Genomic DNA, 576,716 nt, shown 5'->3' on the forward strand with positions numbered 1-576,716 from the left:
TAAAAGCTTTGTGAGGCCAAACATAAGTGAAAACAAAGACAGACAAACTAATGTAGACAACTTAAATGACAATCATGCCAGATACTGTTTTAAAGATAGCCTACAACTCAGTCCAGTCTTCACAAAAAGTCGGGGGGCCTCCGGACAGAGAGCCAGTCTTAGACAATAGGATCGTTTACACAGGTGCTGTGTCTTTTATTGAGAGAACTACAGCACACAAGCAACACAGTTAAACCTTGAATTTAGGAAAAATGATTACTATCTTGTCTGTAGGAGGTCCTTCTTTCCTCTTCCTCTCCTAAAAGCATATAGGAGCACCAGATCTTCCCAGAGAGAACCTCAAGCCCCCGCCTGCGTCATCCCTCAAAAAGAGGTTTAAAGTAATTAGGAAAATATTCTGGTTGTCTCTTGCTTCTGTGCCATTAAACGGTATTGGCTTGGAAGAATGTGATCTTTCGCCCTCTGTTCAATGTTGCTTTGGCTAATTTGGGAAGGAGAATAGAAAGAGCATTATGGTTTGAAACAAAAAAAACATAATTCTGATTCCTGGCAGTGATTCTGGGAGTGTGGGTATTGTACCCCCATTTATGGTGTAATGCTGGGGTTAGCCTTTTAATTTTCCATCAAAGAAAACCCCCAAATGTCCAGAGCCATTGCATGAAACAGGAATTGGTTTGCATGTAATTACCCACAGGAAAGTTTACAGTCTCTCTTCTTTTGCATCGTTGCCATGTTCCCAGACATTTGAGTACAGCATTAATCATATACTGCTCAGGTCAAACAGGACATGGAAGCACTTAGCAATACAATTTATGACTGCACTTTCACTTTCTCTTAAGCTTGTATGTCAAAATGTATATTGTTTTGGCTTCTGTTTTTGCTTTGCACTTACCTACTACTATAAACTTATTTTTACTGGCTGTGTTGTATTAGGAATGTATGATAGACCATTTCTGCCAGGGTGATGAAAAAAATGATCCTGTAAGTCATCATAATAAGAAACTTTTGTGATGTCAAAATAATGAGAACCTTTCTCACTCTGACTTTGCCACATATCGACGTCTGGTCATGGACCTTCCACATCCAGATACGATGTGAAAGGTACCCTGAGTGTGTTGGTTGTTGACGTTCTGGGATGGCGTGTCAAGTTATGGCTGTTACATGCATTGTCTTCTTTCAAAATACACTTCCGTTTCCACAGGAAATTTACTGTTTACATACAGTCTTTTCAAAATAAACACTACATCAGTACAACAACGCCAATTGGCTTTTTTTCCTTAAACAAATAACGCACATGGTTGGGTTTAGGAAAAAAGTACAGGGTTTGGCTTTAGAATCTCACAAGATGCGAACCCCACTCTCTCGTGTGAAAGTCAAGTTTGTTGGACCCATCAACCACATCTCCCCAATCCCAAATCCCCCCCCACCCCCCCCACTGATCGCGTTTGCCTCATGCTTTGTTTGATGAACGACAGGGGACTTCTGCTAGCTAGCTAACCAGCTAACATCACGAGGCAGGATAGTTATACTAGCTGGCGCGTTATCGTAATGTGAAAAGTCAGACAATTTTGCAGAATAGGACAAATGACAGACGCCAGATAGTGCAAGCTAGCTAACAAGCAACCTGACGACAGTAACATTAGCTATGTATGAACTTTTTTCCCTGTCTCTTGCTCGGTGGTAGCCATGGCAACGTCTACATCTCACTGGCAGGTCAACATCTGAAATTCCTCAGATGTTCTCCCGCAGAAGGGCTCGTTTCATACCCACTACCCCTCATTATGCCCCCTACACGCAAAAAGGAATTGGGACACCACTACCTCTTGCAAGGGGTAGGGCTAAGGAGGGGTATTGGGTCGGGCTCTAAGTCATTATTTTGAGAAAGTCTCTTATCTTTTTAAAACATTAAGTCATTATTTTGAGAAGGTTACGCATTATTTTGAGATACTAACTCATTATTTTGAGAAAGTTTCTATTCTTTTTTTAAGATATGAAGTCATTATTTTGAGATTTCTTTTTTTTTTTGAGAATTTTTTATCATTCTTTTGAGGTACTAACTCACTGTTTTGAGAAAGACTCTCATAGTAATGACTAACAGGATTTTTTTCTTTTCTTCAAACCAGCAGAAATGGGCTTCCATAGTAATCACCCCTACTTTATTCTGACCAAAAAACATCAACTTGACCATTTACGCAGCAAAAAGCCCTGTATCCTTTGACGTAAGTGTCCCTGACAGAAATCATGTAATTCAAACTAAGCTTTAAAATGCCAAAAACAAGTAAGTAAACCAAGCCTGGAAAAAATAAAAAAGCCCTCTGCGATGTGTGTGATTTCCACATGAGAGTGATGATTAAAGACACCAAAAAAGCAGGATGAATGAAAACCCTTCTCCCCACGGTTCATTTGGTGCCATGCTTTACCGAAACAAAACCCCAAAATGATACAAAGCACTCCAGCCCAGTTTGACATCATGATGTAAGATGAATGCCAAAGAAACATTCACTCTTCTGCTATTTCTGGTTTCCCAAAAAAAGAGGTTTTACTGGAATGATTGTGGAAAATGACACAAGAGGAACGTCTCAACCATTTCCAATGATTCATGATTTTTTTCTGAAGCTTGATGTGATAGGTTGTAATTACAAAGTGTCTATGAATGACCAGTTAGGAGATGTTTTAAGAGGGTGGAAAGAGGGGATAAATGCTATAAAAATGTGAAACACACAGCTGTGCTTTATAGTGATACATGCAAGTTTGTGCCAAGAAAAAAAAAATCACTGTTTTCTTTACAGAAAACAGTTAAAGTGCCTTTAACTTTATGATAATCTAGGGTAGTTTCAAAAGCTTATCGAGCACTTCCCAGTGTTTTGATATGAATATGTTTTTACATTTAGGCTGATATCTGAGATGCAAAAGTGAATACAGCATCATTATATCAACCGACAGATTTTCTGGCCCTTTTTCCCTCTACCTAAATAAAGAGCAAAAAGAAAGAACTCCCTGCTCCCAAACGCTGGAACTTAAACTTTCATAGCAGATGGAAAATGTGAGTGGATGAAGAGCAAACAGTGGAAAAATTTCCGGCTATGGTTTGAACATTTCTAATTGAAGCAGACAGTGCCCGACTGCACAGACAAGGATCCCATTTTCTGTACATACTTCACAGCAGGAATGGGAGACTTTCGGGCTGTGGATAAATAAATCAATAACAACTTAAAGGTGTAAAACCATCGCAGAGAGCCAAGGCAGACTTTTCATGGCCACCTCGTTTAACAGAAAGCAGTCTTTATATCTGACAAAGAATCCTATTAAAAGAAGTCCTTAAAATCTGTGGTTATTTGGCTAAGTGACAAACAAAATGGATTGTGGGTAGTGAGAGTGCATTCAAAGATGACTCTTGTTATGTCCCTCACAAGTCCTCCCTTCATTACAGAATAGCCAGGTTTGTTTTTCCCAGCTTGGGCTTTCCTCACGCTCAGGTAAACTGTTTTTTGTAAATCTTTCCATCATTAGAGTGTAAACTTTGCACTGTCATCTCAGAAGTGTTCCAGTGCCGATGAATTTAAGGACTGTGTTTGCTGCTGTATTTTCACCATTAAACATAATTAAGCATCAATTGGATTAACATTTAAAAATGCATGATTCAGCCATTTAAATCTGCCAGTGGAAATTATATGATTTGATTTAAGTGACTCAACATTTCAGAGCTCCTGCTTTTATTATTGACGCACGGATGTTTGAAACCTGCTTTTGCTTTGCACTGGAGAGATTTTCAACTCGCTTTATACTCTACGAAAACACTCACTTTTCCAATAAAAACTTTTGATCAACAAAGCAGCCCAACACTGTGTGTGTCCGACACTCACAACGCATTAATTTTTTCTGTGGATGACTGATTACAGATGCAGTATTCGAGCCATACAGCACTGCAGACATTTTGACTTGTCACATTAGAAAAAGCGCAGGTGTTACTCATAACACGAACAATGTCTCTCTTCTATTCAAGTGTCCCAGTAAGCCATGATAGTGTGACAGTGAGCTGGCTTGAACGATCCCAGGACACTGAAACTGAGGCGGCTAAATGGAATTAAGCCATCATTAATTTTATTACCTTCACCTGTGCTTTTCCTCCTGTGACGTGTCAAAATGTTTCCTGGTAAAAAGACCTGCTGTCATCTCACTCCCTGCTCACACCAGCCCCGCCTCCAAAGCCCAGCCCTCTAAAGAGACACACATTTAAAGGTAAAGTCATACTCTCTGTTTTCTGTGTGTATCCTACAGTACAGGCCAGATTCAAACCCTGGCTGCTGCTGTAAGGACTCAGCCTTAGTGATATGTGCTTTATTGGGGCGTCTCTGCATGTGTATTTCCTGGTCTGAGTCCTGGTGTGTTTGCACAATGAAAACAAAATTGGGAACCTCTCATAAAAAAAAAGCTCCATAGCAATTATATAGTGGTCAAAAATTCTACTTTAATTGAACTAAAGAGGAAGAAGATATACTTTATTAATTCCAAAGGGTGAAATTCACATGTATTAAATGGAGAGATGTGAGAGCGAGGGGGCTGCTCATGGACGGGGCACACCGAGCAGTTGGAGGTGCGGTGCCTTGCTCAGGGGCACCTTAGCAGTGCCTAGGAGCTGAACTGGCACCTCTTACAAGTTCACACTCCATGTTTGGTGCAGATAGGGACTTGATCCGGCGACCCTCCAGTTCCCAACCCAAGTCCCGATGGACTGAGGGCCACCCAAAATTGATTACATTTTATTTTGAACACTATTAAATGGGCTCTATGTGAAGTTCAGATCACGTGAGTTGTCTTGACACTGTTCTCAACATTGAGGTGGCTGAGCCAGTGTTTAGCAGTTATGGTGTTATGTTCTATAAACAACAATAAACAACAGCAACAGTGCTGACAAGTGAACTAGGGGGCAACCAGAGGATGGGCGCTTCTTCTCTGTGTTGACGTGGTCCCGGTAAAAGTGGTAACTGCTGTATGAGCAGAGTGGAAAGCAGTGGCAATGACCTAGCCAGTAGGATAAACACATGCCCTAGCATGCACGCACAGCCAGACTGGCTTACCAAAACAAACTGCGGAGAAGCTCGGATTGCAACACACAAAGACAGTGTGACTTCATTCTCTGTTCTGGATGCCATTCCTCCACCATATCTTTATGAAGGAAATAGTGGGTTGCAGCTTTATTAACCCATTTAATACCATTTCTTTTCCCAGACATTAAACTATCCAAATCTTCTGTCACTAGTACACTTTTAAAGAATCAATCATTATTTTTCAAAATTTCATGGAAAAGTAGATGAAAAAGTGTGTTTTATGGTTGTTCACAACTGTGACCAGAGGCATAATGTATTGTGTCTACCATTTCTTGACCAACAAAGCACGACTTCAACAAAGTACATGGTTGGGTTTAGAATATAACATCTTGGTTTGGCATTCAGGAAGCGAACACCAGGCTACCGGGTGAAAGTCCAAGGTTTGTTGGACCCATACCCACCCATCTGGTCATGTGACAATTTATACTACAATGTGACACTGAATAAATTTAATTGAGACTTTATTATTTCAGTATTCACTGGATACATCATTTGCCAACATTTTTAGAGCTTTATAACTGAAAACCGTTTTTGTAGCCACAGTTGTGATGGGATTAAATGGTTAATGCTCTGAAAGTTGTTTACAGCACCTTCACGGTTTGTTCATGGTTAGAGGTTCACAAATTTCATAAAATTATGCAAAGTAAAATTCAATCAGTACATGTTTCCACCAGCTACATGTCTGAGAATATATTGAAGAGTATGTGACGCAGTTTCATAATTAATCAAGCAGTAACTCTGACACATCATGGCACATCTTTGGTCCTTGCCTCTTAAGATGGGGCTTGTGTTTTTTTCCAATTTGTGGCATTTCCACACAGGTTATTTTATGAGCAATTTGAACATACAATAAAACACAAGTGGATGAGAGGGTACCTATGGACATACTGACACCAACCCAATCGAAGATCTGTTACTTTCCCATCAGTGTTGTACTGATACAAATTGGTCCAGAAGTGTCTCAGTAGATGCTTTTGCAGTCTGGAACTGACACTAATAACATTTTGACATTTTGTATTACTTTGCACTTTAAAGTTATGATAAAACTATGATGTGTTTTTCTCTTAATTCCATCGCCCTGTATAGACAGTTTGATAAAAATGAGAAGTGATGCTTTACTGATCCTGTGAGGTTTGGGGGCAGCAGTGATGGTCAGCGCAGCTGGCAGTTTGGATGAGAGACAAGACCTTATGTGTGACTAATCTCTTTCTGTCTCTCCGTTTCTTTCCCTATCTAACACACACACACACACACACACACACACACACACACATCCTGGCTGACTGGACTTCCCCAGTCGCTTGGAGGCAGCACTGTTCCTCTAACAAGCAGCGTCTGAGTGGCTGTCATCATAAACTTGGACTCAGTGGCCCAAACAGTGTGGCTCGCAGCCAGGGGATCTCACGCTCTGGTGGAAGTCCGCCTGCTGACTCACTGCAGAGGGACAGTGAGCAAACTCTCAGCCTTGACTCACAGAGGGGTCTCTCCACATCCACATTAGCATCCAAAGAAAGCAGCTGCACGAATTAATAATAATAAACTACTCCTTACAGAGGTTAAGGATGTCTGGATGGTGCGGTGCATCCAAGGACCTGACTTTGGGGCATTTCCAATCCGCAGTACTCCCTGTGTAAATGCTCACACTCCTAAAAGATCAGTGAGTCATTTACAAAGGACTTATTGTTCTTTTGCTGTTTAACATCAATCTGTGCTGCTTAAATCATTCTTAAGAGAAAATTGTGCATAATGTGCTGTCAAATTACAGCCGTGTAACTGCCATAAATCCTCACGTTATCGTGATATCCAAACATTTGTTACCAATTACCTTTCTATCAAAGACTAATATTAGCATCTATGTCATTATCAGGAATTATTTGGAGTACTGTAAAAGATGTTTTTCAAACTTCAGAGATAGATTTGTGTTGATGTGTGTTTATATGGTTGGGGGGCTCCGTTCAGGCCTCAGTAGATGTTGTTCAGGCACTTTGGCATCTTTTTAAACAAGAAACTAAACCATTAAAAGTTCAAGGCAGTCCCACTGAAACAGAGAGGGCATTTGGTTCAGAATGGACGGAGACACGGTTTGATGATAAAATGTCTTTAGGAATAGTACATCACATCCTAGACCTGGGACATCTCTGTTGAAAATAGACTTTGGGCAGGTTCTGCTGATGGTGTGCTAGAACAAGACACGATTCAAACAAGAGGACCAGGATCCTCTGTCAACATGACCGTATCAAAGGCAGACAAGCATTCTGTCTGTATTTGGTATGATGTCTTTTTAGGAGGATAATGTAAGTGCTATGGAAACTAGGAACATTTTTATCACGATATCTTTTAATCTTCAGACAGGAAAATGAAGTCACGTTGCCCCGAAGCTGGGACTATGTGCAGGTGTTCTTGTAAAATAATACAGGACACAGGTTACCTTAGAGGAATCCCCAGGATTAGCCTGAAACTAGCTTCAAATCACGCAACGGCCTATTGACGGCTTCCCTTGTCGGTCTCGGAGAAAAGTGATAACCATCTATCTGCACAATGTGAAGCCAAAGGAGGGGAGGGATGCAGTGTACACTTCCACTGCACTCTTTCCCATCTAATTCAAGCTGTTGTACAAGGTAAACCCTCGTGGGGTGGAGGAAACTAAGGAACAAAACCAGACACATCTGCTAAAACCTGGCTGGGCCTTCAGTCACATCATTGAAATACTACAGCGAGCAGTGGGTAATGGAGAACACATGGGCAGCGGTGTGTTTTCATAGATAGGTGAAGTATATATGACAGTGGATCCAGTACATGAATGATGAATGAGAGGGAAGATGCCAAGTATTTAGCACTCCACTGCCTGTGTACAATGTGACCAGGACCAGGGCTCCAGCTGAAGGATATTCTGGCTGTCACCAAATAAACCGAAGCCCAAGGCTGAGTCATCTTCTCCAAAGCAGAGAAATTCCAACGCACACCCCTGTTTAGTGTAATGGCCATTTTTACACTGGTAGCATCAGTAACACTTAAAGCCAATCACCACAACTTAGGGCTGAGATGGTACATGAAATTCAAGGTTTGCTGTATACCACAGCTCTGGGGTCACAGTTCGGTGCTTTTTTGATACTGAGGTGACTGAAAAGATGCTGATTTATTTATTTGTTCATTTATTTTAAAAAAGTTTAACAGTGTTAATACACTCATCATAAGACTCTGACCTGTTGTTCCTTAACTGTGGTTTGCCTGGGCACAACAGACAGTTACAAATGCACACGTAAAGGCACATTGTAGAAGAGCTCAAGCACTTTGACTATATGCTTTAATTTGGTATGAGTTTTGTTGTACATACGCAGCGATAAACACATAAGTTATTACTTCGGCACAGTCCGATTTTGCAGTGGGAGGCTGCCTGGATGCTGTGGGTCTTGACACATTACGATGATGCCATTATAAATGACATGTTTGATTAAATTAGGTGTTTTCATTGAAATGCTCGACTTTAGTTGAACAATGGCATACACGGCATACATTTAGACAGAAATCGGCCATTAACTTTGACGAAGGGCTATTGGCATGCTACAGCTGACTATTTTGACTGTTTGGGTCACAGGGTGTACCAAGTGTATATTTGCAAACTCAACTATTTGGGACAAATACATGTACTGTTACACCTCTACCAAGCCTGTACATTAAAAACATTGTTACATGTAGGGCTGTAAAGTTGTGGTGACGTACATATGTACAAAACATTTTGTTTGAGGGAATAGTTTGGCTATTTGGGAATAGCTATCCGCTATGTATGAAGCTACACTCAGGACCATAGAAATAGAATGAGAGTAGAACAGACATTCTTATTCAAATCAGCAAAGCAGTGTGGTAAGAGCGGTGGTCATTTTTTTAGTGTACCGCTGCCCTAGCAACCATCGAAGTGGGTTTACTTTTGTATAAACATCTGCATAAACCACCTGACAAACTCACTGAGGTGGGATTTTGCAGTAACCCAACAAGCAGTGGAGTAGTACGTTCCAAATAAGCAAGCCATTACTTTTGAAATATTACTGTATTTCCCTGTTTCTTTTGTTGCCATTGATTGCATGTTTGTTGAAACATGATGTACTGAAGCTGTTGCCAAAGAAAGAGCGACAGCCACCACTCAGCCAGCAGCAGAGAGGCAGAGAGAGACAGCAGTAATAAACAGTGTGTAGATCGGCATATTCTAAACTCTAACTTGGTGAATTAAGGGTTTTATTCAATCAAACCAGAGCTGGTGATTGTTGGAAAAGTGGAAAGACTCATGTTAACCAAAACAAATTTGGTGAGTTTTAGTTTCTGTTGAGCTTGCATGATGTTTGTTTTTTACAGTGACCTAACAAGTCAGTTCAAATGTTAAGTCGTCCATTTTTTAATACATTTTTTTAATCTGTCATCCGAAAAAAATTGTTACACAAAGAAACCTTGCACACTGATTCCATTGCGTCTCATTGTTCTAATCGTTGTGAATATTTGCAATACTTGACATAAATAAAAAGACACATTTCATCCGTCGCCTCTCTCCATTCTCTACCTACAGTATCTGGCTGTAATCACTCCCTCCCTGTTTTGCATTTGGCACCGCAGCTGCAGGATGGGGGTTGAGCTGTCCTCCCTCTCTGTCTTCCACATTCTGAGTGCGGTCCGCATCCTCCTTCTCTTCATCATCATCCACCTGAATGTTACTGTCTGCCCTGTTGAAAGTGAGCTGTCTGAGTTATGAAATGATTCTGTGCATCCCATTCCTCCATCTTATCACGGCTGTGTCCCACCGCCACATTTTCTTCACTGATTCCTGGTCAAACGTCTCAAAAGGCTTCTGACAGATGCCAAAAACACAGAAAATTTTGAGGATGAACAAAAGATTCAGACTCAGTGTGCAAACATAATCGACACAATGTGAGGTCTTTTCAGAAATGCGACAATTTTAGATTAAAAAACAGACTCAGTGCACAAAGGCCTTTAGTCTTATTATTTAGTTTGGTGAAAGACTGAAGCTTGGATTGGTCTACGGTTGTATTTTTCCATTTATTATCAAAAATAGGTGTAAGAATTGGCCATGACCGTACTGTAATCACCATACCAAATAACGAGAATTGTCTTTTTTTTTTTTTATTAGTCAAGTCGTAAAATGTCCTTTCTATTCACTCTCTTTCTACGCCCAGGACACAGTTAGCTTAGCTTGCTCTAAAACTAAGTAACTAGTAATTGACACATGTACTACGAATTGTTCTGCTAAATTAAATATGACAATTAGTGAGCTTTAGAGGTGGATTTTGACACCTTTGGAGAGAGCCAGGCTAGTTGTTTTACCCTGCTTCCAATCTTTATGCTAAGCTAAGCTAACCATCTCCTGACTATACCTATATATTTAGCGTGCACACATGAGAATGGTATCAAACTCCTCATGTAACTCCTGGGGAAAAAAAGCAAATAAGCATGTTAATGTAAAACTGTCCTTTAAAGTACTTTTTGGAATACATGTGAATTTGGCTCACAGTAGATAAAGCTAATAGAAAAATTGGACTTGACAGCAATGTCAGCATGCGGGTTGAAGTTTTCCGATTACTTTTTCATGTCTTTGTCTTCTTTGGCTCATGAAAACAAGACAGTAGAAGGTGGTGGCTGCAGATTGTATCATACCTCCTAAAAGTAGCAGCTAAACAGACCTACAAAACCACAAAATAAACTCTGTGGAGGAGGAAGGTCAGACCCGAGGAACTGCTCAGTCCAAGTTACCTAACCACGGAGTGCAGCCTCTTGGTGTTACATAGACTCAAAAACATCTCTACAAAAATAATCAGTGGTTACGGGGTTTTTTTTTTTTCCCACAATTTTCCGATTATTACACAGGTCATAGTAGAGAGTGAAACAAGAGGGACACGTGATACTACAGGCTCAGAGCCAAATTTTATATGGTGAACACCTTAAACCACGGAGTCACCAGGACAAGTTAAATGAGTCAGGATCAGTTTCAGTGGGCAAGTTGTGCAACAGACCTCTCAGATGGAATCGCAGTGAAAACAGCCTGCAGGGAAGCGTTAAACCTTTTAGCTAAACAGAGGAAAATGGGAGGTTTGCAGACGAGAAAATCACCTCCACTGATGGGAGTCTCTCGTGTCTCTGCCTGTAACAAAATTCTGCCTGTGCAGAGGAAAGTTTGGACCTTTAGGTTCTGAAAATATGACCACAGAGTCAGAATCTATACAGAAAGCAATGGATAAGCTCCATGAACCCAAACAAACCTCCAACTACAGTAGAGTTTGGCTCAAAACTCAAGTCATGATATATATACAAAGTGAAAATAGATGAATTGTGACGGATGGGAGCGCCTGAGGGGTTTAGAGATGGAAGGCCATCAGGTTATCATCTTACTTGTCTCTTGGTGCCTGTGAGAGCAATCTGCTGGATCACAGCCACCCACGCACTAGGGGTGTACATTAAATGTGGATTTGTCCCGATAAATAAAAAGACAGATTATTTAACACTGCGGCGTTGCGAAGAAGGATTCACAGCCACCGGCTGTGCTCCTGTCTCTAACTTGTGTCTCCCTGTGTTTGTAGTTATCTGATTCCCCATAGCTAATGCAAATACGTCTACTCTTCCTGCTATTCCTGTCCTCATGTGTCTTCTTCCATGTCCCCGTTTGCCTCTCTGTGTGCGAGTGTGTATGTGCTCTCCAACTCTCCTGGTTCCTGGATCCCTGCTCAACCTACAAGGCTGCCATGAATCTGCTCGTTACATCCCTCTTCAGTCTCCCTGGTCTTCCTACACACCTTGGCTGCATTGGACTGTTCAAGCAAAATCTCCTTTTCTAACCACTTTTCCTTGACCTTGATGGAAAATATCTTTAGATCAAGGAAAGATGTGAAGGAGAATCCATAAGGACACTCATAATTATGGATGATACAGGCTGCGGATGTGTAATGTCACAAAATACTTCATTCTTCAAAGTGCAGCCAAATGGTGAATCGCTTTGGACGTTGCTGCTGCAAGAACAGCATTATGTATTTTCCATATGTATAGAACTTGTCCAGTGTGTCCTGTGCTAAAGGAGATAATAAAGGAAGCACTGAAGTTCCTTTCCTTAGTATTTAGAGAATTCGTGCAGCTGTTGCTTAGATACTTCTGGTCATTTTATCCAGTTAGGAGCCTAAACGATTCGTTTGCTGCCATTTTCTGGATCAGCTTTGTCTGTCCTTTCCTGTTCTTGGCGTTTTCCCCTGCCTTTCCCTCCTTGCCTGTCCTCCCACCTAATCACCTCATTCCCCACACCTAAGCTTCTCCACTTATCTCTCCAGACAGACTTTAGAGATTAACACATTCTCACCCTGACTTCGTCACCTATTGACGTTTGGTTGTGGACTTTCCACGTCCACATACAATGCTCTCTAAGTGCCCCTCTAATTTTCAGTGCTTTCGGATTTACCTACCCTGTCTGTGGCACTGTGACCCAACCCCATTCATCCCTACCAATGATGTAAGATTATATTGTATAAGAATATATTGTTTAACTTAAAAAAGTCTCAGTCATTTCTGCTCATCCTTGTTTTTAGCAAACGTCTAATTGAAACACTGAAAACACATTTGATGTAGCCCCATGTCACCAAGAGCAACAGTATATCTATTGTAACTATTGTTTGTGTGTGCGTGTTTAATAGTTTTTGGACAACAACCGAGGCAGAGAAATAAGCGTTATCAGGCTTGGGCAACACAGACAATAGATGGTTTTTGGTCTTGTCATGGTTTTTGTTGACTGTAAATACGTCAGTGCTCATGTTAAAATGGATCCACTCTCTATGGAGATGTTCTAATCTGGAAGAAACTCCTAGTCATTCGCTTTACAGTGTAATAATTTGTTGAGTGCTGCCATTTGAATACATTTGAGGGCAAAACCAGAACCGCCAGACATCTGAAAACAGCCTTTTAATCACCAGTCAGCTGACATCTAGGGCTGAGGATGAGGCCCAAATTACAAACTTCATCAGACTTCAAAACCTTCCATTTATGATTCATTCTAAAAGCATCATGAGATCACACAATGATTCGACTATTTTATTCAGCAGGAGTGCAAAAAGTTTAAAAAGAAAATGTGATTAACTCTGGCAAACTGGTCAAGCTGCCAGTAAAAATGACATAGGGCTCTCAGCCTTAATCAGTTTAAACCAGTGATTGAGTTTCCGTTGGATTACTAGGCGGCACTTTTCCCAGAATCATGCAGAAATGTCAGCATGTGATTTGCTGAAAAATAAAGCACCGTGCTTTATGAGACAAAGTGAGGAGAAACACCAGGCTACACTTCAAGCAACTGGCTTTGTTCTCATAAGTAATAAAAAGACAAAATGTTTGTCGTTTTGATATTAAACTACGGCAGGATCACATTAAACAAACTAATTTGATTAATCTTTAGTTTGTTAATTCCATAACTAAACATAATTTTAATAAATTTATTGTTCTCCATCTGGTGTGTGCTTTGCCAGAGCTTGACTTTCCAACTAGTAAAACTATGAGAAGAAAAGGCCTTTGTTGTTGAGATAAAGATCTATTAGACCATTAAAGAATAATGATTAATTTTGTTTGAAAAAGACTTGGCCCTAATTGCAGTAGTTAAACTAAATTACAGGGGTATTATGCCGTGTTCTGGTATTGCCGTTCACCTCATATTGAAACAAGAAAAGCGGGGAACATCATGAATCAGGCTAGTTTTGACTGGGGCCAAACACAACACTATCAGATTACTGTTGAATAAGCATCATATTAATTGTAATAGTAATTGTCCAATCAGAGCTCAGCAACTGTAACTAGGCACAGTGGGTCTGTCATGCTTTGAATTTCTCAACAATATGACACATGGAGCGGGTTGTGCCTTTCCTAATCCTTTCCAAAATCAAAATACAAGAAGAAAGTGTAAGAAATGGATGGCATGGTGTGATTATCTGCCCTAACATAAGCTACAATTGCTAGCAATGTGCAGTTTACTATCAACAGTAACCAAGTGTTACTTCTGAGGCCAAGCTAATTACATTAGTTTGTGGGGTTCAGTTCAATTCAGTTCAAAGCACTTTATTTATCCCTGGGGGGCAATTAAAAGGCACACAGAGTAGCACATTATGTTACCACATACAACAAAAAGAATAAATAGTTGCACTGTTTCAAAAATTACTCAGAATTTTTAAACAGTTTATCTGCTCCAATTATGAGCAACCCCTTTTACACTGCCAGATTTTCCGGGAATGTTGGGCCGTTTTGCCGGCAAGCTGCGAGTGTTTAGACACACAGAGCCAGATTGGCGAGTTGATCCGAGGTGCCCAATTTTCCGCCTCGTAGGGTAGACATATTGGCAGAACCTTTTTGGTTTAAACAGAACAAGGCGGCCTTCCGCAATGGGAGGGGCTGTTGATGACTTGTGGGAGGAGCTGCTGATGACGCCGCACGTGCGACCCACTGGAAAAAGCTGATAGCAGGAATTAACGAGCAGCTAGTAGCAAGAGGGAAACGCAAACCTGACAGACACTGTAAGCAACGGGGGAGACAAGGAATAACGGACCCTCTTTGTCCTCGCAAATGAAGAGGCCATTAACCGTCAGATGACGGGGACAATGAAGAACGGGTCGACTTATGAGAGAATCACTGAAGGACTGACTAGCCGCAGCTTCCCTCCCACGTCACTGTTTATGTCACACGCTAAGCTACACGTTTTGTTACTTGCTCACGCCCCCCATTGCCAAGAAAAAGGCACATTCTGTATGAATAAAAGTAGGCAGGCGGCATTTTGCTGCACTCCCCGATTTTGTTTTTATACTGCCAATGCTGAAAAAACACTGATTGGGCTTTCCTGCACAACAATTTGCACAATTCCTATTTAAAAAGTGCTAATGATGGCAGCAAAGACATCTCACTTCTGGAGCGATCAAGAAACAGAGTTTTGCCTTTATAAGTAGTAAAAGAAGCTGCCTATTATAGCTTTCCTTTCCTACGCAGTGGTAGTGAGAGTAAGGCTGGCCCCAGTGTACAGGACAGTGTTATAAGAGAGCCTGTAGACAGTGTGTGGCTGAGAAAGAGAGAGTGGTTTGCGTTCAGAGCAGACAACTGTTAATATGATCATAACCAGAAGCTTCATAAACAAGTTATTCATGTCCATGTAAATGCACTCATTGTAAACTGCATGTGCTGAGGCAGACATAGCAACAGTAACTAAGGGGTTTAGCTAATAAACAATTACACAAAAATATATTTCACACTTTCCATGTGTGTTTTTTTTACTGTATATGCAACAGCTGTAAGTGTGAATATCCTGATTGTGTTACATGTCTGCAGAATATGCACAGCATCTTTATTTTCCATTAAATGTAATGTGCTGAAACATTGTCAATGTATTAAATTCAAACCAGGACCAACTGCTGCCATTACACACTATGTGGTGAGGACATATGCTTCTTTGGGGAACAAAGGGGGATGGAAAAGGGGAGACTCCTCCGGTTGTCATCCGGTTTCTCTCTAACAGCACAGCAGTGAACAGCAGACAGTGGTCGTCTGTGAAATCCATCACTGATAGGAACAGGATTATAAAACCTCCACTATCATCTACAAGGAATGTCACTCCCACACGGATAAAGACCATCGGACTTCATAGCACCTCCAAAATGTTGCCTTCCCCCCTTTACTTACAGTCTGAGGAAGGAATTACTCATGTCACCCTGAGGGATAGTTCAAAGACGACACAAACAAGAAGCATAATGTTTCATGTTGTAACTTCAGGTGTTTTATCTATGGTAATAACACACAGATAAACTTCTTCCAAGTATTTTGTCATCATTAAAATACAACCTGCTGTTGCCACAGTTCATCATGGTGACAATTTTAAAGGCTGTGATGAAAACACCAAGTCATGATGTACTACATGTTCTCTAACCTTAAACTAACATGTTCCACCGAGACGTTTGACAATGACTTCAGTGTGAAGCTGTAAAATGCCTCCAAATGACCAGCCAGGGACATGGAACGGCTGCAGCGCCCGTATAGTTTTACTCCGCTGGCTTTTCACTACTTGTTAACTGCAGCAGTATGGAGGGAATTAGGCCTGTTTTCTCAGTCCTGTAGACACAACGTGAAGCCTTAAGTCAAATATTCTGGTGTCATTTTTGAGGATAGGAGCTGCCGCCTTCTCAGCTTGAATCACAATAAACCAGTTCTCCAGTCTGTCATGGTGTCAAGACTCCCTTTCCTGAGCCGGCTGAAATGAGTGACAGTTAAATTTGACTCAGCTTCTGTAGAATCTATGGACTTAAACACCAAATGAATCTCAAATTTCAGACACAACCTTGGAAAATTTGCCCTTAACCTCTATCCCTTTTGACAAACTAGTGACTCAGCCTAAGGATGACATTGTTGGCTAGTAAATGGGTCTATCCAAAGTCAGATGACCCATGAAATCGGGTGTGAATAATTCATGGTCCCCAGAAGATATTCAAATGATCTGGAGACTAATGTCTCTTCTTGCACCATAGTCCAGTTTCCCCCTTAACTGATTTGGTTCATTACAAAATTCAATGGCTTGAAAATCACAGTAGGTTTTGTAGGTCTCCCAAAGGAGAAATCCTCGTTTTAGTGACCTCCTGACCTTTCCTCTAGCACCAACAATCCATCCATTTTATGACACTTATCCGAGGTCTGAGTCACGTAGGCTGCAGGCTAAGCATGGTAGCTTGTTCATCCTTCTCCGTAGCCCCATCCTCCAGCTCTGAAAGTCTTCTCCAGGTCACTTCCACAGGGGATAAACTCTTGAGTGTTTAATGACCCTGTGGCCTTTCTTCTGGCTAACTTTAAGATTGTTGGCTCATTGCCAGGTTTATAAACAGCAAAAACTCTCAGGTCAACTTGTAAAACAGTTGTAGACAGTCACCAGATCTGACACTATGTTATCACTTAAATAAGTTGGAGCCAACCCTGGTAAATAAGTTAAATCACACCTAATAAGTTAAGTTGATCCAACCCAAGTACATTAACCAATTGAGGTCAACAGATGCTCCCATGCGTATACATGCAGTAATGGGATGTTTCTATTTATAGGCGGATTATGAGACAATGGGCACAGTTTTGCAAAGGACCCCACCACCTCTCCTACTTAGGGGCAAGACCCACAGACTTTGTGGTGGTTTTGCATCTCTTTGTGGTCAATTTGTGTCTTTTTGTAGTTGTTTGTGTCTCTTGAAGGTAATTTGGTGTCTTGTTGAGGTAATTTTAGCCAAGCAGCACGGTACAGTTCAGTTGAGAACGTTTTTTTTCCCATTTCCACTGTGAAAGTTGTGGATGGTACCGATGGAACCATTCCGTACTGTCCCCATTTTTGGTCCCCCCTCTGTTGGGGTACCTAGCACACAGATCTGGTACTAAAAGGTGGAGCTGTGAACACTGCTGCTGCTGTCTGCTGTCTGTTTGAAAATGTTGACATGCAACCCCGTAAACAAGTCGTAGACTTCCATCTATGTCACTGGTAATGTGAAAATACAGTCAGGGTTGGACAGAGCAGTGAGTGACAACAACCCCACCCACATTTAAGGGTACTGTTTGCAGTGGAAACACTAGGGTCTAGGTACCATGTCTGAAGGATTACTTTTGGTTCCAAAGGTACCATACTGAAAATGTTTGGTGGAAATTGAGCATTTTTATGTATTTTCGGTCATTTTGTGTCACTGTGTAGTCATTTTGTGTCTCACTTTGGCTGTTTGTTTGTTGTTGTAGATATTTTGTGTCTCTTTGCAGTTCCTTTGCATCTCTTTGTGGTCATTTCGAGTCTCTCTGCTCAATATGTGGCAATTTGGATGACACAGTGGAAGTAAAGGCCTGGAGGCCTCCTGAAACGTAGGACCCCTGGGCCTAGGACCCTTCAGTAATTCATCCATGTTTCTATGAACATCTTTGCAATAACACAGTGCAGAAATATGGTTCAGATGTTGACGGACTCTGTAGACACTTCTCGCGAGATGGTAACTGACGCAGCGAGCCAAGAGAGTTGACACACTTCATCTTCCCCTCACGGTGTGTAACTGTTAGATTCAGTCATCATATTGTGTGAAACTAACCAATGGACACTCGGGGAATCACTAAAGACCTACCCATCATCACAGTTTTCATCCACTTGAAATCGGAGAGGCTGCAAAATGGCCAAGAAGACAATCACAGTCACTGAAGTGTTTGCAGCGATTTGGCAGAGCAGTGATGAGGATGAAGCTTCAGAGCCTGATGGATTTGATTCCACTGAGGAGGAGGAATACTGGAATAATAGTGATCCCTTTGATAAATGGGTAAGTGTATTTATTTTACAAACATTTTTGCAATATCGCAGTAATAGTGCACTTTCTGCATAAATGTGACCATCTAGGCTAAATTCAGTTTCTGTGCACAATGTGTCAAACTGATTTGTGTTTCAACAGACATGAACTTTGTTTGACAAAAACTTGACGTACAAAGTTATTTCTTTGCATTAAAGTGAGGTTCACTTACAAATAGTATCGATAAATGGAAATGTTTTATCTATTTTATCATATCGTTGTGTGCAGATGAGATTTTCATAGAATAATTATTCATGTGTGTTGATTTTACACTGAATATAGAATTACTGTAAATCTCTGTTCAAGTGTAGAGTTCTGAAATGGGAGAGACAGATCTGTCCAAACGCAGCATCTCTCCAGCAGCCACCACCTCCTTCTCAGCAAGCAATAGTCGTGATTTAAATGTATTGGCTATATTTAGCTCCGATTTAGTCTAGCTACATGTAACCCAAACCTAGCCGATTTAATTTTGAAATTGATTAAATGTAATTTTCGCCATTGCAGATGGTGTGCGGTATGATATTCAATCACTTACGGAGAGTTAGCAGTAATTGAAATATGTTTATCTCCATTTTTGGACATGGTCTCTACATAGCCGTATAATTGATGACATCTACACTTTGGCTATGGTTAGACATCTACCAAATTTTCACTGACAGCCCAAATTCAGCTGTGATTTAGCCTAGACGTCAGGTCTTCATGTAGACGGCTATTAGACGTTTTTTAAACCAAAAAATGCTTGCTGGGTTCTTTGCCCACCACCAGGTCAAACATTGTAAAAAGTCTGGGGGTTTTTTTCCTGTCTTTTTATACCCTTTTTTTTCTTTCTTGTTGTTTTAAAAAAAGAACCTGGGATGGACACATTCCATGAAGCTTGATAGCATTTTTTAGTCCCATTTTATCTCAGTCCCTCTTTGGTGAAAATAGAGTGACAGACAACATTTTAACTCCAGAAAACTATATTACAATATTTCCTTGTACATTTATCTACCGTTTTATTCATTAATGTATTGTACATTCATTCATACATTCAATATACTACTTTTTAAAGCTGAGACTCTGGTAAAACCACTTCAAGTAAAAAGTAAAGTGCAGGGTTTAAGGCAGGAAAAATGGAAAGGAAATTTTAATAAGAGCAGCAGAGAATGGATACCTCTCTGAGGACAGACTGTGAGTTCATATGAACTCAAAAAGCATTTTACAAAAACAGTGAACAGTAAATGTGTTGATAAACCATTAGTAACAGTAAATATTAAAATACAAAAAAATAAAATTATTAATGCATTATTCATTGGCATTTTTTAAGATCTTGTCTAAAGATCTCTCTTTCTCCGGAACGATCTTCATCCAGAGTTTCAGGAAGTCCTTCTGGTGGGCCAGGTCCAGGAGGACTATCGTCCGTGGTGCCTGTGGAGGAATACATTTATTTAGCCTAAGGTTCAGGGAAAAAAAATAAAGACTGTGACAAACACTCAACAAAAAAAAACCAGCCACAAGACTGGGCAAAATGTTTCATTAAATCTATAGAAGCTGATAACTCGCCTCAGTTCTGGTGCAGCATCTACACACATCTTAGAGACAGCAAGAAGGAAACGTTCGGTGAACATCCTTCCTGCTGCGAGGACGTGTGCTGCTCTGAGGCAGTCAGCCAGCTGGTGTAGGTGTTGTGCCATGCTGGCTCTTACTGCAGCACAACGGTGGCTGAGGAGGGACAAAGACATATGAGACAAATAAATTAAGTGATTATGTTTCATTATCGTAGTTCATATCTTTTATGTTTGTGGTGATAAAATGAATTAAGCATTCTTTCTCCTCTTACCTCAGCCTTGTGTTGAGCAGAGCACTCAGGATGTGACTATGGCTGCAGTTTGCCACCATCGCATCCAGTGCAAGGTTGGCCTGCTGCTGAATAAAGTTGTTTGATGCCAGTTTCAGCAGCAAGGCCTGGCCTGTTCCCTCCACCTCCAGGTCCATGGCCCTCTGGAGGTGACCGTAAAGCTCGGCCACGGTGTTCATGGCTGAACAGGCCACTGCAGAGCCCAGGTTTTTCACCTGTAGCATAAGAATAAACACCATCAGTCAAGACTGCAGCGTGCACACTCATAGACAGATGGTGGTAAAATGCATGAAACAAAATCAGGGAAATACAGATACCAAGAGGAAAGTGTGTACGATACCTGCTCAATCAGGACCAAACACACTTTGTGGAGTTTGGTCCTCAGGATCTCTGCGTGGCGCTGTGCCAGAGCTTGAATGGTTTTAAGGCCTTTGATTTCCTTCATCCTGTTTGTTTAAATGTAAAGAATGTAAATATATAGCCCACAAGCTAACCAGGCTGCAACAATTTCTGTCAATTCCTTTCCTTCTCCACTCTGCCATTGCTAAAATGTGAGAACGTGTCAAAGAGGCACTCCTTTCCACATTACAACTGTACTTTTTCCTTCTTTCCCACAGTCCAAGAGAAATGAGGCAAAATGCAAATTTAAACAGTTTAATCCAATGAGGAGAAAAACTCTTGGACTTGGACTTTGCAAGATCCCAAGTCTTTGCAAAATCTTATTCTGTGACTAAAAACTCTCTGACACACGACACATCTTTAGATGTGAGAGGATGTCAGACTTTAGTCTTTTAAAATGATTTCCAAAGTATTTTCAAAGTATCCTAGTGTGTACTAGGCATTAATCACTTATGAAGCAGCAGAGATACTTTTAAATCTCTGCTGCTTTTAAATGCATGAAAATTCATCAAACTCTACTCAGCACCGACAGTGAAACATTGTGGTGAAGTATGCATTATTATAGATGCATCAGTACACTTCATTTATAGGTGAGTACAGGTATTCATAATGCATTATATGGCCCGTCAGTCAGCCTCTACTTTATTACTAGTGTTTATATTCTGTTATCCTATGGGCTTTGTTTTGGAGTTTTCTGTTTGTGTTCCTTGTTTCATGTTATTCATTCATGTTTAATCTGTTTCCTGTTTTATTTTGTAGATTTTCTCCTCATGTGTCGTGTCTGGTTTTACTTCCTGTCTTTGTGTGTTTTCCCGCCTGTTTTTTCTCACACCTGTCTCATTAGTCCTTCCCTGTTCCCGGAGTCTTCCGTTCACACCTGTTCCGTATTAGTCTACCCGTCTATTACCCTAGTAATAGACAGGTAAACAGTAATAATAACAGCCTTGTTATAAGCCAAACTCCATTTCCCTCCTTTTGCTTGTGTCGTCCTTCTTGTGATTAGTTTTCTTTGTATATCTTTGCGTTTCTTTTTGGGTTTTTAGTCAGTTCATCTTGCATTCATCCCCTTGTTTTTGGTGTCATTCTCTTCTGCGTTTCTTGCCTGGTGTTCTGTTTGGATTTTGGAGTTCATCATATTTTCCTGGTTGGTTTTCAGTTTAGTTTTTGCTCTGCTTTCAATTGGTCTTTCAGTTACCTGCTTTATCTGGACGTTTTTTATCGGCTGCATTAAAGCTCACCTTTTGTTAAAACTTCAACCTGCCTTTTACTCTGCATTTGAAGAGTATACCTTTTACATTTATACAGTAGCTTATTTAAACTTGTATACTATATTTACACATACCACAGTAATAAAACAAAAAGTTATTGTGACCTTAAATAAAATTGGAAAGTTCATTGTTGACCCCCAAAATATGTCATCTTATGAAATGAAACACTTACTAGCTTTTATTCTTAGCTTTGAACTACATTTGAAGGAAGGTCTGCTTCAGCTGATTTTTTTTTCAATCAAATCTACTAATTTATCCTAACCTCAATCTATGCTAGGCTATACCACAATGTCAACAACTGACCCAAATCGTAACCGAATTGGTATAACAACAAATTTATATTTAACTATATGACATACTTAATTATATGACAGAAAATAGTGCTGAAGTTTCTAGTGGGTCATGATACAAAAAATACAGTTTTCCATCCCTTTTTAGGTCAGTGAAAGAATTCATGATTGTAAACCCAGAGTATTTGCGGTCATATTGAAACGTGGGAATCCTGCCATAATTAAATTGAGTTTTTGTAATTACTCTGTGACTCTGAAATACCACTTGGATGGAACATTTAGTTTTCTTCTTTTTCGAGCAGCTTTTGTTATCTATAAATCTCAACAATGATGTATTCTTCGGACCAATTTCCTGTCAGCAAAAGAAAGGAGTGGATGAAAACATAACCGGTGCTGACACATATTTTCTGTTTTTTATTTTTTTGGTCTTTCCCGGAACAGCAGGCTCTATTTCTTCTCTCCCTGACATACACAGACACCTCTGGGAGCTGAGTCACGGACAGTCTTCCTCCGCTGGGGGTTCACAGGTCATTATGACGACTGCTCTGCCAGCTGCTGTAGCCTAAAGGGGGAACTGGAGAGAATATTCTCAGAGTAGCTGTTCAAGGAAACAGTGACACAGCATTACAATGACCCCAGTAAGTGTTTTTCCTCACTGCCCTGTGGGAGCTTCACCACTGGCTGTCCAGGCCCACACATTCAGTCCCCCACACCATCACCCACAGTAACATCTGAACGAACTCAGAGAGTAATGTCTAATTACAGAGTCCAAGTCTCTTCTAGCTATTCTGATATTTAGCTCATTGTATGCCTATTATTTAGTCTGATTTTGATCAGTGGTTTCCAGCCTCAGTGATGGGACCTCCCAAGTGATCGCAAGATAGATAAGAGACATAAGAGAAAAAATCAGCTACAGAGAGTTGTACCAGATTTTATAGTCGCGACCAGCAGCTTTAGCTCGCTCTGTCGACCCACAAAAATTTCTTCACCCCTTGGCGCCTTGAATTTTGGCATCGCTGTCAAATGTGTGTTCAAGGTGTGTGTTTAAATGCCAATTTGCCAGAAGGGTTTGGGCAGTGGGAGTGGCCTGTAACAAAAACGTGCATGAAGTCTTAATGGATTCAAATCGCATGACCAGAACACACACACACACACACACACACACACACACACACACACACACACACACACACACAGACATACACACACACCAATTTGCCACGTCCCCTTTCATAATTCATTAGCCCACTGTTGTAGGGAGGTATCATTTCACTAGTTACAAGTGTTTGTGAGGTTGTGTGTGTGTGTGTGTGTGTGTGTGTGTGTGTGTGTGTATGCATGAACATGTGGACGAATGCACATATGGCGTATGTTGCAAATTATTGAGCTTGTTTATTACTTTTCTCAGATGTTATCTCTTTTTTTGTCAGACATAGGATAAATTAAACTAGAGCTCAGGGATATGGAAAAAAATCAAACATCGCAACATTTTTAACCAAATACCTCGATAAAAAAGCCATCCTTTCATATTGGCATGGCCAGTCGCCATTATATCGGTGAAGACCTGATGAAGCCTCTTGGATGAGAGGTGAAATGTCTTCAAGGAACTCAAGCAAGTCCAGTTGCCTACGATGTAGCATTTTTGGTTGCCATTATAGTGTAATGGCGCCAGGCATTGGCGGGGAAACACAGTGGCACAAGAATGAAAGTTAAGGCGGTAAAGGCTGATTAGGGTGGGTGAGAGGTGTGGTGGATGGATCCGACAACCACTAACTTTCAGCTGGGAGGCCGGTGTTCGTTTCCCGTAGGATGGTAAAGCCAAACCCTGTTCTTTTTTCCTAAACCCAACCACATGCTTTTGTTGCCTAAACCCATCCTTCCATGTGTATGTTGGGAAAACACATCCATGTGTATTTGTTGTTGAGGGAAAAAAGACATCAATTCACAGTGTTATAACATGGAAAGGTCCATGACCAAACGTCCATATGTGACTAGGTCGGAATGAGAATGTGCTGTTAGGGTTGACTCTTGGTGCTTCCACAAGATGTTTACACGTTGACATTTTTTAAACATAATCATCAGTAATGAGGATTTAATGACTAAGTGTAAAGGCAAATCATGGAACAGCTGGAACAGTCTGGTGAGTTCAGGAAATGACATCACTTTACTGTAACGCAGCCTTTGAAACCAGGACAAGAAAACACTTACAATACATGTAAAATCTTAAACGGCATTTAGCTTAATATCACAATATCGATATAATGGCGATATATTGCTCAGCACTAATACAAACCTTTGAGGCCCCTAAAAGTTCTTGACATAAAAGTGGGTAAATACTGAGTATTAAGGCCTCTAAAAATGCTTAAATGAATAGTTCACCATTTTGGGAAATACACCTGAAGCTCAGCGTAAGTTCAGTCAGGAAGACTTTCTTTGTGCTCCCACTGCTTCCTCTAATCAGCTGACTATAGCTGTTCACTCTTCTAGTCATCCAATCAAACTTTGCCACAGTATCTATCAGCCAATCAGGATGTCATATGCATAATTTTAAATCTGCTTTCTCTTCTGCTGCTGTCATCATTTTAGGTAGAATTAGCACGCCCTCCTCCACCTCATCCACCTCCAGCCATTGTATCCAGAGTCCAGGATGAGCTCAACAAAGGCTCATGCCTCTACTCATCCAGATCATCAGCACTTCTTCCCATCTTACACCTCTACCACCACCAGTGTCCAGACCCCAGGGGTGTACCCTGTTCGACTATGGATTCATCACCCTCTTTAAATCATACCATTTCAACGGGGTCTAATTGCCAAAGACTTTTCACATTTTTCATTCTTATGTACATGTTATAAATATTCTTTGTAAAAACGAGTCTCTCCTGATTGAACTAGAGTCAGCTGAGAGGAACAATTCCACTGTCATATCTGTCCATTAAACATGGAGTTATACCCAGGAAACAGAAAAAAAAGTCTGCCTACCAACACATTTAGGCTCATGCTTGACTGGTCATGGGCAACCCACAGTGGGAACAAGACTCCAGGAAGTCACTGCTTCAGGCCAATTTAAGTGCTATTAAACCCCCTGTAAAACCACAAGCTGTTTTTTTGTTCATTTTTTAAAAGGTAAAATAAATGAGATATTTGTTCATTACTGAGCTTCACGGCCTGGTCACACCAAGATTTGAAAGTTTAGGATTTATGTTTTCATCCCAGTTTCGGCTCACCTCTGAGGAGAGATGAGGGACATGTACTCACAGATATCTGTTCATCATTTAACGGTTGTTTATTGGAGCATCCTGTCCAAGACCAAACCCCACCCTTCAAGGCATACTGCATCTCATCTTATTCTACTGTCAACAACTGCATGCATGAATACATGTGTCCTGTTCCAGACCACTTGGGAGAACACACATTTAGCATACAACAGACTCTAGGAACAACCAGTCCCTTCTTCAGTCCTTCCATGAAATCAGTCTTCCTGAATTTATAAGTGTTTGCAACTTAATCAGTCGGAGATGACACAGATGACAACCTCCATGTCTGTCACACTTCATTTTTGACTCATGCTAGATCACTCTGACAAGCAGCTGTGTTGGGTTGTCGGATATGCTAACTAGAGGCATTTGTGTGCTGCAACAAGACTCTTGATTTCTGCATCATTTGGCTTGTAATACTGTAAAACCTCCCTGGGCAGAATGCACTGGAAAATAAGGCTGAACTAAGTGAGCTCTAATAGAAGCAGATGGACCATGTCAAAAGTTGGGATGACTTATTCCAATAAAATATTTCACAGCTGCCTCGGCGCATTTAAACAGCCCTAAAAAAGGGAATGAATAAACATGCAAACTGGTTAGCATTTGGTGGAAAAGTGTGTAGGAGAATGTTGAATCAATCAAAATATAGACACCTACGCTCTTGGATGAATTGCAGACATAAAAGGATGCTGGATTTCATATCACAATGTGCCTGCATACAACAATCGCCCGCTAGCTTGTGTTCACAAAGATCCCCTGGATGAGCTTCACCTCATTAGCCTTCCAGTCACAACAACAAAGCATCTGAGACCACCCTCATATCTCAATAAATACACCATCAAAGCTCACTCTGTAAAAAAGGTCAGACATTTCATAAACAGCGGTGCAACCTTATGTGGGATAGGCAGTGGAATCAAAACACTTGTTGGACTTTCAACTTGTGATCTCCACAGCTGTGCTCGCCATGAGCTGCTTCCTGCAACACAGGGCAGAGATCTGAACTGGGTGGGGGACTTTCAGACTCTCCTTGTTAGTGGCGGGGTCCGCCATTCTTGCACTGTTTTTAATTTTGTGTCATTGATATCAGCCTCATTGTTTACCCTTCACGTTCCCACAGACCTATCAAAGCTCTATTAAGTTACTGCTAATGATAACATAACAGTTCCTGCTGCTGTTGCTGCACATTAAAACCAACTGGGAAAACACAGAGAGGCTTTTCTTGTCAAGCAGCCACGGATAACACAATGTATGTATCCTAGAGGTTAATGCTAACTGTGATTGTTCATGAAAACAAGCCAATTTTTTTGATCGGCGGATTATTTCTAAGCTGTGCGTGGCAGTAGCGTAGCATGAAGGAGCAGCCGCAACGAGCTCTTGAGTGAAGAGTTGCAGGCTCCTCAGCAAGGTAACCTTACGTTGCCCTGCTGTTGTGTGGAAAGCTACTCACGTCTTGTGCAGCATAAAATCTGATAATGGTTGGAATTACTCTGGACTGACCTTTTTTTTTTATTAAAACAACATGAGTTTGTTTGGCTGCGCTGCAACCAAATACACCAGTGTCTCTTCTGATGTATTTCTGACAGAAGAGCTGCTCAAGAAGTCTTTCCAGTCGTATTAAACTGCACATGCTGCTATCACAGTAACCACCGGTGCTGCCAAATCAACTTAGACTGAAAACTTAAGCATTATAATTTTAGAACTCCACATGTGTGTAACTAAAAGGCTAAAAAAACATAGCAAACATTATATAACTCAGCTGGTTAATCCTTGAGAGTTTTATATCATATGTTGGTGATTTAATATATGTGATACCATGGCAGCAGTAACAGAGACAGAGAGTGATATTTATCTAGAAAACAAACTGCATAGCTCCTTGTTTTGTCTGCCATCTGGATTACATTTTGGTGGCAGGTAACACGGCAAATGAGGACACAGGGTTTTTAAAAGGATCCCAATCAAAGCTCCATTTTTACAAGGTCAGCTGGAGAACTGCTGGCTCTCCTCTTCCCATATTCAAAAGGGAGTGCTGCTCCGCTGTTGCTTTTGGCATCTCAGTCAGTGGAAACCTACTGTCTGAATGCTGACTGAATATTTGCCCTCTGAGGCGTCAAACCCCCCCCCCTTCAAGTTCAAAAGGACTACTTCATTCCTTCCTCAGGTTTTGGTTGGCAAGAATCAAAGCCACTGCGTTCTAATGGGTGGCTGCTTCAGGCAAAGCAATTCATATACATTAGTGTCTGGTTCTCTTTGTGCGGCGAGTTCCTCTCTAGACCACATTAAAGCCGAGCTGAGATTAGACACAGTATGATGGGACAGTACTGTTTACAGGAATGTCGTAAGTCACTCACATATTGGTCTTGTTGAGTTTTTTAAGGGATTCCACAAAAGCATCCATACTAATAAATTATTATTTCACTGGAAAGTTGGAGTGTCACATAATTTAATGCTCCTTCAGAGGCTTGTCCACTCTGCCAAACGTAAAATAAGACAATGAAAACAATACATAAAGTCAGAACAGAACTTTGGCTTGTAGTGAAGGACGTCCAATAAAAAAGCTTTATTATTAGTGGTCCTCAAAAACCCATATTGGTCAACCTCTCTCATTATCCCATCGTAGGTTTGAAACCTCAGCTAAACTCTTGAATGAAGACACTGTTTGTAATGTGTTGTGTTACAGTAGGTGTGTGATGGAGCCCATGCTTCAGCCAGGTGAAGCTAATGTGCCAACATTTGTCCACCCTGATTAAAAGTCCTTAAAGATACAGTGTGCAGGTGTTTCCTAAAAAAACAACAGACTCACACCGAGGAAATCCTTCTCAATCATCACTTATAGCCACTAAAATTGTGTGGTGGTAGATTTTTCTGCACACACTCTGCCGTCTGCCTGTATTTTCCTAATTTCTTTTTATTTTCTGTGCTCGGGGCCTTTATGGGCGTGTACCCCCAATTTGCCCAAGTGAGGTCAGGGCTGTAGAAAAAGGTAGTGTCCAGGTGCCGGACCGTAAGCAGCAGGCATCCAAGAGACACAGGAGAGAGGAAAACTTAAATATAGCAAGGTGAAACGCCAAACAGGCATGAATCTGGGGTTGGCTTATACTTGGGGCAGCTGTGGCTCAGGAGGTAGAGCAGGTCGTTCATTTATTGGAAGATCAGCAGTTCGATCCCAGGCTCCTCCAGTCTGCATGTCGAAGTATCCTTGATACAAATATCGTTTCACTTCCACTGTGTAGTGAACCTTTAAACAAAACTTCCTGCACCCTTTATATTTTTGGAAATGCTTTTTTTGCCAAGAGGAAGATAGACTACCACCCTTGTGTCTGTACACTGAATTATTATACATACTATGTTGTATTATTTCAATTTTTCTGGAGCACCACATGTTTTACTGTGTATGATTTTAAAACGTGTTTTTAAATATGAAGCTACAGGCAGCAGCCAGTTAGCTTAGCTTAGCATAAAGACTTGAAACAGATGGAAAGAGCTAGCCTGGCTCCGTCCGAACAAAATCAGCCAGCACCTCTATAACAAAAACCAAAGTATACACTTTTACACTTCGGTTTTTGTTCAGATCAAACAAAATATAATGTGTCAATCCGTGAGCTCTACAGCTGTCCGCACTGTAAATGATGCATGGGAGGATGTTGGCACATCAGAGCAACGTGTATATTTATATTTGCCGTCTCTTGCCAGCAGTCCGTTTCATGACTTGTGTTCTCTATCTCTATAGAGGGTCTGCACTGTAGTGATTGATGTACTGTACTGCAGGCTACATTATGAGCAGAGCTACACCATGTTTTCATGAACTAGGAAAACTTTCCACATGTGTCTGTGCTCCACGGCATGTGATCTCCATCATTTAGCTGTCATCCCACCAATTCTCTTGCTAGTGCTTTCATAGCACCCCTAAAAGTCCAAATAAAATTCTACTTTTCATTCACTTATGGCTTTTCAATACGAGTCTAATTCATCTCATCTGCTGCCCGGTGCCCGCGCATGGCTCCAGATTCTGTTATGGCACTGAATCATCATTAAACGCTGTGCAAGGATTCACGGTAAATTTAGGCTGCTTGATTAATGTCGTGAAATGAATCGTAAATTGTTTAACAAAGATACAAGGAAAATGTCTCTCGGTGTTCTTTAAACTTTTACTCAGTTACGCAGGTCCATAGTAAATCAGAATGGGTGAATTGCTGTGGTTTTGCTTTCTTTGAACCTTTTCTTTCTTTCTTTCTTTCTTTCTTTCTTTTTTTATTCTTTTTGACGAGCCAGTGTTGATATCACATCACACAGCTTGATATGAACTTGGATATGATGTGATATCATACTGAAAAGTATGAAAAGTCTTTGAAAGTTTAGACAGTTTCAGAATGTCTGACCTTCTATAACTGTCTTTTTAAGACGTGACGCAAAACATGGGCTTATATAAGGCCATATTAAAGTTTCCCATTTAACATGTATGGACAATAAGGTAAGTAAGTTCCCAGATTTTACTTTTTGACTGGTGAACAGGGGCGGCTGGCCAATAGAGGGCGATAGGGCGCCACCCCTCCTTGAGCCACAAAAGAAAAGAAAGATGATGATAATAAATGTATGATTATCATCATCAATATTATCATATATACACACAATATAATAATTATTCTGATCATTTTCACTTGAAACAGCTCGTCCTGCCTCTGAATTTCCAATCAGAGGCAGTGTGAAGTCACGTTCCGGCACTTTGGAGCGATATCAGCCTGGCGGGAAAACGCCCCGACTCACTCTTACAGACCTCCAAGTAAAATGCTTTTTTTTTCTAAATGCAGGCACTCCAATGCAATCTCTATGGGTTCCAGGAGGGCTTGCCCCAACGTGTTTTCGTCATACATAAACCACCAAGTGTCATTCTTGTGCTCCTCGGATGGTCCGATTTCCCATGTCGGGAAGTCATTCTTACTTCATTGTGTGTTCATGAGCGTTTAAGTCCTAATGTGGAGACATCATGGACGAAGAAGATGTGCTGTATTTTATCACTCAAAAAAAACACGTCGTCAACCGTTTCCACTGAAATATTGCTTTACGGTCGGAAACTCATTTTTCCGATTATTACGACATCACATGAGGCAGCGCCACTGCGCAGCGGTCACACCCAAGATCAACATGGCTAACGTTTCCAGCTGATCCAAGAGGCTATAAAGTAACGACGCATAGTGCGTCCAAATTCACACCCGTTCTTCTCTATGGATATTCTCCACGACCATTAGCGAGAAGCCACACATCACGTGAAACAGCGGAACCGGAGCGCAGGACCGGAGCTTTCCAGTGATCACACACATCATTGTGCTGTCATCCCATCATGCTATAATACAGATCAAGTGTCTACAAGATAAAAACCTGACTAATTTCTTTACAACCCATGATATAGATCTTGTTATCAGTCACTTCATATAGTGAGGAATATCGTATCTTACCACGTCTTAGGCTTGTATGTGTTTCTCCCTGTCTATCCACATTTATAGTCCGGCTTTCAAGATGCAAATATCTCCATATTGTCCAGTTGACACTCCACCAAACTTTGTATGACAAGACTAGCACACTTCACCTTTGCGCACCCAGACAACTGCAGCCTAATTATGTATGCATGACAGGGCCATAGTCACCATATACATTGAGGGGGACACGTTCCCCAATGCCCAAAATGCCTCCCAATATATAACTGAAACTGAAAAACAACAACAAAAAAATGTTCAGGTCTGGTCAAAGAGCAGTAATACTATCTGATGTGCATTGTATTAAGTTGTAGGGTATGCCTGCATTTAATCAGAACACAAAATGAATTTCCACTTAGCTATAATAAAATGTTTTCTGATTTAAGACTGACAGTGACTCAGTGAATACCTTACTCAGTTTTATTTGATTAATGGTAAAACAGGTCTCTGTTTACATTCAAAGGTATTTATGTGGGCAAACTGATGAAAAGTAGTCTGTTGATGACCACAGTGGATTGTTCAGTCATTGTAAAGCCAAATTAATTCAAATTTACCCATTGAACGGGTCACCTCAGCCATCATCACAACAATTGCCCCTCCTGAGAAATTTGGCAGGAGCCGCCACTGCTGGTGAAGAGCCAGAGTTTGTCAGAGTTTAGTGACTGTTTAATCAAATACAATTAGTGAGTGTGATGATGAAGGAATATCAAAATAACATTTAAAGTTGCACTAATCAATATTTTCAGGCCTACATGAACAATACATCAAATAACCAAGTGTAATGGGAAAGCTTGTAGTGAAGTGAGTATTTTAGCATCTTTCAGCTTCTTGTTTTGGTGTTCAGTTCACCCCAAAGTAAAAAATATATATGTTTCCTCTTTCCTGTAATGCTACTTAACGGTCTAGATTGTTTTGGTGTGAGTTGCTGAGTGTTAGAAATATCGGCTGTGATGTCTGCCCTCTCTTGAATATAATAGAACTAGATGGCACTCGGCTTGTGGTGCTCAAAGCACCAAAAAATACATTTTGAAAATTCAACAGCAATGTCTCTCTCCAGAAATCATGACCTAGTTGCTTGATATAGTCCACAGACCTTGTTGTGAGTGGTTGTAGGAACTATTTTTCTTTCTACCAAACTACTCCCACTATCCTGACACTGCTGACAACAAGGTCTGTGGATTATCTTGAGTAACCAGATAATGATTTGCAAAGAGACATTGCTGTTGAGTTTTTTTAAATGTGTGTTTTGGCACTTTGAGCACCACAAGCCGAGTGCCATCTAGCTCCATTATATTTGAGAGAAGGCAGACATCTCTACAGCTGATATCTCCAACACTCATCAACTCACACCAAAACAATGTAGACTGATAAATAGCACTGCAGATAAGAGGGAAATATGTAGCCGACTTGGCCGATTTGGGGGTGAGCTGTCCCTTAAAGGCTTGCAACTGAACTATGGTGTTTATTTGAGTCGTATTGCTTCTGCCGGCGTAGTTTGCATTAGAAAATCTCTGATAAACCTATTGTATGCTACCTGCCTAGCACTAAACAGCAGCTAGCTGGTGAACACAGTGGATGATCTAGCAGTTAAAAAGCCAAATATTTCTCCCAGGAGTTGATGGAGACCAAAACAGAGCTAAAATTAAATGCTGCTGTTGCTCCTTGTCTGCTGGATGTGTAATGCTGGATGTTAGTCATATCATCTTTGTACAGTCATACGTCGGTGTTGTGTCAGTGACCAAAATCACCACTGAATGGTGGTTAAAACCCTAATTTGGAAATTAAATGCCACTTAAGGCCACCAATAGTCTTACCCACTGCTGTGGAAGAGACACGTTGTCTGCTGTTATGAAGGGGACAACCAGAGATAAAACAGGTTAGTTAAAAATCTGTAACAACCGCAGACGGTTGGAACAGCCCACTTGAAACTCTCACCACAAAGTGAACACAGATGCACGCCGGATTGTCAACAAACTCAAAGAAATCAGCAGACAGAAACCAGACAGGGTTACAGTGAGGATGGTATCAGGCATCACTGAAGACAGTTTTTATGGGAGTTTAGAGGGAAACACGGTATAATTGGTCATGGTGGAAAAAAAGGGGGGACTTAAAAGGCTGCAGCGCCGTCTTGGACAATTTCATAGAGTGACGTCAATAAACAAAATCAGGGCTTGATGTTGAGAAATACTATGAAAAGCGTATCACTTATAACAGGTGTGAACATATTTTAACAAGGCCAGTGCGTCTCAGAGTGTTTCTGTGAGGTATTGTCGTTCATATCATGAAGTGTGAGCTGTGACCATACCTGTGGTTTTTTTATGTTCTCCCATATATGACAATGTGCTGCTAAAGGGAGATTTAAATGGCAGGCTGCTCTCTGCATTTGTGAAATGCTTTAGCAGACTCTCCTTTACGACTAACATGCACCAGCTGTTCAGACAAACGTACTACACTTTACCTGCAAGAATTCCAAACGCTCATGAAATATAAACGTCTATAAAATCTATTTGATGTGCTTCATAAATTACTTTGGAATATAAGAGTAATGAATTAAAGCGTTTCCACTCAGGAAGTCTCCCATGTCCTCTCACGGTGGTGATCTCGACCTCGTTACTTCACCTCCCCAGTCCTTATCTTTGGCATTTGTGCAGCCCTCCTCCTCTGACATGCTTTCCCTCCATCGCAGTAAACAGAAATGGCGTGAGTTGTTCCTTACCTCATCCATCTCTTATTTCACCATTAGATATGCTTAATGGGTGGAAACCTGTGAGTTTTTCCAGCTGCTATCTGCCCAATCTCATTTGCATTGCTTCCTCATGGAAGTCTCTGCGTGATCATTACAACCTGATAGGACGATAGCCAGCTGGGTGCATGTAACAGACTGCGAAGCGGCTCACATGTTGGAAATGTTTGTTTTCACATGCTCTCCTTTCTCTTCTTGTTGCCCTGACATGAGCTGACATTCTGGATGGCGCAAAATATCTTTAGCTGTCCAAACAAATAAAGGTTCAACCTTCAAAGTATATTTTTTACAGCCAAATGTTGGGAAGAAACAGTTTCAAGATCAAATGAACTCTGTTTCGTCTGGAGGTGTTTGGTATAAAAAGGGAGACGGTTGCGTGTTGAGGTGTCAGGCAATGTGCCGATACTGTGAGAAGATTTATAAGCAAAGGACAACAATGACTGGAGAGCTGAAACAAATGCTACATTTTCAGTAGTTTTATTGAAAAATGCCTCTTTTGTTTCAGAAATAAATAAGAAAATAAGGCTGTGTGGAATTCACAAAAATGTGCAGTTAAAACATGAGAAAAGCAATTCTATGTCCATAGTCTTGCAACCAAATCCAAACTGCATAGATAGAAAACAACAACTATATTCTGACTTAGAAATCCTCAGTAAATATACAACACAAACATGCAATTCCACCTTTGGTAACGAAACAAAATAAAAATTTAACAAAAAAAAAAATGCTGGTTTGTTACAATAAGTCAGATTATCATTTGGTTTAAAGGCCTAACAAAAACATCACAATGAACAAATGTTTGGGGATCAAATTAACTGTCCTGTTTTTACCGTTGGAGTATCTGAAACAGCTTTACAAAACAACATGGATAGTCTGAAAGTGTTTAAAAAAACATACATACTGTACTTCCTTTGACATACTTTCTGCTGGTTTTCACATGATTAGTGCATTACACATTGGAGTCTGATAAACACTTGCAGTTATATTACAAGCAGACACTTAAAGGGAACACTTAGCAAGCACACAGGTTTGTAATGAACGAACATGAAGGTCTGTATTCATTTTGCTAAACTTTCTCATGTCAAAAAAATATATATGTTCAATATAGCCAGGGGTATCAAACCCATATAAGTACTAGTTTTGCTCGGAAAAAATCACTTCATCCTCACATGACGTGATCATGGCAGTTATTTTAATATAACACTTTCTGAGAACTCCTTATTGCAGCTATGACGCTAGTGTGTCTGTTTTGTCTCGTGGTAGTGATCTCTTTCCCCGTTGGTTTCGTGAGTAACCGGGCGATTGTATCGCCTCAAACTCTCCAGCTGGCTCCACAGGTAAAGACTCTACCACAGGTTCAGGCTGGAAGTTGTTGGCTAGAAAAATATTTGGGACGGCCAATCAAAAAAAAGGATTCCTTCTTACAACTTTTCACATGCACAATTTAAATTATATTGCACTTTGGAATTCCAAAAAACAAAAAAAATGCCTTGTGTCAAACTATTGCTTCCTAAAGTACCATAAAAGCTAAATAAAAAACTGTTCCAAATGCTGCAACGACATTTACAATTTAAATCCTGCAAGCTATTGGATAATAAGACGTAGTAAAATAACCAGCTCATACTACTAAGAACACATGGAAATGGCAGGAGAGCAACATTTAGCACCGATTTGGCAAACGTTCACAAAAAAAACACGATGATTAAAAGTACAAATGGAACATGCGTCAGTATGGACCAGAGCTGTCTAAGTCACGTAAGGCATCGTAAACAGAGGTTATGCTGGTGGTAAGTAAGCAGAGGGTTATGAGGCACAAGCTCAATACAGATGTTAACTTGATGTTTAGTGAAATGTCCTGGTTCATACAATCATTTACAAGGCACAACAATTAGTTTTATTTACACGTATCACCTCTACATTAACATTGCTTTCAGTTATGAATTCCCTTTTTGTTAGTAGTTGTTTTGGGTTGTATTTGTACATGCTCCTTCCTTCGTAGAAATGCTCAGTCTCTGTTTTTATTTTATTTTTCCCAGCGGGTTGTGCTTCAAGATGCAAACAGGCCAGCAGGTTGCCATCACTGTAGCTTGTAGCTGTGAGATGATGTTAGTGCCAGTCCGCTCCGTTCTGTGATTTTTTTTGGCTTTCGTAATGTTTGTGTTTAGTGTTCAATAGTTATGTCCATTGGTGATTATCCTTACATGCCCCATAGCAAATGGGCAAACATCTCAGAAACAGGACTTCAAAGTGTAAGCGGCACAGGTAACTTAGAGCGTTTACTATGCCATACCTGCAAACAGTTCAAAGAGGGTGTGAGTATTCTCTGTGGGACAAATTCATAAGCATCTCATTTGATTTAATGTCAGTCATCATACACCATACGCTACAATGCTTTACATGCCAGTTTTAAAATTGTACATCAAATGTATGGAGGTATTGAAATATATTTGCTCCTAACCAATCGTTCACAAAACCCCTCCCCTAAACAGCAATTGTCCAATCCTGAAGAGTTTGGAATGGTGGTGTCTTATTTTAGCCTTACCAAACCACAAATACAACAGTAAAACTGTCAGGGATAGATTCAACAGTATGTGTATGCTCTTTAATGTAAGCTAATGGAAATGTTAGCATGCTTAGCAAACTAGCTTACTAACTACAGTGGCAGTAGAGTAACCATCTGTGAATGCTAATGGCTAATCCCCACTGAAAGCGTTTTCAAGGTCTGTCACTCGTGCGTGTCACAGAGCAGATATGCTTTGTTTTGAACATTTGCTTGTGCTTGTACGCTTCAAGTCTATTTTTGTCACATTTATTGGAACATCATCTGCATAGAAAGCTGTTTAAAACACATATATCCCGCTGTACATGTTTGCTGATCTTATTAACCGTATCTCCATGATTGATCAAAGCTCCCACCCTGTCTGTGAGCTCACCTGTTTCATCAGCAGTTTCCCCTCACTCTCTACGGTGGGCGAGGAAATTAAATCTATAAGTCAATATGTAAAAATCACTGTTGATTTCTTCCCACAGGGCCAACATGAAAACTATTTTGGTTCAGTAAAGTGCTGCTGTCAGCCTGGTGAAGGCAGCAGATTAGCCAGCTGCTGTCCTCTCAGCTCCCCAGGAGCTGCTGCTGACAGATGGCAGTGATGTTCAAACAGTGTTTACAGGAGACAGAGTGAGTATGGACTGGATAATAGAGCGCTTACGTGTCACTCTCGTCTTGCTTCCAGTGGGAATTCCAAGTCTAAACATTCCATACAGGCGTTTTCTTATGGGGTAACAGATATTGCCCAGTTCATGATCGCACATGCTAGTCCGCAGTGTCACTAAATCAGTGTAGGCTAACATTAACATCTCTGAATGTAGCCAATTTAAGTTTATGGGACCTTTGTACAGGGTGCTCATTTTAAATCAACAAGAAAAAGTCAACCAGCGAAAGCATCTCAACCTAACATTAGCTTAATTAGCTAGCTAGCTACAGTGGTTAAAAGCTGTTGTCTACCTCTGTCTGAAATCAAAGACCTATTGTTTTAAGGATTATCAATAATTTTGATGGTTAGGTGACCAGTACCAGTTTAGACTGCAATATGTTTCATGTGACAACACAAAGCTTGGTAAGTGTTGCAGCATTAATCAGGTGGGGCTCCTTGAACGGTCAGTTGTACTTCGTCTTAAAATAAGTTAGAACAGTCTTGTTCAAAACCGCATACTCTGGAACACTTACATTCATACCTCCATACATTATCAAAGAAAGTAGTAGTGCACAGAGTTGCAAATGTAATTAGTCTGCATACACTTAGTCTTTGATCTAATGTAGTTCCATGCAGGACCTAGGCAGTGTTGAGTGTACCTGTATATCCTTGTCCATTGTAAGGAATGCCAACACACTGAGAGGAGTCGCAATATCCAGGGGGTCCTGGTGGTCCCCTCACGCCTGGAGTACCTTGACGACCTGGAGGGCCACGAGGCCCAGCGGAGCCAGAAGCACCTGGGGGTCCTGTTCTCGACTCTCCTGGTGGCCCTGCGAAGGGGAAAGAGAAGGTGAGTAAGTTTGAAAAGTCTCCGGAGCTCAGCACAAAAAACCCACTGACATCATGCATAAATCTTCAGTGGGAATGGAAGGGGTAACACTGGGCTGCTGCACTGTAATTTGAATTTTTCAACGGCTCAATTAAAAAGCTTGACCAAGAAAGAAAAAAGTCTGAGGCTGTGTGGAGTAACCTCCCTCCCTCCTCCCCCCTGCCCCGTCTGTCTAGACGGTAAAACTCAGGATGGAATTTTCCCCCTCTCTCTTTTTCTCTTCCTTAAGTGAGCCCATGTGTTGTCAATGAAGCCACCAAAGAAAGCTCATTGTACAACAATCAGATTCACACACACACACACACACACACACACACACACACACACACACACACACAAACAAAGTGAATCATCAGTGTGGACTTCCTCTCACTGGTCGTCAGTTGTTTCTCACTTCATTCACAGAAACAGACATGTCAGTGTTTGGTGTTGTGGGGTTGACATCAATAGAAGGTTCCTGCTGTTTTGCAATAGCTTCCCCAGGGAAAGCAAACTGTCTGGCTCTTAGAGAAAACATTCTGGATATCAGTCGCAACTGATGGCCTTTATCAATTTGACAAATCAGCCTAATAACATTATTATTTGTTTATAAAGCTGCATCATGACCCTGACTGAAGACTGTCTGGAGATTGTTTAAACTCTAGACACAGAAATTCTCTCCTTAATGATGAACATAAATGCCGTTCGCAACTGTATAATATTTTATAATGTGCACAGTGTTTAGATAAGCTCAGTATACACGAGACATAAATCAGTTAGAAAGGAAAGAATTGGGAATATGTTGGGTTCCCTCCAAAGAATTTATGCACTACAGCTGCCCAAACGAAGGTGCATGAGACATACTGTATATACTGTTAGTAAATTTTGGCCTCTGGTTGGAAAGTGTCATTTTAATTGGACTAACGGGAGTACTGTGTCTGAGGAAAGTCCACAAAAAGGTGAAAAGCTGCCACTGAAACAGTGTTTTAGTGTAAAGATAAAGTTTGGCGACCAACCTTCCGTCTGCTGGAGAACAATGCTCCACACATCATGTGGTTGCTTTTGTTTCTCGCCTCATTGTGATGGGACATTCAAACAACACAAGTTATTTCAACCAAGAAATTGAGAACCATCTGTGTTACCTGGGGGCCCATTTGGACCTCTTTGTCCTCTGATGCCATTTCCCGGAGATCCTCTCTCTCCCTTCTCTCCTGGCAAACCTACATAAACCAGAGAAAAGAGGAAAAACACTTTCACACCAATAAAACATGTTTTCGGAAAACTAACCAATATCTGGAAATGAGTAGAAATCTAAAGGGCATGTGTGGAACATGAGGAGTTTCAGGACTGAGGAGTATTTTTTAATGCTAACTTGAATAATGTGTAGACAACACAAGGTAATACAGTTACGGTGTACTTCCACCCATGTTGGACCAACTGTCTACAGCGTATACCTCCATGACCTTAAAGGTCACCCCAAAATCAAAAATACATATGAGTATTGGAGATGTAATCTGTAGAGAAGTCTGCCATATCTCGAATATAATGGAACTAGATGGCATTCAACTTGTGGTGCTTAAGGCACCAAAAAAACGCAACTAAACAAACTCAACAGCAATGTCTCTTTCCAGAAATCATGACCCAGCTACTCAAGATAATCCACAGACCTTTTTGTGAGCAGTTTTATGCAAGAACCATTTTCTCTCTACTGAACTACACCTGACAACCACATAATCTAACACAGGGAAGCATGCATCTACTGGTAACTCACCTAGCACCACTGAGCTAGCTAACATTACAGCTCAGCCAAGGGACACGCCATTAACGTTTACATCTAACAATGTCATGGCCATGAGCCTCTCGTCTATGAGTAGATGCACGCTTGCTTCTGCGCATTGATACACTTGGTGGGTGTAGCTTGGCAGGAAGAAAGTAGTTCCTACATGAAACTGCTCACAACAAGGTCTGTGGATTATCTTGAGTGACGGGATCACAATTTCTAGTTCCATTATATTGGAACAATGGCAGACATCTGTATGGCTGATATCTCAAACACTCTGCAAATCATACTAAAACAGTCTAGAGTGATAAATAGCACTACAGGCAAGTGGAAAAATATTGATTTTGGGGTGAACTGTCCTTATAAGTAATCAATAGCCCACCCTTTGTATTATTTCCCCCCTTGCTGCTTCATAACACTATCAAACATCCAGAAAAAAAGAAGAGAGATAAAGTACCTCTTTCTCCTTGATTTCCAGGTAAACCTGGGTTTCCAGGGAAACCAGTTCGACCAGGTTGCCCAGGTTCTCCGCGGGATCCCTGGTTGCCAGGAGGGCCAGGAGGACCAGCAGGCCCTGGAGAATTGCTACGATATCCAGAGGGAATCTGGTTGAGCATCATGTCAATCCTGCTCATCTGACCTGCAAGAGAAGAACAAAATCACACTTAGATCTGGATTGGATTGATGCTTTCATGACTTTAAAACTCAGTTTAAGATTAAGAAAAGTTATGCTCACTGTTCACAAGCTGTTCACAAACTTGTCTGGCAATGGAGCGCATCATGCTCTGCGATGCAAAATCTCCCTGGAACACAAAGACATTTTCATGAAGAGATGGCATCGCTTCTCAAATTTGGTGATGTACAATTGGTTTATGATCGTTCAACATAATACATACCCTCTCTCCCTTCTCTCCTTTAAGGCCATTAGGTCCCTGTTAACAAGAGCAACAGTGTTAGAACGACCTCTCCTAAACAATGTCATGTGACCATTATTTGTGTCCTGCTATTCAGTACATACTGGGTTTCCTGTGTCTCCTGGTTTTCCTGGTTTCCCAGTAATTCCTGGTACACCTGGATTTCCGGGGCTTCCCTGAAAACACAGAAAGAGTAGTGTTTATTTAAAATTACTGCACAGTAAACATAATTGCAACGTTTAACTCCTGCTCCCTGTAAACGCTTGCATAAAGAGCTTTAAGTTGAGATCTACTCTTTGACATCTGCAGCTGGGGGCGTGTGGCACGAGCTGCCAAAACACTAAAGAGGAGATGGAAACACTCGTGCCCCAACAGCCAACTAGGATAGGAAGCACACACACATACACACCAGCCACGAGGCACTGCTAATGGGCCTTGGAGCACTCAGGATGGTATAGTGCGTGTGAATTCTATACTGGCATGTTGCCTGTTGGCGTGATGACTGAATTAAGTAGATTCAGACCTTCCCCAAACCACAGATGAAGATAACAAGATGCATCCACCATCCTTGTCACAGTGGAGGGGCCTACAGACTACAGTCTGCTTTTTTTATTTGCTGTTCCAGCAAAGTGAAAGTGTGGAGCCAGAGGAGTAATTGTTGCAGATATATCAGGAAGGAAAGCACGCTCCAACCAATATTTACTTGGCTCTTTTCTGCACAACACAACGACACAAGCACGCACTCACCATGGGCCCTGGTGGGCCTCTGGGTCCAGATGGTCCCTCCTTTCCTGGTGGCCCCTATGTAGAAACAACATACAATCACACACGGGTTACAACACACTGGGGACCCCATTCATGCAATACATCAGTGTCATGACTTTATATTGGGTTCAGCTTTGAGTCTTTCTTTTTAAATCATATTTACAAGTTAGTGGCTCAATTATGTTGGGTGACGCAAGTGAGAACATGCAGCGCGACTGCAGAAACTACCCAACGGTCCTTCTGTACACGCAGAGCTGAGTGGGTGATCACAGTGAAAACATGCGCTTAACTAAGTGTTGGATCCATTTGTAGGCTTTGAAACACAGTGTGCACACAAAGCAGGCCTGGAGGTAGAACTTACCCGCGCTCCGCTTGGTCCAACGGGGCCCAGAGGACCACGTGGCCCGGGAGAACCCTGGGAAAAAAAGCAGACACACTTAATCAAATGCTAATGATCAGGAACAACACATTTATACAGCTCCCTAATGCCTTCGTCGAACTAGAATTTACAGCAAAAAAAATCCTGCGGTTTCACAGTTCTTCAGCCAAAGATAATATATCATCTTGTTACTAAAAAACTGGAACAATTTCTCTCTTGTCTGTTGACACATGATGTCTACCAGAAATGTGAATAGACAGTCCTGTTATAATAAGCTTTACTGTGTGAAGACAATGCTGCCAACAAGCTCTGAAGATCATAGAACGGGACTTTCTCCCAGGTCTGAAGTGGCTTATTCACAGGCCAGAATAACCAGTGGTGATGTTCTCTCCAGCTGAATGGTGGGAGTTGGCTGACTGACCTCAGCTGGATGAATGAAGCTTGCTCGGCCAAGAAATGGCTACTTAATGCCAGCCAACTCAAAAATGCCCTTTCACCAAAAAGAGTTCCCCTGCAATGTGAAATTGGTTTAGCTCGAATTCATATCTGCCTTTGACTTGATAAAGCAGCGATATCATAACGTCAAAGAACTTTGAACTCTGAATGTCGTGGCAATGGTAAGCCTGGTCTTATTTAACTTGCATTCTCATCCAAGACGTCCACACAATGACATCTACTGTAAGTCAAAGATGCTCAAACTTCAGATAGACTTAAGTCTTCACCGAGTCACGATCGTCTTCAATTACAAGCCTGGGGAAGAACATGTTCCATTCCCTATTTCCCCTTTGGTAACACGAGTCTGCACTCCATAATAATTTAACTGCATCACTGGCCTTCTACTGTTTGTCAATCAACGGGGCTGATTCGAGCGCGTGGGTCTCCCCTGAGGATGGCATGGTAAACCTCCCACTCTGAGTGTGGTTTCAATCTCAGCATGTGGACCGAATCCAGGCTCCAGTAGCAACACTGCTCTCTACGGATAGTCTCCTGTTTCCTGTTCATAAACCACAAAATGAGAGGGGGAGTACTTACTTGCAGGCCAGACAGGCCCGGGTCTCCAGGATCTCCCTTTGGTCCCGGGCGACCCTGAACATGGAGGAGGAAGAAAAGAGAGGTTTGCACAAAGCTTTTGTCTTTGCTTTATCCTTTTTTAGTCTGTAATTTTGATTGACTTTATGTTTTGACAAGAACATCTGCAGGTATGAAAATAAAGTAGCAGTCTAGTTGGATAGAAGCAGAGGGGAGTGTGATGTGTTTTGCTGTAAATCTCACTCAGCGGGGTATGAGATGACGAGCAATCTGCACTTTCATATCATCACAAGCACTAATCATTAGTGATAGTGTGTGTCATACACAATACACTCCATCTACGTCATTATGTCTTCCCTGGCTGGACTTGTGTAGTGTAGGTTAACTTACAGGTTCTCCGGGTAGAGACAGTCCGTTAGGGCCCTGTGGACCTGGTGGTCCCATTGTGCCTGGGAGTCCCATGTCACCACGTGGACCCATTGGACCCTACAATATTACAAAGGCAAAAGGCAAAGATGTTTCAAAGCCACACTCTTACAAAAGAACGACGATAATCTGATTTCTTATTGCATATACATAGAACATTATCAGCGACAGTGGAAACTGGCCTTTAAATCAAGTTTGAGGTAAAATATACGATCGATAACTGAATTCAGATGTGAGCAACTTGCTTCATGTCATGGTGCAATCTAACGTAAGACTGTAGCAGAGCAATAATAGCTTCTAAAAATACAGTGGCAGTGAGAAGTGTGTGGATTTATAATCATTGATAATGTCTGCAAGCTTCAGCAGCTATGAACTGGCCCCATTTATTAAGTTAGAGTAAGAAGAGTTACACATCAAAAGCCTGTAAAAAACTATTTATCATTTGCTCAGCGTGTTGTAAGGCGTTACTCACAGGTTTGCCAGATTCTCCTCGATCTCCTCGTGGACCCTTAGAACCTGGGCTGCCCTGGAAAAGCGAGGAGCCACAAACGCAGAGTGAGTGTAACAACAGGAGCACATTCCAAAATCCCTAAAACCCCAAGCCCTACCAAATCCTCACAGGAGCTTAGTGAGGTTACCAAGCACACATATTCCAGACGTCTCCTCGAGACTTTTTTACTGTTGTTTTTCCGACAGGCATTTATCTTTTGACACTTCTTCCTGAGCCCGCATTTCACTGCATGCCACTAGTCTCATCCTCAACTGCTCTTTTCCAAAGGAAAACAAAATACCGTTCCTGATTTGAAGGACATCCTCAGTCTACTGAAGTTTAAACAGTATGTCAAGTAGCTTATTATAGCTGTACAGTCATTATAATATTAGCAGAGAATCGTATGGCTTTATCATCATCATCACAACATAACAGGCAGAGGTAAGGGATGATCGTGGGCGAGTCTTTACCGAAGGTCCAGGAGGCCCCTGAGGGCCAATACTGTCCTGTGTGCATGTGCAGGAGTGGGGAAGGGATGGGCACTTGGCCTCGTCTCTCTGAAAAGGAAGACAGAAGGTGAAGAAATTAGAAAAGAGACTTAAACATCCATGTACACTTCAGAAAAGTTTTCTTATAGTTCATTTCACACCAACCCATTAATAATTGAGACCATGTCTTGGCAATCGACATAATACAAGGGTAACAGAGAAAATCCTTGATGTAATGTTGTGACGACATCCTGGCAAAATGCGGTTTTGACTTTGCTTGGAGTTTAAGAAGAAGAGACAGTTTAGAAACCCAGCAAAGGTCACGATGGAACAGTGGCTCATGCACAGTCAGCATGAGGCTTTAGGACCAGATGCTCGCTGACAGCTGCAAACTTTATCCACATTTTAGGAAATGAGTCTTTGACATAATGAGTTATATAACACTGCAGTCATTGAAGTGATGTATTAATATCTGATGGAAATTATAGATGAATGACTCGTAATTGGATAAATGTGCATGCATCCGGTATTTACCATACTGAATCAAAATAAATGTCATTGACTGTCTACTCCGTGATCTAAAGGGGCACTTGTTTTTATGTAATTGGGAGATCAAACTGGCAACAGTCCGATTAGCACAATTACACAGGATACAAGGTTCTATTCAGCTCAGCTGAGGCGCTTTCTTTTTACACTGCAGTCTAGTTATTAGCCTTACATTTAGCCTAATGGCCACATATCAGCATACGTAAACCTCTGAGAAGGTTTGCATGCACACAGTTTATACAATAATACAATGGTTCTTCTATTATTGATTCTAAGAACCAACAAAGTTCAGGATTTATGGTCTTTTCAACTACAATTAGTCGGACATGTGCATCAAAACATGAAACAAATCTGCCAAAATATCTTTCTAATGCATCTGCAGATGGGACTTTTTATTTGACTTTGTTGCTTAATTGTTCAAAAATCACACTTGTCCTTACTGTGGCGGGCAGGTCGCAGCATTTGTCTCGGCTGACCCAGCTCAAGCTGCAGATAATATCGAACATCTGGAGCTGGAACTACACAACAGGAGAGGGGAAAAACATTTAAGGGTGTTAGAAATGGCTGCCATTCTTGATAAAAATACACACTGTTGAAAACAGAATAACAATGAGTCCTTCAGAGAAATCAAAAGATGCAGCTTTCATCCCTCCAGCCGTCACTGGGAGCAGTTAAAATTTAATTGTGCATCTATGCACAAGAGGATTTGGATAATCATTCTTTGGAAAGTTGTGAGATGCTTTTCCAAACGTGCTTTAACAAGTTTGCATTTCTCACACGTTTTTTTTTTCTTTCACTTACTGTCGCAGACTCCCTCCTTCCGCCTCCAGACTTGGACAACTTGCCGAGCACTTCATTGCCTTCCAGTGTGATGTTGTTGGCCTCCTTGATGGGCTTCTCTGCCACCTCCTTGCAGTCCAGGTTGAGCTTGACTTTCTCTGGAGAGATGCTGATGTGGAGCTGCAGCAGGGAGAGGATGGAGAGAGGGCACCATTAACAAAACATTCTTGTCTTCTCAGTACTTCACAGCTGCCAGCTTTGTTGCAACACAATTACTTGGCAATGAGTACTAAGAACACTGGAGCTTTTTGAAAAGCTGGGTTTGGCATTATTTGTATTTGGAAGGGGCATGATTGCCCTTTTAAAGAGAAGGGAAATTCTTTAAGAAAAGTGCAACCATAAGGCCAGGAACAACTTCACTGAACCTCTTTAAACCATGTTGTCTGAAGCTTATAAAGACGCTGATACTGTATTCCACATAATTGCTAGATTGAGTGAATTGTTTAGTCTTTGCAGAGCCATGGTAAGTATAGTTTCTGATATCACCCCACAGTGGTTACTGATTTGGCATTGGACTGCTGTTTGATGCCTCTACAGATGAATGGACCATTAAAAAAAGGAAATATGCAACAGTTGCTGTGTCTATGCGGCTTTAAAGCTGCACTCGGTGATTGTATAACAACAAAGAATGACAAAGTGCCAGGTTTTTAAGTTTTCTGTCCAGAGAACCCTGCTCCACATCTTGAAGCAATATCATTTGCGGTGTGCCATCAAACGTCCTACACTTTCCATACTTTTCCCTCACTGTTGCAAATTTTCCCCTGCTCAACAGTCAGACAAGCTTTCTTTATGTCAGGAAAAGCAAGCTACCATTTCTTTCTACAAAACCATAGTGACCACAGACTAAGGCCATAGCTCTTGGCAACCAATCACAAAATTACAGATGACTTCCTTGGCAACACAACAAACTATCTGGTGGACCACAAAGAGAGAGGGGTGTCGTTTATCCCAGGGTCCTCACATGAATATATATTATACCATGATGCTGCTGAGGGCTTACCAAAACAGCTTTGGATTATATACTGGGATGGCAGATAATGAGCACGTATATATTACCTCACTGACCAATAAGTAAACACACAAAAACCCTGGAAAATCAGGCTTCAGAAGAACTAGCTTTCTAGTGACCACTGCTTCCCTCAGCTGATGGTACTTGCTGCTGAGTGATCTGCAGCGAAGTGTTGACAGATGAACAACTTTCATTCATCAATTGTTAACACAGGAGGTTTCACTGTTCTCCGCTGTGTCAACACATAGTCCATATGGTAAGATTTCAGGCTGACACCGTCCCTGCTCCACTGCACTTGACATATTTCCATGATTGCTATCAGATTCGATTTTATTGTTCTTGGCTCTCTCCTGACCTTTTCCTCGTTTTCATAATCTTGAGCTGTAATTTCATGCATGCACTAATAATTAGGTGTGAGTCTTCTCTATAAAACTGCATCCAAGATTAAAATTGCTGTTATTGAGAGGAAGGGGAAATACATGATCAGTGTGAATCTTCTTTAGATTCTGTGTTTCAATGCAAACAGTTCTGTGACTGATCATGAACTCCCCAGTTGGGCTGATTGTTTTCATTGTGTCATTCTAGACACAAGGCTCCCATGTCTGATCTGGCACCTGCGAACAGACAAGGCACTGTGGATTTCTTAGGTAAGAGAAGTTAATACATAATTTCCTGTATTTTTTCCTTTGTAACGTCAGTAAGTCTACTTCCCCAGCTCACAGAAAGAAGACGTCTTCGTGTCTGAAAGAAAGTCCTCACAATGTAGCACAATGAGTGCAGTCAGAGGACAATTTGGCAAAAAATCTCCCTCTCTGTCTTAATGAGTGTATGCGTACCTTGGCACAGCCTTCCCAACAAAGTCCCTGAAAGGAAAGTATGAAGGACTGGGTTCAAGACTTCTCAAAGAACAATAAGGTTTGTGTGTTTTTCAGCATGGAGGCAAACTACAGTGCACTGTTGAGTGACTACAGCTACCAGCGTAACCCTGAAGACACGACGAGTCACTACGGCTTATGGAAAATGTCTTCCTCACTTCCGTTTACAGGAAAGCTCCTTCTATGGGCTCCCACCCTCCGAGTGTGGGAGGGGATTCCCCAGTGGGCTAGTGAGTGGCTAGCATCTGCTATAGTCATCTCTGAGAGCTTTCCCACATGTTCTATTAGCGGTAGACCACGACCTCTCCGGCCTGGGTAACTCTTTATTAACTAACATGAGAAGAAAAGCCAGATCTGTAAGTACTCTGTGACCCAGCACTGTGGCATGAAAGAATCAAGGTTTGTGTCAAAATTCCTCCAGAATCAGCTCAGAGCCCAGAAAAGCCATGATTTAAGATACCAAACATGCAATAATAAAACCCTAGTATTGCTCATACTATGTGAAAATGTCCTCAAATGGTTGGCAATAGCGCTAAAAATTATAGTACTAGATTAATAGATTATTAGATACTGGATTATTAGATTATGTGATTGGCGGGAAAATGATATCCGCAGCAATTTTGATAGTAGATTTAAGTAATTTCTTAAGCAAAATGTCAAAATTTCACTGGTTCCAGCTTCTCAAATGTAAATATTTTCCTGTTTTTTAGTCTTCTATGGTGATGTATGATAATGATAATGTATGGGGGTAGGTGGAAAGAGCAATATAAACTAAATTAGACTAAATAAAACAAACAGAAAAACAAAAAATAACCAGGTATAGTAGTATTTTTGCTGTTTTAGATGTCTGTAGATAACCTTTACATGAATAAAAATATATATATATATATAATGATAATGTACCAAATGTCTTTTTATTTTGGACTGTTGGTTGGACAAAACAAGACATCTGAAGATGGGCTTTGTATTGGGCCTCTTTGATATTTAATACACTAAATAATAAATCAATTAATTTAGGAAATAATCTGTAGATCAATCAGAAATTAACATAATCCTTATTTGAAGCTCTACATCGTTAGCCTGAAACTTAAAGGTCAACATGTGAGTTTATTGGGTTTAGTTTTGTTTATCTTCACACTTGGACAATAAGCCCAACTGCCATTTGTGACAACCCTCATCTTTGGTCACTCTGGTTTCAGCACACACACACACACATACATTTTATTACAGAGGTCACTCAGTCTGTAATAGCCACGGACAAAGTGTTGGGAAACCACTGACAACATGTAAACACACACTGCCACAGCTGTAGGCAATGGCACTTACTCAGCAGACCAGCAAATAAGCGGCTAGGTAAACCACTGCAGACTCGCCAGCTCATGGAACAACAACTATTGCACCACAAACTAGCCACCCAGTGTACATTCAGACTACAGTCTCCACCACGGTCACAGACTAAGAGAACACACACACACATACACACACACACAAATCAGGCTGCTGTCCAACTAGACCAGCAGTGATGTCATTTACATCCATGTCCTGACCCAACATTTTCCAGGGTCCTATTCATTCATGAGGTTACCCAGCAATTAGTTGTGTAGATGCTAAATGGTCAAACAGAAAAGCCATTTACAGTAAACTCTGATCTGAGGGCCAATTTATCGCTGTCATCAGTTCCTCGGTTCAAATGACTGTACTTTGTAATATCAGGAAGTGGGCGAACTTTGATGTTGGATAAGAGCCTGGTCCACTGAAAAGGGTCATTCATTTTGATTACCTTAGAATTGGGGGAGGGAGTTCCTGTGTGCTAAGTAAGGGCCATGCTGTCCTTCGGAACAAAGTGAATTCCAATTGGACGTGACTTTTAGTACATTGTTTTCCTTTAGTGATGAAACTAGTAACCCAAGCCATTCAAGGTTGATATGAAAATATACTGTCCTTCATTGTTACACTCTACACCCTACTGCGCTGGAACACAACAGATGATGTTTTATATTCGCTGCTGCTTTGAGTTGGACGATTTGATGTCTCTCTTTTACCTCTTGCTGTGGCCACAGGAGAGTGCATACAGTGCTGCATAAATGTTGTTTATCACAGTTGTAAGCTTGGCATGGGGGCCTAATGTAGTGGTTTAACCACTGAGGAGAAACAGAGTTTGCAAAACAATAACACTATTGTGGGTGCTTATTTCAAGCTGGATGAGAGGTTTTGACAGATTGTTTGAAGATTAGTTGATGTTAATGAATCTTTTAATAAGCGCTCCCTGAAGGGAGTTCAATCATATTTGTTTCATGAAAGACAGGGCAGCTGATGGCATGGATTAGTCTCAGACTCAAGAAAATGTATCACTTGGACAGCTGCAAACATCTGGATTCAAGTTTTTAATCTATTGCTTACAATGCGTGCTATTCTTGCCTCCACAACTGCTAAGTGTCCTCAATCCATCTCTGCAGTCTACAGTCGTCTATTATTAGAGCTTCAGCAAAAAGTTTAAAGGGGAATTCCACCAATTTTATTCACAAAGTTCAGTTTACTCATCATGGTCGGTGCTTTGCAGCCTTTGAGAGTACTTGTATAATGTCGTCCGTGGCTCTGGGGGAGCTTTGTCAAATCTAAAAACATGACGTGATGATGTCACTGGGGTTATCTCAGACTGGGCTTGACACCCAACACAAGCTGGACCTAAATTTAAATCGATCCATCCCTTGACTGGTGCTACGGTTAGGAGCAGATTCATTGGGAATGCACTTAACAGCTACCAGGATAGTCTCCAGTCTTGATGCGGTCAGACCTCCATGGTTAACTATAACAGTTTACACATTATTCTGGATCGCCAAGGTATCACCATGTCCCTCCAACCTCTCTTTTAATTTACTCGTAGCCTCCACTACCCATTCATCAAATTAACTGCAAATGCTCTTAAAAAAACAAAGCTTAGTGTCAAATCATAAAAAAGGGCCCTGAGACCTTTCTGACAGCAGACCAACACTCTGTGAGGGATAGCCGGGAACTTTTGACAGCTAACATGATACATCGACATGGCGTTGGCTGCTTGTCAGATTTTTCATTAAAAATCCGCCAGCTTAAATGAAGCAGAAAACTCACACAGAGACCTACTGTATGAAAATATTAAAAACCAATACATGTGAAATGAGGTGAAAAGAAAGAATATTCTGTATTTAAAAGGAGCTGAGCAGGATAATCAGCCCACAGGTGACCACAAAAGCTCCTCAGTCTGTCCTACTAAAGACAAATAAATAATAAATATCACCATGGGGTGAGCGCAGTACGCCTCTCTTTAAGAAGCATGCATTGTGTTTACCTTGTGGAAGCTTCCATGGAAAACCCGCTTCACTTGCTCCTCATTAAACGTGGCTTTCTGGATCTCTCCTCGGGTGTCCTTGTTGTAGAACGCGATTGTTTTGCTGGAAGCTGAAAAGAGAAGAGCCTTTGATGAATCCCTGACAGTGTGTTACAATGCGGTGGCACGCAAAGCACAGACAGGACTATAGAGAACACATGGCTGTTGAGAGCGCAGAGGGATGAAGGAGAAGGCTAGGAGGGATTAGGTCCATGCCCGTAATTATTTGCATGCATTTACCACGTGTGTCAGCACACATTTGTAAAAGATACTTATTTAAAAATGAAGGCTTTCTATTAGAGAATTAAAGAGTCGAGCAAAATCTAAAATCATAATGTAATCCAGAGCAGTGGTCGTATTTACTTTAACATACTTCCACTGCCTTATTTACTGTCTATTGTGTCTGACAAAGATTAATTCGCTTTGACTCTCTGTAAATTAGATAAGAGAGAAAGAAAGCTGCTTGAGTTGTTAATGAAGAGTGTGCAGCTGTGTATATGTTGGGTCAGGCTCAGCAGATTTCCCCTCCAGCTGAGGGACACGGCAGGATGGGAGGCTTACGATTGACGGTGACCCCGACCTCGGGGTTGTTGTTTTTGTCTGCAATCTGCCAGATATCAAAAGGTTCGGAGCCTGTGTCGGGCAGCAGGCGGAAGAGCAGGATGATGGTGTAGGATGGGGGAAGACCCTCCGGATGGATCTCCCTGTTAGTGTTGAAAACATACATCATGATGAGTCAGAGCTGTGTCCTCCCCACACTAGCACACCAAGACCATTTAATCCTACCACAGTGATACAGCATCCAGTCCGTCACATCGTCTGCAGAACCTGTACATGATTGCCAGTTTTCCTCCCGTCCTTGCATAAATCGCCCACACATTGAAAGTATTTTCTGTCCCCTCTCTTTTGCTACAGTTGGAAGTGTTTCCACTTGCAATGGCAATGGCTGAGCCCACGCACACAAAGTACGCATCATTATAAACATATTAACAAAGAATGCTGAGGAGGTTTGGATACTCCCGCAGCTCTGCCTAACACCACTTAAATACGGCCTAATAAAGGGACAAAGCTGTTGACCCAGGGGTGATTTGTTTGCTCCAAGGTGGGAGGAGGGCCTTGACCAAGAATTTTTTAATTCTACGATCAATTTTTTGTTGCCCCTGCTAGCACTTCACCGCATTGTCAAAGGGCACTGGGGAAAGCCCTATGACTACAGAGGCATCATTATTAGTAATGACTGTGGGCTGGGCAGGATTACAGTGCACAGGAGATAAGGCCAATAGGCTGGGAAAATGAACATAGTGAGACTCACACTGCCTCTGTTTGACACATGCAAACACTATTTAGCCTCAGCTCTTACTTGGTGGGCTGGGTTAGGAAGGCATCCTTGTGCAGCCTGTAGGCAGTGTAGCTGTTGAAGGAGCCCGGCTCCATGGAGACACCGTTCATGCCAGCAAATGTCCGGTCTGTGATGTTGAAAGCCTCCAGCATCCTGAAGCCTGGGAGGGATAAAAATAGGAGAAATGGTGAGAGCATGGAAATAGAAGTCACAACACTTCCTGATTGTGTAGCATAATAGTTAATGCCAACAATCTCCGGAGGGATTGGTTAATGTGCAAGGTGTATGGTGATGCTGTATGCTTACCAGGTGTTGTGAAGCCACTAATGTAGATCAGAGGGCAAGCTGAAACAGGACAAAAAGTTATTGAGGGTTGGAAAAACAGATTAAGGAGAGTGATTCATGTCTGTTTGTACATTTCCTGGCAGCAGATCAGTTGAAATGTGCAGGAATGGGTGAGCTTCCTGTTACCTCTGCAGGTGCACTAATCAAGGTCAAGAGATTTTCCCACTGTAATGCAGACATACTCAACTACAATGGTATTTCGTGACGTATTAATGTCTGTCTTACTGGAAGTGGCCGTTTCACAGATGAAGGTGATCAGGTTGTCCTGGATCTTGGCGAAAGCGTCATAGTCGTCCACCACAAACACATGTCTCTCACTGGGCTTGCTGCCGATAAGTCTCAACTCTGTCATGTCCACATCGGCCACTCCAACCACAAATACACTGTAGCCTGTGGGGGCAAAACACACACACACAAAACACAAAGAGCATTGTTAAGCTTCCAATAACCACAAACAGTTTTATCACAGCGGGGATTATAACAAGAGTTTATTAAATCAACCATAAAACTGCCGCTCTTATGCAGAAAATCGAAGTTTGGGAGCAAACGGGAATACGGATAATTCGTAACAGCTCTACAGCTACATACAGTGTGGACTGTGCATACACCGCAAACCAAAACACACATGATAATGATTAACAATTCCACATATACCAGAATGCTGCAGTTTTTCTGCACTCTTCTTGACGTCGTCCTGGGATCGTCCATCCGTGACCACCACCAGCACCTTCGGGACGTTCCTCCTCATGCCGCTGTCTGAGGTGAAGACTTTCTCATGGACGTGCTTCAGAGCAACGCCTGGATGAGGGAGGATGAGAAGCAAGGAGAGAGAGAATATTAAATCTGAAGAACTAATCTTCTCCAAAACAGTTTGTTTGCTAAGATGCCTCTGATGCCACAATTGTACCTGTCTTGGTGTTGCCTCCTCTGTAGCGCACATTCTGCAAAGCTGATATCACTATGCCCTTGTCGTGGTAGGTGTTCAGCTTGAACTCAGTCTTGGCGTCATCACTGTACTGCACAAATGAAACCTGTTCAAAGAGAACAAAAATGATGAGAGCGTAATAATGACTGATAATGAAACATATACATAGCAAAGACATTGGGGTTGGGTACAAAGCTCGGTACTTTTGAGGGTACTGACCAAATTACGTCTACTGAGTACCGATTCACATTTCACATTACACGTACACACAACATCTATTGCACGTCTGTCCGTCCTGGAAGAGGGATCCCTCCTCAGTTGCTTCTCATCAGGTTTCTACCATTTTTCGTTATCCACTGTGAGGGTCCAAGGACCGAGGGATGTCGTATGCCGTAAAGCCCTCTAAGGCAAATTGTGATTTGTGATAGAGGGCTTTACACATAAAATGGAATTAGTGCCAAATTTTGGCACCTGAGTGCGCATCTGGGTGAGAATGCCAGGTTTAGATGAGGCACAATTGGCGCAAAGTGCCCTGAAGCCGAAGTGGCTTCCCAGCGAGCCAAAACTATCGCTGCAGCATCTATCCACTGCGATGGCTTTGGCGTCTGTTATATTTTCTTTCCTTTAATACTTCAATTAGACAAGAAGACACAGGTATACACATGCACACACATACACAAGCAGACAGACAGAGACAGACGATTAGCCCTATGTGTGAGTAGAAAAGAGCAGAGGAGCTGAACTGCTTTTTCAGCCTACTCCTGCAGCTTGTTAAAAAATTACATTTTTGTTATGACAGAGACAGTAAAGTACAGTAAAACAGGTTCTGTTGGATACAGGTACCAAATTAAAGGTACAGGAACTGGTACCTGTATCAGCTGAAATGTGAATGGCACCCAACCCTCAAAGACATTTTTTCAAAACATTGCATGTGGTCAGTTTATCTTCAGAAAACATACAGAGAAACAAACATGAAAGACAGCACCAAGGTTTATGCTGACCTGCATGCCTTTAGGGCTGATGACATCAAAGGCTCCAGTCATGCTTTTGACAAACTGGATGACTTTGATGAAGCTTTCATCTCCAATACTCCAGGAGCCATCAATGAGGAAGACCAAGTCTGCCTTGGCACCCTTGCACACTGTGACGCAAGTACAACAAAGTTAATGTAGAGCATAATTTCAGCTGAACAATAACAATTATTATTGAAGCATGCTTGATGCAAACATTAGCTCTCCTCACCATCTAGTGCAGGGGGGACTGTTGCAGGAGGAGGGGGAGTGGGAGGCTCGGTTGGCACCTCTGTTGGTTTGACCACTGCAGAACAAAACAGAAACACAAGCACAACATTTAGAGTGACGTACATGCAACCTAAAATACATTTAAGGTTCCAGCAGCTCCAGCAAATCTAGTGTGTCCGTGCACTGTCCTCTCATACATTAACAAACGGGTTAAAAGGATGTCATCTTACATGTCGTCTCCTTTACACTGACTCCAGGTCCCTCCATGTTGGGGGTCTGGGCGAACACTACGGTGTTGTACAGAGTGTCAGGGGTCAAGCCATCAAAGCAGTGACTGCTCTCCGAACCTCTGACAGTGATCTCCTGAGCTCCTCTCTTGGAGGCTAGAGGAAAGGAAGGAAAGACAGAAAGGAGAGAATCCAGATGAGACAGAATTCAATGTCTTCTTCAACACTTTTTCAAGCACAGTTGAATAAAGCACTCACGATCAATAGGGTTAACTTTGAGTCTGTAGGATGTGGCTGCTCTGTGAGGGGTCCATCTGACGCAGTAGGAGTCATAGCCAACGTTGTAGGTGGTCAGGTCGGTCACGTTCAGGTACACTAAAGGGAAGGCAATATTCTTAGCACATGTTCTTTCACAACACTGATTTTGCAAGACAATGGACCTACAGTCACAGCTAGAATAATCCATTTAATTTTCAGAAGATAAATCTGTCTAATAAATCAAAGCATCATTAGCTTACATGTGGTGCCTTGTCCAATGAGAGGTTCGCTGAGGCCTGTGTCATACTGTGCCAGCACCTGCAGGTCATAGGTGGTTCCAGGTTTCAGGTTAAGCAGTTGGTGGGAGGTCACGTCTCCAGCAAACACCTCCAAGGTCTCATCAGAGCCTGAAAGGAGACACAAATGTTACTTGATGAATAATAAAACACACATTTCCTCAGTAACTGACACCTTTTATCTCCATAACAACATGTCCATACCCTCAGGCTTGTAGATAATCTTGTATCCGTTGACCCTGGAGGGGGCGGGGTCCCAGGACACCCTGAAGCGGGTGTACCACTCATCAGACACACGAAGGTTCCTGGGGCCGAGCATACCCACTGTGGGAAACAAGCCGGGACAGCACAGTCAACACGGGCTTCTTTTCATGGCAATGAGATAAAATTCCAGTGTATTCAGCGTTTTCAGTGAGGCAATTACTGTATTATAGCTTATTGCTTATTATGGCTTTTGAATTATGGGTGATATATCTCAATGTGTGATTGAGGGGATGATAAATTCAACCACATCAGAGAAATTACATCAAAAAAAATAATAAGCCGCCTGAAGGAGCGGAGTGGCATTACATTATGTAATAGGGCTTCTTTTGTTTGAAAGACAAAATGAGTCAAGACACCGGCCAGCACTGGAAGCATGAGATCTCCCTCACTGGAGAACAGCCAGTTTATAATTATCTGGCAAAGGCTCTGGGTGCGTTTGGCCTTCATGAAAAGTCAAGAATTTCACTTATTCCACTTTCGCTTCAACGATTCAGGATCCTAATCAATGGATCAGTCTGTTCAGATTTTCTGCTATGGATTCCTCACTCTGGTGTGTGTGTGTGCAGCACTGTGTGATATCCTTAACACCTGTCAGTCAGTATGCTAAGTTTAATGTCCTTGAACAGTCTCTGCATCAGTTGGAACACGCAGTGTGCAGTGATTAAATAGTGTGTACCTGTGCGTCCATCTCCTTCCAGCTGTCCTCCTGGTCCGTCAGCATATATGGCAGTCACTTTGATGTTATAAGGAGTGTCTGGATCCAGGTTCTGCAGGATCACATTGTTTCTGTTTCCTGGTACTACGGTCTATGAGACATCACATAAAGAAAAGATTAATTAATACAAGAACAAATGAAGAGCATATTAGAGATACATTTGTATTAATATCTCAGATCAGTGAGAGCTGCTCTACAATTTAGGATCGAGGGCAAACACTGAATAGTTGCCAGAAGAGAATTTATTGAACCATAAACAACAGTGCAATTATGCAGACTTATGAACATGCTTACAAATTCCTCGATGGGGTCTCCTGTGGTCTGAGCATAGGTGATGCGGTATTGCATGACAGGACCTTCAGCATGTTCCCAGCTCACAGAGAGAGTAGTGGTGGTGGGGTCATAGACGCGCATGTTCCTTGGGCCACTGCGAGGCACTGAGCGAGGAAACATGAAAAAAGTGTTTGTGTTGTACATTCTGAACGTCTCTGTATCTTTTGTCTTTTTGTGCACTAAAAAACGAGGCTAATTGTTAATCACTGGAATACCTATACTAGATCTGCACTTGCACTCTAAGAAGCATGATACATAGGGGTCTTTATATTGTTTTTCCTACTCTCTTTAAACACACTGGCCCAGGTTCTTACTTGTCTTTCCTTCATCACTGATAGTGGGTCCTTCGCCATCGCTATACAGGGCAACCACTCCAACATTGTAATCGGTGTCTGGGAGCAGCTGCTGCAGCAGGGCCTCATTGGTGTTCCCTGGTACCAAAATCTGTATAAAAACACCGAGCATGTCAGGGATAGAAAGTTCTTAAGAGTTTCGGTGCAACATGTGTGGACTTAAATCCCAAATCAATCAGTAAAATCAGATTAAGATAATAGCATATGTTTATATTTTCTAAACAAAAAAATAGCAATTGTGCATGGGTGCACAGGCAGAATGCAAATCCCCATGCCAGACACATACACTTTCTCCTCTCTCTTGACAGCTGCTTGTGTCGTACACACCCTCTAACACCTCCCTTCACTCGTCAGCCTTTTGCTGTCAGCACTAAGTGAAAAGAAGAGCCACATAATCTTTTGATGTTTGACAGCTGACACTGTCGTTTAACCCAGTCTGACAGCGCGACAGCTGATTACATATGGGCCACCTCCTCCTCACATTCTCTCTCTGTGGGTTAGTTAGTTGGACAGAGTGAGGTCAGACTGTGTAAGCGTCAGACCAACAAATGGGTTTGGTAAATCTGCTTATTATCGTTTCGTGGCGATGCAAATGCAACAACAACATCCTGTTGTCTACACTCTCCATCTGTCCTGGTCATAAATTTACTAGGACGCTTAAGATTCTGAGTGTAAAAATAACACACGAGCCAAAGGATATCAGTAAAGCTGGTTATTCATGCTACAAATCTTAAGCTGGTGTTAAATTTGATGGTGGAAAAGGCCACATAGCCAGACATTATTGGCTCCAGGGATGGAAAAAGGCCTGAGCCTGTCATAAATGAGCACCTTTCTATCAATAAACTGGAATATGTATGCCTACCTCTTCAAAGACCATGTTATTAGACTCCCACTGAAGAAGCTGTTCTTAATGGGGCAATCTTTCTTGCAGATGCTGGAGAGTGCTAATGGTAGCCATGTCGAAGTAACACTTCAAAAGTTGCTTGTGGATTCTTGAAGTAACCAGAAACCCTGAAGATGTGGGCACACTGGTGCCAGATGCCACATATCGTGTCAAGAACGAGAGTTTTAATGCAATTTAATGATCACAGTCTTGGTTAAAATCTTTAGCTGTGTATAAAAAACAAGAACTCAGCTAGCGGTAACTGCACACATGCGTGCACACACGGCCCATTTGGTGAACAGACTAATGTTCTCCTTTAAAAGTTAAGACTGAGGCTGTTTCATTCCTGTTCACATATGGTATACTGTAAATGGTGGTCAACATTTTAATTGGTTGTTATTCGGGCAAAATATGCTCACACCTCCACATGGGTGTGCTCTAAACGTCCTCTTTTCAAGAAACAGTCAGTGTGATAAACGCATGATTTAAGGGCATTAGCAATAAGATGGATACTGATTGGCTGTGATAAGACAATAAAAAAGGACTTGTAGTTATGGGTGCTGTTGTGCACCAATGTCTTTTTATACATATGTGCTATACCACACTTCTCACCACACCGTGGATGGAAACTCACCGACTCAGAGGGTCTGGCGCCAGTCAGAGGAGCATAGACCACCCGGTACTGCTGGACTGGGCCTGTGGCATGCTCCCAGCGAACGTTCAGAGTGTTGGTAGTGGGGTTGAAAACCCTGATGTTCCTGACAGGGCTACGCACCACTGCAGAGCCAGGAATGTTGGGTGGTACGGCCAAGGTTAGGGATGAGGAAGTGAGAGGTTAGAGAGAAGAACAGAGTTAAGGTAAAGCAAAAACGGGGTACAAAGCGGGAAGAAGATTGATGACAGGAAGGTTAGACAAAGAGGAAAGAATAGTGACAGGGTGAGGTTAAAGGGCAGCAAGTCAAGTAGTTTGTGATTGGGGAGATAGATTGAGAGAGGGGATTAGATAAGGCAGAGGAGACAAAAATAGATTGTTTAGGTCAGGTATAGAGGTCAGTAAAACCATCAACTACATGAGAACATCACCCGTAATATTGCTAAACAAATGCATGTCATGTGTTCCTATTTGTATGTGTGTTTTAGTACTATTAAGTTTTATCTTATGAGGTTCCATGGGGGTTATTTACAAGTGTTTAAATGACACCTTTAAGAGTTTAACTAGTGGTACTACCATCCTCCCTTTGTCTCACTCACTATGGTCTAGACTAGTTTTGTGGACAGCCAGAACAGTGTGATGACTACATGAGAACATTTCAATGAAATGGGAACAATACTGGCTGGCAACCAACAGAGACAAGTTTAAGACATTATTTAACAATACTGCTATCAAGAGGACACTTCCTGTCAGTGCCCTGAAGGTTAATGAAAAGGATATACAAGGCGAATGTGCAGCCCTGTGTGAAGCTTGCCTCTTAACAAACCAAAGCAGATGTTTAGAGGCTTTGTGCTGCTCCCCATTATAACCCCATAAATGCAGAGGAAAAAACGCAGTGGGCACAACACAGTGAGTGAGCTTCCGTACTTTAAAGTTACACAAACCAATCCCTTGTGCCTAAAAAGCTGTTTTGAATTTTAAGGCACAATTAACAGCCAGTGGCTTGCAAAGTTAGCTCAAACAGTGAGAGCAGATCCTTCCGTAAATTGCATGAAGAGGGGACGGTACAATGAGGCACTTCAGTTTAAATGGAGATGACAGTGTATTCTACAGAGGGCCAAGAGTTACAAGGTTAGCGGTTGAAAAGTTCTGTGGCAGTATGATCTCATATACTGTATGTACTGTATAAGAGTTTGGTTAACATGTCGAGGAAAAAAAGCCACAAAACATGAAGGACCATTGCTCCAGAAAGGAAAATGGGGGTAACAGTAGCGGACATGGAGCATGACCTTAGCCAAGTGAGTTGAGAGCCATAAAACATATAATGCACTCCATTCATTTCTAACCCCCCCCCCTTCTGTTTCTTTTTCCCAAAGGAGGGCCAATTATTCAGCATATACCCTCCCCCATTCCCCGAGCCCCACCATTATCCTGACCACTACCCTTCATTCCAGCCTATAAATGGACAATCTTACGGTAAAAAGAGAGGAGACACCATTATAATGCTGCCAAGTCAGAGGAATTCCTTCCTACGCAATCAGCCCGCAAAATGCTGACTCATTCCCAGCAGAGATTGGTGGTTTGAAATTGTGGGAGAAACTGGAAAAATCTGAGTTCTTCAAAGAAGTTCAAACTAAGCTGACTGAGCTTAATACTGTCATTTTATGTTATGTCTTATGTTAAATTTTATATGTGAGGTGTGAACTAACTGCATATTAAAGCACCTCTTTAGAAACCAATGGCATTTGATCGGTTTGGCTTGGCTTACAGCTTTTGAAAGGATTTGGATGATCTGAAACAAATCAGTTATAAATGGCTGCCTCATTGAAGGTTCTCTGACATTCAGTAACAGCCAGCCAGGAACCGAGGCCAGTAAGTTCACTCTGGACAGACATGAATGGATTCCTGAAATCCCACTGCCGTCATGTAGTAAGTCATTCTCAGAGATCCTCTTTTCAATCTGCCTGGACTTTTCTGAACCCTAAGAGCTGCCTACCAAAGATATCACTGCTGCTCCTCAACATCCCTGCATTGATCACCATTTGTGACCTACACTAATGATTGAATGCATGCAGCACTTACAGGTTTTGCCATTCTCAGACAAGCGTTGTCCCTCTCCAGCAGAGTAGACAGGAACCACTGTTACAGTGTAGACAGTATCAGACTGCAGGTTCTTCAGCACAGTGTTGTAGGTGCTGCCTGATACCTGGGCCTGGATAGAAGCATAACAAGACATACATCAGGCTGTGCTCTCGCCACTACAGATATGGTATAAAGAGAGAGGCACATCTCACTCAGCATGTTCTAATGCTCTAGACCTGTTTTCCAGCTTACCATCTCCTCCTCTCCTCCAGCCGCAGGGACATAGAAGATCCTGTACTGGCGCACGTTGCCCTCAGCAGCCTCCCACTGGACATTCAGGGTGCTGGTAGTGGGGTCAGTGACCTGCAGGTTCCTAACACTGCCCAAAGGCTCTGAGGTAAGATAAAAGGATGATAGAGTTGAAGTGTCGTCTGTATTTACCTGAATGCACTACTACAACTGTATACAGTCATGATGAGGTGTCACTGTTATCACTTGACATTTGAGCACATGCAAAGAGGAGCATAACTCACTGGTCTTTCCAATGCCGTTCAGCTCCCCACCAACTCCTTTGGCGTAGACACCCACCACAGTGATGGAGTATTCGGTGTCAGGGGTCAGCTTGGGAAGCAGGACAGTGGTTTTCTTTCCTCCAATCTGGGTCTAGTTAGGGAGGAATACATGTCAAATTCCTTGGCTTATGTCTTGCTAAAAAACTGTTATTATGACTCGTAATTGGACAATTCACTGCAAAATCAGAAATCCACATTTTTTTCCTCATATCTGTAGTGCTATTTATAAATTTAGTTTGTTTTTATGTGAATTGCCGAGTGTTGGAGATATTAGTCATAGAGATTCCTTCAAAAATTATGTAACTAGATGGCACTCAGCTTGTGGTACCAAAAAAGTACATTTGAAAAACTCAACAGTAATGACCAAAAATCACGACCCAGTTACTCAAGATAATTCATAGTCCTTGTTGTGAGATTCAGGTAGGAACTATTTGCTTTCTACCAAACATCAGCCAACCATATCACTGCGCAGAACGAAGCATGCATTTACTGCTAGGACACCCAGAATAATGTTTACATCTCACGCTGTTACAAGGACAAGCCTCTCGTCCATGAGTAGATGCACGTTTCCTTCTCCTTGGTGAAACGGTTGACAGGTGTAGTTCAGTAGAAGGAAAATAATTCCTCCACGAAACTACTGTGGATTAACTTGAATAACCAGATCATGATTTCTGGAAAGAGACATTGCTGTTGAGTTTTTCCAAATGTAATTTTTGGCGCTTTGAGCACCACATGCCGAGTGCCATCTAGTTGCATTATATTCGAAAGATGGCAGACATCTCTACGGCCGATATCTCCAATACTCGGCAAAGCACACCGAAACGATCTAGATTAATAAATAGCATTACAGGCAAGAGGAAAAATATGTGTTTTTGATTTTGGGGTGAACTTTCCCTTTAAATGTTTGTAAACCCTGGGTGATCATATTGAATTTAGTTACTTAGACAATCATGAACTTGTTTAGTCGTCTATAGTAAAAGCCAAAGAATTTGGCTGTAGCCTTTAATAACCTTCAGCAACTCCAGTACTCCAGTACACACAGTGGGAAAAGATATTTGATCTGTTTATCGGATAAACAACTCTCCATGCATGCCTTAAATTGTTGTCAATAACCTGATGGAAAGAATTGTACCTGAAAACTACTGCACTGTCAACATTTCAGAGAAGGAATGTTTTTTAATATGTTTTTGGACATGATTAATATACAGCACACTGGCCAAGGTAAATCTGTGCGCTGATGGCTGAAACAGTCGGATGTCTTGTCACAGTCATGACTGGTGATGAATTTACAGCATTATTTCTGTCTGTGTGTTTGCATGTGACTTTGTGTATAATAGTGCTTTTTCTTTAATCACTGCACAGCTCTGTGTCTCAACCGAATGGCTGAATCTTTTATCAACAAGGAAAAAGAAAATCGAAGGAAGGAAGTAATATAAATTGGCACTGTGGTAGTTTTCTTGGACACAAGTGCAAAATGTTGTGTCAGACATTTCCGAAAACAGACTTGTTGTCCCAGACGAAACAATGCAAAACTCCCTTTTAGCTGCACTTGTTGAAATCCTGACAGTGAACCAAGACAACTTGGCTGACGCTAGTTTGTTGGCTTCCAGTTTTCCATCAACCCTTCAGTGTGATATCACCCAAGCAATCAGTGCAACTAAATTTCATCAAGTACTAAAGAGGAAAACATTTCACTTTGTGTTAAAAGGGAAACTAATGGTAAACCAACGACCTACGTAACACCAGCTGAGCCCAAGCTGAATTTTGCACAAAACTTCAATTTACAGGGTAAATTATAAGGAAATAAAAACAGCTTAAACCTTCAGCTGCCCTCTCCAGTATGACACATGTTGGATGCAGTGTGGACCTTATTAAAATGGGCGAAAGAACAGTGAACCAAGATTTATGGAAGCAGCGACTTTGTGCAGCACTTAAAGCACATTATATGACACCCATGGCACCGTATTCTCTCATTACACAAGTGTACAGTGACCTGACTGGTCAAATGTGTTCCATTTTCCATGTACACAAACATACACACACAGCTTGCAGATGGCCAAACAGCACACACACTGCATGTGAACCATCAAAGTTTAATCTGTGATGTATCTGCACACTGTCTCCCCATAGAGCTGTTAAATTTTCAGACCTCAAAATATGTCATGTGAACTTCTTATGACATTGAATTTTTATCTCTCTTAAGCAACTTCTCACAACCCATAAATGCCAAGTAGCGAGGATGAAATATTTTTCTACAAAATTGTTTGGAATATCTAACATTGATTTAAGGGAGGGTGTTTTGCAGCTTGTCGGGGTGCTTATCAGTCTGTTGTCTTGTGTGAAGGCATGTGCATTGGCACCATTTAGCACACTTGCCTTTAAAGGGAAACACCAACTAAATTAAGCATTTTAACATGTTGTTTCCACAGTCTAGGAAAGTTCAGTCAATATTTGTGAACATGAGCTGCTTTCTCAAAGTCAGAAACCAGAAAGGTAAGTCTCAAACTTGTGATGTCAAGTAGTAAGTCTGGGGCTGCTCCATTGACAATGAATTGGAGACTTATTTTTTCGACCCGCGGAAAGTTTGTTTTCTTTTTTATACCCAAATGAGCTCTATTCCACTGTAGTGTTTTCAGTTGTGAAACAGTAAAATGTACCCATGTATAAACAGATCATTCCTTTGTGTGCTCTCAGTGTCATCTAGAACATCTTTACCAATTTATTGTCTATGGAGCAGCTCCAGACTTTGACATGACATCACAAATTTGAGTTTTAGCACTCTAATTCTTGCATTTGGGAGAGAGTTGTTCATGTTTACTAATATTTCTAGACTGCCTAAGACCATAGCAATTACATGTATGAATGTTGAAAGTGAGCATAGTTCCTCTTTAAGTCTTTCTTGTGGAAGCAATGAGAAATGTCTGGCAGCAAATTGAAACCAAACCTTCAACTGTCAGCCAAAAAGACTTTTGCATATTTCTAAAGGCAGCCAAAAATGAATATGACCAGTAGGAGACAGGAAATATGGAGAAAAACTAGGAAGGGGTTTTTGTCCACATTAATGCTGCCATATCCAAACAACAGATTAAGAGATTTGACTTAGGATAAACTAAAATAATGCAATAGTGATGGTGGCTTTTAGCTGTGCACATATATTTCTTGGAGGCAAATAAAGCTAAGATGATTAAGGAGTGAGTAGCTAATATTTTAATACCTCGTACTGCTGCTACTGCTGTGTTTCCTTTTGTACATTACTCCGTTTAAATTATAACTTGTGTTTCTTCTTTTCCATTAAAGTACCAAAGCATATCTCCGTTACAGAAATGCTTATTTTACTAAAACCTCAATCTGCTCTTTGGTGTTTCGAGAGTCTTTGCATGAGAAATAAAAACACCTCTTAAATGAATGGTATGCCTTATGTTTAATTTTCTGAAACGTGATTGCTACACAGAGCCACCACCACTATAAACACTGTGTACTAGATGTATGGCGTGTTGGTCCATTGACTTACAGTCTGGCTCCTGCCTCCAGCTGTGGGCACGTAAGTGATCCTGTAGTTCTGGACACGGCCTGGTGCTGGATTCCACCTGGCGTTCAGAGTGGTGGTGGTTTCGTTGAACACAACCAAGTTGGTTGGAGGTCCCATAGGTACTGGAAAACGCAGGCACACACACATACCACAATTACAACTATGTCAATATGTGTCTACCCGTTATATGTTGCAAGAGCACTTACTCCATGGATTTCCTCCACATTATCTTTTAAAGACACAGTCCTTGATACTTTGGTTAAGCTCATGTCAAAATGTCTACTCTGTTTTGAACATCTTAAAAACCTAATTTGTCGTCAAATATCAGTTACTTTTAGATAATTCACGTGTTTTACTTTTTGTTAAGCCCAGTTGCCACTGATTTGTATCAAGGATTGCAGCTTTAAAGATGAAAAGACAATCCTCTTCTGGGACTTTGTCTTTTCTGAAGCAGGGATGGATTCCCGCAAACAGCAATGGATTGATGGATAGATGATAATGGATGGATTCATAATGCATGGATAAATGCAATGGATGGATGGATGGATGGATGGATGATGAATGATGGATGATGGAATGGGCTGCAAAAACAAGGATTCAAATCCTTGTTTTGCGCGGCATGCATAGTCAAAATCCATCTTCAGCCATTTGTCATTTGACTGAGTCAGAACAGATTCAGGAACAGCCATGGGATGAATGGTATGAACAATGAGACAGACAAGGACAGACAAACACATAATAAAATCGGCTGTGTCAGGTGCATCACAGCACCACCGGAGCGGTGGCTGGGTTAAGGGCCTTGCTTGATGATGTAATGATGGTTGTTCAATGGACAAAAGTGCTGATGACTGGTTGAAAAAACTTAAAAACATGCTTTCGTCACTTGAAAGAAAAAAGCATCCTCTTGCTTTACCGCGAACATACTTACGTTTGTTATCACCCTGCTTGGACCCTATAGGCACTAGAGGCAGAAATAGAAAGGTATAATGGGCATACCCTTTCGCTCAACATTTCATTAGCATATTTCCAGAAGGTAAAGTCGAAAGGTAAATCATTGGTCTAGCCTTAAATCAAGATCCAACAGAGATTCTGTCAAAGCAACTGAAGCAAAACAGAGTTAACTGAAGTGATTGTACAGTCGCCATCAAAGATCGGCTGGGGTGCGCATCTTACATGTCTTCTCAGTGCCCAGCAGATCCTCGCTCTCCGATTCATCTGGATAGATTGCGGTAACAGACACGTCATAGGGCGTGTCTGGCTCCAAGTTCTCCAGGAGGTGGGTTGTCTCATCGTTGTTCAGGATGGCCTGATAAGGAAAACACAATCACAGCATGAGGGGAGGTACTTCCCTGAAATGTGCGCCAATACAAACCAAAGACAAGCAACATGACTATCATATTTGAGTGATTATTATTGGATTGGTGCAAAAAGTCTGTTTTTTAGATGTTCTGCCTGCAGAACAAAAAGCATCGCCAATAAACTTTCTGTGGGACTCATCAGGAAATATCTGTGCAATTTATTAGAAATGTAAACATTATGGACAGCTGGTTTCCTCTTACATATTGGAAGTTGGTATCTCCCCTCTTGGTCCAGCCAATGCGGTACAGAGCCACGTCAGGGGCTCCGTGCTCCCAGGTAGCTCTGAAGCTGGTCTGGGTCACGTCTGAGAATCGCAGATTCTTTGGGGCAGGAACCACATCTACAGAACATAGGGAGAGAGCTTAAGTGTGGTCTCTATTTTAGTGAAAAGCAGGCAAATGAAGGGACATTGCCATTATCTGTAATGTAACAATAATGATGATTTTCACCAGTGATTGCATTTCCCAACATCGGCTGACCAGGTCCCTCATCGTAGATGGGAGTAACTGCCAAGCCATACTCAGTCTGTGAGATCAGGTTGTCTAATTGCTTGGTGGTCACACTTCCTCCCACTTCCAGCTGCAGAACAATCAAAGTGTTAAACATTACCATACAAAATCAATAATGCAAATATATATATATACACATATAATTATGTATGAGAGAGCACAAAGAACTTCAGATGTTTTTCTCTTTAGCCACATTTTGCCAAGTCTTGCAAAACTTTAATTCTGTTCACAGCATGAGTTTCCAGGAACACTGGCAACAGTAGGAATGTGCTTCTTATAAGACCAGTAGGAAATCTGACCAGAAGGTATAAAACTATGTTTCCAGAGGAAAGTGGGAACAAAATGACACACAACAAACAAGCAACAAAGAACAAAAAACAAACAAAAGAACACCTGGAAGACTTATAGGAAACACCACACTGGTTTTACTGCTCTTGATCTCATTAAATTTTATTAGTTGATTTCCAAAAAATTGAACTCTAAATTGAATTGATTCATTCTAAAGACCAATTAACTTGAACAGTTGCTGCATGTTTGTCTGATCTTTTGCATCTTAATCTGAGTTATAGGTCTCACCTTATTTGTTTCCTTGGACTATTAAACCATGCAAAAGGCCTCATCTAGAGTGAATGTGTGCTGTATGCGCTGTGAGTGGCATACTCTCCCTTTTTGGGCTCTATCACATAACCCATGAGGTCAAACACGACATTCTGTTACTTTCTGGGCAGTAAGCTCTTCCTGCCCACGCACTGCATTTTTGCATCCTCCGCCCATTAGTCATTTTCGCATGTGTGTTTCCATCAGAGGAGCTTTGAGGATCACCTCCACCTGATTTATGGCTAAGGAAGTAGCAAAACGCAGACCACAGAGTTTGCTGCTGTAGCCCAAGAACTCCTAAAAGGGGATATGCAACTATAAAGTAGCTGTCCAAATCATCCCTTTTACCTCCGCAAAACCAGATTCTGATAGTTTCATAATCTTTTCATTGGACTCAGAAACATTCCCTAATGTCCATCCAACCAGCTGCAGTCTCCATTATGTGGTCTCAGCCAATATATGGAGGGATCAGTGAAAAATATCTATATAAATTCATCACCATGAAACCTAATGGCTGAAACAGACATTAGAAATCGTAAAGAAAGCACGAGAGTAAAGGACTGGTAAAAACATAGACTGCTAACATCTTGTTTACATGTATTCCCTGGTTTTAGTCGGAAAAGAACAGGATTGGAACTAAACTCACTTCTTTAGCCTCCCCATCCTCAGGCCTGTATGTGATGAGGTATTTGCGAACAAGCCCAGGAGCAGCATCCCAGATAAGCCTCATGGTGCTGTGGGTGATGTCACGAACCGTCAGTATGCCCGCAGGTGGCAGTGGCACTAAAGGTTAGGAGGTTAGCGTTAGTTTCAGGGTTAAGCATTCATGAGGACAACGTTGAGTCCACAGTGGCCCCCATAGACCTACTGTCAGATATCACAATAAACAAGAGTCAGAGACTACATACGGGTGACTCCCTGCTTGGTCAGTGGTTCACTAGCTGACTCTCCATGCAGGGCGAAGAGGGAGAGTGAGTAGGCCGTGTTGGGGAGTAACTTCACCAGCTGGACATCAGTTGTATCCCCTCCAACTCTTATCTGCAAGGGGACCAGACCAAACAAACAACATAAGGTCAGAGAGGAAGTGGACAGCGGGGGCTCATCAGTGACATAAGCAGAGACATTTAAACAATGGGAGAAATATTTTGGTTGCGGCACATCTGCTGATTCCGGTTTTCTGCCCACTGGGATTTGACACCTCATGTACAAATGATGATGTTCCCTTGGCAGGGTGAGCTCATGGTTCACCCACCCCTTTGTGACTAACAGTGTCCCTCTGTATATTCCCCTTCTGCCTTGTCTCCTCAATGATGAGGCAAACACTGGTGGCTTTGTAAAATGTTATTTCAGTGCGTGACGTCTGTGTTTTGTCAAGAAGTGCTGACAGTAGGCCGCAACGTTCGGTCACTTCTAGTATTTAGCGATGTGTTTGGTGCATATGAGTGAATGCAAATGTGTGCGATTGTGTCTAACATAAACACATGTGTATGTGTTCATTTTTTCCCTGTCAAAATCTGTCATGTCCACAGCTGATTGTCTGTTTGCCTTTTCATTCAGTCACACTGTGCTCCAAAGGTGTATCTTACCTCCTGCTCAAGGGTGGGCTGAGTGGCATTGATGGCGCTGTAGAGCAGCATGTAGCCAGTAGCACCCAGTGCCTCCTCCCATCTCACACGCATAGTTGTGGTCTGTTCATCATAAATGTCCATCCTCCTCACGGCACTCAGGGGCACTAGATAATCAAGCAATGATGTGAAACACATGAAACTGAGATTATTACAATCATATATGGGAAAACACACACACACATATGTATATATGTTCACAGGGACACACAGACATACACGTTTTGAATGTTTCTTTGATTGCAGAGTTTCTCTGGCCTTTTTATACGCCATTCAAACTGCGCAAACTCAACAATCAGCGCTGTTTAATATGTTCTTTTATAGATACTATATAAAGCTATTAAATCTCTGCCACCCTAAAGAAAGCACCCGTAAAACTGAATTTAACAACATTTTAAAAGAAACAAAGAAATAAGTCAAAATTGCGCTTGAACCCCAGTATAATCACATAAATTGCCTTTGAATTGGCATCTAATTAAGTTTTACGATTGCTATCTTTTTGCAGCCACATATGGTTTTATAAACAAGGCCAAGATATATTTATTACCTATGAATGTTTATTAAAGGAGACCACGCTGGAATCACTGTCACTGAGTGCATACAGCTTGTGTCAACTAAGCCAGAGAGATTCAGTGATGGAGAGTGACCCAGAAGGGAAAGTGAAGTCAATACTGAGGTTTACAAGTGCTTAAGAGCCGGGAGAAATTTAAACTGTTGTTCTTTGATAACCCCATTTATCTGGGTTTCCCTCAGTGGGAAATGGTTGCATCTATGATTAATGATCCAGGACCAGTCAGACAATTCTTGTTGGATTAGTTTAGGCTGTTTACACTCCCAACTTTTACCATATATGGATTTTTATAAGTGGATCTCTTTAAACCAAATGAGATGGAAGTCAAAACGCAAGACAGAAGACATACGTGTGGTCTCGGTTCCTCTGAGAGGCTCGCTGCTCTCCTCTCCTTCCACTGAGTAGACGCTGACCTCATACTCAGTCAGGGGGTTGAGGCCCTGGAGAACCACTGTGGTCTCAGTGCCATCCACAAACACCTAAAACAGACGGGAAAGTTACTGTAGAAGATTGCAGCAAAAGGAGTAATCTGCAAGAATTTCTTTCAAAAGGATGAGGTTTGTGAGTCTGTGGAGACTTTCTGAAAACATTGTGGATTATTACTTTATGTATACATCCATGAATATATATTTTTGCAGTGTCCGTTTAGAAGCATAACAATCAAAAGCTCTGTCTGTTTACTTAGCATTTTCTAAAGCTCTCCAATAAAAACCAGAAATCCATCTGTTCATCTGTTCATCAAGTTTTTACTGGACTAAAACTCAGCATGTGCTTCATTTCCAGATCCATAAACAACAATAAAACCTCATCCACTATGTTCACTATTAAACAAAACAACGGGAGCTGGACAAAAAGCAAACATCTCCTACATGTAATTAGATTCAGACACCACAAATGCATCTTATTCCACACATTGCGGAGCCAAGACCCTGCTGGCCAATGGAGCTATCACTCATGAAGTCATTATTTGCTCTCTAATCCTCTAAACTGAGAGCTGTGTGTTTTTGTTTCCTCGCCCTGTGTCAGAACGTAACGTAATTAGACACCCAAACAGCAAGAGGCCAACACAAACAGGAGGCTGGAAATAGACATTTGAGTGGAGTTTCCCATTAGTCTCAGAATTAGTGGGTCAGGACACATTTTAGCCAAAATCCCCTCAACACCCACAGAGGAAGAGGCGTGACACTCACTACAATATTTTGTATGATTGAATAAGTGGAAGTAAAGATGGTTTTTAGTGTTATTGTGCATTATTGTGCTGTGTGAAGCTGGTATACCTGTTGTGGGCGCCCAGATGCAGTCACATACTCCACACGGTACTTCTCCACCGGGCTATCAGGGGCGGTCCAAGTGGCTCGGAAGGATTGGTGTGTCACCTCTGATGTCACCAGGTTAGTGGGAGCATCGGGTGCACCTCCTGTTCAGGTGAAAAGACAGAAACTGCAATGAGGGCCATCACATCGTGTAACAGCGTGCCTAATTGCTTTTCTTTCTTTTGCATTTTTATAAACTTTACATTTCAGGACCGTTTCATGGTTATTTGACATTCATAGAGTTATACACTTAGGGGATATAGGAGGGGAGTAGGGGATATAACGAGATGTGGCAACAGATAAAAACATGCTTATTTAGTAACAAGTCCTAACACAACCTTCTACATGCCACGGCACTTGCTGAGACTTTAAAGCCACATCCTCTCCAAGGAGTTCCCCTGCAGTATCCAATAGCAGCTCTTTAATTTGATTAAGGAGCAGACAATTTCCTACTCCAGGGAGGCAGGAAGAATATTAGGGGAGGAAGAAAATAATAGATATGCAATCATTTCCAAGAGCTTGGCTAGTTCTTTGCTTCTAGTGTTGCTTTCCATGGTGGGCCAGACATGCAACTGTCTCCTATACACTATATTTATACTGCTCATCAAATGTCTGGGAATAGAGCACTTGGCTGAGGCTAATTGTGGCTGTTATTATTTTTGGGTAGAGGGCATCTGTCCTTGCAATGCAGTGTACTATTCCACAGTGATTCCATTGATTTGATCAGTCACGTTTGTGTATAGTCAGTAGTCAGAAGCCACATTTCCACCAAACACTTTCGGTATAGTACCCTCTTTTGGAACTGGTACGTAACCCGTACAGACATGTACCTTAATCCTAAATCTGTTTTGTCTTTTCATTGAATCTGTATTTCCTTTTCATCAACGATGCAGAGGAATGTCCACATCTTGTTGAACATCCACAGGGTTGCATGCCAAAATTTTCAGAACAAAAAAGAACAGGCTTGAGTGTTCAGAGTCTCTGTTGCAATTGACGTGATTTGAAAAATAGCAGGTTTGTGCATTGCTTCCTTGTCGAGCAAGGGTGATGGTTTTCTCTTAACCAATCAACAGACTGCAGTGTTTCCAGATCCACTTTTCAGTATCGGATCGGTGTGTTAGTTACCTTAACAGAGGGGTTACGAAACGGGACAGAAGGGAACAGTTCTATTGGTGACATCCACAACTTTTGACAATGGAAACCCAAAAATAACCGTTCTAATGTGTAGTGAACTGAACTAAACAGAATCAGACTGCTTGGTGGGGAAGAGGCTTTACATACCTGGTCCCTTGACACTGTTACAGAGGTTATCAGTAAGGTTGTCAACAATGTCCAACAGGAAGGAGAAGTCAGCCACATTGTACATGTGAATATTATCCGGATCAGAGGCAATGGACCTCAACTCGTTCTCATCAGCATTCTTCACACCTAGAGAGCAACAGGTAAGATAGGAGTCATGAGCACTTTGCTACATATGACAGCTGTACTTCATTCAAGGAGTTAAGCAGAACTTACCAATGGCATAGAGCTCAATTCCACTATCACGCAAGTTCTGAGAGTTGGCAATGACATCATCCTGGGATTTGCCATCAGTGATCAACACGCCAATCTTTCTAGAGGTGGGTCGCATCCCGACATTCTCTTTGAAATTGTTCTGGAGGATGTAGTTCAAAGCCAGACCTGCAATGAAGACATCAGTGTTGATTTTTCATCCTGCTTGTCACATAATGTAAGATTTCAACTGTGCTAACATAAGTCAAAGTGACAGTGCTCCCACTTTAAATAAATATATCAAAGTACCAGTCAGGGTGTTTCCTCCTTTGTAAGGCAGGCTAGCCACAGCATCCAGGAGAGACTCCCGGGTTTGATGGGCATCCAAGTGCCATTCAGTCTTTGGATCTCCACTGTACTGAGCAAGACCTGAAGACACCAAAATACATTTGTTATACAAAGAGACCCCTTCCTGTTTTATTAGTAATAACCAGCTGACTGTAAATGCACTTATCCTGGGTAGACCCACCAATTTGGACTCTTTCAGGGCCAATGTCAAAGACTCCCACCATACGGGCGATGAAGGCACGAATGGTCTTGAAGTTGAGACGCCCAATACTCCAGGAGCCATCAACCAGCAACACAATGTCAGCCTGTGCAGTGGTCTTACACCTCACCTCTGAGAGGGCAAAATTTCAGAGTCTTAATCGGACAAAGTTGAAAGTTTCAAATGAGATAAACAAAAGAGAAGTCCATGTTCAAGTACATACAGTGGTGTGCATGGTGAATTGTCAAGAGAGGTGCTCAAAGAGGTGTGAGAGGTAAAGGAAAAGAGGAGGGAAGAGTTCTGTAACATAAAGTTTTCATTTTTGGCATCAAACCAAACAAAATAACATAATAAAACATTCCCAAAGGTGCCAAACAAACAATATATTCACAGGCAAGTAGTAAAACACCCAATCTTTCTGAGGTTTTTATCTGACAACTTTTATTTTCCTGGTGTCGTAAATTATTATCTTCTTGTCTTGTAGCATGTCGAGGCAATATTTCTTTCAGTTGTTCTTTTTGGATCCATGTGTCCCAGAGGCAAGTCAAGAGAGTACACCCTTAATGGCTGTGACATATCAAAGGCCTCCAATGGAGAGATTACTGTGCCCTCCAAGGTAATATTCACATCCTGTTTTGATGACAAGGAAGGCATCCAATCCTCGGAACCTAAAAGAGGGCTGCAGATGTGCATTGGAGATAGGCAGATGTTGCACTAACTGCCACTGTCTGCAACTGAAAACAGGTTATATGTTTGATTTACAGATTGGTATGCTCACACAGAAAACCCATACCCTGGCCCCATGTCAGACAACCAGGTGTCGAGCTTAGACTGCTAGCAAGGGGGAGAATAGATAAAGCCTGTAGAGACGCAAAAACATGTCTTTTAACATACACTGTTAGAGGTATATTAAAAATAGAGGGAATATCTGAGACTGCTGACTTTCCACTAGCTAAGATGAAAGTGCAAAAAGGGAAAAAATTATGTAAAGGTACACTGTAGTAATAATTTATGTCCTAGTGTAATTTAAAACAGGTCTTCGTGAATTAGGACAAGGAATAATCGAGAAGGACTTTCCATACCCACAACTTTCTTTGCCCTCAAGCTACAGAGACTTGTTGAAAACAGGTTTGTTGTCAACAGATGGTACAGTAGAGAGTGGGATTCTCTCACCTCTTCTAATCTATCTTCTGGAGCTGTCTCTGAATCTGTGTCTGCCTCCTTATTAGGACCAGACCTGCCGCGGAGTGGTCAAACTGACCTTTCCAGTTCATTCTAGCAAACAAAACATCTTTTCCTCTTCTCATACTTAATGTCTGCCGCACTCCGACTCACAATGTAGTAAAAAGATTTATAACTGCAAACAGATTATAAGCGTATGGCTCAAATCTAAACTGGCCTGTACTTGGACTGGAAACAAAAAGCGGAAGCCCAAAGTGTCAGAAAAGTAGAAAGCGAGAAAAGGGCAGACAGATGGAATAGCCATTCATCTGTTATTTCGTGAGACAATTAGCTTTGAGGAAAAGCATTTAGGGAAACTCGTCAGCTTTTATTGGGTATGGGTTTAGAGATTTTCCTAAGCAAAAATTTACTATGTGATACGGTCTCCAATGTTTGACTGTTGCTGCCCAGAGACATAACATACTGGAGACGCTGCCTTGAAGGTGATGACAGGCATAGTAACAGAATGACAAAAACCATTTCAGTTGTTCCTGTTTTTACTAGTTCTAGCATAAAACATGTGTTCTCTGTTATTCCTCTAATGATATAGCACATATTTATTATATATGGGTTGTACAGTAGGATATTAGATAACTACCTGATACCACATAAGGAGGAGGGTCAGGTGCATCAGAGAGAGTGGTTTTCTCTTCTCCAGCCAATGGCATACTCTCTCCTCCATCAAACATACCGAATACATTCACTGTGTATTTGGTACCAGCTCTGTTGACAGAAGAAAAAAAACATCCAGATTTTTTTATATGATTTACTTTAGAATATCATTCAAAGTTCATATGAGAATAAGATTGAAAATGAGAAATCAGCCCCCACCTCAGCTCCTCTAGGACCACAGTGTTGTCATAGGGACCAACCAGGAGTTGTCCCAGGTCAATTTCTTCACCTACAGGATGGAAGGTGACTTTGTAGCCCCGAACATCGCCAGGAGCATGGTCCCATGTTACACGGAAACTGGTCCTGGCAGGCTCTGAAGTCTGGAGGTTCCTAGGACCTTTGTAAGGCGACACTAGGGAGAGATGAGATTGATTGAGTAGATTGACAATACAGAACTGAATGATGAAAAATTAAAAACTAAATCTTTTACGTGAATGAGGATAAAGAACAAATAAGTACTGCAATACTGCTTTAGTCAATTAGTATGCTATTGTCATGGGTTATGAGGATGTGACTAAGTTTGTATTAAATAATCAAACAACTTTAAAGTAATGATAAACCAACGTACGTGTTGTTCCTTCCCCTTGCCTTGCTTTGCCTTCTCCGGAACGGTAAACTGGCAGAACAACGATTTCATAGGTGGTGAGGGGGGTAAGGCGCCTCAGCACAGTGAAGTTGGTGCCACCGGGCACCTTGGCTGCTAGTTGGCGCCCTCCTGCCTTGGGTTTGTAGGTAACGCGGTAGTTTAGTACATTGCCAGGTGCTGGTTGCCATGTCACCTTCATGCTCTTCTCTGTCTCCTCAGAGACAACAATCGCTCTGCCAGCGGCCGAAACTGCAAGCAAGAAAGAAGAAACAAAGGTTAAAGAGGAGAAATGATGAATGGATGGTCTGAGGGAAAAAGTAGTCTTTGGGCCTTGTTCAGGTTGGAATCCATGCTAAATGTGTGCTTAACCACGAATTTTTCCAGTATACCTTTGGAAATATAAGCAGCATGGCTTTCCTGCTGGTAAGTAAACTAAACAGTAACACGCTTGGCTACCTCACAGACTTTCATCTGGGTATCTGCTCAGTTTCCATATGCGTGTGGACACAACCTACCCAAATAGTTCTGATTTTTAGAGGTATACATTAAACAGACCCAAATTTACATGATTGATCATGTTTGGTTGGCGGGCTGGGGAGCCAGACTTAGATGTCTTGTGAATTTGAGCAAAGCCATAGTTTTCATTTTTCCATTGTGCTCCACAGAGTGTTTCTTATTTTCGGAGCAGGAAGGGCAAGTGTGAATTGTCAGAGGCCTCGAAAACGAGCTGAGGAAAATATTCAGAATGCTCTACTTCAGAGGGAGGACTTTTATTAACGGAAAAAAGCAGAGCATCCAAGTTTGCCGTGTGTGGCTCAGCCCGCAGAGATCTGTGATTTGTGTAGAGTGTGAGAAAAGAGAGCAACAGATAGTGGGTGCAGGGCAAAGGAAGGAATAATTAAAGAGAAAATTTTAGTTTACAAAGCTACCTCATGGTTGTGTTCGCTGTGTATGCCACATTTCTGCTTGCCAGAATCAATAAACAGTAATGATGGTTGGAAATATTTTTTTCCTCGAGCACATTCCATTTCACTAACTGGTGGACAAATTCCCTCCCAACTGGTGCGATTTTCCACTCAATGTGCTTTTCTCATCCAAGCATGAGTGCAGTCTAACAAGGGAGAGGCTGGTGTCTATCTGTCCTTCATCTCCCATGAAAAACAAGTGCAGGTGTGGCGGACATTGCGTCACCTCCGTACATACATATAACACGCACGCACAGTCTTAAAGATGTGCATGCAAACACTCTATGTTCTTGATGGCTCAGGCGGATGCCAACAGCTATGACGTTATCTCTCAGCTCAGCACAGTTAAGTGTTGCTGACAGATCTCTATTTCTACATAACACCCAAAAATGGCTCTCACAGCCAAAGTGTTTTTCATGGATCCCATTTAAACCTGCATCACCGCCCAGTATTTCTAAGTGATGATCCCCTAAATTATATCTTTATATCTAAAGCTTAAGATGTGGTTATGACAAGGATGTCTAAAACTGCATTCTTGGCTTTAAAAATGATCTTCTTAACAGTTACACATGGAGAAAAAAAATGTGCAACTGTCCCTTTGTGGTCATAGAGCTTTTATGGCTTTTACGCTTTTATGGTCATAGAGTTAAATCACACTACCTTAGCTTCACACATTTTTACGTAACCCCAAGACGAGACATTCAGGAACTCAGAAAAGGAAAATAAGAGAGGAGGGAAGCACTGGGAAAAATACCAAGAAAAAGAAACAAAAAAAGAAGGGAGCAGATGTAGGTAAAGGGAGAGAAGTGAAGGACGAGGGAGTAGATGTATGGTGGAGGAGTTAAAGCAGCTTAAGTAACTTACCATCCGTGGTTTCCTCTCCAACCAATGGCTGACCCTCTCCGCGGCCATAGACAGCAAACACAGAGACCTGGTAACGTGTCTCTGGGGTGAGACCCTCCAGGACTGTGGCTGTGGTGTCTCCAGGTATCGTCTTTTCCCCGGTCTCTTCAGAATACAGAGATTTCCACCTGATGCGGTACTGACGAACGTTACCGGGGGCCGCGACCCAAGACACAGCGAAACTGGTGTCAGTGACGTCTTTGGTCACCAAGTCTCTAGGTGAGCCAAGCTCTGTGGATAAACAAGGAGGAAGGAGTCAGCCTGTGTGCAATGGATATGGAAACGGAAAATAAGTAGCAGAACAACTTTAATTTTGTTTACCTAAAGAATTTCCTCAGGTTTTTCTTTGTTTATATTCATTTCGATGCATAATAATTGAACAAAGATGGCAGTGTTAGTGCTAAGGCACAAAAACGCTTTGGCTTTGTCCATTTGGTGTTGATTTCTAATGCAGATTTATGAAGGTATGAGGAAGTGAGTGAGGCACATAAATGGACAAAACTGAGAACCCCAGCGATAAAACCATGAACAATCATTCATCTGTGTCTGCTCTACCCTCCCAGGCTCTGTTTGAACGACCCGATTTTCTCCCTTCATAATCAGACACTGCTGGAAAAATCTCTGCAAAACTAATCGTAAATCACATATCCTCAGCGCCTCTCCCGCCTGCACTCTAATTTTCCATCGAAACGGAGGAAACCCGACCCACAAAAGTGTGTTTGCTACAATTGCAGATGTTGCGCTCTCCCTTTCTCCCCTTCACTCACTCTGAGATATCATCATGAAAGGAGAAAAGCACAGACATTCAATGGAGGGGAACTTTGTGGTGGTGTTTCATGATGGGCAGCCAGCAAATGCTTGGCTGAGAGGAATGTCCATGCTGAGACGGACTCCTAATACTCAGGTCTGGCTGCCATATAGAGGATATGCAATAACCGCAGGAGGATACAGTGCCACACATAGCCTCCCACACAACTTCTGCGATCCTGATTTTGAATCAAGCCCCCTAAGCCCCTACATGCCAGCACCTAATGACGATATAATCACAATCAGAGCGGCTCAGCTGGGTGGTCTCTCTCAGACCTCATTCATCAAACGTCACCAAGTGATGCCTTACAAAAAAGCCAATTGAGAAAAATGAGATGCATCAAAAATCTACCACAAGTGCAATGCATGATCATTTGAAACTGTCAAGCGACCATACAACAAAAAAAGGCAGCCACCGTGTCTGTCTGTCACTCAACGAGTCCTTCTCAGCATCAATCTATTACAGAAGACCTGGACACTGATCTGAGCAGAAATAACAGCAGCTGCTCCGCTTGCCAAGAAGAACGATGTGCACCTTGACAGCGAAACGCCAGATATGAAGAGTAATGGCCACGACTACAAACTAATGAAGAGTTCCAGATTTTGGAGAACCAGTGTGGGTCACTTATAAAATACCTACATCATTCCATCAAAAGGGTGATCCTCACCAAAGGCAGAGGATGAACGTGACTGACTTTTCCGGCTGTGTGTATGTGAACCAAAGGCAGGGAGGATCTCAAGATAATGACTTCTGCAGACAGTGGCTCGCTTTTCATCAGTACTTGCGGACAAGCTAAAGAGAAGGGGCCACTCCTGGAAGCAAACCCACATACATGAAACACATGGTCCGCAGACCTAGCAAAAGCTTTGGCTTGCATGTAATATATGCGTTTACACAATATCAGCACATTAATTGTCTGTTTTTTATTTTATGTTTGGTTCCAGCCAGTATTTTCAAATTTATCTGCCTGGTTCTCACACGGAAGAATTAGTGTCTTCTATATATATGTATATATAAATAGAGATATGTGGACAAGGACACACACGTATCATTTCATGCTAACAAAAACATTCTGGATCTCCTTATCTTAGTGTCTTTTTCCAACCCCCCAACTGCATCCCATCCTTCAAGGAAAAGGGTACTCTCAAATTAAAACCTTAGACAAGACCAGATCACAAATTCACACTGAAGCCTCGCCCACTTCTCTAGAAAACCACATATGTCACAACCAAGGATCATCTGAGGGATTTCCTGCAGGGCATGTGCTGACATAACCTTCACATCTGCAGCCAAAGATGTCTAAAACTTTGAAATATAAACAACTGCACTTACTGAAAATAAAAAACAACCCATCAAAATGCAAGCAGGCAAGCAAAATGCACAGCTCTGAAAATTATCCTAATTATTTTACATTGGTTTTGGATCTCTCATTCCACTAGGCTATTGTATGTCTTGATTCACAACCTTGGTATTGGGTAGTCAGACACAGACCCAAATAAGCTCTGACTTAGTATTCTCAGTAACCTCCTCCAAAATCGCTGCAGGAAACACATCGTACCGTCAAAGTGCCATCTCAGCACTGGCACCCCACTTCAAACTTCCCTTACTTTATTGCTCTTGGTTCACTAACACATACATCTGAGCCACAAAGATGAAGCCTTTAGTGTCCGTGTGCCAAGGTTGCCTGTCTCTGGCCTATTACCTCAAAGGACCTTTAGAGTGGTGGAGAAAAACAGTCTGGCGGTACCAATGAAAGAGCCTGGCGCTGCCTAAAAGTTCCCAAAGGCATCAGTTTAAGAGGAAATCAAACTAACATGCTACAATTTCACCTGCTGTTGTGCTGCTTTTAAAGACAGTAAAAAGAATCCCCTCTGGCACATGTGAAAACATTTGCTGTGTCATGCAAGTAATTATCTGAGGTATTTGTACAATGGCGGCTTTAGGGGTTGAACATATGACCTCTCAGTTAGGGGCTGAGCTTTTCATCCACTCTGAAGCATTCCGGTTCACACTTTGAAGAACACTTTTTTCCTACTCATCTTCGCCCTCTCTCTCTCTCTCTCTCTCTCTGCCTGTTTGTTGCCCCACCCTGGAGGAAGAAGAACAGACAGTTCTCCCTTTGACCAGACAGACAGCTTACACAGCTTTCAGTGTCCTCTTAGGTAACATCTTCCACATGCTGGATAAAACTCCCTCTTCTTAAGTAAATAATTTTGCCATGTTTGTGTATAATATACCAGTTGGGATATTCATCTAAGCATTCACTCTGACACCTTTCTTGTCCTCCTTCTGAGTCATTTCAGGATGTTATAATTTTGTCCAGCTCAAGGCTTCTGTATTGGCTACCATCCACTGTTAGCCACAAGGGATGACTTTGTGCAAGCCACTCACTCCCAGTTCTCGCCTACATGGACTTCACAGAGAGGGTCACTCAAAGTGAGTGGCACTCAAAACAATGAGATCAGTGTTGAGGCCTCCTGACGTCATGACAGCTTAATAGAGCTGGCTAAACAAAGTGCTTTGTCATGGAGCTTTTTCCTGTGGGGGTGTATGGTTGATGACAGCACAGATTTGACATGTGGAAACTAACTCTATAATCAAAACCAAGCCATTTGGTCAGTGTGGGAACAGAGGAAAACACTGCAAAACAAACATTTCTGTTCGAATTCTTGCACTCATCAAAATGTAAACAGACGTGTATTATTCCACTTGTGAGCACATGGCTGAAACACTTCTATAGGACACAGAATGAGTCTCTTATTCAACCTGGTTTACAGGTCCATGTGGTCTGTAATAAATGTCCTCGTTAAACGGGGACATGCAAGGCACTGAGGACCTCACTACTGCCAGGAGTATAAGAAGGCGACATCAAGGAACAAGAACTCTTTCCATCATGACCAATACAATAGCTTTGATGTGTCCGTGGGCTTAAACTGCTTTCAAAGGGGATTCCATGTTAGGTTGAGCTAAGCATGGACACAATTAAATAAAACTGTGCTGTTTTCATCCTAGCATACAAAAAGTTCAATAAAACAAGGCAACAGTTTTTAGCTGCGACCAGCAACTCTAAAGGTCGGCCGGTCAGTTCTCACAAATTTCTCCACCCTTTGGTGGCCACAGTTTTTGCCCTAGGAGGCTTTCCTTGGAATTTCCTTGGAGGCCAATTTTGTGTGAGTGAAGGTGTTTTTGTGTTTATGCTAATTGGGTAAATAGATTCACAGACTTGCACAAGATTTTGTGGAAAGATTGGACATGAGCCAAAGAACGGCTGGTCAACTGTTCATGCCAATTGGGTAGGGGGGGAAACAGATTCAAACATGACCGAACTTTGTAAAAGGACACACACACACACACACACACACACACACACACACACACACACACACACCATTCTGCCACGATCCTGTCCCAGTGGTCATAGGGAGGCATCATTGGAGTAGTGACAGGCATTGCTGCTCACTCTTATCCTCACATAATCCTGATTCTAATTCACAGCCCAGGCTACTAAAGACCATTCTATACAGCACAGCATTGTGGGGCTAACTTCCCACTATAATCTAAACCATGGCCAGGTAAGCTCTTGTGATTTCATTTACTGTTTGTTTACTAGTTTAGTGGTTTGGCAGCCATCAGTGGAACTAGACTGAAACCCACAGATATTCTCCTCTGTGGGATACAGTACCTTGATTGTTGTTTTCCCCCCACAGAGCTCGGACCTCCCCCCTTCTCTCTCAAAAGAGATCTTTTTGACTTCCTTTCCTGTGGTGTGACATTACAACAATCTCCCTTCCCACTCTGTGTGAAATCAGCGGGAGACCTGCCCCCTGCCTACAAACATCTGTAGACAGGAAAAAGATGCTCACACACAGATTTGTATCATTGCCCTCAGTTAACCCATAGGTAAAGTGTAATGACCATTGTCAGATGTACTGAACTTGTCATCAGAGGTGTGACTGTGTCGTTGCTTTGCAAGTCACGAGGAAGTCTCAAGTCATTGCACTCAAGTCCCAAGTCAAGTCTCAAGTCAAGACTGAAAAGTGCCAAGTTAAGTCCAAAGTCCAGAACTCTGAGTTTTGAGTCCTAAACAAGTCATTTTGTGCTATTTAGTATTTACATGTTATGCCATTTAAACAACTTTCTCTAACCAAATTCTTAAGACATTTTCTGTAAGACTATTTTTCCTTTGAAGTGATATTGTGTGTTGTTGCATGTTTAATATCTAAAGGTAATAAAAAATTAATGAAATCCAAGTGAAGTCACAGGTCATTGGTGTTTAAGTCCAAGTCAAGATGCAAGTCTTTTTGATTTTGTCAATTTGAGTCTAACATCATCAAATTTGTAATTTCAGTCTGACTTGTTCAAGTCATGCCACTTGAGTTCACATGTCCTGTGCCAATCACTAACTCTACATTAAAAAGAACGGAATAATATCTGACATTAATGATCAAATATTCCCCATATGTCTTATAAACCACCATAAAACAATAAATTCTATGTCTCAGACAGGCCAAGATGTAAAGGTATTACCCGTCAGGCATATGGCTGTCAAAGTCTGCTCCAAGCATTTCATAAGTTCTCTAGGTTTACAAGCATCCCCCACCCATTTCCATCTCACTGCCTTCATGGGCGGCAAAGCCATCCGAACCTACACTCTGCGCCAAGAGAATTACATCAATTGCCACATTCCTGTCTTTTCCCCTCTAGCCACAGCCAATATATTCAATCAACCCTGCAAAGTAAAGGCTCAACTTCCGTTAATTCTGACGTGAGCAATGATGTGAGAAATACCAGAGGGTGCATTCTTGGAGGAACTTGGAAGGAGACAACTGATGTCATTTAAGTAGTTTTACATCATGCAGGATCTCATGAACTTAATGAAATATAAACAGTAATCAATGCCTAATTCTCAAAGTTCCCTTGCACCCTGAAAAGAAGCTTAACACAATAATTCATTTGTCCACTTAGCAGTACCACTTGCTGAGCCCACATCCACAAAGCATGCTTCACATTTTTGTCACACATTGGAGATAGAAATAATCATACCATGCCTTAAAGGTTTGAAATTAGACATTATCAATGGGACATCTCCCTTACCTTCTAATGTGGTTCCTGTGCCCAGAAGAGGATCACCCAAACCAGAAGAGTAACGAGCACTAACAAACAGTTCATACTCAGTGGCTGGTTGGAGGTTCTTCAGCGTAGCCTGAGTAGTATCTCCCTTGACAGATATCTCCTTCCTGTCACCACCCTCAGCAGGTTTGAAGGCAATGCGGTACTGAAGGACATTTCCTGGAGCAGCCTGCCATGCCAGTTTCATTGTAGAAACGGTCTCGTCAAAGACGCGAAGGTCACGAGGAGAACCACGGACTGAAAGCAAACAAAAATTGATTAAGTACTATTCATATCCATTGTACAGAACCCAAGTTTCATGCAGCACATTGGTAGTTTTAGCAGTAGTAGTTTCCCTGACTCACCTTCCTTGGTGGTTCCATCAGTTTTCATCTCGTTCCCTACACCTGTAGCATACTCAGCAGACACAGACACACGGTAGGTGGTAAGGGGGAAAAGCTCTTGGAGAACTATGGTAGTTTCTGGTCCAGTGGTTTCGGCCTCCAGTACTTCCCCAGCACCACTCAGTGGGACATAAGACAGGCGATACCTGATCACCGAACCTGGAGCAGCTTGCCACGACACCCTGAAACTATTGGTTGTCTCCTCTGTAACTCGTAGGTTTCGTACAGTCCCTTGCTCTGAAATGGAGAGAATATTTTAGATTATAAATATTCTCATTTTGATGACTATTAAAGCATTGGGTAAGGTCCAAGTCAATCGTTCTTACCTTCTAAAGTGGTCTCTTCACCAATCAAAGGGAAACTGTCTCCTTTGTCATACTGAGCAAAGACATTGACCTCATAGGTGGTGAGGGGGAATAGATGGGGCAGAACAACTGTGTTGGTATCACCAGGCACTGCCATGGAAATGTAGTCTCCAGTGACGTCTTCAGCTTTGCGAAAACGCACCAGGTAAGACATGACATAGGCAGCAGGAACTGTCCAGGTGGTACGGAAGCTCCTGGAGGTAACCTCGGAAAACACCAAGTCAGTGGGTGAAAGCAGACCTGAAAATAAAAGGTAACTTGTTATGAATGTCTGTCATTAAAAGGCAGTGCACAGGCCAAAATCATGTAAAACTTTCAAATTATTTACACATAAATATATATATATATATATATATATATATATATATATATATATATATATTTATATATATATATATTACAATGATCATAATATACTGTAAATCTGAGATATATGGGTTACTGTAGCTACTGTAGCAATGAAAACAAAGCATTGTTGTAACCTTGTTCAGCTAACAAGGTTCATAAAGAACAGAGTTGCCAAGTATGGAATGCTAGATTCACTGAGTTGTGTGTGTTACGGACTAGAGCTCTCAGTGTCAGTGAGCATAGTGTGTGGTGTGGTGTGGTGTGGTGTAGTGTCAGTCTACCACTTGGTGGTACAGCCACAGCTCCTCTCATCTCAGAGCTTGGGTGGCTCTTTGAATCCAAACTATGGTCAAGTCAAGTAGCACTGTTGTTCTAGTCACTATAGTGTTTTCAAACAGTGAGTGATAACAAATGGTGTGAAAGAGCTCATCCAAGAAGCATTCATTTGGATTTGTGGTAGGTTTATAGGCAGGCTATGGTCGAGTGAGTTGATTAAATTTTGCCTGTACCTTGCGTAACAGCAATTTCGGCTGATATCATACTGCTGTGTTTCACTTTTTCTTAATTACACTGGCTCTTTGCCGTTACACAAGCTACTAAAGGCTGTGCCAACTGACAGTCAGATGGCACAGTGTCTAATACAGACACTGACAGTACTATCATACTTAGCGAATGGTAGTCATCCAAAACTCATGCCAAGATGTTATGGGCATATCATATGGCTACATTCATGGTCATAGTTATTGGGTTGGATATTCTATCCTCTGACTTACTTCTCTTTTTAATGTTGAGCAGTTCCTGTTCAATTCTCAAACAGATGGACTGAGTCAGTTCCTTGGAGATCCTCTGGAAGGCATCAAAGTCCTCCACCTCATAGACATGAGTGTCTGATGGTTCATTAGCAATGGCCTCCAGCTCTGACCTCACTGCATCCTTCACACCAACAGCAAAGATCTCCACATCAATATTCCTCAATTTGGTTGACGCATCCTTAAACGAGTCTGATGACTTTCCATCTGTGATCAGGACCATGACACGGGGGACATTCTGTCTCGCTCCACGGCCAGGAACAAAGATCTTCTCCCTGACGTAGGTCATAGCCCTGCCAGTGTTAGTGGAGCCTCCACGGTAGGGGAAAGTGCGCACAGCTTTGACAACAGCATTAATGTCATGGTGGGTGTTGAGGGCAAACTCAGTGTGTGGATCACGACTGTACTGGACCAAGCTAAGCTGAACCTTGTTGGGTCCAATGTCGAAGGAATTGACCAGAACCTCCAAGAAGGCACGGACTTTGGCAAAGTTTTGTAATCCAATACTGTACGAACCATCAACCAGTAGGACCACATCAGCCTGCACATCCACTCCCAGAGAACATTCTGACAAAAGACAAGAAATAATGGGTCATGTAGAGGCCTTTCCATGACAAAATAAGGTAAGAGTGAGGGACTCTGAGTATATCTAAGAATAGGAAGGAAAGCTGTCATGCACAACAAATCATCTTACCTGTTGACACCTTGACAGGCTGGGTCTTCTCCATTGCCATGAGGGGTTCACTGGGAGACAGCCCTTTGAGGGCATACAGGCTGATCTCATACTCAGTCTCAGGGGAAAGATCGCGGACATTGATGGATGTCTGGGTGGGCCCAGTGTAAAGCTCTTGGCGTTTCATTCCAGGTAGCATGGGGTTGAAGGTGAGCTTGTAGCCTGTGATATCACCCAGGGAAGGATCCCATGTCACCCTCATTGACTTAGATGCAATTTCTGTGACCTGCAGGTTAGAGGCAGGCTCCACCACTGGGGAAAAATAGAGTGTATTATTAGATGAGTGTTCCGAGATGTATTCAGTATCAAAATGTTTGCTGTGCTGTGAGTTAACAATGGCAGTACTTCCTATTGAGACCATTTCATGTCAAAGCCATAGAACCCAATATAATGTAAAGCATTTGATTAAGATCTCTTGACTTACTTTCTTCTCCGCTGACCAGAGAGCTGAGCTGTTCATCAACACCGGAACACACCTCTGTGATGATCTTTTTCGTTACCTCTTGGATCATGTCAAAGTTGGGAACATTGTACACATGTTTGTTGTAAGGTGTGGAGGCAATTTCCCTTAGCTCATCCTCATCTGCTCCTTTGATACCTGAGGGGGAAAATGTGAACAACATCAACTCATATGTTCTTCACTCAGGGGCTGCATTACAGATGTGGCAGACTGTTGACGGTTTTAGGGTATTGCGTATGCTAGAAACATCAACAGTACTTGACTTTTACCAAGTCAAATATGGATATGAACGATCAATGGAAAATTAAATGGTTTCCAAGAACAGGCTGACTTTCACAGGGGAGAGCACCATTGAACAAAACACTGAATAATAAACCATACCTAGGACAAATATTTCCACTCCAATGTTCCTAAGCCTTTTAGCATATTCCTCCACTGGGTCCTGGGATTTTCCATCAGTGATGATCATGGCTACCTTAGGAAAAGCTTTCCTGGAGCCAGCTGCCTCCGTAAAGATGTTTTGCAGCAGGTAGTCTATGGCATCACCTTAACAAAGAAATGTATGTGCATTTTGAGTTATACGGTAATATTCAGATTTGCAGGGCAACTGAAATCACTGACAACCATGCAAAATCATATTGGCTCAATTACAGCAGAGTACAAATCTAATGTACCTCCTTCTGTGATAAAAACCTTACCTGTCATAGTATTTCCCCCTTTGTATGGCAAGGAGTTGATGGCTTGAAGCAGGTCTCCTCTTCTGTTGTACTGGGTAAGGGGGAACTCTGTGCGGGTGTCAGTACTGTACTGAACTACAGCCACCCGGGTCTTGTCCTCACCAATATCAAAGGCCCCTGCCAGGGCTGCGATGAAACTACGGATGTGTTTAAAGTTTTCTCTACCCACACTCCATGAACCGTCCACCAGAAAAACCAAGTCTGCTATTGCACTGACCGAACACTCTGGGGAAGGAAAGCAAAGAAAAAAGAGACAGTTAGGAACAGGCCCATTAAAGAAACATATCAGGTTTTGATTGAGGTTTGGTTAAAGTTTTACTACTGGTTAATCATTGGCATAAAGCTTAAAATAGAGAAAAAGCACATCCTGTATGTCTGAAAGTAAACCAATTTCTAAGCCAGAAAGCTGCCAGTAAAGGTATGGCAGCAACAGCTTGGCCCTGGAACAATATTTTTACATTGGCCCATTTCTTCTCCCGTCAGCCTAAATAAAATCAAATCCTTGACAGTTAGTTGGATGGCTCAGAAATATGCATTCTAACATCAAAGGAAATATCAGCCGGTGCCAAACAGTGGGCTGGTATAGTTCTTTCAGCAGACAGAGGCAAAATGTGGCTTTATAGACTAAACATTTAGCAGAGGTTCCACCAGCAATGTTCACTTTTATACTTTCAAATCCTGTGGGGCTTTAAATCATCGATGAAATTCTCTGGAACATTTGAGATGACTCTATTGGTATAATTGGCAGGGCTTATGTGGATGGCCTTTAATCCTCATTTCCCCTAGGTCTCATTGACTCTGAAGTCTGCTCCTCACGTCACATAAGCCTCGTTCTTAAAAGGGCATAAATTTTCCTCAGAATTCCCTGACCTAATGTTGAAAACGATGGCATCGAAGCAGGGGTTTAGTCAAACAGTTTGGGTGGTTGTGAAAGAATTTCTGAGTGCTTCACCATGAATAAGGGTTTAGGAAAATCTGGAAATGTGGGCGTAGTTTCCAGAAGAATCAACAGGTAGGAGGGGAGCGAGCATGCAAACAGATTGGTCACACCACATGAGCAGAAGACTGTTTGACAAGGGAACATCATATTAACAACTGCCACATCTTTTAACAGTTTAATGGACAGCACTTGCCTCCAGGTGGCACAATGAACACGTCATAGCTTGACAACCCCCTCCCGCTCCCCTCCTCTCAATGACGCATAACAGAACACATGTCTTCAGCTTCAAGCCTTCCTTTCCTTTTTTCTTGATGTGCCGACTGGTTTCAATTATAGGAACCAATGAGTGCCCTCCCAGTCCCTGTCTGCTTACCCGGTGACAACCCCACCAGAAGGTAAAATGTATGCCTGACCAAATTATTCCATGGGAAAAAAAATATTTTGATGACAGTCATGAAGGGAAAAAAACATATTCAAAAAAACTGGAAAGCCGCAGAGAGGACAGGCCCTGTTCAGATTTTGGTTGACACTACAATAAACATACTCACTGATTGCATCTGACTGTGGCTTCCTGACTCGTCCACTGGTGTTACTGGACTGAACTGAAACACAGGAAACACTTGGTGAGTTAGCACTGCACACTGCCTGCCCAACTGTGTGCTTTTTAACAGCAGAAAAGGGCAAGAGAGTCAACACATCATAAAAGCTGGACGGCGGGATCAAAACCACATTCACACAAACACATGTATTTATGCTGCATTAGCTATAAAGAGTGAGCAATTCAAGAGTCAGTAAACATGTGGGATTTCTCCCTACTGTGCTTTATCTCATATAAGTATAACATCACAGTAATGGTTTAAACTATAAAAGTTCAGAAACTGCTGGAACTGCACTGAACTGGAACTACAAAGAAATCTGATCTTGTACTTGTGTGTTGTGCAAAAATAGCAGTCCACTTCCATTTATCAGTTGAAATTTTTAAGGCCCAACTTCTTCCAAACAGTCTAAGTGAACCCTCTGTGAAAATATGTACTTACTTGTCAATTGTCCAAAGATGGGAATACTTTCCTCTGACCCATAATAGGAGTTTATGGACACTGAGTAGTCCAAATCAGGGGTCAGATCAGTGATTGAGGTCGTGGTGGCATATGCATCGAGGGTAAAGTCTCTGGCTGGTTCATCTAGAAGAGGGAATTTAACAGTTAATCAACTGTTGTGTGTACAGATGTGTGTTTAGATCAATTCAGATCACCAACATATTGTACGTGCTGACTCTCATACTGACCTGACTCTGACGTTACTTGTAATCTGAAGCCATCTATCCTTGACGAGGGTCTTGCCCATGTCATTTCCACTGTGTTCTCATTTATAATTTTAAATTTTAAGTCTGAGGGGGGTTCCACTGTAAACAAGAAGTGAAACAGTGTTAAATCACAACAAACACAAGAATATGTATGACTATGGTTATATTTATGATCAGATCAAAGTAAGGCATGTTCTATCAAGCATTCACATTGATCCCAACGACAAACACTTCATGACTGAAGCGGACATGTTCGTTGTTGGGGACAAACACATAGCACTGACGTCCATTTGTGAGGGTAACAAGTAAGGAACACATGACAACATTTAAAGTGTGAGAAGCCATTTTGTTGGAGTAAAATGGCATTTGTTTGAGTTGCTCAACCAGGACGGCCAGCAACTCAAGCACTGGCATACACGACATGTGCACGACTCCACGCAAACTCTACCAAGTGCAAACACTGAGTGAACCATCCAACACATGCTGAGTGCAGTCATCACAACGCATGCCCAACCACATACTAAACTGCTTTTCGATGGATTTGATCTCAGCATTACAAAAAATACAACAGTTACTGATTATACAATGGAATCAAGGTTGCCATATAGTTGTTGAGGTAACTCTTGACAGAATTAAACACCATATGTTATATATACATTGTATATAAACATATTTCAAAGACGAAATGTGGCTTGTTGTTTATTTGGTTAGAACTCTTTACACGAGTGAGTGGCACACATCCATTGCAAACCTTTTAAAAAGAATACACAATTCGTCACCGGAGACCCTTGTGTACTTTTTCATTGGCAGCAAAATGCATGAGAAGGCATGAGGGAACAAAATTACTCTAGACACTCAAAAGACTGTTCAGATGTACCATAGTAGAGTGTGTACATCAAAATAAATATAGAAAAACATACAGTGTGACAAGGCCACCGGCCTTTACATCGAGCTGACTTGATCACAGCGTCATGCATCATGTACATGAGAAAGTTGTTTGGCTCAACAACTTTGATTGATTGGACGGTAGTTTCCATGTACAGTTGGGACCACACAGACAGAGATGACAAACATATTTTAAAATGATATTCTATTTTTACAGCTTCTAGGCTACCAGCTGAGGAAAAGAGCTAATATTAATTAGCATAAGTGTGCTAACATTTAGTATAGGTCATTCACATGCATAAAAGTTAGAGTTGAATCTAAAAGTGCAAAATTCAGGTTAGTTTTAGTTTTAAATTTGTCTTTATATATTAACAGTAAACTAAACTCTTGTTTCATGCAACTCAAAAAGCAATATTATAATATCGCAAATCATTGGTAATGACAGAAAATCTTTACAGTGACACAATGGCTGAAAGTAGAGAAGACACGGTGAATTAATTTTGTCAGAAAAGTCGAGATGTTAATGAGGTTAGCACGACGTAATCGCACTGACTTGTTGTGCTAGTCCAGGCCCTAATTTATCCACAGTGATATCATTGGTACTGTAGCAAACCATGATGGGGGTGATGCAAGGTGAGTTAGCATGCGTTAGACTGTAAGGCATCAGCAAAGAACTTCGCCATGTGGGTTCATGCTAGCTGTAAAGTAGGGTAAGAATGCCATAGGAGGCAAGAATATCATTGTAAAATATACTTTGAGGAGGAAGCCATAGCTTGGGACAAACTGAATGCACAGGCAGATGACAAACAGGAGCCCGCCAAATGATTAAAAACTGGGATTGGAGAATCACCAACCTGGCTTATCAACTCAAGGAGCCCCGATGGGCCGCGTTCCACCTGATTTCTCCGCGAGTACTCATCTCCAACACCAAATGGTAAGGGGGATGGACATGTGTGTGGGTGTGTGTGTGTAGGAGTGGGGGTTGGGTAGCAAGTAGCGATGGATGGTGGATTGAAAAATTGAGGTAAAATTGTTTTCAAGGGAGTTCACTTGCATGAGCGAACCTGTCACTCCCACATTCGTTTGTGGCACAATGGTATAAGCATGTCGTTTCAGTTTGTTACAGTTTCTTCAACCATATGTCCTCCTGGTTTTAAAATATACTTGAGGAACAAAGGTGGTTTTGTCAAACTAACAGTCTCTGGTGAGTTACTTGGACCTTGTGGTTGCTCTTGTTATATGAATGTCTGTCCCATCAGTTCCTAATAAAGGACACCCCTGGCTCCCAAGGGCCAGATTCTGGCTACTGTTCTGTTAGGAACCTCAGTCTCCAGCCAGCCAGCCAGCCAGCCAGCTATCCTGGCCTGAGCTACTGCCAGGGGGAGAGACCAAGAAGAGGAGGAAAGAACACCGACTCTCCCAAAGAGGCAGGACAGATGCCAAAGTAATTCCACAACATGTGCTGACATTAAACATTACTGCATATTAACTTTCCATATGTATTGCAAGTCAGCGTTTTTGCGAATGCCCACAAAGAAGCCCTAGAAAGGCTCTTTGTCTTTGTGCTGTCTGAGGATTAATTTGCTATTCTCGTATTTCATCTTTCCATTCCGTTGGTGGAGATATGTGAGAGTAGACGTTAGACTCCTCTCACGCCGCCAGAGAGCTTTCAAAGGGAAAAAAATCAGAGGGTTTCCATACCATATTTCCATATTTGCCATTATGTTGGATTGAAATGTTTGCATATGAAATTACTACGAGTCATTTTCTGTCAAGACTACTGACAGATTGTTAACAGTCTATGACATATTGGCTCAAGTGACATGAACAGCAAAACGTATTTAATAGCTATTAAAACTAATATATAGGCACAAAATCAGACATGGAAAGTAACAAAGTTATTTAAGTACGGCACTTAAGTACACTTTTGAAGCACTTGCTATTTCCTTGGATAGATCAGTTTATTAGACTTTTACCAACTTAATCGCATTACGCTATTTTTATGCTTCTTGCAGTTAAAACGTTTTGAACTATTTTATATTGCTGTGCTCTGCTTCCTCTATTGCATTATTATGATGTTGCACACGTAATTTAAAACACATTTACTTACTGCTACAACCACTGCACAGAGCTTTACATAGGTTTACAAGATCCTACCACAACCTCAACACAATTATAATCACTTAAAAATATGTGATGTAGCATTTTAATGCCTAATTACCAGGGACTTGGCAATCTCCCAAATTTTGCTTTGGAAAAAGTGCAGAGGCTTGCTGTCATAAAAGCCAAACAGCAAGAGCCCTGCTGAAACATTTATGGGGAAATATTTAGCCATGAAGTGACATTTGTTCTGTTCTGTGCCCTGCTGTTTAATGCATTCAATTAGAAATTGGAAATTAAATAAACTTTCCTGTGTGCTTAGTTTTGATATTTGCCAAATGTTAATGAGAAAATTGCTACTGAGGTAATTGGCTTAAACAAGCTAAATTACAGGCTAAATGCAAGTAAATGAGATCTGGATTTGGATCTTATACCGAAGCCTGTAATGAGTCCTGACATGTAAATCTGACAAAATACACTACAAATGAGAGATAAAAGCATGGCAGTCATCACGGAATCAGAAAGTCCAAAAGTTACACAGTCAAATAGCATACACAAACAAGAATAACTTTATTCAGTTTATCAATACAAAGAGTTCAGTGTCCATGTGATGACACTCTGACATTAAATCATAATACTAATTGCTATAATATAGAAAACCAATAGAGATATACAGGTTAAAGCGGAAAAGGAGGAGATAAAGAGACAGAGAGGGATAGTTTATGTGAGTGGACTGAGGCCAAGTGCTTTCATTTACCTTGAGCATCTATGGAGGCAAGCAGGGCTGCAAAAAAGGCAGCCGTGGCCAGCGACAGCCGAATCTTCATGTTTGGCCCTTAAAGGTCAGCAGAGCATCAATCAGTCTGAGGAGAGAGACAGAAGATATGTTTAAGATGCAGGTCTATGACATATTGTGGCGTTACTAGGCACCACATGCACATGGGGGATACATTTAAGTCTGATTTACTGCTGCATCAAGATAGCCAGATTTTGCTAGAGCTGAAGAACGCCCAGTTTGCCTTTAACTAAAAATATATGTCTTTATACAACTTGTGCAGTGGACCATACTGCTCAATTGGAATCAATATCTCCTATTATATAACCATTATTTTCCATTATGACAGTCTGCAAGATCCATCTAGACTCGCTTACACAACAAGTGCCACACCTTGCTGCCTCCCAGTTGATTCCCACACCCTGAGGTGGGTACTTACTGTAGGTATTTGGTAATTAGGGACTGAAAAAACATTTTAACACACGCTCATTTGTTTGGTTTTAACAAGCCTAATCTGAAAATGCATTGCCCTCAAGGTGTCATTTTAGCGGGTTGCTATGCAACTCACTACACATGGTATAGTCTTACCTGTGGTTCTCATTTACTTTAGACCTACATGGATGGGATCTGGATGACCTTAGACGGTCATAAAAAACTTTAATTTTTCATGCATTTGAAGGTATAAAATATTACTGGGCACCTTGATTACTGCCCTCTTGTACAGATCACATTATATTTGTATCTCAAATCTTATAATTGCCTTCCTCACTACTCTTGTTCACTTAGACTAGGTCTATTTCTTTATGATTGAGTTAGAGTCAATCACAAATATCAAAGAGGGACTTTCACATGGACTCATCTCAACCCATAAGTGCACTTAAGAATAATAAAATGGAATAGTCATGCAATGGGTTACTCTATCTATGATAGAATCTGTAGACCACCATATCCACACAGTATAGTCTTAACGCCGTCTCTATAATCTTTACTACAGGCTGTGCGCCCCGCCTGGTGCACAAGCGCGAAAACTGCAGCTGCAGGAGCAGAAATTAGTGTCCTGGCCCCTCGGACATAATTGGGGCTCATCTAATGAAAATCACCGAATTACACGGGAAGCCCAATAACTGCCTCTGCCCTGCTGCTACTAAAACAGTGTGGTTATGGCGTTTCTTATATTTTTTTTCATTTCCAATTTTTATTCAATACCGCAACTGTGCACCTATTCTTAAAAAACGCATTTTTTTTTTTTTTACAATAAACTATTGATAAAGTAATTTAAAGTTATCAAGCTTGTCTTAGTTGTCTTCATCTTTCAAAAAAAAAAACGCATGTAACTTGAAGTGATCAACTTATTGAAAAAGTACAAAACTCCTCTTAAATTTAGTAAAATGTAAATTTATTTATAATTCCAAAAACGCAAAAGTCGCATTTAAAGAATAAATAAAAGTTAGTTTACTCACCTATTCAACCCCCCAAATACAGGACCGACCAAATTGCAGAGCAGCCTGCTTGAAGCCTCCCCCTCTGGAAAGTAAAGTCAGAATTTCAGGAGCTGCAGCTGGACCCCTCTCTCCTCTCTCTGGCTACTGGAAGCTCCGCCAGCAGATGTCCAAGAAGGAAAAGCCTCTTTCCAAGTGGGAAGAATCTTTCCACCATCGGCTACTTAATAGGGGGGCAGTTCCCAACTCTCAGTTTACCATCATATGGGCATCTTACGAAACCTCCGCCTGTCACTTGATAGATGTCCCCCGCTAAGACTGATCCACTGTTTGGAAATTACATTTTTTCCTGCATTCTTTTGGTCTGGTGATTTTATGAGTTTCCAGTGCCAGTGTGACTTAACAGCAGGGTAACAGTTGGCCAGACAACAGTGAGGGCGGGAGTGTTTTATATGCGCAACAGGCAATCTTATCCGATTTATTTACTCAGATGTCAACTCAAATAAAAGTTGATTTTTTTCGCTTTGTAAATAGAAACTTCTTGGCTCTTGGTGTCATAATGTGGATATCTCTCATAATGCGTTCAGGATGCTTAAAGAAACAAAATCAAGCGTGATAATGTGAGCCCATATATTTCTGAAGTTTATTTATAACGTGGGAATCGATGGAAAGTGGACTATTTTGGGGAGAAGTATTTCAGACGCAGCTCACCCTGCTGCCACAATGAGGCGTCTAACTGATTGGGTTATGGCGCCCTCTAGTGGTCAAACTAAAGACCTGCACTACATACAAGTTCGGATTGATGAGGAAAATCGAATACTGTGACTAAAAATACACAAATTACAAATGGACTGTTTAACTGAAATGGGTCTTGATCTGTTTACTAAAACATTTAACATCAATATAAAGGTTGTAGCAAAATCTACCAAACATCTTCAGACACAATCAAGTCTCATAAAATGACACAATTTCACAAGATATACATTTTTATTATTATTTGCAGCTCATCATTTGTACAATCAATAAATATTTCAAAAATAGAACATACTATTGATAGGACAAATAATTTCCCAGATTACAAATCTGAGCAACACGGAGTTGATAAGTTACATACAGCATCTGCATGATTGTTCCATCAAATAAATACACCCCATCACTGTGTCACTGTGGCTTCTTGGGCATTGCAGCAGTTAGAAGCTCGTAAACGACATATCCACTCCCTGCGGAGAGACCAGACAAGTATTACAGATGTGACCAAGATACAACACAAGCTAAGTACCCTGACATCAAACGATCCCTCGTGACGCATCATGCAATTACAGTAATTTGACTTTCAAAGTCAGTCGCAGTAATAACATTGGGGTTGGTTCAGGTGAAGTGTGTTTTTATATAAAAGACAGAGCGAGGCATGTGGAGTGAGCCTGAGTCATCAAATCTCAGACAAATGCTGACGTACCAAACACAGTGAGAGTCATTGTGGCTCTGTAGAGCACAGCGTCCTTCGACCCGCCTTTCAGATGGATAGGCATACCGTTATCCTCCTGTTTAAAGAGCGAAGATAAAAGGCATTTAGTTAACTTGAAAAGACAGCTTTACCTCAAGGATATGTGAAGGCTTCATGTGCTTCTGTTTCTATGTTATTCAAAGTTTCGTTGAGCTCATCTCTGGTTAACCATAGCAATTAAGTGGTGGCGTACAGTACACTATGCCATAAAGCAGTGCTTGCTTTGGGATTTAGAAGCAGGGATAGCCCATTTGTCAACTATGGCTACAATAATTTCTAGCACTATGCAAGGATCAGCAAAGCCTGCCACACTGGAATGTTGATTTTGCAATGGATTTTTAATTAGCTTGCAATAATTAGTATAACTCCAGCCCCAGCTACAGGCGAAGGTCATTTTAACATTGTAGGGGAAATACCCATACTTATCTGTCAGGCTACATAGAGGATAAAAATAGATTCTGTCTCCAGAACCTGGGAATAAAGTGGAAACTTTAACATTATCATTAGCAGTATAAATCTTTTTTCTTTGTCTTCAAAAACTGATAAATGAAGAGTTCATATTACAAGTCAAACAGGCACATAAACTTATGACAAAAGGTTTCACCTCATATTGCTGAAAACTGTCTCAAAATGCTTAACAAATCAGTCATACTGTTTAGGATACATTAAGACATATACAAATTTCACTTCACATCTGTGACATAACCTTTACTCAGATGTGTCACTCTAAGTGTCAGAGAAAAAAGTTCTTCATAAGACTAGACTAATAAGGCTAACGAAGGTCAAATAGCTTCTGAAACACTGTTACAAAAAAAGAAGGGATATTTATGGGATGATGTGTTTATAGATGTCATCCTTGTGAGGATAAACCTTACTTGGAACATTTTTTGCTTTTCCTTGACAGAGTTAGCGATCTGTCTGCGTGTACTGCTGGTGATGGTCCGCCTGGAAAGCTGCCGAAGTCCCTGGTGGTACAAACACTTAAGTGAGGATTTTTTGGTTTAAACAGTTAAAAGTTAAGCATGACAAACAGTGGATAATGATGTAAGCACAAACACCTAAACAGTATACAAAAGTGAAAAGACACAAAATACAGAGTATCGTTATGTGACAGAAAGTTAGCAAAGTTTACTGCAAGCTAACTTCAACAATCGATGAGGGAAAGTGCCATTTCTGTAGCACTGGAGCACTTTGAAGCAAGTGTGCTAAAAATAATTACTTGTTTCAAAGCATTTATTAATGAAATGGTGACATCTGCTGGCCAACCACCTGTATTGCATTTGGGTGGAAGGGTTTTAATCAACAGTGAGTCAAAACAAAGGTCAAACTCACTGCTGTCACTGTTATTTAGTTTAAAAAATGGCGGCACTGCACATACAATCACTGCATATACGTTCAAATTATTTGATGATAGTTTTTGGTTTGGTTTGGTTTTAAATTGTTTGGATGGTAATCTCAATGCAAACTGTTTACCTACCTACCTCAATTCAACCCTACCATTTAAAGCACATCTTACCTTAACCCTCAAACTTTAACCTACCTTGTTTTCTGGCGTCTGTCTGTCTGTCTCCTTAACATTTATTACGTAGCTTTACGTTTACCACGCATGAGAAGGATTCTGGGAGTTTTTACGCCGTGACAGATAACGTCGCCTTCTTCATGGTGGTCAAGTCAGCCTCGTTGAGTTGAAGCGAGGTGAAGGTCGATACCCTGTCGAGTTTAAAGCTAGCTTCGCCCTTAACATCACTAACTTCACTTCAACCTGACTTGCTTTAATGCTACACTTGTTGCTCAACCTGCCAGACAGCTGGCGTCCTGTCAAAAGGGCAACTGATTTACAGTCATAAACACACAATAACGACATATAAATTATAATATACTATGTATTCCTTGAATTAATTAACTTCACTTCAGTTAATAACTTGCTCTCAACTGCTAGCTCGGTAGCTAACATTAGCGGCAAGTATTAAAAGTTAAGCTAGGGACCGTTAAGTTAATCGTTATTGTGAGCTATGTTTAATAGTAGTGGCCAAATAATTACACCATAACACCCCCCATTAACACGTTAATGACAAAACTGGAATATTTTATGGTTAATACAATCGACTGAAAGTCACTCTTACCATAAGCTGTCTGTACATGTTGGCAAACTTCTGTTATGTCTAGCTATAAGGTAAAGGCACTGCACAAGGACGGACACTGACAGTCTGACTACCCACAATCCCTTGGCGGTAGTGCCACATCCGGTCACGTACGCCTATATTTAGGTTTTTAATAAGTAAATAAAAAATAAATGAATAAAGATACTAGTACTACTACGAATAATAATAACATTAATAATAATAATAATAATAATAATATTTAATTGAAAGAAATATCTGCAATAAGACCACAAATTACACCAGTACATTCAGCAAGTTGTTTAATTGGACCCTACAAACCTTATAAAAACCCATAAATTTCAAATTTAAACAATTTACTCAAATTAACTTAATAAATCAAGAATGCATTATTGTAACAGAGGATGGAGTGAAAAAAGGGAGGAAACTAACACATGTGACACTGTTAAAGTGCATCTCATCTGGTCAATACAAAGAACACAGGATAATCTAACACTCAGGCAAAATTGTAAAATAATTTTTGTGCTCTAATCAGCCCAAGACGCTTCCCAGTCTATTTGAGTAATGTATATAGTGGTATTGGATAATGTCTCTATCATTACTAAGCATTAGATTAAAATTTCAAGATGCCTTGACTGTCTCAGTCTCTTTATACAACCAGTCACAGCGTAAGGTAGACAACCACACTTTTGTCACTATTTGTCATAAGTATTCTACGACTCTCCAAGGATAAAATACTTCATGTTAAAATTCAGTGCTTACCATAATTAAAAGCACACGAGTTATGATTTTCCCATCCCATATTCAAGGTAATTTCAAAAACCACAGAGGTATGTCAGTGAAATATAACGGTACATTCATCAGCAGGACATATTACAGTACATAATAGGGACAAAAACTTGCATTAAAAACACACACATACATCCTTCAACAATTAAGCCATTCGCAAAGCACTGCTAAAATACAACAGGTACTTTGATAATGTATAGATAAATAAATTTTTTCGAAGACAGGAAATGACATTCTCAGCAGCCGACTTGAAGCTATATGCACAGAGACACAGACTCTCGCATCCTTCTTTTGCTTTAGTTGCCCTACACAAAAACACAGCTTTTGATGAGACACTCAGGACAATGCTGTCTTTACACAGACACACAACACTTACAGAGAACAGTGTATTCTCGCTGAAGTCAACAGGCAGTCCAGAACGGACCCCTCAGGGTCACTCATGCATGCATAGACAGCAAAACGTGATACAGCAACAGTTTAGTTCGGAATATCTGCACTGTTGTTGCGGGTGTCGTATTTATGGTGGATGATGAGCAGAACAACGCCCAGGAAGAAGCAGATGGAGCCCACAGTGATGTAGGCAATGCCAAGGAAGGGGTTCTTCCCTCCCATCCAGGAGATGGTGCTCAGGATCATGCGCTTGCGACCATTAAAGGTGTGCACAGGGTAATCTGATGGTCATATGGTTAAAGAACAATGACTGGAGCTTCTTGCTTCACAGTTATTACATCACATCTTGCAAAGAATCACTCATTAGGACAAAAAATGTGAAAACCCTGAAGCATATTCTATCACCATATAAATCCACTGAGAGTCAATGAGCAATAAATTTAATCACCCATTTACTGGTAAGGTATTCTCTTTGCTTTTAATGGTCAATAATGCCACATGACTAAATGTGTCCCACATATTCAGTTTAGCTCTGTAGTGTTACACTGGTTTTAGTATAACTATGTTTACTTGTTGGTTTTAGGAACTTGCAGGATTTGTCTGCACGACTTGCAAGCTTTTAGCTTCGAGGGAGACGACTGGCAACTGATTTTAAATGCAGAGGTATGTGAAATCTACAAAGTTGATTATTTCATTGTCACCTGTAAATGCAAAATTTAAAGATATTCGGTTAAACATTATGGTCCGACCTATGTCACATTTCTGCTGTGCTGATTCTATGTACTCTGTTGCTTTGCTTGCCGGCCTTTCTTTTTTAGGTGGCTAAAAACAAAACATTATAGGCAGTGTTTGCTCAGCTCTACTTCATTTTATGTATGTGACTGAGAGGTTTTCTACCCGGAGGCTATATTAAAAAAATATTGGGATTCAGTCTATAAAATGACCTATTTGGGGTTTTTATACTCAGCATTGTTAAGACCTAAGTATAGACATTAAAAATGCATAACTGGAATTAGCACAATACTCACTTTTGGTTGCCAAGCTACTACTGTATTTGATACTGTTAAGGTGTTTTGTCGTTTCACTAAGTTTCAATTTATCACTCTGTAGACAGAATTTGTGAATTCACTACAACTCTGTGTTATTTAAGGTGATCTAATATTAGTGTGTTTCTACATAATAATGTGAGCATTTGAAGCCTTATGTAAGAAAATAAAAATTACCTACTCAGCCCTGCAGACTAAGGCTAACTCTAGACTGATTGTGCAGTGGAGGTTTTGGCTTTGATTCAAAGGATACTGTAAGTGATGTTCAAGATGTATTTGCCTCTGGGTAGAGTGGGGGTCGTGCTAGACTTCTTCTGGATGATGCGATAGAGCTTGCGAAAGGTGGGCAACGCAGCCGTGCGCATCCACACAATGAAGTCTTCATTGATAAAGCCGTTGTTCTCAGCATCTGATGGGTCCAACTCGAACACTGGCTTCCTCCAGTTTACCGGCTTAGATGTGCCTGAGAAAGAAAAAGACCTTACTTATGTGTTCATAAGCCTCAAAAGATCCTGCCCACAGTTCTAATTCAGTCTTAAATTACCTTGGAAAGCCACAGTAAGGTTGTTGTTGTTTCCTCCAGGGTTCCTGAATTTCACATGCTTGTCTGTCCACCACGCGATTCCCTTCTTTACCAGAGTAATTGCATTTCTGGTGTCATTGGAATCGATGTGATACAACTCCAGAGTGTCTGAAATAAGTTCACAAGTTCAACAAAGACATAGTCAGCAGTAATACATACACAGCTGAGGAAAAAAAAGTTCTTCACCGTGTCTCACTTACCATTGAAAAGGCTGTTAGCTATGGCCCCACATGGAGCGATGGGCTGCCCTTCACTTGTACGGTACGGTTCACATTCCTTGCTTGGGTTCTGCAAAAAGAAGCCACTGTAGAACTGATACAAAAGGCATTTACTGAAATCTCTGCATGTTATAATGGCAGACCTTTTCCAAGATTATACCTTTAAAGATGCCTTGTCACCATTCAGTTGGCTGTCATCTCTGGACTTAACATAGCGTCTGTGGTTCTGATAGAAGTTGGATAATCCGTAGTACATGAAGACATTGCTCTGCAGGGGAGGAGAGATCATATTATAGACAGACTGTGTCAGTAAATGCTGAGAAGTACTTCACTAAGGTGGCACTTGAGTGATTCTTTGTATCATCAGCTCTATCTGTAGATGTGTTTATGATAGACAGAACTTAATTTTTTAACTATTTTAAATGAAAGGTTCACGTGTGTAAATCACAGGTTTCTAAATGTTCTCAACTAAGCTAAAGCAGAGTCTGCACACGGGACTATGCTCCCATAAACATGTATTTAATTTCATTACCAGCTAGTGAGAATATGTTCACAGGGGCACAGACCAGGGACTAGTGTGCAGACTCTAAAAATGGCTATTATGCTACATTATAACCCATATCTAAGCTGCACTTAGTGACACTACTTTGTCTTGTGCGGAAACTGGTGATATAAAAATGCAAACGGCTGACAGCTTTCTATAAGCAATCAATAAAATCCCACTGGAGTTTGCTGAATATATTTAGACTAGAATAATCGATGACAATGACGGCTCCAAACAAACCTTGAGTGTGCCTTTCTTTGGACTCAAAATGGATCTTAATGGACATTTAGTGTCAGGAGGGCAGTTTCTATCTTTTAATGCACTTTAAAGCAACGATATCAGTTCTGAAGCTGCAGGCATGCATAATTCATTGGGTCTGCATGCTGCACGCTGGCGCTCACCTCAAATGGCTGCTCCAGTGTGAAGGACACAGAGCAGAAGCACGGTGTTGTGCTGTTCCAGGTGAAGTTGTTGGCACAGTTGTAGCATGGACTGTCAACGTCTACACCTGTGTAGTCAATCTAAGAAGTGGGAGATAATTAGTCATAAACTAAAAAAGCAGAATTGAACATAGTAAGCACTTCTAACTACATGGATGCGTACTGTTTCATACTGTTCCATAGCCACATACACTAAGTAGCAATTCGATTCAGTAGAAGCAGATAAACCTATGTCAGTCTAACACAACTGCCTTGCAATACATTTCACTGTTATGAAGGATATATAATTATCAGTTTATGTTATGTTTAAAAGAGTTTTAAGAGGTGTTGATTCAGCTTCTAGGAGCTTATAGAGGACTGTCATGTATATACATATACATGGGGTGTTACACTACAAAGGGTTTCTAAACTGTTGTCTAGCCTCATTAACATAACTTGGGTACCACACAAAAAGTGTTTCTAACATTTTGATATGAATATGTGGGCAAAACACTAGAAACACTTATTATTATAATGCCATTTAACTCAGCAGCATCACCAGCTGCAGCTTCCAAATAACTATTAAGTTCCCTTTAACACCTTTTTAAAACAACAACATTATAACCTTCCATTACAGTGCTGCGGTATCACACTGCATTAGTTTTTGCTAGTTAGTTGTTAGCTTTATAAACTGACAGCCGAGTATATCCGGTAACTTAACTATGACAGATGCTAACAGTACTGAGAAACAGGAAGCATCTAGGGTATCACTTGTTATGGGTGTTCTTGCTTGCCCCAACACAAGAGGTTTAACGTTACAGTCAATAACATGGCTTCCTGTCGTGGCTGAAGTGGAAAGTGGAGATAAAGTTAGCTGTTAAAAACACAGGCAGACGTTTCGGTTACTGTACCTCGAACTCTTTGATGTTGTTTGAAGTGACGTACAGGCCGATGCCGATGGGGATGAAGATGAGACCGATAACGAAGAAAGCAGGCAGCACGGTGCCAGCCGTGAGGATAGGCTGCCAGGCTGGTAGTCTCTGCTGTTTGAACGCGGTGTTGTCCGGCTTTTTACTTTTCACAACCCCTGCGCCTCCGTGGTTCGAGGCACCCGAGTGGTGTCCGTCCTCTTCCTTAGCGTTGTAGCTTGACGCCATCATGGCTGCAATCCGCTTCGGGCAAAAATAATCTACTTTAGTTGACAGTCGGCGGCTCCGAGTTAATCCCACACGGTGAAAACGAGAGAACACGTTAAAGGAAAGGGCTAAACTGTCAAATGAGGGGAGTTTACCCTCATTCTAATCCAAATATCTACTCATTGCAGTATCGATTCTAGCCGTCTTGTTAATCTTCACCAAGGGAAAAAAGCCGGAAGCAGTAGAGCCAGTAGGATGTTGAAACGTAGCAGTTACGTCACTACAGAGAAGGCAGACGCCCATTTACTCACATTGTATGTTGTGTAACATCTGATAATAAATGTTAAGTGTTGGTGACACTTTTAACTCCTGACATGGACTCAGTACGCGATACAAGCTGCAACAAAGAAGTTTTTCATTATTTTATTTTTATTTTATCTTTTAAAATAATGAAAAAACATTTATTTATTTTTTTTAATCTTATTTATTATTTTATTATTTTATTTCATTATCACCAGTTTTGAAATTGAATCACCACTGAATACTTATTTGAATCTAGAGCATTCAGTTTAAAACCTGACTTAAAATGATAAGTAGGCTATTTTTTATTTTAGTGTTCAAAATTCAGACAGAAGTTCCAAGTTTCTATTATTCAAAAACTTTATAAAAATTAAAAAAAAAAAAATAAAAAAAAATAAAAAAAAAATTGGCTACCAAGGATAAGCAATGACTTATCCTTGACTGAGAAAAAATCTAGAGATATCAAAGAGGTGAACATATATCACATAAATACAGAAAGATGGATATATTTCAAAGAAAAAATATATATCTAATAACATCAACTCTATAAAGTTAGTGGTATTTAAATACAACTTCTTGTGTTTTGTTTTAATAATTTAATTATCATTCTCTTTGAAGCACTTCCATCAGCACCTGTTGTTTTTATTGTACTCTACAAATACTTGACTTAATTTTAAGATTATTGTTGCCTTTTTTTGCTTCCACATACAAGGAAAATAGTTTCACTTTATCACAATTTACATGGAAATTTGCTACAGATTATGAATATAAATTAGTACACTGATCTTTTGTTTCAGTACATTTGACTAACAAAGTGAAAAAATAGAGCAATTCCTTGGTTGATGACTGCATTGTCCAGTGTAGCAAGAGTGCTGACTATTTAATGATGTAAGAGTGTGATCTACTTTACTTACAGAGACGAAACAGTTGCATGCTGTATATCTGGCCTGTATGCAAATTCTCCCTCTGTCTTTGCTGCATATTTGTGTTAATTATTTTCCTACATAAAATGAGCATGTCAAACTACCCTTTGAAATCACATTTATTTAAAATACATTTCAGTACAAATCCTTTACAGAAAAAAATAAACATAATTTACATGAAAACAATAAGTTTGACTTACAATGTGTCCTTATAAAATATTATCAACAAATTCCTTATATGTGAGACAACCACTCAAAGCAAGACACAGTTAGTAGCAGCAAGTGTGATATAATATTTAACCCAAATGTCCATCACAATACACGCTGTAGATACAGAGAAAATGTTTCCATCTAAATATCAGAAATGGATATGAGACAGGCAAGTACAAAAGACTTTACAAAAATTAGAAATGGCTTATTTAATTACAAAACAATGCCTCTGTGCCATATAATCTCTGGTTGTATTGAGACTTCAGAGCCTTTTCTGTGGGTTTTGTTATAATCCCACTGAAGCACCATATTTAATTATGTATGAGTATTTTGTGGGTGCTATTATGTCAGGCTTTTCCCCCATTGTGTAAAGTATTGCTATTCACAGTGGATTTTTTAACTTCTATCCTCATAGACTGACTCTCAGCTCGTGACTCCAGCTTCACTCCACCCGCGATCCCCAGGGATCCCAGCACAGCCTTTCCCGTCTTCAGGCTCTTGGACATTGGGATGCGGGTCAGCCCTGTGCGAGGCGGCTGGGCATCTTGCCCAGTCTGTTGACAATAGGGAGACAGAGTACAGTTTCTCAGGCAGGAGAATAAAGACAGTGGAGCACTTGAGGGGAACATAAAGAGTAAATAATGGAAAAGGGGCCAAACCCATTACAGGGAAAAAAGGAATTCTGAATTTCTAAACAGTGTAACTGATCATATGTGCTATAGGAACTGTGTGAATGAAAAATGTAAACATTTATCCATTCTTTCACCTCAATCCCAGTGTGTGAGGGCAAGGTTTCAGTGTGTTGTTACTGGTGCAAGGCTGTTTTGTGTCAGCCAGAGGGCACTGAGCCCTGCATGTCTGTTTGTGAATGTAAACACTGTGTTACAACTATAAATTACAGCATGACTGTAGCAGAGTGGCAAAATGCCACATCATTAGCTTTGCTGCTCTGAGGCCTGCATAGGACCATTTCTGTCACGCTATCCATCTGATCCACAAAGAGCATATTATAAGGTCCACTGAAACACTAACAGTGCTGCTTCATCTCCCATTTCTAGCGGAGTGGGATGAAACTGATAGTGGACATATTTACCTTGTAAAATATCACTTGTTTAATACTGAATATAAAACCATCAGTAACTGATAACTCTAAATTGTCCGTAGGTGTGAATGTGAGCGTGAATGGTTGTCTGTCTCTATGTGTCAGCCCTGCGATAGTCTGGCGACCTGTCCAGGGTGTACCCTGCCTCTCGCCCGATGTAGCTGGGATAGGCTCCAGCCCCACCGCGACCCTCAAGAGGATGAAGCGGTTAGAAGATGAATGAATGAATGAATGAATGAATGAATAAAACCATCAGCTTCAAAACAATGAAGAGAAGACTTCAAGCATTTTCTTTACATTTTGGGGAAATAAGTGTTTTTCACTTTCGGTCTGAGAGTTACATGAGAAAACGAGTTCCTCTCTCACGTTTGTACAATAAATATAAGCGTGCAGCCAGCAACCGGTTAGCTTAGCTTAGCACAAAGTCTAAACACAGGTTGTTACAGCTAGCCTGGCCCTGCCCAAAAGCAACAAAGTCTTGCTATCACCTGTAAAGCTAGATATAACACACATTTAAGTCTTCTCTGCTTATTATAGAAAAAATAAAGTGCAAAAATGACAATTTGACATTTTACAGGGGGGTTCACTGTAGCCAGCTATCTACTGTAGAATAGCAACTTATCATTTGTAGACTTTGGTTTTTGTATGGATTAAAAAATACAAGCTATAATGTGATCAGAGGTGCTTAACAGTTACTACAATGGAAGTAAACTGAAATTTCTGTACTTATTATCATTCTAAAATGATCCACTTTTTACTGATTTCTTTGGTAGCAAGTACCTCCAGTTAACTGTTGATAGTAATATACTGTGGGTGGATTGCTGTTGGGCAGGTATCTAAAAGAATGGACAAACTATTTAAAGGTATCTATAGGAAAACATCTTATTCCATAATTTGGATGAACAGAACCTTTAAGTGTAACTTACCATGCTTTGTGTATGTCTTGGAGTGGTGGATGCAACAGGGGAAATAGTGATAGTGCTCATCACTTTGTTCTGCGTGCTCCTGGTGGCAGTGGTGGTGATTTGACGAGGGGAGCGTAAAACCGTCCCAGTCGATAAGGTCATTTCCTTGCTCTCCGTTGCAGCAGTCACTGGCCTGACTACCATCTTAGGGGTCATGCTGTTGCCGAGATGAATGTGGATCTTGTTATCGTCTGTGGTGGTGATGATGCTGGTGTTGTTGTGGCCCTTCCTAATAGGCATTGGGACCATCTGCTTCTCAGGGGTGACCTTGAAAACAGCTCGGCCCATGGTCATCTCCTGAGGTTCTGGGGAAGCAGATGCTTCAGGCACTATGGCAGTGCTCACTGTCATAATAGAAACAGGGGACAAGGGCCTTCCCGAGGCAGAGGAGGAGACTCGGGTGCTTTCTGGAGACTTTGCTCTGGATATCGTTGTGATAGTGACTGGAGACTTGGCTCTTTCAGGCCCCTGAGGTGCAGTGGTGGACCTTCTCTTGTTAGTTGGAGCAGAGTAGGTGGGAATGATTGTGATCCTGGATTTAGGTTGAGCAGGGTTGGGACTGAGGGGGGCTGAGCTAGTGAAAGCATCCTCAGCAGTGGGGCTGCTGATCTCAAGAGTGGCCATGTTGTTTTGGTGGTCAGGTGTTACACGGATATGCAAAGGCTGCCCTTGCTTTTGGGACATGGTCAGTTGAGAAGGCAAATGATCTCCATTGATTTGCAGATGCTTTCCCAAGTTAGACTCTTGAGGGGTGTTATCCTTTTTCCTCATCCAGGGAATCCAGGATTTCTTCACACCAAGGTCGCTACCAGATGATGGGCAACGCTCAACACCACTCTTCTCTGTTGGTTTCTTCAGGCACTTCTGTCTGAGGTTGTTCATGATGTGATTCTCTTCTTGAACAGACTTCCTGATAAACACGGCTGGGGTATCCTCCTCTGCTGGCCCAGAGGATGCTGCCTCTGTCTGCACCCCAGTGGAAGTCACAGCAACATCCACCATTCTCCTCCCATTCAAACTGGGCCTTAGTGCTCGACTGTGACGCTTTGCTACCTCCAGTTCTTTGGTGAGATGGAAAACTTCAGTGCCCATGTTCTTGGCTCTCTCCTCTTCCTCCAAGAACCTCTGCTGCAAGAGAGAGTAATCCACTTGGAGCTGAGAAAGTTGGTCTTCCTTGTGCATCAGTTCATGGATCTTCTCCTTGAGGGCTACAACATCTGCCTGTAGTTCCCTGGTTTTGGCCTCCTCTCTTTTGCATCGCTGTCGTAGTTCTGCTTCCTGGCTTTCCTCCTCTCCTTTCTCAATTGCTTTGTTCCGTGCTATCTGACCCCTCATTTCCTCCACCTGTTGGGAAAGAATGTTGGCTTTGTCTTGTTCGGTCATGAACTTTTTCTCTAACATGTCGTACTGATCCTCAGTTTTGATCAAATCTCCCTCGACTACTTCAAGTTGTTTGAGGCGCTTTTTCAGGTGCTCAATTTCAAATGTCAGCTCCTTAACTTTGTTGTCTTCTCTTTTGACGGGGTCAGACAGTCTTCCTGGTTCGCATTTCACTGAATTCTTCACTGATAGCTTTTCTGCTTGCTCAAACCCATCTAACCTCTTTTTCATTTGACTGACCTTAGAATTAAGATCTTCAGTTTTATCAATTTCATAGGCTAGCTTTGTGCTCAGCTCCCCCTTTTCTATGGTTAGAGTCTCTACTTTGGTTTCCATCTCTGATTTCAACTTTAAGAGCTTTTTGCTTTCCTCTATCAGTTTCTCAGTCACCTCCATAACTTTACCCTGCTCAACTTTGACCATCTTGCTCAAATCCTCCTTCTTCTTCTCGTCTGACTTCATTCTTTCCATCAGGGTCTTTCGTTCTTCCATCAGAGCAACAGTCAGTGATTTGAGCTTACTCAAGTCATCCTTAAGGCTCAGCTCAGACTTTTCCAACTTGAGTTCAGAAGACTCCACCTCTTTCATACGGATCCTGAGAGCTACAACTTCATCTGAGAGCTCTTTGGTGAGGCCCTTTTCTGTGTCTAGAGCAGTGTGTAACTGTGCACACTCAGCCTTGCTTACGCTGAATGCACCCTCAAGTTTCTCTAACTCCATCATTCTTTTTTGGAGCTTCTCCACTTCCAGCCTTAGGTCTTTGCTCTTACTATCCTCCTCTTGTAGCCTCTTTCTGAGCTCCTTACACTGATTTTCAGTCTTGGTAATCTCCTCATCCTTTCCCTCCATCTCCAGCACCCGTTTCCGCAAGTTCTCCAACTCAGTAATCAAGTTGGAGTTTCCACACTCGCCTTTGCCGATCTTCTCCCTCAGCTCCTGCAGCTCCTCCTCAGATTTCTTCAAGGCCATGTTGCTCTCCTCCAGCTCCTCCACTTTATGCGTAAGCCCTACAAGTTTGGCATTAAGTTGACGGTTGTGGATCTCCTGACTGGCAAGCTTGGCACTCATCTCTTCATGTTGTTGGGTGAGCTTGGCGGATTTCTCTTTAAGCTCAGCCTCCAGGCTCAGGACCCTGTGGCCATCCTCCTTAGCACGCTCCTTGGCTTCACTCACTGCCTGCTCCCACTGCTGGAGCTGCTGGCTGAGTTCCTGGGCCCGCTGGCTCTGTTGGTCCATTTGCTCCAGGTGCTGCTGGCGCTCATTGACTAACATCAGGGCAAATGACTTCAGCTTGACCAGCTCCTCCCGCACCTTGGCCAGACGTTTAGAGTGCTCCTTCTCCTTCTTTACCTGGTAGGCCTTCTCGTTCTCAAGCAACCGCTTCAGTCTGAAATGTGAAGGGAAGAAACAAAGGCGAGGCATTAGTGTGGTGTTTTATTCAAAGCGAGTGCCTGTGTATTTGTGTTTGTCATCGTGTTGTGGAAATTTGAATAACTTGTTTTTCAGGATTTAATGTTTTATCCCAGCTAATGTTTCAAAGATAGTGAATGACCATCACAATTTTATGCATACATTTTATAAGAATGGTTCGCATGTCAACATGACATATCACTCACAGAAATCCAGTAACTCAACATTTTACCACACATAATATATTTGGCTGCTGAAAACGAGTCCAACACTTGAAGCCATGGCAATTTATCTGAGACAGCACAGACTTTGATAGAACTGATTACTGATTATCACTGATTATTACATTTTGCAATAAAATGAAGTTCATACATGCTATGCTACTATGCAGGACAAGTAATATGATCAAGAGGGAAAACAGGCAAAGATTAAAACTACAACTCCAAAATACTCCTGCTATTTCCATCCTTGTTGTTGGAATAGAAACTAAGAGCACAAACTGCTACTGAAAGTTTAACACCCCTCACCAAGTGGTCTTCTTTTCACTCAGCTTCTTTCTATGCTGCTCATGCCCATTCTCATCTCCGGCTCCAACAAAATGCATGCAAAGAAGACTGAATGCAAAGCTGCATCTCTGCCTTGTACACTCCCAGGGACATACAATATTCAGCCTGAACATTTTTGCATTGCAAAAAAAGGAAAAAAAAAACAAATGAGCAGAGGCACCAGCACAACACAGAACAATGTGCATCTACAGCTTAGACATTCTATAAATGCTCAATATGCACAGTGGACACAGTCATAACACCTCAAAAACTTTACAACAAACCCCATATAAAACTTACCCAATATGGATGCTCTACAATCAGCACACACAAAAAAAATTGGGGGCTTTAAAAAAATCCAATGAGAACACATAAGAAGTAGCAGAGGCTTTCTTTTTCACAGATCCTCCGCCGTCACATTCCAGGCATGTTATCAGGACAATGAAAGGTGAATAAATACAGTGGAGCACCACCGGACTTCTAGTGAGTGATGTCATCTCATCCATATAAGGCAGTGATGTGTGTATGAGAGTGTGTGTGTGCTGCTCTGCTTGGGACACTGTGAAGGGGGTGGGACCCTTACCACAGGAGGAGTGTTTCACAAAACTCCCCCTAATTTTCATGCTTTCATAAAACATGGCATGTTGGAGGAAAAACAACTAAAGACTTTTTCCCTGCCAGAAAGTTTGCAAAGGTATGACAAAGAATGAAGAAGTATTACTTTTTTTTGCAGACAAAATACAGTTTAGTCCAAGTTTGGTGCAATGTAAATTATATTTCCATTGTCCAAAGTGTAAAGGATATTGCCTTTGCAGACCGGAAGCCATCTCATTGGTACAGGAGGCAGGCAAGATCGTCTCCTGTAGTTCCACTCAAGGGGAAACTGGACTTGAACAGGGCTCCTTGAAAAGTCAACATGTGATGAGGAAAGCAGATATGACCGAGGTGGATGTCTCCCTTGAGGTGAAGAAGATCTGGGAGGATATGTAACCATGATTATAGGTTTATGAAGCACCATGCTCTGACTTTCGCACGGAGCCATATAGATACAGTTAATCTTTTGACACACCACGGTTAACGAAACCCACATCTCTGCAAATGAATTCAATTTGAAACTCTGATGTTGACTGACAGTTTGTAAGTGACAGTAAACATCTACATTGATTCATATTACCAGCAGCCGTAGTTGCCAAGTGGGATCAGTGGATCTGTACAACATAGCCATCCAGATCACAGAGTGCAGCTCTTAAAATTCATACCTGAACAGTCAGATGTCAGTGATACCCTAGATATTGGCGCTCTAAAGTTACTTTCATGCAAAGGTCAAAGACATGATGTCAGTGGTACTTGGCTCCAGTGGTCACCAGCTCTGTTTCTAAGAAAGAAATAACTATGGACAAATTGGCTGTGTTCAGTATAGTCCCTCAAGTGTACTGTAGGTTTAGGAAAATTGTTTGAAGGGTTGAGGGTTTCAAGTTCTCAGGCGACTTAAATGTGCGTGCGAGAAATAAAAACACATTTCTTAAGTAAATACACAGGTGCAATCCATAAGCCAACATCCACTGAAGAAGGTTGTTTTATTTTCATCATGGAACAACATCTCATCCCATGTTTCCTGGGGAATTTGCTCAGAGGCATTGCAGCCCCTCTGTGTCAGCGGGCCGAGGATTGAGGCAGACATGAACTGCCAAAAAGCTGTCAAAACACTGTGTTGTACAGTAATGACCTCTCTTGACAGAGAAAAAGCATTAAGTGTTAAGCAAGAGAGTCGGTGATAGTGTACAGTACACAAGATTGATGTGGTGTTAAAAGAGAGGAATCAGAGGCAAAGTGGACATCGGATTATTTAAAGACAAACACAGTCGGTCTACACACACTGTGTGCTGACAGATAGAGGAATAATGTGAAGTTTTTGTCATGAGGCTTTAAAATGACAACAAAGCAACTGTCAGGTCTGCATTTTCATTTTGTGTGCGCGACTTTACATGTGAGCCGTTTCTTCCGTTAATCATTGCACATACCGCCGTGCCACTTAAATATGTTAACTCCTTGACACATAAATTGCTGTGTTGCCTGAGAGGGTGTGAATGGCTAATGGCTACCAGTCAGAAACTGCTTCCTGTGCCCATCCTCTGCATTCCTGCAGGTGTTTGGCACAAGACCTTTGACTTTTCTCTCCTCACTCTCACCCAGATGGCGGGAGGAGATCACACCGATAAAGACGAGGTGATGACGTGCTTCCATCTCACCTGAGAAAGTGAATGTCAAAACAGATACCAGACACGGCAGATATGTGCATGTTTCTGTGTAGGCGTTAGCGCTAATATGTCCTTGCAATGAATAATGTGTTCGTGCATGTTTGAATCAGTTTTCACACAACTTGTCTGTGTTTTGTATATTTGCATGAGCTCATCAACAATCCTAAGTCAGTTTTGTGTCCTTCTATGGCATCAGAAGAATCTAGGCTCTGCATGTGTTGACAGATCCAGACCTAGCAGAGTTCATCCCTTTAACTCTCTCTGTGAGGTGACAGAGGCCGATCTGTGCGCGTGCCAAGGCACCTGCTGGAAACTACCTGGCATGAGAAGGAGGTCATTGAATGCAAACCAAGGATCAAGTGAAAGTTAAGTGGTAGTCCATTTGTGATTTGTGCCATATACTTTAAATTGAAGCCTATAAACATTTTGGTCATGATGCATTCATTCATTCATTCATTTTCCGTAATTGTTTATCCTGTTGATACATAGCCTACAGTGCTTTTTTAAATTAGCTTAGCCAGCTAGCAGCTTAGCTCTAGAGATGGCAATATCAACCAGTGACTTTGATAAAGATTGATAGTGGATGGACTGTCTTGACATTGCCAGGCTGTTGTCATGCATTGTTCGAATGTATACCTACGAACCTTGAAGTATTTTAAGATGACCCATCATCATGTTTCTTTTACTAAACCTAACTTATGTAGCCATGTAACTTTACATTAAGTACGTAACGTCCTTTGTGGGGCTCTCATTCGTCATACGAACCGTTGTATGAGGATACATTGGAAGTCTCCAACAGACAGTCATGGTCCCCAGAAGATGGAGCCTGCTTTCGTGATCCCCTGACATTTTCTCTGGTGCCACCATGAGGTTTACATTATGGGGATTCCATTGAAATGTCTCCACACCGATTGGATGGATTGCAATTGGGCACAGGCATTCATGTCCTTCTCAGGTTGATTTGAAATGACTTTGATGATCCTCTGTAATTTCCTCCAGCACCACCATCAGGTCAAATTTTAATATGTCCAATACTTTGGTTTGTGACCAAATACATGCAAAACTAATGACATTGCACCAAAGTTAGCATGCTAATGCCATCAACTAAAATGGTGAATGGTAAACATTATACCTGCTAATATCATCACTGTGAGTATGGTAGCATTCTGATGTTAGCATTTAGCTCAAACCACTGTCATGCCTATGTATAGCTTCATAGAGGTGCTAGCATGGCTGTAGACTATCCTATTCACTATCTTTTAAGGCCCATCTGTACTGTCAGAACTACTTTTGTTAAGATGGTAAAATGCACAAAACTGCCTGTAGATCAAAGTCTTGACTTTCACCTCCTGATTTTATCTCTGCTCTACCTCTGTGATCATTCATGCGTATATTTAGCTTCAGGTTAGATATGTTTTGAAGTCAAGTTCAGCAGATTGTCAGTCAACAGACCAAAGTATTTATTCAACCTTATGTAACCAATATTGTGTATGTTGCAGACATGATATACATTTCTTTAACCAATTTGGCTGAAATCATAAAACACCCAGCTCCACTGTGTATAACTTAATTTAGGCATGTGTGCACACAGATTTACAATCGAGAACAAATTTTTCATTGAAATGCTTTGAATCATGGCTACCCTCTTTCTCTGTCTCGTGAAACCAGCCTAAGGAGTAGCTGTGAGCTAAAGTCTGCTGCTCCTTTCCCAGCCCTCTCTTCAGGCATGTGATGGCAGCTCAGCTGTCATGACTGTGATTTAGGCTCCATGCTCTGTTTCCTGTGTCCTGCAGTAAAAGCTCAGGGAAGAGAGGTAGTCAGTGCCTCCGCCGTTTGAAGTTTTGACAGTTCATGATATGCAGCATATAAGTGGTCTCTGGTCTGCTCTACAGATGACTGACTGTATACAGTACATTACAGATGCTCTCACTCTTACTCAGTGGCACCCCCCAAGGGGGTTCAGGGAGGCCATGGCTACCCTGGAACAAAAGATAATTCTAGACATTACTGTTTATAAGAGGCTCATTTTTATGCTAGTGTAGATGTAGTGGCATCTTGTGAAACTAGATTACCTAGGCATCCATTGGTACCAACCATTCCGACATAGCTTGTCAGGAAGGAAGCTAAATAATGCTCCAAGGTTAGTCTAAATTTTACGAGGTAACAACTGGCATGGCCATTTTTACAGGGGTCACATTAACCCTCGAGTGAAAAAGGGTGCTGTGGGTACCCACAAGTCTCCACTAAACTTAAAAAGGCTTGTTTAAAGTAAATTTTTTTGTTCCTTACAATCAATGTACTCCTTCAATTCAAGCTTCAAAGACTTCAGTGTTACCCACAGAATTAGACTTGATTTGTGGCAGCTGGAGGGGTCGTGGGTCAGTGTCAGCAACAGCTGATCGCCGGTGATCAGTTGTTAATGCCCTTCAACGCAGTGCTGAAGAATCGTCCCCGTGAGAGTCTCTCTTCCTGCTCTCTCTGTCTGGATAGCACGAGCTAACACAGCACAACGTGATCTCATCACTACTTGTCATATTTTGCCCCTTGAGCAGAAGCCTTGCAGCAGCAAACATCCAACACCAAGCCGTTTATCTTCCAGTGACAGCGAACAAACAGCTCCACTGTTAAAGCTGTAAATAACCATTGGGTAAAGTTAGCTTTTTGATGCTAACAGTTAGCTCTGCCACTGTGTGTGGGTCCCGCAGCAAAGTTGTGGTGATTGGACAAAAGGGCAAAGTCGTACAGAATTCACAAGGATTGGCTTAATTTGTGTTAACTGTTGTGATTGTAACATCACAAAATCCTGGAGAGACTGCAAAATGCTGTTACAGTTACAGTATTAGCCTGTGCACATTAGATAATTTGTAAAATGAACACAAAGAAATAAAAAGTATATCAGTATGCAATCCCTTAACTCTTATATCAACTCTAATATATATACTACAACAGCATAACCTTGGCAACCTTATGAAAACTTTCTGAGGGCACCACTGCTCTCACTGTGTCTCCCTTGCACATGCTATCATGCCTGAGAGCTGATCTCTCACGCTTACTGTGTGAGAATGGACAGAAATGTCTTATGGGAATTGCAACACCAACAAGCAACAGCCAATCAAATTCTTTCATCTGTGAGTACTTTAATTAATAGGGCCTCCTCTTTCATACACATTCAGTGCACATCTACACATTCACAGCCACGCTTGTTTGATCACCATGAGGCCCTCCACACACGAGATACAATCATCCCCTCTCCGGTGTCAAAGAGTGTGTACGTCCCTCTTTCTCTCCCCGCCCAACCTCTCATCCCATGTCTCCTCTTGACCAACAAGCCAGGTCGCAACCTCGTTGATGACTTCATTTCACAGATGATGTCATGGGAGATTCACCCCTGTCAAAGCCCTTTATTCCTTCATTTGTTTCTCCTCCCGTTCCTCCACCCAGTGGCCTCGTCTCCTTCCCTCTCTACCCCTGACCTCCCTCTTTACCACACCGAAGAGCCTGACCCCGTCTCCACTCCACCTCCACCTCCACCTCCCCCTCTCCTCCACACTCTCCGTACCTCTCCCTGTCAAACGAAGGTATGTGAGGTTATCACTTCAGTAACCAGCTCCCTCCCTCTCCTCTCCTCTTCCCTCCCTCGTTACTCACTTGGCTGATGAGGCCATCTTTCACACATTCTCAGATGTCGATGCATTCCTTCGCCGCTCTTTCTCGCTGGATTCTCTCACCTCATACACTTCACATGTTCCACACTGGTTTAACAAACCATGTTGGCTCGATGATTCTCTTTGGCCACTCTTCTCCTCCCCCACTGCTTTCACCTGTCACCCTTTCACCACTGCGCCATCCACTTCTTTCACTTATCTATTTGCCAGTGAATTCGCCATATGCAAACACAGTGCTTGTTTTAGTGAGACAAATAGTTATACTGACATCAAACATCGCAGTGGTACCACTGTATATAAAACCAATAGTATGTTGTTTTTATTCAGACACTAATCTGTATGATCACAGAAATGTATCAGATGAGTAAGTTTGAAAGCGTATAGCAATTGAATTTGATGTGTCGATGCTCCCTCATTCCTCTCCTCCTCACCTTTCCCTTTCCTGCTCCAGAAGGTTGGTGAAGTCATCGCTTTTGTTCATGTAGTCCACGTGTTTGCGCTTCTCTGTGTCCAGCTCATGGACAGTGCGTCGATGGCACTTTTCGGCCAGCAGCAACTGACCCAGCATCCTCCTGTACGTCTCCTTGTGCTTCTCCTGCAGACGGTCCAGCTGAGGAAGAACAAAGACATTCTAAATATTTGCACAGCTGATTTTCAACATGTAACTGCACTGACTGACAGTTGCGAACTGACCTCAACCATAGGCTTTTGGTAGACACTGGGGTCCTGCGGCTCCCTGCCAGTGATGAAGTCGTCCCTCTGCAGGGCCTGGAGGGCCGAGCCAGGAGCTGCAGAGCCATAACGCGATTCAAGATCCTCTGAAAGAGTCTGTTTGGACTTTAACATGCAGATAACATCTTCTCTTGCCTGAAAAGATATAGAAATAAAATCATATACAAATGATACAGCATATTATGATGGGGGGGGAGGAAGACTGTAAGTACACTGTCTGGACACCTGTTTGAAGGGACACATTTCTTTGTCTCAGACATGAAAATGTGAGAAATAATGCATCAAATATGTTCCATTTTGCTCAGATGTCACTGGGTATAGTACATCTTACATTTTAGGGTGTATACACCACTGTGGCATTTGTTTCATGTAGTCACATTTGCCTATTTTCTTTGTTTTACTACCATTTCAACCACTAGATGGAGCTATTGTGCATGAAACTGCAGTCAAACTCGATCATTGAAAGCATGTGCACTTTCCATGCAAACTGACCTTGTGTTCATCCACAATGCTTTTTACACATATACCCTACTTATAACAACAGGTCAAAGGTCAAAGTGAACACCTTACCCACCTGAACCTCCCCTTCCATGATCCCCAGCAGTTTCAGCAGATCCTCCTTGGACAGATCCATGATGTCTCCTCTTTTATCACCAGCCTCGTGGGAATCAAGCAGCAGCTTCTCTTTGTCAGAGATCACCTCCACCTCCACATTATCCTCGCCCTCCTTCTGCTGAACTTTGGCCTTCAGGCTCTTCACGGGCAGACCCACCTCCTGTTCTTGGCTGATGTCGTGGTCACCCTGTGGAACCCCAAGCACCCCATTGGCCGGGCTCTCCACCCCGCTGCTTTTGGACCTCATCTTCTACCTGCACCAAGAACAAAAGTAACACTATTTCAGATTACGAGCAAATAGCTCCAGCCTTCTGTTGTTGTTTTTTGGCGCAATTTATCTTATGTTTCACTTTTTTGTGATTCAATTTTTAGGAAGCCTATTTCACTTCCAACTGAAGGTTGTCCTCTGAATGTTTATCTACTGTAACACAAATCGTGTTAGCATATGGTTACAATCTAAAGTGTGTTTTATGACTTTGGCACAGACCACTAACTCCCTTTTATCAAATGGCATGTTCACTCACATGACCATAAACATACCATACATATACACAGGGTTACAATTGGTGGGCACTGCCCTATTTGACATTCCTAATCTGGAATAAATATCCACAATGACCCAGCACTGTGTGTGTGTTTGTGTGTTGTATGGCAGTGTGTGCATTCCTGACACGTCCCGGCCCCTCACAAGGCTTGTGTATCTCATGCTGAGTGTTGATGGTCTGGAAGCACATTTGTGGCACTCCTGGGTGCTTTAACCTTCTCTGCTGACATTAAACGTCTGAGTCAAACATTTTATCCAGATCCTGAAAATAAATCTGTTGGTGACACACTAAATTTAATTTCATGACATTAATCATTTATAACGACACGAGTCATGGTGGGGTGGCCTGCAGCATGCATGATTACTTAAACATACAGTAAGCCAAGAGAATAACATTAAAGAGTCAGTAGGCTACACACAGTGCACTATTTCAGTGGTTCTCAATCTTTTTTCTGTGTTTTTACTGGTTGATCAGATATAAGGTGAGCACACATAAAGTCTCTGCCTGTGATGTGCCAAACAGCATAGAAAAAACATTGATTTGTAACGTGAAACTGTTTTGTTTGGTGTTTTTACTGGCTTTATTCACCTTGTCAATTTGTTTTGGAGAGGAAGAGGCCTCTGCAGATAATTCGGCTCCTGGTAACAACCTTCTGAACTGAAAGATCTCCAACTGGTCGAAGTTTCACCTGGTTGAAATTCGCAGTCGTCACCACCAGATGCCACTAAATCTCTCTAAATCTTACACATTGTTCCTTTAAGTATTTTGACCGTTGAACCATTACTTCAAGCTCACCATCTCAACTGTTTATAAACTACCTTTAGCTACATATTTCAACTATAATGTTAATTCATTACTGTTAACAAACTCATAGCTAGCTTATCATAGCTGGCAGCTGGTGGTTATTGTGACAATACCGTAACTTCAATTAAAAGCCTGGTCCCAATTATACACCCAGTCCCTTTTACTAGCCCAGTGTGGCTCCACATTTGGACAAATAAACGCCTGTCTCAATTAGACGTCTGGGGTCTCATTTAAAAACATGAACAGACAAAAGCCAAAAATGGTGTGCGCTAAAAAATTTCTACAATCAGGCTTTCACCTCACCATCTGTGTCGCCAGTTTCCCGTCTCCAAATGTAAGTGTGGGTTAAAGTTTCTCCCATCAAATCTGCTTCCATAGATCACAACTTTCGCATTGGAAATGGCCACTTTCAGGCCTTGTTTTGTGCATACGCAATGTTTATAAATGAGATGCCTGGTCTGGTTGCCAAGCAGTTAATTTTTTTTATAGAAGTTCTCGGATGTATAAAACAGGGTTCTTGGCTACCTCAAATTATGTGTCCATTCCTCGATTACCCTGTAAGTTAATCATATTCCTTTAGTCCGTAAGGGTCCTCAGGTAAAAAGAATCAAAACAGGATAAAGTGGTGTTGTGTCGGTGTGCTGGGTGTCAACTCTCACCCTCTTTCTGATGCGCTGTCTGTCGGAGGTAGATCGAATGAATGACTCATAACTGATATGTTATCTGAAGCCTACATTTTAAGTTATATTCATACTGGTTTAAATAAACAGTTTGATTTCATTTCCCAATCTTTGCTGAGCAACGGTTTTGTGTGAAAGGAATTAAAGGCCTGTCCCAAATATAGGCCTGTTGATTCCAGTGATTTAAACAAATAATAGCCTAGGCTATTAATTGAAGTTTTACAGTAATTTACTAAAGGAAGACTATCAAACCTGTTTGTAACCACTTTCACTTGTTTATTTTCCTTTTTCACACAAATATATGGATACATCTTTTTTTTTAATTTTTCCAAAATAGCTGAACAAATACCCCTGACTGAGAATCACCACCATAGCCTAAACGATTAAAGATGTACAAGGGCGTAGGTTTTGTCTCAACAATGGGAGGGACACATATGAGTGATGAACACTTGGCCACCGTTTTATATTAGAAGGCACTAAGGTGAAATGTAATGCACCAGTGCCTTTTCTGCATATATTCATGGTGGATATGTTTTTATTTTCATCAAAATAAATCTTCTCTGCACTTTCCTGCTTTTATTGGGAGGACAAATGCACATGCGCCATATATCGATGTGGATGTGACTCATGTGCCCCCCCCCCCCCCCCTCCTGAAATGGACGCCTATGAAAATGCGCTGTAGGTCATTAGGATAGAGGTGTGTGTGCCTCTCTTTATGAATGTGTTTAAGAGCATGTCCCATATGTGTGTGAATTTATGAGTGTGTTTAAGCTTTGTAACAACAGCCTTGAGACATTGAGCAAGTGCACTCATTTTGATTGATTTCAGATATGACATCAACAGTGCTTTTTAATTACAAACAGAAAATGCCCCCGGCCCCCAAATTCCCCATCGTAGAACCCTGGTGATGTCATAGCACCCTGACCTCTGAATCATGCGTTGAGACATCCTGAGCAAGCTCGCCAAAATGTTGTGAATTCTCTGTTGTGCACACTGGAGGCACACAATAGCACACACAAAACACACCAGCTATGCATGTACACTGTATATATATGGTACAATGCATGTAGACACACACAACTGTCCAGATAAAATATCAATAAGCATTTGAATCAGTCTGACTAGATTAAAACAAGGTGACAAAAGAAAATGTGCTGCTATAGAGGAGGAATTAGCCTTTCTATATGCAATGTCAAAAGGTTTGAAGTGAGTCTATCAAAGGTTTCGCTTCACATCAAGAGAAATGTTTATCTTCTTCTGTAATGGTGGTCAGCAAAGTTAAGACTGCAGTAAATTCTAATGACGCTTGAAACCATTCCTTCTGTTTCCAGGAAAAAGACCCGAGCACATGAGAGGGAAGCATGTAAGATAACAGTGAATGCATCTCTCAGTTCAAACCAACACATTAAGAACATTCCTTATCTTAGTGCTGGGAGTTCAGTGAGTGCACACTGGCTCCAATGAGAACTGAGATTAATTGCAGTGCCTTCTTTCCTGTCCATAACTATTAGTTTCAGCTGGGGCTTGCTATCATTGAGTCAAATGTCGTAGCACAGCAGCGTACACGAGCGCTCGCAGTGCTCATCCCACCATTCAAGCAGTGCCAGAGAGTTATGACCAGAGAAAGGCCCAGTGGTGGAGAGCATTAAAACTGGCACCACTGGGGCTCGACAAGAGTGATGAAACATAGAAACATGTGCAGTACTGTAAATGACTCGGGCAGAGTTCCTAATACCGGCGACAAAATGGTTGACACAGAGTTGGGCACTTGAAGGTTTATTTTTAATTTCTGGGCTGGAGCCATGAAAATCCAGAGGAGCTACTGTAACAGCCCACCTCAGTTTGCGGCGTCACTCCAGTTCAACAGGGCAAGCTGGCGAGTGTGGGTGTGTGCGGAGTTATAGCTGAGAGCTGAATGACTGTAAACAGTTATTATCAATTAGTAATTCAATAAATCTCTAAACGTATTAAAGGGACAGTTCACCCAAAAATGTAAATAGATATTTTTCCTCTTACCTCTGGTGTCATTTATCAGTCTAGATTGTTTTGGTGTGAGTTGTCGAGCGTTCGTGATATTGACTGAAGAGGTGTCTGCCTACTCTCGAACATAATGGAACTAGATGGCACTTGGGTTGTGGTGGTAAAATTTCCACAAAGATGCATTTTAAAAACTCAACAGCAATGTCAAGTTAATCCACAGACCTTGTTGAGAGCAGTTTCAAGTAGGAACTATTTTCTTTCTACCAAACTACACCCACTAACCTTATCAACATGGAGAAGGAAGCGTCCTCCTCACTTGAGCTGTAACATTAGCTAGCTCAGTGGTTCTAGGTGAGCCTTTTGCGCGGTGATATGGTGGGTTGGTGTAGTTTCGGTAGAAAGAAAATATTTCTCAAATTAAACTGCTCATGACAAAGTCTGCAGATTATCTTAAGATACTGCTGTTAAGTTTTTCAAAAGTATATTTTGGTGCGTTCTGCACCAGAGACCTAGCTTTATTATATTCCAGAGAAGGCAGACATCCCTTTGGCCAATGTCTCCAACACTCAGCAACTGACATTCAACCAGTCAATAGTGATAATTTGCTTTTCAGGTAAGAGGAAAATTATGTATTTTTTATTTTAGTGTGAACTGTCCCTTTAAATGGACTAATACGAGTGTATTAAAGGTCAGTAAAACCCTGTTTTCACCAAGCAGCACAGTACGGTTCAGCTCAATTTGTTACACATTTTTTCCGTTTCCACTGTGAAAAGTTGTGGATGGTACCAATGGAACTGTTCCATACCGTCCCCATTTTTGGGCCCCCCTCTGTTGGGGTACCTAGTACTAAAAGGTGGAGCTGTGAACACTGCAGGCTGTTGATGTCAGTGATGGACGGTCACTCTGCTCAGGGCTGAGTTGTGGCTGGTTTTGTAATCACTGTTCATACCGTGGACAGTTTTACATTCGTAACTATAATTCTCAAAATATAGGATGTTTTGCTGTAGACTGCAGCTGTAGACTGAGAAAAAAAAACTGAATTCCCTCAACTGACTGCCGGCAAATTTTAAGGTGGAACTTTTACCTGTAATGTTACTCAATGCGTGAGCTGACGACATGAATTCATCAGAACACCTTAAATTTCAATGTGACAACTTTGACCATTACTTTAGTTGTTATTGTCTCTTGAGGATGACATACACTTTTATTAATGAGCGTCTCTTCAAGTATTTAAAAATTCATATTAATTACGACCAGATTCTGTGAACTGCGTATATTCTAATCCTCACTTGGAGAAAAAAAAGCAGAAAAAACGCCCACATTTAAGAGTACTGTTTGGAAACTGTAAGCAGGTCTAGGGTCTAGGTACCATATCTTAAGGGTTACCTTTGGTTCCAAAGGTACCATATCAAAAGTGTTTGGTGGAAATGAGGCTTAAGGCAAAGAGGATTCCCACAAGAATCTTGCAAACAAGGTAAACTGTCTCCTTCAAACTACCTACATCAACACACAAATATGATTTCTGATGTATTGCAAAGGATCTGAACTTCTCTCTTTCTGTCTCTCTGAACAAACACATTTCTCTCAGTGTTGAGCTTCCTGTGGCGATTGGACTATATCTGAACCTCCATGTGTCATGTAGGAGTTTACTTAAATCTGCCATAATGGATTTTTTGGCAGCACAACAAGCAGTACATACAATACAGATATATGTCGAACTGATAAAGTTGATATGACGAATGTGTTACTACACAGTTGACCTTCCATCTGCATTACTGAGAAGACATGGAGCAACATCAGCATTTAGTTGGAGTCCTGATCAGCTGATGATTCCACGTCCAATATTCACCCACCTCCTACCTCTGGTTTGGTCATAACCAAATCCTGCAAGAAATATCTGCCTCTTTACCTGCCAAATATTCCACTAGATGCATCAGCTGCTAACTTTGCCTGTCTAATGTTGCTGGTACTAGGTAATTTGCTTTGCTCAGAGTTGCATCTGACAACAGCACTGATCATAGCTGTGTAAGTGAATTTAGCTAGTAAAGGTGCAGGCTCTAAAACTAAAACAATTAGCTGACAGACGCTAAAATGCTCCTCAAAACCAAAGGAAGCTACAGAACTGAGCGATAATTCTCTTTAGGTCTGTCACTATCAGCGACACTTTTCACATTTGACCTAGTGATTTTATCCATACATAATATAAATATATTAATTATAGCAGCTTTGAGTTTCATTAAAAGGAATCAATTATAGAAACCTATAGCTTTCTGCAGCTACACATGTGCTTCGTACAAAACATTTCCTCAACAACTGTAGGAGATGGGAATAATGACAACAATTCCACAGGCTCTATTGATGTCAGGTCTTTGTCATCCATACGGTGTCTTCACTGTCTGATCCACCTTGACCGGTCACAGCAGTCTTGATTGTAGTGAACTCTCCAGAGCAACAAATGGGGATTCTAAAGGCACGTGGGTCGCATTCCAGTCTGATATGCAACATTCCCAGTTGTCTTTATGGAAAATATAGGAGAGCTGGCAGACAATAAGCCTTTACTCTGAGGTCTGTGCCAACCCGCCACAATGCCTACACACATTTATGGCATCTAAACCATCGGCACAATGTTACTGATTGCCGGCATCCAATTCCATAGTGCCCTCTAATATGAAAGGGCGGTGTAATACCCAGCGAGGCCCAAGTCAAGGCCTGAGCCTAAATTTAAAACGGACCCCAAGTCTATCCCATGGTTTGGGAAAGTCCAGCTGTCACATATATGAGTATTTATAGACCCAAACAGAACATGTGCCTCCATTCCAATGTGAAAAAGGGGGGTATAACATTTTGTCAATGGTCAGCAAGTTTGTGACAGTGATTGTCACTACATGACTGATCTTTGTTCTGAAATTCCATTTACCAAGTATTTTATATACGAGAAAACAGTGCTCTTTAACAGCTGCCTTGTTGAGAGGTAGGCTGCAGCACATGACAGTTTATTAACTTGATATTATAAGCTCTGCTCAAAAATTGAAACCATTAATTGATTAGTCATTCAATGGAGTTCTAAAAATAAATCCAACATTTCAGTTGTTTAATTAAGCAAAAATAGCAACTCCTCACTGGTTTCAGTCTCTAATGTGAAGATTTGTTGCTTTTCGTTTTTTAATATTCTAAGTTGAATATCTTTGAGTTTTGGACTGTTGGTCAGATGAATATAGACAAATTGAAGATGCAACCTTGTTTACTGTTTTTTTTTTATAGCAATTCAAGTGATTAATTGAATAATTTAAAAAAAAGATTGACTGGTAACTGACTTACAAGCTGCACCATGTGTTCCATATGATATACACTTCCTGTGTCCTAAGGACATTTACAGCACTTCCACTGCAGAAGTGTGGATGGATGAAATCAGATTCAAAAAAATACAACACTGTACACAGTACAAATTTAGTGTTTGCTCCTTATTTTGCCACTCGTTTTATCTACTAGCTTAATGTCTGATATCAACTAAAAGTGAGACCACGTCAGTTGTTGCCAGATCTTGCAAGAGTGTGTCACAAACAAAGTTAATTTTCTCTTGATTTGTCCATGTGAAAAAATACCATTTCCTTGTCAGAATGTATAGAAGGGTTGGGGCTTGTGAAAAAATGGGTCCAGTATTTGCTTGGGTGACTAAAGAGCGAGGGGAACAGTCATAGCCTGCACTCACATTCACTTTTCCCATTGGAATGAATAGAATCAGAGCCACCACTAGTCTCCTAAAGGCAGTGACGAATGCCTTTGCTACCCAAGGAAATGTAAATTCACGTAAGGGAAGTGGTATTCAGTTAGTTGCAATCTGCAACCTCACTGCTAGATGCCGCTAAATCCTATACAGCGTACTTGTAAACCCTGCATGTGTTCATGTGCAGATATTCCAGTAACAGAGATGTAAAATACTAGCAAGCAGTCCACGTCAGCATTAGCAAGATTAGCAGAAATGGAAACTGTTAGCATGATGTGGAGTCCTACAGGGGTCTGATTTTCAGGACCCACTCTCAAACTGGCATCACAGTGTGCAATACCACACCCGTCCTGCCAACCACACATATCACCAATTAGTTCCGCAACCAGACTCGAACCAACCAGACCTGACCCTTGAACACAGGATCTGCAGCTGTTATGATAACTACATGCTCTTTATATAATTTGGTTTGGCAGCGCATTTACTGTAAAGTGATCATTTTGGAAAATGTCATACATGAGAAACTGAGATAATATCATTTAAAATGAAGGTTGATCAGGCAATACAATTGAAATCAATATTTTTTTAGATATATTTTCATAATATTGAGCAGCACATCTTTACAGTTGCCATGGTGCAGAAGTCAGAGCCAACAAATGAAGTCAGCAATCAGAGAGTTAAAACGTTAAAACATAAACATCATCATATTTTTTTTATTTTATTTCAATATATTTATTATCTAACACTTGTGATCTGACGCGTGTGTTCTAAACCAGAACTGAACCCAGAAATAAAATGAAGCCCAAATAATACCTTCAAATCACCTTTTTTGTGGGTCACACATTAGGTACCCATGAGTATCCAACACGATGCAGGACTCTGGCTTGATGGGGTCTTGTTGCCCTTATCCAAGCCCTATAATAGTGACACCCATATAATCTTACACACTTTACCTCCTGGCCATAAGACTAATGAACGTTGTGCTCGTCTGTCATGTTCACACACAGACTAAAAGTGAGGAAGGGGAGAGGTCTGGTGATAAAAGTCTGACTTGTGGCCAAATTCATTTGCCAGAGACTAGGGAGGAGGACAGCAGCTGCAAATAATGCAACAAGAACATCAGCTGGACTTAATGTATTCAGTGAGTTTGATACATTTACGCCACACATGCAATGTGACTAAATAAGGAGAGGGAAATGTTCTTTGCATGCGAGCGTTTGGCAACTTGTTCTGTCAGAGGACACTGATAAAAAGGCAGTACGCTCAAGAAGCTCTTCTGTCCTGACAAGAAAAACACTCCAGCCTGCCAAGATATAGGAATTTCAATCAAAACTGTGGCCGTGGATGAGATTCAAAGCTACAAGTCGATCCATCTGATATTGAAAGTTCTGCGAGCACCTACAAGTATTTCCCATGCAAGGGAACAAAGCTACAGTAACGTAACAGCTATGTTCTAGGGGAATAGAGACGCTTTAGGCAGAGAAGGTAGCAACAGATAGCAACACTGAGATTCTACCTCTCAGGAGTATTTTTCCAGTAACGCTAAATTGAACTGTCAAAGAACCTCCATGGACAAAACTCAAGCATTTACAGCTTGTCTTAGTGTGATGGCTTCTATTAATACCTCACAGCGACAATAACTCAAACTTTGGCACGGCACACTGGAGCAAAATGTCAGCATAGGTGGTGGGTTTCATCTTGTAGTATTTTCCTGATGTCACATTAACCTGATCCGCTCAGTGGAGCCTACGATAGCTTCAGCAGTTAAGGTTTCACTAATAAGTGAACTGAGAGGAATGTAACAGCACAGAACAGGTAGTTCCTGAATCAGTAACTTTGAAAATATGACATATTTATGATACCTGTGCTGGTGTCAGTTTGTTAATTATTCACTTTGATTTACTTTTACAAACTCATATGACAGCAAATCTTTTCAGGTTGAAACATGCTCTAATTTGGGTCATGCATTATGAACTCTGACTTGTGTGGGAGCATATTGTATACAGTCACACAACATACCAGCACCACTGTTCTCGATAACATACTGTCACCAAGCATATGGACGGGTGCAGCTGCTGGAATACATGACTCACCACCCACTTACTGTAATATACATGATGAGAAAATGAACACATCCCTTATTTCCAAGAGTTCATTTCAAAAGCAGCAGCAGCATTTATTTGGTCTGTTGAAAGTGTCTGTAAATGGAAACCAACTTATCAAGCAACAAATTCTTCTGGACCAATGGTATGACTGAATATCAGCTTGATGGCATGGAGATCAAGGAAGAGATCAGGTTGTGGCTGTTCTATGAATAGACACAACAAAACAACATATGGATGAAGCAGTCTCATACAATATCACGGTGTCAGCCATGTTTCTGAGGTCTCATGTAGATCAGAACTCTACGGACTGACTTTTCCGTCATGGCTAGTGGTCCAAGAATTAGTCTGACTACCAGTTTTTAGGGTCTTGGTAAAGAAGAAAGAAATATAGCTATTCAAATGATGCGGTTTTCATCAGTATTGTTTTGTTTGGCAGCCTCTTTGTTTTATATTAATGGTGGGCCAACTCCTAGTATACTGGCAATGCTATAGTGTTATAGTTGTTATCGAGCAGGTTAAAGAAATATTGCTGCAAGTTATGGTGATGACACACCTATATTAGAGGCAGTCCATAAATTAGAAGAACCTTTGTCACAGCAGCTCCATTGGCACTTTTCCAACACTATAACACAGTTAATTTGAAAGTTTAATTGACACATGCTCATGTAACTTCCCGTCACTGACATGATGCCCATAGATTGTATATTAAGATCTCTATACATAGATTATGGGTGCTGCTCAATCATGTCTTCTCAGTGACTGTGACAGAAACAGACCATAATAAAAAAAAAATCACACACTCAGGCCAAGTATGGCTTTGTTTGACAAACTTTCACTCCCAGGTTTCAATTTATTACTTCCTGTGTATTAAAGGAATTTTCTGGCAGTGACCATGCAAGACATAAAAATGAATTTGGATGAAATACAACAAGTCTGTGATATGTAAGTAAGTGAGTATGTTGCATTCATCAGTTTTTTATACTAACATTGAAATGAATGGTTGCATGTTTTGTAAAAGGTTACTTTTAGTAATGAGCCAACTAGGGCTGTCCCCTGAAAGTTGGAGATTTGAATCATCAGTCAGAGACCATTCAGTCAACTGATAGTACTTGAAGTCAAGCAGTCCTTTTTTGTTTTGTTTTGTCTTGGGTTTTTTTGCTCATCAGTGTGCTTTGCAATGTAGTTCTGGGGATGTTTTGGTCCCCAGATTTTTGCCTCAGTGTGAGCACTCTTCACTTCCATGCTGCTCTTCAGTACAGACAGCTGCAGACACAATACAGCAACCCAGACGTGGAGAGACTGTGCACTGCAAGGCTCTGAGACAACATTAGCTTCTGCCTGTTTGGGAATGGTGAATTTACAGCTCACAGCAACTTAGTATGATACAGTGGATTTTTTTTCACAAACATTCATTGTTGAAGGTGAAGACGATGAAGGTAGATGCTAGAATCTGAATGTGTTCACCGAAAGGCCAGTCACACCCTACTCTGCTAACCCTAACCATGACAGCACAGTAGGGCAGGACTAGGCAAAACACTTGGTAGGCACATTCTCGCATTTACCAAGGGTGAAGCCCTTAGCGTTGTCATGGTGAGCATGTTGACACTCTTGCTTCAGCATTTAGCTGAAAACACTATTGTGCCCACATTGTGTACCACTACGTACAGCCTCAGAGATCTGCTGGATCGGCTGTAGACTCTCAGTCATGTTATTAGACAAACTGATAGGCCAACTGCAAACCAAAACCAGCACCCAATATTAGACAAAATTAGCAGCTAAGTGGTGAAGAGAGAAAAACACCTAGTGAGCTAAAGACCAGAGATTTTTTTTCTTCGGGAGGTGGTAGAGACCAAAACAAAGGTAAAAGAAGAGCCATGGTTGCATGTTAACTTGCCAGGTGGTGGCAAACATAACTCTACTGCAATGGTAATGTCTCCCACTGTGCTAACGTTTAAATAGGTTTGCTAACATATCACCCTTACGAACACTATATAGTGTTGAAATGTGAGCCCAGCGGGTACTGAACGTCAATTAGACTCTCATGTCAGAAAGACTTTTAATATTGATTGTAATGAAAATTGGGTTGACAATATTTTAAATGTCTAACAGCATTCAAATTTCATGCTGTGAGGACATGAACGTTATGAAGTTTTGCAGACATAGAGCTTTGTTCTCCATACCTTACATCTAAAGTCTCAGACATACTATTCACGTTTGGGCTGCACACAGATGTCCGCACAGGGGTCCGTGTGGACCCATGGTGGATAACAAATCTACGTCACACTGACCAAAGTGGACCCTCACAAACAAGTGGATGCAGAAACCGTGAACTGGCATTAAAAGTCAATTTTTTATGTCAGGATGTTGGAAGATGTTGGATTTTGGTCACTTCACAACACATCTCAATCCAACAAAATATCAACGTCATGCATCGTCAGTATTCTATTCTAAATTGATGTTGGCATCAGGACTTGTCCTGACATTGAATTTTGGTCACTCAACGCCACAATCTCAAGTCAACCCCATATCTCCATCTACCAACACTGGTGGCCAGCTGGGTGTGTTTGTTTCCTTGTGCTGGACTTCTTCGGCACCACAGAGCCCATGGAGATTCAGCCTTAAGTAAACTGTGGGTTAGTGAGTAAACATATCAGATGCTGGAGTGCCTGAAATGACAATATAAAACTTGCCTAACCGCACCATACCAAATCTTCACCACCACTACCTATTTAAGTTACGTAGATGAGCATTTGCTCTTTTGTCTGTTGTTTACCTTTATAATAGAAAAGAAAACCAGTAATCATAAAAACAATGAGTGCATTGTTGCTGGTGAGAAAAACTAAAGAAGAGAATAAAATGGCATTGAGTTGAAGAACTCTGTCTCACTAACATACGGGTGAAATTACAGTGTGATATTTGGTCTTCAGCTCTCAGGGACAACCAACCAGAGAGAACAGTCATCTTTATCTCAGCGCTTTCAGGAAATATACACATTTTTCTCTCTGCATCAGTGACGTCACTGGAGGAGATCTTTGGGCGGCTGCAATCATCACACACCAGTTCACTTTAAGAGTCATGATGATGTCACTTCCCCTCAAAAAACATGTATGAGCGATGGAAAGCATGTCATGGGTAGAGATGGTGGGAATGAGATCAACAGATCCTTTACGTCTGTGGGATTTCTAAATGTCTCTTATATCAAAAAATAGCTAGCTTATTAAGCACTAATGAACTGGAGACATATCCAAAACTATATTCTTACTGTACATGAACTCCATGAGTGACCTCACTTGTTCTAATATTACCACATGTCAAGAACCAATTAACAACCAATCTACCGTTAATAGCAAGAACACATTGCTGTCTTGCTGTCTACATATCAAATTATCTTGAGAAGATCTTGGGTTGCCATGGCGTTTAAGGACTTATTTTTGAACCGAGGGAGCATGAGATATAAGTACCACTGTTCTGCGAAATATCCAAATGTGTCTAAACTGCATTTTTGGAATTCAAGACCAGAGGCCCTTATACGACTGGAGCTGTGCATGTGTCAGTGACAGCTGTTGTTGAGGCCCACCAGACGTAATGGGGAAGACATCAACTAGTGGCAGCAACAAGCTCCACCCCCCACTATATTGTGTTTATGTACACGCACAGACGTGTTCCTCAAACGATTTGGCTTATATGCACACACAGACAAGCACACACAACACACACGCACAATAAGAAAGGAATGAGGTCACTGAGTTGATAATGTGCGAGAAACCATAACAGTGTCAAATGAAAGCAATGCATTTGAAACATTTAACTGCACAAGTCTCTCTTCTTCTTTGTCTCGTTGTTGCAACTCTTACTTAGTTATAATACTTATTTACAACTCAGTTCATGTAATTCAGATTATTTCATTGGCTATTTATCTTTGTACTCCCTCAGCATGAGGCAGTTTCCATGAGTAAAAGGGCAAACAGTTCTTCATTCCCTGTCATCTTGTGCAGGGTTAAAACACAATATTGCATGTCCTGACTGTCCATGCAGTGTGCCACCATCAGTGGAAATGCTAAATGTCGCCACAAAGTAAAAGGCCTTCCTCCTCACAATCTCGTGCACATGCTAACACTACACCTCACAGTTAAACTATGCCCTTAACAACCTGTCACTCAAGTTACTCAAGTGACATCGAGCTATAGTAATGTCATGAGGTAAGCCAGTGACACATTTAGTGCATCTCAAATCAATGCTGCTCTGGCAAACACCCAGGCTTGGCCAGCTTAGTTTCAGTTCAAACAGGGACCACATCATTGATTTACAGTAAGACCGATTCATTTACAAGCTGGGACTGATAACTGCCCAGTCGACATTCACAAATCTGTCTTTCGCGAGGGGCCATTTGGCTGATTGAGCTCGGTGGACTCTGCAGGGCATGTGCCGAGCCAGAGAGGATGAGCTTAGATAAAGCTGGAACAGGCGCAAAAATGTTAATGAGTAATATCTGGCCTCTGGTTCTCTTTGTCTGGTGTCAGCGGTGATATCACTGAGAGGCCACATCAGCTGGAGAGGGTGGGAGGGAGGAAGGGTGAGGTTGCACAGAGCCCCTGGACACTGACAGAAAGGATCTTTGACAGCAGCATGAGCCACACCTGCATTAGATTCCTTGCTGAGAGCGAGATACATTTCTCTTTTTTTATTTAACTGAGGCAAGGTGCCTTGAGAAACGGACAAGCGGCTAGCAGGATCCATGTGTCTCCTCCGAAAGGCCGATGACTTCATGCTGATGAAATGGAATTCATTTTGGCGTCATTACAATCCATAAATATTCGGGATGAAAGATGTCATCCTGTTGCGGCTCGTGACGGCCTCTGAAGCTTTGCAATGTTGAGCAGCTGTGGGGGTGTTTGTATTTCATCTGTTGTATATGGTGTGTACAGTAAGTACAACAGTGAGGCACTGGGGTTGGCGGCTATGGGAGAAATTGAGGAAAAAGGTGTGTACTTCTATAGACAGACACGGACAGACAAATAAGACATCTCTTTCTCCTACATTCTCAATATCTCAATATCATCCCCTGTTCTTCCCACATGCACAGCACAAACGGCTTCCCACTAAATGGTCTTATTCATACAGCATATAAGATGTAATTCATAGAGAAATGTTTGATTCATGACTTTCTTTTTTCTGTATGCACTGTCACAATGCCAAATGTGCATTGCCGTTAACAGCACCAAGAGTAGTGCCTTGTCTTCTCATGGGCGAGTAATAAATGCAACATGTCCAACTCCATATTATTTGGAAGTATAAAGAATGAGCTGAATTAAGTACGTGCTTTGAGGAAGAGTTGTTTCATTCATACAGCGCAGAACAGCTCTAACCGCAGCTCAAGCAGAGCCAAGCAGATTTCTATCAGTCAATGCTCTCTTTATTAGCTTCTTAAATTGATGACAGCTAAGCAGCAGCACCTGTACTTGAGACATTTCCTGTGTTTCAGTCTGAAAGCAGAACAGCTGATAAGCTCAGCTTTGCCAGAACCACATGGTTGGCTTTAGCTGTTTCCCACACAAGGGTGGGGGAGAAACAAGAATGCCTTCATTAGGAGAAACTCAGAAGCTGACCTACCTGCTGTTGTGTTGTCCCCAGGTTTGAGCAATTAGTAGCCACAGCAAGGGTAATCCTAGAGAAAAGGCACTAAGGCAGTAAAGTATCCACTGATATCCTTTGGCTCGTGTGGTCCACTTGTGGTGTCCGCTTGTGCTGGCTACTGACTTGTGCCAAAAGCCATCTCAAGCTCTGCTCTCACTCTCCCTATCTCTCTCTGCTTTCAGTTCTTCAGGTCAGAGAGGGAATGGTAGAGAGCAATAACACAGCACTGTAACTTCCCTCTCCCTCTCTCTCTCACCCTCCCTCCCTCTTTCACTCCCACAGCCTATCCAGATCTGCTCTGCATAGTGGTCTGAAACACACCTCTCATTTTCTTTCCCTCCTATCCTTTTGAGAAGTCAGTTGAGGAGTGTGTGAGAATGAAAGGCAGTGGGGGTGGAGGGGTTGAGAGAGGTAGGCAGGCACTATTCTGCTCCCTCTCAGTGGTTGAAAGGGGTCATTGCCCAGTGAAGAGAAAGGCAGAGGTGCGGTGATGTCCTTTGTCACAGGGCCAGAGCTTTTCACTCATCTTCCATTGTCTCCCTTTACTGTTTTTGACTGGAGTCACCGAGGCTAAAAGTATAGTTCTATATTTAACTCGACCACTCTTGCCAACACGGGTGCTGTTAGCAGCTGAGGCTAGCTGAATGCTAGATGTTTTTGGCCGGCCAGCTAGAGTTAACTCTCCCTGCTGACCCTTGGTGACAGCTGAACTATGCCATTTTCTCATGCTGGGAAAGTCCGGTGACAGCAGCCACCCAAGCCTTAACAGTGGTCCAACGAACCACCAATTGCTGACCTAGGAGGGCTGAGTGAGGCCAAACTCTCCAGGACTTTGGCAGCTAGACTCTCTTTTTGGCCCTGCTTGCAGAAAACAAGGCCAGTGAGCTAAATCTGAGGTACAGTAATTGTGCTCTGCATCAGTGGGAATAGTTAACTTCGCTGCCAGGGTACTGTTTGGTTAGACATGTGCTCGGAAGCACTAGGAAGTAAACAGACCTAAATTTGGTTCACCTCATTTTTTCATTTTCTGGGAGAGCGTTTACCCACCTCTCAAGGTCAACAGTTGAAGTCTCTATTTTTACAAATGACTTACGATAGAGATATAAGGTATGTCATAAATGTCACAAATGATATGCTCAGGTAAAATGGTTCTCCACGTCTCTGTCATCAAATTCAGAAGACCCAACGCAACAGTTTGCCAAAGACGAGCTTCACTGGGCAAATTTTTGCAGCAATGTGATTGGTTGTTGGTGTTTTCTGGTGATCTTAAAGGTCAGATTTCTCTGTCTTTTTTCATTTTAAAGCAGGTATAGTTTAGGGATAGGCACATGTACTTGAGTACTCGTTTGAAAGTAAGTATTTAAGGTTTAGAGCAGTGGTTCCAATTTAGTGGGTCGGAGTCCAAAAGTGTGTCACAGGCTTATTCTGAATGGACCGCAAGTAAATTGCGAATGTGTCAAGTTTGTAAAAAGCACAGCACAGAGCTTTTAGTGCAATTTTCTGCCATACAGTGTGCGACTAAAGGACAGCTACTTGACAGAGACAGCAAACTAGCCCAGCGACATGGCCAGACACAAGTATGACGCTGAATGTATTAAACTGTGTGGACCTTGAACTAATGACTGAGGAGAAATCTGGACCCTGAGGCTGGACCTACCACTGGTTTAGGGTACTCCCCGTCTGCATCTGAACATTGCTTTTTTTTTTTTCATTATTAAGCCGCATGCGGTGTATTGCTTCATTCAGCACCTCCTTGCACCGCTGTTGCTCTCTCTCTGTTTATCAGAAGACTAGTGCTAAAGATTTGTGAGCTCCGCATCGAAAAAACAGCTGGTGAGAGTTCGCCCATGCACACAATGACAGGGCTAACTCTTAGCATCACACAGCTAACGTTAGCTAACGGTTATTAACAGGACAGAGTGAAGCCATTTTGGTGTCAGTGTGAGTTTACTGGGACTGTTAAACAGCTCTGTCTTGGATGTTAGCCGCCGCTGTTGTGTTATAGCTCATGCTAACCGGACAGACATTGAACTCTGAAGACACTGAAGGATAGTGGCTCAGAGACCGTCCTTCCGTGCTGTGTCTAACCTGTGTAACATTAATGGCAATGACCGAAAGTTTGTTAATTTTTCTCAAGTCCGCTTTAAAGTTACAGTTTAATTAAAGCCTGTCTTTTAAATAAGTAAATTTAATATCGCACCTTTTTTCCATTGTTGGTCAATTTATATTAGATTAATTTATTTATTTATTTTTTTTTTTTTACAAGTACTCAAGTAGGTCACTCTACAATAATTCAATGTGAGTTCATATTTATGGAAGTTACTTAAAATGCCCATCCCTAGTATAGGTGCTATATAAATACTGTGAAAGTATCAAAACACTGAATCCACCAAGAAATGCACACAGCTAGTATTTAGAAACTGTGCCTTTAAATAAGTCACCAGGACTTCCTTGAAGTTGTGATGTCACAGCTATATTACATAAAGGTAGATGGCTACAGCGCCATTAGTCATTCCTGTATTGACGGTGCATAGATGCCAAGAGCGCAAAAACACTGATCAGTCAAAGCAGACTGGGCTTTTTGGGAGGGAGGCTGAAAGAGACGGGCCCTAAAATGAAGTGTTTCAGATAGTGAGTGAGTGATTACAGGTGTATAAAGGCAGATTGTACAAGAAAAATAACAGTTTTTTTGAATATTAAAGCATGAAAACATGTTCTAGTAGAAATGCCAAATGTAAGTATGGACCTGAAAATTTGTATAATAATGGAACCTTTAATATTTTGCCACATTGACAAGGCAACTACTAAAGCAAAATGTAATTTTCGGGATTTCTTTGTCTCCAGGCTGACCTTGTTATCTGTTACTGGTTAATGTTTATCTTGTTTATAGCTCATAATACTCACTGGCTTTTTATTGTTACCTCTACATCATTGGATAGTTGCATAATTTTTAAGGTACTGAATTTAATCCCAACCACGTATTAAGCATAAGGGGTCATGGGAGTTCCTGATAGCCTGCACTTCTCTTTTCCTTAGAGTCAAAGTCTTGTCTGGTCAGCAGAGGGAAATGGGAACGCAATGACACTCTTATCTCTAGGTGGAAACCAAAGCAAACAAAAGACAGCTAACCAACAGATAAACTCACAAAGGAATTATGTCAGATGGACACATTCACTCCCTCTTTGTCATTCCTTCTGTGTTGCAATGCAGATATGACCCAAGAGCAGTTTTGTTCACATGTAGCCATCGCTGGATTATATGGGTGTGGGGCTGACGTAATGTTTTTGTTTTTTTTTTCAATTAAATGAAAACACACTGCAGCAGACACAAATGCATAGACAAATGAATAGACAGAAACACGCTTTTAACTCCTTACATTCCTTTCCTCTCCCAAGCGTCACTAGATACCTGGAGATAAAGGGTCAACTGAGAGTTCACCAGCTCTGGAGCAGCATCAAAGACATTTTTTTTTACCTTTTTGTTATAATGTATGCAACACTCAAAGTGAATCAGAGCAAAGAAAAAAAAAACAAAAACAAAGCCCATTTGTTTGACAGACGCCTTCCTCCCCACATATGAAGTCATCCCCCTCCATGTGGTATCGAAGAGGAAGATCTATCCAAACTGAGGTCATGAGAAGTGTATTTTGATTGAATGCCATACTTCCCACACCCAAAAATGAAGTCATGTGGTGGGATTCAGTGAGGAAGAGGTTTGTTATGATTTCAATCTGTACATATAATGCCCACAGGACGGTGGTCCTCTCTGGGCCCATTGGGGCTGCGGTTGTTATGAATCATAGTAGAAATGCGAGCTGGTTGAAGTAGTTGCCATTCCCACACTTAAATGATGTGATCAGACTAAATACCACTCGGGTTTAATTAATGCAAGATGGGTAATAAAATGTTGCTGTGAGAATTGAGCTCTGTCATCCAGCTGCGAGGAAGCTTCATTGTAAATCTTTGTTGATGGTTTTATCAAAGGGAACAAAGGAAACAAAGACAATATCATGTCGAACAAATTAATGTAATGTCATAAGACACGTTGAGTTGAGGATGTAACCTACAGTATATCACTTTTGCCCTTAGTTTTTCTGCAAGAACACACACACCTTAATATTTCAGACAGGTCCCTCAACGCTACCTTGTCGTCACATGCTCCCCTGCAGCAAAGTAATGACTAGGGTCCCAACAGTCGTGTCTGTCGTCAAAACACTCCTGCAACATTAACAACTCTCTGATCGCTTCCAGTTATTCTGCTCAGACATCACCTCAGCTCTCCCGGGCCATTTTCAGTTTTGGGCGCGCTGACAGATGCTAATGAGCTGTCCATGCAGAGTGAGATTAGAAGAGGCCGAGACAACAGGGAACATGGTGTTCCTGGCCTGAAGCCATGCAGGGACTAGAGGTTTTAAGCAAAAGGAATGATGGCCAACAAGAAGATGAAGAAAAAGTCAGGGATGTGTAAACTGGAGTGATAGAGATAGATCTTTTAAGAACTATTTATGCTTGTGGCCATCTGTATATAGTGTATTGTTTTAAAGGAACACTTTGGGATTTGGGAAATGTGCATATTTGCTGTCTTATGGTGTGTTCAAACCAAACATGATGCAAATTTTCACTTCATGTTACTTGCATGAGTTTCAGTGCTAGAATATTAAGTGTTGACTCACTTCATATTGTAACAGCCGAATATATAAAATGTGCCTTTAACATGATAGGCTCTAGTTTTGCAGACTGGCAGCGCACCTGTGCTTCGCCAACTGGGTGTGGTCAGGCGGATTTTGTAAGTTTGGCACACCGTGAGCCCTGGCGCAGCTACCCCTCTATCCCACCTCCGTCCCTCCTAATGGCACAAGTTGGAAAGAGGGAGGAGAGAAGGCGTGGAGTGGGTTTTACACAGCCCATTCACATCACACCAATCAAATGAGCCCCTCTCCTCGCCTTTAAATGCGCCGCGCGAAGGCGTAATGAGAGTTTACTCAATTCGCCATGGCAGAAGAGAGCAGCAGCGTGAGACGGCCAAACTTCTCCCAGGAGGAAACTGATGTTTTGGTCCAGGAGGTCCATTGTGCACAGTGTCCGCTGGTCAGCCAAACTTCAGCTTACACCGGCTGTGCTCCGCCTGCACTGACAGTAGACGTGGTTTCAGTTGGCAAGCTTTTAGCGCACCTTTGGCAAAGCCTTTTGGCACGAAACTGTCACTGCGCCAAGCTGGATCTGTCGACACCTCCCCCTGCTGCGCCGCCACACCCATCTCAGCGCACCTCGGTCTGCCAAACCACCAAACTGAGTGCGCCTCGGGTTGCGCTGCTCGAAACTAGCTCTGCGCGGGGTTCGCCACCCTGCGCCACCCTGCGCTGCGCTGGGAAACTAGAGCCCAATGTATACTGTGCCGCTTAACAGCAACGTCATCAAGCAGTGCTTGTTATGATCTGAGTCTGTTAAGAGCACTCCCAATGCTGGTCGGACGTACACCTATGTGCTCCCGATTTTTCTTTATGTCTCTCAACACAACAGTAATGATTGTAAGTACGTGTGGCGACTGTTATGTTCATGTATGAAATTGTAGTAGCCGTACAACCGGGCTTGGTAAGGTTGGTAAGGGTCCCACACGTGTGCGGAAGTGAGTTTCTGCCTGTCCTCTAACTCCAAAGAGCTACACGAACCCAAAACCATTACAATATGCACAAATAACTCGAACCATACTCAGGTGAAATCGCTGAATCAGTGAATGAATTTCCACCAGTACATCCTTGGGGTCATATGTCCCTGGAGGACCTCAATGCTGATTGGCTTTCGCAGTGCGAATTGGTCACTGAAGTTTAGATTTTTCATTCACACCACTTAATTTGGGTCATTCGCGTCACATCCATTGCCTCCAATGCACCGCCCAGTGGGAATTTGCGTCTAATCACGTCTTTACATTGACTTAACAAGTAATTCACTCATGCAAATTGTTTTATTCACTCCCAGTGTGAACACAACATTACAGTGAGTGAGATAAGATAATCCTTTATTCGCCCAGCAGCGGGGAAATCTGCTTTTTTTTTTTTTTTGAGAAAAGATAAAAAGATGACAAGATTGATAGCACTGTCATGTCTGTACAGTAAACATTAAGCTACAGCCAGCAGCCACTTAGCTTAGCATAAATACTGGAGACAGGGAGAAACAGCTAGCTTGGCAATTGCGTGACTTCCAGGAAGTTACTGCTCCAGGCCAATAAATGGTCTGGACCTGGATATAACACTGGAGGTGGGGCCCTGTTAATTTCTTATGAAAGTTGCTCAGTGACGCATGAAGCTAAAATGTTCTAACTGCCACCGGTTCCTTCCAGTTTGGAGCTCCGTTAACTTGAATGAGGATAAAATGATTTTTCATGCAGCTCTTCTAGACTTTCCAAATGCTATCGGACCGAATGGATCAAATCCTGATAGTAAAACAAGTCATTTCAGGGGGTTGTGATGCTTGGTAAAATGTATCCATTCATTTACAGACATCTCTTTCACCATGTAAGTCAATGGGAAAAAGTCTTTTGGGCCGCAGGGCATCACGTTACACTGTAATTACACTGTCTGACCACAACAAAAGCCTAGCACACTTCCTTGGGGCCTGCCTGGCACAAAACCCTAATGTTAAAACCACAGGCTGTGTAAAAATAATGGACATAGCTGCCATGATTCACCCCACGTACAGTTGTCATGAAAGAGTTAATTAGCTAGAGACCAAGCCTGTTTTTTGTACCAGGCTGTAAACATGTTTATTTCTACTGTAAAGTGGGACATTTATACTTAGAGGTCTATGGGGATTGACTCGCTCTTGGAGCCAGCCTCCAATGGCCATTGAAGGAACTGCAGTTTTTGCCACTTCCATGTTAGTGACATTTTTTCAGCCCTAGAGTTGCTACTTGGTTAAAATGACACATTGCCATTTTTACACATTAGTATTTGTGTGGAATAACCAAACAAAATACAACTTGTTAATTACTAAGCGTAATTTGTAGGTGGATGTGCTGGTAGGTGGATTTTGTTACCACCAGACAGAGCTAGGCTAAATGTTTTCCCATGTCCAGTCTTTATGCTAAGCTAAGCTAACTGGCTGCTGCCTCCAGCTACCTATTTGCTGTATCAGTCTTTTTATCTAACTCTTAGAAAGAAAGTAAGTAAGTAAGTAAATGTTCTACTATTCATTTTATATTACTGTCAAAGGGTAGAGCAGACCACAACTCAATTATTTGCCACCAATACCACTAGACTTCCTGATTATATATTGGCCATGACTGACAGGATCTTAGCATTTGGTTTTGTTGGTCACAAAATGCACAGCACACAGGAAACATTGGTCATATATGCTATTTTTTGGCTCCACACTTTAATAACAAACTAGAGTGTCAGACTTGGACTCAGATGAAGCCTGAGTGCCAGAGAACACCAAACGTCTTATGGTAAATTCTCCCAAAAAGGCCAACAAATCTCAGAGTACGACAAAAATACCACAACACATGTATCACAGGAACATAGTGATTACCGCAGGAATTCCAGCACTGAGGTACCACAACTTCTTTTATGTGGTGTTGCACCATAAGACTTTTTGCTAAGGTTGAAAGACAAGTATGTCTGATCAGGGTTTGGATTTTCCACATCTGTACACAGCAATAGTGTCCTGTCTGAACTGATAAATTTACATGATTTCGTATCTTTAGAAAGAATCAAAATGAAATCCTACTGTACAGTAGTTACACAACTCACTTCCTAGGTAGCACTTCCTAAATTCATCCAAAGACTCTTTGAGCCAAGAGATTACCATAACTTGGTGTTCATACTGTCATCTCCCTCCAGACTACTCTTTCATTTTATGAGGACCCAAAAAAAGTGTTTATTTTTCCAGTTTTTCAATTATTTTGTGTTCAGTGTTACAATATTGTCATAGTAAATTCCTACACCAAGTAATCCAAATGGCTGTTTATAATGGCATACATCTGGTTTCACTTTTTGGGGAGTTAACCCTGTTGAACTTGTTGCAGCATCAATAACACTCATCCAGTAAAATACCATAACATAATACTCAACTGTGAATTATCGTCACAACAGAGGTTATTGTTGAACATACTGTAGGACATCTCATCTTTTGTGGTTTCTGTGTTTATTGATGTCAGCCTGTTCCTCTAAATTGGCTTGGAAATTATATAGTCTAAAGTATTTCTGTCTTTGTTTTTCTTCTGATGTTTCGGTCAAAGAGATGACTTACAAGCTCAGAAATGTTAATTACTTATGTTTCATTTCCTGCCTTTGCTGATCACACACTATGGAGCTGTATGGAGGAAGAGATTCTCTAACGCCCTCCTGTGTTGAGATTGCAGTTTTGTTTCCCATGAATCTAAGACAAGCCTTCTCACACTCAGGCTTCTCAGACCACAGAGACTTGGGACTTTGTTAGTATGACAGTTCCTTTGACAATATCAGAGTAAACATTGCTTTTAAATTGTTGCTGCCTGTATACACCAAAAGGGCCATTGTGTAAGATTTACAGGGATTTAGTGACATCAAGCTGTGTGGATTGTAGATCGCAACCAGTTGAAACTTTTCTCAGTTAGATTTCCTCAAGTGTCCATTGTTCAGGAGGTTTATTTTACCAGGAACCGAATTATCCGCAGAGGTCTCTTCCTCTCCAAAAATAAAGGACCTAGTGATTAAATCCAGTAAAACACTGAATAAAGTACTTTTACTTGACAACTCAGTGTCCCTGACCTATGGTCATGAGTTCTGGGTAATGACCGCAAGAATGAGGTTGCTGATACAGACGGCTGAAATGAGTTTTCTCAGAAGGATGGCTGGGCTCATCTGGAGGGAGGTTGGAGTAGAGCTGCTGCTCCTTCGCATCGAAAGGGGTCAGTTGAGGTGGTTTGGGTATCTGATCAGGATGCCTCCTGGGTGCCTCTTGTTAGAAGTGTTCTGGGCATGTCCCACTGGTAGCAGGCCCCAGGGTAGACCCAGGACATGCTGGAGGAATTACATATGTCGTCTGGCCTGGGAACACCTCAGGGTCCCCCAGGAGGAGCTGGAAAGCATTTTTGGGGAGAGGGACCTCTGGAATGCTTTGCTCGGCCTGCTGCCCCCACAACCTGGCTTGGACCCGCTCCCTATGAAGATGTAAATGGCTCATTCTAAGGTAATGAAAACACCGAAGTTATACACCTTGCTTTCTTGTCTATTTCAGAGGATGTGGTGTAGGCTCCTGTAGCTCTGTGAGTCATAGCTTTTACCCCAGATAACAGCAGGCTCTAATGCTCCTTGCATGATTTCATTTACTGTAATTGCTAATGGAAAAAGAGCGGCAGCAGGATAGCAATGGCTAATGGCTGGTTTGCAGTCATCAGGTAAAAGCTATAACTAGATATATTTAATGAATTGTGAGATGGTTATTGCTGGGATAATACCTCAAGATGCATTATGTGCCCTGTAACCTTTTGGATGTTTTGTAGGACACAGGCACTGTACATGCGCAGTAAAAGGACCATCCAGACCCCCAGGTGATGAATCTTGTCGCTCTGATAATGTATTCATGATTTCTCTAGACAGCATCAATAGCGCAGTCTCATTGCCGTGTTTCATACAAATTGAATAAACTGTCAAGAAGGTGACTTTGCAGTAACCTCCCCAAAGCAGCAGACACTCTCGAGGGCCTCAAGTGCTCTCCCAAGGTCAGCCACAGCAGGAGACAGAGCTGCCACTCATCTGCCAAACCCTGGAGGGGAAGGATATTTTCATCTCAAGCTCCGACACCCGTGACCCAGCGTGGGTCGAGAGTAGAGACGGAAGACCCCAGGGCCACGGGGGTTCATTCCAAACAACAGCTGTGCATCATTCAGCTTGACAAGACACTTAGACAATGGATTTGTGCCCTGCAGTCGACAATGGGCATGCAGGCTGCTTATCAGTTTAGGCTGTGAGGTCTCAATTAGTTCAACATTATCAGAGGTGGGTAGTAACTAGTTACATTTACTCAGTTACATTTACTTGAGTAACTTTTTGGATAAATTGTACTTTTCAGAGTAGTTTTAATGCAAAATACTTTTTACGTTTACTTGAGTTATATTGTTTTAAAGCAACAATACTCTTACTTGAGTACAATATTTGACTACTCTACCCACCTCTGAGTACATAATTACACACACACACACACACACACACATATATATATATATATATATATATATATATATATATATACACATGTACAGTATATATAAGAATATATTTGTGTTTCTTGTGCCTTGATTTATGTTATGTTTGTAAAGATTTAATTTATTTTTGTTTTAGTTAAAGGGGTATCATTTAAAATACATGAATTTGCAGATTATTATTTTTGATTGATTGATTACGTTCAAGTTCTTATTTTACAAATAAATCAGACGTTACTCAACAGTTACTCAGTACTTGAGTAGTTTTTTCACCAAATACTCTTTTACTCTTACTCAAGTAATTATTTGGATGACTATTTTTTACTTTTACTTGAGTAATATTGTCCTAAAGTATCAGTACTCTTACTTGAGTACAATATTTGGCTACTCTACCCACCTCTGAACATTATGGAGATGCCAGAATCTGAATTTATTGCTTAATAATGACAGCAGAACCAGAAAATGACCAGAGAATTTACATTGTCAGCTTTCTCTCAGCCTTGTTAAATCCCTGTTTTTCATATGAATGCATAAAGGTTGCATTTGTAGTGGGAACATCATGAGAGTAAATAAAGACACTATGATTTAGGATTCAAGAACTACAACAACCAATACTGCTTTCTGTAGTTTTACTGTCCATAAATACTGTATATCATCACTGAATTGTCGCCCTCCTTTGGCTGTGACGCATCACTACATCAACAATAAACTGCTTTTCAAGGGCAACTCAAAGCCCCGCCTACTTCAACTTGATTGGTTCAGATTTGTATTCCCGCAGCCTCATTGGGTAATTCCGCATCAATCAATGACGAATAAGGAAGTGTAAGAGAGGAAAACGGCACCGGTGAGAAACGTGGGTTAACTGTTGTGTATTTTAAGATGTCTGTCCTTGTTACATTCCGTTTTTAGATTCTTGTCTCTCTTATCTCGGTTTTTAGCAACAATATGAATTGTTCCATGTGAATTCACAGCCTTCCCGCGGGCTCTGTTAACAGCATTTGGACCCAGAAGCTACAATTAGCTGCAATGCTAACGACAGTGTCAGTGTCAAAGCTCTGTCAGCTGTCAGCATCAGTTTAAAGTTAATTATTCCTATTTAAGGTCGTTTAACTGCCTTCTGACGGACAAATTTAGCTTACTGCATCACTCAGCTAATGTTATTCATGTGTAACAGTGTACAAATTAAGCTATAATGTTCTTTGCTGTAAACTAGACTAGCCTCACTAACGTTAGGGTACATGTAACTGGTCGCAGCTCCAGTGGTTATGATTAGGGGCAAGGTTTGGTTCAAATTTAAGGAGGGAAAACTCACATTGATAGGCAAACAGTCTCCGACACAGCACCTGTTATGTGTCTCTATGGTGGCCACTTACTAGTCTGTTATAAGGCCACTAGGTGGTGCTCCAGATCTTATTATAAGACACCCTAACATCCAACAGTCAACCTGATAGCACTGATGCCTCAGCTTAGGGCTAAAGATTGGCAATCAATCCCATGACCTTCTAAAGAAGTGATTGCAATTGATATCAATTTGCAAGAATTGTCAGGCATCTATAGATTTAGACCATGCTGTTAAACATACTATGTCCTTTGCAACATATTTATAGAGAACATTAATATTTTTGAATTTGAATGAAGCAGATTTGTCATACTTGGCATACCCTTAAAGCACTGCCTTTCTGTGTCTGCAATTTAAAGGGCACTCTTGACCTAACATACCTTCATAAGATCTTAAAACACCATCACTGACATGTTATTATTACCATTCATGTTGCCCTTTTCATTGTTTTCAGAAATGTATGCCTCTCAGCTTCTGAATCGCTTTGCTGCCGAGGAAACCGATCAATCATTGTTTCTCCCACCTTTTCACATGTGTTTGTTTTTCACAGTGTTCTCCCGAACGATGGCTGCCTCAGGCAAACTTGCATCTTTCCGTCTGCCTCCCCTGCCTACTATAGGAGAGCTCATAAAGCTGTACAACCTGCGAGCAGAGAAACAGCTGTCCCAGAACTTTCTGTTGGACTTGAGGCTCACAGGTTAGTCTGCCTCATTCTTTCTTTTGCGCTATCTGCAGTGCACCAGTACCTGCTCGCTCCTGTTCTTTGTTACTGTGTCTACACACCGAGGGCACAGTGGTGTGTTTCGCCAGTGCACATGATTGCACAACTCCATGTACCACTTGTTTCCAGGCATTGAAACTGACAAGCTTTTCTGTATGGGCGAGGTTGGGTAGATCTCCTTCTAATGTGAACGGACCGAGTCAATTGTTTACAGCCTTCGCAGAGCTGGAGCCTTAATATAATTATCAGTGATGCAGTGCAGCTCTGATCTGCTCTCTTGTCCTTGAACAAGGTGACTGTTAGATTAATGCACCTCATCTTCATCACACAGAGTCAGACAGGTATTGTAACATCACACACTATTAATCTCAATTTAGATACCCAAGACTCTGATGAAGACATCTGATTGCAGAGTATGGGGTAATTTATAAGATGCATGAGTTGAACTAAGTTAGTATGTAATTCACAGACTGTATGCAAAAATATTGACGACACGCACCACTGAGCTGGTCATCCATCTTCATCTTTTTCAGACAAAATAGTGCGTCAGGCTGGCAGTTTGAGGGATGCCCATGTGTGTGAGGTGGGTCCTGGACCTGGTGGTCTCACCCGCTCCATCCTCAATGCCGGGGCGGCGGAAGTGCTTGTTGTGGAGAAGGATACACGTTTCATCCCAGGGCTGAAGGTAAATTGAACAGCCCCAATGATACGGGCTTACGCGCAGTGTTATGAAGGTCATAAGGTCACTCAGTGGAAAAAGCTCCTACACCTTTAACTGTCAGTTGCACGAGAGCAGTCAATCTGTTTTCAACTGCAGCGTCATTAGCCACCCGCAGAGTGACTGATGATTATTTACTTTTTCTGAACGCCTTTTCATTTTTTATTTAATGTAATATCGCCTCCATTTTCACAGCTGTTGTCAGAGGCAGCACCAGGCAGGTTGAGGATTGTCCACGGTGACATACTCACTTACAGAATGGACCGAGGGTTCACACAAAATATCTCCAAGCCATGGGAGGAAGGTGAGAATATGAAATTTTGAAAGCTGTTGCAGTGATCATGTTAAATGGAACTTAACTGTGTATGTGTGGCTCCACAGATCCGCCAAACCTTCACATCATAGGGAATCTCCCATTCAACGTCTCCACCCCGCTCATCATTAAGTGGCTGGAGAACGTAGCCAACAGAACAGGGCCCTTCGTCTACGGACGCACCCGACTCACACTCACTTTCCAGAAAGAGGTGGCAGAGGTAGGTGAACACTACCGCGTGTTTCAGTTTTAAAGGATGCTGCTGTCTTGTCCAGCATCTGAAAATCAGTCATTGTATTAAAAAAAAAAACCTGCCTGATACTTTAAAAAAGTGTCAACCCAAATTAAAAAATACACATTATTCCACTTAGCTGTAGTGCTATTTATCAGTCTAGATTGTTTTGATGATTGGTCATGATATCTCCAACACTCACTCACACCAAAAAATCTAGACTGACAAACAGCACTACAGGTAAGGAGAAAAACTTTGATTTTGGGGTGAATTGTCCTTTTAAAACTAAAATTGAACAAAGCTTAAATACTCATTTAGTCTGAAGTCTACACATGGCCTTATATTGCTCTTTTGCTATGCAGTCACCATTGTGTAATGAATTTCTTGTTTTATTGCGAGGATTAAATATTGATTTCTTGATCCATAATTTGCAACTAAAATGATAAATGTGGAGCATTCTTACTGTTAACGCCAACCAGACCATTCAGAGCATGATCTCTGCTTATTCTTTTCTATTAAGGCATAAACACTTAATTAGAATGCCAGTTTGTTCCAGTTTTTGGTCTTTATGTAACATGTTTGCCAGACATGTTTGGTAACTACTAAAAGCAACCTAATGTGAACTCAGCAATTATCCTGGTCTTACTATATTTGGATGATTAATCTGCGGTCGTGGTCCTCTCCATCCAGAGGTTGACAGCCAGCACGAGCAGCAAACAGAGGAGCCGTCTGTCCATTATGGCTCAGTATCTCTGCACGGTCCACAACTGCTTCACCATCCCTGGACGGGCTTTCGTCCCTAAACCACAGGTAGGATTTAACTTTGATAGTGAACACTACCATGTCAAATTTCAAGCGATGAAGTCAACCTTTAGTAGCAGTGTTGATATTGTGGCTATCAGAACATCAGCAGATGGACACATTACTATTTCATAGTTCTTACCATATTGTGGGATAACAGTGGGACCTCCTCACATCTCCTAAGCCCTGCTCTGGTCTGGTCCCATGTTCCCGTCGGAGTCCCTCATCATGTCACCATCGCTCATCCCTCCCTCACTCCTCTCGCTTTAAGGCTTCATTAAGACTGTGTTGAATCAGTGTTGTCTCTGTTCTGTCTTCTTTGGACCCTTTCTAGGTTGTAATGATGCCTGGTGGGTATTTGAGTTGCAGCATGATCACGCTGCGCCTTGTAATGAGGGCCTAGTTCTTTTTTAGGACCGATTTCTCTCTCTGCGTCTTTCAGCCAGTGTGCGTGTATCAGTGGTGGAAGATAGACGTTCACTCTTACGTAACACGAGAACGCAAAGGGCTTTTTTTTCCCTTTCCGGGGTAAGGATTTATGCTAGGACTGAGGGGCGCATTAAGAAAATATAAGCACTGCTGCAAATTTTGAAATATCAGTGATGGCTAATGGACCGCCCCACTGAGATAGATTTTGAGATTACAGACACACAACTCTTTTGAAGGACTCAGGAGCTCTCTTACATCTTTGTACAAATGAAACCATGTTTTTCTTTTTCTGAATTAAAGGATAGGTGTTAGGTTGATGTCAGAGACGGACTGTTGGTCCCTTGAAGATGTCATGGCTCTTTAGGAGACCCACTGTTGGTAAATATTTAATCTCCTGTGTGGAGTAAAACGCAGCAGAGTGAATGGGACCAGCGCTGATTGTTCATTCTCTTAGAAGAGATGACTCCCAATGATTATTTCATCACTCTCAGCTGCCTTTCTGTGCATTTTTTTTTTAAACTCTTGAACATCTTATTTGTGTGTGTGTGTGTGTTAGACTGGATCTTAATGGATTTCAGCATGCTCCGGTCTGTGTTGGAAATGTGTGTTTTAGTATGCATGTGGTATTGATAAACATGAATAGAGTAGGCTCACACTACATGGCCATGCATGCACTGCTGATGAATCAGCGCCTCCCACATTCGCACACAGGCCAGCTCTCCCCTCTAAATGTTTTAATGGGCACTTGGTCAAATTGATATCATTAGGAGAGATGATGGCTGTTTGATGAGCAGGCCTCCTGCAGCTGGTGTCCTATAAAAGATCAGAGAGCACGCAGTGTATATTAATGCTCTCATGCTCTCTGCATTGTGCAGGCCCTTTTTTACTAGTATGTCATGTAGTATAATTCATAAAAAGCTCAGTGGCTCCACATTGTTTATTGGTGCACACCAGAGTAATTACGCAAAATTGCATAAACAATAAAAATGTCTGCCTGATTTACGACAGGTCATCAAAGGCTGGTAGGAGGGGGGGGATTGAGGTTGTGACACACAGTAATATAGATTTCTAAAGCAGTGGTTTGTCTGCAGAGCTGATCTGTGCACTGTCAGGATGCATAAATGCACAAGTTCCAATGGATGCCGTCTGAGTTGTTGGTACTGTAAACTGCTTATATTGCTCCAGTGAAAAAGCAAAAGCAAATTATAAAAATGAAAAAAGGCTGGGAACCCCCCCCCTGTGGGCAGAAGTTAATTATAATGGAGGAGTAACACAGCCAAATATCAAAGGTCTCTTCCTCCACATCTCTCTCTTTCAACTGTCTCTCTCATAGGGCTGCAACTAATGGTTATTTTCATTATCGACTAATCTGCAGATCATTTTCACAACTAATCAATTAATCGATTAAGAGGGTGAAAAATGCTCATCACGATTTCCCAGAGCTGCTTCTTTTGTGCAACCAACAGTTCAAAACCCAAACCCTTCATTTATTGTGATAAATGACAAAGAAAAGATTGTCACATTTAAGAAGCAGGAACCATCACATTTTTGACATTTTTGCTTGAAAAATGACTGAAAATAGTTGGTGATTAATTTTCTTTTGGTCGACTAAAGATCGATAAGTCACTGCAGCTCTATTGTCTCTGTTACGCAATATGTGTGTGCTCTTTCAGGGAGTATGTGTGACTGTGCCTCATACCTATAGCCAATAAATCGGCTCAGCAAACTAATTGTTGGTATAATTTTGTTCCCACTGAAGCTTCAGGATCACTGATTATGTTAATAAAGGGGAATTTGTTCGGATTGCAGCACACCTGGGCATTGCTTTTGTCTGCTTTGGGCATGTGTTTGTCACGTCTGAACCTGGGGCTCTCTGTTCCGCTGTGATTGAGCAAGACCGTGGAGCAGGTGCGCTCAGTCACGTATTGATAAGATATTTCTGTATATATGAACATTCCTGTGAAAACTAAACAGCACTGGTTGGTCAGCGGTTTTAGCTGCTCTCCCCCCCAACATCACCAACGGCAACTCTCTTACACAACAATAAATAGCATATGCAGCAGCAGGTGCTATATTACACATATGGCAGTTGGTGGAGTGTGAAAAACATTTGAAGTGGTTTAATACTGTGTAATCAAACAAATAACGAGTCACAAAGAGACACAGAAAAAAAAGCAATGAAATTACTGAACCATTCCAAATAACCATGGTGAGAAAATGGCTTCAGTTAAAGGTGAGTGGGGGGGAGCGGACGTGATTGGTTGGTTGATTCAGACCTATAGGAGCTGGCCAGTGCAGGCTAATAAGATAATGAGAAGGGAAATGTTGAATCCATTTTAAATCAGCAGCTGCTGGGGCTCAAATTGACGTGAGTTAGGCAGATAGGCTCTTATCCTCGCAGTTTAATCTGTCTGTCTTGTTCTTCTTGCCCCCGGACTGCACCTGTCTTGTGTCACATTGAGTGACTGAGATTGTCCTTGAAGGTTTCTGAGAGCAGCGATTGGCTGCTTTGATGGTGTTCCCCGAGGCTCGCCGTGCCCTAGGTCTGTCCTGCTGCAGATCACACCTGCCTTCCTTGCCTTATTAGTCACTCTCTGCCTGTTAATTCTCACATAGACAGGCAGATTGAGCTGCTGTCATTCACAGCTACACCTATATCTTTAAAGTCTTGTTAAGAAGGTAAACTGAGAACAGAAACTGCGCCTCTGCTGTTGCTTTGCTCATTATACATATTTCTAATTTGTATTCCGGTCAGGGGTCAAGGAGTTTTAGAGCACACACTGCCATCAAGCATCTGCATCTTCAATAGGGACATTCAGTCATCCAATTTCATCCTAACTGCCTCTTTACATGGAAAATAGCTGATTTTCAAAGAGTGAAGAGTGCGTGTTGACGAACTCATCTCTCTTCCCCCTGTCTCTCTGCTTTCTTGGCAGAATGTGATTAAAATCAACTTGTGTCCGTCACAGGCAGGTCTATAAGTCGGCCAGTGGATGCTCCATCACGAGCAACCTGCTGTCTCTTCTGTAGAGCTCCTGCAGAGCCAACAACTGTGTCATTCATTAGCAAAAGTGAGGAAGAAGAGGAGGCATTGGGGGGGGGGGGATGGAAATATTAAAAGATAGAGGTGGGGAAAAACAGTTAAAGAAAATGAGTTGGAGAAAGAAAATGGAAAACAGGAAAATATAACTAGGTGGGGGGATGAGGATAGAAATAAAATATGAATAGCGAGGATACTGACTAAAACCACAGTGAGATAAAGAAATAAAAAGCAACAACAGATGGGATGAGTGTGTGTATGGTCTGGTTGGGATGTATGGAATGAAACAAAAGCTTTTTTATAAGAGGATGTAAAAACTGAAAAGCTCCCTCTGCACGAGTATGGAGCGCTAGAAGACAGATTCCTGACAGAGATCGATCTGAAAGGCGAGCGAGGCGTACCTCCAGCAGATGGTTGTCTGGGCCAGTCGTCAGCCCGCTCTGAGTAATGGCTGCATCAGCCATCAGCCACCAACTAACTGAGCCTCACAGGAGGAGAGCCCTACAGATGTTCGCCTTGTACACAATCGGCGACCAAGAGCACAGGCCAGATGAGCATAGCCTAAATTGAATTTGTTAATGCTGCATTGAACATCCATTACAGCTGGCAGTTGCCAGGGAGACTTTGGACTCCAGCACAAACGTGTTACACCTTTTGCATTCAAAAAGTAATATTTGTAAAGTCTTCTTGTTTTTGTTTTTCATGGCAATGGAAGTCTGTTTAGACTCCCTGCTACATCAGAAACTTTCTGTTGCTGCCATCGCCAGAGCCGCTCTGCTTGGCAAATGGTCAAGGTAGTCTCTGCCTGATTAGCATGAGGTAACACAGCAGCAGCAGCTAACGTCCAACACAGAGCTGTTAAAAGGTCACACCGACACCGAAACAACTCAGCTCTGGTGTTAAACCTGTTAATAAAAGTGGGTTAATGCAAACCCTGTGATGCTAACACTTAGCCCTGCCCTCTCACAAACTGTTCCTGGTGCAGAGCTCACACTCCTGCAGCAGCAACTACAACACATATGCTCTGTCGTGTGGTGAAGTCAAGTGTGGTGTATTTGATGCAGTTGGCAGTTCGGTGTGCGAAGATGCAACCAAAGAGTTCGAAAGTATGGCTATACCACATGCCAATCCATTCACATTATGGGTATTAAATTAAATGTGCTGTTGTTTTTGGTATTACTTTAAGAGCACTGGTACTTTTTAAAAGTTACCCAGTCCTAAAGGTAAAGGTGTGAGCAGGTATCAAGTACTAGAATAATTATATCCTTTGGATTCAGGGGTTTTTCAGTGTTGAATGTGACCCACCTCAGTCTGGTGTAATGCAGTGGCAGGCTCAGTGATGGATACCTTCTCTGTGACCTGAAGTGGCCCAGTAAGAGCGAGCATCTACTCCGAGGGCCTGCACTGCTTTCTCACCTCCCGCCACACATTCTACAAGCACACAATTCATCTCGGCCTCACTCCTATCTCGCAAACGGGGTCAAACGTGGTATCAAGAGTATGGGGGAAAGTTATTTCAATGACTCGTGTCGGCGCGGTAAACGCCCGAAGGCCTGGTCTCAATACATCACAGACCCAAGGTAAAGAAAAGCTAAAAATACCCCCCTCTTCCTCCGCCTCTCTCCTTAAACAAAATGCAGAGGTTGGCAGAGCTGGCTTATGAACATCTCCGGAGATCAGTTCCTCTGCCTAACAAGAAACTGTGCCGGCTCAGAGTCAGCGTTCAGGGTTTAGCAAATTCAGCTCTGTTTAGTTAGCAAGCATGCCGGGAGAATATGCAGGTATTTTGAGGAATAATGCTTTAAAACCTTGGCGACATCCCAAGAAAATAAGGTCAGGTCCAAATAAGTAAATTGCCAGCGGTGCTATGATGCAATGATAACAAATGAAGTTGGTGATAAAAAGCCTCCCCACAATTGGAGGCATCAATCTATAAGCTATTAACTTGAAGGGTTATTTGAACACTCTAATTTAAACTTCATGCACTGTGATTTCATGGCTTAATTTGAGGCTTTTTAGAGGGGCTGAAGGTGTAGGTTGGATTTAGTGGGTGTGTTGATGAGGATTTGTACATGTCAGCGTAAAAAAAAAAAAAAGTCCGAGTTATTGTATTGTTTCAGCTAAATTATAGTTTAACTGACAATGGCATCAACCTCAGTCCATGTGTGCTGGAGCTTCTTATTATGTTTCTGTGATACAAAAATCTCTAGGGTGATTTTTATCAAGAGACATACAGATGGCAAAAAAAAAAAAACCTGATGTGCCACTTAGCCCCCCTCACCTTCAGCTTACCGAATCCTCCAAGCCACGCGTCCAGCCCCGTGCTCAAAGCTGAAATATTAAAAAGGCCTCCTTTGAACTGTCAGAGTGTATTGTTTTCCTACAAGCGCTCCTTTTGTCATCTCCATAGCTTTTACTGCCTTTCTCAGCAGTTAACTGCGCAGCCAAGGTCATTGCTGTTATTCCCCCAGCCTCACATGAGCACTGGGGACCAGAGCGGAGCAACAAAGGAAGGTCATTCTCCCTCAGCGTTGATGACCACATTATATCTCCGATATGAACCTTCATGAGCATAACGGCTGTCCAAAACAAAAAGCCAAACATTAAGTATGGTGACACATTAGAGCAATTTGGGTGCTCGCTGTATTTTGAGCAATGAGGTAATCGCTAATGGAGCATTGCTGAGCGATGGCACTACAGTTCCTTAACATGCTCCGATATCCATCTCGGTCAGAGAGCAATAAGTTCTCATGCGCTGTCGTCTCATAGTCTTCCACATTTCTTTTTTCTGCCGCTGATCTTTGGAAAGGTTATTCGCTGGTCAAGTAGGTCAATAAAAGTAATCTGCGAATTTTGACGTGGCAGTGAAGTTCAAAGAGAAGCCTGACGCATGATTAACCCCTGCCTGAAATTGACAAGCGCTCACCTCCCCTCACATTCCGGATCTGTCATAGCGGCAACTTGGGGTGAAAGCCTTTGATGGAAAATGTAGGTTAAATACACAGAGGAGCAGATCTTATTAGCGTTCCCCCACGAGAGGAGCAGTTATTTGATCTGCACTCTTGCTGCATAACCAAGAGGAGTGGGAGAATAAGAGGGAGCCTTGAATAATCCATGTTTGTTTCAGGAAAGCACATTCTCACTCAGTCGGTGTCGACGAGGCTCCAATCAGCTGTAATGAGAGCCCAGATTCATTCGGAAACTAACTATTAAACAAGCACCCCATCTGAGGCAAGAAGGCTACAGTATAAGACAAAGATGGTAATGTTTGAGAGCATACAGTACAGTATTCTGATTTAAAACTAACTCTGCTCAGGGCTGGAGACTTCTTCATATAGGAAGTTGTGCAAACTTGTTTTGGCACAGCCAGAGCCAATTTAATGACACGCATTTCCAGGACGGGATGTTTGTTTCAAACTAAGATTGCCTTTGTCACAGATCGGTTATCTTGTTAATGCGTGTGTTCAGTTTCATAGTTCCATGTACTGAAGCCTAACAGATGCAGGACTGTAAAATCTGTATATTTTAAAATACTGAGCAGTTTAAATCTCTGAATAACTTTTTTTTTTTTTTTTTCCCTGACATGTACTGAACGGGACATTTTACAGTTAAAAAATAAACTTGTCAGCTGAGCTGGAACTTTTTATTTTTTCCATTTTCGATTAATCTGCAGATTATTCCCTTGATTTATCATCTGGAAAATCTCAGTCACAGTTTCCTGAAGCTCAAGGTGATGTCATCAAAGTAGAACTACAACAATTTACCGATTAGTTGTCACCCATGAAATTAATCACCAACTAATTTGAACATCAATGAATTGGTTTGAGTAGTTTAAATAAAGACAAAAAGTCAAAACTGTCAAACATTTTTTGAGGGATTATTTTTTGCCTTTAATGATGAGACAGTTTTGAGGCGTGGGAGAGAGGAGGGGTTGGCATGCAGCAGGGGGCCGCCGGCTGGAGTTGGGCCCACGGCCACTGTGGCACGGCCCCTACCTTTGTACATGGGGTGCCCGCCCTACCTAATGAGCTACTGGGCACCTTCCACATGATTCTTAATTGTGAATATTTTTCTGGTTACTTTACTCCTCTGTGACAATATCTTTTGGTTGTGGATAGGGTTGGGTACCGTTCATAACTGAACCGATATGGTACCGGTACCGGTATCTGGAATTCGGTACCGGTACCAAACAGTACCTTATTTCGGTACTTTGGTACTTTTCGGTTTGAGAACATTTAGGAACAGTGCTGCACATTAACTTTTGTCTGCACATTTTTTTTGTCGCCATTGTTGCTGAATCTGAGGTGCGAGTCATGCACTCTCGCTCTGCCTCCACCTCAGGTACCAAAATTTGGCACCGATTCATTTTAAGTGAATCGGTACCAAGTACAAAAAGTACAGAGTTTCGGTACCCAACCCTAGTTGTGGACTAAACAAGACATTTGAGGACATCATCTGTGGCTTTGGGGGACATTTTTCACAATTTTCTGACAATTCCTAGACCAAACAACAAATTAATTAATTAATTAATTGAGAAAGTTATTTACAGATTAATCAGCAGTGAAAACAATCATTAGGCGCAGCCGTACATCAAAGCACCTGTTGTTTTTCTGCTCAAAACTCAAAACAAGACAAAGACAAAACACTGAAGTAGCTGGAACCATTAAATGATTGGACTTTTTGCCTCAAAGAGCGACTCAAACATTTTATTGTTTATCAAAACCCTTGCAGATTATATCTCTGTTGATCAAGCATTCTCAAGCATCTTCATATTAGTGCTCTCTAGTGAACAAACTATTCACTGTTTCTAAATTACCAAACACATCATTTAGAATTTCAGTACAGAAATGTGTTGTTACTTAGCCAGCATTTAATAATCCGTCATCAGTTTGGCCCCTTACGTGCATGTCTATCATACACGACCTCTCACTGCATGTTATTCTTCTCTTTTGGTCATCTTTAATCAGCAGTTGCTTCAGGTGTTGTCAGTAAACTCATGACCCTGTGTCAGATACACCTGACAACTGAGATCAGATATTGCCCGTTCCCTTAACCTCCCTTAAGTAATTTTATTCATCTATTACCCTTTGCTATCATCTCAGCGAGGAGAGATTGGCAGAGACTGGATGTGGTATTAAAAGAAGAATTCCTTTTTCAAAACCCATCTCCACACAGTAATGTTTTATGGATGCATGTTTTAGTTGGACTGATGCTGCTGTATTCCTGGGTGCTGTGTATGAGCAGCCTGCCTGCCGCACTCAGCACAGCCTGTACTATCCAACAATCTGTAGATCTGGCAGGAGAATGAATGCTATCTCCATCCTTATCATCCCCACACATAAAAGCACACAAGACTCGCACGCAGGCTACATACAGCAGACATGTTGCTTTCACAAAATAGTTTTATTGGTAAAAAATAGAACTACTTGCACAAGCACATTGAGACAACTGTATCAGAACTTGTGAACTGTTAATCATCACAAATATGCTCTGGCAAAGTAAGAAGTGCTAAAGCATCCACAAAAATAAGCTGCAGTTATCAAAATGATAAATCAACGTCTTGGTACAGTATATGCAGGAGAGTTGTAACTCTTCAGAACTTTTAGGACCTAGTCACTTTGCACTCTGGCCATTTATAAGCTAATGAAATTGCGTGCTGATGATTAAGCTGCACAGCCACAAAAAAGAGAAACCTCTAGCTCTTGTTTTCCTGCTGAATCCCATCAGACAGAAATTGTTCCCTTTTTCTCCAGAGTGCCAGTGGTGTTATGTGTTTGTACTGGTCCAGGGAGCTTGGAATGCTCAGCCGTTTGAAACAAACTGCTGTCAAATAAAGTAAAGGTGCACTGAGTCGTCTTCTTATAAAGAAGATATGGTATGAACATGATATTGTATTTTATATTGAAAACAATCTGAGGGAATCCTGATCCCTCAGTGAAAAACAAACACCTTGAAAGCCTAGATACTTGTGTACAGTTGTCACAGACTTACAATGAACCAGAATTCCTGAAACAACTCTTTTTTTATTCTTTAGAAAATACCACACTCGTGTCTTTCCGACGAAAACTCTCATCCCGGTGAAGTCTTGCTGTGCTTTGGGAAATGAGGAATAAAGAGGATTTAAAATAACCCTCGAAAGCTGCACTGGACTGTACACAAGCATCTAGTTGACTTGAGACTTAGTCTGGCAGAACAAATCACAAATCCATAAAACATTTGCTGATGTATAATTCACGTACAAACAACGCAATAAAAAAATAAACAGAACGAACTCCAGATAGTATTAAAACGTGTCATCATGAGACGATTTTGGCACATTCTCCAAACACATAACGTGTCAGTATTAGTTGATGACATGGCACATTCTTCTTTGTTTATTGCATTGGTTATGGTGCCTGGGCAGTGAGTTATTGTCAGGAGGCCAGTTCTGTCAGCTGTAGTCTGTGCTGGGCAAGATGGCTAAGTCAGGGTGGGTGGAAACCTGGCCCTAGAGGGCTGCCAGGGCCGGCAGTGATGCCCACAGAGATGCCCGTGGCGTGCCGGCAGCAGCCTGCAGGTGGCGAGCTGGGCTTAGCCATCTGCTCTCCCCCAGGAAGCTGCATGTTTATGAGAAAAACGGAGAGAATGTGCAGTTCTATACATCAATGCCAAGGCCTGTCTGAAGCATGAAAACCCCAGATATCCCCCCACCCCTCAGTAAAGAGTAGACACACTCTGGAACATTACTGCCTGGAAGCGTAACAGTGCTACTGACATGTTAGTAGGTGGGAGTTTTGTTTATGCGCGTGTGTGTTGGGGTGGCCACGCTTTCAGCATGCATCAGCTTTCTCTTGTCAGCAATCACATCTATGTGACATGTGACACATACAGGACAGAGGAAGCAAAGAGAGAAAATAAGAGAGTGACCAGTACGGAAAGGAGGAATGGTGGCATAGTCAAGTGGCTGCAATTAAGACACTGAGACCTTCTGCAGGTGCAGACTGGTAGCATATGCGCACTGCTGACGCACTTTGAAAACAAGTCACATATGGAGAATGACTCAAACCTTTTTTAGCTGCCTGCCACACAGCTACCCAGTCGACCATGACTCAAGAAGCCTCTCCTTTTGTGCCTCGTCTTAGCCTCCCCGCCACTGCACCATTAAACAGCCGTTCATCCCTGTGAGTCTACTCGCATGGTATAGACACCATAGCAGGGGGGCAGCGAAGGAGAGCATTTTCCAAAACCTCTGACCATGTAACAGGGATGCTGCCTCATGTCACTGGGTAATAAAGGGGATTAGTGAAAGGAGTGTGAGCAAAGGCTCTGATTAAAGCTTCTGGAGCCATGCCTGGAGAAAAAGATGCCCCCCTAAACAACTTCAGATCACTGAGTGACATGCACATACCCCCAGACAATACACATATTTGAATGCCGAATTCTGTTTCCATGGCAGTGCGGAGGAGGATGACAGGAGTGAAAAGCACATGCAAAGAGCCGGCGTGTCTGAGTGTTTACGGTGTACACAAACACACACAAGAGCATGAGGAAGTGTGTGGGTGTGCATGTCTGAGGGCGTGCAGAAATGGGTAGATGGATTAGGATGGGTAGCTGCAACTTACAGGCAGTATGTTTTTGTCTGGGTGGGAAAACAGAAACCGCACATCAGATAGTCCACTCTGCTTAAGCATTGAATTTCTTTCTATCAATTTCTCTCCATCTCTCTCATGTTTCCACCTGCAGAGAGAGAAGCAGGCAACTGTTTGTCTGCATTATCTGTCTCAAATCCAGCCCAGCAGTCCACGTCTACTCCTCCTGACAGTCCTCTTTGAACAGTTACAGCAGGGTAATGTCTCTACAGCTTTTCAGGCACAGGCATTTTGTGGCTATGTCTCAGTCTTCTACCAGGCATGCCGCTGTATTAATACACAGACAGGCTCCACACAGCATGCTTTAGAGGCAAAATATCAACATCATTCTAGCTAACAAAAATATGACTATTTATTTCAATCAATTCTTTGTAGCATTCTAGTGGATAGGTATACGAAAAACTACAATGGCTTGCTATGAAAACGTTTCTCAGGCATTATATTGCCTATTTTGTCAATTGAGAGGGTACCAGACGATTGTAAATAGCAGCTAAATGATTGCTTTTTTTTCTTTCAATTCAAACCTTTGGTGAGGAAAACAAAATCTACACAGAAGGCTTCCTTATTTGCTTAATCCATTCCCCGGGGAACTCTTTTTTTGATTTACTGATGAAGGATGTCTGCATTTGGTTAGCGGCTTCCTTCGATGCTGCAGCACCTTATCCTGGCTCCTTACACATTCACACTGTTTGTTCCAAGGCGCTGCTCAGGGAATACCTCCACTGCTTGTGCTTGCAAAACAGAAAAAGGGAGAAGAGCAAGATAGAGGAGAAGGGAAAATGAATTCAAAGTTGTTGCCCTCCTCTCTTATTTTTTCTCCACCTCCATCTGGAGTGGAGCCTAGTGTGTAGCATAAGCCGTGATGGTTCCCCCTCAGGCTCATCTCCCTTTAGCCGTAGCGTACACAGCGCTGCTTTATTACACATAGTCCTGCAGGCTGTAGCCAGTCTTATTGTCTAATGGGGAGAGAGAGCAGTACTGGTGCTGGAGCTCCTGCTGCTGCTGGAGCAGCTGTTGCTGCTGCTGCTGCTGCTGGAGCAGCAATTTGTCAGGGGGAGGAAGCAGGACCAGGTCCTGGGGTCCATGCCTCTTCCCCGAGCAGGACATACAGAAGATGGACCCCCCAACAAAAAGAAATCCTGCTGATACAAAGGCCACATACACAGCACCCCCAGGCTCAAACTTATTGCTCTCGGGCACACTGGAGTCCAGGAAGTTGGTGATGACCTCGTTGGTAAACCAGGAAGCAGGCACCAGGCACAGAAAGCCTGCAGCGACGAAGCAGCCACCACTGGCAATTGCGGCGTGCCGCTTGGAACGCCGTCCACCGCCCCAGCGTGTGCATTTTAGTCCCAGGGATGCAAGGCAGAGGCCCATGGCAGCCATCACGCAGCAGAGCACCATAGTGGTGCGGGCAGTCTGCAAGTACGCAGGTAGTGAAAGCACCGAATACTTAAGTGTGCAACTGAACATGCCTGTGCTGTACCATGTGCAGTCCATCCACAGACCCTGCATCTGGGAAATCGCTGTGATGATATTGGAGCCCACATCTGCGCTGACCTTCCAGTTGGGCAGCAGAGTGGCCACCATAGCACCCATGATGCCCAACAGCGCCAGGACAAATCCAAATATCTGCATGCCCGTGGACGCCATGCTCCTTCTCAAGTTGATGCTGCTGCCGCCTCAACCCTTGTCCTCGCCAGGCAGCATTCACCCAGTGCCAGCTAGGCTCGTCGACCCCACTGCCCAGCCGCCTCTCTCCCCTCCCTTAGTGGTGTACCAGCTGCCAGTCAAATCCCCAGTTCCTCAGCTCCTCAGCTGCGGCTCCACTGGACTGGAGGAGAGAGACGGAAATGAGAAATTGAACTGAGTGGGTCCCCTCTTTCTCCCTCCTCCTTTCTCCCCTCATTCACCTAACACAAGCACAGACTTTTCTGGCTGGAAACAAAGGGGCAGCGTGAAGCACGAGCGATAAGAGCTGGCTCTAGGTAAGCAAAACACTGAGGCTGTTGTGCATGTATGCATTTTCTATGTGCTGCCTTCTCCTTTTCCTTACCGGAGCCCCATAGAGCTGTTATTGGAGAGGGAGAAATGAGTTTGTGGTATTTGCAATGCTCAATAGCTATGTGGACTTAAAGCTGCAGTGCCCTCACTCCACTCATATATACTGTATATTATACCACTTTGATTTCACTGCTGTTTTCCTCATAAACTGAGCCTGCCTTATTATCAGATACACAACATTATCTTTAGGTAAAATACCAGTTCATTATGCAATTGTGTCAGCCGCTAGAATTAAACTTTGTGAATGAAGCAGTTGTTTTTATTACTATTTTCTCGGACTTCCTAGCCGGCGCATTGTGATTTCAGTCATCTAAATAAATACGTCGTTCTAGCTTTAAATAAACAATCACAATAGTCTTAATTGTTTGCTGTGTTTTTGATCCAAGGAGGAGAAAAAGCGATGTTGAAATAATCCCTTACCCCGGCTGGTGCAGAGCTGGCGCTGACGCGTCACGTTGTTCGCAGTGATTCCTGTAAACACACACAGTCACACATTGAAAAGACAGCAGGCTGGTGAGGGGGCGAGGAGCGGGATTCAGCCCGGATCGCGGGTCCATTCAAGCCATCCATTTTCTCTGCAACAGTGTTTGAGAGGACATCCCTGCTCTATCGACCACACAGGCTTGGCCGGAGCCGGGGAGAAATAACCGTAGCGCTCCGGCTCTCCCTGCCTCTCTCTCTCCCCCTCTCTCTTCGCCGGTGCGTGTGTGTGTGTGTGTGTGTGTGTGTGTGTGTGTGCTGGAGAATAGCGGTCTCTGCCTCACAACAACTTTATAAACGGCTGAAAATCACTGAACTGCCTCCGACTGCCACTGTGTCACCCTCTCCTGACAACAACCAATTAAACGAATAATTAGCTCACTAACCTTATTTTTATCGTCCTTAAGGCAGAATGCCATTTACCTTGTAAATAAATAAAAGTAAATAGATTTTTTTTTTACGGTGAATCATCAAAATATCACCTGGGAAAACATCCATGGTGAGAGTTAGCTAACAAAGAAAATGCTAACGTTCGGTTAGTGTCAATTAGCTACCAGTGAGCTAGCTTTCATGTCTAAAAGCTATGACTGCCAGTCTACCCAAAATACAATTATTTTAAAAAAAAACTCTTATAATTTACCTCTAGACGTGTGACATTAGCAGTTATATGTAGAAAGCTTTGGTTTTATTTACTTTTGTACAAATTTAAGCAGACGTGTCTCTTCACAGAAACAGTGACTAAGCTAACGTTACTCTAAATAACACTAGGCTAATCCCAGGGATATTGTCTTATCAGTTTTTATCGGAACTACTTTTCCTCACAGAAATACACTATAGACAATAAGTTAAAGGGACAGTTTATCAGCTTGTGGTGCTCAAAGCGCCAAAAACATACATTTGAAAAATTCAACAGCAATGTCTCGTTCCAGAAATCATGACCTGGTTACTCAAGATAGTCCACAGCACATGTGAGCAGTTTCACGTCGGAACTACTTTTTTTCTACCAAATACACCTGCCAACCATATCACTGCGCAGAAGGACGAGTGCATCTATTACCAGCAGCTCAGCCGAGGAGCATGCCAGTGTTGTTTATATCTTGCACTGTCATGAACACAAGCGTCTTGTCCATGAGTAGATCTACTCATGCGTGCATCTGTGCACACCTACTTTTGTGTCTGTGGAATATCTTGAGTAACCAGGACATGATTTCTGAAAAGAGACATTGCGGTTTAATAATGCAGGTAATATTATTATATTTACAATGTGACGTAACACGTTACCGCCCGAAATAAACTGTTTATTGTTTTAATTTTTCCATTCAACCACACTGATCCACACTGATCCACTTCCACCAGTACGCCACCAGAAAAAAAATTCCCTGAAGGTTGTTGTGTGTTGTGTCATTCATTATACACTACTTTATAGAAGGGTGCCGGTGATCATGTGCATTATCATGTGCAGTGTGTTTCCATTCATAAACCTACACCGTATCCTGTTCTGCTTTTGCATCCTAAGGCTGCCTGAAAGCAGCAGGGAGAAGGAGCTGGCCTCTGGTTTGTTTTTTTCCTCGTCCTGGTAATTGACATATATGGATGATGTTAGTATATTTTGGATGTGTTTCCATTCACGTCTCCTACAACTGCAGAGCTCCGCCGGCACACAGTCCTGTTCATATGCATAACATTTATTGTGTTTCATATCATAGGCCCACAAATATTTATCTATATCTCAACATTAGACTTTGATCCTCTGCCTGACCCTCCCTCTGTCCAAGGCTATTAATTTATTTAAAAAAATAAAGGCTATTTGGCTGTTCTGTATCATTATGCTATTAGTAATCTAAGCAGGGGATTTTAATACAAAGTGGTAACCACTGTATGTGAAGACGGGGTCAGACCTGCTCAGCACTGGATTTGAAATGAACTGTAATAAACTGGAGCTTCTGTGCTTTGATTGCCTGCTGTGACACAACATGACCCTCATCCATTTAAAATCAACATTAATTATTCTGAGCCCCTTTTTATAGAAGTAGTGCAATAAGTACCTTACTACTCTACACAGAAAGTAATATTGTAATGTTAATTATTACTTTCGAATGAAGGTAACTAGTAATATGTTTTATATTACATTTTGAGAGTAACTTACCCAACACAGTGGAGTTTTCAATTTTTTTATTATTTAAAAAAATAAAATACAATTTTTGGCGCTTTTAGCACCACAAGCCATCTTGTTCCATGATATTCAAGAGGAAGCAGACATATCTATGGCCAATATCTCCAACACCCAACAACACACACCAAAACAATCTAGATTGATAAGTAGCACTACAGAAAATAGTAAAAAAAATATGTGATTTTGGGATGAACTGTCCCTTCAACACATTATTCCAGGGTGGGGTAGCTAAAATTTTCTAATTTATTTCATCTCATTTCTATTTTTATTGTCAGCTATCTATGTTACCAAACCACAGCCTATCTCCACACTACTAATTAATCATAAGCTAAACTGAAAAGTTGTGCTAAAATTCTACAGTTTCTACAGTGCATACAAGCTGGTGGATTTTAGTCTATTGTTAATATTCTTTAGTTAGCCTGTCTGGAGAATAGATTTTTGTGAAAAGAACAGTACAGTACTTAAATGCTAAAAAGTTATGTAATTACAAAATGTGATGTACACCTTCCCATCAAGTCAAAAAAACTAAAGAAACCAAGAATGACAAAAATGGCAACATTTTTAATAATGCATGAAGTTTGGCAGAATGATATTGTTGCTCAATAGGAGGTGGCTATGAAGAGCGACATTATTTCCTTCAGACTTCATTCAGGATGGTGAAAACGGTTCTCGCTGTGTAATTTAAACTAACAAATTAAAACGAAATCCATTACTGGGCAGCACTGAGCTGCTCAGTGATCATAATGCAATACTGCTGTTGTTAGAAGATAAGAAATGCCCAAGATGCAAAGTCTAGATAAGATATCCAAACATAGCCCCACTACACAACTGGGAAGTGTAATCTAATTAAGACAGAAGAAAAATCTGCTATCATTACGACCAGATGAGCTGGTCAGAGTTATATTGTACGAAGCTTTGTTTGTTTATGTGTCAGTCCAGAGGAGCATGTGTACCTCACCATGCCAAAACTGACCCTCCCTGGGGCATCATCTTCGTCAGGCGTCAGTTAGCAGGAGCCTAAAACTCACAGCTGCGCCCCTGTCTTCCCTCTCCTCTCTGTAGAGGACATACAACAAGGGAGGGAGTGGCTACGGTGGCCTTGATTCATGAATGACAAAGAGGACAAAATGAGAGAGAGAGGAGAGAAAAATCAGACACAACTAATAGACCTGATACCCTTGGAAACGCAGATGTGTGTTGCTGTTATTTTGCTGCATGGGCAAATCGGCAAAAGCAGCCAGCTGCGGGAAATGATTTTGCCTATCCCTCCACTTACAGTATAATGACCAGGCATTGATGTGTGGCCATTACGTGCAGATAGGTTGGTAGCAATTGATTTGTTTAGCTATTGATCTGTTTGTGAAATATGGCCCAGTGCACTCTCCAGCCATTGTTTTCCCCATAAACTACCCCTAAGAGACCCTTTCTTAAAATGAAATCTGGCCAGCATGCGGGGACAGTGCACACCACATTACCTCCAGTGTGATGTTGGTGTCGACCTTCAACACTGCTCTCTGTGGGCTCTTTGTGGGATACCACTGCAGCGGGGAGAGAAATTCTCCAGTTTTCCACAGACACGCAGTACAGTATGGCGTGTGTGACCTGTCTCCTTGTAACCGATGAGATCCTAAGTGCTGATGCTGGTGTTGTGCTGTGGGGAGTAAGATAAATAAATAAATAGATTATAAAGGGAGAAGATAAAAGGAGTGAAAAAGATGGAAGGAGAGAAGAGCAAAACGCAGTTAACATACGCCCGTGTGTGACTCTGTGATGTGTGAAGATATTGCAGGCTATTATAAGCGTGGTCCCCTTTATTTTATCACCTCACAGCAGAGCTCTATAGCCCCTTTTTTTTTTTTTTGCAGCATAGCTCTGAGGCACAGCCGGACCAGCCACGCTCCCTTTTGCCCACACGAGGGGCTTTTATCGTTCAATTTGCATTTTCCTCTTTTATGTCCTGCCTTGCGTAATTGGTTTTCGTGCTCATCGTCTTGCAAAGGCGGCCTGTTTGCAGCGGAGATGGCAAGGTGTCGTGTGATAGCTGTGATGTCGCTGTCAATGCAATCTTGTTGTAGAGCAGGGCCCGGGTCCAGTATCACCTTAGATAATATGTGTAAACCTGTCCAAGGCAAAACACTCGTGACATGTTGCAGAATTACTGCCATGACTTTAATAAAGAGTCTCCTGAGGTTACTTCATTAGGACTGGCATTTATGAGTTTGTGAATATCCAATCAAAACAATTTTCCCATGTTCCCATTTGCTGTTCTGCTGGTCCAGTAAATTTCACATTTTTGGGCAAAGTTCAAGTTTTTCTATGACGAAAGCAACTCCCCAAGGAGCTGATCTTGTCAAAGACTAGGGCTACAGTCGTGAGTGTCCTGTGTGAATGCCATGGGCGATTTCATGGGAAGTACGCTGGGCTGCACAGGAAGCCAAAACCCTTCCTCCCCAACCCCTCAAGCAACATCATCCTCCTATATTCAGCAGCATTGACTGCTGCCTTCTCCTCTCCGAGAGGCTGTCTCCCTCCACTGATGTAATGGAGGTTGTCTTCTCAAGGTATTGTCATGATTAATGCAGCTCTTCCCCCCTTTGCAGGCTCGCTGTGAGCTTTTCTCTCTTGTATTCCCTGGCTGTATATAGCTTTCTTCCATCTCCCTGCTCTTTCTCAGAACCTGCCATTATGTAAGCGCAAGTGTTGGTGGTTCAGGTAGCACGGTGGCTGGTGCCCCAGGGCCCCTGCCATCTCGTCTTGGTTACGCTTAGAGGGACATGACAAATTACTGCTCACACGCCATTGGGCAAGGACTCACCAAGAAAGAGACGTTGGAGGTGGAAAGGGGAGCTGGAGAACCACAGGGCAAAGCTGGAGTAATAGAGTTCCCTGCTGAGCTTTGGGAAGGTCAAACGCATGTAATATGGTAACTCACAAGTATCTTAATATAGATGCAGGGCTATTGTACTCAAGTGGGTCAGAAAAGGTCTTGGGTTTCAGACAAAAGCAGATGTGTGACTTTTAGATAGAGATCTCTCATATTTTGCCCTTTTCAAACGCTCTACCAGGGGAATCGGCAGTATAAGATGTCCTTTTACAGTGGAAGTGCAAGGTGTTGTTTTATCAGATTGTTTAGAGTACCATATGTAAGGAGAGAAGCAGGTTCAAAGTCTTTTCAAGAGCTTTGATCAGATTAGTCGAATAGAGAGAGACAGAGCAAGAGGAATTTTCATGGGCTTGAGTATAGATCCTTACATAACAATCTAATTTAGAGTCCAAATTAGGGGTAATGATTCCCTCGTTTTTCCCTACTAAATAGGATGGTTTTCCCAAGCCTACAAGACATGATTACCGTCAGAGCATTCCCAGTCTCTGTCTGCTTAGTATGTAAGATCCTTACTGACACCTGGGGAAAGGAAAAGGGGGGAGTGGCGCCCCAAATTTGTCATAGAGGTGGCCAGATGGCGCCACTGAAAATCTTAGGGTGGCACTCCAAAACTAAAAGAACATTACTGTATTTCAGCAATTAGATTATGCTGTTGAAGTAAATGGGCTAATTGAAAACTGTGTCTATAATGAGAGTTAAGGAATTGCATGCTGATATCCAGTACAGGCCAAAAGTTTGGACACACCTTCTCATTCAATGCGTTTTCTTTATTTTCATGACTATTTACATTGTAGATTCTCACTGAAGGCATCAAAACTATGAATGAACACATGTGGAGTTATGTACTTAACAAAAAAAGGTGAAATAACTGAAAACATGTTTTATATTCTAGTTTCTTCAAAATAGCCACCCTTTGCTCTGATTACTGCTTTGCACACTCTTGGCATTCTCTCCATGAGCTTCAAGAGGTAGTCACCTGAAATGGTTTCCACTTCACAGGTGTACCTTATCAGGGTTAATTAGTGGAATTTCTTGCTTTATCAATGGGGTTGGGACCATCAGTTGTGTTGTGCAGAAGTCAGGTTAATACACAGCCGACAGCCCTATTGGACAACTGTTAAAATTCATATTATGGCAAGAACCAATCAGCTAACTAAAGAAAAACGAGTGGCCATCATTACTTTAAGAAATGAAGGTCAGTCAGTCCGGAAAATTGCAAAAACTTTAAATGTGTCCCCAAGTGGAGTCGCAAAACCATCAAGCGCTACAACGAAACTGGCACACATGAGGACCGACCCAGGAAAGGAAGACCAAGAGTCACCTCTGCTTCTGAGGATAAGTTCATCCGAGTCACCAGCCTCAGAAATCGCAAGTTAACAGCAGCTCAGATCAGAGACCAGATGAATGCCACACAGAGTTCTAGCAGCAGACCCATCTCTAGAACAACTGTTAAGAGGAGACTGCGCGAATCAGGCCTTCATGGTCAAATAGCTGCTAGGAAACCACTGCTAAGGCAACAAGCAGAAGAGATTTGTTTGGGCCAAGAAACACAAGGAATGGACATTAGACCAGTGGAAATCTGTGCTTTGGTCTGATGAGTCCAAATTTGAGATCTTTGGTTCCAACCGCCGTGTCTTTGTAGACGCAGAAAAGGTGAACGGATGGATTCCACATGCCTGGTTCCCACTGTGAAGCATGGAGGAGGAGGTGTGATGGTGTGGGGGTGTTTTGCTGGTGACACTGTTGGGGATTTATTCAAAATTCAAGGCACACTGAACCAGCATGGCTACCACAGCATCCTGCAGCGACATGCCATCCCATCCGGTTTGCGTTCAGTTGGACGATCATTTATTTTTCAACAGGACAATGACCCCAAACACACCTCCAGGCTGTGTAAGGGCTATTTGACCAAGAAGGAGAATGATGGAGTGCTGCGGCAGATGACCTGGCCTCCACAGTCACTGGACCTGAACCCAATCAAGATGGTTTGGGGTGAGCTGGACCGCAGAGTGAAGGCAAAGGGGCCAACAAGTGCTAAACACCTCTGGGAACTCCTTCAAGACTGTTGGAAAACCATTTCAGGTGACTACCTCTTGAAGCTCATGGAGAGAATGCCAAGAGTGTGCAAAGCAGTAATCAGAGCAAAGGGTGGCTATTTTGAAGAAACTAGAATATAAAACATGTTTTCAGTTATTTCACCTTTTTTTGTTAAGTACATAACTCCACATGTGTTCATTCATAGTTTTGATGCCTTCAGTGAGAATCTACAATGTAAATAGTCATGAAAATAAAGAAAACACATTGAATGAGAAGGTGTGTCCAAACTTTTGGCCTGTACTGTACTTTGGTTTTTATTTCACAATTAATTTCAGTTTTATCTGATGTGCATAGACTAACACTGGTACAGTTAGTATTTTGAGTTCCACAACATTACTGTTTTAATGCATTATGTATTATAGACTGTAAAAATAATGGCTGTAGCTACCTGTATGTCACCCATTGGTTTGTTGACTCCTGTTTTAAAGCCTCATGTCAGGCATTTCGGCCATCGCCATCTTGATTTTTTTGAAGCCAGGAGGGACAGCATCTAGGCGAGAGGCTGGCACTGTGGGGGAGCAAGGGATGGATCTGACTGAGAAGTCAAGGACACTTCCGGTAGACAGCCCATCACTCAAAACGACCCGCCCTTACTTATGCATAACTTTAAGCCTTAATAAGATATAAAGGGATTAGTTTTGTAAAAATACAACTCCGTGCAGTTGTAATGAAGGGGGGAATTAGTTACAGAGACTAAAACCATGTTGTGCACAGGGCTGTAAGCTAGTGGTGTGCCATGTTCGTGATAATACCTGTGTAATTTTTAATATGATGTGAAAAATTCATATTGTGATACTCGCAATATTTGGACTTGTTGACACATTGACGTCATACTGTTACCCACGGCAACAACAAGCATGGCTGAAAGCAAAATTATTACAGACTCCGCCTTGATTCCAAAAAGAGGAGCAGCTTCAGTAGCCTGGAATAAACTGTGGCGTCCTAAATGTTTGATGAACAGCCCCGGACTTCTCAGTCTCTTTTAGGGAGTTACCACTCAGAGGGAAGTCATTTAGCGGCTGAAGATCCCAGGGTAGAATTTTTGTATTTGGGAACTGTTTAATGTGTAATTTGTGGTAGATTTTACTTTGTTGAACTATTAATATTGTATAAAGAATCTGAATCTCACTCTAAATAACTGTTATTGTTTACAAACTAAAGAAATGAGAGATCATTTTTGTTTAGTTTTTACTGAATATTTGAAGGTGAACTGTTAGGTTGGCATGTCAACCTTTATAACTTATTTTGTTACAACTCTATGTTCTTAAATTAATAAGACATTTAAGACGTTGTGTGTGTCATATCGTCAAGAATATCATTATCGCAAAAATACCCTGAAATAATGTAATATGCACTGTAATATATACTGCCCTCCCTTACTGTAAACATGTGAACTTGCCTCTGGGGCCAGCCTCCAGTGGACATTAGTGGAACTGCAGTTTTTGGCACTTCCATGTTGGCTTCATTTTTCAGCTCCGGAGGTTACTCCGTGGTATCTATACATGTTAAGTGATTCATTGTTCATCAAGTAGAATGGTTGTTTTTTTTCCTTAAAAAAGACAAATATACAGCTTTAATTTGAATGAGTACATTGATTGTAAGTGAAAAAAAATTACTGGGAACAAGTCTTTGGAAATGTTGCAGAGACTAATGGGTGTCCATAGAACCCATTTTAATTCAGATATCTTGAGGTGAATGTTCAAGGGACCCTTTAAAAATGACCATACCGTTGTTCCCTCACCAAAATTTATCCTAAGTTTGGAGTGGTATTTAGCTCCCTTCCTGTCATGCAATGTCCACATGGTTGGTACCGGTGCTTGCCCTAGGTTGTCTAATTTCCAAAGATATCACTACCCTCATGCTGAGCACCCCATAGCCGCTTAAAGACAGTAATGTCGGCCTCCAATTATTTTTCCCAGTGGGGGGCCGGGCCAGTGGGGGGAGTCAGCAGTTGTTTTAGTGTGGCCAAAGCCACCCGTGGCTCCTCCTTGGGGGCGCCACTGGGCAAAGGAGAGATATTATGGTTGTCAGATAGGGTCAATAAGTCAGTCTGCTGCCCCAGTTCAGGATCACCTAGCAGATGCAAAGTATTTTTGGGGGTTTTGGGGGGGAGGGCACGTTCATAGCACCTGAACGGAGGGCCCAGGTGACAGTGTGTGATTTAAGATGGAGTTTCCTTGCATGTTGAGGTTATCAGTGGAAGGATTAATGGCAGGGAGCGGGATATATTCCTGTGGCTCTACCTAGTGAAGCCGTGTAGCAAGGCCATACATAAATCATAGGAGCAAAGTGACTTGGACAAGCTGATGGCTGAAATGCTGCTGCCTGTATAGTCCCAATATCGACTTTTCCCCTTGCTCCTCTCTTAAATCATGAAGTGCAGAATATAAATGGCCTAATTATTCCAGCAGAGAGTGAAATTAAAGACATTCCTTTTTATTGCTTCTTCCCAACAGATGGTGGTCTGATCTTGCATCACCAAAGCACTGATAGAAGCATTTTTTTTCCCAATTCAGATATAAAATCCTGACCAGAATCCTTACATGTTCAAGTGACACGTGGAGGGATTGATTGTCATAATACAAGCCTCATGTACTAAAACAAATGATGCAGCCACGGCTCTCAGTGCCCTTGACAACACCTGTCACATGGCCTTTGTATTTAAAATGCATCATAAAAAGGGTTAGTGGATTAATAATGAAGTCATCATGAAGATGCTGAGGCCATTACTGACACTGCAAATCATCCATTAAGTCACTGTTTAATGTTAAATTGTGTTAAACATGAAAAAAACGGCATTAAAATTCAACATTACATTTACCCAGCAGTACATGCACTTACAGCTTCAACTCATAACAACCTTTCTTTCTTCCTCCATCTCGAACCCTCTAACGTCAGACACAAGAGTTTGAAGTTTCCTCTGCACTGTTATTGCACATAGCCTGCAGGGCAGTTGAGACAAAACGTCTCCGTCAGTGCTGTCCCATTAAACACCACTGCGGCAGGAAGCTCAGACGCAGCCAGACATCTCTGGACTACACAGGGATCTATAGATCTGATAAGAGATAGTGCTGCGGTTTACAAGTGCTCTTGAGCGCTACCTCAGTTGTTCGCAGAAAAAGGGGAATCTAAACAGCTCATTAGAAATCCTTTGCGCGTCCTCGGACCACTTTAGTTTTCCTCCCCTAATTATCGACGCCAGCCCCTAGCTGTGGAAAGCAAGAGGCAGCTGTGAGTGAGTCACACAATCCAGAAATACAATCTTCAAGGATGCACGAGGAGCTCCGCAGGGCATATAGTCTCAACAGGAGGGCCGTTGAGCTGAATAGATGTCCTTTTATTTTGTCTGTGTGTGTGTGTTTGTATGAGTAAGAGGGGGAAACAAGTCTGCGGGTATGTGCCTTTTGCATGCTTGACTTGCCTTTGAATGTTAAGTTAACATGCTGTGTTACATTCCCATTCATGCACCTGCATGCTTCCTTCCTTTACAACTTTTGTCCGCTCCCATTTACATACCTGCACATGTACATTATGCAACATCTGTCCTCTCTGTTGTGTGTCTTCTCAGCTCGTATATCCATCAAAAAACATTCCCATTCCACTTCAGATCTCAAATTCTCTTCCACTCAGATGTAGTCCCGAGCTACTTATATCAATGTTTGTTATTTTTTTCTTGATATATTAAGAGTGATTGAGAATCTTGAAGAGCCATAAAAGCCAAAAAGAACTTAAGGGCAATGAAATGTATTATTATTATTAAGACTATCACTGCTGATGGTTTTCCTCTGAGCCCCATTGTTAGTCTGCTCAGCCAGTCAGAGTACAGTCCGTATCAGTGCTCCCTCGCTAGGGAAGTAAGGCTATTACCAACTATGGAGAGACAGACAGATGACTGCTCTGCTGCTCACTGTCTGGCTTTGCCATTGGTCCACACATAGTAGAGTGTCTCTCTGATTGCGCGATAGCCCCTTAAGCTATAACTTGCAGAACTGAATGCCATCATGTGAGAAACCCTTGATAGATGATGGCCTTGTTTGCACTGCCAACACACACAGATCCAGACATCCAGAACTTGTCTTTTAATGTATTTTGGTTCTTTTGATCCAATTATGGCGTTTAGAAGATAAAGAGAACAGACAATCCTTTAAAGGGTGATGAGAAATAGCATGAAGAGAGACTGCGTGGATGTATATGTGCATGAAAGTTAAAGAGGGAGTGATGTGAGAACAAGTTAGGCTCTGCCGAGTTTGGCACGATTACTTCAGCAGTATGTCATGTTAGCTTAGGGTTGACACAGGAAGGATCAGGAGTCAGCAGCTAGTGAAGAACTGGAGCAAAAGTTACCACTATAGGTCGACCGATATCGGATTTTTAAAGGCTGATATAGCGGATTAATTGGTTGATATTATAAAAAGCTGTCAAAACCTAGTATATGGCTGGACTGTGTATGAAACGCTAGAGGGCTTTTAATTTGAAACAGGAAGTAGCAGCAGCATCTCAGTCGTAAATTCAATCAGACTTACTTTTAAGCACTCTAGTTCTATACCACTGAAACAGCTGTTGCAGTTCAGTGAAACAGTTTATGTTAATAAATGCTAAAATGAAAAATAGGTAAGAAAGTTAAGTAAATAAAATGTATTTATATTGCGCTTTTATAGACAAAGGTCACACATTGCTTTACAAGGGCAATATACAATATAAAAGAACAAAACATAGAAGATAAAGTGACTACCCTGGCCACGTGGTTAAAAGTGCAACGTACATGATGAAAAAAAATCACAGTACACAAGAATACACAAAATAAAGACGATACAGAGCTAGTGCATACAAGTTACCCTAATGCCTGTCGAAACCAGAGACTCAGCAGAGACTCAGCAGGCCATAGGGATGCAGGCAGAGCATTTCAGAATGTAGATGCTATGGCCTCAAAAGCTCGATCACCACGTATCTTGAGGCTAGTGTGAGGGACAAACAACAGATTTTACTCATTTGACCTAAGAGAGTGAGCTGAGTAATATAGGTGAAGTAGTTCAGCCACATAAGCAGGAGCCTGACTTTGTAAAGCTCTGTAAGTAAGAATGAGAATTTTGAACTGGGTCCTGTATGAGACAGGGAGCCAGTGAAGAGATTTTAGTATAGGGTCATATGAGACTGTGTGTTTCATCTAGTCAGTAATCTTGCAGCAATATTCTTAGTGCTTGCAGACAATTAAGAGCAGGAATACTAAGTGAGGAAATACACTTAAGCCCCGTTTCCACCAAGCGGTACGGTACAGTTCAGTTCGGTATGCTTTTTTTCAGTTTCCACTGCGAAAAGCTGTGGATGCTACAAATGGAACCGCTTTGTACCGTCCCCATCTTTGGTCCCCCCTCTGTTGGGGTACCTAGCACACAGATCTGGTACTAAAAGGTGGAGCTGTGAACACTGCAGTCTGTTGATTGGTCAGTAGCGGATGGTCACTCTGCTCAAGGCTGAGTTGTGGCTGGTTTTGAAGCTCATGTAACCACTGTTAATACCGTGGAGAGTTTTATACATTGCTACCTCTTGCAGCAGCTGGAGTCAGAGAAAAATCTCTCTCAACTAAAATTCACTGGGCCGACTGCCAGCCACTTTTAACGTGGAACGTTTACTTGTAATGTTACTCAATGCACGATTTGACGACGTGAATCAGTTAACACACTTTAAATATTCCATTTGAGAACTTTGACCATTACTTTAGTTTTTATATGACATACACTTTTAGCAATGAGTGGATCTTCAAGCGTAGAAAAAAACAGCGTCAAGGAGCTCCTTTTCTGTGGGCACCGTTAAACCCCTGAGCTTGCCTGAGAAGGACCAAATGCACACACACACTCACACAGCAGAAGTGACCTGCTTTCTCTGGAGCACTGATCAAGCTCCTTTTTGCTTGTTGTATATAAGTTGCAACCTCCGGGGCTGAAAACTGAAGCCAACACAGAAGTGCCAAAAAACTGCAGTTCTTCAAATGGCCACTTGAGGCTGGCTGCAGAAGCCAGTCAGTCCCCATCAACCCCTGTGTTAAAATGCCTAACTTTACAGCAGAAATAAACATGCTTACAACCTGGTGCAAAAAACAGTTTTGGTCTCTATAGCTAATTTCCTTCGTCATGACAACTATACAGGGTGTGAGGTTTTTTTATAACTCACTTGCTTATATTTTATTAAGAGCAAGACGCTTTAAGTGATAGGATGTCTGCCGATAGTGTCCTCTGCTTCTCAATCAGATCCACCCCTCGCTCCTCCACAGTGCCAGCCTCTTTCCCAATATGGTCACTTCTGGCTCCAAAAACCAAGATGGCAATGCCCAAAATGCTGAACTTAAGGCTTCAGAATGGGAGTCCACAAACCAATGGGTGACAACACAGTAGCTATGTCCATTATTTTTTCAGTCTACGGATGTAACACATTCCTCCCCTCTTCAGCTTAGTTGGTGATGTAAGTCATTGGCTTGTACAGTACAGCAGGTAGATCAGTAGTTGCTAGGGTTGAGTGGGAAGATTGTAGAGTTGTAGTTTTTCCATGACTTTCTTTGTTTATTTTTTTCTCAGAAGGAGTTGAAAGCAGATATGGGAAAATTAGTCACAGTACCTGTGTTCACTAGGTCTCTTAAAAAGCATGACATGAACTTTGGCTGCCCAGTGTTCCCATCACTGGATCCATATATGTTCGTGCTTCATTGGGTTCATTCTCAGAGGAAAAAGGTAGAGCCAGATAGACAGACAGTGGGATGAAGAGGAGAGTGCTAGAGTGAGTCAGGCTCACAGGTATTGAGAAACTCAGTGGTGATGCAGAGACACGAGGAGAGACAAGAGAGAAAGAGAGGCTCAGTTTCTATGGTCCATCGCACAGGTGTTACTGTGGCAACTGGAACCGGCTCGCCAGCCAGCCATGCTGCGTCATCTTATTTTCTGCCTTTCCTCTTTTCTTTTATTCCAGTGTATTGATCCCACCTCCTCTCCCTCTTCCTTTGTCCAGCTTTGTATCTCTCTTGCCATTTGTCAGGCAACATTTCTCCAAAGCGTTTTTTCACCACACTTTGCATTCTCCTCTCTCCTCCTCACACCTACCTGCTCTTTCTCGCCACTTTTTTTTTTTTTCTTTTTTCATTCCCATGAGTACACTCTTGAGTTTTAAGGTCTCTCTTGCTCTCTCTGTCCGTGTGTGTGTATAGGTGGATGTGGGAGTGTGTCACTTCACCCCTCTGGTTCAGCCCCAGATCCAGCAGCCCTTCAAGCTGGTGGAGAAAGTCGTCAGGAACGTTTTCCAGTTCCGCAGGAAGCACTGCCATAAAGGAGTGGAGTAAGCACAGTTACACAACTTGATGTAGCTTTCAAAGCGTCTCTGTCTCTTTCCCCTCTCTCTTTTTGACTTTTTAATCTTGTCCCATCCTCATCTTTCATTCTCTCTCTACATTTTTCATTCTCTGTTTTTTGACAGCCGCGTCTTCATCTCATCATTAATTAGAACGGTTTTTGATTTTGCTTCTCTCTGTCACACACACACACACTCACACACACACACACACACACACACACCACTCTGACAAACAAAGTCACTGCTTTTGAGGCTTTCTGTAACCAAAGTCTGAACATCGGAGCACTCTTGGAGCTCTGTTCAAAAAACCACTAGGAACAAACCCACACGCCCACATGCATGTGCACGCTGCCCATCGCCCCCATGCCTGTTAGGAAAGTGTATGTAGGCCCAGATAACAAAAGAACACTGGCTGTGCGAAAGAGAGCAGCAATTATGAGTCATTGAGGTGGCATAGGAAGACGAGGCAGCATATTTTATGTAACTACAACGAGTTGGCGGCAGTGGCACCAAATTGGAGAGGAGGCACCAGCACTGAAGCGCCTAAAAAGCATCTGTACTGTGGAGTGTGTGCAATTGGCTATTGCTCACCAACCTGCAGAGAAAAAAAAACACGGCAGAACATCTCAGGCAGGGAAATGTCTTTAAAAATAAATGCCTCTCTCTCTCTGTATTGAATATTCTGGAGAGCTTTTCAGGGCGAGAGCCAGCTAAATAAATGAAATTTGGACATTTAGAATTTAGCTGCCCTCTTAATGTCGAAGAAGTTTGTGTCTGTGTGAGTTTTGTGTCAGTATCTACATCCCTTGACTATGGAGCACGGCAGTGGAGCAAATTAACAATTCATGAGCAGCTCTAGCCCTTTGTGTGATTTCAATTAACTTCACAGATTTGAAATAATCGCTGAGGGATCATTTCTTTCTGTTTGAACTTTATAATGCTATTAAACTTGCATGATCATTAAGATATCAAAGCGACCTGAGTGTAGGAATCAGTTTTTTTTCATCATGTTTTCTCTTTTTTTTCTCCCCCCTCCAGGAAGTTGTTCCCCGAGGCGTGTCGTGTTGAGCTGACAAAGGAGATGATGCAGAAGGCAGATGTGGACCCCACTCTTCGCCCTACAGAACTCACCATACCTCAGTTCAGGGCTTTAGCAGATGCTTATGCTCATTTATGTACCCACGAACCCGGTCTTCTTGGCTTTGAGTACAGAGAGGAGCTCAGACTGAAGAACCTCGCCAGGAAAAGAAACAAATCAGCGGACATGTTTATGGACAAGCCAGCCGGCACACCACCAAATCCTCCACCACCCTGCTAAATAAAATAAAATAAAAAAAAAAAGGCACGGAAGCCAAACGAAGCCCACTAACAGCTTCTGTTAGCACAGGGAGACAACAGACTGCTCTTAGCCTTGACATTTCCACCTGGCATATGCATGCATTTTTAAAATGTTTTTCCCTGCACCCAGGGAGCAATAGGTGGTACACATAAAATCCCGGGACAGAGACAAGAACCACGAGGCTCGTAAAGATCCTGTGTGGGTTGGATCAGCTCCAAGACGTTGTTCCAGGATGGGACAGCTCAAAGCAGTCATGTGTAGTTACCCACAGTACCTCTTTAAGAGTGAGTATCTCTTTATGTCCCAGTTCTTACTTCAGATCCAATTCACAAAACACCTTGTCCTGTGGGACCTGAGAGAACCGTCAGTGTTTTCAGGGTGATTTAGAAAATGGGAACAACATGGCAGCACCATATCCAGGCCATTTTCTCCCTCTTCTATGTACTGTATTGCTTAGTCGCTTGGGAGACAGAGCTTAAAGGGAGGAGGAAAGTGGTGGGAATTTGTCAGCTCCAGAAAGCCTCTTGTTGTATTCAAAGAAGAGGAATTCATACTTATATAGGAAAAAGGAATAAATTAAACATAATCTGCTATTGATACAAATGAATCAAATCTAACCTGTAAAATATACATCATAAATGTGAGCGGAGGCACCATTGTTGTGCACATTTGTTACGTTTCTTCTACAGAACACAGCATTTATGACATGTATGTTAAATACGTCCAACCACTGTGTTGTTGTTTAAGGTTTTATATCAATAAAAGTGTCGTTACAAGTTTTAAATATTCCTCTTTTGAAAGCTTACACAGATTATCACCGACAGAACATTGCTTGGCTGTTTCCTGCCAGTGTGGCAGATGGCACGCTAAGGTTGACTTGCCAGACAGAGAATTCACTCAGTTTTGATGATTGGATGGTGTTAATCTCCAACTACAATCAGGATTTCATCAGATCTACATTGCAGATAGGTATGCAGGCCTGACTGTGTGATCTGCGTGCTATCAAGATAGCTCTGTGACCCTGAAGAAACACAGGGTGGTAGTTTTGTCTTAGGATAAGATTTTTTGGGGGAAAGATGATTGCATGAGTGGGTATTGATTGGACGGTGAGAACTAAGGGTTGGTAGATGGATATCAAAGTGTCGATACTACAGGTACATTTTTGTTTTAAAGATTGATTCCAGCGTCAGTAGGATCGATACTAAAGTTTCTCTCTTCTAGGTTGTGCCTATTTGTACTTAAAGAGTAAAACTGTCTGTGTAAACGGTCTTACGGTCAACACATCTGGTACATGCACTCTTTACTTCATTGCTGTTGTGTGCACCAAAACAACATAAGAGTCGCACACATGCAGCACACCACGGCATACGCCCTGTCTGACTAGTAACTTGAAGCTGCAGCGGGAAAGAAGGCTGGAGAGAAAGGCCTCAGCATCCAGAGCCCCGACACAAAGGGTGCTTTCACACCTGTCCTGTTTGGTTCTGTTCAGTCAAACTCAAGTCCGTTTGCCCCCTGGGTGCGTTTTGTTTTTGCAGATGTGAGAACAGCAATCATGCCTGGATGTGTACCAAAACAACCTGATCGAGACAGTCTTGAAGAGGTGGTCTCGATCTGGTTCAGTGCCGTTCCTTTGTGGTGAGAACGTGTTCGGACCTCGATCCGAACCAGCTGCTTGTTTGGGTTAAACATGAACATGTTACAGTCCTGGAGGATTATTAATGTGCACCTCCTCCTGTACTGCCTTAATATGCACATTCAGCACATCCAATACATCAAAGCATTGTTTTCTAGTTGGAGCTGCGCCTCGTTTTCAAACTGTATGGTTTGACTAAAATGAACAATGACAGCAATATAGTCCACGATGACCAGCGCTAAAATCAACCTGCGTAGTTGTCCCTCCATTGTGACATTAGAAAGTGTCACATTTATCTTGCAAGTATACTCTTCTTCAACATTTTGTTTGCTTCCTGGATTTTTCCTGTATCGAAATTCTGACCAATCAAGAGCAGCTTTCTCGCTCAGGTATTTTATCTGGTCCCCTTGTAAATGTTGCTGTGAGAACACGAACCAACTCTAGGCAATTATGTACCTTTGGGGAAAAAAAAAAAAAAAAAAAAAAAAAAAATAGGCCCTGATTCAGACCAAAGCAAGAGAACTATAGGTCTGAAAGCACCCTAAGACAGCATTTGATGAATCTTTTCAGAGAGGCTCAGACAAGGAATATCCAGGTACCATTATACTGTAGCGAAATGAATGTTTTAGTCAAAATGGACCTTCAGCACTGTTTAATGTTACATATTGACTGATTACTCAACTCATAAATAATGACACACTGCTCTCAACTGAATTAAATTACATAAGCCGCCTTTAATAATAAAAAGTACCGGTATTGATATCAGTGACTGCCTCTGTATAACTTGGTATCTGATGGAAACTTTTATATTTTTTTTGTTGGTATCGTCCACCCCTAGCACTGACGTCACGCGCACAGGGTAAGTGATTAGCCACTAATGAGAAACACCTGCGCAGCTGCTAGTAGAGACATTCCGTTATGCTACACTGAGGTGATGTTTGCTTGTTTGTTTCGACTGTATAATATCTTTAAACGCCACCATCATTTTTTAGCATTTGTATAACACTTCAGCTGCCTACTGTACCTAACTTAAAGCCAGAGGAGTACTACCAGCTACTGTTTTCACCAGCTCCTCAGGACAACCGCGTGGGTGACACCGAGTCCAGTCCTGCAGCTGGGTGAGTCACAAATCTTGTCAAAGTGTCTTAACATTACACCATGTATAGCCTACCTAAAAAATGTACGTTTCTGTAACATAATGTAATGAAATATGGCGTTTTCAAAGTGGGAGTAACACTACTAAAGTATCACTACTACAACGTAAACCATACAGTTTATAGTACAGTACGGTGTTGAAATTTACGTCAGCAAAAAATACCTAGTAGCGTAAAATCCTCAAATTGTAGCAGTCAAAAACTAAACATGCTTATTTAAATTTTACATTTTATATTATATTTTTATCTGTTATGTAATCAATGAAACATGTTTTTTTTTTTATAAAATAGCTGTAAAGCTTCGTTTAAAAATATGCAAAATAACTAACTATCAAATACTAAGTGTTGGTAAGCCAAGCAAAGCTACCAAGAACTTCACACTGGAAGAAGACGAACTACAGTAGAGCCATAGGGAGAAATTTAGTTTGGTTAACCTAAGCTACTTCGAAAAAGTAGTTAAAACTACTCTGTAAAAAAAGACCAGATTGACAAGGTACATGTGATACAAAATTATCAAAATATCATTAAAAAAAAATAGTCACATGCCAGATAATAAACCAATCAATTTGTGTCACTTTAAATCATAACATATGACTGCAGTGAAATGCAGTCGTCAGTTCCATTAATTTGTATATTCAAAAGAGTGTGGTAATAATAAATAAATGTCTATGGGGTTAGTTACTCAGCTAAAAAACAAACAAACACAAAATACCCCACTGCTCAGGTGAAAGTGCAGGAATGTCAGCTTTGATTCTGTATACAATGTCCATCAGTCAGACACCTGTCACATCAGGCAAATAAATAAATAAATAAAAATAAGCCACTCAGTTGAGTTCATTGCAAAAAGTGTCCACTTGTTGCCAGGTAATATACACCAAAATATAGAATACTGGTCTAGTGAAAATGCAGGCATGTCAGCATTTATTTTGTGTACAGTGTCAGTCAGTCAGACACCTGCCTTCAGAAACTGGAGTCCAGGTACAAGTACTCAGTTAGCCAGGTAACTTTTAAAATAGCAGCAACAACTTCTCTGAACATTTGTCAATAAATAGTAATTATCAGTACTTCTTAATAATTGACACCTAATATATTTAAGTTTAGTTTTACAAATTCTGCCTTTACAGTGGTCCGAATGAAAGAAAAGGAGAGCAGGAGGGTATTTTACAGTTTCAGTCTGGCCCTACGACCACCCTTCATAACGAGCCTGGATACCTTTCAGTTTTAAGAAGCACCATTAAACTGCCACAGCTGTCTGTCACTGCACAGTAGCCCGATAAATCACACCAGACCTGAACCACACTCAGTTTTGTCCTTCTCCTCGCCAGCTGACAACTCACAGTGAGGCAGTCTCCCAGCCACCATCATGACAGATTCACTCCAAGTGATTTGTCACAGATTGTGAAATGCAATGGCAAAATAGTATGAGAGTTAGTCCGCCAACGTTACCTGTCCACACATAGTTGGATGGCTGTCTGGTAGTCCTCCACACCTGTTTAACAGATGATGAAATAGTCCTGTGTGGCTCAATGTGAAACTTTGTTAAGAGCAGAAACTAATCACGGTCTACATATGGCTTACCTTGTGTAGCTCAGTGGAGTGCATTAAGGTGAACAGGTGGTGGGTTGGCAGAGGTCATATTAAGCATCTTCATTTCACCAAAATCACAGAAGTGTCCCAAAGTACCAATTAATAGTTTTTACTAAGACATATTGCATTTGACTTTTTCAAATGCCGTTTTTTAATGCTGTAAAGCAAGCCTGTATAACTTACAAAATAAGTTGAATTTACAAGCAATCAAGGTACAAAATTAGCACAATCTGCTAGCCAAATACTGATTACAGCTTTACTCACCAGCCCAAAAAACAGTGGTAATCTGTTGAGTGGCTAGCAAAATTTGCACATTCACTAGCCATTTGGTCAGAGGACAAAAAGCCCAAGTTTTCACCCTGCAAACAATAAAAAAAATAATTCAGGGTTTCCACAATCATGAAAAACCTGGAAAAGTCAAGGAAATTGGTTGTGTATAATGAAATGTTTACAATAATCTTCATGTAACATAACATAATGACTAATTAATTGAAGATAATAAACAACGTGTGGCCAGCTCACTCAGTGTAAAAGTCTATAGTATAGGCAGGCAATCCAAAAATACATCCTAGGCAGTCTGACTGTAGTTAAAAATTCTTCATTGATACATGGATAACCAATGTGTTTTGACTGGAGTCCGCATCAGGGTGAAGAGAAGAGCACCTGCTTTTTTACAACGAACTACACAGAGCCTTATCCAAGTGCAGCACTCCCTTTTTTTTCCCATAATGACAAATTAATTTTCTTCAGCTGTTAATGTAGCTTAAATATGTGTTGATGTGTGACAATGTGTTGTTTACTATCACATATGTCAGTTTCTCACATGTTTAAAATAGAGTTTGAATCTGATGTTTGGAAAAATGCAGAGCAACTGGGGAAAGAAAAAAATCTTTATTATTGGTCCTTTAAAAGTCAGGGAAAGTATGTAAATTTTGCTATGAAACTGAATGGGAACCCTGATAATTTGATCGTGTTTTCCTGCTGGTGCGGTACAGTCAGTACTTTATGGTGGCTAATGCAAACATGCTGAAGGTAGATATTGCTGTTTAATTGATTCTGAGTCATTATTATTATTATTATTATTATTATTGTTGTTGTTGTTGTTGACTGGATGTTATGTCTGTGTTGTAATTTGTGCTGCCACTAGCCATTGAAACATTATCAATTAATTGTCACTTAAGGCCACAATGGCTGTTGTACATCACATATAGGCTCGCTCCATTCACCTCCAATCTGGGTAGTGCCCAATGTAATGAAATGTAATGTAGTACCAAAATGTCAACAGATATCTCAAAATAAAGCTGAAACTCTAGCTATGCAGGTAACTGGGAAAACGACTTGCAAAACATCCTTTAATTATTTTATTCATTTAATTGTTTTCAGTCCTCTAGCTTTATGAAAGAGAAAAATAAATAGAAAAATTTTTTTAATTGTCCTTATGGAGGTGTTAAACGTGCTCAGCCAATTGAAAATGTCTTAATATGACGCTTGATTCATTTCACATATGTCCATGTATAAAATCAGAGCACTGCAGTAAAGCTCTTTCTTCATATAACCGTGCCCCACTTCTGTCAGATGATAATTATGTATTCTATCGAGAATATACCTTTTCTTCCAATACCTGTATTTCTTATGACAGCTAATCAGGGAGTGGTGGCAAGTGAAGCCTGGGGACGAAGCCGGAGATAAGACACTTAGTTCCCAGCACTGCTTTACCTGTCAGTAGAACATAAAGAACCATAAAAACTGAACTGACAGACTTTGAAGGGCAAGTTGAAAGCATTGTTCTCCAGGCGTCACTCACAGATAAAACTTTTATTTATAAAACAATTCCATAAGAACAGGGCATTCACATTCATTGGTATGCTAGCATTAAAGGCATGGTAAAGTTGAGCTGAGAAGGTAAAGAATGTAGTAGTGGTTTGCCTTTTTTAATAGTACCTCAACATGTACTTCTTGCTACGGCAAACAAAAGGTTTTACAAAAATATCTGCTGCATTTATTGCTTATTCCTGCCTCGTGTCTTACCTGTACAGTGTCAAGTATGTATTAGAGGATACATAAATGTTTCAAAGATAGAAAAGATAATATGTACAGGACACAAACATAAAAAGAAACATTGGGTTTGAAACATTATTGCAGTTGAAAACCATTCAATTTAAGCAGCCAGCTCTCAGAAACACTTCCAATGCATACACTGGAAATTACAATCTTCAGGAAAAGACAACCAAAATCCAGTAGGCTACATTTAAAATGAAGTGGGAAAAAATGACAAGCGGTATTGCATTGTATTTATTTACTAATGGACCAATCTTTAGCCAACAGTTCAAGCCTTCACCCAAAAAGTTAGTTTTCTAAGATATACATAATCAAACCTATTAATAAATAAAAACAGCATTAATAACATTAAAACCTGTACAGATAAAAAATATTTCAAATATATAGGCAAACAGTGTACTTTAGTGCACAAAATACAGCAAAAAGGCTTAGTTGCGAAAGTCGGCAACCTTCCTGTTTTAGGCCATTGCGTCTCTTTTCAGGAAGTCTGACTTGACCACTGCATGTCTTTGGGTGGATCCTATTAGTCTGTGGTAGCCTTCACTCAGTGCCTCCTTCCATTTCATTTTAAACTGTTTACACCTGGTATGAACATGCGTTTTAGTGAACTGAACACAAGTGGACAGCTGAGACACATCGCCGTTCGCACGTGTGTATCATGCGTCAATTGACCACTTTAGATTTCGTTATGTGACTTACAGAAGTCAAAAGGCTCACTCAAAGTAATTATGTCCACACTCTCACTAGTCACATTAGCAGTTGTTTCCATACAGCTGGGGATATTGCTGTTTGCAGAACTCAACACGTCTGATTCAATAGGGCAAAATGATGGGCAGTGACACAACACTTTGTCCAACTCGTCATAAAATGGGCAAGTCATAGAGCATCAGCGCACTCTCACTAAAACAACCACGTCCTGCATTGATGAAGTAGTCACTGTCAGGGGCCATTAGCGTTTACACTACAAAAGATATGTGGTCAAATGTGTGCCAGACCACCTCCGCAAGTGGTCTGAGTGATCAGAGCTCAATGCGTCTTGGTGGTCGTTGACACTTGTACTTAGCGCTGTCCACTTGTGATCATCTGAGACACATGTTAACACCAGGGACAAACAGGGCCTACGATGCAGTTTGTAACAGTGTTTGGTTCTGTGACACCAAATACAAATACTTTACCAAGCCTGAGCCCATGACCTTTGTGTGAGTCAGCCTGCAGCCTGGCAAACTGTGCCAAGCACCAGTGTGGCTGCCTCTAGAGATGTATTTCATCTCAGTGTACTGTTACTCTATATGCACTGTGGACCTTGCTCCTCTTTTAACTTTTAACTTTTGAGACTGACAGACCGAGGACATTCTCCCCATTTCTCCATAGAAAAGGTCAAAAACTGAATAAAAACTGCCAATCAGTATGAGCTGCAGGGGAAACTAGGATGGAGTACGTCACTCAAGACAGTTTGTTGGGAGGAAAAAAAGCACAGAGCAGAGGAAATCGTGGGAACGCATCAGTGCTTGGCAGATTCATTGTAGTTAACACTAGGACAGAAATCACCTCTCTTAACCTCTCAAGGGGGAGAAACTGGTCTGTCAGCCAATAGGCTTCCATCTGAACAGATACCGTACACCTAACTTAGCAGGCAGGTGTGTGACCCACTAAACCGACTTCCGGGTTGAGGCACAGCTTCACAGCCACACTGGTACAGCCTGTAGTGAGCCACAGGGGCTTTGGTCAGAGTCTCACCTCTGTCCATCCACTCCCCTATGAAGAGGTGGCATTCCCAGAGTCAGTGGCACAGCTCTCAGCTGGGTCATAGAAACAGTCCTCATTCACTACAGAAGTCAGACTCTGGACGCTGAACTCCCTCTCCAGCAATGTGTTGAGGTCCACGACCCCCGATGTAGATGCTGCATCCGTCTGGCTGTCCAGTGACCTGCTGTGTGCCTTCATGTGTAACAGTGCACCCTGGTTCTTCCTCAAACTGTTGGTTTTCCTCTTAACAGCACTGAAGTGTCCTCGCATCAGTTTTGGTTGGGTCTCTGGGGTGTCCCCGACTCTCTCAGGTTGAACACAGGGAGCCGGTGCACATTGCGACACAGAGTCCTCTGAGAGTTTAAGTTGGAGGAACTGAGCCTCAATGGCGCTAGTTGGGGAACTGCTGTCTCCACTGCCCCGCCTTGTTCCCCCCTCGCTAAAGCCGTCATCATCCTCATCACTCAAAATATCAGACTCTTTCACAGCAGAGGTGGAGCGGGGCTGCGAGTTCGATGCAGGTGTCTGAGACCAGTTCTGCTGGACAGGGAGGATTTGCGAGTCAGAGGAGTTGCAAGTTGGAGGAGCCCCAGAAAAACTGTAGGTTCCACTGCTCAGGCTCCCCTCGTCTGAGTCTGGCCCCAGCTTGAGGTTCCCAGCCTGGGTGGAGAGATCTCCAGGCGGCTGCTTACACAACCAGGAGGCCCTGGTGGAACCTGGGAACAAGTATGGAGATAAAAGTCAGAAATGCCACTCTTATCTGAGCAAAACACTTGCACCCTCAGCCCCTCTAGCATTTAATGACCTAAAAAGTGAGATACGATCATCTCTAAAGTACATACATACTTAACATTACACAGTTGATGGTTTTTAAAGGCTAAATAAATACCAGTCAGCGAGGATCACTCCTATGCTGACATGTTTTTATAGGAAACTTTCCCGGGAGGCAGTGCCTGGTGCTCAAAATAAATGCCAAATGTTGTTCATATATCTTTGTTAGAGAGAAATATCTCCCCCATATGAATGCTTCTGAAGGCTCACCTAGCCTGGCGGAGGAGGGCAGGGTGCTGCGCAGGGGGACCAGGCGCTCCTTACCGCCCCTCTCCAACGTGCCCTCAGTCCTCATGTTCCTCCTCACGTTCTCCCTGAGGATGGAGCGGATCACCTTGATGATGTTGACCTTGTTCTCTGGCACGCTGAGGAGGACACAGCAGAGGTACCATAGTAACATGAGCACAGGGTATGTTAAATTTGATTTGAGAAGCTAAATATAGATTCAGGGGACTGGTGAGAGAGTTCCATTGTGTCCCCAGTGAAATGAGTTATGTAATTCATTAGGAGTGATCCCAATTTCACAGTGTGTAATGAGAATTGCCAATTGGGTCACAGGCATCACTCTTACTACCATCCCCATGTAGACAGTTTTTACAGTTAAATGCTAACAACAACAGCAGACAGGATCCATGGGAAGACATGCCAAGCTGGTAGCTACACCCTCATGTGTCTTGTTGAAGACCATGATGTGACCAACAGAAATGGCTTTCCCAGATTTGATTATTGAAAACTACATGAATAGGGGACAAAATTAAACATCTGTATTTCCTAGTGGATATTCATTTACTGTTTAACAAGTATTATAAATCATCACATTTATAGTTTGACATGGGAAATATCAGCGTTGGATGACAACAATACCAGTCTCACATTTGTTCATTGAATACAAAGCTACAGCCAGCAGCCAATTTGCATAACTAAGCATAAAACTTCTTATGCACAGTAAGTAATACAGATATCTGGTGTGTTTAATTTGTACAAAAAACAAACAAACAAAAGTATAAAAAGACAAGATATAAAATGTTACGTAGTGAGCTTTAAAGGTGCTGGTAGGCATATTTTTGAACTGGTGAATTGCGCAAACTGCTTTCCCCTATTTACTGTCTTTATGGTTAGCTAACTGGCTATCACAACTTGGGTCATTTATAGCCTTTTTTGTAACATCCTTTACATCAGTAACAACAAAACTGTGTCAAAACATTCCTTAAACTCTAACACAGCTCACACAGTTTAATCTAAGTCTCATTTGTCCAGTCGTATAGTACTTCCCAAACAAGTATTTTCATTGAAACATGATTTCAAACATGTCAGTACATACAGTCTCATGCACGCCCGAGTAGTGTGTCTGTGCACACGAGTGCATTTGAACTCTGAGTTCATACGCAAACATGTGTGAGCAGGCATTTTCGAGGTGCACTACTCATAGGTGGAATGTTTTTAGTATTGTTAGGTTTCAGCAAAAAATCATGTGTTTGGGAAGTACTGATCATACAACTGGATAAAAGAGACTTGCATTATACTTCACAAGTTGTGCGAGTGTGTGTAAAGGGATGTTTTCATATAGTTTTGTTGTTATTAAGTGTGGTCCCCTGCAGTTTATTAAGGATGCTAGCCTTTTTTGGATTCTCCATTCACCGTGGAGGCATGCAATACCCAAACTGTCTGCTATAAACATCTATCACAGGTGATAGTTCGCTGACCAACTTCCTGGTTCAACTTTGGCCTAATGTACTTGCCATAGTTGTGTATACAGAGTTTTCCTGTGCAATGAGAAATGATAACGGACACTATGAGCATGCTTGCTTTGATTTTGCCTCCAAATTAAGTGGGCTGGATAATCTGGCTGAACAGTTGGCTTGTTTACAACCTGTCTGACCACCTCACTGTTTCCATTTCTTGCCCTATTGGACTTCATTTTAGTGAGGTCACTGTATTCCCAGATCTCATAACTTGAGTGAGTGCAGTGTCATAATCAATAGAAATGGTGGCTAAAACTACGAAGATAACACCAGTGTTGTAATAAACCTTAATTATCCTCCCTAAATGCTGGTATGTGTAGTGGGCACCACAGAAAAACAACTATGTAATCCATGAATGCATACCAGCATTAATCATCACTGAATCCACCTGAAAGTTTAATCTCTGACCTGCTACACAGCTGGAAGACGGTCTCTGGTCTCCCTTCCACCTCAGACCTGGAGTGAATCAGCTCCCAGATGCAGCTGCTTTCTGTGCCTGTTCCTGGGGGAGTGAGGAAATAAAGGGGAGGCTTTTAATCACACAGTCCAAATATGGTTTATGGTTTCAGGAGGAGATAAGGAGTGAGGGAGCTGAGTGGAAATGCCAGAGGTGTGTGAGTGTGTGTGTGTGTGTGTGTGGGCAAGGAGAATGAGCTTAGCGGTTTGTGTGGGGAAATATGAAGGGAGAGAAGGAACAAAAAGATTTAGTGGATGTACTTTGTGAGTGATTTAGTGGGGATAATGTGGCAGTGTGCCAGGTTCTTACCTGCAGTATTTCCCAATCTGACCTGAAGCGCCGAGAGCGGGATGAGCCAACGGAACTTAAAGGGGTCCGAATCTCCATGAGAAAGCGCTGAACGAGGGTTGGTCTGGTCATCGCGTAGGGAATGCCACATAGGAGGAGAAAAGAAAAAGAAAATGCAACGTTTCACACCAAAGACCCCATTTGTGTCGTGAGAGTAAATGAGTGCAACAGACACAGTGCTTACCATCTTCTTCTTCAGCTTGTTGTTTTCCCTGTAGACCAATATCACCGCTTTCTTGAACACTGGTGAGAGAGAACACATCAACGTCTTAGTTTTGACTGCGAGTGCCTCTTGGGGAAAGCGACTGAAGGAGTGCAACCCACAGAAGCATTTTAGATGGCAGCTTGAAGCCTTAAAGCGAATATCAGTGCTACAGCTCCGGAGATCGAGATTCACTGAAATCTGTTTGAGTGCTGCTGCAGACACAATTCTGTGTGGCTCTGCAGAAAATCCAATACTCTTGGTTTGTACTGATTAAACTTTAACTGCAAACATCCACAGGTAACATACAGATGGTCCTCTATGTGGTCATTTGTAGCCCAAGCCGTTGAGACAAAACAGTATGTGGAGGAATAGCAGTCAAGATGTTGATTGCCAAAATTCTATTGGTAATTGATTCCAGCAGGGTGGAAGTTCAAGGTAGGGAAAAGAGGGCACTAATTTTCCCACAATGCAACAGCAATAAAAGTGGTTGAAGCATGCAGACTCACCAAACACGGTCATTTCAGGGTCTTTTCTCATGCGACCCAACGATGTATGAGGGTTGAGCCAGACCACTGAGGAATGCATGAGAAACTCTCCCATCGAAATCTCTGTGACCTGAGAGAGAGACACACACACACACAAAAAGGAGACTGTTAAAAGAAACAGCAGAGGGAGAGACGGAAGAATAACAAGCTAGACTTCTGGCTTTCTGCTGGAGCATACGGCTGTGTGATACATACTAAGTATCCGTGGAGCTCCACAGACAGTATAAACCACTGTTTGTACACAGGGTGAAAGCAGATTCTCAGGCAAACCTTCGTGTCGTTTTTGTCTGAGCTGTTTAAATATGTTGAAAACATACAGTACCCTAGACAACACTATTTAGCATTCACTTTGAATATTTATAGTGCAGTGGTTACCAACTAAATATTCCATCAACTTGTAAATGTATTCGATCCCTAGAGGCAATGCACAGAAGACGGCGTAAACAACTTAGAAGCTAAACAGCCCCACTCTGATGTACTGATAGTTAACTGGGTTGAAGTAGTTTAAACTGATGTGATTTTATCTTCAACAAGACGCCCTTGTAGCAGGTGTCCTGTGAAACTCTGTTATATCCATGCAACTGTTGCCAAGGCAACTTTGTATATGTTTACTATGCTTGATGATTTTACGTCTGATTCTGAATTGTGTGTTTACCTCTTTATCGTGGCCAGTCTGCTCAGCAACGAGCTGATCAAACACGGAGCCGTAATCCTCGTAAATCTTCTGCATCTCATTGATGTGACTGGCCACCTTCTCCATGGCTTTCAGAGCCTCTGCGGGGACGAGAGCAGAATGCGAGCATGTTAACAGAGATCAATTCTTGACTGTATATATACGGGTGCTTTGCATTACAGTAGCAGGTTTTATTTACTCATTGTGAGTGCATTGTGTGTAGGAAAAATGTCTTCTGTTATGTGCCGAGACCTGTCACTTACTGCTTCCAGGCATGGTAGCATGACAACAAGTTATTGAAATGACAAGTGTGAACTTGAGCCATATTTATAGCACTTCCTCCCCATGTGTGTGGGTGTGCATGTGCGTCTGTGAAATGTATATGTATTTGTCTGCCTACCGGTGAGGTGGTAGTGCTCCTCGCTGTCGGCGTCAGTGAGGGAGACCAGCTCCCTGAGCAGCAGGGGATACTTGAGCACCCTCTGCACGGGTTTAATCAGGTAGGACTCCAGGGTGGATGAGTGCTGCTTAGTGGGGTTCCTCGCATCAAGGAATTCCTTGAAGGCCTGATCTGTCTTAGCTGGGAAACACACACACACTGAATTAATATGAATCTTTCAACAGCTGAGTCTTTGTTTTTGGTGTTTGTGTTTCCTGGTGTACTCTGATGGTCTCATGCATACATAGTGTGGTGATACTGTAATCCAAACTCAGCTCTGAAATCATCTGGTTAGTGCAGAATCATGGTGCAATAAAGTGTCTCCAGCAGGGGGTAGTGTAGGCTTCCCCAGCCTACCATGACCACTGCAGAATGTACGTGTAAACATCTGCTTATGTATCCATTAAGCTCAGCACATTGCCTCTGAGTATCATAATAAATTGAACACAAGCTGTTTTCACAAAGCAAAAGAAAAAAGGGCAGAACAGTGTTGAGTTACTTAAATACTAGCACTGTCTTACTGTATTTACAACATGGTGCAAATGATCAAGTTGGGACTCTTTAGCTTACAGTGAAGCTACACACTTGGTGTGAAATGGCAGGTATAATACAGAATGAGCCTTCTGTAAAGGTGGTGACATTTTCCCTGAGCAGTATGCTTCCACAACGCTTACTGAGGGGGGCCATTAAAGTATTAATTATAGCACTCCCAGCCACAGACAGGCAGCCGCATCGACACCTCCCAGAGTAATTGGCAGGCAATTAACGAGTCGACAAATAAACAGAGAAACTAAGGCAACCCAGGGCCCTTGGCATGATGGGAGAGGGAAGGGAGTGATGAAGATGGCAGAGACGGGTATATAATTACTTTAATGGTTGACAAACTCCCACAGATTCCTTCTCTGTGTCCTTGGATCAGCTGGTTTTGACCGCTCTGGGCCAACTGTACACTCTGTGTGTGCCATGTGCAACTATCACCCTTTTTATATTTTGCTGTTCTTATATGTACTGTGCCATCATTATGTTACACGTTCTAATTTTAGCAAGTGTGAGCTGACTGTAATACTGTACACACCACCATTTAAAGCTTTGGTTGAAGAGCAGGGTGTGTGAACCCTGTAGACAGAGTACTTTTAATCTGGCATCTTTTCTCTTCACTCAAGCACTTGGAGCCATTTTGCACCGAGTTGGCACTGCCCACAGACTGAGGGACTAAGGAATAATCACTATGCCAAGCTTTTAGGTGCTTATTGAAAAGGTAAGTAATTTCTGACCACATCAATCATAAGTAAAGAAAAAAATAAAAAGCTCCTGACAATGAAATTAAAAACTGTAACAATAAGTGACAGCAGGGTTGAATCTTGGACTCGGTGGTGGGATTTCCCTTCTGTCAATCTTTATAAACAGATTCTAGGTAGGCAACAGGTCAAGATTTTGGTATGGGAACATCTTGGCTTCAATTTGTTGTCCAAGAAATACTGACTAATCACGTTTGAGCAGGAGGTCGACATACAATCTCAGAACTCATCAGCTCTTGTGTTACAACAATTAAGCTTTATGTTTTCCCTTCATTTATGTGCAATCATATGCAGATATCTGTCTATAGAGATCAGCCAAAATGACCGGAGCACAAGAGGAAATCTTGCCCAGGTTACTCACTAACTATCTTTGAAAATATTCTCCACTGGCTCTACAGATTTATCAGTCAGACTGATTGCCAGTGGGCTCCAACATTGCCTTTCTGTTTACATTTGGATCATAGATTTAGTTTTTTTAAACAGCACATCTAAAAGCCGGGTTTTCCTTGAAGAATTATAACGAATGGTGGCATAATATATGCTCAAACATAAATTTCATGAACTCTCAAAATATATTCAACACTGCAGAAAACTCTTTCATGCACCACTGTTGCTTTGATAACCATATTTACCACACTTTATTCTCCTCTAGGTAATTCTGACCCTTCAGGGACTTTTTTTGAGTGTTTTTCTTCTTCTAATCCTATTAAACATCCATCCTGCTGCTTACTTCGAGGAATATCCCACGCAATTCTAGTAATGGGGCAGATTTAAGTAGCACAGGGGGGCACTTTGCCCACACCATCCCCCCATGTCGGCAAAGAAGCCAATCTTCTTACATTTCTCTCTGCGCTGGGCAGCGTTCCCAAATAGTGGCAGAGAGGCCGGCATCATAGCAAGCATAAATCAACTTTAAAATTTCGACTCTGTCACATGCTGAGGGCGACGCAAGGAATTATTAGGGCTCTGAGGTTGTAACAGCCCGCTGTTTGTGGACAAGGTTATTCAAAGTCTGTGTATTAACAAATGCATGTTTGTTTAAACTCTATCAGCTTGTAAAACAGGTAATAGCTTTGAATGTTTAGAGACCGTACATTACAAAATGAAAGGTGGATTTTGTTTCTCTCAGCTCTAATATTTTGTGCGCGTGTCTGTGCATGGTGATGGAGGTGGAACACAGCTTGCAGTAAACTGGAGAGGCATCACTCACTTCACTTTCATCCACAGTCTCACTCTAAGGCGTTTACTTTGGTACATAATTGATTTGTTTCTGAAGAGAGGAGGCCAAACCTTCAGCAGTGAGTGCTGTAAGGTGCCTCTGATGCAACATAGGTGCAAGGGAGCTGAATTTAACAAGGGTGTGGGACACTTTGAATTAGTGTCTGCAGATGTATCTATTGTACAATTCTCTATTTCACTTTGTGGAGTTGGAGCATATTTAGGCCGTCATGTATTCTTTGTGTGTTTAGGTGTGTGATGTACCTCTCTCCAGGACCTTCTGGACCTTGATGTGGTTAGCACAGAAGCCACTGTAGAGCTTGAAGTGGTCCGCATAGTAGAGGAACGAACCCCCGAGAGAAAACAGCAGCTTCTGTAAAACCCAAGAGGGCGTGAGAGAAAAACAAAGACAGCAACTGAGTGTTACACACAGATGGACAGAGAGTGATGCCACACAAAGCCAAATGAGTACAGAGAGATGGGATGAAAGACTGCGAACATGTGAAGTCATGACCGAACCACTCTGTCCTCCCTCTCGGGAGCCTATCCAAACGCCCCTCTGTCCTCTCCCTCTCGCCTAACCTCTCAAGCACACTAGCTTTCAGCAACACACAATCCAACCAGTGAACCGCTGCCTCGATCAATAGACCCCACACCTTGTCATGTCAAGCCTATAAATCAGCCGGCGATGCTCCTGTCACACCACCTCAATTATTTATAAACCTCAAGATCTCAGAGATCATACCTTTCTTTGGGATAGTGGCTGAAATCATCTAGTTTGAGAATAATGTTCTGTATACTCATGGAATCCACACCGAAGCTGGAGACATTTAATCAATACAGTGATATGTTAGTATGTGTATCTCACCTTGAACTGTGAGGGGGTCTCCAGGGTGCTGAAGTCAGGCGAGGAGGCGATCCTCTCCTCCAGGGTCTGCAGGAAGACCCTCTGGAAGTCCAGCATCTCTGGCAAGCTGCCAAACAGACTCTCCATCTGAGGAGGAGAACGAGGGTAGAAGATTAGCGGGATAATGGATAGAAGGAGGTTAAGAAAGGAGTGGTGGTATGGAATTGTGGGAAGGTGATCGATAACGATGTACGAGAGGAAAATGGCAGCGAGAAGAGGGAGAGAGTGAAGGAATATGAGGCAAGAAAAAAGAGATAGCTTGTAATTCATAACAGTCAGTCAGACAGGCACCCTGGGGTGTTATAAAACCTCCACTCTGATGGCTCCATCTCTGACAGAGGCACTTAGGGACAAGCTATGGCCCTGCTAGAAATGCAGCGCACACACCCAAACAAACTTCTACTGTCTTAACACACGTACCCAGGGTCAACACTTCCTTCATTAAAAGCCGTTCGGGGGCTAACATGCTCTTGTGCACTTTGTGTCTGGACACGTCCCGCTGTCCTATAATGGCCTTTTAATTTGCCCCAGTGCTCAGTGGCCTATTGACTAGTGTGTCTTAGGAGAGTCATCCTGTGTTTGAGGTCACGCGTGGCACAGAGCTGCACACATGCCTGAAAACTGCAATACTAAGGTCATTAGTATTCTGCAGCTACTACTATATGTCACCATGCAGTTAAAGGTGTTGTTGTTTAATGGAGAAAAAAAACCACAATCTGAATGAAAAATGTGCTCTTAAATCAGCCGACAGCTACACTGTGGTGTGTGAATCTGAGGTGAGTGTTGAAACGGTAGGTTTACTCTTAAACTAGCCTTTATTGTTACGTCCCTATGGGATGATAGAAGGTCAGTGTAGGGGAATGGTAATTTGTCCTCCAGCCAGTCACAGTGGTAATGAGGGAAATATGGCCGAGCAGAGTTCATCTACGTCACCTCAGGATAATAAACACTCGATAAATTTCATGTCCCATATAGCTTCAACACGTTCCAGGACATGCCTCTCGCTGCATGTTGTTATAATGTTCACCATACTTCATACACACACACTCGCCACCTACCTCATCCAGCGTGAGGAAGGTTTCATTCTGCAGGGGTTTCAGGTAGATCTCAAACAAACAGGCCAGGTCCTGTGCACAGAAAAAAGAGGAGAAGGTCAGAGACAAGAAATCAAACAGCAATAGTCAACATTATCCTTTAACCTTCATGTCCTTTAAAATCCATTCCATCATCAAATCACTGTATTTCTCCCATAATAACCTCTAACTGTCTCCTTCCCTCAGTCCCTCACCTCATTCCTCCATCTTCTCCCTCTATCCCCACCCCCACCCCCCACTACATTAATGTGGCTGTAGCTTGTCTTGGTATCAGTGGAGATATTCTCATTAGGTTGATTTATGAGCTTCCTCCTCCTCCTCCTCCTCCTCCTTGTCCCCCTCCCCAAACTACCTCAGTTGCTAGTGGTGCATGGATACGGGCGAGCAGGCCTGCATCAAGGCACTCTGGGAAGACAATCTCCTCACTCAATTACAAATCAACGGCAAGTTGAAGAGGAGGGGTGCACCAGGGAAAGGGACTTAATGAAAAACGAGGACATGAGGGAGGTAGGGGGAAAAAGTGCCAGCCATGACAAGTGTCGCAGAGTCAAGAAGATCATGAGTGTGACTCTCTAATGTGTGTCAGGGAAGAAAAGGTCATATTGTAAAACAGGAGGGCAACAAAATGATTGGGCGGGACGGAGATAAATAAGGCTAGACAGGAGGAGGAGGGATGGAGGAGCACTAACTGTGACACAGAAAACTGCTTTCCTTTTATTTCTCCTCTTTTCCATGTCCCATGTAGCTCCTGAGCATCATTTTAAAGGGAGAAGAGCAGCATTTTTATTTGCTTTCTTGCTGACACTGAGATGAGAAGGTCATACTTGGATATTAAATATGTCGCGGACCCAGCAGCCAGTAAATTTAGCAAAGCGTAAAAACTGGAAAGTGGGGCAAACACCTTGCCTAGCTCTGTCCGAAGTTGACAAATCCATCACTAACTGGCTTATTATCTCTCTCTCTCTCTCTTTTTTTTTTTTTTTTTAATTTGTACAGAACAAATTTGACACACAATTTGTTGTTTTCAAGGGAGTCGTACTAGATTATTTCTTGCCTGGGAGCAGTAACTTCCTGTAATCTTAACTGCTTTCAGCCAATAAATTTAAAATAACCCCCCCCCCCCCCCCCCCAAAAAAAAAGATATATAAGGCGTTAGTTATTGGGCTCTAGAGGAGTTGATATGCAGATATTATAAAAGAAGAAAGTATATGATTTTACAGCTGAGGAGTAAAAACAAGGGACAGATTTCATGAAATATTCACGTAAGCTTCTTATAAGATTTTCTAATACGACAGCAGTCAATGCTTTGCGACCTCACCTTGACATATGACTTCTCTGTGTCCACCAGCTCCTGGATGACCTTACGTAACCTCTCAGTGGCGCTCATGTGCTTGGGGCAAGGTCTAAGCAGGGTGGCCTCTCGCGTGGGACCAGACCCTACCTCCCCTCCCTGCCTCGCTGGAGGTCCTTTGGTGTCATCCATCAAACCCCCGGTGCTTGAGCCCGTTCCTTCCTGGAAGGATTGGTAGAGAGTGCACACTGTGTCCACGCTCTGTAGGGGGCGACAGAGAGAGAGAGAGAGAGAGGGGTGTATTTAGGTTAGGCAGCTCAGGGTTTACAGCAGACAGCTGGATTAAAATAAGGATCACGCTTGTAATAAAGTGCATGCACACACAGGCATGTATCTGCACAGGAACATGCTCTCAAGGATCTATTAAAAAGAAAAATCTAAGCCTTTTACCTTCCTCATTTAACTATTCACCACTAATGATTTCAGCTCCATAGCTGTATAAAAATAATGATGTATATAATTCGACACTGTACATGGCCAGCAGTTCTCCTGGGTATAGTAAGTGTGCTATGGAGATTTAGTTATGCACTCTATGCTAATTGGCTTTGCATCAAAGACTTTACAGTGCATCTGAAAGACTAACTGGATATCCCTGTAGATAGCATTATTATCACATTACATTATTCTTCTAAATCCATAATGGACAGTTGTGCAGATCTGTGGTCACATCAATTCCAGACAATTTGACATGCCAGGAGATCCCAAGTGGTCATGTAATAGTTTGTAATAGTTTGTATTAGAGTAGGTGGGGGAGAGGGGGTGGAGGCATCTCATTTACTTAATTTAGCTGACAGTACCTCTGCTCATTCACAAAAATGTAGTCTCCTCCAGCCCATTTTGTACTTCTCTGATAGGTGGATCCCCATGAACAACTCAGCGTCATACCATTTAACGGAAACGGCTAATCTGCATTGCTTTATATTGGACTGTATTGCCTGGGGTAGGGAAATTAACATCAGCCGTAGGCACCATAGTGAGAAGTCTTGCCTGTGGCAGGTGTGATTTTCTAGTCTGTGAGCAGCGGTGGCAGAAAATGAACCATTATCAGCCTCTCTGTTTTATTCCCTAGGATGTACAAAACAAGCCGTGAAGGAAAAAATCTGTAGCCATCTTTATATTGCACTATGGTGTATAATATATGCATTTCAAGCACTACGGTTAATGTTTCTACACAATCAAAATCCATCCTAAGTTTTCACCTGAAAAGCTATTCAAGCTAGATGTGCTAGACTGTGGTGCACAAGCCATCAATTATGATATGATTGCTATGCTAAAAATAGCCTTCTGATGACCAGCCCTCCTTATTCCAAGTGAATTACATGCTGTAGAATTATAATCTGTGGCCAGTCACTAGGATCAGCAGAGGCCGATAGGTGCCAGTAATAGCAGGCTCCAATCCGCTGCACAGCAACACAGCATGGTGGGGTGGCTGCGATGGCAGGCAAAACAGCTGCTCAGCACTCTTCCTGTGTATGTGCAGGGCTTCACATGAGCAAGCATTCAAGTGCAGCTCACTACTAAAGACTGTACAGCAACACACACTGGATCGATACACCCTTCATCCTGACACTGCAGGCATCGATACGCACACGTATGCACTTTCCAAGCAGTGTTTGAAAGCTTGTCTGAATCATTCAGCTCTGAAACTCGTGTGAGCTACCACCCAGAACCCCTGACCATCCACTCCCAGAGAGCCCTCACACAATCAAGGCTTCCATTAATAAGCCTGCGACTCATCAGCTAGCTCATTATAGCGTGGTCACTCCAGAGACGGCCCTCCAATGCTGCAAAATAGTCTGTGTGAGAGTGACAGACTGAAAGAGAAAGAGAGAGACAGAAGGGGGAAATGCCTCTCCGTGTCCTCTGTGTATGTCTGGGCTAAGCCTCTTTCAAGTGATCTGCCGCCCACAGCAGCGCTCCACTCTGGAGCTCTTTGAATGTGGGATGATAATTATGAGGGGACTTAATGTCTCCCTCTGCACTGGTGGAGGGAGGTTCTGATTGGAGACACACACATATACTGCAAATGGACATACCTGTGCATGTTAACACACACTGACAGGGCTGACAATAAAATACATGCTCGACGAATGGTCACAACAAGTCGACAGAAAATACTGACACCAATAGAGTACTTCAGTCGTTACCCATTATGTGAATGGAGTAGCATGTAGTATTGCCATAAATTTGAATGTTTTGGTGGCAACTCCTCCTCCCTGCTCAACTTCACCAGACTACGTCAAGTTTGGGCTGCAGTGTTTCCTGCTGCGGGATTGTGAGCTCAGCATCATGGACAGTTTTGAGAGTCCGCCAAGCCGCACACACACATAGTGACAGGGCTAACATTTAGCATCACATAACCATTAAAACCATTAGAAGGTTTCAATGTCGATGCGAGATTGTTGGGACCGTCGGTGTTGGATGTTAACCGCTGCTACTGTGTTGGCTCGCGCTAACCGGGCAGACGCCGAACTGACCAAAGAAAGGGGTTCTGGAGTTGACAGCAACAAAAAGTTTGCTGATCCAAGGGGGAAACTGGATGGTCCAGGATCAGATCCCCGGCACGAAAAGGATCAAATGCAGGTATCATTTGACTCAACACATTTTGATACTATTTGTTACTGGTTTGAGATACGAAAGTCCTTTATTCATCCTACAGCGGGTAAACGGGCAATTTGGTTTATTTCAAATAATACCAAAACCAGCCCTTGTGAGAGGCTCTATGCATGCTAACACGCTCACAATGACAATGCTAACATGCAGATGTTTAGCAGGTATCTTTACCTTGTTCACCATTTTAGTTAAGCTAGTTAACATGGTAACATTTGCCCATTAGCACCTAACACAAAGTACAGCTGAAGCTGATTTGGATTTCATGAGTTTGGCAGGTATTAGGTCATAAACAAAAGTATTGGTCAAACTGAAATTTTGTTCCGATTCATCCTGAAGGGATCATAAACATCTGTACAAAAATATTATGGCAATATATAAAATAGCTGTTGAGATACTTCAGGTGGCAGACCGACCAGCACTGCCATCCTGTTAGCATGGCTAAAACGGTCTTGTTGTGCTTATGATTGAGCTAGAGGTCTATACAGTATAAAAGTGCTACTTTCTCTGATTGAGTACAAAATATATTTTTTGCCAACAATCATTTTCTTCAGCACCTGGGCTGATGGGGAAAATTGTTTTGCAAGCATTTATTCCGATTATGTGGAAGCCAACATGCATGTAGCACTTCTCATTTAGAGGGAATTCATATGAACCTAAGAATACCAGCCATGTAACTACAGCTGCAGACACACTATCCCATTAAAGATCATAAAGTAAACTTCAGACGCTGATGATGCTGCCACACACAACGCCAGTCAGCCTCCATTTACTGATACGCTCGCTGGGAAAACTCCATATTGCGCCAGGCAGGAGGACAGGGGGAGATTGCCTAAAGGAAACACTGAGGTTAAGGATATCAGAGAAACATATTCATCAAAACAGCCCACTGGTCGCTCCAGACGGGGGGAGAGCAGCCTTGTGGAGACAGATAACAGTCATATCTGCCGTTTATTTCGGCTACAGGCGCCCAGAGCAAAGGGGAGTCCTGTCTGCTAGCACACACCGCCACTCAAGTGCTGAGTTAATTCTCATCACACCCACACACTGGAAGGGCATGGGCTCATGTTCGTCTCGTGCACACGCGAACGAGATGATGGAGGAGCCACAGAGCTGGGGGAAAAAAAGAGCGTGAATGCTTAATTGGACGCTCGGGAACACCGTGCACATGGAAACACACTTTTACCTCTCACACAGCTTCCTAACTAAGATTTTCATCAGCACTAAATGGCAGATACCTGCACTGGAGCGTGACGAGAGAAGGTGGGCAGAAGGAAGGAGAGAAGAAAAAACAGAAGGGAGGAGAGCTACACACTGTCATGACTCAGGAATTGCATTGCCTCACAACAATCCCACCAACACAGTCTGACAGCTAGCCCAAATAACCAATTAAGAGCCGAGGACGGGAGCCAGTGGAGGCGGGAGAAAAGCCCAGGAGCGAGCCAGGAAAGAAGAGTGGATCCGACAGTGCTGTTGTGAATTCCTATTCAGGTTTTCTCTCTGACAGCTGACAGCTCTGGATCATGTTTCTACCTCTTCTCGCCATGTATGCCCTTAAGTCAATTTAGAAAAGAGGTCTTTGTCAACCTTCTCAGGTAAAAAAAAAAAAAAAAAAAAAAGAAGTGAGAAGCTGTTGAGTCATTTTGTCTCTGTCTACTCGGTTTCCTTCTGATGGCGTCCAGCGGCATTTTTTTTCATTTTCAGTCAACTCCCATACACTCATGTACATGACGTCCACTTACTAGATCCTTTTGATGTCAAAGCAAAGGGTTTCATCACAAAATGCCGCACCCTTCCCATCAAGCAGAATTCCTGATTTCTACAAATCCACTCACAGTTTCACTCCAAAGCTGAATCTATATTGCAGCCACATGTATATCAATATTAATCCAAAAAGCCTTTATTGTACCCACTCACTTTCAGGCGTAGTGACACTTAAAAACAAAGCTAAGTGCTACTGACTTTCTATAGTCGCTTTCAATGAGGCCCCTTCATAAAGTGCATCAAATATTAGAGCATAAACACTGTTAGTCTCGAAATATTCACTTGCTCTCCCCATGCTCTGCTCACCATGAAGAGCAGTCTGTAGAGCAGCCTCCATGCTGCTGTGGCCTGCCGCTGGGTCCTTCGGGCCAGCGAGCAGCCCTTCCTACGCAGCCTGCCTCCCCTGGATGCTGGCATGACGGCTTCAGAGATGATGTGCGAGTTATACAACTTTGCTGAACCAGAGAAAATATCCGCAACAGAAGTGAATAGTTGGCTTGACTATCTGGGAGATCTCTATTTCCATCCACCTCTAATTTCAATATGATGGTCGGTCAGTCTCTTCTTCAACTTTTCTCATCCTCCTCCTTCTTCCCTGCTCTCTCATTAGTGTCCACTGCCATCTCGCCGCTAGGCCCAGGGTCAGAAGCCTCAGTATTGAGCACACCTATGTCTCTGAGGTGGAGCGGGCTTTGATGGGGATCGAGCCATTGATCCTGCGCCCTGCCATTCTGTGAACGTAAGCAGAGGAAAAAGTGCACGCTGCCAGCTTAGTTTGCATATCAATCACCAGCGGACGGTCTGGCCACTTGGCTTGTGCAAATAGAGGGGAATTCTTCCCCTGGCATCTATGTTCTCTCTCACTGTCCGTCTCTTCCCATCAGCGCTGGTCTTCCTGCATCTGTACTTTCACATCCTGCCATCAATCCTACTTCCCTCTGTCCATTTGCCTCCAGATATCCCCCATTCCTCTCTCCTCTTCCCCCGGTTCTTCCCCTCCTTTTTGGCTCCATGTGACCTCGGTGTAACTTCCAGAGAGCTGAATGGAGAGGCCGGGGGCTGTATCAGTGTCCAGTCCCTCAATAGCATCAGTACAATGCAGACTGTTCTGGCTTGTTACCTCCACACACAGAGGAATGGCTGACTCAAAAGTGGGAGGCTCTGAGCCGGTGGGGGGTAACGGGGCAGGAATGTTAACTATGGCCTCGCACAAGAATAAAACGTGACATGTATCATACATTGCACAGGGTCCTCTCACATGGAATAAATAAACAGATGACAACTCTGTCCATTTAAACCTAACTTGCTTTGCAAACTGGCTTTATTATAACCACATTTCAAAACCTTTTTCTCATATCAACTCCAGACAATGTCCAGAGGATCACACTGAAGATTTTTCTAATCCCGCCTACTTTTCCATCCCACACACAGCTGGCCAATCACTGTGTGAAGTGGGGATGATGGAGTTCCAGGCGCTGTTGGACTACCCAACAAGCACTTAGTCTGAAGCATACAGAGGCCTCCGCGATAATGATCCTCACTGTTGGCTGTAACCGCACACACTTACCATGCAGGATTTCAGCCCCCCTTTTTTGGCACACACAAACACTAAATATTATTCAGTCTCATTTGTGTCATTTTCCAATACTTGTCTTGTCCAAGCGCTGGGTGTAAACACTCATAAAAAAAACACAGCTTGGCGCTGTCAAACTGGGAGGGTTGCGAGATAAACACTAAACACTGTCTCCATCTCCCTTTAACGCTCCAGTGAAGTCATTATGTACAGAGCTCAGTCTGCTTTGCAGATGAAACGCCGCTCAAATCAAAGGAGAAGCCTTGCGCTTCTCCAGCAGAGAGGCCCCCATCTTAGCCGAAATAAACAAACAAATGTAGGGTGGGAGAGGATAAAGAAGAGGGGATGAAATACAGGCGTGTCCCTGAGGCTGGCTTCACCCATCCCTCACAGGAAACAGCCTTGTCATGACACTATGAGAGAGAAAGGGGGGAGGCATGGTGGCCGGTAGGCAGGCCAGTGATTCATTTGCCATGTTAGTGGGCTATAGTGCCATGATGCCATCTTCTTTTCAAAGCTCAATAAAAGAAGACGCCTGCTCATAAATCAAACAGAGTAGAGGGGAGGGGAGAGGAGGATGAGAGGGAGGGCTGGTCCCGTCTCGCTCCACTCATGCCCATTTACGCCTTTTATTATTCATCCTAAACAAATATTATTCCGCCAAGTCTCGGAGGACTTTGGGAGAGGAGTGTGTTTTAATAATGAAGCCAGCTTCAGATTAAAGCACCCATTCTACTGGGTCCCCTAGGCTATTCAGATCCACTCCACTGCATGACTGCCAGTACAAAGGCAAAGTAATGCTAGCACTATATGCTATTCTTACTCCACCAAGATGCCTGAAACTGAATGAAAGGTTAAGTGGAAATGCTTGTAGCAAATGGAAAACATGGCTTGATGACAAACAAGTCTGTGGAATAACTAATGGCAATCCCTGTGATGCCCCCATTTACCTTCCTGACCTGGAAAAAAGCTCAATCTAGGTGATTCAGAAGGAACCAGAGCACCCTGAACTACACATGCCATACAACTGCCATGGATGTCATGTTACGAACAGATAATAGACCAACAAGTGTCACAACTGTTTGAGAGTGAGTACACTCTCATAAAGACTCTGACTGCTAGTAGACCAATACAGTTAATTCTAATACAGCCCATACTGCAGCGATAACATCATGGACGGCAATAAAGGCTATAGAGATAGAGCAAAAAAGTGGTGCATGACCTTTTGACTTCCCATCTGCCTACACTATAAATCTTATTAATGAACAGTTAAATTAAAGATCACCAGGATAGGGCTGAGAAGAGAGGGAGTGCTGGGACAAACAGGTAGAAGACGAGGCTAAGAATCTGCAGGGACACTAGCAGCATGGCATTCTCTCTAAATCAAATGGCACCTGAAAGGCAAATTGAGGCCAGTGTGGAATTGCCAAAAGCTGCAGTACCTCTAATGGCCACTTGAGACTGGCTCCAGAGGCCAATCAACCCCATGAACACCCATGTTAAAATGCCCAACGTAACAGCAGAAAAAAAACATGTTTACAGCCTGGTACAAAAAACAGCTAGAGGATGGGACATGAGCCAAACTAAAAAAATGAATGAGTGAGAATATGATAGCACAGAGATTGTTACTGCGCAGAATCTGGTTTAAAATGATGTCACCAGTGCAAGATGGCAGCAGCCATATCCAGGATACTTTGGCTTCATTTTGTACAATTTAAATAGGTGAAGACTTGCTGTCCATCTTATTACAGTGTATGGTATCTGTACCTAGTTTAATGGCAATACATACCACAGCTTTTGATGTGTTTTAGTCTAGACCGATGTGGTGGACCAACGGACCATCGGTGCCAACCCTTGAGCCATGCCACAAGGATGGCTAAAACTGTAGCAAATAATTCATACACTGCACTTGATACTGTAAGTGCATGCTGTAATGTTTTCATGCTGTCTAAATGCAAATAAAATGTAACTAAAGGGCAAGGGCAAATGAATTCTCCAACTGTACAACTACACCAGACTCTCATCCGTGGAGATATTTATACCTAATACACACAGAAGGTTTTGGGAGTGTGAGAGTTTGCAGCGTAAGTGAGAACGCTCATAGTATCAGCTGCCTCAGTAAAAAAAAAAAAAAAAACTCCCACCAGCAAGGAGCTCATCAGCCCATAGTTACCGTTTGTTTCTCCCCTTTGACATCTCTCTGGCAGGAGAGGCAGGCAGCCATGTCCCGAGCCAGGCAGGCCAGCTTGTCTTTGAGGAACCGTCCCAAACTGAGCAGCACGGAGCCCAGGAACAGGTTCTTCTCCTCTGGCTCGCAGCCGGATGGCCAGAACCAGCACATGGCCAGGAGGGAGCACAGGGCCTGGGCGGGCGACTGGTCCCGCATGAAGAGCTCCATTAAGGTGGTGAGGTAGAGGCACGGCTGGGGATCTTCATCTTTCACCGTTGGGGCTACCATCGTTATGGCTACTGCCATGGCTGCGCCAGGCACCACTGGTGGGGTCAGTCCCCCCGGATCCGGGTCATGTTGGATCCGGATCCCTACTGGTCCCTCCGTCGCTCCTTCTTTCTACGTTTTTATCTCCAGCTCTGTCTTTCCAACTTGTTTACAGTGGAGTGGACTGACGAGACGGGCTAGCATTAACTGCACTGACAGCTGTAAGCCCAGATTATTAGCCTCCTCACGGCCAGATGGCAACTGATGGGCTTAGTCATAACACACACACACACCTCCCTAAATTACCCTCCAAACTCCCATCCCACAGACAGACACACACACAACCCAGTCGGGCAAAGCAGATTCTCTTAAGTTTAAGAAGGAGATTGTTGTAGCTCCGAGGAAGACGGGATCTTATTTGAAGAAGATGATACAACCTAATATCCGTAGGCATCTACCGTATCCTTTTGAAGTCGAGAAGTCACGATAAGAGAGGAGAAAAGAAACTGAATAACTCTTAACTTTCTGTTAGTCACACATTTTTAAAAAAGTGTTTAAACACCTCTCAGACTCCTCTCGCCCACTGAGACAGGTAAAAAAGGACGACTGGGACCAGAAGGAAAAAAGAAAGCGGTAATAAAACCAGCCCAAATGTTTCAGTCTAGTAATGCCTTCATCTAATTCAGAGAAGACACATAGTAGCATCACTACCTGAATCAAGTGAATCAAGCCAAATCTTTCTTACTGACAGTCAGCCAGAGGACAGCTCCACTCATAGCTCTCTTCATAAGTCCATTTACTTACTGAAACGTCCAGTCCAGAAAAGAGCAAAGAGGCTTATTATGTCTGTCTGCTGTTTAACCTTTGGCTTAATAGAAGACATGATTGGCTACTACACAATGTTTAAACATACAACTGCTATTTATGGAATAAAAGAATAACGTGGTTTGAAAGTAACATGGCGTCCTCCACATCAGTTGTGTTATGCTTTCAAAATGATGAAGACAGTTCGAGGACAATTAGATACACAGTAGGATGTAGGCTCTACAGGGAGATTTTCACAAAAATGATGACAAAAATACAGATTTTTAGGCATTCTACTGAAATAAATAGCTTGCAAAATAGTGCATATAGATGCTGTAAATCGGTAAAACAATTTTCCAGGAGAATTATGCCCCCAGACCCCCTGAGGATCGGGCTGAGCCTGCAATATTTACGTCTGGCTCCACCCCTAGTTAACATCAAGAACACTGAAAAAAGCTCATCACAATTTCCTCGACAAATATTCAAACTGTCCAAACCCAAAGGGAGGCAGTATAACATTAGAACAGCCCAAGAAAAATAGCAAATATTCCCATTTGAGAGGATGAAACCAGTGAAATTTAGGCATTTTGATTAGTCAACAATCAAATACATTTTTCTATTGATCAGTCACCTAATAGTTTCAGTGATATGGGCCTTCAAGACATCCTGGTATGTTCCTCTATGTGTGCATGGATACATGCGTGTGATCACCCTCCAGAGGACTGGTGCCATGTGGTGAAACCAGACCATGCCAGATTACTTCCCACGTCCTTCCATCTGTCTACTGGGATCACCCAGTATGCTATGGACGTGTGTGTTCTCATGCATGCGTGTTTATGTGTCAACGACCTTCCAGCCAACAAATCCCCATCGAGCCTTTCAGTTGCTGCACTCGCAGAGATTAGGTGACGCATAAACAAAATGGATGCAGCTATTACAGTTTTGACTGTACACCCCTTATGATGGCATTACTTCACTACACCAGCGCAATGCATGTCAAATCAATTCAATTTGAAGGGCCTCGTGGGAGTTTTGTGGGACCAATTCAGTTGACGTCTGCAATCGATTGGTTAAGCTCATAATGGTATCACAACACTGCGTTAAACCAATTACTATGGCGCTCTATAGCCAAATGTATCATTAAGTAACTCACAGGCACTGGAATCACAATCAGTATCTCGATGGTAAACAACACTGATAACTGTGCCTAGTAAGCACTTAAGCTCAAACACAAACACACACACACACACACACACACACACACACACACACACAGATCTCTCTTGTGTAATAAGCGCAAATTGGAATGCAACGGACCAATTAATCAAAGGTAGTCAGTCTGGTGAGGCGGCCGATGACAAGGTGTGACAAGAGGCTTGAAATTAGTCCTTCCCTTCCATCCATCTCTATTGACTTACAGCACGCCCGTGTGCACGCCCGTGTGCACGCATGTGCGCGCTTATATGCTGATACATGGCTGATTTTCTACCCAGTGACTCGATTTCTTTCTCCCCGCCCCAGAGAACAAACTGATGGCCGTGTGGTGATTAAATTCTGCTCTTCATGACAGCAAAAATCTGATTTACCAGCACCAATATCTCACCCCGAGTGTGTTTTTTGTATCGTCTTCACAGTGGCTGACTCTCCCTGATGGAAGCAGAGAGCTTCTTCTCCTTTTGTGCCTGAAATGTGCACGTATGCGGTGACATAAGCGCACACACTCATAAACCCCCGCTCGCACACATACACACACCTATCTTCCATTCATTCCTCAGTAACAGACAAACGGCAGGGAGCTGAGCAGCAGCAGCAGTGGTGCAGTGCAGATCCCAGCGCAGTGGGACTGACTCGTGTCGCCGGGCAAACAAAAAGAGACAAACGGAGCCAGAATAGAGAGGAGGAGAAGAGGGCAAGTTGTCCTCTCTAATCCACCTCTGGGCTGACCTCAGGTCAAACGCTGCACTGCGTCTTCTGAAACAAGCAATTAGAATAAAGCTACGGCAATTAGAGAAGGTTTCTGGATATTTGGCCTGGAATTACTGTCAATGAATCATTGATGAAATAAGCAACAAATGACTGCCTATTCCCTTTTTCATTTCGCCCACATTACATAACAAGCAGCTGGCAAAAGTGTGCCAAACATGCACTCACACTGTTAACAACAACTAGCTTAAAAAAGACACAAAATGCAAGATAAATGCTGCAAAAGAAGGTAAATATGCACCAACACATGCACATCCACTCTCAGGCTTCCAGCCATGTCTACATCATTAATATGCGGCTCTTTGTGATGACCACACACACTCATTACTGCTCTCGATAAACACTGGCATGCACACTCCTGTATTACATTACCACGGTGCTGAGGCATAAATTCCCGACGGAACGGGCTCATGCTTAGTTTAATGACTTCAATAAAGTTGGTTTACATATCAAAACCCTGACCGGATATTCAACAACACACAGGACAGAAATAGTCATGCAATCTGCCGTAAATCATCAGGGACACCGTTTGGCATATTTATAGAGGGGATATTTCTCTAACACTGATATGAGAGGGTTGAAGTGATTGCAGGGTACCTATAGTGTGTTACAGAACCAAAGCCAGGACTCTGAAGGCGGAGACAAGCACCTGCAATATGTCACATGCAAGATGACTTCTGCTTGTCTTAAATTTATTATAATAAACTACTGCAGCCCTTATCATAATGATAGGTACGCTTGAGTGAAGGTGAGGGTGACAGAGGCATATTAGACAACTGTTCTTCTTCTGAGAGATTTGGTTTTGCCCCGAGGCATTCATGTCTTCATGTGCGTGTGTGTGTGTGCAGGAGGCAGTGGCAGTGTGACACAGCCCCTTCTCTCAGTCTGCATCCTGTCTGCATGACAGTAATAAGCTGTGTTTATACCGGTGGCTATGATGGAGTATCCTAATTATGGTAATGCTAAGAATTGGTGCCAGTCTGGTTTGTGACAGCCCCACAGCTGCCACTGTGAGTGGGCACAAACACACACACACACACTACAATGTGCACACCTTTATTCACACAAACAAACCTGGAAGGAGAGAAAGAGAGAGAGAGCTACGGTACGTGGATGTCTATGAAACACTTTCTGGCACACGGACACACACTCCTACCTTGCTGTGCTGTACAGGCCTGTGTGCGCAGTGGGAGTGACCGTTCTCCAGTCCTACACACGGGGACTCAGCACCATCAGCTGCAGTGCACACATCTGGAGAGAGGGAGAGAGAGAGAGAGGACATTTTAACATTAAGTTTAGCGTCACTCTATGTGAGTGTGTGTGACTGTGTTTTATGCTCATACCACCCATAGCTGCATGTGCACCACACTAGTTTTTGCTGAAGCACGTCCTTCTGCTAACCACAATACACAAACAATGCTGGCTACTTATAGTCTAAAACCATCGTGGGCGCCTGCCAGTCGCACAGAACTTTAAATATATCTTCTGTCTAAAAATGGCAGCGGCATTCAGTCATCCCGAAAAAGAAAAACTTGGCAATCCTAATTAAAGACTCTGTTATCTCTTTCCTTGAACTTGTTTTTAAGATATAGTTCCCTAATAAAATGTATATATGCATATAAACCATGCAGACAGGATGACATTATCAGATTGAGAGTTTTGAAAACATTCTCGGGATTTTGGCTACTTCACTTCAAATCCAAGGTCCCGAGGACAAACTCTCTGGCAGTTGGCACATGAAAAAGACTTTATTTCTGATTGTAGCCTGGGAGGTGGGCCAGCATGCCAGCAGGAAACAAAAGAAAACTTCTGGACCTCCCGTGGAGCTAACTTCTCCTTTCTGAAATGTCAATCACCGTCAACCGAATGTGTGACTGATGGGGCAGCGTTACAAAAGATATCTAGTTATCTAAATTTACCTCTCTTGTCTTGTACATTTGCACCAGTCTGAATTAATCCGCATGACAGACAGTTTCCTTCAAGGAATGCCATCATGCAATCATTTGTGTAATTTGTGTCAGACAAGTGTTAATTCCCCACTGTGGGCTTTTTACCTCCCTGCCTCCTTCATCAGCCTGCCTGGGATCATGTGCCCTCTAGAGACGGAGAAGAAAACTGCAGGCACTTTGATCACACCATTCTCTGTAATGAGGCCTTCAAGTCATTAATCCCTTTGTGTTCAATTATGGCTGCAGTGGAGGAAACACTAATGAATTACAATCATTAAGGATGACGCTCGATACTTTCTGTAAAACTGATTCTTTGTTTCGGCTGTTTGTTTGAAAGCCAAACAACGAGGAAAATCAATTAAAAGGCATCAGATGCGCCGCACATTTTGAAGGGGAAGGTCAGTGGCACGGGTTTGATGCATTTTGGTTAATTCGTTAAAAAAAAAACAAGTTGTTAAAAGGTCATCTAGTGGGTCAAATACATTTCATTACCTCTGACATCCTGTGTTTAAGTCTGCGAGTCATACACAAAAATTGCAGCACATAATCAATAAATCTTCAATAAAGCTTCACTTTTGTCTAATTTTTATTGTCTCTGCTCACTGTGACGTTCTCATAAACACTAAAAAAATAACTGTAGAGAAATATAAGTTGTTATAAAACTGAAACTTGTCCCTCACTGCTATTTTCAGAACCTTCACTCTTTCATTAGCTCGTCTATTTATGAGTGATAAAATGGCCGATGTCCTGTTTAAATCTTGCCTGACAACACCAAAAACAAATTTTCACAGCTGCACTTTCAAACTAGGGTCATAATCTTATCTAATCTGAGACCAAATAAACCGAACCAATTTAACAACTGTAGCAAATCTTACACCCAGTGAAACCAAAGATAATCTTTGGTTGAAATGGGTTTCCCTTACCTTTCACACTGAGGCTCGAACAAACAAAATGTATCTGCACTGGCTGGGCATCAGCTGTGTTTGTCCGGCGACATGGACGACCTTACTGTTCAGTCCTGACACCTTGGCATCTGCAGTGAGATTAACCCGAGCCGACAGGATACTATACATCCACAGCGATAACAAGCCCTCTGCGGTCAAGAGCCCCTTTTGGGCTTTCCTCTGCCCTAGGATACACAGAGCTGTGAAACTTCATCTGGAGTTTGTTTCGTACTGCTTTTTTCTCTTTTGACTTTTGACAGTAAAGAGAGGCTCTTTTTGAGGAAGTGGAGATCAGACTAAGATGTTAACTGGAGCGGAAGTGTCGCAGCTGTATTGTGGTTTAGGTGACGAAACTAGTTTGCTTTCCTAGTAAATGCAGCTCGTGTGAGAAACTGACCATCGAGCAACCTTGCGAAGTTCAGGCTGAGAGGACATCACAGAGACAAATCTACCTGGGTTTAACTAATTCAAAAACCACACAACAAAAAGATGCAACACATGCCAACCACATGAAACAACAGAACTGGAAGGGTAAACTGGGCTTTAACTCTGAGCTGTGGCAGATCCAGGCTGTTCACAGGAAGAATGACACAACCTACTTGCAGAGAAAGCAGTTAAACTGGTGCCGTTATTTGTACACAGAACTGAGAAAGCGCTACACTGATGGGTGTGCCAAGCATTGTGCAGAAGCTCCAATTTCTCTCTTTCTCTGCGTCTCTTTCAATCTCTCACCATCTGTCTGACTACACTGTATCAAGCTCAACTTCACTTCCAGTCGTACTGTTAAGTGTTCCATTAGGTAGAAATCTATAGCCCTTTAGTACAAATACAACCCCACTAATGACTACATCTACATGTGTTTAGCTGGTTCCAGCATTTGTGTGTGGCTAAATGCAACATGGATTTACGCACCTGAGGAGGACTTGGCTCTGTGGTGCTTGCTGCGAACCTCCTGGTTGTGTTTGAGAGGAAGGGTCCGGTGGTTGGAGGACAGAGTTAACGGCAGGGGTCCGTCCCGCCTCAGGCTCAGGTGCAGGGTTTGTTCGGCAAACAGCGTCTGGATCAGCGCCAGGTCCAGGCCCGCCACACAGCGACCGTTCAGCACCAGGATCTCATCGCCTGGACGCAGACCTGGGGACAAGTATGGTTTAGAAAAAAGTCATGGTACAGTGTTTCCCCTAGGTGTTTTTCCAGCAGTTTTATTTTGCACCCCTGGAAAATATTTAGCATGTCCACTAAGATGAGAAGGGCTTCAGACACATATTTTTATACAGTTGTAGATGTTGAATTATGTTCAATAAAATGCTTCCTACAGCCCATATGCTGTTACAAACGCTCCTGCACGTGGGAGCAGATACTAGTTACCTACTTAAAAACTATCCAAATAGTTCAAAAAGTTTTTCAGTAATGACATCAAAACCACAAGTTGTTCCAATTGCCCCCGGTCTCCCCTAATCAACCCTGCATTTCAGAGACCAAATGATTTTGGAGAAATGCAGATGAGAAAGAGCTTTTATACATTTAAAAAAATAATGCCATGTTGATCATGAGGGCACAATATAGGACAAAGCTAAGCTAAATGTAAACCCTGTCAGAAAATAGCAGTGTATTGCAGCCTCAGAAGTGTTCATTGCGGTGTGTGTATAGCGAGACAGAAGAAAGAGACAGTGTGTGTGCACTCTGGACAGGCAGGTGAGCTGGATGTCAGGTTAGCAGTAAACCATGTTTTGCATCATTTGATTGGCCTTCAAACTATTTAGAACAAATATCTACCGATAACAAACGGTGGCCGATTGATCAAAGCACCAATATCTGGGGGTGTTCGATTTATAACCCTGCCTGTCCCTGACTCTGGCTGCTTTAAGTAGAGACAGTGACGGGGAGACTTTGGTGATGGGGAGCTGTGGAGTGCTGCTGGTAAAGGCATACAGGGGAAAACACTGTGTTAAAGCCACAGAGATCACACATGTGATACAAATATTGGTGGTTTCAGGATTATTTGTGTCATTCTTGAGCAAGTAGTCACCTTCATTGAATGCCAGGTCATCAGGAAGCACTTCACTGACAAAAATCCTGCTGTTTTTCTGACTGTCGATGTGTCCTGTTACTGCAAAACCTGGAAGGAGGGAGACAAACAAAGATTGACAGGATTACATACAGCACCATGGGGTGGACCTAAAATGAAAGAAACAACTAGACCTTAATCAGTCCACTGAAGTGGCCGACTCACCAAAGTCTCCGGTGCCGCTCGGCCTGCTCATGTGCAGCGTAAACACATTAACTTGGACCACCTCCAACTGATCATTGACCTACGGGGTGATATCAATACACATTAAACAAAGAGTAGATAATGAAGAGCGCTGTGTGTCTATGTGTCATTTTGCATGTTTGCCCTCCTCACCACATCACAAACGAGCTCTCCGGGACCCACGTATCGAACTTCCACGCTTTCCCCCGCTTGCCTGTGCAGTCGCAGGCAGTGCAGGCCCGGGTCCAGCTGTTTCACCTGTTTACACAAGAGGCCATAATGTTCAACGGCCTGTATACACAAAATCATGCAACATATTTCATGCGCCGACGCCTAGTCAGACAGCTGCGGTGTGGTCGAGGCGTGAATTATTCAGCGACTTTACACTTTGTGATGAGAAATGTACGGTACGCAAAAAAGCTTCGCTCAAGGGAATATGGAGTGTGTGGGTCCATCTATGTGCAGTCATTGTTAGGGGACTGTGTGAATTCAGACACTAGATGAATAGGTGTGTTATTGAAAGCCCATGGGAGCATAATATAACTGGATCTGCTGCTGCAGATGCTCTAACAAAGACTGTTAACTAGACCACACCTGAAAATGTCTAACTCAAATTAGCTTTGTATTTACTTGAGAAGAAAAAATACATTCCCATTATTAAGTATGAATGGTAGGATCATGTAAAGGAAATAAAAGACTACTAGACAACTAAATCCAAACGCCATCACTGTTTTTGTATGTTTTTTCTTTTTTGTTTTTTTCCAACAACTGTCAGTAATATTGTTCTTTCAGTGTGGTGACACGTCATTATTTCTCCTCAACCAGCCGCCAATCCAACCTTGCAGGCTGCAGAGAGAAGGTCGGCCGCTGTCTGGTCCCTTCTGACAGGAACTTGGACTGTCAGGCCGTCTGGCATGTAGACACACGTCAACACGTCTGTGGCACCGCTGATGCTGTCCCACACACCGCCCTCAGGGGGCGACATAGAGTAGATACTGGCCAGCATGTCCAGCCTCTGTGGGAGAGGGTAAAAGAAGGCAGGGTGAAGAAAGATAAAAGGAAGAGCAGCATTGGATGGAGGAGGGAGTAAACAGAGAAGGGGAAGGAGGAGGAGGTAAACAGAGGGAGAGGAGGGAGCGGGGTGAGACAGAGAGAGAGCGGCAGACTTTGAGTAACAGCACACAAATCGATACAGTTCCATTAGTCTAAATGCTTGGCTGTGGATCAAACAGCGGAGCAAAGATGTCATACAATTAGCCTTTCAGAAATTCATTTGACAACATAGACGGCAGTTGCTCCACATAATAGTCATCGTAATGGCCGTGTACACAAGCGGATTGGCAAGGGTCGACTGGCAGGTCTAGACGTCCAAATGATATCTGCACATTTATTTGGTTTGAAAAACCACAAGAGTCATTTTGACTTAAGTGATGCATCGGGACGATTTACTTTAAATCAGTCAAACTTTCAGATCAGCCATTTGAAGGTAATTATTTGTTGGTGGCTGTAACAGTGAGGTTTGAGCTGGGTATTAACACAGAGGAGGGGGGAGTTAGCCCCCAACTCGGCCTCACAAGCAGCCATTTAGGGGTTTTGGTTGCGACTCTGTGTCTCTGGAGGGAAAAGTGCCACTGCTGCGTTGAGGGGCTGTGGGAGACGCCACAGTGCAGCCTAACACCGCAATTATCAAGGCCCCAGATCTCGAGGAAAGGCTCAATCACATCAAATGTACTGAAACTCATGGGCTGAAGAAGCCGGCGACTCAGCACTTCTGACAAAGACGATATGAGTTCTCGGTTAAACTGAGACGCAGGACCAAGAGGGATAATTGCATAAGTGAATAGGTCTGGGTGCACAGTGATGTTTTAAAGGCATTATGGGATCATAAAAATGTTGAGTGGTGTGTGAGGCTTTCTGTCTGATGTGCATGTGTGTGAGCTTTTTGTCTGTTTCAGACACTGGCAGCTTGCAGCTAATGCATCACCTCAAGAGGGGAAAAAAGACCTTTTTCCCTGCCAGACAAAAAGCCTAACAGGGACCAGCTAAGGCCTCTGATTCAGAGCATCACTTAGCACCGCACACACTTCTCAGTTTAGCTCAGATAAACACCAGCATACAGACAAACATTTGCCTAATTTGTCATCTAAATGTCCCCTTTACTAGTCTACCTCAGGAACCAGTGCCAAAGTAAAGGCCAGCAGTGTTCTTACCAAAATGTTTCCCCAACCTGTCGGGATGGAGGAACAACAAGGTGCCACTTCAACACCCACCTCTGCCTGCGTCTTAGGGATGTGAGGTCATGCTTACAAACTGAGGATGAAAAAACAAGCCGTCATGGCAACTGGTTGCATAACCGCCCTGTTTGTGTTCCAGTGAAATGGCGTGACAGGAAAACTAAGATTTGGTTGCCTACACTGACCTGACCAGCGGCTGACTAACACTGTACACTCCTTCATGGTCAGAGAGGGTTGTAATGGAGCAACGGTTGCCTGGTCAACGTTCCATGATCGACTGCCAGGAGTACAGTCCAGGCACGCGCTGGACTTCAACAAGTGCTCTGTGTGGTGAGTGTGTGTACTGTATTTATGTTTGCATTCAGCCAAATAATTCAATACTTCAGTCTTTCCCCTCAAGTGTTGAAATTATTTCCAAGTGGGCCGTCCTCCACCCCGCAGCTTCTAAAGATGGAGCGTGGAGTAATGGACGGTTTAGTGGCCGCGGCGCTAAAACACCCTTTCTGTTCCACTTAGCAACTGGGCAACACAAATATTACAGACCTGCCTGCAACAGATAGGGTGACCATGAAGAAGAAACAGAAGAGTAGTTGAGGACAATTTTAGACAATTTCCCTCTATTACATCTATTATAAGGGTATTACTCTTAATTTCCTCAAAGCTCCACCCAAAGTTCCTCTTTCCACGGCTGTGACACATTTTTCCACACACGCACACGGTGACAATAATGACCATCTGTACTGGCTAGCACCAGTGCCTGCTCCTCAAGTTAAAGACGAGGTGTGTAATCGTGGGTAGTGGAGTGTGGTGAAAGGTGGTGACACAGAAAGAGGGATCAGCCTGTCACAGACAAGGGTGGTAGGATCATGTTCATCAGCCAAGAAATTCAAAGAAGGAGAGAAGAAACACTTCTCTCTAACCAAAAAAAAAAGAAACACATGAAAGGAAATGGAGCTGATCCTTAATCGTATCCCTTAACCATATTTCCATATCCCTGCTCAACAGCAGCAGACACTTGTGTGAATTTTTATTATTTGACTTGCTTTAAAGTGAGTGTAAAATGCAGCACGCTAAGCTCACTGTTTAAAGGGACAGTTCACCCAAAAATCAAAAATACATTTTTTTTTTTCTTAGCTGTATTGCTATTTATAAGTCTAGGTTGTTTTGGTGTGAGTTGCAGAGTGTTGGAAATATCAGGCGTAAAGATGTCTGCCTACTCTTGAATATAATGGAACTAGATGGCACTCGGCTTGTGGTGCTCAAAGCGCAACAGATACATCCAAAAAACTCAACAGGAATGTCTCTTTCCAGAAATCATGACCTGATTACTCAAAATAATCCACAGACCTTGTTGAGAGCAGTTTCATGTAGGAACTATTTTCTCTCTATCAAATTACACCAGTCCAGCTGTATCACGGTGCAGAAAGAAACTTGCAATCTACCATTAACACACCTAGCACTGCTGCATAGCTAACGTTACAGCTCAGTACCACACGCAGAGTGCCATCTAGTTCCAGGCGGATGTCTCTACAGCTGAAATCTCCAACACTCAGCAACTCACACCAAAACAATTAAAATTCATAAAAAGCACTGCAGGTAAGAGGAAAAATACGTACTTTTGATCTTAGGATGAACTGTCCCTTATATCACATAACTCATGTTATTTTTTCTAGCAGTCAGAACATATTCACTCACGCCACTGCTGACAGAAGGAGTGGGTGGATGGAGGATTTGAAGAGCAAATACCAGCCACTATGAACTCTGCTTTAACCTCTATGGAGGCCAAGATAACCTCCATGTTATTGAAAGGTTCGATATAGATGTTTATCTCTCTCGGCTTTATGCGGTCGCAACCTACAGCTAGACAGTGTCATCAGCACATCGTCCACATGTTCAAATACAGCTGCTTGGTTCACATTGTGTAGAGAAGACAGCAACCACATGGACAAACTATCACGGATGGTCAGGCATTGTACATGCCATGTGGCTACAACAAAGCTTGGGCACACAAATGCAAACATACCCATCACTTGACTTCACTTCAAAGGATTAGAGGAAGATGATTGTTTATTAGAGTAATTCAGGGGATTTGACACAACAGGAGCAAAGTCATCAAGACAGAGATGAAGTCCTGTATGTGTTGGCAAAAATCAATACAGCCTTGCCATCCTCTCTCGCTCTCTCCTTTTCCCTGCTTCCCACCCTGAAGGGTCTTAATCCCCACAAAATCACACAAACTCTAGTGACAAACGCTTGGCCACATCTAAATCTGGGAAAGACCGAAACACTCAACCAAAGGGAAGGGGTTGCCGCATTTTAAGGAACATTAAAGCATCGGCCCAATGAAGGCCATTATTGTTTCCCCAAACCATTTCCTGTTACAAGTCCATTTCTAGGCCCTTAATGGGGGCAGTTTTAACACTCGCCACATTGACCACAGACTCACACTATGAATCATAGCATCCTGTGGAACAGCGATCTTCACAACGCCTGTCCGGCTCTGTCTAAAAGCGTCCATTATCCTCATCTGTCAGTGCCAGACTTGATCTATTCATCCAGGAAGGCTTTGATGAGATTTTATTTGACTGGACACACAGGAAAAGATATGCATGAAAGATTATTTTTAGGGATAATTGTAAAGAAATTCCTATTTTCTTATTCCCTCTTCCCAAAACACTCCAAAAAGTCACTCAAGGCCTTGTCAACAGGTGGGCTTCAGCCAAAATCATTCAAGAAGTAGTTTAGGGAATACCGTTATCTGCTTTGTTTGCCGAGAGTTACTTGAAAAGGTATCACTCTCATGACTGTTGATGAAGCTACATGTCACAGGTGTAAAGCTTAACTTAGCTTGGCATATATGCTGGAAACAGGGGGAAACAGCTCGCCTTGCTTAATCCAAAAACGTAAAAACAAGAATTTGTGGTTTTTGCAGAAGTGACATCCTTAAATCTTACCCCCATTGTACCAAGGCAAGAAATAATCTGGCATTTCAGTTTTTGAGTTTAACAAAGAGGATGTAGCATGCTAATTAGCGAGCCTTGGAGGTACTGGGAGGCAGATTTTTGGACCTCAAGGCAGAGCAAGGATAGTGGTTTTCCCCATTGTAGGCTTTATGCTAAGCTAATAAGCTAAGCTGGCAGTAGCTTCACATTCAACAGACATGAGAGTGATTGATCATCTCACCAAACTCTCGGCAAGGAAGCGAATCAGAATATCAAACTATTCCTTGAAAGGATGACTGATTTATTGCAACCTAGGTCATACTACTGACATTTTGTCCATCATGCAAACTCCTGACCAAGAGGACAAAGATGTGAAAGCTTGCAGAGGGTTGGAGCCAAAGATGTATGATACTAACTAGGGGTGTAATGATCCATCAATCTGGATCGATATATTGAATCAATGATGAACAACCCAGTGTAATCAATGCAACGTGAAAACATCGATCTATTTCATCATCTTAAAGATAAGCTTTTATTTTCCCCTCTGGGGGAAATGCTTTTTGGGCTGCAGGGGATTTTTTATGGCAATACCGCGAATGGCCACTGGGGCAATTTGGAAGTAGAACTGAGAAGCGTTATTGTTGGCCTGGTTAGAGCTGAAACTAACAGCATTATTTCACACTTGGTCGATCTACTGTAGGCATGTAACCACCCGATAACCTGCGAATGCTGCAGCTCCAGCGTCTGGCTGCTCAGATGGCCAGAATTCACACTATTCGATCATTCAACACTTTTACCATAAAGCCACACACCCACACTTTCAAGCACTTCTGGTCAACACTCCAACTCAACACTCTCCATTAACTCAATTATGCCGTGAATTTGATGCCTGTCCACAGCGGACTTTAACACGGTGTAAAAGTCTCTTGTTAGATATGCTGTCTATTTCTCTTTCAGACACCTGCAGATCAACATGAAAGGAATCTCAGCTTTGATCCTGGACAAGTTAGATACACAGTCACACACACTTTTTCATTCCCTCAAACAAACACACACACACACACACACACACACACACACACACACACACACACATACAAAATGTGTAAAAATATCTTTAAACAGCCCACTATCAAAGCCATGAAAGGCAGCAGAGGTCAAAGTAAAAGCGGACATGTTTCTGCCGCGGTTACTTCACGCTGAAACCGATAATTCAGCTCATAAAACGGTACCACAGGATGGATGTGACAGATGGCAGTGGAATTTTTAAAAGATAAATCAAAGATCTGCAAACCGTATAGGACAAAGTTACCGAACACTCTGACTCACCTCAGTGCTCCTGGGAGGTAGGGCGTACGTTTGACCTCCAGCATCGCTCTCAAAGATCTGAAAACCAAGAGGCAGACAGTTAGAGGTACAGACAGAGGGGCACCACACTGTTTGACTCACAAGCGATTAAGTGCCCAGCCACTTCGGCAACACAATATTAGACACACACGGTGCTATTATGTAGTTAATTAAAAACTACGTGTGGCGAGTGCAGCGCTTTGATACTGGCTTCCAAACGGGGTCTGCAGCCTTTGAAGGTGCAAACGGTGGAAATATGCTGTGTGTGTGAGTGGAGGGGGATGTGTACGGACACTGAGTGGTTTCTGTGTAGCAGAGAGATGAAAGGGGGAAACAGTCCAGTTACAGATGAGGAGGAGGACAAGCGCTTCCCCCCTCCTTCTCCATCTCCACATCCACCCCTCACTGTAGAAATCTCTCCATTCTTGATCCATTCTATCTTCCTCAACCTCTCCTCTTTAGATCCTCTCCTCTGGCTTGTGATCGGAAAGCGTGTTGTGTCAGGCTAAGCCCAATGCTTGAGGTGACTCTGCAGCCTCAGAAGGCTTTAACAGCTCTATAATACAGCCGTGACACCGAGCCATCCATTATATGAGGGTGTAACTCCTGCCCTTGCTCAAACGGGCTGCAGTTATCAGGTTTTGCTGAGATGTTTTGTCACTGGGCAGGAGATGGGTGGCATGGCTGGTGACAGAAATGGGGCAAAACAGCTCTGGCAGAAGCTCAAAGGTGCTCGTATGTTGCTGTGAGCTAACGCTGCGCGCACTTAAGTACTGGTGTGCGGAAGAGATTTGCGGGCACTATCCTTTTCTCTAAGGATCAGGATTACTCTACTCCAAAACAATCCCAAGAAGTTTCCTTTACAATCAGAAAACCTCTCCAGCTCCTGTTATGGTAGTAGGAACCCCCATGTGACCTCTGAGCGGCGGAGTATAGTAACTCTCCCTCCCTAACACAAGTACATTTATAAAGTGGCTGTAAACAGTGCTGCTTCGCCGTAAACTGACTAATTTTAGAAAGCTTTACCAACTCTCCCACAAATCCTCAGACCTTTCTGGCCTATTTCCCACAGCTGACTGCCGGCCAGCGTCCTCACTGTATACATAGCTCTGCTAAGACGGATGAGAGATGAGAAAACGAGAGGGAAGGAGATGGGGGGAGGTATGACATTGTGGGGCAAGGTTGTTGAGTGCGGCGTCGCAGTGGTAAATGGGATTCAGGCTTAGTCAACACAGATGAGTCAGTATGGAAACTGTGGGAGAAGGACCGCCGGCTAACACTCTGATGTTTATGCTCTGAGAAACGGGACGTTTGAGAGAGAGAGGACGAGGCTGAAGGGAAGAAACGGAAAGACAAATGCTCAGAGAAATCGGAGGGGAGAGTGAGATGAAACTCTGGTTTAAGAGATTAAATAAGTAGGATAGAGGTAGAGGCAAGAGAGTTGGAGGAAGGGGGAGTAAAAGGAAGGAAAGCACCGGAAGAAAATATCTCGACAATCTCAGAGAAAGCACAGTCTGACAACCTGAGAGGGTAACAACAGATTAAGTGGATGGAGCAAAGTTTGGCTCCTCAGACTGCCTCACTGTCCAAATCCTTCTCCAGGAAACACGTGTCTCCTCAATACATGAGAGAACAGCCAAGCAGCTGATGATGTCATTTAAAACAGCCACGACTGAATTCCCCAAAAGTCACAGAACAGACACCTAATACTACCAATGATCTTTCCCTCTTGCAGAAAAAGAAAAACAACACAAAAACAGCAGATGCCCAAGAACACACAGGAATGTGAAAACCCCTTGTAGCACTCATCAGCCATTTTCTGCTCCCGATTAGCCTCCATTTAAAGAAAAAAATACCAGAGAAGCACTAAACTGAGCTTGTAAGAGAAGGTGGACCTGAGGAAAAAAAAAATAAAGGGAGGCTGTTTAATATTTAGCGTCTTTACACCAACCATCTGCTGGTGTCTGCGGGGCTGAGGAAAGAGTGGAGAATGCCATCTACCACATATTGCTTTCAATAATTCATGTGTGTGCTGCAGCGCCACCTCGGCCTTCTGCACTGCGAAATGCGACTGGGCCTCATTAGGCCGGGCCGGCTGGAGTTCCCCGGGAAAATAACAACACACACACACACACCTAGCCACTAACAGACGTGCACAAATGCACAAACATAAATATAACAGAGCAGGTGGTGGGACCGGTGAGCTAGATAAGAGCAAGCGAAACAGGACAGGGAACATTTTGTTACCAGTCAGGAGTCAGGGCTCACCTACTGGAGAACATGATTGGCTATCAGCTGCGCTTGCTCCAAAACAATAAAACTCCATGATGACTTCACAGCATAAAGAAAAATGAAGGCGGGAATGCCAAAACCACACTACTCTCTCTTCCCATATTCTCAGCTAATGAACGGAGGTCTATAAAAGACGAGCAAACATGTGTTTCCTGTAGCGATCCTTAAAATAGACCACCAAGAGCGGAGTACTCTCCAGGGCCGTACCTTCAGGGTGCAGAGTGGTGGATTTCTGTATCAATAAATAACCAGCTTGCATGAGTCTAATTACTAACCTGAGAGGATTTAGACTCCCCCCTCTGCACCTGGGAAAGGAATGCCCCTCTGTGTTTATGTTGATGGGAGGTGTGCACGCGGGGAGGACGTGAGCTTATGTGCTTCTAATTAATAAAATCTCCTCAGGGGGGAAATGTGCTGAAAGTGCTGCATGACTGTACCAATCTTAAGCTTTCTTTCATGTCAACGCAGGCGTTGTGCATGCGAGTAAGCAATAAGGCAACATGCTTTCAGGTTGTTTCATTAAAGAATATGCCCAATGTGTATTGACGGTGTGAGTTTTTCTCTGCAGCATGTCCCAAGAGACTGCATGCAGTATACCTCATCACTGTGTGCACGCATGCATGAATTCTGCATGCTTGTGGTATGTGTTTGCATGTGGGTAGCTTCCCCTGCTGAAAACAAGAAGTGGGTGATCCTGCATTACAAATCTGCTAATCCAGACCACCCTAAGAGTTTCATTACTCTGGGATTCAGTGGAGATTATTTAGTCATTTCAAGGTCTAAGTGCTGCTGTCAGGCTTTCTCCACTGACAAGAACACAATATTACTGACATTAAGTTCATTATGTAATCTTTCATCATATTATCATATTTGTTTTCTTTTTTATTCAAGTCACGGGCTTCCTACATCCCTTAAACTGGTAACATTGAGAAAGATAGAAAGATTTTACACATAAGAATTTAAATATAAATTCTTTTATTACTAAAATCGCTTCCAGTTAACATTCTGGGACTGATACTGCATTAAAAGTACCCAAAATGTATATTTAAATGTCCCATCTTAAGCTCATTTTCAGGTTCATACTTGTATTTTGAGTTCTACTACAAAATGTTTACATGCTTTAATGTTAAAAAAAAACATGTTATTATTCTCATGCTGTCTACCTGAATATACTTGTATTCACCCTCTGTCTGAAATGCTCCGTTTTAGCACCTGTCTCTTTAAGTCCCCCCCTCCCGAAAAAGCCCAGTCTGTTCTGATTAGCTAGTGTTTCAAGGTCTTCCACATCTGCGCTCTCGGCATCACTGCACCGTCATTGCAGCTGGGGGATGACTTTAACGACACTGTAGCAACACTTTCTACCTAAAAATAGTAAAGTTGTACTATCATAACTTCACAGAAGTCCTGGTGGCTCATTGAAAGGCACAGTTTCTGAATACGGAGTGTGTGTTTTCCTCTGTGAATTGTGCATTTTGATACTTACACAGCACTTATAACTGTACAGTATGGGACCTTTAAACAATACCCAAGTCAGTCTGTGTGTGTGTGTGTGTGTGTGTGTGTGTGTGTGTGTGTGTGTGTGTTTAGTAGTACCTGGGACGCAGAAGGCCTCTTGTCCCGGCCCCTCTTCGTGAGGTTGTCGAGGCCTTTGAGCGAGGAGAAAAGGCCTCTCTTGCGCTGCCTGTGAGTCAGGGACAACGAGCGCCGCCTGAGTGTGGCCTCATCTCTGGAACAGATCTGAACGGACACACACTATCAGAACTGCAAATCATTTAGCTCGACAAAAAAATCCCATCTAATCAGGCCATCTTAATGAGGTTTATTTTCCTCCAGTAATGCATAAAGGGAGCGTGCGCTGGACGCTTTTTAGTTTCAAATGATTAAAAGATTTTTCAAGGTTACTGTTACACATCAAGGAAATTCAAACTGAAGTATCACGTACTAAAAGGAATGCTGAAAACAGGGCACAGCACTGCTCCTTTGATTCTGTATTGTGTATTTATTATTAGTCATTGATTAGCCTTTTCTGGCGGTCTGTCCTAAGCGTCCTCACCAGTGCATGGAAGGAGGAGACGGAGAAGATCCCCAGGCGTCCCAGGGTGGATTTGGTTGGGCGGCTAGCAATTGCCAGCAGGCTCTTTGGGTTGGGCAGCTCTCCACCCTGTAGACTGGCCAGGTAGCAGCGCATCCTGAACAGATCCATGTTAAACCTCTCCAGGTTCTGCTCCCACTGCTGGATCTGAAAGAAAAGGAAGATTATAACTTCACAAGTTAGGGCGAGCTTCTGAATGTGAATTCTGTGAGTATTTCAGGGTGGTGGCTGAGAAAAGAGTCGAGGGGAGGTAAAGGACAGGGCTACGGGCCCGGAAATGGAGGGGAGGCAGGAAAAGGAGAGTCAAAGAGGGAGATCCAGGGTCAGCTGAGTGCTTTCCATCAAGCTGCAATTGCTTGCAGATGTGGTGGAGGGTGAGGGCACAAATTGGTGGAGGTTTGATAGAGAGGGGGGGACTGCATATCTAGCAGAGGAGTCAGAGTGTGCGCAGTAAATCCTAATGCCCATTTTTTATGTAAGTCTAGAGAGAGAAGTGATGTTGCACAGACCACCCGTTAAACCCCCCGCACACAAACACACACATACATACACACAATTTACAGTTGCTTCCCCCCCCCCATCCCTGTTTGCTCTATGTAAGCTAGGAGAAAGTGCTTATTTTGTTGGCTGGAGACTGGTTTTAATGAGAACACTCAAGTTAAACAACCCACTATAACAACTGACTTTAATAGGTCTCGTCTGCACTGTGAGTTCATTTACAATAACACACCCTATGGCGTTGTCCCATTAGGTCTCATTTACGTTGACGGCATTCTTTAGAATTAAGAACAAACTGCGGAGGAACATGGGGGGAGTGTTTTATGAACCTCTGACTTTTTAAACATCTTAAACAAAGAACTTGCACAGAAAGAACCATGGGGCCAAACTGCGCTATGTGCTCAACCCATGAAAACGCCTGTGTACGTAACTGTGCAGGTGGCCTCGGTTAACAAGCCTCGAGTCGGTGACATTCTGTCATTATTCCCATTCCAGACTTGAACCATGAGGACAACTGCTAGGAATCCACATGCTTTGAGTAAAAAATGACCTTGCATTTTGGCATGTCAGTTATTTAAATAATTGGGAAAATGATCAAACACCAGAGTAAGGCATGAGTCCTTCACACAGCTAGAACAGCAAAGGACCCACATGTCAAACTTTATCGTGATTTATCTCTAGAAAATCAGTGTTGTTTATATTTTATCAGCTACAAAGTCACAAAAGTTTTTGAAAGTTCTGTCTTTGGTGAAATGTTTGCTCATGCGTCCCTAAGCCTACGCTTTTGAAAGAATGGATGATGCATTTTTCTTCTTACAAATGAAAATGAATTCCTAAGCTATGAAAATGCACCCTTGTTCTACTCAGGAGGTTTGCAGCTACGGCCTTAGTTGGTCTAGGACCAGTAGCTTTTAGTGGCTAATGTTAGCTAGCTAATGCTAACTTAATGACTCCTCTCTGTTACACTGTGTTTTAGCACTTAGCTTTATCCCATAACTGTCAATTATGGTCATAGTTGCGGCAGGTCAGCAAAGTTGCACCATCTTGTTCTACTATGTATGCCTACTGTCATTACCAGCTAGTCACTACCTATTGTTATGGACTATAAAGAGATTACAGGCAACAACCCTTATCTAAAAATGATATGTAGCTACATAAAGTATGCCAAAACAGCTTTTTACAACTTTCAATTTTCAACCAGCTTTGTATCATAACAGTGTGGGTGGTATGTGTAAATGAACTGTGGTAAACTTCCCTCCATCTAACCAGCAGCCAGATCTCCAGATTTCACTGGCTCTAGGGTTGTCGCTCAACTACAAATTTAACTTCCACATTTTTGTATGCTTCCCACCACAGACACAAAGATTATAAAAGCGGGTCGAGAGAGGGACGCCTCTTTGTCTCTCTGTTTTTTTTTTTCAAATGCAGACCAAACTCCAATGAAATGGTAAAACTAGGCAGCGTTGATCAAACATAAACCAAGATTCTGCTACGGTATTGCCCATTTCTCACTTAAAATGTTTTCAGAAACATATTTTAGTGCACTGTTTAGCTGTTATACGAGAACTTGTGAACAGGAAGTGGGAACCATTCTGTTTCCTATATTGTAAAAATGGAAGCTGAAAGAAATTTGATCATAAAGGAAAACTAGACAGGGCTCATCAAGTATGAACCAAGTTTTCAGAAACTATTTTATCTGAAAATTTACCTGTAATTCGAGATTGCTTGTTACAAGCCAGCATATTGTTCCCTGTGTCAAAATGGTTAAGTTTGCATTACGTCACCCGCCAGCGGGAGCGTTTATTGGTCCAGTGCGGAGGTTTTTTTTTTGACCTCTTGACCAATATCAAATGTCACAGCCCTTTACCTCTGTTCCTCTGATCATGTAGCACCAATTTCAAATGTATTTGCGTCTTTCTACTGCATAGACAGCTCTGCTCATCTTTCCAGCTGCGAGATTCTTCTTTTAAGGTGGATCTTCTTTTTGGGATAATGGAAGTCACATATTGTATTAGCATGGTTAGCGTGGAGCACAGAACATAATCAAACATGTGCTTCTTTTACTTTTTTACTCGTTCAGGTGTAAGTCTAAGCTTTGCTCAACCTAAACCTGAACCTTTACTGAACCTGAACTCAAAAACCTTGAACATAAATCCTCTGATAGAAGGTAAGTAAGCAAAGCACAGTTTTTTTATCTTGCTATTCTTGGGTCATTATAACACGGTGTTCTGGAGAAACTGCGAATTAATTCCGCTGAGTGGTTTGAAGATGACTTCAGATGGGGAGCAAGGTATTACTGAGTAAATCAGATAAGCTCCTTCCTCAAAAGCAAAGTCGAATTTAGGAGAGTTGCTGCTTTGGAAAAACTCCCATCTATGTATAACTACCACACAACATCCTAGCACGCTTCTGATTTACACGCCATCTGGATCTGTTTGTCAACAGTCTAAGGATCCACGTCTTCATTCAGGGATGTTCTAAAATAGTCCTGTGCATAAAATTCGATTTAATGATTCATGCCGGGATGAATCCCTGATGAACTGAATTCTTTTTTTTTTTTTTTTACAAAGGCCGACATGCAGTCTATTACTGCCTGCAACTAGCAGGCTTGAATGAGTGGAGTGAGACAATCAGCCAACATCAGTGAAAAGCGAGGCATGTTTGGGCCCATCTGGCCTGCGTGCACAACTTATTTACATTCATTTTAGAGCCATTAAGCTCGGCAGACATAAGCCTTTCTTTTAACAGATTCTCATCTTTTCTTATTCCCCCTCTTTAACATCTGCCCCTGGCTCTCAGTAAAAGCCCTAATGCATAATAAGTCTGTCAATGCAACTTGATCGCAGTGTGTGTACGTGAGCATGAGTGTGTGAAAGGGGGTAAAGGCAGTCTTCAAAAGAGGTCTACTGGCACTGATTTAAGCAGACACGAGTGGGGGTGGGGTACATCAAAGTGGTGCCCTGTTGGTGCCAGACAACCCCACTGAAACCTTAAATCTATCATCGGCCTCGGGGTGCCTGTATCAGAGTTCTGTCCCATACCCCTCTGACCCTATCATTGACTCCAACCCCGTCTGTGTCTTTGTCTACTCTGAGGTGGCACACTGGCTAATTGGAAACAGATACAAGCACATGGTCAGTCAGTCTCGCAGGCAGGCAGTGACATCTCCATCGGTGATTACTACGATGAGCTATCCAGCTTCTATCTTGCTTGTTCTTCATAATAACATGCTCATATTTCCACTCTTGGCACTTTAACGACAGACCAAATAACAGCCCTTCTAATAAGTGTCCATTTCGCTTTTCTAGAGTATAACCAGTCAATGTGAATGGACATGAGCAAACGTGAACTCATGGGACTTACAGAGGCAGAAACATAAGTAAGAGGCACTTCAAGTCAATGACCACCTGCGGCACAGGTAAAAAAAAAAAAAAAAAAGCAGCTGGATTTCCCCACATTCAATGACAAACACCAATTTCTAATAAAAGTATTTGGGTTCTTCCTAAGCTATAGATTATGAGCTTTTTATACCCGTCAGTAATCTGCTGTATGTAGGCTACAGCACAGCGCTGGGTGCTTTGGATTCTCCCCCAGGCTGTGAGGAGGAGGACGAGGATAATGCATGTTGAGAGCCCATTACCAGGAAACATCTGGAATCTCAATCTGATGCTCGGGGAGCGAGCTGCTCCCCTGGGCCCCTCGCGATGCGTTTGGGGACTGATGCATTTAGGCCACTTCACCCACCCACAGACAAAAATAAAAGCACAGCCTTGTCACCACAGTCACAAAATCAGTAAAATTAAGTAGGACACATCATGTGGTTGCTACACGTATCACATGGAATAATGACACAGTATGAAGATAAAAATGTAGCATGAAAAGAGCACGCGTCATGCCACCTGATCTGTCTATGCGGTAAAGAACCCCGGCAGATTTTCTGTGAAATTTGTCCCAAGGGCATGAAATGTATAAGGCGGTGTTAAACGTGATAGAGGCCTCCCATATTTTCAGTGACGCTGGTATGAATTCAACAAACGTCCCACTATCAGTATCATTATCACTGGCTCACCTGGTTCTCAATAGCCTTGCGGTTCTTGGGGTCACTGACCACCGTCAGCTGCAGCTCTGCCATCTTCTTCATCTTCCCGTCCATGTCGATCTTCTGCAGCAGGCCGCGAACCTGGCTCCGCAGCAGGCGCACAGTGTCCTCCTTCCCCTGGCGCTTGGCCAGCAGCGAGGCACTGGCAGAATGGATGGCTGTCACCCAGTTCTCCAGATCGGTCTGGTTGCTGGCCTGGAAGGGCAAAGAGGGACAGGGAGTTCGATTTGATGAAGTAGCGAGACCAATATTCCCGCTACAAGCTGGATCCACAGAGGCAAAGCCTGATGAATTGGCCTGTGATGCAAAATGCACTGCTATTGTGTTATTCTACCATCTATCACAATAAGATCATTGGGTGGCAAGCGGGGCTTTGCTGAATCAATAAAAAGAAAAAGTGATTAACAGTGCCTGTATGAGAAAGCACAGGTTACGAACTGTTGCTTAAATCAAATACACATTTTCCCTGTTAATAAGCCATTTCATGATTATCCTTCTGTCTTTATAAGGCGATTCACACGGAGGCAGCACGTCGGTTGACAAATCAGTTTAACCCTCTTTAGATTGAGAATGACTCATGCTCAACAGTCCATGTGAGGAGAAACAAAAGGATGAATCCAGGCTGTCTTCATGCTACAGAGCTGATTTTCTCTCTGCTTGCCTCTGGGGCCGCTCCATGCGCTGAGCTGTTTTATTAGATGTAGGTCTGGATACCACGACATGCCGCAGTCTAGGAAGCATGTAATGGAGGAGGCTACATGGAAAGAGCAGAGGCTAGGCATGAATATGGTAGTGATATGTAGGTCAGTAAGCACAACGGGCAAATGGGATGTGCTCTCAGACCCTTCAGTTTGGGCACTTTGCTTGCAGGTCCCTCACATGCCAAAAATTGGTCATTTCGTATGCTGCACTCCAGGGAGGGGAGCTAAAAGGTGCATGTCTGGTATAATTCAACTACAACCATGTACTGCTGCTGTGCACGGCAAGAACATGCTGCACTCCTACACTTCTTGTCTGTTTAGTGCATTTACTTTCATCTGAATAAGCTGACAACGTTGGTTAGACTTATCCCCAATGATAAGACTCTCCCAATGATCAGCAACATATTTCAGAAAAACCTGTGTGTCAAGCAATGTGCTTCACCTGGAAGAGGTAGACGTCTCCATAGGAGTTGCTGAGGCAAAAGACATTCTCCTTTTTGGGGTGCTCGGGGACGGCCTGGACGACGCTGTCCTCGGCCAGGAGGGCGTAGCGAGGTGAGAGCTCCTGCTCCGGAGAGCCTTTACCGTAAGTCTCATAGAACAGCAATGTGCATCCTGGAAAAGACAGAGTGAAAACACACAACAGACACAAATGTTGACGAGTAAGTGGTGCCGAAAACAAGCAAGCGTACATCATCAAGGCAGGTTTCTCTTGACTGCGAGTGTTTGGGTTTTTTACAGCTGTCTCATAATGTTTTACAGACAAAATGTCCTTGTGAAAACTTCTAACAAATGAAGTTCTGCAAGACTGGAGCACACAGAAGTAGTTTTACGTACTCCCAAAAGGCCACAAATAAAAAGAGCGTCCTTGCTTTTACCTTTTATTTTTTCTTACTTCTAAGAGGTGCTTTTTAGTAAATACTTGAAAGCAGTGTCGTAAAAGCAGCATGTACACATACACACATTTGGTGGCCTGAATTTTATCATTTGGCCAGAAGCACCAGTATAATTCCCTGTAAGCTTTTAGGTTAAGAGGGAAGTATAATCGCTCAATGTCAAGAGTGATGTCACGGTCAAGGACGCGACTGCTAATAAAAGAAAGAACAAAGAGGAACCATCTGCCCCTCAAAAATGAATTATGGAACTAAAATTTGGATAATCTACTTACCTGTGAATTATTTTAAAACCTTAAGTCAGCACATTCTTTGACTCGATTTCAAGGTGCATAATTTTTCCCTTCCTCCCCTCCAGCCTTCAAGATTCAAGCTCACCTTTCAGGGTCACCCAGTACTGTTTCCACTTGCGGCGGGTCACCAACTCCAGCTTCCTGTCCTTGTGCAGGGTGACGAGGGGTTTGAAGGAAAGCCAGCCGGCCCGTCTGACCACCCCTTGCTCCTTTTCGAACAGCAAATCCAGCTGCTCCAGAGAGCCCTCGGCCGACTCGCTGCTGCTCTCCCCCTCTTCGGTGCCTGTTGATGGGTCTCTTCTCTCGCCACCTCCACCTCCTCCTCCTCCCTGTCCAGTGCCGGTCTCTAGTTCCCTCATGAAGTTCTCATAGATATTCTGGCGGAGGGCGTCGCTGGTCGTTTGATGAATGGCTCCTGATGACTGGGCCCTGGAGGCTCCTGGGAACCAGAGGAGACTAGAGACCTGGGAGGGGGAGCTGGTGTCTGCAGTCAGGCCATCAACCCCACTGTCGAAGGCATCGCTCAGGTCTTTGTACCTGGTCTCCTGATAAGGAACAAAGTTAAGAAAAGATGAGAGGTGCATGAGATGATGCAGGATGATGGACAGATCATGTGGGGTAAGGACAAGATTGTCATGACAACTATAAAATGCACCATCGGAGTCGTTGGACTGGTTTTAAGACTTCCAAATCAGAGAACAGATTTACTGTTCTAACCTACATTTAAGCAAAAACACACAACGTCACACACCTCTGTATCTACAGCAGAGCTTACACTGGGACAACAATCAAACTGTGCTCCTTTCAATTAGCCACAAGGTGCTGCAAAGTGGAGGAGAAACTTTTGAAAACATCTAGTCAAACCACTCGAACCTACTTTAAAGTCTGCGTTACAGTCACTAAACCTTTCGCTGGGGCTGAGAAACTGGGACAAATTTCCTGTGCTGGCACCTGGGTAGTTGGAACCCTCCAGGCTCAGACAATTTCACGTCATTTGAGGTCTGCTGTGGCTTCCCAATTCCCCAAATGAACACTTGACGGAATTGCACTCTTTCATGCCTAATGACAGCCTACCTACACTTGACTAGATTGCAGCATTGATTCTGCCCCTGGCAACAGAGTAGAGTGCTCTCAACATGCAGACAGAGAATATGTGCCGTCATGCCGGAGCTCATCCTTCGTCTTTTTGTTTGTTCCTGTGTCTCACTTGTCTTCGTCCACGTCATCTCAATCCCGACTAATGCTTTTCCTCTTGTTGATGCATAGGAAACAATTAAAATTTGCCAAAATCATCAGCAAAGACGAGAACAGCGCATAAAAGCATATACAATTTTTACTTTTATCAAAAATAATAGCAAGGTAATGCTTTCTTGATTCCGGCAGCTATGAACCCTGTGAACCCCCAGTGTTCACTTAAGGACAGCCTTTGCGTCCACCTGCCACCATGACACACAGTATTTGTGTAGCACAGCCGTAGGAAAATGTGCACTGAGCACAGGGCGAGTCTTTTTCTGCTTTTTTTCCTTTAACTGACACAGCTCCGAATGTGTCCACCCATCACTTCCAGCTGCTTTTCATTACAAGCTGGTTCTTGGCCTTTGGCACCAGGGTTGTGGTCTGACCTTTAAACCCACAACAGAGCCCTGGAATCCAGGTGGAGAGGAACCAGAGCTGGAGGTGCTCCTGATTTTGGTTGACCCTGCTGAAAGGAGGCACTGTGAACTGCTCTTAGAGATATATGTGCAATGGAGGTTTGGCAAACAACAAAATGGCCCCAGGAGAACAGAGGAAAGTCGGTCCAGAGACCAGCTTGAAGCTCCTCGGTGACTTTAACAGGAACTTGCAGTCCGTGTCAGGCACTAATGATGCATTCAAATGGAATCAGGCAGATGGTGGACGGCAGACGACAATATATCGCAAATGTGATGCTGTATTGTTTAGAAAGAATGGAATAAGATATATTCATGTCATTTCATGTTTAATATTTTATGTGATTTTTCCAGTAATGTCCAGTAATTGTCCAAATCACCTAGTTTTCTCTTTGTGTGAAGGGGCTACGCAACATTTGGTTATAAATTCCGTCGTGGAGGATGGCAAAAAGTAAAAATATTTTCACTCTGAATGTTAAATCAGTCTTCTGTTACCATAGATATTCTCTGCTGGCCTCACCTAATTTTACCGTCCTGCTCTTGTCCACCAAATTATATCCAGCTTGCCGTCTACAGTCTCCCTGATTCCATGTGAACGCAGCATAATAAAGAGAGCCCCAGGCGGTAATCACTTATTCTTTTTTTTTAATTATTTATTCAGCTGAACTATCCCCAATTAAACTATGTCTGGCTTCAATGGAAATTTAGTCTTCTTATCATTTATCTCTAAAACAGAGCCCAACTTGTTACAGTTTGTCACCAACACATGGTGCTGGCACTGGATTTCATTTTCTCCAAGTAATCACACCTCATTTAAAAGTTTCTCAAGGATTACTGCAGGCAGAAAACAGCCTTCTATCTGTTATATTTCTGGATAAGAAAGAAATAAATCTGGGTGTGCTAGTCTGCCCTCTAAAACACTCAAGCGCCAACACATGGTCATAGATTAGCATGGCGTTATGGCGAGCAGGAGATTTAGAGGCAGACATTACTGGTGCAAAGTGAAAGCTGTGTAACACTAAAAATGAATCCTGTCAGTCTACTGCGTATTAGTCACTACAGGAGGGAGTGACAGCGTCAAGGCAAAGTATCTCATATATTTCACTTAGCATTATCTGCTGTTTAAGTGCAAGGAGAGGCTCACACATAGAAAAACGCAGCGACTGTTCTGTTTTGTCCTTTGGTTTGTTGTCAGCCCCAACTGACTGAACACCAATCCCTATTAGCAGATTTACTCTCTGAGGACAGCAGAGCGGAGCCCCGAACGTCTGCACCACAAAACAGCCAGAACAACCATAAGTCATTCATTAACATTAGGGAAGGGGTGGGGTTCAATCTTCAGCTAGGATTTAGTTTCACTCTAACAGAGCCTCTCAAAGGCTTACAGCTATTCTCTTGGCAGCGCCCAAACAGCGTTCTTAAAACTTTTACAAGGCAAAGCTAAACGAATTAATGCAGAAACAATCGCTTTCAAGCCTCAAAGACAAGAAAGGGACACGAGTAAATGCTCAGATCCAACAAATGTTCAATGTCAAATTAAAGCTATTAAGCATGTAGTGTTTGTAAGGACGAAATCCCATGGTTCTTGCAGACAAGCTGTGGTTATTTCCAGCCTCAACTCTGACCTGTGCCTGTATGGTACAAGTATCGCTTACACTACTGAGAAAAATATATATCAGCTGTCTCATATGTTGCGTCTCATATGATAGTATGGGAGCATGCTGCAACGTTCCCAAATGTCTTAACCATCAGTTAGCTTGAAACCTTCAAAAACTTGTTAAATGAAACACTGAAAAATCAACTACATCAACTACCTCACAGCCTTCGTATACGTCTTACGGCAAACAACACAGCTTAAAACATATGACAAGTACTGTACATCCAAATCACAAACAATCAGTACGCAGTAACAGTTCAGATGTACCCACCCAGATACAGTCATCATGAAACCTGCACATCAGCCCTGAACATCTCTTCCTCTGAGGATCGTCCATGTCTTACAGTGTGTAAGAGGAAGTACCTCTCATCCTTGCTCCATCCTCACAAAAACAAACAAGACCCAGTGCTGGCTGCCTTACAAATTTCATTTTGTGCCGCCCCACTGTGCCCCGTCTCCGGACAGCTGGTGTTGCAGTGCTAAGGACCAGAGGACGGTGGTTGGTTCCTGGCCGTGCCAAGAACACCGCTGTGGCCCGCAATCAAATAAACCTTGCCAGACAGGAAACTGTCTGTGCATGGCTGTTAGTGATGCCCTCTCCTGCCTAATAAGCTGTAGCTCTAGGGCTAGAAGTAAGGCGGTAAAAGAAGACCGCAATAAGAGCGTGAGAAATGTATCTACTGTGTGCTTAAACTATGAGGGCTGGAAGTTATGGGACGACTACAAACACCACATCTATGCAACCTATTGTTTTACATACCGTGTAGGTAAGATCCCTGTATGATCCCTGCGAGTAAAACAGGAGTGTGAATCATTACAAAATGCTGAGCATAAGACTAATCAGTGTGATCCCCTGAGCCCACCCTGGCCACACTTACCTGAGACTTTCTCTTCTTGCGGCTGAGGCTTCCTGTCCAGTCACTTAATCGCCTGATGCGATTTTTGATGGAGTCTTTCTTATGGAAGATGAAATCAGGCCCAGTCTGCTCCTGGTCAGGATACTGGTCCAGATCCTCACTCAGAGTGTGGGCTTTGGGCCTGCGACAGGGCAGCGTGTATGATGAGTACTGGCACGCCTCAGTAGATTCTTCCTCCAATGGAACATCCAGGACTGATGCAAAAGAGGCTCTGTGGGGCCTCTGGCCTGGTGTAGGGTCCTGTAACTGGGACAGGTCCCTGGCTGTGGGAAACGTGGCAGCCATTGTGGGGTCCTTGTAGAGGTCTGTGATGGACACAGGGGGAGACTGTTCAGTGAAGGTGTCAAGCTGGTGGATGGGGGAGTGGACCAGTGTCCTGCTGGCAGAGCAGGGTTGGTCCTGCTCACATAGCTCGGTGCTGGGCCCCCAGGGAGAGTCATACCACGAGCCATCGGAGCTAAGAGAGCTTCCTTTGCTGGTCCTGGCTGTGGAGGAGGTAGAGGCTGGTGGGGGACCGCTGCGGTGGCCGTCCTGCCTGCTACCACTTGAGCCAGGCAGACTGGGAGTTGAGGCAGACTCTAGGTTGGGGGAGAACTTGAGGAGCTGTACGGGGCCAGAAGCCCCATCCAGGAGGAGGGGATTTCCCGAGGTGTTGGTAAACTCCACTCTGAGACTGCCATCTTTCTTGATCACCACCCGTGGGCTGCTCTGCTCCTCTAAAGCCTCGTGCTCATCACTGTGTCCATTCAGGGTGCACCCATTAACATCAGCCCCATATGGATTATCTCCGTACTCGTCTGACATATGCCGCCTTCTAATACCACATCCAGGCGATCGATGCCAGCGATGCTCACCTGGGCTGCCCCGTGTCCCCTTTGAGACGTAGTCACAGTGCCTAGGGGAGTAAGGCAGCCGGCTTTTAGGAGGGGACAGACAGCCACGACCAACACACCTGGACTTGTACCCTGAACCCACTGGGGCACTTTTCCACCATGTATGGGGCGACAGAGCGTCATCTTTGGCTGAACGGAGCTTCAGTGAATATGGCTTTGGTTTCCCAGGGAAGACAAAGCTGGTGCCTTTGGGGCCCTGGATGCTATACTGGCTCTCTGAATTCCCCATCGCTGCCTGGAAAAACAATGGAGACAAAACCATAATGTCACCAGCATTGTGCTACTGGAAAATCCATGGCACTCACACATAAGGCAGTATAATATATATGGCATGGCATGACATAATGCCAGCTCATCTGAGACATAAAATGAACGTATTACTCATAAACAATGACTACACTCTCATAAAACCATACACACACACACATAATCATTTAGTGGCTGTTTCCAGAGTAAAACAGCAGCAAGTCTAATACCTTCCTTATGTCTTTCAAAGAGAATAGCTATAAGTAATTCTTTCACATCTGGTCATCAACCTGTATGGTCTACCCCCCTCTCATTTAACTACATTCCTCCATTCTGCCTATAGAAAAATCACATCAGATGAACAGGCTTAAAGCTGTCAGGGTTGTTATGTGTGACAGAGTTCAGGACAATGTGAAATCACTTCCAGACCATCCACAACACTCTTACATTAGTGACGGAGAACCGTGACCAGGAAGACATTTCATTAAAGGGTTGATGTTGCTGTAGATAAAGTGCTGGGACACTGTTGCCCGTGAGAGACAGCGCTGTATCTGCTGCTGTCTGTGATGTGATTACATAATAGGGACGACTAAATACCTTCAACAGTCTTCAAGTCTTGGAATAAGCGCAAGTGGATTAGGAACTACGACAAACCTTTCTATTACATAAACACCTTTCTTTTAAAGCCTTTTTTAGCTGTAAAAGAAGTTTAAATGATGAACAATTTTAAAGAACATATTTGAATCTTATGGTAAAAAGAGAATTGACAGATTTAATGTGTATAAGGGAGGGACACATTTTAGATTCAGGGTTGATCCGATACCAGAATTGGAAATGCCTCTGTTACTGGCCAGAAGGCTGGATCAGGTATCGGTGAGTACACTTGTCCATGCACCGATTCAATACTACGTAATTCATTAATAAACTCTGACGTATTTTCACACCTGGATAAAACATAATGTAGGACATCGCTCTACCTGGCTTAATCTTGGCAAGGTGCTGGAAACATGAGTCCAAAGATTTCCATCAACTTACATCTATGCGTTGTTTGACTCCATACACCCAAATAAAAAAGCAGTTTTCCATCTTGTTTGCCGCTTTAAAACAGTAGCCTACACAGCAAGTTGTGCTGTGCAGCAACTGACAACTATTGTGATAGAGCGGTGAGAAATAATTGATTTCCAGTAAATATTTTGGCATTAGCTGTTGATAAAAATGTCAGCAATGTTAGTCGTATTTTACACTGGAAAGTCCCACCAGTAAAAAGGCAACATGTACAATATGCAAGGCTTGAGTTTCAGAGTTAGTAAGCGGTATATTAAAGTGGTATTGGGAATGCAAAAATACTATTGGGACATCTCTAGTGATCAAGCATATTAATACTGAGAAACCAAATATGAAGGCCACACACTCACCTGTCTGAAGTTCTCTTCTCAGATTGGAGCTCCTATGTGCAAGCTTCCCTCCGCCTCATTCCTCAAAACAAACTCATTCCTTCGTCCTCTGGCTCATCTGAAACACACAGAGAGAAGCTGACTTAGTGCTCAGTCTCTTTCTGCAGGACTGTAATTCACCACATGTAATAAGCTCCGTGTTTGATAACAGGTGTGCTAGTTAAAGAGTAGACCTAATCCGCAGCATTTGGGAGAGGACAGTGTTTGGCAGGCAGCCGTACTTGTTTCTCGCTGAGATAAGCAAACCCGCTGCACAACTCAAACAATATCTGAGATCTTACTTGTGGCAGTCTGAGAGTTTCTGTATCTGGAAAAAAAAGCATTGATTTTATCAGCAGGTTTGGAAACAGGTTTCAGCCAATATCCTGGAGACAAAAACATTTCCTCTCAGAAACCATGCAGCCCTAAAGTATCAAAGAAGTCTCACGAACTTCACTGCAGCCAACTTCCCAGTAGTATCAACTAAGCTTTGTACTACACAAGACAGCACAGTACAGTAGTGCCACCCTGGCGCTACAGTATGACTAGTTGAAAAATTCACTCCACCCCCCAAATCTCTCCTCAATCAGCCATCCAAACCAAACATTAGTAGCATTTTTCCACCTCCCCGCAAGTAAGTGACGTCAACTTTGATCGGGGTTGGGAAAGTTTTTGAAAGCCGGCTACAGTTTACCCGTCTGTTTATTTTTAAACCTTGGAATCCTAGCTTGCTCCTTTTTTTTTTTCACTCGTCACCGCCAAATTTGTCCGGGGGCAGGATCCAAAACCAGAAACGGCTGAGGAGAGCTCTTTGTGGAGGTACCAGGCATCTTCTGAGTTGCAGTGTGACTCCTTCATGTGTGTGTGTGTGTGTGTGTGTGTGTGTGTGTGTAATATAACCCACTTACATGCATGTGGCGCACACTCCAGGAGGCTTTCAAATAGTGCTAACTCCACTAAGCCTCGCAGCACACGTACAGAATGCGTAAGGTTACAGTGTAAACACCCTCCTGTCAAAAGCCCTAACCTTCGGGATTAAGCGATCTGCAGCATTAAGAGTTTATCTGCTCCTGCTTGGATGCACCTTGACTGTGAGGCGAGATTAAATAGTGTTGGCTGACAAAATGGACTACAGTGAAGGAGTAAAGGAGTGTGTTTAATACATGAAGCTGAGGGGGAATACCGGGGGGACTTGAATATTTTAAATGTAAAGCACATGAGGTACTAGATCCCGAAGTTCAAGGACGGGGCAAAGATCCAGACTTCAGTGCAAAAAAAAAAAAAAAGAAACATAACATGGAGCCTCACAAGGAAATTATTCTCTCCTTCTTTAAACTGTTTAGAATGAGTGTGAAAAAGTAGCACTTGAAAGCTCAGTGGAAACTTGGCTGGAGACATGTGGGCCTGGTAATGAACTTGAACCATCACTCTGAGCTGATCAGAGGATTAACCAACCACTTGCTTCTTTCGTCATGAATTACAGGGTGAAGGCATTACTGGTACTGATGGAAAATGGTCTCAGCCCTATGACCATGAACCCACCTACCCCAGCAGCCTTCAGCCAATAGCACTAATATTTCTAGCTTGGTCATGCCCACTCAACTGGGCCCAGGGATCACTAGGACCCTAGGCAAATCCAAACCTATAGCACTTATGGATGCATGGTCAACTGCAATTTACTCGGCCATCTCTAAGAATCTGAGTCCTCTTCATTAAAAGGTATACTATTCAGGATATTCCTTATACAATGCATACATTCATACAAAAGTAATCCCTTTCAATCATAACTGATGACTCTCTAGAAATGTGTTATGGTGTACTTATCGACAGAGACTCTGCCCTCTGCCTGTATTTCCTTAGTTTCTTCATATTTTGCTATTTTGGGATAGGAATTTGCATTTCCTAGGATGTCAAAGGCATGACCCACCCTACTCTCCCTGTGATTGGCTAGTACTTGTTGCCTTCAGTGTTTAGGTTGCTTACGGTTTAGCCATGAGTAGTGGGATTGCTTAGGGTTAGGGTAGGATTGTCAGTGTGAGCCAATCAGACCCAGAGTAGGGCGAGTCATGCCTTCACTATCCTAGGAAACTCAAGTTCGCATTCATGGGACGTTCCTGGACATGTAGCCCCCGGGCAATAGCAGCACGCAGGTGAGGTTGGGGTTTTATAAAAAGGTAGCGACCAGGAGCCAGACCATAAGCAGCACATAGTCATGGGGAAGCTATGAAAAAATTGTGGACACAGTGCTAAAAAAGTGCAATACTGAATAAAGTGAGGCGAAACACCAAGCGGAGAAAAGCTTGTTCCAAACCGAGAGTAAATCTGGGGTTGGCTTCCTCTTTCACTTTCCCTGGGGAGAACTGAAGGAGAGGATGGGGATGAAGAGTGATGTAGAGCTGGCCTGTTTTCTGTTGGACACGCAGGTGCCAGGGGTTAGCTTAGTTAGCTTGCTAAGTATTGTATTTTCCATAAAAACAAATGTAAGGTTCCTACAATAATCGTGCATCTAGAAAGTGAAGTTAAACTAATTATAAGCCTCTCCACATGAATGGTGAGAAACGAAACAATTCTCCTTAGAGTAAAGGCCAAGAAAGCAGCTGTCGACAACACTGGGAGTCAGCATAAAGCCGGTTGTCGAACTTGTCACAGTGACCGCTTTCTTTTAACGCTTTCCCTGCAAACTTTATTCAGACAGAGCAGAGCTGTGGGTATGAAAGGCTAAAAGGCGTGCCAACACACAAACCTAAAGACACACACGTTCGCCTTCTGCTGCAACTTGAACTGCGGCATTGTGCAACTGTTTTGGGAGAACAAGACAAGTCTTCCTTTTAGCTGCAAACCACTGCGCCCGGTCTGAACTCTCCCTCCCTCTTCCCCTTCAGTCCTCTGTTCTCATCAATAGGTTTCCTACAGGCCATCTGCTCAGGGGCCAAGGGGACCACTGCCACCCTAGCCCTCCTCGACACACCCCATGACCTGGCATTCTTCTCAGGCTGCCCCAGGATGACTCCCACATAAGTTCCATGTTTAGTCTGGCACCATGTGTGTCTTGGGTCTGCAGCTCGGGCTCCTTGCGAGGAATAGAACCACACCTCCACGCAGTATAAACACAGTAGGTACATGAAGGCAGTGTGTTAAGGAAATCTTTTTCCTACATTAAGACCACCAGGCATTTGGTGAACAGAAGCTACAACCTCCATCAAAGTCTGAAGAACTACATTTGCAAGTCTGACCTTCGTGTCCTTGAATCTAAACTTGAGAATCAAAGCTACTGACACAGCAGTGTGAAACACAGGGCAATTCTCAAACGCCTCACAGTGATATCATGATGGTGTGCAGTTTTTTAACCTAGTCTGCCATAGAAGCTCAGAGTTACATCAATCTTGCTGGACTTTTTAAATGTTTTTCCCAAAAGAGATCACTCAGTAGAGCAATAATGCTGCAAATACAGGCTAACCATGTGCTTCTGATGGAATAAATCATAAATAAACAATGCAAATAATAAAGAGGAAAATAATCTCATGCAAAATTAAGTACCAACAGGGTTTCATGCTTTTTGAATTATGATGCTGTGAACTAGGAACTATGAGGTCATTTGTTATTGAAAGTGACTGTTAACACAATCACACTGCCTTCCTCCTGTCAAATCACAGCCCATGGGACTTGTCTCTTATCACTTTACTCTGGCGCCGTGACAACTGAGCTCTTAAAGGAGCAGTGTGCTTAAAGCTCCTTAAGACACTGCTTGAATTCAAACTCATGCAAAACAACCACACAAGTTCTTTCGGCACAAAAACAACAACAGGAAGTGAAGAAGAGAACACAGCGGAGCCAAAGACCAGGCTGTCTCCTGCTGAGTTTTTGTCATATGAACCAGATTTAAAGTATCCTGCGGGCTGTTTGCTTGTGAGGAGAAATGTCAATCTATGAATCACTCGCTGAAAGCCCATATTACCGTGTGGTGGATTCAGCCAAAGCCACCAAACATCCATCAAAGTGCTTGTTAAGTGTCCTTCGGACTTTTCATTATACATTTAGAAGCTCTGCTGCTGGCTCCCAACCAAAAATGACATGGCAGGCTTCTGGAAGATTTATACACGTATGCCACTGCCATTCCAGAGTGATGCCAAGAAAATGAAAGCATTCCCAATCTGTGGGATACCACAGAGAGTATCCAGCAACTTCAGTGTGAGTTACAAAGTTTCGATAAAAGTTTTTGAAACTCTGATGAGTGAACATGAGTCATGCATAAAACGCTGACAAGCCTAAAACACACAAAAGTGATAAAGTCTGAGATTGTGAAGGGTCACTTTGTTGTATCTTCATGTACGAGTCAACATGTGGCAGGCTTACACAGCAGCAGACCACACACTAGAGATAAAAACTTAAGTACAAAGTGCTATCTCACAGATATGGACCGAAACTAAACAGCACTCACACATGCAAACACAGTGTGTATCCACACCTGTGGATCTGGACAATAGGAAACAGAATGCAACCTCTTCACCTCAGCCTCTTCTTAATCCAGTAAATAGGAGAAACAAAGGGAAAGAAAGATAAAACACAGAGCCCATAACATCCCTTACCTCTGTGTCCTGGGCTTTCATCTATAAGCTCTTTGAAGAGCTTGCAAAGGAGAAATCTAGCTGGTGTCCTCTGATCTGGATTCTCCCTGTGAAGGCTCGTTGTGTCTTAAAGCAACACACGCACCGCATCTGACTCACACGCCCAGACACACTGGAGGACACGTGGAAACTCCCTCCCGGCTTAGAGGCAGCAGCGAATCACAGCCCTCCCGGGGTAACCCTGGGTAACGGAGCGCCAAGAGGAAAAGCTAAGAGAGCTGGGGAAGGAAAAAGTGAAAAGTTCTCAACAGAAGAGCTCTCTCAGAGAGAGAAGGATGTTTTATAGCTCTCGTCCGTTTAGAGTCTCCACTGCAAAAAGGCTCCACTACTCCACTGTGTTGTTTTTCCTATATCCTGCTTTTCCGTTGGCGAGGAAGAGGATGCAGGGCTTGTTACAGCCAAGGCGGTTTTCCATAGCTGTTTGAGGCGATTGGGCCAGACAAGCTGGCGTATAATGGCTGCAGTGCTGCCTGGGAGGCACTGGGGAGGGCGCAATGACTGGAGCTCTTGTCTGACCCTAAATACCACAATGACCCAAGGAGGAGGCCAGAGAGGCAGCCAGTTAGTGGGGAGGCAGAAAGAGAGTGTGTGTGTATACACGTGTATGCATGAGTGAGTGTGAGCCAGAGAATAAAAAAAGCCCACTGAGTGAAGACAGAGGTTTGGTGTGGAGAAGAGGAGAGGGAGTCAGCAACATGGCTAAGTTGTTCTAAAGTTTCTCGGGGCTAATCTTAGGGATGGCACATCAAAACCAAAATTATGCCGTAGAGGCACATAGGCAAGTTGACAACTATGTCGATATGGAGAGCTAAGGATTTGCATGCTCTTTTATCTCTTGTTTACCGGTTAATATCATCTAATGTGCATTAACCAATATTAAAGTTCCACAACAATCCTGTTTTATTGAGTTTTGTATAGACACGTCAGGAGATTCATTGTTCTTGAAATAGGCTGGTTGTCCTTTTCCTTAAAAATACAAGTACATTGATTGCATGGAACATTTACTGGGACCAAGCCCTCTCAAGTTTAAGGGAGACTCATGGTTATCTACAGAATCCATTTTTATTCAGATATCTTGAGGTGAGAGTCATGAGGACTCCTTTTTGAAATGGCCATGCCAGCTGTTCCCTCACCAAAATTTAGCTTAAATCTGGAGCACTATTTAGCCCCCTTCCTGACAATCAATGCCCACGTGGTTGGTACCAATGGATGCCTTAGGCTGTCTTATTCCAGAAGATACCACTATCTTTTGACTAGCTTCAAAAATGAATATGGCACAGCCTCTTAAAAACAGTAATGTTGGCCTCCAATGATTTGGGGTCGCGCCCCCCTGATCACCCCCTTGGGGGCACCACTGGCCAGTGGGGCCAAATGTGCATCTCATTTTGAGATGCTAATTAAAATGCAAGTAAATGAGTCAAAACCTTCTCTGAAATTAGAATTTCTGAAATGCACTCAAAGTGTTGTGACTAAGCCTCATCCCAGAGGAGATGCAATTGAGACTGCCGCCGGTCTAAAAAATATGCACACGCCTCCATTTGTCTTCAGTTCACATAGCTGTGGTCTCACAGTTGAACTGGACCCATTCAGAAAGCCACACCAGAACACAACACAGCATCAGAACTGGACCAAGAGAGCCAGACTGACTCTAAAGCTGCTCTGGCGGGCCAGCTGTTTATTCCAGTGTTATTGGTGTTCAGGGACATCTCTCCTACAAATGGAAAACATTACAGCCTATGTAACTAGAATGCTCAGTTGAATTCTCCTCTAAGAATTAATCTCGGCCTGAACAGCTATTCAAAGTCACGACCAGGCCACGCTGTATGAGCAGCTGTGGGATAGTCTTCCATCAGCCTGCTGCTTGACATAGAGACATCAGCTCAGGGACACAATATTAGCAGCGTTCACTGGGGCTAAACAACATTGTTAACAACACAATAGTCCTCGTGGCCTGGTCTGAGCTCCTCTCAAAGCCCTTTGTCCGGCTATAGATGGAGGCAGCTAAAAGGTTGGTCAACAACACGCACGGAGAGGCTGCGAGCCATGAAAAGAGTGAGGCACCGAGAAAGAAAGAGAAGGCGGGGAGGACCGCTGTGGTGCATATTCATACAGAGCAGGTGCCGGGTCTAAATCCTCACGGCCAAATGATCTGACCGCTAATTAAGATCGATTAAGGCTCCAACAATCTCTCCAGAGCCAAATTAAATCCCTCTCTGTCTAAGCTCAGGGCAACCAACTCATGCACACAAAATTTCTTCAACTGCTGCACTACAGCCAAAGTTGGTAGAGGAAGCTGAAGGTCACATAGCACTACATCATGATTATGAGATAATTACTGATGTCATATTCTGCCTGTGTGTACCTTCCTCAGCTCAGCACAGGAAATACAAAGAAAAAGCACAACTAACGGGCTTTAGTATGGAGGAAATCAGGGGCACCACAGTTGTATACGTGGCGACACAGGTTTCAAAGAGCTTATCAGCTGAGCTTTGCTTTGGGATAAAGATTTCAAACACCAGGAATCCCCACTGATACTGAGGTCTAAGATGACTCCTGATGGCCTTTTGGTCACTTGGTGGCAAAACCCGTGCCCTTCAAAGAAATCCACCTCCCACAATTTGTGACCACAGTTACTTCAGTTAAACCAACATTAGGTCATGAAGCAACTTCTATAAGAGCTGACAGTGAAAGGTAAAGGTGAGTCCAGCTGTGAGAGGTTAGACGGCTCAAGCGCTTACAGTAACAGCAGTAACATATCAGACAGATGATCCTATTAAAGTGTTAAACTGAAAGAAGTACAGAGACACATTTACTTTCCCTGTATTTAACTCTTTTTAAAATACATAAATTATGTCACATTTAATCTCCGTAAGATTATCTGCAATAATCCATCTCTGATGAAAAACTTACACCTGCAGAGTAATGCTCATGGGGCTGATGAATAGGCTGGAGAAAGAGAGGCGGGTGGAGAGTCGGCGAGAGAAATATGAGTTTTCAGTCTGCATGTTAATATTTCTTGTCTTCCTCCTAAACAGCATGATGGAGCCACTCTCATAGCTGGAGGCCATTTATGGTTTGATGCCATTGATTATCCTGCTCACTGGGGACTGCAGTCTGCGGCAATTTCTGAACGCAGCGTCCGTTGGGAGGAAATAAATTCATCTTAATTGCTCGTTTTAGCAGAGATTAGTAGACCGCCTCACCCAGAAGCATGAGTTTAAATATCAATGGTCTAGAAATGCAGTAGAAATTATAACGAGACAATGGTCGGAGGATCTGGGGGTGTAGACTAATGGAATTCACTTAAAATGGAGGGCTTAAAGTCAAGGTGAAAGGCCAAGTCTTTTGTTTGGTGTTCCACCTTCAAACTCACTCCATCCGTCTTTAATAATTCAACTACTGGAGTTTATCTTGTGTAGAAATCCAAATATTTTTTTAAAGAGTAACCTTGTATTTTTCAACCTATATTTTTCCATGTTTTTGTGTCTACGTGACTAGTGAGAGCAACATTTTCTAAATTGGTTCAGTGTTGAGAGAGACAGCTACAGCTGGCAGCTGTGATGTAACCGCTTGGGGCAGTTGCACTTTCAATTAACATCCATTAAAAGTGCTTGTTTTTGCCACTGACAGGCTCAGATTGTTATTTTTAAGTCATGACTACATTCAGTACATTTACATGCAGTTAGTCCTTGTCCCAGTAAAGTCCGACTCTGCTACGATAGGTGGCAATATGCCCCCTTTCAACTTGTTAGCACAGGAAACTTCATACATACAAAAATGTATGGCTCTGGATGTAGATTTCACCATGTTGTTACCGGCTTCTTCTTCTGTTACGCATAACTTCAGACGTCGGACTAACACAATAAAACAATATTCTCTAGGGTCATGTAAACATACTGAATGTGGAAAGGTTCCCTACAGAGATAGACCTTTTGGTTTAAGAGTAAGGTCCTTTTTGTTTAATCAGAGACAGCCCCAAAATCACAATCACCAAACCCACCAGACTCCATTTAAATAAACAGTAATTTTATCATCAAAAAACACAATTCATTCAATGTCAACAGAAACAAAGTAAAACTCAGAAAAACAGTCTTGGTTGTTACAACATTCACCGACTCTGCTTTGATTACAATAAAACCTTAATCCACCCCGTTTGATGTGAAAATATGCTGGCTTTATACATGCTAAAATTACTGTTCCTTTAAATGGAGTCTGGTGGAACTAGCAAAGGCAATGTCGAGGCTTTTTCTGGTTAAACAAAAAGGATCTTACTCTTTAACAAAGAGGTCCATCTCTGTAGGGATCTTTTTCATAATATTGTCAGACAAGAACAGAAAACAGTCTGAGTTTGTCAGTGGTAAAAACAAGCACTTTTAGTGGATGTAAATTGACTGTGCATATATTCTCCCAGTGGTTACACTGCAGCGTTTTTTACAGCTGCTGGCTGCAGCCCTCTCTCTCAATACTGGACTGATTTCAAAAATTGTTGTTCCATTTAGTCAGTTAGGCATAAAAACATGAGGAAATAGGTTGGAAAATACAGTAGCTCACCCACATTAGGAAGTTTACTTTTAACAGAAGGTGCTTGAAAAAGAACGCCCACTGAAAGTAAGAAGCTTAAACTAAAAAAGGGGGAAATGCAAATATTTAAAACATGTGTTTCTCATTCTGTGACATTCAAATCATTCAAAGGTTATCCCTCCCACCATCCGGCCTGTATTCTTCCATCTCTGCCTCTTCATCTCACTGTCCCATACGGTGAAATCTCTATTTGCTGCCAGCCTCCCCTGCTGTCGGCTCAGTTTATTTTCTACAGATTGGAGCTCCTGTCAGACAAGACAGCCCAAAACACAGAGAGCCCGACACTCTCGGCTTTAAATTAACCAGGATATGTCGGCGCACACAGGCTCTCTGCTCACAAAAGAGGGGTGATGTGTGCCTGTGTGCGTGTTGAGTTAGTGTGTGTGTGAGACGGGACAACACCAGAGGGTTTGTCCTCTGCTGACAGCGGCAGTGCAGAAATCTGAAATGAGAAATGTGGAGTAAACATCTCCTGATGCTTTGTTTAGGGGAGAAACTGACTTGGAACATCCTCAAGGGGGTGTCACTGCCCCAACGCTACCTAATAGTGCATGTGTGCGTATTTCCACATACTTTTCCGTGTGCGTGTTTTGAGTGGCAGAGGGAGGAATAGGTTAACGGCTGTTGCAAAAAAGATTGAGTGTGTGTGCGTGTGTGAGATGCAGCAAACAGCTGGAAGACTGCAGGTGCAAATCAGCTTTCCATCAGCTTCTCTGCTAATTAAGCAGCTTAATGGACAGAAGAAGGAGGTCGTTTTGAGGGTTAAATCAGTGAAGGAAGAAGGCACGCACATAGATCCACACACACACACACACACACACACACACACACACACACACACACACACACACACACACACACACACAGCATGTGCTTGAACTTGATCCAGGGCTACAGTATCTGGCTTTCAGGCTGACTGATATGCACACAACATAGCTGGATTGATTTCTGGTGCAATCGTTATACTCTCACACACACTTCAACATCTGTGCTGCAGCAGACCATCTCAGCCAAGTGTATTCGGCGTCATGCCACTGTCATATAGTCTAATCAAAGCAGAGCTAAAGCAGTGCACGGTTTGAGAGCCCCTGTGTTCAAATGGTAGTCATAGAGAAAATGCCTGGAGGTGATGGTGAGAGTAAAAGAATGAGTGACAGGCGGTGCATATGAAACATGTGCAACCAGAGTCTTTAGCGGCCACAGGGTCAGATAAGAGACCTGCAGGCTCCTGGGAAAACAAGCACACACCCAGCCCTGCCCAGGAAGACGGGGCAAAGCACGACAGCTTCCTTGCACAAAGGGGAAGGAGAGATAGCTAATTATCTCCCCGCTGATAAGAGATAGGAGGGGAAAAAAGTGCCTCTGAGGTGAAGAAAAGAGAAAAGAACAATGACATTAGTTGTTAACCTTCGGGAAGGTCAGTTTGAATCTCAGGCATCATCAATAAAGACAAAACCTTTTATCCTCCTCCTCACCTTTTTCGCCAGCGTTCACAGTGACTTTGTATATTTTGCTCATAACACACCTGCATTAAACCCATTCGCAAACTGTATTATCTCCACTGGAATTGACTGTGGCTGTCCTTTGTGCACTGCGGGATAATCTGTCACACGCTCCGCGGTGTGAGCCCTAGTGATTAATACGATCAGCCAGCGGCTTGCTCACTCATTACCATAGCAATAGCCGCTGTAGTGTACTGCGGCAGTCATGTGAGACACACTCCAGGCTCCCTAAGGTGATCCATCAGAGATCATTGACCATCGCGGTACAATATCAGTCACATGGAGCCAGCTGCTAGAGGTCGCGCAGAATCGCCAGAGGTTTTGGGGAAACAATGAGGGCGCGGGGGGATTTGGGAGCAGGTAGAAGGGAGCACGTACAGTAATCGATGGGCTCGTACAGAAAGCAGAAGCCACACATTCAAAACCACAAACACGCACATGCTGCATCAATCACCGGACTTAACAGGAAGAAGAAAAATCTATTGAGGGAGTTGAAATCAATTCATCTGCGATTTGAAAAGGAGCTCCAAGTGCCCCAGACGTGAACTGGCACCATAAAAGCTGCAGCCTTCGAATCAAAACGACATGCGGCTGGTGAATACAGCTCTATCTGGGGTAGTAGGACAAACAACCAAGTCTGGCTTTGTCCCAGCAGACACACACACAGACACATAAAAAGCACACACACACCTGCTAAGCTGGCACATACTGCTTCAGGGGGAGGGCCAAACACTCAGCATCCAGATGCTCTGTTGGTATATATTTGTGTGTGTGAGTGTGTCTCCCCTTCCCATCCATCACTGCTACAGACATGCATTAATCCCTCCCTGCATTCTTGAGGAGCTCTGACGCCAGAGGGGGTTTGCCCTTAGTGGCCTTCCCCCCTACCCTGGCTGAAAAGCACCCAGCCTCGGAGTCACTTTGCCGCAAGTCTAAAAAACTTGATTCAGAAATGTGTTGGCACTGTGTAAGCTGATGGATCACCAACATGTGATTTAAGCTTGAAAAGCCAGAGGACAGGTTGACGCTAATGGATACGGTGATTCAAATGTTATCTCCCTTTGCCAAGGCGAGCCATATGTTCATGGTAAACTAGCGCTCCAACTGGCAATGCCTCTCCTTTTATGGCCTATTAAGGGCCAAAGTGTCGATCACAGTGGGGCCAAACAGGACATGAATCACTCGGCTTACTCTGATCGAATTCATGAGCATTATTCTCCTCGCTGTTTGGGTTAGGAGACAATCTGACTGATTACACAAGGGAACAAACCAGTGAAAATGGTAAGTAGGCGAGAAATACGAAATTAGGGAATGACCGGGTCACGGGGGTTGTTGGTACTTGCTCAGCACTTTCTGCACTGTTAATACATCACAGTCATGTCTGCTAAAGCCGTGAACTGTGACAAACTGACAGGTGAAAGCCAAGATGATGCTTTAAGTCTATTTGAAGTGGGTGGACTAGTCTGGGCCTGTCTGGTTAGTTTGTTCACCGTGGTCAAGGTTAAGAAAGATAACAAAGGAGCAGGTAGCCATTAGGGGCCATTACCTGAGGCAATTACAGTTCATATTAAAGCCTTTCTTTTACCTCATCGGCAGGTTTGAAAGAGTGCTTCTGTTAAGTGCTCTGGATGGATTATAACTGGTGAGAACATCATCTAAATGTGGCAGATGTGGCGCAAAAAAATGTCCACGTTTGCGTAAGATAATTCAGCACCAACTCTTTTTTCGTGTAGCAAGCTGTTGAGATCCATTTTTATTCTGCCTTGTTTCAACATGCTGACACTTAAAGAAATGTCTGAAACAAGTGAAACCAAAGTGCAAACAAGCAGGATTATCCCTCTCCACCAGAACGGAGGATTAAACTTGTTTAAAACTAATTCCAGGACTGCATCGCTTGTTAGGAGTGACCTTTTTTTAGCAGCGGCGAATCCCAACCACATCACAAATGCATTAGGCATCGCGGGAAACGCAATTTCTCTCTGTTTAAAAAAGCAAACCAACGTGATGATTCACCAGAGAGGCCTTAGTATTCTCATCACACTGTCGAGCCTGTGTGAGACAAACATACATCCTTGTCTCTAGCGGAGTAGAGTGGAGCCAGGCGACCGGCTGTAGATGGCAGGATAAAGCGGAGGGGGTTGTCAGCATCAGGTCACGGACCTACATCAGAGCCCTGTAAACACAGGACCACAGTCTGGACGACTAAATAAACCATCCATCAGGTGAAATCAAGCCTGTTTCGACACTTCCTGCCGTACCTGGAGCATATATGCATGCCTATTTACATACAGCCAGCTTATAAATTCCCTTAAACACTGGTGCAGCTTCTTAAAAGGAAGCATCTCACTTAAAGTACAGCTTTAGTAAACACAGTTCTGAGCTCACATGCGAGGAAAGCTCATGTAAATCTCCCCGTAAAGTAACCAGCCTCTGACGTAAAGCTGTTCACAGCTACTGACTCTCCGCAGAAGAGGCAGAATAACTAATATTCTCTGCGGAGCTGGCCGTCGATCAAAGGTGGGTAAATTTCCGACGCAATAAACAGGTTATGAAATAAGAGCAGCTTAGTGCAATCTCGCTTTTACAGGAAAGCAGAAACGCTATTGCTCCTGTTATCATTAACCAAAACAATTTGTTTTATTGCAGCTTCAAGCCCAGCTGGCCCTAATATACAGTATCTGTTACTGTCCGAGGCAGACGCACAGCACAGATAAGAGGGGAGAAATCTGAGCTGGACTGTCTGCTCAGCATCCTGAAGGAACTGATGATGAGTGAGACAGCTGGTGAGGAGCCAGACGCAAAAACACACACACACACGTAGACACACACATGGAAATTTTACTTATCGCAAGAGCCACCAGATCTGGATGTGTAAGGCTACTCTGTGCATTCAGCAGGCTCTTAAATATCAGCATGTATAAGCAAGCAACTGTGTGCACATGCAAGCTTCACGAAAACATTTTCATTTCATACAGACATGTCATTTGCAAGGGTGGAAGAAGTACTCAGATCTCCTACTAAAGTAAAAATAGCAATGCCACAGTGTAAAAATCATCTGTTACAAGTTAAAGTCTGGTTTTTAAAAATGTAATTAAAAGGGACAGTTCACCCCAAAATCAATAAACACACATTTTGCCTCTTACCTGCAGTACTATTTATCCATCTAGATTGTTTTGGTGTGTGTTACACAGTGTCAGAGATATCGGCCAGAGAGATGTCTGCCTTCTCATAAATATTATAACACTAGATGATACTCGTTTTGAGGTGCACGAAGCCCCAACAACAACAAAAAAAACATCTGAAGGAAGTGTGCATCTACTCATGGACAAAAGGCTCATGCTTGTAACTGTGCAAGATAAAAACTATGGCGTCCTTCTGGGCTAAGCTGTAACATTAGCTAGCTCAGTGGCGCTAGCTGAACTAGCAGTAGATGCACACTACCCTCTGCACGATGATATAGTTGGCAGAGTATTCACTAGAAAGAAAACAGTTCCTACATGAAACTGCTCACAACAAGGTATGTGGATTATCTTGAGTAACTGAGTCATGATTTCTGAAAAGACATATTGCAGCTTACTTTTTCAAATGAGTTTTTTTTGGCACTTTAAACACCAGTGCCATCTAATTCTATTATATTGGAGAGAAGGCAGACATCACTACAGCCGATATCTCCATCACTCTGTAACTCACACCAAAACAATTAAGACTGATAAATAGCAATACAAGTAAGAGGAAAATTGTGAATGCTTTATTTTGGGGTGAACTGTCCCTTTAAGTACAGTAAATGGGTGAATGTCACATTCTAGGACTGGTCATTTGATTTAAGCTAATCTACTTATTACAAGACCACATTACATTAGACCAAAGATATGAAACAACTTCGACAGATTTTATTTCGTCACAAGAGGAAACAAACAACCACACCTGGGCGTATAAAAACCACCGGCGACTGTTAGCCTCAAGCTGTGGTCAAAGTGTGTCTGATTGTGTGGTTGTGAGAAATAAGGCCACTTTGGACGCATCATCAACACTCACAAACAGGTTTAACACCTGCGGTGAGTGCTTAGACACATTTTTGCATGTCTGCTTTGCCTCGTTCCCAGCACGCTTTAGTCTGTGCACAACCCATGACCTAGTTTCTGCCCCAAAACTGTGTCATAGGTTAACATGCAATTCACTGAGAGAATATACAATTTTGTGGGAAATCTGTTTGGAGAAATTTTGCTTGGTAATGCACACATTTGTGCACGGGTTTGTGTCTTTGTCTTCAACTCCTTTCATTTCAGCAAAAACAGATTTTGACTCTTGCCACTGTGGCAGGAGTTCTACAAAGCTCACTTCAAAGTAGCCCAAATGGCAAAGGTGAGATTAGATTTCACTGTTGAATTATCACAAGAAATTAGCCGGGAGCCCTTATCGACCCATAATCCAGAACAGGTGCTGGACAAAGCGCTAAGGCGGCGCAGTGTTTAAGTGGGAAAGTTAAATAAACGTGACAACAAAGACTGACCTGTGCTGGTTGCAAGAAAAACACCTAAACCAGTTTCTCTAGTCACGCGGACGCAGAAGCACGTGAGCTAATTCGATTGCAGCAGAAAAGTCACAGACAAATCTTTGCAAAACAAACTCCTTTGTCCGGCTCTGCAAAGCCTTTCACTGAGGAATGTGGTACATAAAGACTGATAACACAGAGACGAGCCAGTGCGGGCACCGAATGGCACCTCATCTGAGGGCATGGCAAGACTGGGCTAAGCGCTAGCAGCTGTGCCACATGTGCACCGCTTTTACCGACATGATTAAATTAAGGCCCCTGCCAAACTCATTATTATCCCATCCATATAGGGAGGCTCAGGAATGTCAATGAGGACCACGCTCATTATGCAGTCGTCATGCACAGTACCCAGAGAGAAACAAGGACTTTCACACGATTGCAGACTGTAAATCAACGGCAGATCTGAGCTGACGGGCTCCTTTTGTGTCACTGAAAAATTATAGGCCGGGCCTTAATTTTTACTCTGTAAAATAAATTCCTCGACCAATTGAATTACAGCTCACGGGCAGATGCGACAGCCCGGTGATGTCCCGCAGGACAGGCTGGTGGAATCGACAGGCAGATGCTCCCACCAGCAGAGGTCACGAAAGGTCAAGCTGTTCCATTATGAGAGGACAAGGGTGGTATTTATTCGCAGACTTCTCCTCCTAAGCAGGGGTGGGCTTAGAGGGAATGGAGATGGATACTTAACCCTTGAGGTAAAACGGCTGACTACAATCTATCCACTGTTTCTCTCATTACTGGTGGAGATACGGAGAAGCTGTTGCACCCACAGAGAGAGAAAGTTGCGGGAGAAATTACTGGACTCCCAAATGATCAAGAGAAAGCGCTGCCACCCAGGCGAGATAATAACAAAAGAACAGGGAACGGGGCATTCTCAGAATACACACTGCCAAGACTCATAAGCTGCAACCCACTTTAAACAGCAGTAATGACCACCGAGGCATATAGTGGTTTAAACAATCAAACCTGACCTGACTTGTCTGCAGAGTCTGTGTGGCTGTTTGGTCTACATCAAAGTGGCTCTGATGTACCCCTGCATACAGCGTATAGAAGATGAACTTTTTCAACAATTTTTCAAGCTAAATATGAATGTATCTTGGCCTTGGACGCCTGTGGCTAGCCAAAGCGTATTGGACAGCGTGCCAAAAAGCCCAGACATTAAGCACACTGATATGGATGCTGGTAAAAGATCGGAAAGAATGAGTGCAGTCTTCCAGCTTGTTAAAATACTCGCTGGCTTAGAAAAAGCCTGTGGCATCGTATGATAGCATGATTAGCAAAAGCAGGAGGCACGTCTGGGACCTAACATGAGCACTTAGACAATCCCTCATTGACACACACATATGCACATAACATCATTTCAGAGGAGCTGCCCAATGACTAACAGCCTACTTTCTCTTGGGCCAATTAAGTGTTATGCAGGCCAATGAAAAAACAGAAAGCTGAAATGTGTTAATCAAGGCTTCCATGTCTTAATTTGAAATTTCATCAGCTACAGGACAAATCAACACATGACTCATCGAGTGAAAGGGGGAAAAAATACAGAGAGAAATGATGCATGAGGCTAATAATACAACCTGACTGTATAAGTACAACTTTTCACCCCGCTCCTTGAACTGTAACAACCATCTTAACTGTCAGGAAACCCCAGTTCCTGGCGTTTCTCGACATTGTTATTATTAGTCAAAGCCTGGGCATGCAAGTACGAACTTATGCACTGTATAATATTGTTATTAGTATCTTAAAAAAAAAAGGGGGCAACCGCAAGTTTCCAGTGAGGCCGATGGCTCCACGCGAGCAGACCACAGGGCTTGCCGCTGGAGACAAAACCGCCCGCCCGCTCACACACACACAAAATTACTAGTGAGGAGCAGGACGAGTGCCTAAAGAGACATGGGTGGTTTTCAAAATAGCTTCAAGAAAATATCACAGTTATTAAAGTCATTCTTTTACAGTCAGACTCTGCCAGGCATTTGAACCGAGAGAATTGGCTGATGAAGGCTGTCAACGCCTGAGCACAGATACCTGAGGCAAAATAAGTAAAATTAAGCTTCCAAGTATTTTTTTGTATTGACAGAGAAAATAAAAGGCAATAACCTAGACACCAAAATCAGTAGGTTGAGTGACACTACATCAGCCACCTATTAGTCACCAGTCAGGGCGTGCTCCTCGGATCACTAACCTCGTGAGACTGGGAATAAATGATTTCACCCTCCAAAGGGGAAATGATTTATAATGAATGACTTCACCGCTGTATGCATTCACTTTACGCTAGATCCTGTCACATGTGAGGCGAATATCAATGAGTGTATAAAAGCGGGGTTGCTGGATGTAGAAAAAAACTGCTCTGAAAAAGGTGTTTTTCTTTCTTTGATATGTGAGCAGAGGGGTTCATATCATGAAAGCAGATGAGATAGAGATCAAAACTTAGAGCCAAAAGGCAGTTCACACACAGTTACTCCATCAACATGGATGATGAAGGCTTCGAGAGAGTTATGCCGAGTTACACAGGGTTCTTGTTATTCAGCTAGAAAGAATGCAAGCAGAAGCGTGGCCATACAACATGTGCACCACAGTGGCCCCACATATTTTTGCAGTGATTTTCTAATACACACACACACGCGCGCGCGCAAACACATATGCACATCCCTTTTAGTTGTGAGTCAGTCGTTCCCCCTTTTACCACAAAGAGCCAGTCTAAATTGTAGACACTACACGCTCACACGTCATCCACATCCAGGGAGATCTATGTGGAAAAGCCAACAATGGTCCTGTTGAGTGGATCAAACCACGAGGGAGGTTTGAGGGGTTGAGTGAGATGACCCATACTAGCTACTGTCCAAGCAATGATGGCTAGGATACAGAGAGGGGAGGAGTCAGTGCACAGAAGAACTCACAAAGTCTAACCAAAGGCCACAACTCATCTGAAGGTTCATCTAAGTGTGCAGCATTCGGAATATCTAGGCTTTTTTGTCCTGTTTTATGCAGAAAAAGGATTTTGCTTTCATACCAGGAAGCTGTGGCTATAGTGATGATGATTACTCCTTTAAAGAAAAGTTTAAAGGCAGAAAGAAGATCAATACCAATCATGTCTGTAGGATAAATATTAAGCTTGAGGCAGCCCGAGTAACTGAAATAACCTGCTCCTGCATTGGCCCGAACCTGGCATGCCTGAAGAAATAAGTCTGGCTGTGTCCAGTTGCCCAACTTGGCTGAGACTGGGGATGAATGACGCCCCAGAATCTGGCCAAATGAACTGGCCCAACTCCGGCTGCAGACACTGCCATCACTTGGCAGTTATCAAATATTACCTGGACGACACTGGTTCAAAGTCTGCATGCTGGAAGAATAAGTGGTCACATCTGGTTGCCCAACTTGGCTGAGACTCTGGATTAATGACCCCCTAGAATCAGGCCAAATAAACTGGCCCGATTCCCATTGCCGACACTGCCATCACTTGGCCAGGATACTGTTAGCTTAGCTTAGCATAAAAAAATGGAAGCAGGGGGAATCAGCTAGCCTGACTCGGACAAAAGGTTAAAACAAATCTGCCTTCTGGAACCCCTTAAACTCACTGCAGTGCTGCTTAGACCCTCCAATAACTAACTCTGGATCAAAATAGCAGAGCTTGGACAAAGGTACCAGGACCAGTTCAGCGGGAGTCTCTAAACCAAGCAGTTCACTTTCTTGGCTCCAGCACCTTTAACAACATTAGGATCGAGCTGCGGACACGTTAGGAGTCAGCCTCTCCAATGACCTGAATGAGCTGAAGGTCAAACCACATTAATAGCCTCTGGTATCCTCTGTACACACAGCACGCATGTGTCCGCTGGTAAACTGGTCGCCTCCCATCTCCTCTACAATATCACACCATACGGGTCAGAGATTCAGTGACAGTGCAGTGATGTTCTGTGAGTGGCAAGTTTTAATAATCCTCTGACATGACTGTGAACCCACAAGACTGATAAAACTTTTAAAAAGCAGCATTTATGAGATCCGTTGGCATCTGCTGTAACACCGTTTGAGGAAGAAGACGTATTAATATTGCAGGACTATCCCAGGTTGCAACAAGCTGAGCAGCGACCTGCACTCTGCGTAATCCGCTTGACTTGGCATCAACCCATGGAGGAACCTGCCAGCGATAAGACTGACCTTTTTGACTTTATATAAAAGCTGTGCTCTTGTGTCATTTGCTAGGGAGAAGTTGATGGCACGTTTGATGGCAAAAAATGTGGCAGAATTGGAAGCAACAATGATTAGAGAAACATGCTTTAGCTCCTAAGGGACATAAAATGCTGAAGAGTCAGCTTTTCTGAAAAGGTTTTTCCTTTTAATATTGGTTTATACAAGGCTTGCTGCATAGAAAAGTCTAGACTGTCCTTTGCACCTGGCTTTACACCTGCGCCCATCAACTGTGAAAACCACCCGAGCTGTGCGCTGTGCAGCCAGGGTGGCATGGAGAGCGAGCCAGGCGGTGTGAGCAAGTTGTTCCCCCTGGGCCAGAGAGAGTGAACTCTGGGTTAAACAGCTCTTATGTAACAGCCAAGCGGAGATCGTGTCTTGGCGCTAGCAGAGTAGAGAAAAGTGAAGTTGGAAGTGTCTGGGCGATGAGGAAACCCAAACCAACCATAGTGAGAAATGGAGAACTGCTAGTCGATCTTTGGGCACCCAGAGGGTGCTGTAAAAATAAGCAAGCCCACACACAGGCTATTCCACTGCAGCCTGGCCGATACACCACTTGGCTTCCCTTACATTGTGGATGTCATGCATGTTATACTATTTTGTTGCCATTTCACAGACTGCAAAAACTGATGAAACTGATAAAATGTCCCTAAAACCACTGTTCCTTTGCTCTTATCTTGACTCGCTTTACATCCTTTACCTCCTGACAGCTGAGGCCTGTCAGCCAAATAAGCCCTGACGATGATATCGACCCAGGAAACAGGTTATTTGGATACATTTACCTCTTTGGAGAAAAGGATTTTCAAGAAAGCTTTAATTGAGCGTGTTCACTGAGTGGATGCCAGGATTGCCAGTGACCCAAAGCAATCAGGACCCTGCCTCTGTTTATGCTGGCTGGACGCCAAATGACTGAAGCAACATGACAAGGCCCGGAGACTGAGAAGTGGAGAAAAGAGCTTATCTCGGAGATCAAACCACCGACTGCTTAAGCGGGGAGGTGGATGGACAGGGAGGGGAGTGCTAATGAGCCTGAAAATGTTCCTCAACAAAACACGAATATAACGGCTGCCAAAGACCCTCCCCAAAGCACTACATGTCTGCCACAAAGCCCGGGAAACTAGGCAGATAAGGGCACGTCATGCCCAGCGCAGTTCAGTGAAGCGAGCTACTGAGCAAGCAAAAGAAGGGAACCATCAATATCTTGTAAGACTGCAGACTTATAGCAGTTTTGTGTTGTGATGACTGATGACAGATATATTGGCACTAAAGGTAGACTATGATGAATGGAGTGTTGGACACAGTAAGATCCATGTGTGGCCAGTGATGGATTTGATTTCTTTCCCATCTGTTCTTTATTACTTTGTGGTACTAAGATTTATAATTTATCATTTTTCAGAAGAATCATATTGTGATGGGATAATGATCGCTCGAAATTTGTCATCTAAATTAACTACAAAAAGCAAAGAGATCTGGCACAGTCATCACCACACAGTTCAAAGACATGAACACAGCTTTGATTATTTAGCAAATGATTCTGAATATATTACCAGAACAAGTCGCTAAGCTTCAGGTGCTGCGCAAAACACATCAGAAGGGGGTGGGCTTCCTAGATTTCATCAAAGACAAAAAGACCTACACCCACTCATGAGCAGGTGGGATGTGCTGGAGTAAATGTATACCCAGAACTCGCTCCATCCATCATGAGGGGCAACACAAGACACATGGCGCCTACTGAACATCCAAGCAGCGAGCACTTTGGCCTGTAAGCACCAGCTGTGTTTGCCTTCCCAATAGGGCAAGGATAGTAAGTGAGACCTTATGGCTACTGGGCCGAGGTAGGGCAGATCAATCTCAATTTCTATTGTTATAAGGATTGACCTGTAAGCAGGCTTTGAGCCGAGGGGAGGGGAGGGAGGGGGATACCGAATGGGGTATTTCCATACAAACAGGGCTGTTGATCGCCTGAAGAATGTGCCAACGCGTGCTGTCTTTTGAAGAAGGTATCGGAAACCATTTTCTCATATGAATCAGGTCCAGACAATGTCCGGATCAATGGTGTCAGAAGCTTTTTCACATACTAGAAATACTCTGATTTAGGCAAGGTGTGGCAACTGGGTAAAGTGTGCAGGAGGCAGGACACTGCAGTGACATAGCTGGTTCGTAATTTGGTCATAAACAACCAAGTCTCTTGCCACCCCTTGAGTTTATCTGCCAATTTTGGCCCCTGTCCTTACTGACAGAAGTTAGGGATTTTGTCGTCTCTCCAGTTAGTCGTTTCTGTCGCCATCTTTGTGTAAATGACCCATCTTCTTCACCCTCTGATGTCCCATGACCTGTTCTATTCACACATGGGCTCAACTGGACATTACACTGACTTTGCACGAGGGAACTGACTGGCATAATGTCCAATCCAACTGATTCGGACATTTTCCTCCTCACGTACAACTTCTCCAGGTAATGTCTACATAATTTTGTTTGCAGTGGATGTGTGAAAGGGCTACACCCACCAACAGGACTCTTCATAGCAGCCGGATTGTCAAGATTATCATACGCAGATCAATACACTAACAAATAGCTTCTGTCCCCTATACTACAAGTACTCTCCGCCTCATTGGTAATTCATTTCAATAATCAAACTACTTCTTATATGTCCACAAATTGTAAATCACTTGGTCGGGTTCAAAGTGCTGAGGCAGCGCCTTTTCCAGACTGAAATATTGTATGCAGTCTGGTAAGCTTACGGGAATTACATGCACTGCTACTCAACTGCTGCCATCGGGGGCATTTTTGCTTCATGCACACCATTTGCCATATGATTTATATGACCATCAATAGGGGAATGGTAATGGCATGTCTTGCAGTTATTTCTCTGGGGTTAATGAAAGTCTCACTCACAAGTGAAGTCGTGTGGCACTGTTTAAAGAGCTCCCCCACTCGCTTCTTCACCTACAACCCAATCACCTGCACGGTAACTCTTAATCCATTACCTCGTTTGACACATTGTTAAAGCGCCCGCCGTCATTTAATCTTCATTTTCCTTTCAAACCTTACAACCCATTCTTTAGCAGGTGACCCCCCAGAAGGAGTGCACTTCAATTTAGACCTATGCATCAATCTCCTCAGAGGTCCAGGGGTTGTGGCTGTAAAGAGGAGCATGAATGGGCGCATCGGTTTGAGCTGGATGAGACCACGTCGCTCTGCTGAGCTGGACAGAAGGTTCCTGTTTGTGCAGTAGAGCAGGGGATCTTGTGTTGGAGCAGATACACAAAGTGCAGCTGACTGAACAAATCCCTCAAAGTGGATGGGAGTGTGTGTGTGTCCGCCAACCCAGTAGCCACAGCAAAACAAGTTAAATTCAGAATCACTGAATTATGCAGCACAGAAGGTACAAAGCGTCTCCCTTTCTGCAGTTTTTTAGTCACAGGCTTCAGTTATTATTTTTCTCCCTACTGCCGCTACGACACAGGATGGGTAATGTCAATGTCATGCTGGTGATAGCTCTTCGACCTGTACTTGTGTGCACCAAGAAAGGGGTCAAAGCCAGTCATGTGTCCTTTGGTTGGTGCCTCGGTGAGTGTGGGAGCAAATGAGAAGCCTCGGCCAAGATGCTGTCAACACCAGCTTCTAGTTCACCTGCTTTTTATAGCAACCACTCCAGACGCTGCTGGCCTTACACTACCAGCAAACACTTTGAAAGCCAAATATAATCTCAACCACAGAAGTAAGAAATAGAAACATACAGGCCACCATTATGCCTGCCTGACTGGACTGTCTGCACTGAAACAGAAGCCTTGAAAGGACATTGTAATCGAGGGAGGGAACATGCTGAGAAATGGACAAAAAAAAAGAAGGTTTCTGATTTTAACTTCAGTTTTAGATCCTTTTGTCTGAAAGATGCAGCGGTCATGTGGTTTTCCCCTGCAGTGCCTCTCTACCTAGAGACAGTAAAAGGCCTTCATCCCTGTGTGACAATAAGCACAGATGTTACCCGTGCCTGATAAGTCACATGCACGCCACCTTATTTGGAGAAAAATGTGCGGGGGAGAAGACATGAAACATTGGTGTTTCTCAGCCAGTGCGTTTCAGAACTGACGACAAGGGGCACTCATACACAGCAGAGAAGAGAATAAGTCCAACTTTCTAACTCAGTGAAGGCTGCTGTTCACACAGAGCATCAAAGTATCCATGACAAGAAGAGTCATTTTTCCACAACAGTCAAATTGTTCTTCTTTACATAACTCCAAAGTCACACACTGTGTATCAACTGACTTCAAAAACTGTTTTATGAGGGAAGTTCCTGTGGTGATTATGTCATCCGTTTCATGATGTTACTGAGCCCTTCCACTTAAATTAGACAAGACATGAACTGTAGAAGCCTGTGAAGCAACTCTGTGCCACCCAGAGAGAGAGTACCATTACATCTCTTTTTTGTCACTGGTAAACAACTTTGACAACTGACGGCGCTGCCAGCTGAAAGCCATAACTCCTAACTCGTTCGACAAAAGGAAAAAGTGAACACGCAAAAACTATTATGTTTTCCATTAAAAGGAAATTACGGGCCACACTCGATCAGTATCACTCTGGTTCAAGACCCCGTCCCAACCCTGGGGAGAAACAAGATAGTAAAAACATAATGTTCCGTGTGGCTGAGGATTTCTTTGCCGCAAAAATGTGAAGTGCAAAAGGCAGAAACATGCAATGTGGTGCCACGGCTTCTGACCCGGCGATTTCCTGACTGGCCTCCAAAAATATATAAATAAAATAAATAACAGACTGCACACATGAGAACAACAGCAATTATGTAAGTAAATTTCTGTAGAGTCCATTAAACAGACGAGGGGGCTGAAATGTAAACCAATCACACAGTGTGTTTCCCCTCCAGAAAAATAAACCAAAGACATTCTTTTCCCTTGTGCTCATAATGGGCCGAGCCTAATTCCTGGATAGAAATGAGCCAAGTAAATGATTAGTAACCATTTACAGTGCATCCACTCGTCTAATTCATCATTCAATAATCATTAACCCCATTAATTACCTATAAACATCACGTTTCCTCAACAGACAGATCAATAACCGGGCCAGACGGCCTCTGCGAGTCAAACATTAGCCTGTGTTTTTATTATTACAACCCTCCTCAGCGGCGTGCAAAGGTAGCAGCCTAGCAGGACAGAGTGACACGGTCCCGCGTGGGTTTCCATGACAGAGGGCCCAATATGCCAAAAGGCATGTCCTCCTGTTCCTTAAGTATGTTTTCACAGGGCGGGCCCTTAACTCCAGGGGTCCAGGGGGGCCCTTTTGTTGCCTCTGTATGTTGCTGGAGAGCCCTTCCACCCCAGCACACGGCCAAACAACAATACAAGCAGGGCTAAATCACATCCAAACACAACGGCGGAACACACTCTGGCATTTAGTGGAATGACTCCCAATCTTTCAGTTCATAAATCAGAGGGAAGAATGAGAGGCAATAAGCGGACACTGATACTGCTGTGGGCTACATGCTCAACATCTACACACTGTGTGATCTATTGTGTCAGAGGAATGACACCTAAATACCTTTGGTTTGGAGGTGTAATTCATTTCCCATGCTGAGGATTCTGATAGGATGCATTTAATTTAATTCATCATACCAAACTATGTTGTACACCATAAAATACCTTATAATGGATACTGCATATAGGGAAAGTGAAAACCAGCACACACACTTGCAGTTTTACTATCTGAGGGTCATAAATGTAAAGAGAGTGGTCATTTCTTCTCTCTAGAACAATACACACACATGCATATCTAGGCTGAGCAGTACTTTGCAGTGACCAACAATGTACTCTTACAATAAACCGCCTTTCAACATGAAACAATTGTTTTAACAGGTAAATGATTTCAGTCATAGCTGCTGCAGCGGATTTACTACTCACACCAACCAATGAGAAGTCGCCGGTTAAATGAGCGCCGAATATTACACAAAACATCCCCAAACTTTTACCCTAACTTTGTGCGCCTATCCTGCGTAAAGATGCGTTTAGGCGTTGGAGCGGACAAAGCGCTCCCACAGAGGAATGAGCGGAGTCATTTAAAGCCAACGTCACTGTAAAGTTCGCCTGCAACTCACCGGCTAATGTCTCCTCTGATAAAACATACTTCTCCCGGTGTCCACGTGCTTCCCTCCTCGCGACCGCTGAATGTAACGCTGTTGCATTTAAGAGAAACATAAAAATCGGGTTTTCGTGTAGCGTACTTCCACGAGTCCTCTGTTTCCAGAGCAAATGTTCCTGGGACGGAGCGCCAAGAGACTGCGGACTCCTCCCAGACAATGTGGGGTTAAACTCCTCCTTCCCCGGGCTGTGGGAGGGAGGGTGGCCGTGTGTTCCTCGGTATAACGTGGAGCACCGGGGGATTAATGAAAAGTAATGGGCCTATAAGATAGAACACGGTAACTCAGGGGTTTCCAAACGGTGGTTCGTGGTCCTTTAGAGGTCCCTTGGCAATATGAAATAAAGTTTAACTCCATGACTGTTAAATTAAAGGGGCACTCCACCGGTTTTACACCTAAAGTTCAGTTTATTCATCATCTACTCATCAAGTGAAAACAGCTGTAGGCTTTAATATCATCTGTGACTCTGAGGGAGTTTCTCCAAGGTTGTTAAAGTAACCCTGATGATGTCATTAAGGCTATCTCTGCTTGGGGTTGTGACTTAACAATAGAAAGTATGTTTTTACTAACTGGAGGTGTAGGGCCATTGTGAGCATTCATTCTTGTGCGGTGGTGTCATTCTTGTGTGTTACTGTGTCACACCCAAAACACACATTAAACATGTGACATAGCGACAGTTTCAAACACAAGTACACAAATCTGCTTCACTATAACTTGCAGCATTCACAAACAAAGCACTTGTCTTTATCTGGACACATTTTCCCACCAAATACAACATGCTAATGTTATTAGCACGTGCTTATGGCATTTTACATTGTATAAGTTAGCCTGGTGGCTAGCGGACATTTCCTCAACTCAACTCCTATGAAGCCAGGGACAACAGCAACATTTAACAAAATTCGGCTCCTTACAGCTCACACGGATCACTGACAAAACAACTACTAAACTACTAAACACGTTTTCCAAACAAATACAACATGCTAACGTTACTAGCGCCAGTCTGTGGCATTTTACATTGTCTAAATTAGCCTAGCGACTAGCGGAGATTTCCTCTGCTCATATGAAGCCAGGATAAATCACACAAGACTTAAAATGCTATTTTATGGAGGCTTTATTGTCTTCACCTTTATTGTTTCTTATCTGTGAAATAAAAGTAAGGAGGTCTGCGTCACCGTGTTTCTGGGGATGTGCATGTCAAGCTACGGTGTAGGGTACGGTGTAGGCTTTACATCAACATAGAGCCTCTGTCATAGGTATGGCGTTGATTCGACACAGAAGTATAAATCCCACTTTAGTCCTATAACCCGGAAATGAGTTAGCATTTTTTTGCACTTCCAGTTCCCTCGTCTTGAATTCAGTGAGTTGTTTTGAATGGGTTTTTTTGTTAGATGCCTGAAATGAGGTCTGTGGTCAACACAAGCCTAAGTGATTTTCACATTTCGCTCTACAATATTTAATATGTCAATAAGTACCCCATTCATATTTTTTTAAATTTACTTTATGTGCAGTTGCTAACAAGTGGCCAAATGAGACTACAATGGTTGTCGCAGAACTCGTTTTTACAACCTTGCTGAGGTGGAAATGTTGATGTCATGCAACCACAGTATAGTTCTTTTATAGACTAATGTTAGCTGGCGATTGCATTTCTGTTTCAAAAATCATAAAAGCGTTAATTTGTGAAGATTACCTCACTGAACAAAAAGTGTTCACACATATTTTTCTGTGTGTGTATGGTATCCTCGTAGATATGGGCAGATAACAAATTTGCACACGCAGAATATCTAAGTGTAATTTTTTTTTTTTAAATACAGTTTTACTATTGTACCCACATACACGCATATAATTCAGGGTTTTTTTGGTTTGCTTAGGACAGACTGTAGTATAAGAGTCTACTTGGCAGCCCTTGACCTAAAACGTTTCCTGCCCTAAGGTTCTCAGCCAGCTGTTTTGCTGGGTAAGTTGAACAATGTGAGCATATTTTGCATGACACTGAAGACTGTCTGTCACATGGACGAATGAACTGATAAGCAGTGTGATAGAAAACAGGTTTGGTCTCCTCAGACAATCAAACAGCCTGCCAGTAAAGAGAATGGTCATTGTTATTCTTGGACTTCCCATTAAAGTATTCATCCCTGCCTTTTATTTTCTCTCTATCATAGTCAGTCATGCACATCCAAATGCCTCCACTCCCTGATAACACAGTTGTGATGACCAGGCCTTCTTCCCTGCAATCTCCCTGGAAATGCTGGTAAACTGCAATCTGGCCTTAGTGTTTCGTAATGTGGCTCTTTTGCCAGGCGTGTCAGCCAGGCCAGACCCATCTAATCTGCATATCAGAGTCTTTACAGCTGCTACAGTGGGATTCAAATGGAGATGCCTATCTCTCTGCTGCCCATTGTAGCTGCAGATACTGTAATGCTCTGCTCCTTTCACCACAGATCAATCTAGATCTGTCTACACACGATGCAGCCTCTCATCCTTTTACTTGTATTGAGCCACAGGGTATTCAGCGCCAGTTATTCAAAATCAACATATCTTAATATGCATCTTCAGGAGTGTCAAATGATTATGCAGACAAATGAGGTTGAGAGAGAACATGAATCATTACAAGTAGGGATGTTGGCACTCTCCATTTGCACTGGGAAGTCAGAATATCCGAGTTCCCGGTCGGAAATTTCAACTAGATCGCCTCCTGTAGTGAGATTTCTGACTTGGAAAGTCAGAGAAATGCTGCAAATTGGAAGTCGATAATTCCAAATCAGTATTCCCAACTTCTCGTCTAAATCTGCTTGGTAAAACATGGATGCCCAAAGCAAACTGTTCAAGCATCTACAGAGGACCTACATCAATCAACACAGCGCCATTAGCGAAGAGAAATGGCGTATAAAATAAGTCAGCTGTGTTTGTCTTTGCTCAATGAAACTTACGAAATCTCAAAACTGCGTAAAGGGGTCTCAAGCCTAATAGTACAAACCACCACAGCCAATAGCATAAAATGTTGTGTGCACTGGTTTTATGTGAACGGAGATATGCAGGCTCTCGGAGACTGCTATCAAGCTCACATCAACTAAACAGAAATGGAATGGCAGCTATAACATTGTTACAGCACGTTTCACAACACAAATACTGCGTAAAACCCGACATGAAGTAAAATAAATCATGAAAATATCACTGCTATGTTCACTGTGTGCACCGCCATGTTGTTATGACGTCAGGCACGTTTATGCCAATGAACTCAGACAAATGAATCTTGCCTGGGTTTCTGACTTGGAATTTGCACTTGAATGGCTGTTCCATTGTACTTTTCTGTGTCCAAGGTAATTTTCTATTGAGTTCCGAGTACAATGGATTGCAGCAGAATCTCACTCGCCCCAATCTCACAATCCAAGATGGCTGCTCGGTTCATCAACAGTAGTGAAAGGTGTAGTATTACACTGTTTATGAGCATTTCTGTCTTTTTTGTGCTGCTTGATTATCAACTGGTATTACTAACAGTGGCTAACCTGGCTAGAACTGGTATTTCTGACAATATCTTAGTTTTCCGACTTGTTCTGGAACTCGGGTGTGACATTATTTCCACCTCCAACATTCGACTTCTGAAGTAGACGGAACACAACATGTGCTGAAGCTGAAATGTTGGTTCGTGACCGACTGAAACATTGATGTAACCCAAGATCTTTTTTTTATTCGTCTAGAAGAACCATTATGTTTGATCACTGCAATAATCCACAGGGCAAACTGGGTGTTACCAATGCCGTGCTACAGATCCCCAACCAGTATATTGTGTTGTTCAGTGCAGCATTCTGCATGTATTCTGGCCACATAGAAGCTACTCTGTGTCGTCTGGCAGCTTTCAGGAGCTCTGGTCACTCCGCATCTCATTAAACATAATTGGCTCTGACAGACATCCTGCCACCCATCATCCCTTTCTGCCTGTCTGTCTGTTGTCTCGACCCTGAACTCGCCTTTCCAGTGAGCTCACAGAAGAACTGCTAGAGGAGCAGTGAAGGCTGAAATATTACTATTGCCACTTGATTGCACTAAAACACAACAGGGAGCAGAAAAGCAGTGAGCTCAGCCAGCATTTTCTCTTTTTTTTCTGCTGACGCAAAACAAATATTCTACCAATAGGCAGACAGGTATGAACTCACACACATGCACTCATGCTTATCAACACCTCAGCACCTTCTCCTTCCTTTTAAATGAGGCTCCTCAACACCCCCAGTGCAGCCATCCTGTCACCACTTTGTCCTGCCATTATGGCCACTCTAATAGGGTCATCATAGTATGTGTATGTGAGTGTGTGTTACTGTATGTGAGAGTAGGAGAGGGGGGCGGCAGATCCCCTGCTAAGTGATTTTCTCACTCTCCTCGCTGCTGCCTATTGTACCGATGTGACATTATTACCACTGTATGAGGGCCGGCCTGTTCTGCATTCACACCTTATCACCATGCTCATTTGTCATGTAGGCTTTAATGACTCGCTGTGGCTGGGAGAAAATTGTCTTGTACAGTTGTTTCAAAGGCTGGCAGGCTGGTGTGGAAGGTGCTCTGTGGCTGTCTGGAGAGGAAGATGATTTTTGTGTGAGGCGGCATCCAGGAACATAAGGAAAGCAGTCGTCATAAGGTGTGAGACGGAGGGAGGGCTATAATCAGACACTCTCCCGCCACACCCTCAAACAACTCCTTACTTGTTTCCGTATACAGCAGCCAACATTAAAGCACCCCGCAGACACAAAGAGGTGACCGCAGCAGCTCACACAATAGACAAAGGAAATCTAAGATAGGGGACACAAGTGGAGATAAGGTATGAAAAAGCCGGGACATTTTTGGAAAGGCTTTTAATTGAACATGACAGATCTGATCCAAGTGATAGCTCGCACACTCCTGAGGGCCTAACTAATGAGAAATCAATGACGACAACGAGTGAACTGTGTGTCACAGCAGCCATCCTCTCACGCCAGTGTTATTGGGGTCTTCAAAGGACAGACGGAGCACTTAGAGCCCCTGATTTACCTTCCTGTTCATGTGATTCCATTAGTATTAGATAAAATCCGCAGACTTTCACTGTAACTCTGAAAAAAAAGAGCCTACCACAATGGCCTATTGAACTGTAGACTCGTGAAAATGACTCAGCAGAAACATCAGTCACGGTTTTACTTTCTGCAGAAATAAATCTAGCAGTAGGAGTTATAGATGACGGCTGATGGAGCAGGTAGATGCTTGACAGAGCCGCCTGTGTCTGCTATCAGAGGATACATAAACCTGTATGGATGTATTGGAGAGGAAAACCACATATGTAATGGATTTGTCCTCACACGTTGCATCTCCTGTCTGTCTGACTGCCTGACTGCCACATGGATATGTCATTACTGAGGAGAAGGACGGCAGGGAGGGGGGCTGGGTGTGCCTGAGATGTTGATTATTTGAGCTCTAGGTGAAGAAAGTGTCACAAGGGTGTGACAGAGTGAGGAGTTGAATTAGGTTTTTGTGTGCCTGCGTATGGAGAAGAGATTGAAACAGCCATTTGATGAATGGGAGGATGGGACTGTAAAACGAAGATAGAGCTAGAAAAAAAATAGGGACGTGAGGCTGCACCTGTGGAAAATAAATTCAGGTTTGGGTAAATAAAAGACCACATTTGCACCTGAGGCCACTGTGTCTGCAAGAATTGGTTTGTGCGGGACTGTTTATAGAATCACAAGAAGGTAATGAAAGCAATACACAGATGGAAAGGAAGACCAAAATGGTTTCTAAATGGTGCAGCATCCATTAATACAAAATGCACGTAACAAAAATACTCCATGCAGCAGTGGTTCCTATCCTAGGGGTCAGGAACCCCCTGAAGGCTCACAAGGAAAATCTGAGGGACAAGGCAACAATCAGCCAGATTACAAGGCAGAAACACGTCGACGCTACACAATACTTAGATATTTTTGTTCATATTTTCTATTAATCTTTGTTTTTTTGTTCTGCCTAAAAATGAAATGTGATGATAAAACACTCTTTGGTTGAAGTGGTTGCAACACAAAGACAAGGGGTCATTGTTTAAAAGGGGAGCTATGCCCATTTTCAAAATTCATGGATGTTGTTCCTATAGTCTAAGACAGCCAAAAACATATCAATAATCATGAAATACTCCTTATCAAATCCAAAATCTAGAGTGCTAAAGCTCAAATTTAGACAATGACTTGTGGAAAAATGTCCCAGGTGACACCAGCCCCTTTTACACTGCCTCTTCAAGGCAGGAGCTTCATGGTGATGTGTTGCTTTACTGTTCTGAACAAAATGTACAATTGTGGAACGGGGAGATAGAGTTGTCTCGCCTTAAAGTGCCAAAACAATATCTGTATAAATGAGACGGTCAGCGGGCAAGATAGGTGTGACGTTTTGACCCCACATTATGTATGCAACCCACCTCCTGGAGATTTAAAAAGCAGCTGATAGCAGTTAGCAGCTAACTTACAGAGGACGAAAAGGGGCTGGAAATGTTCGCAAATTAGAAAAATAATGAGGTCCAGGAGCTCCTTAACCTTTGAGCAGAGGACAAGATCAGCCACCATTTAACAGGGACAATAAATAATTGTTATATCTTAGGGCTGCTGTGAAACTGCGTATACTTTGCGCAACCAAAAAGTTGATCTTGGGTGCGTCAGTACAATGGACAACCAAGAAGGGGCGGCAGAGAAGATACAGCCATTAAAAGGTTCACATGCTGAGATCAAAGCAAAAAATGTCAATTTATTTAGGACATCCGTGCAAAAAAGTAAAGTTTAGTATTCTGCCATGTTACAGTTGGATTGTATAAGGGTACAGGCAGTGGTTCTATTCCAATTCATTTAGCTATTTCTGGATAAATGTGGGTTTATACACCTTCACTGCTTGTCTTTTTTCATACTTTATGCAGTACATGAAACAGAATGGGTGTTTATTTTGGAAAAAACTGTGTCATTTGGTGTGTAAACCATCACATCAGTTTTACTGTATGTTCACAGTATATTCAGTTTATGGTATAACCCAATGCTTGCTCACTCAGATAAGCTTTGTGGATACATACGAGCATCTGTTGTGTGTAATAGGGAAATCTGTTCTATAGTTTTACCAGATCCCTCAAGGCTCCAAAGGCTACACAGAGAAAACTCAGCGAACACCCGTCTTTTCCTCATCCCTTAAGCTCCTACATCTTATCTGCACTGAATTTCTACCTTTTACCAATTCCTCTCAGGCGATATTTCCTGGATTTTCTCTCTGGCTATTGCGGTGAGAGACTCTCCAGTGACTGACAAGAAAATTGCTTATCCTAAAAAAACATGTTTGCCTTCCCATCAGGCCGTGTCAAGTCTGGCACATGGTAGCACCGCACCATGTCCAAAGATGGAAAACAAAAATATGACTGATGGACTGAAGTTGGAGAGCTCACCGTGCGGTCAGCATGACATCAGACCTCGATCTAAAAATGCACCCAAGAAAACACAGGAGTACCCATTTTTACATCTTCTTCAACAGAATGTAGGGCAGCATTGACAGTGACAAAGTTGAGTGTATGTAAGTAGCCAAATACGTCCCACAAGAGAGAGGAAAGGATATAAATGATTGAGAGACTGTGGGGAGATTACTTTATGAAAGAAAGATCAGGACTGGACAAGCCTTGTCTTTTATAGACTCACAGAAAGAGAATAAGGAAGCAGTCTGTAGCTGTGGGCTGGCGTGACAATTTAAGCTGCTTCAAATCTCTTCACTCCTGGTCGAATGACTGCAACCGCAGCCTCCCAGCCAGAGGCCAGCGGAGGGGAATCCAGAGCAAACACAGGGACACTTGATTGAGTTATCGTAAGCTCAAATTGAGGCAAATGAGAATAACATATTACAAGGCAACAAATGCACATTGAGAATCAAAAGCTCTATTCAGTAAAAATGGCAAAGGCTGATTCCAATGAGCCAAATGCAATCATTCACTCTGAAGTGTAATGTGATTTGTATTGGGCTGTGTGGAGCTAAATTCTGCTCATTCTAATTTAATAAGAGGAACAGACAAACTACAAACAAGCCATCCAATTCAGACACAAACAACTCGAAGGAGAAGGTAAAGGCCGAGTAAGGCAAACGTATTAACTACATTTTTAAATTGCAACATACAGCCACACAATACCTTTGTCACCTATTTATGATCGCGATATTTCTGGCCTTCATTGCTCTTGAGCGTAATATCGAAGGTGTTAGAAACAAATGAGCTCTTATTTCTCCATTAGGACTGCAAGTGTCCCTCCACCGATCCACTAAAGTAACGTTCCCACATTCATTACTTCCTTGCTCCCCGCTGAGAAACACTTTCACACCCATGTGAAGGGAGCAGAGTACAAGCCTGTTAAAATTACCTTGTTAAAATCTGCTCATTTCACTTTCTTAATTAGAAACACTCACGCTGCTCTGGGTCTTTCCCACAAAATCATCACCTACCAGTGCGACGCAGAGAAACAGAAAGCACCAAACCCAAAGTGGGGCAGTTGTCTGTCTGGTTACTTGGGTTTTAAACAAAGAAGGAAACGAGTGACCTGGAGTAAAATGGAAAGCTGATACTTTCCCCCTCAAACTGTCTGGACTGGTTTGTTTACAGGCTCTGTGGAGGCATGCATGGCAACCAACTGTTTGTGTGCTGGTAAGCTTACATTTCAAAGTTTGTGTCTGTGTTTTAAGCTCATGAGCAGTTTTTAATGTCTTTCTTGGGGATAAACATCAGTTATTATGGCAGGTCTGTCAAGCTTTTGATTTCTCAATGTTGTAAGAACAATACTCAACATAGTTTGGGAGGTGGTGTCCTTTTTTTAGCCCTTTCAAAAAAAAATTACAAGGAAAGGATTATAGTGTGTTTAACTGCTCTAACGTAAGCCACAACTGTTAGCATTGTCCGGCTAACTAGCTTGCATTATTTTGAAGGCCAAGGAGGACATCATTAGCAAACTACATTAGTCTATGGCGTCGTAGGGTCATGACTAGTTCACCTACTTTGTTGTACACTGTATGGAAGGCAGTTCAAGAAAGCAAGCAACATTAACGTTAACATTAGCATCTCTGTCCTGCATTTAATTGGATTTCGGGAAGTTTACACATCAGCAAACCCAGGCAGCATTACCTGAGTTAGCATTACATTTGCCAAACACTAAAAGCCTTGTATTTTTAATGTTAAAATAAAGCACTGCACCAAGTGTTTCTATTTACCCTGCAATACAAGAAAAGTGCTGTTTCTGGAGGAACAAGCCCTCAGGAACAGCGCCGAGCTTTGAAGCCAATTTTGCAAAGTGGACACCGTGGAATTACATCCTCTGGGTCCGTCATGTGCTGCCACGGGGCCTAAAAGACTTTTTTATCTTAGACTTACATTGTCAAAGAGATGTCTGTAAATCAGCAGATACAGTTTTTTAGCATCACACCCCTGTGAAATGATACGTGTCACTAATTGTAATTTGAACCATTTGGTCGGATGACATTTTGGAAGTCTAGAGGAGCTGCAAGACTAAATTATTTTTATCCCCAATTCCGTTCAAGTCATTACACTTGCTCTATGGGCCCCACAACATGGAAGATGTGGGTCATTTCATTCTGTGGATATTGAGCTTTTTTGGCTTCATATGCCACTAGAGAATGAACAGTGCCCTTTCCCCAAAACTGTATCCAGATCTCTTTATACATCTATGATGAGGATGCTAACTTTTTTTTTTTTTTTTTACCAGGGACCCTTCTACAGGGTTCTCATTTCAAAAAATCGTCATCCAGAGGCAGTGGCAGTTTTAGCCAGCAAATATAGCTAAAATTAGCATAATTATTGGCTAGCTACAGCTGATTAAATCCTCCAGCATCAGTTGCCATTTCAGCCTGTAAAATATTATATGGTAATGCCAGTGTTATAACTGTAAACTGTATAGCCTATGTATGTGTGAGAACAGAAATGTTGACAGATGTAGCAACAGTTTCTTGCTTATGTCAACTTCCTGATAGCGACTGCAGACCTCTGAGAAAACTGTGACCACGCTGTGAAAACCATGCATCAAGAAAATATTATAGGCTGGAAACCTTACATGTCACTGGAGCTTTATGTTAGGCTCAGTAGGCATTGAGTGACGGCGAGATTAATATTTAGGTCCATTTCAAAAGGCGTGTTTCTTGTTTTCACGTGGGAGAGCTGTGAACAAAAGAAAAGCACTCAACACGTTTCCATTTTGCAGCAGCAGGTCTCCCATGGTGTTTGTTTTCTACAGCGGCCCTTTGTGTGTGTGTGTGTGTGTGTGTGTGTGTTTACCTATTAGCCTATTTAGCTAATAATAGCTAATGGATGTGCAATGTGAGACTTTTCATTTGGGCTGTGAAATCGGATTAGTTCTCCTGTGTGCTGTGCTGTGATGTGTACGTGTATGTGTATGTGTGTGTGTGTTTGATTTGTGTGTATAAAGGTAACTCTTTCATGGAAAGGGAAGAGCATCCTATTCAGAATACAACTGGGAGGGTGGGGGGGAGCGTGTGTTTGCATGAACAGATAGTATAGGATATGAAGTATGTCATTGCCCTTCAAGAGCTTCTTGTGCTGCTGTGGGCTCCCATATCCTGTGGGTAACAGGATATGGGAGCTTTTTATAAGAGGGAAAGGCTCCAGGTCTAAAGGTCCTAAACAGGTTTAATGTTGTTTAGGTCTGGTGATTTGACAGGTCATAGGAAGCATTCGAGTGCACACTGATGTTCCCAATGTGAGCAACTCCCTGAACCCGAGGGGCCCTGAAAGCACCAGGCTGACTGTCAAATAGTTTGTGCTAAAAATAACTTGTTTTAAGATCTGTTATGTTATTTAATCAGGTTACCTAACAGTACATATTTTGACCCCAGGCAGGTTAATCCAGCCACATTCATAGGAGATGAGCAACATTATTTTTCCTGTTAGGGCTCCAGGTTTGGCTCATATTTGTCCTGAGCTAATGACCCTCTAATTATGCTCTAGCACAAATTTACATTTTTTATCAATTGATTTATTATTGTTGATGAAGTTTGACTTGTGTCATTGGATCTTTTTTGGCATTGTAGCCAGTTCAGCAGTTTAACCGAAGGTTAATGTACCAGTCAAGTTCCGTGTCAATAGGACTCCAGTGCTCCATGTTAACAATTAAAGTGAAAATATACTTTTTTTTGCTTTTACTTCTCACTATGAAGTAAATGTTGATTGCACAATGTACTGGCTATAGAATAATGACACCATCTGCTTTTAGATTAGTTCCCTATAAGCCTCGTTTTCATTGTGCAATTCTGCCTGCTAAAGGGTATGATCTTCAAGGAAATTGAAGATCTTAATTTACAGCACAGAGGAAGTACATCAAGCATTGCGCAACCCAAACAGAAAGAGAATAACACTTCTGTTTCCCCGGTAGCTATCAGTGGCTAACCCCAGATATAACTGTAAACTATTTTGTTGAGTTAACTCTTAGCAAAATGCTGAATTAATTTAAGTTCCCTCTGATGAGCAGTGAGAAGTGTATCTAGGGCTTTAATTGTGAAAAGGAAGAATTGAAAGAGTGAAGCTGTAATGCGCTGCTGTTAACCATGTGGGAAGCACTAAAAAAAAATAGACTGACGCCTTGGTTCACACTTGTGATTTTTTTGTGATCATGTGATTTTTGTTACTTTCGTGAGTACAAGCACAACTCACAACACTTCGCTACAGTATCAGTGTACGTTTTTTATGGTAACTATCCCCAGTAGCAGAAATGGCAGACAATTGAACAACCGAAAAACGGTGGAACTGTGGTAGTTGCTAGGCAATCTGTGCAATAATACTACTTGGAAAGGCTTGGGGGGAAAGTTGAAAAGTCTTCTGTTTCCACTTTACATGGATTACATGGTGTTATGTAATATTCAATTGAATATTACATATTCAATTGAATATTACATAACAGAAGCCATTTTAACAGTAAAAACAAGAATTTTGTAACAGCGTTGACTCTAAATGGAAATATTTTAAAATTCAGTGCAGACAAGTCGAGAGACAAGTCTGGTAGTTTTGCATAGATGCAAAAAATGTACCTTTTGAAAGTTTATCTTTGACCTGTTTGAAGTGAACAGCAGATGAGTGCAGCTCCAAATATAAGCGGTCCCCACATCAGATATATTAGGCTAATATTAAACTTTAAAAACGTACAAATCCACATCCCATATAATACAAACCACAAAGCATTCATTAAAAAGTAATTGTCAGGCCTCTTTTACAGCTGACACACACCACTAATTGGTACATTGGTTACTTTGCCTGTGTAGCTGCCCTTGTAATTATGAGGATGATGAAAGCTATTTGTCTCATATGAAAGGTTTCTGTTATTTTGTCCGTCTCCTGTTTATGTATATGTATACCTGCTCACCGACTGCATGGCAACTAAACTATAATAAGATCCAAGTTGTGATAAGGTGGAATATCCTTTAACTAGTGCATGTTTTCTATCCACTTTACTCCCCATCCCAGCCCAGAGTGGTCTTGTCTGACTGGGATCATCTTCCCAACACAGTAACTCTTACACTGGAGAAGAGTGCCTGATTCATGTTTCTCATTTTCTCCCTGGTGTCCCATGTGACACTCGGGGAGGGGGGATAAGATGGGGGAGAAAGAGAGAAGTTGGCATACTGTCTGCTTACTTATTAGCTACGACTTCCTCCTTCGCCCGTCAAACATTCTGCACCAACCCCCCGACCCTCCTCTGATTTCCCTACCACAGTCATTATTGGCTCCTGTTCTGAACTTAGCTTCTATTTCAAGTTTTGTTTGAATATCACTTCCTGATTCGGTCTAATTTGAATTCTCTGACTCAAACCAAACACAAACAGCTTCAAAAGGAGAGCATGTGTTGCAGGGAAGTTGTACTGAATCATTTTGTACAGGCAGCGCTCTTTTTGTGTCTATTGTTTGACATCAGTGCACGCTGCAGACTCACTCATGTTTTCCTGATCATTACTTCTGGCATTCTCTTTCTCGTTAGCAAACGCTGTGCTGAAAAAGCGACATTACCCAAAGTAAGAAGACTTGACATGTTAGCAGCAAAAAGCTGTTTGTGTTTTATTTTTAATACAGAGTCAATACAGTGCCATTAAAACACAATTATGTATATATATTCAGGCAGCCCGACTCCCTCAAATGCAAACACACATTTAGAAGGAAACTAAAAACAGAGAAAATAGTCCCTAACAGTCATGGGACAATGGGCACCGATATGTAAAGGGCCCCACCACCTCTTCTTAATAGGAGCTAGGAGCTTTTTTGTATTTTGCATCCCTTTGTGATTTTTTTTGGTGTATTTTTGGTCATTTTGTATCTCTTCAAAGTCATTTTGTGTCTTTTCTTTGTGGTTGTGGTTGTGTGGTTTGCCCCTTTTTGTTGTAAATTTGTGTCTCTTTGCCATTCCCTTGCATATATTTGTGGTCATGTTGCATCTCCTGCTGGTCGATACATGTTAATTTGAGTGATATTTTGTAGTTCAGGGCCTCTGACACTTTGGGCATACCTGCAACAACACTTAGATTTTTCTTTACAGCTACTGAAACCTCTTTGTTGTTCCTTTGAGACTTTTACGCACAACATATAAAATGTAAAAGTGTTATGAGTAGTTCAAGAAAAGACACATGACACGACATTTTTGTTCGTTCTGACAGTCACTATGTCAAATAAGGCGATTGTGGAGTCATAAAATTGTGCCGTGAGTTGGCCGACAGACATGACAGACTACACAGTGGTCCATGACCAATCATTCCTGATTGTTTATCACAACGTGTGCGATGTCATCGGGTTATTCTTGACATATTTTTGTTGTAATTACTATTACTTCAGTCACTGTGGCTGTTCATGTGCCAGCCGAAAAGTTATTGTAGTAATATAAAAAGTGCCACCAGTTGACAGGAGCTACGTTTGAAGTACAGCCTGCGAATTATACAAGTCACTGAATCCTCCACAACAAGTTCCTACAAATGTTTCACAATAAAAGCCTGTTTAGAATATGAAGGGATTCTCTCAACTGAAATTATAATGAGCTTTTAATTTTAAACAGATACAGGAAGTGTTAAGAAATATACAGATGGAATAATAAATACCGACCCGTTTATAATGTAGTCTGTTTCACATGAAGCTGGTACCCGCTGCAGTTGTGGCAAGTAAAAGCCCCGCCAGTGGCTTAATGGCAGTACTCACCGGGTTTAGCTTAAGTGTTTCTGCTATTTCATGTTATCATTTTTCCCTTTCTACTGTGTCATGGTAAAATCCATCCAAAATCCCAAATCAAACATGCTAGACTTTCTGTTGGGACGTCATGAGGCTTCCCAGACGTGGCATCAGTTGTCGTCTGCTATGACACACTACATGAGATAAAACGATGGATTATTGCGCACAACACTCATTGTCATTCACAATACAAGCCGACACCGTATGTCACTGCGTCGGGCTATAATTGGGCTGATAACATGTAGTATGAACATGGCATAACTGGTGATTTCCTTCTAAAAGGATGAATTCATTTAAGGTGATTTACCTGTAGTTTGAAGGGTAATTTACTGCTCTCTATAGACATGATGAAAATGAAACCAAAAAATAACCTTCATGCTCTTTTTTAAACTGACTTTTTAGTTGGTTTCATGAACTAGACTCCGATTGATAGGGTTAATTTACCAGGGAATCTGCCCAGACTGCAACACGCTTCACTGACAAGTAAAAAAATGGAGTGGAGAACAAGAGGTGAGAGGCAAATGGTCAGAGGGATAAAAAAGGATAAAGGGAGGAAGCAGAGTGAAGGAGTAATGAGGGGAATGAGGGGGGACAGTCCTACAATGGAGAGATGGAGAGAAGAGAGAATACATGCAGAATGGGAGAGGACAAAGTGAGGAGTGCAGCGTCAGCTCTGCTCATCACTCATTTGTCATTTCATTTGCAGAGGCTGCAGGGCAAAGCATGTCGAGTTTTCATATCACATCAAAAGAGGACAAATGGTCCCAGAGCTTAGAGCGAAGGGAAAAAAGGGATGAACGGAGGACAGACAAAAGGTATACAGACTTTATTTTAGAAATTAATAATATGATGATCATCTGCTGTTGGTCATGTTTGCCCACAGGTTTATTTACAACTACATTTCCACAAGAATTGACAGGAAGGAATGAAAAGAGGGACAGAGAGGAAGAGAGTGTGAGAGCATTTCCTCTACATCTTCGCTAGGTCATGGACTTCTCAACCCTGATTACAGACGCACACACACACACACACACACACACACACACACACACTCTGGTGTGACATCTGCTGTGGATAGGCCCTGTCACACTGCAGTCTCTGCTGGGGCCGGCCGTCACAGATGTTCTCAGCAAGGTCCTTCCCCTCCAGTCCATCCCTCCACCCTTGGGAGAGTTCAGAACGGCGGTCCGGAGAGACACGGAGACAGGAAATCTGTTCTTTTTCTATTTAACAGGCCAGTGGATCCATATTACACACACAGATACACACACACACTTCCTCACTGCCAAATTAAACAACATGAAGACAGATTTATTCAGAAGTGTGTTTCATGAATGTACTGTAGCATTTTTGTAGGTGTGTGGTTTTTCTTTCTGTGTGTGTGTGTGTGTGGCGGTGCGAGTTTGTCGGTGTGTGAGATCAAGGGAGAAAGTGTGTCTGTGTACCTGATATGTGTGGGCGGGATAATAGAAAGAGGTTGTGTGTGTGAAAGTGGAGGAAGATTGTGTAGGTGTATGAGAGAAAGTGTAAATGTATGTGAGTGTGCGGTTGGAAAAAAAAGGGAGAAAAAAGTGCTATTTGCTTTTTTGTGTGTGTGTGTGACAGCCTGGAGATCCCTAATGCCTGCTGGTCATTAATAAACATGATCATGAATGTTTAATCCCCATCAGCATGGCGGCAGGGGAACCCTCGTGGGTGATATTGACAAAGTCGCACACACACACTATCACACGCATACACTGGACAGATTGGAAGAGCGGCAGGAGGGAGGACTGCAGCGCTCAACGCAGGGTTCACTACTCGTAGGCAGGACACTCTTTCTTCTTCTGTCTTAACATGTCGGAAGGTGAGAATTTAACATGTTTTACTCACAAACCTCCAAATGAATCTCAATATAAAGGACTTTTTGTGTGTCTAGAGATGGTGCAGTCCAACTATAAAGAACCGATTCATTACATGTGGGATAAACAGATATTATCTGTCAGGTTTAGCCACTGGGACTCATCTTTCATCGGTAAACCAGAAAAGTTTACCTTATTTCAGGAATATGATAAGAATGAATGAGTATCTTGAAAGAAGACAATAAAGTAGCGTTAAGATAAAGATGTTCTGCTGAGCAATTACTTTCCTCAAAATTGTGGAATTAAAATTAGGCTGATGAAATATTAAATTGCCTCTTATTTCAAGGAGCTGAATCAGTGTCTGATTAAGGTTGTCTGCACATGGTTCTCAACACGGAGGTGGCTGAGCTGGGGCTATCAGTTGCTAGTGGTAATGGCTAACGCTAAAAGTGCAAATAGTGCTAACGACGGCAACAGTGCTGAAAGAGCTACAGTGATAACCTGGGTGGGTGGGGGAGGGGTTAGGTGTAAGCAGCAGTAACCTCTGTATGAGAGCAGTGCAGAGCGGCGCGATTAGCTAAGCTGTGAAACACACAAACAGGGACTTACATGCACTAACATGCACACGCCGCTGCACCATCTACCAAACAATTACAAGAGAAGCTCAGATTTCAACACACAAAGGTACCGGACTTCATTCCAAGCCCCCAGAAAAAAGTGCCAGGCTTTGAAGCCAATGTCACATAGTGGCAAAACAAGGAATTACAACATCTGGGTCCGTCACATGATGCCATGGGGCCCATAAAGATATTTTTCCATAGACTTACAATGTGAAAGAGGCGTCTGTAAATCAGTGGATAAATTTCTTTGAGGGTCACAGCCCCCGTGAAATCACTTGTTCCACTATCAGGATTTGATCCATTTTTGTCTGATAACTTTTCTAACATCAAGAAGAGCCATACGATTGAATCATTTTTGTCCCCATTCAAGTTTGCGGGAGGGCTAAACTGGAAGTTAGCCATTTGGCCGCTATACGTCCCTAGTGTGCTTGCTCAATGTGCCCCACAGTGCAGAAGATCAAGCTTTTATGGCTTCATGCACCACTTAACATCCTCAGGACATCATTACTTAACTATATCTTTACAAAGCAAAAGTTGTTTGGTGCCATTTTAATGTTTTGAGTATCATTTACAGTTCCTTTAAAGATGCTGATATTAGCCACTGATATTATGGATGTTTCTGGATGAGCTGTTTTATCTTGGATAACAGAAACATTTTGATGACACCCTCTGTCTGTAATATGATGAATGGGATGTTGGAATAGAAATCAATAAATCAATAAATTTCAGTTATCCCGATCAAAGCCAGCATGTCTCTTTCAGTGTCTTCAACAGGTTGTTGTTTGACAGCACTGCAGCATGATGTCACTCTGTGTGCTTTGGCTTTATTATTATGCATGGAAGAGGAGCTTTTTTTAAAAACCAAAAAAAGGTCACTATGTAAAGGATCACTTCACACACACTGTGTAATTTCCACTTGAATAGTCTATGAAAACTGTTGACAGTGTGTTCTGTGGATAACCCAAAGTAAATGGGTCACTGTTTCTGGAAATAGATGATGCGGCTGAATTTTTTACAGGAAATCTTTTAATTCTGTGAGTGCCACAAGTACAATATGTCTCAGATCAAAACATGGATCCCAAAATCCCAAACTAGGGCTGGGCAATATATCAATATTAAATCAATATCATGATATGAGACAAGCTATCAACTTTGATTTTGGATATCATATGGTAGATGCTGTCTTTTCCTGGGTTTAAAGGCCTCATTACAGTGAAGTGAGTAAGTTTCCTGAACTTACCAGGCTGATCTACTGTTCTATTGTTTGCCTTTACCCACTTATCCACATTACTGATGATTATTTATCAAAAATCTCATAGTATTAATATTTTGTGAAAGCACGATAGTCAGCCCTATAATATTGTTCCAACATCAACGTATCTGGTCAAAAATATTGTGATATACTCCATATTGCCCAGGCCTAACCCAAACTATCTGCATAGTCAGAACCTGTAGAGGTAACTGAGGAGGTTTTGTGTAATACTGACCCAAAATGGAGGCAGCTTCCCTCCAAAGAGCTCCAGTATCTGCCTTCAAAACCCCCGAATCAGTCATGTCAGACATGTGATATTTGGTGGTGCGTGATAAACACGGTTCTAAAACATCAGTAAAAGACACCACCAGGTTTGATCACAGCCCCTTGATCCTTACAAATCTGTCGACTTTCTCCCTAACCCTCCTCCCCCTCTACTGCATGATTCTGGTGAGTCAGGAATTTCCTATCTTTTTAATTTGACACCGTCTGCTCCGTCTCTTGTGCACACTTCTGAGTGACGCCTCCGACTCTCAGGAGGGAATCTGCTTCTTGCCGTGGTAAACAAACAGGCAGACAACTAGGAGGCCTTCAGGGCTAATTACCAGCTAGCTTCTTCCACCATGCTAACAAACAGCACGGGGGGAGCAAAGCAGACTGGGGGCAAACAAATAGAGTCATATGTGTGGGCAGGTAGACGCACACACTCGCTATAGCGCTTAATGGAAACAATGAGGCTTGTTTTGCCGGTTGATGAGCCAGGTGTCACATCTGCAGGAAGAAGCTGAGTCAGCCTTTAATAACCAGCTTTTATAAGGTCGTCTTTCCAAATGATGACAGACACGTGAATGGAGGCAATGGCGCCAGAACAAAGAGGATGTAAAATGTCTGCTGCATAATAAGGCCGTGTGAACATGTGTGCTGGGGCTTTATCACACACCTTGTGTAGCTGCGGAGGAGTGCAAGAATGAGACTACATAATCAGAAAAATGATGTAAATGCTGTGGGAGGTTGGTTAAACGAGTGTGTATGACTGCAATATGTGCATGGGCCCACTTGTATGAGAGCGGCGCTGATGTAAGACTGACAGCTGGAGGCTGCAGCCCGTAACCCGCCTGTCTTTACTGATACATTTCATGTTTCCCCCCATATCCAGGCACAATGTGCTGCGCTGTCAAACGCTCGCTCAGCTTGCTCAGCATCTCAGCACACCTCCCTCCCTGCATATCTCCGCCTCTTACCCGTCTTCCTCTCCCAAACACACACACACGCATATCCCTTGTTTTTGTGTTGGCAGATTTAATAAGCTCCCCTGTCACCCACATTACACACAACACTCCGCCTGCTGTGAATCATGGCTGGATCCTCTCTGAAAATCAAGGAAAGGTGTTTGTTTCTCATTCTGATCTCCTTGACTACCCTGTCCTGCATTTTTCCCAGACTCCTCCCTGTGTCTTTGCGACCTTTAATCTCCTGCGATGACCCCACACTCGCCCCACGACAAGCGTGGACAGTTTGAGACGAGAAGCAGAAGCACTGACAGAGCTTTTCTGATGAGACAGACATTTTTGGGCAGAAAGTCACATGTAAACAAATGATGTATGTTTACAGATATTTGTGTACTGAAATGGGGCCACTAACAGGAATGATTAGGGACTAACAATGTGAACAGAGACAACAGTAGCAGACATCGATCCTAAACTGTAAATGTACTGTCTCCGCCTGTGTAAACCACGTTCGCACTAATGGGCTTCATTCTGGTTGCAATGCGGCACTGCTGACACACTGCCAATACACGCGCAGTTAGTTATGTGTGTAGGAGAAGGTGACAGGCATGTAGACCACTGATAACACACACACCTCCTCCGTATGCAAATAGACACCGACTTGGCACACACAGTCTCTCTCTCCTCCTGCTCCTGGCATGACGTAAAAAAGAAAATAACTTGCTACCAAATTTTTATTAGCCCCAAGAGAGGATGAAAGTTGAGAGAAAAATGAGACATATTGCTACTTTGAAAAACAAAAGTGGAGCAGCACTCACTCTGTAGAGGAGAACAATTGACAATATTAGGTAGAAATAAGTCTGGATTGGATGAACTTCTGCAAATCAATGGGGAGCCTCAGACACATCGACACATATGCTGACAAGACTGAGAGCCTACAGCCATGTTTTTGATGTTCCTCATTTGCTGTGAAGTAAATGTTATAATTGGCCACAGGGTGGTGTCAAAATAAAGGCCTCTGTTAACCTTCTTCAAAAGGGTTTATCATTTGTGCATGAAAGCGTTATGGGACGTGTGTCGCAGTATTGCATTTTATCTGTGTGAGGATGGTAATGTCAGTGTGTTGGGTTTTGTGGGTAAAGATGTGAAAACTAGCTAGATAGAAGTAAACGATTATTTTTAGCCATGTTAGCAGACTGGCTCTAGATATGGTCAGTTGGTGTCCGTCCAAGTATCAACCTCCAAGGCTGAAAAATTAAACCAACATACAAGTGCCAAAAACTGCAGTTCATTGAATGGCCACTTGAGGCTGGCTCAGAAAGTGAGTCAATCCCGATAGACCCCCTTGCTAAAAAATGCCCAACTTTATAGCAGAAATAAATATGTTAAAAGCTTGGTACAAAAATGGTTTTGGTCTCTATAGCTACGTTCCCTGTTCGTGACGACTGTACAGGTGGTGAATTTTTATATAACTAAGAATCCAAGAAGGTGATGGCCTCAAAACGGGAGTTTTCAAAATAATTGGTGACGTTACAGTAGCTACGTCCATTATTTTACACAGTCTATGGGTTCACCTCTTTAGTATGGACTGAAATATCACAATAACTTAGATGAACTGCTATGAAATGTTGTAGAGGCATTCATGGTCCCCAGAGGATGAATCCTACTGACTTTGGTGAGTCCTACTTTTCATTTAGCACCACCAGCTGGTCAAAGTTTTCACTTATCCAGTAATGTAATTTAATATCGAAGGGATGGATTGGCACAAACTTTTGTACAGTCACAGTCCCCTCACTTTGGTGACCCCTTGACTCGTCCTGTAGCCCCACCATGAACTTCATTTGTGTCTCTGTTGAGATGAATTGTACTCACTTTGTTTATCCTGAGTTGTCATTTAACACCACCATCAAGTAAAATTTTTCAACTTATTCAATATTTTAGTTCATATATAATCACTGCAAAACTACACAGTCAGTGTCAGCTGCACTTTGTATTTAGTGCTAAATAGCAAATGTTAGCAGGCTAACACACTAAAGTAAAATGGTAAACTTTGTAAACATTACTCGTGCTAAACACCAGCATGTCTCCAAGCCGCATCCAAAATAGCACACTACGTACTCAGTAGGGCTGCCATGATTAGTCGACTAATCAATGACAAATCGACTATTAAAATAATCGGTGACTATTTTAGTAGTCGACTTATCGGTTTGAGTTATTTTTCATAGAAAAGTACAATAAAAGTACCCCAAAATACTCTTACTGCAGCTTCTTATGTTCAGATGTTGGCAGCTTCACACACTCTCCCGTGACAGTGAACTAAAACCCTTTGGCGTGAGTACGAAACAAGACATTAGATGACGTAATTTTGGGGTTTGGGTGAGACAGACCGACATTTTTCAACATTTTAACACATTTTTCGATGAAATGATTGGTCGACTAATCGAAGAAATAATCGACAGATTAGTCGACATTGAAAATAATAGTTAGTGGCAGCCCTAGTACTCAGTATGTGTACTACTATACAACATAGTTTTTTGTGTGAAAAAACAGCAGTGGGTTATGCATCTTTTTGGAGACACTAAACTAAACTACACTTCATCAGAGCCTCCTTGCCATTTGGAGATGTGTAACCATGGTAGCCCGTGCCAACCTCAGCTCTAGTGGCAATTAAAAAAGTAATTTAAAGAATATTACACCTGGCAAAGTGAATTCTTATACTTACACTTATATTGAAGTTTTACTGATGTTACAGAGCTGCCTTGGTTGCTGTTCGCCATTGTCTATTTTGTGCGTTGTTGTCTACCACATTGCATTGTGGGGCATTTATGTCAGCATGGTGTCCAGTGTTTGCTTACTGTTATATTTCACTGGAAATAATTTGTATTATTGGTTTCATACTAAGGTGTCAGACATGTAAAAAAAAGTCTCACATACGTGTTTTAGTGTACTAAATAGCATGTTAAGAGTTTTGGACTCTTGTTTGTGAACGTCATTTCTTTACAGATTAAAATCATCAACAAATTAGTACTAAACACCAATTATTGTTGACTGATGAGGATGTGATACATTTAATGTCAGCACCCAATTGCATGGTAATCCACCCAACAATTGTTGACACATTTCCCTGAAATCCAAAAATGTCAACCTCAGAGGTGCAACAGGAGAAGTCAGGGGATCACCAAAGTCATTAGGATCAATCCTCTAAGCACTGTGGATACCAAATGTGATATTGTTGTTGACAGTTGTTGAGACAGATGTCTCAACCAAAGTGGTGGGCAGACAGACTGCTAGTGCGGCTAATCAAAGAAGAATTTCGATGGACATGTTCAGTAAGACTAATACTACAAAGGAGCCACATCACCATTAGGCTACACTTACAGAAGCCGTCTGAAAGCAGAGAAATAATAAATGTGTGTACAGGCTTCTCTACCAAGTAAGAGCTGTCTTGGGTGTATCCATTAAAAGATACAGAACAAAAGCACAGAATATATATTCAATACAGCTGCAAATGACTGAATGTCAATCACCTGATACATATTCATTTGCTGTTTTGTGTGTCTTTGATTTGATGAAGGCCATAATGGCCACAGCATCAGCTTCACATCTTCCTCAGAGTGAGTGTTTTGTTTTATTTGGCTGCATGAATTAAAATTCCAGGAGCTTAAAAGAGCAGCAAGTGAGAACCTGGGGACTTCAGTTTGAGTCCAAATGTTGGCAGGTACACACTCTGCTGAAGTGCCCCTGAGCAAGCCAGTGAATGCTCACCAACAACTAGCTCCAGGGCTGCTGCTGCTCTGACTTCCTGCACTCACACTTCCCCATGGGGTGGGGACTCTGTGACCTTGCTGCCTCTCTCAGCCAATTTTCAGCGGGGTGCAGCCTGCAACGGTGGGGGGACTCATGACTAGGCTGAGTTCCTGGGTTAAAGGAACTTTGGACACCTCTGCCCAGTCTGGAGGAGTCTGCTGGCTCTGATAACGGAGAGCCGGGCCGAGAGTGGCTTCTTGAAGGCAGAGGAAACTTACACACGCTCCCACAGTGGTGAGTAATTACTGTGGCTGCAGAGTGTGAGCTGAGATAGGGGATTCCTCTCCTGCATAACTAGGTGGACTGAAGATAAATGACTGTTTTTTTGCTTTAACTCAATCTCTCATGCTCATTTATTCGTGCGAGCAGCCACGCCAACGCTCTCCACTTGGCACAGACTCCACCATGTGCGAATATGATATCTGGGTATCTGGCCATGGCTGATAGATAAAGGCTGATTTTAGTCTGAAGGCTTTGGGAGACCTAATCAATAGCTTTAATCAATTAAGAATGCAGCAACTGAGAAGCTGGAGAAAACGGGCCAAGTCTCAACACTAAAAGGACCTCATTCCATTTATCACAGCGCTCCTGTATCGATCTGGAAAAGGTATGGAAAGAGGTATCTGACGAATTAATTTCAGCACGGTGGCACCGTGAAGATTCCGCATGGCAGCAATTTTCTCTGCCCTCATCCTTACACTGAGCCTGTTGTCGTTTCAAAGAAGGGAATTTCATGTGTGGATTTACTCCGCCGTGGCACTGGTGGGCTTTTATTTGTCTCAGCGAGAGTGAAGCACAGAAGGTAAGAGAGGTGAGCACTGCAGATTTCGAGCTGTCGCACTCCAAGAACCCAGTCTGCACAGAGCAACACTCCTCTGACTGCCCTAATAGTGAGAGTTGCAGTACCACACTGACCTCAAATGGTCAGATGTGGTACTGACACTACAGATGCACAGGCTGTGGTCTTTTTAATGGCAACAGGAGAACAATATCTGTTGTTGAAATGCACCACTTGTCTTCAATATCACCCAAACTAATTAAAATGCTCCTTATAGAGTAAATTATGACCTGAAGTTGGACAACTTTAAGCACTATCAAACTAGGAGATTTTATGATTTCCCCACGTCATATTAAAACTAATTTACAAGCTAAATTCTAACCCTCATCACCCTGTATAATTGACTTCCTCACAGCAGGGGAACATCTCTGTCTCTGACCTACAGCAATAACCACACATTAGCACTACCAAATGGGCATGAACTAGCACTGTATTATTATTCCATCCCATTATAGTTAGGGTGCTCTCATTAGTTGCCCATGCTGGGGTAATCCTCAACTAAAAGGTCAGGCCCACTTTGCTTTGTTCCCATGGGCTTGAGTTTATATGGAGTATAGCATGGCAATGATGTGCAAATGGCTTGGCACAGGACCACATTTAGACTCAAGGGTGAGTCACAATTGTGCCTGTTGTTAGTTATAGTGGCTTTAATGTGAGGCTTGCAGAGGAAGAAATGCACATATCAGAGCCTCATCCACATTAGCAGACATGCCCTTTGTTCTGCCGCAGATAAATAACTTAAGGATGCTAGCCTTCCATGGATTGAGGATTTATTTTTATTGCTGTCCAAGGGAGAGCTAGCCAACTGCTGTGTACATGTGTGTCTGTATCAGGGCAGATAACACTTGATTCAAAGTCTCAGCCTGTCAAATCTTTCTGTGGGGAGGTCATCAGGAGGCTCGCCCTGGCTGACTGCCTGGGCCTTAGAGAGTCAGGTGAGAGCTAGAAATTTATAGTGAGTCCTCCTCGGAGACACACAAGTGGGTATTTTCAGCCCAGCTTATGGGTCTCTAGATGCTAAATCCAGAGCTGAACTGTGACAGATTTTTTTTTCGGCTAATGTTTGGATTAGCAGGCTAAGCTCAAGTGTAATTAGAGGTAAAGGCATTATGCGGCACATTGTGCTGCTCTTCCATTGTTTTTTTCGCTGTAAAAATAAAAAGTGCTGAAGTGGCATCGCTGTGATGTAGGCGACTGTTTAAATAAATCCTCGAGGTTGTGTTTTCTGACACTGGCTGGGCCATAAATGAGTATAGGGAAGAGCTGGGTGCTAGCATGTGCTGTGTAAGCACTTTCTCCAGCTGTACTAGCCGGGTCTCTGTCAGTGCACGGCGGAGGGGGGTAAAGCAGTGGCCAGCATCTTCTCCTACTTCCTCTACATCTCCCTCATTTGTATATTCCCTCCTTACCCTTTTGTTCTGTTGAGGCAAGTGCCAGATGGCTGCTGCTTTATATGTTCTTCTTATATATAGGAAGTGTCCCTTGTGAGAAATGTGCCCTTTGCTTAGATTCAGCAGATTATGCAAGTGCTTTAGTAGGAGGGCATTTGGTAGTCATCTACACCTTTATTGCTAGGTGTGAAATACAGTATTACAGTGTTTTGACAGTGTGGGATTGACCTTTGTTCGGTGTCTTGGGTGTCATGGGGTTTTTTTGCACGGTGTTTTTCAACAGCTGGCCTCTATTCTTGCCTGAAAGTAAGTGAACTGAAGTATTACCTAAAGGAATGTTTACAGTCTAGATAATTTATATAGTTAGAAACTAAGAAAGTATATGATAATTATCCCAATACACTGGTTTAAACGACTGTTATCTATGTTTGAAGCTGCAGTGTTGATGTGTGTGCAGGAGGTCATCTGATCAGCCTGAGTTAGGATTCATGACAATAAGAGGTGTAAAATCTGATGCACCTTCAACTTTTATTCAACATCACAACTCCTGTAGTAGACATTTGGTCTGAGAGAACAGCAGACTATGGATTTCTAGTAGTATGTCTCAACAGAAAAGCACTACAAGTATGAAATGACAAAAGAGAGACACAAGAAGGTTAAAACATGGCTACAGGCCTGCATGCACAGAACGATGGAGTATATAGACTTGTTCTCCTCTAGGTGAGTGCTGTACAAACTGCCCAGCTACCAGTCAAACGGTAGGCCAGTCAATTTCTGTGCAGGTAGCATTGTGTTCATAGAGCTGTCTGAAACGTCTGAGTTGCGCGCACAGTCTGGTGTACATCACATAGTAGTGTTGGGTAGCATCATCATGACACGACAAATCCATTCAAAAAGGCACAATCCCATCCTCAACAGTCACCCAGCAAAAGCTTAGGGAAACATACAGGCTGAAGTCATCAGAAACTAAAAACTACAAGTCCCACGGTTGCATCCAACAAAGTGCTCTGTGGATGGATGGTATAGCAGCAACTTGAGTTACGAGAACATCAAATCGACTGAAGTGACAGCACACAATGTGTACGAGCCTGTAAAGCAGTCTTAGTTTCCACTGGTCCTGGGTCAGAAAACAGTCCTAAAGCATGTGTTTTTAAACAGACAAAGCATGTTTATTTCAAACTAAAAACAATATGCACCCAACATGTTCTTTTTCTTCCCCCTGGCATGTAATTTTCCGTTTGTGTTCACTGTATAATTGGAAACAAATTACAGACATTTTATTTTGGGGATACATTTTCATGTTTTCATTTTAAAAATGTTCATATTTCCCAATTTTTATCAGCTGTACTGGTCTCACTGTATGCAGGCTATTGGTTCTGCTTGGAAACAGAAAGCATTGTAGGACACCACAAAAGCATTCACTGGAAACTTTGCAGCAGCATTTTAAAAGAAGAGGAGACAGAAATGGGGCCAGCAACTGCCTTGTTCAAGTATCGTGTGTAACGGTATTCAATCCATTGTTGAACAGCCAGGATTTTTTTACTCTCTTCCATAGGAAGGTCAAAGCGTATTTTCCCCATATACAATTGAAACATTTTGGTAGGCAATTCAGTAAAACTCGCCAAGCTTAGATTAATTAAAATGAGTGGGGTGGCATTACAACTTAAAAAAGGAAATAAAAACACAAACAAAATTGTCTATCAATAAATCAGCTAAAGAGCCTTCTATTTAAGTACACTGGCATTTGTGAGAGATAAAATCATTTGTTATTGGTTATAAGACAATAACTGATGTGAGTCAGTATTCGCCATGTCCCGTGTGGTGGTTTGCTGACATGAGTACAGAGAAGAAGAGACAACTTTACAAAATGATCTTTTACCTACTGAGTGATGATTATGTCCCCTCAGTGTCTGTGACAGTGTCTACCACTGGCTGACTCGCAGCTTCCTCCATGGGCTCACTCTGTTCATTGTCTACGTCCTCAGGAGAGGCAAGCTGCTCCTGCTGCTGCTCCGGTTCACTTTCAGGGAGCACAGACTCAGGAGAGGGTTCTTCAGTGGGCTCAGGAGAGAGCTCGGGGGAGGCCTGAGGTGAAGACTCGGCCACAGCGCCATTGTCCATCCCAGTTCCATTGACCCACCTGGGTTGAGGTGAGGAGGCTCTCTCTTGTGACTCCTCCTCCTCCTCCTCCCCCTCCTCCCCCTCCTCCTCCTCCTTCTGCGGACTTTCCTGCTCCTCCAGAGAGTGAGTCGTCTCTTCAGGGGGGCTGACAGATCGCGTGAAGGCCACAGGTGAGTCCTGGGATGAGGCCTCAACCAGTGGTGAGGCTTGGCTTGGGGTCTCAGTGTCTGGAGAAGTGGTGATTTTGGAGGGGGACTGAGCTGGGGACTGGGCCGGGGACTGAGCCATGGGCTGGGATGGTGATTCTGTTTGTGGCGGGGTCTCACGCTGTGGTGACGACTCAGACTGGGTGGGAGCCTCAGTCAATGGGCTCTGACCTTTGTTGTCAGATGACCGGTCAGGTGATTGAGCTGAAGGTGGTGACTGTGACTGAGGTGTCTCAGACGAAGCTGGGGTTTCTGACTCAGGCTCGGCCACAGCTGCTTGGCTCTGTGATGGAGGTGGAGACTTGATCTGAACTTGGGGCAGCGGCTGATTCAGACCTAAGAGAGGGGGTTTGGCCTGAGCTTGAGGCAGGAGTGGGGACTGGAATCGGGTCTGAATCTGGGGGTTTAATTTGAGTGGTGCAAGCAGTTTGCCTTGGTTCAGGGTCAGGTTGGGATTAAGAGGTGGAGTTGGAAGCAGAGGAGTAGGCAAGGGGAGAAGAGGTGTCCAGCCCCCACGTTCACGTTCCCTCTCTCGGTCTCTCTCTTTGTCACGGTCTCTGTCGCGGTCATGCTCCCTGTTGCGGTCTCTGCCTCGCTCCCTGTCTCTCTCCCTCTCACGTTCCCGATCTCGCTCTCGGCTGTGGCGGTTACCATTCATCTCCCTCCTGAAGTCAAAATCTCTTTCATCTCTGTCTCGTTGCCTGTCCCAAGGGCGTCTTCGCTCATCTAGGTCTTGATGTAGTTCACTGTCAAAAGGTGCTGCGGCACCACCACTACGGTTCCAGGCCTGTGGCCCCCCAGCAGCTCCAGCATTGCCCGAAACCCCAGATGCTCCTGCTGTTGTCCCAGGGCGGTTGTCAAAGCGGTTGGGGAAGTTCTGCCCAGGTGTGGGCCGCTCCTCCTGGAAGCCTTTCGGACCACCTGGGGCCTGCAGGCCTCCTCGCATGCCATCTCGCTCATCAAAGTCCCCTCTGGTCTGGTTCCAGCGGTTATCAGGAGTGAAGCCTGCAAGAGCCTGCAGACGTCCCACTAGGCTGGTTCTGGCTGGCTGAGTCCCAGGGGTCTGGAGCAAGGGAGGCCTGCCTCCTCCACCCCCTCCACCACCTCCTGCTCCACCACCACCTCCAAGGGGCTCCCTATGCTCTGGAGGAGGGGTTCTCAACAGGCCTGTACTCTGCTTTTCCATTGGAGGGAAGCGGTAGTCCTGGTCTTTACCCTCATCGGCTCCAGAGGAAGACTCATCTTCTGTTTTGGATACATTTTCATTGGCGAGGGTGGGGGCCCGGTTGAAGGGGTCGAGCTGAGAGAAGGGAGCCCTGGCACGAGCTTGAGCCTGGAGGGTACTTTCAAGGAGGCCAGCAGCCTGCTGAACGGACCCTTGCTGCATGAGGAGTGGGAAACGGGCGGCAGCCCCAGGTTGGAGGAGGTTGGGTCGCACATCCAGAGGCAGCAGGCCAGGCATTCTCTGCCCAGTCAGACCAGACTGATGAAGCTGGTGGGTGAGCGAAGCTGTGGGGTGCATGCCAAGGAGACCCATCCCACTGCGGACTGCATTTTGCATGCCTGGAGACAAAACGCAGTGACAAATATAAATGTTAACATTCAACAAATAACCTTTGTAAAATCTATTAATCTCTTTCATGCAGGAACACGTTCGCAGTGCCTCACCCTGCAGTGTAATCTCTGCAGCAGCATCCATACCCTCTGCAGACTGTGATGTTTTCTCATTGGTGGCTTGCTGAGCTTGGACTCCCACTGGGTTGAACACACCGGCCATGAAGCCGCCAGGGATGGTGCTGGTTGGAGGAATCATAGCACCAAATGGTGACTCCTTGACACCTTCTTGGCTGGTTACCACTGAAGGCTGCACTAGAGCTATAGATGGATACAGGAGAAAGAAAATTTAACCCAAGCTAATAAATTCAAACCAAGTGCTTTGAAAGGATATTTCAATTTTTTAAACCACATGCACAAATTAGTTATAAGGAAAGCATGTGATAAATACTCACAAGTAGCTGCTGAGACCATGGCTGCTGTCTGTGCTGCCTGCATGAAACCTGCACAACAGAAGTTTGTGTGTGTAAGCTTGTTTATTCTCTGTAGGTTTGATTTATATTATTTATATAAATCTTTATATGATCCTTTGTGTCATTTACCTGGCGGAGGCTGTGAGGCATTGAAGCCAGCCCTTATGAAGGGTGGCGGCGGCCCATAGCCTGGCGGGGGTATGCCCATGGTGACAGGGAAGCTAGGCGGCACCAAACCGACTGCACTGGGAACAGCCTGGGCAACTGGGAGCTGAATGGGAGAGGTATGGGAGAGCGCAGTTGATTAGTTACATGGTACACAAGTTCCAAACCATGTTCCAGTAGTCTTTTAAAAAACCCCACTGCTCTCTGGATATATATCACATCACAACAGTCCTACGTGTTGCAAAAGAAAACCACACAAAAAACAGATGCAATGTCATCATCATCCAAAAAACAAAATGTGTGGGGACGTATAATCTGTTTAACAGATTAGCTTTTCAGAGAAAATTGTCAGAAATCAAAACTGTGAACCCTTTGTTCACTGCGTTGTTTACATTCTATCTATATAATGACACAGACCCTCTTAGGTACCTGTACAGGCATCATGGTGACCTGCTGGTTGAAGGTCTCGGTCTGGGTGTTAGATGCTGCTGTAGTCTCAGTGCTTACTGGCTGACTTGTAACTTCCTTCGCTGGCTCGGCATTCTTGGCTGCTTCCCACTCTGCAGAAACACACATCAAGATGAAAAAAAAGTTACTGTCGTCCAATTCTTTGTTTGGATTTGGGAGTTTAGCCCTGTCTTTATTTTTCTGTGAGGGTGGGGGGTTCCCAATGGGATTTCTTAAAGGATTTAGTGCATTACCATTACAAAACAAACAAGTGAGGGAATGGGGTAGAAAACAAATCCACTTAGATGATTAAATGCTAAGAACTGCCTGTGTTTGGATATCTGCGTTATGCTTTCATCATGTGTGTACAAACTTGTCTGTGTATCCTCCTTACATCTAAACAAGCATTGCTACAGAGTCAACAGACCGAGTGCTTGTGCCAAAGAAGTGAATAAATAGATGTATTGCTTTTTTACCGTCATTAACAGTCTCCTGGTCGATGATTCCTCCCTCAGCAAAGCCATCCAGGTCATCCACTTTCACCTTCTCCCAAGGTATGTAGGTGACGCCCAGGTCAACATCCCAAAACTGCTTGTACTCCTGCTTTACCCCCTTGTTTAGAGCCCACGCAATCTGGATCAGACACACATACACACACACACACACACACACACACACACACAGGTAAAAAAAAATGCAATTTTCAAAGTCATTTCTGGGAGCACAAAGGAATCCATGTACCTGGAAAGCTTAACTGTCTCTGAGGTTTCACCACTGGAGGTCAATGGAAAATTACATTAGAAGAAACCACAAGGAGAATGAGAATACAATCAATTAAATTATAAAGGTAATGTGCACCTTGATGATTTTAGAGCCAATCTTAAAGGAGCCAGTGCTGAGCTTCTGGCGGGCACGGTACGCATCCTGTCTGTGGACCATACAGATGTAGGCACAGCCTCTTGGAGGGATCATCTGCAGGGGGGACGGGCACACACACACACACAAATTACATTACATAGGATGTGGGAAGGTTAAACAACAAGACATGACCATACAGTGCAGAATGACAATAGACTTAGATGTGTGATGGATGAGAAATGTTTCAATGAAAGAAGGAGAGAGCCTGAATGTGTAGTACAGATGAATGGAAAAGAAATAAGCAATATAGAGGGATTGAAATAGAAATATTGCAGACAGATAACGACAGCTGGAGGTCACTATATGTTAATGAAGTTCATACAACAGATATCATTTTAAGATTGTGGCGATCAAAGAACTGGATAACGTGCTGTAACTAAATTACAGGGTTAGGAGGGGCAGAGGTCTACTTACATTTATGGACTCAATCTGCCCAAACTCTTCAAATAAGTTGGTGAGGTCTTGCTGTGTGGCCTTTTTGTCCACCTGACCCACCCACAGAGTCGTGCTGCACACTGAGTATGGGTACAGGGGGAAAAAAATTACATTCAAAAGAAAAGCACTGACAGCAAACTAGGAACATACTCTGATATAATGACTTTCACAATGACTGACCACTTAGAGTCTTGGATCGAATGGGAGGCAGTCCTTTCTTCTGCCTCTCCTTTTCTCGCTCTCGGGCACGTCTTTCACTTGAGTAAGACCGTGATGACTTCCTCTTGCGGTCCCTGGAGCGTGACCGTGACCGCTTGCGGTGTTTACGTTTCCGTGAGCCAGAGCGGGACCTGGACCTTCTCCTCTTGGGCGACCTACGGAGAGAAAACACCAAAACCTTTGGAAATGTGTCCAGACCGACTTTATGTCACATTTGCCACAACACCACAGGCCCTTTTCTTTATACATAAATATATTCCAGTAGGAACCAGTTTCTTACAGTTTTCTTCTCACAGTGCTACTGCACCGGACCTTCAGGGCAGTCAGCATTTTTCTAATGAGGTTAAAAGATCATCTTATACAACAGACAATTCAGCAATATTCCAGGCATATTTAGAACACATTACAAAATGAGACTTCAAAAATAAGTGGGACTGACCTAGAGCGCGACCTTGAGCGCGTTCTGGAGCGTGCGCTCACAGTCTTCTTCTCCTCTGCCTCAAAGATCTCCTCCTCCATACCATCTGGGCCCTCATCCAGATCCATGTCCTGAAAAAGACAGAGTCATTTCAACACCCCTCTACACAGAAATACAAGGCAATGTAGACACTGGAGTAATCACTATCAGATCTAGGCATACAGCTAAATAAACATTACCTAGAACAGTCCTTGTGTTGAGGCATTAATTTCATTTACAAAACTAAATTAATAAAACCAAGGTATAAATGAATATAACATACAGTTTTGGTAACGGCCCACTTCCCAGGCATACCTGCTGCTGGTTGTCTATGGAGTCATCCACTTTGTTATCTGGCTCAGGAAGCTGTGGCTGGCTGCTGCTCTGAGCAGTCGCAACTGAGTTCTCTTGCCCAAAGATTGAGTCCTGCCCTTCTATGTTCATTGCCTGGAGAGAAACAAAGGTGGTGTATCTATAATATGTGCTTTATTAACAAGGCATCTAAAAAAGCAAGTCTGAGCATATTCATCAATGACTGTAATAAGAAAGCCATTTAATTTTTGCATTTTTTTGAGGAACGTGCCATCTTTTGGCATTTGAAGCATTGTGTGTTGTCTGGGGATGGGGAGTTAGTACTTATAGGTCAGTTACTGCTGTGCTGTATGTGTGTGGTCCCTCTGGGTGAGTACTAAGTCCACTGGATGTGCAGGTAAAGCGACTTGATCTGACTGCAGATACTTGTGTCATCTATTTGCATCTATTTCGTTTGTTAAGCAATTCAAGTCATTTGGTACGATTAATATAGCACAACTTGGAATGAAAAGCTATTAATCTGTTAAACCACGTCAAACTCAAATACACCATCAATCCTGAAAAACATTCTTTGGAAAGCAGACATCTGTGTTTGTACAGTGTGTGTAGCTACCTTCTGTTGGTGCTGCTGGTGCTCTAAAAGCTGCTTCTGAAACTGTTCCAGGTTCTGCTGTTGTAGCTGCTCAGCCAACTGATGGAAGAGAGAGCTGTTGATGGGCTCCGACACCATAGGCCTGGAAGTGGACAGCAGCTCAGTTAGATCAGTGGTGGTGGTTGACACAGTAAAATGACTCTGGATCCATTTTATGTAGGGCTGTACCTGACTCAGAATTATGTCAGTCAAATCGTATTTTGCTGTTCATTTCGAATATTCCACTATTCCATTCTTTCTTCTCCATATAGAGCTTGACCTGAGCTCTACAAGACAGTCAGGGTGACATCGACGCTCATGTAATATAATGAACGAGCCAAGTTTGCCCTCTGAGCTAATGCTGGCTAACAAGGCTAATGACGGATCGGAAATTTGTAACATCACATCTGACCGACACTTTCACAAGGAGCGCTCACTCTGCAGATACATCTGGGGACCAAAACATCCCTAGAAGTACACTACACACTGACTGACAAAAATGCTGATGATGCGAATCTTAAACCTTCAGGAGACAGCCCTACTGTTAAGTTAGCATTTGAGTGGGAGGCATAATAGCCCGATCATAAAACACACTGAACTCACAGCTGAGTTGATGAAGAGTCCTTTTTAGATTCTTCACCACGTTCTGAATCATTCCCAAAATCAAAAGGACCCAGAAGCTTCTGCAAGTAAAAAAAAAACAACATAATCAGAGAAGGAATCAAATGATGCAAGGATTAAGAAACTTTCTGTTGCTGACTGCAGCATTACCTTATTAAAAGAGGAGACCCTCTGTTCCAGGGGGTTGAGGCTGTTGGCAGTAGCGGCAGCAGTGAGCTGAGCTGTTAGAGCTTGCAACTGCACCACCAGACCGGCATCCAAGGCCTGCAGCAGGGACGGCTGGGGCTTCTGTTGCTGCTGCATCTGTAGACTCTGTACCAGCTGCTGCAGCTGCAACAAGTGGTAAGTATTTGAGTATTTGATACATTTCAACACTAACAGCTACACAAACCACAGAGGCTACTCAAGCAAAAGCATTGTTTTACTGGATATAAATATTCTTAAAGATGATTAGTTACCCATAACAAAACAGTTTCAGTCTCACAGTTTGTTAACTGAGATGCTGGGTGGACATGCTCACTAACCTGTTGTCCCTGGGGACTCTGTAGGATCTGTGCAACAGCAGCCACAGTGTCTGTGTTGGTAATCTGTGAAGCCCAATCAGGCAGACCCTGGACTATGTTAGCTGGGGTAGCCGGGGTAGCTGGGGTGCCTGGACACACACAAACAGAGGTGTTGTAGTATAAAACCATGAAGTAAGCACACAGTTGTGCTCAAAAACTCATCTGACCACAGAAAAGTGTGCAGTTATGTGTGATTCACTCTACTTGTGTGTACTTTGACTGACCAGGTGTAGTGTTATTGACTGGAGCAGCACTGGTGGGCATGACAGGTGTGACGCTGGGAGGGGGGATTCCTGCTGCCATGTCCAACAGAGGCTGGATGATGTCACTCTTGAAGACCGCATTCTTTTGCCACAGGTTCAGGACTCGCACTATCTTACTCTGTAGACACAGATAAAAGATGACAAAAGCAAATGTTACATAATGGTAAAATGTTAAGACACTGTGTTTTGGGACAGGTGCAGCCTAAAACCTCACAAGGCCAAAAACTATTCATTTAAAAACAAAGGTATGATGGTTTGGTCTGCAATCCTTACCATATTCCTGATTTTTGTTTCTTTAAATATGCCATCAACTTGGCCTTCAGAGAGTTGCATCTCTCCTTTGTCATAAAGTTTAAAATGTGTAATTCCCTTTTAACAGTTTATTAACAATTCATGATGTGTCCATAATAATATGGGATAAAAACAAATTGCCCAACACACATGAAGTGACAATTCACTCACTTCATCAGTTGCAACACTGAAATAAAGTGAGCCTGTAGCAATCCCTGACCTATTCCTCAAACACTGGTTCCTGTAAAGCTGAGGCATGTATCAAGGGTTCTAGCATCAACTTTCCTGAAACTATGACAAGCCACAAAAGTCACAGAGAGGAACACAAAACCTATTAAAAACTGTCTGACCTTATCATCCGAAGGGCAGCGGTACAGGTGCTGGAACGTTGCAATGATATTCTTGCTGAAGCGTGGGGCAAAAACATCCTTCTCCGTGCCAAACTGGTGCCGCGACTGTCTGACAATTGAGTCGATGACGTACAGCCCAGGGACCTTGTATTCTGGTTTGCACTGTTGGCACAGAAACAAACAGCTGTGTTAAGATAGTTTAATGACTGTGAAACAATCTGCCAAATTACCTTTAAGCATTACTTAAGTGATGAATGTACCTATTTACAGTGCTACACTTGAAGTACACCACAAGCAACTTGTGAAGTAGTTAACAGAACACATTAACGTTGTTAAAAAACACAATTGCAGATGTATGGACATCGCTTTTACACTAAATATATATACCATTAGAACTGTTTTCCCGCCTCAATTTACATGTCCATTGAGACTGGTTTTAGAAAATCTAACTTTTGACTGAATTCACCTCATCAGCAGACTTAATAAAGTCAGTGTCCTCAAAAATATGTATAAATCTTGCACAATCACTATCTTGTAACTCCCAAAGTTCCTGCATTTGGCTGACATAACTCATATAAACTTTAACCCACCTTTTGAATGAACTTCTCCACACTCTGAACAACATGCTTGTAGAACTGAAAGAGAAGCAAAGGAAAGGGACCATTTTGAGTGACTTGAACAGCAGTAAGTCAGAGAAGAGCTCTACAACAGTGGAGATAAAACTAAAGCAGCAGCAGCTTTGGTTAGTTAAAACCTGAGAAAGGAACAGAAAATATAGACCTGGGCTGTGAAAATGAATGTTTGTTCTTTTATGTTGAAACATTTCTTCATTTGCCCTACCTGTGCCTGTACCTACCCACCTATGACAACTACACTGCTTTGCGATCGCAAAGAATAGTAAAAACTGTATTATCATTTCATCTTCCTAATAAGAAAAAGCAATTACTCCAGGCTGCGCATAATTACTTTCTTAAATGGGTAATAAACAGCACAGTAAATATTCCTCTAAAAATAATGAGGAAGATTAGCTTGGGAACCAGACAAATCTGTGACCCAAAATTTTATTTGCTCCGGCAGATACGTCTGGTCACCCTCCCCTTCAAACTGATTTCCAGCAACCAAAACCTGACCCGCTTTAGGCCAATCACAACCTACCCCAACACTTATTAGATAAGGGGCAGGTTTGATATTATGACTGTCATCTTGCAGGGCCTTCATGCTTTATGCAAAATACATGATAATGTCATTTTTTGCCCATGCTCCCTCGTGCCAGAGACACTACAATGAGCATTAAACTAGCTTAGCAAAAAGGAGCACCACCGAGGCTTTATCACAAACAACCAAGATGGTTCCAGTGGATGTGGAACTTTCGTTCATCCTGTCCTGTTCACTACGCCCTGTGACCAAAACAGTCAAAAAAGTCTATCTATGTCTACTACTCTCATACACATTAAACAGAAATTCTGAAGTGCTTAGCCCAGTTAGCTGGATTAGTCAAGCTCAAAGGAAAGTTAAATGTGTCTGAAAGTATGCAGACATTGTTCAGCTGAAGCCAGGTATATCATTGGAAACAGCTCAGACATTTCATTTACGGCAGCATCATCTGAAGGTGACAATTTGCGGAACGGCACAAAACAGACTGGAAGGCGAGTCCTTCTCCCCACAGCTTCATGTGGATATTATATTTATAAGTGTGTTGTGCCTGCTCTGTATAAATGAGCGCAAGCTGCAGTTAGAAGTCAGAATCTTATGATGAAGCATTAGGCCTACATTTACACTGCTGACACTGGTGTTAAATATTACTTTTCATGACAATATTCCAGTATTTGAGTGTTTTAAAAGTTACAGTAAGATCTAAATTGAACATTTACATGGATAACATTGGTAGTGGTGGCCTTAGCAGAGTGCCTAGTGCACAAGCGGTTAGAAATGCTGAAGAAAAGGAACCAACGAGGACAATAACAATACATCACAGAACAAAAAGTACTCTACTAAGTACGGCTTGTTCCAGCAAGACCCCGTCTATTCACTGCCGTTATTTCCAGTACTACAACAAACATTCAGCATCCACCTGTGTGTATGTAAGCAAGTAAGAGAGACGAGACATCTAAATTTCATGAAACAAATCTGAAAGACCAAGATGTCTGACACAAATGATGACCACAATAAGATGTTCAGTTTACAGCCTTGCTTGATTCAGTCCATGAGCTCTTAAGTCAAATAGGACTATTAAAATATAAAAGGTAGCCAGCCAGCAAGAGGTGAGTCGACAGCTATTAACTGACAGCTGGCAGCGTGGGAGCTGTCCAGATACTGGCTGTGCCTGTTCAAAGCATCAATTGTTTATGACAGTTTGGCTCAGCCTTACATTACAGGCCAAGCAAAATACTAGCTGAAGACAAACTGGTTACCACACATATTGATGACCTACTTAAAAATGTACTATTTTGCAGTTGAAAGGTCGGACGGGAGAAGGAAAAAGCAGGGCAGGCCGCACCAAGTTGAAATTTATAACCACAAAAATAGCCAATTATCATGGAGCTTCATTTTTTTGAGGTCTATATCATGTTTCCCTGCAGCCTGGGGGTTGGGAACCTCTGCTTTAATCTATAAAGCTGTGCAGACTCTGCACAACTTTACAACTATAACACAAGGCTTGATACATTTTTTAGTCTATAAATGGTCTGTCAAAGGCAGGGAATGTATATTTCTATTACGTACCATGGATAGGTTAATATAACAATGATCTCTATTTCTCTACTGCTGTCTACACGATCAGCAGCTGAAATCCCTTTGTGTCAGCCTGAGCCATTGTTTGCCTATAGAGAGAGATGATGCTGAACCTTACAACAGCACCACCCTGGCTGACCATAACTACACTTGTCTGTGCCCCTACTACTAATACTTGACCTTATTTTCATCTGACTGACAAGCTTAAAGTATTTGGGAAAGAAATTATATAAACTAGATAGCTCTACTGAACTCCCACGACTCACTCTGTTCTAAGGCTGTGCAATTAATTGTCTGGTGATCGCGATTACGATTTCGAGGTCAAACGATTTCAAAATTAATGAAATCAAGGGTAAATGATTTTTTGGTCAAGGACGCCTCATGGTTTTTATTTTGTCTTCTACAGAAGCCACACATGCGCAATACCACCCCTCCCCTCCTCCTCTATTCACTCCACGAGCCTGTCAAGTAGGTAAACTACGAACAATGTGAGGAGATGGTGATCACGGAAGATTTCAAAAACCGCGTGCGGAAAATGGCAGAGGGAGAGCGAGAGAGGTTGGTCTGTGTCTGTGTGCATGTGTCTGTGTGTGTGTGTGTGTGTGTGCACATCAGGGCCGAACTTCGCTGTGCCCAGTGCAGAGAGCAGAGGAGAATTGTAAACGTGCGACCATGTACAGACAGAAATGACATGCCGTCGTGTAAACAATTTAAGTCATCACGTGCGGCGCATAATCGTGATTTCAATTTTGACCAAAATAATCGTGATTATGATTTTTTCCATAATCAAGCAGCCCTACTCTGTTCCCAGAGCATCAGCCAACAACGGTAAGACCAATGGTCATGTTAGAGAGCCTAAGACTTTTGGAAGTCAAAAGTGTGTGGCGCAGGTTCACAAAACATGTATGGTGATGCTTTGCTAAACCTTTACAGACACAACTAAAAAAATACACATCTATCCTCTTCATATTACAGTCAAAGCTAACATGGCTGTTTGCCAGGCTATTTTTGCCTCTATATCCGGAAGGATTTTGACGAAGAGGGCTGAAGCACTACATATTTTGATTGAGACAAATAAAGTACACACCAACTGATGTCATCTGGTGTGGCAACATAGTCCAAGTAAAAGTTCAAGTTCTACAATTAGCCAGTAGATGGAGTCAGAGTACAGGAGATCTTGAAGCCAGAGATTAGGGTTCTCTATCAGAGAGGACCATATGGAGGAATATGGTCATTTTAATTATCAAAGTTCAAAAGCCACAAATATAAAGTCTGTCAAGCAACTGCAGGCATGCTCATAACATATTATGTAAGCCTAGGATCAACATACAGGCTGTGAGGTGTTACTGTCGAAATCAAAGTTTACTTTTGTCACAAATGCATCCCAACTGTCAAATCATTTGCATTATTACTGATGGTGCATAAATATTACATAAGATATGTTTAAGCACATGCAATTTGCTTATTTTAAAAGCATTTATCAAAAACTACAACAAAAAACCCTTTGTGGAAATCTGTTGTCAGCATCTTTAACACCTTGCACAGATCTTTGAAGTCAAAGCAATTATAAAGTTTTTAACTATGCACACTCAAAGAAAACGGATTAGCTCACAAAAAAAGCATGACCCATGCTTAGGAATGGCAATGACTGTAATACACCATTGACAAAATTAAAAAGTACCTCTAATATCCCACACAATTTACACTTGCCTACCCTTGACACTATGTTGCAGTAATATTTTTTTATTTCATCTGCTTTAGATGCACTAACAAGCATAATGCAGCCTGGATTCAATAAAAGCATCTCACTTTGTATGCCATTTAACTTAGAGCCAGCTGTGTGTCCCCAGTAAGGCTTGCAGTGACAGAACATTAACAGTATCAAAATGGATTTGTGTCAAAACATATTAGCAACACAATGTTGGAAAAAATGTCAGCTGCATCAGCCAACTTGCTAGTAAGCAGTAAAGCCTGAAATGCTGTCACTGAAAACATCTGGAACTAATAAGTAAAGAGAGGCCTTGAAGCTAGGTACGTGCATGGTTGATCACCTAGACAATAAAGTGTTGCTATCCTCACTTGTCGGTACAACCATTACTAGACTGTTAAACTTTTTATTCAAGATACCCTGAGGAAACGAGAGGAGTTTGGATCTACAGGCTAACCAGACCCCCTGATCATCAACGGCTCTCCCTCTTCCTCTCACACAAACACATATGTGCTTTCAGACTCAATGGATAGAACTGTATGCACAAAAACGGTACAAGTCTGTGCACGTATGTTCAACGTGGAAAGTATGCCTGAGCCTCTCGCATTCACTTGCACCAGCTGGATGTCTTCTTGCTAGGCTGAACGAGAGAGGTGCTTTCGGGTGCACAGGAGACCCCGACAAGCCTGGACCTATGTGTGTGTTTGTGTCAATTTGTGCGCATGCCCACAGATGAGAGAGTTACCGCATGCATGAGTGTTTATGAGAAGCGATGAGGTACATTAAGTACAAAGTGAATCAATTTCATTTGATAACTTTTATTTAGTGCAGTTGTCATGTTTTGTTGTAAGATGTTTAATGTTCATAATGCATGGTGCAAAGTGCCCCACAATTCAGCTGCATTTAATATATGATTTGGTCACAGTAATTGTGATTTATGATTTCAAATGGCTCTTACAATATGCACAATATTTGTTCCCAGCAGTGTTTATTAACCTTATTGATTAAATTCTGCTGATTTTTTTTAAAGTTTTTTGAGTGTTTTCTTCCTTCTAGACTAGTGAACTAGTGCAAGTTTACACTTCTGTTTAAACGTCAAGGAAATTAGTCCTTAGGAATATTACTACATGAAGAGGCTTTAAAGAACGCAACTTGATGACAACATTAGCCTTTAACAAGTACAACGTATACCCATCTAAACACAAAGTATCAGTGGTCCCAGTAAGCCAATTAAAATTTGATATTCAACACTGCCCAATACTTACAGACAAAACATAACAGCTTGACAACAAAAAAGGGTTTGAAATGTTATAACTCAGTGTCAATTAAAATGGGCAAATCACACTATCATAATAATGGGGCTGGAAATGATTTCAAAAGCCAACTCAATCTAATCTGAGAGTGGAGTATAAAGACCTCACATTCTATTTGAACTGTAGACCACAGAGGAAGACAGTCTGTATTTTGACCTCTTTAGTATTATGGCTTTCACAGAACATCTTAAGAATTACAACACTGCTGTGATAGATGCACTGAATCAATGTAGTTAAGGGCACAAGTACAATAAACATCAGAAAAAGCCTAAATTCTCTTGCTGAGTATTTAGACTCACCATGTGAGCATAAATCACAAGGTTTGATGAGATATTTATAATAATGTTGTTGTAAATGTGGTCATACAATCAGAAAATTAATGTAAATCAAAAACTAACATGCACTGAGAATTATGTTTTTAATTCCCAGACCTTAAAAGGGTCTTCGCTGATTTTTAACCAGCTTTGTATCAAAACAATTTGAGTAGTATGCGTAACTGAACAGTGGTTAGCTTCCTTCCACCTGGCCAGTGCCTATAAATCCCTTCTCGTCTCCTGGCAAAACTTGCTTTCGCAGGCACTTGGGCTGTTGCTCGAACTACAGGCTGTACGCCCGCATTTTGATATTGCCTACCACGCAGGCCATCACCACAAACTTAAGGAGTAAAGCAGCAGATACTGTTTCCTGCACAACGAAAACAGGCTAAAAAAAACTAGGCAGTGTTGATCAAGTATAAACCATGACTATGATACAGAGTTGCCTTTTCTTCGCCTCAAATGTTTCCAGAAACATGGTTTAGCATACTGTGTAACTGTGAGAGATCGAGATCATGTCTTGCCAGCCAGCCACCATTGTTTCAAACAGACATGTTCGCATTATGTCACCCATGAGTAGGAGTGTTTATTGGTCTGTTATGGTGCTGTACATTCTGGTAGTTGTAGGTCTCCCTCTTGGTAAAAAAATCGTATCGTATTATTAAAAGGACAAACTTCCCAGTAGTGAAAAACTGCTGGAAAAATACTGCAACCTCACTGGACAAAGGTATGCTTCTCTCACAGAAGGGAAGACACATGCTCATACACTAGTTGCTGCAGTGTGGACCTGTCTCTAGGCAACTGATCTAGCATATTGCACAGCCTGATTAAGTGTACAAGGATAAGAACAACTTTGCAACAGTTGTATATCTGACAAATAATTATGAAAAATAGCACATCAGCAATATGTTTACCATTAGAAAGACATAGACACATTGGCTACCTTTGATGAAGCACATGGGAGGGGAAAAACAAGCACAGGTAACAGCAAGCCAGGGTTTTGCTGTCTGATAATTACCAATTCTTGACCCAAAAAATACGAATAAATCCAACATTAGGATTGTAATCCACTGAGAATTTTGCCAGTCATATCAGATTTGGCTGTTCAATATACATGTATATTCGATGAATCGCTTTTTTTCCCCCCATAAAAAGTGTTCAAGTTTAAATGAGGTTTAGTGGGACATTAACTGTGACGGGGTATTTATGTAAAATAGTAAACAAACTAACTGCAGAAACGATGGATCAGAAATGCGCTGGATATACAAAAGTGGCTCTGAGCTGTGAGTTTACCACTTGTAAGTTGGAGGCAGAAGATAATGTTATCACACAGTCACAGTGCAAAGTCTCTCCATCTCTGGGCCACTGCAAAGTGTACCAAAAAGTTGTCTCAAAGTGAAGAGCACCCACCCTGCAGCCTAATGTGGAGACAAACATGTCCCCAGACGAACACTACACAGCACACTGACTGGTAAAAGCAAACAAACAGTAACAACAAAAGACACTACTTAAAGAGTGAGGCAAACTCAGTCAACTGAGGGGGGCTGGGGGCAGCCCTATCCAACATACTTAAATGCCTCTGATTACATTTTTTGGTGAAAATAATTCCCTTTGAAATGTATTTAAATAGGTTAAATTTAATTTCTCAATATCACTTTGTTTAAAATACTTTTATTTTATTTTTTTTTAATAAATGTCTTGGAGAAAAAGGCCTACAGTAAACAGAAATTACTTGATTTCAAGTCAGCAGCAGTACAACATAATTAAAAATTCATGAGACAGATAGGCTAAGCCAACCCAAAGGATCTGTATCAGGGCCGATCTAGGCATATTTCAATGGCTCATCAGCTAAAGTAATTCAGATCAAAATCTGATCCTTTCATTACTGCACTCTGCTGTAATTTGTACACCTCAGCCTGACTGGGCTCTCCAGTGCACGATCCCACTGCATGAGCTATTAAAAATTAGCAAGTAAAAATGAAATATTAATTCGGCAGAGTGGTGACTGACCCTGAGTTCAGACAATGAAGTTGGAAAGACACACATATTCACAAAGCTCCAACACTAATGATTTTCAGCAATGCAGTGTAGAAAACATTTAGCTGTAGCTTCTCATTTAAGCCGGTGCTGAGTGTTGCTTTTAGTGGTTAAAATGACAACTGTCGCAGGTGGTGAGCCATGTCAGCTGTCAACAATTAATTCAATCAGTAACTTGATGACAGGCAAAGTTAAACTTGGCTGTTGTCTGTTTGCGTGCTCTCGTTGACATTACTTGTCAAAGATAGTTTGTGAGCCAAAACCTCCAATCTGTAACATCAGGTTCACAATAGCCGCTGAAGCGCCCCATTTTCTTAACTGTTGCGCAGCTACCCTTCAGCAGTCGCCTGGCTGTTTACACCAGTCGTTTCTATGTGCTGGTCAGCAAGCGATTGTGTGTCTCTGCTCTATTCTTATCACACGTAGAGAGCTCTGTCTGCTTGTGTGTCTCTGTGTGTGTTTAGTCTCTTTCGCTCTCTGTTCAGACACATTTGACAATGTGGAAGCATGGGATGCATATTTTGTCATTTATCACAAAGAGATCATTTTTATCATATCTAATATAACCTCTGTATCATTTACTATACATTTTGAGAGTGTCTTCCTGACAAATTTGCTCACGACTTGCAGAGAAAAAAAGACCAGATGCTGAAACTATCACTGCAGCTTGCGAGTCAGCCAGGGTGCTTAGTGCAGCGTCCAGTGTAAAATGCCCAATCAGTTGACATTGGCACCAAAAGCAAGTAGGCAGCGCTTCACAGAAAACTGGTGCGCTTCGCTGCGCTTTCTTGTCCAATGTAAAACTTGGCATAACACCACTGTAAAACCACAAATGAACTGAGTGTTTCTTACAAATCCAAAAGAATGACACATCTACTTTCTAGTGGTGTGTGTGTGTGTGTGTGTGTGTATATATATATATATATATATATATATATATATATATATATATATGTTCCCTAAGGTCTGGAATATGATTTGTAGGCCGGGCCATCTCTGTGGCACCACAATGTTTCCTGAAATTTACCTTTATTAAAAAAACTGCAACTCCTGCAATTTGAATATTGCACTTGGCAATTTAGATTGATTGTGTGCCCTAGATCGTGTCATGTCACTGCCAGGGATGGAATTTTCCCAAGTGAGCTCAATGATTTAAGCTTATGGACTTTATATGTTTACACCATTAACTTCAGTATTTTGACCAAGAAACTCAAAAAAATAAAGTGTGTGACATAAACTAGTCTATAGCTATGTCACAGGCCATTTAATCGACATTAAAGTAACCAGACTCAATTTGGTTAATACTGGATATTAAGAGAATCTATTTGCTTATGTGAAGCCCCTACGATGGTAGGCTAGTGTTAACTTTATTTTTAAAACAGTGTTACAGAGTTATCACGCACGTGAGTCCAGTGATGGGACTTGTTTTGTTTGGAATATAATGTATAAGCAAAAGTAGCCTGCATTTCTATAAAAACATTAAAAATCTTAGCAGATAATTTTTGACAAGAATTTCTCACCTTTAAAATGGACACAGACATTTTCCAGGACACGTAGACCAGCACTAAGGTTTTCCAACGGAAACCCAACAGTGGGCCAAACTGCATCTCTAACCTCCCTAACCTGAATATTGGGCTCATTTGTAAAAAACTTTCTGTGTAAAGCCTACCAACAAGGCAACACTTTGAGTTGAAACAAAAGGGGGTTTTAAAACTTACACTAAGTTTAAAGAACACAGCAAATGTCCTTTCACATAGCTAGTTGGTTCGTCGGGTAGAGGTATTGATACACAATAACCAATAAATCCTTAGTAACTACATTAACTTTACATCTACAGGTGCTGGCTCAAAACAAAGACAGATAAACTGAGATGAGCGAAAAGGTTAACACGTCTCAAAGCTACATGGTTGACTGTGATAGCAGTTACAAGTTTTAAGTGCTGTTATAGACAAGACGACATAAATCTTCATGTTCACAAAGGCGTCCTCAGGAAGCGCCCAGAAGGGAGTATTTGAGAGGGCTTTGACTTCGCTTTCAAGTTAAGTTCTGAACTTAAGCTTGTTGTAGCCTTAACAAGGCCTCAACTAAAAGTACTTGATCTCTGAATTCTAATGGAAAACAGAAAGACTGTTTAATGTTTACTGTTGGGAGATGTTTATCTATACTACAGTTGGGTCAGTTCTCAGTAATACCAATTCGGTTTGATACTCCGTCTTGGACCGTTTTTTTTTTTTTTTTTGGAGACCGACCGGATCACATACTCGTGCACGCAAAGCACAACCGCGCGGACTCCGCTCTGCGCACCAGTGTCACACAAAAGACTGCTTGGCATGTATTTTTCACATCGCGGGGATTTTTCGGACATTTTTACAGTAAACTACAACGCGGAAGTGCACTTGACTATGGAAGCCCGAATGACTACGGACATTCCGACATTCCTGAGTCCACTCCGCTTGTAGTACGCCCGAGTCTGTGGGCACCTGTGTCTGCCTCTTCACCAAGCACACAGCGAGCAGGAGAAAGAGAGGGATGGGGGTGGGGCAGGGACTGAGCTTGGGGGTTCGAGTGCGCATGCGCCGAGGCCTCTACTGTAGCCTGGGGAGTCGATAATGGCGGACAATTCAGTCTCGAAGAAATAAAAGCATGCGCCACTATGGCAACACTTTGGCTTTGAGCCAGATGAAGGAGGCAACCCTTGTTTGCACTGATTGAGTAAGCTGCAAAATTTATTTGTAAGGAATAAAAAATGTGTTACTGTCACTCTGTTGTCCTATGGTCGTTTTTTATTTTAAATGAGTCAGTTGCGCCCCAAGTGGTGAAAATCCGGTATTACCGACTTGATGCGGTTTTTCACAAAAACCGGACCGTTTTTTGTTTCCTCATACCGACCAAACCCTAATCTATACAATTCAGTCTTTTTGGTTACAGTACTGTTGCTGTGTATATTTCCACTATTTGTATCTGTAAGATGGCCTATGCTAATATCAGTTATATATATATATCAGTTGCAGCCAATGTACTGATGAGAATGATAAAGCTGTAAGTCGTCCCTCCTACGTTAATCAAGTTCAGTTGGTACATGCCCACAGAGTTCCCAGAACAGGTCTAATCAGACTATTAATTTACAACTATTAAATGAAACTATCAACTATTTTGATAATTGATTAATAGGTTTGAGCAACTGTTTAAAGAAAAAATGTCAGAATTCTCAGATTCCAGCTTCTTAAAAGGTGAGTATTTCCTTGTTTCTTTACTCCTCTCTTACACTAAACTAACTGAAAACCTTTGGGTTGTGGAAAAAACAGGACATATGAGGATGTCATCTTGGATAAGCAATGATAAATGTTTTTCACAATTTTCTGACATTTTATAGACCAAAATTTAATCAATTAATTGATCAAAATATCAATGGATTAATTGACAAAACCCTAAGCCCTATAAGGCCTTGCAACCCTAATAAACAAGAGGCCTTTATGTTTTAGTTCCTATTATGGACTAAGGTAACAATTATGTTAAGGGCGTTTTTTTTTTGTTTTGTTTTGTTTTTTAACAAGAATATGGGAACTCATTGCTATTTATTTTTGAATATTTAAAAATGTTAAATATGTTTTTTGTTTGTTTCATCTTCTCCTTTTAATTTACTTTTAGATTATTCTGGTGCAGAATCAGGTGGTCATTTCTCTCTTCATTTATTCCTTCATCTTCTTTAACTGTTAGCACACTCAGAGTTGTCCTTGCAGCCAGAAGATCTCATTTATTCTATGATGTCTTAAATCTTGTTGTAGTGTCTTGTATAAGTGTGAAGTAAAACTTCCACATGCACAGAAACATCAAACTCTCTGCTTCTAGTCACAAGACTTCCCACGTTCTGCCAATAAATAAAACAGTACAAAGGAACAGATGCCCTTCATCCCTGCTGAAAGCTGATGTCATAATGCTGCTGCCATGACTGTTATTGCATGTTATAAAATCAGGAACTTTTTTTTTTCTGGAGACAAACCAGAACATAAAGTGCCCATTCTAATGGCAAACATATTGTGTCGAGTATTACTGCCTTTTATTGTACATAGAACCTACATTTAGGTTAATTTCATTTAATTACAGAGCAGTCACTACTACAGACTATTTACATATAGGCCTTGGTAATGTGAATAATGAGGATATTTACTGATATTGTCTCATAGTGATCACAGGCCCTGGAACTGAATCGAAATAAAATTTTATCATGCAGGCTTTGTTATATCAGCAAATACTGCATCGCTGTCCATAGACTTAATACTATTGAATCAAGACGAAACTTGCGATTTCCATCCCTAATAATAAAGTGGAACTAAAGGCCTATAATAGTGTCACCATACTAACATTTTTGACTCTGATATAATACCTAGAAAAATATTGATATTCAGTGTTACAGGGAAAATTTGACATGTGGGGCATACAATTCCATTTTTTTTATTTAAAGATACCTATAACAAGGCTATAACATAATAATGACGACTTTTCTTGGTTAGTAGCAGAAAACCACAGAATGACTGATGAAAACATTAACAATAAGACAGAGCGAGAAAGCACAGCTGTTACCAGTATATCAATACTGCATAAAATGAGTACTGAAACTTAAAACTATTCATTATTAATATGTATTAATAAATTGATACTGACCGCTATTTGACTGGCCACTATTTGAGAATGTATGATAATGGCTTATCTTTTAAGTAACTTGGTAATAATGTTTATTGTAAATTAAACAAAGTTTGATGGACGTGTTATGCCACATTTACCAATTATCAGACAAAGGAATCCCTTTAAAATCTATATAAATTAAATACATAAAAATTGACTTAACTGATACTAGATGAGCCTTCATACTCTAACACTAAATGAACGCTGTGTGCCACAGCTGTCTCCCTATCAAAAGTATCACAACAAAGATAAAAGGTGACAAACTGAATGTGTTACAACTTCCACATAGCACAAACTATTCAATGAAGCAACAAGAATAAATCACAAGTATGAATTATTCAATTCACAAAAGATTTCAAGAGGACTGTTATCACCGCCCTCCCTTTCCTGTTTGCAGAAGAGAGGAAAGACACATTCATTACTGACGACGTAGCAGACAGACAGCACAAAAAGAAAAGAGACAGCCATCTTCAGCTGAAAAGCTGTTAAAAGGCACCGCATCTGAGATTACATACTTCAACAGAGACAGTATTAGGTGTAATACAAGCAAAGCTTATCGAACTGTAGCCTCCTAAGTATGTGCACTGATGCCAGTTTAAGAGAGTAAATGAAATGGCTGTTGGGTAATTAAGAGCATCACCACTTAGCACAAACATTTTTCAGCCAAAATGTCAAAATGAAAAATAATTAATTCTCAGTCTCTCAGAGTGGTGAAACTGAGAAGTCTGTGGTGAGGACAATCTGAGTCTTACATCTAATGCAAGTCTTGACAGTCCACTGCCATGTCTTTCCCTTGACCTAGATCTGAACATCCACATTTGTTATAGGGCTGTCGCTTTTTATTCAAAATTTACCATACTGTTCCAGTGAGGGAAAAATAATAATATTCCATCATTAATGAGATGTCCTTGCTCAAAATTTACAGTGTGTTAACGCAGCAGGCTGTGCACTGCAGTTCAGTAGTTGGGTGCCTTTGTTAAATGCACTGTCACCAGGGTTGCACATTACCGTTGTTACCCACCTGCCACTGTGACTGGTGGATTACAAAATCTACCAGACACTCAATAGTTTAACATTGTTTTTTTGGCTGTTGAATGAAGCAAATCTAGCAGCAACTTACATGTTTTACCAGCATTTGGCTGGTGCTTTTTTCTAACCCAAACTATCACTCTCATATACGGCATTCCCTGCTGCCCTATAAGTAAACTAGATTCTTGTATTCTGCACTAATGCAAAACAGAGAAAACTAGTGAGGCGTGCTAAATGAATAATCAACCAAACCTGCATTTTGTTCAGTACTGTACATAAGCAAATGATAATATTTGTGCTCCATGGGCTACATTTTTAAATAATAATTTTCAATAATATTGGCGGGTCAACATGAAAGAATTGAAAAAACTCCTAAGTTTTGCTGATAAAGTAAGACATTATATCCCTAGGTCAGCCACCAGCAGGTAAACGTGAGGGCTGGGAGGTGAGGCTGAGGCTGGCTTGACCGCAGTGTTTCATGGTGCTGCTGCTGCTCTGACATGCCTGTCCGTGTGCTGTCAATGTCCTCTCTTCTGCACTCCAATGTTGCCAATTATAAATTTGTTTTTTAACAACATGAGAAAATGGAAATGTGGCCTTACAGCGTTTGAAAAGTATCAATTGCAGTGGTCTTAAAGTCAGTGCGTGTCAGCTGGCAGCTGAGAGCCGCGCTCTAGTGTGCTCACCTGTGTGTGCGTGTGCGCACATGTCCGTGTGTGTGCGCATCGGGGCGAAACTCCACCGTGTGCGATATAGAGAGCAGAGGAGAATTGTAAACGTGCAACCATGTAGAGACAGAAATGACATGCCGTCATGTAAATAAGATAAATAGCATAAAACTACTTAGTTTGTTTGATAAAAGGACAAGGTATAGACCTGTTCTATCGGCCTGGGTATGAAGCGTCCGTAGCGCCAAATAATGTAACGGTAGTTTCTAAAGAGCTAAGATGGAAAAAGAGAGAAAAAAATCAGCAGCGGCGGTCATATTTCAGCAGCAGCAGTGCGCCGCTGCTAGTTGCATATAGGGGAAACACTGCTCTTTTCGGCATGAGTTCTTCTGGGTCATTGTGTTCTTCTTCAGCAACGTGTACAGTTGCTTCCCTTTAAGAACTCTCTCTGGCAGCCATTCTCGCCTCTAAACTTTTCTCTATGCTCTCACTCTAGCCAGCTCTAGCACGCCTGTGGTGTGCAGCAGTGAAATGGGTCCCCACTTAAACACTTTCCTGCCGCGCACCTTTTAAAAAATGGTTTCAAGTTTCAAGTATAGTAATAAAATGTATGTTGAACCAAAATTTACCTTTCCATTTTCATTCCTTTATGGGTCATTCCGACTGATAATAATATAATTTTGTAACACCTTGATATGTAATATTTTCTGAGACGATTATCATCCTGTGTACATCTCATACCATTGTTTGTTTACCAAAATTTAACTTGCACTACCATGCACATGTACAAGATATTTTCGAGCCCTGATTTTTAGATTCAATGCCATACATTAAAAATTGTGGATAAATGTCAGATTGTTGGGGGGGAAAAAAGAGTAACACTTCAATGACAACAAATCTTAAGTTATCTGTTAGCTTGTCTCTCAGTTATGGCAGTGAAGATGCAGTGAGTCAGGGGGAGCCACGTTAGTTCTACATTAGTTAAGGACTAGGCAAGCTGGGTTGTGTTCAAAATAATTCAAAGGAATTACATTAGTTCCCATTCATTTGTTTTTTGTAAGTGACAGCCCTAATATTTTGGTCAGTTGTTGTTCAGCACTTGAAACTGTGTCTCAAACACCAGGACCACATTAGCAGAGTTGACACTTGCAGTCCTTTCACAACAAAAGTGCTACCATATAAAAAGACAGCCACACTGGGCGTGAAGAGGACATGAATCACTGCTACTCTGTCAAAACAAACATTAAGGGTTTATGCACTGTGAAACCCTCAGGGAATTAAATTACCATGTTAATGAATACTGTCATATTAATGTGCTACTAACAATGGCTTACTCTTAAATAACTACCAGGTTTCAAATATTCTGCACAAGGTGTGTCTTATAAGAACACTCAAAATTAATATCCATCTTAGACCACTCAGCCCTAACCAGCCTATGCCATGTGAAATTAAATGTATTTATGTGATATCTGTTAGAGATTAATGCTGAATTAGAGACTCTGTTTAGTGTTAAAGCAGCACCTTTCCGAATTTGGATCCAACCCAAAGGTGAACAAACAACTGTCACAGATGGCAACTTGTGTATCTGCATCCTCACAACTCCTGTATTCAAACCCCATACCAACTAATGATTGCTCCAGCTCCATCAATATGCAATATGAAGCAGCTCAGGAAATGTTCTGACATGACTACTAGGAAAGAGAGGTGCATCAATAGGACCACAACACAAATACTGCCATCAGACAGTTCAAGAAGACAATTAACAAGATTGCACCTACAACTTCTGACACAATCAAGAGCACAAAGCCAACATCGACCCACGCATGATAACCAGAGGGAGAGTATAGCCCACAGTGGCAACAGCAAAATCCCCACTACTCTGGGTGTGTGGGAGCAAATTAGGTTTTAAATGATTTTAGTCTTCTTCCATCTTCCTTGTGAAACAACCCATACTCCTACCTAAGCTGGTTAGGGATTCTCTTATCTCTTTGTAACTCTCTCCACCCCATCCTCCTGCTTCACTTTCAGTGCTTTGGGGGAGCTGGGAGAGCTGCTGAGGGAAGGGGAAACGGGTGTTATTCACAAGCAACATGAGGCACAGCAACACCAAAAGCAAAGCAGTTCCTAAAGAAAGGCCTATAAATATTGAATTAATTCACATGTAATTTTACTACTACTACTACTACTAATAATAATAATAAGTTGTAAGAAGAATATATTCACTCATGGTCTGCATCCTTTAAGCATCTCAGAAAAAAATGCTGATCAGTTCTGCATTTCAGGTGATCCATAACCACAGATGGTCACAGAGACCAATGATTGATGATCAGCTTTTCTCTGACAGGCTTTTAATAAACCCAGTGGGCAGGAACTAGACGTTAGTGTACTGTAGTCTAAGCACAACAGACAAATTATAGGAAGGTTTTCTTCTGGCTAATTATGGGTTTGCATGATTTCAAGGTACAACTTGACCTTAATATTGTGGCAAACAATAATGCGCATTAAAACGTTTATTTTTGCCTACAAATGATCAGATTATGGCTCATACATTGTGGTGTGTTTGGTTACTGACTCTTACATCGCTGTGTTAACTACAGAGAATTTTAGAGAGGACATAAAAGGTGAAGCAACCAAAATATCACAATCTACCACCAACATGTGATCCATAAACAGCTATTGTTAAAAGATTTTTGATAGGACCATTTGCAAGACTTGAAAGGGGAGACCAATGACTAGGTACCACAGGGTCTTAATTTAAATTTAAACTTGAAGCTGTTTCTATATATGTCACAGAAAGTTTACAAACAATCTAATCAGCAAAATTTGGTCAAGATTTAGTAACTATATTTTTATGTTATTTGAGATGTTATCTAATACTCAAACACAAAATTCAAATCATAGACTGATGACTGCGTTTTTTTTCCTGTTTATTGATATTGTATAAGGTGTAACCACTGCTAATAATGGATGCTGTGAGGTAAGGCTGTCAAAAAAAGACGCGTTCTGGCAGCTGTCTTGACAGGTTGCGTGACCGCCTACACAGCTGGTTTACATGCATAGCCACAACCCAAACGGTCTTTTAGGCCTCAAGTCCATTTTCTTCCAGTTTACGGGTGCAACTACAGTGTTTGCAGATTACGTAGCTACTATCAAAACATGAATAACTACACCAAGGCTCTCAAAATGACGTTCAATTATTGCTTCTACAAAATACACAGGTTCGAACCATTTTTGCGAGGGATTTTGTTCAAATGGGGGAAAACCAATACAACAAGAGATATTACTTCTACTTTTACAGGTATATTTATTGCAACACCTACATACCTACACAGTAAAAAAATAAGCAAATAAAACACTGCCATAAACTGCAAAACTTCATTTAAACATCGTCTATCTCTCCCTCCCACTCCTAAATGAGAAGTAGGGTCTTTTTCGGATAGACATGTATACAATCGGACTTCTTTTTGCAACAAGTGCAATCACCCTCTGCTGGCCAATAGAAAGAATGCAGGTTTAAGGCACTTCAGCAGTCTTTACTTTTAAGACAGGAGATAACCCCTTAGTGTGAAATGTTATCCAATGGCCTAACTTTGCACAGGATAGATTATATTTATACTGATTTAAATGAAAAATTTACATTAAGTGCAGTGGCCCAGGCCCACACAAGGCAGACAGCTGCAGTAGTGCTACTGTTTTTTATTTTAAGACATTTTTTATACAACTCAATTACACAATCAAATTTAGAATATTCCTTGATAGACCAAACAGCAGTACTGTTACTGAGGGTGTCCAGTGTGGCAGAGGACTGAAGTTGCTGCTGTGAACACATGGTGTTAAAACGAGTACAAATTAACTGTGCTTAGTCATACTGTTTCAGCTTAAAATATTTTTACCACCCACAGAAGCCCTTGCATGTAATTCCACTGGGGTTCTTTAGTCTATGTAGACACAACTGAACCTGTGAGAAATCAAACAGTCAGCTCTAACACGGCTTTCAATCAGAGCAGTGGCTCAGAGAAGCAGTCCTCAATTTCCATTCAAAACAATTTGTTCATTTTAACACAAGACAGAAGCGCTGAGATTTGACATCTCACAGTAGGAAGAGCATGGGTGTTGGTCCAATGATAAAATGAATAACAGCTTGAATCTGTTTGGACGCTTGGATTCAGGGCCCTGGTATTGTGCACACTTGTTGCAGAGTTAGTGGGACACTTTAACAATGGCTGTGTTCTATTTATGTTATCTGAAACATCTGTGCTTTATTTACAATGGAAAGTCAAAATGTCTAGTGTGAAAGGGCCTTTGCAATAAATTCAGCTAATAGATTAATACTCATAGTGCAAATATGTTACATTCATTTGATTTTGAATAGACAAACACAAAGTTTTAGTATTAAGTTTAATTTTTATACCATTTAATCCAAGTTCAAGTGTCCTCTTTGGAATCATCCACTTTTGTTTATTGCTAATTTTACAGGTTTTATTTTTCAATAGCATAGCTTAAAAACCAGCTCATCGCCACTGCTTTGCACTGTGCTCATATGGCGGTTACAGCTGACATCTCATTGCAGAAGCATAGCGCCCACCCTCCAGTTCCCCACAAAGGGTGAATTTTGCATAGAGCCCCTTTAATGTAAGGCACACTGCACCATGTTAGTACTAACTACAGCAAAAAGTGACTGCCGCATTCTGGTATAACTGTCTGGTTTTCACATATTAAAAAAAAAAAACCTGCTACATCACCCGCGACTTAATTTTATCCTTAACCAACCACTCCATAGTTTATTATGAGTCCCATAGGATCTCAATCCTGGTGCAGCCCCTACCAAATGCCTACAATACATATTATCTGAGGTAGGCTGAGCAACATTAACTGTTATTCCAGGTGTAAGGAAAATAACTCGCCCAGTGTCCATGTGATGGGCTTTGCTCATGTTCCAGCATTGTAAGGGTGTCCAATATGACAATTTGGAATTAGCAAAAACACTCAGTACTCATGTGCATCACACTAATATGATTTGGCTCGCCTGCTTGTTTAGCCTCTCATCTAAATTCTTCCACTAACCCAACAACGCTTTCTTACTGCCTGCATTACTTGAAAGCCTCGCAACTACATGCTGCTGTGACATGAGTTTGTGTCTCAAGGCTTTACACAAAACATAAAGAGGTACATGAAGAACAACGGATGCCTTTGTACTATTTTTAGGTACTGCCTTTTTTTCTTGGAGGTATTTGTGAGAAGATAAAGTCATCGGAAGTTAAAACGCAAATGCGAGCCATTCATGGTCTCACACAAGACTGCAGAATTTAACTGCTACAATAAAAAGAATAATTATATCCTACATACTATGCACAGATATTCATAAAGGTAGGATGCCAAAAACAATGCACTAGGTCTTGTGGATTAGTTTATATGAGCTGACAAGGCTTGTTAAAGTAGAGTTTACATTTTCATTTCTTTTTCATGTTAGCTTGAGTTTATTTTTTTAGTTATCTTTCATGTTTAATCAAACACAAATATGCCATTATTTGATGAACTAGTATTCATATGCTATTTGAATGATATTTAAACTCTATTTAGTATTATTCAAGTGACACACTTCATGCAGTTCGTGGCTGAAACACGTTCGTAGTAGGGTATGAAAAAAAATCAATATCTGTTTCGCATTTTGCTTACTGTCTTATCACTCTAAAAACAAAAATGGACACATAATTTTGGTGTCTTAAAAATACTTATTTTACCTATGTTTACACATAAACACTAGAAAAATCATGCTCAACCCTGTATGGTGATGCATGAATATTTGTCTTAATGTAAGAATTAGAGAGCATGTCTCTTTCTTGTGCATTTCTTTATTCCCCATTACCTGCATGATCCTTTAACACTACATACTTACTTTTATAGCTTTGATTCCAGACTTGGTGATCTGTGTCATCTTAGCCTTGGAGATTGGCGGCTTGTACTCGTTCAATGAGTACAGCTGAAAAATGAAATGGGACAACAGAAAGAACATTGTGTCATAAAATGTAACCACTAACATCAACAGTTATTCAGGACTATAGGAACAAGCAGGAGTCTAAAGCTGAAACTTTGTTTACCATATGCAAAACACTTAATTTGGATGGTTGTGGTCAGAGAGCCACCCAGGTCTTGGTAAGACGATGTGGTGGGCTTGCCTCTGCAATAACAAAACAGCCCTTCGCAATTCCTTTGCTGTCAAGTGTGGAATTCAGTTCATGTTAGTTAACTGTGCATGGATGAATGGTGGGGCCAGCGTTTATGGCGGTGAGCAGACAGACTTTATTAGCGTTAATGCAGACAAATGGGTGCCGCTATTAGCTAAGAGCCCTCCGATGGCTAACGGTTAACCTGGCTAACGCTAACTGTCTTGTAGCAATTGACGCTAGCTAGGTTACCTAAAGTCGTTAATATTGTGTACAACAATAATGCTGCTCTGAGATGCTAGGTCAGAGTTACTGGTAATAATTGTCTGTCAATAAGAGTATTTTACGTTACCCACGGCCATGGTATTTAGTTAGCTCACCAAGTTATCTCGCAACTGAAGCGGTTTAGCTAACTTTTAGCTAGCGACGGTTAGTTAGCGTTAGCACTAACGTTAGTCTGTGGGAGATGTTTAACGTTACTCATATTCTGGCAGCCAAACACGATGTGTCAAGAAACATATTTTCTTTACAGCTATAGTGAGTACAGTTGACATGATTTAGACACTGAATAACTCCAACGTTATCATTGCATTGTTGTGCACGGTGAGCGGCCTTGTGTGAGGCTACCCTCCTCCTTTTCTGCTACTTGATGCTAACGTTAGCGTGCTAGCTAACGTTACGGCAAATGTGATTAACACAACAGTTTCTACTCGCAGTGTGTTCAGAAATGTGCAGGTGTTTCAGACAAACCTCATTGTTAAAGGCTTTGACGGCCTCCATAGTGTTGCTCGCAGTTGTCTGTAAATATTTACAGATATCTCCTCAATAACCGGTTACAGACATGCATGCTCGACGTTTGCTGAGATGGAGGAGACTGCCAATATGGCGCATAACCTCAATAGGAAATCTGCAGAGACCGACGACTCCTAGCGGCAGGTTGGTGACACTACAGCCGCTATCAAGCGGTCCCCTATGCTGCTTGACTGTATCAGAGCATGACATCACAGCGGTAGCTGTATATAAACAAGCAACCATCTGTGGTGACACTGACCACATGAATAAAGTGGAAAATGTTCAGTTTTGTATTAACACTTTATTTCCCTGTAAACAAACAAGCACACTGACTTTCATACCAGAATCTACAACAAAGAGAATTGACATCACACTTTCATTTACAGCTATTTACACTGAGCTATTATTTAATATGCACATCAGATGAAACATAACTCAGAAAAAAAAATGTCTTTGTGCCCAATCCTTGTTTGGGCCCCTACCAGCAGGTTAATAGTCTGCTGGCCCTTTTCTAAACCTGTGGCTCTGCTCAGTCACATAATGCCCAATGTCTGTATCTGAATGACTTCCTAATCATTTGCATATGTGTAACTAGTAGAGTCTTGTTTATAAAGGGCCTAGGGTGGTCTGCCTCAAAGAACAATATTTATTTTTTTATCCTGAGAATTATCAACCATGCATCCTAGGTTTAAATGCAAACTAATACTGCTACATCCTGTCTTAAGTCCAATAGACTGTAAAGACCATTGGTATTGGTTAGTGATAAAGTCTTTATCACATTTGCACTAAAATATAAATTAAGATGTCTGTTATTGTCACTATTTGTGGTAAAAAAAAAAAAAAAAAACAACAACTCCATAGCATGTTTGCATTAAGGTTGGAATTCTTCATCTTAGAAAAGTTTGTTTTCATGAAGTATATTACATAATTACATTACAGTTTCAACTGAAAAAGAAGTGATTTTTTTTATTTCTTGGCTTTAAATTACTCTGGTAACAATGATTTCACACTGACTCTTAAAAATTTAAATCTGAAATTATCATGACCAACTTTTATTCTATTAGTGCAGGCCGTGGTGTTCAGTTTATAAAGTCTTGACGCTGTTTGACAATTTCTAAGGCAAACAACACGGACCAGTAATTCAAAATAGTTGCTGGAAAACACGTGTGTAACAGGCAGTGATGGTGCATGGCACCAATAATCGACTGAACAACAACAGTTAAAAAGTTTTCACTTCTGACGAAATCAAAGTCGATAAAACATACTGTAAAAACAAGTGTTTCCATGCAGAGAACAATGGATCCATTATTACAACGTACTCCATTGTTCCAAATATTAAAACAGTTTATGCATAGGTTTACAGAATTACAACATAAAAACAATCTGCAAAATTTGCTAATCTTACAAATTAAACAGTAAAAGTAATACTAAGACACATTTCACATTTTATGTGACCTGCTAATCATATAATGCCTGCATCATCTCCATTTAGGAACTAAAAACACTCTTCTTCATTGATCCAGTTACTTGTTGAACAGCACTTAAAGTCTGATGATATGGAACAGTAGTCTGTGTGTGTCCAAGGTATGTGGGTGTGAAATCCTCCGAGTCCAGACACCGTAAAACCAGTCATCAGGAGTCTTTATAAACTGGTTTCCACCACAGGAGCAGCAATGACTGATGCTGCAGCTTTTGTGGCCTCTGATGCCACCTGCTGGTCCTGTTTGGCACAGATCTCCTGCACCAAAGGTGCATTGGCCTCCTTCCACTCTCTGAACTTGTCTGAGGTCAACCCTGGGTCCGACAACACCTGCTCTATTGCCTGTAGGTCTGCCTCCTTTGACTGTACCAGAAAAAAGAGCAAAGAAAGTGGGAAAAATTAAATAATTGCACAAAGTTCTCCACATTCTAAAGAACATATATACACTTGTTATTCACACACCTGCTGTACTGTGATATAAAGTAGAAAAACAGACTATGGAACAGAATATGTACCTTTAATGTGCTGTTGAGAGTCCTGATAAGGTGCAGTCGATCATTGACAGTCTGGTTTTTACAGCGTTTTACGAAGGAGGCCCTGAATTCCCTTTTTGTGGATGGTTTCCGATCCCCTATTGGCGAGAGGCTGGCCTCTTTTAGATGAATATACAGCTTCTCCATCTCATCTGAGCTGTTCCCACATTCCCCTGTAACAAAATACTAAGTTATATTGCGTCAACAGCATTCATATCACAAAGATTACATTGCATAACAGCATGTCCTGCAGGGATGAAACATTCCCCAGGTCACAGACAGCAAAATGCTTTGGTATCAGATAAACAATACATCAATGCTGCCTGACAAAACAGACCACAGACAAAGGAGACAGTGTGCGAAACATATTACAGAATATGAAACAGACTGAAAATGTGCCAACAAACATATTAACGTGCAAACCAATTAAACAACAACCAATAAATGAGTAAACTAAAGTCTCACCTTCATTTCCAGCACCTGAAACCACCCTCTGTGCCTCCCCCTCCGCAGCAGGGCTTTCCTCACTGGACTCTGTTTCCGACGGGTCCTGATGAGACGAGCTCTCCAACACCTGGGAGTCATCCTCTTCTTCCGTCTCCTCGTGCGGAGGTTGATGTGAGTGTACTTGAACTGAGCACACCACTGCTGTCTCCCCAGCAGGAGGGGATGCCTGCGAGACCAGGTCCAGCCAGGACTGCCGCTGCTTGGCGAGTGACGAGGAGGAGCTCTGTGATGTCATCGTACTGACGGGGGACGAGAGTGAACCGTTGGCTTCGCTGGGGACTGCTGAGGAGTAGGGGGGAGGAAGGGTACCCTGAAACACAAATACACAACGGTTAGACACAATAATCCACAATAAATCAACAACTGTTTTGTTTGGTGAATGGCCCCTACTGTACAGTTGTGACTATTTGTAGAGGAGGCATGACTGACCTGATGTGTGCTTCCAGGTGGACCGGATGCGTCCACGGAGTCCCGCAGGGTTTGTTCAGAGTATGGTGGAGGGGGGATCTCTGTGCTTTCAGCTTCTTCATGGTCACTGGCTTCACTATAACACTCTGCATGGGAGACACACACAAAGTCACAATTCATTTCTTGACACAAAGGACCTGAATCCAAGTGTTCAGTGAGTTAAGTTTAGTTTAATGAAACTAGTAAGTACTAATAATTATGATGAAACTGGAGGATGTGGGTGATTTTAGTCGTGTGGGGCTCAGAACTGACCAACTCAACCTCTCAGTTCAATGCCAACAGCTGTACTGTACTGTATTTGTCTTAATGCCCTGGGACCAGATGCACAAAGCACCTTAGGTTAAGATTTTCCTTAAAGTCTGAGTTAAGGTTTCCTTGAGATAAAACTGTTTGCATCAAATATCCTCAAGGTTTCCTTCAAATGTTCACTTAACTTAATTTATGTTTGTCTTATTATCTTGGTCTTGTAATTAAGGAACTGCTTAAAGTCTGTTTATCTGCTGGACCTTTGTAACCAAAGTAAGGACAAAACCAAAGTACCTCTGACTCCATCTTAACTGCAACATGGCTGAGTTTATGGAAATAACTGAGAAAAAATAAGGCTTCCTGAGAAGACTGTTCCGCAACCAGAAGAACCTGATGGATTTTGTGCTATAAATTTGACCGGAAGTCAATTTATAAATGTCATCTGGAGTTGGATCACTCAACTCTCCAAGGCTGTGCTCCTCCAGTCCCTTTACAATTAATGATTGCTCTGCGGTTTTATGCAATGGGATCTTTCCAGTCAGTTTTTGCAAAGGTATTTCATGTAAACATAAAGTGTCATACTTAACCCTATGGGCCCTAGGCGTTTTTGGGGTATTTTTACTGCCTTTACTTCTAAGCTCATATCACAGTCATTATAAAGGCTACATACACATGCTATATCTTGTTTTTTTCAGGACAATCTGGGCTAACCAGATTTGCCATCTTTACATGTCCTCCTATGTGCCTGTATCTTATATTAATTTTTATATCAATGAAAAAAACAAATCCGTGTGACTAAATTCTTACATTTTTACATGTATCTCACCATAGCAAGTTGGAAAATGACATATTCTGCCACATATGAAGAGGGGAGACTCTCTGGAATCTGGCATTATAAGAACCGTGATGGTGGGATATTCTGTCACTTCACAGCTGTCCAAAACATGTGGTTTGTGCCAGGCGTGATTGCCAGTATTTTTTCATTATTGCAAGAAATTCCATTGACTCATTCACAAGTCAAAAATGTGTTTTATCTGAAAGAAACATGCAATATTTACATCTAAGATCATAGAAAAATAGTCAACCAAGTGCAATGATGTCCTCCAAGATAATATTTGCCACTTTGTTTCCAGTAAACAACGTTTGTTGTTGTTTCTCGGTTTCAGTTATATATTGGGGGGGCATTTTGGGCATTGGGGGGGGACACATGTCCCCCTCAATGTATATGGTGACTACGGCCCTGTCAGGCATGCATAATTAGGCTACAGTTGTCTGGGTGCGCAAAGGTGAAGTGGCTAGTCTTGTCATACAAAGTTTAATGGAGTGTCACCTGGACAATATGGAGATATTTGCATCTTGAAAGCCGGACTACAAATGTGGATAGACAGGGAGAAACACACACAAGCCTAAGACGTGGTAAGACACATATTCCTCACTATATGAAGTGACTGATAACAAGATCTATATCATGGATTGTAAAGAAATTCATCAGGTTTTTATTTTATAGACAATTAATCTGGATTTATAGCGTGATGGGATGACAGCACAATGATGTGTGTGGTATCATTGCATTCGCGAGTAATCCATCCAAGAGTAATGTGTGTGCAAAGCTGTATGAAAGTTCTGTTATACATCATTTTAGTGTAACTTTATCATTTTTTTTTCACAGTGAAAACATTGGACTACCGACAAGTGCTTGGCCTTGTCGGAAAGCTACAGTTCTGCTGTTTCACATGATATGCGTGGCTTCTCGCTATGACGCACAGTCGCGGAGAAAATCAATAGAGAAAACAGGTGTGAATTTGGACGCACTATGCGTCGTTCGAGCCCATAGGGTTAAGGAAAAAACTTAAGGTGTTTTGTGCAACCAGCCCCTGATGTCTGGATGTTCAAAGACCTTCCAGTTGTCCTATGTCTTCAGCCATTAACCAATTGAATTTAGAAAAAGAGAGAAACCTAAAGTTGTTTAACACATGTCACAATCATAAATGTGATTAAATAATATCACAAAATTCATGGTGCACAGAAAGAAATGGTAAATGGAGGTAGATGGGATTGAACCATCAACCCACTCTACCTCCTACCACAGCAACTTATCTTTCTTTGTGTATGCTTTTCTGACTTTACAATAAATTTGGCTTGAAACCTCTTTAAAAAGTTACAAGGCTTTCATTCACGAACAGTAACAGGTCACAGAAATACATTTCTGATTTCCATGGATGCTCACCGACTGCAGTGCTTCGTTCTGTTGGCTCATATTGAATGGAGGCTAGCCCGAGTTTATTCAACCATCTGGGGAAGAAAAGAATATTCAACTCAATAACATTTGACAAAACACATTTGAAAGAAACACCCTTAGAGAAATACATACAATATTGTATTTTTATGTGACTTACAAGTTCATCTCCTCGTGGCTCTCAGCAGCAAAATAGAACATCATGACCTGTGGGTGGCAAGCTTTGAACGCACTGCATGAGGAACAGTAAACAAAGAGCAGTTGAGCAAAAGTGAAAATAATCTTCTATTGGAAATCATGTAAACTGTGAGTTAAACTTTATTCTACTTCACTGATCATTTTCATATCTTGACTATATATTTCCTATCACTGTGTGTGGGAGCTATTTCTGTGTCATTCAGGTCCCAGAAAAGTAGATTACATAGTTCCTTTTGAATTCAAACCACTTGTGGGCGGCTTATCATTGCTATCTAACTACGATGAACTGAAAACTGAACTGTGCGCTTACTGTTTCTTCTTGCACTCTATGGCTCTGTCAATCATGAAGTTGGTGAGGTCAATGTAGCCTTCAGCCTTTTCTGCCTGCAACACACAAACAGACAAAAAAAGGTGTATGTTAAAACCAACGGATGATGTAAAACCACTTCCTTCACCATGACACCTAACATTGAATTGCAGCAGGCTACTTCTTCTATTTGTCCTCACCATGTGATGGTGACATATAGTAGATCTGATTGAGGTCATGGTGCCAGTAAATCAAGCACGTCATTTAAGAATGCCTGTATCAGAGTCTGTCGGGTTATTTCAAACAACGTCACGTTCAGGAAACACAGTGAGACTGCCCGGCGGTTCCTGCAGTGACAGACTGGCAGGGAGACAGCTATGGCAGAGAAAAGTATGACTCATCTGCAGCCTCCGATGCTTCACGCTGTGTCTGTGACTCAACAAGTGTTAAAAAAGACTAAAGCTGTGTCAAGAGTCAGGGATTTTTTTGTTTTTTGCTCTGGTTTGCTAAAATAAATATAGCAAAAACTGCCTTCCTGACATTGGATCTGATTTGGGGCTGCAGGTTTTTTTCTTTTTTGCTAAAAGTTACATGAATTAGTCACTGCATTTCTTCATACATATGTTAATAAAATGCACCATAGCAAACTGAGTTCTGTTTTTCATTTTAAACATAATAAAGGATATTGTTAATTGCATTTTTTAAAACCACATTTTCTTTTATTCTTTCAGTACTTTGAATAGAATTTTTTTTTGTCTAATACAGACATCACCCTTCCTAATATTTAATAAAAAATAAAAAAAAAATCACTGTCTATATTTCACTATACTTAATCAGTTTGAATGCATGTCATTGTAAACTGCATCAAAGACTTACTGCCCAGCACTGGTGAGCAAAAGTGTTTCAAGTTATTGACATTTAGACATGGTGTAAACATGGTTTCACTCAAGAGTGCAGACCTCCGCCAAGGGAAACAATACAGTCTTGTATAATATGCAAATCTGCAAGTGCAACCACTATATACTGTATACGATACGCTACGCTACGATACGATACATTACGATGCGATACGATACGATGCTATACGATACAATATACTTTATTGTCCCCGTGGGGATATTTGTCTTGGACTCAAGCTGTACAAGAATTGCTGCCTTCCAAAACACATACTACACATAACAATATTGCACATAACACCAGCACACAACAGAGCACCAAAAGCAAACCACAACACAACCCCTTAGCATCAAGCAACATTATCTAAAATCTTATTTGAGGCTGGCACTATTTAAAACGGTTCAGTTTAAATTTGAACAACCTGCATCTTCTGCCCGAAGGTCAAAGCTCGTACTCAGCTAGGAGAATGTGGCAAGAGTCAGACAGTATTCTCTGTGCTTGTGTGCTCATACAGTGTCTAGAGGGATTGGTGTTCCCTCTTCCCCATGACCTTCACGGCTTTCTGAACCAGACGAGCAAGTTTGGATTTCAACTTAACAGTCAGATATCCAAACCATGCTGACTGTATGTCTGGATGTATTTGAAAAATTATTATGATAATGTCAAAATATGATTGTGCCTAGCTGAGGCCTCACTATCTCAGCTGTGCCTTTATTATGTTCTTCTAAACTGGGTCCAATATTATGGCTTGTTCTCGTAAAGTCTCTCTGGAGGAGTTAACTGCAGATATTTGGATGTGAGTTAGAGTATAATTAGCTGTATGATATGTGTGTATTTATGTTTCCATAGCCACACCTTAGTTTGAGAAAAAAAATGTCTATACTATTGTACAGGTTCTCCCATGAAACCACTGCCCCTGAATGCTCCATAATGACTGCTTTATATATAAAGTCTAAGCAACTACATATACAGGTTGCCTCAGGGTCCAGTTGTTTAGAAATAATCTGATCGGATTTCGGCAATCAGATAGGAGCATGCTTGGTGGCAGGTTGCCTACATTTTGATATGTAGTCCCATTTAGAGTGCTGGCTATCTAGATTGGCAACCCTGAAAAGTCTGTGTCTGAATCAGGGCGATCCGACCCAATGTTCCTTTGAAAATCCAGCACAAAAGCAAGATGGATTAGCTGATCCTGGGCAGCAAATCGTGAGATTTCCAAATCTGGACCATTGTGAACCAGATTAAACTTTTTGAACAAGTGAGCCCATTTGTGTATCCACCCTGTGATTCCGATCTGCTCCAAAATTAAATGGGTTCTACCTTGGCCTACGCTACCCCCTTCCACCTACTTTCATGAATACTGGGCCAGTAAAAACATAACCTCCCTGGTGGAAGTGATGACGCACACTGTTACGTCGTTCATTCATCACAATGAACATGAACCCTGTAATATAGCTTGAGTCAATATCACAAACACTTTCCTGCTGCTGTAATAAGCACCAAATGTATATCCGCTGCTGAAGATAATCCGCTGTAAATGCACTGTTTACTCCTGTTTGAGTAAAGTTTGCTAAAACTATCTAAGTATATTTTCACGATCAGTTTTTTTAACCACAGACAGTCCAAAAGTATTGTTGACATTAACAAATAGATACCCCAAGGCTAATTCTTTAAAAGAGAGAGGGAGACAGAATATATCAGAGCATGTGGTGGAAAACCAGCTGAATAACATGTTCAATATAGTATAACAAGCAAGTCTGTATTTGAGAGAGACAGAGTACTTGAGATCTGCACAAGTGAGCAATGACGGAGAAAGAGAAACCTAACTTTATTGGTATTTATATTGAGTAATCTGCGTAGCTCAGGGTTTGAGGAACTACATGAGCTGTGACAGCAGCTGAACATGCCTACGTCATAAACAGGTCCTTCGATGAAAGTCTGTTTCACTCACCAACTGGTTGGAGTACCAGTAGAGAGCCGTCTTCTTCAGCACAAACCAGTACTTCTTCCATTTGATACCCAGGAAGCCTTTACTCTCCTTCTTCCTGTACAGCCAGCCCTGATGGTCCGGCTGACCCAGCTCTTTGACCGAGATCCTTCTCCTGCTCATTGTACCATTGCCTGTGAACAGAAAACACATGCACGTGAACGCACTGAGACCAACTCACCTTTGTCCACAGAGAAGCAAAGCCACAGTTAAGCGCACATATAGCATTAGACGAAGCAAGCTGCAGAGTCTGAAATCCTAACAGCTAAAACATTTCCATTTGAGCTGAAATAGGTCACTGTGTTTGATCAATGACCAAATCAATTCTAAAAATAACACTGACCAAACCCGCTTAGCATGCAGAACTCAAAAGTGCTATGCCACAATCAGCCTACCTGTTCGAGTTATGAATCAGCTAGAGATAATGATAAGATAAAAGTCACGTCAGCTTCTCAGAGGAATCCAAGACGCTGGCACAGAGAGCTAAAACAGGGAGGAACTGAAGTGAAACTAACTGAGCATTGTCTAAAGCCCTCTGCACACACCAATTGCCCTGCCACTTCGCACACGCCCACTGAAGGTCCAAATTACAGTTGAGGGCACACACAGAGACAAAGTGATGAGAGCTCAAGGGTAGCAGCTTACCTCCTCGAGTCTTCCTCTTGGATTTGTGACGGAGTGAGACCTTTAGGGGGAGAGCAGAGGAAGCAAACGTTAGGTCAGAGAGTCAGAGGCGGGAGACGAGAGCAACACATCAACAGTCTCAGACCCCACAGCTGAGGAGAGGAGGCTGTCTGGAACATCCTGTTTCTCACTGCAAGTGTCACATGCATTTTCTCTCTGCTGTTCTCTCTATCTCTCCACACACACACACACACATTAACACCCCCCCCCTCCTCTCTAACATCCTCATCTTGACATTCTGTCTTGTGCTTTGTCTTTCTTTGCTCTTTGGTCTCCTTTTCTTGTAACCAGTTCTGCTCCCACTAAAATTAAACTTACGGCACTGAGAGAAACCAAACTAAAGACTAGCCAGCCTGTGCTGCTCTAACTATTTCACTCTGTCATCATAAAATAGGAGAAGCAGAAGTAGTTCGACCATTAAATGGAGAGCAGGGTTTCTATTTCATTATTTGTGACAACAAGGCCAGACACACAAAAAAGGAAGAAACACTTACAGGGTTGTAGTCATCGGCAGCCATGGAGGGGGGCACAGATATAGGGAACGCAGCCTGTTGAAAGAAACCAAAAGTTACACTTCACCCACAGGCGCACAGGTTGGCAATAATGCTACGCCGCCGACAAATGGGCAGAAAACGAGCAATACTTTGCTCTAACGTGACAAGAGGAAGTGATGTCATGGGGGAAACAGCACAGAGAGTTTCTCAATTTTTTCTCCTGTTTTTCAGAGTGAAAAAAAAAAAAACGACAGTGTTACAATGCATTGAAAGTGAGAAGCAGCATTAATCCTTCAATGGAAATGGGAAGCAGCGTCAGAAAATGGTTGAAAACTTTAAAAAAGTTAATTCTCATGAGTGGCACTGACTCACAGCCTAGGTGTCACAATGGTCACTGTCAGCAGTTTAGTCTGTGACACATCCTCACCTACACTACTTAAGAGTATTCACCATTAAAAGTCTTCTTTGTAGGATCACACCTCAAAAAATAGCCTTTTATCAATGCCAAGCCCAGAAAGAAGAACTCTGTTGCAATTTATCAACCTAAACAGTGACATGAGAGATATTGAGACATCTTAGTTGCGATTATGGACTAACTTCCTCTGCAAACTCAAGTTCCTTATTTGTGAAGTTACAAAGCTGCCTGAGAGAGACAGAGGGAAATTCACAGGCACACAACACCAAACGTTTAACACCTTGCCACCACTGAAAAGCTTCCCATGATACAACACAGCAAAAATCTGGGTATGATAGCATAGCAATTAAAAATCTCAACCCCCCATTACTCTCTCCAAGAGTCTATTTATCACACAACCTTGACATGATACTATGTCAGATATAGCACTACATGAAAAACCAGCTTTGAGGTCAGGAAATGTAAAAGCACAGGTGACGCTCTGGTTACAGGGTCCCGAGTTCCTGTCCTGCTGCAGTTGGTCGCACTCAATCACTCACCACAAACTCAATCTACAAACGTCCCCAGTGAGAACAATAAAAGAAGCGAGGAAGACTCATACCTGGTGCTTTAACACTTCACAGATTCACATCAAGTCCAAACACAGGATCGTATCAGTATCTCCTATCACTCTTTAAGCTCACACAACAGCAGCAAACCACTGGTAACAGCTCTTATCTAAACTAAACCTCTGTGTATCAGTATATGTGTGTGTGTGTGTGAGAGTGTGTCTCTGTGTTGCACAACACAGATGCATCACATCTCGTTTTCCGGGTGTTTGAGTTAACTGTCTGTGGGAGCTTGATGATGATCACCACATGAACCACAGCACAAGCCTGACTGAGAGGAGTGTGTGTGTTTCTGTTGTGTGTTAAGTTCCTGTTGGATTTTTTTTTGCAGATGTGAAAGGTCAAGTGTAATTTTAGATTTGAGATCCACCCTAAACAAATGTTTCTGCAGATGTACATGCAATCTTTGACTGGACTGCAACAAAACATACACACACACACATAATTTATAGCTTCTTTCAATTTAGTTGGCAGCTATTTGCCAGCCACAGATCTGCACCTATTTTCTTTATCATCAAAGAAACAATGAACATAGAGCTCTTCAGAAGGAGGTAGAATCAAAGCAACGCATTTTGGATTGTGAATTTTGGGCCAAATTGGTTGCTGTACCAACTAAATAAAAATGAACAATGGGTATTAGAATCTACACAAAAAGCAAATAAAGACGTGCAAATTCAAAAATGAATTTCACAAACATAAAATAAGTGTAAAAAGTGTGTTTTAAAATATGAAAGCTGAAGTTAAAACATAATTTTTCAACCTAAAACTTTTTTTCTTTCTTTTCTTAAACGTTAAATAACTTAAATGACTTCGAAGTATTTCTGAAATATTTAAATAACATGTAATTTAAAGATTCAGGGCAATTTAAACGACTGTCGCCTACATTTAAAAGCAATTTGCCGGAGTTAATGAGAGTTTCTTTAATGCTTAAATCCTTAAAAATGACCATGGAGTCTGGTTGGTAGCGTTAGCCCGGTGATGTCTTGTGTTTAGCTTTGTGGGCCTAGCATGCTAAAAACATCGCCTGTGGACAAAGGAATCGGTTTCAGACATGTTTAACAAAATATATAATGTCACTGTACCTGCCACCATAATCTCAACGACTGTAGACTGACCCGAAATCTCCGCTCAAAGTCTGACCAAACTTTGGCGAGCATTTCTCAAAGCACAGCTTGTTTCAGGTGAGTTCACGACCTCAATGGGTGTCTCCCCCTTTCCTCGCCTCAAGCAGGGTGACACCCAAACTGAAACTGACTCGACACACATTTGAGGACATTTTACACGACCACAGAACCTGTTACGCTGTTGTAGCATCGTTATTGTTTTACATTGAAGTGAAGTGATTAGTTTATCTCAGGAAGTCCTTGCAGTTCCCACTCATGGCCACTAAGTGTCGCTAAGTTACCGTTTTGTAGCAGCATTGAGAGGCACCAGAACAATGTCAGAAACTGAACATTCAGGGGACAAAAAGATGTTTGTGTTTAAGCGACATTAAGTGACATAAATACAGTTTATACAGGACTGGGGTCTACAGTGCGAGAAACCTATTTGGGTAATTATTACTTGCAAAAAATAGGCCTGTATCGCCACAATACATGAATGTGCCATTTACAGAGTAACTCCAATGAGTGCACCAACTCAAGTTTAGGTTCACATATCATGTGTATCATTTTGTGATATGGATTACTGTAAATTTCTTATGTTGGTCTGTTCTATACACAGGACATCTATTGCACGTCTGTCCGTCCTGGAAGAGGGATCCACCTCTTGATTTTTTTCCCTGTTAAAGGTTTTTTGGGGGAGTTTTTTCTTATTCACTGTAAGGGTCCAAGGACAGAGGGATGTCTTATGCTGTAAAGCCCCCTGAAACAAATTGTGATTTGTGATACTGGGCTTTGCAAATAAAATTGAATTGAATATCACCAGGGGTGCAGCACCAAATTCTGGGCCCTATGTAAAAGCAGTCTCTGTGGGCCCCCTGCCCTCCCTTTCTTTGTCCATGTTTCTCCATGCACCTCTTGAAATTCTCTTTTAAAAAGCAAGTTTGTTTTTGTTATCCTGACTTCACTTTCTTGGGTAAAGACCTGACAGCAGCATAAGCAGTCACTAGCCCCTTTTACACTGCCAGATTTTTGGCGAATGTTGGGCCGTTTTGCCGGCAAGCTGCGAGCGTTTAGAAACACAGAGCCGGACTGGCAAGTTGATCCAAGGTGCCCAATTTTCCGCCTCATAGGGTAGTCATATTGGCGGAACCCTTTTAATTTAAACAGACCGAGGCGGCCTTCCACAACAGGAGGGGCTGTTGAAGACTTGTGGGAGGAGCTGTTGATGACGCCGCACGTGCAAGCCACTGGTGGTGAATAAACAGGAAACAGCTGATAGCAGGAATTAGCGAGCAGCTCGTAGCAAGAGGGAAACACAAACCTGACAGACACTGTAAAGATGAGCAACTGGGGAGACAAGGAATTGTGCGCCCTCCTTGTCCTCACAAACAGAGAGGCCATTAACCGTCAGATGACGGGGACGGTGAAGAACGGGCCGAAGGACTGACTAGCCGCGGCTCCCCCCCCCCCATGTCACTGTTTACGTTACACGTTGAGCTACATGTTTTGTTACTTGCTCACGCCCCCCAATGCCAAGAAAAAGGCACATTCCATATCACCAAAAGTAGGCAGGCTGCATTTTGCTGCACTCCCCGATTTTGTTTTTATACTGCCAATGCTGAAAAAAGACTGATTGGGCTTTCCTGCAAATTTGCACAATTCCTATCTAAAAAGTGCTACTCACTCCGTTCTAGCCGCGTTTAAAGATTAACCGTGGTGTAGGGTCAGATTAAAGCATTTTACACCTTTAAAGTGATAGAAGGGCCTCAGAGAGCTTCCAGTATTATTTCATACAAGGTTTAGTCTTTCAACTGATTTATTCCACCTATTTTAATTTAGTTATGGTGATTATTAAAACCAAACTTTTCATTCCACGCTTTTCGAGGACCCCACTCCATCATCCTGTTTAAGTGTATAGGCTAGTTAAAAACTATGTCAACCACTGTGTTAGGCGATTCATTGTTCTTCAAATAGGCTGGTTGCCCTTTTCCTTGAAAAGACAAATACAGCTTTAATTTGAGGGTACAAATTGATTATAAGGAACAAAACATTTACTGAAAACAAGCCCTATTACGTTTAGGGAACACTCATGTACCCATAGATCCTATTTTGATTCAGATACCTTGAGGTGGGAGTTCAAGGGACCCCTTTGAAAATGGACATGCCATTTGTACCTTTGCCAAAATGTTGCCTTAATTTGGAGCATTATTTTCCCCCCTTGTCAGCAAACTTTAGTTTCACAAGACTTTGTGCTAGGTCAAAAAAATGAGCACATCACCACTGGATGCCACTGGAGGATGGGACCCAGCTATATGTGTGCTACAGAACATATTTTCCTATTATTGTGTTCAAATTCACAAGACACAATGTTTTCCTCCAGAAATAGGGAGAAAAATAAGTGTTTCATATTACAGAGTCCACTCGTAACCCGGGGAGGCTGCAGCCTGGCTATCAACACCCTTCAGTGGGTTTGTAGCCATAACATCACTGCCCAAGCTGTATCTGTGCAAAGCTTGGATGTTCTGCTTCTCCGCTGGCCTGTGCTGGGATGGCGGTAAACCAGCAGACACATTCTTGAGTCCTGCGTTATTATAGTCTCCATTTCATTTCTGCTTAAATAGACAGGGGCCTCTTCTCTCTCTCCACTCGCTATTGTAATGCAGCGAGTGGAATGAAGTGACTATGAGGAGCCCCCCCTCTCCCTCCCATTTAAATCTCTCACATTCTCACACTGTAGCTTCCTCTTTGCCTCCCCTCCCATTTGTCACCCTATCTTTCACATCCATATCAAGTAACTCCCTTGTGTTACCCCTAAACCCCTCAAAAGCTTCCCCTCTGACATTTCAATTAAATGTGTTGAACTAAATAAAAGATTTCAACACAATTCACACTCTTCCCATTTCTGTGATGAGGGAAAAAGTCTCAGCACGCCACTTTAGGGTGATTTAAAGGGGCATTTCGCTGAAGATGTGTTTGGGTGGAAGTGAGGTAATTTTGCCTGCGACTCGTGTCAAAGGCCTGAAGGATTCACGGGAATGCAAATTGGTCACACCATTGTAGCAGTGAATCTCCCATCATGATCCATGCTGAGAATTGTCACGGCACTTAGCTAATGCCCCCCCCCACCCCACCCCCAGAAATTGTGTGTGTGAGTGTGTGTGTGAGACGGAGAGAAATGAGAGAGGGGGTTAAACAGAGTGGCTATTATTCAGCAGGGGAATCTCACACAGTGTAATGGGGGAAGGGCGCAGGGCTGGAAATGATATCAAATTCAAGCTTGCTCAGTTTGACGGCGCTGCATGTCCCCCGCTTGTAACTGCCCAGTTGCCCTGGCACTGGTCACCACCTTAGAGTTTTCTTGCTCAATGTGCTCACTGAGTCATTCTAGCTCCAAATGCAGTATTGAATGACAGTTAATGGATTTGAAATAAATTACCTATCCTCTATGCATCAGAAGTATCCATTCAGGTGTATTCACAGATAATCCAAACCAACAAAAGCAGTAAAGTTCTCCATTCATCCCTGTATTCCCCCCCTCTATCCTATACATGCTGACAGAGGGGTCAAGGTTTTCTTGTTTGGTGCTACAAGTCACCGTTTCACCATAAATCTGTACAAATGTGATTTGTTCACATGCCACAACTGACTTTGTGCCCAATCCATCAGCCCCCTGTGGAGTCATACGTGCCACTAAGGGATTGACAGTAACTCATGGTACCATGGTATATGGCCTCTGTGTGTGTGCAAAGACAGCACGGGGATCTTTAGTTTGTTCATTTCATTTCCGCATCTGCCACAGCCAGTAGATGTTGGAACAGTTTTCACTTGTAGCACGTGCAGTGAGAAAGAGGACAAGTCAAGGAGTCAGCAGCCATGCTAGCTGCTCTGTGAGGCTCTGCTTTGAGCTAACATACTGATGTTTAGCATGTTTAATGTTTAACATGTTCACCATCTTGGTTACTTGTGTAAGCATGCTAACATTTGCTAATTAGCACTAAACACAAAGCAAAGCTGGGATTATTGTCAGTTTTGTAGCTACGTGGTCAGAAATGAAAATGTTTGGTCTGCAAGATGAAACATTAAAGGGACAGTTCACCCCAAAATCAAAAGTACATATTTCTACTCTTAACCTATAGTGCTATTTATCGCTGTAGATTGTGTTGGTGTGAGTTGCCGAGTGTTGGAGATATCAGCCGTAGAGAAAAACTCAACTGCTACAACATTTCCAAAATCATGTCCCAGTTACTCAAGATAATCCACAGACCTTATTGTGAGCAGTTTCATGTAGGAACTGTTTTCTTTCTACTGAAATACACCTGCCAACTCTATCACAGTGCAGAAGAAAGCGTGCATTTAATCATGGCAAGAGGCTTGTGCTTGTGACAGCGCAAGGTATAAACATTAATGGCGTCTTCCTCGGCTGAGTTGTAGCGTTAGCCAGCTCAGTGGTGCTACGTGAGCTAGTAGATGCACAGTGATTCAGTTGGTGGGCGTAGTTCAGTTGACAGAAAACAGTTCCTACATCAAACTGCTCACGACAAGGTCTGTGGATTATCTTGAGTAACTGAGTCATTATTTCTGGAAAGAGACATTGCTGTTGAGTAAAATGTATTTTTTTGGCACTTTGAGCACCACAAGTTGAGTGCCAACTAGTTCCATTATATTTGAGAGAAGGCAGACATCTCTATGGCTGATATCTCCAACACTTAGCAACTCACACCAAAGCAATCTAGGCTGATAAATAGTACCACTGGAAAAAGGGAAAATAATAGTATTTTTTGATTTGAGGGTGAACTGTCCCTTTAAGGATTCACCAAAGTGTAACAATTTATCGTGAGGGCAAAATTAATGTCCATACAATCCATCCAATAGTTGGTCAGACATTTTGGTCTGGACCAAAGTGGTGGACTGACTGACATTGCCATCCCTTCAGCCACATGACTAAAAAGGAAGTGTCATGGTGTGGATTCAGCCTGACAGAGGCCTCATCCTCAGTCCAGACCTATCACATGATCTGCGCGTTGCGTTGCCGTATACTGCTCTGGTGGTTTGCGTTTGATAGCGAGCGCAAGACAAAGCGTGTTTGTTGTCACATCTGTGTGTGAAATGTAATGAGGCTGTAATTGAGGCTCTCAGTTTCACCTCCTCCTGCCAGGGCCAATGGCATTCCTCACACTGCACGGTGGACTAACTCAATCAGTTGCACAAATGTAGGCACAGCTCACACAAACTGTATGACCACTTCATTCTTTGGTCAGTGGGACTGATAGCGTTTATGACTGACCCATCACAGTATACTTACAGCTTGAGAGAAGGACCAGGATCGTATTTGTGGTTGATTATACCTGTGAGAACAAAGAGACAATGCAAGTCAGCACTTAATTATTTGAAATAGATTGAAAGAGCTTCATTGAGCCATGCTTTAGATCAGACATAAGTGTCTCCTGAAAATTTCTATTCTTATTGCTTCCCAGCTATGATCTTCATCTACGTTCAACCCCAGCTCATTTTGATATGGCCTGTGCACAACAGATCCCATGGAGACTGTTTAAGGGTTGGCATTTAGTTGGTTTGCAAGTGGTTCTGATAATGCGTCTGGCAACCAGCCACAGCAGCATGGGTAGACACGAAACTTGTTCCCAATGCTCAAAATACTGGATTTACCTCTGCTGGGCCTCACCCTGCAATTTCAGGGTATGGAATTGTCTCCGGCTCGTTTTTCCTGCCTTTCGATAGCCAGTATTTTCGGTGCTCTCCTCCTCCTGTCATCCATACATCACCCATACTCACATCTTTGTCACCTCCTTTAAATTACTAGTTTGCTAAAAGAAATACTGATGATTTTTTTTGCAGGTGTTGCAACTTCAAATACTTGTGTTGACATGCTCTGCTTTCCCACCCACACAGCATTTTTTTGTAGATAACTAAATTGATGGTTTTGACAAATGATGCTCACAAATAAAATTGATGCACTGTCACATTTTATGCTTTGTCATGAGGGAAAACAGTTTTTTTTTTTTTTTTTACGGATTAACAAGCCAAAATGAATATGACACTTGATTAAATCCGCCGTCGATCAAATCCCATTGCCTGCATCGTCACACATTTATAAACCTCCACTGATGATGAGTCAACTGCGTATCTGCAAGATTTACAATAGCATCTCTCCATATACCCTAAATGTGAGTAATGTGTTTTGATTGAGCGTGCAGCAAACCGGATGCCACGCGTTTGTGTGCGGCTCTTAGAATAGAACTGCCGGGGAGGGTGGGGGGTATTGTGCAAGGCATTTAGTCATCGATCACGGCGTTAATGTGGGGAGTCACACCTCCTCGGGCCCTACATCCAAGACCAGAGGAGATACAGGGGACCACGGATGAGGAGACGGAGGAACAGCAATCCTTGGGTGTCGTCATACTTTCGCAGTGGGATGTGGTTATTTATAGTTGGGAGCGTAGAAGAATCAGGATTTGTCATGACAGTGACATTTCTAAAGATGCTGCAGTGTGTGAAGGTGTCTTGGGGGTGGATGGCGAGGGACGGACACAGTGGTGTGAGAGATAACAATGTCTTAAAAAAAACACAGGAATATAATTTAATAATAGGCTCTAATTTTATTTAGCATTCAGAGGGAGTGAGAAGGTTGGCACTGCTGCAACAAACACCATGATTTATCTGTAGAGGTTTGATTAAGCTGAGATTACTCTATTTTTAATACTTTAAGCACTGATCACAACCAGTTTTCAGACATATTTGAGAATCTATTAGGAATAATTATTGTTTTTTTATCTTTAATTCTTCGACTAAAGCAGGGCAGTGATACCTTGTGTAGGTGGAGATCACTTCTAACCCTGTTGTTGCAGTTCCTAAAGCCACAGGCACGAATCAGCTAAGATAACTTAATACCTTACCATTAAACAATTGATACACCATCACACTTGGATAGTAACTGTATGGTTTTTTTTTTACCCTACAGCTGTCACCATCTGTTTATCTCCATCTCTCTGTGTACCCTGTATGAGTCTCAGCCTGGTTGTCCATGGTGTATTTTCCCTGATCATAAAAACAGCCCACCCACTGACCCTGAATCCCGTGGCTTGTTTTAAAAAGATTCCACAGCCTGCTCACTGTCACTCCCCGTAGGAAAATCGGATCCACCCTGGTCTTATGTTTCCCATTTGACCTATAGACAACGCTGTGTGTATATGTGTGTGTGTGTGTGTGTGTGTGGGAGAGAGGGAGGAACTCACCGGTTGAGGAAGTCACTGCTAGAGTGCCAGTCGGGTATCTGCGATACATAAAGATTCATGTGTTAACGCATGTTGGAGATGGAGTGCTCTGGTGTAGCTGCTCTGAACGCTTCAGTTGGATTGAGATATGCTAACATAGGTTTATCTAAATGACATGTGGGCTGATTTTAGGATATGATTTTAAATTTTTCCTTGTAGTAAACATCCAACATTTGACTTTATGTGGCAATACTTATGTATTAACTGTAAAACTGCAGCATCTTGTGTTGCGGAGAGCTAAATTATGAACATATTTAGTAGCATGTGGCCTTAAATCTTGCTCACAAACTTTTTTTTGTTGCTAATTCTGTCATGGCAAACTTGAAGTTCTCCCCAGGATAAGAACAAAAAATAGAAATAGAGGACTAAACATTCACTGCATTCATGTCTCTGTGATTTATGATCAATTAACAACAACAAAAAAATATTCCACATGCATAATCTACCAATAATCCAGCCCATCATTCCCATGTGACCATTTGTGATGTGCAGGCAAAACATGTTAGTGGTTAGCAAACTTAGCAGTGGGTTAAACAGAGTGCAGGTAGTATTTAGGCAGACCACAGGTTTTCAGAAAGTGCAAATTAGTGAGTACCGCAGGCGACTATAGCTTGGCAAGCTTGGGCAGAGCGAGACGTGAGGAAGACAAAGTGGAGGAGAGATAAGCAAAGGGCCCCATCAGGTCTCCATCGGCAGATTCATGCTCAGAGAAAAACACAGGCAAAGAGGGGGAACGAGGGTGAAAGAGGTGAGAGCGGCGTGTCGCTCTCAACAGCAGTCAGATCTTCAGTTCCAGGATGAGAGATGCTGATCCTCCCCCGGGCAGACACTTCTTCAAATCAATGAAAATGGCGGAAAGCTGTCAGGCAGAGTAATCCTAACCTGGCTTTTAAATGTTTAAAAGGCAACATATGTGCAGGAATAAGATCCCCTGATGGAAAAAAACCTGCTTTGACCATATGGCCGCCCAGCTGGAATTTAAAGTTCATCAAAGAGGGAAGTTGTTGCATAACCATCACCATCTGAGACGCAGAGAAAAGGTAGCTTGACATTAGCTATCTTGTTTCCCCGCATGCTTACAAAGCAGGAGAGGGGTTCACCGCAAAGGTCAAAGCAGGTTAGAAAGCCAGCGGGCTCAACAGTTTGGTCCTGTATTCAGTGTAAGTTAATAATGACTAAAAATGCCCTTTACTGACAGATTGCTAAGATAACATATATCATTTTAGGTCTGTAAACTGATACCAGAACAGCATAGCTCAGAATAAAATAAAATCCCACATGCTTAACAGTAATTCAACACCAGTAGTAAAATAAAGACAATACAAAAGATCACTGACATAAACTGCAATTTTTAATAAAACGCTATTCAAAACTTACAAAAGGCAGATAAAGCAACAACAGACACTTCTTCCCTGTGTTTTCTTAAATAATACTGTCATTCTGTCTCTTGTGATCTGTAAGCTAATAGAAGGCCATTCGACCAGTGTGTCCTAAAAGATTTGTTCTAAACACCGGCGTAAAAAAAAAAACATGTATTACTGTCAACCAGCTGCATGTATAGGCCCTTTAGGTGGGTAATTACAGAGTAAACTGAAACACAGGATACAAACCTTTACTGAAATAGAGTGCATAGCTGTAAAACCAGCACAAATATTTGCTAGTGACAAGATATAAACATCCTTTTTACCAACCAATGCAGCATTGTCAACTAAAGTGACTGTAAAAATCTCTCCGGAGTTTATGCATAGCTTACAAGAGGCAACCTTTGGTAGAAGGTGATGTAACTAACGGATCACAAAAGTGTCATCTGAGAGAGAAAAGAAGTAACATGTAGAGTAAAAGCACAGTTTCACTGACAAAATATGCTGTGTTTTTATAACTTATTTATGCAATTGAAATCAAAATAAGCAAATAGCTGAAGTGATATCAGGCAAGTTTTTCTGAAGTATTAAATAACGGTACCAGAGAGCATTTCAACTGAAACATGACATAGCTTAATATGTACAGAGGAGTCCAGAGACGGCACACGAAGGCCAAAGTGTCCTAAACCTGAACAAACTGTGTCTTCTTGAGGCAGAGATGGGACTTGTAGTCAGAGACGAGGAGGGTTGTGGGCAGTGTTAAAGGGGTGATGATGTAATGTAGTGAGTACTACAAAAGCAAGTTGGGTTGAGGAGTAGTAGTTGGTAGTAGTAGTAACACCAGGGAAATATGGAGGCTGGGGGGGAGAGAGGAGTGTGAGAAAGCCCAAAGCTGCTAAAAAAACACAGCTGGACGTTAAAAATCAAAGGCACTGAGGAAGGACAAAAGACAGGAACAGGAAGCCCCGGACAGGAAGTGCATCATCAGTGAGTCAATAGCTTAAGCCGCGTGATCCAACTGACCAGTAGTGAGCGTTCTGCCGTTGTGCGCTTGGAGACGGGGCCTACTGGGGCCTTTTTCATGTCCTCCTGGTAGGGGATGGTGGCGCTGTTGTGGAGGTCTGAGTTGGAGTAGTAGCGGCTGCCCCTGATGTGGTCCACTCTGACGAGGTGACGTTCCCCTGCAGGCCTGTAGGGCGGAGACACTGAGGGCACCTCCTCTGCGATGGTGGGGATCCTCTCATTGCTAAGGTATCTGTACAGGAGGTCTTCACCTGAGGCAGAGAGACAAAGAGACGTCAGCTTATCAACAGCATTAAGGTGGATTTATACTTATATGCAGACCCTGTGATGTAGCCTACGCAAGTGGCCTATGCCGTTGTGAGCATTGTTACTTGTGCGGAAGTGTATCTGTGTCACTCTGCATTTACATCTCCAAAACAATAGTCAGCAGCAGGGTTTCTGTGAAGTGCTGTAAACACAAGTACACAAATCAGCTTCATCATAACGCGCATGATTCACAGTCAAACACTTGTCTTTATCTGGACACATTTTCCCCACAAATACAACATGCTAATGTTATTAGCACAAGCCAATGGCATTTTACACTGTATAAATTAGCCTAACAGCTAGCAGACATTTCCTCTACTCATGAAACCAGGGACAACAGCAACATGTAACAAAGGCAATATTACAAATTTCGGTTCCATTACAGCTCACAAGATTCACAAACAAAACAACTGACTTATACTAAACACGCTTTCGAAACAAATACAACATGCTAACGTTATTAGCACAAGCCTATGGAATTTTACATGGTATAAATTAGCCTAGCCACTAGCAAAGATTTCCTCTACTCAGAGAGTAGGCATAGGTTCTACGTCGATGCAGAGCCTACGCCATAGGTATGGCACTGGTTTGACGCAGAAGTATAAATCCCGCTTTAAAAGGGAGGCACTGAGTATCAATATCTTTTTGACATACAAAAAATGACATGATATTAGGAAAAGTTGTAAATTTGTTGATCTCAGAGCTTTTGAGACTTATCCTATCAGTAAAAAACAACAACCAGCAGTCATTAAGGGCTTCTAGCACCTCCTGCCTTCAATTTGAATAATAATTCAGAATAAAGCATGTCTGTCCATTCTAGAGCTGCAACAATTAGTTGATCAATCTGTTGGTGAATCCACAGAAATCAACTGGCAACTATTTTGATACCTGAATAATCACTGAAGTCATTTTTTTTGCTGGTTTCATACTTCTTAAATGTGAGAATTTGATGCTTTTCTTTACTTAAACCTCAATAAGCTATGGATTTTGTTGGTCAGATGTAACATTTGAAGACATCACCTTGGGCTCTGGGAAACTACACAGGGCATATTTCACTATTTTCTGATATTTTATAAATAAAACTGATAGATCAATTAAGAAAATAATGGGCAGATTAATCGACATTGAAAATACTTGTTAGTTGCAGCCCTAGTCCATTCAGTATGGGGCTGGAGAAAGCAGACAGTTAGCTTATCATAAAGACTGAAAAATGGGAAAAAGCTAGCCATAAATAATGTATGCTTTAATAATTAAAGCATATTTTAAAAAATATCTTTCGTGAGATCATATAATTGATGCAAGTGATAGTCAAGGAGGTCCTTAAGACTGCTAAAATATAGATCTTTTTATGTCTTTAAATAGTTGCAAATTTACCTTTATTGGGGGTTACGTAATAATCTTGATTCTACCCTAATATTGTTCCTCTAATATTCACTCTCGACAACATTCATGTGCTCAAATGTCACTTGTGAGACAGCTGATGTGCAGTGCAGTGCAGTGTGCTCAAAATTTGTATGAACCATGAGTATGCCTGTCAAAACATACAGACGTAATCCTTCAGCTGAGTTTCAAACGTGAATCTTGGAATAACAGGGGTTTAACCTGGAAGTGAAAGCATGTGTATACATACCTTTCCTTCCCTGTGTCCAGGGCTTAGCATATGGATCTACAATTCCAACACAGGTGTCCACTGGCATGGAGAGGGGCCGCGGCTTCCCTAGAGGCAAGAGTTTAATATTTATCAGTTGCATTGTTTTAGGATCATACTTTTTCTATAACCGTGGGTGGAATGTTTACAAGATGAATGATAAAGTACTGACCACGCGAGGACTTGTGCTCCCTCATTCTGGGCTGTATCACGTTGGCCTCGATGGGACAGCCCACGCTAAGCTTGTCATAATCTGCGATGGTGCAGCGTCTTCTGCTCTCCTGGTCCAGATAGGAGTTGGGTGACTCAGAGCCCTTTGGTCTTTTACTAATGCTGCAGAAGGAGTCTGTCCTCCCCTCACTGCGTGGAGAAACAGATGCTCATTTATTTATTACAACACAACATCCCACTACAGTTTACAGTACATTAGTACGATTAGTAAGAAAACAATGTTGTGTAACTCTAATTCCAATGAAATAAATAGGACAAAGCTACAAACTTTGTATTAAAATTCAGTCTCTAGCATTTTTTGAGTGAATGTGACCACGTTCTGTCAACTTCCTGGAGGTGGAAGATGAAACAGTCGTTGCATAAGGATTGTGGTGGGACTGGTGGGAGCAGAGTGGGCTGAAGACATGCAGAACAGAATGTGCAGTAGGAGGGGAGGGGAGGGAGGTTAGGCGGTCACGAGTCCGGGACACACTCATTATTATCCTTTTAGAACTTGTTGAATGAAGCTAAACTTCAGGAAATAAAAAGCTTGGCAGATATAAAGGGACAGCTCACCGTGGGGTGTATGGCATTGGAGGAGGAGGGGGGATGTACAAGTCCAGGATAGCCGGCTTCTCCTTTTTGGTTGATCCGTTAGCTGAGCCGCAAGGAGACTGGGCTCTGATCAAGGAGGAATTATTCTGAAAAAATACAGCACAGGAGATCAATATCGGTTTACTGCTGACAACAAATTAAGTCATCGCTTTCTGCTGCTAAAGACTAAATATGACTTGCTGGCAGCTGGGAGGAGTTTACCACAAGTGGTGAGACATTTAAGTGCTTATGTGTGTCTCCCCGAGTATAAACCTTCTTGTTTGAGGTATGGAAAGATTGTAAGTGAAGTCCAAAATAGCCCGCGAGACATGTACTTAAAACTGTACTCATTTACCACAGTTATGTTTCCCAGCACTCAACAACATTGCACCCTTGACTAGATGTACGACTCTTGCTCGCTGCCATTCTCACCAGACCTAAATGATATGTTTGATGATACTGTGTAGTAGACGTGATATATTAATGACAAACTTAACATCCGATTTGGGATCTCATGAATCATTTCCCCTTTTCCTTTTGCAAATAGCTCCCATGTGTACAAATTATACAGTATCACAAAGGCAGTGTCGTTCACCCCTGAATCAGGGTGTATGATTTGTCTTTGTTTTGCCCTCTGGAGCCGTATTATCTCAGATAAACTCAGATGTCTAACACTGATACCCCTGACTACTTGTTAAAACAAGATGCTGCTGATGATGTTGACATTGGCCACCTTTGTGTTGAGAGGCTCTTTTGTTGTTTTGAGAAACCCACTCTTATCTGATATCTTCTCATCTTGCCTTCTCAGGCTATAAAACAGCCTCTGCGTGATGAGACAATACCAGAGCCTGAAATTTGGTAGTCTTAGTTTACAACGAGCATATTGTCTCCCTGTCTATTAAAGGGGACTCAGGTGCAGAGATGTGTTTAAAAGCTAAGTTAAGCCTAATGTGGTCACATGAGGGAGAACAGCAAACTGGATTACAGTCACATAACCTTATTAGCACAATATTTATCGGCGACCCTTGACCTTTCTTTGAACAATGCACATTTAGGCTGTTTGCTCTGTAAAGAAAAAAAGAGGGTGAACCCAAATAACAGGCATTAAGTCCCATTGTCCTCTTTTGATGGCAACATCTGGCCAATTTCATTCTAATAGACCAGATACAATCTAACCAGACTCCAACACTGTTGGCTGGCAGCTTTATCTCTTAAGACCGAATGACATCATGGGACTTTGTTTGCTTCTGATGTCGTGCATGAAGAAAAACTCAATGCTGTATTCAATTCAGCCGGCAGCACTTTCAGGGTGGCTCTGTGACACTTGTCTGAACTTGTCGTTTCAAAACCAGCTCCCTAAAAAGCTGATAATTGGTTGACAATGACTAGACGTGCAGGCTTTTGTTGATCTTCCATAATGAAAGGAGGATGTGTGTGAGCTGTGTGTGTGCATGTACCTGTGGTACTGGGGGCTTCCAGCGCATGTTCTTGAGCGGGGCGGGGGTGAAACCTGTTGTGCCTGTGGGCCTCTTCTTGAGGAGTAGAACAACACCTTTGGGGTCCTCCCTCAGTTTGACAACCAGGTTTTTCAGCTGCCAGCCAACCTGATTCAAAGGATGAGAACAAACAAAAAAAAGACAACCTCCATTAATATTACATTGACATTTATAGTATGTACTCAAATCAACAATATGTATGGTCAAATATGCAGATATCAGCAGTTAAAAAAAGGTTCCTACCACTGTCTGCTGGTTGACCTGGATCACCTCATCACCAGCATGGATCTTCCTGGTCAGGTCTGCAGGTGACTAAAGCAAAAAGGTCAAAGCCTGATCAATGACTTTAAAGGAAAAGTGGGGTTGTATCAACTAGTTATCCACGGTCAGTGTATTACTTATAGTAGATGGTAGTCGGCACACTCCCAGTTTGGAGAAGCAGGCTGGAGTACCTCCAAGGAAACTAAGCAATGTAATGCTTTGGACAGGGGCAGCTGCAAAACATATATTAGCCACCTAAAAATAATCAATATCAGTTGAAGTGTACGCTTTATTCGGAATATTTTCATGTCTTTATCGTCTTGAGGCATCCCTTTCCGACAGGGAACTGAAGCTGTGACATTCATCTATGCTCTCTTCGGAGCCACCAAACTCCATTGAAAACAACTGTAATTTTACCTCGCAGGACCCAAGAGTTGTTTGTCTAAGGCTCTCGATCAGTTGGTTCGTTTGTGTTATTGTGTGACTTTGGTAAATCCAAACTAACCCTTTAAAACACCAAAGTCACACAATGACACACACGAACAAATCCATTGAGGCAGTGCTAGACCAGTAATTTCCCTGTTCTGCAAGATTAAATTACTGTTTTTGTCAATGGAGTCTGGTGGCTTTGAAGAGAGCAAAGATAATGGCTTCAGGTCCCTTTTGAAAATCTCTGTCTGATGGAAAGGTAAAGCTGTGAAAATTCTCAATATAGTAAGCACTTAAACTGATATTGATCTTTTTAGGTGGACAAAATATGTTTTGCTGCTGCCCCCCTTCACGGCAATACACTGCTTAGTTTCCGTGGCAGTACTCCTGCCTGCTTCTCCAAACTGGGGGCATGCTGACCTACTGTATGTATTCACTGATTATGGATAAGTACCTCATACAACCCCACTTCAAGAAAATCATAACTATCCCTTTAATAAAACATTAGCATTTGTGGCTAACACCTATTTTAACTAACTACAAAACCTTTTTGAAAGTAGAGCTACTTTAGTGCCCATCCTGCTTTTGAAAATCTCTATTCAAGAGCAAACATCTGATGAACAAACACTCTGAGTTCAAATCGTGAGAAAACACAAAGACTTTTGGCGTGTATGAATATCAGTTGAATTGTTTTTCCTGTCACACAGATGTCAAACGGGATTCACTAGTCATTATTGCTGATGATTCAGGTCCTGATTCACACTTAAGGACCGGAGGCGTGAGGATCTAACCGTGGCAGTGATGCTGGTGTGTTAGTCACAGACTGGTTGTCTCAGTGTGGTGGTAAGGTAGGACTTCTTTTTGTGGAAGCTGTTTGTTTCTGCACTCCAGTAATCGGTAAATGTCACAAACAATTCCCTTTGCAGATAAGCAGTTCTTAACTCCTTCAGATAAGTTGGTGTGTTCTCAGTGGAGGAGGAGGAGGAGGAGGAGGAGGAGGAGAACAAGCTGTTTTTTCAACCAATATCAGGAGCTCATTCTGAAGTGTGAAGTGCAGTAATATTGGAATTTCCAGGTTTGCCATATGGGACATATGGGTCATTCATATGATGTAACGCAATCTAAATGGCCAACTGTTACAACCAGTCTCTCTCACTACGATCTCAGAACCCACTGGCTATCATCTGACAACAATAAAGCCTCTGGGGGCGAGAGCCAATATTTCAGGCTGATCTAATGTAGCCAGCAGATATCCAAACCAAGATTTCCTTTTCCATGAACCAACCATTTCAGTTAATCTTTATAAACAGACATATATATTTTTAAAAAAAATTATGCAAAGCTAAATTGTCGTTGGAAACTATAGCAGATGGGTTCTGAGTTTGCATTTTGGCCATTGCCTTACATCTCTCGACACAGACTGTTTTCCTGCGTTCAAATGTGATTAGTCAACATAGCTCGGACTTTAAACGGAAACCAGAACACTTAGCAAAATCTTGTTCCATTGCCTACAGATTCTGCATACATATAAAGAATCTGTTTATAGAGAATACTGTATTTTACTGGTTAGCATGAGCGTGGGAAGGGGCAAATGTATGCTTGTGGTCAGCATATTGTCAAACTTACATGTTCTGTGGTTCCCGTGATGACATGTAACCCATCGTAGGTAGACTTGATGTACATCCCCTAAGGCACAAAGAAAACCCACAAGATTTTCAGTACAAATAAAACATTCCCAGAGGGAGAGACATGTATGACCGAGATGTGAGGGTCACAATTTGATACACATTGCATGCATTCCTAGCCTGCAGTCCCAGGGGGCAGATATTGTGTTTAAGAGTAAAAAAAAAAATCTCCCAGCATTCCTTACCAGACCCTCTCCCGGCTTGATATTGGTCAGCTGGACTTCCTCCAAGCAGGCCGACTGGCTCATCAGGGGGTCAGAGGTGGTTCTCACAGTCTGATCACAGATGTTGTTCAAAATCTTTGACTGAAGAGGTAAAGGCAAAAGAAAATTCATTAGTAAATAAAATAGGAAGCCAAAGACTAATACATTTCTCACAGTGATTATAAGCATTGTGCTTAATACTCTAATGGTGTATTTAATAACCACTGTGTGTTGAACAAGTTGGAACAAGTCAGGTTACACTGCTACTCGTGACACTCATGACGCATAGACTTTATCTTTCATCAGTTAGTGGCCTTACTCCCTGTGTACATGCCTTTGTGTGTGTATACTGCTCATGTTCAGTGCAAGGCTTAATGGGCTAAAAGGGACCATTAGTGTGCTATTAACTGAACATACCAGTGCACACACACAACACTGAAATCAGTCCTGTGCATGCCAGCCTTCCTCTTGCTCTGTCCCTTGCTTGTTTAAGGACAAAAACTGTCATTTGTCATCATTAGAGGGGGTCTTTTCTATGAAGTGTCCTCTCAGGCACATGCATTTTGTTTTGAACACATGCTGTACACTTTATGTGGAGCTGAGCATCCAACAAAGAAACGGTCAGAGAGGGACTTGGCTCTAATGTTGACTTCGTTTGGGTTGTCTGAGAGAGAGAGAGAGAGAGAGAGAGAGAGAGAGAGAGAGAGAGAGAGAGAGAGACAGAGAGAGACAGAGAGCTAGAGGAAGCCCAGTATTAGCCCAAGGGGTCTGGAGAGTGTCAGCAACAGGAAACATTGATTGATGGCTGGGGCGTATTAGAGCCGCCTCCTCTGCTGGCAATCCTATAGACGGGTCTGCTCCATTCACCCACAAAGCGGACCTTGCTACCGAGAGCATGTCACACAATCTCTTTGTAAAAAGACAAATACCCAAACGATCTAGCAGACCTCTTCCCCCCGTATGGGAACTTCAGGGTCTCGTTTAGTTTATATTAGGTGAAACAAAGAGGATAGATACAGTATACTTACAACTTCCAGGATCTTCTCTTCCATCTCATAAACACTGCAGTCCTGTTACAAAGAAGACAGTGATAACAGATTAGGCTTGTGAGCAGTAAACAACAGGGAAGAGGAAGACGTTAGTCAATGGCTTGAGAAGCAGAAAAAGTATAGGGGTTGGGTAAATACGATATAATCAGCATTCCAGATATAGAACTGAGAAAAATGGAGAACAGCCTCAAATAAACAGCTTTTAGGCTCAAATTACCTCTCTGCCTAAATTCTGGGGAAGCTATAATTGTATAATGCGCAGTGTGGTTCAGGACTATATTGGAACGTAAATACCATACTAACACTCATACAGCAAAAATGTGCAGATGACATGGTGGGAAACAATTGGCGAAAACATGTAATGATGTTCAGAAAGCCCTCATCCAAAAAGAGCTTTGGTTTTCTGCAAACACTTGAATGCATCACTGCTTTCCACAGTTAAAAAAGTGGGTGGGCCAGTGATGGCAGGGGTTCTTGAACTCAAATAAGACACAGTAGCGGTGATCTTGGTTGTTTGGGGGAAGGAACCGGCGATAAAATCTGCAAAGTCAGCTGAGAGACCAGCGTCCCCTCCAAGTGTCTCAACACAGCCCTCATAGACTGCAGCTGGACTGGCCACAGCTGAGGCAACAGCCTCCCCTGACAACTGTGTTGTTAGTGGTGAAAGGGCCCCTGGTAAGGTTGGGGGGGTGGGGGGGTTCACAGTGCATGCGGGGGGCCCCTGCCTGTTTATGAAATTGTCTCTATGTTGGGAATGCCCCAAGGGAAGCCATCTATCAAAACACAGGTGAGATGCTTCTGTCAAAACTAGAGAGCACAGCAGATCTACCTCAACAAGTCTCCTCTTTCTCCGGAGTCCCAACAAGCCGTTGTCAATGCATCATAAAGGGATACTGGTGCTGTGGCCTTCACAGTATTAGCGACATGCATGGGCATGTGCCATGTACAAAGCCAGCTCTGTTGCTCTTTGTAAATCCATTGTGCAGACAGCGAATGGGGGTCGCGCAAGTTTTTCCATATTTCCATAGCTTGCACATTCCAAAGGGCTAAAGGGGAGCATCTGTTTTCACATGCACATAGCTCGGCATACTGTTAATTTGTTTGCATTGACAGGATTTGCACGACTGTCTGTGGCCGAGAGCGATGGCTTCACGTTAAAGCAGGGTTCCTCCTAGGCTCCCTAAATATGACATGTGTTTGAGTGCCTGCGTAAAGGGCTAAGCTAATTTGGAAAAGTAATATACATGTGACTTTGCCTCATCTCCCTTACTTAAGGGGAAAAAATGAAAAGCCAATATAAACATTAAGTAGGAAAAAACAATTATAATAGGTTTCATTTGAAATATATTGGTCCCAAATGTGTGTTTTCCTACAATGTATTTTCTGAAGTCAGCCAAGAACTTATGGTGGTTTCTAAAAGAATTTGGCTATCCTTGCGTAAACACGCGTCTGCATATTTCTTTTAGAGACTGGCCCGTGTTTGGATGACTACACTGTTGACTGAGCCAAGAGGAATGAGCTAAAAATACATATTTTGATGTTTAGAGGTCGTGAAACAAAACAGTATCATTATGTGCTGGAGACAAGGCCTGGCACATCTCCGATCAAGCTCTGACATTTATGAAACATTTTTGTTGTTTCACAGTAGAGTACCATCGAATCACGTGAATACAATATCGCACATAATCCCTCTAAGATCGCTCTGTGGTATCCAAATGAATCCCATATCTTTGTCAAAACCAAAGTCTTTCTCGTAGACAGGAGCCAGATCGTAACTAAGCGCTGAGAGAGGCTGAGGGACAATTCTCTGGGTGTACTGATCCCTCACGTTATGGACTTGATCCCACAGCCGGTGTGGATCAGATGACTCTCTCTGTGTGCTGCTCTCTGGGCCTTTGATCTGCCACCGGAGCAGATTTGCATGGTCGAGCAATGAAGTGGATGAGAGAGAGGAGTGCTGGCACAGTGCAGGAACCCGGAGCGTAGCTGCCTTTACACAGGAGTGAAATAAAGACCTGACCTTCTGACATCCTATTATTCATAAGGTATTAATATATGATAGATAAATTTGTTTCGTCTTTGGCCTGCATGATGAAATCTGTTTTTCTGCTAAAAACAGAGACCTTTAATTTCATATCTGCGCCAGCAATCCAGGAGTGGGAAGCACAGATAAAAGAGACGGGGGATTGATGAAAAATGTCTTCTTTGAAAGAGAATGACCTCCACGCTGACGGGTCAGCCAAGATGGGTGATGCGTTCACAGTTTTATGGCCATGTCCCATTGTGTGTGTACACACAGGCTCCATTCAGGCAGAACACATAAATTGTGTGATCTGAAAAGCCCTAATTCTTGGCTGAAGTTCATGAACAAGCCGGGCAAACCTCACACTGTCCTCCCCCATCATAAAACTAATCACTGTAGCAGTGTCCTGTGCAACCTTTTTTATTAACCAGTGGCTCATACTCTGGCCTACATGTTATGAATAACAAAGGGAGTCTCAATGGTCCATAAAAATGAGAAAGGAAGCGAGTCTATCTGTCAGCTTAGATACTTAAATGGTTTGATGAGTTGGAAGTGAGACTCTTCATGAGTGTTTCTGTTACATGCATTGCTGTGAGCTGATTAAAAACAGAGGACCAATCTGTACCTCTCATCCTTCAGTTGTTGCAGGAAACTAAACTCTCCAGTCTTACAAGGCTCTTTCAGCACCTATCAGGAGTTTATTCTACACCATAACCTCCCCACTTCACATGGCAGTGTGGGAAATGTATACCCCCCCTTCTCCTGGATGGCCATGACCGAGACACCCACAGTAAATCACCAGAGGCGCTGAAATCCCCGACTCTGGCAAGGAAATAGGCACTCTGGGAAAGGAATTTATTTTGATGCAATAACCCTCTAAAAATGACACCTGCAGTCTCAGCAGCCACTTTCACTGGCAGTGTAAAATGAGTCGCTTACCGGGCCATGCTTAAATCAAACCCTTTAGGGAGAACAAATTGTGCATACAGGCTAATGGCTTTGATAGAAGAACAGGCCACTCACCAGCTCCCTTTGTTTAAGACATATGACCAAATCTTTGCTGGTTGCATGAAACTGTCAGAAGTAGACACCCAATTGTATCATGATGCAATGGCAGAGCAATGCTCTTCAGAAAGTTGTGAAATATAGTGAATGTAGGCTGATGCTCTGTTTTAAGCATTAGCCATCTATCTGGCAGTCAGATGGACCATCTCCTCATCCCCTGCGTTAAACCTACACGCAGGAAGCGCTTTCAGACAGTTTGCTCTCCCACTGCGAGCATCTTGGAGAAGTAAAAACAGGAACCACATGGCTGAAGGAGTATGGCAGCCTGGGGAATGTTGGCAGTCGCCTTTTAAAACAGCGCCAGCGGGTTTTATAAAAGTGGAAACACAAAAGCGACGGTTACCATTAAACGTCCCTGCACTAAAGGGGGTCTCCTCATTAGCCAGCATGGGGAGGAAAAGATCCCAAGAAAAACATCAGCATTTGCAATAATGTGCTCAGACTGCTGGCTTCAGGCTTGTGTCATGGCTGCCAGACCACATTTCCCATAACTCTCCTCTCCTACACTTTATCTTGCATGTCTGTGCCCCCGGGCTATGTGCTCAGTGGAAAAACCTATTGTGTGTGTGTGTGTGTGTGTGTGTGTGTGTGTGTGTGTGTGTGTTTCCCAGGGGCTATAGCTACATGTGTGCTGTTGAGCTAACTAGCGTGCAGACCTGTTGAACTGTGGTGGTGAGCTCCAGGCACAGCTGAATGATCTTGTTCTTGGTGGCTGTGAAGTCACTGATCCCTGTAAGAGGTGTCCTGCAAACAGACAAAGAAGGAAAGGGAGAATATTAGGAACCAGTGATGGACAGCAGAGTCAAGTTGAGCTTAGGTTACTCGTTCAAGCTGCATGACCGCATTAAAATGTTTGATATTAACCGCCAAAATGTCTAGTAAAAATGACCTGAGACAGAAACACAGGATCTGCACTCAGCGGCAGATATATTAGACACACCTTTAAAATCTAATGCAATCCAATGCAACAGCTCAGCCATTAAATCTACCTTCACACACACAATACTGTTCAGATTTGAATGACACTGTCAGAAAGGTATTCATTTAACCCTGTTTTTATTACTGACTGTAGTTTGCATTGGTGTTCAAATTAATTACATTATACTGAGAGGTGTCTCCGAGGGAGGACAAACATTGGAAACACATTTCAATATAATGCAGTCCTGTATAACACCGTCACTAACTATGAGTTCAGTAATAAAGATATAATTGAATTAACACCTCTTGGAAAGTTTCAACAAAACCGGCCATTATAAGCATCATTAACAAAGAATATGTGGCAGAGGTGTTGCACTGGATTGCATTAGACTGTATAGATGTACATAATAAAGTGGCAAGGCAGGATGTGTCTCAAGTGATTTACTGTGGAATCAGCTCGAAGCTGCTAACGCTACACTTCATAATAGACTCAGTGAACCTTGCTCTGATTGCTGTGTTTGGGTGACTGGCCACAGAAAGACTTGGTTGTCAGTCAAGAATGTCACCGCTCTGGCGCCATTTTATCTTCTTTTGTGTCTCTTTCCCCCTGACTCCATCTAAAACATATGCTTATGTACTACAGAATAGCTACCCAAACATCAGCCCCCAACCCTCTATGCATTTATTTTTTAAAAATAAAATGTCAGTGTGGGTCATTATATCCAGTTGTTCAGAAAACGAAACCCATATCATACCCCATGTACCCCATATCTTATATGTATCATCACACACTAAATCAGAGCTTTTGTTTCTTTCGACAGCACAAATATCTCAGTGAAAATGATCTAACTGCTTTAACATTGACAATTACTAAACTAAGATGAAAAATATACACAGTAGTAGCACATAATGACTTTAAAAACTAAATTTCAAAGTCAAAACATGTAATTTTTGCACAGCACTTCTAAACACTGTTACACTGCTCTCTCATCTCAACATCACAATTACCATTTAAATCGTGACGTCATCTTACCCTCTTTAGCCGAGCATGCCACAAAAAGAGAAGCTTAATTTCAGCCAGCTAACACTTAATCCTGGCAACCTGCTTAATATGCTCTGCTTTTATGGTGTGATGTGGAGCAGGTCACCAGGAGAACACAGGGGACTCTGTCAGCTCCGGCCTTAAAGCTCACAAGGGGGTTGCACTTCTGCTCTAAAGCTGTATACAGTGTTGATATGGCCAGACGTTATATTTCCCGTGCTCCATAATACAATATGACCCTGCACTATGACAGAGGAGGTCACAAACTCAATCCATTCATAGCCCATAGGTGTCCATCAAGGGCCAAAAACATTTTAAATAAGTCCCATGTTCCTCCTCAAGGTTTTGTCATATGTAACTATTCTGTTAAGTTCGACACTAAGTAAGGAGAACAACTAAAGTTACTCTGTATTTGTGCAGCTAGTTTAAGCAGAAGTCTTACGACAGCCCTTCTGTTATCTGGTCTGACTCAGAGTGCACAGGTAATTGGTGGTTTAAAAAAAAAAAAAGTTATTACCTGTCGAGCCAAGCCAGGAGGCTCTTGGCAGCGCCAATCAGCTCCACCACAGAGGTGAGGAAGTCGTTGGGTGGCTTGCGCGACATGCTCCCATCATACGCGGGGCTTTTCCTGCGGTCAGACGTGGCCATGTGCAGACTGTTGGTGGCAGCTCTCATCCTCACAACCAGATTCTTCAAGTTGTCCGTCTCTACCCCATAGTTCTGAAACGGAAAATCAATACAGCATTTTAACTAGGTCAGACACAAATGGAGAAAGCACACACTCATGATTGAAGCTGAAATAATATTTATTGCCAGTAAAAACTCAAGATCAAAGCAAACAATCCTTCAACACAGTCTAGACATGGGAGGTTCAACAGTGGAGTCTTATTCCCAGGACAACATGTTGTTTCCTGTACAATGGAGAGCTGTAATCACTTCTTTGACATATATCATTTAAGAAGACTTGTTTGTGAGGACAGCTCAGGCATGAAATTTCCCTTCCAGTCTGCAGGTTTGTTCCAGAGCGTGCAGGGAGAGTGTGCACGTGCCAGCACCTGATTCCTACCAAGCGGGGCAAAGTTTGCATTCTTGAGCCTGGGCTGTTTCCTGCTTTTGCATTCCTCCGATTTATAGGTTATTCACATGCACAAAGCGGCCGAGCTCTGCGTCTTCAAGGGTCACAAGGTACACTACAGATCAGCTATGCACTAAACCACCGTAGGGTGATGAGCTACAAAAGCGTGCCCATTTTTTTCTTGCAGGGTAAAGTGACACTGCGCCTGAGCACTTGTCAAATATTTATAAGAGCCTTGTTTTAAAGTCTTTGCAATGTTTTGACTGAATAAATAGGCTTGGGAATAATGTGTTGGTTAAAGGTAAGCAGGGAAAGGGTGGCCTGGCTCCTGTCCTGGTAAATATCAGCTTACATGGTGTTGCATCGCTGCCAGCAGTGCTGCTGTATGTGTGATGTGCCAGTAGCTAAATATGCTTAGCAAGGAGTAACACAGCACGTGATTGGGGAAACAACCGGGATCTGCAAGTGGTTAGTGTCTCCGTCTATTCTGCTGCCTCGCTCCAGCATGAGCTCAAAAAACATACAAATCATTCCACTTGTGTCATTCGAGGAATCACTGGAATAATTGGACTAGTTAAACAGTAGCTGTAGGCAGCCTTACTCACTGCACACTTGACATGAAATGAATTGTTAAAACATCATAAAAGATAAGAAAACATACTTAGTGAATATATGGGGGGAAAGGGAAATAAATCATTTAATGGTTTGGTTTCTCATTCAGTCATCCACACAGTGAAAGTAGAACTGTAGCACAAAGGCAGTGCGTTTTCTAGATCAAACATCTCCTGGCTTTTTCATTAGCAGGCTAATCACACAGTCACAGCAGTTCTAACTGGCCCACAGATGTCCAGCGAGCTTTTGTCCCACACTGCCAGCTGAGCTAAAAACCATGTCTGAGCGAAAATCTGTGCTTCCAGTAAAATGCAATTTTTCATTCCCATAACAACAGTTTAAGCCAAATTTACATTTCTTCGGTGCCTTTTTATAGACATTCAGTTAATCTAGAATAAAGATGGCAGAGGCTTTTTTGTGTAGACCCTAGTTGGGGCTCTTTGAAGAGACTATATACTGGTATAAGTGTCCTCGGGAGAAATGGAGAACGGCTATCATAACACAGCACTTCCTGCCCTCGCTGCAGGCATTACATGGATCTGACTTGACTATAAAAGATACAAATGTCTGAAGCCTAGAGTGTGCGCATGTTTGTGTCTGTTGCTACAATGTGCCATGGCTGCTGAAGACTGTTAATTTGTGCGTGATTATCATGTGATGCTGGCCTTGATTGGGTCGCTGGGGCCTGAGAACAAATAAAGAAGTGTTGGGTTTCAACATCGCCTCTGCAGAAGCCATCACAGCTCAGAGAAGTCCAGTAAAATTAATTTAAACGTTCTCTCTTTGTCCCTAGACAGCAGTTTGCTCTTGATAGCTTAGAGGGGGAGGAGGAGCATGAGTATTGATATTTCCTAAAGGGCTTTATGTTAGGTCATTGATCATCATGATATAGGTTTGAACCTGCTGACAGGACAGCTCAGGTCCCTGAAATATGAAAATCTCTATTATGTCTGTACATGCTTTTACATTTAAAGTTCAAGAGCAAAGCCTTGCAGCAGAGTGTCTCAAGGATGAATGTGGCTGCAGCAACAGGAAGTGTCTGACCTAACAGTAAACAAAAAGACAGAAAGTCTGGGGAGAGTGTGAGAGCTTGTGGGGGTTTTGGGTGCTGGTGGCCTGCGTTCCTGTTGGTAGCAGTGACCTTGACTCAGTTAAAGCTAATTGAATCGGGGGCCTCACTTCCTCCCACGGGGTCTGTGGAAGGCCGAGGCCTCATTCTTAATAAGGAAACCCCTTACAGACAAAAGACATTTAGCCGGACTGCTACAGTGAAAGGTGAGAGGTTGCTCAGAGTCCAGCATTCCTGGTCTTAAGTTCCAAAGGACAGAGAAGGAGGGAATAAATACAGTGTGCCGAATACTCCATCACGCATGCAAACACACACACACAGGCACTCTCTTACAAACTAGCAGCACATTCTGAGAAGGATGATAAAGATCACATGCAAGGAAAAGGGTCTACTTAAAATAACAAAACCATGCTGAGGAAGCACTTTGTGGGCCAAATTTATGAAGCCGCTCAAGAGGAAAATGGCTTAAGATTTCACTGCCATGATGTCAAGGCTCTAGGGGTGAACAAAAATCTGGGCCTGATTACTATGATGGTATAAGAGGTTATGGACCACAGGATGGACCATATGGTACATATTCTGTGATGAGTAAATCTATCAAAACAAAAAAGGCAACCGTGGACTATATGTGCCGAGTGCTTCCAGGTGTCCACAGGTAAAGGCATACTGTTAACAGGTAAAGAACAGCTTGCCTAGCTTAGCTTTTTCTAAGGGCCCTGACACATCAAGCAGATGATCGGCCGTCGGTCAGTGTTAGGTCAATGGTGAGCGTCTATTGCCCTAGGTTCTGCTGTGCATCCTGGACCATGGAGAGTTATTACCTCTCACGCAGGCACAGAACATATGTGCTAGTTGGCCATTGGCTGTTGTCTTTGCGCTGTGTTCAAGTACAACTTTTGGGCTGAGACAAAGGCAACATGAGGCAACCAAACAGTTGACCTTCATTGCCACTAGTTCTTTGACGTTGGTTTGGTGTGTCTGGGCCTTACCTTGCCCCAGTTAAATCTCTACAACTTGGTCCTCGAAGAATCTCCAGGCATAGATTTCGAGATTGTAACTACAAGCTGCCATGTAAACTACTAGCTCAACATGTGACCCCTAACACAAAGGAGCCATGGAATGATGCATGCCAAATGACGACAGTTGTTTCTAACCGCACACTAAATCGCACATGTGCTTGCTTCACACAGGCGACGCGCACAGCTTCAGTGTGCTGAGGTGGCAGATGACTGATAAAGAAATCACATCTTTTAGAATCATAAAATGCATTAATCTTCAGCAATCTGACCCACAGCTTTCAGATCAGCATTGATGCAAAATGTCGCCTCATTTGGGAGAGAGGAGAATGAACTTTTTTGTTTCTGCAGGGTAAAAATAACTATGCCCCGAACGATTAATGTAAAGCGTTTTAAGAGAGTATAAAGGCAGAAATGCTGACACTGATCAAAACACAGGGACCACAATCTGGGACGTTTATGGCACAGGAAGTGATAAAACTCCAAATCGATCCCATCTGCTGGAAACCTGGTTCTCTTTCAGTTGGAGCATGGATGCTTTTCATCACTCTTTTCGTGCTCACTGGTTGTATGCAGATATATTTTTGCTGGCAGTGCTTCTGGAAGCTATGATGATTGACAAAGGGGCAGCTGGTTCGCTCCCAGAGTGACTAAGAGGAGCCAAACGGGGGGAGCTATAAATGAACCAAGAAAGATGGCTCAGGTGAGTCAATGGTTGCGGCAGTAAGAATGACTTGCCTGACATTTCTGTTTGTTTAAGAGAGAAGTTCCTTGTGTGTCTATGTATTTTGTGAGTGAAGAAGACTAAAGATTTAAAGGAGAATGGGGAGAGAGGTCTTATCTATTGAACAGATCAAACTGTTAATTGTCGCTGTGTGATTACCATTAACTGCCTCTAGTAACCTCCAAGTGTCTAACTGCCAAATCGAGCCCAAGGCCACTTAGATCCATCTCTCCTCCTCTTGAGTGACACTGCTGTTCCCCAATGTCCTCGTGCTTGCTTCGTGTGTTGTTGTGCCTTTGCACCCTGCTGAGCTGTGTGAGAAATGAAGAGCCTTTCTGCATCGCTGGGTCCTTTAGCTGCCGAACCAGAAACTACAGGCTGGGTTTTAGTGAATGTGAACACTGAGAGCGAGGGGGGGAGGGACAATGACCAAAAGAGAGCCCCTGCTTTGTAGCAAATCCTTCCTGAAGATACAGTTCCATCCCACGGTCATGCACTGTATCTAGATACACATCACATTAGCCACACACACACACACACTGGTAACAGAGATCGACTGACCAGAGCACAGAGTAAATCGACAGCCTCCAGCACCAGTTCCTGGTGTCCAATCCTGGCCACACCAAGCTCCTCCAGGTCTTGATGTGTGATCTTCAGTAGCTGCTCCCCACTGATCTTCTCCCGCTCAAAGTTGCTCACATATTGCTGCAGGCTGTCGTCCAGACCTGGACACAGAAGATGAACAAAGCAAACAGAGGGACTCATTAGACAAACATTGAAAATACACAACAGTCTGCTACTTCAGAAAGGTTCAGTTCAACTGTCATTTTCAAGATCTTTATGCCCCAATGGAAAACCAAAAATAGAATTCAGCCGAACTACTGTATCTTTATTAGCATGTGCCCTAAAAACAGGTGGGACTGCTATCTTTGCTAGACAAACACACCATTAACAGAGTAACAGTTGAGACCTTTAAGTCTGTTGGGCTGGTTAAACAATGGAAGGCTATATTTGTGAGTGTATGGGTGTGTGTGTGTTTCAATAAACGGGCCAGTGTCAGGGGCGTCCCCTTGCTACTATTTAGAGCAGCAATAACAAATGAGTGACCGTTACACTACCAACTGCTCTGGTCATACCAGGATGTAACTCACACATGTGTGATGTAGGCTTTTCTGATTCTGTAGAATAAGTAATATTGACGAGAAACAAACTCATAAACACACCCTCCCTATGCACGCAATGTGTGGCTCAGCGGATCTTTAAGTGGTGTTAAGACCAGATAGTTTAAAAACAAGCCTTTGTGTGTTTGTGTAGCTGTGGGTGTAGAAGTAAACGCCGTCTTTCTCCCCATCAAAGAGCGCACAGAGAGGGGGCAGCTGCAGATACATGGCCCTGTGCCCCGTTTTCTAAAAGACCTGTCAGCTGAAAGACACACTCGACTCCCTCTAACCGTGCCTCACACTCTCCCTCACAAGTAATACTCTTCAGTGTGAGGGTCTGGCCGATCCAATTTCAGTTTGATATTCAAGTCATAGAAAGCTTTACTCTTAAAGGAACGTGTAACTCAACAGTTGATAACTGCATCCATATAAAATGTAGGGCGTGTAGATATGAATGAAGACCTACAGGGTGTGTTCCGTGGTCACTGAGCCATTTTTGTGATTGGCACCTCATGTCTTCATGCCTCTGTGACACTCTGTCTGTACATGTGTTGCACAGAGTATGCAAAGCAGGTGATACTGTATATGTGTGAGTGTGTGTGTGGATCGTGGTAGTGAAATGCTAACCAAACAAGATTAGATTGCAAATATCAGAGCATCAGGATACATAAAAAGTACACACTGTACATACTGCTTCAACATGTTACATGTATCAGCGCACGTACATGTTCAACCTGAAAACAAACATGTTTTTTTTGCCAAAGTTAGTACAGTATTGATTATTTTATGTTAGAGATTTTTGTTTCTTTTATGCTCTATGTTCTCTCCTCACTGGTTTGAAGTAGGCAGGACCATCTTCCTAAAAGAGGCACTGTTATGCATGCAGTGCATGCTAAAAACAGGGAGCGAATAGTTGAATCTTGGTATGTACACCTAAATGTTATCCAAACCTTAAAATTCTGATTCGGTTACAGCCCTAGGATGAACAGACGTCAGTACGGTGCTAATCCTTCCTGAATTCATTCATTGGCAACAAATAAAGAACAGCAGCCAAGTTACTTGCATTATGATTCCCTGATTTTCTGGTACTGCAGCCCTTTGAGACACATTTATTGTAGAAATTGACATCACAGTACCACCACACATTGGGATATGCTGCATTGTGGAGCCCCTTGGGCTCACACTACCTACAGAGGATTTCCTTCAAGGCCATTAAAATTCCATTATGGCATCAAAGTTCAGTTATGACAGTGTTTTCAATCCTTGAGAAAATATCTGTGAGAGCTCAACTCACCTCTACTGAATCAAAGGGAAATTCCATCATGCCTTGTTAACCATTAGCCGCCACACAAGTCAAGTCCAGTTAGGCTCATTGGATTTTTCTCATTCCTTGGCATGCTAATTCAGAAGACTTCAGAGAATTTTGAGCTTAACCCTTGACTGGCCAACAGCGAGGAAATCCGCTTCACATTGTAAGACTTTGAGGGACTGAGTACTGGCCTGAACCCACAACAGCACAATCACAAGCCGAACACAAACACTGGGCCGGTCTCTTAATGCCATCAGACAAAAACAAAGACTCAGGCTCAGAGAGGGCAACCTTTCTCCTTCCTGCTGTGTTAAAAAGGCATTTCCTGTGGGCTGGTGCCACCCTCCTCACCAACCAGAAGAAAGGACTGAAGGGGAACTTGTGGTTCAGTTTACAATAAGACTGGCTGAGGCTTACACTGTGTTGTTTTTTTTTTTTTTTAGCTCTCTTGTTCTATAAAACCCACACAGACGGACTAGATATGGGAAAACAGTCTGGAAAGAAAATGTGGGAGGAATGAATCTGCACCTGCTAATCGATAAATGTGAGGCCACTCACTTTCATCCATTCATTGGCAAGTGTTTTCCTTCCCACACATCCTATTCCTGATCCTAGAAGTATAACCTCTGAGAGTCTAGAAATTCCAGGTCACTCCTGGGTCCAAACTGATCTACATTAGCTTTGAATTGGAACAATTGTAAGTGCGTTTACGTTCATTAGAGGAAAAGACCCACCACTTGTGTGTTGCCAGTGATTGAGGATAAGGATGAATGTGTGCTACAAAGAAAATATATTACTCTGCCACTGAATTCAGGGGCCCTAAGAGGAAGGTAGCACTGCAGTCTTTCCCTGTGGACTCAACTATTGACACCTTGTGAATAAAAGAGGGGTGTCCTTACAGTTGGGCTTATAAAACATTTATTGGGCCTGGATCAATGGCAGCTGGGGTGTGCATGTGTGTGCGAGACTATCAATTTTCATTAAAGGTAGAGTAACCAGTAAAGAAGATAGAGTGTCATGTTATTGTGAATTGAGCAAAGGGGGAGGCACAAGGGAGGACTGTGTGAATGCTCTACAAAAGCCTGCGCAGGATGAAACGCTTTGGAGGACTTTTATGGCCTCTGTGAACCACTTGGCAAATGTTCTCAAACCAGAGTAAGTGTGTGTGACACAAAGCACCAACGTCAGATGCATCGCATCGCCCGATAGCTGGACAAACATCCAGTGCCCTCCAAATTTCACTGTGATTACAAGTTGATACAAAGAGTACTGAAATGTCATGACTAGTTATACTAACAATAGCACACATGAAAGCATGGTCCTGCAATGTTCCAATAAACACAAACAGTTTATTTCGCTGTACATCTTTGTATTATGGACTGTTAAGGCCCAGACACGCAAAACCAACATCAAAGAACTAGTGGCGGGGCGAAAGCAATTGTTGCATCGCTGCACACTGCCTGTGTCTCAGCCAAAAGGTTGGACTTGGACACACCACAAAGACTACAGCCAACTGCCAACTAGCATGTATGTTCTGTGCCTGAATGAGAGGAAATAACTTCCCATACCAGCAGGCAGTTGTAGTCTGTTTTGGTCATTCAAAAAGGGAAACCACAAGACCGATAGGACGAATTCAAGATGCTAGTTAGCCAGTTAGCTCAATGACAACACAACCTGATGATGAAAGAACAAAAGATATTAACTGTGGGCTAGCAAAAAAAAATCCCACGTGTTTATGTGCTTTACTTGCTTTTGTTTCTCTTCTTGTGCACTGCAGCTGAACTGCCAATCAGAGTGATTATATTCACCAACAGGTTCTGCCATTTCCAACTCAATTCAACATGCGCAATCAGCTGAAAAAGAGCTGACAAGGGCCGACTAGTGCCATTGGTGCGGGACACACTGCAATAACTGGGGAGAAAAGCACTCACCAATGGCCCGACATTGACCAACAGCCAACCATTGGCTTGGTGTGTCAGGGCCAACATCACCTTAGGATATAGGGAATGATGGAGCATTTGGACTGTTTTGACATTTTATAGTTGGAACAAGAAATCAATTAATGAAAATTGTATTAAGAACCACCTGACAGTTTCACTGTGCATGACAAACTGATAGAAGTTAAGCATTTTAATATAGTTCCAGTTTTCACATATGGCTAAAAAAGACCTTCCCTGCATGAGGAAGAAGAGGGCGTCTGAATGAAATCTGTCAAAGTCTGTGCCCAATAAACACAGAGAAGGAGGTGAGTGGTAAATGCCAGCATGTGTGTCTCAGTACAGCATCTGCTGTTCAGTGTGGGGTCTCTGTTACCACCCACCATCTCCCATTCAGTAAACAATGATTACGTGTAGAACAGGTTGCTAACACAACAGATTCAGTGTATAGACGCATGCTAGTACGCACACACACACACGCAGGCGTATTTTGGACAGCTGGGAAAGCAACAACCCCTGATATTCCAGTCTGGATGCAACAAGTGCAGCCAGGCCCTGTTGGAGGCCTTCGAGCTCTGCAGCCTACTTAAAGGCTGTGTAAGAAGACATTTCTGGCAATGTAAACAACAGAACCCTTCCGCCTGCAAATGGCTGGGCTATTCTTGTCGCAATCTCAACATTTCCCATCTGTACAGACGCATAAAAACGGCAGATTGTGTTTAATGTGGCCAAGCCCGAGACTCGTGTTTCTATGTTGAAAAAGTAATTAGAACAGGTTTGTACATGAAATCTTACACAAGTTCAGCGCTCTGTCTGATCTATGATCAATTCTGATCAACAATGCCTTCAATGCGGCTTTAGGTTGCCAACTTTTCGTTCTCAGGGGTTCTATTACACTAGAAAAGCACGAAGAGTCTTTCACCTCCTACAGAAAGAACAAGCTCCCTCCTCTTCACCTCCCCCATCTTTCAACCCCTCCCTGTGCTCCCAGCGGGAGCTGTAGCCACCCTGTGACGCACACACATAAACAGGGACACACACACACAAACACACACACAAACAAAAACCAATATCCCCACTGGGGTGGCCAGTGGGAAAGCTACTGGGTGTAGAATAGCAAAGCCACTGTAACTCTGCTGTCTTTATTTGTCAGCCCGGCCTCTGAACCTGCGGGGAACGGTCAGGAATTTGACTCATTGTTCTCCGCTGAGCAGCTCCATTGTGGGAATTCACAGCGCCCTGGCACAATGGTCCCTGGCTGGACCAGGCCGTGCTGTAATTAGAAAGAAAGAAAAAGCTCCTCTCGGCGACTGCTAAGCTATCCTCTAATGCATGACTTCACAGGGCAACAAAGCCTGTACACACACACTGGACTGGCTCTTCCAGTGGGAACTGGAGATAAGAGTTACACAATGATGATCTACATCTCTCCATCAAGCATGTTGTGTCCTCATCTGAGAACAGTATAGAACATTACAGCTTTCTATGAGACTCTTCTCTCTATTGGCAGTTATTTCCAAGATATTCCTGCATCAAGTGAAACTGAACAGGAGATAGCTTTGGATACTGAGAATAAATATCTCTGACAGCTCAACTGGTTGCGACCCTGTGCCACCCATGTTTTAATCTTATCATTGCTTCCTCCAGCTAACAAAGAGTGTTTCACATCATGTACCCTAATCTTAAAAACAGACTACAAAATGGCAGTGACGTGTCCCGAGTGGGCTTTCTAAGTGAGGAAAAAAGCAGCTGAGCTGTTAGTCCCTGCACAGGCAGACAAAAGCAGCTCTGTCTCTTACGGGGTGATGGACGATGACTGATGAGAGAAAAGGGGGTCAAGGTTCGCGGGCTGTCGTGGTTGAAGCACATCAGCAACTATGAGTGCCAGCCTCTGGGCTCAGTTAATCCTCATCTCTAGCAGCAAACAACCTCACATTGCTGGTAACCTTTCAGATTTCAAGTTTAGGGGGTATTGGAGGGGGTATAAACAGCTTGGTTGATATTGACTGAAGCAAGGTGAGAGGTGACGTCTGCAGGTGAAGCAGATCAGAGCATGTCACGTGACATGATACATGATGGTTCTAAACAGATCACAGGGTAGAGGAAAAACAAGACAGAGTGAGAGAGACAGATAAAACAGACTGCTGCAGGCACATTACTGTCTTTGCTAACCTGCATCACCAAAAATAGTTGTTGCTTAAGCTCAGGGCGTGGAAAAATAACTGAAAAACTGGTTGTCTGGGTCACTGAGTTTGCGACCAGAAACATAATTTACATTTCCCTGTCAGACTTCTCAGCATCAAACATGTGGGCTGTCCTCTTTTACCACTGTTCATTAAAGTTAAGTTTAACATGCAGTTCTTCCACACAGGGCCATGCCTCCTTGCAGGCTGACATTCCCTTAAAATTTAGGATTCTTCAGTAGGTTAGCAGCACATATATTAATAACACAGAGAGCTTACATCCTGATAGAGGGGAAACCTAGATAATAAATTGCAGTATTATCCAGGATAATGACCCATGTAAACATGTTCACCTGTATCACATTGGTTTCCATTGCAATGGAAACCAATCTGATACAGGTGAAATCTTGTCACGGTAGAAAAAGCATGGGTGCAATTAATAATTTTAAAGTCCTACATTTTGCTAAATAGGCATATTTGCAGTCTGGCAGAGTTAGTTAACAAGACTGATGACACTCTCATATCTGTCCATTAAATAAGACTGTAGCCAGAAGCCGGTTAGCTTACCCTACCACAAAGACTTGAAAAAGGGGGATACAGCTAGCCCGGCTCTGTCAGATTGATTCAGAATTGTATTTCCTGTCTCAGCAACCAGCGAGACTCTAGGAAGTTACTTGCCTAGGTCTAGACCTTGAAATCTGCCCACACCACCAAGTTGTCTGGCACTGTACCTAAAACAGAAGTTTCTCTGTTCAAACATAAAACAATCAGATGAGTGCTGTGTGGGATTAACATTTCGGCAATCAGTGCTACAGGCAGGACTTACGCCGTTGTCAAGCATTGACAAATGTTGCGCCGGAACTAATTAGGAAAAGAACAACAATGGCGAGCACTATAGACAAGAAAGACGTGGCTATCAGTGCTGTTCTAAATCGCCATGTCTTCACAATATTGCCCAACATCGAAAGTTTGCTCCGGTCCACTCTTAAAACTCTGACATAACAAGTATGTTGCCATGACTATGCATGAGTGTGGACTTAAAATGATGTAGCATTCAGATGGCTACATTGGTCTCTAGTTGTTAGTTAGGGAAAATCCAATCCCACTCCTCCACAGAAATTGTGGGATTGGAATGCAAAGTCAGACTTCAGATGGAAAAGGAGTGTAGTTGACTTTTCTGTCTGATGTCAGGAAAAGAAGTAACTGGGTGTTGCCTAGAAATAGTCTGATACGTAACCTAAATTGTCAGTTTTGCACTTTGTATTCTGTAGTTAATAAACAAAATGAGATATGTTAATGAGATGAGTTAACTGGTGAGCTTTAGAGGTGCTGGTAGGGGGATTTTGGTAACGGAGTAAGGCTAGTTGTTTCACCGTTTCCAGTCTTTGTGCTCAGCTATGCTAGCTATTTCTTTAATAATTTCTCTGTTCCATTAAGGTGATTCATTAAGCTATGCCAATGAGCCAGCATGCACAATACCAGGGTCATGGAAGTTAACACCTGACTGTAATGCAGCCCTGATTAAGAATATTCACCACACCTGTGCTTCTGCTGCTATGTCTTGCCAAAATGTCTGCAGTAAAATCTCCCAATGTATTGTCTTTGTGTTGTTGTGGCTTGTATATTTATAACTGGTGGTAAACACAGACAGATATTTAATTTATTCATGGGTACACCAGCACAGGGATATTCAAGGACAGATTTGTAAAGCTGCAATGTAAACACTCTATCTTTCTTGAATAAGACATGAGTCAGTGTCAGTGACACTGTGTGCAAGTAAGTGAACCAATACCTAATTGTAGGACAGGGGCAGGGGTTGGAGCAATAACCTCTCAGGCCAACGTCAACACCCATCACTCTCCAGCCAGTCGGCCGCCCGGCAGGCCACGCTGCAGCTCGTTACCACTAGCATAAACACCCACTAAAGAAAGCAACAAAGACCTCAAAAAATGTCTCAAACACCCCCCTCCTTCTCCTCTCAGTCCTGGTCCTGCTTCTCCACCCACCACAATCTTTCGTCTTTCCTGGCCCCTCCAACGTTCATATTGTTGCGGTTCCGCCTGTTGACAAGTATCCCAAGATAGTCACAGTCTTTGTGTCTTGAAAATGCACAATACAATGGAGACTGTCACTTTCGGAATTTGGGAATGGTCTAGTTTTTTTTCCCGTTTTAATCACAATAGGTGTTAAATCAGAAGCAATAAGGACCCTCTCTCTGTACGGCCTGAGAGTCACAACTGAAATGTTGCATAACAGAAAACACTGACTTTGCTACAACATATACATCATTCCCCTGAAACAAAACTATGATTAAAGACTGTCGTTCTTTACAAAGAGACAGAATTGGAGGGAAAAGCGCAAACAGCGGAGAACAAAGGCAGAGACAGAACAAGAAAAGGAAAGTCAAAAAAAGAAAATGACAACTTTTACGAGGCGACATCCCCCATCGAACTTAAGTTCAAAGTCATAGCCAACAAAACACAAACAGGTCATAGGAAAAAAAGGGGAACTTTGTTTAGCGCTTTCATCCATCACATGTATGGTGTATGATCAGGGTGGCCCTACACCCTGATTACAGAGCAATTTACCAGCACCATAATAGCTGCCTATGGAAACCACAATTAAGATGAACAAGGTTTGGGGGAGGAAATGCGCCCCACTCATTTAGTTTGCCATGGGAATAGTGTGCTAGCACTAACCCTGCATGTGGGCATACTTTCTTGCAGAGCCAAACTTTGCATCCATTGTGCCATTATGTCGTATAATAATGTTTTTTTGGCTCTTATGAAACTTAAAGATTTGACAGACAGAAGCAAGCTGGTAATTAAACTAAAGAAAGCTTCATGTCGCCCCTGGTTCAAATGGTTGAGTGTAGTACTTGCGCCATTCCTAATGTGGATACGCATAAGCATCTTTGGATAAGAGCCTGCTAATTGCCATAAATCTCCCGGAGGGTAAATCCCCCCTCAAATCTTGTTAAAAAGCCTGGCTGAAAAAGTCGAAAGAAAGATCCCACTGCCAAGCCAAGCAGAGGATTTACTCGATCAAAACCGACAGCGGGTCCATCTCTGACCCTGGCACAGTGGAAGTCCGTTCCTCGGCTTGGTCTGTTTACACGCAAATCTGAGCCTGCCTGCTTCCTACCCAGACTAAACCCAGCAAGAGCACTTTGCAGTGGCAGCGCAAAGGGCTGCTGGTGGTCACCCCCTCAGCCACAATGGTTGCCAACAAAGAGCTGGAGCATTGGCTGCAGATGTAAATAAAATTAAGGTTACTATAGTGACAGGGGAAGTGGGAAGAGATTGGGGGAACGGAGGTTTGAGGAAGCTGGAGGAGGCTGAATTGGAGAGAGGGAGAGGACAATGTGACCACAATCCAAGGATTTATAGCTGGCTTGTGTCCAGGTCAGGGAAGGAGGAGACTGGGGTCAGAAAGATTGAGAGCATCATTAGCCCATCTATCCTCTCTGTAGAGGACCAATAAAAACAGCTAACACACACACCTAACAAAATGACACATACACTCTATTCAAAACACAAATCAACAAAAATCAGCTTTCACACGAAAAATTCTCAATGACTCATTTCTCTTAATACGACAGAGAGGAGTAAACATAATGAGCACTTAAATGAATTATGCAACGTAAGACATCACTAGGCAGCCCACAGTCCGTGGGCAGCTGATCCCGTTCTCCCTGCTGCAAGGGGGGCGGTTGGAGGAGGGTGAGTCATCTTAAATGAAAGGTAGTGATGAGCGACGGCGTGTTACACACAGGCCGGGACAGGGCGCCTGTGACGCAGCCATTCAGACACACATTCGCACGCTGCATGTTGTGCCGTGGTTACTCTACTGAGTCTCTGACTTTGGTGTTTAAAGATGTGTCCCTACATTTTATGCTTTTTCATGCATTTTATTTAATGCTCCAAACCAATGATGGATTCTTCCTGAACACACACACACACACACACACACACACACACACACACACACACACACACACACACGCTGATCTCTCTCACCACAAAAACACTCCGCCCATTTCCAGGTGAGGTTTGTTTGTGCTCATGCTGGCACCTGTTGTGGGTCTCCCTCACAACCATGACATGTTAAGAAAGGGACAGTCCTGTTCCCGTAACTGATGAAAGTGCTGTTGACTGGAAAGGTTGCCTCATGCAAACAGACATGAAGGGCAGGTGAGAGGCTTTTCCCAGGTGTCTGCGCCAGTGGAAACAAAAGGAAAGATCAACAGAATCTCCATGCATTGTTTCATCAGATCCAGAATTTTCTCAAAGAGGAGCCACCACTCCCTGCTTAAACAAATTCAAAACCCACATTTTGCTCTAATATCCTTTGTACAACCTACTGAACCGAGATCAAGGGAACAAATTGCTTTGTTTGAAACTTTCTAACGTTCAGCCTTCAGTCGAGATGAGCCCAGATATGACATTAAGTTCCAGCCTCGGGCAAAAACACAGATGATTTTAAGTTCTTTAGGTTGAGAGATTTCACAATCCAGTTTGACAAAGCATGTCAGGGTGGATCCGTCACAGCTGACCTGAATTCTGATAGGTTACCTCGCTCCTTTGCACGTTGGGAGAAAAAACAGGAATAAACAACATATGGTATTTTTCTCAAAGAGTGATATGTGATGGGGAAGTCCAGAGGAAGATGGACAAAGAGTGAAAGAGGTGCTCTGGAGAGGCTATGAATGACTTCATTGCTATTCATTCGAGGAATTTTCTGTGGATTCCCTTGGTGACTTTTACCCATAACAAAATGAAAACAGAAGCTTGACACAGTTGTGCCCTCTTATCAGCTTTATGACCTTTCCATAATAGGGTAATATGTGCCTTTGTGTGCTGTAGAGCTACACGGAAAACCACACATAAAAATAACCACAAAGAAAGTTTGGGGCTTTCCTTTAATCATCCAGGTGTTTTTTAGTCTTGTAGTTAAAAACAACACTTTCATCTATTCAGGGTGCCATGGAGCCATGCTGACAGTGGGCCTCAGGGCTCATTAATGCACCATCAATGCTATAAAAACACAGACTAACCCATTACAGCTGCCTTTTCTATCAGCGCTCTCTAATGTAACAAGTAAACAAGACAGTCGACAGACTCAGAGACACGTCACAGCACGTGAAAACACAAGCATAGAGACCTACAAACAATAACTCTTCTATTCGATCCTAATTGCATACCAACGTGATTATATAATGCAGATAGATATAAACACTGGAATGCATGTAGATTCTCTTAAAGTTTAACCATAAGATTGGATTTCCTACAAGGAAGGCAATTTTAAAGTGTGTGAATAACTAGACAGGAATTCAGTCTCTGCTGAGGACCAGGAAAATATGGACAAGTCTGGACACGTTCTGGACAAGCTCTGATCTGGCATCCACCCAAGTGCCCGGCTAAACCCAAAAGTGGGTAACAGTTCATAAAACTACAGATCACTTCATAATCATAATGACATTACACTCCATTACAGTGTAAGCTGGTGGCTGGATGAAAGAGCTTTGTGTGTATTTGGTCAGCGAGGGGGACCATCAACTTGACAGCATTTTAAATCCGTTAAAAGCAACTGGTGGCCCCAAATGCAACAAAGGACATGTGTGACCTGTTTTGATTGCTCATTCGCAGAGCTGCTGGTTTGGTCTGGTAGGAAAAAAAACAGCAGTTGACTGCATTCCTCTCGTGTTCTGTGGTTATTTGAGCATAACTGCATTAGCAGTGCTTTGATAGCAATACCAACACAGCCATGCACTTCCTTTTCCTTCTCTGCACGAGTTTAAATCACCATACAAGCACAGGTCTGGTATGGGAGCAAATTAAATATATCTTTTCAAGAAATTAAATCACATAACTGTGAAGGTAAGCCTTTAGGCACAATCATGACATGCAACGAACCAGTGAGCGTGGGCAGGCGCACGCACTTGACATCTCTGCACGAGAGCTCAGTCAGCATGTCACACGTATTTGCACTTGCACCCGCTGTGCCACCTCAGGTTGGAGCTTTTATTCCCATGGCTTAAGCATGGCACTTCACCGGCCAATGCTCTTAGGGAAGAGCAGGGCCAAATAGCTTGCAGGTCCTGCTAAGCTGAGATCATCTGGGAGATTTGCAATGCACATTTTAGATTTGAATGAAAAGCAAACTGGTCTAACCCAGCCTGGCAGGCATACAAGGTGACACTCGGTCTCCTCTCCTGGCACTGGGAGAAGGACCGTTGGATTTACATGAAAATGCAAACTGATTTTGGCTTCCTGATAAAAATCAACACACCTATTAAAGTGCTGCACACATGAGGGATCATTACTGGGTGCTGACTTGAAGCACTATAAGAAGAAGACTTTTGCTTTGTCTTTGTGTGCTCATTGCTAGATTAGAACAGTGACATTAACAATTAATGATTTCTCTAAAAGTCCCCATATGTTTGAGCTCCTGAGGCTATATGCCTGGGACAACAGGCCGTGTGAGAAGCAGGCCGCGGAGGAGCCGGCGGTAATGAAACCACAGCAATCCCTTTCAGCCACCTCTCCCCAGGGGGAATCCTCTTACAGCACTTCCCCTGAACTCTAAAGGCCATTCTCTATGGAAAGGTAACATGGTTATCTGCCCATCAATGGAGCACAATGGGTCGATTTTGGAGGCTGAATGGCTGGATGACTGGAAACTGGTAAAAGACAAAGACAGGAGATTTAACTAAGCGATGTCAAAGGAAGATTGACTTTCAATTGAATATTTCAATTTGCTACTCCCCCATAACGTGAGGCCACCAGAAAGGGCATGCAGACTTCCGCTGTTCTTAAAGCCTATGTTTAGATTAATTTAACACCTGTCCTCCTTGATGCATATACACGCAGCCTACAGTAAAAGGGTTGCTAAAACGGATTAATGATGCCTGTGGAGGCTATCCAAACATAGAACTCCACTTGTCCGATAGCGCCAGCACTAAAACAGAGGCAGAGGATGCCTTAATAAGGGTGAGGCGTCTGCACAACGTCTGTTCACACTCCAGTTTAGGAAGTCTGTCTTTTAGCCAGATAAGGATCACGGGCCATTATTGCCCACACCTCTCTATCATCTCTACAGATAAGGCTGATGAGGGTACCCATCAGTGGAATCATTCAGCATGCGCGGACTCAGACACAATGCTGTTATTTTTCCAAACACACACTTGGTTAAAGACAAAAGCGCATTCAGCACATGTTTGCCACCTTTCTGACAAGCTAATTGCCTCCTTGACACTTGGGTGCTATCTGAGAGGCAGCCACACACACCTTCGCTACTACTCTCATGTTTCCATCCACATGACATCAGACAAATGTGTGTATGACGTGGGGAGGAGCACCTGCTCAACCTACATCTGACCATTCATATCCGACTTATGGTTACGGGTCACGTTCACGCACATCTGCGAATGTAGCTTCATACAGATTACTGATAAGCTAATAGAGCCAGGCCGTGTATAGATGTGTGCCAGACGGGGCTGTTAGGTCTGAAAGGGGTGTGAGACAGATGTGGGCCACTAGATCAGCAGCTTTAATGATGACACCTTGCTTAAAATAAACCTATCACTAAAACTGACATGCCTATTCCATGTCTACATACAAGGCTTTGAAATCTGATGAGCCAGTATTTAAGTATAGAGAATGCTGGAAGATATCCAGTGTGTACTGTATTGAACTGTACAGTCTGAACTTGTTTAAGAACGGAAGAAGGGCCACTTAGTGAGCCAGTAGTTGTGCAGGTTTGCATGTTTGGGATGCCTTGTTAAAACTTGGCAGTCTTACTACCAGTTACTACACAGTGGATGAGTGGGGAGGAAAAAACTCTTAAGTGTGTTTAGTAAATGAGAAACTATTCGGCTGAGTTGGGGCTAAACATTCCCGCAACGGTGCCAGGCGTTCTCAGCTGAAGAATGTGGATTCAAGACTATATTTGGAAAATGACTAGCATCATATGACTTCAAATTTTGACCAAGTGTACATGTGTATGTGGGTCACTGTATAATGTGACTGAATGAAATCTAACCATAATTTAATTCTCAGTGTCACGCAAACACAAAATGTGATTAACATACTAGTTTTAAAAACACACTGCTGTGACATCAACACTGTCATTAGAAGAGTGCATATTTCCCCCAGGGTAAGCAGTCCCACACATGACATATGGAATACCTATCACACGACACCACACGTCCAGCTGGAAGATCAGAGCTTGTGGTGAAGGAAATGTGCTGCGGGGCATCTTCAGCCCCCAAACAGAAAACAACAGTGTTTAAAATGAAAGAACCTAACGTCCTTTCACTGGCAATAAACATCCACTAACCACTGCTTGATCTCCTTGAACAATGCAGGTGATTAACAACAGCTTCAACACACAAAACAGTCCCTGTCCCACCGAGGAAAACAACCTGAGGCAGAGCAGAGCAAATGTCTTCATGCAGCAGAGTCTCTGAGTTTAATTTGACTTCTTTCACACAGGCGTGACAAGTCTGGAAACACCCCTGTTTGCGATTGGTGTTAGCAGGTCAACAGGAGGCCATGACCCGGCTCTCATCATAGGTTTTACGAAGGTGTGATGCTGCTTGCCTTAGGTATAAAGGGCTTAAACAAGTTGTGCAGTCAAACAACATTACAATATTGTGGCTGTGTACTGTGCTGCGGTCAGTGAGGACAAGAGAAGCTCTTTTCGTTTCCATGAACACTGCTGGCAACTTCTGGCCCTCTCTTAGCCACATACTTTACTGTGCTTGGACGCTAAGATGTTGAACACAGAGAGGAGAGCTAGATGGTACTTAAACTTTTCAGATGTCTATCAAACTTTAGGACAAATTACCTTTTGTAAATTCTATGTTAAATTTTCTGTTAATCTTAAAAATACTGATTGAGGCTTGTCAGACCAATCAGTAGGGCTGCAACTAATGATTACTGTCATTGGTGATCACTTTCTCAAGTAACTGATCAGTTGTTTGTCCTATAAAATGTCAGAAAATGGTGACAGAATGTTGATCAGTGCCCAAGATGACATCCTCAAATGTCTTGTTTTGTCAGCCACCCAAAGAAAAGAAACCAGAAAAAAAGCTGAAGAACATTTTGACTTTTTTCTTTCAAAATTATCACTCATACAGATTAATCAATTATTACATTAGCTGGCCATTATTTAATAGATGACAACTAATTGATTAATCCATTAATCCAATCGTTGAAGTTCTACCAATCAGTGATCTGTGGAGCGGTTTAAACGATGACAACGAGCAGTGCTGTATTTAAGATTTTAGTTAAGAGCTTTATTTGTTTTGTGGCTCCCACTGCTTAAGGGTAGATCCAATTTCTTGCAGAGTAATTGTAGTCTACACCCACTGACAACGCCTCTAACCAAAGCAAATGGCTATTTAGCCTTGCAAGACCACAATGAGGAAAGTTAAATTTCAGGGATGACTTTGCACGGCTGCATCATCTGCTTGGCTATTTAGCCTTGCAAGACCACAATGAGGAAAGTTAAATTTCAGGGATGACTTTGCACGGCTGCATCATCTGCTTCGTTCTACCTCAAGTGGACAAACAACACTACAGTGACCACTTTTGATAAAGTTTACAGCTTTGTTTAACAATGAGAGACTAATCTAATATTAACCCATCACTTGGTAAAATAAAAATTGGCCCTAGCTGTGATCAACACCCCATGTTCGTGACTGTGAATGGTCTGTTGTCATTTCACTTAGTTCACATCTACCATGTTGCAAATCCACTGGTTAAGACCCACAGACACAACTGCTGAGTCAGATTTGCAGGAGACTGACAGCAATGGAGCCTGACTGACAGCAATGGGGCCTGTGTAGACAACTAATCCTCCATCCATGCGTGCCGGGCCGGGCTCTTTTCACTGGACACACTGACAGTAACCCCTCCACAATCCCCTTTAGCTCCCAACTATAGATGAGCACTGGCAGGCATGTCTCAATCAGCAGATACTGCGCTACAACACCGCCATAGCCCCAAATAATAATAAAAGAGCCTGAGACATTTATTATGAGATTCACAGGGAAATCACCTATAATTTGCTTTGAGTTGTGTCCAAAAAAAGTGAGAGTAAAGCAAAGACAATCAGCTGGACATACAAACACACACACTTCACTATGAATGTGTCTGGAACAATAGCACTCTGACTATTTCCGTCCATACTTCACATACCATTTGGTGTCCCTCACCAGACATACCAATGCCGTGATTGAACCCAGCATCAAAGCATGCTGATGTCATTACCATAGCAAGTATTCCCCTCAGCGCCTGGAACAGGTATGTTATTTTTATGGAGTGTCAGAGGCTAAAAAGCACTAAAACAGAGGTCTGGTAGCGAAGTGACAAGCAGTTTTAATCATGTTGACTTCCTCAGAGGGAGCATGTTTATGACACCAGGGCAGTGATTTGAAACATGACGTCATCATTAAATGCTTACACATCAGTATTACACAATTAATAACAACAGGTACAATTAAGTGAGGGACTGTGTTTGGTGTCACTGCTCATTAAACTGGTTTCAGATGAGAAACCCTGAAGGTCAGGTCTTAAGTTTTACTGACAACAGGATTTCTGTCATATAAGGTTAGAGAAACATTTAGAAACCAGTGTTTTTGAGACTGACTCAAACATTTATTTAACCTTACCTACAATGTTGTCAGCCTGTGACTGTCACTCGGAGCAGTAAGGTGACACAACACAGTCCAGGCATTTCAGCAGCATTTTATCAGCGGAATTAAAAGATTATATCTAACATAATTGAAATAGCTCAACTTGCTGACATGTAAGTGAGAGTAAAACAAAATGCAGTCCCATTGTTGGGAGCTTCGGTGGAGGTATGTTGTCACACAGGAGCAGTTTCTACGAAACTAGCTCCAGATAACCGAGGACTGACTCAGAGTTGAGACACAGCAGCTTTTAAACAGCAGTAATGTTGAAATTATGGTATCATTTCTGTCAAAAATATATGTTTAATTTGACGTCACACACGAAGTACCCCAGACTCACCTTTCATCCAGTCGACAACTTGCTTCGGCGTCCACTTCGTTATCGGCTCCATGGCTCCTTGAACACAATTTACAGTGACAAAAATGTGCCAAAGTTTGGCGACGAGGTTCAACAATGTAAGTTAAAAAAAAAAAAAAAAGTGCTGTCACATTCTCCGCAACAGGTAGGTGCTGTTCGCCTGTTTGTGTTCACCCACTAAACAACTCTGTACACGCGTGAGTGGAGGCTGGACTGAAATCCCCCACTGCTCCTCACTGCCCGGTCTGGGATATGTGCCGCGTTCAGGTGCTGCCGGGAATGCAGGGGAAATTACAACTTCGGCACGATCAGGCAAGCCCTAGAAAATGCTAGACACATATGAACTGGAAATACCTATTGTTTTATTAATATTTTATTCAAGTAATTACGTATATATATTTTTTAAATTGTACATGCTTATTGAAACTAATTCTCTAATAATTTCCATGGTGCATCTCCCCTGTTTTGTCAAAATAACTCTATATGTTATTAAATATATTTATTGTGATGATTACTATAACCTTTATTTAAACAGGGAAGGCCACTGAGAGCAAGGTCTCCTTTACAAGGCTGACCTGATTGCAGTACATATAAAACCATCAAAGCACAAAATGACAGTATGCATTAGCAAATTATAAAACAGTACAAGAATACGAAAGCTACACACAACTCATTTCTTTACAGCCAATTTTAGACTTTTTCCCCCTTAAGAAAACTGCTTCAACACCCAACAATCTATGGTATTTCCCACTTTAGTCCACGGAAGTGGCAGTTTACGGCGAGCACATGAACGTAGCGCATGATGTTGGTAGTTTCTGTGTGTTCACCGCCCTCATTTGAAACTGGAGGCGTGTACAAAACATACAATGTGCTGCCCAGTTTGTATTTTGTTGCTCCTGAAGAAAAAAAATATGCAAGAATACATATTACGCTGTAAGTATACAGGATAAGCTGATTCAAATGGCACTGTCTGCACAGTTAAATGGCAATGCATGATTTTGCACAATCTTATTTGTCTTAATTCATAGCTAATAGCACACTTGCAATTCCTCTCTGACATGACATTAACTCATTAGTGTGATAATAGCTTTTTTCAGTCATATGTAAACTGACCAAGATATTATATGCCAGTAAAACATTAGAAGCAGCAGAGACTTTGTCTTTAAACGAAACTGAATGTGACTCACTGCTGCTCTCTGCTGGTAATGTTTGCAAGTCATGTAGAAGCAGGCTGGGGCAACATCCAGCTGTTAGACCAAAGATTAGAAGGCACATCAGGTAGAGTATTAGGGAATATCAAAATTAAAAAAGGACCACCAAAGTTGAAAGAGTTAGGGGTTCTTTTGATGTATTGCTATTATACACATCATGTGTTGGAGCTCCTTTGGTTATGTAAAGTTTTCAATTAGATTTACCATTATGGTTTGTGACACTGAGTAACCTTTCCTGGCTTATTGTTTCATTAACAATCTAAAACACACCTTGCATGAGAGAGTCCCAGCTTTTCCCATCACCCCATTACTATACAGCTGGAAGCTGTTGCACATTCTGCACTGTAATCAGCTGCAGATTAAAGCTCGGCTGTTATTAAACCTGGGCACGGATCACTTTGCTGACAGGTAGAAAATACTGGAAGCCCCAATACTGTGCTATACAACTATTTGTTCTGCTTCTCTTCTTCTTCTGTTCCAACATGCTGGTTTCTTTGCTGGTGGACTGAGCCAAGATATATTATAAATAAAAGTATTGTCTTTAGATTAAAGTTAATTAAGGACATTTCTTCACTGTAGCTTAACCGAGTAATGTGGTAATGACTGACGGGTGGAATGCCGGAGGTAAGCTTTCAAAGAAAACCTAACAGGAAAGTAGTGAAAATGAGCTTGATTAGCCCACAGAGCAAAATAAGTAAAGGTATCTCTATAAAACACTGCAGGTAACACCAGAGCAAACATTAAAACACACAGTTTTCTCAACTTTTTTGGAGAGTGTGTGGAAAATACAACCCATTCGACTCTTAGGTGACTAATGCCCCTTGAAGCATTTACTTTTAATCTCCTCCAAGACAAGATATACTGTACAGTATGTTTGTGTACGTTGTTGCCAGGCATCACAAACATTTCTGACTGCGGCAAATGGGAGTCAGAGTCATGTTAAGTTCTCATGGGAGTGGGCTGGATTGAAGGGGATCTGGGTGGTGTGGAATTCAGGGGAGGTCCTCCCTGATAGGATTAAGTGAATCATGGGATTGCTGTGAAGGTGAGGTGGAGGGATGGAAGTGGTGTACAGTCTGTTGAGGAGGAGAGGGCCCAAGCTTTAAGGCTGAGAGAGAGGGAAAAAGGCCTGAGTATCAGATTGAAAACTGGAAGAGCGGTATTGGCTATTGTTGTCGCTTTAGGCTAGAGTTACAGATAAAGTTAACACTTCCTCATACAAAAGGTCACTTTAGATAATCTCAACGACCAAGCATCAGTGCAACTTCTTTATACACAGCTCCTAAAAGTAAAATAAAGACTCACAAAGATAAGCAAATGCTGCGTGATATCGTTTGTAATCTGAATCAACATTTATTCCAGCTTCAAAATACAGGAAGTCCAGTTTTAGCACTGTATATTATTCTGGGATCTACATAAAGGTCAGGCTAATAATTTCGTATCAACAAAGGTAGGCACGTGAAACATCAGCACAGGAAGTTGTCCACTTCACTATCTAAGATGACAGGATATGAACAGATTGTTGATATAATACAAATAAACCCACTTCCTGCCCCTTACAGGTTTGCTCTGAACACATGTACTGTAGAAGAGGAAATGTCACACACAGTTTGTGTGCTAGCTTGTAGCTAAAAGACACAGTTTGACACAATTTCATGTGTATCGCCAGATACCCTGCCCCATGTGTGTGGCCATATATATTTATATATTTATCACACAGCATAACAACATCAGAGATCCTGCATGTTATCTGTTATGACTATAAGCAAGGGCGTATAATTAATTTCAACATGGGGGGAGACACATATATGAAATGCAGGATTTGGGCGACAGACACTTGATTTCCTGCATTCTGGTGATTTTCTTTGCAGCAATTTGTGCTGTAAATGTCTTTAATTTTGTCAAAAGAAATCCCCCACCCCCAAATCAACACCTGTGACTACAAGCACATGTTTTCAGGCCACAGCTGTGCAAAAACAACTCATAATGAAACTATCACCACCTTTGGGCTCGCAACACATTCATGTATTTTAATGTTGCAGGGTGGAGTCTGTAATATAAAAGGTTTCATAGCACTGTTCTTTCTCCATCTCTTCAGGGCACCAGATCCTAGACATTAGCATTGACACAAAGATGCACCCTCACTGTGTAAAGAAGGGCTTTCGGCTGATATAAAGAGAGCAGTGTAGTAACAGACACACAGAGGATCCTGTGTGCTGATCTTGTTGCTGGGGACTTGAAGGAAAGATGAAGCTTATAAATCACTATACGTTCAGACAAAGACTTTAATGTAGATGACATTGACATGTTCTCTATGTAAAATGTTTTCGGCAGCTGGCTCCCATCTAATATGCAGAACTGAATCCTTGATCTTAGGGTCAAATAATGCATATTGTTGGGGTTTGAACAGCATTAAATGGAATGTATCCCTCTGTATAAAATAACAGCTGAAGATCTTTACTACAGTGAACATTAAAAGAATAAAAGTTGTTGAAGTGATAGTGCTAGTTTAACTTATGGGGCATTTTGTGGGGTTGAAGGGACAGTAGGTCTGGCGTTGAGGTACTCCAGAACAAAAATCTGCAGGATCTTGTTGAGGTTCTGGATGGTGGAGCGGTCCAGGTTCTGCTCATTGTCATCAAACGTGTGCCACACGGATGGAAAGGGGGAGGGTATAAGGTGGAGGACGCGTACACCTGACAGAGAAGCACAGGGTGAAGATGACCAAAAAGAGCTACACAACATATATATCATATTTGCTGCAGATGTGCTACTTTGTGTGTTTACCTCTGTTTAGAAATGGTACATGATCATCTAGTATGTGGCCAACAGGGATATTGGGCCAGAAATATTGCACGCTGTTAGGATGATCCACCAGCTGGTTCATGGAGTGTAAACGCCTCTCTGAAGATATAAGATTGGAAACAGAGTAAAAAAAAAAAAGTGCAGCTGTTAGTTCAGGTTAAAGAAACAATAAACATCTTTATTACTTATTATTTACTATGGATTTGCTTAACCCATTTTGATTGACAGCTTTGGAAACATAAGCAAACACACCCTACAACTGTCATCACATTTTGATTCAAATGTTGGTAAATCCTGATTGGTGCACAGAACTGTCTGACATCACCTTTTTCAAACAAAGCCCCACCCACTTCAAATCACTTTTAAATCTCATACCATGAGTTCCTCTGCCGTTCATTCCTCGCTCGACTGCATATTCACAATGTCTTGCTGTCATTGTTTGAGGCTATCAATTGAGATATCAGCTCTTCTATCAGCTGATCACATGTAACCAACAGCACAGCAACACACCTTCATCGCTAGCCTTTAATCTTGCTGCTGTCTTTTTAAATATGATTGTCTTTATTGAGCATAGAGTGAGTTCAGGCTACATCAGCTGATCTCAAAAAGCCCAGTCAACTGATGGAGCAGCTGATAGATCACATGATTCCTTTCTATGCAACCAATTGGCGAATCTCATTCAGGGCGCCCTATTCAAACTGCTCTGGCCTGCCTACTGTTGCTGCTTCCTCTGCAAGCCGCTGTGCAACCCACCTCCACCCCAGCTCCTCCTTTTCATGCTGTGTCTGACTTGTCAATGTCATTTCTGTTTGTCACTGATGCTGCTCTGTTCTGTTCCTAGGGGGGTCTTTGCTGCTGCTCTCCCTGCGTTATGCTTTCCATGCAGGCGCATGGAAGGGAAGGGAGGTTTACTCTCTCTGCCTCAGGCTCTCCTCATTTGCAGGTGGAAGGGCAGAGAGGTGTGCTCTCTTTTTCTAAAGGCTTTCCACGTAGGTACACAGAGGGGCAGAGAGGTGTGCTCTCTCTGCCTTAGGCTTTCCACGTAGGAGCGTGGAGGAGGCTTTCTGCGTAGGCCCGAGGAAAGGCAGAGACGCCCCAGAACAGAGCCATGCCTCCAAATATAATACTACAAATTGAAATTAAGTTTTCTTTGACTAAAGTGTTCCTGACTGAACTGCTTTTAGTACATTCATGCTGCAGTTGTGCGGACCCTTCACCTCCCCATCACCACCTAGGCATTGCAGATTCATCAGCCTCATCAGCCTATCAGTCTCAGAACAGTCATCAGTCTAAGCACCAAAGTCTTTATGTCAAACTATCATCTCTACTTCATTAACCTGTCTATCCTAATTGAAATGACTGGTGTGGTAATGATCATTGATTAAATTGATTTATGTTTGTGACACACTTTTAAAGTAGACAGACCCACAGAGTGTTTATGATAATAGTAATAGCTGATTATTCACCAATGCTCTGCAGTCTGGAGAGCCAGTGTGTAGTGCTGGGGAACTGGTTGCCGAAGCGTGGGGTAGGAGCCCCGATCAGGTCCAACAACACAAACAGGTCCTGGAGGAGAAGAAACAAGAAACAGGAATGAGAGGGGTTGATGCTGGTGAGCTCTCATGAGAAACTCTCCACACATCCTGAAGATAAGTTCCTGACAGGGAGCCAGTTCCCATAACAATCACACCTCAGAGCCCCTGCTTTGAGGTGTGGTGGTGCAACACTCTGACATCAATGCTCCATGTGCATGCTATCTCTGCAACACACACAAATCACACCCATGTGTCTGCTCTTCAAGATACTGTCAGCTTTATCTCTGCCTGTCCACACAGGAATGCCTACATTTGTTGATAAACACTTGCACTATCTGTCCATGGTTAGGATAAAGCAACTAAATACCAATTAACGTGACATCTTGTTATCATAGCCTGTTTAATAAATCATGTTTGATATCAAGACACCCAAGCCTCCCGGATGATTGAATGCGTTCTTTGAAATATAAAACTATTTAAGAAATGTACCTCCCTTGTTAGGATGTCTGTGTGGGCTGTGTGTGTCAGAGATCAGATTGTGCTGAAATTGATGGTGGTTAGCAAAGGGACCATCCTGAGTGTGATTAAGTGATTGTGCTAATCTCGGGTGGTTTGGGCAGAAAAGAGTGAGTGAAGAACTGTGGCGTACCATGCCATGCAATTGGTTGGTGTCCGTGGCTCCTGCGGGGTGTGGGGTGGTCTCCATCTTCTGGGCCAGGTGGCGAGAGCCATAAAGAGAGTCTGCTGCGCTCCACTGGAAGAGAGCCTCCTCGCCATCAAAGAAGAGCAACTGCAGGGTCAGATCAGGACTGGAGCTCTGCATGGTAGGTAAAAAGAAGACAGTCAAGGCATTATCAGGGATTTGCTGCCCCCTAGTGGTTCTCTGATTACAGTGACACAAAAACTGTGAGGTACTTTTTATGTGGAATATTCCTTTTTATTGCTGTAACACTGCTAAAGTTTGCTTCTGTAAGGTGAAGTTTACAATTTCTTTTATGTCATCTATCAGCTACAGCACTGATTATGTGTCTACCTCCATGGCACCTAATGTATTTGCATTCAATGTGATTCCCGCAGTGACCTTTGTGACAGACAGCTGAGTCTGATAAACACGTCCCTTGGCTGACCTCTCCCTGTCACAGCCCTCATCACTGTCCACCCAGTAGACAGGGGTCTGAGCTCAACTGTGAAAGAGGAAAAGGGCAGAGGAGCAGGCTGCATGAATACTAAGTGTTTTCAGTATGAATCAACTGTTTGTGGAGAAATTAAGCATCGTTGTGGTGTCATATTTGTAATAATTCACATAAAAACAAGCACCAATAAAGATAGCTTTTGCACTTAAACTGCTGTTGTTGCCAACAATGTTGCGTTTGATTAGAAATGTTCATGGGTGTATATTAATTAGACCTAATCTGAAAAAAAAAGAAAAAAAAAATACACTTTAGATGTTGAGAATTTCCTTAGGCCCTCACCTACAAAGTGACACGCACATTTTCCTTACACAAAATGCATAAGAGATGAGGCTGGCAAAAATCTACACCTTTCCTATTGTCAACAAATTCTGTGAATGTAATAAATTGATCCTAGGCCTGTCACACTAATTCCATAATCAAGTTATTGAGGTCAGCAAAAAATGATGGAGGTCATGCCCATATGTTGTACAATCATGCCCGTTATGTTTACGTGAGTGTTTGGTGAAATAAGAATGTCACCAGCATTTTAGCCAACATGATGCCAGAATAAACAGCAGGATTTTCTCAGCCACTATAGGACTTGAACACAGCGTTGTGCCATTTTTTCACAGCGTCTAAGCCCAATACATTTTTAAAAATCTCTGCTGACATGTTTGCTGTCATTTCTGGCTGCGCTGCCTCTCTTCTTTTGTCTGTTAGAGTTTTACAGTTATGGTTGTGTGGTTTTATTTTATTCTTGTTTTATTTATGTAGGATATTTTAAGTTTTTTTCACATTCTTATTCCAATGTCTGAATATTCTTAGGAATTAAAAGTTTGTCGTTATTTTAAAGGGTGTACTTGCATCATTATGCTTTTATATTATCATTTTATAGGGGGCATAAAACCAATTATATCATTTATTGCAATTATTTCTGAGACAATATATCATCCTACAAAAGTCTTTATTGTGACAAACCTACTTGATCCTATTCACAAGCGTTTTCTGTGTAGCCGAAGCTGGATTAAGATTATTCATCTGTCACGTAGAGCTAATTTTTTGCCTGTGACATTTTTCTTCATTACCTTTAACATGGACACTGCTGTTTGATTTAAAGTCAAACACACAGGGATGTGTATTAATCCGCAGCTGAAAGTAGTCCCTGACAAATGCACTATTCACTCTGATTTGAGTTACGTTTGCTAAAAACTGCAGTGCCCTGTTGTTTTAGGAAATTACAGGTTTTTTATTTTTCAAAGAAACCGTACAATATATGTGTGACCTGTTTTTAAAAATGTATGTTTATGCACAGGACAGGTAAGCAAGATTGAAAGAACTGAGACAGACTAATGCATGATTGGTTTTGGTCATTTCATAGAATTTGTTGACAATAAGAAAAATATAGATATCACCAGCCTTATCCTTAAAACTACACTATTTTGCATTTCAACCCTAAAAATGCATTGTTACTATCACTTTCTTTCCTCTTGCTGCACTCCAACACTGATTGTTTTTCATGTATGAGTGACATTGGGAAACTCTACATAGATGCACACCTAGTTCCTGGAAGTGTCTGCAACATGTTTGGGCTTGTTTTCCCCAGCGCTTACTGCCATTGGTGTTGTTGTTGTTGTATGACTTGCCTGTGATTCATGAACTGATGTCAATGCCTCTGCCCACACTACCACAAAAACTAATACACACCCCAAAATAGCCTGAGGATCACTGAAAAGCTTATCTAACACAAAGAGTCACACACAGACAGACAGATCAGTAATGTATCGTATACCCTTTAACTTATTGTATGTTGCAGCTTTAAGTCACATGCTAGGCCACCACCTTCTGAGCTTTCAGTTCTTCATCCAGGGCTCGGGCCAGCTCCAACATCATGGCGCAGGGGACGGCGGAATCAGTGGCGCCTTGGAACTCCCTCCCGTGCCACTGTGGTGGGTAGTACTTGGAGTCGTAGTGACAGGCCAGGACCAGGCGGCGCTTGGCTGATGAGTTGAGGGTGGCGATGAGGTTTGTGAAGGGCAGGGGACCATAGGGTGTTTGTGCCACAAACTTATCCTCCGTCACCTCCCAGCCTGCTCCGAGGGAACCGAGGGTTGTCTTGATATGCTGCGAACACACACAAAGATTACCTGCTAGTAAAGAGCATTCAGCCCATACCTCACCTTATTACCACGTTACTGATGAGCTGAGCCAAGTCTGTGGCAAATACACTTGTGAAACATCTCTGATTTAGACCTGTTGCTTCCAGTTTTTCAGGAATAAAACAGCGCTTTAAGATGTATTTCCTAACTACTTAGTTGCCATGACATTGCCTATAAAAAAGCATTTTCCATGAGGTAAAAGTAACAGGATTTAGACATTTTTCTTTCCATTTAATATAAAACATGCGTATGTCATGAGGGAACTGCCCATTGTTTCAAGGGCCTATTGTTCTGAAACCCCACCAGTCTGAAAAAAAGTCCCATTGGACTTAAAGCCTATTTGCCCGTCAGCCTGTTATCTATTGATGGATTACTGAACAGGCATTCCGGGCCCAAACCCAGATGCCAAAATTGTCAGGGGCCCCCCTGGCCTTCACCCGCCAAATGTCATCCAAAGAGACGTACCAAACAGACAGAGACTATGAGAGCTATGAAAAACCACAAAATAGCTGCAAAGAGACACTTAGAGATTCACAATGTCTACGAAAAGGGTCAAAACAACCACAAAGTGACTCAAAACCACAAAAAAAGAGTAACAATGAAGTCTGTGTGTCTTGATCCTGTGGAGTAGAGGTGGTGGGGCCCTCTTGCATGTCTGTGCCCATGGGCCCATTGTCGCATAATCCGCCCATGCTGTCATCCTGAAAACAAATGCCCACTGCTCCGAAAATACACACTATCCTTACATTTAGAAAGATTTATGGCTGCAATCAACAACCCGACATGATGCAACAAGTAAATGACAAAATTAGCTCGTAACTGCTCTGATTTGATGCTCCTATCAACAGGATGACATCATTTGTCTGTGCCCTCCAGAACCATTACAAACCACTGGCTTTAATTAGGATAGGTTTAAGCACAAAACCGATTTGGTTAGGTTTAGAGAAAGGTCATAGTTTGGCTCAAAAATATGCACTTAGTTAAGGTTAGGGCAGCTTAAAATAATGGCAAAGATCCCTGGTTCTACCTGCAGGGAGAGTGTGGATTTTCGGAGCAATGGGCATTTGTTTTCAGGATAATAGGCTGTCAGACAAATAGGCAGCTGATCCAATGGACATTTTACGGACTACTGGGGTTTGGTAGTAACGTGATGATATGTTATCCCGCAAATAAACTCACCTCCTGAACGGCCTGGCTGCCGGCAGAACCTGGGTACCTGGTGACCAGCAGTGGTGTCAGGTCCCTCTGCCACATCTGCTCCAGGTCAGTGTGAGACAGGGCAGTGCTGATCTCATCTTGTGTTAGAGTGAGAGCTCGGTGGTGGAGCTGAACAGAACCAGAGGAAACAAACAAGATTAAATAAAATGGATGAGAAATAGCACTGGGTTTAATGGGATACCAAGGGAGGAATTAAGTGTGTTCAGAAAGGTCAGATCATTGTTATCTGTCTGTTAAGGCAGTGTTGTGTGTGGGACATAGAGCATTATGAGGAAATACTGACTTTTACACTTGACATACTTGACTATTACAGATGGACGGCTTCTTAGTATAAGAATAGGGAAGTCTTTTTCATGATGCATTTCAACTGAGCAACAATGTGGATGACACATTACACAGATACACTGATTTTAGTGTGTCATAACAACCACTCTCTAGATGTGCCAACAGGAGATTTTTTCCCCTATGTCAGCATTTACGTTGCTATGGACATCTGAAGAGAATACCAATCCAAAAAAGGATTTTCAATATGTATCACTACCAACACAAAAACACACAAAGGAGACACAATATGATCTTGTGGTAAGGTTGATCCAAACATTGTGTTAGAGCCTACATGAGCTGTGAAGTAAGTAACACATGGACCAATTAGACCACTGTGAATAGACATTGATTGAATGGCTTCAGGGCTACTTTAGAAAAGCTAGAGTCTGTTGAACAAAGAGGCAGACAAGTGAAGATTGCTTGTTAACATGCTTACACTATTCTCGGAAATCCACGTGATATTTTAAGAAAGGACATCAACCACTGTGTGTAATTTAAGGAACGCAATGTGGATTTGGAGTCAGGTTTCAACCCTTCGCTTCAATGCCCGCTCGATTACAGCTATAGGTTAAAAAAACATATTGATTATTCAATCCCGTGGCTCTTTTTCATTTGGTCTCAAAGTTCACCTGCTGAGCACCATGGTTGTCCTGGAAACAAACTGAACCGAGAGGGAAGGACAGAGAGCAGGAGGGAAAGAGCCGATGGGTAATACCAGAGCAAAAGCCTGCTTGCGTGTATCATACTCTCCAGTAATAGGCCCTGTGGGTAGGTCTTAATTGGCAATGTAGAACTGATATTGCCAGTTGTTTTAATTAGCATTAATCAAATGTTTGGTCTTTTAAGTGTTAGAAAATAGTGAAAAATGTACATCACATATACCCACAGCCCAGGGCGACGTCTCCAAACTGCATGTTTCGTCTGACCGGCAGTCTACAACCCAAAGATTTTCAACTCACAATGACATAAAACGGCACATCAACACATTTGAGAAACCGCAACCAGCACATTTTTGTCATTTTTGCTTGATACGTCATGTAAGTCTTCAGACTTTTCTGGGAAATCACAGCGGACATTTGTTTTTCCTCTTAACTGTCCCAGACGATAGGAAGGCCACATTCCTTAACACTGTCCACTATGATCATAGCATAAACATTCACTTAACAAAACCTGTTCAGGGTACGAGTTTGGCCCAAACGCACTGAGTCTAATTACAGAGTGGCACACACTGCAAAATATATAATCATGTGGTCACATATGCTGAACATAGTTATCCAAAGTGCGAGGGCTCACTGAGTTCAGAGAGGGTTAAAAGGGGGTCCACTTAAGGTCTATAAATACCAAGACCTGCAATTGGAGGATCAATGACGATGACTGTGCTGCCATAGCAACTAGGCAAAGAGGAGAGGAGAAGAAGAGCATAAATGAGGGACATGAATGGCCAGGCATACCCAGGTGCTTCTCAGGAGAATTACACAACAGTGCTGGGAAACAGACCACAGGACTGCTGGAATATCATGAATGCATACATATGATTTATATATCAGAACAGAATTTGGGAACATATGGTTTTCTCTTTTTCACAATGAAAAGTCTAACCACAAGGAGATAAAGGGAACACATGCACACACAGAGACAAAATATATAGAAACTAGGAGTGAGTATTTGTTCATATAATTTAACCAAACAATTCAGTATGTTACGTTTAGGTGTTTCAAGTGACCAAAAAAGTAAACAAGATATTTGGAGCATTCATTTGTACCTTGTCAAAAGTAGCTACATGACAATAAAACTGTAAAAATGCTGCACGTGTCAAGTTTTTAAAATAGTTTCACTTTTGGAGACGTTTTTAGGTGTCTGTATACCATCCTGGAACTGGCAACAAGACACTAAAATGTAAATATATGCTCTTAATTCATTTTTTGTTACCTTTTCTTGTGTCCAGGGGATTCCATCGCTGCAGCAGATGAATGTCAGCCAGATGGCCGCAGTGTAAAACAAACGCATTTTGGAGGGACCTCGCTCAGCCATCGTTGTTGTCGCTCCTCTCCACATTCCTGTCTCTCCCCCTGTGAAAGCTTACAGATCATGTGAAAAGCAGGAGGGAGGACTCGAGGCTCTCTAACCCTCAGCGCGTCACTGTACTGCTATGCACGTGTGTGTGCGTCTGTGTGTAGCCTACGTGTGTGCGCGCTTCATCCAATCCCAGGAACCACACGGGTATGACACAGTGACCCCATAATTGCTCGTTTTGAACAACAGTCCAACACACTGCATGCCGTCATAGGTCACAAGACATAACCCAGCTGGACCCATTATGTCTTCTCATTACTGGTCAGCGTTGTTATTTATGCAGGAACTTATTGAGAATTGGGACAAATCATGTCCTGCCAAAATAAGCCTTAGAATTATGACTTATTAACACACTAATTCCATTTCTGGGGTGAAACATTATTTTTAGTAGCTATGTAAGATAAATATGATTAATAAAATATTTTAATCTGTTTTCTTTTATTTTTGTTTTACTTCTTAATTGTCCCTTGCAAGGAAACACCTTTTTTCGAGAAAGTAATTCACAGCTTTGTATGTGTGTGTTTAAAGCCTTCAAAATGTGAAACCAACAGTATGCACTGAAAACATAAACATAAAAAAGGTACAGCTACAGTCATCTTTGTTTTAAAATATATTTTTTGTGAAAACGTTTGCCCTTTAAAGATGTGTCCTAGATTTTTGTCAGCTCCTTCAGACTTCTGAAAACATCATTTAATCAGGCATAAAGGGGTTATACTGAGGACTCCTGTCTCACTTCCTGGTTTTCAACAAAGAAAACAGACAATACTGCGCAGGTACTGTTAAGCCTCCTACTTCTTGATAAATTTATAAAATAATATTGCTAAGATAATATTTTATATAGCCCTTCTAAATCAAAATCAAACAGGAATTATGGTTTAAAAATTAGTATTTTGATTATCATTAAGAGAACTCTCAAACCTCAAAATAGATAAATAAACAAATCAGTAAATAAAAAAGTAGAAAAAAATAAATGTTAATATCTTAAAAAAAAATAAAAATGACTATTCACTGCGACTGCTGTGAAATTAATAAATATATAACTTTTTTTCCAACTCAATAATACGTCAACTCTCCAGCTCTGTCAGATCTTACGTCTGACATCCATTATGGAAGCTGTTAAAGAATAAATTAAATCACTGGGAGCTTGACCCATTACGAGGTTTTATAATCAAGACTTTGATCTTTTAAAATATAATTTCCAATCATAATTGAATAGTAAAAATTAGAGTGATACAGGAAGTCATGTTTTGCTTAGATCTCTGTGTAGTAAACAAAAGCTTTAAGGAGTAAGGCTTGGAGTATTTTTTTTTTCTATTTTTCCCCCCAAGAGTAAATCATTAGTAAAGTAGTAAATCAACTACTTGTTTACTTATTCAATTATTTTTTGTGAAACACCACCGCTTTGTACGTCACCTACCACGTGGTTTATCGTCACATGGCAAACCCGGAAGTATGTCCCGTGTGTATGCATGGTTGTGGATGTAATTCATCCATGTCCATTTACCACAGTCAGCTCGCTAAATGAGAACAGTAGCGTTGATAACTGAACGTGTTTCCTTTCTCTGTAACAGCAGCAGCCATGGCTGAAGAGGTGCGCTGCTTGAAGGCACAGCTCGAGACGAAAGAGAAAGAGATAGCTGCTCTGAAGAACAAACTAGCACAACTGGAAAAGGTACGAAAGTTTTACTAAATTCTAAGTGACTAACAAGAGGTAACTTCTCGTTTGTTCAAATAGAAGTGTCTTCTCAAAATGTTGTCGCCTCATTTGTTAGCAGTTTAGCATTTATGGTGTAAGCTAGCTATAACGGTATAAAAGCCCAGTACAGGCTACATAACGTTAGCAAACATTGCTTATAGCCATTACACATTTGGCAGCAATAACAAACCATTACATTTAGACTGCAAATTAACTTTTAAGGTCTACCTCATTGTCCTGAAGATTATGTGTAGCTGAGGGAAGATTTAACATTAAAGCACAGTCACACATAATCCCTGTAATAATACATGGAGCATAGCTATATAACATGACACCTGAAAAACACAGAATATATGCAGGTATTGTTGTAACTCCTTATGTCAGTCATCAGGAGGCACCCACATCCACTTTTGCAGGTGCTGCTGGGTACATATCTGCTAAAAAAGAGTATTGAGAAAGAGCATAATTGGGCATATTGTTCTCAAATGCATGTTACTAGTCAGAAGGAGTGATCACACAATACCCATGTGAATATCATATCAACACTAGTTTCGCCACCAGACAATCAGAGATCTCCGCCTTCTGATTTAGTTAAGCAAAGTGTCCAAAGACTGACTTGTGAGTCTATATCAGCACTGCATTACAAGTACAGCATTGCAGCATGTATGTGAACCTAGAAGGCAGTGCTGTGTTCATAAATTCACATGCTTTTGAATTAACAAATACTGTAAATCAATGGTGCACCTGCAAAAACACACAAATGCCTTCTTATCCCAAAATGGAGATGAAAAGTTTTAAAAGGTCCAAAATAGTATTTCAAAAGAGAGCACACTTAACTCACTAAATCTTAAATGCTGAATAGAATATAAATAAGCACACTATAAGCCACTTTAATCCCTCCCGATGAGGAGCTTTTCCCAAATAGCTCCTTATGTGAGACATATGGGCTGTAAAGAGAGATATAAATGTAGCTCATTATATTATAGAGGCAGGCTGTTGAGGGCTGTGCTGCCACATGGCTCAGAGCTCCTGTTTAAACTTGTTATAATTCCTCCCCTGTGTCATATCAGAGCCATACCTCAGTGCAGGAGCTGTATGAAAAAGTGACACCCCTAACCCCCCTGAAAGCCAAAGCAGTCCTCAGCAATGAGGACATCATGCGCTACAGCCGACAGCTCCTTCTGCCAGAGCTGGGTGTGCAAGGTATGGATGGCTACAGACAGTGTTTGTTCTGATGTACGGTACAGTAAGCTATCTGTCAAGTGAGATTCATGGCATGACTGAACACAACAGAGTGCATCTTGATTGTCCGCAGGTCAGCTAAAGTTATCACAGACCTCAGTGCTGATTGTGGGCTGTGGAGGACTGGGCTGCCCCGTGGCACAGTATCTTGCAGCGGCAGGCATTGGTGGGTAATCTGTTTGATTAATGCTCAGCATGAACTTGTGCCAAACAAATTAAGTCCTTAACCTTGAAAGAAATGTACTGTATGGGTGTTAGTAACAATTTAGCTGTCAACAATTCGTCTTTTCCTTTAGGCATGGTCTAAAATTAGAAATCTGGCTCACCTCCCAGTGGCTGGTAAACTAAATAAATGTACCTGTGGATGGGGAGGTTTGCAGTGTAATTATTCATGTCAGTTTCCAAGAAGATATATATCACACTCCCCATTTTAGAGCTGTTTAATGATTAAAATCAGGTACACTGAGAACACAAGACTATATTCACGGCAAAACTGAACGAAAGCAGATACAGAATTTGAGAAAAAGCAGAAATAACAAGAACTACAGACATAAAAGTGTCAGTCAAGTCTACCAAAATCACACTTTGTTACATTTGGACCCCTGTTACAGAGTTTAATCTTCATGGTCCGCCACCATTATCCATTTATTCTCAAGCCTCTCTGACTGACTTGTTCCAGGGCGCCTTGGGCTGCTGGACTACGACACGGTGGAGCTCAGTAACCTGCACAGACAGGTGCTTCATGGGGAGGAGAACCAGGACCAAGCCAAGGCGCTGTCCGCTGCCAATGCAGTTAAAAGGTGCTGACTGAGAAATGTATCCCCACACATGTGTGCCAAATCTGCACAAACAGACCTGAAACAGAGACGTTAGTGTTTTGATATTATTAGTAAATGCTCTCTAACCATGATAACTGCTGTGTTTCTATGTGTTTTGTGAGCATTTGGTTGCAATGTAATGCATGCTGGCGCTCTTCAGTCTCGCCACAGGTTATATTTGGTTGTGTATTTCTCCCCAGTCTGCAAATATTGTGTAAACATGTTATTTTAGCGACAGCTGTTTTTGGTGCCTTTCTCCCTCACAGTGGCCCTACTGTGGTTAGTACACACATTGTGCAGCCACGACCACATGAGGGCGCCATTTCTCTGACTAGAAAACAACTTGAACAGTGTTGAGGTGCTGTGTCACACATACACTCTCTTGATTTAATTGAATATTAATGATAATTTACTACATGCTTACACATCCATACTGCATGCAACTTAAAATGTAAAAGTCCAAGATGGTAATTTATGTCATCAAGATAACTTTAATTTATTTTTACACTGTTTTTGATAGTTGAGACAGACAGTAAAGATTAGGAGGAAGAGGGAAGTGCAACGGGGGCCATGTGACAAAGGTCCCATGTCCATTTTCAAATCTCACATGTTGCTGTTTGTAGTTTGTTCTTGCTTTAAGCAAACAACTGTTATGGTCCTAATATGCGTTTTGAAAGGGTTGATAAGAATACTAATCTGTTTGTTTCAAAGGAACAGTGTGTAAAATTTAGGTGGATTTAGTGGCATCTAGCAGTGAGGATTGCAGATTTCAACCAGCTGAAACTTCTCCCGTTTAAAATTCTGTCAGTGTTTATTGTTCAGGAGGTTTTTACAGGGCAGATGTCTCCTTCTCTCCAAAACAAACGGACCTAGTGATTAAAACCAATTCACACACTGAATAAAGCAGTTTCACTTTACAGTTCAGTGTTTCTCAGATGCTGTTCGCCTTGTCAGAGACGGGCCGATAGCCCAGCACCTGCAATGTGTGCTGACCTTTTTTTCTCTGATAACTTAAAACTCAGATGTTCAGGAGGTTTTTTTTACTGGGAGTCTAAATATCCACAGAGGGCTCTTCCTCTCCAGAACAAATGGACTTGTGATTTAAACTCGTAAAAACCCTGAATAAAGCAGTTTCACTTAAAAAAAAAAAAAATCTGTTTTTTGCGACACTGCTTGTCACAGAGGGACTGCTAACTATAGTGGCCAAGGCAAAAATGCGAATGGCCCTATTTAGAGCCAGTGTTTATTTTGTCCGTTCTGTCCTGTAGAAACATGGCTGTGCAACATGGATGAGGTCCCGCCCCCTATGTAGGTATAAATGGCTCATTCTAAAGTAATAAAGACATGACGACTCTTATTTTCAGGTGTTTATACACTGAAGAAAACATAGTTATTATATTCCATTTCTGCCAATATATCCCCCTAAATCCTACACACTGGACCTTTAAAGTTCTTATGATGGAGGACCAACCTCTTTGGAAATGAGTTGATATTTTTCAATGTGACTTCATGTCTGCAGGTTGAACTCAACAGTGCAGTGTGTTCCCTACCACCTGCAGCTTTCATCAGAGAACGCCTTGCAACTCATTCAACAGTATCCTGCTGCAAAACCCTCCACCTACATCTGTTACACAGACCAGCTAATTCCTTGTCATGAAACTACCCTGCAGCTGCCACACACTCAGTATTATTCAGGCCTGTGATTGCTTTTATTGCATGAATAGTATTTTAGATCTTCAGATGAGAGATGTGACTAATCATTAATGTAAACACCTTGACTTCGCTGACCTCATATATGACATTGTCGCTGATTGCTCAGACAACGTCCCCACTCGTTATCTGGTGAATGACGCCTGCGTGCTCAGTGGCAAGCCTCTGGTGTCCGCAAGTGCCCTGAGAATGGAGGGGCAGGTAAGGTAGAGGGGACTCTACATTACATTTGTAATGCCACTTTATCAGCTTAAAAGCCTCCTTGCTGTGTGTTTGTGTAGCTGACAGTGTATAACTACCGTGGAGGCCCCTGCTACAGATGTCTGTACCCAGTACCCCCGCCCCCAGAGACAGTGACCAATTGTTCTGACGGAGGGGTGCTAGGAGTCGGTGAGTCTTGTCTCCTCACTTGCCCCAGAGCCATTAAGTTTGTACAGAGTGCAGTCTGTGTACATGATAGTTGTTAGTAAATCTTTCCACTTTTCCGTAAGTTCCAGGGATAATGGGCTGCTTCCAAGCTTTGGAAGTCCTCAAGATCGCCTCTGGACACGGCTGTATCCTTTGGTCTTCTCGTCTGAGCTCCCACATTACATACAGTACCTTCCTTGGGCAGTTTGTTGTTTGATATCAGAATTTTCTGCCAAGTCATCTGGATAAAACAACTGCTGAAAGGGCTTTTATTGTAGCATTGTAAGAGATCTGAAGGGTGTTTTGTGCCTGTGTGATAAAATATAGCGAAAACAGACTGCTGACTCTGCATTTGCCATTCCTATGAGAACGCTTTGTGGTTAAGTGTTCTCATGTTGATATTGAGACACACATCAGAGAAAATACTTGCCCCATCCTGCTCCCTCTCTTGCATTGTGATGCCCATGCTAACACCTGGCCCTTATGCGTCAGCCAGGGAAGTGCTGCACTGTTTTCCTACGAAAACTGAATGTTGTTATGGTGCTCGTACACAAAAGGGGAGAGATGCCAGCTGATTTTGTGAATCGAGCAACATGATGATGTTTTTCACAAAGTAGTCTTTTCCTTGACCCGGCGCGCCAGCTTCCTGCGGACAGCAGCTGGTGATGTTTGACGCTCAAGATGCCAGATTCAGGTCCATCAAGTTGCGGCCCAAGCAGGCCGGCTGTGCGGTGTGTGGAGAGAACCCCAGTGTAACACAGCTGGTGGACTATGAGGCTTTCTGTGGGTCTGCTGCCACTGATAAGGTTGGTCGTAGGAGAGGGAACTGACAGGGTAGCTCCTGTTATGGAGTTGTGCACATTTTTGCAGGAGGTGTTTCTTACATCAACTGGATTTTGCCGTTTAATAAGACACAGTACATGTCATTATTCTCTAATCATAGGAAAAATCTCTCTCTGCCTCATTTTCCATGTGTTTCAGTGCCGCAAACTCAACCTCCTTTCCAGAGATCAGCGGATCACAGTACAGGTAGGGGATACACAGTCCAGAACAGTTTGCCATTGCATGACTCCCTGTATTTAGTGCTGTTTATTGTATGATTACTCACAATTTTCTCAGTTTTCATGTGCATTCATAAACTGATTACATCTCAGCGCTGACCCAGCCCCAAATGGGAAATGACTTAAAATGTGCCAGTGGATTTTCTATGGGAAAGAATAACATGTCCTATTTGGCAGTTAGCGCAGCAGCAGCGGTGGTGGATTGCATCTGTTTCTGGAGAGTTGGTGCTTTCAAAACCCGCTGAGTCATTAGGCGCAGAGATTGGGATCATGATTGATTGGGCTGTAATCGAGATTGTGCAAGGGGCTCCAGTTAGAAAGCAGTTTTGTTTCCGGTGATTTAAGGAAAAGCAGTTAAAATGTTGGTATGACTCCGCAAATACAAGTGCAAGTTTCAACATTTGCTGTGACTAATTTTGGTCTCCCTGTTTAAGCTGTAGATATAAATCAATGTCTTTTCCCCAGAGATAAAGCCACACCTCTCTTTAATTAAAAAGTTGTTAGTATTTGTGCATTAATGACTGTTTTAATGTGATTCCAGGATTATAAATCGATAATAGACAGCGGGGAGCCCCATCTCTTGTTGGACGTGCGCCCTCTTGTGGAGGTGGATATATGCCACTTACCTTTCTCTCTCAGTATCCTTTTAGAGCTGAAAGCACAAAATCAATCTCCTATTTCCCACTTCTATGTGATTGTTCTCCTTATATCGTCTCAAGACATTCCCCTCTCAAGTTTAGAGGAGAGGAAGAGCGACCATATCCGATTACTCCAGGAGAGAATCAGCCAGTTGCAGCAGCAGATGGAGGGTGACCGCCGGCCTCCAGGTAACATGTCAAAACACCGTTTAGGCTTCGTACATGTTGTTTGAAATGAGAGCCACTTGTGCATATTCACAGTCTACTGTGTGGTCTGGTACTGCAGGGGCCGCGGGCTTATTTTGGACGGCTAGTAACAGGTTGTAATGGGGTTGCTAGGTGACCCCTTTTCCAAAACAAGTACGGTCAACCTGAGCAGCTGGCCTGCTTTAGAGAAATGAATATTCAGAATGTGTATTTTGGTGATGCTCTGGATATTCACTGTGTTGAGCTTTCTTTATCAATGAGCTAAATTTAGCCTTAATACAACCTTGGTTTGCAAAATCAACTTAACTCAGGTTGAGTGTAAGTCAATTAATGCTTTGAATCTGATGCAAATTAAAGGTATACTACGCAGGGTTGTCCGATACGGTTTGTCAAAACACTTGCAAGTGGAAATGAAAGTAAAAGCCAACCCCAGATTCATTCTCGTTTGACTTGCTACATTGCGTTACTGTGGCTCTGTGTCTCCTGGATGCCTGCTGCTCAGGATCTGGCCCCTGCTCGCTACCTTTTTGTAATGCTCCCCTAAGCAGTGTGGGGGTGCACGCCCACATACACAGAAAATAAGAAGACAGGCAGAGGGCACAGTCGCTGCAGGAAAATACACTGTCACACACTCGTAGTGGGTCATAAGTGATGATTGAGAGGAAATACATATGTGTGAGGAAAATCCTGCATAGTATACCTTTAAGATCCACTGGTGTCACCACACTGATGTTTTCTCTTTACTGATTTTCTCCAGTGTATGTGATCTGTAAGCTGGGTAACGACTCTCAGAAGGCGGTGCAGGTTATGGAGAAGATGAGCGGGTCAGAGGTGGACAGCATCACCGTGAAAGACATCAGCGGAGGCCTCATGGCGTGGGCAAAGAGAATAGACCCCACATTTCCACAGTATTAATCCATTTTAAATGTGTAAATAAACTCTGCATTATATTTGTCATCTGTGTTGATTTGTTTTCTTCTCTGTGTGCACTGAACGTGTTGCTTTCAGGTAAAATGGCATTACTGAACAGCAGAGTCTTACAAAGTGTAACTGTGCACCAGTTCCTAAAATGTGTTGTGTAATCTACTGTGTTGATCAGTTCATCTCCATGAGCTGGCAGTTAGATAACACGTAAGCATCCTTGCAAAATCCAAGTCTCCCTTCCTGTTTTTTCTTTCAATTCTTAGAAGTTCTGTTAATTGAACTCATAGCTTCCTCATATCTAAGAAATTTAACCTACACTCTTCATGGTAAGCAGACAAAATGCCACACAACATACATCTATTTTATCTTTAAATCTCTGCTAAGATAAGTCGGGAGACAACACTAGAGACTTCTTTGTTGTTTAATAAAGCAAAGTGAAATCACTCCACTCCTCCACATTGCTGGGGGCATGTATGAACCCCTTCATGGGCCCCTAAGGACTTCTGGACCCCACATTGGAAACCAGCATACTACAAACCGATCCGGGTCGTGTAGAAGAACGTTTTTTTCTTGGCATGGACAAGTTGAAATAACGGAAAAGAGAAGCACATGCGCATTGGCCTGAGCTCCATCGGAGGCGCCATTGCTTCACAAGCACTGTAGTTCAAGTTTCCTCCCCACACATGGAAAGTCAGTTATGCGGAGATAATAAAAAGACTCCAAGCCCCAGCGACGGCCGCTGCTCTTTTTCCTCGTCAAGCAGGGGGAGTAGACACAGCTGGAAGGATAATAAGATGCGCATGAATTTACAATCTGGAATAAAAGATAAGAGAAAATAAATGGACGGCTCGGTCAGTGTCCGCGCGCCTGGATGTAAAACTTGTGTCGGTATTTGGTACGTGTAAGCGACGGGGCAGCGCTTTGTGTATGTGTGTGTGTGTGTGTGTGTGTGTGAGGTGCAGACTTTTGAAACTTCACACTCCGCTTTTCTCAGTTGATGGAGTTACAAAGTTTCTTCAGCAAAGTCACAATGGAAAGAAAAGCACCCTTCGCTGACTGTGAAGGTAAAGTATCGCTTCATATCACTCGTGGCGACGTTTGGTTGTAAACTGAGGTGAAGTGAAGACATAGTTGAGCTACACTAAAGCCCTGTGAATGTGTAAATCCAGCTCTTGTATAACTTGTTTTGCTGGCATTCTCGACTCGGGTTGTGTTCTGCCAGCAAGCCAATCGAAAGTGGGAGGGGTGCAGATGTTAGGAAGCCTTGGCTCCAGATGTTTGTTGAGTTTGAATTCTTGTAAACACAGAAATGATACGCTTTATCAACTTTTACGTGTCTTTTAGGCTGTTATTTTATTGTCTCGCGCACGAGCACAAAGGCCTGGTGTGGTAATAGCTTTGTTAAGTTTACTAAAAAGTCAACAAATGTCGATAGTAAAGTAAAAAGTAATGAATTTATAGACAGAAAAGCTCAAGCTGGGGGTCCTTTAGCACAGCCCATTTAAGTAAAGGCTATAAGTTAGCATGAAGCTAACACTGGGAAGCAATTACAACCAAAACAATGCAAAGCAACAGCAAAACAACACAAGACATAATCAAAGTGATAGATAGGAGATATTGTAGGAGAAATTAAGTTTAAAGTGTTAGATACAATTCTAGTAGACAAATAAAAATTTAGTTGTTTCAATTTAAAAAAAAAAAATGAGCCTGGCTGACTCAAATAAAATAAGTTTGGTGAACTCAATTTCTTAAATGCGTTAATTGAGAAAGCAGAAACATGTTTGTCCACATAAATTCAACTTAAAATTGTACACAAAGCGAAGATAAGTACTTGTTTCATTCATACTTTGCACAACCGAATAAGAGCGTCTCATGTGCACTACTGTCTCTGCTGTATTCAGATAGGTAAATGCTTTTCATCATAAAATAGCACTATGTGTGTTTGTCTGTGTGTGTATGTTTGTGGTGACAGGCTTCCTGTGGTCAGAGTGGATTACTGACTTCAGTAAGGAGAAGGAGCGCCACTCCAGGATATGAAGCTTGCTGCAGTAATTTTACTGCAGAAGTCTGCGGATTGTTCACAGACTTTTTCTCCATCACCTGCCCCGGCTACATTGTGTGCTGTGCTGTGTGGTGGGTGGATCGCCTGTTGCTCTCTTAATTTATGAAAAACAATGTCACTCTGATAAAAAAAAAAAAAAAAACACACAGTGCTGACTCACCATCACTGATGAGGACCAAAGATTCCCCCTACCAGGAGTCCACTGTGCTTCCTTCTGCCAGCCTTCACTAAAACCTCCACCATTCAGCGTTCCACGTCGCCATTGGAAGAAACCCAATGTCTGCCTCCTCTCCCCCGTCCTTACCTCGAGCCTTCCTCCACTCTCTCTATCCGCACCACCCGTCCTCATCGTCCTCCCTGTCGCCAAGCCCGCCCGGGCCGCTCTACACGCGGCTGTCCAACGGCAGTCACAGCGTCCCCAGCCCCACTAACTCCCGCAGCTCTTTTCATGGGGTGTCCTTCCTGCTGCAGATAGGACTCACAAGAGAGACGGTGAACCTGGAGGCCAGTGACCTATCGTTGTCCGCTGTCAAGGACCTGGTGTGCTCCATAGTGGACCAGAAGGTAAGCACTGAAGTGCACTGTCATATGATTCACCCTCTGGTTTTACTCATAAAGGGCATCTATCATCACACAGTTTTTCTCTAATGTCATCTGAAGTGAAAGGCTTTCCACAAACACATGCAGATCTACTTCAATTAGCTCGCTGTCAAACTTGAGCAGTAATACCAAAGGCAGTGGAGGACGAGCACGATGCGCCAACATGTGTTTTGCCATCTTCTACCATATTCATCTGTTTAGGTTTTGTTTTCCAAAGCAGACATCTGGGCCTCGTGCCCTAAAATGAGTCAAACACCACAGAAGCATGCACACAACAGCACCACTGATGATCCTCCAGTTACAGGACACAGTGTAGCAGCACCACTTATTTACATTGCGGTATAATGTTACTGGACTTGCATGGTGCAAATGCACACACATATACAGAGCCACTCGGTGGTTTTGCTTTGCCTGTGTGATGTTGGACCTGCTTTATTTTCCATGACACTGGTAGTGTGTTGTAATGACACTGGAGTGTAGCCTCGGCATAAGAAGTGGCTTTAAATACAAGTATAGGCTTCATCAGTTGCCATCTCGTATTTGGTTGTGCGAGAATATCCAAAGTGCAAATCAACGGCGCCAGCTTTAATTTAGCCTGTTCTTGTTCATTTGGGCTGGAAGTGGTCGGGCCAGTCCTGATCAAGGTCTGTGTCTGCCTGTGTGTGTTTGTGTGTGTGTGTGTGTGTGTGTGCGCGTCTGCCTGTTAGTAATGAGCAAAGTAAGGATGATGTCAAAACATTTTAATATTTGTTTCTAATTTGAAGTGGCCTCGTATAATAAAATAAGCACTGTAAAGCAGCAACACCACAGATGTTGTGCCTTTCTGTTGTTTTGTCTATCAGGAAAATATGTCATTGCACTACTGCAAACACCAAATACATTCACAAAAACGTTTTTTCCCATAAACTGGAACATTAAAGGAATACTTCACCCAAAAAATTAAATCAATTAGTCATGCTGTTACTTTGAAGTAGTGAAAAAACTGTTTTGCTCAAAGGCCTCCATTGAAAACAGTTAACATATTGAGTTATTGATTGATTGGGGACCACGTTTCACAACAGCAAAACTATATCAAAACATCTTTTTACAAACTCTCACATGACTTGTGCAGCACAATCCAAGTCTTATTTATCCAGTCGTATGCTCAGTACTTCCCGAACACATGCATTTTTACTAAAAAGTCTCAAGGCTCGGACATACTTTACAAGTTGAACGTTCACAGACAGCCAGCACGCATGCGCTTCTGTTCATTGTACATTTGAGGTTCTGCGTCAGCCCTCAGCACTAAATGGGAGGGCTGGGAGATGAGCTTACCATCCTCATCCTGCCGACAACAGGTAAGAGTGAAGCTGAAGAGAAGCTTCTGGGTTTGGAGTGAATGTCTGTCGATTATCCAACTTAAATCTAACTTCACTGTGGTGAGGGGCTGTGGCTGGCTTGACTGCAGTGTTTTGGAGTTTGGAACAAGAGATTGGAGCCTATGATTGGAGCATGCACAGGTGGCGCTTGCTATGCATACTCTCTGCGCAGTCACAAAAAATGGGCCACATAGGGGTCCGTTTGGACCCTTGCAGACATGGATAGATGACTACATTTATGTCACACGCACCACAGTGGACCTGGAAACTACGAATTGGCCCTTAGTATTGGCATCTGGCTTTGAAGAAAGCGTCACTAAGTTTCACTTTCAGATCAGTTTTAAAAAAAAGTTTTAACAAAAATGCATGTGTGTAGGAAGTACTGAGCATACGCCTGCATTAATGAGACCTGGACTGAGACTTTGTATACAAATGCTTTGATATAGTGTTGCTGTTGTTATACATGGTCCCCAATCAATCAATAAATCAATGCGTTCGCCATTTGTTCATGGAAGCATGTGAGAAAAACAAAGTTTTCTTAACAAAATTCAAGGTAACACAGCAGGACTAATTGATAAACATATGGTCATTTTTTGGGTGAAGTATTCCTTTAAACCAGCAGAACACTAAATGGTACAATGAGTATTCATTCATTCATTCATTCATTCATTCATTCATTCATTCATTCATCTTCTAACCGCTTCATCCTCTTGAGGGTCGCGGGGGGGCTGGAGCCTATCCCAGCTACATCGGGCGAGAGGCAGGGTACACCCTGGACAGGTCGCCAGACTATCGCAGGGCTGACACATAGAGACAAACAACCATTCACGCTCACATTCACACCTACGGACAATTTAGAGTTATCAATTAACCTAGTCCCCACAATGAGTATTGCAAATTAAAATTGAAAGTTGATCAAATCTATCATTATTGGTACAGTATTTCTAAGCATATACACAGTAGGTGCTTAAACCTCTTACTGAGTTATTGTCTTCTCTGAGCCTGTGCTTCACAGTTGTGTGGGATTAATGGTGTGCAAAGCCTGTTGGAATAATGAAATGGCTCCTGTGTGCATCCACACGTTGCTGTTTTTCTAACCTCTTGTATAGCCTATAATGATGATTACTCCCTTTGTGTCTGTAATTATCACCGACTGAATAAAAAGAGGGTGATTAAGCGAAGCACTTTCATCAGCCATCGGGATCTGAGCATTTAGGCCGGTCTGAGCTATATTTGTGTTTGAGATGATGATAATGGAAATAAGGTGGGGGGGGGGAGAATGATGAACAGCCTTGCGTCAAACAACAAGTGGAAGATAGTGAAGGAGCTATCTGGATTGAGCCTGTGTGTCCTTTGGTTCCATGTTGTCCAAGTTGACATTCCAGAGGAGCAGGGTAATGTTGTTGTTCTTTACGAGGTCTGCTGATTCTCACTAGCTAGTTATGAACAGTTCTGGTCCGCAGAGCAGAAAATCTCATCACTGCGCATATTTACATGGATCCTGTAACATATTGGCATAGTTGCAAGAATCTGTAACAGGAAAAGGGTGGGAAATTCGATGCTTTGAAGACAACCCGTAAAAGAAAATCAGCGCAGTGCATTTGCGGTGAGTGGGTGCTGATTATCTGCCAAGATGAGATCAGGATCACCTAATGCCTATGTGGAGTTTTATCTCCGTGTATCGCTTCATATCACATGCATTCATTTAAAGATGCCATGCACTTTAATAAAATATGGCAGGAAACTATCTAATTTACAGCCAGCAGTCATGGGAACTTCGAAAAGGCCATATATACAGTTAACATCTGAACATACTGTACATCCTTTTCATCATAATATACTGTACATCATCACCGCAGAACATATCCAGCCCGTTCATCCACATTTCTTCTATTAAACACTGCCAAATGCAGTGTACTGCCTCAACTATTTCATGAAATCCAGCCACATGGCTTTGATATCAATGGAAAATATGACTGTAGGCCTTCTTGCGCTCTCCGGTCCATCCCTGCCTCACTTCTTGTTCTAAAATATGCATGACAATGGTGAGCCTTTTACAAAGTCTGCTCATCCTGGCCAACTTTTCCAGCTGAGGATCTCTGACCCTGGCTTAGCCGTTGACAGTCGTCCCAGGATGCCTTCAGTCAGCAGAACCTCAGGTGTCTGTCAGCAGAGACGAGACAGGAAAAAGCTTTAGATTTCATGTGGTAATATCTGCATGGAGATAGAGTCTGGATGGAAGTATATTCCCCCCTTCGTGCCGCTGTTTCCTCTGCTGAGAGCTGGCCTGCTTCGCAAAGTGACTCACCACTCAGCCATGCAACAAACAGAGATGCTTATCCAGACTTAAATCTGTCCATTCAGTGTCAGGTTTTCTGCTGTGTCAGCTGTTGTGAACTTTCAGAGTGGGATTTAGTCGTATGTAAACCATGATGTTAACCATATCTTGGTAGCCTTCATCCTTGTGGCTGAGAAATTTGTCCATCTTTCTGCTGATTATCTGGGTCTGGGTCACTGTGCCAGCAGGGCAAGAACAGCAAGCCAGATGCACTTTTCTCAGTAGCTCTTTTTATGGCATCCCAGTGTGCAAATTCAGGCATGTTGGAAGATGTAGTTCCTCCAATGTGTCCTGTTTCTTGTCTGGGTTTTTCCTAGTTGGCAGCCAAGCTAACTTAACTCCTCATTGACCTATTGGAACAGTAAAGCTGGATTTATTGGCGACTCAAGGGGTTAACAGGAGTCCAACTGTAGATGGCTACAGTGTGAGTTTTGATTTACAGCTCAGTGATGCACCAGACCAGACCAAATCGCAAATGCAAGTTGGAACCTCTCATTTCATTTTTGATTTCAAAGAGGCGCTACTAACGGCTGTGGACCAAAATGCCTCTGGACGCAATTGAATAGACCTACAACCAATCAGAGCAACCAAAATATGTGATGTAGTGCAGAGTGACAGACCACTGTAAACGGACTACAGTGTGCAGAGATGAGCTGTGATGGCCGATCACAGTCCTTGAACAGACTGTGATCGGAATTTGAAAATAGTACTTCAACAGAAAATTCCCAACAGCTGCAGCCATCTTTGTTGTTTTCAAAAATGCCTCAGTGACGTTCCTCTTTGCTAGTGTCCCTTGAGCGAGGGTGCGTGAGCCAAAAATGAAATCATGTTGTATTGTGTGTAAACAGGGTGTCTACAAGTCCCTAAAAAGTTTTAAAATGTCTTAAATGAATCATTAATCTTCTTAATATAAGGTCTTAAAGGTGTTAAATTTCATATATGGTGGGAGTAAAAAGTACTTAAAGTCTTAGATTTAACTTGATTATATCTGTAGACACCCTTATAAAGCGTGAAGGCTCCGTAGGTTGTCAGTCATCGTCTCTAACTGGTCTCCACAGTAACTGTGTTTACACTCTTTGATTTACTTTGTGATACAGAGAGACACTTTGCTATGCTCATACTAACATAGAAGTGAAGCTACATCAAGGTAACTCGTAATGTTACTTAAAATTCTCTCACTACTGAAAAGGAGACCAGTGCCATGCAATCGATGAGTCAGTGTCTTTCTTCAACTTCCTGTTGTTGTCTTCACGCTCAACAATCTACACCAGCATCAGAAAAGAAGAGCAGACCAAGCTGACCACATACAGTCCTTGTGGTCCCAGTGTGGTATCTCTCTTGATGCTGTAGTTCTGATGTTTAGTTCGATTTTTTTAATGTCTGCTATGGCGTAACCTTGGAGCCTACAAATGTAGATGTCGTAGGTACGCCATAACCCCTTAACACAGTAGAATAAATCCAGCGTCATTCATACCTTTCTTTTTTTAAAACTCTCTCTCTGCAAGGGGTGACATTATTGATAGGTTTTATATGAACAATACAGCATGGAAATAATAGTAATATCACCGAAAATGACCAAGTAACATAAATATATCAAAATAAAATAAACAGGGTTTATTTAAGTTCATTTTACATAGACATACATTCAGTCCAATATAGGAAAATGTACGTATTATTATTAATCAAAAAGTAGAAAATAAAATTCATAGTAGACTACTTCAGGGTATCACCACAGTCCATATCAAATATAGAACCCTTCAATCATCAATACCAGTGTTACCCTTTTACCTCCATTATAAAAAAAATCCCTTCGTAATCTGAGCAAATATGTACTTTTTTCCATTGTATAAATACTTCTTAGAATTGTCAACCACTCAGCATAGGTAGGAGGATCCTTTGTCACCCATTTTCAGATGCATCCTTTTCCTACTATGAACTACAACCAGTTTTAACCCAAGAATTTCTATCAAAGCTGATCAATTATCAGTTTAATGTATGACATTCAAAATGTTCATTGCAAACAGTGGGCCCAGCCATTCTACACAAAATCCTCAGTTAGGCTTCTTGTATCTGCCGTCTCATTCTTTCACTGTGTTCTCAAAGCTTGTGACCATAGCTCTAGGACAGAAAGTTGAAGTGAGTGCTTTACTTTGTTGCACTCCTGCTGTTGTTAGCAACTTTTAAGTTTTTTGTTTAGTGTTTCTCTTCAGGGCCTGTTCCTTCACTGGCTTACCAAAGTAAAATATGTGTTTCTTTTGGTGTACTAGACAGCAACACCATGACAAACTACACTAATTCATGTCCAAGTTTCAATGAGCCTTTGTATTGAAGGTGCTTGTTAGCTCGCAGAGGACTTTACAAACCGTGGATACAATCCTGTATGCTCGAACAGATGCACCCTGCGTGCAGTTGGACAGCTGTAAAATGTCCAGATGTTAGCAGGCGCTCACTCTAAATGTATATAATGTGTCATGGCTTCAAGGTTGACATTTCATATCTTTCCTGAACCCTTTAGTTTTGAATCACTCTCATTGTGTGATGGGGTCATGCAGTCTGCAGCCTGTTATAATAGCTGTGTATTGTATAGATTTCGTACGGCTCATGCCTCTTCCTGCTAAAGACTCAACCACATGGCTTGGCCAGCATCCACAGACTAGATTTGCTTTCTCTTTGCTTTCTGTGCTGATCTGAATTTGGTTTTGATAGTAGTGGTTTTGGACCACATTCACCAACTTTCGTGGTTAAGGTCAACCGTAGTCCGGGGCAACCTGATCTTGATAGGTTCAATCTCAGTCTCTTAGAGACACTACTGCGGTTACAACTCCTGCAATCTACTGAATACTTTAAAATATGACTGTTCTAGTGTCACGACTTGGCACAAGGGTATCAACTCAAAGCCAGGCTCCTTGAGGACTGTGAGAAAGGATGAAAGGAGCCAGCCAGTGGGTGGCGAAGACCCTCCCAGTCGGGTACCAATCTTACCCACAACGGCGCATTGATGGCCCCCAAGTGGCTACACACAACTCTAAGTTGGGCCAGCCTTGTTTCAGTGGTCAGGGTCCTGACTTCTCTGTCTGGTTTTTAAGCTTGATGAATGGCGCGAGATAAACATCCATAGCTTCCACTTGTTGAGCACTTCCTGTTTGGTGTCGCCCAAGTCCTCTCGTGCAGCCAGCAAGGGAGCAGTGGCGGGACAAAAGTTCATGACTCCCTGAGAATGACTCCCAGTTAGCCAGCTGGCCAGCCTGGACAGCCAGCCAGCGACAGAACATTCCTCTTCACCCAGGCATTTTTGGAGGATGATGTGATGTTGCTCGGGATGGGTGGGATTGGACTGCTAGGAAACTGAAATATTTGAAGCTAAACACTTGCTTCGGTAGTACTGCACATCTGACACATTCTGATGGATGCTGTAATGACGATTACACAATCAACACAGTTTAGTTTCCAGTTTTTATGGGACTGTATTGAGATGCTTTCTGGTGAATGTTGGCAGCAAAAAGACTTTATATAAATGGAGACTTTACAGTGAAGCTTGGCATCACTTAAAAGATTTAGTCGCTATCAAAGGGGAAGATAAAGCTCAGCAGGATGAAGGAAGTTCTTTTGGCATAGGTAATGGAAAAAAAACATTAAACCTTTGCTTCAAATGCTACTTTTATGAATACTTTAATTTTAGCGCTTGTCCTTTGGATGTTTCTGCATTTTCATTCCAGCTGGAAATGCTGTGAAAGGCAGCTGCCTCAGCCACAGGTTTCCCTACTGGTTTTGTCAGTGCTGTAACTCCCAGTTTCTGGTTGAGGCCTGTACAGCTGCCTCTGTAATTAGTGAGACAAAGGCCTTTTGAGTCAGAAACAGGCTACGTTGGACAACGTACAGTAAAATAGCAGAGTATTATAAAAGCTGAAGGATTTGGGTTGTTCTAAACTTTTGAGCAACATCACTTCTATGATGCAAGGTAACACTTGGCACAGACAGCAAGATCGGCTCAACATTCCTTTTTCAAGATTAATTAGATTGAGTTGCAACAGTAGAAACAGCTTTCTTTGGTTTGCATTATACACTTCATGATGGCATCTGCCCTCAGGTCCTGTTTAGCAAAGGTTATTGTGTCCACTTGTGATCAGAAGATTAAGCTTTGGCAATTAAGACTATACAATCAATATATGACTGTATAAATAAAGAAAGACTTGGTCTGGGAAACAGTTTCTATAGAAAGGAGCAGGAGAGGACAGAAAACAGTCATAAGGAGAAGAAAATGAGAAGAGAAAATAGCAAGAAAAAAGGGTGCAGATGGAAAATGGAGAGACTGCAGTTCACATAGACCAAAACTAACTGAAACACACGGGAAATAAATCACCACCATCTCCCTCCCTCCCGCTCTCCCTCCCTCCGACCGTATAAGCCCACATCTGCATGTTCCTATGGAGCTGGCAGCTATATTTCACCCCAGAGGACGTCCCAACAGCACAGGGCTTTATGTGTGATATACATGAGGCCAGACGTTTCCTGGAAAGCACATTCAGCTCCTTCCCAAGAAAAAACAGGTCGCCGTCGAGTCAAAATATTCACTGTTAGTATTGGTTCTTGGTTATGGCCTCAGCCTTTTTCCAACTTAGATGGTTTTCAATGTTCATTTGCAGGCACGGTGATGTATTCCAAAGCCGTGGAGTTGACTAAATCGATATCACAATTGGGATTGCTGGAAAAAAACCAAAACCTTCCATGTACAACTCAAAAGCCTCCTTGCGCAAGGAATCTATCAATTTCCCCAGTCTTGGAGTAATTTGTGGAAAAGGGAGAGAGAGAAGAAAAAGGGGAAAAAAATATCTCTGAAGTTAAGTGAGCTAAGTAATTTCTACCATCTGTAGTGCACATTTCTGCCGCCTCGCTCTCCTCTAAATGTAAAGTGGCAAGGCAGAACACAGGGCCCGGCCACAAGAGTTAGAGAGAATGACAGAGTGGAGAAGAGTGGTCCTCTCTAGGGACAGGGGGGACAGCCCCGTTGGCAGGACTTGCATGGGGCACAGAGGGGGTTGCAGCCACCGTATGGCTGATGCCTTGCCGTTAAGTCGGTGCCAGAACCATCAATTGAAGGCCGCTCTTGCCACCATGTGTGGCTTTGCTTTGGATTCTCTGCCCAAATGCCCTTCACCATACTTGACTTTTGCCAGTGGTGGGAGATAATCTTGCATCACTCCAATCTCTGTTAATGCTGGCCGAATGGGTTTTGATTGTGATTATATGAAAGTGGAAGGCAGCGGTAATATTGGACCATTTAATACGCGGAGGAATCCTGGTGACTTTGTCCTTGTGAAGCCAACCACGTGTGGTGATTTAGGGGCACTTCCTGTGACACTCCACTTGTTTCCATTCATAAATTTGTAACCCTAGCATAACACAGTTCACTGCAAGAGGATATCTCATTTCCCTTATTAATTTACTCATTAACGGCCTCAGTTTCTCCTGGAGTCCTTCGTTGCACTTGTTGTCAACCTCAGCACACTTACAGCACCTCAACCATGACAAATGCTGAAGAGGAGGGGTCGATTGACACGCACACAGACCTTTTTAAGATATTAACCTTCAGTTATTTGACCTGGTTAATCGCTAATGTCACTTTTTTGACTTTTTAAGCTCAAAGGGCCAGAACAAACAGATGTTATAATCATGATCTTAGCAGATGTGTTAACGTGCCAAAAATGTTTCCAGCATCCTGCAATGAAGACCACATGGTTTCTGTTGTAGCTACACAGTTGTATCAGCGTGGCATTATTGATCCCTGCAGTCAGAGCAGGTTGCAGAATGTCTTATTCTGTGTTGTTTTCTCAGCACTGTTTGCCTTTCCTGTCTTTCAGCGAAGTGAGTGATCTGTCAAACTGATAGGAAGGTGGTGAGGGGAAGTGCAATTACATGTTGATACAACAAGAAACCTTCTGTGTTGTTATGAAGGGAAAAGGTCTTAAGAAACACACTAATGAAAAGCACCGCAGGTCAAATGGAGAGAAAGTATTACAATTCCACTTTTGTTTGATCGGCTTGTTTGAGCATATTTTAAACCCAAGGGAAACAGTCAGCATGACTCCTTTTGTCGCTGTGTCTCTTTTCCCCAGCCGCACTCGCTGTTCGGTTAGTTCCCCTCAGAGCCGCTCCCTGTTTCCATATTCTCTCTGCCTCCTAGCTCTCCAATCTGCTGTGGTCGGCAGAGCAGCACAGTCTGTTCACTCTGTGTGCCTGCGCTCAAATGGCTTTTCTCTACACTGCACTTGCCATTATTCTTGTCTGTGTGTTTAAATGTTCGGAGCAATTGCCTTTTGGCGTCTGCGTTTTGAAGTAGGGGACAGCTTGAGTGTTGGAATTTGGCTCGGCTGAGTGTTTGGTTTAGTTTTGTTAAGTGAGGTTCTTTTACATAGGTACGATTGCATTTCCGCGGAACTGCTAATTCAACAAAAGGACGTCTGTAAAAGTAAGTCCTCGTTATTAATCATAAAGAAAGAGAAAACCTCAAGCAGCTTGCGCCTGTCTGCTTTTCTGTAACACAGAACCTGCAGCAATTATTAATGTTTCTGTTGAGCAACAGCAGTGTGTTCCTACATCCTGCTATTACCACTCACCTTATGACCCCCTGCTCTGCCAGAACAAGAGAAAGTGCAGTCGCCATCAATCTCACATAAACTCCCCCCCAGGTTCACCTGTTTATTTGCCCCGTGTGGAGGTGAATCTGGCGGCTGTCCCCTGCTACCCCAGGCCAGAGAGGGTGAGATGGAGTGCGTCCTGCAGTATATCTGTGAGGCGGAGGCGCTGGCGGAGGATCGCAGCGGGGCTATAACTCATCAGCAGTGTGCGGGGGCCTGGCCAAGCATGTCTTAGATCACACTGCTCTCTTCCTGAGAGGCCTTAGATCCTGTGACTCAGCCTTCCTCTTCTCCACTTGGCCTCTAGACACTGTTAATGCACACACACACGCTCATGCAGTGCATACACATATGCATTTGAGCAAGCACCCACGCAAGGGCAGTCATTGAAGAGAGATGTCATACATGTGAAAAAAAAAAAGAGATGCTATTAGGCCAAAAGCCACCTGGCTCTCATTGGGGATACAGTGGCTAGCAACCAAACGCTGACCTCATCACCATTATCTCCACTACAGTTGAGCAGTTTTGTACTTTAGGCCAAATGACCACAGAAGAGTATTGTTTCTCTGAATTCAACTAATCAAAAGCCTGGTTGAATAATTGCGGGATTTTCTTTGGAGAGCAACGTTTTGTAAAACCAGGAAGAGATTTGGCTGGAAACCATCAGCCACTGCGGTTGATGTAAATTGGGTAAGCAGTATAGCTTTGTTAGCGTCTCCTGATGATTGAGAGAGGTCTAGGATGACAGGTGTAGAGTCTCCTACTACACTGTGGTCTGGACAAGGCCCTGGACCTAAGCTCAGTGGTTAAGAGTTGTGATTCCACCTTGTCTGCACCAGAAATGGATCCACACACATGCTTACATAGGCTACAATCACACACACACACACACACACACACACACACACACACACACACATATGCAGCTCTCAGCTTACAGTAAGAAGGAAACCAGCAGCGAATTCATTGCATATAAACACTTGGCACTTTTTCAAACCCCTGCGTCTCCCCTCTTACGAGCCAGCTATGCCTCAGCCAGGCTGCAGTGTTCACACTTATCTGAAACATGCAGGAAAAGACAAGATGGTGAGAAGTGGTCCAGGGCTCTGAGATACTGCTCAAACAATAAGTTGTAAATTAAGCTGTCATTATGCTATGTTTTGTCCATACAAAGCAGCTGCGTAAAGCGGGGAGAAGCTACAGCTGAGTGACGGTGAAGATTTTCAGCTTGTGTGGTGTGTGTTACAGTTTTGAAAGTACATTGCTACGGTGCGATGCACACTGAAATTGACTGGAGCGCCAGATGTATCTCAAGTAAAGCTTTAATTCCACGCTTGGCTGGAACTCTGAGAAGCGTCAGATATCATTTGGCTTGGATCTGTTGTTTTCAAGATACAAACCACCGTGTTCCACGATGACACAGCCTCATACAGTAAAAACCTATGAATGAACCATGAGCCATGCTCTGCCACATGGAAGGAAACAAGTTAGTCAGCCCGTAGAGTGAGAAAGTCACAGCTTTTCTTGCCGTTGTCCCACCAAATGAGTTTCCTTTCCGCTACATGTGGCTGCTTCAGTTGGTTACGCTGAGCGGAGTCTTCCTTTTGCCGCGGAAAAGATGCTGACTTGACTTCAGGAGGAGCACATGCTATCTATGTCTTTATGTTGCGGAGAGTGCTGGGATGAGTTTGCATGATCCTGCAAGTATACAAAGATGCCTGCTGAAATATAAACCATATGAGTGTAGTGCTTTGTCAGTCAGTGACACAAAGCCCCCCCTCCTGCTCTTTCTGCCTCCAGCTGTAGTGTGTTTTTCTTGGCCTGTTCTAGCAAAGAGAGGAGCAAACAGTTTTATATAATGTACCATTGAAATGAAGCATGCATCTTGGCCTTTCTTTCCATGCACTGGCTGCAGAGCAGAAGAGAAGCACATATGCAGTCGCTTGACTCATCACAGACAGGTCAGGAGATCTACAGGATATTGTAACACCCTGCAAAATCATTTAAAATACCTCGCTAAGTGAATAGAACAGTGGGTGGTGTGGTAGATGCTGTCACCGTACATCTCAAAGCTCTTTGATTTTGTGTATGTTTCACCTGTTACAGTTGAGTAAAGCTCTTCAATTCTCCTAAGATAAGTTCATTAAAATCAAAACTAAGCTGATAAATCTGAATCAGAGACTAATTTTGTTACAAAGTTGCATAATTGCCTAGAGTTGGTTCGTGTTCTCATGGCAGCATTTACAAGCGGACCAGATCAAATGCTTTGCACGAGAAAGCTGCTCTTGATTGGTTAGACTTTCCATGCAGGAAAAGTCCAGTGAGTTAACAAAACGTTGAAGAAGAGTACACTTGCAAGATAAATGCGACACTTTCTAATGTCACAATGGAGGGACAACTACGCAGGTTGATTTTAGCGCTGCTCATCATGCACTATATTGCTGTCATTGTTCATGTTAGTCAAACCATACAGTTTGAAAACGAGGCGTGGCTCCAACTAGAAAACAATATGTTGATGCATTGGATGCACTGAATGCACATATTAAAGCAGTACGGCGGGAAGGCGCACATTAATAATCTTCCAGGACTGCTCATATTTAACCCAAACAATGTGAAATGCAACTGCAGTTGATTCAGATTGAGGTCTGAACACGTTGTCACTACAAACTAACTGCACCAGAGTTTGTCGGTAACCGGACCGAGACCACCTCTTCAAGAAGGTCTCGGTCTGGTTGTGTTGGTGTGTACCCGAGTGCAATTGCTGTGTTCACACCTGCCCAAACGAGCCACATTTAAGGGGCAAATGAACTTGAGTTTGATTGAAGCGAACCGAACAGGGCAGGTGTGAAAGCACCCTTATATGGAAGCTGTTTGATATAGTACATAACATGGTCGCAACCCTGTAGTAACCAAATTTAAGGATTCCTTAAGAGGATCATGCATTTAGTCGTGTGTTTTCGTGTGTGTGTGAGCATGCATATCTGTCCGCAGCTAATCCCACAAACTACTGGACCAATCAGCCTCATATTTTGTGTGCACATTTATGACTGCATGCTCAAGGATCTCTTGTAGTTGCAGGAATTGTTGGAGTGCTGACTCCACATTGCTGTTAATGGGCCAGTAGGGGCTACAGGTTTTCCAGAAATTGGCTTGCCTTAAATAGTTTGTTGCTGGCCTTTTATAGGGCTTTTTTTATAGAAAAGTTTGGTCTCATTTTGAACAGCAGCATCTTCAGATTAATTTCATACCAGGTATGTTATGATCTACTAAAGGTAGGTACGTTACAAGATGAATAAGTCCCTGTCTGACTGCAGGGGAGCCAGGAGGGACAATTCCAACGGGCGGAGTTGCGCCATGTTCTGGTTGCCATGGCTGCGAGCGACCCAGTGTTGTATTAAAGTCTCTTCCCCTGTCAAAAAGTGTTTCCTTCCTCTTAATGCGTAGCAACCCCCTTAGTGGTTAGGGTAAGGGATGAGGTTTGGTTCACGTTTAGGTCGGGGGAAACATATTGAATTTTGTCAATTTTGTAACTTTTCTTGATGTTTGTGCTTCTACCAGAAGTAAATACGTAGGCTATGAAGTTAAATGGTTTCCTCTTTGGTGTACTGTAGTTATGTTTATTGTTGTTTGTTCCTACTTTGTTGTGCTATAATTACATTATAGGCTGTCTGTATTGTACGTAAAGTGCCTGTTAGTATGAGAGATCAATCTGCTCTTTGCAATGCGCCAAGGTTCCGTCAAAGATAGTCGAGGCGCGTATTTTTATGAGCCTCTGGGACACTTCTGGGACGCTTCTGACACCAAGTCAGTCAGTTATTTATGAGACCAGATACTGAGTTTCTTGTTTCCTTCATGTAGTCGTGATGTGTGTGTTGCATTCCAATCCATTTCTCTTGCATGATGTAATTCAAATAGCATTTATTTCTTGCTTCAGATGAAGAATTAAAGCTTTGATTTTCTCATTAACGATTATCTTTCATCTCTAAAGGTCGCAGTAGGTTACGTAGCGATGTGTTAGGTTCTTGTGTGCTTTGATGGTTGTGGTAGAACTTCAACACGCTATGTAAGATTTTCTGCTCACCGCCGATTCCAGTCAGTTCATTAGGTTTGGAACATTGCCTCTCCCTGATGGTAAAAGAAACACTGTCTAAGTAGAATGTATGTTTATATTGACTTTGTTTCATACATACATTACAGTGAGGACATCTGCACCATCAAAGTAAATTATTTAGAATCCATGCAGCCAAATTATATGGAAACTGTTAATGGACGACCAAAAACACTTAATGTTGAACAAGACAGTGGAAAACCAGAGTGTTTCCAGTGTGCCCTTCTTTTGATGCCTCACTCCAAGTGACAAATGAATTATGTTTATGCCCACTTCTGGTAATTGTGTCATTCACTGTGCATGTGTTCCTTGTCCCTTGCTGTGTGGAAAACATTTGCTTGGTATTACATTAATAATATGTAATGAAAACAAATACAATTCCGCTGTTGACTTTAATAAATTAACACAGTTTTCCACACAGTGTTTGATGTGACTTGGGCAAAGTAATTACACAGTTTTCCCCCCAAGGTTCGCGTGAGCGCATAATTGGATTTTCCAATGCATTCATTTGATGACTTTTTGAAGTATATTTCCCTCTGTTGTGGGCATTAACATACACCTCAAAGTTAAACAATGGTTTCCTCATTGTTTTGACATTAGAAAAAAGTGTTTTCCTATTTGTGAAAGTCTCACCATGGCTCAGTGGAACTTACGGTTTCATGACTTACTGTGGAGCATTCAGCACATGGTGTCTATTAAATCTGCTGTACATCAAAACTCATCAAGCTGTGGTTATGTACCAAGTTTGAATGTATATGTAGTTTCTCCTTTTAAGGTGTTCTAAAGAACTCTTCAAATATATCAAACAGAAACACATAGAAATCAACATCTTGTGTTTTCTGGTGGAGGATCTGTGGGGCAGTGTGATCTGTGTCATGGCACTATAAAACAGTTGCAGGGCTATCAGTCAATGGACTTATTTATCTGTTGAAAAAAAGCTCCGTTTATCATACTGACCTTGTGACAGTCTTTATCTTGCCACCTCAAGCTAAATGAACAATGGCCTCATACCTCCTGACTCTGGTTAGATGTTTCACAAGAGCTCAGTACCTTGATGAAAATCTTTAGGTCTTGTCCTCTGCAGAGAGGTTAGATAATCCTAAACTCTCTACTATTAATACCAACACGGTATAAGGCTCAAAGGCAACAAAGGTAGTTGCTGAGTGAGAGAATTGTTTATTCACCTTCAACAGTTTCCCAGCTGGACTCTCGGATTCAAATTGGCATCAGAACAAAATACTGCCTAAAGATTTCCATCTACTATAGCATTTTCAGGTTTATGTCTCCAGGTTCACAAAAACAATACCTTAATGCAAAACATATCCTGTACCGGGTATAGAAGTGCGTTTGTTCAGTAACCTCACATAGCAAGACCCGTGTCACTCCTAGATCACAAGGGTCCGAAGAAAATCTTGTCAGAAGATTTGAATTGTGGACACCTTTGGTTAGATTTCTCAATGTAAGTGTACATTTATTTCTCTGTGTTATGACAGCTTTGTGCTTTTCAGACTAAAAGTTATGATGATGAGTAACTCACTGAGTAAAAATAAAAAGTGGCGCACATGATTATCAAAAACAAATCACATAACAGTGTGATGCCAGAGATCACATGACAATCATAGAGAATTACAAAACTGGCATTTTCAAGAGCATTTACTTTGAAGAGTGTTTCTGAAAAGGGCCATTGTTAGAGGCCCAAAACACTGTGTTACTGTGGGTGAAAGACTTTGAAATACTAAGAAGAAAACAACGCATTTAAATCCATTAGTGCAGAGCTGAAATCATGATTGGATTAATCACAAAAAACATCAGTTTTCAGTTGATACAAATTACGTGACAAACAGCCTCTTGTTAGCATGCAGGTTGCAGTAATATTAGCTATAATAGCTACAAAAAATACTTTGCAAACTGGCTAAGTTGTTACTTACAGTTTCAGGCGATTTTCCAAGCTGGTTGTAAATGTGTAGTCAAACTGTCAGAGACACAAAACAAGGCCTATCACTAAGTTTAAATGTCCTTGTCTGAGAATAACTAATAATAATGGTCATGCATAATGAATTATGGTGGATTTTTGTTTATTACTGTAACAGCTATATTAGTAGCGCAGGCTATTATTTGCTTAAATCATTGTACTCAATAGGCTTATATTTGCGACAGGCCTTTAATTCCTTTTACAGAAAACTGTTGCTCAGCAAAGATGGGAATTACAATCCCATTGTGTATTTAAACCAGTATGAATATTCCCTGTATAAAAATCAGGCTTTGAATAACATATCAAATATGTGTTATGTTATGACACTTGTTTAACAGCCCAAGAGAATTATGGCACCCAGCATACCGACACAAGACCCCTTTATGCTGTTAAAACAACATTCACAATTTGGATTAATTTTAATGAAAACACTTACAAAGTTTTTGATGGGTGGACCCTTACAGACTAAAGGAATATAAATAATTTACCAGATAATCGAGAAACAGACACATATTCTGACTTTATGACAGCTCCAGAGGTAACATAGGGAGTCACTACTTGTTTTTTTTGTCATGTCCTTAAATCTGAATGAGTTACACTTTTCTCTGGTGCTCATGGTTTCAGTAAAATGAAATCAGCTGAGCTTATGATGTGTAGCATCTCCAAATTGACAAAAGTTTAAACATTTATAATTATATGCCCAATCGAAGCAGCAGACAAACGTTAGCTCAAGTGAGTAGTCAACAATCCAGTTTTTTATACATGCAAAGAACTTCTATAAAAATCAACTACTTGGCAACCAGACCAGGCTTTTAATTGAAACAGGCCTTTATTTATCAAAATGTGTAGCTACACCGAGCTAGTAAAAGAGACTATGTGTTAACTTGGGACTATGCTTTTAATTGAAGTTTTATGGTAATTTATTTTGGGATATTTTGGGTAATGGTATGAAAAAATAGAGCATATGAATACAGAGTTGGACATTGATTACCATGGCAATGATCAAAGCTTCAGAGTCTCGGAGCATTCTGGTCCACGCCACAAGCCAAACTATTCACCATTTTCTAGTTCCAGCTTCTCACATAGGAGCATTTCAGCTTTTCCTCATCTTATGTTATGATAAACTGATTTTATTTATTGTTTGGATTGTTGGTTGAACAAAATGAGCTATTTGATAACATCATTTTGAGCTTTATGAAACTGTTGTAGAATTTGTTAACTATTTTCTAGAGATGTTCCAGTACCGTTTTTTCCTTCCCATACCGATTCCTGAACTATATATACCTAATACCTAATACCTGAACTCGTATATCAGCCAATACCGAGGACCAATCTGATACCATTGCTATAAAAAATATTAACAGCTGAGATGTTCCAACAGCTTAGAACATCTCTACTTTTTTCCGACATTTTGTAGACCCAGTAATGAAAAGATTAATATGTGCATGTGTGAATGACCCTTAAAAGAATTTTACTTCTTTTCTAAAAAGAAAGCTATATAGCTATAACACTTCTTCAGACAGTACAAGCTTTAGCTCATGCAGACTGATCTGGAGCAGGACGCTTTACTGTTACTGTCCTCCACATCTGTCTGGCCTGCTGCCAGACTAATAAAGGTGTGAGGCAGCCTGAGGTCAAGCAGCATACTTTTCCTTACTGTAATCACATGCCCATCTGTCAGAGCCTGTGCACCGCTCTCAACACTGCTTCCCTTTTGCCACCCACCTCAGCCACACATCACATATGCACAGAGACACAAATGTCTAACCACAGGATCATGCGAAAACTATTCTATTTCGACAACAGCCTTTTATTGTCCTCTGTGACTGAGTGCCTTCACACATTGGTTTTGTGTTATTTCACTGTGATAGGGGAAAAAATCAGCAGAACATTCGAGTTTTAATGTCACATTGTACATGGTTGAGTTATGACCTTTGAGTCATTTCCCTAATTTATCATTTTGAGCTTCACAATGCAACTGATAGTACTAGCTATGCACGAGAAAGCATCAGTATTCCTCAGTGCCAAATGGCATACTCTGTTATTCAAACCAGATCATTTCTTCATGACTGTCTTGAGGTAATTTGTTTTTGGCTCCCAATGAAATAGGACCATATTTCAGATCTGTCCCGCTCCCTGGCCCTCTCCCCCCACCATCATCTCCCCTCTTTCCTCTTCTCTCCTGCCTCTCACTCTCTTTCCTTATAACAGGATTTAGCATATCAATGACGGATTAGTTAGTTTAACAAAAGCTTACTACTGCAAAGCCCCTTTCCACTCGTCTTTCCAGCCTGACTTGTGGACCTCACACACAGCTCCTCCACGCCGGGGTCTTTGGTGTGCGTGTGTGGTCGCGGCTGCTCGGCTGAATGGATTTGCGTTTGAAGATGACAAAAGACATGCTTAGTCACTATGGGCTTCGGAGATGTATGCAGTAGCATGTGTGGCTGATGGTGTGTGAGGGTACATATGTGTACAGGAGCATATGTGGAGGTTTGTTTTTACATGCATGTGCGCTGGAAGCTTGTGTGAATAGAGTTCTACTTTAAGCGTGCATGCTGCCACAGGTTAGCCATCAATTATCACTTTATCTGTACAATCTGAACAACATACTGTTAAAATGTGTCCTAAACCGGCCAAACTATTGTTCTTGTACCTCTGGCTTCCTCTTGCTTTAATGGGGCATGGAAAAAAAGTAGTGTCCTCTGCCCTTGCAGCCGTTACATTATGGCCTGCTGAGGCTTTTGCTCTGGAATGGGACCCGTTCTGTACAGTGGAAAGTGTTGCAGGGGGGTGCCAAGAGGAGGTGACTCCAGCTCGCTAGATTTGGGCATCGACCCATGTGCGTGCGGGGTTCGAGAGCAGGCGAGTGGAGGAAAACCTCACCGTGACACTGCAGCCGGCTCAGGAAGGATGCCCCCCCTGCCTGTGTGGTGTTGGTTTGAGCCACATAGTATTAATCACCTCGGACGGTGACAGGGTTTAGGAAGTAGGTATGTCAGATGGAGGGGGTGAGTTGGAAATGTTCCATTATACAGGCACGTGCCTTGTGTTACAATCAGAGCTGAGCAAAACTTTCTCCTATGAGCTCCTCGTATTTGTGTTTGCTATAGATTTGACGCAGCGGAGATCATCTTCACACAGATTGATTGATGGTAGACTCCTATGTAACACATGGACGGATGAGAGTGTCTCTATACGATGAATTGTTGTCACAAAATATCCTCATTTGGCAAAAACACATGAACAGTCAAACACGCCACAGTCCCGCAGTGTTTGCGAAGGCTTACCTCTAGTCTGCATCACAGCATTAAAAGCTCATCAGCATCATGGTGGCGAGTTGTCTGTGTGATGGTGAGTGTATGCAGTGGCGCTCTGAGAATTTTTTCATAGAGTTGGCCACAGGGGGCCACTGAAGATCTTGGGGTTACAATCTTAAACCAAAAGTCATAATTAAATTTCAGGAATTCAATTATGCTGTTGTAGTAGGCTAGTTTGAATATCTGTGTCAATATGAGTTAAGGAATTGCACGCTGGTATACATTTGTTTCTCATTTAACAGTTAATATTACTAATTATCTGATGTGCACAGACTTACACCAGTACAGTTAACATTTCGAGTTCCACAACAATCCTGTTATATCTATCATTTTCCTTATAAAGACAAATATACAGCTTTATTTTAAAGGATTAAATTGATTGTTAGAACAACACTTTAACAGGGAACAAGCTTTCTCAAGTTTAGACGAGACTCATGGGTACCCATAGAACCCATTTTCATTCAGATATCTTTAGGTGATAGTTTAAGGGACCCCTTTGAAAATGAGCATGCCAGCTGTTCCCTCGCCAAAATTCAGCCTTAAGTTGGAGCGTCATTTAGCCTTCTACCTGGCAAGCTATGTGACAGGATTGGTGCCAATTGATGCCTTAAGGCCCCTACACACCAAGCCCATGGTCGGCTGTCGGTCATTGTTGGGCCTTGGGGAGACACAGCAGTCAGGTTTCATTGCCCATAGTTCTCTGAAGTGTGTTTATTGTGTCTGCTTCTTTAGGTTAGTTTCACAATATGCCACAACCTTCAAGTTGGCTTAAGGCAGATTTATACTTGTGTCTCAGCTCTATGCAGAGCCTACACCATAGCCTATACACATGGCCTACTTGTGCGGTGGTGTGTCTGTGTCACTCTGCAGTTACACCTCCAAACCACTAGTTTACGGTGGGGTTTCTGTGAAGTGCCGTAAAGTTTAGTTGATTCAAAACACACATTAATTATGGCTTAATAGCAACAATTTCTAATGCAAGTACACAAATCAGCTTCACTATAACTCGCAGCATTCACAGACAAAGCACTTGTCTTTTGTTTCGACACAACACAACATGCTAATGTTATTAGTACAAGCTTATGGCATTTTACATTGTATAAATTAGCTTAGCTGCAGCAACATTTAACAAAGGTAATGTAACAAAATTCGGCTCCATTACAACTCACAAGGTTCACTGACAAAACAACTGTCTTATACTAAATGCATTCTCTAAACAAATATAACATGCTAACATTATTAGCACAAGCCTGTAGCGTTTTACATTGTATAAATTATCCTAGCGATTAGCGGAGATTTCCTCTGCTCATATGAAGCCAGGATAAATCACACACAAGACATAAAATGCTATTTTGTGGCGGCTTTACTGTCTTAACAAGTTATTGTTTCTTATCTGTGAAATAAAAGTAAATGAAAGCTCTCTTTCCAGTCAGGGAAATGGTTTCAGCTTACAAAAATAGGCAGGAGGTCTGCATTGCTGCGCCACAACGTTACATTTCTGGGGAGGTGCACGTCAGGCTATGGCGTGGGTTTGACGCAGAAGTATAAAACCCCCTTTAAACAGCTAAGTGTGAACGGCTAGCTCAAACAGGCCTTAGCCTCTTAAATGTAGTAATGTTGACCTCCAGTTATTTTCACCAGTGGGGGCCAGCAATTGTGAAAAAAAAGACATGCTGTACAAACTTTTACACATTATATGCAAGCTTTAACCTCACACGACCTCAATGCCCCCACTTAGCAATGACCACTCCAGCAATTTCTGGGGTAATTTTGAGATGGAAATAACGCAGTAATTCAACACTCTAATTCCCTTAAAATTATATTACCATATTTATTTAAAGTGTCCACCCATATTATATTAAAACTCATTTCTTCCAATTATCCCAAGTAGAATTTAGCTTTGCGGATAGCTTTGGTTTCAAGATATCTGCCAGTGAGTTATCTACCCCCAGCTCACTACACTGGAGGTGAATTGGATATATATATCACATCTGGAATGCTGAACAGCAGTGTATCTTTCCAGAAACAAAATCCTGGTTACTGACTGATTGGTTCAGCATGCCTTATATTGCATCCTCTGCAATGCAACTGTTGCATAAGATATGCACAGAGGAATATTGATGTGTCAGTGACATGTCCTTTACTCTTAGAGTGAACCTATGGATAGTTCATGGATGCTATTTTAAGCTGGGTCTTTCATGGGAAAAACCCACAAGAAGCAAAGTTATGTGTTATGATGTTGTATTTTATTGATCCCTGAAGGGAACTTGTTCTCCACCACAGGGAGATTAAGAGTGTAGGTTGGGGGGGTAGGGGGACCAGGTCCTTTGTTGTAATGTCTTTCTGTCCAACCACTAGTGCAATCTGCTGCCTAAAAGACCAGAGCAGGCCTCAGCAGTCGTCAATTTCAGGATTAAATTTTTGCACTCTGATGGCTCATGCTTCTGGCTTTGTTGACACGAGTCATCTGATACACCCATGTTTTCCTGAGCCATCAATCTGTCTTGCTGTCTCTGTATCTGTGTTTCTTGGCAGTCGAGAGGCTCCAGGTGTCTTGTGCGTCCCGTGCCCAGACGCTTTACCAGTCCCCAGTTGCTCCTGGGTCGTAGTGGCATTGTTCTATGTGGCCCATTGTGTGTGACCCTGGTTCAGGGGGAAACAGCTGGTGGATCCTCCAGTACCAGCCTGCTTGGCACTGAGAGTAGGCTCAAGCCACGGTGTAAAATGACTGCGCCCCAATTCCCACTTTGATACAAACCATGCATGACAGCTCTGAACATCCATTTACAGTTGATCGGCTTTTTCCGCGCTGTCAGGTTTGCAAAGTGATGCTGTGCAGGACATGAGAGCAGGTATTCTAATCATGAGTCCTCTATGTGCAGCCTTCAGTTTTAAGCGCAGGTGTACAGTAGATATTTGCATATATACTCTGTTCTTATAATTTGGTTTTAGCCCTGTCAAGAAAATCACTCTCTAAGAGGCTATGGGCTGCCCTCAGAAGAGGAAGTGACTCAGTATTGAGTGGCGCTGCACTTCCTGTGAGCTGATTCTCCTCTACTCCTCTCAGGATGTTTACCTCCTCCTCCTCCTTCTTCTTCCCTGTCTCCCTTACCCACCCTTCTCTCCACCCCCTCTCCACCCCCTTCCTCGATCACGTGACTTTACGTTGTTGCGCTCAGCTCCAGGTCAGACCCAGCTTGTCTAGGTTTAGTTTGGCTCAGATGTGGTCAGTGACTGCTGAATTGGGGTCTTGGCCCTGCTGGAATTCAGATGACTCTCTCATTGTGTGCACTTAATAAACAATATAACTAATACATTACTTCCTTCTTCTTCACTGAAGGGCCCTTTAGTGTTATTTCCTCCTGCTTTATAGTGTAGAGTCCTGTGAAGGGAGGAAAGGAGGTCTGAGCAGGGGCTCTCTTCCTGAGCCACTGGATTCAGAATACTCCAGTCCCCGTTACGATGGTGATGTAAGCCACTGGAAATGACGTACTATGGGCGTGCATGTGCTTGTGTGTATTTACGGAAGGTCTTCCATAAAAAAATTGTTGGAGGCTGAACCGAATCTAATTTTTTGTCTCTTAGTTGCTGTATCAGATGTGGACCCTCTGAAGTGCATTACCCATGACGGATTCTTACACATTACATCTGTCTTCATGTATCACGCTTAGACCTTAACTAGTATCTTAACTTGTATCTCCTCTTCTCTCCAGTTCCCAGAGTGCGGCTTTTTTGGCATGTACGACAAGATCCTGCTGTTCCGCCACGACTTAAGCGACGAGAACATCTTGCAGAGGCTGACCTCGGCCGAGGACATCCACGAAGGAGACCTCATTGAGGTGGTGCTCTCTGGTATGTAGGCTGCAGTGGAACTATACGTGAATGCATGGAGTCTCACCTTGAATGTTCAATGGTTGTTGCAAACTTAATAACTATATTCCTGTATAACACCTACCTCTGAATGGGACCACATATACTTACCTTCATACTTACATGCAATGTTTGAATGCTTGATGATTTGTCCAAAGTTCAGTCTCATATTTGGTTAAAAATGATCTTGAAAAGGTCTTAAAATGCATTAAATTGAAGAGTCTGATATCTGTAGACAACCTCTTGAACAGAGTAGTACCAGAATGAATCACTACTTAGCATTTTTGTGAAGGAATAAAAAAACATTGACTCAACAGACCTTTGTGGACTGTTGCTCTTGGCAAATATAAAGGTACAGAATGAACGAGAGGTTTAAATCATAGAGTCTCAAGAGTTTATACCTCTTAATGTGAGAATCTTGGATGTTCAGAGGAAATATCCAATAACTTGTTCTCATCATCATGGAAGCGCAGAGGAGATATTGGGACATATTTCTTGAGATCAACTGCTGACATGAATTTTGAACCATGGGACAGAAACCCAGCAGAAGACTTTTAGCATATGTGACCAGTGTATTCAGTGGGTTTGGGTACTGAACTTGGTACTTTTCATGGTACCGACCGAATGACAACAGTAGTACCAAGTACAGATTCATGTTAAATCCATTGGTGCCAAATGTTGGTACCTAAGAGTGCATCTGGGTGAGAAAGCACGGTTAAGACAAGAAGCGGAAGTGCTGCGAAGCAGACCTAAGCCTGTGAGCCAGCCACAGAGCTCCAAGGCCAGGAACAGAGCTCTGCAGAGCAGTCGGGTTCGACTTCAGACAGGAGGCGGAAGCGCCCCGAAGCCAGGAAGCCAGCCATGGAACTCTGCAGCCCCTCCATCGGCTTCCCAGCAAGCCAAAACTATCACTGCAGCGCCGATCTGCCACGACAGTTTCAGCATCTGGTCTATTTTCTTTTCTATATTATTTTAGTAATCGCCTACTATCACACACATGCACTGACACACAAGCACACACAGTGACCGAAGATTAGCTCAATGTGTGTTTAAGAAAGAGCAGAGGAACAGAATTGCTTTTTAGTCTACTACTTCACCCTTGAAGCTTGTTCAGAAATGACATTTTCGTTATAACAGAGACATTAAGTACCAAAACAAGGTACCAGTACCGAATTACAGGTACCGGTACTGGTATCGGTTCAAGTAAACCGTACCCAACCTTTCACTGATCTTATGCTCATGTCAATTGAAACTCCAGCAAAGATTGTCCAAAGAAACTTGGACTTAAGGCTTTGCTTCTTTAGACTTTGAAAACAGGATGAAAATGGACATAAAAGTCCACCAAGCAGTACAAACCAAGGGTGTTAAAGTCCAAACAATGGTCTAACACTAATAAACTGGAGGAAGCTTTATGTGTGCTATTTTCTGTGCCTAGTCATAGTTGACAAACTTTCCAGTAAACACAGCCTATAGTGTCTTGTTCAAGGGCACTTCAGTGGGTCAGAGTCCTCTGTAGCTTCGCTGAAAAATTATTCAAGTGCAGTTTGGTGTCGTCAATTAAATGACTGCTAGTGAATCATCTGACACTCCACTCAGCTGTTTTTTATTTTGTGATAAATTTGTTTTCATTCCCCTAAACAAAGTTTCATCAGATTGTCCACCTTTTCTAGTGGTTACGCAGGTGTTTGGTTTTTCTTTGTCATTTCCTGCGATGAATGAATCAGCTTCCTGTGCAGTGCTGAGACCAACAAATGGCTTAGAGTATCTGTTCTGCTCTAATCTGTTCTCCTTCTCCATCTGTCTCCACTGGGAAGCACCTGACACCACCTGTGCTGAATATCTCCCCCTGTCTCCTGGGCTGAGAGTATTGTTTGTGGAGATTTAGACTGGGGATGATTGTATAGGTTCAGGATCTGAGGATACTTCAGGCATCAAGGCTGAGGAATGTAGACTAAAGACTGGAGAACTTCCTTCTTTTTGTTTCTGACTGTCTGTGTTTGTCTTGTGCTCTCTTTTGTGTCAGTCTTTGTCGCTCTCTTCCCCTCCTCGCTTTCTTTCATTCTAATCCCTCCTACCTCAACAAATCCATCTGCAGGTGTAAGCTCCAGCAGTGGAGCTTGACAATTTATAGCCCGAGATATACCTGATGAAGATGTTATAGAGGAGTCGGATCTCAGATTTGCTACACATGCAACACACATGCTTTTTTTTTTTTTTATTTCATCTAACACTCAATAAACTTGGCTTTCTTCACGAGAGGGTCTTTGCATGTCAGACACTTGATCTTTGTTTGAGAAACACGAGCTGAGAGATCTGCGTTCCCAAGCCCTTCATTTGGTTCAGAGAAAATATGAGCCTTTTTTTTCCGCCCCGCAATTTGTCTCCTGTCATCTTCCGTTCAGTTTTCCTTAACCAACCTGTTGTTGGATTCCGTGGCTGTGGGAGAGAGACGGTTTGAATATCTCTCTCGCTGCGAGAGGGAGGCAGAAGTGGCTTTTTCTTGGCTTTGGGCTCAAAGAAGAGGGTTTGTTTTCCCTGCAGTAAGTGATTGTAGTAGACCCGCGGAGTGTAAACATGCTCTGATGTGCGGGGCGGCCCTGGACACGACGGACACTGCGCAGGCCATCTCAGCCCATGAGGTTTGAGGCTTGGCCTGACCGATTGTCCCTTTGTTCTGTTTTTCACTCCCCTTAGAAATTCCCACCCACTTTCACAAGCTCCTTGTTCACCACTGCTGGCGGTGTGAAATTGATATTTTACAATACCTTCTGTTTGTCATAATAGCAAACTTGTTTTTGTCAGTTGGAAACTTGTGGCCTCCAAATGGAAACTCTGCGCCTCAAAGCAAACAGATAGTGCATTCATGTAAGCCCCTCGGCTCGTGAGAAGTGCTGCGAAAAACAACGCGTCGAGTTTATGTTTGGTGTTGTTTGATGCTAATTAGCACAACGAGCATTACATAACGCAGCGGCTGCTAAGAAGCAGCCAGTTGTTTTGCAAGCCATGTGTGAATAAGCTCATGAATGCTGCCTTTCATGTGTCTGTGCCAGGGAGCTGTGTTCGCCCCACGACATGTGACCTGCTTGGGTTCTTTCTTCTCTTTCAAATTAAACCCAAACTGCGAAAATCATCCCGACAGCCACCCTATTTCTCTGAAATGGCAAAAAAATGTGGCTTGTGTATTAATAGTGTTACATAAATATAAATACCTCAGATAATTTAATGGCAGCACTTATACTAAGTGCGTTAAAAATTTGAAAAAAGTTTATTATTTGGGTAGACCCTAAAATAAAATTGACCCTGTACCTGCCCTACTTGTGGACATGTTGCATTCTTTTATCAAATGAACAAATCACATTGATTCAGTGTGACAGGCTTTTTATTGCCTTTGAGGATATCTGCAATTTCTAGTGTTCTTTTTGCTCCAAATCTTAAATTGATTTCTTGATTAAAGGATGTTCTCTGTGTCCTTTATACAGAGCAGATTCTTAGCAAAGGAAGTTGGTTTTTTTTTCTTACTGGCCACGTCATATTTGTTGTTCAAGACCGCAGCTGAGAATGTCCTCAGTTGTCCAAATAGGTTTGTTTCAATCACCTCAAAGGAAGTGAACTTACACACACACGCACACATACACACTATGACATCACCATCCCCAGCACACAGGTTTTGCTGCTTAACCTGAGTATAAAGATTAACCAATCCCCTCGATGGCCACCGCGGCCGAATAAATGATTGCACAGGAACATGTTGCTAATGCGAGCTCTGAGGCTTCAGCTGCACACACAGGTCTTGGCAGCAGTCACCTCCATATCTTACTCATCTTCACATCTTTGATGATTCACAGCCATGATTAACCAACGCTTGCTTCCAACAATGAGCTCAGTGTGTCTGTTTGACATACAGCAGAAGAGACATGGAGGCAAAAGTGGAGAGAAACAGGAAGAGGGACGAGACACAGCTCTGTTGGTTTTGATGTTGTGTTCTTAATAACAAAGACAGACTGATATAACGGGGTCACTCTGCACTTCTCTGCTGTCTCATGGGTGTGCCCTATCACTTTCTTTCATACATGGGATGATGAAATTGTAGAGGTGTCTTTTGTAGATGTGGCGCCCTCTACTGCAGCAGTTTGGACACAGCATGAGGAGTCAGACACTGATTTGTTTGTCTGAGCGCAATCTCTCTTTTATTAAATTACATTTTCTCATATGCACACACATAGTGAGACTGTGTATTGCCTTTTATATTAGTTTTATATTAAAATGTGAAATAGTTGCCAAATACCCGTGATAAATGGCTGCTCTCCTCTTGTGTTTTTGATTTGTTTGTCATCTTTTCTCATCATTTCTTTCTTTCAGTCCTGTTTTTTATTTTTAAACTGTTCTCCAGATTTGTTTTTCTTTGGCAAACTTTTAGTTATATCACTTGTGTATTGTTTCTAGCTCAAGCCACAGTTGAAGACTTCCAGATCCGACCCCATGCCCTTTATGTCCACTCCTACAAGGCCCCCACCTTCTGTGATTACTGCGGGGAGATGCTATGGGGTCTCGTCCGGCAGGGGCTCAAATGTGAAGGTTAGATGCACAAACACACACATACATGTCACTGAATACTACAGAACCCTGCTGTGTCACTGCCAGGCCTTTGAGCTTTGTGGGGTTCTCTTTATGGGGTTAGGATTGCGTGGAAGACGGAGAGAGAAGTGAATTGAAAAGTCTATCTCTTATGCTGTGAAATCGAAAATACCAAAATACAGTGGAGTAATGCTGACACACTGTCCTCATCTTATACACAACTCTCTCTCAGTTGCTGGTGGAGCTGACCGGAAACCCGCAGATGGGTCCTCCAGGTTCGGGGTTTCATTTGTGCTCACCATAGTGTGACTCACTCACATGGCAATCCACTTGTTGCAGTAACCTCAGCATATGTTGCCAGCGGCATAGGCTACTGCTAAAAGTTTCCGCCGAACTTGTGGTCATGAAATTTGGTTCCTCTTTACAAGCATCAGTCTACATATGGTGTATTCTGTGTGCACTGACCTCCAGGCTCGGCATGAACACGCAAAGAGTTACAACCCTTATTACTTATGATTAAAATGATGGTTGTTGCTAATGTATTACCGACTCCCACAGATGATTTTACTGCTTTCACGGGAGCCAAACCCTGCCTTTCACTGTATGTCAGGGAGAAAATTCAGCCCGCTTTCTACCATTTCCATACACAGTCACACCACCTGTCTGACCTTAACAATGTGTCAGGGAGATATACAAGCAAACACGAGAGATTCAGCACTGTATCCAGTAAAATGCCTGACATTCAGATCCCAGTGGAATTATGGCATGTCAGTCCTTGTTTGATCAGATCTGAATTATGCTCTTTAATTTTCATGTCATTAGGCTGCATTTGAAGTCTCCTCTGACTGTAAATTAAATTTAAGAGGTTGATTTATTTACCAGTGAAACATTCATAGTCGTAAATTCCTCTCCCTAAGCCTGTTCATTAGTGGGGCCATCATGTGGTCAATTTGTGGAGTGGAAATATGTTCACACTACTTTTGTGTTTGTGACTGATGTCATTTGTGTTTTCATATTTCAAGGATGTGGGCTGAACTACCACAAGCGCTGCGCCTTTAAGATCCCAAATAACTGTACTGGTGTCAGGAAGAGGCGACTGTCCAATGTCTCACTGCCTGGACCTTCCCTCTCCGTCCCCCGACCAGCACCTGCCGAAAATGCCGTGGTGGTCCTGGATGAGGTGAGTCCTGATTGGTGAATGCTTAAAAGCATATTTGGATAGAAATGAAGAACCTCTTTAAAGAGGACTGTGAAAAGTTGGAAAGACATCAGTCTCTGCTTATCCCCCTGAATGGAGGTAATGATTTTTTTTATCCTTACAAATAAAACGAGCTGGCTCGAGTGTAGATGTGATCCTCAATCAGACTGGGAGCCAGGTGAATTGGCCAAGAATGCGAGGCAGTCAATCTGCATGCTGCTCACAAGCTTTGTCTCAACTGTTAAACGTGTCTAAACTTATCAAATTTGGCTCCCATTCCATGGGTGAATCTCCAAGGCCCTGTTGTAGAATACCACTGATGCAGAAAATTGAATTGAGCTGCAGAGAGCTCTGTGGAGTGATCCCCGGCGAGGTCTTATGAAACAGTTTTTGCACTGGAATATTCCTCTCTTGTCTGTGTCCCCACGAAAGGTCATCAGGAAATGTAATTATGTTAATGACATTAAAAGTCCAAGTTTATGTATTGACTCACTTTTGAACATGAAGAAGCTTCCTTCCTTTTTTGACAGGAGCTTCCAGGCTGCTTGATTTATCATATAAAATCAGATCTAAACGCTCATATGTGGTAAAACATGACAAATCTAATAACCGTTTTTTCGACCACTGGGATAGCGTTAACTATGCAAAGTCATGCTAACTCGGTATGACGGATTCCTTTTTTCCCTTTTCCGCTGATTTCTTTCTCTTCTTCTACTGCCATGTCATTATTCACTCTGTCTTTCCCTATCATTCAAATACTCCCTTTGAGGCTGTTGTTCCTTTATTTCTCCATTCACGTCCTTCCTGCATATGGTTTTTAATTCTTCCCAACGTCCCTCTGTCTTCTCCTTTTTTTCCCCCCATCCATCCAACCTCCACAGCAGAGGTCCCATCAGGAGGCCGGGAAGCGGATCCTGTCCTGGAGCGGCAGGCCCATCTGGATGGAGAAGATGGTGCTGGGGCGGGTTAAGGTGCCGCACACCTTCGCCATTCACACCTACACCCGTCCCACGATCTGCCAGTACTGCAAGCGTCTGCTTAAGGGTCTCTTTCGCCAGGGCATGCAGTGTAAAGGTAGGACTGTATAAGAAGAGTTTCATACATTGTGGTTCATTTTAGAAGATTTTGGTAATGCTTTGCCGTAATTATTGTGTTTTTGAGTCATTTTTTTAATGTCATCTGCCAGATTGCAGATTCAACTGCCATAAGCGATGTGCGTCGAAGGTACCTAGAGACTGTTTGGGGGAGGTGGACTTCAATGGAGGTAAATTCAGCATCCAAGTTCACAGTTGCAGTGGCATACAGAATACTTGCAATTTCAAATATTTGCATATTTAATGTGCGTGTATAGAGCCAGCCAGCCCCGGCCCAGACTCAGACACTACTATGGATACTATGGAGGTGGACAGTAGTGATATGGATGGCGGGAGAGGACTGGACGACCCAGAGGAACCCTCCACCCCAGATGAGAGGATGTTCGACATGGATTCTCCCTTATTGGACAGAGAGAAGGACGAAGAGCCCATTAAGACTATTAGGTTTGAAGATGTTAATTTAAAGTTACAGTTAGGAAAATAACTTTAAGTCTAGTTTACTGAAACTGTCACTATGTTCTAAAAGAAATACATGAGACAGATAATCATTGTCCCGCTGCTTCTAATAGCATTTGCCAGAATCAGACTGCGGGGCCGCTGAGAACAACCAGTGAGAGCTGAGGAGTCTCTAACGCAGCTGTCAGTCAGGTCATTCACTCCTTGTGTGCGGTCAAACTGCCAAACTAGGCAGCGCTGATCAAATATGAATCAGGATTCTGTGACTGTATTGCCTATTTCTTGCTGCAGATGTTTTTTGAAACATTTTAGTGTACTGTAAAATGAAAGCCTGCTCCGGACAGCTTAGTTACAGTTCCACTGTTTTCAACATGGCAGCCAGGTCACAACCTTTCTCATTTTACAGCTAAACAGTACACTAAAATATGTCTCTGAAGTTACAGAATCTTGACTTATATTTGATCAGCGCTTTTTAGTCAATTTAGACAGTTTAGCCACAGTGCATGAGCAGTGACTGACATGATTGACAGCTGTGTTGAAGTCCTTGCCTGTGATTGGTTGTTTTTGTTAACGTGTAGTAGGGCCATTAAAGGGCTACAAGGCAATAGAGTAATCAGATAGAGTAGTATTTATTTCATTTAGTGCCGTGTGAGGTCAAAGATGACCAAAACTAATTTACTTTTTAAAAAAAAAATAAAAGTTACTTATTAGTGCTTTAACTTGAGGTAATCCAGTTTGACATTTGTGCATTTTCATTTCTGGTACTACATTCAGAGACAAGCATCATGGCTGGTAATGTGCAAATGTAGATTTTCTGTTAATGAAAAGTAGGTGGCAGTGTTTACTTTGTTGGCTATCACTGCTTATACCGGCTACCCAATTCAGTGTTCACTTTATTAGGTACAATCTAGTATAATGCAATACAACTGTTCTGCCATGAAGCTTATTTTATTATGCCTTTAATGTTCAGGGTTTTTTTTTTTTTTATACCATCACAGAGGTAGTCATTTAATTATATGTTTGGCATGGAGGTCATAGTTAGTGGTGGGGTTGTCGTGGACCACATTATATTGAGAGGGGTTTCTAATATTCTGCCCCCCTCTCGTATATAAATAGGGAGGGCAAAAAATGAGAAACTGTAGACTGCAACCTTAGTAACAAGCATATAATTGAATTAACACATTCCTGACAATGTCAACAAAATACTAAATTTGTCAAGATAGAATTTACAGCGTTGAATAGCATTACAGTGTAAAGGTGTACCTAATAAAGTGGCCACTACATATTATACTTTATTAAAAAGCTGTAAAAGGTGAAAGGAAATGAGAAGGAGAAGGGGAAGACATACAACAAAGGTCACCAGTCTGATTCAAACCGGGGACTTTGCGGTTATGTTTGTAACCACCAGGTCTAACTGCTCAATTCCTATGTTTATTCTACAGCAGCAATGTGCGTTTTATGTTTCCAGTAGTGTTACCACTGCTGCAAACATAAAATATATCACTTCCTGTGCAGGATTTCTGTCAGGAAAGACCCACCAGACAGTGGCTGGTTAGAAAAGCAAATATGAAAGTTTTTATGAGCTGGCTACAGGTCAGTTAAGATGTAAGCCGTTACTGTTTTATTGTAGTTAAAGATTGAGTAAGTGCCATATTTTTTCATGAAATCTTAATTTTTTTTGTACATGTGTGTCTAGCCCCTCCACTAGCAGCAACATCCCTCTGATGCGGGTGGTCCAGTCCATCAAACACACCAAGAGGCGGAGCTCCACCGTGGTGAAGGAGGGCTGGATGGTTCATTATACGAGCAGGGACAACCTGGTAAGACTGATAACCCCAAAAAGTCCAACAAAGGAGCCCAGTCTGAAATGGGCTGCGTTTAGCCTGTATGCTGGGGAAAACTCCTTCTCCAAAGCTGTTCGCATGTGTTGAATTCAGCACAGAAGGTATTTTCCTCATGAAATTTTGAAGTAGCGTATTATCAGAAGGTGATGTGTGTTTTGTTGGACTAACTCAGTGTTCGTTTTTCCCCTTAAACAGCGGAAGAGACATTACTGGAGGCTGGACAGCAAGAGTTTGAGTCTCTTCCAGAACGACACCGGAGCCAAGTTTTACAAAGTAAGCATAAAGCTATCATCTCTGCCTTGTTCTTGGAAAACCGTGCCTTGTCTCCCCCACATCAAAACACACAGAAGCATTTATTAAACTGACAGAATGTGGAGCAGCTTAATGCTAATTGATTTAATGTTGAAGTTCATGGTGATAAAATCTGTAAAGTCCCCGTTATAGCTCCATACTATCGAAAATGACACCGCTTTGGTGATGTTGAAGTCACTGGGAGTATATCATATCATATCAATGTTTGAATATTGTCACAGTTGTGAGGGGTATGCAAATACAATCTAACTAGCGGTAGCTGTGTGACTCAGCTTGAAGGCTGTTGTGTTGCAACTGTAAACTACCCTGAGGTCAGTTTGGCCTGCTGAAATTTCCCCTGTGGTTTTTCACTCTGCAGCCTTGCCCGCGTGAAGTGAAAGGATCAAGTCACTAACAGTCGTTCTATTTAGCTACTGTATATTAGATCAGATGAGAAAATTGACAGGGAATCCTAGGGATCCCCAAGTAAAAAAAAATAAATTTACAGGAGAATTTTGATGCACAATTATTCCTGGATTCTAAAATCCAAACAGTGAGTTTTAGATTGATGTTTAATCTTTTTTTAATCCACTCCAAAGTTAAGTGGTAGCTGCGAGTGAAACACTGTGATTCCGATATGTAAAACCAGTTGTGGAGAGTGTGTGACACTTCCCCTCTTGGTGCCAGCATCATAGTCAGTCATTACACTGCCGCAGGGGCTTAATAGCACAGTAATTACACACCGAGGACTGAGGGAGGGAACTACAGCTGGCAAGGTAAAGACTTCCACATGTGTGTCTGTGGTTGTGTGTAGGGTGGGGGATGTAATCATTTTATTGTTCATGTCGCTCTGTGTGTTTGGCGACTTTGACACCTCCTTGAGCTGTGGTCAGACTTGTGTCGCAGTGGGATGGTGTGTAGGATGCAGCAGAGTTTCCAGAGCTCGTTCACTTCTGAGCTTGTGTCAAACAGGTGGTTTTATGCACAGCTGTGTCTATAGTCTGTCTTACTAGCTCTCTTTTATGCTGCTTGTGAAACAAACCTGAATAAAAAAGCTTAAGTCCCTCAACCTTCTCCCCCAATTATTCTGTCACACCCTGCATCCCCTGCCACTAAAGCCTTGGAGGGGAAACCTCAGCAGGGGCCGACTCCTCAGGGTGTGTTCACTGGCAGCTTTATGTGGTTCTTTATTATCAACTTGGCACTCAGCTATGTTTAAGACTTTCAGGAGGCTAATTGAAGGCTAGCTGTAAATGCCGTCTTTTCATGCTTTAAAGTTTGGTCTTTGTTCCATGCCTGCTGCTTCAGAGTAGCAGATTCTTTTTATTCAGTGATAGATAATGTGAGATGATTTCCGGAATATACAGTAGAAAAATGTTCTTTCAGGGGTTTCTCCTCTGAAACCACAGATTCTCCATATGCTCAGTGTGCATCCGGGAAACCATCCTGGGCATTTTCCTCTCATTTCTCAGAAGTTTGCAGCCTGCTGCTCATCAGTGTGTGGCCACTGTCCTCCCCCTCTCCTCTTTTTCTTTATACCTCCAATCTGATTAGTGGTGGTCGCGTGGTGGCTTGCTTGCCAGGCATGGCAGCCATTTTCTCCATTTGGAAGCCATAACGGCTCCTCGTTTGAAGACGAGACCCCTGTACTTGTGGCTTTCTCTGAAGAACCTTATATGGGGCGAGGGGACTTCTCTCTGTCTCTGCCAGATTGAGTCCTGTCACACTCAAATGTTGCACCCACTCACACCCGCTCACACACTGCCCTTTGCGGAGGAACGGTAGTTGCCGTGTCTTTCGTCTCAGTGGCTGGCGGTAGCGCCAGCGGCTCGTGCTCAGATGGGGCCTCTGGCTGGCCCTGCCTTGTAATCAGGGAACCAGAGCACTTGAGCCGCTGCAGGGCCCGCTCACGTGACCCGGCCCTGCTAACCACAAGCACTTCATCTGATACTCTGTGGTGAGCCACGCGGAGGGGACAGCGTGTGCCTCTGTGAGCCCCCATTGGCTGGAGCTTCTCTGTGTTTTTTAATTTTGTACCCTCCCTCCTCTCTTTGATTTGACAGTGAAGTTCAAGGGGAAGGGGGAACTTTTAAAGTGCGCTTCAAACTGTCCTTTCTGTATGTGCTCATGAGAGAGAGGAGAGTAAAGGAGAAAGTTAGAGCTGCGACTATATAATCAACACTGTGATTACAAGTGTGGAGACTTTTGGAGTGTGTGAGTGTTACCTGTATTATTATTTCTGTCATGTCATTGTTTAGGCGGTGCATTACGTCATTTAGCATTTTTCTGCTTTAGTGGGATTTCTGTTTTAGTTTTTCTTGTGAAATGAAAGAAAAATAGCAGCACAAAATTTGTAACTTCATTTTTTTTAAAAATTAAATTAAAAAGGAAGCTTGTCAACACGCTAAAGACAGTGAATTGTTTTGAGTGCTTTTGCTGTAGCTCTAGTTTTATTTATTTTTTAGTTTTTCATAGATTTAAAAAAAATGTATTTATGTAAAAAATCCAACAAGGAATTTCTGTATATGCATTTTTTTTTATCCTGTTTCTTACCTCGCCTCTCTAGGTAATATGACTTACATGTACATAATACATGTTGGTGCTTATATAGAAATGTGGTTGGGCATCTGCTGTTGGACTCTTTTACTCTGTTTGTTGTGAGGAGTGTTGTTTCTTTATGCCAACTGTTTATACCTTAGATGAATTGGTTGAGTGTGCAGACAACACTGTGCAGAAAGAAAAAATGAATTCAGTTCTCACTTCAAAATATTAAGGATCTTATTTATTCGAGAGATGCAGAATATAATATTTTGTGTGTTTTGTTGTTGTTGTTGTTGTAATGTCTGTCCTTCACTTCTCCAACAGGAAATCCCTCTGTCTGAGATCCTCCAGGTGGAACAGTCCAGAGACTTCAGTAATCTGGCGCAGGGCAGCAACCCACACTGCTTCGAGATCATCACAGCCACCATGGTCTACTATGTAGGGGAGAACAACTGCAGTCACTACCACAGCCCTGCTCTGGCGGCCTCAGGAGTCGGCATGGACGTTGCTCAGGGCTGGGAGAAGGCCATCAGACAGGCCCTGATGCCCGTCACCCCTCAGCCCAGTGTGGCCACTGCTGCTGGCCAGGGCAAAGACCATAGTAAGTAGAAGATTACAGCTCTCTGGTGTTTAATACAGTGGGTTTTTTTTTCTTCTTCCGTGGAAGAAATGAGGAAACAACTATAAATGGAATTGTCTTATTGCATTTTTTTCTGTGAAGTGATATTTTTTCAAATTCACACAACCAATCCTATTAGATTTGACACTGTAATGTCAAATGCTGTTCAAAGGTGCTGTATGATGTATCATTAAACATGTTCAGTTAATATAGTCTCTTATGGGATGGGTAAGATCAGGGCAGGGCAGTATATCAATATTATATCAATATCATGATATGAGACTAGACATCATCTTAGATTTAGGATATTGTAATATCCTAAGTGTTGTCTAATCCTGGTTTTAAAGGTCTAGTATGTCAGAGTTAGGGGCATCTATTGGCAGAAATGGTATATAATTGTCATAGCTAATTTATAATCATCTGAAAATAAGAATTATTGTATTTTTGTTACATTAAAATGTGCCGTTTATATCTAGATACAGAGTGGGTCCTTCTTCACGGAGTCCACCATGTTGTTCTACAGTAGCCCAGAATGGACAAACCAAACACTGGCACTAGATAGGGCTATTCGTGTTTTCGCTGTCATAGTTCTCCTACACGCTTGGCACACAGGAAAAGTAATGCAGTCTCACCACTAGGTGCCTCTAAACCCTACACACTGGACCTTTAAAGGCTGCATTACAGTAAAGTGATGTAATTTTATGAACTTACCAAACTGTTCTAGCTTTTTTTGCCTTTACCCACTTAGTCATTATATCCACATTAATGATGATTTTTAAAGGAAAATCAACTCCACAATATCGTTGCATTATTATTAATAAGATATTTGATCAAAACTATCGTAATATTTGATTTTCTCCATCTCACCCAGCCCTAAGTGAGATCTATGTCTAAATTTTTGGTCCGCAAAACTCATCTAAATTCTTTAATTAAGAGAGAGATATAGTATAGCTTGTAATGCACATCACTGAGGAATGTTGTCAGTTTGTGACTGTGTGCCTTGCTGTATCAGACAAGAGTTTCCCTCACAGTGAGTTGTAATATCACAGGGTTTTTCCTGACTCAAAACGAGACTGCATTGATAGCTTGAAGGGCCACAACAAACAAAAAGTCTTGCTTTCCTTTATTTTGTGTGTTGAAAGGTTTAAGGTTTACTCAGATAGAAAGAAAGAGCCGTCTTTGAACCACCTTGGCCGGAGTGGTCACTTAGGTAGCCAGGCGAAGCTTTCAATCAGCGGGGAAAACCCTGTGTTAAGTGTCTATAGGCGTGAGGAAGTGAGGCTGTGGAGTCAGTAGTGACAAATGACATGACTGTGCAGAAGCTGAGCCTCCCTCACAGTAGTCAGGTGTTGGTGTTTAACAATATAGACAGGAATTGACGATAAGCTGTTAAAAACAGTCGTCCTCCATAGATCTGGATTCATTTATTCATAAAGTATTTGTTGATAAACTGGTAAATAATATCAATATTTAATGTGCAAATATTGGTGTTAATTAAGTGGTCATTTTTTTATTCCAAATTAGAGCTTGTGTTTCAAAATTGAATTAAATATTTGTGTGCAGCACCAGCTATGTGATCACAACACCATGCCTTCTACTTGCTTTTATCTCTGGCTTTTGTATTCATTGGCCAGTATGCAGAATTAGCCCCTGCGACAGTTTAAATTCCCAGTTATGAAATGCATTGCATACTTGCACCATTCAGTCACACATTGCTTCCCAGATCAATTTTATAGCCAATTTATTGTGTAATAAAATGCTTCATTATGTGGGGCTGTGACTTATTGCATGCAGCTGCGATAAGCTTGAAGCTTGTGGAAAAAAAAAAAAGTGCCAGTATTTGAACAATGCGTCTCTGACTACGAATAAAGATTCATGCTTATGCTTTGTTAAAGTGGCGTTTTTTGAGTCGTTGACTGTGGAAACATGATGTGTTTTCTTCTCCAGAAGAGCTGTCCATCAGCATATCTGTGTCCAACTGCCAGGTCCAGGAGAATGTGGTGAGTGGGCCTTCTTATTTCTCTGACGTTGTTGCACAATTTCCCCGCAAAGCCTGCACATGCACGCATTCATGTGCTATTAAAGTATCTGTTGGGGTAAAATCAGAGATTGTATCCGACTGTGTATTTATCAAAACCTCTGGTGGAAGCTTTCATGCTGCCCAAATGGGGAAGCTGCTGACCCATATTTCTGGTCAAGGGAGTTTTGTCTCAGTTCCACTTCTGCATTGAGTGAAAGTTAAATATTTGGCAATACGAGAAAACATTTTGGAAGAGCAACTTTTTTTCCGGGCTTTTAATGATGTAATCTTCAGTGATTGCCAATGTCAGCATGGAAAATTCAGAAAGAAAAACACAGCAGTAACAATGCAAATGATCTGTTTATAGGATATTGCCTCAGTGTACCAAATATTCTCTGACGAGGTGCTGGGATCCGGCCAGTTTGGCATCGTGTATGGAGGTATGTTTCACTTTTGATATGGTGCCACTTATATTTTATATAATCTCACTCTCTACTGTGAATTGTATTAAATTTGTGGCTTATTTAAAGTTATTCATATTAACCCGTCCCATAATATTTCAGGCAAACACAGAAAAAGCGGCAGAGATGTGGCCATCAAGGTTATTGACAAGATGAGATTTCCTACCAAGCAGGAGAGCCAGCTAAGGAATGAGGTGGCCATATTACAGGTAATGACCAGAATTCTTCAGTGATACAACATGAAAGGCCTTGGCTGGAGCCTTTTGATATACAGTACATGGTACAGACTGTCTTTTCTGAGTGGTTCCCTCTCTGTTCCTCAGTCAGTGTAAACCAGTGTTCCTACGGATCCTTAAAAAGCCATAAAAAGCATTGAAGTAATTACTCAAAGAAACAAGGCCTTAATTTAATAATGTCTTAAATTAGTCTTAAAAGTCTAAAATACTAAGACTTGGGAAGTAGGATTTTTTTGAATATTTTTTTTTTCTGACATTGAAAATATCAAAATAATTGGTAACGTCACGTAGAACGGGACTGCAGAACCAACACACTCATTACTTGATGCTCAAAGACAAGAGGATCCAGTGGCTATTTAACCAAGATTTTGATACAAGACAATGCTTAAGAGGCTCGGTGTGTTTTATGCAAAAAGTTTGGTATACCTCCACGCCGGCGATAGCTGTGGCCAGAGGTGTTATGTTTTTGGATTGTTTGTATGTCCGTCTGTCCCATTGTCATGAATGCAATATCTCAAGAGCCCCTTGAGGGAATTTTTCTAAATTAGGCACAAACGTTCACTCCACGATGAACTGATTGGATTTTGGTGGTCAAAAGTCAAGGTCACTGTGACCTTGCATTCGTCTCATTCTCATAAACACGATATCTTAAGAACATCTTGATTTCTTACAGTTTAGCACAAACGTTCTAGTTTAAACTTGTTTTAATGGGAATCAACAGCAGTGAAATCCCACATGCAGAGAGAGAAACACAAAATGGCTAAGAAACCCCGCTAAAAATGCCAGACGTTTCCCAGTTCTGTTTTTCTCTCATCTTCACCATATGACAAAAAAAGTCATGTTTTATGTCACAAGATACTGTATATTTGGCCAAAATTGTTCTTAACCCTATTGGTGTCAGTCCAGGGTTTTTTTGTTTCTTCAGTTTTGGTTGTTGTAAAATTGGACTAAAATCTCATTTAGAGTTGCATTAAAAAGTCTTAAATCTATTATGCCTCAAGCTGGAGGAATCCTGGTAGACTCTGTCTTTTGTCCTTGTCTTCAGAATCTGCATCACCCAGGTATCGTCAATTTGGAGTGTATGTTCGAGACGCCGGAGAGGGTGTTTGTTGTCATGGAGAAGCTGCACGGCGACATGCTGGAGATGATTCTGTCCAGCGAGAAGAGCAAACTTCCTGAACGAATCACCAAGTTCCTAGTCACACAGGTCAGTGTTGCAGAAACACTCCTCTCCATTTATGCCATCTCTTTTTGTCTTTTCTTCTCTTCCATTCTTCAAGATTGTGATTCCAGTACTTACACGTTGACTTTATTAAGAATGCTCTGTAGCCTGATGCAACTTTATTCTCTCTGAAAGCAGCTGATCATAAATAACTGATAATCAGTTAGATTTATAGCACTTGTCGTTGCCTTTTCACACTTTCTCCTTTTAAATAGCACCATCCTTCACTTCTTGCTTGCATTCTTTGTGTTTTATTTTGTATCTTTCTAGCTTTCTTTCCCTCCGTCCCTGCCCTCCCTTCTGTTTTTTGGGGTGTGTTGGCCCACTGAGGCTGTGCTGCAGCTCCAGCGCTTGTTTATTCTTGTGGTTAGCTGATTTTGGGGGGGGATTGTTTATGGGATTGGTCTGCATGGCATCACGGCCTCCTCCCTGGCCCGTGGATTACAGCCTGCAGAGTGCTGGTGGCTTTGTGGCCTGATTAGAAGAGCAGCAGGCCCCTGGGCCTCCGCCGATCCCAGGTCCCAAACAGGAGCGGGGTCATTAACAACAGCCCCATTAGCTGCGGCGGGCCTGGCTCTGATGTGGCCCGGGAGGACTTCTGTCAAAGTCAGGGTCAGGATAGGGGAGCCAGGCGCACTGTGGTTTTGGTACAGGGCCATAGGCAGACATGCGTGCAGCGCTAGCGTACGCCAGGCCTTGTGAATATAGATGGGATGATGAGATGAGATCATGTGTCTGTATGTGAAGGTACTGGTCAGGATGGAAGTATTTAAAGGCCTTTGTTTGCTTATACTACTGTTATTTTTCCATATGGCAGCATCAAGAGATTCTACTTCTTGAATTATACAAACATTACCCTGTTTATATCACACACTCCATGCATTAAAACATTTAGATGCTGGAGTTTATATTATTGTCCTCTGGATTTTTCTTTTGGCTAAATCGGTGCTTTTGCTTGCAACAGATCCTGGTGGCCTTGAGACATCTGCACTTCAAAAACATTGTTCACTGTGACTTGAAGCCTGAGAATGTACTACTGGCCTCCGCAGAGCCCTTTCCTCAGGTACAAAATAGATACTTGTGCATATATGTATGTTTTTGTTCATGTTTTTGCTTAAATACATTGACCATGTTTTCTGTCTTCACACAGGTAAAGCTGTGTGACTTTGGCTTTGCCCGTATCATTGGCGAGAAGTCGTTCCGGCGATCGGTGGTGGGCACCCCAGCTTACCTGGCTCCGGAAGTGTTGCGCAGTAAAGGCTACAACCGCTCCTTAGACATGTGGTCGGTCGGAGTCATCGTGTACGTCAGCTTGAGTGGGACATTCCCTTTCAATGAGGACGAGGACATTACCGACCAGATCCAGAATGCTGCCTTCATGTACCCCCCTACACCCTGGAAGGACATCTCTGCAGAGGGTAAGAAGATGTAAAACAATATGTCTGTTTGTTCCCCTTCCAACTGGAATTCACCAATACTGTAATCTGGCGGTTCGCTAGTATGTCCTTCACTCTTGTACGTGCTTGGCAGCCTGGTTGCACTTGTAGTTTAGTGTCAAAGTGATACTCAGACATGTAACCTCAGGACTGTCCTCCCCACCTACATGTCTGGGTCGTTTGACCTTTACTGTGACTTTTCTGTGTCTGGGGCCAAGATGAATCACTCTCAAACCTCCCCAGCAGTGTGAAAGTTATCACAAGGTGAAACAAATGATAAAGGTGTTGATGCTAGTGTTTAGCAAAGCAACAACAGTAACCTCTGTTAGAAAGTCTTCCCCTTTGAAAGTGAAAATACCAAAGTATGCTGTCGGTATGAGATGATATATCTTTTACTTTCAGTTTACTGATACATGTTTATTGATTTCCCTCACAGCCACAGATCTGATCAACAATCTTCTCCAAGTCAAGATGAGGAAGAGGTACAGCGTGGACAAGTGTCTCAGCCATCCCTGGTTACAGGTGACATATTACTCTTTTTTCTTTGACCCTTTCACCCAAATCCTACTCCTTTGTGTCAGTCACAAAATCTGAACACACAGATATGATACACATAATTCTACATTTATCATGTCTTACAGTTTGAGGATATTGTCTCATAATTATCACGTTTGGAAGTTTTCTTTGGTATCAATCGTCCACTGATAACTATCTGTACATTAGTGGTTACAGTGCAAACACGAAGTGCTAATAGCTAATTCTGCATGACTTTTAATGATGCCAATTTGCCAAAATATAAACAAATGTAGGCATGAAAAGACAAAAATTCTATTCACTGGCTTCATGGCAACATTATACTTCCTGCTTTCAACCCCCAACATAGGAAGTCCATGTCCATTTCTGAGACAGAACTGATCATAAAAGCCTAGAGTTCAAAGGAATTCAGTCTCTTAATGTCAGAAACAGCTCCTCATTAAGGAGAACAATGTACTGTATTCAGCTAAAAGCATCTGTCTCCTCCCCTCAGGACTATCAGACATGGCTGGACCTCAGGGAGTTTGAGACACGGCGAGGCGAGCGCTACATCACCCACGAGAGCGACGATGCACGTTGGGAAGAGTACGCAGACGAGCACAGTCTCCTTTACCCCAAACACTTCATCATGGCTCCCAACCTGGATGACATGGAAGAGGACCCCTAGTGGCGCATGGGGCTTACTACACCACATGTATTAAAAAGGACAAGGATTGTCACAGGGACTTTTTCATGAAGCTTTGGGAGCGGCGGATTTTCCCCTCCAGGACTGTTTGTTGTGAAAACAGAGAGAAGCTGATCAGGTGGAGAATCACTCGCCAGAGGCTTTAAAGTGGGAAATACCCGACCGAAATTGTAGCAGGATGCGCTGCTGCAAGCAGTACGCAGGTGGAGATGCGTGCCACAGGAACGCATTGAGAAACTGTCAGGAGAGATGAGTGTTTGCACGATATCAAAACATTCCATGGATTTACTCAAGTTTGGTTCATTTTTAAGAACAACCACAAACCAAAACAAGGTGAACTTAATAGTTTAGTTATTGTACACACAATTTTGGATAACCTTGAGTAATAATATGACTCTGTTCTTTGTGTGAGAGAAGAGATCCAAGAGAGCTTACCCCAGGAGTAAAGGGCACTTTTCACAAGGGATTTGCAGTCTGAGAATTTTGTTCTCACTTCCCAACTGTTTGTGAGACTGTCCTTTGGCATGAAACTGGAACCATCACATATATTTGTATGATTTTTTAATGTATTTCGTAATTGTGGTAGATTTTTGCACTATATTACCATTGAACATAGCAATTGAATAGAAACACTATTCGCTGCTACAGAGAGCAGACAGTGTTCGAGTGCCCAGTCTCAGTGCAAAGTTTTAACCAGAAATATTTCGCAGAAAGTTGGTGCAGCTCACAGTATCAGCAAGTTTTATGAACTTTCCCATGGAGACAGTGACCAACAGACCCTGACCAAATATGTTCATTCATTTCAATGTTTCCAAACCTTTTCTAGATTAACATGAGTTTCTTAAGTCACTGAATTGTCAGTAAATGCAATAATGGAGCCATTTTTTCCCCTGTTCAACATGAGGCTAAAGCTGCATATGTTAGAGCGTCATGTGTCTGTGTATCTTTTTCTGTACTTCTGCAGTATTCTTGAATGTGACTTTTAAAGCACTCCATTTCTGGAATATGTGTTTTTAATGCCCTTTAGGTATCTGAAGTATTGCATCGCCAGAGGCGGCCAACTGAGCTTTTTATGTAGAACAAAATATTGATGTCAAATTCCTTGTTTAGTATGTTGTCCTGTTTTGTCTGGACAGTGGACATAGTAGAAACTAAGTATACTTGCAATTTGGTTCACATGGGAGTTTGATGTACTACAGTTTTGTAGTTTGCTCTGTCGGTGTGTTTTGGGAGTACGTTCCTCTTTCCTGTTGTTCTCTTCCTGTCTTTGTTGCCGCTGGATTGGCAGGTGTCAGTGTTTTGTATATTTCAGTACATACCATTGGAATAAAAACCCAACTTCTCAACTGAGAATGAAAAGTTTTCCTTAAGCTCTGACTGTCTTTCTGTTTATGCTCCCGATTTCAACAATAGATTTTGTCTTTCAGTGCCTGCATGCATAAGCAGCCCTGGCTTGTAGTTGTGTATGTTGCATCATGATGTGTGAGTGAGCGGGCGTGTGTGTGTAGTGGTTTCATATGTCAGATCCCATTCTCAGCAGCTGGATGCGATTGTTGCACCACACCGAGCAGTTTGCCGAGCCAGTCTCTCACCACAAGGGAGTAATGACATAGTTAAAGAGGGTGGTGGTGAAGTGGGGGTTTGTGGAAGACTTTGAAATCGCTATCATGGAATCCCTTCCAGTATCAAACGTGTGCTCGGCTCTAGCCGTATGAATAAAGTGCCTTATTCCTGAACTGGGCTTTAGAATGGGACCATTGTTTGAAGGTACAGTTCACCGTAAACTACAGCGAAACAACAGCTGTCATTAATCTACAGAAATCTTTGAAGTGTGCTTTCCTTGATTCCTCCACCAATCTTCACTGCATTTACTGCAGATACTGGCTGACCACTGTTAGCAATCATGGCTAGCATTATTGCAATGCTATTATGTAACAGCTGCTGATGAGAGGTTGAAGATACTCTTTTTTTTTTTTTCTCCAAATGATACTCAATACCGCTGTCCTGCATCTGTTAGTCTGAATGTTTTCAAGATGTGGATCCTCTTTGCAGGCCAGATGACCCCATTAACCTCTGTGGGGGAGACGTTTGAAGAGTGAACAGGCACAAATGCAGCAGCACTGTAAAGAGTTCACTGAGTTGGTCCTCACACATTAAGCAGAGAACAAAGAAACTTCCCACGTAACATACCACATATTCTTGTGTAGCTTGTATTAGTCAAAGTGAAGGACTCATGGTGAAAACTGGTCGAGCTACAGCGATTTAGAAGATCAGAGCAAAGCTGTTGGGGAAATGAAGCGCAATGTCTCCCTCCTCTGGCTGGACTGGGGTGTAAATGTTCCAGTTATCCATGCCTTTCTTAAAAAAGGTTTTAAAGGGTCATGCTATGTAGTATGCATCTAGTATCTACTTTATTGGGTATGCTTGCACAGTCTAATACTGTCCTGCCATGAAGTCTACCTTTATGTTCAGTTTTGTTCTTTTACACTGTCATAAAGGTGTTGGTGATGTTTTGTACTGGACTGCATTACCCTGAGAATTGTTTCTAATATTCAGCCCCCCTCATGAATGTAACCAGGAAGGACAAAAAAAAAAAAAAAAAAAAACACCTCTTAGTATAAAGTACAACAACACCTTGACACCAGAAGGCTGTTTTCACATTCATCTGCTCTCTGTGCTCACCTTAAGAGGGGTACTACAATCATTTCCATAATGCATACATGTTATTCCTATGGTCCAAGATAGGCCAAAAATATTAGTTAACATGAACAATGGCCACCCAAATCTAAAAGCTAGAGTGCTAAACCTCAAATTCGTGATGTCATCAAGTATGAAATTGAGAACTGTTCCATCTACAACAAATGGTAAAATAAATTCTAGTTGACACTGAGAGCACCCAGGGGAATGTTCTGAGTATATGAGTACATTTTCTGTTTCAGAACGGAGAACCCAACAATAAAATAAATCTCTTTTGGGTATTAAAAAGAAAACAAACATTCTGTGTATCTAAAAAAAAATCCCACTCATTCTCTATGGAGCAGCTCTATATTTTATACTTGATGACATCACATTTTGAGACTTACTTACTCTGGTTCTAGGCTTTGAGAAAGAGTAGCTCATGTTCACACATATTCATTAGATTTCCTAGGCCAGGGAAATAACCTATTTTAATTCTTAATTTAGGTGGTGTTCCCCTTTAAATATCTGTTGAAGATGTGCATGATTTTGTGACATCACAACTAGTTTGGAAGCCAGCTGTGGCCCAGTATGCATCTTACACAAATGGGATGTGGACAGCTGAAGCCCCCGGTGCACATACACTGAATATGGACCTTTCAGTGAAGTATAAGACATTTAATGTATTTTTTTAAATGAGAAATATTTGCATATTCATAGGTTTTGCATTTCTCAATGAGGAGAGGGAGTAGATTTAACCTAGAAGTAGAGTTTTAACAACATATTTATGTGGAAAACCCACATCAGAAACAAATTCCTGTTCCAACAGAACAACAACATGTCTGACAACATGTCTGGAGGGGATCTTTAAAATATTGTGAATATGATGACAAGGAAAACAGCCAGGCTCTGCAATGGGTGAAATGTATAGTTAATACTTATAGTCAACACCATCAGAAGGGAAGCAAATGAGCAATAAAGGGGAGCATACATGTATATATTCATATGACGTCACATGGGGACATGTACAGTATATCTGTCCTGGGTGTATATCCACTGAAGAGGCAGTCCTCTTTGCTGCCAGAAGGTGTCACTCTCTGTAGGCTAATGCACTGAAATTGGGACAGTGTAATCACAGTCTTTGAGGGAAATCTCTGAAACAGTGTGTGTGTGTGGTAAAACATTTTATATCTGAAAATGGATGAAGATTTATTTTAACCTATAGAGCATCGGGCATGTCAACTGTTGTCTACAACATTTACAAATTACCTGTGCAAATAGCTTCACCCACGAATGTTCAACACATTACAGGTAGACAGACCCAAAGAAATCTCCTGTAGAGTGAACTATAAGACATGTCTGAAAGGTCCTTATAGAATTTACATGACTCAAGACTGCGCTGTGAGATGCGTGTCAGAAATAACATCTTGCTGAAGGATCAGAGACAGCGATCTGTCCTTGTTGCCCTGATCCTGGGGTCTGTGTATATTTGTCGAGCAGCTTTGCCTGGTAGCTTCTCGGCAGGTCTCTCGTCACCTCAAGGGGAGGTCTGTGTGTCACGCATCCTTGCCCCCCCCCCCACCTCTCCTCTACGTCCTCCATTCCTCCACTTCTTCTCTCTACTCCATGCTGGGTATCCATGAGCTCCAGACCAAACAAGCAAACAAACAGAACAACAGAAAAACCCATCACCCAGACAAGGTTGGTCTGGGCTTGGGGGTGGAGGGGAGATGGGGAGCGATCTTGTTTGCTTTCTGGGCCAGTTCCATTTCACTATGATGGCAGAGAAGGCCTCCCAGGACACGGCTACCCACACTTCTGTTTGACTTCCAGAGGGGATCAAGGTGGTCCTCTGCGCTGACACATCATCTTTCGACCCAATACACAGCTGCCTGCAGCCATGGGCCTGTAGCCTTTACCTAAGCTGGCCCCGTACTCTTCATCTGTGGGGAACTTGTTGGTGTGACATTCAGCTGGTGGCCTTTAATCCTCACAATGCTGTCTGTCAGGCATGATCAGCAAATATGATGATTCATTTGCTGACTTAAAACTGCCATCCCATACATATAAACCTTGCTAATACATTACATTGTCTGTAAATAGTGACCTGAATCAAGAAAATTATTCTATAATTGCTAAACTGTTTCTCAAGATATGGTAAGGATCCAATCTAAAAGTAAATAAACAGATTTACAACTTGTATACTATCGACCCTGGGTCTTCAACAGCAGGTCCGCGACCCTTAGAGGGTCCTCAGAGTTATGGCAAGGAGGCCACCAAATTACTGTTTGATGATACAATGCTGCAAGGATGACCTTTTTGTTGTAGGCTACTTCAGTGTACGAAAGGTAGCATTACCCCTGGTACCTCATCAAAAATCCAGTGGAATTTTCCCATTGGATTTTGGATCATTGCAGGAAATAAAATCTTTGGCAATCAAACTTTTAAGACACTCACACTTTTGCACAGCAAGAGAACCTTCACAAATGAACACAACATCTCTGTTTTTTAAATATAAATGCAATCTCTATCAGTAGGAAGTTAATGTTAGGCTATAAACGAACTACACCATGGTAACATGACTAAGCGTCACCACTGCAACAAGGCTGTAAAGCCATGTTTGGCATGATGACGTCCTCCAGTCTCATTTAGCCACTTGTCAGCAGCTACATTTTAAAAGACACCTTAAAGCTTCAAAATTTATGAGTGGGGTATATACTGATGTATTTTCTGTTGTAGAACAATGAGTAAGTCTCTTGAGCTTGTGTTAACCACAGACCTTATTTCAGGCATCTTAATTATTTAAAAAAACCCACTGACTTCAAGACCAGGGAACTGGGAGTGCAAAATATGGTAACTCATTTGTGGGTTTTAGGACTCATTCCTGCAGCACCCTATTTCATTCATTAATTATTTAAAAATTTTTTTTAAAAATTCTAAAAATAAACATTAACGTGAATCCAACATGTTATTAACAAACATAAATTGCCTAATTATAAAAAACATTTAACTTACAGTACACAGCATTAATGATAGGCTAACTGTTAGGTTAGGCCAGCTAACGGTAAATCCCTGTGCAGCACTTAACCAATATGGTGAGATGAACTAGTAAGCTAACGTTTACATTCTATTCAACATATTGGCCAATTAGCTGAATTATAATTCCAAGTGTATGGACACTGTTGTGAGCCACCGTGAATCGTTTTGTAACTTTCTGAGCAACAGACGGTCCGTCTCACACAAACCATCAAGCAAGTACAGAGGTTCAGGCTAACGCACCTAGCCATGCTCCAACTGCTGCTGACTGAGCCGCTACAGGTAAGCACAAATGAGAGAAGACCTGAAAATATTTAAATAATTACCTCAAGTGTAACTAAGTTCTATAAAATATATGTAGTAAGGGGTCCCTGCTTCGTCTCTTGAAGCTAAGACGTCCTCGGCCTGAAAAACGTTGAAGAACCCTGCTGCAGACTTAGGCTTTGGACCCATATTACCAGTTCTTTGCCCTCTGACTGTAACCCACACATAAGCCAGACTGTTTTTTTACGTGTGCTACCTGTGTCCTTGATGAAGGGCACAAGTCCCAAGAAACACTCTCTACAATCTCTAATACAATCTCACAGCACACGATGTGTTTTTTCCTATCTGTTCTTTCCACATTAAGACCTGGAAGACAAATGAATGCAACAACAGCAAAGGCATTTATACCTTAAGCATGTGTGTGTATTGGAGACAGAAGTGTCTGGAAACATGGCACATGGTTGAGAAGATCAACCTTCAATTCCCCTGTATGTTTACCTATTACCTAATGGCCTGAATCATGGAAGTTAATGTTTCCATTTTCAGGGAATTTGAGGGTAGGCTATGCTTTCGAAGAGACAGCAAAGGTTATTATGCCAGATATTAGATATGTGTAAGCCAGAGTTTTAGACTGTGTATTGCAGAAAAAGGGTCAGAGCTATGTGTGTGGTGGCTGGTGGGGACATCAAGACGTTCTTTTGTTGTAAAGAGAGGAAATGAAAGCTGGAAATGGTTTTCTAGTCTGGGAAAATGCAGATGAGCCATATAGGTATGTTTGATTTGCTGCCTCCAGCTGTGCCTGGAGAATTCCCCTGACCCATCCTATGGACCCGGTTGCTGTGTGAGGCCACATGTACCCCTGTTGCAAAGCAGGCAGGCGCAATACGCAACCCCCCTCACCCCACTGAAAGGGCTGGCCATTGAACTCTCAGGCAAGTGGCAATATTTGCTCACCTGAAATACACACATCTTGCCAATTGGGGTCGGGGTGGGCTCGGGGACTTGGGAAGGACCCCTTGATGCAGCTGTGGCCCCGGAGAAAGACCAGACCAGGAAGTTTTGTGGCTTGAGGAGGGTGGGGGCGCTCTTGGCGGGGGGCTGTTTAGCGGTGGCGGCCCTATTGTGTCTTAAAGGAGGCAGGGACCGTATTTGTTCGAAGCCGCAGGAGGCTGATGAGGTGCTAATCTGTTGAGTGGCTGTGTCATTGGGCCCCTGTTCCCAATAGCCTGTTAGCTGTCAGGGCCTGTAAAAAAAAAGGCACAATTTACGGGCCCCAGGCCAGGACTCAGCCATCGGTGTCCACGGGTAAGCAAACACAGATTGAACACTTATGTTGTCGCTCTGGTAGGGCAGGCTTTACCACCGGGCTCCTGGGGTGACACGTAGGCAGCCTCTTTTCAGCCCTCTTCATGAGTTGTCGGCCCCCCTCTCTGCTCCTCTGTAAACACTACAAATTAGCCATCTGCATATGGATGGGCCCTCAGTCCATACAGGAAGGAGACTGCTAGAAGGGAGAAGATACAGGCTCTCCTGTAACGCAGACCAGATATACATTCTCCACTATCAGCTTTTAATTTCTATCCTCATGCATATGTACCACGCAGCACATCCAGACAGAGGGATTTTTAGATTCCTGCTCAAGAGAGTGTGAGATTTTGTTGTATGGTGCGCTGAAGCATGAGGATAATGAAAGCGCAGGGCCGGCCAGTCATCTGAGATGGGTTCGGGTCAGCAGTCAGAGGTAATCCCAAACTTGAATTTCCCCATCAGCCTGGAATACAGATAAGACAGCAGCAGATATGACCCTCTCTCACTGACTGACTGAGTGACTGATGGAAAAAGGAAATGGACCAAAAGCCTCTCTCAGATGTAGAGCTGAGATGAGTGTGTGCATGTTTTCTCAAGAGGTCTGTCAGAGATGGTTGCAGCCCCGCAGATATGTGGAAACTGAGCGTTGCTGTGATTAAAAGAAGGTCTGTTTTATCTGGATTATACCCCTATTCATAACCTTATATCCATTCAAAACCAGATTAAAATAGTTGATCAATTAATGATCACAAAGAAGATGCTAGTAGGTTATGCCCATGTCCCTTGAGTCAGTTAGGATTAGAAAGACCATTACTAACACACAACTTTTTAATCACCAGGCCAGGTTTGCCCTCTTGTCCACGCTGACGCCGATCTGACAGCATGATGGCCGAGTGTGAACGGCAATAGCTCATCATGGATTATGGCGCGGGGCTTGATTGTAGTGATATTTAGACGCAGAGCTTCCCATGGGAGCCTGGCACTTTAATTAACATAGCACTAGTGGTCCCCCTCCTGTTTTAATTGCCTTCAGTCTGTGATTAAATGTGTATTGACTCTGCAGTTGGTCCACTAATGAATAACAATGTGCTGATTTGGTGATATTAAATCTTTTGGCTCTAATACACATCCCATCCACGTTGCTCAGAAAGTTCAGACATTGCAAGGAGCCACGGCAACTGAGTGGGGGGAATATACAATTTATAAAATAAATCAATAGATCTTTTTATTTTGTGTTAATTCATTCAATCAATCACCTAATTTTTCCTTTGTTTGTAGTTTTGAATCTGGCAGATATGTACTATCAATTACACCATTTCACCTTGAAATGTTTTTAATAATGCATACAATTGGGCTCCACTTTCTAATAAGGTTCACCTTTAAAAATGCCAATAAGTTGCACCTAACTGATTCATTGGTGCTTAATAAATCATTATACATTAGACTAAGCTATTAAAATAAAATATTTTGGGTTGCCAGGTTGTGAAAACCCCATTTGGCAGGTGTTTATCCTTTCCAATTTTTGTTAAAGCCACAGGGAGCCACTTGGAAGGAGCTAAAGTTATAGATATTGGTAATCCATTCATAAATATTCCAGGGTTTCTTACTTTTAAGTAGGCTGCGAAGTTTGCAGCTAGAAATGTTGATAAGTTGCTGATATAGAGATTTGGATGCATATTGTCTGCAGCATATTCTAAAATTTTGTGGCGCAAAGACATTTTAGTCTTGTTAATGCTAATAGAATTAGCAAATGATTTATCAGCCAATAATAAAGTGACATAATCTCTATATAAAGGGAGTCTTATCACTAAGTGGTGCCTAAATTAGTTTTAAATTCAATGTGAACTCCTCAAGGCTCTAATTTGGTGCACATTCATTCCTTGGTGTCATCTGATCTGTGCATCTCTTGGGATCCCAAATTCTCACTCTACTCCTGTGGTCTAATAGATAAACTGTCACCTTGTTTGATAAATGAAGGGCAGCGGTCAACATAGGGTCCTTTAACATGACAAGAGACAAGTATTGAATTTGGCCCTGGATACAGTCAACATAAAACATATCGAATGGCATTCCTCGCCACATTCCTCTCAATATCAAAAGGTACGTATTTGAGGATATCCTTAGTGCGTTTACGCCTGTGTTTGCGCCCTGACCCACTGGGGCCAGTGCAATAACTTTGGACTCCCTCCCACACTGCATCTCGTTGCAATGACCACTCTGGGTTTTTATTTAGCTGGGTTGTGTGCCTTCCCAGTCCAGCCGCTTTTCAGATTCATTTCCAGGTAAACACAGTGTGGCCAGCCACAAACCTGCGGCCAACAGGCGTTGTCACAGCTGTGGCAGATAATGGCAAGTCCAAACTCCAGCCCGGGCTCTGGAATGTTTACTGTCACCACAGGCAAGTTGGCAGCAAACATTTTTTTTCCTCCAGGACTTTTCTAAAAGGAAGACTTTCTCGTTATTAATTTTATTTTGATGAATTACATGCTTAACCCTTTGGCCCCTGTGCTGTTGTGTGTGGCTTGGTGCACTCAGACGGATACAAAGGCTCAAAAAGGGTCATTCTTGAGTGAATCTTTCAATTTCAGTTGAAAAAAAAATCCTCACTTTGAAAGTTGAAACTTAAAGTTAACACATTCCTGCCAACAACTCCTGGGTGTTTGAAAGAATGCTCCAAGAGATCCGCCTCCCTCTCAGAGACCAGAGAGCACCCAGTTTCCATCCCCCTGCCCTGCACCCAAGAAACCCCCCCCCCCAGGCACCCAACAGCATCTGTACCACAAAACTACATCATGGTGTCACTTTAGGACCTTGCAGGTGTTTGTGCTTTCACTTCTTTAACTGAGTCATTAAACTTTCACCATTTAGTGTTTGCCCTTGTCATAAGAAGTAAAGGAATGACGCCTGAAAGTGTGAAATGTAACACTGATCATCATGGAGGTTAATTGATCAACAAAGTGGCAAAACTAGCCTGGAAGGAGGAGAGATGTAGACCACATCACCGCTCTGGGTACTGGATCTGTATGCTCATTTGGAGAATGTCAACTTTACAAGAACACAGTGTGCTGCTTCAGGTTGTTTGAGTCATCCTTGTGAGAGAAAATGGATGCAGTTCTAATTTCCAGTGTATACTCAGTGTTGTGAAAGCACGAGCTAGGAACAGAATGATCAATAAAAGCAGCAATACTTGGAGTCACAATGCTCCAATAATGTGCTGAACCATTAAAAAAATAAGCTTTCAGACAATATTAGGTGGCTAACTAAAATGTAATGTAAATAGCCTACCATTAAACAGAGGACAAACAGAAACCAACAAATGTCTTTATCTGACCATAAGTTGACATGGTCTGCATCTCATTCCCAGCCTATAGCTAATTTTCTGCAGACATAATGGAGAGGCTAGCAGATTTTCAGGAGTGGAGACACATCCCCATCAAGATTATAAACATGTGCATTTGTCCCTCCTCCCACTAAAAACATAGAGAAGCAGAGGACTTTTACTTTGACAAAATTTCAGACATTTCCACTATGAATTAAAGTAGAGAAAATTACGAGAAGGCTGGAAATTAGTTGTTAGCCGCTCAAAATTTCTTGGCGGAGGACCCCCAAACCACCCCTTTCATATATGTCCCCTCTAATCTTGATGCCCCCGCATAAGAAGATTTTTCTGTGCAACACACCCAAAATATATAAATACATCTCCTGTATATAACAGGTAAATAAAAAAAATATATTAAAAAATAAATACATAAAATAAAAATAAATCTATGATTGTTTCCTAAAATGGTGTTGCAGTTCATTTTACATCCATTTGCATTTAATTACAGTCAGTTTGTATCAGTTGGGGAAGTGCAACCTTCATTCAGGTCGACATACAGTATGGGTGTATTGTTGAATGTGGGTATTATACAGTGAAGTTTGACTTGTGATATTTCAGTCACTGTTTGACACACTCTGACTTTCATCCAACCACCACTGGTGCGAGGTTCATTAAGAATATGTGGTGCTGTTCGCTGTTTTGATGATATCTAAATGGCACATTTTATTGGCATGTTGTAATTGCAATCACAGCTGAAGAAAAAATGAAATATCATCTATTGTACCAACTTCTGATGGCCTACAACTCTTTATTTTATTTTTTATCATTTACTTTATAGATGAGCTATGTCTCATTTGGTCAAACTGCCTTGGAGTGATGTCCCTCTGTAGCCCAGCAGCGATGTCAGTGAAGACATTGCCCAACTTACGTGTACCCTATTTTAAAAAGTAATCAGGACAATAACTCTTTTGGAGTGACCCCCCTCTTTGCACTTGTGATGCAGACACACTCACTGCATGAGCACACACATGACATTGGAGGATAAATAAAGAATACGTGCAAAATGAAGTGACAGAGTGGTACAAGACCCAGTTGAAAGTTTTTGTTTTTGACCAAATCCAAAATGTGACCTTCACCCATGTGAGAGGACCGTGGCAGGTTGATGATTAACTGTGGAATTAGCAACATGTCTCATTCAGGAACATAATGTCATGGAGGTCAAGGACCATTTTAGAATACTGAGGATCTGGTGTGTGTAATTTTGGAATAATTACACAAAGTGTTTCCAAGCTGGGTGCACGGTGGGTTAGCTAGGAACAGGGAAGGCTGGTTTAGGTAAATATCCAACAGGGGAATTTGGAATTTTATCCACTTGAGTAAACAATTGTCTTTTTTTTTTGTTACATTGAAGGACCCCATACATGCTGGTTTCACCCATAAGCCACTGACTATCTTTTTATATTAGATTGCATTATTAGTGACTGTATGTTTATAGATAATTTATACAAGGACCAACATGCTTTATCCGATTACAACCGACAATACACTTGTATTTTCAATACCTTGAAATATCTTCCCATATAAATAATATGAATAAATACAAATAATAACATATCCATGAAAAATAGATGGTCATTTATCAGTTTTATCATTATGGCACTATTGTCGTTTATAATTATTAAGGAAAAAAATAATAGCCTAAAAGGCGTGTGTTGACTGAGTCAAGCCGAGAGCGCGCAGATTTGACCATCTCCAGCTCTCTCCGGTGAAATCCCCAATCCTCAAACACACACAGCTTTTTCTCATGATCTCATTTCCAAGTTAAGCAGACTCTGTTAGTCCCTCGTCAACACGACAGGTTTACTCGCCTTTACTAATGGCTCTCTATACTGATAGTTATGCTCTTGCGTAAATATGCAGTCAAATAGATGTACCACTACTGACACGTGGCTGGCACCGGACTGCAGGCCTCACCTTGATGTTTGTGTCACACAAATACTGTACAGGCTGCGAGAATTAAAGGGCCTCAACAGCTCGGGTCTGCTCCGCGTGTAGGGACAGTGGATATCTAGGCCTAAATATTAAACCTCCATTATGAAACAGCTGCCACAAACGCTAAAATAACAAAAACAATCTGATGCATTCTCTGAATTGGCATAATTAAGATTTATGTAAACTGTAGAATCAATTCAGCAAATAAAAAGGTGGGTAAATAATCTGTGGGATCCACAGCACCTCTGTTCAATGTGGCTGAAATTATTTTGCATATATTCATTGTCAAAACCTCAAAAGACAATTTACACAAAATTATTACACTTTAAAATGTTTCACATATTTTTTTTTACAGAATGAGGCTGCTTCATCTGCCACAAACAGCAAAGCCAGTTGGAGGCACTGACCGAGAGAGGGCGCTCTGAAGCTATGCCTGGCATATTCAACACTAATTAAAGCATTTGGAAACAGTTATTCAGTCATCCAGGTTAGTAAAGCAGGAGGAAATCTCTCTTGATTTTTTTTTGCAAATATTAGTGAAATCACTGAGGAGAAAAAAAAACGTTAATAGTGACACAGATTTTTTAAAACAATAATTTATGCTGGAATATAATTGTTAAACAGCTGTTGCAAAGTGATGATATGCCTTTTATTTTCAACCCTTTTTATTAAAGGAGCTTACATCATTTTACTCATGTGCACATGTCTGCATTAAGCAAGCCCACACCAGCCATGACATCATTATTCTCTAACCAGCTTATAAAATCACGTTATTTTTTTGCATAACCCATAAACAGTTTAATGTGTCTGGATTCACACAGCAACAAAACCCTGACAACATGCTGTAATACTATTAAATAACAGTTGCATTTGCTGAAATACATTCCTTTGAGCGCACTGATGGATCAAGCTTTATCTAATTTAAAAAATGTTTTTATGTTTTGTAGTGTTGTTGGTGTAAAATGATTAACAGTGCTAAGTTAAGGCTATAAATTCCTTGAACGCAACGCAATAAAAAATGCTTTATGATTCCAGCTCAGCTGAAGTGCAATAAGCACGTTGGAGGATGTGCGTAATGAAAAGCACACCAAAAAGAAGAGCGCCAAACAATCTTTTTATAGCTCTTCCTTTTGCCTCGGCCAAAACACAATAAGATTAGTTTATAATGAAGCTTTTCATAAGAAACTGTTCTTTTGAGTGAGTGCAGGTGTACTACAATTGGGGTGGAGGGGGGGAGCTTGAGGAGTCTCACGCCTAGGTGCGAGGAGATTATTCAAATAGGGCCCAAGGCGTAGAAGTAGGGATTGGAGGCTTGCCTAGCGCACAGAGCTATATCACAGCGTTAACAGGCAGCACGGAGCGTCATTTGAACTCCAGTCACTGACAGACGCATTTCACGGCTGGCTCCATAAGACACACATCAACGCCAGTACTTGACGAAGGGACACACCGACGACCCAAATACACTCAGTGGTCCCCAGTCACCTGCTATTAGAGAGACTTTTGGCTTTTCCCCTGCTGGGAGACGCTTTGTAAAAGTCCTCCATGATGCTTGGAGCAGTTAAAATGGAAGGACACGAACACACCGACTGGAGCACCTACTACGGAGAGCCCGAGGTGGGTACCTTAAATATATATTTTTTTCCCGTCTAAAGCCAATCCCATTTTATACAACTCAATATTAGCCCTGAGATAATATTAACTTTGTGATCAAATATTGACTTGAGGCGCCTCCAAATCCTCCCCCATCTCCACGCAGCGCACTATCCTAACAAAGTTGCTTGACATGTAGGGGGGAGAAACTTTTCACTCGGATTATAATTTCATAAATCTATACGTATCTTTACTGAATCAGATTATTTTTTGTCATGTTTCTGCTCGACAAACACCGGAGCTGTTTGGTTTTGGGGAGATTGATTCAAATATTTGCGTTGCAGTCGCTATTTTGTGTGTGAGCGGAGTCATATTAGGTGTCAGCATCGTCACTGTGCATTTATGGAGGATTATTAAACTTAATTTACTTGCCTTAGCAGTGATTAAACATACGCAAGTGTGTTTTTACATTTACAACCATTTCACGCGGAAGCAAACGCACGCATGCCCATTTTAATCTTTACGAGCCAGTGCGCATTTAAAATATTTTCTATATCTCTATTATAATTCTTATTTTATGAGGCTTAAAGAAAAACTGAACTCTGTGTTTAGTAATTGCAGCTGCTTTTAATTCCTCACTGTACCGCTTGTGCCAGATGAAACTGATGATTGCTTCTTTCCCTCACTGACAGTGTTACACCTCGGTTGGCAACATGAACACGGGCCTGGGAATGAACTCTATGAATACCTACATGAGCATGTCCGGCATGAGCACCACTGCCAACATGACGGCCAACTCCATGAACATGTCATACGTCAACACGGGAATGAGTCCCTCCATGACCGGCATGTCACCGGGCACCGGAGCCATGAACGGCATGGGCGCAGGCATGACGGCCATGAGCGCAGCACTGAGCCCCAGTATGAGTCCCATGACCGCGCAGCCCGCATCTATGAACGCCCTGACATCCTACACCAACATGAACGCCATGAGCCCCATTTACGGACAGTCTAACATCAACAGGTCCAGAGACCCTAAGACCTACCGCAGGAGCTACACGCACGCCAAACCCCCGTATTCCTACATTTCCCTCATCACCATGGCCATCCAGCAGTCTCCCAGCAAGATGCTGACACTGGCCGAAATCTACCAGTGGATAATGGACCTCTTCCCCTTTTACCGACAGAACCAGCAGCGCTGGCAGAACTCCATTCGCCACTCTTTGTCGTTCAATGACTGTTTCCTCAAAGTGCCCAGGTCGCCGGATAAACCCGGGAAAGGCTCCTTTTGGACTCTGCACCCGGACTCCGGGAACATGTTTGAGAACGGCTGCTACCTGAGGAGGCAGAAGCGCTTCAAGTGCGATAAGAAGACGAACATGAAGGACAGCGGCCGCAAAGGGGGAGACGGCGGCTCCTCCAACAGCAGCTCGGAGAGCTGCAACGGCAACGAGTCCCCGCACTCCAACTCCTCCTCCGGCGACCACAAAAGGTCCCTGTCGGACATGAAGACGAGCCAGGCCCTGAGCCCGGAGCACGCCGCCGCCTCCCCGGTGTCGCAGGGGCAGCACCTCATGTCCCAGCATCACTCGGTCCTTGCGCACGAGGCGCACCTGAAGCCGGAGCACCACTACTCCTTCAACCACCCCTTCTCCATAAATAACCTCATGTCCTCGGAGCAGCAGCATCACAAAATGGACCTAAAGACTTACGAGCAGGTGATGCATTACTCCGGCTATGGCTCACCCATGGCCGGGGCTCTTTCCATGGGCTCCATGGCGGGGAAAGCCGGTCTGGATTCTTCATCCATACCTGACACAACTTACTACCAAGGCGTGTATTCCAGGCCGATCATGAACTCCTCATAAACTCTCCCCCCCTCTCCATACGATGTGGACTTTCTCCCTCTTCAATTTGTACATTTGTAAAAACAAAAAACAAAAAAATATAGAGTTTGTGTACAATATGTATTTCAGATATTTTTGACGTTTCCCACCGTTTTAGTTGTCGAGTTTGTTAGTAGCCTAATTATTTTGAGATGAGAGGATGTTGATAATAATAATAATAATAATAATAATTAATGACAATGTGACGAGATCTGTTCAGAAGTCGGCTTCAGGAATGGACCCCAAAGACAAACAACAACTTGCTGTAAAATAGAGCTCCATCTGCATAACTGGATTCCTACATGAATTTAAAATGCCTCGCAGGATTTCTTCAATCATTTGTGTAATTCCTATTTATGGCTTGTATATGTGTATTCTTGTAGTGACAAGAACAGAATCTATATTAAAGTGTTATTGGTTTTGTTTTCTGAATATCATGGTGTTTGACAATTATTATTATTATTATTACTTTTATAATACAGTGTAGTGGAAAAGCGTCTCCACGATTAAATTCAACCATTACAGCAGGTGTGTGCCTATTGAAGGTGGACTGTGTAAAATTGTTATAAATGAATATAACAGAATATAAAGTAACTTCGTGCAAAATAGTTCACATTACAGAAAAATAATACTTTTCATTATATTACATTAACACGTTCATTATTAAAAACTGAAATTTGCAAAGAGGAAGATGCAAATTAAAAAAGCATTTACTTTTTTTTTTTTTTTTTAGCATAACAACACGGACAAATTCCATTTATGTGCATACACTGAGTTACACTATTTTTATTTCTAATAAAAAAAATCTTTATCCATGTGCTTTTATAATAAAGGGCACATTTTCAGCAGGGCTTAATAGCTTTGCTGGACAACAACGAGAACAATGCTCTCAATCTGTCGTTAAGAAAATGTAAACAAATCAGGCATACGGTTATTAATCCCAAACGCAAAGTGAGATACTAATGCAGGAAAAGTTTATCCAAACGCACCAAACCACTTTGTATATTTTGGCACCGCAGTGCCGAGGAAGACATCCGTACACAGACGCATTTCAGGAAAAGAAGAAAGCACAATTTAATTTGCTCCAAATTAAAATGTGTGTCTGCAGAAATTTAAAATCATGCAATTAACCAAAAGTGTGCAGTTTAATCTCCTTAAAAACCCAACTGCTGCAGGAAGAATTGGAGGAAGAAGGAGAAGAAGAAGAAGAAGTGTGTGCTGGTCAAATAATGATCTACATGTATTAAATCAGCCATTTAAATTCCCACACATACAGTGAGACACATTATGATTCAAGCCTTTATCTAGCACTGTCACTCAAACACCATGCCTGCCTGCCAGTCACCAAGGTTTATCCCAGTCACACACACACACACACACACACACACACACACACACACACACACACACACACACACACAGCAAAGTTTAGATCAGTGAATAAGATTAAGTGTCATTGTCACATAAAACAGCCTCCCCGTGGAGCAGGAGAATAGTTGCTGGAAAAGGGGGCTGATTTGGGAACAGAGCCGCCTGGATGTGATGCTCTAACTTCTCTCCCCACAATCTGGGGGCCCATTGTCTACACCCTATTTTTAAAGTAGCTGGACCCTCCCCTCTTGTTAGATAAGATAGGCTAGTTGTCGTCCAAATGAATCACCCCCCCCGCCCCCCTTCTTTCTCTCCCTCCCTGCCGAGCTCAAATCCAAGGCCATGCAGGCAGGGGGAAATTTCTGCTCCCCTTATAACCAAATGACACCCCTTCGCCTTCTGAACACGTAGGGCCTAAAGTGTGCGTTTATTCTCCAGACCCTCTTTACAGATCGTACTTTAAACAGCGTGATCTGCGAATAAACAAAGCCAGTAAACAATAGAGTGGAGGCTATGCCCACATATAGGGAAGAGTACACACACAAACCAAATTGCACAAGTGTAAACTTTGAATAGGACGCCGCGGCTCTGTAAATTTACACAGACATTAAATTTCGTTCTATTCATTTTAGACATATAATGCTAAGCTGATTTTTTTTATAGCACACTGATCGATATCTCTGTAAAATAATCATTTTTTTTAACTAGCGGGGCAGTGAAATCTTTGCTTTGTGCTAAAGTCAACAGTGACAGAGTTTGAGCTCAAATAAATGCCGTGATGTCTGGAGCCCTTTGCAGAAGGCAGAAGGCGAGCTTCTACAATGGGCTCCTGTGTGGCTTGCCAACAACAAGCACCGGCTTATTTTTGCACAGGTATGAAGCGGGTTTTTTTATTTCCAATTTCGTTTTTTTAAAATGATTTTTAACAAGAGGGGAGACGTGGTTTGGTGGCAGATCCCGGACATGCATGAGGAGGGGGAGGTGGTGGTGGGGCAGGGGTAGTGGCAGGAGCTGATATCCTAAATTCATGAGAAAGGAGACGTATTGGATTTCACGACAGGGTGGTGCAAAGCTGAGGGGATCTGCAGGTTGTGTGATGGAGGCTGCTTCAAGTTTCTGTGTCTTTGAGTTGCGTGGAGAGAGATCTTGCTACACTGCAAAAACTAAAGTGTCACTAACAGGTGATTTAGTCTGATTGCTGATTTTAAATGGAACTTAAAAAGCGCAGAAATGAAGATAAGATAATTCCACTAGATTCAGTGCTGGCGATTCCTTATAACAAAACCATCTCTCTTCAAAAAAGAGACTTAATTCTAGTTGATTTTTACACCGGAAACAGGTGAAAATAGCGGATCTCAGAGAAATATGAGACTATTTCTTGTCTTGTTGAGTTGGATATTTTTTGCAGTGTACGGCTGACAGATATTGTTGCAGCGCTGTCATGAAAACGAGTCCTGCTGCAGCTCTAACCTGCTACTGCTTTTATATTATGCCACTATTAATACAAATGGATTTAGCCTATTTTTTGTCTGTGAATATTCAAATTAATAATTGTCAAATATACATAAAAGCGCTCGTGATCGTGATGTCAAGCTTTTATTAAATTAAGGTAATATATGTTTTATCTTGCTCAGAAATTTAAACTCATTATATTTCATTTTATATGTTCAAATAAGCTTTTAACGCTGCGATAATAATAACAATAATAATTATAATAATGATCATGATACATTAAAAAATAATATTCCGGAAATAAGCGGCCCCTAATATTTCTGCAAAAATAATGTCGCCGTATTCGGATAATTTGTTCCTTTAAATCCTAAGTAGATGGAGAGCCCTCCAAAAATGTCCATTTACCAATATCAAACAACAGTATCCGGACGCGGCTCCCCTCCGATCCTCAGCAGGCGGGATAACCCCAGTCGAGCCCTCTCCTGCGCGCACTGAGATGGGAATGGCCTTTTGGAGCTTTGCCGGTTCAAAGGTAACCAACCTCAATCTGTACTGGCGGACAAAAGTGCGCCGAGGCCACATCGCTGCACCTTTCCCCCCCATCTCCTAACTTTGTCTCCATCAGGGTGGATGCCTCTGCAGCAGACGCACCATCATAGACGAGCACATCTGTTGTTATAGCAACTGAATAAAGGATGGTGCAGCCTGTTGATCCTTTTTACTCCGCTAACCTGATTTCTCTGCGTTTCTCGTGGTGGTATTTGCATATTTCTTGATTAAGGCCTGAAAAATCTGAACTTCTTTTCTAGTGAAGACACAAAGACGCGTCTTTTGCACGTTTGCAGGCACTCCGGCTGCTGGGTATTGACGGGAAATCTGCTGTTATTAATAAATATAATATAAATGATGATGAAGTTCTGTTAAAATAGAGCATGCAACAAACCAAGAAATAATATATAGTAGGCCTATAGATTAAAACGCCTGCTATTAATAGTACAGCTTGTTTATAAAGATGTACCTGCACTCTAATAATAAGCAATTAACATTTTTTCATGCCATGTCTTTAAATAGCATGCAATTCTACCAGACTTCCACAGTGAAACATTTCCCCTACAGCGATGCATTTTAATGCCTAGACGAGTTTGGGCCTCTGTTTTTACTGAATGACTCAATACTCTATAAGCCATGCGCATCCACCCATGGGCGTCAACTAAATATAGCAAGGTAAGGGCACTGGCAATCGTTGCAGCAGTTTGATGCATTAAAGAGGGGAATTATATATGTAAAAATGAAAGAAATATATGAAAATTCCCACGTGAGGCTCAGCTGCAGCCGTCAGAGCTGTCTGATAATTTCAGATACAACTTTTCAGCAATCAGAAATGGCTGATCAGGTTGTGCATCTGTGCGGTACTCGGGTGCAGAGTTATTTCATGGAGTCAGATGGTGTTATATACAGCAGGGCGTCTGCCGCACCTATAGGCTCCACGCTGCAGCTCGCGGACTGGAACACCCAAGTAGATCTGTCTCCATAGCGACGGCGGGACACCGGTCCAACAAGCTGTAATTCTGTCTCAGCCTTTTGCAGGGGAGGGACCGTCCACACTAGCCCGACTTAACTCCTCTTTCACCAGAAATACTCCTAATCCCATATCTTAGCAAGGCAAACTGCCGTCTCTCAGTATATTAAAGGGACCACAAAGTCAAAACTCAAAGCCACCCATGGTTTCTCAGCAGGCGGCCTGTCCCGGTGTGACGCTCCGGCAGCCTGTCCGGCCAGCCACCGTATGTGCCTCCAATTTGCTCCGTACGTCTCCGCTGCAGATGAATAAATGTGGTCATTGATAGGGTATTAGATTTTTTTTTTGTCCACTTTGAGAGGTGTGTGGAAAAAATAAGGCACACCATTATATTATTGTCAAATTATACAGACAAATTATTAAGTCAGATAAAAAATATCTAGTAAAATTGTCCATTGATTTGACCTGAATTAATAATAAATTTGGCCTCTATTGCAACTATTTATTGTCCTGCTGCTATTGTTGCTATTATTGGTAAATGGTTTATTAGCAATTAAGGATACAAACGTGACAATAAAGTTACATATCAAATTGGAAAATCAAAATTTAGATTATTATTAAAACAGCAAAATACATTCTTAAATCTGTTGTCATATTATACACTAAAATAAATTCTATGAGAGTTAAAACATGAAAAGCATTTGCACACCTGTGTGCAGTCACGGTAATCATTTATCACTTTTTATAAAGAAAACATTAATTATAAATTCAGTATAACCTAAACTAAAATTGCACCTTGGATAAATACTTCAGTGTAAAGCAATGGGACTCAACGTGACTCTAACTTTTTATCCACATAGCTTTATAGAGAATTTGGGCATCAAACAGGCCTCAAATGCACATTCTAAGTTAAAGTATTTATCTTAGGTTAGTGATATTCTAATTTTAATAAGGAAATGGTTGAAAATGTCAAAAAATAATGTAGCCTTATCACTGAGCAAATTAAACTGGGCTCCTGGCAGATATTGAAGCTTCAGATTAGCTGTCTGAGTGTAATGGCCTTTAACTCCAAAATTTCTTAAATATGTGATGTTTTTAAACTCAATTTAAAATTGCAAGCATTTGCAAACCATGCATATCACTCTTTTAGTACCACATAGTTCATATTTAAATGGTTGTTTAATATTTGTTGTGCAGTGAGGGTGTTTTACACAGTCTGCAACAAAGTGTAGAAAGTCTTATATGTGATTTTATGTAGAAGTTGTTTTTCTGATACATCCTTCTTGAGTATAATCAGGGATTTACAGATGTGTGCCAAAGCCATACATACCCTTCAATTGTTCTTTTGTTCATGCAAAACTGCGACTCATTCTGCACGTGCTTTTGTCTCTTAAACAAGATTTTGAATGGTTGCTGTTGACTTCTTATCATTACTGACACTTTAATCTTAAAATATTGGACAGTTGCACACTCGTGGCTGTTATTTTGTACATCTGGACACATGAAGGTCAGTCTGGAGTTCTGTTATGATGGAAAGAAGAGGTGTGTGTCTGTGTGTGTTTAAGAGAAATGGCAGGATGGACAGGGTGAGAATGCGGCCGCGGACTGTGATGTGTCCGCACTCCTCTGACATGACTGTGTGACATTCCAGCGTAGGACTCCTTCATGTCCTGAGACAGAAAGAGAGAGGAGAGGGAAAGAGAGAGAGAGAGAGAGAGAGAGAGAGAGAGAGAGAGGTCCACCAACAATGCCCATTGAGTACTGCGAGGCAGCAGCTGGTGGGACACGCAGTGACCTAAAGGCGATCCATTCAGGCCAGGACAGGGTGCCTCTTACTACCCTGCTGCTTTTATATGCCTGGAAGTGGATGGATGGTCGGTGTTTATCCTTGTGGGTTGTCATCAAGCAAATGGAGGAGAAGTCATTCCCCACCTTACCAAACCAATCAATGTTTTTGAAGAACTGACAATCAAAGGTGATGGAGATAATGCAAATGACTGAAGGAAGAACTTTCATTCTTGTGCCAACGTGATGGAGATAAAAATGGAGCTGACAGGCATGGCCTTTGTTTCTCGGGAGTGCTGAAGTGAGGCTCAGGCGCGCACTGGAGGAGGGGATTAGCTTCTCAAGGAGAATCATAAAGCGTACAGAAACACCCCTCCATGCAAGATAATAGATGTGTGATCAACCAGGCAGAAAGATACTATATTGGAAGGAGATTAAAGATGCTCAAAATATGAAGTTAGGTATTGCTCGAGTTGACTGCAGGCAGCATTTGTGTGCACACACACACGCACTCATGCTTCCTGCTCCTCTTTGGTAATTCCACAGGCATTTCCCAGTGGGTCTCATGCCTGTCTTTGAGATCAAACCTTGTTGGCAAAGCGACCATAAAACGATATGTCAGTCAGCTGTGGTAAAGGGATGCCTGCTTGGCTGTGATTGATCTGCCAAGGTTTTTCTTTATTCCCCTCGAGACTCGATACCTCCAGGTTTTTAGATTCAGCCACTGCCAGTGCTGATGGATATCTGGGGCTTCTGCTTTGGAATAGTACCACGTTATATCCCCTCTTCTGACCCATTTCCACCCAGTGTGGCACATTCAGCAGCACATGGCCCATAACATGGAAGCCAACATGCTGCAATATCTCCTCACTTCCCCCTCAGCTCCAGTTCCAGGAAGTGAAGGCAGAGCTTTGCCAGCCAATCACAGCGAAGGACACCCAACTCATTAAAAGTTAATGAAACCTATAAACGTGGTGCGCCAGCGATTCATTTAAACCCCCAATCCAATCTCCTCTCCCAGCAAAGGCAAACAAGCCCGTGTGCCCCCGGTGCCGTCCTCGGAATAACAAACTACGGAATATTTTGTCCTGCATATGTTCTCCTATGCAGACATGTGCACTGTGATAGGCTATCTTACAATGGGACTTGTCCAATTTAGAGAATGCCAGGTTGGTGTTCTGCAGGGGTGAATTCTGTAATCTGCGTCCGAGTTGAATTTAATGCCTTTGCTTTACACTGCACAGCTTGTAGGGAATGGCGGCGAAAGATATGCCATTTCAACATTCATGAGAATCACTGACATTCAAATAATTTGCTCATTATAATACCGTATGAATGGGAGCCAAATCTGTGTGAAAAACCTGCATTTACTTCCTCACAGTCATGCGAGTGTCAAGAACTATTCTTGATCCAAGCAGACAGACATGGCCGTATCTGAGCCTTCTTTCCCCTCAGATAACTCTCCTCCTTCCTGCACGGTCTGTCTACACTCTCACCTAATAGCACTGCTGCTCTCAATTTGATAACAGCCCATCAACACCAATAAAGTGCCACCTTACAAGTGTCCAGATCTAAAGTGTGGAACAATATCCCTCCTTGTCTTTAAGACCTCCATTTCAACACGGCCCCAGTGCCCCATAGTGCTTCCCTTGGGGGATTCAAATTAAATTCCCCCCATGTATAGTGCCACTGTCAGCCCGCTAATGAATTCCCATACCCTGACTTGAATCAAATTAATCCCCAATTTAATCCCATATAAATGGCTGTGTTATTTATAATGGAAAGGCGGATGCTCGGTTGAAGGATTGAGGAAAGCTGGGAGGTGTCTATAGGGCTGTTGAGCAGATTATGGTGAAGGATGAGGCCTGTATGTTTTCCCCACTGCAGAGTAGTCCCCTGATACACACTATTTAACCCTCGTCTGCTTGACGCTGACAGAAACATCGCAGCATTTGTCACTTAATATCCGTTCAGATTAAGGAGTCAACTGGCAGATTTATTGGTCAGAGCTGGGATACCCTTATCTTGAAGTGCCCAGCAGAAAGATAATGTTTGGGTGAGAAGGGCATCTCATATATATCATGTTTCACTACTGAGTGCCTTGGTTACAGTTAAATTAGCTGTGGGTGCAGACTTGTTACAGTGGTTGAGGTCATAATGTCACGACAGTTGTGTTTATGAATTCATGCAAATCTCACATGGACTTCCTGTCATATGCAAACATTTCAGGTGAAATGTACTTGCATATTTTTTGAGAACACCTCCCGCTATTATTTAGATTGGAGGACCACCCTCTTGATGTATTGTAGCCAGCGATGGGTGAGTGACAGGTAGTCTGTTAAAGGGCTTATTTATCCAAATATCTTGGCATCGTGCGGCACGGTGAAATATTGCTAATGCTTTTTTGATGCAAATACAATGGCGCACTACGCCGTCAGATGCATTTGTGTGAAGAAAAGCAAAATCCAGATGGTGGATCCAGGTTCAGTTATTATTGGTGTGTGGCTCTGAAGACTGGAACTGTTGGACCGCCCGCTCCTGTGTTGTTTTTGGCCCGTTTACGTGGGAGCCAACAGAGAATGAAAACACAACATCCAGATATGGCAACATAGTGATGTTTATAAAAAAAACTGCAGCAATTTTCTTACTCAAAAAAAAAAAAAAAAGATCCCTGCATAGGATAAATGGGATATTTGGGATTGATGCACTGGATCGGAAAGTGTGTTAGGAGCCAGAAAGTTATCAACTGTATCAACTGGGTGATTTTCACTACTAACATTACAGATATTAATGCACTCACTGCATGGAAACTTAGTGCAAAGTTTGTCCTATAACTGGTTGCATCAGATGGTTAAGTAGTTGCTATATGCAGTTAGGTTGGATGTATGGTTTGCAGGCATATATGGGAGTTTTACGGATCCAAATGTATGATATACTGTGTAGAGTTATTAAGTAAGCAGTAGCATGGGATGGATATGAGGATGACAGACGGTTCTGAAATCAGTTTGGCAGTTCATAGGACAGTTTGGAGCCTTTAAAGCTCGGTCCACCAAATGTCTGAACAGCTATGGTTTATTGAGGCATCTGTAAGCTTACTCACTTTATTGCCAAGCTTGGCTCGTGTACCCACCGTCATGGAGAGAGTGAGAGAAAAAAAACACACACACACACACACATACACACACACAAAAGTTTGCTGTTTGCCTTCATTCCACCAAATCCTTGACAGCCGTGCTATAGCCCATCACTATTCACACCATTGTGCTGTCACAACAACTAAACACATCATTTGTGTTGCAGAAACTCATCCTGTATGTATCCAATACCAAATGTTTGGCGACCGAAAGAGGCGATGGTGGTGGCGGTGGTGGGGGGGCTGCATAATTTGCTAGGAAACATTTTACCGAACATTTGGTGATAAAAACGCCGGCGTCGGCCCCGAGGCTTAAAGCAATTAATTCAGGATCCTGACATAAACTCTCCAATCCTTTGACAGCTTGGAGCTGAAATAAAAATGCTAGTTCTCCTGGGAACGGCAGGAGATAGCTGGCTCTTTTCTGGACTGTTTGCTCACTGGCCCTGAGAGCAATCTTCCCCAGTCAGAATGAAATGCAAGGACACAAACAATGTACCGGCGAGAGAATGGGAGATGGGGAATGAACAGTTTGGACTATTTGCTCAGCAGAAGGGCAGCCACAATGGCCGGCCCATGGCTTTCCCATGCATCAAGCCTCTTAGTCTTAGGCCTCCCTTTGTTGCCTGGTTTCTTCTTCCCCGGCCAGATAAGAGCCCAGCTGCCCTATACTTTTAATTCCCATTGTACGCCATACTGTATGGTCATTTATCTGTCCACATTCTGCCTGCCATGACAGTGTTGTTTAGTTGAACAGGTTATCGCTCGTGTATCTCTGTTCACCTTAGCATGTGTACTCGTTTAGGGGTTGAATCACTCACACTTTGCCATAAAAGGCGGGGTGGTGGCCTGGGGAGGGGGGATAACGGCTGACCCCTCTTCTCTTCTTAGAGGAGGCAGCACAAGTCAAGCACAGAGTGTGATAATGATGCCCAAGTGGCGTTTTGCACAAGACTGAATTATCATTTTAGAGCAGTTTGAATCCGTTTTTATTAACAATGGGGAAAAAATGATAAAGAGTTTGGGATGCAAGAAAAATCAAAGTGAGGAGTCCCAGACAATGATGCCCTTTTCCAGCCAAAGGCAGAAATCTTTCCGAGGGCTCTTGAGGGAGAAATGAGATGCGGTCATTATATGACCTAATGGCAACTCCAGCCAGAAGAGAGGGCAAACAGAGCAAGTGTAGTGGCTCTGGCTGAGAGAGGGATCCATATTGTGCTCTTTTGTTTTGGTTTGTTGGTTTGTGTTTGCATTTACATTGACCAGTTCTCCGCTGAATGCGTATTCACACTCAATAAATGTAATGTTGTCTGCGTGGGCAGGAAATGTAAAGTAAGCCTGCTTCCCTGTAGAAGTCTGCTGGGGAATAAAATAACAAAAGTAAATGTATCTGAAACAAACAAACAAACAAACACAAAAAAAAGAAGTAGTGGGATGTCACAGGAGGATCAATACACATAAGATGAAGGAGCATATTCATGCATGTGAGCAGACACTTGCCTAAACACAAACACACACACACGCGCACACACACACACACACACACACACACACGCCCATCCCCCTCTGTAAAGGTTGTGGTGTCAGGGACCCCCTGGGTGGTCAGACTGAGGATGATTTCTACACAATATGATGCTGTGAGGGAAAACATTTGAGAAGTTTCACTGGCTGTGTCACATTTATAAAACCAAGCGAAAATACATATACTATATAGAGTTTTTCCTTTTATTTGCGGTGCATTTAATGAGACATCACACAACTGCTCTTTTAAACTTTGACACAGACACACTGCAGGAGGACCGGAGTGAAAACGCAACCCATGATGACTCCACAATGGTTTATTCTAATGGCTAAGCTCTTAATCTATCAGATCAGATTTCAAAGTGCCAGTAGCTGTGCCAAGACAGGTCCCAGGAAGGAGAACCCTTTTGTTTAGGGCAGAAAATCTTACATTTAAGACCAGACTTTATTCACAAGGGCCCATATCACTAAAAAAAAAAAAAAAACAAAACCAAAAAAAAAAAACAGAAAAAAGACATGACCTGTTACGGAAGCAATACCTCAAAGAGCAACATCATTAAGAAAGAGTAAGTGCTTGTTTTCACATCCACCTTTGGTGCACCACCAGCGCTTTGCCAACATTGTCAGACCTCAGGTATGGCAAGATAAATAGCTGTCTTATTTTGTGCCTGTGAGAGCCCAGCTCCTTGTGGGGTGGTGCTCTCAGCTTCACGCTCCACCAACGCTGAAATAAAGCTCTGTGCGAGGCATTTCAACACTGCTTAAGGTTGTCGTGGCCGTGTAATTTATGAGTTGAGAGGACTTCGTTTTTAAGTTCACTATGACCTACAATCTTCCAGCATTCATGGGTGGAGAAAAGAGCCGTGTGAGTCATACTGGAGGAAACTTACAACACCCCTCCAATTACCTTAAACAATGGCGGTCTGAGTGATACCTGCAACGTTGTGGTGTGCTGTTCAGGAGCCAAACCTGACGTGACCTAAAGGAATTGGACGTAGAGGCACTTTGACAGGTTAGGTGTCTTGTCACCTGTAGGTCAGTGTGAAGCTGGTAGGAGCTGCTCACTTCATGGCCCATAGCTCTCAGTGGGTGGTCATATGAAGAGACAGAAAGACAGACAGACAGACAGACAGACAGACTGACATGCTGACTTGTGCTTGCTGGCACTGGTTGGCTCTTTGGCAACCTACTGCAGACGGAAAGATAGCCTCCTCTGAGAATGACATTGATTAGGTTTTTGGCTTTTGTATTCGAAAAATAGAAAATATATAGTCACATTTTTTGGGGGCTTATATCAATTTTTTAAGGTTTAGATATTTGAGACAAATATTGTGTGAGGTATGGAAACATTTTCAAAATTTAAATACTTCTAGAATTAGGAGTACTTTTCTTTTTCTGTCTGTGGAAAATAGCAGTGTTTGAATATTGTTTTAAAAATATTATTTCCAATGGCCTCTTTTGTCAGTTTTTGATGAAAACATTTAAGTTTTTATTTTTGTGTTAAAAACAAACAAAATACTTAAAAAAAATATGGAAATATGATTTATTGTCACACTGTTATGAGCAATTAAACATTTACATATCTTGTGTTTGCCCTTTGTTACAATGAGAGGATATATGACTTGATAATTGTGTTTTATTGCTAAGCCATCACATAAAGGGAAATTAAACCACACATTATCAGGGTGGTTTTATCAGTGGCTCCAACTGTTATTCCACATCATGAAATTTACAATCAGAGTAATTATATTGTGTTTACATTTCGACCACAACAACAAAAAAAAAAAAATATATATAAATGGTTTTCAAAAATCCTCTGGAAGAAAAGGTTCATTATTTTCAAAGCAAAGTATCTATAGGAAAAAAATGTGGACAAGCATCTTTTATTGTCTTTTTAAATCAGTATCTAAATATGTAATTAGATAAAACATGTTGCTTTTGAAAAAAACAACTGCTGTGTTAATATTATTGATCCAACTAATTATCAGATGTCATGAAATTCTATACATTTGAAAATACAACAGTAAAAATGAGGCTGCATTACATTTTACAGGTAACAGAATTAAATGTTTGAAAAAACAAATAATAATTTAGCATATAAATTACATTTGAAAAAACAAATGTATTCAAATTCCAATTCAAATGAATATATTTTTCACAATCATCATCTTTTTGATATAATAATTTAATAATGAAAAAATATAAAGCACACAACAACACAAGTCAAAAGCCAGTATTAACAGAAATATTAAAACATTAAAATATTCTCTTTAAAATGCATATTTTATTATTTACAATTACATTAATTACACTGGCAGCGTAAAGGAAATATTTATTTTAATGCTTTTTTGCTGAAAATAAGAATAAGATTTTTTTTTTTTTTTTGGTGCATGTAAATTAGGTTAAATAAAAATTAACAAAGGCCAATTGCAGAACTGTTTTCAACTTCTTCATTTAAATGCCACCGTTCACGCTGGAACATTTCAGACCACGTTTCACATTAGTTTTGTTGAACGCTTTCAGGGCCCAGCACAGCCAGACATGGCTCCACCATTCACATTACCTCTCTGCCAATGTGTGAATGTCAACACCCTGTAAACACCTTTGACACACATGCTTGAATGCGACGGGCGAGTTAACTAAACATTCCTGGGTGTTCCCCATAAAGGTCTACCACTCATCCACTAGACTGCACTGACCCGTCTCCCACGCTCCAAACTGCACTCATGGAGCAACCTGGACATTTTTTTTCCCGTCATACATTCACATTTTTTCCTGTTTATCTTTTACATGTAACACACACACACACACACACACACACACACACACACACACACACACATATATATTAAACATTAAAGGATATAAAATAGAAACAACAATAATTCACCAGTCCATGCCTGTCAGTTTTCTCCCTGTGTATGTGTCTTAAAGCGCTATGGAACAATGCTCTATAAGGATTTGGGAATTTGGGAGTATAATTCCAGCCCCGTGCTTATCGCCACACCCAGACTATTTGAGTGTTTTGAGATGCGGGCTCCCTGAGGACGGATCGAAGGCGTCCTAGTAGAACTGCACATCAAATAAATAGGAGGATGGGATTTATATGGAGGCTGTGTCTCTGTCAAACAGGGCTCTGCTGACTGAAGTGATCCCCACGGCCTGAGTGGAAGAGAGGAGGGAGAGGAAGTCTCAGAGGGAAGAGGGATAGCTGCTGAAGAGCTGATGCGCGCGCACACACACACACACATACACACACATACACACACACACATACACACACACACACTCAAACACTCACACAATGTCCCTCTCAGTCCTGGGTTGTGACCGGCCCATGGCATTGGCCAGGTATGTCAACTATGTTTGCCAAGCCATCCATCACCCATGCACCTTCCCTCCTGAAACAGGAACTTTTGTTTGAAGCATGCACTTGTTAAGCCCATCCTTTGACTCTGCTCAACCTAATTTATTTCCCTATAGCTGAGAAAGAGGATTTATTAGCACCTATGTTTTGTTCTTATTGTGGGGCAGTACCGAGCAAACGCGCTGGTAGGAACATGCGGCGTGTTGTCACTGAGAGAGATTGCAAGCTATACGGTTTGGGGACACCAATGGCCCTTATCGTCGGTGACCAGGGTTAGCAAATAAACACACTGTAGAGAAGTCAAGCTGCACGTAAGGAAGGGAAAGATTTATGGCTGCATGACGCTCACACATGACGAAGGGGATATGAAATGTTTTTATGTTGTGGTTGATTCTCTGCATCATGCTGCAGAAGAACAAAAAGAATGTACATTTCCCTTATATGATGTTCAAAATAGGTCAACTAATTACATTTGGTTTAAGTTACCTTTGTGGGCATGTTGTCGTACATAGAAAGCCATTTCATTATTTGTATAAAAGGTTATTCATAAAAGAACACACACGTACAATAATATATGTGATGTTGGAAAAGCTGAGAGGTAAAAAGGTTTCAGGAAGTGCTTTACTGACGCCAACACAAACACAAACCTGAGTCATTTCACTATTGTTGTCCAGCCTGAGAACACATTGTCTCGGTGAGACTGCGACATGAGAACCGAGGCCACAAAAACGTCTCAAAAGAAACCTATGTGTGGGCTGGTATGTTTGCTAAAGCACCTAAGTTGGAGCCTTACTTCATTCCCTGAAACACAACCTTCATTTATCTTTTAACTTCTACTCAGAGCAGATATCACTAAAAGTGCCACGTTAATGATTGACTCCCGGGTGCACCAAGCATCCTGCGTTGAGTAGCCACTTTGCCTCCTCTTGTGCTACATTTTCAGCCGTAAATGTTTGTGATCCCACTATCCTCTCCAACTCCCATACAGTATTATTAGCACTGGAGGGGGCTGGGGCGGGGTCATGACTAACTTTCAATAAAGAACCATTGGCATGCTGAGGTAAATGGGAGATAAGAGTTTGTCTCTGACCCTTTTAGTGCTTTATAAGAATGTGGCTGTGTAAACTTAATCTCCCCTCGAGATAAATTCGGCCCTGCTTTGTGAAAGCAAGTTCATGCATTTTTTTTTTTTCCTGTTCTAAAGCCCACTTTGACGGGCATGAAATGAGTCCTGGACTTTTCATTGACAGTTCAAGATGAAGAGCAAACTGAGATTAGGGCATGTTAATTAATTGTAGGGTTGGTAAAGTGGCCTCCCATCCCATGAAAGACTTGTTCCGTTTATTGCCATCTTGCCAATCAGTGACAATAGTGTAATCACGAGTTTGTCGTCCTAATTCTAACTTTTTTTTCTTTGGTATTGTAGGACTTCCAGTGTAATTAAGCACACTTATTGAGCTTTTTTGTACCACCCGCATGTATTAGACTCACCTACACCAGTTCGTAGCGCCATTAAAATGATTATATTGCAAGGGCTTAGGGTTTAGGTCAACATTGGGGTATCAAACATTTGATTTCCTGCATTTTTGGAGAATTTTTATGCACCAATTTGTGTCTTTTCTGCATCAATTTATGATTTGAATGTCTTTAATTTAATCAAAATAATGTCCTCTGTTACTTTTATGTTTTTATTGGGAGTGAGTTGAGCACTTTCCTGCACCCCTACGAAATCTACACCTATGTCATATTATAAAATAGCATAAAATGTAATGTATTGACCTGCCTGTTCTCCCTGTCCTCTACAGATCCACATGGCTTACTTTGAAGGACACTTTCCATCCCTGCTTTCCGTCTACTTTCATCACCCTGCATCATGCGATCTGAAAGCACTTCCCCGTCGATGTACTTGGCTATATCTACGTCTGACCTGTCTGCCATATGTAATATCAAAGCCTCTGTCAGCGTGGAGCTGAATGGGAACAAAAGAGAGGCCTCCATTAATGATTAACTGTTCTAAAAGCCCCGGCTTTTGTATTCCCATGGTGCCCGGGCTATCTGGCCACCATGTGACATGCTCACAGCATTTTTCGAGCAGATTGGGGGAAAGCTAGTGAGCAAACACAGGTGCTTTGGAGCAGCGTTGCCGACGCTGTCAGGGACAACCACAAACAAGAGCAGCTATGCCTGGCTAAATGAATCCCCACCCCTCCCAACACCATCGCCACCTCCGCTGCTCCCCCCCCCGCTCTCAGTCGCTAGCTAACTTGTTTGCTAGCTCCCTATAGCTTTCTCCCCTGCAAAGCCTTCCTTCTGGAGTGTCCCCACGTCCCCCCCTACAAGTCCAATGTCCGCTACAGCCGCCGCTCCACAACTTCTCACACCCTCCAAAGAAACAAACAAATAAAAGTGAGGACTGCCGACCACTTCTTTGAGGTGATGGCATTTGCTGTGGTCATGACTAGTGGGAGAGCAAACAAATTAATGGTGTTCGAGTTTTCACTTTCCAAACCAAACTAAATGTCTTTTAGTTCAAGTGGGGCAATTCCACTGACCCTGGTGTCACACGCTGTATAAGGGTTGCACACTCTTGCACTTGAAATGAGAGGAGGCCATAAGAAATTAAACAGGGCTTGAATATTGGCCTACATGGACCTGGTTTGTGAAATGACATGTGACCTATAAATCTTGAATAAACTGTGTGTGTAATAAATACTCATGGTTTTTTTTTTTTTTTTTTTTTTTTGCTGTTTATGTATTTGGACCACAAACTTGAACAAGAGGTGTGTGGAACACTTAACCTTTTCATCGGGGCTGACTGATTGTTCAGAGTGACTGGGGGTGCTGTGTCGCTCAACTTTGATAAGACAATCAGATGATAGGATGGCGTTATCTTAACATGGCTTTCCGGCTGGGGGACAAATGAACAGTGTGTGATAACAGGAACAAAAGCTTGGCTCTTATTGGCTGGCTCCTCCAAAGAAAGGGGGGGAAATTATCAGGATGGAAAATTCACAATAGGCACAGTTTATTTCATTTTCAATTTTCTACTTAGCCCAGGTCACAGGGACAGCTTCTTTTTTTCTAATCACTCAAATATTTATATTGTCTCTTGTTGGCATTTTGGTCTCACAGTCTGTAATTACCTGCGCCTATAAAGCTGTTATTATCACTGGAAAGATGATAAAAAAAAAAATATTTTAAAACAAACAATTTAAATCAACAGGGGAGGAAATTAAGTTGTAAAAGTCAGAGAGACAGATACAGAAAAGCAGGCTGTGAGTAAGAATATATATACTGTTGACAATGAGAAATTGAAGAATTAAAAAAATGGCGTGTGTGTGTGTGTGTGTGTGTGTGATGGAAAGATGGAGGAAGAAGAAGGTCAAAAGTTGTTTCTTCAGAGACCCGCTACTGATCAGTAAAACGCCACTTCTGTCTGTGTTTCCTGACTTTTGCAGCCCAATTCTCAGAGTCAGAGAGGAGTGTGTGTACACTCAAGGATTCACTCAAGGCTTTGTTTGCTCTATTGCCAAAAAAATGATTGGAAAAAATATTGGTGCCCTGGCATGAACTTTCTTAGAACTAAAAAAACCCCTTTGAAACTGTGTGGAAATTGCATGAATAAAATATCTCTTTTTAAAGCAAAGGTGTCATGTGTAACTTGAAATTCTCTCTTAAAAGATCCACTGAATGTACAGCCCTCCATTTTGTTAAAATGAGCAAAATCTAAAGTTGAATTAATTTAACTTTAAACCATTCTTCCAGGGAGTAGCAGACAGGGTTTAAAGGGGCAGAGATGTATTCGCAGAAGCTCATCTCATCCCCTGTTTCGCCGCTGGTTCTCTGCGGGGATTTAGCCTCTGCTGGTCGTGAGCTGAGTCTGATCAGAGGAGTTACAAATCCTCACTTTTAGGGGTCTTACTGTAATTCACAGGCCTGTTTGGCCCACAGTAAAGCGTGGGGGCCCAACATCTCGAGAGGGATTTGAGACAACATCTTTGTTGCCTCCTCATTGTGTTCCGGTGAAAGTCGTCCAGCCCCATTGTCTGTCCAAACTCCGCTCAGACCTCGGCTCAATCAAAGAAAAGTTTTCCAGTAATGAGGGGAGACATGAAAGCTCATTGAACACAGCGACATGTTGAAAGGGCCCTTTTGATCTCGCCAGGCACAATGGTAAAATTTGAAAAGAGCAAAGTGTGCTTTAAGCAGCGACGCACCGCATTAACCTTGTCTTTTGACAGGCCCACACCTAGAAAGAACTAATATTCTGCTGGATGGAAAATGTAGCTCATGAGTAATGGCCTCCTTGAGCGGACGGGACCTTTGTACCAATTCTACCTGCTTCTTTTAGAAATTGGCTGATCAAGAAACAGATAGAGCTGGCCTGTATTCAAAGCTGTGCCACAGCAGCCTCCTTTTGTGCCCTTTTCCCACAAAAATTAGCCTGTGCATGCATTGTTTTAAACGTGGGAAAACCTGTTAAAAATTAGTGATAGACTCCTTTCCCATTGCCAATAGTACTAGTAGTTGGGTGCACGGCTCTGCAGTAGACGAGCATTCCTTTCCGGGGTTTTTCTGGTGTGTCACATTTGATGTTACACACGGGGTGGATAACAGGTTAGTAAACAGTAGAAAGCAGCACGGAGACCAGAAAAAATGTTACGGACGTTACTAATTTTTAATATCTCTTACTTATTCAGTCTCTGGGCCTCCCTAGTGTAGTGGCTAGTACAAGTAGTGCAGTAGTGTAAGCCAGATGTTAGCTGGTGTTAGTGGGGTTTTTGGGCAGTGGAAAAGAGCCTTTGGTGTGTTCTTTAAAGTCTAATATTTTTTACATATTTCTTAACATGTCAGCGTATTTCTATGATAATGTAGCATACAAGTTGTGATTTAATTACTGTGGCAGCCTATAAATTGGCATCATAAAAAAAATCTGTCCCATCAAATGATTCAAGAGAATGATACTTCAGGTTGCCCTTCTTGTTTTATGAAGAGTGATAAAAACTTAATGGCAGTTTGCTGGAACTGACAGATTACCCAGCAGCCGGCTATGTCGGTCATGGGTCAGCGCAGGGACGACTCTGTCCCCAGACTCCGTTAACTAAGTGGGCCGGCACTATCTCTGCCCCATCAACCAGCCAGTCTGTCGACTCCCTGGAGAACGCTAATAAAATATACCTGTCTCCTATTTTGAGACACTGGTTTATTGTAGACAGCGGGCATCTGTTAACTTCCGTAGGTTAACTGAATGATAAGCCAAAGGCTTTAAAAAAAAATAATCTCCAATTTAAGAGACTTTTAAAGCGGGCTTGCAGTGATTTGAAGCCTGTTTAGCAGACAGCAAATAAAGGCTCATGAAGCTACATTATCTTCCTTTGTTATGATCAGATGACAGAAACCCAAGAGCAGGTGTTGCGTGCCTTTAAAAGGTGTATATATTCAGAAACCTTCAACAATGTTCTCGACCTTCACTCCCCTAAAAACCCCCCACACGCAAACACACGCTCCGTCTGACTCCTGCTGTATTCATTTTCCACATGGAGCTATAAGACAAAAGGTGGTCCACTCAGGTAATGGAGCGACTCAGAACACAATCTGCTCAGGTGGAAGACCTCTGTGCTGCCATCTTCACGCCTGAACTGCAGTCAATGACAGACATACAGCCCGACGCCTCTCTCTGAGCACAAACTGCTGGAAGCTTCTCAACTGCTGTTCCAATAACCCTCTATTCACTGAATGGTCTCTCTGCCTCTTTTATGAATACAGCTTGTCTCCCTTGTGTTCAATTACCTGAGTCAATACGGATGTATTGAACCCCAACATATGAGTCAAATCATAAAGTGTATATAGGCTACAAGAACAGGGATATTATGGTCATCTCAGAGGGGGCAGTGAAAATTACACTGGTGATTTGCAGCCCAGGAAGTAAACAGAGTCGTGATATATGAGGGTAATAACACACAAATATGGCTCCGGTGTGGACAGCATCTGTGCAGTCTTGCTGCTTTGCACCAGTCTGACAAAAAGATGTACTCCAGATCAGAGCATCTTGTAAACGGCTTTAAAATTATGCGATAAAATAAAAGTCTATATGCCAACGCCTGTGTGAATGGGTTCATGTGAGACCATGTGCACATTGCGTGCATGAGGCAGCTGCTGCTTTTTGGCACGCACATGCACGCACACACACATACAACGAACACTCAGGTAGCAGCTGGGCAGGCTCACCTGTCATATTAATAAAACCAGACAATCCCTTCCATCAGCAGCAGCAGCAGCAGCAGCAGCAGCAGAGGCCAAAGCAGACAGGGAGACGGAACAAAAGAGCAGAGTGGTGGAGAGACGTGACAAAGAAAAGGAGCAGGATGAGACGAGGAGTTGGTAACACTTTCTGCGAAGCCCATATCCTTATTATAATATAGTATACCACCTTTGAGACCTGCTGTAACACCCAATAATGTATGACCATAAGGCTGATCTTTTGCAAGGATGTTCATAAAACCATAAATTAATTCATGCACTATGTTAATACTTATAATTATAAATAATACCAAGTATTGTAGCTATACTGTCTTAAAACTGGAGTAAACGCACTGATATTATAGTTACGAATGAGTATAGCAGCTCTTACAGTGCATTTATACAAGTTAAATTTCATTATGTGGATAAACATAATACACTGGATGCCTTATACATATTTACAGGCTATGTATACACACATATGGGCCTTATAGACAATGTTTGTTTCCAATATTAAAATAAAGTCAAAAAGGGATATTGATTTTATTGATTGATTTTTGTTGTGCACAGCCCGTATAAGCTTGTAAGACACCAGGCAGCAACAATCAAGATGGTGACACAGTGCTGAACCTAGGACATTTGATGCCTGAGGCAAGCTTCCCCTGGTGCCACCAACCCTCCCATACCTAAAAAAAATATTTTATATTTATTGTATTTATTACAAATAAAATCAAGACATGATGAGAAATAAACACAAATACGTAGCTGACACAAACAATAATAAAAAAAAATAACAATTTAGAAAATTCGGTAAAAGCAAATTTGCAAATTTCGTCTTCTACTTTTTCTTTTGTAATTTTGCATTTTTATTTTCTCTTATCCATATGCTCTCCACACACACGCCACTATACCCATCAGTGCTCCAACATGTTCTGACTGTGATGACTGATGAACACATTAAAGTTAACTGTATTGCCAGGACTAAAGGTGTTACTACTACCTGCGGTGTCATGACAAATCAAACAAATAGTTCCACAAAAAAAAAAAAAAAGTCTTTAAAGGGTTTAATTGACAAGACACAAGTGTTGTATTATGAGCTGGACGCTTCAGGTCACTGTACAGCCACATATCACATATAAGCACACTCTTTCTCTGTAAATTAAATGTTATATATTCCTCTGTGTGGCAATCTATGATTTGAATGTCATTTCTAAGCTTTGGCTTATTCCAAATCTCCTCTAAATTGTACTTGTAGATGTAAATTGTACCTTTTTTTGGGAGTCACTGGGCAATCAGACAAGAGGATTGGCTGTGGATGATAGAGCGATGACAATACTGATAAGATAACAAGGCCCTTTAGAGACTTTCTGATTGTGTGTGTGGGTCCTGTGCGTGTGTCTCCTCTGCGTCTTGGTGTGCTCCCGTGTCTGTCTTTCTGAGCGTGTGTCGGTGTGAGGGTGCATGTTGCTGCTTGCTCGTGTGTGTGTGTTCTCTTGGCATCGGAAAAGGCCTTGGACAGAGTGAAGAGAGGGCCCAGGGGAGAGGGAAAAAGAGACAGAGACAGAGAGAGAGAGAGAGAGAGAGAGAGAGAGAGAGAGAGAGAGAGGCGGTGGAACAATAAGGGGTGGTGGAAAATGACAAGCCTGGTAAAGGAGGGCTTCCTGAGAGCACCACATCTAACAGAGGAGGCTGTGCCGCACAGACGAGACCGTCCTCCTCCTCTTCCATTAACCCCTGGAGCGCCTGGTTGCCCAGGTAGAGGCTGATTCATTGAAGGCACTGACAGCTGCTCCATGGGTGGGATCCTGTGTGTTTACTTTTAACTGTAGACTCAGAGAACTCATCCTAAAGCCAATGAAAGCTCTAATGTGTCATAACTGACAGCAAAATGAAAACACTGTCATGGACCCAGAAGATCATCTGACAACATGATGAGATTGAAGTTGATTAATCTAAATCTATTGCTGTCAGCACAAATAAAATACATTGATGGATTTTTTTCACCCCCTTCATTCAGATGAATTAAATTAGCGGAGCACCCCATGCTGCATTGTGGCTGAACCGTTGGTATCCTGGCAGCCCCAAAATCAGCCGAGTGTGATTAGGCTGATTACCTACATGGGTGAATTGACAAAACGTGTCCAAAGGAAGAAGTAGGAAATGCTCCATAAAGAATCTTTTGAAATAGACTGACAGGGCCCGGTGAGTGAGCGCCAATTTATGGACGGAGGCACAAAAAAGAAAAGTTCCCAGTGTTCATCGGAGGCCAGTGAATCCAAAATGAACTCTTTTTATGAGGCTGACTTTGCCTCCGTGATGGCGCTCGCACAAAGCAGCCAACAAAGGGCGGCAGTAAAGGGGGAGTTGTGACAAGATAGCGGCACAAAGAGAGAATCAACTTTCACGTGGCTGAATGCAGGCAGCGGCCCGGCCCAGCTGTTTTTAATGGCGATGCATTGACAGGAAGGCAGGCTATTTTTAATCGCGTGCACTTCTTTCAGGCGCACACACAAAACCCCCCCTTTCACAGAGCTTTGTCAGTAACCTGCGGTGACCTGCATTCAAGACCTGCGTCAGGGTCTCCTGCACAAAAGATGCTGGAAGAGAAGGCTACAGGGATGTCTGCAACTGGATGCCCAGTCCAGAGGATCCCCCCACTAGACCACCACAGACCTCCAGGACAAGTCTTAGAAAAGAAAACAGTGTAGTAAAACTGTCGGAGTAATTGACATAAGAATGTATACAGAGACGTGTAAAGCCATACTACGCTTGCTACATTTCAAACTAAATAAATGTCTATAATGTCTCTGCAAACACACACATACACACCCGTACACACGCACAAAGAATGTACAAACAAGTCGGAAAACAAAGGGCTCTTGTAACAGGGCTTGGGATCTTGATGAAAAATTCAAACAATATTAAATGGGGAGTGTCAACAGCAGACACACTTCTGCTGAGGGCCCTTCAAACAGACGGAGTAACTCGGTACACACATTACGCCGCCACAGTTCAACCCCTTAGCGTAATGATGATGGCAGCTTTAACTGGGGCACAGCTTTTAAAACCCCCTCTCCTGCAAACACTCTCCTCCAATGGGGGGTAAAAGCTGAGGATTCTGGCTTTAAAAAAAAAAAAAAAAAAAAAAAAAAAAAAAAGAAGGAGTAAGGAGCCGCTGTGTCCAGGCATGTCTTTTACTTCAGATTTACCTGCTCGGTGAACGTCACAGGTCACCTGGATCCACCCCCCTTTCCTCCCCTCCCTCTTCAGTGACCACTTCATCAGGAGTCGTGCTCCTGAAAGATGCAGATTAAGATATCAGTGCTGAAGGATTCCAACTGTCCTCCTGCACAACACGGAGCAGTAATGCCTCCTGACAGGCGAGCTTTAGAGCCAGGTCTCAGATTCTCACATCCATCAGTGATGCCTCATCTCGGGGGGCCGGAAAAAGAAACAACTCACATAAATATGTGGACTTCATTGCGCACATGAGGAAAGAGCACGGGGAAGGATAAAGGACCACTTTGCTAAAATGTGATGCACATGTGTCTGTGTGTTTGGAATTATTTTAAAAAGTGGGTGCAAGTGTGTCTGTAGTTGATGAGATCTATTTTAATGCACATTAAAAGTAACCAAACACAAACTGTAATAAAACGTCTTCTTGCTTTCGCTGCACATGTTGTAGCTATTTTTCTAAAATTTACTTTCCATGCTGTCAGACTGAAACATTAGGCTACTGAACACATATAGTCTACATTCTGTCATGTACATTTATTTATTTATTTTTTGCATTTAAGTTTCAGATAAGTACTGTTTTTTAAATTTCTGTGTATTTTTTTTTATTTTGTGCAATTTCTCATGCAGTTGTTTTGTGCAGAATAAATCCCATATAAAATTGTTTTTGGTCCTAAATATCTATCTTGAGTGTAAACCAACATTCAAAATGTCATCAGTGTCACACACAATATTAAAGATTTAATAGTGTTGATCTTCAAATTTTAATTTCAGGATTTGAATACGTCAGTCTATCCTGTTCCAAAACTAAATCAATGTGTTGCTAACTGAGATCTGAATAAAGAGGATATAATTTGGTATGTATACTGTCATAACTGTACAACTCTTTGATACGTTTCGTACATACAAGGGCGAAGGGCACATATACATCCTGCATTTCATTTTCAGCATTCTGGTGAATTTTTCTGCACAAATCTGTCAATTTTCTGCACCAATTCATGGTGTAAATGTCTTTAATTTGTCAAAATAAAATGTATACCTATTTGTAAATTTAGCAAAAGTGTCATTTGTGTAACTGTATGTTCAACCTGTGTGTAAATTTCTTGAACAGAACTGCCCACAGATGCAAAATGAATTTCATGGTAAACTGACGATAGAAATTGTATTGTATCAAATTGTATCGTATCATGTCATATCGTATCGTATCGTATCATATCATAAAGGTGGCAGACTGCTGTACAAAGCACAGCGATGCATACCAAACAGGCATAGGCTGGAGTTCATCTGTTGCTTACACTGACTCAATCTGAGAGCAGTAATACACAAATAATTAATATTTTGAAATTGTTGAAAATGTATTTGTTCAGCTGAAAGATGCAAACACCATATTTGTTTCATGTGTAAGTTTTTCTTGCAGTGAAAGGATCAAAACATCTGTCTTTTACTTCTTGCACGTCAAGCTCCAAAAACCCTGGATCCTATAATGCAAATAAATGGGGTCTTTAATTTGACATCATCTGGGTTATTTTTCCAGACTCTGGCGAGCTTCTAAAAGAGCCACAGAAGACACTACTCAAATATTGCTGGCTGAGTTATACTCTTTATGACAAGTAAACTGAACCTATATGTAAAATAGGTGGACCGCCCCTTTAAAGCATTATTTGGAATAGCCTCCTTATTCTTGGATAAGAAGAGGACTATAAGCAGCTAATCCAAAATAAAAACACAGTCATAATGAGAGCTATTTGCCATAAGTGTGTGCATCTGGCAGTGCCGCAGGGTCAACAGCTCCACCACCACCTGTAGGCAGACAGCCGTGCTGAGTGGGGAGGAGCTCGGCTAGCTGTGGTCAGACACAGGAAGCACAGACAGCAGGTGCACTGTTATCACCTCCATAGAAAGGTAATGGAGCCACATCACAATCAGCAGGAAATGAAGCAGCACAGCTGAGCCTGATTGCCTCCTCGACGTCATCCAACAACATTTTAAACATCCATATGTGACTGTGTATGATCTGCCAGTTGATAGCAGCCGATTCCCACTCCTGACTCTTTGAAGCTATCCGAGGACTTAATGCGCATGATAAGGGAAAATTTCCCAACTTGTCTACCACACAGTTGTATCCCTTTTGTTTATGAGCGCTCCACGTAGACTCAAAGTGGTGTGACATTTACGGGCGCCTGCTTTGAAGAGGAGCCAACTGCTCTCCGAGCAGTAAAAGAGCCACCTGCCTTGCCTCACCTGCCCTTCTGTGAGGGCTTAGTGAATAAAAACTCCCAAAGTTCCAGTATCAGCTAGACCCTGCCCAGTAGCTACTGTACAGTGCAGCACACCTTCAAAATCCCCCCCAATTTTGGCTCTTGCAACAGACAGAAAAGAGGATATAAAGAAGGAGAGCTGTTTTCTTTTCAGTGTCTCCCCTCGGCTAAGTCTGGGGTAAGCCCGCTAATCCCGCTTGGTGTGATGACTCACAACGGGTGTGGCCAATGTGTTCCCGAAGATATCTTTTCCACAGTCTGAATATCAATAGGAATGTTTATGTTGGCTTTGTGAATCATGTTGTGTGGCATTTAATAGTTTCTAATGGCTGCTGAACACCTCCTCTTATGTTTATATCTATGTGTCTGACCCATAGAAAACAACAAAATCCGAAAATGTCATTTCTCACATTTGTATGTTGCATGCAGTGTTGTACAAGTGTGTGCGTGTTTCCGACATATGTGTGTGTTTGTGTGAGAGGGAGAGAATTGGGCCAGTGTCCCACCTAATTGTTATTGCGTCTGTGTTTGGCCTGGAGACAGTCGATAGGAATCAGCAGTGAGCCCGGTGGTGGTGGTAGGGGGGTTGTGGAGGGCTGTGTCTCCCACTTCCCAGTGTCTTAGTTGTAATGCATCCCTCCACTAACAGGGATCAAGGTATTAGGGATTCAGGTTATTTGTATTGATTTTATGTGCTGTCATGCCGGGCTTGAGGACGCCCTCATATTTGTGGAAATTGCAAATTCCACCTCGGAAATGTCACCAGCGTTTAATCTCTTCCTGAGTGGTCAATACGGGACCCTCGCTCCGGTCCGTCCACGTTTATTAAACAGAGACCAAGTGTTCCCTTGGTTGCCATGGCGCTGCGCAGTAGAAAACGGGATTGGTCCGGGCTGGGTGGTAACATGGGAGTGAGGAAGTCAAACTTCAATATTAATAACTTTTGATAAGATCTGTGTCAGTGGTTATGAGATTGTACATGGATGAGGAGAGTTGACTCTGGATTAGGTGCAGCACAGGAAGGAGTAAGTTTAGCTTTAAAGGGCTATAAACTTACCTGCTGCACTGTAAGCCAGTGTGATTCACAGTATTGCACATTCAAAGAGCTTTGGTACCTGTGAAATATGTATTAAAATAAAGCATTAATTTCCCGACATCACTGCAAGCTAACAGCAGTGCTACTAGAGTGTACAAACTAAGGTCAGTGTCATTATTCTACGAGGACTCTTCAAGGTCCATAAAAGCAAACTGCTTTGTTGCATCTGCCAACATTTGCATGCTATTATCATCTTTGCTTTATCCGTGTCATAGCAAATGTTTCTCTTTCTCCAGTGTTTACAGGAATGGCCGAGCCACCCCTCCTCTCTCCATTCACCACAATCAAATTTACTCTGGCTTGAGTACACGTTTAGTGGGGACCATTTGTTTGAGGCAAACACTTAGGGCCCTCGTATGTCATTGACCAGTGTCCACAAATATAATCCTATCAAGTTCAATCTTAGGATGTCCTACGCTATTGTTTTCCTAATGCAATAAATGAAAATAATCCCATCTGTCTTGTTTTAGTATAGAGCCATCTTTTTTTTTTAGCGTATTATGAACTTCAGGCCCCTCCATCTTTTATTTGTTCAAGTGGGTCTGGACAAACTCCTTGATGATATTGTGATGGTTTCCCTGAAATCCTACTGTTGACATCTGCTACACCTTAAGTATTTACAGTACAAGTGGAGGAACGGCACAGCTAACAAACATGAACCTGCCGGGGTGGACGGCGTGCGTGTACGCACCCTTTCTTGCTTGTTGATAAACCCCATGCTTCTTCCAAAAGCCCTCAGTTGACATGTACCTACAGAGAAAGCCTTAGCAAAACAAGCAGGACCCTTGTAAATATGCAGTGCCCAACAGTGGCACACGCAGTGTTGGCTTACACACTGCTAGTGGTGTTTTTCTTTTTACCTCCAAATTTGCTCGGAAAACTAATCATGGTCTGATAAAGCCCATGGTAAATATGGGAGAGATTGACACCCACATGTCAAAGTTTACATAGCCGGACCAAGTGTACATATAGGGCAAGGGAACTATGGGGCCAAGCGGGGCTGGACTGGCCTGACCTCGATGAGTCTGCCGCAGTGAAATAGACACTTTGTGAGGGAAGCCACAGAGGAGGAAGATTACTCAAAGGGCCAGGCCAAGAAAGGTGATTGTTTGAAGACAAACTTTCCATCAGCACAGTGTGGAATAACAGGAAAAAAATACACATTATTATAATCACATATCAGAACTGACACATTTTTTGTGTATTAATTAAAGCGGTTTTAACGCCATTTCCCTTTCACCTCTCCTTTAAAAGACATTAAAATTAAGACTGTGGATAGCTTCTTTCTTGCCAGTCGCTGTCAGCCTTCCAATTGCTTGATAATCCACAGCAAAGACAGTGCAGCTAACAGAAAAGGTTAACCCCTGACTGATGTGTCTGATGTTAATCTATAGATCAATTAGGGAGAGGCACACTGGGTCAAGCTACAGATATTGCTGTGGCTATTAGTTCCCCTATCTGCCATTATTACACAGTCACATGCTCAAACATTGCGCTGGGTTGGTATGCTAGGCACAGATGCCTAGGGTAAACAGACAGGCCTACAAGGCTTGCACAAAATATTGATCTGACAGCAGATGGGAACCTTGATATCAGCCATTCAGTTTTCCCTGCCTGTGTATTCTTTATGTGTGTGCATGTGTTGGAACATTTGTGGCAAATGTGTTTGAGAAAAATATTTTAAAGCACATATTGCATGTTTGTTTTGTTAATCCAGAATATTTCACTTCCAAATTCAGTTTTAGCATATGGTGGTATGCTGTGTTTCTCCGTTAGTTTTATAGATGAATGCATATGGGCTGACTGAAGTATTTTATTTTGAAGTAATAATTATTTTTATTATATATATACACATGCAAAGTAATTCAGTAAAAGAAGCATTTTGTGTGGTTCACATTGAACAAGGGATAATATTTAGTCCATATTTTCACCTGATTTGCTCATTAAACTGATACAACTTGTCCCCCTCTCTTTTCAAAACCTCATTTGTGCCCCCCCACTTTAAAAAAATGTATACATATATATATTTTTAAACCACAAAAAATGTGCTTACTACCCTACTGATTGGCCAGCTGGCAAAGTCTGGCTGAGAATGTGAATTAAACTGTGGATTTTTCTCTGATATACTCCATAAAAACGCCACAGAGGAGCATCATATTTGGCATATTTAGTATTATTCTGGCAAAATTTAGCAAGATGACCAACTTAATTATTTCCCAGATTTTGTTTTGGTTACAGTAGTCCCTAAATGTATGTAGAAATGCGGGAAATTGGATTTGAATCAATTTTTTTTTTCTTAAACCCAAGTTACACCCCTGTCTGATCCTAACCACCAACCATCACAGACGTTGCAAAATTGATGTTGCAATGGATGCTTTGTGCGCTCTCATTTACAAGATAATAGATAAAAGCTACTTCACATAAGCTGGATACAAGTCAGGAGCAGCAGTTTTGAGATTTACATTTTATATGATGTTATTTCACTTTGTTCCAAATTGAACTTTTGCTCTGCCTCATAATAATCCAAACCTAGAGGCGTTTTTTTTTTCTCTCTCTTGAAAATACCAAACAAAGCATGAAACACATCAGCCTCTTTTGTTGCATTAAGCTGCGTCTAAAGGAGGGAAGGGTTGTCAGTGAGAAAAGATGGATTGAAATTTTCCATTACTTCATTCAAAGCCTTCCTTTCAGTTTCGGCGAATTAGCGCGATGGTAAAATAACTGAGGGATGAAATGATGCCTCGTCTATCAGCAGAATGATGGAATGAAGTTTCTTAAATCCCCTTTCTTGGGAGTCTGAACTCCCAGATATTATGGGTGATCAAAATGGTGCATGCTGGGAAAAATGTCAACAGGAATGACCCATTTATTGGCAAGGGATGGTTCTTTCTTTTCTAAAGCTGGCATTAATATTGAAGCATTGCGTTATAATGAACAAATGCAAGTGCTCTCAGCTGTTATGAGTAGGCAATCTCTATGTATGAAATTTGGATTTCTAGAGAGGGTTAGGCTGGGTCACATATTTCTTCGGACTATCCTTGCACGCCACAATGCAGCCAACTTGTCCAAATAGCACTGATGGGTAATCCAACATTCCTCAATCCTAAAATCTTAGGATCATCACAGCAGGGGCATGGAGGCATATTCATGACTAATTATGTTTCTATATCTTTCTGCTCCGCCTTCCTGTGTTCAGAGCTCTGGTGTGTTCTGGCCTTGGGGATCAATCACTCTGAGCTGCCTGGCCAAACACCATTGACAAGGTGGAAGCAATGCAAAGCTGGTCCAGGGCCTCCATAGCATGCCACCATTCAATTAGTCTTGGTCAGCAGGAGGCATGATTATTCCAAAATTAGTGATTATTTCCCTGGGTAAACAGGCCAGATTGGGGTGTGTCATCCCTTGTGTGACTCACTGCTCACTGGGCCTCCACAAAAGGAGGCTGGGGCCTGGAAGAGAGGCCAGGGTACAGAAGACTGCTTCCCCTGAAAGAGCAGCCCGCTCCCCCCTTCTCATCGCTGGACCCCGCGGCTCGACACAGCCCTCCCTGATAAAGTGGTATTTCCCGCATACAAAGGCGGCAACGGACTTAATCCTCAGCCAACCCACACCCCCTTCTTTCTTCCCAGCAAGAGAGCACAATGAGCGTGGACCTTGTCTTAATCCAAAGGTGGGCTATCACAGTAATCTGATAATACATGCTGATCAAAGTCTATTCAATGCTAATCAGGACAACAGATCAGATTATGATCTAATTAGGGACACCCTATGTGCCGCTGAAGTGAAATGCCAGAGCATTGTAAATAGTAGAGGATGGCATTGAGATACGAGAGAAGAACAAAAGGCTGAATGTAGTGCTCTGGTATAATCCTAACTCAGAGCTCTACTGCCAAAATAACTAAATAGCAGTGACTTAAATGGAATCTGAATAAATTTCAGGATTTGGGGTTAAGATTTTAATCATACAAGATTATATATAATATTCAAATGTCAAAAAAAAGACCTGACTGTTTTTTTTTCCAGTAGTTGAACGTGTTGTTTTGCAGTTCCATGGCAGCAAGAGGCCACTCCTGACATAAGGGAAGATGAGAAGGTCGGAGGTCATCCATGGTAACGCACTGTCTCACAACATGACATATGCTCCACCTTCAGCCACAGTAAGAAAAAGAACAGGGCTTTCTTTATCAGCTGGCAAAGGGATAATCATCCAAGCCTCTTGATAGTTTTTGACTTGTGTGGACACATTCTGTACTCCTGTTTGATTTTGCCACTTCATGCTATGCCCAATTAGCCATGAGCTATTAACAAAGCACCAAATCAATTACCCACTTTGCCTTTCGGAAGTTGTTGTGCTCCTCTGGGAGGCGCATCAGTCACGCCTTGCCTGCAGAGTCATCCCCTGCAACTCCAGAAATCTGGGTGGCCGCGGCTCTTTCACAACAGCACAATACAGCTCCTACATTTGGATAAACTAAGTCTGCTATAACAAGGCTCCTAGCAATGGCTTAATCCCATCAAAATGGACTCCTTTTATAAAAACAATGAAAGCAAGTGCCCACTAACGACAGTGATATGTTAGGCATGGAATGCAGGGAAGGCAGAAATCAGCGTGTGATGAAAAATTCCTCGTATGGCGGCCGACATCCCTTCCACCTGGGCCTAAAACAACAAAGCCGTTTTTTTGGATTCAGCACTGTTTAGATACTCCTTAGCTACGAAAATAAAGGCCAGATGTGCAGGCAACAGTCTCATGTGGCTACATGTAGGCTACTTGTGTGTGACGACGAAAGGCAGCCCTGTCGACAGCCATTGCTTTGCAAACTGACTTTCCCTTTCAGACAGTGTACAAAGAAAGGTTTAACCCTTTAGTCCGAACAAAATGTACAAACATTACTGACAGTGTGAGAGTTGAACTTGGCAGAACTTCAGTTAGATGCCGTGTTTATGCGTATGATAATATACAACATCTATTATATTTTTCAGACTATAAAATTCGAGGCTTCGGAGATGGCATGTCTAGACAACAAAATAGATTAACCGGATTAGTCATCGTACGAATGTGATGACTTTAAATGAGTCAAAAAGAAAAAGTGTTGGACAGATTAAAAGACAGCTCAACATTTCAGTTTAACCCCTCCGCAGCCTCTGAGTTGCCTGAAGTTTAGATGTTGTTCTGCGTGGGTCAGCTCAAGGCACTGCCCCCACCCCCATCCTTAGACCCGACTCCCACACACAGGCAGGAACAAAAAGACCCACCTCAGTGTGGCCCTATCAATGTCACCGCTTTGTGTAGCAGTCTTTCAGGGTACATGAAGTGTCTTTAGCCACACTGAGATCAATAGCACGGCCAACTGTGCAGCAGCTACCGACAGCAGCACTGGCGCAGAGCTGCAAGACAGAGAAGATAAAGCTGATCAGACTCGACACATTGTCAGATCTGTATCTTTGATCTATTTGTGCTTTGCTTTAATAGAGAACTTTCAATCCGATTGCATTTTTTTTTTAGCAGGAAATGGAATACAGCAGCTAAGGTGCAATATTGATGTGTCATATCTCCATTTAGTTGAAAATGTCCCCAAGGACCTTTCAAAGTTTTCTGTGTACTCTGCTGAGCCAGATCTTTCCTGACAGTGACCTCAGTCAGCCTATAGGTACACTGGATTGGACAGGTCAGTTCCATTGATTTCCCATTCCCTCTTGGCACAATAAAGACTGTCAACGAACCACTGAGATGTGTCCTTGACCAAAGTGTAACCCACGCTGTTTTATCACATCTACTTTGAAGCTTTTAACTCAGTAAAAGGCTCGTTCATGGTGCAATGATCCATCGAATAAAATACAGATTTAACTGTCCATTACTGCCACTTTGATCGTTCCCCTTCTGTAATCATGTAAACTGTAGGTGAATATATCATTATGAATAAACGGAGACCACCAAGTTAGACTTTAGAGGTTTCTCTTCTTTTTCCCAACAGAAAAAGCCCAAGCCTAATTTGCCATCATCAGCTTCTTTTGTTCAAACAGGGGCTGGTATTTGAGAATAATCCTCCTTCCATAGATGAAATAGTGTCTCGACAGGCAGCGGCAAGACTCTGTCAAAACCTTTTCCAGAGGCGAATCTTTGTGAGATCTGCAATGTTCTAGGCTGAAAAATGTCTTGTTAATGACAAAACAAGTGATGTAAACTTGCCACCTGGCTTTGGTTACAGGAAATGTGCAATTAAAACCCAGGCAAGCAGTTCGATGTTTGCTTTGTTTGCTGTTGTACTGAATGTTTTCCTCTGCTGTGGAAATGTATTTTGTTCTTACACGTAATTATGTATTTCATTACAAATTTTCTATTAACTACAAACACAATTGACCCAGTGTGACAGGGAAATAGGCACCTTTACTTTATATTCAGCGCCTAGTTATCCTTCCAAAATGCCATGTGTAATGTCATGCAATATCTGACAAAATGACCTTAATTTAAAGGGCTGCCATTGATGTCAACACCAGGTAAATACCAAGTTGCAAATGTGCATTGATTGTTTAGATGCTCCAGGTGACACCCTGCCAGTAGAGAGAAAATTTTGTTTACCTCTCAAATTTCACAGAGTGTTGAAGTGGCACTAAAAAATTATTGATATATTGCTAAAGTGTCTGTGTGAAAAGAGGGATTGCAGAATAAAGATTATGCGTCAAGTTAAAAGTTATTTTTAAAATGTCCACATGTCCAACATATTGTCATTAATGCTTCTTAAATTGTGAGGAAATACAGCATATAAACATGTACATGCTTACTAAAAACGCTCTTTTCCAAACATATTGTCAGTGATGTTTGCGGCATTAGTAGCCAAGAGTGCATGTAAATGTGTATAAATAAAGAAATACATAGTATCCAGGCATCCTCGCTATTCCTTTGGCTCACCAACAAGCAAAATGGCCAAAGTGTATGTTGCAATTCAATGAGGAAATGAGATGCAAATGACTCCATACATCTACAGCATATTTTAGGAACGTTATTCAGTGTTTTGATCTGGACTATCCTTTTGTTAGTTAAAATGTACAAACTATTCAAAAGATTCCTTTTGTTCTTAACCTTTGTGAGAAAGTGGAGAAAATATTTGGAATGCATTAAGTTCTGAAAACCGCCTGTCATGGCCGACAATAAAGGGTAGCCTAATAGATGTTAGCATTGATGGTAAAGAGGACAAAAAGAAGCGGCTCTCTGTTGTGCACAAACTGCCTGGCGCAACTAAAAATGAATCCATTTACTTCAGACTGTTTACTTTGTACTTTTGGCTGTGAAGGCAAAGAAAATAAAAAAAGAAAACCCAATTCACGAGGTGCAGGAGCCAAGGCCTCAACTCCTCTTTCACAGGCCACGTTTTTTCAGCTTTTTAAAAACTCACACGCCAAGCGCCCTGGCAGCCAGCGCTGACAAGATGCAGGGGAGAGAGAAAAGACGGAGTGAGGAGACAAAACCAAACACAAAAACAGTAACATCTGCAGCCGCTTCCAGCCAGACAGTTTGATGTGAATAACTCAGCACTTTGTGCCCTGACCTTGGCGAACAAAGAGGGGGGGGAGGGAGATGCCTCAGGAGCGGAGCGAGACGCCCCGGGAGGCGAGCGCCCAGAGAGCACCCCTGCTCGTTTCGCTGAGTTGGAGTTATTGTCCCCCAGCGGGACGGAGAGGTGCCACCGGGGCACTCGGCGCTGCATGCCACTTGGACTGTCATAGTATCAGCACAAAGATGGCTGCTTGACAAATGAAGCAGAGCGGAGCAGGAATAAAATGTCATTTTCAGAGTAGTGCATTGTTGGGATGGCCATGCCATATGAATGCAGATCAGGGTCAGGCAAATAACTATAGGAGTGCCTTTTAAAGAGCTTGGTAAATGTAGAGATAAATCAGTGCGAGGGCGAGTAGATGAATATTTATCAATCCTGCCAGAGGATGCTAATATATATACAGATTTATTTCACCTCAGTCCAAAGTTAGAAAAAGGCAAATTCCTCCCCATCAAATCAAAGGGAGACACAACAAAGCAACTGTGTACTTCAAGACTTAAATCTTACAAGTTCCTAATCCTTCTGAAGTCCACACGGGACCTTTGGTCTCCATGGCAACGGCAGGGCATTCAACCAAGTGATTGCCTCCAATGAATTTCAGATAAGACAAAATGGAAGTGAATTGATGTGATTTTAATGCAGAAGTGAGCGGCGGAGGGGAGGTCCACTCGGTTCATATTTGAATAAAGCAAACAGAGCAGACAAAAGGCTGACAGCCGTAAATGACATTGTCAGTACAAAAATTATCAGCCAGTTTACAATCTGTTTGCTCATGTAGAACAAACAGAATGTGTGTGGCATCCCCGGGCTTTGTGAACGGCAGGGCCGGCAGCCGGCGGCGAGAGAAAAGCAGATATCAGCTCCCCCTGCAGCCCTGCAACAATTAGATAGCAATTTGACAGGCACACTCAAAATGTGAGTTTGTTGTTCTCTTCCAAGGGCACCACATCGCTCGCTCTCTCGCTCCCTTTTTTTTTTATTATCAAAAAGGAAATACATAATTGAGGCGTTGGGAACAAAGACAAATTGTGACCTATGGCCAGAGGACTCACAGGGTGGGATATCACAGGCGTAGGGAGACACATTCCAAACATAAGACCCTCAGTTACCTAGCAAGGACTCGAATCAAGGTCCCCTTTTCTGTCCTGTCCTCCTTTGGTGGTAGGGGGACCAACAGGGAGATCCTCCTTAAAGACAGCCCCGTTAGGCCCCGTTCACTCCCTGCTGCCCTTTGTTGCATTTTGTCACTTGTTTTGTTTAGAGCTTGTTAACTTCTCTATAGCCACATGGACAAGCAGCAGCTGGTGAGCTTGCGGTGGGCTGCGAGGCATCAATTTTATCCGGCGACAAGGAGGGAAAACAGGCCAGGCTTGCTTTAGACAGCACCTTGAACCTTCTCGCTGTAATGCCGTCTGTCCATGTTGCCAAGCAGCCATGAGTCTACATGAGTCCGGCACAGATAAGTGACCAGAGTTGTGTAAAGCTGCTGAAGGACAACAAGCAGTATCACCTCTCATAATGTCGTACATTCAATCCAATGTTATAAAAATGCCCTTTTCAAAATGTTTTAATAGGAAAGGAAGAGCAAAACTAGTTTATTGATGATGCATACAGAGGTTCGGTGAAAGTTCCAGTGTGTCTAAGTTATGTTTGGAAAATGCAAAAGAAAGACAAATGTATTTCAAAGATGTCAGCAGCACAGTCCTCGCAGCAAAGGTGTGAATTCGGCTGCGGCAAACAAAGCAGCTCTGGAAGGCATCCAGCTGAAAAGTCAAGTCCAGCTAAGTTGCGTCTTTTCCTGCTGACGAGCAGCAAGTTGCCCAACGTGTAGAGGCTGTGGCCTTGTGAATCACCGCTCGTCTGACAGATCTAAAAGCGGCAAACAAAGTCAGCTGAATCTTCTTGATACTGTGTCAAACTTCTCATCGCAGGAAAAACAGCATGTCAGAGTGTTAATTGATATTCATCCCAAGATTCTCCTCCCTGTGCCGTGAAGCCCTGCTCTGTTCTCTGGCTGTGGAGATGCCGTTTAGTCTTATTAAAAAGTTGTTTGATTAGCCGGCCCTGGAATGGAGGCTGTGGAAAGGTCTGGCAGCAGCAGATAAAAGGGGAATGATAAATAGGCGAAAAGCCAGCCGATTGCCAGTCAGCCACTAGAGCATCAAAACACATCCATTTCTCTGCAAAGTTGATCCAATTATTGTCAGCCACTCACAGATAGCTACTATGCTTTACTCCTTTCATTCCAGGCTAAATTGCTCTTCCCCTTTTTCGCCGATACGGCAATCGGTCATAAAGGGCCAGCCATCATTAGTGCTGTTTGAATTGGAGCCCTGTAGTGTTTGGTTAAGAGGGTAAATGCAAATTTGATGAAAGAATAAGGCTGCATTTACATATCAGCCTCAGCTCACATGGGGAGGGTAAACATTCTGTTTATCTCAAGTGTCATTTTATGATTTCAGTCGAATATAAAACCGACCTTGGCCCAGTCGGAGCAAAAGACCAAGGAAATTTACTGTTGGTTAAACAATTTATTCAAGTAGAACTTGTCAACAAATCTTCTAGAACTTGGCAAATAAAAGAAGAAATCAGGATGTACCTTTTATTTTTAGCAAAAATACATCAGCGTATCCCTACTCTTAAACTCACCTCCTAATTGCTCTTCTATTATACAATTTCTCATCCTAAATAACACAAAAATGGGCATCATTATAAAGTAATATTCTTATTTATAAAAAGATGTCTGAAGGAAAATGTGACAGTGCAATGTTTAGGAACATTTTTAATTAATCGCACAATTGTCATAATTAACAGCAAAATTATTACATCATATAAAAGCTTCTGAAATAGACATTTGGTACATTGTTAATTTATGTTTATGTCCACTAAAAAAGGTAAATGAAGGCAATCAGTGTGAAGCCACAAAAAGACTTACATGGTGACAGTACAAAAAATAGCTGAGTAAAAAGTGGGAAGATCTTGCAAGTAAAATATATGACCTGCTGTAAGATGTAGAATTTAAAACTGTAAAGAGACACACACACAATATATGAGGCACTCTTATCAATGTACCATGTCAAAATCACTATTTTATATTATATTAAGTGTTTAATACATTGAGGAAATTTACTGTCAGCAGTTTAGAGAAGACCGGACAAAGCTGCCAAATACAAAATTTAAATATACACTTCAACCAGAGGATATATTCCACACCAACATTTTTTAATTTGTGCACAGCCACAGAGCTGAGTGGGCTGTTAAAAATAAGGCAAAACACTGCCATCTATGGCTATGTTCCTAGGACTGCTGAGGTCCTGTGCACCCAGCACAAAGGCAACCAACTATTCCCAGGAAAAAAATTGTATGGCTTGATATTTGTAAATAAGATTAATAAAATATAATTGTAATCATAAAATTGCAAACACATGCCTGACAATTCGCAATCTAGTAAAAGTAAAAAAGTGTTTTGGAACAGTGTTCACACCAAAGTTTCTTGCATTGCTCACGAAGCTGACACGTTTTTGGCTTCCGAAATTGACAGATTAGACTGAAACCTAGATTTTCATCCAAATGGGCATCTGGTGGCCATATCCTTTAAGCAACACAATTCTGCACAAATCAGGGGTTCTGTCAGAGCTTTTCGTACCACCTGCTGTGTATCTTCCCCTCAAAATGATTGAGCCTGCCTTTATTGTTTCATCATAATTTTATCTTTACAGTTTGTTGGCCAAAACGCAACACACATTGCACATTTTGTACTTAAATGGGCAATATAATGATGCTGAAGGCATCATATACTGTATGATGGTATAACTTACTGTATATCTTATGGCAGATACTTCATATCAAATAAATTTATATTGGCAATAAAAACACATATCAGGACTAAATTTTGACTGTGATTCAAGAGCGCATTAAGGCGCAATAATGAAGTGCATATAGCTGCCAGACTGGGGTAGCAGGTTGGCGGTGAAGCATAGAAGAAAGCCAGATGTCAGGGCTTCTATAGCTTAGGCCTTGACCAGGCCTTCGTCTGCGGCGGCCCTTTATGTAGCTCTCTGTGTGATGCACTGGTCCCCTATGGGAGCCCCGAGGCTTTACTGGTGATGAGACGCGATCTGTCCCGTCTGTCACCTCTCTCCAAGTTATTCATACACCATCCATACAGTCAGTCCTCCAAGGCCTCTAATCCCCGTCTCCCGAGGTGGAGTACAGACAGGGAAGCAGACAGGCGGGCGGGTTGCAAGTCTGTTCATAAGATGTTTAACACGCTGAGCATGACAGAGCATTTCACATTTACAAAATTTCAGCAATGGTATCAGCATGAGGCTGTGGAACAGTGGGTTATATCTGCAAGTGGAGATCCCGATTCATACAATAATGCGCAACTGCATGAGTTCAAAGATGCAGACAGGGGCATACACTGGGTTTCACATGTGACTGTGCAGAGGCTGTGAAACTGGTTTTAGGGTTAGGACTGGAACAGTGCTGCAAATTCTAACTAAATTTAATCTGTTTATGATAAATAGTGGACAAAAACCATTTTAATTTTACATATACACTTCAAACTAGTAATTCTGGAAAAGTTTTATTCCTTTTAATTTTTATAAAGCTGGTCCATAATGTTTACAAACTCAGCTTCAATTTATGAAAAAAAATGGAGTTTAAGTTAAATATACAGTCCCTCGCTGTTAGGTTGCATTATGAATCGGAGCTACTTGAGCACCCCTGTGACCACACATGAGAGTAAATTTGCTCAGCACGTCATCTCCTGATGTTTACAAACAAATACAGAAAGAGTTTATGTAATGCATTTATTTAAACAAGACCTAAGAAATGAGCAAATAGATCATTCTTAGGGATTCTTTGCTTTGCAAACACGCCTATTATGGATTAAAGTTTGACAGTATGCCAAAGTTATCAAGGTAAACTAGAGCTGTGACTGACAACTGAAAGTGGTTTCTCTTTGTTCCAGTGTGTGTGTGTGTGTGTGTGTGTGTGTGTGTGTGTGTGTGTGAGGGAGAGAGAGAGAGTCGGTTAGAGAAGCCATACATAAAGAGGTTCTGCAAGTCTCTCCATGTGGCACTTGTTTTACCTCCCTCCTTCCTGGAGGCACCATCAATTTAGCAGGGACGACTTGACCACTCCCTTCAAGGATCAGCACAAAAAGACTGACCTGGGACCGACACACAGGGTTCACCTCAGAGCCCATTAATCAAGTGTCACGGTTGTGTGTGTGGATGAGGTCAGATTCTGGCATGTTGTGTTGCAACGGCTAGGTCACACACAGGGCACTGGATCAGATCCACAATATCTTAATAATGCAAAAAAAAAAAGAAAAAAGAAAAAAAGAAAGTGTGATTTGTGTGTTGCTGTTTTCCTGTTGAATATTGATTCACTATGTGTGATCAGGAATGTTTGTCAAACTCAAATAGTATTGTTTTTCCTGCAGAGATTAACCTGTTTAACGCAGAGAGCAATCACCCATTGAGGTTGCACTGCGGTGTGCGTTGTCGATGTGTGTGTTTGCGTGGCAGGGTGGGTGTGTTGTCGTGTGCATGCGTGTGCGTGTGTGTGTGCATGTGTGAGACAAAGACCACCTGTGCAGTGGAAGGAGCCAGTGAATTTGGAGCCAGAGTGCGCTCTGTCAATTGGCATTTGATTTGTCACTCAGCAGACTCCAGGCTCCGGCTGACTCACTTAGCGTGGCCACACCCGCCTCTCTCCATCTCTCTCTCTCTCTCTCTCTGCCTTTCCCTTTTCTTCTCCCTCCACACAAGGTGTATCCAAGGGTTCACCACCAGGCCAGCACTGTTGACACACATACTTTATTGCGCGTGGCTCACACCCATGTCTTTCAGTGACTTGTGCTAAGCTTCGGCAAGTGAAAAAAAAAAATCATCATACAATGTAAACTCTTCACTATCAAGATCTGGCGTTGATTCTTTCTTGGAAAGATCCTACCGTGAGCAAGAATATCACTGACACAAGCAAAAATTACCTCAGTATTTTCCCACACACATTTACAAGACCACAGTTTTGTGTATTCTTCAGCCACATTTAGCTACAATGTGACCATCTGCACTCTGAATTGTGGTGGGACTGAAATATTTATATTGTCCTCAAATCATGAGACTACATGTTCTAAACAGGGCTTTTATTTCATGCACACCTACCAAAAAGGCATGTCTGGGTCTGAAATGAGAAGACCATAGTGCAGGTATTAGTTAAAGCCACATCTGAGCGGAACCGCAGGGATGCAGGTGGCAGTGACAGTAGCATGCCTGGAAAGAGAGCTGAATGGATACCACAGCCAAAAAAGATCACAGATGCACACAGAGGCCTGTTTATTATACACATTATGCCTTTGAGATGGTTAAAAGATCTCAGTGACCAAATAATATGCTCTGTGTCATTTAAATCTTTAAAACGGTATCAAACCTAAGTCAAAAATGTGTTCTTTTACATCTCGATTAAATGCAAAATCTTAAAAAAACATTTTCATTATTAATCAAAAGCATTCCAGCAGCACAAAACATGTCCACTTATCCATATTTTAAGCACACAAACCCGAAATAGCAGTGCAAATATATCACACGGAAAACAAATGTCTGGAAATTCCTGACTGAAGTTACATTCTGAAGTTGCTACAACGGGTTCATTCATGAAGGCGACGAGGGCGTGGGGCACAAAGAGAGGCCAACCGCATCAAACGGTTGATTAATTGATGATGTGATGCCGAGGAGGAGGGGGGGTGTACCACACGGACTGTTGGCGTAAAACTCTTGACTCGTGACTTTACAGCCTAAAAATTCTACCTGAAACTTCATCCCACGCAGTGTAGCACCAGCTCCAGTTCAGAGTGCAACACTAACAAACAGCCCACCACTCCCTTTAGTAACAAAGCACATCTATCGGTACCAGAGCTGTGTGACAAAAGGGACATATCATGTCTGCGCTGTGCCGATGGGAGACAGAGGAGATCTCTGAATGAGCTGAAAACTCCCAGCTCAGGTGAGAGTAAGTTTCCCATGACAGAGACGTGTAGAGGCTTTAGACAGAAGTGTGAGATTATTCAGACTGTTTATATTTCTTTAAAGCTAGTTTTTAAAAGTTTTGCTGAAACTGTTTCTACATCCACACAGTATTATATGAGACAGATCAGTGTATCCTCATACAACCGTTTGTACGGTATCCTCTGAATGACGTTAACTTAGCATAAAGTTACGTACTCAATGTAAAGTTACAAGAGGTAGGTTTAGGCAAATAAAGTTACTGTGGTTTTGTTTCGGGAAAGAAAAACATGGTAAGCACAAACCTTAAGGTTCACTCAAAGTTCACAGGATTGAACACGGTCACCTGGGTCACCTCACCTTAACTTGCTTCCTTAATGGACCATTTCCTTCTTAACTCCTGTTAGTGCATTGGTCACGTGATCCCAGCCTTCCCAGATACACAGGTTGTACACACATTTCTCATGATTACAGAGAATGTGTATGAATTTTGGTGCATTACTTTTCATAGGAAAATGTACAAACAGTGTACGACAACAGCCTTGACAGATAGTCTGTGACAAAAATCTTTTCCTCCTCCTCCTCCTCCTCCTCCTCCTCCTCCTCATAGTCCTCCTAATTGCATTTGCTAGAATCTACAGTGGCTGACAGAAAACAACCAACCTAACCCAAAGAGTCTCTAACACAGCTGCCAATCATGTCAATAACTGCGTAAACTTGTGTCAAACTGCCAAACTATTCAGCACTGATCAAATATGATTCAAGATCCTGTTACTGCAGCGCAGTTTCTTGCCTCAGATGTTTTTCCTGACATATTTCAGTGCAAAAATGAGAAAGTTGGCTCCGGCTGGTGGGCTGTGCTTCGTTTTCAATCAACTGTCACAAGTGACATGTGTCATGACTGACAACTGTGTGAGAGTCTCCTTGGCTGAGTGCTTGTTTTCTTTCAAATGCCATTAGGAGCCATTAGGAAGATGATTTTTTTTCCCACAGATTATCTGCCTCATGTACGACTGCGTGGATATAGTGACAGTTTCAGCAAATATGACAAAAGTAATTTTTATAAAAAATTACCATCTACTGATTTAATCCACTCAGACGAAACAAACAAGCAAACAAAAACGCAAAACACTCCAAAACAAACTGTATTCGCACACAAGCCACATTGCTGCAACCCTGTTAAGAAATCTGTTGCTTAAAGGACTGATTTTATAAACTAGATTCAGTTTTTTTTCTCCTCTGCCCGACTTTGAGAGAGAGCGGAGACAAGCAAGAGGGAAGGTGTCCATTGCAGTAAGCAGCTAATTGATAGGTTGGCCCAGACAATAGGCAGGTGCCACCCGGTCACATTCCTCACATGCCAGTCAGTCTGTCAGTGACCCTGAAACGGAGCCCACTTTCCCAATTAGGGTCATTAGTGTGAGCCAGTAAGTGCCCCTGTCACACATGGCTGCAAACCAGGCCCACTTTGGCACTGTGGAAAGACCCCAAACACAGCAGCACAAAAAGGGCCATCTCAGTGTTTTCACCAAGATGTCCATCAAGGCATTCTTTGGTTATTCAGTGTAGACGCAAGTGAGATTTGTTTCCCCAATGTGTGGCCCTGAAGGGGACGTAAACAATTTTGAGCAACTGAACATTTTGTAAGAGAAGAAAATGAGCTGCATTAATGATTCCGCGCAGGCCATCCAGCTCGTACCAATGTGAATGAGATGCACGCCGGCAGTTAGAAAGCTGCTCACGGCTCAGTTAAAGGCACCAGACTTGACAGTTGTGGCAGTTGCTTTATTTCTCAGTGTTGTAGAAAACAGCAGACCACAAGATTCACCATAGTATGTTGTGTTTTCATGCACACGGCCCAGTGAAACACCTCCTAACCGCCGTTTCTCGTCGGACCATCTGTATGAGCTTGTGGGCCTATTATCATTCTTATGCCATATGGAAATAGATATTGATTCCGTGAATGATATTTTCCTATTCCTCACAATAGTCATCAGGGTGATGGAGCCATTTTTAAATCCAGGAATTGAAAAAAGAAAAGGAGGCATTTACATCTGCGGTCACATCGTTTTTTGTATTGTCTCGGGGAAAATAGTTAGACGTTAACATATAGCAGATGTTGTTGCTCATTTGACTGCTAATTTGGATAAGCACTTAAAATGTAGCTTCGAAACATCCGTTTATGGATATGAGGATGTGATATTGTGTAAGGCCATGCACCATCAGTGTGTGTGCCATTAGATTGGCTGTTGCAAGACAGCAGGGATGCTTTCTGTTTTGGCCTTGTGACATGTAAGTGCTCACTCTGAAACACTTTAAGGTACAGTTGTTAACTTAAATGAAAACAACTTTGTGTCATATTTGCTAAAACAGTCACTGTATTATCAAAGAAGCACGTGACACAGATAATCTATGAAAAAAGCATGACCATCCTCCTCTTCCTGCTGCTTTTAATGGCATTCGCTAGAGTCTATTGCAGCACACCAAAAAATACCAGTCGGAACAGAGTTGTAGCCTATCTAATGCAGCTGTCAATCATGTCAATCGCTGCTCGTGGACTGTGGTCAAACTGCCAGATGATGAAATGTAAATCAAGATTCTGTTACTTTATTACTTATTTATCACCTTCAATGTTTTCAGAAACATATTTTAGTGTACTGTTTAGTTGTTAAATGAGAAACGTTGTGACCCAGCTGCCATGTTGAAAACAGTTGACTAAAGTACCAAGTAGCGCCCACCAGCTGGACCAACTTTCTCATTCTACAGCTAAACAGTGCACTAAAATATGTTTCTGAAAACATCTGAGGTGAGAAATAGGCAATGTACTGACAGAATCTTGAGTCATATTTGAGCCTGCATTTTCACAATACAGGAAACAGTATGGTGCCCACTTCCTGCTGACAAATTCTCATATTACTGCCAAACAGTACACTGAAATATGTCTCTGAAAACATTTTTGGTGAGAAATAAGCAATACGGTCACAGAATCTTGGCTTATATTTGATTAGTGCTGCTTAGCTTGACAGGTTTACGAGCTGTGAATGCCATGATTAACACCTGCATCAAAAACCACTCGGCTCTGATTGGCTGTTTCCGTTCATGTGCGCTAATACTACTGGAAGCGCTACAAGGCAATGGAGTAGGCAGAGGGACATAATTTTTTTCACTGTTTATCTGTGTCATTTATTGCTGTGTGACTATAGTGGCAGTTTTAGCAAATAAAAAATATTAAATATTTTTATTTTATAAAAGTTAGTAGCTGCAGCTTTAATGATCGCCAATAATCATCAACACACGTTTAGTTTGTTGGTGCTGCCTGGACCCTGACACTGCCACCTCAGCTCTAAACTCTGTTGTGATAGCTGTCATAGAGAATTTGATAGGCTACATATTAATTGTTTCGACTAATTTAGAATGAAGTAGCAGTCGATCTTAATGTTAAGCTTGTTTGCTTTTGTTAGGCAGCATTTGCAGCACATTTCTTTAAAGTATATACAGTGTGCTTTAGCTTTATATCTCTGCGGTTGTAAGGATTTAGCAAACACGCTTTATTTCTCCCCCGCCATGATTTGCAATGAACACTATGTGCACCTGCATTCACTTCAACCATTAACAGGCACTGTGTTTTTATCTCGAGATAAGGCACGCTGAGAGATTTGGAAGGTGGCAGAACACTAAAATAATCAGTCATCAACTTTCACATTCAAGAAACAATAAAGAGAAATGACTGAAAGCAAAATCAGTAGAGAGGGAGAGAGATTAGCGCTAAAGCTGTTGCCAGGTTTGCTGGTGAAAAAAAAGGCTGTCTACCTTGCAGCTGGGAGTTGTTGCGGATTCATCAGGTGAGATTCAGATAGCAAGTTGAGCCAGCTAGCAAGGTGCTGAAAGGTGCTAAAGCCCATGTGGAAAAGATGGCACCTCCCTATGTGCTAAATAAACACTCAATGTTTCTTAATACTACAAGTGTCAAGAAAAGAATAAAGTCTGGGGCTTATGATCTTCTCATACAGATGGGGAGAAGGTGGGAAAAATACAAAATGCATGTTCACACCAAATACTAACCTGGAATATACTGGGGCTATGGCAAATAGGAAGACATTATTTTCAAAGGTAATAATGCACACCACAATGCATCAAACATAACTGGATCAGCACTGTAGTGATTGATAGCAAGCTGTAATATTGTACTAATGTCAATAAATGCTCTAATAACACAAATCAGGTGGTACAGAGTGAGTGTACTCAGTGCCTTTAGTGTGTTTGTTTGATGAGTTGTCTGGCTTGTAGTGTCTGAAGCCACTCACCTCGCTCTCTGTCATAAAGAGGCTGTTTGCACAGAGATCCTCAGACTTACTGCACACCACGCTGAAAAAGCAGAGCACTCAAAAAAGCTAGCTGTTGATCTGTTGATCTCAGTGGCATGTTGGTAAATCAAAGCGAAAAAATAATCAGCCGGCCCTGTTTGTATAACTGCTAAGCCGACCAAGCGTCTGCAAGTGAGGCGAGTGGTGTGCATGACTCCAGCGGTGATGGCGTGCAGATAAACTAGCAAAACGGACAACAGTGAGCCATATTTGCTTCATGCAGTCTGTATTCATGTGCTGAGGAAAAGTCTTTCATTCTCACCTTGTCTGTTAGGTTGATTTAGAATTTATGAGTTTTCAAAATTTAAATGCCTAAAAAAACCCACAGATCATTAAAAACACCCAAATTAATAAATTATAAAGATACAAATTAAAAAAAAAGGTTCACGTTGTAGTAAGCAACACTGCCCTCCAGTGGACATGATGGACCACAGCACACATCAAAACCCTGCTACTTCTTGTAATGTAAGAAAATCTAAATATAGCCTATCTTTCTGTAAAATATATATATATATATATATATATATATATATATATATATATATATATATAAATAAAATACAACTTATCACACAACTGCCCTAATCCAATGTGGCCATCCAAACACACACGTACACACACACTTTATTATTACTGCAGCTATATCCAGTGCTTGCCAGGCTATCACTACACACAATCCGTCTTATTGTCTTATCTTTGTTCCGACAGGTGGTCTTACCTGGCTGTGGCTGGGAAGCAGGCAGATATGAAGGGGATGTGTAGGGCAATAAAGCCATAACCGGCTGGCTGTATGAAGGGGACGTTACATACAGAGCACCACCTGCTAGATGTGAGGGCTCTTTATCACCAGCTGGCTGCTGTTTTATAGCACTTCTTTTACAGTGGCTGTGACTGGCAGAAAAGGTCAGGAGGAAAATGGAGAACCTGTCATCGTGTGGACGCGAGATACAGTGTCCCTACCTGTTTAAACACTCTTATGTCAATCAAGTGTGTGTGTCACAACAATAGTGAGCTAATTCTGTCTGTGGTTTTAAGTGCTGCCTCCAGTGAAGGAGTGAAACAGGTCTCATCACACCTTATTGTGTGGCACCACCTTGTGTTTAATATGGTGTATTGCAGTGGCTCCTCTTTGGATGACCCTGCTGGACCTGAAACGTCTTCACTATAGTGGGTTTTACAAAGATTCACAAAAAGTCCCATGGTGATCTGTTTCAGACTTATTTCTGCCTTGGTGACAATCAGACTTTATGAAAGAATGATTCTATTTCGGTCTTAGGTCATTTGGAGTTTAACAGTCAGTATCATATGTGTCAATGTGTTCATTTACAGCAAAGAAAACTACATCCATGAAACCTTTTCAGATGTTTTGGAAGCACCCATAGAACCTTCTGCTACAATACAGCAGTATTTGAGGTACTGTAGCTTCACGAGATTTACATCAGAGTTACCAGGAAAAAAACTGGAATAGCTTTTGCATCTCTTTTAGCTAGATAACTTATACTGCTTAGATGGAAGGAAAAAAATCCCTCCAGCCTTTAAGCTAAGGATTAAAAACCTTATAAATCATCTGACTTTCAGAAATTGGAGAAAAATTGCTATTCTACACGAGGATGTGCTCAGAAATTTTATGCTATATGGCAACCATTTTTAACCTAAAAAAAAAATGGAAGCCACTAACATTGCAGTTTTACCTACCCCATATATAGTTCATTTATTTGTTACTTTTTTTATTATTATTATTATTATTATTTATTTTATTTAGGTAGGCATCTCTTACTACTCATTTTTTATTGTCTATTGCATTTTTTAATTGTTTATTTTGTCATGTCTCACACAATTTTTTCACATTGAATTTATATGTACTTGTAAGTGTTTTCGCAATTGATTCTATTAGATTACTTAATGGAACAATAGGGATGGTGCTGTGTTGAAACTTTTAAGGAGAAACTTTTCTATGCTCTCTCCAAAGCCAGACTCCTTTGCCAGAAACAGTAATTTTACCTTGCTGAACTCAGACGCTTCTGGCCTACCGCCACCTCGATCGATCAGTTTATTTGTGTTATTGTCTAACTTGGTGTTTTAAAGGGTTAGGCTGTATTCAGGGCTGCATTCCAGTGTCTCTGTTGACGCCCCATGACCACGACATGGCTGTCAGGGCAGGTTTCAAAATGTAGGCTTGCCATTCCCATCAAAAGGTGTCTGGGAGTTGGGCTGTATTGGCTGGCAAGTTGGGCAGCCTACTGCAGCAGTGATATGGCTATAGCAGCCTTTAATAGTTTCAACAGACCACTCCGACTATGTATAGTGAGTAATCTGTGCCCGTGTATTAACTATGATGTTGAAAACTGTATATGTATGGGAAAAACACACATGAATTCCAACATGACTCTTCTTGCAACAGCTGCATGGCCAGTGATCCGGGATGTGTTGGATTTAGAAACACAAATGACAGGGCCCAGATCTAACTGGGGCAAAAATTTGAATTTCTGTGTTCACACTACTCTGAATAAATCAAATCGGTATCACATAAGAGCAAATAAAAAAAAAAAAGTAGAAATATGATGATATACCTTTTTCACACATAACATTGTGACATATCACAGAAGGAAAAGCATAAATTAATGATGGCTGAATTTAATTTAGCTGCTTTGGTTTCAGGGTTTTGGTTAGGGTTTCCTGACCTACAGGAATAGTTGAATAGAACAGAGCCATTGTTAATGTTATTATTAACACCTGTGCTTTCCCCACTATGTGATGTAAAAAGGCCTGTTGTACATCTCAATGAGTGGTTGGCAGATACATTTGCTTACAGTCACAACTTCACAGAGACAAAAAATGTACATTTTGTGCCACTAAAATAATACCAGCTGGACTTCAGCAGCTTCCAACTAGTAATGTCTCAATATGTAATGTAGCCTAATCAGGCAGCGCAAACACATTATCTTTTTTCCCTTGGATGAAACAGAGTATGGTGTAGATTCAATGATGAAGATGACAAATGGAAGATTATGACTGCACACACATCAAAATGGATTGAGTGAAAATTTGCAGTCCAACAAATGTGTGTGGAGGCAAAATACATACATGTTGTTTAAATGTAGCTGTAAAGCAGAATTTCACACCTCAACCATGTTGATTCCTGCATGAATACCCACCTAACCCACTCCTCAGAACAGTGAGCTACTTTCACTACTTCACCCTACTAGCAACATCATCCATCCACTTACCTCACTGGAGTATGGACTTCATCTCATTATCTCCAAAGTTTGCCATGTCAGCAGACCCTGACCCTTTGCAGGGCTCCCACGTCGGCCTACTGTGCGCACTGATGTCACCATGCACACACCAACAACACGCTGGCCCTGTTAAAAAGACAGTTCACCTATCTATCAATCATTTGATTTGTCAAATGAAATCATCCAAGCTACTAGGGCTGGAAACATATCGATATAGTACTGACATTGGGATATTGGAGTATCGTCTTAGAATTTGGATAACGTAATATCTTGAGTGCTGTCCTTTCCTGGTCTTAAGCGGGATTTGTGCCTCTCATCGAATCGATGCCGTATCCTACGCTGTAGCCTGACGTGCACCTCCCCAGAAATGTAACTATGCTTTGCAGCAACGCAGACCTCCTGGTTATTTTTTGTCAACTGAAAACCATTTCCCTCAGTAGAAATTAAGCTTTCATTTACTTTTATTTCACAGATAAGAAACAATAAATTGTGAAGGCAATAAAGCCTCCACAAAATAGCACTTTATGTCTTGTGTGTGATTTATCCTGGCTTCAAATGGGTAGAGGAAATCTCAGCTAGTTGTTAGGCTAATTTATACCATGTACAATGCCATTGGCTTGTGCTAGTAACATTAGCATGTTGTATTTGTTTGGAAAATGTGTTTTGTCAGTGAACCTTGTGAGCTGTAACTGAACCAAATTTTGTAACATTACCTTTGTTAGGTGTTGCTGTTGTCCCTGGTTTTATATGAGAAGGGGAAATGACGGCTAGCCGCTCAGCTAATTTACAATATAAAATACCATAGGTTTGTGCTAAAAACATTAGCATGTTGTATTTGTGGGGAAAATATGTCCAGATAGGCTAAAGACAAATGCTGTGTCTGTGAATGCTGTGAGTTATAGTGGAGCCAATTTGTGTACTTGCGTTAGAACTAGTAGCTATTAAGCCGTGTTTTTGGAGTGTTTTGAACATGGTTGGTTTTGAACATAGACTGTATAAAATTTTGAATCAACTCATCTTAACAGAACTTCACAGACACCCAACCGCCGACTAGTGGTGTGGCTGTGTAACTGCAGAGTGACACAGACGCTACCGCACAGAAAAGCTCTCAGTGTTGTAGGCTACGGTGTAGATTCTGCATAGAGCTGACGCAGGAATATAAATCCCGCTTAAATCCAGCTTTAAAAGGCTGCACTGCAGTAAAATGAAGTATCTGAACTTACCAGACAGTTCTAGCTTTTACCCACTTTGTCATATCCACATCTGATCTGAGGCCCTCCCGCCAAGTTTTCAACACCAGCAACCGGAAAACACAGGAAAATGACATCGGTATGTCAGTGCCCTCACTCCACTTAAAGGAGCGGGAGCAGCTTGCTGTAGCCAGAGCATCAAGCACCGGTACAACAGTGCCCCCTATCGGTTACTTTAAACAACTGCAGATAATATAAAACTATTTATTTAAAGGGGAATTGCTGTGCAGCTGTTGCATTACAAGGCTGGAGAAGTGCAGATACAAAGAGGACAATGTATAAGGACTAAAATAACATAGCAGACAAAGCAAATGTATATAGCAAATATAAAAAAAATTAAATGAATGAATTAAAGTAAATGAAGTGCAATCCAACATATAGTATAAGATTTATATAATGACAAAAACACATTACCAGTATGGATGATAAATACAGTGGGGTTGCTTATAAATATATGTTCACAGTATCAAATCTGAGGGAGTTGGTGTGAGAGTTCAAGAGTGCAAGTTCAATTTAATATTTTCATGATTATGTCCATGATATTTCCTTGACGCTGCTCGCTCTAGCCTGGGCATCTGTCACCTGGATGCCAGTGCCCCCAGCTGTCTGCTTCCAGCAACCACATCAGCCAGTCTTAGTAGGGAAACCTGGCAATGGGATGCCAGTGCCCCCTGTTGACTACTTCCATTAACTGCAGCAGCTCGCTCTTGTCGGGACATTAAACACTGGGATGAGAGTGCTCCTTGCCATCAGGCTCCAGCAGTCACTTCAGCCAGCCTAGCAGGGGAACCTGGCAATGGGATGCCAGAGCCCCCCGCCACCTACTCATAGCAATTGCAGCAGCTTGCTCTAGGTGGGGCATCTGGCTAATGCCCTCAGCCATCCTCTCACAGCAAATACAGCAGCTGGCTTCAGTTGGGGCATTTGGCAACAAGATGCAAGGGCACCCTGCTACCTACCTCCACCTGTGCAGCCCTACGCCACCAATGCAACCTTACCATGCTTCCTATGTGGTGCCTGGCTTACTCAGCCTCTTCCATCTCCATCCCTGCCCATGCTAAACCACATCAGGCCTAAACAAAGGCTCAGCTTTCTTCTGTTCATTATTCCATTACTTCATAGTCAACTTTCTTAGCCCCATTCATCATCTTTCCAGTAACCAATGTACCAAAGAGGTTGTGCCATAACTTTAACAATTCCATATGCATCATGTCCCAGTGCTGCTTCCCCCATGTCTTCTCATCTTGCAGAGAAGGTCATGCTCACTCTCCGGGCCCTCACCACTCCACTTCACATAGCTAGGCTTCACTTGAAATCGAAAAAAGCTAAATCAAATCAGCCATCCCCAATTAACTCCTTGCAACATGTTGTATCAAAGACCAACATCTCTCTCTCCTATGGCACCTCAGCTTGGCCCTACACATTATTTCCTGAGGGTGAGCCTTTATCTGTCACCTGCTATGATACACTTTTTCCGTCCCATCACTCTCAGACTCCACCTCCCTTCACAGTTCAAACTGTGTTGAAATCCATCTCTGGCTAACCCTCTTGCTAACTGAAATAGGATCACCTTCTTCTATGATAATCAACTAACACCCACATGACATCATCTGTGCACGATACAGCTCCATCTGTCAGATTTTGGGGGTTTCTCCAATGGTAGATGGTTTGTAGCAGCCTGGCTCCCCTGAGCTTGCAAGCGATTACCAAATGGTTTCCTCCATGCTCTTCAAAATGTACACTATAATAGCCGCAGCCATCCATAAACCACCCCATTTACTCATTTAAACTTGCAGTCATCAACATAATCAACACAGGAAGCTCCAATGCTTCATCTGGTTAATTTGTTACACACCAGTACATCCTCCAGGCAGCTCATCTTCCCGTTCATTCCAACATCATCTCTGATTCTCCTTCTCATTTCTCATTCCAGAAGTCCAGAAGCTTTTGCCAACGCTCATCCAACACCAATTTCTTCATATTCTGCTGGTTTCTTAATATTCCGTGCTGATGTTTAACTTGTAATTTCAATCTTAATAGCGCTGATTGTCAACTTCCTTAACTTTGTCATCAAGTGCCTATCTTGACCCTCTTGTTTTACCACTCAGCTCGAAGGAGTTTCCGCTGAGTTTTCATGATTGGTACGATATAAATTTCCCATTGTCTAATCTCGTCATCATGACCTGTTTTGTTAACTGGACATTCTATGATGGTCATCAAAACTCTCACCATCAAAGTTTTCCTCAGCAGAATTAGCTCCTAATCTAAACTCTTCACTGTTCATCGTGCCCGGGTGCTATAGTGGATTTCTTGTCAAAGCTTTCTTTGACAACCCATTCAGCAAAGCAGATGAGCTACAAGCAGTCCAAGCCTTGCGCATCAGTCAAACCACAACTTTCACCCGAGAGAGCAGTGTTCGCATCCTGTAAGATTCTAAAGCCAAACCCTGTTCTTTGACCCTAAACCTAACCATTTGCTTTTGTTGCCAAAACCCAACCACGTGTGTTTGTTGTTGAGGGAAAAAAATGTAAATTCCTGGCGTTGTACCGACGCAGTGCATTTATTTTGGAGACTGTATTTAATTTCCTGTGAAAATGAAAGTGTATCTTGAAAGAAGACAATGCATGTAACTGGTAGAACTTGACAGTTTCCCAGAACATCAACAACCAACACATTCAGGGTATCTTACACGTTGTATGTGGACGTGGAAACCAAACGTCAATATGTGACGTAGTGAGAATGTGTTGGTTTAAGGGTGACCTCTAGTGGCTGTAGTGATTATGACGGGAGCAAAAGAGGAAGTCAGGTGATGTATTAAGAGTGACAAAGTCTGCGTAAGGAATATGTTGGTTTGAATGGATGGAGGGATCAAACGAACACAAGACTTTGACCCAGGAGACCACTGTTAATGCCCCATGTGAAGCCAAAAGTCAGTGATAAATGATTCAAGTCAACGTTTGAGTCATTTATGTCACCTAAGTAACATTATTTACGTCATGTACTGTGCGTAAGTACTTATGTGCTTAATAAAATGAATATACCTATATACTATTATATTTATATAGTTACTATTTATATGCTTTTTTTCCTAAACCTAACCATGCACTTGCATAAACCTTACTGTGTCTGTTTCACATGTTAACCTTACTGTGTCTGGTTAACATGTGAAACAGACACAGTAAGGTTTATGCACTTGCATAAACCTTACTGTGTCTGTTTCACATGTTAACCACTTGGTTAAAACGGCAACCATTAACGGTCATATATGTTGTATTTGTGGGGATCTCTTTGGGTGCTAATCTAGGTAACACTCTTGTGAGTGTATGAACAAACGACCTATGTGGCTGTATGGGTTTGAGGACTTTAAGTAATTGCAGATGAGTGTAAGCCAAGTCAACAGTCCAGGGCTGAACACCCTGCTGTGTTACACAAGCACACTGCCTTTTAATGAGGTGGGGTTTAATTCAATTCAGTTCAGTTAAATTCAATTCACAGTGGCTTTATTGGCATGGGAAATATACAACATTACCAAAGCAAGTGTGAAATAGAACAAAAATTGCTTGTACTTTAAGTAAACATCATGGCTGACTGGGCACTGCTGACAACCGTAACAAAACAGTGCACACCGTTTTCAGACTGAGCGTGCCCCTGATTGTTAAAAACGTTCATGACTCCAAATTTCCATCATTCTCGTTGCATCGTTTTCATCATCCTACTGGCATGCAATTTCCCTAAATCTGCTTTCATCCTCTCATGAACTACCGGTATATGTTATCTGATATATCAGCCCACAGACATACTGTTAAATATTGACAAGAGAGGAAATTAATTAATCATTGTCAGATCCAGGTTGTATTTCCTACTTAGCCTTTTGTCGCTCACTTCCATGATCTACCTTTTATATTAGCCTACACCTTAGTGTCAGCCACTCAGACTTGTTTGACTTTTTGTGACCAACAATAACAGTAATCTATATGAACGTAATTTAACGTCATACTAAAAATAAGTATCCCTTACTACTGGAAAAACTGACAATTGTATGTGCCATACAAGCATGGGAGGTTTGACTGCTTTGAGTCAATCAGATCTTTCAGCTCTGCTCACCTATGTCTCCCCCAGGTGTTTCATGTAAGTACTGTAGGTCATCTCAGTTGATGTGAAAATCAGTGTAATGTTGTTGCACTTATGTCATCTAATTTTACAGTGTAGTGAGTATAGCTGTGCTGTAAGTAAACAGTCTGAACTCATCATTTTTCTCTGACAGAGATGAAAGTTTAGTTTTAATCACCAACTCTGTGAGAGGATATGTGAGTTTAAACCTCCAGAGTAACATGTTGAAGATTAAGACAGAATTCAGGCTTTAATTAAGGTATTTCTCTGCCTCTTTACAGTAAGATGGATAAGTCAGGGTTTACAATGAACCAGGATACAAATCCTAGTTGTCTCATATTAGTTATTTGTGGTGTCAAAGTTTTTGAGAGCATAAAAAGAGATGTTGAGCTTTTCAAATGATGATCGGTAAGCGTGTGATCGTAAATCACCCCTTAAACCTGTCAAAAACTGCTGGAGAGATGATAGTTTGTAAGTGTGTAGAAATTATTTGTAGTAGTAGAAAAAAAAATGTCTTGTCTTTGATTATAATTTGTAATACCTGAATTAACCCAAATGAATTAGTTTAAAGATTAAAAGAACAAATAGAAAACATGACTTAAGTTGACTAAAATTAGACTGAAACTATGAAGCATAAAAATGACTAAAACGTGACTAAAACTAATGAGCATTTTTGTCTCACGACTAAGACTAAGACTAAGACTAAGACACTGGTGAGATGTCTGTACACGTCAACTCACTCCTGAGAAGAGGTCTAAACTACTCTTCCTTCTATGTAGATACAAGGATCTCCTGTCCATCGCACCTGTGATTTTTAAAAAAAAAAAAATTAAAAAAATCAAATTCTCTACAGAAATTTTTTTCTGCTGCTTCCAACATACTACTCCCTATTAAATGTTGCCTGGGAAAATGTAAACATATGCTCCTCTAAGTTGCATGCTGTAAATGGTTTCCTCTTGTGTTATGGAAAATTGGACCAAGGTACATGCATTAAGAGTAACTGACAAAGCCAGTCTTCCAGGTGGTGGTCTCATTTGCTTATGTAGGTCATGGAGGCATCAGTATTGAAATTACACTAAAAATTCTTTGTAGCTGTTTTAAATACAGTCATGAAAGGCCAGCCGATGGATACAAGGGTTGAAAAAACTGAAAATCTCTCTTAATTATATATAATCCTCTGTTAGTGGCCAGCCTTGTCTTGGCAAAACACACCATGTATAGTTTCATTCAAACATTGTGAGACACTGTGAAACATTGCTACCCCTGTAAATCTATCTATATCTGCTGCTTTAAGAACATGCCAGTCTGTATGCTGACACAGTAAAGAGGCGCACAATGAGCTGCCTTGGAGTGTGGATGTGGTGCAGCAACACAAATATGTCATTGGCAAGATATTTTCATGATTTACAAGGAAACCAAACCAAATTGGAATCATGTACACCAAATTAAGTGGAAAAAAACAAAACAAAACAGAACAAAAAGCAGTTGTTCATCAATGTCTTGTTAGTGGTTTGGGGATTTTTTGCTTCTCTCTCCTCATTGCTGCAATGGTCTACAGTGTATCTTTAAGCAGCTTTCTGTTTAATGTAGGGTTGTTTTCAACTGACAGGTGTTTCAGGTTAGTGTTCACGAATCCTCCTCTTATCTAGGTTGCTCAAAACAAAGGATTTAAAACTGTCTGTTTACGTTAAAGGCACCATTCTGAATTTAAACCATAAGCATGTCTGTTCAAATGTGGGTGCTCTCATGTATTAAGGCGCATCTTTGAATGATAATCAGGAGGAGGCAATTAAAAAGCTCCTTGGTTCCCCTCCTCTTGTTTTTTTCCTACAGCCATGTTCTGCTAATAGCTTTGGATCATGGCTAAGCCTTACCTCAAATGGCTCTTAATCCAGTGGGCCTGCGTTTGGTTACCTGAGGGAAATACTATCCAGGCTCTCTGCTACCCCCACTGCAAGCGCCCAGATTAGTCCAATATATATTAATCCCCCCATTTATCTTTGTCAACTAAGGGCCAAAAATAATTTGAGAGTGAGTAAATAAAAGCGAGTGCAATAAGAGAGGCATGCCTCAGACAGAAGGCAGGTGCTTGCCACCTCATACAACTCGTCACTGGGATTGGCTCTCTAATGAGCCTCTCCGCACGGTAAATACGGCTCTGCTCATTTTGCTCATCAACATTTCATGGGTTAGGTGATTATCCTTTTCAAGCAAACAAGGGATGTTTCAGAGTTTCTAAAATGGAAAAATGGTCATCAAAAACACATGACTCCTCTGAGCCCGTGTGTTTGCTCATGAAATGAAAGGAATGGACAATTTTTGAGAAAAGTGATATTTAGAATAAGAACTGAGCCTGAAAGCCATGAAAAAGAAAATAGAGCCAAATTGACATAACATCACACCTTTTTATTAGCTGAACCTTTATGTTGCCTGAACATTCTTCTCATGTGCGTGTACACACTGAGCAGCCGAACCCTGCAGGACACGTCCAGAGTTTGACATTTACTGTTAGGTGGGAGACTAATAAATACGACAGCAGAGTATATCACAGCAGGAATGTGTGTGATGTTTTGCCAAAAGATCCAAATATGATTTCAGCATGATTTCGGGAGGTTATTAGCTTCAAACATAATTTTTTAAAAGATGCCGTAAACTTGAGAAATAGGAGGTACGGTCATCGGGGTACTTCTTTACAGGAGAGTTTTTGGGGACGACTCAGCAGAAATGAGTCCACAGTAGGGATGTCCTTCTGTCCTGCCAGTGGAACTCATTACAAGTGGTATGCCTCTGCAACACACCCACTGAGACGCTGGCACAGTGCCACAGTTGCTTGACATGGTGCAGATACGCCATCAAAGGTTGGGATACCCGTGTAAAAGATCTCACGAGGACCAAGTGTGCTACTGGACTGTGCTTTCAGCATTTCATGTGCTTCAGGAATTTCAAGTGAACTTAAAAAAAAAACTGGAAATAATTTCTTCCTTGACTGATGTTTAGCAGTAGTTCATATAGATATGATTGATATGCAGTGCAGAAAAATAAAAATTCCACGCAGTGTTACAGATGTGAACAAGTCTTACCCATGCACTTTGGTTGTGTGACTTTGCTGTGTAACAGATTATTGACTGATTGCAAATAACCAATGTATGTAACCTTTGTTTACATACATTGACCTATTAACTATGACAATGCAAATACATTAGCAATATTCAAGCCAATAACCATAGAAGTGGCGGTAAAGGGTGGCCTAAGGGCAAGGTGCCATGCAAAGTCCATGGAAAGCTGCGGCGATGGCTCCGAGTTTGATTCTGCAGCCAAGTGTGGCCAGAGAGTTTAACTTTTGGCAGCAAGTTGTGACCAGTGAATATCTGCAGCTCATCAGTATCAGAGTCCTGCGGACAAGCCTTGTTCTGGCTGCAGAGAAATGCAATTATTGTGGCGAGCCACACTTTGCCGTTGCCTGGTGTGTTTTTGGCGTTACCTTTGTAAAAACTGAGGTGAAGTTGGGAGTGTGTTTTTAACCAGTCATCAGACACTCTCAAAGCTGCAAGTAATTTTTTTCCTGATCAATCGGTCAATGACCACATGTAATGTGAGAGGGGCCACTCTTCATGATGAACCCGCAAAGAACTATCTCCTGACTCTGCAGTTCCCCTGAGCTCTGTGGGCACCTCAGCATCTTTAATTTCATTGTTTTGATTGAATGGAACAAAACTTTACCCCAGCAGGCAGCTGTTTTCAGCAAAAAGTTCTGATAACACCACTTGATACAACCTACCCAGCACCACGTGACTAGCTGGTGAACATAATGAAGCTGAAGAGACATAATTTCCCTTAAGAGAGGAGAACAAAATGGGCTGAGAGGTGACTGACTGTTGGACTTACATTTGTCAGGAAGCTATAAACATGACTCCAAATGAATGCTTATGTTGCACCATGTGTATTATATGTGTAATAGGCAATAGTTTGGCAACATATTGGTCATATTAACTTATATGGACATTATATGTTCATTTGTTACTCATTCATTTGTATTCATTTGATCCTCCATAATCCTGACTTATGATTATCAAAGATTTTTGATATTTTGCACTCACTCACAAAACAATCTAAAGATGACATCTAACTCTACTGTAAGTGTGAGTTAATGTGGTGCAAAACTCAGATATATGTATTTAAAGCAAATGCTTAAATCTGACTTACTCTTTTTTCTGGAATAAAACTACTACATTTTTTAACAGGTTGCACATGGGCAATGAAGTTCCAAAAAAACCAGTAAACATTTTTTTCCTTTTCAGCAGTAATACTTTTGTTTTGAAAAATATTTATTTTCCAATCCAAGATTTATTAGATACCATATGCCTGCGGGCAACACTCACATGGATTATTTACCCAGAGAAAATGTAGCGGTGAAAAGTTCATGTCTGCGTGTCAGTCTGACCCTTGGTCATCTCCTGCTCTCCCAACTCCTGGATGAGAGAAAAGCTCCTCAGTGTTGTTGAGTGATGGGGGTGAGAGAGGAGGGGTGCCAGACGGTCATCTCTCTGCAGCCTGTGACATCCTCTCCTTCTTTCCATTGGCCCCTTTTCACCACATCAGAAGCGAGGACAGCTGCTGACAACCAAACATGTACCTTCTCTAGAAGAGCATGTGGGCGGGAAATATTTAGTTTTTTAGTTATTACTCTATTGAACCTGAAGGAATTATTACTATTCTACAAAATGAATTGTATTTTTAGGGAGCTTAACAGGCTTGAAAACTCATAAATCTTAGTACACACATCAGAACTGGTGAAAATGTACATCTGATATGGGTGTCATGATCGGGTGGGAAAAATGGCTCAGTAGCACCCCCTACAAAATTTCTACAAAGCATCCCCCGAAACTGGTTTCACCTACATGTACAAAACTTGGTAGGCACAAGTGACAGGCCAAGACGTACAAAAAAGTCTCTTGGACCCATACTCTAAAACCAACAGGAAGCCATTTTGAATTAAATGTGTAATTTTTTAAATTTTTGTCCATTTCCACAAACTTTTACAAACTCCTCCTAGAGATTTGATCCGATTAATTTCAAATTTTGTCTGCACCGTCTAAAGACCTTTGACATAAAAATTTACCCAAAGCTTGACTTTTCGTTGATCCGTGTCACCGTGAAAAGGCATTGAATTTCCATGTTTTTCCACCAACAGGAGGTGGTTTGCAACTCCCGCATACATGGTTCAACCTGACCCAGACTTCATGCAAATTAAGTTATAGTCATAGTGCCACCTACTGGCACCATGCAATGATATGTTTCATACTTTGACATACTCCTCCTAGGAGGATGACTAGATCCACCTCAGATTTGGTCAGCATAGTCGCAAGACCTTGATGATGCTTCCTTGTGATGATTGTGACTTTACTTTGAAGTGCGTGTTGTAACTTTGTGTACCCTGTCCAATCTGCCCCAGATTTCACTTGCTTTATAAGCCTCCAGGCCTGAAGGTATCAACATGCACATTAGGTGTCAAATTAGGTGTCAAAGGAAGAGGTATGAAATTTGAAATAGTGATGAAAAGCTGCGTCAGCTGGCATCCTGCCAGTACCCTCAACAGGCTTGAAGGTGCAAGGACCTGATTATCGCTTTAATTTACACATATATTTATGTATATTTTAACAACTGGAAAATGTAAGACCTCATTTAGACCTGGAACAATGATACATTGAAATTAAATGTTAGAAAAAATAACCATTATACATTTCTATTAGGTTTTTTTTTTTTTTTTTGTCAAAGCATCAGGGAGCCACTGGAGAGGACCTACAGAGCTGCATGTGGCTCTGGAGCTGCAGGTTGCCAATCCCTGTTCTATGCTCTACCTAGCATTAGCTATATAAACATGAACTTGAAGCTGCAAACGTGAGGCTTTGGCTCCTGTTAGCAGGCGGCTGAACTATTAGCAACATTTTCTCCCTGTCTCTGAAATCCTTTGCCAGTATTGACGCTTATTTTGTTGCATTTATTGTCTGACTCTCTGTTAGACTCACTTTTTGATAAGTCCGTCTTCCTTTTTTGAGTTGCTTTGCAGTGTATGCAATTGTTGCTGATGCTGGGATAGTAATTTTCTCTGCAGGATTCTCTGTCATTGAATCAGGCTTTCACTGACAGGACATGCATACAAATTTGCATTTATAGAACAACCAATAGGAACGCACTCTGCAGCCTGAAATCAGAGCCAAGAGGAGATGAAGAAGTCTAGTGTTCACTAAGTCCACTAAAATTACAATGTGCTCAAACTTTATTATGGGTATTTACCCAATGATGCCAAAAATAAAACTGCCTACCCCAGCTTTAATTGATCAAGATGATTGGTTGTACTTCTGCAGCCTCTGTGTTGATCCACATTTCTCTCCTTGGTGCAGATATAGGGCATTGTGTCAATCCAGTGAGCCTTCAAGACTTGCAGCTAGCAATAACTGTCAAGCTCACAAGGAAGTCAAATATTCAGTGTGAGGAGTGAAAAGGAGCCCTGTGCATCTGACTAGCTGAAGGGGGGGTTCGGCCTGCCAACAGATTTAAGTGGTCACTGAAGCCCACATGACGTGTTCTGTGTATTTCATATGAAAGCAGTATTTCCATAATCCTACATCTCTCTGTTAACCACTTGTCTAAATAGTCATAAATCACCACTGAATTCCTGCTTTTATTTGGAAGGCAAGAACTTCCAAAGCTGCTGTAGGGAAACCTACAGCGAGACAGGAAAAAGTTCACTACATTATCTCCTTTCCAACAAAAAAAAAAGCATTGGAATTATGTGAACAAGAAAACATGAAAATATGTACTGTACTGCAGTAGAAAATTACTATAATTACAGCATGTTGTTGCCTTGTTTAACATGATCCAATCTCTTAGAAACACATGCCTGTGTACCCTTTCATGCACGTGCGCGCATGCGCACACACACACACACACACACACACACACACACACACACACACACACACACACACACACACACACACACACACACACACACACACAGGCAGACAGCAGAGTTTCTCAACTTCCAGCTCTACAGTAACTCTTAGTGCCCTATGGGAAGGGAAATCAGCCACCAGTTAGGAGAGAGGAGTGACTGAGTGATCCATTTTCCCCCTCACAGATGAGAACGTTAATAGGTTATATCCTCACCCTCAGCTGGGATTGCCATTTCCTTTCCCTTTGACCTGTACATCAGATGGTAGACTCTTACAGGAATCAAGGTGCAGAAGAACAAACATGAACACTGGAAACTGAAGGCTGGGCCCTGCCTGAGGTCTGGGTCCAGGGCTAAAAGGGCTATGGGACTGAAGCCGCCTGCTCTGCTCCACTCCGCCTGCCAGCCTACGAGGGAGGATTGGAAAAGTCATCAGCAGGCCTCAGGCCAGGGCCTCGCTTAAACACGGGTGGCCACCAACACAGAGTCTCCAAACAAATGGCTTTACATGATGTGATCACTATCTGATGTGCTGCAAGGGAGGGCGAACGCAACATAAATGGCACTTTCCTGTTGAAAGAGAAATCATAGATGATGTAACAGCGCTGCGTTTGAGGGTGGCCAGAGAAAACAGAGATGAACAGGGCTCTGTTTGTCTGCTGCCCAGGCAGGCGGCCTCAGCCTGGGTAGCCTTTCTGTATTCAGAAAGTCAGTAATAAAATTTGGTGTGAGGTGAAAGACAGAAGTGGCTTTGCGGCTTTCTTCATGCTGACTGAGTAAAGGGTCAGTCAGTGTGGTGTAAGGGAGAGCAGACGTCTGTCAAGCTCAAGCAACTACGGCATGCTGCAGAGCGACTATGAAACACATCCACTGTGCATTATGTCATTTTGCCATTTGGAGCAAAACAGAACAATTACCAACCTAATTTATGCATTTGGATCATTTGTCATAGGGATGACTCATGCCAGGAAAATACAGAGCAGCTTGAATATGACTGTAATAAATATAATGTTTAGACCTGGCTCCAGTTCAGTTCCCTTGAATATGACCCTTGCTACAAGATTGACACGATTCCCTAAAATAAGCTAACAGTGGAGTTGGCTTTGTGCAACAAATTTTTTAGATCATATGATTTGTAGGAAGGGGTTGCCACAACTTCTGCCCAGCATGCCCAATATCGTGTGGTGCAGCATATTTAACCGCTGATGTAAACCAGTTCCATATGGCACAGTAATGTGTGGAGTAACTAGAGAGACCACTAGAGGTCGCAAAAGCCACATCACCAATCACATGATCAGCTGGCAGCACACAGTTCTCAACACTGTGCTCCTTCATAGGGTTGTCTTGCATGACATATTCCTCAGGCTGGTGTCCACAATGTAAACATGTAATATAATAAAAATAACTGCACTGGTTGGAGATAAAAGATTTATGATTTTTCTTTTTAAATAACAATCAAGTTGACTGCGTTAATTATAAAATCAGGATGCACCATGTGGTGATGTATCTTTTTTCCTCCTCAGAGAAGAATCCTCTTTTTTCACCTGCAGCCACATAGCCTCCCTCTTCCAGTCATGGGCGTATTTCGGAACTGACCCATGGGGGTCCCAAGGGCTCAGGGGGCCCCTAAGCCACAGCCTATGCATAAAGTTCCAGTGAATAATTCAGCATTTTTTGTTCAAAGTCAGTTTATCTACTGAGGGGACAGAATGCAGTGAGGATTCTATGCATTGTGGGCCCTTCAATACTCTGGGGAGAAACAACAGCATGTTAGACACGTCGTTGGGGGGGTAGGGGGTCCTTTTATGCACCTGGATCCAGGGGCCCATTGTGTCATTCTCCACCTATGCCTCAAGTTTGGAGCCTCCTATAAAGACACGGCTCTCTGCCTGCTCTTTGTGGTTCACGTCCCTGACCGTTGGTCCTCAGGTCAGACCACCGCTCCCTCAGGAGGCAGGTCTTCACCTCTCTTCCTTTTAAAACAACAGCAGCGGCTGTGTTTTTCACTGACATTTCCTCAAGATGGCCACCAGCAGGAACAGCTGCAGGTAGAAGACTAACCACAGCTGGTGCAGAGACATTAACACTGTCATGTGAATGTTCTAAAACATTTGTAAAATTGTAATTTCTCCTCTCTTAACATCCAAAAAGGCTTGGCTAAATACACAAATTACAGCGTGTATGGTCAATATAAAAGCTTAATGAGAGGACTTGACAACTCGACTCAAATTTGTATGTTCTGGTAAGTTGCAAGTTGGTTTTACTATAAAGTGCCCATTTGTATTTTTAGGTACCAGTGTTACTGGACCAGTGTTTTACTCTGTCCGTCTCACACATGCACACGCACACACACTCACACTCACACACACATGCAGACGTAGACAAATATGCTCACCCTGCTCTCTCTTATTTTTGGAGGCGCAGTGAGGTCTTTTGCCAAATACAGCTTTATACTGCCTGGCCTCCACTCCAAATGGCTCTATAACAGTTAAGAAACCTCCAGGGCCCACAAAGACCAAAAAGAAACAGAGGAAAAAGTGCAATTGGCAGCCAACCACACATATTCACTGAGCTCATCCCACCAGGCAGCAGTAAATCATTATGAAAGCAAAAGACATTGTGGTTGATGCTATCATCTAAGACCAATAAAGCGCACATTTGTAGGAACAGCCTCCTCACATATAACTGTCACTAACTGTCATGTCAGCTGACATTTCTCCGTGTGGATCACAGTGTTTAAGAAAGAGGACAAAGGTGCAACAAGGCTGGAACATTTCTCATGTTAAAGACGGAGAAATTAAACTCTTTTGTCTCTTTAATCGGATTCGCCCGTAGAGACGATTTGCCTGAGAGACGTTTACAGTCCGTTCCCACAAAAAACATGCAAGGAGATGATAAATTCGTAACAAATTAGGAGCTGCGCTCCTGATGGTGGTAGTAATCAGCCGTACATTTAGTCAAAATGGAAATTGCGTGTTCCTGTTGTTAGAACACAAATGTGGTCTTCAAAGACCTCCTGTAAGAGGCCAATTGGCTTGTGCTTTTCTGCACTCCTGGGACATTATTCCCCCTCGAAAAGTTTGATGTTCAAACAGCCCAAATAAACAAAAAGAGAGGATATGATTAAGGGGCTCTGGTATGCAGGACACATGAGATTTGGTTGTGTTGGTTTTCTTGTTTTAATTCACATGCTTTTAGCTCTGTGATTGCAACGTTGCTACCAGAAGTTCCCAATTGTTTCAGTAAGTATCATCTGACCATGTGGTATCCTCCCATGATGCACTCTGCCTGATGTCGTGTATTAAAGGGAAGGAAACCAAGGGCGTCATCCTGTGACAGGGGCATCAGTAGGCACCTCATTCCCTCTGGGCCTCAGTTCGCCTTCGGCTCCAGAGGGGCGTGAGCGGTTTGTCTTCTGCTTGAAAGACGTGGGGCTCTGCCAAGTTCAACCCAGCCCAGAGACATTGAACACTATTAGCTGGCTTCCTGACCAGGATGGGGAAGGCAGAGGGTGGGGGATTCACAGCGGGACGGAGAAGGGGGGCTGGCGTGATCATCCCCTCCACCTCAAGCCCCTGCCCCCATGATCTGGAGGCAAGCTGAGATAGCAGAGCCCCGCCGCTTGACCACAGTTTACTCTGCGAGCGATGGAAGGGGACGTGGCCATGCAACAGTATTTACTCCATCACTGACTTCATGTGGGTGGTCCCCCCCCTTGGCTGGAATACAATGACTGCACCAGACACTGCTCACTCACATACTGTCCTGGCTCATTGGGAAAAGCCATAAAACACGAGTCGTCCAGGGCTCCCAGGCTGTGCATGATATATTTTGAGTTTTCGGTTTCCTCACAGATTACCTTACATTTGTTGGGCCTCTGCCAGAACACTGAACGCAACCAATCAATCGTTCTGTCAGAAGTGTTTTCAGTACAAGTAAATGTGATCTGACAAATTGGACTTATCATTATAGTTCATTAATAACTGCTTAGTATTTATGAAAAACATCCTGAAAAGCCTGGTGGAACATCTGAAGGAATTTTTTAGGTTCCCTTCAGCAGCTTGCAGGGTGTCATTAAACCTGGAGGCTGGTGATGATACCCAAACGTGCCTCACAGAGTGTGTCTGATGTGATTTCGATGTGCGGATAAGAACAGAATATCAGCGTTGTTGAGCGATCCGAGTACGACCTTGCTACATGACCTGAGGCAGTGGAAATGAAGCAGACCGACTTTGTAATTTCTCCGAATTGACATCTGACCAGAGAGGAAATCTGGTCCAGTATGGCTTAAATTATTTCACTTCCATTTTTCATGCCTCACCGGAGATGGGAAGCTGCACTGTAAACCAAGGTCAAATAATCAAAGTGTTTTGTTCATACATGTTAAACATATCCAAATGAGTAACTGTCACTGGCATATTAGATCAGCATTAACAGTAAAACAAGGCTGTACATGTAACGTATTACACTGCTGATTTTGCTGTTGATAAATGCTCTGGATGATTTGGTAGAATGTCCAACTTCCTTCAGCAATGCTTCAACACTAAATTTTCACAGGCTTCTTCCTTCATTTCCCTCCATGTGCACAGACACACGCATGCACGGTAATGGAGATGTAACTGGAAGAGTGCTCGCGGCATATGGATGCCATTTGTAAGCTGCACTGAGAATGTATAGGTCAGTCTTACCCTTTGGTATCTCTCTATCCATCTGTTTTCACATTACTTGCAAATTATAGTGTCCTCCAGACCCAAATGAACATAAATCAGGCCGGTGAAAGTGCAGAAGTTTTCCCATCTGTCATAAAACAATGATTTAAAGTACGGGTTGTCAAAATACGGCGCTGTGAATTCGCCCCGCTCCCCAGCAGTAGGAACACAAAGCACCATCTCATCGGAGTAATTTATGGCCTCTGAGGGAACGGAGGGTGATTAGGGCTTAGGCCACCAACAGCCAGAAAAACAGTAGGAGCTCCAATAAGGATGGCTGGAAAACCTTAGACCAAATTTATCAAACAATTCAGCGAAATCTATTTCTGTTTGGAGAGGAAAGCGAGATATATGGCCTGTTTAGTATACTGGTACATCTCTGGAACATTTGGTCACACTGCATTTGTGAGTTTTGGAGATTCTACATTAAATAGTCGTAGACCAGGACATGTGATGTATTGGTCAGCTGAGGTGCCCGAGGCCAATTCAAATATACAACGGGACGTTCTTGGATTTTAAACAACATATTCGTGTAAATGATGTCACCACGTCTCTATAAAATTGTTTCTTTTAAAGGTGGAGTTTTAGGGTGAAAGAGGCTGTGTTCAACAGTGGATGTGGGCGTTTGGCATCCACAAACAAATGGATTAGTTAAAAAAAAAAGCCTTTACCTTAAATGGCCTTTAAAAAAAGTGAAAGGCATAGTTGGTAAGTAAAACTGCACAGTGGGACACGGCTTCCTGTATGGTCAGTTAATATATTATGATTAGCTCGGTACCACGGTCACTGAGAGGAAATGCAGGGGTAAGGCGCTCGCATTAACAACAGGGTACTGTTGAGGCTCGGGTTGGGTGGCTCCCAATTAATACTTATGCTTTTCATGTCTCTCTAAATAAATGCAGATTTCCTGTGAACCAGAAATGGGCGCAATAAAATGAGCTTAGGTGGTCATGCAGCTACGAGGTGGCCACATATCAATATGGTGTTTTTCTGTCCACCTCAGTATGTGAGTTTTATAAAGAAAGGCTTGTCCTCCAAGCTGGAGAAGGCTTTCTCCTTTCTTGGAAAGCCTTTAAAAATAAATAAAAAAATAAAAATAAAGGTTTGTAGGGCTTTAAAATTCCTTATTTGTCTACTTAAAACTAACAACCAGTTCCTCTGCAGTGATGTGCTTTAATTAAATCAGATAAATTCACCCTCACCTGTTTCTCTCTCAACATGGGAGGCTTCTTAGACTGGGCAGGTATTGCTTTTGCATCTATTTTTACAACTGCTCTTCTGGGTCCCTGGCCAGTCATTGGCTCTGTGTGGAAGTCATGCCCCTGGCCCCCACACAGCGTACAAAGTTCAGAGCTTCTGCTCACAGGACCACAGGTGTTTTGCTAGTACAGCCGCCCTGTGAAGTCAAACTGCTCTCACAATACTGTCATTCTAGGGTCTGGCATCAGGTGTGGTTTTATCCCCCTCTTTATATGTGCAATTTTGAGTGGGATATTTGAATAAATCTAAAAATATTACGCTTGTGGGGAGTGGAAAAGTTAAAGGTCTAGTGTTTAGGATTTAGGGGGATATATTGGCAGAAATTGAATACAATATAAATAAATGTTTTTGAGTGTATAATCACCTGAAAATAAGAATTGCTGTGTTTTTGTTACCTAAGAATGAGGCATTTACATCTACATAGGGAGCGAGTCCTCATCTGTGGAGATCACCATGTTGTACCGCCATGTTTCAGCACCATGGGGAGGAAGCGACCTCTGCAGATAAAAACCTCCTGAACAACGAACACTGAAGGAATAACTAGGAGAAGCTTCAGCTGGATGCAATCTTCAATCCTCACTGCTAGATGCCATAAAATCCCCCCTGAAATCGTACACACTGGACCTTAAAATGCAGCTAAGTGCAATAAAAAAGATTTAGCGAAATAAATGATGATGTACAGTCATGACATACCGTCATTGCATAGGCTGCTGCAGGGTCTCATCATCTCTGGATGGCTTTCAACGCGTTTATGTATGCACACAGGGCTGTAACCAGAACTCCTCCAGAAGCACATAAGTCGTTCAAAAATCTCTATTTGCATTGTCCAGTGTGCTCTCTGTTTTTTACCTTCATTTGAATGGTGCTCTTCTTCTGCATTGGTATAATGGCATCTGACTGGAGAATTAGCACCACCCAGGACTTATCACAATAAACCAAGAACCAATATTTGCATAAAAGTAGAAGATGGAAAAGCACACAAATTCACATTTTCTTTTGCTAATTGTTTTGGCTAAAATCGGGCTACACTTAGACAGAAACCCAACTATATATGCTGGTAATTGCCCCATCATTTGCATGTCATCTCTAATGTGAAATGGATTATATTTGTCTGTTTGCTTTTTGTAGTACACTAACTACCCTGTGCATCTCTGGTGAACTCCTGCAACAGTAGATATTCTCCATAATTTGTATACTCAGCAAGGCCTGATGCACATTAAGTAATTCTCCACAAGCTTATTTGAGTTAATTGCGCGGCTGCCTGGCAATCTCCTGAACCACCCAAGCATCAGCTCCCTGGAGGATGTTCTGCATGTCCGCTAACCAATCAGCAAAAGGGTTCTGCATCGCCGCTGGCGGTCCGCCCTGGGATCCAAAGGCTGTTCTGGCCAAGTAGTTGCTTATTTCTCAGGAGAACTCCAATGCCCTCGCTGGGACTCTTAAACATCTGAAGTGGAGCGAAGTTCAGGGGGCCTTTGCTGCCACGGCCACACAGGCCCTGCTATCTGTTTAAACAGCAGGTAGTCCCCAACTCTCCTCTGTTTGTGTCCATGGCTTCCCCCAACGGTCAGAGGGGGATTTTCCCATACAGTCCATCGTTCCAAAAGGGCCTGAAATATGTCTGTTTTCCCGGATGGAGCCAGATGGAAACACAAACAGACATTTACAGTACGTACCAGAATATTAGCATTTTCATTTATTCTTTGCTCCAGAGACACTAATGGAACACATGTCAATCAGTTAAATTGATTTGGACAAACACATTAGGAAATGCTGCTCTGTCCTGTATGCACTGCAGTTATGCTGCTTTTAAAACTTTAAAATTAGCATTGTTGAAACAATAATGTGAATAACCCAGTTGCGAGAATAAAATATGGGCATTGTAGGCCTCATTTCTACAAACCACAGATATGTTATGTTTGTAAGATTCACACGTATCATATCAACATTTCTTAAGTGACGTATGAGATTACATGTAAATGAGCAGAGTTTCTCATTAGGAGTAGGACGAGGAGGAGGGGATGGTAGATGTGGGAGACTTATAACATGGCTGCCAATCAGCAGACAGCAGCAGAATGCTGTCTGAAACAATCAAAAGCAGCTATGTTTTAGGAGTTCAAGACATGTCTAGTTGTGTTTATAGAGACTAAACCCGCTATTTTAAGCCCAAAACATATTTTTTTCCAACCCTAACCAAGTGTTTTTTTTGTGTCATGTCAACCACAAAGCTGTCACAGCAAAAAATTAAAAACTGAAAATTAAAGACACATAAAGTTTCAACATATACTATGCTAATATTTATTCTAATGATTGGGTTGAAGCGAGAAATTAACAGAAATGGAGCAAGACAGAAAAAAAAAAATTAAAGGTCCAACATGTTTCGGAGTGAATGTGTACACTGTGTCTATTGATGCTGTCTGCGCAGCCCAATGGGTCTGCTCCATCAAGGTGGCCTCAGCTGGGGTTCTATTGCATCCCACGTCAACACCACTGACAGCAAAAAGCACTTAGGGACCTACAGATCACTTTACCATTCCTCCAGCAGGAAAGGAAGCCTCGAGGTGGGCGGTGGGAGGTTGGGAAAGGGGCAGAAGGACTGCAGGGCTGCACAGTGACAGCCACTGGCCAGTAGGTGGGAGTATTGATGCTGGTTTAATAGTTGCAGCACTGAGCAGGACTACAAAATATGCAGTGAAGAATATACAGTAACATTAACTTTTACAGGAGGATGGTTATTGATCTTTAATAATTGCTGCTTATTATTTTGAATCTTTCACAGTTCAGCTCATGTGAATTTGCTCTGTTTTTGTCCCTTTAATGTGTTGAAATAAAAACTACAAAAAGTGTGGATAATACCTTTTGTGTGAAAGTGAATCAGAAAATGCGTTGTGTGATCACAACCATCAGGTCAATATAAAGATAATCATCTCTTTTGAGTTCCAATTTTTAGTTTTTTTTTTTTTCCATCTTCCAACATGTTCACTTCTTTCAAGTTAATAGCTTAATTGCCAACATTATGGGTTGTTCTGGGGTACAACTGGAAGACATTATTTCATTTCACTGCTCCATTTGCAGCTAGGTAAATATAAAAACAGCAATTAAAATATTTCCGGGCATGCTGGATGTTTGCGTCCGTGATACAGTTCTGGTGAACCGGAGGTTCCATTTAATGGGATAGCTACTAGAACTGATCAGGATGGTAGAGATAAAAAAAATAACATTTGAATTTTATTTTGAAGCCCAACATGACACTGAAAAATTGTTCTTCATCACAGTACAAAAGAGCATTGTATTTGTATCCACTTAAACTAATCTTTTAAAGTAATAAATATATTATGTAATTGAACTTTACGTATATTTGCAGCTTTTAACCACACATTACATTACCATAATATAAATTAAAGAAAATCAAGCTAAGAATTTCCTGAACTTTTGAATGTTCGTGAGAGGACAGCAGCCTGTCCCTGCACTCACGGCACCCTGAAACCAGATCTTATTTGTGTGTTGTGCTTTCAACAAGTGGGGTCACCCTCAGTGGATCTCACCAAGCTGTATAATTCAGCCAAGAGCTGCCCAAAGTCTGTGGCCCATGGCCCACCGCTCCCTCTTTTTGTGGGTTACCATGGATGAGCACACTCCCTGTGGTACGACACACACATGCTGTATGCACAAGTACAATGCATGCATAAGTAAATAAAGGCATGTAAATATGCACACTCCATACTAGAACAAAAACACACATATTCTAAATCTGAAAATATAAAAGCATTATTCTCCGTGTCCCTGGGCTGAATTCTCTTCAACATAAAGGACAAAGTTGCCACACACTAATTTGAGAGGAGGATTTGACATATAAAACACACATTAGAATATGCTGTAACACAGCAAACCATCAGACTGGTGAACAAATAGAAAGTATTAAAGTGTGTGTATCTGGCAGCACTCATATATACAGTACGAGTGTGAGCTTGGCTGTGGAGATAGTTGGCTTGACACTGGTGAAGTTATGCAGCCAGGTGAGGCCAGGCGCCAGTACAGGCGACGGTCTCACCTCCACTAAGCCTGACACTGAAGATGTCTTTTAACATGGGGAAATGTGGCCATTCATGGCCAGCCGAGCGTTTCAATGAGCCACATTAGCTGTTGCGCCATTGTTTTTCAAAAGGCAGCTCCGAACTTGCTTTGATGGCCGGGAAGCTGGCGGACGTTTCACTTTGTCATTCTGATGAGTCTCTCTCCATTCTGATCTGCTGAGTCTTGCAGCCGTCATGATATTGTAAGATGAACCAGGGCCGGATGTGGTTAGTTTCAAGTGTTTTTAAAATGTCTTTAAAGCTAACAATTAATGTAAATAAATAATGAAGCAAAGATGTGTTGATAAGATAAAACATATGGAATAAATTCAGCACTGATGAGATTTAAAAGAGAAATATATTGATCCAGTTTCTCACCCTTAAAACTGAGACATCTGATGGTATGTTGATGGTGGAATAAAGCTTTGTTTTAACAAATGATGGTGGTTGGGTATGTTTGATGCGTGTGTTTATTTCTCATGAAACCCTTTGAGCAAAATTAATATTTCCACAAAGGGGATGTCGGCCATCTCTCATGTCCTCCGTCACTCATTCACTGCAAGTCATTTGTAAATCACACTTTGGCTTTGAAGGGAGTTAGGCACTGACTTGGGAGGAATTCCCTCAGAGGGCAAAATCCTCTGGAAGAGACCTATGATTATATCTATATTAATGGCTCTGTAAGTCTAGAAAGATGTTTTGTGTGCTAGATCTTGAAAATAGGACTTTTTTTTCACAAAGTAGAGGGTCATCTTAAACTGATTAGGGTGCAGAAATATCAGGTTCTTTTTGAAAGCTTGTGCCTTTGGTCTTGTTGTGCAGACCCTGATGCCAGATGCAATAAATTATTAGTCTAAATCAGAACAGAATGCCAGCTTTACATCAGGACAGTGATCCATGTCGAAGAAAAGAAACGTTATGTTTGAAGCAAAGCAACGACCCAGTGTCAGGGTCTATCCCCACTAAGTCCAAGGCTATTATTTACTATTTCACATCTCACATGGATTTGGGCAGTACCAGAAAGAGTATTGTGCGATAGAGCTTTGTGGGGACTCAAATGATTTACTGTGTTTTATCCTCAGTAAAAACAAAGAATTGGCTGAGCACTACTAAAATAAATCACACACTCTGCTTTGTGGCAGTTTTTTTTTTCAAAATACATAAAATAAAACATATATTCTTTATATTACCAAAATGCCATGCTACATTCTAATGTGAAAAACAGATGCAACACAAATGTTGGACACAATATAAAGAATAAGGCAATGCATCTTTACAAAGACTGACAGTAATATCAAATTTCAGCCTTGATAGCTTTTGTGTGAAACTCAATAAACTAAGAAATAATAACACAAAACAAACCAAACTTATATTATGCAAAGTTCTAAACTTTGTTTTTCTCATTAGAGGTATACTGTCTGGAATATAAGATGCACTCTATTGCTGCCCCCCCACCCCCTGCAAGGCCACAAAATATCTAAGCTTCAATAGCCATCGTAATCACATGGGCTTTGTGGGCCTTATCTAAAGTGCTGTGTCATTTTCAATATATCTGCAGAGCATTTACTACCTCTGCTCCGCTGTTATAGCTGCAGCAGCACAGAGAGGGACCAACGGGAGATCTAGGTTTCTGCTCTCTTTAAAAATCTATTTAAAATCTGTGCTCTCTTTCATTTGACTATTTTTCTTTGTAGAGGTTTATACGACCGAGAAGCAAAAACTTTGAAAAGTTTATCATCTAAGCTGTAATGCTCATATTCATGAGTAGATGCATGGAAAAAAAAGAAAAAAGAACTTAACTGAAAATTATTTTGATTTATTGCTCTCTCATGTAGAAAGTGGTATGTCGGAGATTTAGAGTTTAATCAACACTAATGACCATTAGAGAATAAATTAAAGAAACCAGTATGACGCTAACGCTAATATTAATAACTAATAGTATCCAAACTTTTTTGAACGGGGCCCAGATTAGATAATGTGAAAACACCTGGGGGCCAGCTGCTGCTCACATCATATGGGTTATTAAAAAAACATCACATCCAAATGAAACAAACTCATTTGTGCTGTTTTATGTATGAAAAAGTATTCAACTTTCCATTGCACCCGAAAGCAGCAGTCTTTGCTGTCCACTGTGCATTTTTGCTGTGACCATGTTGGCTACCTAGCAGGAAATACTGGCTGCTAGGTAACTGTTCATCTGCTTGTTTGACATCTGTTTCTGAAAACACATTAGTTCCGCCTGGGTAGTTCTTACTTGGTGCTTGTCTACTAACTGTATGAAAGTGCTGCCATTGTGTGGTGGATGAAAAATGCACAATGGGAGCAGGTCATGTATTGTACATTTTTAAATACAAGCCGCAGGCCGTTAAAAAATTCGTCCACAGGCCATGATTGGTCCCCAGACCTGACTTTGGACACGCCAGCTCTAACGGCAACCTCCAGGCTACAATAACAATAATTGTTGAAGGGGACCTATAATAGTTTTCCATATTTTGTGTCTTACATATAGACTATTGTTACAGTGAAGGATGTTGATACTAAAAAAGTGGCAAAAGTTTCAAATAGTGTGGTAGGTTAAACGTATGCAGAAGCAATATCTGTGACCAAAAACCTCAGCGTTCTGAAAACTCTGTTTCAAACACATTTTGGGCTCTGGCTACAGTATGACATCATAGTGTGCTGGATTCCTTTATATGGTCATCTGCTCCAGGTAAGCCACTGCAAGTGTTGACATTACGTTGCATACACTGCTCAGTGAAGCTACATGCTAATGTCATCTTGGGTGCAGATGTTGTAAATTTCTCCTCAATTTCAGATCAGATTCCCCGTTAGAACATGTCCTGTTGTGTTTAGAAGCTTTTATTGGTGATTTTTCATGGTAAAAATTTACACGATTTACTGTCATTCCCCAGCGCAAGGATGGTGCAGAGACAAGATACGGAGGACCCAGAAATCCTGACTAGTCAGAGCAGAATGGGCTTTTTCGGAGCCTTCTCAGCTGAAAAGGGAATACATGTATTCCAGCACCAACACATTGTCACTCCAACCTTGTCACATATCAACGTTTGGTCATGGACCTTCCACGTCCAGGTACAACATGAAAGGTAACCTAGGTGTGTTGGTTGTTGATGTTCTGGGACGTTGTGTCAAGTTATGTCTGTTACATGCATTGTCTTCTTTCAAAATACACTTCTATTTTCACAGGAAATTTACCATTTACACACAATCTCTTTCAAAATAAACCTATTACATCAGTACAGCAAGGCAAATGAATGTTTTATTTCCTCCAACAACTAACGCACATGGTTGGGTTTAGGCAACATATACACGTGTTTGGGATTCGGGAAAAAAAAACAGGGTTTGGCTTTATAATCTTACAGAACGCGAGCACCACTCTCCTGGGTGAACCATTAAAGCATGTTAACATGTTCTAATAGACATATACAAATATGCACTTGGAAAAGAGCATAACAGGTCCTCTTTAAAGTATTTGGTCCCCTGAAGCAAATGTTCCCACTTTGTGCCCAACACAAAAGGTTCTGTACCTGTGCATCAACACATACAGTAGAAAGCAGTCCTCCTGCACCACACAGCCTCTATAAAACATATAGTCATGCTGTCATGCTAGCACAACTGTATGAGTCTGGCTCAAGAATCATAGTCAAACAGCTCTTCACAGTTCAATGATAAGACAATTCCCCCTCCCTCTTATGTGGAATCACCAGTGACTAAATAGCAGGCTTACACAAACACAACCCACACTGTTGAACATCTTCACGACTGTCATCTTAGCAAGCAACATCCGTGTCCACAGAGAATGGCACTGTAGTGTTTGCTGGATGTACGCACGAGCCACATGGGAACTGTCAGAGGTCAGTGAGGACTGGGCAGGGGATATATGAACAAGATTTCCAATAAAACAAGGCAACTCTGACCAGCATGCAGGCTGCAAAATCAAAACCAGGTGGGGCTTCCCATGTTCAAAACTATCAAATGAACACCAGATCATGATGCACTTAGGGTGTATATGTTTTTCTTCCTCTCCATGCGCCACTAAAAGACACACAAGTGATGGGCTATGTTTCGCGAACACGGCACCTTGTTAGCATGGAAGAAGGATATGTGGAAATGGAACAGAGCCAAGGAGAAAGATTTCTTACTGTAAAGCTCAGTCCGGTGTCAGTCCAGACCAGCTCTCTCTGAAGCAAACCCCAGACGTGAAAATGCTCTCAGTATGTCAGCTGCACCACACTCTTATTATTTCCTCTTATACCGTATATCATGTTAAGCCTTTGGCCTTCAAACATTTCTGTGCATTTGAAATGTGTGGGTATCGCTTGTCCCAATCAGGAAAAATGTGATTTGAATAAGGTGAAGTTAACTGTTTAAGTGATCATGCATTTGCCATGAAATATGTCCTCATTAAGGATGAAAGATTGGGTTACCTTTCTGTAACAAAAATGGTAAACTGAGTCGAGAAAACAGTCGGCTTTCAAATGTTTTCCTTCCACGTCTGTAATGCAATTTTCTGCACTAAAGAAGGCCATATTCAGAAATAAGCCTGAAGACATGCAAAAAGGTACACACGAAACACTTTGCTCAGGGTCAGGAAGGAAGTACCTTGCCACCGAAAAGTGAGTTAGGGAATAATGGAAAATACAAAAACAATCAAAGGAAATCTATTCTATATAAGTGTAGCAGGAAACTGTTAGACATTAGTCCACTATAGCACTGTTTTGCTGTGGGTTATTTCTTTTGAACCCCGCATATAAGATAACAGACATTTAAGAAAGCCAAAGTACCACAGATGTGATGTAATGACACTTTAAATCTCACTCTAAAAATACTAGGAGTCAGTGTGAGGCTTGGTGAGTCAGAGGCTCAGTAGTTTCTGCTGCAATGGCGGCAGTGCTGACAGCTTTTAATAGTGTTGCCAGGTTTAACATAGTTCACTGTTAAAGGGGTAATACACAGAGTTTTGGGATGACTGGCTGTTGGTCAATTTAACTGCTGCACGCGCTAGCTAGCTACGTAGCATATCGAGTGATAAGTTAAAGCTGGGTTTATCAGAGGCAGAAACGGTAGTATTATAGCAACAAAAGGCTTTTAAAGAGGTTTATTAAATACTGTAAGGATTTAAAGATTCTATCAGTGCTGAATTATTCAATTCAGTAATAGAAAACAAATTTGCAACATTTTTGATAATTGATGAATTGTTTAAAGGATATGTCTGGTAATATTCTAGATTTTTCTTACCATCAAAAACCCTAAGAAAACACCAAAAGCGACAATGAATTATCAAAAGGTCCCTGACACACCAAGCCTATGGTTGGCATTTGGTCAATGTTGAGCCATTGGTGAGCGACTGTCGTTGGAATGAGTCAGCCTTTGTTGGTCCTTGTCACCTGTTTTTGCCTAATTCAGCCTATTCGTTGTTGGAGCCAATGGAGCCCTTTGGTAAGAAAATCACTCTGTTGGGTGGTTCTGTTCCATACACGTGAAAGAAACATAGGTTAGGAAGGCAAACAAATGGCGAAAGTCAAGAGGGCATAAAATCCCAACAAACTTGTTATATGAGGTAAGATTATGCTTTTAGCAACTGATTTCCTAAGGAGAAATGCCTTGTAATTGTTTGTGTTATTGTTCATTAGTGCTAGGGGTAATGTGCTAACTTGCTAATTAGCATCTTGAATCCGTCCTGTCGGTCTCCCGGTTTCGCTTTTTGAATGACTACCACAGGTTATCGCCGCCTGCTGCTTTGGAGAGTTACTTCCTCTTACACCTTGGCCGAACATACATGCAAGATGGCCATTGTGTGAAGTCTTTGAGGTATATCCAAGTGCAACTTTTTGGCTGGCATGAGGCAGTGCAATAGTCGGCCTTCGTTGCCACTAGTTCTTAGATGTTAGTTTGGTGTGTCTGGGCCTTAACAAATATCGTCTATATAACCACAGCTTATTTTTACATCTTTTTGCTGTAAATACTCACAAATGCTAAATGTGTGTTATTCCATAGCTGAAAATAGTTCCACACAAATACTCATTTATATACTATTGTTTGAATAACATCTGCTAAAAACTACAGTGCCCAGCTGTTTAGCGAAATTCTTTAGCCTTTTATTAAAATGTAAGCTACATATATTTGTGACCTGTTTTCAAGATTTAGCTCTCTACTAGTAACCAGATATTACCATAATAATATTAAGCTGCAAGTTGAGTCTTAAAACTCAACTTTGAGTTCTGTTGAGGTTCAAATCTCTGAAACTAACAGTGAGCTTGAAAGGAATATAGGACAGCAATAAAATTAGGAGTAGCATCATTCAGAATACAGCACACCCAATACCAAGTGGCTTCTATGTGCATGAAAACACTTTTTAAGGCAACACCCATAAACATTTGCTGATTTTGGAGAGCCTTGTTTGAACATTATTCCTTCCCCATTGTTCTTCAGTAATAAGAATTGGTCAGTTATATTGTACAGTGGTAGTTCAACTCTTAATCTATTTTCTGGCACATTGTCATACTAACTTTATAAGGTGATTACATGTCTGTGGCCAAAACAATGTATTTAATACTGTTTTAAGAGTACCTCTCTTTTTGTATTTTGAAATTATTCAGAAAATTTTAAAACACAAGATTTAATTTGTGGAATATTTAAAACTACACTGACATTTATTTCACTGTAAACCCAGCCAGTGTTATTACAAGAAATGACGTGTGAGATGTTAACATCGTTGTTTGACCTGGATAGCCGCCTCTGTAAATATCCCTTACACTATTTGCTCATTGCTGTTTAACTTGTATCACCTACGGACACTTTACCTGTGTGTGCACGCTGCCTTGTAGGAACGTGTTCGTATATTGAATTGCGTTCCCGACAGGATGTTGGAGATGTGCCCTAAAGCGAGGCAAAAAAAAAAGAACAATCAGATTAGGACGTAGTGACATCATCATCAAAACAGTTTTTCATGGCTATCACCGCGCTGGGCAACACAAAGCACTTGAGTCGAGGACATGAAAGGAACAGTGACAGCATTTTCTCATTTGATGTAACTTAAGCTAAACTTTCACCTCTCACTTGTGCTACAAAAATACCTGTTGTGAGAAGTCTGCCATGGTCTGTTTGTGGTTAAGTCGGCCATGGGTACCCCTGAGGCAATTTCATGTATTTCCTTCACACTTCTGTCAAAGCTCGTAATATGCGACAGACTATACCCCCAAAGAAGCACTGGAAGGAAAAGTACACTTTCACCAAATTTAGTGTAAAGTGTGTGTTGGTGGTGGTGGTGTACACCTCACTGCTGTCATCACTATGTCACTTTTGATGTTGAAGAAGACACAGCAGTGTCGTAATGTTTGCTGTCTTTGAACTAAGAAGCACCTGATTGAGCTGCATACTGCTGGAAGATGAACTGAAACCCCTGTTTCAACAGTATATGCCATTCACTCCTCACTAACTTATTGTATCAGAGAGTTGCAATTAAATGAACACTAATTCAGTTCATGTAAAAATGTCTAATGTTTCTTGCTTTTTGAATCCCTGAACACTGGTTTTAGTATTTTTATGAGCTCTGAATGCTAATCCAAAAGACTGCCTGGCCTCCCTGTCCATATGTTCTACTCTTCCTTTTATGTCTGTCCATACAAACCTGATGCTCTGCTTTAAACTATCTCAATTTATTCAGCTTTTGATATGGCATTGGTAAAATAAACATATCGTTTAAATAACTCAGCAATTACACTGACTGCGATATTAAACCTCTGAGCCACATGTTGGTACTAAAGTAAACTATGCAAGTAACTGGGTAGTTTATGTAAACAGAGTGAAAATGGCTGCTTTGCCCAGTAGCAGCAGCAAATCCCTAAGTACTGGAGCCTATGATTAGACCCACTCAACCTTTGGAATAATAAACTTCAACTTCTGGTTGTCCTTAATCGGACATTTAATCTCATTTTTCCTAGATCAGAGATGGTTCAAAGCTCCTAACTGTCCTTTAATGCCCTTTAAGTGCTCATGCTGAGCAGCTGTGTCTCATGTGCTGAAGCCAGCTATTCATAGTTTAAGATAGGGGCTGGATGAAGCAACTTGTCCAAAGCGGGTGATTCAGGAGATGTTAAGTTTCAGTACTGATTCAAAGTTGTACTTCAGTCAGTTTGTCTGCATTTGTGCTTAAAATACCAAGCTGACATTACAGGTTGTCCAGCAGAAGTAAAAGAGGTGACAATGGCAGGAGCCTCTATATACACTCCAAGGGGACTAAATAAGAGCACCATTAGTACAAAAAAAATCATGTGCTTTTCTTGCAGGGCAGAAAGTCCCAAAAAGATAGAATATCTTCAACAAATGTCCACTCTATCATTGTCTGCAGCTGCACGCCATCGTAATGATGATTAGTCCTATTGAGATGGGTCCACCTCAGCATTTTGTGCTGATTTAAGATAGTAAATTGGTCGCCCTGTTTGTTTGCTTCAGTAATGTCTAACAACTGAAGAAATATCTGCTGTCCCAGTCTGGAGCAATCAGGGTGTATTCTGTTTGGCATGCTTGAGTGCTCCTCAAGTCCACTGGGTGAAGGGGAACTACACTGGATCTCAGCCCAGCTGGAAAACTGTCCTGTGAGCGGCTCATCAGCTGTGAAATGGACAGTCTGCATGTGATACAGCTACAACGGTACGAGCACAGATGAGATGACAAGACAAACAGACGTCTAAAGACCTAAAACCAAATCAAAATACTGAGGCTATAGCCGCAGGGTCAACTTTGGGAGGGACACAATCTGCTGAATGGTCGGCCCCCCCCCCCCCCCCTCCAGCATTTTTTTTTTGGTATGGTGTTACAGTAATAAGTTTTCCATCAACAACTGATGAGAACACTTACAGATCCTAACTTTAGATAAAGCTTCAGAATATGCTCTGAATGTATAGGCGGCTCTCTAGCTAATGTTTATGCTAGCTAGCTAATGCTCTGATAGGAATTTAGCATTGCAAGAAGATAACAGGCACTCTCTCATACTGACACTTGGTCCATCGTGCAATATGATACACACTGGGCAGTAGCTATTTCTCTTACATATTGAGAATATTTGAATACAGTGGGGATGTGTCCCTCCCACTGTATATGATAATTACTGCCTTGCAAAACCCCTAAAAACAGCAACTTGAAGCCTTTCAAATGTAAAGCAGAAACTAAATCTTTCTGAGTGAAGCAGTTAAGTTAAGTTTTGTTCCATTCATATCATGTTTATTTACCCAGTGATCAATTGGTTGCAAGACTGGCAGTAAGCTACAAATTATGTGTGAGCACGAGTGCTTACCACGCCACACTCACACTCAGCTGGTTTTGATGCAGGGATGGGATCATGGGACAAGTCTTGGACGGCTGTGAAAGGGCTGTGGACTCATGGCGGTCTGCTGCAATGCTATGTGGGTGGGAACACACACCAGTGTCCTCAGCAACCCAGAAAGCAGCCCTATGGTAGTGGAATAAGTAGGCCCGACCCCATGGCCTGCGACACAGTGGTCCAACGGCGCCTGTCGGCTGAGCCCAAAACACCATTTCTACACCAGATGTATTTCTAAGATTTGGTAGTGCAACAACTTCAAAGTCCAACTTGATTGTTTTTGATTGTATGATTATTCAATGCTGCCGTCTTTTTCTTTTATTTCTGGGGGGAAAAGATATTATCATTCAACCACACTTATTTAATTGCAGCAATTGGAGCCACTTTAAGTGGGCCCTGCCTTTCATCTGTAATGGTAATGATTATGAGATTGCGTTTGTGTTGAGCAGTCTAGTCTGATGAGTAAGAGCGGAATGATATGACTGCTTTAGCAGCGATTTCATCCATTTTTTCTGAGCATTGCATTTTACCCTCCTACGCAGTAAACTATGCTGGAGACAATCTGATTGAATACATTTATTTCTGTTTTCTGATTTATCAAACAAACCCTACGTGCACTCACATTGTTTCCCATCTTGATGTTTGTAGCTGATTTGATCTTTGTAATGGAGGTCTTGAATAAGTAAACACTGAATGCCTGTTCACAATGTCAGCATGCTTTGTCAGAGCCATGCAGACATTTAAAGAGCATCTTATCATGTTGATTTAAGCAATTAAACATGAAGTTGCCCGCTGCAAGCTCTGACTGACTGTATCATCTTAATTATTATCTACAGAACCTTATCCTCAAAGCGTTTTCTGTGGCCCGATAACAAGGACTTATCACGGTCATTACGTGGTTAAATGTCTGGCTATTTGAAAAAAAAAAAGTTTGAATTTGGGAAACGTTAGGCGCAGTATAACCTAGCCTTTAATGTGTTTGGGTATTGTGGTTTACAAATGCTTTCAGGTTGCACGTACAATAAACAAAGTAATTAATCCTTAAATGATACCTTCTACTTATTTCGTGTGACAAGCAAGGTCTCGATTAAAGGAGTGTAAGCAGACTGTGCTTTGACCCAGGAAATTGTTAGTGGGGTCTGAAAAGCGGCTAAATAGGCAAATTAGCATGATCATTTTTGAAACATGGTTTGAAAGTTCACATCAGCACATGTCTGACTGTATGTTAATGGTTTGCAAATGATGCAGGGTTTGCTTTTATAGGTTTTTGATTGAAATCAGTGTAGTTGGTCTCCTTCCATCCAGTAAAGACACAATGCTGAAGCTACACTTGTGCATGAGCTTACTAATTTTCATCCTATGTGACTGCAGTCTTTTGCCCCTAAGTCAACCACATCCAGATCACGATTTAATCAAATGTGACAAAGCTTTGCAGGGGAAGATGGGCAGCGATCTGGACTATGCCCATGCCAGTATAGGAGGTGTTTTGACAAGGATTATCACTTCATCACCAGGTAATTTATAACAACCCCCAGCTTCTTCAGACCTATCTCTCCTAAAGAACTGGTGCTTACAAACACAAGTGCAATGCTGGTAGCTTGGTTTCTCACCTTCTGATGAAGTAGGAGGGGGAGAAAACCAAAACATACAAAAACATCATGTTATCTTTGGCCCATATTGCAGGCTGACTCTTGCACAGAAGCCTGGGCCATGAGTGTCTTGGCAGAACAATCACCTGCATAGTGATGCAAAAGCCGAGGAATTTATAAGTAAGTCTTCATAAATCATCTCTTTACATTAAAATAAACTCTGCCTATGCAGTTTCGACGGGCAGCGAATTAATTCTGGAAATTCTAAAGTTTTGCAACCCTGATCTTGTTGATTACTTTTCATAGTTGTCAGTTTGTGGCATGTTTTCAAAATATTCACACATTTTTTTTCTGTAACCTTGACAGATACGGTAGAGAAGACAAGATGACATGCTTGGGCATTGTAGGACAATATATGTAAGTCTCAGAAATTATACCACGCTGCATTTCATAGCAAGCTCCATCTTGCAATAACTCACAAACTTCAATTCAGGTTAAAACAACTCGAATATCACAACAAAAATTTGTAAGAGACTTTGCCCACAGTTCATGTAAGAAGGTGTAACAGTGGATTAACCTAAACTCTGAATCCAGACATGATTATGAAGACTGTTTATGATGTAAGCATGCCATTCATCGGTTTGCGCAATGCACATGTTTTCACAGTGCAGTGCTATCATAACAGCATCTGAAACAAGCCTCCACCCCTTCCTTCAACATTAACAGAACACTCAGGTGATACAATTATACTGTGGCGCCAGTGGTCTGCAAAGATAAGCAGTTTAGAGTATGCTGAAGCAGCACTGGAATGGATCATTTTAATTCAATTTGTTAAACATGCCAAAGACTAAACCCATGCCTTACATTAGATTCTTATCATGCCATTTACATACTCGATACATCAGTGCCTCTTGAATACGTCCGTTATATCCTAATTGTTTCTTATATGCACAGAAATCAGCATGAACAAAGAACTAGTATTTAAGTGCCACAATTTTATAAAACAAACAAACAAACAAAATGATAATATGTTTCAGGGCTACAGAAGAAGTGAACCCAGATGCTGACACAGGAGGAGTCAGATACAAAGGTAAAGGTATACTACACAGGAATTGTTGTTTACTGTTTGTGAACAAACATTCAAACTTGCCCCCTCCCCTTTACAGTGATTGTATGTACACTGCATGCTACTATTGTAAGCACATCACATTTGTTGTAGTGGAAAAACCAAAACTTTAGCAGGCTAACTAAGCTAACCGCCAGCACCTACTTGCCTGACAGAAAACAGGCCAACTTTATGTTGCTTTCATAGACTGCATAAAAATAATGCATGTAGTCACCATGACGTCACTTATTTGTTTGTGGACTCCTGTTTTAGAGCCCCAAGTTCGGCATTTTAGCCGTCGCTATCTTGGGTTTTTGGAACCAGAAGTGGTCATATTCATGCAAAGGAATAAGGGATGGATCTCTGTCACTCAAAGTGGCCATGTCCTTAATTATACCTGACTTTCAGCCTTAGTAGGCAGGCAGATGAGAAAATTTACCCCCATACAATTGTCAAGCCAGGTAATTGGCTATAAAAACCAAAACTTTTTTTTTTGGTACCAGGCTGTAAACATGTTTATTTCTGCTGTAAAGTTGGGCATTTTAACTCGAGTGTTTATTGGGATTGACTTGCTTTTGGAGCCAGCCTCCAGTGGACATTAAAGGAATAGTAGTTTTTATCATTATCACGTCGGCTTCATTTCTCAGCCCCAAGGGTTTGCCACTCGATCACCCCTCATCTTCTCCTTCAGTGCCCACCAGTAAAAGTGAAACGGAAAGCCAGCCCCTGATTTACTCTTATCCTGGAACCAGCTTTGTCCACTTGGCATTTCACCACGCTATGTTCTTTTTTCCTGCACTGTGTCCTTGATTTTTCATAGCTTCCTCTTCGATGCATGCTGCTGAAACCTCATCACTACCTCTTTTAAAAAAGTCCTTACCTTACCTACGCGCTATTATTGGCTGGGGGTACACAGCCATAAATGTTAAAATTTATGAAAATTACTGAAAATTAGAGGAAAGTGAGAAAATAAAGGGTCTCACCACACTGCTCCACACTTCTAGTGGGTCATCAGTGATGATTGAGAGAAATTACTTTTGTATGTGTCTATAAATTATTTATTAGGGAAAATACTTAATGGTATATCTTAAAGGGTGTTTATTGTGAAGTGCTAGGCCTCATCTTGCAGACACAATCTGCTGAGGGGAATGATCACATTGCTCACAGATTTGTCCTTTTTGGACATGTCCAGGATTGAACCCTCTGCATGTTGTATTCTTGACTCACTGCATATCAGAAATGATGTCACTGGGGATGCCATGTAAATAGAACACATGGTTTACCAGCAGATATGCTGTTTCCTGGAGGTCAGGAGCCTGGGGAGAGGAATGAAGTGAACTAGTTTGGAAAACCTGTCAATCATGGTGCCAATAATTGTGTTGAAAAAGACCAGTGACAAGATCCAACGCTATGTGTGCAACATGCAGTGGTTCATGTAATGACAAATTAAAAAATGATGATACGTACCAAATGGAAAGTTAGATACTTAACGTAAAGTTATGTTAGTTTACATTACGTTATATTACATTACATAAGTTGGGTTTAGGCATGTAAAGTTATGTAGGTTATGTTTAGGAAAAAAAACATGGTCACGACACACCTTAAAATATCTCAAAGTTGACTTGGTTACACGTGGCCCCAAACACTGTTCACCCGGGTAAAAGTCCTGTGTTATTTGACCCATCCACCGCCCCAGCCTGTGTTCTTACGCGTAGTTACTTTAAGCTTTATACTACTTCCTCCTCTCATCGTCACATTAGTCACATGATTGTAGCCTTCCTGATAACATGGGCCAAACACAAAATACTGACTCATGATTACCTGGGTTATATACAAATGGTGCTGCACTAGTTTTGTAAGTGTGAACACTGCATGAAAACAGCCCGTTGTGTGACCAATGAAGGCTGGGTATGGGCAATAAGGTAAGTGGGTCAGAACTGGGTGTAGTAAAGGTTTTGTTTCAGGCACAGACTGAGCAGGTGGAGACAACTTCTGGGCATTCTTCCTCAAAAGGGCTGGCATAGGAAGGTGCAACATATTTTCATCCCAAGTCGTCACATATTGCTGCTTTGTCAGTGGCTTTTCACATCTACTAACGGCAGCAAAACATCAACAAAAGCACATGGTTAGGTTTAGAAAAAACATCATGGTTTTGCCATGCCTTCATATGGGAAGCGGGCACCAGGCTCCAGTGTAAAAGTCCAGGCATTGCTGGACCAATGCACCACCCCTCCCACCTGCCTTATAGGGACTTTCCTACAGGGACTTTCCAGCTGACCGACAGCATATCAAAACACCGTGAAAGGTTACATCTGGCCACATTACAAACTGACACTCTCAGACGGAGTATCTTACTGCCACAGAAAGTGGCTTTTGCGTCAGTTATCTGTTGCCAAAATCACTGGCAAAAGCCGTGGTATTTGACGACTTCGGAATGGGAACAAGCTGGAGGGTGAGGGTCTGGTTCACCCTAGGGTGATGGTCAGACGGGTAGAATGGACCAATTAGAGAACATTGGAATTAACAGAATCAGGAACAAACTGAGTGCTTGTGGGACTGTTAACAGGGTCAGACTGGCTCTGTTGGGCTTGGCGGATAGGAGTAGGAACAGGAGAGGAAGCTGAGCGGCAAAAACTAGAAACAAGGGAGTGTAGACGTTAAAGTTAGAGTTAAAGATATGACAATGTGGAAATGGCAGAGCACAGTGTTTGAAGAGGCTTGATCGTGGTGATGAGATGCAGCTTATGGTACCCTGACCTGGAGCATCTGCAGGCAATCCCTCACCAACACCCACACACACACACACACACACACACACACACACACACACACACAGGGACAGGGAGAGATAGAGCTAGTCTGAGTGGCATCAGGTAAATGAGGCACTGAAGATGACGTCCCGGGGGCAGACGTAACATTAACAGCTATTTGTTACTGTGGTCCTGGCAGATTTTCTTCAATTTCTCAACATATTACTTCTAAACGTTAACATTTGCAAGATGTCGACTACATTTCAGATCGACTCGCCACAGAGTAATAAGACTCAGTCCAATGGAATCCTTGTAGGAATGCATGTTAACATATAATATACAAGAATCAAAGACAGAGAGGCAACCAGAGAAACCATCCACCAATGCTCTACCCATGTTCTTGTCAGTCTGCCGGCTTTGGTTAAACTGCACTGGAAGGAAGCTGTGCTCAAGCATTTACAAGGGATATCCTACACATGTTTGTTATACATCAAATTGAAAATTATCACATAGAACTTGCAAAGAGGGAGAGAGAATGAAAGCAAGAGGAAAGAAAACCAAAAAATGTGGCCGCACGAGATTTTCCTCATTGCTTTTTTGTGTGCTCAAACTATAGTTCCAAAAAGCCACCCACGCTTCACCACGTAGGGAGAAACCAGTCTCAAACTGGCACCTATTTATGGACTTTGCTACTGCCAGAGAGAAATTCCTCCTACAGTGAAAAAAGCCCATTGAATGTGTAGCTCATCCATCATTCTAAAGCCATTGGCTTTAAAACAGAAGCAGCAAGGCTATGATTTGGTAACACGCTTTGCTTTGATTGGTTCCCCACTTATGCTTTAGACTTCCCTTTAAACTTTTATCCTTCAAATAAAGTCCTTCCCCTCTGGAGTACAACATTTTCATTAGCTGAAGCATCATATTCAGAATTTCACCACTTCCATGGCTGAGTTTATGACCTTCAAATACGCAAGTGCTGAGTTTAATCTTGTATTGTGTGAACTCCTCACTAGTGTGACAAGCCGAGGAGTTGACGTCATGAACTCCACTTCACCTGTGCAGGCTGCTGCTCGTGCAAAGAAAGACGTGGCGGCTCCTGCACTACTTGCTTTGATGCCAATTAACTAATCTTCTCACCAGCTTCTTCAAGTATGAAAACACTGCCGTGCTATCTGTGTGAAAATCAGCCCAATTGTCAAAATGACGTCTATTCAGCACGCTCACAACCAAAACAGGAGAAACATTCCTCCCTGTGTCCGGGTACACTTTAAATGTCAGCGTGATATCCACTCACCCTGTTATTTATGATCCACTGAGCCACTCATGGCAGCAATTGCCAGAGCTGTGAATATCCACAGTTTGACTTTGGCAGCTATATTGTTATTGTAGCCATTTATCCAATTGTAATCAAGACTGTGTTGCTTAACTTTGCAAAGTGCTGGGAGTCATTCATTATTTATTAGGGCAACAAAATGTATAATAGCTGCCTAGAAAAGGCGGTTTCACCATAACAGCTGAGGATATCTAAAATAGACCTTTTAGCTGTTGTTGTGGATATAAATGTATTTTTGAGAGGGGCCATCTGGCCTATTTTTATTTTATTTCCTTCTGGCAAAAGACAAGTCCCCCAGCTACTGTAAGTCACCGCTCAGTTTAGCTGACAAAAAATATATAGACTTTGATGCTGACCACTATAGCTGTGCAGCCAGTGTGTGGGAAATACTGCAGACAGCAACACAGACACATTAAGGGTTTTTCACTGGCCGCTGCAGTGAGAGCTCTTTGCATTGTTGCTTCTGCCCTGAATTTTTTTTACAGAGATCATGTCAGTCAAAGAGGGTGAACAATGTGGTCACACCTGCAGACGCACCATAAGACAAAGCAACCAGTTGTTATAGCCTACCTTGTCATGTAGTCACTGGGAGATAAGCAGCAACAGACGGCAGAGATCTTAATGATACGGTGACAATAGAAAGCTGAGAAAAGTTCAACTTAATGCAAACACAGTGATGCAGTTTCACTTTGAATATTCAACAGTTTTTTTCTGAGATTAAACCTCTCTTAACCTTAGCTTTCAGTTGTCTGTTCATGTAATTAAAAAAATGCAGGAAAAGCTGATTTTAGCCATAGCTACTTTCTGTGTCATATACCATGTGTCCAACAAAAAGAGTAAACAACCCTGTCACCTAGAAATTTGGTTTGTATGTTACTAGAATGCTTTCCTAATAACATTGCTGTAGCAACTTATTCGCAACCTGAAATATGCTTAGAGACACCATTTCTTTCAGGTGATGAAACACTACATTTATGTACCATGCAGGCTTCAGAAAAAGGTGGCTGGTGTACAAAATGCAGGACCTTGTCACCAGAACTTCGGGTTCATGTTCAGACTGCTGTCTTTGGTTGAGGCAACAAAAGCACTTTGGTTAGGGAAAGATTGTGATTTTGGTTACATTGCAACTCAGGTTGTAATAAGAAAGACTCGTCTCTTGTCTGCATTTTTGCTATTTTTAATGGTGATTTTTTAAAATTGTAAAAAATGTAGTAGTTTATTTTACCTTTTATATCTTTTTTCCCTTTCATTCCTTTATTTAAATCTGTATCCTTTATAATGTTTTATATTCTATTGCTCTGTAAAGCACTTTGTATTCCTTTGGCTGAAAACAAATTGTAGGTGAACATTTTGCTGACATGTTCAATAGCAACACTTGAAAACATACGTTTATTTGCAAAATTTCTTGATTATGTTAATAGAAAATATAATCGGCTGGGCATTACATTTCCATTGAAACCTATTTTCTGTTTAAAATTTGGAGATAGGATAATAGGGAAATATTAAAGCATATGGGGATCCCTGGTAAGTATTATAACAAAAATTGTAGGTTGGTGATGCAAATGGAAAATTATTTTATTTATTATACATAAAATACATAAATTAATGTGTGTTATCAACAACTTATCACTACAACCACTGGTTAAAAAAACAGCCAGCAATGCCTGCCAGTCATTGATACTAACCTGATGAATATTTGTCTGGTAAATCATTTTGAATGGTCTATTTGATGAAATGCGTGATACCAGTAACCTTGCCTTGCCTTACAGTTTTAAAAAAATATGCAGATTATAAGCATTCATAACAGGTCTTATCATGTTACCCTGACACAAACATGAGAATCTGGGCAGGACACGTGACACACATGCAAAAATCACACACTATCATTTTCAGACATGTCAGATATTGCTAGATGAGTCATATAAACAATCAATTTTCATTGCACCGAGGCAGATGACACAATGATGCATCTGGACCTTACACAATCCAAACAAATATTCCCAATCAGGATCAGTGTGCTGAGGCTGGAGCTTGTTGGATGGCTACCAGCGGGGTCTTTCCTCCAGTTCACAGCTTTAACAAGTCTGATTTGAGTGACCTGGGGAAACGGTTTAATGACTGTTTCTTGACTGTGTTTTAACACCATGTGGGTGGGTGGTCTGACGCGACTGGGCAGGGACTGTACTCTGATGTACAGTGCTGTAAATGGATGTTTCTGCAGAACAACAAACACTTTTCTTTACACCACCCCAGGAAAGTACCAGATTAGGTCATGTTGTGTATTTGTACGATGGTTCTTAATTGTTTGTTTTCTGGAAGAGGCTAGCCCAATGATTTACCATAGATAATATTTTGCGTCACAATATTTTAGAGGTTTGTCAGCTTTTTGATACTTGTAATTTTACAACACTGCCTGAAGCACTGACATCCTCTCATGCATTTTTTTTTACCCATACCCATATGGGTACCTGAACATGTAGGAAAACTTACTGAGTGTCTTACCCAGAGAGGTGATTTTTTTCTCTCCCTGTGCCAACCTGCATGCTGTTTCCTGAAGATACCGTAACCCACTTTCATTGGCCGAGTCTTAATAACCATCACAGACTTTTATAGGAGACCCGGCGCCACATCTCTCTAGTCAGCTGTGCTCCCTGAGAACATTTCCTCGGAACCCAGTGTCCGAGTGTCATTTGTTTCATCTGCAATTAATCAAACATCATGTTTATTATGAGTTTGTTGGGTTAGCCTCCCCATCCCTCCCCACAGCTCCTGCCAGGTTTATAGTCTACACAGAGCCGACGCCAGGATTTAAGAGAGTTCTGCCACTCAACATGCTTTTCAAGTTTTTTTTATTCCCCTGTAACACTCTATAAATAGATGACTGAGTAAAGCAACATGTGATCTTTTTAGATGCAACATGTGATTTTTTTTTTACAGATAAGAAAAATTTAATTTCAGTAAATATATAAGCAGTTGGAAGGCTGACCCTTAATATATAACACACTGAGATAATTACACTGTTTAGCCAATTTTCAAACTTTAAAGCTGCTCTAATCAATACTTTTATATTAGCAATGCATTCAGTAACAGTGTGTATTATGATAGGGTCATTCTTAGTGATTTGTAAGGCAATTTTGCATTCCACAGAGCATTATTTATGGTCTTTCAGCTCATTGTTTTGGTTTTACGGCCCACATGTTCACTGTTTTGGTTCAGTCTCACCACTGTTATCTGCAACAAAAGCCACTGTACCCTACCTGCCCACCACAGATACTACTAGGCACAGGCCCAGGGGCCCAAAGTGTCAGGGGCCCTTGATCTTCATTTGCAAAATATCACTCAAATTAAAATAATGAAGATGAGACTTGAGACCATGAAGATAGGCAAAACAACCACAAAGAGATGCACAAAAACTACAAGGATACACAAAACAACAACAAAGAGACACAAAGTGACACAAAATTGCGTCAAAGAGACCGAACTGGCTACAAAAGATAAAAAAACAACCACAGGGAGACATGAAATGACCACAAAAAGACAAAAATACCACCACAAAGTCTGTGTGTCATCCTCCTATGTAGGCGAGGTGGTGGGGCCCTTTGTATATATGTGTGCCCAGGGGCTCATTCTCTCATAAGCTGTCCATGCTGCCATGCACCAGAGTACAGAAGAAGTTAGAGACTAGCTGGTGAACACAGATAGAAAATAGAGTCAAATTTTCGTGCATGAGTTTTGGGAGACCAAAACAGAGATCAAAGGAGGATGAATAATGCTTGTAAATCAATTTTATACGCTAATTTGTCAATAATGTGTTGATGGCTTGCTGCTCCCACTGGCTAAAAACATCATAATGCATGTTTTAATTTTCTGCTTTTACTTTCTTAAAGAACTGACCAGCTAAAACATCACAATAACGTTTTTTTAAGGTGTTATTTGCCTGAACCACCACCTGAAATCTACAAAGGAGAAAAAAAGCATGTGTAGTTACACGTCAGCTTCTCAACCAAAGCCATGTTAATTTATTTTCACTTCCCTAATGGAAAAATATTCCCCTAATTACGGTAAACAGAAAGTTGCTATTTCATATGGAATCATTCATGTCTGATGCCTGACTCTGATAAGACACTTTTGAAGTTCCACTGTATATGTTGTAAATTGTTTCTTTGAGCTTGCTCAAGGACCAAAATCACCCCTGCTTCACCCACGGGAATAGCGAGCAGAGCGGGTACCACTCCAGCACTTAGAATCTGGGCCAAAAATTTCCAAACATCTTTTCCTGGTGCCTAAAATTAGCAGCATAATGAGGTAGTGGCTTCCTTTTCTCTGAACTAATACCCCATCCCTGTGGGACGACATGATGTGGACTAACACTCAAGATCAACAGAAAAATCTCACACTGACACTTAAGGCCTCAGGGCTGAACATTTAAAACTAAAAAGTTAGAACTGAACTCCAGCATGAGCATAAGAAGAAGTGTGTTATAAATGTACAAACATCTGCATAGTTAGATAATATGAGGTTTGTATGTTTTTTGTCTGAGCTGCTGTATTAAAAGGTTGCAAACAGAACCCAGAGCAGTTAAAGTTTCCTCAGCCTTCTCCGTCACCACTGTTTCCAGTGTACACCTTCGCTAAAATGAGTTTTATGTGGACTCCAGGATGGCTGGGGAGAATGGAAAAGACATGCTTAAGTAGACTCCACTTCATTATTAAACCTATAGGTCACATTTAATTGCACTTGCATTAATCTGTTTTATTTCAACTAATGAGTACTGCCATAAATTTAACTGAAGGTGAGGAATTTTTATGACCTTCAGCAGACTTTTGATCAGGTGCTGAAGCTGTTCAGGGGAGAACGAGTCGGAGGATCTTTACTGTGTACAGTACAGTGTCCGATTACACAACGGTTTGATTTTCAGCTCTCATTAGGAATTCTCCATCACACATAATGGATGCCTTTTGGGTTTAGTGGACTGCTTTCTTTGAGGTCCAACTATAGGGACAGATAAACTTACAAATACAGACAGATTGGTTGCATGTTATTTGTACCTTAAATTCATGAAATATGTAGCAGGAAGCTACTGGGACACTAATCAGGCTGTGATTGCCATGTTTTTAATTACTTTGTCGGATTAGGCTTATTTGCTGTTGTTACATAGTCTATTTTGCGTCCTTATTTTAATGTAAGAGTATGTTTTAAAAAAACATGGTGCACCACAAAGAAAGAAGAATATAAAAATATCTATAAAACACAAAAATTAAAAGTGTTGTTTTAGTATTTATTCAGTTAACAAGACAAAAACGTGTTCATTACAATGGGACATGACATCACAAATTTCACATTAATTCTTGGAATGCTGGTTAGGATTAGGAATGAATATGGACGATCACATTTTATAGTAAGGATACATCCTTTCCATCCACAGAAGATGATGAATCACCAGCTCATTGCTGCACCACAGCATCAAATACAAACTGGACACATCAGCTTTAAATTCTTTCATATCTCTTGTCCTCTTGGTACCGGATAAAATAAAGTGAAAACAGCACTAGTTGGCTGGCGATCAAGTGTAACTATATGCAATAACTGTGCAGTTTATTATCAGTGTGTTACATCTTTGTAATGAAGTTAATATTTGAAATAGTCTTTGCTAAGATTTAGGGACTGTGTACAGGGCATAGCTGAGAACAGCTTTGATCTCAGTGTGAGGACTATTTTTATCAATTGAAATTATTATTATCATGATTGGCACATTTCTTCGTTTTCCAAAAGCAGTGATTAGACCCACTTCTCCATGTAAGATGAAACAAGCTGATAAAACAAATATCCTCTGGAGATTAAACAGCTTCTTTAAGGCTGCGTGAGCTGATTTTTTGGCCACCAGGGGGCAGCACAAACAAGCTGTAAACACAACATTGACATATTATCACCTTGTAAGTTGATATGGCGAACATGTTAGCAAACAGTTGCTTTATTTTAAGTGATGCTTTTGACCACCTGGCAATTTTAAGTCCTGTTTTCACTCTAATTTGAGATCACCAACTCCTTTTTTTGCAGGTAAATGTTATGTTCACCAGTCATCTGCTAACTTTGTCTATCCACCATTTGGTGCTGTTCAGGTACAGTGGATCAGAGCTTTTTGCTTTAAAAAAAATGAAACAAAAAAATCCCAGCTGTCTGCTACTTCCAGAGACAACACTGATGAGAACGGCAATAATGTACAGTCATCTGATCCATTGATAGTATAGAACTATTGATTTGGACCGATATCTCCTTTTCTGTGTCACTGCAATCATGTAACTCCAGCTGAGCGATGGATCATCCAGCGAGCTATATTACTATCTGATGCCCAGACACGCAGCATCTCTCTGTGAACCCTAGACTTCCTTCAGTCCATTGACTCCGGGACGTCTCTACAAGAACCAAGCATGTTCTCAAAACAAACAGCACAACCTGTACAGGAGTCCAGACCCGGATCTAAAGAGCCAGACACTGGGATTGCCTCTGACAGCTGTTTCCTGTTATGTAACTACACACAGCTGCTATTTCTAAGAGAGGGCATCTTGGTGTTGTAGACATTTCCAAGGGTCAAGAGGAAGAAAAATAATGCAGCTTTAATAGTGACCAACCATGGACCACCAAGGTTTCCTCCACTAACATGCAACGCTCTGAGTGACCAAATGTGTCAAGCGTCTTCACAGGATTTCTCTCTCTCGATGAAGTTGTAGCTAACAATAGTTAGAGTACGGCAACTTCAGTGTGGCAACTTTATTGTATTGGTTGTGATGTTATATGTCGTTACCAGTCTTTAAGGGAAGCTTTTGACGAGGTAGAATGGAGGAATCTTGGATCTCTTAATGGCTTTTCAGTGCTATTTGCAGAAGCAAAAGTCATCCACACATACTCAGTCACGTTATATAGCACCTAATAGTTCTTGTTTATGTGGCTGTGGATCAACTGAACTGTTCTTGTTTCATTAATAAAGTAAAAGGGTTCTAAAAGCCCTGATAAAGTGCAAAGTAGCAAGCCAAATCTAGTAAAAATATTTTCATGTTATTAAAGTTAGCAGACATACAATAATTGAAACATATAATGTTTATGGGTTCTCTGATTTGGGTTTTATACGAGTTTATGATATTGTGTCTCTCAGTATTGTATGTTTAGAATGATGACTTCTTCTACCTCTCCACCTTCCTATCGTGACAAGCAGTAGAAGCAGCAATGGCAGTGTAAGTATGACAGTATATATTGTTGCAGAGTCCAATACATTAGAGAAATTGTTTTTTTAAGTCTACGAAATACTTAAAAATAATACAGAGAAATTGCTGCAGTGTCCTTAAGGTTTCAGACGCATTAGTTTCCTTGTCGACATTTTGCTCAGGAGAATAGAAGATAAATGAGGGGGCAGTAATGGCTGGGAAAAAGCCAGAATATTTGGCTGCCATTCTCTGTAAATATTGGTTCAGTTTGTTTGAGGTCCCTCCACAAAATAAACATTTTACATATTGAATAGATTATCATACTTGTCCGACCTGGACACTGTATGATAGCATGTGAACGTGTCTTTAACCTCCACGCATGGCCAGACAGAGAGAGACCACCCCTCGAAAGAGAGGAGTGGAAGTCACTTAATGTGGAAGTTTGTGTCCCTTTTGAAATGCACCATTTGTGATGGTTATCAGACTCAGCTCGGTGAGCATCGCAGGCCACAGTCTTTCACTAAAGGACTTCGCAGTGACCCTGTTGGCTGCTGGTTTGAAAGTTGTTATTACTCTTATGTGTGATGACTAACTAAAACAATTAAAACAATCATCTGACAGGTATGTTGTAGAAAAACATATCTCTTGTTAAATGATAATTCCAAAATTTGCCCGAGTGACTGTAACATTTCAACACAACGGATGAATCAGTACATTATCTCTAATCAAGCCTTGCATGCCTAGACAAAAGAACACTGATTGACTCAAGCACGCTAACATGGAAATGCCACATTTCACAGGAACAAACCCAGTTTCAAAGCCAATGGAAAACTGAAGACATGTCGCAATAAAGCACAAAAGGACATGTAAATCTCCCCTTACAGATGTTTGTGGAAAGATTAGAATGGCAAGGCGATAGGTCATAACTTAGTAGCAGACCTTGTAACAGGAGGCTGATTGTAGCGGTTCTCACACTGCTCCCACGGGAGCTGGCAGTGTGTGTAAGCTAAGCTGTTACTTCACCCAATGAGTTTTTAAAGCGTTACTGTTTCTCGAACACCTATGCCTGTGATTACACGAAAAGAGGCTTTACACATCTATATTGTAAACCTTGCAGTTTGGTCAGGTGTTGACCAGCTATACACAAGACAGACTAGCATGCTACAAAAAAAAAGAAAAGGCCTCGATCACACGCTGGAATGTCTCCACGGGTCAGGGGTATTTATTGATGACATCTGTTCTAGGTTAAAGGGCCACAGAAGGTACAAGTACATATGGAAGTCTCTTTTCACAGTAGAGGGGGCTTTTCCTCCATGACTGCGGATGTCCAGGGTGTGTGTCTCCTTTTACCACATACCTGCTCCTGCCTTACACTTCAACTCTCTACACATGCCAACTGACAGCCGTCCATTGAGATTTATCAGGGCGAGATTTATGTTTTTTAGCAGCCAGCTCTCGCTTCTTAGTAGCCGCGCTCACCGCGGGCGGTGTTTTTCTTCCTGCACATTCTTATTAGTTTAGTTTATTACAGCAGCACGTCTGGTGAGGTCATTTATGGCCAACCATGGTGGTATGACAAACTCATTTATAACGGTGAGGCTTCAGCACATTGGATGAGATCACTTGTGCCTTCCTCTCTCTCCCCCTCTGCCGCGCAGACACCGAGCTCCATAGGTAATGAAATCGTGTGTTTATCTGTATATTTGCACAGGAATATGATGGGCCGGGGATCACTGTTGTTGGTGTGCAATTGCTGGCTGGGGGGTCATTTCACACACTGCTGAGTTTCTTCTCCCACAGTTGCTAAACACTACTGAGATAATATGAGAGAGACGGCAGGTTGGGACCACATGCTGTCGATGGAGATCACAAACTGACCGGTTAAACAGCAGTAATGGAAAACACTGTTTCTTTTTAGCTTCTGTATGAATAGGTTAATCACAGGTGTGTGGATTGGAATATAGGGGATTAACTGCTGTATATTTTCTGTCACCTGCATGCAAGTAAAGGCTAAAATACACAGGTTTAGGTACACTGTTTTTGGTTAAGACTTTAGGTGTGTTGTTATTCATTAGCTTGCAACTGAAGACAAATGTTCTTGTTGTTTTTAAAGAAGTGCAATTACTCATAGTTGTATCAGTAGGAGCTAAAGAGATGTTGAAGGGTAATTAGCAGCTCAACAGCATGTGTTCCTCTCAGCGCAGGTTCCCCGCTGATATTGAACTTATGACCCTGATCCCAGAGGGACATGTTCAGACAAAGATAGAGGGCAGCAGAGAGATTTAGACATGCTTATGGAACCTGTGTGGTCTCCAGATATGCAATGTGCAGTCCAACACACACATTCGGGCCTTGGCTGAAACTTAGCCCTGATTCATACCGAGTATCCATCTGGTAGAATACCCAGCAGTGTTGTACCCAGCTCTCTGCAGTTCCCATCCAGCAAGAGAAAGCACGCCGACAGAAGGAAGCACAAAGGAATAAAGCTGTCCAAATGTCCAAATCCCAAATGATGAAGATGCCACATAATTTGCTTATTTTGAAAAGGAAGTGCTTGCTCCAATAGATGTGTATATTTAACATTTTCAGAATGAAAAATGACGGCAAAACAGGCAACGTGTAAAGACTGGAACTCTTCCACATATAACATAAGGATCTCTGTTTTGCCACAAACGTTTTTCACATTAATATTGGAAATACATTTCTGCAGTATAACACAAAACTCCAGTTGTCATACATATGCAGTAGTCAAACCTATAATATATCTATTTTCTGAGTAAACATTTTATATAATTCAGCAAAAAGATTCCATGAAGATGTGGCATTTCATCTGTTTTCCTTTTGCTTTCTAAATCGCACAACACTTCATATCCATTTGTTAGAAAGAATTTAAATGTTTGTTTTATTAAGAGGGAGAGATTAAATTGCACCGCATGCTTTGTATTTTGAAGGGAGTGGAAATTTTGCTATTGTGAAAGCGGAGATGGTGAGTTTTTCTCGTGAGGACTGGGCTGCACAATTGCTCTCCTTTGGTCGCAGAGTGTAACGAGAGTCCTATCTTGTGGCAACAGCTTCTCACAGTGCGGCATGGGGCGCGAGCGACAATAAGGAAATGTTACTCATCATTTCATAAAAGTGGATCATACCCAGACTCTTAACAGATATTTATGTTTTATGAAAAACAGTCTCGCAATTTCACCAACAGAGTCAGTGACAGGGCGTCTTTTACCAGCTCTGAATGAAGGCAGCTGAAGTGGATTAGGCTAAATGTCCTTGGAAAAAAGGGCTCACCACAAGAGTAAAGGAAAAAATCTACAGCACAACACTGACCGCTTGGTGTGTTTCAACATATACAAGTGCCAAGTTTGGCCATCTTGTTTTGTGTGCAGCAATACAGCACAAAAATTCTGTGTTGGGTAGTGGTGAACTACATGTAAATAAACTACGTTTTGCAGTAGCGTGCTGGTTGTTCAACTACACTCATATTTGCATTGTGATTCAAGTAGTCATATTACTTTTTTGCCAGTTAACTACTGAAACTACAAACATTTTTGGCCATCTCTACTGTAATTGAACCCCCTTTGACCACAATTAGTAGTGAAGCATTGATTACTGCCATTAAGAAATGTTCAGAGAAGTTGTTGCTTGCTATTTTAGAAGTTATCTTGCTAACTGAGTGGTCATGCTTGGTGCAATATATCTCCCTAGGCTTCAGTTTCTGAGGGCACGCGTCTGACTGACACTGTATATAAAATCAACGCTGACATGCGTCCACTTTCCCATGAGTAGTGGGGTATTTTTGCCCTATATATGACCTGTGAACATGTGGACACTTTTTGCAATAAACTCAACTGAGTGGCTTTTTTGGGGGGCTGACATGTGACTTTTTTTAAAAATTATATTTTGTTTAAATTTTGTTTAACATGCACATTGCACATTGTCAATCTAATCATTTTTTAAAGTAGTTTCAAGTAGTTTGTCATAACCAAGCTAGATTTCTCCATTTGATAGCTTTGCTGTAGTTCGGTTTCTTCCTGTGTGAAGTAATTGGTAGCTTACAAAGCTATGCTCTCAAAGTATTTTCCCCAGCACTGCTTATTAGCAAGTAAGAAAGTAAGAAAATTTATCTTTTTATATAGCGCTTTTCCAGGACCTAAGTCACAAAGTGCTGCGCAAGAGCAATATACAACAAGAAAGCAATCCTAGAGACAATGTGACTATGTGAGCCACATTGTGAAAAGTGCACGACTGGCAAAACTATTTGCACACACACAAGGAAGAAAAAAAAGAAGAATTCACACAACACAACAACAATACACAGAATTTATAAAAGCACAGCTCTGGTACATACAAATACCCATACATTTAGACACTATTTCTGCACGCAGGAACACACTGAACTAAGCTTTACGACATTATCCATTGGAGTGGTGCTATTAACCTAAAACTACCACCTACAAAGGTACAGTGTTGATGCAAACATCGGCAGTCTGTTGTGCGTCCCTATGGAGACAGATGTCAAGGTCAGTGTTAATGTGTGGCTGCATTGTCAGCAGCTGGAGAGTCATGTACCAATAACAATGTTGAGATGAAATAGAAGGTTTGGACACCGGATGAAAAGGAAAAACCCTGTGCTAGGAAATATTGGTGTCATATGCAGAGTAGAAATCTGTTTTTACATCGACATGTAACTCTCAGTTTGTTTGCCTTTCTGCATGCAGAAAAGCGAGCATGGATACCGTTTCCATTTCCCTCCTTTACCACCCATGTGGAGGACTCCTAGATTGAGATACCTCCCTCCACTGCACACAGTCAATGTACCCTCATGTAGGACAAGCTCTGCACAATCAGTTGGACCACAGCCTATTCAGATTTGTAGAGATTGGAGAAAGCACATTTTGGCAGGCTCGCATTGGCTGAGTAAAAGAATGATGCTGACGGTGATGAGGATAAAATGTATGGTGCATGGGTGGCATTTTTCTTTTTTAATTGATATACATAAACACATGCCTCCTTTGAATTGCTTCACAGATTTGCCGATGGCCCTTGAAAAGATTAGAACGAGAAGTATGATATGTGTAGTACGAATACCATTGAGTGGCGATGTTTCACGGTTCGTATCACGTAGATGAGGAAGGAATGTTTAAATATCTGAGATGAAAATCCAGCTTTCTCCCAGCTGTTCCAGAAGAGAAAAAAAAAAGACGAGCCAGGCACATGAGAGATCATGTTATACAAGTTCGTGGGGATGTGCAAAAGACTTTTTCGAAAATCATCAGCAATCATCCCGGCCACATCCATCCAAACCAGTGGAAAATAAATGATATGAGGACGTGCTGACATGTTGAAGTTTACTCTAATTCTCATTTTGGCTCATGCTCCACCGCTCTAGCCACAGAGGAGGATCTTTGCTCCCATCTGGCTTACTGTGCAGCACTGAAGTGCAGGCCAGCTCGGTTCGGTCATTACAGAACTAAATCCAACTCACAACGGTAATTGCTGAATGGGTAACATTGGAGTAAAGCCTTAAACTGGATTCAGCAGACTGACTCAGTTGTGATGCACGAGGATTTGAATTAAATTGGAGGGATTGTCAAATATGACATTTTTCAAAAACAAGACTTTATGAGACCATTTTTCTATTAGATTAGATATTTGAGCTAGTCTCTATTTTTATTTATCATAAGTTACAACATATCATAGATCCATCTTATCAAATAAAACTATATTACAATGATATAGGACATATTTATGGACTATTTAAAAAATTGAGTCTAGTTTTTTCATCTTTATTGCACAAATCAAACAAATGAGTGGTGAAATACATAATAATATCGGGTTTTCTCTCACTACCTGAGAACTGGGAGTCCCCCCACCTGCATGCAGTGTTGATCCTCTAATCCCCTGGATCTGAAGGTAAACAGACAGACTCTCGGATATAAAGAGGGACACTCACAATATTTAGTTAAGAGATTCGGGCTGGAGGAGGGTTACTCACCTGAGCACAGGGAATGGCTTTTGTGTCGCTGGACAGGTCAACAACATATCCATTTTCACTAGCGGATGGGAATGTGTTTGCTCAGGCCTATCTCCGGCCTCATGGAAGCCCACTTCATCCTAAATGGATAATCTATCGCTGATAGTATCTTCTATCAATTTTTCACCTTGATTATCTAAAAAGCAACCAGTTTGATTTTAAATCAGTTTTAAATAATTGCATTTTTGTTTTGCATGAGTGTCATGTGACTAAATGGGACCTTTAGATCAAAGTTAAGCCTCCCAAACAACACCTCATTAGCTGAGGTGAGAGCACTATTCCCTACCTGTTCAGGGCAGGTCAGCGCCTGTCACACCCGGTAAAGCTCTTCTCTCAGCAAAGTCTCATCTTCTGCTTTATCTGTTCTTTACTCAGATAAGCCAGTCTTAAATGGATATATGAGAAACTCAATATTCCCATCTTATTAGGCCAAATCAGAAGAAAGAGATCTATGTATGTTTCGTGTGAGCTAGCTGAGAGATTTGCTTTGTCTTTATCCGTAGTTGCCAAAGTTTTATTAGCCATGCATGCTAGCGATATGGCTCTAGGGATGGCAATGTCGGTCTGTCGGTTGGTCTACCACTTTGGTCCAGGCCAAAATATCTCAACAACGTTTGGATGGAGAACACTGGAACCTTTTTTCTGAAATTCTATTGTGTATCCTCAATATGTTTTCATTCTGCACAACCCATAAAGAAAGGCTGAGGTGTATTGTGATATACTAGCACTGTGGATTATGTTGTGACCACAACTCAAGCTGGTACACCTTCAGCTGCACCTGACTCAAGTGTAAGTATCATTGCAGCTAGATAAAGCTAACCTGGCTCTCTCCCAGACTGCTGCAGAGGCTGACTGACACAGACTGTAGCTGCCAGTATGACTTTAACCATGGGGTGACATAGCATTGGTCGGTGCTGTCGCTGTGATTGTTGCTGTGTCCATGGCCATGCTTTGGTTCTTTTTATTATGGCTGAGACACACTACAGGCTAAATACATGCAGGGGTTGTATGTGTGCAGTAAATATCTGGTTGAGCATTTAGTAAAACCTCTGTATTCTTGAACTCCTGTGGCATATTGGTAGCATATCTGTCACATTTGACAGATATGCTACCGTGGGTTCAAATCCTGTGTGGCTTAACGATGACCAGTGTTAACAGCATTTAAGAATAACCACAATACAATTACCATAGCCAGGTCTTTTGCATCATAGTTTTAAACACAAATGTAGCCATCGTTTGATCTATAGCCATATTCACAACCACAGCCAGGCAGAGCAGCTGCAGCTGGGCTCACAGCCAGTGGGTGCGTACTGTCCGAGCTCAGACTTTGGAAAGGGGTAATGATAATAAATGCATAATGTTAAGTGTCACATCATCTCTCCTTTCTGTAGTATCTGCAGAGCGATTTGCCAAACTGGGAGTGTTTTATAACCGCGCTGGACCAACATACTAACTCCTAAATACCTGTGGATTAGGATGCAAAACATATTGCTTTCTTTTATTTGAGAGGGATGATGCAATTTAACATAGTCCCAATACAGAGTATGAGACTGTTGTGTTGCACAGTGAGTTTATAGCTATTGCTAATTTCTATCTCTTGTCCCTAGCTGGGCCTTTACATGTAGACCTAAAATGTTATTAAAAATGAACAGTTTTAAACATCATAAAACCACAATACCCTATAAACTTGGAAGGCACAATAAAATACATATACCACAATCCACATATTACAATACACATATACCACAATATATACATCACAGTGCGAGATAACCATGGATCTAAAGAGACCTGGATACAATGCTTGCTCATTGACGCATGAAGCCAAAAGAATTTAACATCCCAAGTATAAACTTATCCACTGGGCCCGTAGAGCAAGCGCACTAGAGAATTTCATTGGCTGAGCAGCTAACTTTTGCCAGCCGAGTGGCTAACTTACAGCTTAGCTCTCCTCCAACTTGAATGGGGATAAAATGATTTTATGGTGCAGCTCTTCTAGACTTTAGAAATGTTATTGGACGAAATGGATCAAATCCCGATAGTGAAACGAATCATTTCGTGGAGGCTGTAAAGCTCTCTTTCATAGTGTAAGTCTACGAGAACAAGACTTTTTGTGGCCCAGTGGCATCATGTGACCAACCCGGAATTTTTCGTTACATGGTTGGACCACTGTGTCAAATGTGCTTCAAAGTCTGGCACACTTGCTGGGGGCCAGGAGGTAACACAAAGGTATTGTGAGGGAACGGAAAAGTAATTCAGAAAAACATTTCCCACCATGATCCTTGGAGAGCTTCATAGGACTGCCATGGAATTTTATATAGACGTTCATGATTCTCATGAGGATAAATCCTACTGACTGCGGTGATCCTCAGGTTTTGTGTTTTTTACAGTATGTCTTGACAGGTTTTGGATGGATTGTCATGACATTTGATAAAGACATTAATTTACTTGATACCTGCTACACATCAGCATATTATGTTTTAATAGTCACTGTGACTATCTTAGCATTCTGACGATAGCCTTTAGCTAAATACAGCTTCACAGAGTGAGCCTGGCTGTAGACTCTTAGTCTTATTAGTTGTTTCTTCCTCTATCTTTAAATCAACACCAAAATGAACCAGCTCTTATTCCAGATTTTAATACCTTAAACAGCTTGGTTGCTATCAGCCAATAAATTTGTAATTGGATGACTTTCATCATCATTAAATCCAGTAATTTGGTGAAATGATGCTCCAAAAATCTATTCCAAGAACACATAAAAAAATGTGGCTGGAGTAAAAAAAAAAAATCCCTGCCAGAAATCTCTAGCTCAAAATCCAATCTGTCAAATGCAAACAAAAAAGATCTTTTAATTTAACTTGCTTCAACATCAGGTACTGGGAAGATATGTTCTCTTAAAATTATAGCTGTGCCAGATAGAATTGTTAGGCATGATTGATTGCGATGACATGATTACAGTAGTAAGTCGTTATGTCTCAATTCATTACACTCTTTTAGAGGGTTAGGTTAGGTTAGAAATTAGCAAACAGAGCCCCGGGGTGTTGCAAAACACAGCATTAGAGTTGACAGCATGTCAAAGTGAGACTAATTACAGTTCTCATCTGCCCTGGGGGGAAAAGAAGGTACAGAGACGTTTGCTTGCATTGTTTATGTCTGATTACTTTGTCAGTACAGCATGAGCCATCCCACAGTTATCACTCAAGTATGACAGCAGACACCCACTGACTGATGCCTTTACTTTTCTCTTGTGTTTTTTTTTCCCTTTGAGAAAATGTCTCTGCTACTGGTTATCAAAGACCACAAACCTACATTATGAAGCTTAAGTGGGCCTCAACTGCTATTAAACCTCATTTGCAGTATCAGCATAGTATTTTGCAAATTATACACAGTCTACTCTGGATCTTGCAGACGATAAGGACTCTCCCTGGAGATTGGGGGAAATGGCTCAATTTGGGCCTTTCAGACGCACTCACAGGGAGCTGTGCTTGTACCTTCAGTCGCCAGCCTCGCCATCCCGCCTTTTATAAGGCGGTTAGCTGTGCAGTATCTCCACCTGAGATCAGAAAGCGCCAACAAAGAGTCAGCATTCACATCGACAGATAGATCCTGAAGCTGGGAGGGGGGCCGTGGTGTTCAGACTTGGAGTTAAGTTGGGCAAGAATGCCCTGCTGGTGCCAAGTTTTATTTTGGTGTAGGTCCATTGCGAGAGCAATCTCCGAGTGTGTGGCATTATGGAGGACATCCAAACGGTTAAGATGGAATTCCCTGATTGTTATTGAGACCTGAACCCCACCGTTCCTGAAATGATCTCTATCAGCCAGCACTCCTTGAAGCACACAACTATTCATTAAAGATGGTTATCGCCAGGTCTGAGACGAGAGCAGGGTTTTCAGGGGCAGTCAACGAGGCGAGATCGTTGGGTAGCATCTAAGATTGGCTCAGCTCGACTTTTTTACGTGTTCCTTCACAATTAACTTCAAACAGTCTCACAGGTATCCTTTTAGCTCCTTAGATGTCACTCAGAGGAAGAAAGAAGGGGACTAATGAGCTTGCACTTGTAAAGCACACAAGGATACAAAATCGCCGGACGTCTCATAACAAATAAACATAAAATACCTTGCAGATGCAACAAAAGATCAAAGCAGCGCTGCTAGGAATTAGCTGTGCTTGGCTCCCTTTGGATCAAGCGTAGCGTGAAGCTGCTATTATCTCTGTGAATGTCATATCTAGACCCTATATTTTCCATGACTGAGTAGTCTGCCTATCTTGCAGCTGGAAATGTGCAAGATTTGTTCATACAGCAGCTCATGCGTCAGTGTGGTTTTGCTGGATCTCATCTTTGTTGGTTACTTTCATGGTTGAGTGATTGCATGTTTAAGTTGGAAAGCGGGGTATGTTACTTAAAGTCTGAATGCATTATCAGTCTGTCAGTGTCATGTGTTCTTTAACCTTTGAACATTGATTTTAAATTGTAAAATCTCTTGCAGCCTGTGCAACCTTGCTGACCTAATGAAGCAGCAAACACTTCCTGGTTCATTACTGCAGGCAGTAAGACAGAAGAGTGTGTGTGTTTAGAGCTGTATAGTGGCTTGACTCAGCAGTAGAGGGCTCCCTTTTCCTTCTGAGCATCTAATTTGTCACTGATCACCTCCACAGAAGAGATCACACAAATAATAATGTTTACATTGTTATTATCCAAGCTCTTACATGATTTGAACCTTTTGAGGATCAATTTTGAAGTGGTTTTCACAACTTATTCAACAAACTGGATATTTTTTACATTATGCAGGACCAACATCCTCATATACTGCAGTTTTTTAAATAGATTAAGTATATAATGAAAAGCAATTGTTATTTTTATTCTTTTTGAGCAACATACTCCTCATATGCTCCCATATTTGTGCATCAGCTCTGTTTCTGAGAACTATTTCTCAAACCAAGTTATCTGTTTTGATTGAGTAGGCTGTTTGCCAGATAGGAGTTCCCCTGCCATTAATCTTACTGTGGGTCTGAGTGACAGACCGGATTATCAACTAAAACTTTCAGCCACTTGAGACTGCTACTGATGTTTGGCTTTCACGAAGAAGAAAGAGTGGGAAACAATTCTTCTGATGGAAAAGCAGGAGACTCACGGTGTAACTTAAGCATTGTGGAAACCCTCAGCAGCCCCGTAGCATTATCTGGACAAACTAATATTTACTCTTAAGACAGAGCAAACACACTCATTGACTCTGGCTTTATTCAGTGTCCTGGCATTGTTGATGGATTAACTCTAATGATGAAATCCAACCTGTCTTCTTAGTTTGATGTGAAGGCTTCACTTCTGAGAGTGCTGTGCACCAGTCATATACAAGTGAAATTACTGAAAACAAAAAAGGCAATTACTGGTTAAAGTACTGACTAGCTGATGTCAAATAAAAGTCAAAAACTAGCTGCAGACTAAAGACAAGATCTTTGCTTACAAATTGCTCATCAGCTGCTCCACCATCAATGTGCACATTATTAAGCAGACAGCCTCCCACAAGGATGGAAACAAAATCAACAACAGTCTGTTTCTTTTTTTTCAGCTGTGTTCTGAGGGATTGGAGATTTGCAGCAGTCTGAACATGAAAAAGGCAAGTAACGAGTTGGTTTGAAGTCTGACCACAGTGCGGTGCATCTCCGTTTGAGTCGGGTCTGCTTTGAATAAAAACTGATTTGCCTCCCCCCCTAAATTTAGTCTCCAAAATTACACACCCTTCAGAGCATTGTCGGAATGCACGAGACTTGAAGGTCCTCCTTTCTCACCAGAGTGTAATGAGAAACTGCTTGTAGAGGACGCTGGTCATAAAGGCAAACACCTGCAACGATGAGACTGGGGGAATCAATCTTCCTTTATCCCCCCTATCAACACCAAATAGAGAAACTAGATTCTCCTGACCTGCCCGTTAGCTTCGTGCGATGAAAGTTGAGACAACTGCTTTACTGCTTGAGCCAAGAGGACGGATGGATGTGGGGAAAACCTAATGAATGCTGAAGAAAAACACAAACTGGCACATGCAAAATCCATGAATGATGCAGAGACCATAATTTGAATCATTTGCTTATTGTTAAAGGTCTGGTTCTGTGAATTCACAGTTGTAGGAAATTGCATTTGACCATTAATTCATGCAGCTTGACAACAAGCACATAAACAAAAGTGACTGATCTGTCATGTTATGTAGAATTTAAGAAGAATTTCAGCATTTTTTTGTGATTACAAGTACGAATATATATTTTATATTCATGACAGTCTGGCTGTTTTTTTTATTTTATTTTTTGCCTACACCCTCAAGCTTTATTTTTTAGCAACATCACATTGATCCTTTAATATTGTAATAATGCACATTGGCCTTAAAAACATTAGAAGTACAAATTCCGCACTTAAACTCAAGTACATGGCAAAATGTACTTAAAGGGACAGTTCACCTCAAAATCAAAAACACATGTTTTTATTCATGCCTAGTTCTTTGAGCACCACAAGCTGAGTGCCATCTAGTTCCATTATATTCAGTGACAGGCATACTGCTCAATGGCTGATATCTCCAACACTTGGCATCTCACACCAAAACAATCGAGTCTGATAAACAGCACTACAGGTAAGAGGCAAAATATGTATTTTTGATTAGGGGTGAACTGTCCCTTTAAAATATCAAAAGTAAAAATGGCTCCTGTCAGTGATTTATTATTACATAATATACATAAATATGTATGACATTCTAGCTAGCACCATCTCAAGCTAGTTTTAATCAAACAGTTAGATAGTTTTGCCCAGTGGTTCGACACCTATGGGTGAGCCCCCCTGCAAACGTTCACAAGATAAGTCTGAGGGGTTGTGAGGTGATTAATGGGGTATTTTTCAGACTGTTCGTTTATCTATCTTTGATTTTTTTTATGCATATATATATTTTTTTGTGAAATATTGGATAATCTCATCTCTTTTGGCCTCAACCACCTTAATGGAAGTTTTGTCACTTAAATGGAACCATCCGAGAAGTTTGGAGGTGGTCATAAGCTCTTTTCTGTTTAATCTTCAACAATATTGGACTTTATTTTTCTTAAGCTGTGAAGTAACTACTATCTAATGCTTCAAAAGAAATACAATAAATGTAATAAAAAGTATTCTTATGTGATATTTCCCTCTAAAATGTAGCGAAGCTAAGGTATAAAGTAGCATAAAATTAAAATACTGAAGTGAAGGACTAGTATTTCAAAACTCTGTTTTTTTACGAACTTGAGTAAATGTACTTCCTGCCATTAAACAATTTTCTCAGTACATGCATGATAAGGACATAAAAAGTATCTCTTCTCTAGTTTAATTACTTAAGTTTAAAACTGCTTTGCATTGTTGAATGTAAATTTTAGAGCCAGTTCTGTGGAGGTGGACTGATTCAACCTGCTGCACGGTGTATTTCGAGTGTAACTGAGCAGCACAGAGGTGCTTCACCTCACTTTTCTCAATGTGTTTTTACTGGGTCGACCAGTCAGTCTGGCAGGAACAAACTTTTCTTCAGGGGAAATGTAAGCCTTCCTCTAAGAATGTCCCCTTTTGCATTTGCAGGTGGACCCAAGATGGCATGATGGTGTATCCATACAGTGTCTTGTTTTTTATGGACAAAGACTGAGAATTCTTTGGCACTTCTCGGCCCCTGAGCGAAACCTCGACGAATTCACTTGTGTGTTTATTTGTTTTTTCTTCGGTGTGACAGACAGATGGACAGCCTTGGATTTCACTTATAGAGTAGCCGAGACCTTGTTAACTCAGTAATGGATAGCCCTGGTGTACACGGAGACATCCTCTTCATTCTTGTGCCACTGAAAGCAGGAAGAGGAGACAAGCACTTCCTCTATCACTCTGACACTCACCTTTTGTCTGTCTCAGCGAGCAAGGCACCATGAGCTGCTTTTTGTGCCTTGGAGATGGCTAATGGCTTTTCTTTGCCATTTCCCATGAAGACACACATACGAGAAATATTTTTTTTATCTTTATTGTGAGATGTGGAAACAGACAACACTACAGGTTACATAATATACAGTACACTGTAACTTGTACACATGAAAATTACAACTATCAATGCATAATTTCTGTTCTTTTTATGCAATGCTTGCTTGTGAAAGTAACATTTATTTACTTGATATTTACTGATAATATTTGTTAATGTTAATTTACAGAACAGGAATTAATATTAAATTTTGATCTGGACATTTAAAGTTTACAAGCACGGAAATAATTGTTTGGATAAAACTCGAGTCCACACAGTATCACTATAAAGAAGCACTTCAGCTGCATTCATTTTTTCCCCCCACCAAAACATACAGGCTTTCTTTACCAAGCTACTAAAATACTCAACCAGAGAACAAAAAATGATTGTGTTTCTCATTAGGGTTTCACACCATGACAGACAGAGTATTGGAGCTGAAAGACAGAGGGCTCACTAGACAATTGAATGGAGTCTAAGCATTTCTGCAGAGGCCCACCTTGCTATTGTGGCTTGGAAGTGTGACTGGTGGTTGACTCAGTCTGCAGTGGAGGGTGATGACTGAGAAGATCTCCAGTGCAGAGTAGCCACCCACATAGCTTTGTGTCTTGTCTGCAGAAGAGTCCAATACTTTTCATGATAATATGTCAGATATGATTTTTGTGTGTGTGTGTGTGTGTGTGTGTGTGTGTGTGTGTGTGTGTCTCTGTGTTTTCTTCAGTTTATTTCAGTTGAACGAAATGTGCTTTACGCAATGATATATACCAATAGAGTCAAAACTGGGGGGATTAAAATCAGCTAGGGGGTAAGAAAGCACAGCTGTACAGTATACTATACAAATATACAATGAATGAAAGCTATTACTGTCTACATAAATTATGCATACAGCGCGACATAATTGATTGACAATTTAGTAGTCATATTACATCCTAATTTTCCACTTTTTAATACATTTCAAGGTGATGATGAGTTGACACTGGTTGTACATGACCACAGTCGAGCAAAGTCTTCTGCTGGGGTACGACAATGTCACTTAGACAAACCAGACGCAGAGCTGCAGTACACCAGGATACTAGAAGTGGTAGTGACAGTTTGTTTGGTAAGTTTTTTTATGATTATGATTGCAATTCCTATTGATTATTTTGGATGGCGGTGTGTGGTAACCTGTCATAGCAGAGCTACTTTTTTTTTTTTTTTTTAATGAATATCCTGGGGGGACGATTTGAGGATATTTGAATATTGGGATTAACTCTTGCTACACACACACACACACACACACACTAAATACAATACAGATGAGGGATCTGATATACTCAAAAATTTGCGCTAAATCTGAGTTAAACAATGATATTATATTACATTATGGTATTATAGGACCATTTAATTTTATTTACAAGAGGCACAGAAGAAAGAAATAAGATACATTAAATACATAGTGATATATGCATGACATATATACAGTGTATATATATTTTTTCAGTGTAAGGTGTACATTATATATATTTTCATATATGACGCATCAGCAGTAGTGGCAGACAGTAACTTTTACTCAAGTACTGTAATAAAAATTTTGACATTCTTCCACTTCAATACTATAATTTAATGTTCCACATGTCATATTTCACTTTTTACTTTAGACTTTCATCTTTACAGCTTTGTTTACAGATTTCAAATACAAAACAAATCAGCTTATGAAATATGACATATTGTTAAAGATGTAAATGCCCAATAAAATATTACATTGTTATCCACTTTGAAGAACTACAACGTATAAATGCTGCTTACGCATTGACACATCTATGAATATGATCATATAAATCCAACACTATGAAGGGGACACTCTGCATAATGTGTATTTTTACTAGTAGCACATTTTGTTTATAGTACTTTTACTAGTAAAGAATTGGATGCAGGACTTTTACTTACAATAAAAAATATTTTGCGGTATCTGTATTTCTAAAGAAGACATGCTCCACCGCTGCTCTGCAATATATAGCTCTTTGGTTTAATATTTGAATATACAGGGCAATGTTATTCAGTTATTCTATGCGTGTGTGTGCTGTTGTGGCAGCTTTTCCATCTGTCAGTACTCAGTAACAAAGCCCACGGTCGGCCATAGTTTGCATTTTAATGCATTCCTCATATGAAAATATAAACCTCAGTTTGAACAGCACGGCCTGTACTACTGTACTGTGGTAATGATTCAAATAATAACTAAAACACTGAGCATTCTCCTGTATTGCTTATACCAAGCACATTTCAGCTTCAACAGACAGACAGTTTCTCAATTTCCTCTTCCTCTTGAACGCACACCATGTCATGTTGTCTTTCGGTTAGTTCCATATTGGTGTGACGTCATTTGGTCTGGCTTGTGGAGCTGTGCTGCCTTCCCAGTGGAGTGGCTATATCAGACCCTTCATTCAGTTTTAAACCCATGTTTTTGCCATGCCAAATTAACAGCAACCCTTTGGGTCAATGCTGCGTGCGAGTGTTGAGATGGGAGAGGCCTGTCTGAGTGAAAAGCACCAATAACAGCAACATGCATGGTTCTCCACAACTGGCTCCACTCCGCGTTCTTCAAAGGGCCCTCTTCCTCCCTCTTGCCCTCTCACTGCGAGCTGGTTTGTAGCTGCAGTCGCCTGCACCACAGACCGGGTTTCCTGGGCCTCGCTACTCACGGACAAACCAAACAGAAATATTGGCTGTTTAAACCTGATGACACTGTCAATATAGGAAAGGTCAGACAGTTATGTATATGTTTTATTTCATCCCGGATGTTGCTAAAGTGAATAGGTCATGTAAGTTTGTGTTGATTTAGACGTGAGCCAGTCTTGGTTATCGTCCAACAAGTTCCTTAAAATCTGACAACTGATAGGGGCTGGCAGCTCCGACTGGCGCTGTTGTCACAAACACCTAGGGAGTGGCAGCAGAAGGGCATGGTCAAAATGTTGATTAATGACAGTCAGTGTTGTTTACCTTTAACCTTCTGTTGCATTATCTCTTCAACTCACTACATGGTGACAGCACTCACTTTTGCTCCTGTTGTACCCATGCAGTATTCAACAACAGGTTCTACATGCTTTAGACCGGAACTACAGACCAGTGTGCTCTACTTCTTGTTACCTTATCAGAATACTGACGCCTGAGCACCATCACAAACTTGGTTATTACTGGCTTTTTGGGCTCTGGTCCCATGCACAATAAACTATCTGAATTAGCATAATGCTGCCTCAGTCAAACTTTGCACTTAATCCATTGTAATAACTTAGTAATCTTTATTTATTTAATAAGTCTCACTGAGATGAAGACAAAGGTACAATGTATACAAAATCCCAACAAAGTGAGTCTTCAATGATAAATAAGATTTTAAAACATATGATAGAAAAATGGAATGGAGTTTTACGACGGAAAACACATTGCATGGTTACAAACTTTTATATTTTATATACATATTTTAACCCATAATGAATAACAAATTACTCTTAATATCTTGGAATAATGCTGTCCTGGCAGAATAAAATGGTGTCCTGTGGTAAAAAGGCTTCTGTTGAACTTACCGTATAATCACAGTGAGATGTGTGACAGGTTTTTATGGTGCTAGGTTTTTTTTCCTTACATGATAATCAATTTATTTCTTACTTTTCCTATTTACTTTGAATGCAGAAAATCTGGATCTCTGATGTAGCCACAAGTCCTTCTTATGTAGTGCGACGCTGATCAATTGTTATTTCTTTTTTGAGCCTCATAAATGTGTAACTGACGGCTAATAAAAACAGGGTTTGTGTTCCCCGTCATATGCAGTTGAATGCATTTTATTCAGACACGCAATGATGACCTCCTGACCTCTGAGGTGAAAGGCTGAGCTCTGACTGTAACCCTGATTCTCACCTGGAAGGTGCACAAATGTCATATCATCACAATGGCATTATAAAACATAGGAACTACCTTACAGTTGAGTAAACATAGAAAAAAGGAATCTTTCAGTGCCACTGAAATTTGCATACACTCACAGTCTACCGCTGACCTACAGCATGAACCCCTACTCTTGTCCAAAATTTATTAAAAACACATCAGTGAGCTGCACTGTTGCACTGAGTACAAATAAATGTTCATTACTATTAAAGCACACTGTAGTTTCTTTTGAGTCGACGTCACATTCTGTAAATAGGCCTACCATAAACACATGATAGGACCAAGTGTGTATCACTCCACAGCTAGAAATAGTCCCCAACAAATGCACTATTTGCTCCTGTTTGAGTAGTGTTTGCTAAAAATGATGATGCCCAGCTCTTTAAGGAGATTACCTGGCCTTTAAAAAAAAGACTTGAAAAATTTTATGACTTGTGTTTAAAGATTGCGCTGAGAGCCATAGATAGGTTAGCGAAGTCGAAGTATTACAAGATGGATGAACAGATTGTTGATTTGATCTTATCATGCTATTGCTGACAAAAACAAGCAATATGTATAATCACTACATTGATAAAAATGTGAATTTAAAAGATTGCTATGTTTCAACACGCACTGTTCCAATCCATTAATGTTCCCATTAGTTGCTGATAGGAAACTTACTAGTGTAACACCGTACCATTTATAACACTTCACTTCAGTCAGGACGTGTGTGGAAAGGTGACGTTAAGGTAAGTACGTAATTTTGCGCTGGAACTCTAATTGCGGAAATAAATTATATTTTGCTAAAAAGTACAAAAGAACTTTTTTAGTGAAAACAGTTCAGTCTACAGGCGCAAATCAAAAGTTAAGTTACCCGTACTTAATTAACCACACATTCACCCAGCCACCAACAATGCTGCTCACAGGCATATTCAACTAACTTTAATGTCTTTATTATGTTGTAACTGTCAGATAGTCCATCCAATGGAGTGAAGTGTCGATTATTTATATTACACTGCAAATGCAATTTATGTAGACGGTATCAACTTTCATCCATTGCATGTTTGTACAGCATACTATTGCTGTACTTTTGTGAGAAATAATAGGACACAAATTTTCATATTCTGATTTTTTTCAGGATGGGGGTGGGGGGGGCTCCCAGTAGATTTGGTCCTGCCAATGTTGTCTCCATAGCTATGGCCCTGACACCAGCCATAAAATTATACAAAAGAATGCATTTTCTTAATCTAAGTTTATTTCAGTGCAACTAAAACACAAAACGTCTATTCACTCATTTCAGAAACCCAACTGAGTTTCTTGCAGGATTTTCCCTTCCAAACCAACAGACAGTATGGTGGTTTACCACTCACATTTTTGGGAGAAGAGTCATCATCTTATTATCACCTAATAAGAATTTGAGCCAAAAATTAACTTGAAGGCAACCCTTAAATCCAACTCCCCATAGCTTTTTCTGCCGGTAGCCTTTGGCATGTGTGTGGCAACATTTAGCACAGTATAAGTTTCAGCACACTTTAAATAAGTCACAGATGGGCAGCAGGGCAGAACATTAATTCTATAGTCTCCACAAATTAGAGAGGATCGTCCTGCACAGAGGACTGTCTCTGTCTGTGCCCAGATCTTCACGAAAATAGACTTCCACTACAAAACTGCTGACAAATTTCCATAATGTTCTGGGTTTTTTTTTTGACTTTCCAGTAAAGAGCTGCACACTCCTCTAGATGTTGATATTTACATACCCATTACTGACGATACACACAAATTACAAGCATTCTCGGTTTTACAAAAATATGCCTGCTCTCATGGCCGTGTTTTCAAAGAGTGCATTTTAATTGTGTTTGCAAACATAATTTCATGCTCTTTTAGTCATCTGTATATAATAATCAAAGCTGGGCTCTGCAATTCAATGTGATCCTGTGGTTATTCTCTTTATTGCTGTATCGCTGTATCCTCTCTGAGGACCAAAAAACAGCAGCGGCATCTCCTGAGAGCAAATGTGAAATGATACGTTTTCATTTAGAAAGCCAAATGTCATCATCATGTCTCTGTCCCTTTTGCTTTTAGAGCGTCTGGTTGATGTGGTGAGCTGGCAGAGCAAGTAAGAACATGGGAGGGAGACATTTATCATCCTCTAGACTACAGAGCTGTAACTCTGCCTGCTTGGAAATCCTGTGGACAGTCAGCGGAAAAAAAAAAAGAAAGTCAATGGTGATTGCATTACAAGTATGACATCGGTGCGGACTCACTGCTTTTGGTGTTTTAGTTTTGGATTGTAAAAACGTGAATGCATCACTTACAGATAAGTCAGATAATATTGATGTCAAATGTCTATGAGCCTCCACACTTTTTCTCCTGTTCATCAAATGTGCATCAAAATCTGTCACACAATGTAAACACCAGGCTGACAGCTACGGCCAGAATTTTGATTCATGCCTCCATTTCTCAAAAAAATTATATCCTGCCTGTCAAAAGGCCGTGACTAGCACATGTTTCAGCATCGTACATGTTTGCATGCACCATGTTTCCATGGCAAGTCAATTCATTTGAAATTTCAGACGTGAGAACTGCTGACGCCAGCCTTTCTTTTCACAATTTGACAGTTTGCCAACTTGCCACTCTCTTTCTAAAAGGTTTCTCGTGTATCTTTCTCACTATTTTTCCAAGACCTGTCTGGCCTGCCATGTCGCCTGTCCTGAGATGCTCTCTTGTTGACTTTGAGTCATGCAAAAGCAAGAGATGTGAGTGACTAGCCAGCCTGGGGTACTTTCCCCCCTCGACACAAAAAAGTACAGATAATCTAAAATGTCTTCAATCATACCCAACAAAGTGTCCAACACATAAACTGAACTTTGGTCTCTAAAGAACACTCAATCCTTCCAGTACACATGGCAGACACTGATGAATTGTTGCAGTTGAAGATAGGAGTGCCTGCTTTTGCTTTTTAAGGAATCTCTGTCACCATTTCGCTGCTGCTTGGATTATTAATACTGCCTAATATCATATCCATTAGGATCGAGGAGGCCAAGTCTCCTATCCGACTCTCCAAGTATCTGTTTAAGCTTGTGGCATTTGAGAATCCTTTCAAGTTGAAGTTGCAGAGGTCAACACTCTCAAGAGGCTGGAGATCAGAGCACTGTACAAGTGTTTGAGTCTGGGCATCTGCACACTGCTGTGTCACTGAGTTTGGCAAGTTACAGTAAAAGAAAAGTCTCCTTTACCCACACACAAGGCAGTCATATTTCATAGACAAGGTGAAATTAAAAGGAAGAAATTGTATTTTTTAAAAGAAATATATGGTTACTGGTCAAATACTTTTGCATAAGGATTCTTTTAAGACAAATAAGAAATTATCTTTCCAGTCTATTCGGTCCATCCCGAACAAAAAACATACATCTATTACACTAGAGACCAGATCATATAAACAAAATGTTGGCAAATAATCAATAACAGTAGTTTTACCATGTGACATTACTGCATCCTTAGAAAAAAGTAATAAAAGGATGCCTCAGTGGGAAATATGAGAACAGTGTTCAAAATACACAATATGTGAATCCTAATAGTAATTCTAGGACGAAAAAAAGGTGGCCTCACTAGCATATTGTCACACTGCACCCATCTCAAAGTACACACATTAAAATTTAGAGAAATATTGTGCTCTGTATCAATAGGACACAACCATCTAAAACTGGCCCACCTGCTGCCTCTCCAACACAGAGGGCCTGCAGAACACGCAGTGGGGGGTATCACTTGCTGCCCTGATTGATGACCATAGGTCCCGCAGGAAGTAACCCCGCCACCATGAAGGAGTGTTTTCTGAACCCCAAGTGGTATCCGGGAAAACAGAACGACTCCAGTCAGGGAGCGTGTGTACTCATAGGCCATCTTAATGTTTGGATATACTGAGTCACTTGGGATTTTGCTGCGAAAAGGGGAAAAGGAATCAGAGACTGCAAAATAGAGCTCAGAGGGCACTCGAATTCCAGGGTGTATTCTAAAAGTTGTTATTAAAACTGAGCAGTGTGACACTTAAGGGCTTTGTCTTTTGTCTGTGGGATCATCGCACCCTGTGAATAAATCACTTCGTCCTCTCTAGGATCCTTTTTCAGAACTGTCAACAATTTTCACTATCAACCAAAACCCCAAAGTTACTACTGACCTATAAACAAAGTTAACAATTGCCTATATTCAACCTCGTTCTCACATGTGAATATGGCAGTTAACATCCATTACCATTTATGTTTACATTTAATGACCACAAAATTAGGAACTTTTTAAATCCCAGCAACACCAAAACGCACATTGTTATCTCTAGTTTGGAAATAACCCGTATATTGAAATAATACTGTCATGCCTGTTTAAAATGAACAATATTTCTTTGTTGTAGGGTGGTTCCGCCTGAATTTCCAAACTCCACAGCAGCAATCAAGAAGACAGAGTCCAAATATATATCTGTAAATCCACAGTTAGTAAGGACCCACTGACATAATGTAAGTGACAGTGAGTCAGTGAGTCCAGTGGTTTTCAGTGACAGCAGTCTGAAACTGCATGTTCATTTTGTTAGGGATAAAGTTGCTATTACCCCAATCAACTTAGAGCACATAACTGAATTATATTTCATCTTTATGATAAACACTCTTTAAACGGACCCTCCCTCCAGTCTCAGGGCTTTAGTGTTGTGGTGAAAACTATAGCTCCACAGTCAACCGGCACCTTTTGTTTTAAAAACCTCGAAGCGGATTTGGCTGATCAGCTTCATCAGTGTTTACAGTAAACAGATACAATTGATAATCTGCTCAATGGAAACCATGTCAAAGTATTCCTTGCTCTACCTAAAAGTGAACAGCCCATACATTTAACATACACTTATGAGCACCTGCTGACACCAAAAAGGGAAAAGAACTATAACCAATTGGTGTAGTGTATCATTTTGTCTTTCAAAGACATAACAAATAGCATCCTTAAATATATGTTTTACTTTCCGATTGTATCCACACTGATGATGCTGTTAAAACAATGTTTACTCTACCAAACTAGTTCCTCGCCAAACCAACCGTGATGCATAATATTCTCCCTGACCTCACCATCCTGCATCAAGTCACAGTAGAGGAGATGTGGAGCAGCAGTTCAATCATGAAAGTAAATTTAAGTTGTGGGCATTGAAAACTGTCCAGGCAAACACATTAACTACTTTAAATGATTATTAACAATGTAAAAAAAACAAAACAAAACAAAAAAAAAACAAAACATACAAACACATTTTATTCACTTTTTCCTATTGCTCCAAGGTAAATTTGGTTCACAGTGAGAATGGAAATAAAATATTTTAAATTAATTTAAAATTCAAATTCATGACAAACTAGACTGATGTAATGGATTTTTTTGGCTGCTGATATTTAATTATGATAAAATAAAAAAAATGTTTGTTTTTTTTTAATACTTAACCTTAACAAATAAATCTATGTAATTATACCAAATTTATGTAAATGAGATTTTAGTCAAGGGATTAATTTGTTAATTAAAGCCACATAACACTTAATACATAGACAGTGTGGCTCTTTTTCTTTTTTTTAAATAATGAAAAAAATACTTCAAAAAATACTGCTATATTACCTTATATGAAACCATCCCTGCATCGCACAAAACTGTTAGTTACGTACAATATTTGTATCGTTACAAAATAAAATAAATAAATAAGAAGAAGAAGAAGAAGAAGAAGAAGAAGAAGAAGAAGAAGAAGAAGAAGAAAATACAAAAAACAACAACAATAGTTTAAGCATATAAATACTAAACATAATCAAACATAAAGATGAGGTCAGGTCTATTAGGCAGAGCAGTGAGGAGTTGTTTCGTTAACAGGCCACAGGAATGAACAGTTTGCCAGAGCCT

The 576,716-nt window shown here is 42.0% G+C and overlaps 13 protein-coding genes across 30 annotated transcripts; 4 read left to right on the forward strand and 9 right to left on the reverse strand.

Annotated features, from left to right (window-relative positions):
* Nucleotides 1-34,174: 34,174 nt before the first annotated feature.
* On the reverse strand, nucleotides 34,175-94,479 carry col12a1a (collagen, type XII, alpha 1a). 4 transcript variants are annotated; one of them, XM_049595966.1, is made up of 66 exons: nucleotides 94,290-94,479; nucleotides 92,812-92,917; nucleotides 89,052-89,168; nucleotides 88,804-88,947; nucleotides 88,315-88,368; nucleotides 86,788-87,051; nucleotides 86,471-86,635; nucleotides 86,054-86,227; nucleotides 85,591-85,881; nucleotides 84,861-85,463; nucleotides 83,701-83,979; nucleotides 83,336-83,611; nucleotides 82,956-83,228; nucleotides 77,015-77,284; nucleotides 75,168-75,434; nucleotides 74,759-74,951; nucleotides 74,526-74,650; nucleotides 72,689-72,838; nucleotides 72,469-72,588; nucleotides 72,184-72,348; nucleotides 71,950-72,096; nucleotides 70,633-70,772; nucleotides 69,705-69,834; nucleotides 68,746-68,891; nucleotides 68,068-68,197; nucleotides 67,806-67,942; nucleotides 66,503-66,632; nucleotides 66,254-66,393; nucleotides 65,868-66,000; nucleotides 65,623-65,655; nucleotides 64,677-64,816; nucleotides 61,127-61,256; nucleotides 60,846-60,985; nucleotides 60,594-60,723; nucleotides 58,494-58,636; nucleotides 56,938-57,067; nucleotides 56,585-56,727; nucleotides 56,252-56,381; nucleotides 55,516-55,635; nucleotides 55,276-55,422; nucleotides 55,016-55,132; nucleotides 54,761-54,913; nucleotides 54,532-54,606; nucleotides 54,291-54,430; nucleotides 53,272-53,395; nucleotides 53,019-53,162; nucleotides 52,590-52,754; nucleotides 52,326-52,364; nucleotides 52,041-52,179; nucleotides 51,242-51,384; nucleotides 50,642-50,751; nucleotides 45,394-45,552; nucleotides 45,033-45,110; nucleotides 44,029-44,115; nucleotides 43,541-43,594; nucleotides 43,033-43,128; nucleotides 42,646-42,699; nucleotides 41,596-41,649; nucleotides 41,217-41,270; nucleotides 40,574-40,645; nucleotides 40,452-40,487; nucleotides 40,292-40,358; nucleotides 40,013-40,195; nucleotides 38,918-38,995; nucleotides 37,567-37,737; nucleotides 34,175-35,089 (listed from the first exon to the last, which is right to left on the reverse strand). In XM_049595966.1, exons 2-66 carry the CDS (start codon nucleotides 92,879-92,881, stop codon nucleotides 34,941-34,943), a joined length of 9,360 nt encoding a protein of 3,119 aa, XP_049451923.1. In that variant the 5' UTR covers nucleotides 92,882-92,917; nucleotides 94,290-94,479; the 3' UTR covers nucleotides 34,175-34,940. The 4 variants fall into 4 exon arrangements, with proteins under 4 accessions (XP_049451923.1, XP_049451920.1, XP_049451921.1 ...); XM_049595963.1 differs by lacking the exons at nucleotides 74,526-74,650; nucleotides 74,759-74,951; nucleotides 75,168-75,434; ... (10 more) ...; nucleotides 88,804-88,947; nucleotides 89,052-89,168 and having other exon boundaries at nucleotides 94,290-94,478; XM_049595965.1 differs by lacking the exons at nucleotides 74,526-74,650; nucleotides 74,759-74,951; nucleotides 75,168-75,434; ... (10 more) ...; nucleotides 88,804-88,947; nucleotides 89,052-89,168 and having other exon boundaries at nucleotides 34,947-36,003; nucleotides 94,290-94,478.
* A 757-nt stretch (nucleotides 94,480-95,236) lies between these two features.
* On the reverse strand, nucleotides 95,237-98,016 carry LOC125900770 (cytochrome c oxidase subunit 7A2, mitochondrial-like). The gene is made up of 4 exons (XM_049595988.1): nucleotides 97,896-98,016; nucleotides 96,648-96,737; nucleotides 95,725-95,809; nucleotides 95,237-95,488 (listed from the first exon to the last, which is right to left on the reverse strand). The coding sequence occupies exons 1-4, from the start codon at nucleotides 97,911-97,913 to the stop codon at nucleotides 95,430-95,432; spliced, it is 252 nt and encodes an 83-aa protein (XP_049451945.1). The 5' UTR covers nucleotides 97,914-98,016; the 3' UTR covers nucleotides 95,237-95,429.
* Nucleotides 98,017-98,177: 161 nt separating this feature from the next.
* tmem30aa (transmembrane protein 30Aa) lies at nucleotides 98,178-103,260 on the reverse strand. Its single transcript, XM_049595985.1, has 7 exons — nucleotides 102,793-103,260; nucleotides 101,864-101,983; nucleotides 101,079-101,186; nucleotides 100,901-100,988; nucleotides 100,662-100,808; nucleotides 100,371-100,580; nucleotides 98,178-99,352 (listed from the first exon to the last, which is right to left on the reverse strand). The coding sequence occupies exons 1-7, from the start codon at nucleotides 103,039-103,041 to the stop codon at nucleotides 99,159-99,161; spliced, it is 1,116 nt and encodes a 371-aa protein (XP_049451942.1). The 5' UTR covers nucleotides 103,042-103,260; the 3' UTR covers nucleotides 98,178-99,158.
* Nucleotides 103,261-104,316: 1,056 nt separating this feature from the next.
* On the reverse strand, nucleotides 104,317-132,846 carry LOC125900764 (filamin-A-interacting protein 1-like). Its single transcript, XM_049595974.1, has 6 exons — nucleotides 132,567-132,846; nucleotides 117,082-117,372; nucleotides 116,469-116,642; nucleotides 116,207-116,385; nucleotides 106,479-109,284; nucleotides 104,317-105,004 (listed from the first exon to the last, which is right to left on the reverse strand). The coding sequence occupies exons 2-6, from the start codon at nucleotides 117,367-117,369 to the stop codon at nucleotides 104,798-104,800; spliced, it is 3,654 nt and encodes a 1,217-aa protein (XP_049451931.1). The 5' UTR covers nucleotides 117,370-117,372; nucleotides 132,567-132,846; the 3' UTR covers nucleotides 104,317-104,797.
* Nucleotides 132,847-143,582: 10,736 nt separating this feature from the next.
* Nucleotides 143,583-178,725, forward strand: tfb1m (transcription factor B1, mitochondrial). 4 transcript variants are annotated; one of them, XM_049595982.1, is made up of 8 exons: nucleotides 143,583-143,626; nucleotides 144,663-144,809; nucleotides 145,367-145,518; nucleotides 145,747-145,855; nucleotides 145,933-146,084; nucleotides 146,787-146,906; nucleotides 174,885-175,012; nucleotides 176,066-178,725. In XM_049595982.1, the coding sequence occupies exons 2-8, from the start codon at nucleotides 144,677-144,679 to the stop codon at nucleotides 176,343-176,345; spliced, it is 1,074 nt and encodes a 357-aa protein (XP_049451939.1). In that variant the 5' UTR covers nucleotides 143,583-143,626; nucleotides 144,663-144,676; the 3' UTR covers nucleotides 176,346-178,725. The 4 variants fall into 4 exon arrangements, with proteins under 4 accessions (XP_049451939.1, XP_049451940.1, XP_049451941.1 ...); XM_049595983.1 differs by having other exon boundaries at nucleotides 143,600-143,617; XM_049595981.1 differs by lacking the exon at nucleotides 143,583-143,626 and having other exon boundaries at nucleotides 144,469-144,809.
* LOC125900769 (claudin-20) lies at nucleotides 155,235-171,901 on the reverse strand. Of its 2 annotated transcripts, XM_049595986.1 has the most exons (4): nucleotides 171,209-171,901; nucleotides 164,187-164,362; nucleotides 160,479-160,529; nucleotides 155,235-159,828 (listed from the first exon to the last, which is right to left on the reverse strand). In XM_049595986.1, exon 4 carries the CDS (start codon nucleotides 159,645-159,647, stop codon nucleotides 158,913-158,915), a length of 735 nt encoding a protein of 244 aa, XP_049451943.1. In that variant the 5' UTR covers nucleotides 159,648-159,828; nucleotides 160,479-160,529; nucleotides 164,187-164,362; nucleotides 171,209-171,901; the 3' UTR covers nucleotides 155,235-158,912. The 2 variants fall into 2 exon arrangements, with proteins under 2 accessions (XP_049451943.1, XP_049451944.1); XM_049595987.1 differs by lacking the exons at nucleotides 164,187-164,362; nucleotides 171,209-171,901 and adding an exon at nucleotides 161,179-161,321.
* A 3,797-nt stretch (nucleotides 178,726-182,522) lies between the features above and the next one.
* tiam2a (TIAM Rac1 associated GEF 2a) lies at nucleotides 182,523-288,877 on the reverse strand. Of its 4 annotated transcripts, none has more exons than XM_049595968.1 (27): nucleotides 288,834-288,877; nucleotides 236,133-236,229; nucleotides 233,540-234,706; nucleotides 229,441-229,900; nucleotides 228,612-228,784; nucleotides 227,439-227,663; nucleotides 222,833-223,018; nucleotides 222,373-222,516; nucleotides 218,470-218,526; nucleotides 212,803-212,979; nucleotides 212,118-212,222; nucleotides 211,947-212,025; nucleotides 211,743-211,832; nucleotides 210,629-210,847; nucleotides 207,980-208,074; nucleotides 195,620-195,853; nucleotides 194,266-194,334; nucleotides 193,169-193,294; nucleotides 192,565-192,673; nucleotides 189,746-189,925; nucleotides 189,328-189,446; nucleotides 188,634-188,742; nucleotides 188,107-188,165; nucleotides 187,884-187,986; nucleotides 187,526-187,619; nucleotides 185,586-185,740; nucleotides 182,523-185,260 (listed from the first exon to the last, which is right to left on the reverse strand). In XM_049595968.1, the coding sequence occupies exons 3-27, from the start codon at nucleotides 234,698-234,700 to the stop codon at nucleotides 184,554-184,556; spliced, it is 5,235 nt and encodes a 1,744-aa protein (XP_049451925.1). In that variant the 5' UTR covers nucleotides 234,701-234,706; nucleotides 236,133-236,229; nucleotides 288,834-288,877; the 3' UTR covers nucleotides 182,523-184,553. The 4 variants fall into 4 exon arrangements, with proteins under 4 accessions (XP_049451925.1, XP_049451924.1, XP_049451926.1 ...); XM_049595967.1 differs by lacking the exon at nucleotides 288,834-288,877 and adding an exon at nucleotides 261,702-261,954; XM_049595969.1 differs by lacking the exon at nucleotides 288,834-288,877 and adding an exon at nucleotides 240,737-240,857.
* On the reverse strand, nucleotides 287,464-318,515 carry scaf8 (SR-related CTD-associated factor 8). Of its 3 annotated transcripts, none has more exons than XM_049595971.1 (20): nucleotides 318,377-318,515; nucleotides 317,359-317,442; nucleotides 297,571-297,615; nucleotides 296,981-297,142; nucleotides 296,301-296,457; nucleotides 296,038-296,165; nucleotides 295,664-295,843; nucleotides 295,496-295,575; nucleotides 294,875-294,995; nucleotides 294,265-294,396; nucleotides 293,932-294,041; nucleotides 293,454-293,647; nucleotides 293,253-293,353; nucleotides 292,779-292,892; nucleotides 292,397-292,553; nucleotides 291,903-292,033; nucleotides 291,438-291,579; nucleotides 291,291-291,338; nucleotides 290,950-291,156; nucleotides 287,464-290,844 (listed from the first exon to the last, which is right to left on the reverse strand). In XM_049595971.1, exons 1-20 carry the CDS (start codon nucleotides 318,404-318,406, stop codon nucleotides 288,848-288,850), a joined length of 4,320 nt encoding a protein of 1,439 aa, XP_049451928.1. In that variant the 5' UTR covers nucleotides 318,407-318,515; the 3' UTR covers nucleotides 287,464-288,847. The 3 variants fall into 3 exon arrangements, with proteins under 3 accessions (XP_049451928.1, XP_049451929.1, XP_049451930.1); XM_049595972.1 differs by lacking the exon at nucleotides 318,377-318,515 and adding an exon at nucleotides 313,422-313,515; XM_049595973.1 differs by lacking the exon at nucleotides 318,377-318,515 and adding an exon at nucleotides 313,422-313,512 and having other exon boundaries at nucleotides 317,359-317,414.
* Nucleotides 318,516-319,239: 724 nt separating this feature from the next.
* Nucleotides 319,240-375,573, reverse strand: LOC125900765 (connector enhancer of kinase suppressor of ras 3-like). Of its 4 annotated transcripts, XM_049595977.1 has the most exons (25): nucleotides 375,308-375,570; nucleotides 358,241-358,404; nucleotides 353,701-353,903; nucleotides 351,880-351,967; nucleotides 348,115-348,156; nucleotides 347,069-347,188; nucleotides 346,825-346,884; nucleotides 344,752-344,820; nucleotides 344,470-344,616; nucleotides 342,995-343,119; nucleotides 342,381-342,568; nucleotides 342,191-342,277; nucleotides 340,255-340,505; nucleotides 337,832-337,869; nucleotides 335,884-335,926; nucleotides 328,456-328,509; nucleotides 327,923-327,962; nucleotides 327,242-327,411; nucleotides 324,397-324,470; nucleotides 324,049-324,120; nucleotides 323,880-323,944; nucleotides 321,368-321,492; nucleotides 320,897-321,248; nucleotides 320,414-320,604; nucleotides 319,240-320,261 (listed from the first exon to the last, which is right to left on the reverse strand). In XM_049595977.1, the coding sequence occupies exons 1-25, from the start codon at nucleotides 375,357-375,359 to the stop codon at nucleotides 320,061-320,063; spliced, it is 3,021 nt and encodes a 1,006-aa protein (XP_049451934.1). In that variant the 5' UTR covers nucleotides 375,360-375,570; the 3' UTR covers nucleotides 319,240-320,060. The 4 variants fall into 4 exon arrangements, with proteins under 4 accessions (XP_049451934.1, XP_049451936.1, XP_049451937.1 ...); XM_049595978.1 differs by lacking the exons at nucleotides 319,240-320,261; nucleotides 320,414-320,604; nucleotides 320,897-321,248; ... (7 more) ...; nucleotides 335,884-335,926; nucleotides 337,832-337,869 and having other exon boundaries at nucleotides 339,200-340,505; nucleotides 375,308-375,573; XM_049595979.1 differs by lacking the exons at nucleotides 335,884-335,926; nucleotides 337,832-337,869; nucleotides 340,255-340,505; ... (10 more) ...; nucleotides 358,241-358,404; nucleotides 375,308-375,570 and adding an exon at nucleotides 330,561-331,594.
* Nucleotides 375,574-377,866: 2,293 nt separating this feature from the next.
* Nucleotides 377,867-387,898, reverse strand: qpct (glutaminyl-peptide cyclotransferase). Its single transcript, XM_049596544.1, has 7 exons — nucleotides 387,676-387,898; nucleotides 385,384-385,530; nucleotides 383,888-384,169; nucleotides 381,526-381,693; nucleotides 380,808-380,907; nucleotides 379,324-379,440; nucleotides 377,867-379,232 (listed from the first exon to the last, which is right to left on the reverse strand). Exons 1-7 carry the CDS (start codon nucleotides 387,799-387,801, stop codon nucleotides 379,051-379,053), a joined length of 1,122 nt encoding a protein of 373 aa, XP_049452501.1. The 5' UTR covers nucleotides 387,802-387,898; the 3' UTR covers nucleotides 377,867-379,050.
* A 1,357-nt stretch (nucleotides 387,899-389,255) lies between these two features.
* On the forward strand, nucleotides 389,256-396,554 carry mocs3 (molybdenum cofactor synthesis 3). Its single transcript, XM_049597084.1, has 13 exons — nucleotides 389,256-389,491; nucleotides 390,586-390,718; nucleotides 390,831-390,923; nucleotides 391,437-391,557; nucleotides 393,095-393,169; nucleotides 393,369-393,486; nucleotides 393,567-393,675; nucleotides 393,777-393,839; nucleotides 394,336-394,499; nucleotides 394,675-394,722; nucleotides 395,296-395,392; nucleotides 395,474-395,581; nucleotides 396,357-396,554. The coding sequence occupies exons 1-13, from the start codon at nucleotides 389,399-389,401 to the stop codon at nucleotides 396,512-396,514; spliced, it is 1,380 nt and encodes a 459-aa protein (XP_049453041.1). The 5' UTR covers nucleotides 389,256-389,398; the 3' UTR covers nucleotides 396,515-396,554.
* Nucleotides 396,555-397,211: 657 nt separating this feature from the next.
* Nucleotides 397,212-443,351, forward strand: prkd3 (protein kinase D3). Of its 3 annotated transcripts, none has more exons than XM_049597218.1 (19): nucleotides 397,212-397,587; nucleotides 398,496-399,149; nucleotides 422,630-422,768; nucleotides 427,230-427,361; nucleotides 428,384-428,541; nucleotides 429,441-429,633; nucleotides 429,746-429,823; nucleotides 429,911-430,097; nucleotides 431,806-431,929; nucleotides 432,149-432,226; nucleotides 435,110-435,386; nucleotides 437,355-437,404; nucleotides 437,792-437,864; nucleotides 437,988-438,094; nucleotides 439,167-439,328; nucleotides 440,308-440,406; nucleotides 440,494-440,761; nucleotides 441,216-441,301; nucleotides 441,807-443,351. In XM_049597218.1, exons 2-19 carry the CDS (start codon nucleotides 398,862-398,864, stop codon nucleotides 441,978-441,980), a joined length of 2,673 nt encoding a protein of 890 aa, XP_049453175.1. In that variant the 5' UTR covers nucleotides 397,212-397,587; nucleotides 398,496-398,861; the 3' UTR covers nucleotides 441,981-443,351. The 3 variants fall into 3 exon arrangements, with proteins under 3 accessions (XP_049453175.1, XP_049453174.1, XP_049453173.1); XM_049597217.1 differs by having other exon boundaries at nucleotides 429,444-429,633; nucleotides 437,352-437,404; XM_049597216.1 differs by having other exon boundaries at nucleotides 397,214-397,587; nucleotides 437,352-437,404.
* Nucleotides 443,352-455,895: 12,544 nt separating this feature from the next.
* On the forward strand, nucleotides 455,896-458,478 carry foxa2 (forkhead box A2). Its single transcript, XM_049597221.1, has 2 exons — nucleotides 455,896-456,210; nucleotides 456,879-458,478. The coding sequence occupies exons 1-2, from the start codon at nucleotides 456,139-456,141 to the stop codon at nucleotides 458,052-458,054; spliced, it is 1,248 nt and encodes a 415-aa protein (XP_049453178.1). The 5' UTR covers nucleotides 455,896-456,138; the 3' UTR covers nucleotides 458,055-458,478.
* The last annotated feature ends 118,238 nt before the right edge of the window (nucleotides 458,479-576,716 follow it).

The sequence above is a fragment of the Epinephelus fuscoguttatus genome, linkage group LG14, assembly GCF_011397635.1.
Source record: "Epinephelus fuscoguttatus linkage group LG14, E.fuscoguttatus.final_Chr_v1".
Taxonomy (NCBI): Eukaryota; Metazoa; Chordata; class Actinopteri; order Perciformes; family Serranidae; genus Epinephelus; species Epinephelus fuscoguttatus.

Excerpts from the sequence above, each read along its gene's own strand:
- col12a1a (XM_049595966.1), bottom strand. The coding sequence starts at position 92,881 with ATGAAGATTCGGCTGTCGCTGGCCACGGCTGCCTTTTTTGCAGCCCTG. Across the intron at positions 56,728-56,937 it reads CAGTGATGAAGGAAAGACAA|TGCCTCGCAGTGGCCCAAGG; the intron begins GTAAGAACCTGG and ends TTCCTCGCTCAG. Across the intron at positions 35,090-37,566 it reads CAATGGACAAGGATATACAG|CCAACAACTTCCAGCCTGAA; the intron begins GTACACTCAACA and ends ATATTTTTCTAG.
- LOC125900770 (XM_049595988.1), bottom strand. Across the intron at positions 95,810-96,647 it reads AAAAGCAAAAAATGTTCCAA|GAGGATAACGGTATGCCTAT; the intron begins GTAAGGTTTATC and ends CTCTTTAAACAG. Across the intron at positions 95,489-95,724 it reads AATGACTCTCACTGTGTTTG|GGAGTGGATATGTCGTTTAC; the intron begins GTACGTCAGCAT and ends GTCTCTCCGCAG.
- tmem30aa (XM_049595985.1), bottom strand. The coding sequence starts at position 103,041 with ATGATGGCGTCAAGCTACAACGCTAAGGAAGAGGACGGACACCACTCG. Across the intron at positions 101,187-101,863 it reads CACTGGAGCAGCCATTTGAG|AGCAATGTCTTCATGTACTA; the intron begins GTGAGCGCCAGC and ends CCTCCCCTGCAG. Across the intron at positions 100,809-100,900 it reads AGCTAACAGCCTTTTCAATG|ACACTCTGGAGTTGTATCAC; the intron begins GTAAGTGAGACA and ends AACTTATTTCAG.
- LOC125900764 (XM_049595974.1), bottom strand. The coding sequence starts at position 117,369 with ATGAGGTCCAAAAGCAGCGGGGTGGAGAGCCCGGCCAATGGGGTGCTT. Across the intron at positions 116,386-116,468 it reads ACCAAAAGCCTATGGTTGAG|CTGGACCGTCTGCAGGAGAA; the intron begins GTCAGTTCGCAA and ends GTTCTTCCTCAG. Across the intron at positions 105,005-106,478 it reads CAAGACATACACAAAGCATG|ACTGGGCAAGATGCCCAGCC; the intron begins GTAAGTTACACT and ends TATTGTCAACAG.
- tfb1m (XM_049595981.1), top strand. The coding sequence starts at position 144,524 with ATGTTATTATTACCATTCATGTTGCCCTTTTCATTGTTTTCAGAAATG. Across the intron at positions 146,085-146,786 it reads TCCAGAAAGAGGTGGCAGAG|AGGTTGACAGCCAGCACGAG; the intron begins GTAGGTGAACAC and ends CTCTCCATCCAG. Across the intron at positions 146,907-174,884 it reads CTTTCGTCCCTAAACCACAG|GTGGATGTGGGAGTGTGTCA; the intron begins GTAGGATTTAAC and ends GTGTGTGTATAG.
- LOC125900769 (XM_049595986.1), bottom strand. The coding sequence starts at position 159,647 with ATGGCGTCCACGGGCATGCAGATATTTGGATTTGTCCTGGCGCTGTTG.
- tiam2a (XM_049595968.1), bottom strand. The coding sequence starts at position 234,700 with ATGGGGAATTCAGAGAGCCAGTATAGCATCCAGGGCCCCAAAGGCACC. Across the intron at positions 229,901-233,539 it reads GCAAGAAGAGAAAGTCTCAG|GAGACCAGGTACAAAGACCT; the intron begins GTAAGTGTGGCC and ends GTTCCTTATCAG. Across the intron at positions 193,295-194,265 it reads CCTTCCTCACGCTGGATGAG|ATGGAGAGTCTGTTTGGCAG; the intron begins GTAGGTGGCGAG and ends TCTCCTCCTCAG.
- scaf8 (XM_049595971.1), bottom strand. The coding sequence starts at position 318,406 with ATGGAGGCCGTCAAAGCCTTTAACAATGAG. Across the intron at positions 294,042-294,264 it reads CCATAGACAACCAGCAGCAG|GACATGGATCTGGATGAGGG; the intron begins GTATGCCTGGGA and ends TGTCTTTTTCAG. Across the intron at positions 292,034-292,396 it reads CCAGGAGACTGTTAATGACG|AGTGGGAAGCAGCCAAGAAT; the intron begins GTAAAAAAGCAA and ends GTGTTTCTGCAG.
- LOC125900765 (XM_049595977.1), bottom strand. The coding sequence starts at position 375,359 with ATGGAGCCGATAACGAAGTGGACGCCGAAGCAAGTTGTCGACTGGATG. Across the intron at positions 346,885-347,068 it reads TCAAGCCGGGAGAGGGTCTG|GGGATGTACATCAAGTCTAC; the intron begins GTAAGGAATGCT and ends TTTGTGCCTTAG. Across the intron at positions 324,121-324,396 it reads ATAGAGTGCAAGAAGAAACA|TGCGTTCAAAGCTTGCCACC; the intron begins GTAAGCGCACAG and ends TTCCTCATGCAG.
- qpct (XM_049596544.1), bottom strand. The coding sequence starts at position 387,801 with ATGTGGAGAGGAGCGACAACAACGATGGCTGAGCGAGGTCCCTCCAAA. Across the intron at positions 385,531-387,675 it reads TCCCCTGGACACAAGAAAAG|CTCCACCACCGAGCTCTCAC; the intron begins GTAACAAAAAAT and ends GGTTCTGTTCAG. Across the intron at positions 384,170-385,383 it reads GCAGCCAGGCCGTTCAGGAG|CATATCAAGACAACCCTCGG; the intron begins GTGAGTTTATTT and ends GTGTGTTCGCAG.
- mocs3 (XM_049597084.1), top strand. The coding sequence starts at position 389,399 with ATGGCTGAAGAGGTGCGCTGCTTGAAGGCACAGCTCGAGACGAAAGAG. Across the intron at positions 393,487-393,566 it reads CCCTGAGAATGGAGGGGCAG|CTGACAGTGTATAACTACCG; the intron begins GTAAGGTAGAGG and ends GTGTTTGTGTAG. Across the intron at positions 394,500-394,674 it reads GGTCTGCTGCCACTGATAAG|TGCCGCAAACTCAACCTCCT; the intron begins GTTGGTCGTAGG and ends CATGTGTTTCAG.
- prkd3 (XM_049597216.1), top strand. The coding sequence starts at position 398,862 with ATGTCTGCCTCCTCTCCCCCGTCCTTACCTCGAGCCTTCCTCCACTCT. Across the intron at positions 438,095-439,166 it reads ATGAGGTGGCCATATTACAG|AATCTGCATCACCCAGGTAT; the intron begins GTAATGACCAGA and ends CCTTGTCTTCAG. Across the intron at positions 440,407-440,493 it reads CCGCAGAGCCCTTTCCTCAG|GTAAAGCTGTGTGACTTTGG; the intron begins GTACAAAATAGA and ends GTCTTCACACAG.
- foxa2 (XM_049597221.1), top strand. The coding sequence starts at position 456,139 with ATGATGCTTGGAGCAGTTAAAATGGAAGGACACGAACACACCGACTGG. Across the intron at positions 456,211-456,878 it reads CCTACTACGGAGAGCCCGAG|TGTTACACCTCGGTTGGCAA; the intron begins GTGGGTACCTTA and ends CCTCACTGACAG.